Source organism: Pezoporus wallicus, unplaced genomic scaffold (assembly GCF_028554395.1).
Source record: "Pezoporus wallicus isolate ANWC-B61680 ecotype Strahan unplaced genomic scaffold, APGP_CSIRO_Pwel_v1 contig_3817, whole genome shotgun sequence".
NCBI lineage: Eukaryota > Metazoa > Chordata > Aves > Psittaciformes > Psittacidae > Pezoporus > Pezoporus wallicus.
Genome location: NW_026635157.1, coordinates 11,156,701 through 11,708,115, shown reverse-complemented (window position 1 = coordinate 11,708,115; position 551,415 = coordinate 11,156,701). Strand labels below are relative to the sequence as shown.

General features: G+C 38.7%; 3 protein-coding genes and 1 long non-coding RNA gene across 16 annotated transcripts; 2 read left to right on the top strand and 2 right to left on the bottom strand.

Moving 5' to 3' along the window:
• Positions 1-20,219: 20,219 nt before the first annotated feature.
• CUNH6orf58 (chromosome unknown C6orf58 homolog) lies at positions 20,220-31,281 on the top strand. The gene is made up of 6 exons (XM_057405455.1): positions 20,220-20,556; positions 23,511-23,597; positions 26,883-27,067; positions 28,239-28,372; positions 28,726-28,964; positions 30,912-31,281. The coding sequence occupies exons 1-6, from the start codon at positions 20,235-20,237 to the stop codon at positions 31,097-31,099; spliced, it is 1,155 nt and encodes a 384-aa protein (XP_057261438.1). The 5' UTR covers positions 20,220-20,234; the 3' UTR covers positions 31,100-31,281.
• A 6,774-nt stretch (positions 31,282-38,055) lies between these two features.
• On the bottom strand, positions 38,056-114,744 carry THEMIS (thymocyte selection associated). Of its 2 annotated transcripts, XM_057409061.1 has the most exons (7): positions 114,272-114,487; positions 99,457-99,615; positions 92,028-92,486; positions 88,021-89,063; positions 50,287-50,440; positions 42,835-42,991; positions 38,056-38,676 (listed from the first exon to the last, which is right to left on the bottom strand). In XM_057409061.1, the coding sequence occupies exons 1-7, from the start codon at positions 114,393-114,395 to the stop codon at positions 38,667-38,669; spliced, it is 2,106 nt and encodes a 701-aa protein (XP_057265044.1). In that variant the 5' UTR covers positions 114,396-114,487; the 3' UTR covers positions 38,056-38,666. The 2 variants fall into 2 exon arrangements, with proteins under 2 accessions (XP_057265044.1, XP_057265053.1); XM_057409070.1 differs by lacking the exon at positions 38,056-38,676 and having other exon boundaries at positions 42,831-42,991; positions 114,272-114,744.
• A 21,859-nt stretch (positions 114,745-136,603) lies between these two features.
• PTPRK (protein tyrosine phosphatase receptor type K) lies at positions 136,604-537,596 on the bottom strand. Of its 10 annotated transcripts, none has more exons than XM_057408964.1 (34): positions 537,433-537,596; positions 450,242-450,364; positions 405,760-406,031; positions 362,330-362,411; positions 360,371-360,486; positions 346,113-346,287; positions 305,257-305,550; positions 232,773-233,075; positions 222,310-222,419; positions 220,893-221,094; positions 217,989-218,094; positions 209,764-210,037; positions 207,384-207,420; positions 174,382-174,520; positions 173,244-173,285; positions 171,071-171,100; positions 167,388-167,548; positions 165,211-165,258; positions 160,986-161,170; positions 159,135-159,222; positions 158,236-158,312; positions 158,024-158,041; positions 155,609-155,645; positions 153,599-153,696; positions 152,793-152,909; positions 151,901-152,055; positions 150,749-150,884; positions 148,650-148,799; positions 147,913-148,086; positions 144,061-144,192; positions 143,714-143,839; positions 141,588-141,751; positions 140,267-140,402; positions 136,604-137,869 (listed from the first exon to the last, which is right to left on the bottom strand). In XM_057408964.1, exons 1-34 carry the CDS (start codon positions 537,542-537,544, stop codon positions 137,816-137,818), a joined length of 4,473 nt encoding a protein of 1,490 aa, XP_057264947.1. In that variant the 5' UTR covers positions 537,545-537,596; the 3' UTR covers positions 136,604-137,815. The 10 variants fall into 10 exon arrangements, with proteins under 10 accessions (XP_057264947.1, XP_057264957.1, XP_057265030.1 ...); XM_057408974.1 differs by having other exon boundaries at positions 174,382-174,517; XM_057409047.1 differs by lacking the exon at positions 537,433-537,596 and adding an exon at positions 536,712-536,857.
• Positions 537,597-538,051: 455 nt separating this feature from the next.
• On the top strand, positions 538,052-549,892 carry LOC130598966 (uncharacterized). Of its 3 annotated transcripts, none has more exons than XR_008972122.1 (4): positions 538,052-538,158; positions 538,481-538,554; positions 539,758-539,926; positions 548,621-549,892. It is a non-coding gene; the product is annotated as an uncharacterized LOC130598966 (long non-coding RNA). The 3 variants fall into 3 exon arrangements; XR_008972124.1 differs by lacking the exon at positions 548,621-549,892 and adding an exon at positions 541,100-542,227; XR_008972123.1 differs by lacking the exon at positions 548,621-549,892 and adding an exon at positions 540,722-541,093.
• Positions 549,893-551,415: the final 1,523 nt, after the last annotated feature.

Below are 551,415 nucleotides of genomic sequence, written 5' to 3'. Positions count from 1 at the left end.
TTCCCTTTCCCTGTCCTCTGAGGAGGGAACCTTTCCACCCCATGGCTGTGCCTGGGAGTGCCCTGGGCCAACCCGTGTCCATGTTTTGCATGAATACCCACCAAGAACAGGCTTCAGGGAAGCAGTGCTGGTGTTGGGGCTTTTTCCAACACCATTCTCCCTGCAGCAGCTGACAGGGCCTGTGGGCTCCTGGGCTCTGCCCCAGCCTCAGAAGGCACCAGGAGGACACAGCCTGCACTTTGCTCCAGCCAGGAGAAAACTGTTTTAAGGCTGGAAGTTCCTCCCTGGGGACAATTAAATGAGGATTTTGTGCCATAGGTATGCCAGCATATACATACATGCATGCACCTATCTACAAAATATATATATATATAAATGCACTGAACAGACTTATATACATAAATGTGTGAGCATACACATATGTGAGCATACATATTATATATATGCACATGGATTTATATATTGTATCTACATATATGTACGTATCTGTACATATCTGTAGGTATATGATGTGAGGTCCTCATGCATCCCTCTCATGCAGGGGGAGGGCAAGCTCAGAGAAGACAGCTGCCTTCTTTCCAGCTGCCCCTGTTCCATAGTCCTCTCTATTACTCTGTTAGGGCAAGTGGGACCCAACACATCCAAAACAACATATCCTGGGATGGGGGAAGGTGCTCCTCCCCATGCAGATGCATGTCTTCCAGTCTTGAGCCCCGGGACTACATAAGCTTGATATACATATAAATGTGATGAGTCAAGGAGAATCAGAAAATAGGAGATGGAACATTTATGCTGAAGAAGAAAAACACTGGGATGATGAGAAGCTACTTTTAAAATTAATCATATTTAATGATTTGTTAGGCCTTTGAAACTCATAAATATAAATGCTGACTGTAGTCATACCAACTAAACAGAATCATTGGTTGAAAACAGGACGAATGAAAGTACAAAATGTTTCTGGAGTTGGAGCTGAGAAATTTTCCTATGAAAGTGGTGGGTAGATTCTGCTAGAATCCCTGGGCTCCTTGTCTCGGTGAATATACAAAATAGCAGTGATGAGGTCATCGCAATAACATAATATTTCATCCACACAGTATCCTCCAGGATATCAGTCCCTACCATTAAGCACTGTACAGGGATTAGCATCCTTTCTGCTCCCTTGGTAGATGAGATCCTTGGAAGGACTTTCCATAGTAAACCAAACATGGGATGTGGTGACATTGCATACCACCCACAGGTTTTATTGTGCTTTTGGAAAAAGAGCCTTAGTTTCTCACAGTAGTGCCCAAGTGAAAACCAGGTCATCAGATTATCTTCACCCATATTGTCAGGCACTTGTCTATAGAAAAGATTAGTCTTACGGTAGAAAAACTTGCCCATCTCTCAGTGTCATTTGGGATTTTTGTCTTTGTTCTCAATACTTCTATTCTGCCTAAACCGTCAGTGCCGTCACAGTTGTAAAAACTGACACAGACAAAAAAATATGCTTCTACTCATAACATTTATTCTTCTGGGGGGAATGGATATAATCTACACAAGCAAAGCACTCTTTTGCTAATAAAAGCTCTATTTCCATTAGGAAATTTGCTGCTAGATCTCTGTAGGCATTTTACATCACCAGCAGGTCATGTGTATAATAGATGCAATAATTATCTCTACCCTAGAATAAGTCCAGTATGAAGAGACCTGATAGAAAAGTTAGCACAGTAAGAGTTCCATTTATGATCAATATGAGTCTCTAAAAAGCTGTGGATGGAAAAAATGCACAGAAAATAGAAATCTTAACTTCACATAGAAAACAAGGGGCTCTCTGACTGTTACCATTCAGAAATGAAGCATTGACATAATGCTTAACAGTTGTATAAATACATTGGCTAAAATGTCAGTTCTAGGCAAAACAATGGAATAAAATATTAGAAATTATTTTGGGATAAGTGGTGAAAAAAACAAAAAACTTTGTTATTGCTTCAGTCTTATTCCATTGCACAGATTTTCATTACTGAGAGCAGTTCCGGTCCCCATCTCAAATTAGGCATGATGGAAGTACAGGAGAGGTACACAGAAGGTCTACCAGGGTCTGAAGTGGCTCTGTTCAAGGAATGACTAGGTATAGCATGAGTCTTCAGCTGGAAATTGGGTGACTGAGAAGAAATATGATGCAAGTCCCCACAAACTTTAGTTAGGAAGGTAAACAAGAGTAAAAGGTTCACTGTTACTCACAGCCCCTTCCCATACAAGTAATGCAAAGATGCAAATGAGAAGGAAAGAAATAAGCAGAAGAACTCCAGAATACAAAATGGTCCTTGTGGTTAAGCTATTCAACTCCTTGGCACAGAGTGTTATGAATATAAGGGTCTACATGGGTTTAAAAAGAGAATGAACAGTCATGGAAGAAAAGTCAGTTGGAGATAACAAAGGATAAGCATGTTGCTAAAAAAGCTCTCCACTGACAGTTGTTTTTGTTGTTTTTTGTTGGTTTGCTTTTGTGTGGGTTTTTTTGTTTGTTTGTTTTTATCTGGGAAATGGTCTGGGAGAGATACCAGTATGTGTTTTTGTATGCTCTTCTAACATCCACTGTTGACCACAGCTAGTTAACTATCAGTAAGCTAAAAAGATCATATGAAAATTCTTATTCTATTAGTATTACTCTACAGTTTTGCCTCTGTGTCTCACATTCTTTTAATTTCTTCATTTCTTTTTCATTCTTCTTCCTTAGATTTGTTGTTAAGCAGGGCATTGGTAACCTGCTGCATCCTGATAGAACATACCTATGACTTTTTCACTACTATTTGGCCTTGAATAGCTAAAAGTATTTTGATTTGAATTAAAGCTGGAATACCTTGTTTTCTAGTCCTCATTATTGCTTGTTCACATAGAGATATAGTTTTTATTCAGACTACAACTGTGTTTAGTTGTATGCAGTTGCACAAGAGATGAAAAGACACCTGGCTGAAAGAGGAGGAGAGGAAGAGAAAGGAGAGGAAAAATTTCTCTTCCAAGCAGAGTTTCAGCTGAAGTCATTTAGGTTTCTTCTCCTAAGTTAAGAATTCCTTTATGTAACACCCTAAAATTATGACCCAGACATGACCTCCTAGCTTTCAGTAGAGAATACTTTAATAAGAGCTTTCAGAAGTGGGTTGGAGAGGACGCTTTTCCAGGAGGATGCCTGGGTGGCACGCACTTGCTGTACATCTACCACTTTGCTTACTCACCTCCTCTGCCCTCTTGGGAATATGCTGGGTTATTCTAGGGCGGAAAGAGGAGCTGCTGGAGCATGCTGTGCTAGTTCATGGTACTGGCACTGCCCCAGCTGGCACAGGATGCAACTTATCTGCTTACCTATGGAGATGTTCTGGACATGACTAATTATACACCAGACCAGAGCCCTTTTTCTCTGTCCATGAAAAATTGAAAGTTTAAGATTAACTCAACAACTTCCAATATGTTGACTAAGCAGCCTGATATCTATAGCACCAAGCAGTAATTTGAGAATAAAAAATGAATACTTTATAACTGTTCTCTTTTCTTATTGACTTGGAAATTGAAAAGCTTTCCAGATATACTGCATAGCAGAATTGCACAGCACCGAATCATGTTATTTCAAAATGTTAGAGAGGCATAAGATCTGGATGAAAAAACAAAGCTAAGAAACAATCTTTCAAGTTCATGCAGCTCATCAAATAGAAACATGCAAACAGCACAAAATAGTTTGTTAAAACAGGCATATTTTCGCATACTTGTTTGTCCAGTTCATTATACAAAATCATGGTGGTCCTTGTTGTCATATTTAATGGCTGCTCCTCAGCTGGAGACAGCTGTAGCACTGCACATTGTGTCTGCACCTTCTGTTCATCCATGTCCTCCTACACACAGGCCCCACCAAGGGGACAATGATACCATCTGCACCCTCTCTGACAATTCATCCCTATGGGAGAAGTAGGTCATGCTGCTTTTCACTGCTAAGTAAAGGAAATAGCTTCAGCCTATGTATCTGTAAGAGATCTCCTTTATCCCATGTAGGGAAGTCTGCATGTCACGCACTGTGTCATACCTGTCTTGGTTTAAGTCTTGTGTTGCAACACACCTGGCTGGTTTCTCAGCATCACAGGGGGTGAGAAAGCACAAAATATTGAAATTCTAATGGAAGTTAAAGCAATATTTAGCTCTGCCAATAAAAGCAGGTGAAATTACATCTGTTGCCTATTAGAACTTGGTTCTCATAAAATAAAGGTCTGGGTCTATTTTTCCTATTAAAAAAAAATTAATTCAGCCTTTCTGAAGGCTTCGGGAAGTTTTATATTCCTGCTTTTTATTCCTACTGCAATCAATTGTACCTATTGTTCAGAGATAATGACAGAACTGAGCATGCTCTGAAACAGGCCAGTGCTATTCAGCCATTTCTAATGAAAAAAACAATCTTTACCAGTCTCTCTGTGTGTCTCCTGGACTTGCTATACTTCATGTTACTAGAATGATTTAGAAAAAAATAATAATAATTTGGAACTTAAGACATAATTTACACTGAAAATAGTCTCTTTGTATTGCTGAGTTTGCTGCCACTTTTTCATATTCAGAGGATAGTATTACACCAAACTTGCACAAATCATGCATGTATGTATCTGCATAGTCTATATATTGCATTAGTATCTGCAGCTCATTGATTCTTTAATGAGGCTAATGGGAGAGGAAAGGTACAGAAAATTTTATAGCTAAGACTGTAAGAATGAAAGCTAAAATATGGAATTTCTGTAAATTAATCAATCTTGTACCCTGTCTCATTGCATTTTATGTAACATGCTTACTGACTGCTGAAGAAAAACAATATTCCAGTTTGAGCACTAACACAGTACCAATACGTTCAAACAGTCATTTCCAGGGAGACATTTGAAATACAAAGGACAATGATTGCAGGTAACCTCAGAGCTCTTCTCCAGCATTAAATGGATGGTCTTAAAAGAAGATAGTCACGAACAGGCTGTACTCCAGCGTCTGCCTGCCTCCTCCTGTGAGGGAGGCTGTGCCACAAACTCAGCATCGTACCAAGCAGTGGCCACAGTCAATAAGAAGGTTTTGTTGCTCATTTAAAGTCCTCATTATGACTTGCTCAATCAGGTTGCAGAATTCTTACCACATTGTGCTCCAAAACAGGATAGACTAAGTGACAGCAACGGTTCTAGCATCCTAGGGGGTTTACAGACTCCTTCCTCTGTGCCTAAGGAGAGTTTGAGAGAAGCAGGGCCATCCCAGTCTCATACACTCGTCAACTAATAAGGCAAAGTCCTTTCTAGAGGTCTCCACAGTAGGTGATTTTTCTTCATTAGTCCATTATAGCTCAGCGGCTGACCACAGCATCAGTCAATCAAGTGTAAAATGAAACTGCACAACCTTAAAAGCACTGAAGTGCCCAATTATTTTTGACTGCTGGGGGATAAGCCCTTACCTCGAAAAAGCAGGGGCTGAAGTGAGGAAGCAGGTGATGAAGCAGTCTGGGTTTTGTCAGCTGAGAGGCTTGATTGTGTTTTATTTTTTATTTATTTCTCATTTAATGTTAATTGATTATTTTATTTCCTCCTTGTTACTTTGGGATGCTTATTTTGATAAGTTATGGATGTGTATAATTGTTTAGGCTGGAACTGTATCTTGTTACTCTGGCTTCCAGGTGGTATCACATTACCATACACATAAGCTTCCAGATTCAAATTTAATGTGGATTTTCCAAGAGCTGGTGTTAGACAACTGGTTGCCTTTCCACCTGTGGTGCCTCCTGAATTGCCGTCTGCCTCACTGTCATCTTCTTACTGATAACCTGTCTTTTATTTTCGCTTCAGTCTCTCTGGTAATTATTCACTGTAACTTGTATTTCAGGTCAGTGGATTTTTGTTTGGATCTAAGTAATTTGTGAGACTAATATTATTTTCCAGGATACTCTTGGACTATGAACTTTTGAAAATGTTGACAAATTTATCTCTGTTCTTTATTCTCTAAAAAGCCTGTGAGAACTCAGCATAAGTAACTTTGAAAATAAGTTTTTTCATTCCTATGTCTTAATGAATTTTGAATATGATGAGTTGACATTTTATTTGTTATTTTACACTAGCAAAGGCTGGGGAGAAATCACTGTAATTAGGCAAGCTGAAAATTAATACATCAATAGTGAATCGGATCCTTTGTTCACCAATTTGTTGGGCTTTCTATCACGCCTGTTATGCTGTTATCTAAATCCTGGGTCATATCCAAGCTTCTTACATAATGCCCTGGTGCTTTTGGAGAAATCAGAGGACTTCTGGCATACATCACAATAGTAAAATCAGGATATCAGGTTTTTCTGGTACATATTGATGGAAAAGGCTCTGTAGGTGTATTGAGAAGTATATATAACAGCTCTGTTGTATGGCTTTTGATTCACGGATCACACATTTGAAAAGCAATTGAGAAAATTATTTGCCCCCCATATCCTTCTTTGTGTATGTTGGAATTGTTTTATATGGTTTTGAAGGACAGGCAGCGTCAGCTGGCTGTGATTATACCTACAGCAGCTTTGCGTGCTGCAGCTCGGTGTGGGAATGGGGCCAGAATCCCCGTTTCTATGGTGACTTCACCCGCACATCACCCTATCAGGCAGCCCCTTTTCAATGTCATTGCCCTGGTGGGAGGGAGGGAGAGGAGGTGGAGGCAAGGAAGGAGCATTTCCAATGGGGAGTGTCGTGGTTTAAAGCCAGTCAGGTAACTTGTTCACTCACTCCCAGTGAGTGGTGCCGAGCTGACAACAATCAAGGTCCGTGTTCGTCTCCCCCCCCTCCCTGCACCGGGGCTCTCCCCTTCCCCGCTCCCGGAGGAACGGGGAGGAGGATCGAGAGAGTGCAACTCCCACGGGTTGAGACAAGAACAGTCCAGCAACAAATCACCACCGCTACTATCAGCTAAAACAATGATAAGGGAAAATAACAAGGGAAGAGAATACGATACCACCGGCCAAGAAAACGAGTTCCACCCGGAAGCTCCTGTCCTTCCGGGTAACTCCCAGTTACCCCCCACCCCGGGCATGACGTGCTGTGGTATGGAATACCTCCCCGGCTAGCCCGGGTCAGGCGCCCCGTCTCTGCCTCCTCACAGCTTCCCCTCCTCCCTGGCAGAGCATGAGCCTCACAGAGTCCTTGGTCAAGGTAAACATCACTTAGCAACAACCGAAAACATCGGCTTCACCAACGCTGCTCTCAAACTAGAAGTCAAAACACAGCACTGCACCAGTTAACACAAAGGAAAAAACATGACTGCTACTGCTGAACCCAGGACAGGGAGCCATGGAAATCAGGGTTGGTGTGTTACCTTTGTGGCCTTTATGGTAGCCTGGGAGGATCGGGAGAATGCAAAAAGAGAACTTGCTGCTACAGGGCAAACTCTGGGGGGATGTCGGACTCCTCACCCTATCTCCTTCCTGTATGCTTTGCATCTCTCAGAAGCACGGCACAGACAAGGTGCTAATAGCCTGATATTTTTTGGAGTCCCAGTGGATTAATGGTGTTCAGCACAGCACATCTTACTTTGGTGTAATTCTATTACAAACAAAATAACTATCAGGCTTTGTGGAGAAAGGGCAGGGCAGGTGACACTGGGTCACACTGGCACAGCAAAATGTAAACCCTGGACAGATGATATTGCTGCCCATGGAGAATCAGAATGCTGCAGCACAGATCTGAGATAATCCTTTATTGATCTGAGGCACTGGAGACCGTGACTGAAGGATTCCCTTAAGCTTAAGATAATGGCTTTGGGTTGGAAAGGGTGCTGCAGAGTGAGTCTTTCTCCTTCCCTCTCCTCTGAGTGTGGGGTTAACTTGGTCTCTATCTCAACAAAGTCAGCAACAAATGCAGGTGTTTCTGTTTGTTCTAAATAATCAGTTATTAATGAAACATATATATATATAGGATGCCCCACAGGTTTCATTCATTACTGAGGGAGAAAGTCCAAGGAAGGCATATGATTACCCTGCTGCAATTCTGTACTTGCTCAGAAAAGCTGGGATCTGCTCTTTCCAAACTCACTCTCTTTTCCCATGTTCCAGGTTGTCTTGTAGGTGTGGAAGACACATGTGCAGGAAGAAACAAAACCTCATATTACAGTGATATCCTTTAAAATCTTCTGTGGCTAAATTTTGTCTCCACTGAGGTTAGTAGCAAATCTCACATTGTCATTAAAATGGCCAGACAGGAATGTTAGGATTCTTTGGCCAGTTAACTCAATGTCTCCTCTAAGGTGGCACAGGATTGTTCACAGTGATTTGAGTACTGAGAGGGTTAATCTAGAAGCTTTACTAAATAAACTGCTATAAAGCAAATACATATTTTCAAGTCACTGATTATTTCTGCCATGATTACTAAAAAAAAGAACCCAATGTTCCGTTTGTGTGAAATACTTCATATAACCTGAGAAAGCCTGTGAATCATAACAACGAATTGTACTACAAAGAGATTTTATTAAAACAGCAGTTGTCTTTGCATGCAACATTTTTTTGTATGACAGAAAAAAATATAAGCAGTGCACTCTGATCTCCTGTTTGATGCTGGCAATGTACCACATGACTTTCTGTGTGACACTCACTTAAAGTCATGATAATACTCGCTGCTGTCTCTTCCCCTCCTAACCTTCAGATCTCATCCTGGAGCAAGCTATGAAAAACAGATTAACTCAGGGTAGTTAAGTCCCTTCTCTCAGAGAGCACTGAATTCAGGTTTTTGAGGGGCGGGAGAAGAAAAGGCATTTTTACTGCTTTTCACTTGCATGCATTTTCCATTAATCCAAAATAATTTAAAAAATGCCTGAGTTGAAGCACAATTCCAGCTTTCTTTTTGTTTACCATACTTTTAATAGCTCAAAATGCAACTACAGTGCTGAAGGCTTCGCTATCATTAAAGGCCACAAAAAGACGTGTGAAAACTTCTTGAGCCCAGAATATCCCTCTTTCAGCAAAAGTAAGTAAGTGTCTTCTTCAGTGACTGCTGTGGCAATGTTCTCTCTTGTTGCAGGATGTTTTGTGAGCCACTGGGCTCTGAGTCTGGATCTGAGCACTGAATTATGAACCTGATTTGATTATGTTTACTTTTATAGCTTTTCAGCCCCATTTTCTAGGCCATATGCAAGCGTTTCATAACTATACTAAAGCAGTTAAATTGGATTGCACATTGGGTACTGCCTATATAATGCAACAGAGACTCTCAGCCCCCAAAAATGTTGTGTTTCTGCAAAGCTGAGAAATTGAGGAGCTGTGAATCTGCCTTATCTTATGACTCCCCAGGGTAAAGAATGTTCCTGCTGGCATCCTTCTCAGCATACTGGAAAAATCAAGTAGTTTCCCTGCATGCACAAAGGAGGGAGTTGATCTCTCCATAACGCAACTGGAGACATAAGAAAACTGAAAGATAGATGTTTGAGGTATACTGCTATTGGAGTAATGCTGATGAAACAGGAAGCAAAAGGTTTGCTTGCAGAGAAGCCTTATTTCCTGTCACTGGAAGCTGAAGTTGCATACAGGGAATAAGTACAAAAGTTCAGCTGTATATTAAAATATTCTTGATGAGAGAATGAGCTTAATGCACAACAGATAGAAAAGTCTAGCTGAATTAAGTCAGAAGTTCTCTAGTTTGTATGAAAGAGGTAGCAGCATCTGCTCCCCAGTTACACTCTTATCAATATACTTGTAATCACACTCAATTGACAGAGACCAGAGTTGTTCACAGGCTACAGATCCTCAGTGCTCTAGTTCTGATAATGTTAAAATTCAAGTATGCTAAAGTTTTATCACTACAGATTTCTCTTCTACAACAATAGCAACAGCCTTCACAGCTGCTCTGCTGTGTCTTATCTGAAAAGGTACATCTTTGCTACAGTGGTGGCTGTCTCAGACAGGACTTAGTGATGCTTTGCTGGGTCCATTCAGTGATCTCCCTGAAATCCACTCTTTTTGGCAGAAGACTGCTGGGTAATCTTAATGTCCTCTTTTCCTGTACTCTATTTGGTAATCTTGCCACAGTCTGCTTCGTGCCTCCTGGGACACTGAGGAGACACACATCTTCTCAGGCAGGAGCATGACACTTTTGAGGCCCTGCAGGCAAAGTCTGCGCAAATCATCCCACAATAGGAATCAGGATCAGATTCTGCCAAGAGTCCAACAGTGGAGGATTACTAAATCCAGCCTTGTGTCTTACGTTCTCCATATGCATTTTCATGTCTTCTTTTTCAGCATAGGCAATAAATGAAAAGGAGCTGCAAGAACACGGTATAAATACACTCAGAAAGTAAATCTTAGAAGAGATGTGTAAGCTGCATACAAGCGGAATTGCTATACCTTTTTCTTCCCCATATACAATTCAGGGTGTGTTCAATAACACATTTTTTTCAGGCACTACAAGTACTTGCTGCATTTTGTCTCTTGATTTCATAGCAGAATTAAATAACAACTATGATTACTTGGTCTCAAATTAGTGAAATGCCATAAGAACTTTATAATTTGAGGAAGACAAGCACAACTCTTTTCCCACATATAAAGCAACAAAAAAATTTAGATAGATATTTCAGTGTCTTAATAACCACGCAATGGAAGCACCTTCTGTCATTTCACTGTAAAATATCAGTGGTGTTAATGAATGTTTTTATTGACATTATGCTGTAATTAATAGTATTAGTACACTAGGTAGGTTGTTTGTTTTTTTTTCCTGGATACAACAACAGAAGACTCAAGACATCTGTCAGATGACATTGTTATCTAGGAGCGGAGGACACGTGGCCATTATTTAGCACCGTCTCTCTTTTCTGAGTTCAACTCAAGAACTAAGCATAGTCACCCAACACTCATGTATCTTGGTGGGTGAACATTATAAAGTGAGACCAGAGCCACATCAGTGAGCCAGAGCGTGGGGATAAAAAAGCACGCTTTGCATGGGTGGGGCAAAGCCCCGCACTATCTTCACTACTCTGCATGTGTCCTCCTCAGTTCTTGGGGGAATTTAGGATCTGAATTCTACCTGAACTTCACTCCCTTCCAGGCTGAGGTAGAAACATGGTCAGTGGGGGGATCGTAAAAAGATGTTGTCTTTCCCCTCTTTCATGTAGGAGCAACACCAAACAGGAGTGGCAGGGGCTGTCAGAAGGAGACTTCTCCCTGGCTCTCCTTTGAGGAGGGGGAGCAGGAGCAGTGGGATAGAGTAGGCCATTCCAGGAATGGCATGTGATAAGCAGGGTGTAGGGACGCTACTAATCTTGACGTGTTATCTGGTATCGCTTGAGAGCATGCAATGGATAAACTGAGCCAAGCAAAATAAACAATCCAAGAGCATTAGTACATTTTAACTTTAAACAAATGAGCAGATTGACTGAGCATATTTATGTATGAAGGAACAGGCAATTTTATCCTTGAAGGCCTGTGATACTTAATCAGTAGTCTAGTAAAAGACCAAAAAGAAGAAAAGCAATTAGATTTAACTGGACAACTCACCTTTTGGAAGTATTTTGCAGGTCTTGGTGAAGACCCTTTTAAAGCTACATCTTGCAATCATTACCAAAGCTTAGGTAAAGGATCAACCAATTCTCTGAGCAAGTTTAAAGTGTAACTCAAGCCCTTCTGCCCTCATCAATTATGCTTTCAATTAGTCTGATTCAAGCTGTTCAGATAATGGTGACCTGCACCAGTGGTGTGAAATGAGCACATCTATGACATCAGAGTTATTTCCATGACTGCCTGGTGAGCACATTAATGTATATGCAGTGTCCCTTGATCAGGGAGTTCTGGAAACTGCACAGATCAATACTCCCCTGGGGCAAGAGCAGTTGAGATTTTTCCTTTCAGTATTTCTGCAAGTGATAAAAACCTCATGAGTATGTGAGCAGGGACTTGTCTGTATCTGTAACTATATCCATCCTGAGACTCTGATTCACTGTTTGCTTAGTGTTTGAACAGTGACATAGAGATGTGAAATGTGGAAGACATCAAGGATTTTATTGATCAGAGGAGCTTTTTCTCATAGGAAAAATAGGAGAAGTCAGAATGACTCCAAAGATTTTTTCTGAGTCACAGCCTTTTTCTGTACACTACTACATTACCTGCCAGCACAAGTTTCATCTGGACCAAAACCAAGCTGACTTAGTCCAGTCAGCTTTATGCCAGTTTAAGGCATTATCCTGAGTGCAGGAAAAGAGCTGATACTTGGCATGGTATAAAAGCAGCCAGGCAAAAGTTAACTTTCCACCAGTTTCTGAAAGCAATTTGTCTGAGGAAGGTTTGCTTAAAATCATTCTGCAGCACTTTGCCACGATATTTTTGGTCTGGCACAAGAAGCCCTAAAATCACATGTACTCTCTTGTTGCATCCATCTGTCAGCAACTGCTGACCGAGAGAGGAATGTAGACTTTTTACGTCAGTGCTAAGGTTTGGCTTATGTGCATGTCTGCCACTGTATAGGAACCAAGTTCTACTCTGATTCTAAGTTTTTATTTTTCCAGTTACGTGTGAAAAGGGACAGGCATTGACAAGTTCTATAGCACCACCTAGTGGTCACAGCCAAATTCACACAGCCAAATTTACCCAAACAGATTGCCCGGCGCCTGTGCTGACTCCGAAGGAAAATGTGAGGTAAATTCTGTATTTCCAGCTGTGAACATGAGGACTCTTAAGGAAAAAAAAAATAAATGAAGTAGAGCATCGGGTTAGGAGTTGTGTTATGCCCATTCACCCTGTTACCATTCACAGTTCTGGCACAAGAATATCAAATATCTTATTGCAAGGGTTTTTTTGCAGATAAGGTTAAGCCAAAAAATTTTGGCATGCAATTTTAGTATAAGGCTGGTTAAAAGCCCAGGATCAGAACCTGATGGAATCACTCAGATTTAACAAAATAAACTATAATGCTTTTAAATTATTTGTTAAAAGGCAGAGAATCAGAACTGTAATCCAAATCTTCTGTCTCCAAGGCTGATCTTTTTAAAATTAGATTAATTAGAAGAAAATGCAACAGAAATTCCAGAAGGAAGTCACAGACTTCAGAAGCCTGCCTTCTGTAAAGCTTGGCTGTTCATACTCACTGTTCTGGAGGGGGATTTGTCTTCTGCCTCCTTCTTAGTAGTTTAAGATTTCAATATTCCAAGAACTTATGATTGATTGTGTTTAGCTGTGTATCGTATTAGTATGTGTAAATTAGCCTTCGTCTACATCTATGCTAAGGCAAAAAAATTAATCCTGGTCTTTCTGGTTTCTCATTTAAATCTAGGCTGTAGGGTAAGGCTTTCTTATACCTGTGCCAATGACACTCTTGGTCATCTCGAACAGGTCTCATCACTCTCTGAGAAGGGCAGCCTTTATTCTTAGGAAGCACAGCAGCTTCCCTTCACCATCCAGACAGCAGAAGAAAATTCAGGTTATAGCTCCCAGCCTCTTCTGCTGGATGGTTTCCCATGGTATGCCATTCCCTGAGAGTAAGCATCATGTTGTGGTTCTCTTCAGTGACCACAGAGCATGATCTGAGCAGTGGTGCAGGCAGGGAGAAGTTGAAGGTAGGTTATATTGGAAACTAAGGTGGCAATGGGGCAGAGAGCTGGATGGGAGGCTGTGGGAGACATACTTTTTTTTCAACAAAGGCTATTCTCCCTGATGTGACAAGTAAGTATGACTCACACCAAGTAAGGGCATGTGCCTCATTCATTTGAGGTTCTTTGGAGTAGCCCAGGAATGTTTGGGAAGCTGGATGTTTCTTCCAGTGAAATCAGTAAGTCCTCAGAGGTTCTCAGCTTAGAGGACTAAAAGAATGCGTTTCAAACCAGTTTAAAACAAAACGTGATTTTTTTTTTCATCCTTTTGATAATCCAAGGCCTTATTTTTTGGTAACATGGGGCAATGGCCTAGAAAGTCCTGTCCCAAAGCAGTTGCCCAGTTGTGTGCCACGTGGTTTCTGTTATGGTCTCAAGCTTGGGAGCCTTTTGTGGCACTTACTCATGTTTGTGTTTTCTGTGTAATATCAGCAGATAGCTGTCAGATACAGGAAATACTTTTCACATGAATCCTTATGCGTTGGACACTTGTATTATGGAATTGTCATTGGTGTGCGTGAAATTGTGTCCTGTGAGAGATCTCAGAAATCAAGTCTTTGGGAGCATATAGGTATTGGATTTAAAAAAGAAATGAAAGATATGATCTAAAAAGAAATAAAAGCAAAATGAAAAAAAAGCACAAAAAAAAAAGGAAAGGGGAAATATTTGTAATTTTTTTCCAGAAAAATATTCTGTCTTACAAAACATGGGTTTTGCTATCTCTCAGCTGCTGATGTGACACCTCTCCATAGAATATGATTAGGTCTCATTCTAAAATAATGCTAGCTTTGTTGCACAAGTATCTGTCAATACGCAGCCATTTCTCTCTTTGAATACCTGTTCATGTATATGTTTGCTCATTCCATACCTTTCCTAGGTGTATAGTACCATTATTATGTTTCTAAAAAGACGATATGGTGTAGGAAGTATATGTTAAACATACGTCTTAATTTAATCAAATAGGTTTGGAATCTGTTTCTAGTGAGCTATTCATACTTCTCTAAACAAGACTGAAATATCTTTTTCTTGAAAATGACCCTCTTTTCTTCTGTCATTGAAAATGAAACAGCGGAACCAAGTTACTGTGTTGTATACCAACAGAATATCAATTAGAAACAACAAAAGTGTTATTCTTTCCCATGACAGAAGCAAAATTAGGCAGTGAATGTGAGGATGATTTCTACTTCCTGTCTTTTATTTCACTACATTTCATTCCAGTTGTCTTATACCAAAATTTATCTTTCCAGCTTGCACACTAAAGACTCATTTATTTCTCTGAGAAACATTTTTGCTAGCTCTCCTTTCCTTTCCTGCAAGGAAGCTTCTCCCCTCCCCCTCCCTTTGATTTTTTTCAGTCTAAGGAAAATGGCTGCAGCTGGAAGAAGATGGATCACAGCTCTGTGCAAACTGCAGAGGTCTCTCTGCAGTCTCTGAGTTTAAAGAGGTGAAAATATCTCCAGATTTAAATTTCTGAATTAATTGTTTACTCCTTCCAAATAGCAAAAAAGCTGGTTTGGTCCAAGTTTTTAATTGATGCTGTCATTTTAGACACTTCACATCAGTTAATCTGGGCACTAGCATCCAGCTACAGATACACTCTTTTGGATGTTTGTGCGTATTTTTTCAATGAATCTTTGCCATTATGCTGATTTTTTTCTAATTAGTTATTCCCACTTATTCTCATTTTCATCTAATTAAAATGCCATGCTAAAAATATAAGTGAAGATTCAGTTAATTTGTCTTATAAATGGATGCATAATTAATGAAAGATTGAAAAAAAGCCAACTCACAATATGGTTCTGGTACTTTTTCCTGCAGTTTGCTCTTTCCCTAGTGATATACAAACAAACAGCCAAAAGATTTCCTTGAATTTAGAAGCAGGCTTAGGGCTGTGTTTGAGTAACTATCTCTGAGACAAAATAGGCATATTATATTAAAAGTGTATGATCATCTTCCTACATTAAACAATAGTTTACAATCCCGATGCTCTCAGGAATGTAACTATTTTTGTTTAATCAAATTTTAAGTATTCATTTCAGTAAGTAGGGGATTTGGGTGGTCTGCTTTAAAGGAATGAATTCCATCACATTATGAAAATAAGGCTGATGTCTTTTATGATGTGTTGTTGAAAAGGTGGTGATGAAGACCATGTATCTGTAGGTGCCAAGTACTACAGATATCCAGCTTCATGCAGTTTAACCTCTCCTTCCTTAGCAAAGATAACAAAAACACATGATGGTTATGGTACCATTTGAAGTAACCTATAAGGTAAATATACATTCATAATATCATAATGAAAATATAGGTTAATTCAAATTTTCCTGTTTCAGGTCTGATGAAGGGGGGTTGTTTGTTTATTTATATATTTATGTAACTTAACAGTGGTCCTGCAAGCAAGCCTGCACAGGAAATTTAGGTATTGCCTGTACTTCCCTGGAGCACTCTGATCAAAAAGAGTACCTCTGGGACTGCATCAGGTACCCATTACGCATTCTGTGTGTAGGCTTGCTCCTAAATCAATAGTTTTAGCCTGTTGGTAGTTCATCTTCTTTTAATAGTAATAATTGGAACTCTGGAAACATTGGATTTACACTTGTGTTTGTAGCCATTTATTCAGCCAGTCATTCACCCAGCCAGCCTCATGGAAAAATGACTGCCTCATCTGGGAAAGAAAAACTGCATATGGTAAATATCCTACCACAGTTATGAACCTGGTATTTCCTAAAATAGGAGTGAATGAATTTGATTTGGAATATTATTCATTATCATTTTATTTAAATTATTTTTTTAATTGCTTCTGTTAAACAAAGAAACAAACAGAAAAGACAAAGTGAGTATTTTATTATGGCCATCCTTCATCAGCAGGATTCATCAGCACAATTTAAAACCTGAATTGTTGGGGTCTGTAGCACAGGCTGCTCTTTCTGGTGAGGCATGATCAGCAGATAACATAGAAAGATTTTTGCAGAGGGGAAAAAAGATTAATAGATAACATGGGAATGATGTTTTCCAATGAAGGAGAAATTTTAGGTCCAAGGATGTATGAAGGAGCCAGGGTATGAGTACACAGCACTTCATGCTAGATCCACACATGCAAAGTGTAACTTCCCCCTCGGATGCCTGATGCTGTTACCACAACATGCATTGCTGCATTAGTGGGGGAGTCCACTCACATGGCCATAGGCTTTGGCTAATGACCCTTACTCAGAACCACACTTAAAGGAAGTGAAGTAGCAGTTTAAAATCCCTCCTATAACCCTGCCATGACATTTTGCTGGAGGATACTGGAGCCAGGGAGATCTTCCCTGCCAAATTTCAAGGGCCTGTGAAAAAAATATAAATAGAGTGTCCATTCAAAGTGATAGCTGCAGACAGTAGCAACAGAGATGGCTAAACAACCTAAATATATTCACTGCTACAAGTTTATCCAGTGAAATACATGGAGAATGGCATTTGCTACAGCACGGTTTTGTTTTCCCTGGAACTGCTTGCAGCCAAGCAGCATACACAATCAATGGTGGAAGTGCCAGGGCATGGAAAAATGGTGACAGGGAGGTTCATTGAGACTCATTCTTCTTCCCCTTAGGACTTTTGCCTGAAAAGAAAATGTGTTAAATTTCAGTGTTGTTTTATGTGACTGGAGGATATTTACATCCCACGTTACCTGAAGGTTTCTCACCTGCAAAGCTCCATATCAATTCTGAGCTCATTCCAGTGAGGGTACTGATGTCTCTTCCTCACTGGCTTGCCAGTTTCTGCTTCATTGTATTCCACCAGGACTAAGGAACTTCGTGTTTTGACAGTTTGGGGACTTAAACATTGCCTGTCATTTCTTATAGTCACCTTGACTAATCTAATTGATGCTTATTTGCTTTTCTGCAGTTACCTTGCAGCAAACTCTGCCGCCCGGGTGAAAACTACAGTGTTCTCTCTTGAAGCTTGACAAAATTACATATCAGACCTGAATTTACCATCTGTCACTATCTACAGTCTTTTCCAGGACTTGCTTCTGTTTCAATGTCTGTAAGAGCACAGTTGTACCGAGAAACTGGTAGAGTACTTATTAAGAAAGTGGTGAATAGATCAGTGATGCTGTCATTACCAATAATCTCCCTTAATCTTTCACTTATTTAAAATGCTGACTTCCCTGAAGGGATGCTATGACTCAAGACCTGACAGCAATACCACTCAAGTCCAGTCAATGCCACATGAATACCCCCCTCACCCCACTCAGGGCAGCAAACCAGCAGGACTGGATTCCAAGCTGGAAACTCCAGAGCAGAGATTTCTCAAAGTAAAGCTGTTGTTCTTAACGTCTTCAAAAACTTCAAAATTATTTGCCCACACAGATAAGTGTGGAAATGGTGTAAGAGCTACAAAACAAATTATAATATTTTGCAGGAGGAATATTTTTATTACATTAATTTAAAAATTATTTTTGACTCATTAAAGATTAACAGGGTTGTTGAAGTCCTTCTGCTACCATAATAAGGCTCAAACTTAAAAAAATGAAGGCATTCAGTAGTCTGTCTAGTAGGTGTATTCTTGGTTTATGATTTTTCACTCCATGTAATTTACTACATGTAATCTGCCATGAGGCTGTAAATGTATGGTATCTCTGTGAAAAATGAAAATGTTTATTCACGTATCTTTACCTTAGGCACCTAAAGCGAAATCGCTCATGTAGTATGAATGACTGGTAGGAGAATTCAGACTCTACTCCTTGACTGCAGAAAGGCAGAGAGAGTTTAGACTCACAAATTGGACACTTGTCTCAGTGGTGGTAAAAATAACCCCCACTGTTACTCACTCCTCCATGTTCCCAACTAGCATTTCTGCTTGAGTACAATTGAGACCTTTGTGCCATTTATATCATAGAATCACACTTTCTTCCACATATCTTGGAACCTAGCTAATGCTTTTCAGCATTCCTGCTTTTCAGGTGAGCTTTGCTGCCTATTACCTCAATTACAGCCTAATATATATATTAGGCTCTAATATATATATGTTATATATATTATGTGTGTATATATATACATACATATGTATGTTTTATATATATTAAAAACCCAATGCAGTTCTTGGCATTTATTCTTACGAGTATTTTATAGAATGTCTTCTTTCAAGAAAAAACAAGTATCTTTGAAGCCATTTCTGAAATTATTACGTAAAAGTAGGTTAAACCAATATTGATTTTTTTTTTTTTTACTCTGAAGTATTTCTATATGTCTAGAGCTAAACCTGTAATTTCAACTCCCTCTGCAGACAGTCAAGAGAAATGCATCTCTCAGTAGTGTATTTAAATGAGTTAACATTCTCTGCTTTGGCTGTCGAGGGAATCTACATAGATAAGTTAATGTTTAAATATCCACAGTTAGGTTAGATAAATCTAATCCATAGAAACTCAGTGAAAGAACAACTTGATTACAGCTTGATTATTTCAAACGTCTGTGAGGTAGCATGATTAGGAAAAGTGTTCTCAGATCTATGCTAATCTCTGTTGAACACTGAGTGTTTTTCAAAAACCTTTGGGTTTCTTTCTCAGTAGGGGAGCTAAAAATAAAAAGTAACCTTTGAAAAATCATGCTATTTGCTAGAAAATCTACTTTATAAATAGCAAAAATTGGAAAAGTTTGAACCGAAATGATGCATTTCTTTTAAATTTACTGTTAAAAGTTTTCATCCAGTTTTGACTTGCTCTCTCTCATTCAGGGTACTTTAGGCACACAGAGCCCGACCAGAACTCACAGAGTTACTTCAAAGAAAATGGGCATCTGCAATTTTTCTCATGCAAAAGAAAAGCTACAGAGATAACAAATGATGTGTTTGTTTGATGAGTGCTCTTTGGTAACCCTTGCTTACCTGAGAAAAAGCAGCTGAAGATTATAAAGAAGTAGGTGAGGTGAAGGTAGCTGGACAGTTTAATTTTTGTTGTATTGTAACTGAGGCAGACACCGATTTTATCAGTGGAGGATTCTATTCTCTTTTTATCTCAAGATTGTGGAGCTTCAGTAGGAGACTCTAGGTCTTTATAATGACCATTTCTACACAAAGCAAACTAACACTAAAAATAAATACAGCTAGTCAGGTGCTGAACGGCCTGCAGCGGGGCTGGTTTGGCTACTTCCAATGCCTTCATGACAAGAAGGCTGCAGGCAGTTGTCCCAAGGACAAATGACAAAGGTGCTAGTGGCAGTGCCTGCTTAGGTCACTACTGCTCCTTGGTCAGTGCCTGGAGTTTATCATCAGAGCGCCTACCTCAGCCCTAACCTAACCCTGACTGTGTCTGGCAGGGGTGAGCTCTGTGGCACTGCTGTCCCCAGAGGCACAAATGTGACAAATACAGTGTAATCAGTACTGTAGCACATTGACTTTGTGGGAGGGTGGGTATACGTGGTGGCCAGCACAGATCTGGACGTTTTCTCATCAATCTGATCCCTCTTAAATATCTGCTGCTGCTCCCCAGATCCCACTGGATCCAGCTCCCCAGGGAGGACAAAGCATTACTCAGAGCTTGTCAACCTGGCAGCTCCACGTCAGGGTCACTGGAAAGAGGGAAGGGAGATAAACACCTCTGTGCCTGAGTCACCCTTTTTTGCCCAGCCCTCACCTTTCATGATAAAAGCCCTGCAGCCACAAACGCTGGGTCACACACCTTCACAATGTGGTCCTACTTCGGCATACATGCTCTTCTTACAGTGACTATTACCCTGAGTCCAGTGACTGCTGCAGTGTGGAGTGAAAAAGATGCCACCGAAGAGGACATCTATCCCCCTCTGTGGAACCTCGCCCCTGAAAACCTCTTGAATTTCTTAGTAAAGGACAACAAAATCGTCATCAATGCCTGGAACTACCAAGAACGACTGGGACTGTACAAGAGCTTGCTAAACTCTTCAGCCAAATATTTTACTGCCTTTGGATATCAAAATTTTGGCAATATTCTCTGGGGATTACCATTGCAGCATGGGTGGCAATTTCGTACAGGTATGAGTTATGCCCTTAAGGTGCTGGAACAGCAAAGTATTTACCAGATCTACTTTGGGCCATTCTTTCCAAGGTTTCTGCCTTGCAAGTCCAATACAGCCTCAGATGGTATAAATTTTGACATACCGAGCTAAACTGCCAATTTGAAAAAGAAATCCTAAATGAAGGGAACACCCTTCTCTTGTTGAGCAATAGCTATTAAACACTATTAAATGTGTACTGCTAACATAGTACTGGTCAGAATTCAGAAGATGTGTGGTTTAGATGGACAATATTCCAGTTACCTGAAAATCCCAGTTGCCTCAATTTATACTAGGTATATTTCAGGGCCTGGACTCCGCAGTGCTGTTCTTAAACTGGTAACTAATAGGCTTTTTTGTTGTTGTTGTTAATGTTATGATGAAGTTTGTTCTGCTTGTTGGGGGGGGAGGCGTGGTGAGGTATTGGCTCATTCCCCAAAAGCTGTTTGCCATCTGAGCAGCCATTCTTGTTTGCTTGTTGGCCTTGCCAAGGAAGGAGGCACAGAAACACATGTGAAAGGTCCCTTGAGGGTAAGAATGCATTATCTTATCAAGAGCTTTATGAGAGAACATGTTCTTCCACAAGCTGCTTCACATGCAGGAGACAGTGAAGCTTCCTTTCAAAGCCAGAGTTGACTTGCCTTTTTCTAGCAACCAGGAGATGTGGAAAGAAAGGTAGAAGAGTCAATAATGTTTTCAGGAACTTGTGCCTGGTGGTAACAACGCATAAGTCTGACTGTTGTTTTCTGTAGTGGCTGTAATGTATAGCTTCACAAGGTGGTGAAGCTGTGTGTTCAGAAGAAGACAGAGGTGCTGCAGCTGGTGGTGAAGGAAGGCTGCCAGCATTTAGTCACACCTAACAGAAAATTAATTGCTAAGTCAAAATGAGGAAAAGAAGGTACAGTAAGCAAAATCTTAGCAGGCAACTAGCTGCCAAACAGCAGCAAGAATTTGGTTGGAGTTTAGGCAAGTTGTTTCCTCTTTATGTACAGGAAAAGAAAGAGAAGATCATGAGAATGGCTGGTGCAGCCGGAAAGTTGGCCCAATGTGTGGCAGAGGCAAAGATGACTGGAAGCAGAAGCTACGCTTGAGTGGTGACCTGCTGGAAAGGACCTAGTTGTGTAGTGTGGCTTCCTCCACAAAGGGAAGATGTGTCTGCAGTGAGAGTTGCCAAATAGAGTTGAGGGACATGGTAGGTGAAAGGAAGATTTACACCCGGTTGCACAGACAGGTGACGACTTACTGTCACCTGCCAAACAGCCATAGGGCTGGTCCTTAGACAAGGAGATACATTTTTGAAATTACATGATCAAAAGGTTAAAAAAATATTAGAAGGTGAAATATCACACGGCTGGAAAGAGTTTTACAGTAAAAAAATGTGATAAGTAGAAGGATGAATGGATAAGGGGGAAAGAAAGACAGAATTTTGGTACATATGGTAGTGAGGTTACTAACTGGCTAAACCTAATCCTAATCCTAGGCAGCTGGGCTATATTAGTAAGGAATGACTGAAGCATTTGTATACTGGCATAATAAGCTTGTGTAAACAAAAGCAGGGTTTAAGTTCAGGGTTCAAGACAACAGATCCTTGAAAATACTACAAAAATTGTTGAATTAACCATTCTGTCTGGTCATGAAAGTTATGTTGCTGAGAAAATATTTTTATGGGTATGATTCTATATAAACTATCAAGAGCAAGTGATGCTGCTACTTAGTAAGAGTGGCAGAAAGATATGCAATAATCTACTCGTGGACATTAAATTAAATCAGTAATTTGGCTAAATTTTCAGTAGAGACAATGATGTTGAGACAGCACACTTGGTAGGAATGAGATTTTGGAAATAGAAATTGTCACCTGGGAGACAGAGCTAACCTGAAAGTCCTGCCTACACAGAGTGAAGAAGCCAGAAAACCTCTACCCCCACTTGGAAGCAGTGATATATAGAAGTACGAATCCAGGAGCATTGGATTTAAGAACTTAAAAAAAGATTCAGGTGGCATTGGATGTCAGAAGAGTAGGAAAACAAAGTAATGCCGACATTCCTGAAATCATCATGTGCATGTTTAAAGAATGTAATGAGGTTTACTTCTAAACTGACAGAAATGAGGCTGTCATTTAGCTGACTCACCAGAGTAAGTGCTCTGCAGGGCAGAGGTGGGGAGCTTCTGAATAGTTCAAGCATTGGACCTGACCATGGTAATTTCATGTCATACACTTAAAGCACACTTCCTGACTCACTATGTGACTGCTTACCACACAATGTACATGTACATTTCAGGAATTATGTTGTTTCTCCGTGTCATGGGCTTAAAATGAAATATGCTCTATATGCTGTCATGAAGAATTGTGAAATGTCTTGCATGTTTGCTACAGCACATGCGCTTGAAAACCTTCTTAATCAGACACAATGTTTGCATGCTTAGCTTCACAGTAAGGCCATGTTTGTGTGCATCATTAAACTGGAGGGATTCCATATCACACAGCCCAATTAGGTGTGACAATTACTAGTGCATCTAGTTTGTGCTCTTCCATTCATTAAGCAGCTCTCCTACACTAGCAGCCCTGCATCTATGGAAAAAGCAACATCAGCTATGTATGTGTTTATGTCTGTATGTGCATGTATATTTATGTCTCCAAAGAAATGTCACTGTGATGTCCTACTTTCAGATAGTTCCGTAAATTCTCAGAGTACATTTACACTGAGGAATATATCGAACTATAAAAACACAACCAAATTACTATGCACTGCATGAAGTATTGACTGAGAAATACAACTACTCTAGGAACAGTAGTTTATGAAGCAAAACAACAGTAATTGTTCTCTGTCTCTGAGCAAAATTCTGCATTCTTCTGTAACTTTTTTTTCATCACAGTGGGATTTCTTTTGTGAAAAAGATTGGGAAGTATTTGGTGTATTATTTCATTTGATTTAGGCAGATTAGCAGATCCTTCCAATGTGACTTCCTGTGGCTATGAAGATGGAGACCTCCTGTGTATATCTGTAAGAAGCTGGTGGTCCTGTAAGTATAAGCTGTTTCACTGTTCTTCTTCAAAATATGTTTATTGTCTGAGAAGGCAATTTAGAATCTTTCTTCCCCTTAGGCTTCTATATTACAAAATAATTTCCGTGCTACTTAATTCTCCATTAAAAACTTGCAGCAAGCCTGAGTAAATGAAAGTCAACTGACTTCAATAACTTATTTCAGGAAGGAAAAAATTGTGAATTTGCAGCTTTAAAAAGAATTACACTGCAAAAATGCACGTAAAAATGTGTGAGAAACATCACAATGGGTATCTGCATTTGTAGACATTTGTAGAAATTAGAGTTTTAAATTTCTTTGGAACAGATTTATTCTGTTTAGATGTTAATACTTCCAATTAAAACTTAGTGTGAAAATGTCAAGCAGGAATCTTTCTGATTCTTGCATCACCTTCAGTAATACAAATCTAACAGGACTTTTCTGTCTTCAGTTACACTTTCACAACTTCACTGTGGTCAGGAGGCTACAGAGAATGAAATAAAGGGAGAATTTATGACCATGATATCCAAATAACTTCATTATGTTCGTTACACTGACATTTATCCAACAGCCTTTCAAGGATTCAGCTAAAACTTAGTTAATACTTTGATCTGGTGTACACAAGCTATAAGACAATTTCTATTTACTTTAATATTGGCTTTGGAGTTCTAAAAGGTTAAAATTCTGTTAAATGTTTTTTTATTCCAGTAAGTAGAAACAAACTGAACACAGTGACAAAGAAGTATAAAAATCTGAGTTTCCAGTGACAATGCCCTAGACATTTTTAGTGTTTTCCTCAATACCTCTGAAAACACACATCCTGATAATTCAGTCTTCCCCACAACAGAAACATCAGAAAAAAACCTGAATACTTTTGATAATTCAAGCCTTTCATATGTCTTGCATGTTTGATGCAAGTTTGATTAACTTCATCCCTGCTGAACTGGAGGGATCAAGTTAATGCATGGTTTCTTCTAACCTGACAAAAACATGAATTTCATTTGTAAAAATGTATAACACTGGTGTAATGGAAGAATGTGTCTAACCATTACACCCAAGCAAATTTGCACTGCAGGAAGCAGTGCCATCTCAGTGACGGTGGTATCAAAATTGGAACTACCTTTGCACTAGGCAGTGCAGAGAAAAGGCAAAGTGACAAACTCTACTGAAGGACCAGCTGTGAGCTAACTCAGCTATTTGCTGTTGGCATCACTCCTGGTAGATGTGGCAGAACATGTTATCCTCCTGGGACATGAGGGTAGGTCCACTGTCAGGATCATGGGAGAAACAATAGTGTGTGAGACAAGATACTATAACCAGGTTTTTACATAGAAAGAAAAAAAAACCAGCACCCAGTTATGTCCACTTCTACCTAAGAGCTTTGCCAAAGAGGAAAGGAAGGAATCTGGAATGCCACATGCAGCTCAAGGATGTCCATTTATTATTGCACAGAGCAGCCCAGTGAATAACATTTGTAGCATCAGTAAAAAAAGCACTGATACCGCAGTGTTCTCTGTCTCAAGTGCAAGAACATGTGTCGCATGTTTCCCTCTGGTACTTTTAGATCCAAGTCTATATGGAAACAGATTCCTCAAACTAATAGATAATTAGATTTCCACAGAGTTCATCTTATAAGGGATTTCTTTTCTGAGCCTATGCAAAAACATAAACAGCTGTTACATTTTCTCATATGATTAATGAAATCTAATTAATTTTCCTACAAAAATTGAAGAACATATACCAGCCAGGCCAAATAAAATCTCCCAAACAATGTTTTTGTTTCTATTTTTCAAAAGATGAACAAATACATTCTTAAAAAAACAAAAAAGAGCAAAATTCCTTTTTTTTCTGATGTGAGTCAAAGTCAATATTTTTAGGGACTCTTTTTTTCTGAAACTGGAACTTAACTCTTTTAGAAAGTTTATCTTCTATTCTAAAAGAAATTGAACTGACAGATAAGGTAGGGGGAAGAAAGACAAGACCAATGTATGGATTACAATCACTGCTTATATCCAAAGGAAATAAAACAACAGAAAACTTCTGTTTGGTATTTTTTGTTTTTAAGGAGGTAAGATGCCTTGCAAACCCTCCAGTTTAAATATCCCTTTCGTTCCTAGGGAAGGGAAAGCTACACATTTTTTTCCTGTAGTACATTTTCTCTCCATCACTCTGTCCCTCACTCCCTCAGCTCCCCTGCTGTCCTGTTGCAAGTCACCCTTTCCACCAGACCTGCTGGCAGGCTTCAGCAAACAGCTTTGTCCCTTCCCTGACACACAAGTGCTTTGTTGTAGAGGCCCTTAGAATGAAGCTTCTGCCTTTGAGCTAGAAATTTAATGTATATATCTTCAAGTAAACAAAGCTGTAAGCACAGAGTAAATTAAATATGTAAATTCTAAATAAAACCAAAGCTGACTGTGATACTCACTCCAACTTCAGTTTTCCATCTCTGTGGGTAGCTAGCAGTAGGTGCTCCATGGGAAGGCATCCCACGCAGTGACAAGTAACGAGGGTCATTACATAGCCCTGTGCAAGCAGGGGGCCTTCCTGAAATAGAAACCATTACCTTTACTTTCTTCGTGTTTGCATTTCTGCTGTTGACTTACTCCTAAACTCTGCACGTTTATTTGATACTAATTTTGCTGCCTCTAGAAAACATATAAACTCAACCTTGATTTACCCTACTGCCGTAGGAGCACACAAAAAGTCTTTCAGACTGCACAGAAACCTCTCTCACTGTTTTGACGATGTAAGTGGTTTCAGCTGGCCTTCGGGGCAGCCCTCTCTGGCTTGAGAATTCATATGAATCCAGGAATTAGCTTAAACCAGAAACTCACATTTAATATATCCCTAGGTGTATGAGACACTCCCTGATTGAGAACGTCAGTCCTTTTTGCCTGGTATAATATTCAATATAGTCCTCTCCTCATTGTTTTCTGCCTGCCCTCTCAGTTACCCAAGCAGGCACAAATGTGTGATATATGCAAGCCCACTTAAAGGAATGTAAGTACTTTCTGAGGTGAAATCAAGGTTTCAACATTTCTCATGAAAATAGTGAACAAGAAGCTCATGCAAGGCTATTAAAGGGCAATATATAAATGAACGTTACAAAAAGTATCTAAATCAATACAGACATCATCATTAGTGAATGTCAGTACATGTGTCCTACTGCTGAACACAGCTGTATCACTGGCAATTCGAAACCGCTGCATCTAATATGGGAGAATGTTCTTTTTTCTATGCAGGAATTTTTAATTTGCATGAGGTTAACACCCTGTTCTTTCTAAGGTATGAATTACTACCTGGCTGTCATACCCTTTCTGGGGGCAGTGGAAGCTGGACTTTTTGGGCAGCTGCAATATGAGATTGAAATATTGCCGCCAGAGGAGCGAAGATCTGATTTCTGCTATAGTGTCGCTGACTGCCAGTCTCGCATTCCCAATCTTATGAATGCCTGGAAGGCCTATTTTGAAGTAAGCAATTTTACTTTGGTGTTTTGGGGTGGGCTTTTTCATATTTTCTGGGAAATTATACCAGAATATTACCTTTAAAAACTATTATTACTGTTATTTGTAAGATTCAGAGAGCTTAGTTTGCTTTCAGTAACAGCTTGCTATAAAAGTAACAAAACGAAAAGATAAAGTGAGTCAGACATAAGAAGGCCAGTCTTTTTACAGGTTCTGGGTTTTTTCCTTTCTTTCTCTAAGATAATTCTGTACTTTGGACTCTGTCCCAAGAGACTGTTTTGTTAACAGCTATATTTGTATTCTGCTTATAGTGCTTATATTAGCAATGCAAAATAAGCATGCAAGATAGAACATTACCCTTGAGAAATGGTCTTGCGTTGGTTTTATAGGGTTCATTTATTCTTTTGAATATCTAAAAAAAAACATGAAAATGCTGAAACTTTATTCAGAAGGACACATTTATACAAGTAGATATTCTCTTTCCTCCTCATTCAGCTATTCTCAAATCCCAAAGATGACAATATTTCTTACTTCATTGATTCAATAACTATTTTTACAGATAGACTTCTATATTTGGCATTTTTGTTAATAGTCAAATAGTTAATAATGATCATAACATTTAAACCTTAAGTCCTTCTTGGCAACTGTGAGTGAATGTAGAATTTCTAGGAGTAAGATTTGCTTTTTCTTAAGATTAATTTTCCTAAGTAGTGTGTTACGGAAGTTGTTATAAAAGACCTACTCCTCAAATAGCCATAATGGTAATCATCAAGGAGCATTTTCTTATTTTCTGAAAACCTTCAGAAAGTTGTGGCCAAAAGAACATAAACAAGTTTTCAAGGAATCCAATACTTCAGCACGGAAACTTCCATGGCACTCAGATACAAAAGTACACTGAATTACTGGGACAAAGTACCTAAATTATCTGGATAAAACCCTCACTCTGTTGAAGTCAAAGAATAGCAACTCCCATTGACTCCATCTTCATCTATATTAATCACCTTTCTGTCCCTATGTCAGACATTGTAGTCATTTACAAACCAGCACAATCTAACTACTCAAAAGTAATTTCCCTTAGCTTGCAAACTTACTATTACATGAGGCTTGTGTGTAAGTCTAAAAAATTAATTGGGTTTAAACCTCCCCTATGTTTCTCTGCCTTTTTTCATCTCTGCAGTATCTGTTATCTACAGAACACAAAGCCAAGAGCCCTGCAACCTTCTCCTCCTTCAAACTGGATGATGCCCTCTCTCTCATGTGGAGGGCACATGTTGCCTCCATTGCTTACGCACAGCCCAAGTTCCGCGACAGGTATGGGGATGAGAGGGGTGGCCAATGGGGATCTTCCTACCTGCATACCTCTTTAGAAGGATAGTATCCCAACAAAGTCCATATGAGTTTTCTTGCTTTAGGCCTCTGCTCTTTAGGCTCTGCTCTCCCTTCTGCTCTCTTGGAGCATGAAAGAATCAGCAAGAGATGGCTGCTAAGGGTGTGATGGGTGGGCAGGCTGTGGGCTTAAAATGAGATGATGATTCTTCTCTGGGAGATAGGGCCCAAGTCAGGAGCTGTATTTAATTTGGGCAGAGGCAGCGATGCCAGGATAAATTAGGTGTTCTACAGGGCATGTCAATCATCTGTTACATTTTTATTTTGATCTTTTTCAGCTTAAAATACCTCTCTGATCCAGAAGCAAATTTTGGTGAAGACTGGGCTAATGCTGTAGATTTCATTGCAGCCACATACTTCTCTACAGATTTATTGACCACAAACAACTTCCAGGTTTTCCTGCCCCAGAGGATGCTTGTTGTAGGGGATGTTGTCCCATTCATTAGTGACTTCAGTCCACAGCAAAATAGAGTCCTGCTTTCACTGAGCGCTCTTTACAAAACAAATAAAATAACAGGTACGAACCCAACCTACAGATGTTTGTACTCCACAGATATCTAATAACTTGTTCTCTCTTTCTATACCTTTCTCCGTACAAACACAGATTTTTTTTTTAATATAAAATAGTATAAGCACTTCATAGAGACTGACAGTAAATCAGTGCAGATAAAAATAGAACCATATGTAAACAACGCACCAGAAAGCAAATGCAACACTGACAGTATGCGGTATTTCACAGGAGATAAATGCATCATTTGTTGGAAAGATGATCTTAGTTTTTTTCTCCGGTTTTTACAGGAACTTTAAACCACAAATACTAGTTTGTGTTTCACCAGCTAAATCTGAAACCGTTAAAGCTGTAAATGAACTTATTAAATCAGTTGGGGTCACTAAAAAAAAAAAAGTGGGCAAAAGATCAGGAACAACAGTTTGTGTACCCACAAATGTTCTTGTTTTGTCTTTTGGTTTTGTCTCAGTGTTTAGTTTAACAGAGAATGTAATTGTCCCATCAAAACTGCACCTTTAGACAAGGCCTGCTTCACTACAAAATAAATTGTGCACCACCATCCAGCGGTGAGACACAGAACTGCATTCTTCTCAGATTTCGGTTCATTCATTTGTATTGCTCCGTTGCATGTTTCTGTTTGTCATTTGTGGAGGAAAGTTCTTTTGAATCTTTAAATGAAAATACAGTATAAAAATACACTGAAAAATTAGTTGATTAATTTCCAGAGCTATGGTGTTGTGTTTTTTTTTTTTTTGTGATCCTCTTCTGCCCATACATTTCAGTGAAAATTCTCTCACTAATTGTAGCTGAAAAGCCACATAATGAAGGTATTCAGTGCTACAAAAAAGCATCCTCACATCACAGAGTGCTACCCTCCCACCTTTCGCAGCAGAGGCTCTCAGTACCTCTTAGGACAGGACCCTTTCCAACCCAGTGTGAGATTTGATTTCTTAATTCAGAGTTTGAGTGTCTGCTATTTTCCTTTCGCTGCCTCTGCCAGTCCAGCTAGGACCTGTACTGAGATAGGGCTGCACTGTGTTTAAAGTTTCCTGACCCATGGACAGCAAAAAGCTTTAATTTTTATGCTTTTCCTGTCACTGGTGTGTGAAAGCAGAACAGCAGGTGCCTTGCTATTCAAGGCCTTTACTGCAGTCCTCACCTTTCCTGCAGTCCTCCTACAGTCCTCCTAGGAAAGAGGACTGTTTGCTGCCTTCTCCTCTTAACTCCTCATCTCCCCAGTGCAATACTGTGCAAATTGAGATCTCCACTGCTGTCAGTTTCCTTCTAAAGCATGTTTTGCAGAAGAATAAAGCCCTCTTGGTTTTCTAATAAACATTTTTTTTTCTTTTTTTTACTGTCAGATTTCCTCTGTGGGTCTTTTATCCCCCATAAAGATCAGCACTGAGAAGACTGTGAAGCAGACAAACTGGTGCTAATGCTGGACTGGTTAGGCATATTTCCTAGGCAGCCACTGCTTATTGCCTGTATGAAAGTATAAGGATCATTTGTTTCTTTAGCTTGAGGGCTTAGCTGGCATAAAGTGCAAATTCTTGGTTGTTTTAGAGTAAAAACAAAGATGTGCTTGACTATAACTACCAGGCTACTGCTTCATAAGCTTTGAAGCTATGCACATTTGCAGACCAAGACCTTAAAGTGCATATTCAACCATTTTGACTTGGAAGACTGCTGACAAGAGAACAAGCCCAGTTGTTTGTCAGTACAAAGGATCCTGAGCTGAATAAATGGCCTTTGTCTCCCTACACATTTGTGGGCAATTATTGCCCCATTGGCACACTCCTGTCTTTGTCTATATTTCACTATCCACAGGAGAGTGATGGGTGTTTGCTGCTGGACAAATACCCACATCCACCACTCTCCTGGGCTTCATCCCTTGTGTATGTGAGCTGCGGGTGCTCCATGTTAATTTGACAATGTCTTCTCCTGTTTCTTTTCAAGGAGGATTGCTGCTGAGTCTCTGGCGAAAGGCTATGTCTACTGAAGAAGGAAGAAAAATGGGCCAAAAGCTGATTGCAGACATGGCTGCAGGCCAGAAGTTTGACCTCCTGGGAATGAACAATGATTTGAAAAGAACTGATTTGACAGCACCCAGTTTCTTGAGAAAAAGCAGTTCCAACATTGAGTGATTAAATCTTTTAGCAGATATGTGCCTGGTAATCCAGATTTGGTAATTTCTTACAGCAGGATTTCCTGAGTAGCCATGTGTGCATCTCTCATATTGAATCAATATTTTTATCCTTAATTTTCCTAATTAGCTCATTTGCTTAATGCAATTCTTCATAAATAAAAGGCCTCACAGAAAATCTTACTTTATTGCTTTTCTCAACTTTATAAATAATGTATCATTATTAGATACAAAAGTAAATAAAGGCAAATTATATTCTGTTTCAGACTGGGTTTTTCTCTGTATACAGGAATCCCACCAGTTATGTAATTACTCAAGTCTTTGATGGTCCAACAGGTGATCATCAGAAACTTTTTTTTGAAGCTCTAATCCAAAATCAGTGCCTCGACTGTTTTCCACCAAAGTTATTATTTTGCAGACCAGCAGCAATCAAATTTGAAGCTTTCAGTCTTTTCATATTAAATACTGTAGTATAGACAGATTCCCTCAGTATGCTGCTTTGCAACCAGTGCGTGCCTTGTGTGGTGCTGTGGAGCCAGTCCTGAAGTAAATGGGCTTATTCTCTGTCAGCTCTTACATGATTCTGGTATTTTATTCATTTCATTTACTTCAAGAAAACATTGATCTATCAATTTATTTGTTTATTTATTTATGTGGTTGTATAGTCTGTATAGCCACAAATTGCTTTTTCATTCCCCCATGTCTAGCCCTTCTTGTTGCAGTGTGTCATACATTAGATTTGTTTACTGATGAAGAGATGTACTGCTTGCACTCCCAGCACCTGGCACACTCAGACCCAAGTTTCTGCGCTGGGAATTAATAAGAATAACCTGGCATTCGGAGATTGTTGGGAAGTGGGACAGGTGTCCTGCAGGCAGGCAGAGGTTGAAGGTTTTTTAGGAAATCTGCTGACTTGGATCCTCTATCCTTGTGAAAGCTTCCCCTAGAGAGCAGGCATGTTTGGAGCTCTCTTTCATTGGTGCACAGCTGGGGATGGCCACTGCCTGCTACATCCTATTAGACTACAGCCTACACTGCAGCATAGTTAAAAATAACACAAGCCTTAGATTTGTAAGTCAAAACAAGGGAAAACATGATTCGGAGAAAACTCCAGGAACAAACTTGCCAACAAAGTTTTCAAGCTGACAAGCAGGTATTCTTTATTGCGGCGCCGGGAGACACGGGGGATAGCTCCTCCTAACGTGTTCTAATCCAAAATCAGTGCCTCGACTGTTTTCCACCAAAGTTATTATTTTGCAGACCAGCAGCAATCAAATTTGAAGTTTTCAGTCTTTTCATATTAAATACTGTAGTATAGACAGATTCCCTCAGTATGCTGCTTTGCAACCAGTGCGTGCCTTGTGTGGTGCTGTGGAGCCAGTCCTGAAGTAAATGGGCTTATTCTCTGTCAGCTCTTACATGATTCTGGTATTTTATTCATTTCATTTACTTCAAGAAAACATTGATCTATCAATGTCACAAGCTGTCCTTAGATAGCCACTGGGCATACATACATATTCATGAGGCTACGTATGGATTACATAATTTTTCAGAAGGTTCCCCACATGCGTACAAAAATGTGGTGGTGGTCTCTGAGGGTCGTTTACTTCTTCCAACAATCTTCATCACTTCTGGCTGCCTTTGAAACAGTAGATGCTCATACCAGTTTATAATTGGTTCATTAGCACGAGAGACATAATAATTCTCCTATCCTCCTAGTTACCAGTTAGTTTAACTGTAGCCCATCCTGGACACCTGCCGTTCCCAGATACTCCTTATCCCTGTGTCCTGTTCTTCTACACTGTTTTTCTTAAAACTATGTCAACTATAATGATTTATCTCATACAAGAATTCTCATTATGTTCTCTAGCTGTACTCTATTTTTTTTCTATGTATCATGCACCTCAGTGATTTTCCATTGCCACTGTTGCAAAGCCATCAAACTTAACATTACTTAAAACTAATTCTAAAGGTTTATATATTCCATTTTGTGATTTTGTGCTCCCCTTGTCTCAAGCAGCATTGCTTTTCCACCATTTTAGGCCTGCCCCACATTTTTGTTCGCACCTAGCATCTCAGTTGGTAACTGTCTCACGCCCCTTGCTCAGAAGGAGAAAGGCATGTGCCACTCACTCTTCTGCTTGAGCACAAAGTTCTGTTGCACTTACATACCACATTTCCTTTGTAGCCACTGTAGTAATAGCCTTTCTGACACATGTACAGCACTCAGAAGTTTTCCGCGGACTTCAGGGGTGGACTTTTCCCCCAGTGCCAGAGTGTCCGAGCGATGCTCTCACAGTTCCAGTAGCAACCAAGCAAGGGCCCTTCCAGCAGGGCCCCTCTGGAAGGCACCTTCTGAGGCTGCCCTTCAGAGCCCAGATAGCAGGAGAAACACCAGCTCGCCAGGTGTCTCCACACTTTCTGAAGTATTAGCCAGATACCAAGTAACTGAAATAAAAGAAAATCAATTGTGTCCTTGCCTGCCACTTTCACAGTTTGATTGATCCTTTCTCCCCAAACTTGCACCATACTTGCACTGGAAATTAAGAAATAATTGCCAACACATTGAGCAGTTAAACACTGCTCTGTCCTTTAAGGTCCCAAGACAAACGTTTTAATTATTCACTGCCATTTTATGGATAAACTCTTAATGTACCATCATTAGCTAACAATTTTCAAAGGAAACACATTAATGAGGTCTAAGAAAATGTGGGAGTTTTTACCTTAATTACCTGGTTCATAGATCAGAGTAATTAGATTCCAACAGACTTTAGGTATAATGTAAAAGTAATTACCACAGCTGCCAGCTGTTAAAATATTAAGTTAGTTGTGTTCCAGAAAAGTTTGGGAAAAAAATGTTAGCTTTTCTGTGACTAACTTCACCTAAGGTGCGTTTTGAGAAAACAAAAAGAGCCATCAATACAAATAGGAAAAAAACAATTTATAAGCTGCTGCGCTCAAAGGGATATTTGTAAAACGCATTCTTAAAAAGCAAATATTTCTTTACCTGAATTTATGATGACATTAGTCAATACTTCAGTCTTTTGAAAAAAGCTATCTTTCTTATTGAAACACAAAACACTTGTGTATTTGAGACACTTTGTCCTAACCTAGCATGCCAACCAGGTAAAAGGCTTTAGAAATCAGCCAGCAATTGCACTTTGGAGGCTGAGGCATGTATAGAAGTTTAGACAAAACAGAGGTGGTGGATTATTACAAGTAGAACAAACCCAGGTATATTGAAACAGAATAGATGAATCCTATGAAGGAAACGTGGGTATCAGAAAAAAAGCAGCAGAGAGAAAAATATCAACAGAAGGCCGACTGGGGCAAGAGCAGCAGCAGCAAGGCAAAGGCAGTCAAATCCCTCCAGCAGCTGGCAGTCTGCACTTACAGCAGCGCAGTTTAGTAGTTCCAGAGGCAGCTGTAAATGGCTATCCTAGAAAATACAAAAAACCAAGATGAGACAGAAACAGCTCATCAAAGACGCGTAGTACTGCAAAGCACAAGAATACTCCCAGCACACAGGTGCATCAAAATGAGGAGGAAAGAAAATAACAATAGGAAAAAAAAAAACAAAACAGAAAACAATAAACCCACCTGTCACTAATACATAATGTAGAGGCAAGAAAACGGTTTCTCTTTGGAGACTATCAGTTCCCATGTGGTGTCAAGTTGTTGAAAGTTAACATGGCACAGGCACATCAAAGTGAAAAAAGTTAGGAAAAGACCGGTACAGTCTTAGGAGAGGTGGGAATAGTGGCATATGCATTAGGTGAAGAGATGTCAAGAATAAACAGTGGCCTCTTATTGGGCGGAGTGTGATAGATAAGCATTTGTTTGACATGTATTTAAACAAAAGAGCTTTTGGCATTTAAAGAAGAATGCAGGAAGAAGATTCTTCTTATCTTCCCAGGCACAAAAGCTAGATATATAAAAATTATGCATGTTGTTCATCCAAACAGAAAATGCCACCTCACTAAGGGCTTAGGCACACATGGAGTGCTGCAGAAGCAGCTGCTCCTGAGCAGGCCTTCAGTGAGAACACAGTGGAAATACTTCTTAGCATTAAAAGAGATAAGCCTTTAAGCTAACAAGCCTGTGCAAAAGCTTATGCCAATCTTTTGCAAAGCAAATATCTCATTACTTAAATACACTTGTAGTCTCTTCAGGCATAGCATTCGTGGTCTGTGTTTAGCTGAAAATGGCTTTCCCCTCTCGAATTCAGTCTTCTTGAGCCTCAATGTCTGGGCATGATAACCAGATTCCTCAAGGATTGTGATGACATTACAGCTTTGTCAAACATGTATTAGCAAACAGTACAAAATCATTTTGGTCATCTGTATGGCATAAGAGAATCACAATACTTAGTAAGTCTTAACCATCAACCTTTTACTAGGATGTTACTTTGTGCCTCCTTCCTCCCCTCTGCTTTCTGCAGCAAGACTGGATGTTCTTTCCTCACAGCACAGCACCATGATCTCTCTTTCATGCCAAGAACCTAATGCAAATGCTACTGTTTCTCTGTGCCATGTAAACTTAACGGCCAGGCTAGTTCTCATTTCCATGACAGGATATGAAGTTGAAACACATGCCTAAGGAAAAGATATCAGAGACACCTCTGCTACTAATATATTTACAAGGTTCATAAAATCTGCCACCTTTACGCAGATGAATTATACTAATTGAACTCAAGGAGGCTGAATATACAAGACAGGATTGTTGCACATGACAACAGGATTGTTGCACATGACTTCTTATGTGACAGGATCTACTCCATCCATTCAGCTGGGATAGAGTTCATTTTCTTCCTATCAGCTGGTGCAGTCCTGTGTTTTGGCTTTAGTCTAAGAACAATGCTGGTAACGCACCAGTGTTTTGGTTGTTGCTAAGTAGCACTTCCCCTGGTCAGACTTTTCAATCTCTCAGGCTCTGCCAGTGAGGCGGGGCAGAGAGAAGAGAAGCCAGGAGGAAGCAGAAGCAGGATACCTGATCCAAACTAGCCATAGGGGTATTCCAAACAAGAGTGTTTCATGCCAAGTATATAAACAGGGGATTTACCTAAAACGGATTGGATCACTGCTCAGGTCAGGCTGGACATCGGTCAGCAGGTGGTGAGCAATTGTATTGTGCATCTCGTGAGGTTTTTTGGGGGGAAGGGTTTATTCCTTCCTCTCATTCTATTTCCTATTATTATTGTTGTTGATATTGAATTATTACATTCTACTTTTATTTCAATTATTGAATTGTTCTTAGCTCATGGACTTTTACCTTTCTTCTGATTCTCCTCTCCATCCCACTGTGTGGGGCAGAGGACTGAGCAAGTGGCTGCCTAGTTGGACTTAAACCACAACAGCAAAGAAAAGAGATTGCCTTTTTGAAGCATTTTAAAGGGAAGAAATTATAAAAACATATTATAAATCTTGGTTTTGTTCACAGGCTGGATCCCATAGACTTTGATAGAATGTCTGAAAGAAGCTTAAGATCTGTTGGGAAAGTAACTGTTGGAAAAGTAACTGTATCCCATACTATTCACACCCATCCTAACACCTAGAGTAACTAATGAGCACCTTGTTGTTTCTAGGCTCTCTCAGAATCCCCTTGCATTTCAGATGCTTTGAGTTCTCACTGTCCTTTGTTGGACTCACTCCAGTATGTCCACATTTGTCCTGGGGGTCCCAGAACTGGGTACAGTAGTGCAGACATAGCCTTTTCAGTACTGAGCAGAGGGAAGGAGTCATATCCCTCAAGCCAATGGCACTGTTCTGCCAGTGCAGCCCAGAAGGCTTTCCTCTCCTTTCTAGCTGCAGAAGTCAGGCTTCTGGCACTTTAGTGAAGGAAAATTGTGGTAGGAACCTATCATATTTTTCAGCCATCCAGCAAAGGACAACATAACATTCAGTAGACAAAAAAGTCAGTAAAATATATAACAAATGTGTTTTATTCAAATACCAGACTGCATTTGCTGGCTTAACAAACAGGGCTGTTTTCAACTGCTATAAAGAGAAATACAGATTTTAGTGAAAAAAGCTCAAAATGCATTTCAAATAGCCACAAGCGATGTGTCAGCTACAAGTTTTGTACACACCTGCAAGCCTCCATATTAACTACTGATATGCAAAACACTGTATGCTACATATGCATGGAATCAAAGCACTCCGTGTGATATTTATAATACTTAACTTGTAACTGATTTTAATGAGGGTGAACATTTATCTTGAATAAATTAATTTGAGACAATATTGAGAAATTCTAAATTAATTAGTGAAAATTATTCAGTAGAATTTTAATAGGCAAATCTGAAGATACTGTACTGTCTGCTTGAAACGACTTTAAAGTATATTAAGGCATTTTTGTGAGCATTTGCTTTTTAACTCCTCAGTAGGACTAAAAATGTGGTGTGTCTAGGCTTTCTAAATACTTTCCCTCCTCTGTCTGAGGTTTCTGGGTATGCTAGTCTGATCAAGCTGCTGTTGAGTCTGGAAACTTTTGGCACATCGGCTGTGTATTTACACATCTGTTCTCAATAGTTTCCTCCGAGTCAAAGTATTGCCAGAGGGATATGTACTTGCCCTAGATCTAACAATTCTAGAAACACAGCACTCACTATGCATGTGCTTCCCAGATCTTGTTCTTATATGCTGCAAATTATGGGTATCAGACTGGCTCTGCCAGAATATGAGGCCTAAGTCCTGTGCCATACAAAGATGTTAAGCACACTCTACCTGTGCAGCTCATGAGACTGCACATAGTGACCCCAGATAGGAATACAGCAGCTCTAATATTAGCGCAAATACTACTCTTTCAGCTCCAGATTCTGTCCTTCCTTCCTAGCTGCATTTTCAGCAAATTACTGTACATGCCAGCAAAACAAACGGATCTAGTGTGATTCTAGATAATTTAAGCTGTGCAAGGGTTTATGGAGATGGCATTTGTAGCCCTTCTGAGTAAAACACTTCCCCCTGGTAGGAGTGGCATTGCTTTACAGAGTGAATTACTTGTTGGGTAACAGTACTACCTGTGCAGTAAAGCATTGCTCATTATCTGAAAGAGTGGCAGAATTTGTCTGTTTCCAATTCTGAGCCTTAAACTGAAGCATATGAGACTTGACAAAGAAATAGACATTCACCTTAGACAACCTTCATTCCCCTTTCTACTCTTCCCTTCTCCAAAAAAACAAAGGAAACAAGCAAGTAGCTGTTTCAGTAAGGGGTGTTCATTTTGCATATGCCCTGCGGTTGCTCAGAAAATCCACTGGAATTTCAGGTACAATAAGAACGAAAGATTGGACTTGGCATCATCATCTGAATTCATGAATAAATACGTACAGAAGAACTTTGTCCCTTCAAAAGGTCACAAGACATTATCTGGTTTGACTTCTTATTTAGGACAAGTAGGCAGTTTAGTTTCTCAGGGGATTATTATAGTTAAATTACAGCCTTGTATGCTCTTCATGAGACAAGAAGGACACTTTCATGAGCAGCTTTTTCTTACAGTTGAGGACGATCTTAATGTGTGAAGGACACAGCTTCCTATTTGTTTCCAGTTAATTTCAGAATTATTTTACTTCAGATGTCTCTGAAAACAAAACAAAATGACAGGGTGAAACAGGAATTTTTTACATTTCAATTTAAAAATCACACAGAGAATGCAGGTGAATGAGCTCTTGAGTCAACTGGCAGCTAGTTAGGGCTTGTCTGTGCTGTAAAATGGTTTGTCAGTACAATTATACCAGCATCCCCAAGACTACAGCAAAAATGAAGCTAATGTACGACTTCATCACAGCTTTGCCAGAAACTTTGTCTAAGCGTGTGAAATTCATATCAGTAAATTCCTCTTTTACTAGTATAGCTTATGCAGTTTAGGGAAATATTTGACCTATACAGGGTGAAAGAGCACATTGAGTCAGTGCAAGCTGTAACTCCAGCAAAAAGTTTTTGTGGTGTTTCTCCAGTGTCACTATGCCCATGATGTTTTAATCTGACCTCTAGGGGAACGGCAAGACCTGTGCATCTAGGAGGAACATCTAGGTAATTATGGTAACCTGGTAGTCTTCCCTGCTCTTAGGGTCTCTGAACCTATAACTGCTTTGAGACAGGCTGCTTGAAGTCGTGCCTATGTCAAAGCTGAGAATTGAATTGCAGCTCCCAGAGGAGCACACTATTTATTTGCTCCCTTTTGGCTCCTCCTTTCCTCTGTAGTCACCATTGATTGCACTCTGGGAAAAAAGCTTCAGTTTGCACTTTGTAAAGTGCAGACACCAAGCAGTAGAAAAATTACCTAACAATGAAAATTAGCAAAGTAGGTGATGCTCCAAATCTGCATTGAAAACTACTTAAGAGGAGGGGGACTTTCAAAAGTGCTGAGAACATACAACTCCAGTCATGGATTTGGGTTTCCAATATCTCAAAGGCTACAAAGTTTGCCTCAGCCTTTCAGTCAGAGACAAGCAGAGCTATGAAAGAAATAGCCAGCTTAAAGGGTCAGTGGTATGAAAGCTCCAGAGAAATGTCTTGGAAAAACAGTACAAAAGGACTAATGAAGATGAGGTGGTGTTAGAAAGGTTGGTTTTCATTTGTTATCAAAGCTCTCTCTAGCTTTCAGTTATGCAGGAACCTACATCTAACACAACCAAGATTAAAATAAAAATAAAATGGTCACACCTCAATCTGTTTCATTCAATTACTTAAAAAAAAAAATGGTACACCTTGAAAATAGAGAAAACTGCTTTGTCCAAACAAAACCAGCTCAACTATTGAGTTCATGACAAGATGAAACACAGCTGCAAAGGTTTTTCATTCCCTTCTGAATTTCTCTCTCTTTTCTACTCTTTTTTCTCCTCTTTAATAAACTATCCAGGCTTAGTAAAGTGAGACTGCCCCTTTTCCAGTATTTGTGTGAAGTTCAAGTCCAGAAAGCAACGCCCTGAAACAGCCTGACACCAGTACTCGTTTTCAGCTCTCCAGGTGGCTGGACCATATTGTTTCTGCCTTTTTTTCATCCATGAGGTTACAAGGAGCTATGAGCTCTGGAGGCAGAAGCTGCCTTCTCCAGTCTTGCTGTTGCTTCTGCTGCATGCCTCCATCTCACTTTTGTTTGCGGGGACATGTGCTGAGACATTATAGCAGCACCAGAGCTATTCCAGTTCATTGCAATGAGCCTTCTCTCACCCATTTTTCGCACACCCCAAAAAAAACATTGTTGACATCTTTAATGCCTTCTAAAAGACTGCAAAACTGAGGGCATTCCTCATAAGAAAAAAAAAATCCCCCCTCCTCAACAACTCTTGGCGATAAAAGGAAATAAACTTCAGTTGTTATAAAGAAAGCCACACTATTTAAATGCGTTCAGAGGGCTGTTTTTTTTTTTTCTTACTTTCTCTTGAATCTTTAATGAAAGGCTAAAATATGTTAATGGTGGTTGTTGCTATAGCAAGCTCAGGCATCTGTAGTGAAGTCCCTGGTTTAATTGCTTGCTGTTCTGCAGTGATGAGGTCATGTTAACATCACTGACCCTTGGGCACATTTATTCTATCAAAATTAACATAGCAATGACCTGAGGCAATCTCTGTTCTTTATTTCTCCCTCCTGCTTAGGATAAGGACTAGCCATTACTAGCTTCATCCCGGCCTGCTTTGGTGCTGATTGTGTAAAGATTTTTTTGGGGCACTGGTGAAACACTACAAATAATACTGATTTTCTCAAAGTATACCTGACTGTTGAAGTTTACCGTATTTCATTAAAACTATCTTTTCCCCTAATGACTTTATTTAAAAGTAATTTGGACCAACAGTTTTAATTTTTATAGATCATATGTATCAAATAATTAAGAGTGGATATTCATATATAGCATAGATGTCTGGAGGAAGCGAGGGACCGTGGGTGGGAAATGGTTTACTGGTGAATTCTTGAGGTATAACTAACATGATCAGATGTTAGGCATTTAGCACAGGTGCAAGACACAGCACATTTTTGTTCATTGTTTGCCTGTAAGTAAGCCTAAAAGAGCTAATTTGGTTATTTTTTAATAGTCTCTTTGGCCAGCTCTGGAGCATACATGCTCAAAACCCGATTTTTTAAGTTCCATCAATCATTTTGCCTGGCTAGATAATTTATATGGGTTTTGCCCACATTAAAGGTTAATTTCATATGCCCACATCAAGTACATATTTTTACAAAATGCTCACAAGTACAATGTGGTAGCTTGATAGAAATTTAAAGCGCTAGATAAAAGCCAAAATGGAGGATTTCTGATGGTCAGGGGAAGACTAGCAGGCTGGAGGAGCTATGTGCTCCTTGGCTAATGATTTCAGAGGGTGGATACTTCTGTCATGCATCAAGGGTGATAATTTATGCGACTGCTTCACAAGCCAAACCAGATAGTGATCTGCCTCAAGGCAGCAAAGGTACTTTCTTTCATTTTTTTGATAGAGCCCTTAAAGAAGACAACCAATATAGTGAAACCTTGCCTCTATTGATAGGGAGTTTAAAGGGCAGGTGGATAAAGACTTAAAGGAGCTGATGCCACAACAGTAAGTAGTATAATTAGATGCTGATCCCTTAGGCTGGCATAGCTTCTTGAAACTGTGCTTTTCCTTGAATGCCTATAGTCAAAACGACTATTTTAATCAAAATAGGGTTTCATTCTATCTTTCTTGACTTCTTTATGCAATAGAGCAAGTCCCCATCCCAGTGACATGCGGACTGAGAAAGCAATGCATTATGTGAAATTCCCTGCTTTGTTTCATTTTTCAGTCTTTCCTGTAAGTTGGAGTTTCTGTGGCTGTGAATAGGGGAAGAGATGGCCACAGAGACATCACACACTACCCTGGATGTAGTGTTTCTGAGGGGTTTGAGCATTTCAGAAAAAAATAACAGCTTGTTTCAGATTCAGTACATTACTTAAATAGAATAGAAACTTTGCATGCCATTTTAAAATAAATACAAGGTTCATTTTGAAATAAACCACCACTTTATAATAAAACAATTTTGAAAATCTCTGAAACACAACATTAAGTTTTGCTGGGTTTTCAACAATTCAGCTGAATCAAGTGAAGTTCATAGAAGGTTCAGCTACAACTGAAAAGAGGTGGGACTACACAGTTTCACTCAAATCTCAGAAAAAAGTCTAATCTGTTTAGCTGGAAATGATTCTTGGAGCTTTTTAGAAGCAAAGACCCTGTTCACTGGCACTTTAATTCTCTGCAGACTGCCAGAGCAGTTAAAGCCTCGAGGCTTTAGTGAAAACACAGATAAATCCTGAAAGCTTTTTAAGAGAGAACCCTTAGTCATGCACAACAAGGCATCCACTTCTCAAAAGAGGGAAAGGATTGCATTTATAGTACTATAATTTGTTACAGCAAACTGGCACAAATCAGAAAAATTACACAGGCTTTCAGATATAAAGCCTTTCTCTGGGTTTGTGTGTGTTTTTTAAGGACTACATTTGGTCTAATTAAGTTTTTGTCCCTATCTGCAAACCTGATCTTGCACCTCTGTCACCAGAATGATGATAGGTACGGATTTGACAAAGGTGACATCGCTGGAAGTGACAGGGGGTCACAGGCAGCAGCTCAGAGTTGCCCTTTCTGCATTATTTACAGGATATTCCGGGTAACAGTGTCAGCTCCCAGGGAAAATCCTCCCTTGCTTTGGGGAGTCAAGGTTACTGGCCATCCTGAAAAATCATTCTGCCCACACTTGTTGGCATCCACAAGTGATCACAGGTCACACTCACCTTCTTCCTTCAGAGACTGCATGCTTATTTCTAATGGTGGAGTCTTGAAATACTTTACTTATGTTTTCAATTATGTTTTCATCAACATAATTGTAGCTGTGCTCTTCTTCCTCATCCTCTTCTGCCTCACAATTGCCAAGTGCCTGATTTGTTAGACCTGAACAGTTAGCAAAAAATAACTGTAAAGAAATGGAAGACTCTGCCCTTGCCCTATAAAAAAAATGTACAATTCATGCAGATAACCACAAAAGCAAAAGGCAAAGAAAGCAACGTTCTCCTCACTTCTCTTATTTTCATATCTTAAAAGACTTACCTAAGTTCCTGAAGAATACCTTGCAGATCAAGAATGAAACCCAGCTGAGCATTTTATGAGAGACTCTTAGCTGAAGAATTCCTGTTTTAGTTTTTGCACAATACTTGTACTTCAGTGTCTTTGGACAAACAGGATAATCTGTTGTCTACTCTCCACAAGCTGTGCACAAGTAACTATAAGGTTTATTAAAATAGTTTAAAAGTGTAATCACTGATAGTGTAAAAGCCGGCAGATAAAATTGTCTGACTGTATCAAGAGAAAAGTAGTCCACTTGCCATGTGCAGCATGTACCATCCCTATTGCAGATTTGCTCCCTTGCTGTCACGTTTCATTACCTGAAGAGATGAGCCTCTGCAGCTAGGAAACTGTTGTGATACTTTGGGATTTCCTAGAACAAACCTCCCATTTCTTCTTAATCTGAAGGTGACGTAACAAAGATTCAGGCTTGAAAGTGGCTTGAGGTTAAAATTAAAAGTTCTGAAGCATATTTATTTACATCCACCTAGACCAACCTCAGGCAATACTGAGGACAAACCCTCCCAAAAGCAGTTGCCTTTTCCCACAAAGGCAGAGACCCTCACAGGAGACCACTCTGCAGCTCCAGCACTGGGTTGAGTTCTGCACTGAATCTTGGCACATAGACAGCATCACATTACAGCTCATACTGGTGAGGTATAGCTTGCTGCCAAAAGGTCCCAGAGTCGTCTTCTCTGCCTGGGTGATCCTACTGTTTCTTTGAGGCTAGGGGTAGCTCCAAAAACCACATGGGACCACTGGTCATATGGAGCAGGACATCACAAGTATTGGCCAGTGAATGCCCCACATTCTGCCTCCAGAGCCACCATATCCCTTGGTTCATGCTATGGTGGGGAAGAACCAGGTAGCAGTAGGATAGAAGTTCCCTTACCAGGAGCAGCTCCCCCTTGGGCTTTATCAGGAAGCTTCACATTATATGGAACTGAGAGGATGCTGTATTTCTAAAGCAAAAGGTTTCCCCTGAAATGGCAAAACAGTGTGAAAGACTGCCTTTGGTAAAGCTGTTCCTAGTTGTTTAATTTGCTACAACATGCACATATACACAGGGCCTCACAGCCTGTCCTGAACCCAGGACAACCTCCCAGCAAGGCTGTGCTTGTCAAACAGATCCTTCTTTATGGGACTGAGCTTCTCAAACAAGAATCCTCCCAAGCTTACTCTTATGACCACTGTGTGCCCCTTTGTCAAGAAAATAGCTGCATATACTCCCAGTGGTGTCCAACTCCCACTTGTGCTCCTCCTGAGACTCTCCAAAGCTGAGGTGTCTCTCACTGAAAAGCTGTGTAGGAATCATTTCTTTCTGAAGTTGTGATCCTTTCCTTTATAGATTTTTTTTTAAGGCCAGAAATAACCCTTAAGTTAATCAAGTAGCTGACTAGCCACACCAGCACAGAGTTTCTCATAGACTAATTTACCTACAAGTACCCCTGCTACTTTTTAGGAATGAGTAACTTTGAAAAGTATTTACAGATCTACGCATCAAATGCAAAAAGAACCAAAACCAAACCCAAACAACAGCAACAAAACCCCCAACCAAAATCCCAAACATATAATGAGAAATTTAATTAAGATCTCATTCACATATGTGGCCACTATGTTAATAGACATTTTCAGGTTTGTAGTTCATTTGCAAGTTGGCTGTGTTTCACTTAAGTAAAAGTAAACTAATGAAAGTAATGAAAGTAAACTGAAAGAATAAACTAACCCCTTTGATTCAGCAAGGGAAATACTGTTTATGTGCTTAGACTTGCTAATATGGATACAAAGCACAGACTGCTCATGGATGGCATAGCCAGACTTCATTCTTTTCCAAACACATGGAAACAAAATGATATGCTTCTAAGCAAGACAGCTCAAGGAGAAGGGAAATTAATGTCATCAGGCCGTACTAAATCAAAGCTGTCCTTAGTACCAAACCTGTGTAGGATGCCTTCTGAAATGTATATATTTACACTTCAGTAAAGCATTAAGCAATGAATGGGACAAGCTGAACGATCCCAAGAGGATTCTGAACAGTGAAATCAATGCAATTTCCTTCCCTGATTGAAAAAATTTCTATTGCTCTCAACACTGAGCTACTGAATCAGATATGCCATCTCAGCCTGCTAAGAAAACAAGGCTTATGTCATTGTGCTGTCTATCCATCCATCAATCTCTTCAGTAGTTTTAAAAGTTTTTTTTGCCAATTTCAGTCAGATTTGAAAAAGGGGCAGAAGTCTCAATGTGGTTACAAAAGCGAGAGTTGAATTAGTTCCTCTCTTGAAAGAAAAGCATGCAGAACACAGCTGTTATACACTCCATTTGGCAGCAGCCAGCAGGATAAATCAGTATGTGCACATTTGTTGGCCACTCAGCACACACATAGCTCCAGCCCTGCTCTTTTTCATTTGATAGGAGTGCCATAAGGAGAGTTTTGGTTATTATCAGGAGAAGAGCAACAGGGGGCAACAGACCTGAATACTTATTAAACCAAATTTAATAAATCCTGCTCTTCCTGGAAGAATTTGTATAATTATGTTTGCTGTTATAGTGGAAGGGTAGTGCTCTGCAGACTAAACACTTTCATTTATCGCACTTGTATCCTTGAATGAGTAGGATTTATTCCCCCCCCACCCCGTTTTTTCACAGATTTCAAGGTCACAATTGTCATAATTCCCAATTCTGCCCTCCTTCAAAATGTAGGCAACAGAAGTAACTCAACCCATCAGGACTCCTGCTTGAATGAAACCAGTGCTAGAAACCCCAACTCATGTACATACAAGGCTGCATACCTAAACAACTCTGACTGTGACCATAACACAGTTTTATAGCTGTGGCAAATATCTCAGTTCAGGTTTTATGCTGCATGAACTAACATTCAACCACATAATAACATTTAGTGTTTATTTATCCCATATTTGAAAACAATAGTTGTGAATTACTATGTGCAATAGCAACGTGAATTAAACTTGGTAGAACCACATCCTTATTTCCGCACATTACTGAAGTGAAAATGTACAGAACTAAAGGCATATGCAGAAGCCAAAGTGTTTTTATGAACAGTTGAACAGTAACATTTTATTTGCTGTGGGTCTGGTTCTAATGTTCCTCAGTACTAATGAGAGCTAATTCCTGATGAATTGCTACTGAAAACTATTCAGTGAGAGCAGAATCAGTCTCTATAAAACTAATGGACTGTTCCTTCAGCTGGCATTCATCAACTATTACTTCAGGTGATGATGTAACATATCTTTAAAAACTGCAAAGTGCTACCTTCAAAGTATTTCATATGCACTATAGGGTTACAATTCATGTGTGGGTAATATTTATCTCTCAAGCGAATCTACCAACACATTGTTTGGAAGAATTTAATCTTAAACTTAATTTCTTAAAAAATCTTAAATTTCCTGGAAGAGACGTCTGTTGACCGCTTCCACTGTCCTTTTATATTTTAATTTTCTTCTTTGGCACTTTTTGCCTTGCTGGTTTTATTGAATTCTTAGAGACACTAATTTCCACTGTTGCACTACTGCCTCTTTTTGTAAAATAAATCCCCAGTGTATCAACAGATCTTGCAGATAAGAAACAGCTCCCGTAAGTTTTAAACAATTGCGTATTTCAAGCCCAACAATACCTTCCTGCAAGCAGGTATGCCAAGGGCTGAGGGCACTGGCATGCACCCCTTTAGATCCCAGGTGCTGCTCTGCACAGAGCTCGTGGAGCACAGCCAGGCAGCACTGCTGGACACTGGGCAAGAGCTCACATGAAGGCCTTTTCAGTTACCCTACAGGTAACTGCTTTACCGTCTCCTTTGCAACCACTTCTCCAAGCTTCTGCCTGGAACCTCAGCCTATTGCTGCAATTACAATTAGTCATATCTAAGAAACAAATGAAATATGTAAAGATTCAGACCCTATGCTTTCTTTGCCCTGCTGTAGAACAAGTTACAGTTTGGTTAAGAGCAAAGTTGATTGAAAATGTTTAAATATAATTTAGTAAAGTGTACTCTCTATCCTATGAAATTATGTGATCTCCGTCACATCATTTTCTTCCCTTTTTTAAACTTACCCCAGAACATGCATCAGCCAAGAGTAAGTTTTGTGTTCACAGCCCAAAAAACCAGAAAAAGAGTCCAATTGCATTTTTTTAAAGATAGTTACAGGACCATAGAAGCCAAAGTACCTAATAACAGTTTTGCCCTCACCAAAGACTGAGATGCAGTTGGAAGCTGGATAGAGTTGTCATACATGCATACAGTAAAGGATTCCTAATTCATATTTCTTATCACTATGTGCCTAATTCCTAATTCTGAATGTTAATAAAAAATCCCTGTGTTGTCATGAAAGAACAGATTTTTTTTTCCCTTTTTTCTTTTTTTAAGAATTCCTAATTCTATGATTTTGGGGCTATTTTGTTTAATTAATTTTAATATTTGTTTTAGACCACAGATCCATAACCAAACGTGTGGCCTTAACTGATGGGACAGCAAGCTACAGCACAGAGGCAGAAATTTCTTAAACCATCTGCACTGCCAAATTAGTAGACATTATATGTGTATCCTAAATGGCAATCAGAAGGCCCATTCTTTTTTCATTTTCTTCAATCCACTGGCCTCCTAAATTAAGTGCTTGAAGTCAGAATGTATAAATATACTCCCCAAAACGTCTTGACACTAATAAACAAAGTCAACATAAACACTTTTTTATTGCAGACTGTAACAATTCCAGAAAACTGAACCACGAGCAAGAAGATTAGGTAAGATCAGCTTTAGAAACTCCACTTAGAATAAATTTCAAGGTCATAGAAAAACTGATAGAGCAGTTTTCTAAAGAGAGTTATTCTCCTGCAGATATTGCTATTATTTCTAATGAATTCAAACTCAGTCAAATATAAGAAAATAAGATAATGTCTTTAGTGGTCAATTCAGGTTTAATTGCAACAGAAGAAAAAGGTTCAATTTCTTAGCAACAAAGATAATAAATCCTATATTTATTAACATGAACTCTGTAAGGAAAGACAATAGAGGCTTTAAAGCTGAGAGAAAAACATGTTGCTTTGCTTTTTGGAACTGTGTGGCCTTTGATAAGAAATAGCAATTGCCTCTTGTTGGGGCTTTTTTTTGAGAGCACAGATTCAACATCCTTATTAGGAATCTGAAAGAGGTTGGTGCTTTGAAGTGTGGCTTAACATTCATCAGTAGAAGTTTAAAGATTAGTCAGTGAATAGTGTATTTCCTCCTACTCAAAACCCACAGGAGTGTGTCTGTGTTATTAATTTTGACATATTTTCTAATCCATTATCTTGTGAATTAGCAGAGCAGAGTATACTCTTTGGAATGGGCAAGCTTGTTGCATGCAACAGTGGACTCATGGGAATCCTTTGGCTGGCCTGGAAGAACTGCTATGCCATCTAATCAAATCTCCTGCATAATTCTGCAGTTATCTTTGAATTAAGTCAAATAATTTTGGGCTATACTAACACACATCTCACAGAAAAAGATTTCATTTTGTCAGCATACAATCCATCACTATTCTTTCATCTAGGTTAAATCTGCCTAGCTCAAACCCACACTGCACTCAAATTTAAGACAAAGTTTGTACAGGGATATACTCCAAGGCAATTTAACAAGAAGCAATTTCCTAGCCTTGCAAAAGAAGAAACGTTACGATGTGCTGCTTCTTGATTTTGTATGTATGTACTAAACAAAGGTACTGAGTGTTTCTTTGAAACCTTCCTTAACAAAGGCTATTTTTTATCTGTGAATAAGCCAGTCCTCAGCATAAACATTAACCCTGGCCTACTTCAGTACAGATGCTTTGTTCATGTTTTCTTCTGGTGCACCCCCCCACTGCTTCCCTCACCCTGCAGAGATTAATCAATGCAAGTGATCCAACTGATCCCTGTAGCATGGACAGTGCTTGTCAAAGCCAAGTCCCAGTGATTTGCAGGTAGTTCCTTTGACACAGAAGAGTACAACATTAACCCATCTTGGTATTCATTTTTTTCCCTCAAGTTTTGAGAGAGGATAATGTCTTCTGTAGCTGCCAATATGGAAGCTACCATTTACCCCTACAAATCTAATCAAATCATTAAGCAGTGATAAAACAGCCTGCAGGTAGATTTTTCAAAGCCACTAAGTATCGAATTTGGGATTATCTTTCAAAGCAGCAAGATACCAAAATAACTTTCAAAAACCAGCCCACAAACAATTAACTTCTACAGCAGTAAGGATTAGTGAATATTCAACATGCTACGCTAATTCATTATAAACGCTGTTTATGTTGCATTTGGCATTGTCAATATGAGTAGTTTCAAATAGACAGTCCTTTTTAGGAGTCTTACACACTAAATGACAAGACAATAAGGAGAAACTTTATGGGAAATTCAGTTATGATACCAGTTATCAGTTAAAAAGTGCTGTGAGAATGAGCATTTGTGCTTTAGTCTTCCAAATATTTCAGTATTGTAATTAATGTGATGTGTTCATATTTCAGATATTTCAGTGACAGATTAATTAAATTTATTTTCTATATGTACTGCAAAGTCTTTTAAATTTGTCCTCTTATCATTTAGTTTCTCAACTTTAGCACATTTCCTTCTGAAAAACATGAAAGATAACTAGGGGAACTAACCTTCTATCAAAAATGCTTGGGAAATTCAAGCAAACAGTGACTTTAAAACCAATTATCAGTCAAATAATTTGCTCTTTTTTTTTTTTCCTTCAAAATACAAAAATGTGAAGACATCTTGACACCTTTAATGTAAATTGTTTGCTTGTCTTTCAAACCTGTTGGAATAAGAGTTTTTAATAACAGATTATGCGTAAGCGTTACCCTAAAGCAAAAAGAAAGTGCATCTTTTCCACACGTCTGTTCCTAAAAACTACTGAATATTCACGCTGCAGAGTCAAACAGAGTTTAAGACCATGCTGCTGTTGAGAGTTTGGATGAATTTGCCTTATGGCATTTATGAAGGAAGAACAGAAATGTTCACTTTTCATCTCTTTTGAATAAGACACATATTCCAAGTGAAATCACACAAGATAATTCTGCATGTAAATTACTTTTCAGGGCTGGGTAGAAGCTTTGTTATATCAATAACTCAAATAATAAAGCTTAACTGACCTTTAATCACACTGGTTTCCACTGATGTAGCATTTCCAGTCATGTCCTTCTTATTGTCATGATGCATCAAATCATTTTGACAACTAACTTGTAATCCTGAAACATCAGCAGCTTGATTTGAGCACAATTTCTTGGTGGTGTCAACACAGAAATTCTGAAATTACATAGAAGAGCACATTGACTTTACATGTAAATTGTTACTCCAAACTGAATGTTTACAGAGATGTGACACACAGAAGGAACATTCTTTGGGTTACTTCTATGAATTTTAACCGTGTATCTTCTGTTTGTCAAAGTCATGTATCACATTTAACATAATGCTTGTCTTTGAGGCATGTACCTCACAAAACAACATGACCAGAAGGCAGCATCCTAGGTGAATGAATTACCTTTAAAACTTATCCCTAGTCTTTCTTTTCTTTTTGAGGGGTATATGGAGCTATGCAAACACAAGCAGGGAGATTTATGCATCCCTTTTAGTTGATGCAGATTCCTTTCTGATTAACTATTTTTACTGTATCAATTATTAATTTAATGAGTTCTGTTACACATTACACCACAAATCCATATAAAGTCTGACATTCCAATTACATTTATCCAGTAGCATTCATAGTATAGCGAGTATAGTTATATGATGGGAACAGACAATTATGAGGTGATTAATTATAATGTTAATACATTGCAGGAAGTGAGTTATATGGCTGTAATAGTTGTACCTCTTGAAATTCAGGCTTGATACATACATTTCCATAATTCTGTGTTTGGCTTGTTGGTTGCTGGTTTGGGTTTTTTAATTCTGAGGTACTTACGTCATAAATATTTTCAATCAAATACATATTTTTCATTTGTGTAAATAAGGGTCAATTAAGTGTCAAAAATATATCTTTAGAGAAGCTGTACAGTAGCTGGAATGTAGGTACAGTCCAATTGTAATCATTATATCAGAGAGTATGCATTTTAAGAAATAATCAGGATAGATTTTCCATGCAAAATAAAATGCGTATTTTCCTCAGCAATGACAAAGCCCATCTTATTCAGAGGGAGAAGTTCGTGTTGATAAAATTGACAGTAGCTACACAGTAATAGCATCTGCTCTTTTCAGAATCAACCCACAGTTTGCAAAAAAAACCCATGAGCCCCCGTTTTATGACAAACTGCCCTTTAAAAAAAAAAAAAAAAGAAGATACCATCTAGCAACAAGAAAATCACTTGTAATTGAAATAAAAAATTTGTGAGAGTATATTAAGAATAACAGAAAAGGGTGAAATCTGTAAAATCTGTAGACAATTTTCCTCAGTGGGTGGGTCACAATGTAACATAAGTGAGAGACCTCATTTTTCAATTAGAGGAATCTATGGTAGTTTCTCCATTTTCTGAAATAAACACTGCAAGCTCGACCTGCAGGAGTCGACTGAATTACAGTATTCAATGCATGTTTGCACAACACAGGCTGTACAATGCTGGCTAGCGCTCTCATTGATTACAAAAGGTCAAGCAAAGGTTTAAGCAATGACGTAATTCACAAAATCCTCAGCAATTTTTTGCAAAAAGAAATAAGGAAGAAAAATATCAGAAGTTCTTCACAGCTGAGAATTAAAATAACCCAAAGAAAAAGGCACTGTTCAAACTAGGATAATGCTCAGCTGGTGCGTTGTGGAATGGCTTCATTGAGGTTACAAGACCCTTGACTTTCTTTCACCAGCACAGCATGGCATTCATTTCATCTCCAGCTCTTTTCTCAATCATCTGCACACAAACATGCCTGTATGCACTACGTGTTTGTTGCTAATCTGGCCTGAGAATATGAACATATGCTTTGCAGGTAGTTATCAAGAAACATCCACCTTTTGCTCAGGGAAAATACATGCTTAAATAATCATTTTTCAAAGCTGTCACTTGTCCTATTCTCACTATCAGTCACTCCTGTTTATGACAAATTAAAGGTCTTGGAAGGCCTGGAAACATTTTTCAGATTCTTTCTGTGTTCAAGTTATTGGGCATACTTATCACATAGAAAGCTTTCACATAAAAGTTAACTTTCAGGTAACAAGGGGATATTAATTTAAATAGTAGACATAAAAAAATCTGATTTTTTTTTTTAATCATTAATTCTCTTATTTTCCAGTCAGCTCCTTATTTCATAGAATCAGAGAATCATAGAATGGTTTGAGTTTGAAGGGACCTTAAAGCTCCTCCAGTTCCAACCCTCCTGCCATGGGCAGGGACACCTTCCACTAGACCAGGTTGCTCAAAGCCCCATCCAACCTGCCCTTGGACACTGCCAGGGATGGAGCATCCACAGCCTCTCTGGGCAACCTGTTCCAGGGCCTCCCTACCCTCACAGTGAGGAATTTTTTCCAAATCCTAGTAAGCAATATTATAAATTAGTATGTTGAGATTATTTGTTTTGCATTGCCTTAACTAACTAAAAACAAGCCTTGGTATCAAAACAGAAAGATTATCCTCATTGAGAAGAATGTAGCTGAAATTTGTACTAATCTACTTCATCAGTTATCAGCAAAACCACACATTGTAACACATTGGTTATCTGGGGCACCTTGAGAACAAATTAAAAGATGCAGAATTCAAACATTTAAACCTAAACAGATTACAGAAGCTGAATTGTCACTTCACTATATGCTGAAATCTGATATCACTTGAACATTCTTAATTGCATTATAGATAACAATTATGCTAGAGACCAACAGAGATAAGATTCTTTTTTAACCAAGAGTGAACTCTTACAGCAGTCTTTCAGACACCAGGAAGGTTTAACAGTATATAGGGTTTCTGTCTACATGGAGTCATTGTTCCACTAATTTAAAAGTCAGGATGTCAGTCACGGTCTTCAGTACTGTTACTGCCAGAAGAAACACTAATTAACAACTCATGATCTCAACTATAGTCATTTGTTATAACGGATCCCCCACTAGGAAACCCCAAATCTCAGCATTTGGAAATTCCAACCAACAGCAACATGTGCATGAACTAAAAATTTTACCCCAATGGCTAAGCATTGCCCATTACATCCCTACGTTCACTTATCATCTAGAAACAACTCAGAAGACAAAGCAGAAAGCCATAAAGGTCAGATAGCCTAAATTTGCCCAGTTCCTCTCAGGAAATAGCAGGTCTTATACTGAACAGGATACAAAAAAGTGTGAAACCTAAGGTGAGAACTAAAGGGCTGGAAATGCATCACATTAGTAAGAACAGAAGTTTCAGCATTCTGTTGTGTATGTATGTGAGTGCAGAGTGTATTGAAGATGCACGCAACTGAAAATGCTGCAGTAGCAAACTGAGTTTCAGAGTGAACAGTTTGAATTAATTTCCCTTGATTACCTGAAGAGCTTATGTGTGAGAGAGAGTTCTCTTCTCACACATTCATGTGTGAGGAGAGAGTTCTCTTCTGCAAACAAGTTTTCCCTCCACTTGTCTGCTTCAGAAGCAGTTAAAACCAGACAGGAGTTCTTGTTCTTACCAGTGTAACTGCAGAAATAGTAACACTTTGTCTATCTACAGCTCCAGTTACACAAAATCTGTTCAAAAAAATGGCAATTGCCCTTGCAATTTAAGCATATGTTAGTATCCTCTGTCCACAGTTCCAAGGTGTGTTCTCCTCTGACTGCAAAATTTTTGGGCTATTAGCAGTTGTCTCTCTGTGAATATTTCTTTCATTACTGGGTCTAAATGCTTTTTGAAGTCATTTACATAGAATCATAGAATAGTTAGGGTTGGAAAGGACTAAGATCATCTAGTTCCAACTCCCCTCCCACTAAACCATGCCACCCAAGGCTCTGTCCAACTTGGTGCTGAACACCGCCAGGGATGGAGCATTCACAACTTCTTTGTAATCAACATCATGTGGCAACAAGTTCCAGAGTCCAGTTCTGCCTTGTGTAAGATTTCCTTTGAGTTTTTGTTTGTTGATTGTTTTTTTAATGCTCTACCTTGTGATTTCATGCTGCTGTTGTAATCCTTCTCTATTAATTTTCACCCTGCATTCAGGTTTTTACTCTTATTCCTCAGCACTTCGTCTTCAGGCTGAAGTGTTTCTGGTCTATTTTGACTTTCCTGTTACAGGAGCCAAACTGTAATTTATGATGCATAAGCTCCAAAAATTCCTGCTTCTTTACAAGATACAACCAAAACTATTGAAGGCAGTCCATATACCACACATACTTCAGACAGTAGGATTTCATCACAACTATTCAACAAGCCAAGAATATAGCAAAAGAATTCTTATAATAAAAACCCCAAACCAAAACAGAACAAAACCTTTGGAAATGCCCAGTAAAAGTAGTGTAACCTATTCTGAGATAGAAAGCAAAGCTCTTAAAGGAAGCAAGAAAGAATAAAAAAAAGAGCTGTTATGTCTGTTTACAAAAAAGCCAATGTAATATATGTGTTCATAATATACATTAGCATTTTGGTTGCTTTTATTCTTTTCTTTTTTTCTTTTCTTTGGGAAAGAAGGCCTCAACAGCATCTAGAACATTCGGAGTAAAGAAGGAGAAGCAGCATTTGTTTAAAATATAGAAAAATGTGGGAGTAAATATGAAACCAACAGCTGTCATAGTCTCTGAAAATGCTGTGAAAGATGTAGTAGCATAAACCAATCTGACAAAACTATGCTTTTCCAGACAGAAAGTCAAGCTGTTATATGATTACCAATTACTCTAGTGAAGAGGAGCACTCATTTGTAAGAGCAATCAGTGCTGGACATGGCACTATGCCTTTGGAGTACATTTATTATGAGTCACCCGTGCTAGCAGATATAGATCATAAAACTTTTACTGCAATCTTTAAAGACAGCTTGGAGTGGCACTCTTCGCTGCTTTCAGAAACTTAAGCCAAAGCTCTAGATATATATCTCTGCTTTGGCATATACTGTACAGGTATATTTCTCTGTAAAATGTTTAATTGCTGCATGCACCCTTCCACCAGAAAAAAAGCTATATATGTAGAATGAAAGTGCAATGAATGATTTTGCAGTCCAAACACATTTCACGGTTTACAGACAAAAAAGACAAATTATCCCCACAAGCTACAAATGAAGGTTCTGTAAGAAAGCCACATAGCACTGTATTCACGAGGAAGCCCCTATCAGTCTGAGTGAATCTTTACATTTTAATATTTTGGAAAATATGAGAGGGGTAGAGAGACATATATCAGTCTAAGTGAGACAGGGTATTCATAGCTGTTGATTTATAGAGAAGGCTTCTTGAATTTCATAGCAACTTGAATTTTCAGAGCTACTGATGCAATTTTTCTCCAACTCTCATTATATCTGCATGACTTTCTTCAGGAACAGTTTGGAACTCCAGTGAATCAAAGAAGAATCACAGCTTTTGGTTCCCATATTGTATCAATACAGAACCAGGGTAGACGCTATCTCAATCAGAGCCTTAGACCATCCCAAAAGGCAGATCTGAATTATTTTCTGGTTTGCAAGCACATAAGCCAGAGTAACTACATTCTGGAGTAATTATCGGTCAGAGTCGGTCAGATTTACACAGTTGCTAGTCAAAATTTCACCCACTGTATGATTAGAAGTAAAAATGGGTACTTCCACTTAACAGATGGGAAACACAAATTCCAATAGCGGGAACACATGCATGGAAACTGCTGACACCTCTCAGGAAATTTGCATTATTACGGTGGGCAGTTAGGACTGATTTATTCCACTTGAAAGGAAACAATTACCGTTCGGTTATTACTCATTTGTATCCCAAGGTAGCTTTCTACTGGCAAACCAACTTATCTTGCACATCAAGTAATTTTTGCAAGGGCACAGTGTACCCATAGTTAAGGGTACTGACAAAGGTCTATGATTCTATAGTAAGGAATTTTAACAGTCTTCCCCATTGTGCAGTGATTCCAGTACAAGACATCAAGCCTTCATTTTCCACAGTCCATTGGAGTGTGGAAAAGGAAAAGATCTAGTTAGAAGATGCTTCAGAAAGGCCATGGGCAATAAACACACATACAGGACAGGAGCACTTTGGAGAATTATTATTTGCCTGTAGAACTCATAAGGTTCTATAAACTACAGATGAACTGTTTTTGCCAAAGAAGGGGTCAAGATTATATGGTTTCAAAGACAGGAACAAAATTACATTGGTTTGTGAGTTCTCTGCCTAATAGGGACATGAAACATCTGATGAAATTAAGTTTTTTTTGATCAAGGTTCAAGCTCTTAATAGGTTTCTCTCTCATTAGGTACTTTCTGTACATGCCTACAATATCACAATTAATTTGACTTTCATTATCAATAGTGTGGATTTTCCCAAGGATTAAAAAGGGGGTAGCTATGTAACAGCCGCCGCAGGCAGATGCCACTCTAGGCTCACTCTTGTGATTCAAACAATGTATTTAAAAAGCAGTATTCTCCTAACAGTAGGGACAGAATTAGTTAATCCTTGTTGAGAGTTTGAACAAGAATATCTGGTTGTAAAAAACAAAGCAGACCAGAAAGTCATGTTCTAGCTATATTAATTTCTACAAAAAATAAAAGCAAATAACATATCAAACTGAATGCACCTGGACAAATCAGTGGCAGGCGGACCAGTCTGAGTTTTGCCCAACACACAGTTTATCCGGGAGCTTGAACAAATATTCTGATGACATCCTGAGTGAAAAAGACTAAACGGCAAAGGCGAGGAGATTCCTGCCTGCAGAGAGAGAGCTGCTTAGCACCAGGGGTCTTGGCTGAGTCGGCGGGCCTAGTACCACTAGATGGCTGTGTCCCCCACCTTATCAGCGTAATACGGGGTTGCAAGAGCTTACAGTCCAACAGTGCAACAATAGGTACAACCTCAGCATGCCAACTCTCCTCTGACAAAAACTTCTCCTGCTGCTCCACTCCTTTCCCCCCATTTGAAAACACAAGCATGACAAATTCCACAGTTGTATCTGGGATGAGGTTGAAAGAAAATATTCTTGATAGGTTTTGATGATTTCCTGGAGCAGTGTCGTGGTGAGTTGTTAAAATCTGGTAAGTAAACAGGCTGAGGTTTAACAATTTGGAGGGAGTAGCAAACGGGGGAAAAAAGGGATCCAGCCAACAGGATGACCTTTAAAGAGTGGCTTTTGTATGTGCATGGTAAATGCTTTTCAAGGAAATTTCATGAGGGTTTTAAGGAGGTAACTAAATACTGCTACTATTCACTGCGAGTTCCCACACTTCAGGTAATTTTTCTACAGCTGATTGAGAAAAAATAAGTTGCATTATGCTATCAATAAAAGCCATGCAAGAGTGTACTGCTATTACATTCTATTAAAATCCTTTGCTTGCTTCAGAAATTCAGAGCCACAAGCTTTTTGTTCTTAATCCAGCAACTTTCATGTACTCATTCACTGCTCATAGTACTCATTTAATCATTTATTGTTGAATGAGATCTTTTTCTTTTCCACAATCTGTCCCAGAATAGTACAGAGTATGTCTCAAGAGACTTTAAAATGAGGTCCTGCTACCAAAGGGTCTTTTATATCAATGGGTAACCAGAGCTGTCAGCTTCTTTTCCCAGACATTTTTCTCCTGCTCTGTGTGTGTACAAGCAAAAAAGAAAATTATGTTGGGCACCCTTGAGTTGCTTGGGACGAAACAGTGCTGAATTAGCCAGCACAAAATCACCAGGCTTTCTGCCTTCAGCTATTAATGTTACAAATAAAAATACAAAATCTTTGTTAGCCATAGTTCAAATACAAAATATAGAACTGCATAATGCCCTCCCAGCTCCATCTCTTCCCTCTCCCCTCCCTGCTAAGCACACAGAATGCTTGATCCCCAGAATCTCAAAGCAGAAAACAGTTTCTTCATCTTTGCTGTAATGTAGATGATGTTAGCACTACATTTAGTTTTCTAGATATGTCTTTATCTTAAGGCCTGTTTTTTTTCTGAGTACTTAGTCTTAAACAGCACTTTCTTTATTCAATCTTCTGTGCAGTGAAACATAGGTATTGTTTTCTGCATTTTACCTACTGGCAAATTGAAATGTGCTCTTTTCCACATAGCTCCAAAAAGTGGGTAGGAACCAAAGAGATGTCTGCAGCTGTCACCTTTCCATGCATCCTGACTCTTCACCACCCTGCCCTCCCCGCTAGCAGCACTCCCTGCCTGCTCTGCCATCAACTGCAGCCTTGCTTGAAGGTGCTCAGCTGCAGAAATTAGGCCTGGGCTTTCTCAGATTGGGCAATGCAACACAGTTAGTAGCAACCTGCGAAAATCCTGGTTTCCATGGCACTCACAGTGTGAGAATGCAACCGTGAAAGGAAGGGAGAAGAGGACCCTGTTGTTCGATGGCGAGTCAGATGCCCTATCCCCAGGGCAGGCTTTGCTCTTCTCCTGGGATACTCACCCACTGAGCACTGAAGTTCTTGGGAGAAAAATAGCGTACATCTGAAGATGTGCATTATTAAGATCCGCTTCTGCATTACAAATACATCTTACCTTGACAAATGGAAGTGCTTGTTTGTTCAAAGGCTATGCAATGTTGCATTTTGTGAAATCACCACTTAAGCAGAAGATGTGAAGTCTTCTCATTTATCTTTAATGGGACATTAACTGGAAATATAATTACAATAGAGAGCTAATTATCTGCAGGTTTGCCGAACTGCAGATGGAATATACTCAACAGAATGGAATCTGAATGCTGAAGCTGATGCAAACAGAAGCGCAGTTTTCTGTGGGGAAGATTTGAACTTAAACCGAATGAGAAGAGCAAAATTTCCTGCAACTCCTGACTCAAAACCTCAAAAGAGACACCCCTCACTGCACTGCTCCCTCAGGAGTCTCCCCATCAGTCCTCAGATCTTCTCTGTTTCTAAAAAATTAAATAACAGCCACACTGTTCCAGGTCAAAATGCATCTCACTCAGTACTTTTTTGCCATTGCTCTAAGCAGACACAAAGAAGAGTGAGGACAGAGCAAAGCAATCTGCTATCTCCAAATACACTCTCAGCCCCTTACTAATTTCAGCTCAGGAGAATTTCCTGAGTTTGATGTGGTTTGTCTATTAGTAACCCTGAAAGGGTCTCTCTTCCAAGTATTTGTCCAGTCCCCTTGAACTCCTGTTCCACTTCCAGCCTTGTTCCGGCTGCCGTTGATCTGAATGCATCCTGCCCCATTTCCTCTAATTGTGGCCCTGCAGAGGGGAGAGGGGGAGGTGCTGGTAAGATTTTTTAAGTAAGTTGTTTTCAAGTTCTTACTGCTTTGCTGTCCTCCCTAGCACGAGTCTGCAAGTCCAGCTGCAGAGCTCACACTGTGCTTCCTCTTACTGCATAACAGAAAACGCTGTGCGTGGCAGACAGCAGCCTCAGGAAAGCAGCAGGACATCGCATTGGTAGGAATTAAATACTTCAGACCAGATTTGGATCTCAGAAACTGGGTATAAATCTGAAGTCTGTCTCTACAGCTTGGAAGCACTATTCTGGATTTACTCAGTCATGTCTGCATTTAGCATCAGGCTTCTTGTTTTTCAAAATCATCTGGTTTCCAGGTCACAGTGGGGAATGTAACAGCAGGAGTGAGAAGAAAAATGGATTATTTTATTAGTAAAATGCATTCCTATTCTAACAGGTATTTCTGCAACTTTTGGATCCCTTCAAGAATTTTGCCTTCTCACACTTGTATAGACATATAAATGTACACAGAGGTATAAGTATATAAATATTTCAGTTTGCTCACTAGAAGGTAGTCTATTTTAGCAGAAACTATTCTGCCCCATTTTTCACTTCACTTTTTGTTTTTTATTCTCTGACATAATTTCCAAGCTCTGACACTCGGAATTCTCTCACAGCTGTGTTAAATTGCACACCGGTGGTTAGAAAACCTGGCCAAATCACAGGGGGTTTTGGCTTGTTGGCAATACTGAAAAATGTCCTGGGGAGGAGCTAGATTCTTCCTCGTCAGAAAGGACATTTTCATCCTGTAACTTCTGGCAAATTGGGAATTTCAATTCACTTCAAATTACAAGTACTTATCAAAACTATTAAAAGGGGGCTTTTTGGTCTGTTTCTCTGTTGGAAGTTTAGATTTTGAATTTCCTCAGTTCAGTGCAGAGAAAAAAAGTAAGGTGAGGGGAGGCTTGCAAAGGCATTTGGTCCCCAGTATCAAAATGAAACTGTGCAGTACAATGTGCCCACTTCTGCCTCTTGCCCCACTTCCCAAACCACTCTCCCTCGTGGTGGGCTGGCAAGTTGAATTCTAGTTGAAACGAAAGGCCTGGGTGAATTCCATGGTAAATATAAGGTCTGTATTTGATGATATCATTAATGTTCTCACACAATCCTTGGGAAATCCCAATCTTCAAATGTACAGGAAGGACCAAAAGATTTCAGTCTCAGTCCCTGGGGTAATCTCTTGCTTTTGTTCTCAGTGCATGGCATTATTAGAATCCACCTCGTCTCCTGGTGAGTTCCCCTGGCACCAATGATGACGCTGACAAAACTATGTTCAAATAAAAGAGATTTCAGCAACTGGTTGCCACTGCTTGTTTTACTTGCGCAGTCATGTTCCCAGTCATCTGTCTTGAGCAGGCAGTTTCTTTGTAGTCCACCTCCCAGTGACGATGTTCTTACCACAGCTATGGTAGATTGATGTGAACAGTTCATCAAGTAAATACTGATGCCTTGCAAGAATAATTAAAAGAATCATGCTTTTACAGCACCCAACACCTGTGATTTATTTTTGTCAGACTCAGGAAAGTCTGTAATAAAATTTTTTAAAGCATTTAGATATTTAGGTAATTTTTAGACTTTAAGGCGGATTTTGTTCTCCTTCAGACAGCACGCTTGACAAGTAGTTCTTTCACTGCTTGTCTCTTTCTGATACGGGACAATTTCTTTATTATAGAATGACACGTCAGCTATAACAATGGTTGGCTTACTTGGGTTAAAAATAGGAGAATGAGGGTTTCATTAATCTCACTGAAGGTTTTTTTTTCTCACAGCTGTTCATTGAGTGTAGCAGCTCAAAAGGAAAGCATAAAATTTCAGCCATGTTAAGTATGCATTTGTCTTAAAAACTAATGACACCCTGATAAAACCTCAGTTGGTCTGCCATTATGCAGATAACACTAATCATTATGCAGCCCTGAAAGTGGATGTTACTTCTCCCCAGTTCACGTTCGTTTGTGCTCAGAATATATCTAATTTCATGAAATATTGCCTGAACCTTGCATATCGTCTCAATGTACCAAAAGAGACCTTTTGAACCACTTGTTTAATAATTTTTCTGGAAGATTCTATCTGCAGAAGACATTCTAAATGACAAATATCTGCATTTCCTAACCAAAAAAATGAAGTAAATAATTCCCATACTACATTTACAAAGCCCAAGAAGACATCGACATTAGGTTTTTAAGCACTGCTGCAGCTGACCAATGCATTAAAGATGTTGGCATGGATAGTCTTGCTGTATCCCCATGTCTAGGCACAGACACAGCTGTTAAATTCTGAGTTGTCAAGGCAATCGCATACATCTTCAGAGGGCTTTGCCACAATGATCACAGATATACACCAGATAGATAGAAGGTTCTCTGAGCAAACAAATAATTGCTTGGAGGACAGTGCTTCAAATTATTGACAAGAAAGCTCTTTTCAGTTTCCTCTGAGGATGAAAAGCTGTGTGACTCTCATGAATCTGATCACATAGAACTGCTTTGGTTTCCTCAGCCTGCTGAATTACTTTGGGAAGTTTGAAAAGACTTTTCTGCAGCCTGAAGTTTTATCTCATTCAGTCTTTGAACCAAGTTTAACTGTTTATTTGCTTTTCATTTCAGAAGCCAGCCATTGAAACTATAACGCTATCTTTTCCTGACGCTTCATGCTCAACGTTCAGATGGCCAGATGGATCTGTTTTTTTCTGGTGGTAATACTTTCTTTCAGGATATGGGAATTGAGATGACTCCAAGCAAGCTCACAGAAGGTTTTAAAAGAGATTATTATAATATGAATCTTGTGCCAGTCTTGAGAGGTAAAATTTGCAGTTCCATTAACTGCACAAGAAAAATACTTTCTGAGTCTTCCCAGCAGCAAGTATTTCAAACATGCAGACTAGACCTCTCCTCAATGGTATGTGTCACAGGTCAGATTACTAGTAGAGCTTTCATGCCCCATGCTGCAGAGGAGTTTTTAAGCAGCATCACAGGCAAGTCTCCCAGATCTACCAACTCAGCTCTCGTGCTTCAGTTCCAGGAGCAAAAAGGAGAGCATATCTGATCAAACTGGCAGCAGTGGCAGCAGCAGAACTTTTTTCTTAGCTGAAACGACTGCTGATCTCTACTCTTCCCTCAGTTCCTTTGTTTCATTTGCAAAACGGTGTCAGGCAGGAGAGGAGGAGGCTGGGCTCTTGGCTGAAGTGGCAGGAGTTAGTCCTTGCTGCCTCAGGAAATTGCCCAGTGCAGCCAGCCAGAAACAAGGGGCTTGGTGAAGAAAGACTCACTGCAGCCAGCTGTGAGAAGACATTTCTCTCTCCAGAGCTGTTCTCTTCTGTGTCTTTCACCAAACCCACAGGTTGTGGAAGTACAGTGCTACAGAGAGGCACGGCATTGAGCAGGTTCAAAAACGTTCCAGTACCAGAGAGACCGGGCTGTCTCTCCACTGTGCCTTCGGCTACATACCATGAGCAGATCAGGGCTGCTGTAGATCATGCAAAGAGGCATGCGGCACAAGTAAAATTGTCTGACCTGAAACAAGATGGCAAACCTGAAATGACCCTGGCTGAGTTGCAGAAAGAAAAGGTTGTTGGTGCTTGTTTCAAGCTGGTGGAGAAACAGCTTGCTGAGAGTTTAATGAAAGCAACACAAATTCTTAAAAGCACTTGGCTGGTTCTGGCTATTGTTGTCTTCTGACTCAGTGCGAAGCAGATTAATGCAAGATAAATATGTAATCATCTGGAGTAAATTAGTCTATTAAAATCAGTGTGCATCCTTGTATGAGTATGCTCATGCATAAGTGTTTACAGGAGCAGAGCCTTAGAGGCTTTGACCCTGCCAACACATTCATACATACTTAAGTGTACAGCAGTGAACAATCCCATTTGGTAAATGGAAAATCTCGCCATGGTATTGTACAAGCCTCCAAGTTGGCAAGATCAGGACCTTGGACTCAGTGTTTTCCACAGCAAAGCATATTTTTGGCATTAAGTAAATAATAAAATGTAGCCGAATAATCTATCAGATAAACAATTCCTTTGTCTTAAACCGAAAAGTATTCATGAAGGAACTATGTTTATCCACAGAAGAGGTCAGTGTTTAACACATTGTGGGTGCTATCAAAATTCAAATAATAAATAGAGAAAATAACTAGGCATCATTTATCTATTATTTGCTTCATGGATTTATGACAAGCCTAAAAGAATAAAAGATTGTACAGCTTGCTATCATTAGTTCTGTGGTTTAATAGTCTTTTTTTTACTTAGGTGTAGGAAACTTCAAAAATAACAAATCTATCTATGTTTTCTGGGTTCTCAGTGACATTTGAAAGCTTATATAAATCATGCAGATTTCAGGTTAGCCTCACCCTCCAACACTTCTTTCAGCTTCTTGGATAACTAGGAAAATCAACAGCAAGTGGCACTCCATGTGACAATGGCTCTTGGGAGAAAATTCTCTGATCTACCTGGAGCTGGACTAAAATCATTAATTTCACATGATTCATCAGCAAGCATCTGTGAGGTAGCAACAGTTTGTAGATGAAACAACTCTGCTTGCCAGAGAAGCTTTCCCTTCAGCACTACTCATTTCCTACAGTCCCAAATTCCTCCTTCTTGATTGAAATCATGGAAACAAAATGCTGTGAGTTAAGAGGCTGTGTCACAGACAACCTGAGGGTATCTCTGATACCTCCTTCTGAGCCAGAATTTATCAGATCAGCAACTTCTGACTCCTCCTTGCCCATTTGGCCATCTCTATAACCAGCATGTTAGCAACAGGGAAACACACCCCTCTGTCACAGTAACTGGCTCCCTTTCCAAGGCCCCATCTTACACTGGCATAACAAAAAGAAGCTTCAGTGCAGGTAAGAGCTACATCCAGGGAGGAGTAAGAAGCCACACTTGCAGTGTTGGGCTCTTTGAAGCCAGTGAATTTTCACTGGTCTCTGGTTCTAGCAAACTTCTGCAGGATGTGGTCTATGTGGTTTTGTGACACAAAAGTTTCATTTAAAATTTTAAAGTTGGGTGAAAGAAGACATTTGGGAAGAAATTGGGTGAAAAATTTACTTGTATCTTTGAAGTCTTGGTTTCTAGTCCAAAGTAGGATTTCACTGGAATTTTCCAGTAGAATTCCTAAGAACTTGAGTTTTGATCCATCATATATATGTTTGAGGTTAAAAAAGCAGAAAGAAAAGATCCTGCATTTTAAACTAGTTTATTTCAATAGATTAATTTAGTAAATGTTGCATAAACATCTTCTAATGTCTTAGAACTTAATATTAGTAATACTGCAGTTACAAAGTAACAGAAAAAAGTGGTTTTCAACATTCATATAGTGACAGGAAGAAAGTAAGCTATAAAGAGGCTATAAAATACTCTGCTGATAAAAGCAGTATTACTGATAGAAATTTCTAGGTTTAAATAGTCCTCATCACATTTCTCTTACAAACTTAAAAATATTCTTTACAGCAATTTCATAATGTAGCTGTCTAAAAATGTCTGTATTAAGCCCTGGATTCAAGCAAGTATTCATTTTTTTGTGACTTTACCGGTACAATTAGTACATTGCTCCTGGCAGACCGGCAAGACGGCGCACAAAAATTATCTCATTTAACTGTAGATCAATGCCATGACTGTGAATAAGAATTGTAGGCAAATTCTACAGCAACTGCAAGGTTATTATCAATCACTTTTAGCTCTGCAATGGCACAGGAGAGGGAACAGATATTGTAAGAGGCTCTCTGCTAAGTGCATTTCATTAATATACTGGTTTCTTCCGGAATCTTGCATATCTCTTGCTCCCAATGGCTACTTTTGTCTTGCTAGTAATAAAAGTAGGGAAATAAGCCCTGGTTCAAGTAAATACATCAGGTTCAGTGATGATTTTCTTATCATAGACAAAAGGTTTTATTTATTTATTTATTATATAATTTGTTAGAAAAGCATTACATGGACATTTCATAAAATCAACCATTGCCTTTCTGCTTTCACTTGGTAGTTGGTCACAGCCCAAAGTGGAAGACAAAGCAGAACCAAAGGTCTGTAGTGGATTTCCAGTGTAGGCAGGTTTTACTTTACTGAACATGGTAGCATTAGAGAAGCAGAGGCATAAAATCAAGAGGCTGGTCAAGCCACAATACTGTTCAACTGCTGATTAGATTTTAACTGATAACATACAGATGCAGGAATGGAGACAAACTCTTTTGTCGTTGCTGCTAATTATCAATGGCTGCAAAGTCATTTAAAGATTTAAAGCAATAGTACAGGAAAGTAGACTTAAAACTTTGCTGAAATAAATTTTCTTGGTTTTGTAAATCTCAAATATTTCTTTTTAAAATTACCCTTTAAAAAGTATTTATTTAATTCCTGACCAAAATGCTAATGTCATGTGGTCCTCTGACCATCTTTCTCATGGCCATGTTGGGATTTAATGTTACAAGCCAGGGAAACAGTTGTTAACAGACATTGTCACAAAAGGTTCTGGTGAGGATTTAACTCCACATGAGAACTGAGTACAGTTGTCACTTGCTCAAGGATTTCTTCTTACCTGCCTACATTTCACCATTCCACTATAAAGAGAACGAGAGGAAGGTCTTCGAGAAGAGTAAGGTGGCAAATTTATTCCTGCTGTCAGTATAAAAGTGGGCGTCATTCAAGAAAGAGCTGTCTGGTTATGAACTCCAGCTACTTCCGAATCATTTTGCAAAAATAATACTTAGTAGTATTTCACAAAGCTATTCTAACAAATAACTTCTTGCAAGGCTTTGATGTAGGTGTATAAGGACACGTTACACCCTTGTGACAAGTGCAGCCTTCCAAAAACAACACTAATTCAACCTGAACAACAACCTGTTGACTTAAAATACACTGTGGTAGCTGTGAATGCAGTTTGTAGGTTGATGATTTGACAAACTCTGTTTCTGGGATCTCAGTCTATTTTTCTCCCCCAAAACTGAAAAGGAAAATTCCTGTACAGAGATTTAGTTCAGGACAAAACAGGTCTGCTAGCCAAGAAACCTTGCCATTAACCTGCTGAGTGACTGCAGGCAAGTCATCTGCTGTCTGGTCCCTCTGTCATGCGTTCTGCGTCTGTTTAGAGCCTAAGGATGTCTGCTGCAACTACCACACACTGTGTGTTTCTGCAGGGCTCAGAGACCCCAAGACCCTCCCTCCACATGGGCCTGTAGGTGATACAATGACTGTAAATATCCATGCAAGGGATCTTTACTATCACACCATTTCCTAGTGGAATTTCATTTCATCCAAATACCCCATTCTTATTTTCCAGTGACTGGCCAAGCCAGGTCCCCAGGTGTGAGAAGCCCTCCAGCTGCCTAGAAACTGAAGCTACAGACAGCTGCAATAGTATTAAATACCTCCCCAGGATCCTTATAGCTAGCAGTAGTCTTTTGTTCTCATCTCTTTTCATATTACCTTTACACAGCCCTCTTGTATAGCCAATACTAATGTGAAAAATGTGAAAAAAATCAAGCTTGCCTTAGTCTTGAGAAAATAGACACACTCACACACAAATGGTTGTATATCTATAAAATATAGATATTTTGAATACAGAATGTTGGAAACCTAAATGAAGCAGAGGTCTGAGGTTAGAAAAGTTCCACTAAGTTATGGTTAAGGGTGCAAAAATGAGTTGATTTAAAAACAGTTTGTCAAGGAAGCAAACTGTTTTCATCTCTATACATACTGGGGAAAGAATCTTGTCTCCAGCAACTGACTTGTCTAACATCAAAAAATGTATTTATCAGAACCACAATATATTAAAACCTAAACATAAAACTGACTCCTCAAGACAAAGATTTGCCTTTTGTGAGGGTTCACTGTATAACCTGGTCACCATGACAATAACTACCAACCAGCTCACAGTGTTATGTGAGACACTGCTGGGACCTGACTTACACAAAATAGCAGAATGCAGTACAGTGTATTGCAGTAGGCGGTAAGGCAGTTTAGCATTGATGAATATCAAGATTAAATGACAGGCACAGAATCAAACACTAGAAAGCAATAGAATCAGTTCATAGCTTCCCCAATGCCCATAATGTCTTTACAGGCCACATAAGCCTTCCATTTCAGTTACATTGACTATAACACCAGCCTTAACCCCGACACATTTTTTTTTCTGCAGATTTTTGTTTGCTTGTTTGGTTTTGTTGTTTTTTTTTTTCAGATGGCAAGTTCTTTCAGCAAGTATCATCTCTTCTTCACTGTTTGCAAACAAGTCAGCCTTCTCTCATGTTTTAGCAGCATGTACATATATGCTTGCCGGCCCTGTTGACTCCAAATAGATTTTGACAGAAGGGAAGGCTAATGTGCAAGAATGGCAGCATCAGACATGGAACAGGACTACATGGAAGTGTGCCTGAGGTGCCACTAAGGAAAATACTCCAGCAATTAATGCCAAGGAGAAAACTGACCAGTGAAAACATAACACAGCCTTTATGAAATTACTAATGTAAGACTTGGAAAGTAGAAAAACATAAGCTGTCATTATTGCATAGTTCCTCAGAAATGAAGCACCCCACTAATAGTTACGTGTCCGGTGTGCAGGTGTGATTGATGTCAAATCCATCACTATTCAGTCAAAAGACCTAGGGTGAAATTCTGTGTTGTGCAACAAAAAAATTACAGCTGAGGAAGAGGGAGCTTTGATGATTTAAAAATCTTCCTATCATCCAACTTTTAAATGCCTCAGGAGCTATAGCTGACACCAACCACTTTTATGCCCTACTACCTCATTTTTTACGAAGGTTCTTCAGAACAGGGGGAACATTGTAATGAAGTACATAAGCTACCATCCAAGGGTGTTATTTATTTCAGTCATACGTAATGAAGAAGGCATGCTCAGCACATGAGAGACAGGACATAGGAGGTAGAACAAAATTGTTGAAGTGAAGAGGAGCTGTTCAAATTAATCCATTTCTTCTGTCTTAAGTCATACAAAAAGATAGAATTTCACCCAAGAGCAAGCCTTCCAAGTGGCAATTTATTTTCTAGAAATAATTTAATGACACATACTAGTTGAGTGCCTGGTACTTTACATACAAATAAAAATGGCAAGTCCTTGCACTTCACTGTTGTCATCCAAATTAGACTTCTGAGACCAAGTCCTCTGTTTGTATAAATTAACATAGCTCCACTAATTCTAGAGGAATTATTTATGCACCAGAAGGAGAAGTAATATGGGGAAAATACACATTTTGACCGTAAAGCACCAACTTAGCCCTGATTCGTTTTATTTAAATTATTAATCCTCTGGGCATCTCCAGTGACTCAGTGATTTTATGACATTTGTAGATCTGGAGAATCTACATTTAGATTCATAAAGCAAAAGGAAGAGGCCTTTCAACTCTCAGAGGAAACATAGGCATAAGCCATGTAGAACAGGGAATTCTACAACCAAGGCTTCTAGGCTGCTTATGTAAAACTCCAGCAATTTTGGCTTTAAAGGCCACAAATGCCAGCAGGGAAAATGGTCCTAATAATTACATATGCTCATATTTAGAGCAAAAAAAAAATAAAAAATCTTTGACTGTTAATTATTGTCAGAGCCAGTGTATTCTTCGAGCTTTCAGGAGTCCCTTGGTGGAGAGCTGAAATCTTTCTGAAGAAAAGTAACAAGCAGTAGAGTAGACAAGAGCATGCCACTGGTATGTGCTGTTAGTATCCACACATGGGATGTAATCTCCTGCTTGAATGTGTACCAGTCACAAAAGAGAGGTAAAAAAATAATTTTTCCTGTAATAGAATTTAAAGCCTTGCCAAAAAAAAAAAAAAAATCTCTAAAGTGGTACAAATTACAGCCAGAAGGAATTGTGCACCTAAATTCTTACAGAAGAGAATCCGAGATGCTGTCCTTCAAGATCATGGGACTCAGTGACATGGTTGCATCCAGCATTGCCTTGAAGCCAAAGCATTTGTACCTTATTGCAACCAGTTATGATCCCTTCAGAGGAACTACGACTGGGCTACTCATCTTTCAGTGATGGTCCTTCAAAGGTGGTACAATATTTTTTTTTCTTCTTCTCAGGAGCCATTAGGTAATGGTACTTTCACCTGCTGATGTGCATCATGATTGTTCCCTTGTGAAATGTTCCTTGGGAGTGTTGGGAAACCAACAACTATACTCCTATTTTCTCACTGCTAATTCCATTTATTTCAGAATACTGCCAATGTGTTCTCTCTTCTCAAAGAATATATCCAAGTGGGCCCACAAAAAAACAAATAAAAAACATTCAATTATTTAAAGATAAAAAAAATGGGTAGCAGGAGACTAGCTAGTGCTCTGAACAGTTCTTCATGTTCTGAACTTTTACTGTGTACATTTTGCTAGGAACATTTTATTCATCGGTCATGTTCTGCAAGTTGGATGACAGTGATGTTTTCCCAGACTGATCAATTTCTTAAATAAGGATTTTATAACACCCTATTTATTGTAAAGTGTAGAATGCTGGCTAAGTAGCTAAAATACTTTTTTTTACAGGTGAATATTGCATTTATTAAACTAAGCAAAAGCGAATCAAATTCTAATGTGAAAAAGTGTGGTTTTTCTGGGTTTAGTTTTTTCTCCAAGGAAGTGTTGATTGAAAGAGTAGAGACGGCATCTTAACTGAAGATGCTTTAAATGTACTGCAATTATAGATGCACAAAAATGCTTAGTAGTTGTAGATCAGTAGATAACCCTGTCAGATTTGAAATGTCTCATCCAAGATTATCTAATATTGTAAACTATAACCATTTCAGGTAAATTAACAGAAAAACCTAACTCACGAAGTTTTAGGCAAGGGTTCTCAATATGGTTTGGTGCTTTGTAAATCATAATTCTCTATAAATTAAATCTATTCACCTACATATTCCAGATGAAAGAGAAATGTTAGTGAAATAAAGATCAGAAAGTAACATGAAAGAGAAATAAATTCACTTTATTGCACCTATTAATGAAAACCTGGCCTCTGTGTGATTAGTAGCTGAGAACACATTTACTAAATACTGAGGAAAAAAAAAGAATTTCAGTACAAAATTATTCTATAGATTATTTCTTTTTTATCTACCATTGAAAATTATCTAGGACAGAAGTTCAATACAGTGAGATTCTTGTGTAATAAGCGTGAATGAAATGGATTGATAATATTAAAAAATGAAAGGAAAGATCAAAGATTTTGTACTTCTGACAAGTTATACTTGGCAATATCCCACGAGAAAGGAGAGGGAGAGGACCTATTCAGTTATACAACCCTATATGTGTGGGGCAGAATTTTAATAAATTGCTGTAGTTTATATACCAATGAGGAATGGAAAACCAAGAAACATGGATACTCTCTTCTACCTGAAATTTAAGCTGAACAGTCACATTGACATGTGTGGTGTTTCAATATACAGGAATCAAAACTTATGGGAGGACTACAAACATAACCATTTCTTCCAATCCAAATGGATTTTTCAAATGTAAATTAATGTAGTTAAGGTTTTCTTTGTCACAACAAAGGTATTAAAATCTTACTGTTTCTTTTAATTCAAGGTGGTACTTTATATCTTCATCAGAGTCAAGATGAAGTCTTCAGAAATCTACATTATTTGTGCTGTAAAAAAAGCATGGGGGCATGCTATAGGCTTAGACTGTCAAAATAAACACTTTTTGTCTTTCTTGACTTACTGTGTGCGCATGTTTGCAGAGGGCAAAGGATGCTGCTCAAGAATTTCAAGACTTCAAACAAAGATTCTACCACTAAGAAAACAACCTGTTTTAAATAAGAGTGAAGAATAAAAGCCACAGCTGTCACTTCTGAGTGGAAAGTGTTTCTTATGCCTTTGAAGCATGCATGGATCTTCTGTGTCCCCAGTTCCTGTTACAAGAAATGCTACGGAAGCAAAGTGGGGGATGCAAACAAGGATCTGTTAGGCATCTTACACTCCACTGTCCCCTTCAATTGCTGGCATTGTAAGAGTTGTGGAAACAGGATTGGCTAGCTCACATTTGAACCCTTAACTTTATCTCTTTATCTAGAGAGAATTGGCATGACAATAATTTTAAGAAAAACAAATCTGAGAAACACTGCTTTTTGTTCAGCTTCAGTAAATAATTTCATTAAATGTTTACTTACACATTTTCCCTGAACACCTTCTCACTTCAGTAGGAATGAAATGTGCACAGCAGGAAAGTATGGATCCTCAAACCTTATTTTGAGAATCTACTTGGAAATTAAACTATGGTTATGTCTGTTTCTGTTCAGGAATGAACTTCATCCATGATATGCATATGGCCAAACTTCCAGCTGTGTGTGTTGTAACTTTTGGGATGACACAGGGACACCCAAGCCTCATCATTCCCTGCTGAAGCATTATCTTCTGAACCAGGGTTGCACCTCGTCCCTCAGACCTTGTAGCTGCACAATATTGCAGTGTTCAAGTCAACACAGCCATGACATCAGGGCTTTGCTTGTACTGCTGATGGGCCTCGTGTGTCAGCAGCCATAATGTGGGGATCACTTCATGAGGCAAATGAACTAATTGCAACTCTATCATGAAAAAGAGATGCCTATCATGCAGTTTGGGTTAATTCTTACACAATGGGTGGAATTCAGCTCCAGACCAAGGCACAAATATGTGCATAACTACGTGTACCTATCTACATGCTTCACGGGTCCTTGCTCTGCCTACAGTCAGGAAATTTATTCAATACAGTTAAAAAGTGATTCAGTTAACTGCAAAGTATCTATCTGGCTCTCTAGGCATCACTGACAATACAGGCCATAATGGGAGTTAGAGACCTTGCATACATGTGGTCACGAAAGCAAAGTCACCTTTCTCTGGAGGGCTCTCCCAGCCCCTCAGTCACTGCACCATGCTGGCCCAGCTTTGAAGTAACACATGTGCCATATTCCTCTTCCAAAACAAATCTTACAAATTCACACTTCTTGGAAGAAGTTTCAGTTCCATTAAAATTAATGGAACTGCATTTCCTTAAACCAAGTCTGCACATGTCCCATCAGATCTGTCTATCTTGAGCATGGACAGCCTAAGACAGAACATAGGCACCAAAATGTAGTCACAACCAAGCAGCTAGACAAACAGTAGAGCAGTCGAAAAAGTGCTTATAGCAAGGATTTTTTAAAGGAAATTATTTGGCACTGCCTAATGAACAGCATCAGCTTGAAATAACAAATGCTCTGACAGGCATTTTCATAATAGAGTGGAGGTTTCCTTGTGGTTACATCTGAACGACACTACCTGTTGAGAGAAAGCCATGCACAACAATTTTATTGGGGCTTCATACAGTGTATAAGCACATAAAACATTTGTAAAGGATTTTTTAAATCAACGAATGTTGCTGGCTGCCACATTATTACAACTTTGCCGTACCTTCAGTCAGGGTAAAAAGTTGCATTTACATTTGCAGATTGCAAATACAAATTACATTTGTACTGTTGAAAATATATTTATATTGAAAAAGTTATGAAAAATATGATGGCAGTACTTGGCAATGTGTCTTTAGAAATAAACTGTAAGTTCCCATTAGTTTGAAATTGTTAGCATAACACCATTAAGTATAAAATCTCTTTTTGTAACTACATAAGAGGTCACAACCAAAAAATAAAGAAAATGTATTTAGGTGATTAGGAAAAACAAATTAGTTTAATCTATAGACCACAGAAATTTTAGAGTTGTATATTACTGTTGCTGTCGTTACTTTTGAAAACTGCTATGATTTATTATTCTAAGCATATAGCCACAAATTGAAAACATAAATTTAAATGTCTCCTACTTGACCTTTTCACAGATATTCCATGAATATAAATATTAATTTTATGCATTCAACAGTTGCTGATCAAGCTACATATTATGGAAAGCATTGTTTGAGATATTATTCCACCATATGAGTCACATAGTTTCATGGCAAATTTTATGGCTATTTTATGTTAATAGTCATTTTACAAACTGTCCCATAACCCACAGAAATTTACACAATGTGAGTGGCTGTAGAGGCATATGATGACTTCTGGTTTATGACTGGATGATCTTTGCACTTCAGTAATGCAAGAAATCCCATTTAATATCACCTCTTCACCCAAAACAAATATTGACTTTTATTTATTAATTCAGAGACAAGAAATCAGTCAGCTACTCATGCATAAAACCTTAAAAATGAATGCACAAGAACAAAAATAAAGCAAACACTTTCCACTATCTCTTGGAATTTTATTGCTTTTCATATTTGCAGCACTTTCACTCTTAGACCTTACTTCTCTTAGGCATTACAATATCAGTGAAGACTAAGCTGTCTGCTTGGTAAAAAGCAAAGTAAAAGATAGATAGTGCTGAGCTGCAATGATTTTATACAACTAAGAGTAGAATGTGTGCTCTCTCAGTACAGTTACTAAATTCTGGTATGGGTTGTAGCCTTTTTTCCCTTGTTGAGCCACTGAGGGAGAAAAGATTATTTACTCTCTTCTTCCTGGTGTGTATATCTGCCATAGGATCAAGCACGCAAACAGTAAGTCCTTACAGTCATGCAAAGAATTCCATAAATTAAGCTTACACAAGCTTCTCATGATAGAGAAAATAGAAAAATCTCTGAAAAATAGATATCTCACCTGTTGCTGCACATGAAGTTCCAAGAATGGCATACTAATTCACAAAACAGTAGACATTGCTAAATTTTGTCTATCTTTTGGGTAAAGAGTGAGAAATAAAAAATTAATTTTATGATTTCTTTTTCACATGCAAAGACATTAAGAGCATTATTGAATATTTAGCTTATAACAAAATCATTCTAATTCTGCATCACAATGCTAATACTTCTTACAGTTTGGTTTCTTAGGAAGACCTTTCTCAACAAGTATATTGATGAAGACTGGCTTTGTTGCAGTTAGGACTACTTGCCTTCTAGCCCTGCTACACTTGTAGTATATGTCATGTCATGAGCAAAATGCTCTTGGGACATAAAAAAGAAAGCATTCACTGCCATTACAAATACTTAAATGGCTCTGATATCCCAGCACACTGGTGACTCTAATGTGTGTGTTTTGAAGAAGGGCTTGGGGCTGCTTGAAGCTGACATAAATTTGCTTGCCCATCAGGTAACCAATCAGGTACATGCATGCCCATAATGAGAGCTGCAAAAGGACTTGCCATACACTTTACACCATCTGCAACAACTTGCCATCACCTCCTTTGCCTTTCATTTTCTGCCAAAGCAGACTGGCTTTTTTCTATAACTTCTGTTTCTCTCAAAACAAGTTGCATCAAAAACTACCTCTTTAGGTCCTCTTTAGGTCCCCCTATGATTTCTTGTAGAGAGTACTTACTATTGATATCTATAAACAACAAGTTTCTTCCTAGTTCATAACCATTTTTGGTTCTGTATACAGGCTTACTGTTAATAGATTATTTGTTATTTGTCCTGCAAGGCAGTGAAAATGATTTGACATCTCTATGTTTGCTGGAATTATACTATTCATTAGAAAGCTACTTTAATTTCCTGCTTATTGCAACCACGTTGGTTTAACAGTGAACAATAACATTTTCTGGGAATTACCATTTCAGCTGCCATAGAAAAGCGCTTTCTGTAAACTCTATTTTTTTGGGTTGAGTATAAATTATACTTACACTGTGGTTTCTGTGTCCTTAATGAACTGTAGTCTGCATGGAAATGCACCACATTCCTCTGTTACACCCGTGGAATTGAGGCCTCCAGTATGCAATTTATAGATTTTGCCCACAGAGCCTCTTCTAAATGACATTTATTTAAGATGCACTTCCAACTGCTTTCAGTCTCAGCCTGTCTTTGGTCTTGTTTATAAAGTTAGTGTGCAGTAAGTTAGGGTATGAATTTACAGTTCCTTGCCACTAACTCTCTTTGTAAACACTCCCAAAGCACACTAAATTGCCTTGGTTTGAAGCCTCTTAATCCTCTCCCAATGCCATGTGAATTATCTAATACCTCCTGCATACTGAGTAACCACAAAAGAGGCCATGCGGAAAACCAAATTAATTGTAAATTCACTGAAAATCACACTTCTTTATGTAGAAAAGCCATCTATTTCAGTTGATTCTTTGCAACTAGGTTGTAGTAATCATATACCAGCATCCCCGAGAAGTTTCATTTACTCTTTCTGCTTTCACTTTCGCTGTCATGACTCTAGAGCTGGTGTCTAGTCAGTAAGAGAATCTTATTATAGCAACATCCAAATGTGACACACAGCAAGGATTAAAGTGTTATCCAACTTGTACATGCATAAGTAGGCTCCCTGGAAACAGAATTCAGACTGATATTTTCATTTTCAAACCTGTATTTTCCTCCATTTGTGCAGTCAATGGAGCATCTTCCTTTCTAAGTAAGATCCAATTATAATGAGAGCTTGGATTGACAGGAAACATTATTATAACTGAATGAGCTGTCAAATCCATGATTAATAAGGGTTTTCATTTAGGTTCAACAATAGCAGCATCATACCACTAGCTTATTATTATTCAATAACTCATAACATTCATACATTCATAATAAGTTTTACTTTCCATTTTGGAGGGTAGAGGGAGATCTTTCACATTCAGCTATTAGTGTAGGGCAGAAGTGGTTTCAATATTTCAAGAGCGGATTTTGCTTCTGTGTTTTCTGAAGATGCAAACTAATGAAAAGCATTATGCAAAATCTAAGCCTCCTGTATAAGAATTTAGTTTCTTTTTTCCTTCTAGCTTACATATTTTTATATCCACATTCCTACTGCTTGAACCATAAGAACAGAGAGGGAGTATCAGTAGTGTAGGAGGTTGGTAGCTTGGGTGTCTACATCATCAGATGTTGACTGTGTGGAGGGTAAGTAAGAGGCAAATCAAGACCACTCTGGTCCACCTCTGCTCAGAGAGGTGCAAAGTAGCAGATAAACAGCAGATATTTCATGTTAAACACCATGTACATATGCATTTTAAATCATTGTGTGCAACACAAGCAGAGCTTTTTACAGTACGCTGCTTTGCATTTTTATGTGAGAGACAGGATAGCTATGAGGGCAGGATAGCTATGAATCAATATACTCTTAAGGGGAAAGAACAAATTTAGAAAGAAAAATCATCCCCCTCAAAAAATTCTTTTTATAACAAAAATGCAATTCCCTCCATCCTGTATAAATTCTGCTTTCCCATCCTGCTTCACAGTTTGATAGAATGTAACTAGATATTCCATTTTTCTGTTTCACTATTACTTAATTTCACCTTTCTAGCCTACTTCTTTAATCCTCTCTTCCATCCGAATGGTGGTGTTGCTCCATCACTGCAAGTAGCATAAATGATTCGGCTGTAAAAGCTATGTGCTAGGGCTAACTTTGAAAAATGGCCTTTCAGTCCAGCATTCATTTACAAATCATCAGTTACGTCCCACTACTTTTTATCCAAATCTATCAAAATAAAAATATATATAACCCACACTGTGTCATTCTCTTCCCTCATTTTCTACCCTTGCTGATACCTTGCATACTTGCACAAACTAACATTTGGCATGCAACTTTTAGTTTAATGTCATCATCTGTCGAAGTCCCACAAAGTGGGGAAATTTATGAAGGCATTCTGAGAAGCACCTGAGTTTCCATCCATAACCCTTCATATCTTGAAACTAACTTCTATCTTCTGCCAACAGGTGAAGACAAGGCTAAAGACAGTGGATATACCATAACAGATGGAGAATGCAAGCACAAAGGCCAATGTCTACTATAAGAATAAATGATGGAGTGGTAACAGAATACCAAACATATCAAGGCGTTAGCCTCAAGGTTAACACCCGCAATGTTAAATATTGCCATGAAAAATCATGGCAGACAGGAGAAGTTCCCGATGACTGGAAAAAGGCAAATATAACCCCCATTTTCAAGAAGGGGAAATGGATGACCTGGGCAACTACAGACCAGTCAGTCTCACCTCTGTGCCTGGCAAAATCTTAGAGCAGATTCTCCTGGAAGGCATGCTAAGGCACATGCAAATCAACAAGGTGCTTGGTGACAGCCAGCATGGCTTCACTAAGGGGAAATCCTGCCTGACCAATTTGGTGGCCTTCTATGATGGGGCTACAGAACTGATGGACAGGGGTAGAGCAGTTGATGTCATCTACCTGGACTTGTGCAAAGCATTCAACACTGTCCCACACGACATCCTTCTCTCTAAATTGGAGACATCAATATGATAGGTGGACCACTCAGTGGATAAAGAACTGGCTGGATGGCCGCACATAAAGAGTTGTGGTCAATGGCTCAATGTCCAGTTGGAGACCAGTAACGAGTGGTGTCCCTCAGGGATTGGTGCTGGGACCGGTCTTGTTCAACATCTTTGTCGGTGACATGGACAGTGGAATTGAGTGCACTCTCAGCAAGTTTGACAATGACACCAAGCTGTGTGGATCTACTGATACACTGGAGGGAAGGAATGCCATCCAGAGGGAGCTTGACACACTTGTAAGGTGGGCTGATGCCAACCTTATGAAGTTTAACCAAGCGAAGTGCAAGGTCCTACACCTGGGTCAGAGCAATCCCAGGCACAGCTACAGGTTGGGCAGAGAAGAGATTCAGAGCAGTCCTGCAGAGAAGGACTTGGGGGTGTTTCGATGAGAAAGTGAACATGAGCCAGCAGTGTGCTCTCAGAGCCCAGAAAGCCAACTGTATCCTGGGCTGCATCAAAAGGAGCATGACCAGCAGGTCAAAGGAGGTGATCCTGCCCCTCTACTCTGCTGTCATGAGATCCCACTTGGAGTACTGTGTACAGTTCTGGTGTCCTCAACATAGAAAGGACATGGAACTGTTGGAACAAGTCCAGAGGAAGGCTACGAGGATGATCAGGGGACTGGAGCACCTCCTGTATGAAGATAGGCTGAGAAAGTTGGGGCTGTTCATCCTGGAGAAGAGAAGGCTGCGTGGAGACCTCATAGCAGCCTTCCAGTATCTGGAGGAGGCCTATAATGATGCTGGGGAGGGACTCTTCATTCAGGACTGCAGTAATAGGACAAGGGGTAATGGGTTCAAACGCACACAGGGGATGTTTAGATTGGATATAAGGAAGAAGTTCCTTACTGTGAGGGTGGTGAGGCACTGGAATGGGTTGCCCAAGCAAATTGTGAATGCTCCATCCCTGGTGGTGTTCAAGGCCAGGATGGATGGAGCTTTGGCTGACATGGTTTAGTGTGAGGTGTCCCTGCCCATGGCAGGGGGGTTGGAACTTGATGATCTTAAGGTCTTTTCCAACCCTAACTATTCTATGATTCTATTCTATGATTCTAAATGTGGCAAGTTTTTTCTTCCTGTTTCTTCCCCTTTCCAATATCCACAATTCAGAATTCAGATGTCCTAGACAACAGTCACTTGCTTTTTGCACCTTTTACGTACATTCACTTTCAGCTGAAAGCTGTTAAGGAAGCCTAAAAGGTACTATCGTGTAGGAATTTCATTTTTGATATTATTTTTATGTTGTTGCTTTTGTTTGTATTGCAGTAACCAATGCACAGAATGCTGCATGCGTGTAAAAATTATGCTTGTCTCTATAAATATCTGAGATGAGAAAATGAAGCATAGTGTCCCATTTCATAGACAGAGGAGACAGCTACATGAACAAATTGTCACCAAGTAAATGAGCGTGGATTTGCAGCTTATTTACTACTCCATGGCAACTGTCTTTATGCTTATTGCTCCAGAGTAAATGTGAGGTAGCTCTGACCCTGACTGAAAGTGCAGCAATGTATCTTGCATTTACCTGAGATAAAAGCATCCATATAGAGTAACTAACGAGCTGTAAATCCACACTCTTTCTTCCCACATGGCAGTTTCTTCATGTATCTGGAAACAATGATATTTATGTGATTTGTCTCGTGTCACTGAAGCAGCATGTGACAGAAGTGGGAATGTAAACCAGACCTACTGAGCTCCTGCAAATCTCGCTTTTTGCATGGCCAGAATTTTCTTGTAGAGTTGCTGTTCAATTGCTTCACACATCTCCCTTCAAATGAGAGCAATTTGCCAGCACACTCAGCCACCCTTTTCCTCATTAATACTGCAGAGCATGCATATACCACATGCAAAACAGATGGATCAGTAAAAGTATCAGCTTCCAGATACAGTTTCTTCATAAAATATTATTTATTTTTAAAAATACTCTTAAACTTAAAATTTAAAAGAAAATATTGCTTTGGAAATAGCTTCATCTGTTTTATTCATCAGATTTCAACGCTGGCTAATCTAGAACCGAAATCAGTGCACAGTCTGATAGGTTTATAGCCTATCAGAATGATGCATAGCATGCCACAAACTGGTAAAGAGGCTTCTTTCTTTTCCTTTTTTTCTACAGTGACTCCTATCAACACTCCATCACAGTAGTTCAGGTTGACCACTGATATAAGCCACTGCCTACAGCCATTGCAAGCCTGATAATTGCTCTGATTTTTCAGTGGCACCATGGGAATCACAACCAAATTGAATACCCTGTGCCTCCTCAAACCCCTTGTTACTTTCCATTAAAAAAAAAAAAGAAGAAAAAATATAAAGAAACCCATGGAAGGACAACCTGCATTATCACAGCATCACAACATGCTGCCATTTAAAACATTTACCAGTAAAATTACTTCATGTCCTGAGGTAGAACAAGAACATAATGCTGTTAAATACCTTGAGAAAGTTCAGTATAAATTATATACCTCTATCCATAAAGATGGGAAATTAATTTTCTCAGTACAGATATTAGATAGATTATTTTTCAGCCTTTAAAATCTCATATCATATAATAATTGATAAACCTCACTATTCATTTCATTACCATCGTGCTTTTTTATAGCATGTCTATGGACTAACACATTCAAAAAGCAGAGAGGGAAAGCCCAGGACTCGGGCTGTCTTTATGTATTTTAATGGATTTGATGAGTATCTCCACAGCATTCTCTTGTTTCTGGTAATCACTCAGTTCCTCACTGCAAGGACTTTCTGGAAAATGTGAGTCATGTTTACAGGTCTTTGGAGATTTGACCCTACTGTCACACTGACAGCAACTTTCTCATTTCATTTCATGGAGCAACATATTTCAAAGCACAATCCCAACCTTCTGGGATGCTTTCCCTTCTAGGATGCCCGGGTCTGACAGTACTGCAAAACCTTGAATTTCATAAACGAAGGCATAATGTAAACGGGCAATGTCAGTTCTTTTTTTCACATTGACCTCATTGAACCCTTTATTGACTCTGAGGAGCATCCTTCTTTTCTCTTTTTTCCCCCCTCTTTTTTAGCAGAGGCCACTAGTTTACAGTGCCTGTAAACATCCCTGGGATCAGTTTCAACCTGTGCCAACTGACACTTTCCTAAACAGTTCCTGGGCATGATGTGGGGTTAGAGCACCCCAAGGCCCACTCACAGTATGCAGTTTGCAAGCAGCCCCACAAATAAGCAACCAAGAGGATTCTTAGCAGAAACATAAGCCACCTCATGCCAGTGGGCTTTCAGAGCCCAGAAAAGTCCATGAAGGTGTTTAAGCAGGGATGGAGTCAGAAAGCCTGGCAGCTGCTTGGAGTTCAGCAGCTGGCTCTGCGGGAGCCCTGGGAGCTGCCCAGCAAGTCACTGCCACTCCTGTATGTGGGTATCATAGGAGTATAGGGGGACTGTGTTTCCTGCTGGAGATTTGTTGCAGTGCAGATTATCTCTGACCAGTTTAAACTGGAAAACTCTTTGGTAACTCCCAAACAGGCCAAAATACAGGCCATAAAAGGTAGCATTTCAATAACCACATTAATTTTCCAACCTAATTTTCCAACCTTCTTGCCATGAGAAGGGCAAATGATAAGATGAAGCTTGGAGAATAACCCTGTGGGATGTCACGCTGCCTGGAACCTTAGCTGAAATAAAACATTTCAGATTCCTCTTCCCCATTATATTTTGAAGAGAAGAGTTATTCTGCTGCAGTGCTTCCTAGAATTTTGGATTATATTTTTACTTTTTTTGTCCTGCTTTATAATTATTCATAATTGTGCGATTTTGTTATGCTATGTATTTTGTTATGTACTTTCTGCAAGAGAGAAAAAGATGTGCCAACCAATTCTCCCCTTACTGACATTAATGGCTTTTGGTTCACACATTCTGTGCAAAATTTTTCATTTCTTATCAAATGTTCCATATTTTCATGTGGTCTATTTTTTTATTTCTTCTGGGCATCCTTTTGATTTTGATATTTCTTTTCTCTTTGTTCTCCAAGTAATTCATTTTTAGCTTTAAATTAAGCAATTTTCTTTTAATCAGTTGGCATTTTCATCAGTCAGCATATCCAAATGTTCATCTGTACCTTTCTTAATTTCATGTACTATATCAGCATTTCCTGTAGCAGTAATGGCTTTCTGCAATGAAACTTACACCTCAGATTGCTCAGTTTTTCAAGCAATTATCTACTGCCTGTCCTTCTGGCAGCACATCGCTATCTTCCCCCCTGTATTTTGGTTTTGAGAGTAACATCAATCCACAGTTAAGTACCTACTACAGACTTGGTGCTTCTCTATGGAAATGTTGAGCTTTTAGTATTGTTTAAAAGAGAAAGAGGTCCTAATACCAGCTCTCCATACTGAGAATATTAGGAAAACACCAGTCATTTAATAGCTGTAGGGTTTCCTGTTCCTCTAGCTCCTTCCTGTTGATTCATACAGGCTCCATAAAGTAGCCGGCAGTCCGGATACCCCATCATCCAGAGCAGAGTGCTTCTCCAGCCAGCGTATCTTGGTTTCTTCTGCAGAAAAACCCAGGACATGAGGTGGGATGACACGCATGCAGGCTTCAGCCCAGCAAAGGGTCATGAGTATCCAAATACATACATAGCTATAAGGATCTCTGTAACTAGGTCCTTCAGCTCAGACTGTCCAGCCTACAAGAGTATTAAATGGCTTGACACTTGCCAGCACCTACAGCCTGCTCCAGTTTTACTCCTAAAAACCTAGCTGAAGACTAATGCTCTGCAGAGGTTTGGAACAGGTGCCACTGGGGAAGGAGATGAAAATGTGCAACTTGGGATGTCCCCACAGCTCCTGCCTGATAATGCCTGTGGCCTTGGCTTTAGCTCACTGCATGAGATAAGAGCAAGTGGGGGAGATGTGTGGGGAAGAAATAAGGAAGAGGAAAAGACAAGCCTATCTGAAAGCAGCAGAGAGGACTGGAGAACCAAGGTCATATAAGCTGAGGGCGCATAAAAAGTGTAGTGCTGGGGCACCCAAGGGTTTGGGGGAAGTCAGGCACATGTGGTAGAAGGTGGGTATTAGGAGGAAAAGGACCCTGTGGCACAGCATGGACTTAGTACTAGGAGAAGCAAGAAGCTTCAGTGCAAAGAGGTGGGGGGATCTGGGATCCATGCAGGTGAGGCTGTGGGGAGGATGGGATTTTGAGAGACTTCAAGAATGTGGGCATGACAACATGGCATAGTCACTAATCTGTAAGGGCTGTGCTACCAGCCTTTCTGTGCTATTTAATAAAGACCTACAAAGCTACTGGAAAAGCGACAGGGAGAAACAGTAGATGGGATGTGTGGAAGGAGAGAGAGGGTGAAGGTGAGACAATGCTGCATCTGTCAGAGAGAAACCTTTCTTACACTTACATATGCACAGTTTTGCATCTGCTGATGAAACACACTTTCATCCCTCTTTTCCAGGCCAAAAGATTAATTCCTGAAGTCTGTTCTTACCTATTTCTTCCTGGCTGTCCTGTGCGTATTTTCTAATACATATTTATTTAGGAAGGTTAGTTTCTTGCCACACTGCAGAAATAACTTATGTTAAATCTACTCTATGAAGGCCCTCAAAGCATGAAAAAATGCTCTGGAAGCAGAAAAGAAAGAGGAGGAAGGAAAGGAGGCACTGCAGGAAAATTAATTTGCTGAAAAGTGCAGCTTATGTCTTATCAATTTAATTCCAGATAAGTCTTCATTTTGCTGTGAAGACAGATGCGATAAATATGTCAATGGCAGATTTTGATAGTTCAGTTTGTAGCACTGCAAAGCCAGATGGAAATGATAATTTTTTCTTTTATTTTAATTTTGAAATAAAAAGCAAGAAAGCAAGAAAGTTCCTGATACCATAACACTGTAATGACTTTTTGAAGGATAATGGACCTTAGCACAGAATGACAATTAACTACCATGCTGTGATACTTACTATTAAATTCCAGTTTCCCTGGCTGGAATTCTCTCAGCTTTCTTGCCAAAGCTGAGCAGATTACTGCTCGTGACTGACTTTTCCAGTTCCACATTCATAAAGGTATTTAGCAGCAATCCTAACTTGGAGCTGGTATTTTACTGGTTCTACTGATGCTCAGGTTAGAGCAGACCTCTCAAAATAGCATTGGATGGAGCTAACCTCTCTTACTGTTTATCAGGAGCCAAATACTGCTTGTTTTAATTCCTTAAGCAGTGTACTTAGTGCCCTCAGGGTATTAGGACTAAAGTGTGGCCTTCCATGCCTTGATTACCATTCCCCCAGAATCAGCTAATATCAGTGAATATCAGTGAATGCACTTAGCAATGTTTGGCATGGGGTATTATTTGATGGTTTCAATTTAAAACTAAGCCATTGAGGGTCATATAGTAGCCTTCTTAAATCTGTAGGATATTTACAGCTTTAACTGACAGACTGAAAAAAAGCTGGAAAGTTTCTGCCACTTAAATGACCTTGTAGGGTAGCATGTAAAAAGCCTGAGGAAATTTTACGAAACAATTCTCAAGACTCTTTTGTTCAGGGTCCCACCTGAAAGCTTATTCTGGAGTTCCTCAGTGAAAACTTGGTTTGCTATATTCACTGTGGTGAGACTAACTGTGGAAAGAACAGGTACATCTGGCTTGTCTTTTAAGTTAACTATAATTTCAAGAAGGTGAGGTCGTGACTGGTTTCTCCCACAGGAACTTCTCTCCAGGAACAACTTGGCAAGAGAGACAGATGCTCCATTCTCAGATCAGTAGCGTTAACTTCTAGGAGTTTATTAGGTCATTCTCATTTTCCAGCTAAGCTCACAAGTCAGAAATAGAATGGCTGAAACTATTTAATTCAACATGGCATTTAGAGCCCTGTGAAGACTTTATTCCAATCATTCCAGTGAGGAAAATGTGGATTTCTTGTGAATGACTGCTTGTATCCAACTTTTTACCATTAGACAAAGGGTACAATAACTGTTTTCTTATCACTATCCTCAGCTGGGGATGCTTGTGGGTAGAGGTCATATTAATATAGATATCTGCTATCTGATAATGAGATAGTATCATGGACAGATAGACACCTGATATGTGAAATATCAGATTAATTTAATCATTCAATACATGCTATTTTGTTTCATTTGTTTAGTTTGCATATATTTTCTTGGGGTTTGTCTTTGTTTAGTAAATAATACAAAACTGCAAACATATGTGGTCTTGCTGTTTCCTACCCAAACAAAATGATCAGATAAGAGAGGGAGAGAAAGTCTATACCATACTGTGGAGGGGAAAGGAGAGATCCCCAGGATCTGGAAGCAAAAGCTGTGTCAGCAGGAGCCAAGCCAACTTAATTAGCCCTGTGAAGAGACTGGGCAGAGTGCTTGGTTAATGGAGCTATAGTATGTTTGAGAATTCATCTGGTGCCTCTGGACTTTGCTGAACTGTGCAAACATCCATGTCTCTGCAGCACTGCACCTTGCACCCAAGCAGAGGCAGGTCTTGCACTCATCTGAGGTTCCAGTTCATGCTGGCGGTTAATCTCACACAATTAAGTGTCTAATATCGCAAAAAGTACACAGTGAAACATATGGCACTACTCCTGGCCCTAGTGTTGCCTTACCAATGTCAGAGAACAGCAGGCAGAGACAGCTGGAGCCTCTCTGCCCCCACAGCTTTGCTGTGAGCTAAGAGGTGATCAAAGCACTAGCTATAGCTCTTGCAGAGCATCCTCAGGTATTGGCATAAAAAAGATGGATCTTAGTCCTCTGTGGACTCATGCAGCAGCAGCATTTAATCCTGGAGCACCAAGCCAAGCAGAGTTTCCCAGCTGGTGGGCAAAGAAACCATTCACCACCCTCCAGCAAGTAGCCAGAGCTCCCTAAGCACCAGGCAGGGAACTGCCACAGGAGGAGCATGGCAATTCATGCAGCACTATGGCTTAATTCAGCCTGCCATCTTGTCAGGCTTAAATTCAGCTCATTAGGACATTCATCTGATATTTATTCAAATAATTCTATGCATAGTCACAAAATATTCAAAGAATGCCAGTTTATCAGTTTGGCACAATTTCCAACTTTCTGAACCCCCAGTCATCCCTGATACTCATAGGAGAAAATGCAGTCTCCCCTATCACTACCACTGGCAGAGAAGCCAAGGCAAAGCTTATGCACTACCAGCCATGTTCTCTCAGAGGATTCATGGTGTTCGGGATGGAAAAGATAATGCATTCTGTGTGACTTTAAACCTATTACATTACAGCTCAGGATGTTTGATCTTATGAATAAGGGATCTCTACCTGTTTCACCTTTTCAGGGAAGTAGATTCACAAATCTGCATAACTCTAAGCATTCCAACTGCAGTTTATTTATATTGAGCACATGACAAAAAAAAGTCTTCTGGACCAATTTGCTTAAATGTGTTTCATTGTACAGCTGCAGTCTGAGATTGCTTTCACTCATAAATGTGCAAAAGAACCTGAGCTCACATCTCTCTTGCCCTTATTGCTCTCTACTCACTTCAGGAAAATATTATCTTCTGCATGAGTCTAGACTAGAGTCAGCATCTACCTGTTGCTCTCCACACACCCCTATCAGTAACTGCAGGAGATCTGAGTCCTCCTGGCAATGATACAGGTCTATCAGAAACACAACTTTAGGGAATTCTTCTCCAGTTCTTTACACCAACACCAGGATGATGGCCTACCTGTTAGCTCAAGGGATTAGTTTCTTGTCTATCCTCCCTAGCCTATCAGGATGACTTATTTAAGCTGCTACAAGGTTCACTGTACAAATTAGAAGAAAAGAAGTTTCTGTAATGCAAGTAAAGACAGAAGAAAACAATGCAGGTTTTTACTGTATTACCCTATCTGAGGGACCCACATTACCCATTCATGTCTCCTACAGTCTGTTGTAACCATCTCCCAGAAGAGTGGAGATGTGCACTTGCATGTGGTCTTGGAGTTGGCATTGAGGGGAGAAACATCTCCAGTAGCCAAGGAGAGGTACTTAATAAAGGCTGTCCCTCCAGGGTCACTACAACTGGACCATAATTTGATAGCAACAAAAAACTAACCTTCCCCAAATCCCCCAAAATAGAACTCCATGAGTTACATTGCATTTAAAGTGCAACACAATCACAATGCAGAGGCCTGAAAGTATTTCCTGTGTTTTTAATTCTTCCCCTGTAGAGAATTTGTATTTGCACACAAGAACAACTGCAGAAATTAAATACCTCCTGGGCAGTCTCTTTCATTAAAGTCCATCAAGGTGCCTTCCTTTGATTCTTTCAATTTATGAAAAAAAAATGTGGTAGATTGACCCCAGCCAGCAGCTAAGCACTCACATTAGGATTATGTTCTCATCAGGAGAGAGAATAATAAGAGCAAAAACAAGAAAACTTGTGGGCTGAGATAAAGACAGTTTAATAAGTGAAGGAAAGGGAAAAAAACCCACAGTGATACAAAGGCACCCAGTGACCACCTCCTACAAGCAGACTGGTGTCCAACCAGTCTGAGCTACGGTAACCTTCCCAGACCAACCACTCCCTCAGTTTTTATTGCTGAGCATAACAACAAATGGAATATCTTTTTGGTCATCTGGGGTCAGCTGTGCCATCTGTTTGCCCTCCTAGCCTCTTGCCCACCCATAGCCTGCTTTCTGGGGATGGGCAGCCTGGAAAAAAGAGAAGGCCTCGACACTGCGGGTGCACTGATTTGCAATAGCCAAAACACTGGTGTTATCAGTGCTGTTTAGTCACAAACCCAAAACACAATATCTTACAGGCTGCTGTGAAGAAAATTAACTCCATCTCAGCCAGACCCAACATAAAAAGTAATGAACAAATGATTGCCTTGGGTTAGCCATGAGGAAAATTGTCCCAGAAAGGGCACTTATCTCTTAACTTCAAGTGCTATTCTAAAGGTCTGCTCTTTTTATTCCAAATCTATTTGCCACTTGGGTAAGCTCAAAACCGTGCAGTCAAAAATATCTGTACAACCTGACTTCCTGTGAATTTGATTCTGCTGGTTCCAGCTAAGAAAAATTATCTTTATATCATTAAAACATATGCTTTTCCTTAATAAAAAATTAAATACAACCACTTCAACTCTCTTCCTTCACTTTTGCATTGGCGCAGTAAAGGATTATCCATGTAAAATTATCCGGCCAAGTTTTCTGCTGTGAGCTGGTATGGTTCTGCTGCTTTTCACAGAACAGTTAACACATACTGACTATTTTAGTCATTGTCAACTACAATGGCCAATTTGCCTATTACAGGAATTGAGAGCCATATGTATACAAGCTATTACGATACACCAGTGAAACGGAGACTGTAAACCAACAGAACATGACCTGTGATTTTAGGAGATTCAAAGACAAGGTGTGATACCTTACCTTTGGAGCTTGTAGTACATCAGTCACACCTTGCTTAGGTACTGCAAAACCAGGTTTTGGTGAAAGCGTTGGCTTTTTAGGAGGCCTCGGTGGTGAACGAAGGGTTTGGTTTTCATATCTTCTCACCATATAGTATTGCTCTTCACTGATCTGTTCCACTTTTGTCTTAGTCACAGGAGGCACAACTGTCTGGACATCTTTGCTGAGCAAATGGACGGACATGTTTAAACGACATACAGGAATCTCCCAGCTCTCCGCTGGACTGCTGGCACTACTGATCAGCAAATAAGAGTCTGTGATTTCTTCTTCAAACTGCAGACCAGGCATGGCAGCCACGACATCTTCTTCAATGGAAAGGTCTCTCACAGACACTTTGACGTTAAAAGGCAAACGAAATTCTCTGCAAATCTCAGAAAGCTGGTACTGTTTCTTGTCATGAATCACTTCCACAAATCTACCTTCCATGTACATAGGGAGGAGAACTTTCTTATATCTATCACCTAGTATTTGTTCACAAGCTAAAACATCTATAAGTTTCTTTCTTCCCTCATACAGAACTTCACTAGTCTGGCGTTGCTGAACTAGAAACTGATCTCCAACTGAAACAGAGAAAAGCTCTTTATGAGGGGAATCAAAGGCTTTAGTTGCTACGACATGAAGTTGTTCCTTTTCGCTTCTTGCTATCTCTAAGTCATAGGCAGTAGGAAACTCCCGAGGTCTTCTTTTGAACCTTCCTTTGTAGCTCATAGGGATTAAAAAATATCTTTTGGGGGAATCACTTCTGATCTCTGAGGCTAGGACTCTTGTTGTCTGGTACTTTTTGTAGATAATGATCTCATTCCCTGTATCCAGAAATTTAAGAGGTTTTTGACTTTCTGAAGGCCCTTCCATTATCTCAGCAACCATAGGAAATTCCTTGCTTGTTCTCTCAAATACATCTTCCAAAGACAGTGGCTGAAGGAAAGAGCTAGTATCATAACAGTCTGTTATATCCTTGACCTCGACATCTAGATCTGAGAGGATATGAACTATGTCCTTTCGAACTGAAAAGAAAAAGACATTGATTTTTGTTTTCAAACTGACATTAGAATAAAATACACGTCCTATTGGCCAGATACTAGAAGTACCTACCTTGAGGTATGCACCTCCATATGTAAACATGCACAATTAACAGGGCTAGTCAAAGTCTGGTTTAATTTGAGATATATGGCTGTTAGATATTCAGGAGACCTCATGAAGGAAGACAGAAACAAGAGGAGATAAAAATAGGGCGTGCAAGTGAATAAAAGTTGAAGAAAAAGGAAAGGGGAAAAAAAATAGCTCACTATCTTTCTCACAGGACCTCCAAGTTTAATCAGCTGTGCATCTTATCAAACTGTTTTCCTTGAGTACAAGATGTATTCCTATTATCTCATAGTGACTTCTTATGGTTCCTCCAGAGAAATGTGTCAGGGGAACATTTGTAATAAATAAATAGCATTTGAACCCATTAACACATATTGTTGCTGTGGCCAGTCTAGCAAAAATATGATATTTTGATATTTATAAGAATAACAAAAATATCTACAATTACTAGAAAATAACTTTATTAAAAAATGCAAAATTTTTATATAATGAAGTCTAAGCTTAGTGTTAGTGAATGAATAAATTTCTACTATGCTCTTCTGTGGTTCTCTTGCATCTTTTACTGCAGCATCTAGTTTTATTTACTATCAGAATCAAGCCATTGTATTTAACAGTCTGACAGAGAACAACTTCTTATCATCATCGAACTTGCAAAATTTTGGATGTAAAACTTCCAAGTACAAAGCTGACTATGCAGTTAAGGTTTGTTTAAGAATTTGGATCCAGATCAGTGACAATACAGAGTGCTGACCAGGACACTAAAATTTAATAATTTAATAATAGTTAACGACTAAATTTAAAATTTAATAATAGTTAACGACTCTCTTCAGTAAGACTTATTCTGCATAGTCCTGCACAGAAGGATAGTATATCCTGGATTCACACTTCCTTGTAGCAGGACATACTGATATTTTATCCTTAAAAGTTGGTATCGGATCTATTTCATATTACAGAGTTTTATGACATTGATTCAGGATCTGTTTATTCCAGCAGTACTTTTGCCACATTGACATCTTCAGGTGACAAACATTCTAAGCACCCCAAAGGAAAGCCAATGAAGGAGGAATGACTGGTGAAAATTAAAGTTTTCTATGAGTATTTGGGGGAGTTCCACACACATAATTTGCTCATTATAAAAAATGAGAAGTGTAAAGGCTATCTGCTCACAGCCTGTGAAAGTATAATCTGCTATCCCTCCCTCTTATCAGGAATCTTTTTTATTGAACTGTGGATAGTATTCCTCATACTTTATCTTGTGCCTATTTATAGTTCTTCTAAAAATGGTGAAAATCCATTTTTCATGGTCCACAAGAAATCATGTACCATGAAGCCTACTTTTCAAGTTTGTATTAAATAACTATTTAGGACATATTTAATGCTTTTTAAATGTTGAGCACACTATGAAACATAAAATCAACAAATACAGCGCTCACGGGAATCTGTTTGAAAGACAACTGAATCTTCAGAAAGCTTTTTGGGAACACTAAATTCTCATTGATTCTACACATATGTTTAAGCTGGTATTGGAATTCACCTAAATGAATCTAGCTTCAGGAAATGGGTTAGATTCCTGAATCTAGCCAGAGTTGCAGAAAATGAAGTAGTTTATCTAATGAAGATACACTTCCCAGACTCACACATTAAATCACATAGAAAATACCCCTGAATGTCTCATGATAAGCATTTAACAACTATAGGATATTGTGCTTAAGGTCTCTGCCCACTTTTATTCCTCTTTTATTGATTTACTTACCTCATTCATCAGAGAAAGCTCAACTGTGAAAAGATTTCCTGCTTAATATCCTCATGAATGACATATTTCTGTTAGGATTTAATTTGTATGGTGCACGCTGGTTTGTTTCTAGTAAATGCAACTGGCAGTCAAACCTTTCCAAAAGCTAAGCTCTTATCCTTCAAACTTTAAAAGGGTGGGTGCATGAAGAAGTAGAATTGCAGCAGCCCAGGCAGTAGTTGGAAACCAGACATTTTATCCTAAGTTTTTCTTTTGCTTGGTTAAGTATCTCAGTTCAGAGAGGGTACACTATGCATGCACACATCGGTCATTGCTGCAGCTTGGCTATTCTAGTAATCATAGCTCAGGAGCATTTCGCGCTATGCTTATACCCTTGTGCACCTTTTAATTTTATTCCCACGACAAATTTTGCTAGCAGGTTTAAAGACATTGATAAGAACACAACCCAGCAGTTGCTGTGTTTCGGTGGAACAGGTAGAATAGTGTTAATGTGTCATAGACAAAATACTTTTTTCTTTTCCCCAAACAAAAATACCTTTCAAAGATATTGTTTTTCTATTATCTTCCTGTTCCCTCAAATCTGGAGGTTTCTGAAATGGTCTGTGAGTCTTTTCTGTTTATATTCTATTGATATTTGCTTCTGCAATACAGTAAAATAGTATGGTTTTGTGTTCTGCAGCAGCCTCATCCTGAAAAATATATAGTAATTGAGTTTGTCACAACATGTGAGTCTATATTCTTTTCCTGCTTCCTAGCCATAGCCATAAATGATCAAGTGGCTGCTCCATGGCCAAAGTTTGAGACACAAAGAAAAAGAATCTGAGAACTCAATAGAATTCCTAAGCTCCACCTTTTCATTATGCAATATATTTGATTTGCAATGATGATTTAATCATAGTGATCGATAAAATGGCAACAAAAAGAAATGCAAGGTAACTTTCTGAATTAACAGCTAATAAAGGAATAAAAGAGACAATATTATTTTTACATTTCTTCATCTTGAAACGAGCATCAGTGGCAAATATGGATCACTAATTCTTGTCTAAATTGAATCCTTCCTATTTTAAGCAAATTTTGTGTCCTTTGCTATACCGAGCTTATCAGAACATTGACTTTGATTCCTACTTACATTTCATTACTGCCTGCACTTCATAGACAGGTGTGAGAATCAAGCAGCCATCAAAATTCTCAGGAAGTGGATTAGAGAAGTCCCACATATGTATAGTACTGGAAAGTTTGACAATCCTGTTTCTGCACTTAGGGATTTTCCATTCTGCGATCTCTTTTAAGGTGTATATTTGGTCATCTTCACACTCATAGAATTTTCCTTCTTGTGAAAGGGGCAAAGTAAAGGAATGAGACTGGTTATTTCTGACTACAACACAGTTCACAGCCATTGTTCCATTGACCTCTTCCACTGAGTTGAAGGTGATGTGCTCACCATGTTTGATAGTGAGGTTTGCCAACTTTATGTCCTCAGGGCTGTAGAAACATGGATGGCCAAATCTTGTCGGCCCAATAGAGACTTTTCTTGTAATTTCTTCAATGCTGACATATGGTGTTTTATCTGCCATAACTTTATAAAGACCTAAGAACAGAAAAACTTGCATTACAAAAGGGGAAATATACAAAGCAAGCCTTGCCAAATTTTAGACTACGAATGCAATAAAAATGGGGACCAAAGCACATCAAACAATTCATAGCTGATAGTTTGGTTGTTAGAACTGTGACTCTAAAGAGATAATATCAACTATATGATATTATGTCTAGGCAGCTGGAACTAGCCCTTTTTGCTCTGCATCTGACATCCAACATATTTACATCTATGGTAAAAATTTTTCTTTGCCACAGTAAGAAGAAAAATTATCTTAAATTCTCATTTGTCTTCCTAGGAAACCAACCTGTAAGAAATAAATGCAGACATGATATGAGGAAGAGCGGCAGTAATGTGAAATGCAAGATAAGTTTTCTGCCTAAACATCAGTACTACATATTCTTCCACACACAGACTGGGGAGTCCAAGATCAAATATGTTTAAAGATATATCACAAATTAAAAAGTAGCACCCATGGATAAGAATAAGCAAAGAAAATTGGTTTTAGCATATATCATTGCCCAGACCACCAGATGGAATAATTCAAAGTTTGAGTGTTGTAATATTCTGGCCATCACAAAGCAATCAAAATGCTGAAGTTCTGCAAGACAGAAGCTGCATCTGAGCCTCCCTATCCCCTAGGGACACTATTATTTCATGTTAATCATGCCCCATGAAGCTGTCTCATTGGGAGCTCACATCACAAGAAAAATGTGTACATTTCTGTATTGCTTGAGTGTTTTCATAGAGGCAGATGAAGTGGATGTTTTACTGGACTTAACAGTAGGGTTTAGCTGAACTGTGTGATTCAGCTGTCTTCTTCCCAAGGCACAGCAGCGTGAATGCTGCCTCATGGCATTACATTGCAGCTTCCTGGGACAGGCATTGACTTAGGCTTGCTTCCAAGACATACATAGAGGTTATTCCTAAGCCAAGCTTGCTAGCCACAAATTAACCACTAGCTACAGCTACAGCGACAAAGAAGCTACAGTGCCTTTCCTCTCTCATTTCCCCAAGCCCAACCAGCAGAAACTGCACAGGTACAAAGTACAACTTTTCTTTCTCACTGGTATTTTTAATGTTGCTCACAGTCATTTTTAATGCAATTATTAACAAGCAAGTTAGCTACCCCAGTCCTAATCACCACCGGACCTGCCAGTGCAGATCAAGACAAAGTGGTTCATCAGCCTTTAGAATATATTGCAGTGACAAGGCACTAATGATAAACTGAAATTGTGGGAAAGACAGCGTCCCCCAAACAGTGTTCCAGTGTCATGCTTGGCAAACACAAGATGGGCATCATCTCCTTGCAGTGCTGGGAGAAAGCAAATAGGAATACTCTTCATTAAAAAATTTATTCAAAGTGCATACAATGTATCCCAAAGGCAATAACTATGTTTATCTATCTGTGATACAGAAGCATGCATATTGCCCCAAGAAAACCTCCAGAATTGCATTAAAAAGCCTTCATAAGCTATGTTAGAAAAATATTCCCCGTTGAAAATATTTGGCAAAGTACAGGTATGAGAAATACCATTCTTCCATCTGAGTCTGACAGTAGACTCAGGCTCTACTAATTTTGCTGGGGCTGTATGAAAGCCAGCTATTTCAGCAACAAAACCAATGAGCATCCTGGGTTATAAAGCAGGTTTCATGTAGAAACATAATTACCAGATCTCATACAAAACTGGACAACTGATTATCCCCTCGGGCCAAGGCAGACTGACTTTGCAAGGGTTAGGAGCAGGAAAATCATCACCTTCCATTTTGCTGGTTTTCTTAATTTGGGTAGCAGAATGCTTGCATAGGCAATTAAAGAGCCATGTGGCCTAGTATACTTAGCATCTGCATCGATGAGACCTTTGAAGTAGAGGCACCTAATAGCCACCTGTTTATGCTTATGAGTATGTAAAATTCCATATGTTTCTCTCTATACAGAAAAGAGGTGAATATATAAAAATTCATTTTGGTATGATGGGTGAAAGTCACTTTGTTACTATCTAGCTGCCATAATCTGTGATGGCATCTTCTAAATGCTCTCCTTGATAAATATATATATATATATAAAAACAAACAAAAAAAAAACAACCAAAAACCCCAAACCCAAACAAACACACACACAAAAAAACAAACACAAAAAAACTCTAACCAACCAACCAACCAAAAAACTACCACTCTCCCCAAAGAAAAAATATGAACAAAAAAACCCAAACCAAACCAAAACACAAAACCCACACAAACCCATAAAAACCAAACAACATTACACTATAGGGAACCATTTAGAACCTTATTAATATCATTATGAATTAAATTACAAAGCCAAATAATTTCCAAACTTAATATAGCAAAGAAATCTCCAGAGTAGGAGACATATGGTAAGTTTGAGATGCTAAAGTTCAGACATTTTGAGGTCAAACAAAAATATTTGTGCATTTTTTCATAAGTCATAAAATTACTTAAATTCACTTGGGCTTTCCTACAAGAGCTTGGTGGACTAGTGGGGAGAAAGACAGATGGAAATAGCAAACCTGCAAAAAAGTCCAGCTGGTTTATTAAGAGCTGGCAATACTGCTCCTATATATCTACTTTCTAAATGTAGTCATCTGGTCTACAGCTAAAATGAACTGATGCCCAATAGTTCTGGAAAAAATTACAGCTAGAGACAAGAATAACTACACATACATAGTAACTACATGAATGTATAACCCTTGTCACACTCTATGAACCCTCTGCACCAAGGCATTTCACAAGGTAAAGTGTGGGCCTAGACATAATCTGAAAATCAGTAAGCACCAAACCTAATCAGCCCAGCAATGATGCACACATTGGTAGAGAGAGGGTTTGGGAATTTGAAAAAATTTTCTTCACTGGTATGGGAGAGGAAACACAGACCAAGAATCACCCATTTAGTCCGGTGGGAAAGCATGTTTTGCAAGAAGGATGTTTCTAGCACCTTTTTACAGAACAGTATATGCAGGTCTCTTTTAACAGTTATTGAGTGATATAGTGCATCTCCCTGTATCTTTATAGAGATTCATTTTCAATCTTAATTATAACTGAGTCCTGAAGAAAAGGAATATGCTTTTTATTATCTTTTTTATTTCTTTTCCCTACAGAAAACTGAGAAAGCCAGTAGTTAGGCTCACCTAGTAGAGAAGCAAGTAGCCTTTAAGGAGAAAAAACATAAGACCTTCTGTTCCAGACCAGTAATGTTTGTTCCCCAAGATACTGTAGAAGACTGGGAAGAGCTCAGTTTGCCAACTTCTCTGGAGGTGATTTGATTGCTATTCCTCTTTTCACTCACTTTCACCACCCACTCTGCTACCTCCCCTGCTCCAGCATGCTCCTTTCCTTATCCTGCCCCAAAGGCCATCTCTCCTGTGTCTCCATCATCTCCTACTGAGATAAGCCTTCTAATGCCTAACCCCTTATCTTCCACATACATGCTGTACGGCCATAGACAAACCCCTGTCCCTGGCTTGCAGAGGCTGGAAGCTAAAAGGCACAGCCATGCTCAGCTATGTGTCTGTCAGACCACGTAGGAATAAGCAGCAATGCTACCAGGGACCCTCTGAGACCACAGACAGCCTAGCAATATTTTTGCAGGAGAAGGAATTTAACAAAACAGAATGAAATCATTTGTGCTGGCACACAGTTTGGGTATTGTGCAAATTACCTGTCTCTGCTAACTTGTTAGTAGTGAAAATCGTAGTTCAAAATGCTGTTAGATGTAGTCATTGAAGTGTCTATAATAACAGCAGAGTTCCTTTTTTACCCAGTGCATGTGCATAGAAAGAATAGCCTGGCCCTCTGAGGCATGAAAAAGAACAAATTAGAATAAGGATAAAATGCAGTAACACAGATAGTGAATTTGCAGTTGTAGTGGTTTCTCTAATGCAAAAGACAGATTAGGCCTCTATCAAGGATCTGATTTGCCAGAGCAGAAAAAAAGAATTCTGTAGACTGCAAATGCATTCAAAAAGACAAAGAGTAAGGATCATTTAAAGCAAATGAGCCCAGTCTTTACTCACAGAGACATTATCCCCAGTGTAACAGAAATAGAAGACTTATTTATGCTAGCATGCACATGGTGAAAGGATACATGAGCCCACCACATACAAATGATAACTCAGAGGAAATGGAAAATAACATCAAAGCAAAAGATTGGCAAGAGAGCACTGTACACACAATGTAAATACAGTGTCAGCCTCCTATACACCTCTGGATATTTTTCTTGAAGTAAGTCAATGTCAGTGTGAAAAAGACCATCTGCAGTTTGGTTCTGTGCTTTGTTCTGGAAACAGGGGCAAGCCAGAAATGCTCTAATATAATGTTTTGTTCAGAGTTTAGCATGTGTATGTAATAAAGTGAAAAGGAAAAAGATCAAGAAAAAGCAGAGACTGGGACATCTTTACTTTGTAAAGCAGAACTAGTTCTTCAGCTAAGAACTAAATTAGAGAAATGACAAATATACATCTTACCAAAAAGCTCTTGAATGCATAACAGTACACATACAGAGAGAAACAAGAGAGTGCTACTCCCTGTTGGGCTGATAAGAAGTGTCATTATGCCCCTCTTCAGTGCTGCTGTTCAGTAATACCCATCATGTGGAGGATAATAAAGATGAATTTTAGCAAAATGAACTCTGAATTTATTTTTCTACTGAAATAACCCAGTTTTCTAGAACACTGGTTGGGAGAGTTCATAAGTACTCATGCGAATTGTAGTGATCAGACAAAATTTGAAAATGTGCTCAATAGGGCAAAAACATCTAAATGCCAAGTTGAAAGTTGATCGCTTGAATGCAAATAAATCCAGATTCACCAGGTTCAAGCATTTGAAATCATAAGTCATTCTGTTCTAAAAATCAGGAGATTCAACATTAATAAATGTAGGACTACTTTTATCACTCAGTTGTGTTGGATATTTTAGAATTCAAATGTTCAACCCCATCTGCCAATCGAGATTTAGAATATGAGTATATTAGTATATGTGGATATATTTTAGAGCCAAGAAATTTTAATAATGGCAAAGCAGCTTGGATTTGAAGAAAAATACCAAGTACCTTGAGAGTTCACAGTACAGCTATACTTTAATATCTCTAGATAGCCACAGATAATTGTCTTCAATCAACTTGGGCCCTACTAATGCTTGAAAATGACATCCCAAAAAAGTCTTTTAATAAGTGGTCATACAAATGTCTCTGATTCACTAAGAAAAACATGAAAGAAAATTGAGGATCTACTGGGAAAAAGAAAATTATATATAAGACTATTTTAGGCAGAAATTTGTATGTTAGAGATTGAAAATGAAGGCATGGCAGAAGATATTTTCCCGTGGATTTCAGATAAACATTGCATTCTCAGGTGCTTTTACACTTTACTTGCTTCATGAAGTGTGTCTTGTCTTCCTCTGTAGAAAAAGCACATACCAGTTTGGACACTGGCATAGCCTAAACCATATATATGCCTGTGCACACATTCTCACATGCTCAGCAATTCATCAGAAGAACATCAGTGAAGTTACTAAGTCAATCAATCAGAATCATTAGAAGAACAATCATTAGAAGAACATCAATGAAGTTACTAGAAAACACTCAATTATGTTTCCCTATGCAGCACCAATTTAGCCTCCCATGTCCTTGCAGCACAACACAGTGTTAATTAAATGTTTACATTCTGTGATTTATTCTTTTTCTCCTACAGAACTGTAGTCTCATTCAGTGCATTAGCTAGAATTAGTGCTGGCCAAAGTGAGTTCTGGATGTGATCTTCGTCTCTTGTGGGCTGCTGTGTCTTGTGTGTGCTCTGTCCCAGTGTTTCCTATGTTCAGATGTCCCATAACTTCTCTGCCAGACCTACACAGGCTCCCTCCCACATCTCACTTGCCTTTTTGTGCTGTTTTCCAGCATTGTCCTCTCCTCTCTTTGGGGGACTCTCATTACCTCTGCTGCCTGCAAGACTCCAAACATATGAAATGCTGTACATGTATATTTCTGTGTGGGTGCAGTCCTCTTCTGATGCCGGTAAACACCTCTACTGCTGTCTCCAGTCCCTGATCTTTGCTTGTTGAGTCTTCATTATGTTCCCCTGCTCCAAGATCCAAACTTTTCCTAACCTAATTTGCTTCCTCCACTTCCCACACATGGATGCTGACAGTACAGCACTTCTCCCTCTGTACTCCAGTAACTTCCGCCTTTAACAAGACTGGGCCCTAACAACAGAGGAATTGAGATGACAGCAGAATTGAAAAATGAATAAATATGACATGTGATCAACTAGGTGCTCTTGGTACGTACAGCATTTGCCCAGCTCACCCTAACAAGGCCACATGAACAGAGAGAAATGTGTTACAAAGAACAAGTCAGTTATTTGTAATGCGCCAAATTTCAAGTCCATCCTCCAAAATACAGATATTTTGGGACTTTGCTATAGAACAGCTGAAGTGGTCTTTAAGCAGGAAAGCACATCCATTTTCCTCTACTACTGTTTCTATGCATGGAGCAGCCACTTTGGCCACTGGAATTAAAATCAATGATTGAAGTAAATCCAAAACATAACAAAATATTTGTAATACTTTATATCCAAAATAATAAAATAAAAATATAGTAATAATAAATAAATTATAGTCTGAGCACACAGCAAGGAGATTTTAGCTCAGAGAAAGCTTGGCAAAGTCATAAGTAACTGAAAAGAAGATTTCTGTAGCAATCTTAAGTAGAGAAAGTTTAACTAACAAATGTTATAACCTCAATAATATTTATCCAGGCTTGAAAAAGAACTGTAAGAGTTGAAATTCAAAAGCAAGATGATTGTGTCATGTGCCATCTAATAAAATTGTATCATTGACAGCTGAGTTGTAACCTAAACCAAATATTAATCAGGACAGCAAATTAATAAAATGAATAAAGGTGAATACTCAGGGTTATAATTTCTTAAAAAAATGCATTCATGAAATACTATACCAGGAAAATCCAGTGGTAATTCCACTTTGGCTGAAAACTGGCTGACTTCATTATTCTCACAGATACTTGCTATAAGCTTATTAATTTTGAAGCCAATAACTTTAATGACTTCTCCTGTTGACAGGCAGCATTCATGTCCAAACATTTCATAGATGGAGCCTGAAAAGAAACACAAAAGGAAAGAAAAGCATTATTCAGCTTGTTCTCACTTTTTCAAGTGACTTTACCTCTTTGAATGAAAGCAAAAATACTTAAAACAAGTTATAAGAAACAATACTTATATATAATAACTTATATATAACTAACCTAATGTTTTATTTTCTTCTTTAGTGTCTTGAGAGAATCTTGTGGCTTCAGTGATCTCTAGGTCAGATCTATGTGCCCACTGATCTTAGATGCATATGAGGAGAACAAGGTCTGAAGGACCTGCATTTCCAAGTTACTAGACAAAATGGAATGAAGTAGAGCATAGGATTACTTGGGTCATCAGGAGCTGCCTCCTGAAATCACCAGGCAGTGGAGCTTGCACAGGAAAGGTGCCTCTGCTTAGCATAGGGCATAGCATATCCCATAGGACATAGACTACAGTAGAAGACAAAAAATCATAAACGCTAAAGGTCCTCAGGAAGAGCCCAAGAGACAGCAAAGTGCAACTAGCATTTGAGCTTTCTGTAGGAACAGAAAACCAAAAGAAAGTACAAGAAAATGGAAGACTGGTCAATTGACAGTGGTAATCCCTTGTCATGCTGAAAAAATGCCTAGTGATTCTGACCTGGCAGCAAAAAAAATTCCTTTTTTGTCTGTGATACTCAGAAGTTTGAGATCAGGATCAAGGCAATTCAACCAAGCATTTCAGAGCTTCCTCACAAAACCTGGAACTGCAGTTTGCCCTGTCAAAAGCAGCCCTCCCTTCTCTGCCCTGACAAAACCAACCCTCCCCTTCTCCACTGTAGCTGTGGTCAATCTTTGCTGTTTCAGAAGTGTGTAAGAATAAAGCAAAACCAAAACAAAAGACAAGTTATGCAGAAGGAAAATTCTTCCTGGTCATTGCAGGAGATTAGAAGAAGCTTTGAAGCATGGGACTAATTAATTTTATAGAAAGACAGTACAGCAAACACATGGTGTTCCATTTGTAGATAGGACTGCATTGAACACAGAACATCAGAAATGCTGATTTTAATGCTAGCTTCTGTTTTTCTGATGCTGTGCAGTTCTTTCTAAGAACTTACCAAGCTCTGTATTTAGATGTGGAAGTACCCTTTCTAGAATCCCATCTCAGAATTTCATTTCCCTGTGGTAAGAAACCTTATTCTCATTTTCACTCCCAATGCGTTGGTAAGTGTATTCATTTGCTCTGCTACTAACATTGTTTTGCTACTTAAAATACTTTTTTTCTCATTTCCATTTCTCCAAAGGGTTTCAAGGTTATTTTTGCCCTTCTCTGGTCACATTTTTGACAAAAATATGAAGAAACAAATTCTTTTTATCTCCTCCGAGAAGATTTTCCTTCCCACAATTCCCCAATAGCCCCTTTCTTGCATCTTGTTCAATTTAAGTTTCTGGGTTTGGCTTTTTTTTTTTTTCTCCATTTTAACCTAGGTAACCAGAATGGTCTCAGGCAATGAGAGGTATTTAACACCTGATCTCTGGCTATATAGTAGCAATCAATAATTGAGATGGCCTGGACTGACATATTGCCATTGCCTGCAGAACTCACTACCCACAGAAAGCACCATTCCTTACTCCACAGCTCTCCTTGTAGTTGCTGGGGAGAAAAAAGAAAGCTTTTTTTTCTTTTTTCTTTTTTTTTTTTTACCCAGGTGTCATATCAAAAATGCAACTATTACCTGAGTGATTTTCCTAATGATCATTCAAGATCAGTTCCAGTCACAACCACAGCCTGGGCTAATCAGCATCTCTTACTGAGTCTGGGATATATTTATCAACTCTGCTGCAGCACTTCCAGGTGACAAGTGTTTGGCTACCACCTTGACCTCATGGGAGGTCACTGCAAGTGCAAGCTGAGCACAAGTTGCCCTGGTTCTAGCCTAAACCCAAAGCTTCAAAACAGCAAGTTTGTATCAGGACAGAAGGATGAACAGGAGTAACACTGGGCAGCTGGGTAAAGGCGCTCTGCTGTGAAGGCATGGCCAGGCAAACCTGTCCGTTGCTTGTGCAATGCTTTCACAGTTGAGATGGACACTTGGAAATCCCCAGCTACTACCCTGAAGAAGACACATACCAATGTAGGTATTTAACCCTGTGTAGAAGGAATATCAGCCAAAAAAAAACCAAACCAAAAAGCATTAATATATTGTGTGGCAGTTGCTTTCAGCAGGCTGCATGTGCCAACACTGCCTGATTTCTCTTGCTGAGAACCCTACATAGGATCATGAAGTCTGCTGAATTTAGGCTCTAAACTCCCCCAGCAGGCTACTGACTCGATGATTAGCACAAAGGGATTCTGGATTATAGTGCCAGACAAATATATCAGCTACAGCCAGGTGAAGAACCATGCTGTTAATGCATACTTTCAGCCCATCTGGTACCAAGCAGAAGACCAAGAGAGCTTCTGACCTTTCACTGAAAAAAAAAACCAGTCAGGTTTTCTTATTGTAAAGGTAGTGCATAGTTATTTGCTCTCCCTTGAGTCTCTGTGTAATTCAGCATTAAGTCGGATGTCTCCGCTGGATATTGCTACAGCTCCCCTCAGTAGGCTGGCTGTTGATCTAATAAACACATGAGGAATTATCATAGCTCTCATTCCTTTAGCTGAACTCCACAGGATATTTTATGACAGTCAGAAAAGCCATGTCTGCTACTGCTGAACCCAGGACAATGTGCAATACTTATTTCATATTAGAGGGAGAGAAAGATTGAGCAGCCTTGAAGAGGGTAATTTCTTTTGTGCTGAACCACCTCACTCCTCACATCAGACACAGTAGCAATCACAAGCAGCCATGATATTATTAGATACAGGGAATCCTAGGGGACGCAGCATGATGAGCTCTGCATTACAGAAACAGGGAAAGATGAGCAAATAATTCCAATATTCTCACCTCTGAATAAATATTTGTGAAAACCTACTCAAAATGGGAGCTCATGGCTTCTAGAGTTGTTGGGTTTCTTCTTAAGTGCATATTTAGATCCAACTTCTCCAGAATAACTCACTTGAAAACAGACCCTTAGAAATCATTTAACATATAAAAGTAACTGCACTGACTAATTATGGCCTCCAGGCACATTTGCCTTCAACTCTGCTAGACAGCCTTTGCAGGCATTCCGCAGGATGCAGCAGGGCCCCGCTGCACATCCATATGCAGACTCCATAGGAGCATGGGCACTGTGCTATCCAGGTTCCATGGCCTTGCTGGCCATGGTTGATTTCCAAATAACACGGTAGCTGGAGTAGACCAACCCAAGCAACGGCCCTGAGGGGAAGAATGGAGCAGTCATGAGGTTGAATTTCTCAAAAAATGATTGTGTGATTAAAGAATATTAAAGTACTACTTCAGTCTATATCTGCAGCAGAGTGGTGCCACCAAGAAATAAAGAGGGGAGTCAGAGGAGGGCCCTTTTCCTGATTATTGCTGGTTCTGAAAGACTTACTACTTTTATCACGTTTACTTTTCCTCAGGCACAATGGCTTAATTACCAATTGTACGGCAGAAGTTTGAGGAGTCCTGCCCTCCATCGCAAAATAAAAGTATAAACAGAGCTTGCGAAAAAGTCAAACTCATCAGTTAGTGATGGTCCCAGTCTGAACATCTAATCTGGCAATATTATGAGACTAGCTCTGCCAAACACTAAAAAATAGATGATTGGATGACACAAATATTAGCCTTTGACAAAGCAATCAAAATATGCAAACCATGAGAAATGCATATAACAACCTATGCAGCGTAAACAGTGGCCTAGCACTGTAGAGATGGCAGAGAATCTAAAATGCTGCAAGAAAAAGCTAAAATACACAAGAAAATAGAATTTCCACTCATAAAAGAGAGAAAGTACCTGAGGCAGACAAGCATATGTAGTGCAAACTGGAGTCTACAAAAACCATTACATGGAGCTGCAGGCTCTGTTTGCAACATCAAGGGCCAAGATAATACATTCAGAAAAAAAGATGGATTATAAATGCCACACTGCAAGTCACAGAAGAGTGCACGCAGAATAGGCAGACAGGGCTGTCAAAGCACCTTAACTCTCAGGGTCTTTCAGCAGAACAAAACGTAACATTGATGTGGAAAACAAGTGGATCATTCATCTAAAAGCATCAGTTCGAGGAAAAAGTGAGATGAAAATTAAAACTTAAAAACCCCAAACATTTTATGGCTTTAACTAAAATAAATAAAAAAATAAAGCCCCCCAAAATTAAGTGAGCTGGTTGTCTTACCATCAAAGAAATAAATTATCACATGGGTACATAATCTACTGGCAAAGAATGCTGTGTAGTAATACCAAGGAAAGGGAACCCATTCTTGAATTAAAAAGGAAGAAAGAAAAGACATATTTTTTTACATCATCGAGAAGGGAAAGGATACTAAGCATTTAGGAAGGACATTTTAGGTCTTGTAGAAGCAAGAAAAGCTTTTAGCAGAGTAGAGGTGGAGAGTGCCCAAGAATCCCAGGACTCATGGTCACAGGACTGTACCTTTCATAGCAGAAGAAAAGTTGGAGAAATTGCTTATGTAACCACTGAGTAACAGAGGTATGCCACCATATTTTCCATCCAATTAAGGAAATCAGAGACCAACCTTCCATAGCTTCTCGGTAGTAGAACATATATTTGAGCGTATAGACAGATGAATGTGTGTACATGTATATAGAAATCTACCTTGATGACCATATTCATGGGCAACTTGTGGGTCTTTAATTACCTCCTCATTTATCAGCTTCATTTAAAATAGACCAAGAGGTTGAAAGATCATGAGGGTGAGATGCTGGGAGGAAATGATTTACAGACCGAGACTGATTGCAGATGCCTCATTTTTAATGATAACAGGTTAAAAAAAATAAAATGAGACTCTGCCATCCATGCAAGAATAGATTCATTTTTGGGGGCCCAATTGCACATACAGTATTGATTGTAATTACATATTTGTCTGCAACCAGATTGCTTTATCCCTGATTTTAGCCTTTCCTTGGTGTTTTGCCTGGAATAGTACAACGAAGATTACATTCAGACAAGAAAAATATTACCTGTGTGATTTGTCATCTAGGCATTTGCAGCAAATATTTGTGCTGATAAAAGGGAGGGACGGAAACTGCATGGTTTTCAAAAGGGACAATAAAAATTCTTTTTCCTTTAAAAGCCATCATAATTAGTCTTAAAACACTGTGGAAATATCCACTGTGTGACAATGTGACCCTGAAAGATTTTACTTCAGCTGTGTGATGTGTACCCACACGAACATTATAGTGACAAAATTTAAATGAACCTTATAGTACCTTTATTTGTTGTTGCCCAACAGTAACTGTGTTTGTCTCACTCAAGCCACAAAGAAAGTGTAAGATGCTGAAAATGTAAATCAAGTAATCTTTTTGATTTGAGAAACATGTATGTAACATAATGAAAAAAACCCCACATTTTAGCAGAACCTGGAATAAAGCAGCCTATTTACAGTGATCAAACAATGCTCCTGAAGGCTGCAATTAAAGAGCTTCTTGTCTTTGAAACTACCTTTTTTTGGATTGTTACTTTGTTCAATAAAAACCACATTTATATCCTTTCATAAGCTTATCTCTAGTTTGACGATCCATATTAGCAACTGCTGTGATCACATCAAAGCAATCATAACAATTGGTTCAATATCTTTTTCCTCCAACTTTCGTAAAATGCTAAGCAGCTACAGCACCATCTTCTCTAACACGAGCCCTTTATTTCTCATTATAGGTACAAAAAGAGTTTTATAAAAACAACAATATAAAATATAAATACAGTGAATGCCTAAGATGAAGAATGACATTCTTCATGTCAGGACACATGAGACCACTGAGAGAAATATTTTATAATATAAGGTAGAACAGCAAATATCTCAGTAATAGGTTCCTTTTCCTTCCCAGCAGCTTAGAGCTGAATTTGGTGACTGCCCTCAGAGTGAATGCCTCACAGATGCTAGATAGGAAGTATGGCTCAAAATCAGGCCCATGACTAAACAGCAATAATACATCACTCCTATGTAACTCCCTTTTGCTGCATGCTCCTTGACAGTTTAGCAAGGAGAGCTAGGGACAGCAATGCAAACAAGACAAAAGGCTTGACTAAGGTGGCACAGAGGATCATTCAGCAGGATTGGAGCTCAAGCCCAGGCTGGCTGACTCCCAGTCTAACCGTCTGTCTGCTACAGGGTGCTGCTAAGCACTTCCAAATATCATCCGTTCTTTTTTCTTATTTTTTGAACCAAGACCAAGCTTTTCTCCTAACAAAACAAATGTCTTTGGAGTCCAAGCACTAGGCATTGACCCTCAGCCTACGAGTTTGAATCCTTGAAGGAAAACATTACCCCTTTCATCTCTCAGAAACACCCACTGAATTCATTGCAGCTGGCAAGCTGAGCAGTCTCTGAAAGAAGATCCAAAGAACCGGGAACCTGGCTGCTTTGCAGAGAGATGAAAGATCTCCTGGAAGAGTAGAATTTTGCCCCAATGTCCTTTTCCCAGTGCTCCTTTCTCCACTATTATGTTGTCATCAGTTGCCCATATGGGTGCCTCTTCCCAGATCAGAGGTGACTCTGTTTCAGGGGCTGGTGAAATGGTTCTCCTTTCACATAAAGACACAGATCCCTTGGTGCAGCCATTCAGCTAGAATAACAATAGCCTACTTTCCCCTACGACAGAGCTCAGCTGAAATCCCAGTTCTATTGAGGCTGCTGCAGGCTCCAAAAGTACTATAAAGGACATAATGTATCTATAATTAATGTCAATAAAAAAAAGGTATCATTCTTTATGGGCATTATTTGGGGGTTAGCCAGTTGTTCAGTTTATACTGAAGGAGAGAGATCTATTTTAAAGTTGCGGGGAGGAGAATTTTGCTTAATAACTTTAATCATATTATATTCTGATTAAGCAGTAGGGAAATGTAACCTATTTCTGATGGTGAGCAGTGTCTTTTTTTTTTTTTTCCCAGTCAAATACCTCCTGAACACCGCAGATGCTAATCAGCATGCTGGATTTCTCCCACTAAACTCAAACTAACAACTTGTGGGGAAGATATGAAGAGGCTGAAAATCATATGCTCACTGTCAGGCAAAGAAGAAAGCATGACCCAGCTTCTCTCTCCAGCCCCAGGCTGTGAGAGTGGCTGCAAATAGTATAAAGCACTTGTATGGCTCTTATCCATCCCTTCCTTCCTACACCCGGAAGGTGCACCCACTGAGAGCAAGTGAGCCCAGCTCTCCTGTGCCCACAGGGTGTTCCAGGAGCCCAGGGCTAGCAGTGGTCACAAAGGCAGCGTGAATTTCTGTAGAGATCCTTTATCAAGTGACAGAGCAACTTACTAGGCTTTGTAATGGCTCTTCTCTCTTTAATATGTCTCAATCAACAAAAATCTGCAGGTTTGGTCAGTCTGGGACACAAATCCTCCAAGCAGTTCAGCTGCTGAATTGCCATGAAGGTAAATTCGTCTCAAAAAGCTCTGTGTAAAGAAGGCATCTTATCTTGATCATACCTGATTAGACTGCAGAAGGTCTGATTTTTGCCAGAACAAACCCATCAAAAAAACAAAAGCTCTAGGATTTATCTTTTCCCATATAAAATCAAACTTTAAATGTCAAGTGCTTTAAGCCATTTCAATCATAATGGAAATTTTTTAAAAATTACTTATGCAGTTTCTGATTTATTCCTTTCCTAATAGGTTTATGGCTATTTTTTTTTTTAATACTTTCTTCTGATTCTCATCTATCCAGAGGGCTCATGCTCTGCATGTGGCAACAGAGCTTTTTGCATGCAGCAGCCACTATAATGAAAAGAGCAAGTGAAACCACAGATCCAAATGCAACATCTTTGACCTTTTGTTTGGGTTTACCCACAGGAGTCAGAATTACTGCAGCAGTGAAGAGAATGCCGAAAGCTCCTTTTGACCAGCGTTAGTCCCTGGTTTAGCTGTTTATGATTTATTTAGTTTTATTCATTTTCTTTGCAGTATTAATTACTTTCACTTAAGGTAAGTTTACTGAAGTGTATGTTTAACTGGAAATCTGTGCTTTGATCAACTAGGTCTAAGAAGGCTGCCTAAATTAAATTGCAGATCAGGACAGAGTGTTGAGCATGTCACAGGTGAAGTGCAGAACTGGAAACATGTTTAAGCACCTTTCCCTACTGAGATCACAGCATGCTGCCCCTTGTGCCATTACTGTGTGTCCAATGGAACTAACCAGAAACTGTGAAACTGTTCTAATGCCATGTCCCATTATGCACAGATCACCAGGAACTGGAGAAAAAAAAAAAAAAATTACTCCACAAAAGCCCTGTAACTCAGAAACAGCGCATGGTCATGGGCTTGTGTATGATGTTTATCCCTGGATCCTCCCTCCTTGCTTATTTGCTATGGTTTGTCCCATTACCTTCCCAGAACCTGAGTTTGTAAGAATTGTCTTGGCATTTTTATAGGATTCATGTGTAGGCAAACAGGGCTCCTCCTGTTGCAGTCCTCCTCTTCGCATCCCTGGAGGCCCAAATACAACAGCCAGGGAGCCCTCTCTACTGCAGGAAACCAGAACACTGAGGGCAGCTTCAGTAAGCCAAGGGAGGGCTTTGACCCTTGCATCAAGACAAGCCAAGCAATTTGGGTATTCTGGCCACCTCCTATGAGATCCACAGAGAGGCCCAAAGGTGAATGTCATAGAAAGAAAATCCCCACAAGAAAACTTGAAGCAGTTTTGCCCTCAGCACCAGCTACCCAGGGTCAGATTTTTCTGTTTCTGGATGACTCATCCCATTGAGGGCAGCTGCATGAATAAAATGAGCAATATTTGACCCATAAAAGTCAGGGTTTGTTCTCATATTGCATTCACTGAAGGGCACTTTCCTCCTTGTTCAGAATAAAGCATAGTTTTGAAAAAGCCTGAACAAGATCAGGAGAATTTCAGTGGTACATATTAATAAAGAAAATTTACCAACATTCTCCAACTACTGACCAAAAAAGAGAATCCAAACTATCTGTACCCTAGGCTGTACCTAGGGCTCTTGCTCCTAACTGCTCAAGCAAGAGGAAGGGAAACAACTATGTTCAAAGGAAAACCTTCAATTTTTACAGACAGGTTTGGCATCTATCTCTATAAAAAAAATGTGACAAATTATCAAGTACAAACACAGTACCACAAATTTCACCCATTCCATGTGCAATTCTCCCTTTGGCATGCACTCAACTGAGAGTCCACTCAATAAATGCACAGGTCATTTTTATTGATCTTCCACCTCTAAGAAGTACAACCCTAATTATCTTCATCAAAGCTGTTCAAAGCTGCTCATGCTTCAGCCTCTGTTTAAATTGTCTTGCTGGTTTTTATAAGGAAAAGTGCCTTTATTAATCCCGAAGAGGCAGCTTCTTTGTTATATTCGTAAGTATTACAGACTGCATATCCTAGTGTTCACTGACTCATAAGCTTTTCATACGTCTAGGTTGGCTTAAAAACAGTAGAAAATCATTCCATCCTATGTGATGATTTTCTGTTAGTGTTGAGAGTGATGTATTGTCTACATTAGGACTTGGGACAGCTGAGACTTGATATACAAGGGTTCGTCTATTTGGTTTGCCTAGCTGCAGTTACGGGGTTAACAGGATTTTTATAAGTGGCTGCAGCGCTCTGCCCAGCACTCCCCTGAAAAGTTCACAGAACCACATGCTGAAAAGATGTTGCTCAGTAACAGAAGCAGAAAGGGTGAAATTGAAACTATCAAGACAGTGAGCAGGTACAGATACACAACCAGCAAAGGACAGCCAAGAGAAGTCATGAACCTAAGCATGTTCATGTTCTTTATGGTTCACCAAAGGGAGTTCTGAAATGGAACTATTCACATTCACCAAAGGAGGAGCAAATCCCAAGGTATTTTGCTCGTCATCACCCCTCATGCAGCTATTGGAGAACACGAAGCAACTGCCCACAGCTGGGGTCTCCACTTGGCAATACTGGGCATCTTTAACTCCCTTAGCTCTGGAAGGGCATTAACCAGGGATGTATCTGAGACCCTGCTGTTGCCTTTTCCCACTATTTTCTCCCTAAATGGAAAGACCTGGCACTTTTCAGAGCCCCAGCAGAGATAGCAGAGGGCGGGGCATCATGTTTACAGAATGTTGCTTCACTGCACTCCTGGCCTGCAGAGGTGTAGGCTGCTGCCTTAGAGTTTCCTCAGGGAAAGAGACCAGAGCATAAACTTTCCCTGTGTGTTTCATTGGTCTGTCATAAAGAGGACATGTCCTGGCACTGTGATTTTTTACAACACAAATGTTGCTTTCGAACAGCTGAACTGCAGCGAGGTGCTACCTGTTCTTCTGTACTCTCACAAGACCCAATCCATGGTGTCCTAATCCTATTGCTGATGTGTGCATTTAGCTTTAGGGGAAAGAAATAAGGCAATGTGTGATTTCTAGTTAGGTGGAGCAAAAATTGGAAGGCTGTGGGTAGGAAACACGGCTAGCAGCAAGAAACATCAACAGAATAGGTGCCTTGAGAAGTTCTACATTTTTCACAATTAAAGTTTGACACTTTTTACTGTCCTGCCACTGGTTAAATTAAGCCTGCAGAATGTTAGATTCAATTACCCATAAAATAATTACATCAATATTAAAACAGACATAATTTTTGTAACACAAAGATGAAAGCCTGTACTTGCATGCTATCTGTAAAAATCAGTGGCCATACAGTACTTAGCTCACTAAGTATAAATATTTACTAAAATGTTCAAAGAAAGAGATTCAATCAATCAATTTTCCAATGGAGTTTTAGTAGTTTAATTTTAATAACATATTTTAATGAGCTGTTAAATTGTCATGTACTTCAGTCTGCACTGTAGTTTCTTTCTAATCAATGCTGATTATCAAGATACTTGTATCTGGCAAACTTGCTCTCATTTTATAATCAGCCTTTCTATTCCCTTCAGAGATTCAACAGTCCAGTTCCTGTAAAAACAATATTAAGACTTCAGAGTCCAAAACAACTTCCCTGAAAAGCATCCCTGAGGTTTGCGTAACCGCTCTTTCCTTTCACCTGTTTCTGTTTTCTGATGAATAAAAAGCACTCTAGAACAAGTTGGGGCTATTACTAAACCCCACGTTCCTGAGTCTGTGTAGTGTCAGACAGTCATAGGTGGTGAGTGCAGGCTGGGATTCTGGCTATGAAACCACACACTGCTAGAGGGAAAGGAGAGTAGAAACATGGAAATATGAATAAGCTTTCAAACCTTGGCTATCCTGCCTGAAGTAAACTGGGTAAGGCTTCAACCAACCCCAAAGTCCAGGTGTATCAGGAAAAATACTGATACAACTCCAGTGGAAACCCTTCCCTCTGCTTCAAGCCAGGAACAGAAATGTGAACAGAGCTTCCTCAGAAAGGTGTCTAGGTGGTAGTACTCGCTACTAGCAACAAAATTTCAATTGCCCATAGCTTTTCTAGCTGAAAGTATTCTAAATGGAAACAGGGTCTATAAAGTCCTGTCCATTTGTAGTTTGGGGAGCTACAATTTCATTAATAGCAGCAAGAACTTAATTTTTTATAGGCCAGTAGAGAGATTAATGGTGGAACGAGTGCACACAGTGTGTTTCAACCTATTCTCCTCCAGGGAACTGCAGCAGGCAGGCTTGGGTTTGAAAACAAAGACATAGGCTACATTTGGTGTAACATAGCATGAAGGTAGTATGGGATCTTTTAGAGCTTTTACCTTGCCCAAAGCAATCAAATTCCCACTCCTTCCCTGGAGCTTGACTTTAATAAAAATACCTCACCACACGGAAAAATATACATCCATCCTAACAAAGACTTAGAGCGCTGTGCTTTTCTTATGCTTCCAGAGGTACTGAAAATCTGTTAAGACTAGTAAGACTAATTTGCAAGTCTTATATTTGTAAAATCATTTAGGCCTAAGTGGAATGTGTGCAAAATGTTGTTTCCAAATAGAGTGGATGAAGAGTTTCATTCCCACAGCACAACATTCACCACAGAAGACCAGTGAATGAATTACAGTTTGTTGTCTTCTTACTAACTAAATTACTACAGCTGCCTTTGCTTGGCTGCTACAGCTTTGATGTGACAGCTCTAATGGATTTAGTAGATCATTATTTACTCCATTAGCCATTCGATGTTCCAGGTTAAGCTGACACTAAGAAATGTTGCACCTTTTTCTGGTGTTGCTGAGAGGGGAACATACATAGCATGTACATATACACATATAAATCCTTGCTATTTTAAATTTTTACACCAGAAGATTAATCATCTCTTGCGACTGACCAGTTTCAAACAATCCCATGTAATGCTTTAAAAATAAATCTTCTCCCTTACTATCTGCATGTTCTGTTGAGAATGGTTAAAGATTCCTATGAAATCCAACTCCATAAAAACACTAATCCAAGTAGGACTCAGCTAACCAGGCTGACTCTGTAGACATTTGGGAGCTACTACAATCAGTGCACAAAGGCTCTGATTTGGCCCCTGCAACGGTAGCAATAAACTCATATTTGTTGTTGACAGACCTGCCATTACCCACAGTGAGATTGCTGGTGTACTGCATGTGATAGGAGAAATCAAAAAGATTATTGGAGGGGTGTGGGTATCTGCCTGAGGAAGGACATCCTAATAGAAATTCGAAGTGCATAAAGTGGTTCACTCTCCTGTTTAGCAATATAACAGGATTTACTTCAGACTCTCTCTGAAGCACTACTCCCACTTTAGAAAATGCAACATAAATCAGAATGCAATCACAGAACAGCGTGTTCACCCCTGCTGTCAGGCATGGAGGGGAGCAAAATGTTCAGAAGGAAGCCAACATGGATAGAGTGCTTATCGAGGGAGGGAGTGAGGGACAAAGGGATGGAGGGAGGGAAGGAAGAAGAGGAAGGGAGAGTTTGGTCTGAGAATACCTTTTGTAGCCCTAGATCCTACAAACCTATCAGGTACATCATAGTGCCTCAACTGTCTCAAGCTTCCTCTGAAGCCTCTGAAGCAGGGAAGATGATGATAGAGGAACCAAGAAAAGCTGCTAGCTGAGATCTGTGTTTCTAGGTATTCTGGGGATGTGCCAACTGTGGGAGGAAGAAGCCAAATAGACTGACTGTATTAGCCTAGCTTATTGTATAAGCAAGAAACACCTGCATGTATGTTAGTGCTGCATCTAGCCTGCTGGTGGAAACATATATGAGTATAGCTGGGAGGAAGCCATTAGGAGCAGAGAACAGGAAGAAATGGTGCTGCTGAATACTGAAGAAGCATCAGAGCAGCACAAGGGCTCTTGGATTTAGTGCAAACATGCCTGACTCTCTCGAGCACACACCACTCCCTCCCAAGGTTGTGCACACTCTTTTATTATATGCAGTCATCAGCTAATAGCCACTTTTTCTCACATGTGGGGATACTGATGCAAAATGGCGTGTGTGATATGTCTCCACTGTTTTTTTTCTCCTCATGAGGAAGGATTTACATGATAAATGGAAGGACAAACTGAAATACCCTGGCTCCAAAGATGTACCGGCATGAGCTTTACCATCCACCAACAGCAGGATGCAGACTATAGGAACTCAGAAACCTGATGACAGCTGGGCTACCATAATTTTATCATAGGATCTTGTATGTACATATACCTCTCACAGTATTTTGTGTACATGTATACAGACACACACATATATGTATACATACACATATATATGCAACTTGTATTTATATTACTGCTATTTCCTAGGTGTGTGGGAAGTGGCTAACATTGGCTGCCTCCTCTCTCCTCTTACTATGGCACAGAATGGGGATTTTTAGATTAATGTAAAGTTAGATATTGTGAATCCTGGAGTAGGTATTCTGCTGAAGCTGAAGTCTTCAGCTCATTTCATGAAGCCCCCTCTGTTTTATTTAGTGTTACCCCAAGTTTACCCTTGCAGTGACAGGGAGGTAACTTTCTTTTCCTAGACTAATGCATGAGCTTGACATGGTGTTTTTGCTGTCATTAAACATGTATGCCCTGACTAAGTGCCTAGCATTTCCCTCTTGTGCAAGCCTCTTTACCATTCTTCTACTGTGTTTTGTGCACAAGCAGAGCCCAGCAATAAATACAAGAAAAGATTTGCATCAGGAAAACCCAGCAAAACACAGCTTCTGTGGTACTACTTTCTGGCTCATACCCATTCTTCTGCATTGTTGCACCACCTGAAGTACCCCCTAATGTAGGGCAGAAATTCAGGAAAACCATATAGTCCCTCACAGTCACTTTCCAAACTCCCTGTCTCTCTGTTCATGTGACAGAGAGCACCTCTTCATGCCAACCCCAGAACAGTAGAGCTAGGTTTACTCAATTAACCTTTGTGAGGTGATCTGCAATTGCTGGATTGATGGCTCTGTGTGAGTGCAAAGCAAATTCGTGACTCATTCCAGCATACAATGAAGACTATCTACAGCTCCTTCTCCACTGCCTGTGAGAAGACCAGATGCACACACTATCGAAGACATTTCCGAAGCTATTAATTCTTATGCTGGTTCTTCAAAGGGGAAATTGCACCTGGTGGGAAACTGCTGGGAGACAACTCTGTCAAAATCCACCCTCTGCCTCCCCTACATCCAGATCCCAAGGGGGACCGGATGTCAGACTTGCAAAGCTCTGTCAGAAATCACCCAATGCTCACCTTGGAAATAGATGCCTGACTGGATTTGGAGGACTCTGGGAAGAGTTCTGGGGTCCACAGAATGAATGAACTTCTCCAGAGTAGATGCCATGGTCCGCAGCAAGGCAGCATGTGGATTTGGCATGCAAAAACCAGTGAAGAGCTTTCAAGGCAGCAACACTTTCAGCCTGGTGCATGCTGCGCCCAGGAGAGCTGTGGGGCTCCGCAGTGGAGGGGAGGAGCAGCACAGAGAGGTACTTCTGCTTCCTCCACTTCATGGCCATTTCCTCCCATGGCTGCAGCTGGAGTGGGGTGAGGCTGGGGGATACTAAGCCAGTGCCTCACCACCAGGATGGGGTACCTGTACCCACCAAAGATCCATGTCAGGCTAGGAGAAGTCCTGTGGGTACTTGTTTTGCAGTGGGCAGAGGGTTCTGCCACAAAACTCCATCTCATCGGTGACAGTTGTGAAAACTGACCTTGTGAAAAGAAGATACTATCATCGGTCCTGCCTAAGATGGGGAAACACCACCATGTCTGGGTGGGTTTTGTTCGTTTATGTATTTGGAGCACAGCAAAATAATTTGGTGTTTGTTGTCTTCAAAACCACAAGCAGCCCTTGAACAAAGAAAGGAAACCATTTTGTTCTAATGTTTTTGCTGTCTTAAACATTGTATCTGGATTTAAGACTCACAAGGAGAATAGAAATTACTTCATCATGTAAATGGACATTAAAAAACAAGGTTGTTTTGCAAAAAGGACAAGATTTTTTTTAATGTCACCAGTGACTTGTGGAGATTTGAATTTAAGATGCTGCGACTAGAAATGAATTTTAAGAGGCTGCTGGCCAGTACCAAGTGAAAATCAGACTGCACTGAGGGCAAATCGCAAGCATCGGTCCCAGCTCTGCTCCTCTGAGCCTGATCAAGTGTTGTTATTGCAGCAGCACACTTCTGAAGGTGATATCACATAGCAAATAAGCACCAGACTCAAATCATCAGGAAAACTGAAGTCACAGTGATTTCATGTGCCCTTACACTGTCCTCATGTCTCCCTGATGTGTCAGGGAAAGTATGATGTTGTGACAAAACGGTGAGTGAGATAACCAACTGCTTATTTTCAAAAAGCGGCATTTCACCTATATGTAATCATGGAGTAGTTAGGGTTAGAAAGAACCATAAGATCATCTAGTTCCAAACGCCTGCCATGGGCAGGGATACCTCACACTAAACCATCTCACCCAAGGCTGGCCTTGAACATCCCCAGGGATGGAGCACCCACAACTTCCTTGGGCAACCCATTCCAGTTCCTCACCACCCTCACAGAAAAGAACTTCCTCCTTTTATCTAACCTAAATTTCCCCTGTTTAAGTTTTAACCCATTACCCCCTGTCCTATCACTACAGTCCCTAATGAAGAGTCCCTCCCCAGCATCCTTACAGGCCCCCTTCAGATACTCGAAGGCTGCTACGAGGTCTCCATGCAGCCTTCGCTTCTCCAGGCTGAACAGCCCCACCTTCTCAGCCTGTCTTCATATGGGAGGTGCCCCAGTCCCCTGATCATCCTCGTGGCCCTCCTCTGGACTTGTTCCAACAATTCCATGTCCTTCTTATGTGGAGGACACCAGAACTGCACACAATACTCCAGGTGAGGTCTCACGAGAGCAGAGTAGAGGGGCAGGATCACCTCCTTCGACCTGCTGGTCATGCTCCTTTTGATGCAGCCCAGGATACGGTTGGCTTTCTGGGCTGCAAGCGCACACTGAAGCCGGCTCATGTTCATTTTCTCATCAACCAGCACCCCCAAGTCCTTCTCCACAGGGCTGCTCTGAATCTCTTCTCTGCCCAACCTGTAGCTGTGCCTGGGATTGCTCCAACCCAGGTGTAGGACCTTGCACTTGGCTTGGTTAAAGTTCATAAGGCTGGCATTAGCCCACGTCACAAGCGTGCCAAGGTCCCTCTGGATGGCATTCCTTCCCTCCAGCGTATCAACCAAACCACACAGCTTGGTGTCATCGGCAAACTTGCTGAGGGCGCACTCAATCCCACTGTCCATGTCAGCAACAAAGATGTTGAACAAGACCAGTCCCAGCATCAGTCTCTGAGGGACACCACTCATTACTGGTCTCCAACTGGACATTGAGCCATTGACCACAACTCTTTATGTGCGGCCATCCAGCCAGTTCTTTATCCACTGAGTGGTCCACCTATCAAATTGATGTCTCTCCAATTTAGAGACAAGGATGTCGTGTGGGACAGTGTTGAACGCTTTGCACAAGTCCAGGTAGATGACATCAACTGCTCTACCCCTGTCCATCAGTTCTGTAGCCCCATCATAGAAGGCCACCGAATTGGTCAGGCAGGATTTCCCCTTAGTGAAGCCATGCTGGCTGTCACCAAGCACCTTGTTGATTTTCATGTGCCTTAGCATGCCTTCCAGGAGAATCTGCTCTAAGATTTTGCCAGGCACAGAGGTGAGACTGACTGCTCTGTAGTTCCCTGGGTCATCCATTTTCCCCTTCTTGAAAACGGGGGTTATATTTCCCTTTTTCCAGTCATCGGGAGCTTCACCTGATTGCCATTATTTTTAAGTATGATGGCCAGTGGCTTAGCAACTTCATTCACCAGCTCCTTCAGGACCCACGGATGGATTTCATCAGGTCCCATGGACTTTTGCACATTCAGGTTCTTAGGAAGACATCAAACCTGATTCTTCCTACAGTGGGCCTAAGATCTTCATTCTCACAGTTCCTGCGCAGTCCACACGGTTTAAACTGAATTAGGATCAAATACTGAGCTACCAGGAGCATGGAATTAGGCATCAGTCAGTGAAGGGTTGCATTCAAGTAGTAATACAAGAGGTAACCCCCCAAACTAGACACGTGAATGTTAATAAACACAAGCAAATATCTAAACACCCTGTGAAACAAACACAGAAGAGATTTCTGAAAGTCACCTTTCCAAGAAGAAAACCTCACCATAAGCAGCGCAGCGGCAGATGCCACTTGGTACATTGGTAAGGAATGGTGAGGAAATCCTGTACGCTCTCTACATTTCCGCAAAGTTCATGTAGAGGGAACCAAACCCCCTTTCTTTCACCTCTGGTTTTGCCACAGTCAAATGACTGTACGTGGTATAAAAGCCCTTACTGATACTGTATGAACATACAGATTAATTTACAAGGAGACCCCGCAGCGGTGCCCAGTCTGTGGCTGCCATGGGCAGGGAGATCCCCCTGGGCCTCCTGGGCACAAGCGCTGCCTCCCAGCCAGCATCCCAAAGGCCTTTCTCCAAGGGATGGAGGACGAAGGGGCAGCAGCAGCACGGCTGAGGTGGGCAGGGCTGTGGGACCTCCATCACCCCCGTGTCATAGTGCCAGCACCCGCCAACGCAGCATCACAATGCTCTGGGGCAGTATAAGGCAGAGTCCTCCCGTGTCCCACTGCCAGAGTGCCCGGCTTTGCCACCAGGACAGAGCTGGCAACCTGAAGGCACCCGAGAGGAATTCCTTGAGGCACCGGTGGAATTACTTGGAGGGGCAGAGAAAGGAAGACTGCCCGAAGCTGCTGGGGGTTCTCTGTTCTCTGCTGCAATTCCGGCTCCTGGAGGGGGCACACTCACAGCTTATCGGATGGATGGAAATCCTGCTTCAGTCTTCAGGGGAGATCGCCGTTCTCATCTTTTGGGGAGATAGTGGCAGTAGCCATAAGAAATAGGATCCACTTATGGCCCGGTGCCCTCCTCCCCGTGCTTTGGAGCTCCCACCGCCAGGCACAGGGAGGGTTCTTGTCCCTAGGGTTGATCAAGCCAGCGGCATTTTGCTGTTGTTGGAAGCCCCTGAGATGGCTCCAGGCGCAGGCAGAAAGGCAGTGCCAGTGTCCCCTTGTCCCCTTAGAGGCATAACCAGCCCGTGGACCAGGAGCCGGTCTTGCTCACATGCTCAGGGAGTAGCCGATCGCCAGCTCTGGGGTCAGGAAGGAATTTTCCCCCGGGGCAGATTGGCACCGGTCCCCGGGGGTTTTTTGCCTTCCTCTGAGCACTGAGCACGACCCCTTGTCAGGACCCCTCTGGTCCTGGTGCTCTGTGTTATCGCCTGGTGCTCATGCTCCACGACGGTGGCCCTCGTGTCCTGCAGCTGGGGGGGGAAAAGGCTTTTTTCTCCCCAGGGTGGACCAGCAAGTGTCCCCGGGGTTTTTTGCCTCCTCCGCAGCCGAGCACAGCCCCTTCATGGGGCTCCTTTGGGCTATTGTAGCGCAAAGGCAGCGGCTCGTGCTCCACGCAGCTGGCCCTCGTGCCCCGCATCCGGGGGGAGGAGGCAGCCTCCTGCACTCCCAGGGTGGCCCCCAGCGTGGCCCCGGGACTCGCTGCTGTCCTCTGTAGCATTCAGCACCGCCCCTTGTCAGGTCTTCCCCGGCCCGTTCTGGCTGGGTTCTTGCACTGCTCTTGCACTACCACGGCGCCACTCTGAAAGATTTAGAAAAAGAAAATATAACCGAAACTAAAATTAACTAAACTAAAATAACTTTATTTATAAATAAATAAAATACTCTTTCCACCTGTAACCTTTCTGATTTGTGTCTTTGAAAGTGGTTTTGGTGCTGAAAACCCCTTGGCATTTCAGGTAAATAACGGTCTCATTATAGAATTCACTGTGAGTGCAGGGGCTGGACTAGACTGGATCGGACTGGACTGGAGTGGAGTGGAACAGAAGAGGAATGGAATGGAATGGAATGGAATGGAATGGAATGGAATGGAATGGAACGGAACAGCTATGATATGTTATGCATATAGCTCTGCATGACAAGCTCTAGCGTAGGTCTGAGGGGCTATATGCAGTGTAGGTCCCAAGGGAGGCCAGTCCCAGGCAGGCATTGAGGCCTATCAGAACTGAGTCTCTTGGACACTGCATTTCCCTTTGGTCCAGTGTTGAAGGCTCCTCTCTGGAGCTACTCACCTCAGTGAATAATTTAGAGGAGGCAATATTACTTAATATTATTAAAACTGTCAGATATTAAACCCCAATTGTTTATAGTGGGTGCTCAGGCATTTGAGGTGTCAGGCTAACTATAGGGTTTGAAGAGTTTGTTAACTTGGTCTTAACAAACATTGCTCCAGAGAGTGTGAAATGGATTTTGTAAGTGGGGAGCCTGCAGGTGCAGAGCTCACTATTGCCAGCTGTTAACACTGCAGGTGCTGCAGCCAAGATGATTAACAGGACTTTGGGTCTAGGAATGACAGGTATTAGTAAAAGCCAAACTAGAGAACATGCACAGCCAACCTCTCATCAACTATTTTAGAATAAAAGATCCCACATTCTCCACTCCCAGTAACACACGTTTGAAATCAAGCAAATATAATTGATCTGGGAGAGAGCTGGGGAAATCACATACATTCAGTGGTAATCAAAAGACCCGTATTGTAAAAAGCTGGTTCTTACAGGGCACAGAGCACTGAAATGTGTGAGTGGTTTCAGCTATTCCAGTGGGACATCTTTATATTTTTAAAAATTATGTGTACAACTCTAGCAAATCAAAGCTAATTTTCATGATGTACCAGCTTTCCAAGGTTTCAGGTATTGTGTCAGTGCCAGCAGCTGGGCATTACCTGTCTGCTTTGGTTTGGCCTAAGTATAAAGAGCCCCTAAGGCCACTTCTGCTGTTCCTGAATTCACTTGTATTTGGCTCCTTGCTTTGATAAGATTGCCAGGAACAATACCACAAAAAATATTTAACATAAACTGCACATGTGCATAAAAATTAGAACCTGCTTTCAAAATCACTTGAATCCAGCAAAGCAGATGTACAAACAGGCATGACTTCTATACAAGAAAAATCAGAACAAAACCCATTTTATGTTGCTAAATTCAGCAGCCCAATAACATGGAGGAGGCAGCTGCAGCTCTGTGGTTCCAGGGTCAACCAGCAGCATGTGTTTCCAATAGGCACAGACATGCACACATACATATACAGCACCTATACACATAAATATACATGCCAGCCAGCCAGCTCAACCCAGACAGAAAACACAGCATGCACACAAGTACTAACAGCCTCTTTCTGTTCCCCTCTGTGGCTGTCCCAGATGAAGTGGGAAACACGCATCTGCATATGTATATGTAAAGTGAGAATCCCTCCAGTAGCTGAGCCTAGGCACAGTCCAGCAAATCACCTCTGCACTGGCACTGGCACTGTGGCATACCATCAGCCCTTGAGGCCTAGGGCCCCATGCTACTGGCTGGTACAGAGCCCCCTAATACATATAAGTACACACACAGAGAACCACAGCTCTCACTCCCGTCTCCAAACCCCACTTCCTCTGGCTCCCAAGCCACTTGCCCTGCTGACATCCACATGGCCCTATGGCCCATGGTCCCACTCTAGCTGCTGGCACTTAGACCCCCATACACGCAAACGCAGAGGAAAATAATTAGAAATGGAGATAAATGAGAAGCCAGGACTGACTGGACTGGTTCGGTGCAGGGTATGGTCAGCATGCAAATATACTGACCAGCAGCTTGCTTATATGTGACCTTTTACCCCCTTAAGCCCTGTATTTTCCCACCCTTGTTCCTCCCCAAACCACCCTGATTTCCCCCTTTCTCCATCTTTGGTTTCACTTCTAAACCTCCTATATTAAGTCTTGTACTCGGCTATTGACCTGCTTTCTGTAGTGAGTCCCATACAGCCTCCTCTCAGTCTTTAAGGTGCTCCAGGGAGCCTCTCATGTCAACTCATGTAGTGGATGTCACGCCCAGCTCAAGGGGTAGTCACCCTTTTGCAATGCCTTGGGGGACTCTAGGCAGGACCCCATTTCTCTGGTGGGTTATTGGGGTGCCCTGCTGGTGCTGTGCATCTGTGCTTTCTCAGTGGAAAACGAGCTGTAAATGGGCTGATGGCTCTCCTGTAATGTGCCTGGAAATACCCCGGGCTTTTCCCATCCGCCATAGCTCCTCCGTGCTCCAAAAAGCTCCACATATGTGCAAAGAGCAGCTTTTTATGACACAGTCTGACAAAACCAATTTTCTTAAGTGCAGTGAAAGAACTATATAGGCACTTGTTTGAAATTGCAATCCAAATCAGGAATGTTACTGACATGTTGTCACATGTTGTCATAGGAGTCCCCATCTCTGCTAGCACCTAGACTGGTAAATGATAACCACTAATCTGGTCTCCCAAATGCTCTGGAGGAGTTTTTTTCCAGTTTGCTATGCAATGCCAAGTGCAGAGAAAAATAATTTGCTATGTCAAAAACCATTCCTGATCCTAGTGTGGAAGATTATCACAATACAATCATGGACCACTGGTAATAAGGGACTATTTTGGGGGTTATCCTGTTGGAGATTTAATCCTCAGTAGGATCTGGGCTTGCAAATATTCCTTTTGCTTCATCCAACTTTCAGTATTGAAGATTAAGAAAAGCTGCTGAAAAATGCATATACTCAGAGAAGGCAGTATCTGAGCCTGTTCTTCCCGTACTGAAAGAACAGAGATCACAAACCTCTCCTTACCACACTTCCATTTCTGAGTTACTGCATTCTTCATAAAGAGCTTATTGGGACTTCCATGTTGCCGATGTCCTATGGGAGTCTTCAGCTAGCATTCAGTTTGCCCACTCCATCTCTTACCACCAACAAGGTGAAAGTCAAGCCAGGCATGGAAACCTGCAAAAGCCAAAGTAGCCATGACTCTTCATGCAGGCATGATGTCAGCACCACAAACAGAGACCCACAACTCCCACATAGAAAAACCCCTGCTTGCTCCCCCAGGGGGGTGGCCAGGAGCCCACTATAGGGGAATATGCCTGAAAAGTAGTGGTCAGCTAATTCAGAAGAATGGAAAAGGGGCAAACCACAGGATTTTGAAAACTATTTCCAGTAATATTTTTTCTACCATGCTGATGAGTACTCATTTGCTTCACTTACTGGTTTTCAGGGAGCTAATAAATTGTTTCAAGTTTCCAAATAAATCAGTTCTGGCACTGTAAAGGTTTGTGATTTTTTTTTATTTTTCAGATCATTCTCCAGATAAATGCAACCACTGGGCTGGTTGAAGGGAGTCTTTAAAATGACCCTGTAAATACAAAACCAGGCATTATTATTTCTGGAAGGCATGCTAAGGCACATGAAAAACAACAAGGTGCTTGGTGACAGCGAGCATGGCTTCACTAAGGGGAAATCCTGCCTGACCAATTTGGTGGCCTTCTATGATGGGGCTACAGAACTGATGGACAGGGGTAGAAAAGTTGATGTCATCTACCTGGACTTGTGCAAAGCGTTCGACACTGTCCCGCATGACATCCTTGTCTCTAAATTGGAATGACATCAATTTGATGGATGGACCACCCGGTGGTCTGGATGGCCACATGCAAAGAGTTGTAGTCTGGCTCAGTGTCTGGCTGGAGACCAGTAATGAGTGGTGTCCCTCAGGGATTGGTGTTGGGACCGGTCTTGTTCAACATCTTTGTCGGTGACATGGACAGTGGGATTGAGTACGCCCTCAGCAAGTTTGACAATGACACCAAGCTGTGTGGATCGAGTGATACACTGGAGGGAAGGAATGCCATCCAGAGGGACCTTGTAAGGTGGGCTGATGCCAACCTTATGAAGTTTAACCAAGCCAAGTGCAAGGTCCTACCCCTGGGTTGGAGCAATCCCAGGCACAGCTACAGGTTGGGCAGAGAAGATTCAGAGCAGCCCTGTGGAGAAGGACTTGGGGTGCTGGTTGATGAGAAACTGAACATGAGCCAGTAGTGTGCTCTCAGAGCCCAGAAAGCCAACTGTGTCCTGGACTGCATCAAAAGGAGCGTGACCAGCAGGTCGAAGGAGGTGATCCTGCCCCTCTACTCTGCTCTCGTGAGACCTCACTTGGAGTATTGTGTGCAGTTGTGGTGTCCTCAACATAGAAAGGACACGGAACTGTTGGAACAAGTCCAGAGGAGGGTCACGAGGATGATCAGGGGACTGGAGCACCTCCTGTACGAAGATAAGATGAGAAAGTTGGGGCTGTTCAGCCTGGAGAAGGTTGCGTGGAGACCTCATAGCAGCCTTCCAGTATCTGAAGGGGGCCTATAGGGATGCTGGGGAGGGACTCTTCATTCAGGACTGTAGTGACAGGACAAGGGGTAACTGGTTAAAACTTAAACAGGGGAAGTTTAAATTGAATATAAGGAAGAAATTCTTTACTGTTAGGGTGGTGAAGCACTGGAATAGGCTGCCCAGGGAGGTTGTGAATGCTCCATCCCTAGCAGTGTTCAAGGCCATGTTGGACAGAGCCTTGGGTGAGATGGTTTAGTGTGGGGTGTCCCTGCCCATGGCAGGGGGGTTGGAACTTGATGATCTTCAGGTCCTTTCCAACCCCAACTATTCTATGATTCTATTATTCTATGATTATGTCTAGAGGCAGATATGCCCCGCTTACTGAGCTTACACAAAGGAAATGTATTTGATACCTGAGCTTGGCAGAACTACAACTCCAAAGAGGAATTTGCTTAGGGAAAACTGGGAACAGGTAAGCCCTGGGAGGGAAGTGTGAGTGAGGTTTGTATTGAATAGTTATGTTATCTTTTGAATGAAACCCATGATACTGCAGGAAGTTCAATACACTTATGCTTTTTTTCCAGTGTAAGATGGAAATTCCACCTGTCATTAAAAATACAGACAGAGTTAACTGTAGGAAATCCTTCCTTATACAGGTGCATTGAGCCATGAAACAATCTCCCAAGGGAAGAAGTGGACACCTGGGGTGTTTGGCCTTGGATAAATATAGGACTGTAGGACACTATCAAGAGCAATTCTGACAAAAAAAGGAAGATAGGTCATCTATTCCTATAGGTGCTAAACTGTAGTGTCACCCTTTATATTTAGGTTTTAGGAATCTACTGGATCATTAGCTAAGTCAAGTGAATAGTATTATACTGAAAAAGCTCCAGAGGTGAACTGAGCATGAAAAGAAGCCGCAGTGACTTCAGGAGCTAGGATCTTCCCCTCCTCCCAGCCAGCACCAGTCCTGGTAGCATCACTCGGGTTTTGTACAACCCACCCAAGAAGCAACTGACACTCAACAGGCAAACATGCCTTTTCAGTGGCCCCTGAGATGGAAACTGATGGTCTCTGCAGCTTGAACAAGCTGTCCCCATCATAAGCAAAAAATACAGCCCCTGCAATAGCATCCCTGGATTTGTCCCAGAGACAGGGACTGAATTGTTAAAGACCTAATTGAAACAACATAAATTGGTGTAACATGAGTTACAACATGATGGATGAATCTTTCTGTACAAGCTTTTTCTACTTCTTCTGCATCTATACATACAGGATGGGATCAGTTGCCCAGTAAAGCCACCGAAATCATTCTTACCAAGGAAATGTAGCTTTGTTAGCTTAATTTTTATCTAACTTACCCTCCAGAACCTTCAACAATTGCTTCTAACTTCACCTGAAAACATAAAGGATTTATTGAACAACATATTTCAATGACACTCCCCCACCCCCCAAAATATGGGCTTTTTATTAACATTCCTACTTCCATGGATAGTCTCTGCTCATATTCCTTATAGGATAAGGACTTTTTAATCCTGCAGACAGAGGCGTAGCAAGATTGTGCTGAAATTTGAAATAAGGAGCTGTGTTAAAAAGCAAGGCTGATTATCCACAGAAATTTATTCTATTTCACTATCAGCTGAAGCCCCTAGATAAAGACAAAATCTACCCTTCTAAAGATATTACCTTGCTCTGCTCCAGCATTTAGGGCTTGATACAAAAATGATTGGGTTGAAAATCCTAACACCTTCACAAAACAGGCAGTCACCCCAGTGAGCTGTGATGGCTCCTGGCTTTAAAATCCTGGAGCATTTTAATTGCCCTGTGGTTATATTGTGAACTTCCCTTTGTGCTTTCAGGAACTAAGTTTTGGGCTCTTTGACATTTCTTTCAGCTTGGCAGAGAGACCTTAGATGTACTCTTCATATGAAATTTAAATGGCTTAGCAGGTGTGAACAAAAGGCTGCTAGTAAAAGCTTCTGAGCCCAGAAGGTTGTTTGCCAATGTTTGGCTCCAATGAACAGTCTATTGAAGAACCAGGATCCCCCAGTGCTTTTAAAAGAACAGGAGCATACGTACACACATTACACTTTGAAAAATAGTAAGTTTTTGGCTGACTGTTTTTATGGACTGAACAATAATAACCTGTAGGTATTTTCTACATTTTATTGAGCAATTCTGTACCTACTGGAGTCAGAAAGGTCTTTTCATTGATTTTAGTAGAGGTTGGGGTAAATTCTTAGTAAGGAAGAGTTATGGCTTTTGGTTGGCTGTGGCTTCCCATAAAAACACCTTGCTAACAATGGCATTTTAAGTTACAGTCTTGCAAAGAATATTGACATGCATTTTTGCAAAGTGTCTTCAACAAAGAAAAGTAACTTTGCATACACCAGTAATCTATAGGAAATACATCTTCAGAACTCTCTCTCCAACTGTCAGTAAGTGTGATCAGCACCATGGTCTTAATAAATACATTTAAATTTTCAGCTCTGTGTATGAATTGGACACTCAAAACGCTGAAAAGTTTAGGTGCTGCATAGACAGACAGCTCTACTAGTGTTTTGTTCAACCACAGAGAAAAGGACATGACCTGAGGTTTCTAAGCTCTGCACTAGCCTGGACTCAAAATCTCAGGCTAAAAATTTCCCCATCTATTGATTGGCATTAATTAATGCTATCTGTTTTTATAAATATATTAAGATGATTGATTCTTGAGTGTTTATAAAGCATTTTGAAGACAAAGCAGTATGCAAATGTTTAATACAGTAGGATTTCTGGGCCTTTCCTGTGCAAAGAGGAACCTGTCAAAACTGGTATTTATACAAAATAGGCCATACAGGTGGATCACCAAATAGTGTTACCACTTTTTATTTAACAGCACAGAACATGAAGTCTGTCTTCGTATGGGAATATTAGTATCACTGTACAAGGTGTCACACCATAACATCTACACAGGCGCTTGACCAACCCTTAGTGTTCCAGTAGCTAAGCAAAAATTAAGCATTTTTCGTCTTTATTTTCCATACTCAGTTTGGGGCAATGCTGAACACAAAACAGAGAATTTGAAACTTATTCATAGATTCATGGAAAATCTATGGCAGAGCCATGGCTGGTGCTGATCTCCAAAGCCCAACCTGAGCAGTCTACAAAAAAACAAACAAACAAAAAAGGTGCCAATTCCAGCCACCTCTGCAGATTTTATTAAATATCTGGTTTCTGTGGGTTGTTGTGGTATTTTTTGCCTTTTTTTGCCTTTTTGGGGGGGGGGGGGAAGGGTGGGTAGAAAGGAAAAAAAAAAGGCACCCCACAGTTTTGGAGAGTAGTACAGGCCTATTGAAAATTTACTTTTTGAGTAAAAATTGCTTGAGATATCTTCAAATTACAGAAAGTGTTTTGCAATATGCTTGGCGTATCAATGCATTTTTGACAGCTGGAGACATGTCAGATAAATTTTTTGAATCAATTTTAAATATCACCCCTTCCCTTTGTGGTTTCCTAAGCAGGGTGTACTGTAATTTATTTTTAAATAGGCGATTTAGGTTTCTAGATGCTGTTAAAGGAATCCAAAATAATTTTCTGCACCCTGCTGCTGTTCAAAGAAAAGGACACTGAATGCATTTAAATATATTTGTGAAAGATTGATTCCCCCAATGGAATTAAACATCTTTCATTAATTATTGCTGAAGTTTCACCTATCAACAGACAATTTTCTGTTGAAGGGAAGCAAAACAGTTTGACTTTCCCTGACAGCAAAAAGCTTTAACAGAACTAGAATGAAAACAGACATTTCACACTCCTTACCTCCCTAATGTCTATATTACCAGAAGAGCAAGTGCTAATAACCACTTTTAATGTGAACATTAGAACCCAGAGTTTAGTATAAACAGCTGGGAAAAGAAATCAACAATACATTTATTTTAATAATGGTTACCTTGAATTTTTTGTCATACTTAATATTTTTCTTAAGGGACAGACTTGTTGTCTGAATTTCAAATTAATAATAAAGCAGTGGCACTGAATCTGTTTGCCTGTTTTTATTGGAACTGAAATATCAGCTGTCATGTAAAATTACATACAAAACCAAGCATTTCCTTTTTTGTTAAAAAACCCAACAAACAAAAGACCAAATAGAAACTATTAATGGGAACCTCTCTAAAAGGACAGTCTATTAAGCACACAATTTAATTGGCCTGATTTTGGAAACAGCTTCAGAAAGTTGGTGAACAAACTTAATTGCAATTACTTCCACGCTGTGTATGAAGTAGAATCTAAAAGCAAATTGTTTCTTCAGGAAAATTGGGTTTCATCAAAGAATAAAGGCTCCATATAAAATGCAGTTAACACTTGCCAACATATCAGTTAAATTGATTCTAATTTCCTTCCTTTTTCAAGGCATTGCTATTACCCTGCTGCAAGGCACTTTAGTTATCATTATTATTTTACTGTATGAAAGTTTAGATGTATTTATTTGCTGCCTAAGTGATCTGCATCTATTCAGGTTCCAGGTGTCTCTTGCTCTTTCTAAAGAAGCAGTATAAAGATTTCAGTAATTGGTGGACCGCTTTTCTTGGAGGTTTTTTTTTTGTTTGTTTGTTTGTTTTTATTGGTTGGATTTTGTTGTTGTTTTGGTTGTGGGGTTTTTGTTTGTTTTTTTTTAATGCACAGGAGATGAAGGGATGTGGAAAAGGCTGACAAAGCTGTGGGAAAAGTAAGATCTGAAAGAAAGGCTAAAGGGTCATTTTATTAGAAGAGGCAGCCAGAGTTGGGCTGGCACCTGTCACAGTTTCACCCTGTGGGAGAAGAGGATACCCAGGGAGTTCTCAGTCTGCCCTTATGAGTTGTCACCTCTAAGGATGGTCAGGACACCAGGCCTGGTTGGAGGCAAGAACTCACCTGCATTTCAGCACAGGCACAGATATAATTAGTGCTCTATTCCATGTTTGTGTCATATAGGCTTTGTATTTTTTTTTACTTACTGGCCATAAAATTATTTTGTTTCACGAAAGGGTCCCAGTGGTCTTCTTCAGAGCAACCTATAAAAAGACTGGAAAACCCAATTTTTCATGAAGAACCCATAGGTTGCATTTAATCTAACTTTTATAGTGTGCATTTTATCCCTTTCCTATTAAAATACTCAATCCAGAATATACATTATGTGTTTTCTTCCCTATTTTGTCTGTTTTTTCCAAAGCTAAGTAAATCTCATTACTTCTCATGTAGAGGTAATTTACTGAGCAGCACACCCTACATCCATTTCTTCTTGTAGGCAGCCTTGCAATATGGAACATATGTTGTGATCCAGTCCTTTCACCTTGTCCTTCTCCACAGACTTTATTTAAATTATCTAAGATTTCAAACAGTCTGTAAGGAAACATCCTGGGGCTCTCGCTTTGGAGTTTAAGTCCTTCTGCCAGCCTTTCATCTTGTTTTCAGTTTGTTGCATCTATATTTATTTGACATCCAAGAGCATTTGTGACCCTTGGGCATCTCCTTCAGTGTGTTCCTAGCACATGTTCTCATGGGTGAAGCGTGGCAGTTGGACCCTTATTCTTCCTTCTCCTCATCATACTGCTAGAGACACTAAACCACAGGGTGCTGAGAGCCTGTGGGGCACTACAGCATCCTGGACCTTCTGGTGATGAGCACATTGCAATGTCTATCTAATAAGCAGCCAGCATGAATAGATATATTTTGAAAAATGGAAGTCTACAGCTCCATTCACATTCCTCTGAGAAATGTATTTATAAGTGCTCTTGTAGAATTATGTCAACAAATTAATTCAAACAGACTTGCCATGGCTAAAGGATGAAATCTGAAATCTGCAAAGCCATCAATTATGCTGAAGTCCATTTTACAAACAACATATTTTGCTGCACTCTACTCACCTATAAAATCCACCAACACAGTATGGCTGAAGACAAACTTGCCAAGGAAGATTTACTACATTATATGAGAGAAGGGGAAAAAAGGGGTGAAAAAAGCCTCATCCAGTCCACACACTCAAACTTCTCATAGAAGAGAGAATAAAACAAAATCAAAGCAAGCAGAATTACAGCAAAAAACTGCCCAGAGACTGAAGAAGAGTGCTGGAGAAAATTAGCTGATTCCTGTTTTAACACACAGCTGAGAATGCTGTCTGGTTTCCTGAAACTAGCAGATAACCAGAACCCCTTGCTCGTCCAAGTCTATCCTATGATAGGCACTCATCACAATGCTGCTCCCTGGGTTTGGCCTCTCTCCTTGCTTGGACAGTAGCAAAAAAGAGTAATCAGCTCAAGAGATGCTTGTAATTTGAGATTTTAAGTGCCTCACCTTATTTTGGGCTGTTACAGATTTCCCAAATGTCCTGGGTTCAGCAGTAGCAGTCATTTTTCTCCTTAGTAGCTGGTGCAGTGTTGTGATTTTGACTTTCAGCCTGAGAAGAGCACTGGTAACACTGATGTTTTTAGTTGTTGCCCAGTTGCTCAGTAATGTTTACTCTGATCACAGGCTTTTCTGAGTTTCATGCTCTGCCAGGGAGGAGGGGAAGCCAGGAGGAAGCAGAAACAGGGCACCTGACCCAAAATAACCAAAGGGGTATTCCGTGCCACAGTTTGTCATGCCCACTATATAAAACTGGGGGCAGTTACCTGGAAGGGCTAGATCACTGCTCGGGTGGGGCTGGGTATCGGTCAGCAGGTGGTGAGCGGTTGTATTCTCTTCCCTTGTTATTTCCCTTATCATTATTATCATTGGTGGTATCAGCAGTGATTTGTGTTATACCTTAGTTACTGGACTGTTCTTATCTCAACCCATGGGAGTTGAATTCTTTCGATTCTCCTCCCCATTCCTCTGGGAGTGGGGGGAGGAAAGGGAGGAGAGTGAGTGAGCAGCTGTGTGGTTCTGGGTTGCCAGCTGGATTTAAGCCACGACACCAAAACACTGTATTTCTGAATTCTGTCTCCAGGCCATGTGTTTTAACCCAGCACCTTGGCAAAGAGACAACACCTCTCCACTTCCATGTGGACAGCAGGCATGGGAATGTTACTAGAAGCTGGGGGTGTGAAAATTTTTTCTTCCACACTCCCTTCACTAATTAATATTTAAGCCTCATTCCAAAATCACTTCACAGTAGCACATTTTGAGGAACTGGCACGACCAAGTCAGTTACACCATGCAAACTGAAGTACATATGCCCAGATATCCCTATTTCCCTTCCCTTAACACCCAGGATCTCCTATTGAGTTAACCAACCCCTCCCATACATTGTTGGGTTGATCTTTTTCAACTCAAACACACCTAAACATATCACTAACCAAACTTCTTCCTGTACAGTTTCACATTGCTTTTAAAGCCCACAGACCCTTAAAGAATTGGAAGGGAGCAGGCTTTTTCACTTCCTCCCCATGTGAGAGAAGCACTGGAAGGAACAATAAAGTGGCTGCAGGCGTTTCACTTTGTTACTAAGTCATTGCCATCCTGCTTAACACAACTCAGCAGACTTTGGTGAACAACAAGAAGTTTTCTTTTAGAGGTGCATCTGATCCTAGCCTAGGTGAGATCAGAGGGTGGGATTGTGTTGGTTCAGCTGTTTAGTGTAAATTTGAAACTACTCCTTGAATTTTCTGCTGAAAAGTTGAAATGTGTTTTGGAAATAATACCATGTCCCATGCCTGCTTAGCTTCAGCCTGTGCTAAGATGTAGGAGGAGTTAAAAAAAAAAAATCAGCAAAACCAAGAATTAAAAAAATAAAACCAAACCAGCAAAACTGAGTAACCTAAACTACATTTTGAAAAGGGTAATATACAATGTCCATTCCCTTGGATTCCAGTACAAAGACCACTGGAAGAAAAGGAAAACCAACCAGGTAAGTTCACAGAGTCTAGTCTGAAAAGCACACTACCTTGAAAAGAGATGAATATCTTTCTTTGTTAAAAGTCTGTGTCCTGTGCCAAGTCCGGAATAGACACCTCATCACCAAACCTAAAGTAATGAGCAAGATCAGGATATTGTGATACTGTGATAAGTCTTTGCATGACTAAGTGTGTGTGTTACTTAAAGTTGTAAAAGTGAAGATGTGGAAAATGCAGGCTCACATATCTATACCATCAAAGTAATTGTCATGATATTCTCTATTTTTCCCAGGGCCATCTACCAATTCAATTTTTATTTTGTCATGCTGGACTGTAAACACAGAAAACAACTTGCAAGGCATGTGCCCCTGCCCTACCCAAGTTTTGCAATTTCTCCCAAATGCTAAATGATATATGGCTCTGAAGCTGTTTATCTAGTTGGCTTATGCTTTCAAGACACTCAGAACTCTTCTCAGTCTTGGAAATCTTCATTTACAGTGGCCTCCCTGAGGCCATAGTCAAGCAGCTGCCTCTCAGAGTGCTCTTCCAAAATGCTTCTCCTCTCACCCCCCCAGTCTCTAATGTTGCTTCTCACAGTATAAATTTCCTTCTTCTAAGAAAGCAAAACCAAACCCAAACCACAATTATGTTAAAAAACAAGCATCAGAAAGAAGCCTGCTGTGTAGCATTTGGTTCTAGTGGAGCAGGGGCTGAGATCATGCCTGTGAAATCACAAATTATAATTTACTGTCATATTTAATTTATTCTCATTTGTTGCTTGTCCTCAAAACTAGGATAAGGATGTGAACAATAATGTCCAACAGAGTTGTTGTCCTCCTTTTCTTGATCAGCAATGACAAATATGTTATCACAAAACCTTCACCTTGTGGGCTTCAAGGCAGCTAACTGCCTGAGTCCAAAAATCAGGTGGAGTTCATAGGTCGTAAAATGAGGTGTGTAAATTGATTCTCAAGTTTCTTGCCTGTGCTAAGCCTGGTTTTGGGGAATTATTATCTTTTAAATCTTTCATGATGCCTACTCAGATCTGTCCTTTATTGAAGGAGCTGCTCATATAAACTGCCCATTTCTTTCCATGATACTGTCCCTTGCTCAGTATCTTTGATCTTCAGTGGCCTAAACTACCTGTTCAATCTTGCTTGACTACTAGCATGACATACACTCAATATTTGAAATAATTTTTTCCACTGACTGGGAATTCAGGATTTTTATTTCCTTCCACATATTTCATAACCACTTTTTAGGAAGTTCCCATCTCATCTAGATCTTTATACTCTCCATCCTGCCTATTCTTACATCCAAAACTGGTGCTTTCTGTGTTGTTGCCCAAATAACTAGAGAACAAGATTCCCATCTCATTTTGGTCCTACCCAGTTCACTGATTATTTTATTGTCTTTCTCCTGCAGAAAGTTAATGAATTCCCATGTGCAAAAGAAAAAAGGCCTATTCCTGAACCTCTGCCCATTGTAGCTACCCCCTGAATGCACTATAGGCTCCTTCATACCAGTACCTGCTACCTTTAATCCACATACCAACAACTTACTTGTATTTAAGGACAGAGACTGCTGCAGGCTGTGACTGCTTAAAGGATTGTCATGTCAGAAAAGGTATATGTTAGGTAAGGGTCTTACCTGAAGTAAACAAGTTCCTGAAAAGAAGGCACACTGAAGTAGAAACAAAGCCTGCACTTCTTCCCTGCTTTTTACAGGAAACTTTTAAAAGCCTTTGCCACAGACAAAACCACTCACTGTCACACTAGCTGAACCAGTGCATCTCACTGGAGGAGAAATATTAGAAGAACCTATACTATGCTTAGTGCTTTTATGCTCCATTTTTATTCTCATTCTTGAAGTTGTTTGACCTGTGAGAACTACTGCTCAGACATTGATGTATTTCTTAATGCAAGGTAAGCTGGAAACCTTATCATTTCAGAAGATGAAACTAAGCAGCAACCTATTTATACAGTTTAAACTGCTTCAACCAATACTGTTTTGTGCAACAGAAAAGGTTGCAGCAGTGCCAGAACTTCCTAAGCCTGTGCTTTCTACCTAACTCAAAATGAAGGCATATACCCCTTCAGCAGGTAGCTTCAAGCATTTACGATAAATACAGGCAATTTTGTGTTGCTAATCTGTATTATCAGCAAGTTCCATGACAACTTTATCTTGAAAACAGGAAAAAAGGCTATAGCACCAGGTTCTGTGGAGAAGATAGTTCAGTGTGGGTCCAGATGGGCTATTTACTGTGCCCGCTCATGGATACAGCAAGTGGATCAGAAAGACTAACAAAGCATAAGCAGTGAGACTTAATGTCCTTGACTGCAAATGAACTGGGATTTCGCCTTCTGGAATTAAGAAAAACGAATGTCTTTCAAAACTTTTCTGAAACTTAACATAGTTCAGCTCTATGGCTGCCACAAAAATCAACCCACTCTGGTTGCCTCAGGAGAGACGCTCTAAAGATACTGTAGTCTCTGGTTTCATGCTTGCTACTGAAGTGCAAAAAAGACAGTAGCTTTCTTAAAAATATCAGGACTTGGCAAAACATTGTATTGGTTCAGTTACTATTCTACAAAAGATTAGACACACAGAAGAAAGACAAAATTTTCCACTCACTCACTCTGGTTTGCACCTGGCAGGAAAAGACATACAATTATCACAATCTTGAGGTACTGTGTTTTGCCAGATGCCATTTTTGTGCTCGTTACCCAAAAGCTCTAGGGTATTCCAAAGCTTGCAGAAAGATCATGTTTTGGTTCCATGTCCAGAAAAGGTTTATTGCCATTTGTTTGGGTTTTTTTCCCTTTTCTTCTTAAACGCAGGCTTCATTTTTCTCTTTAATTAGTGGAGATCTGAAGTATCTTTGAGCATATGGGGATTGCAAATTTATCTTGATATAATTTGTGAAGTCAGGACTATATTCTGATCCAGATGGAAGTTAGAACAGGTTACACAAGATTATTGAAATCAAGCTGTTGTATTTCAACAAGGCCCAAAAACATCTGTTCTTTGTTGGCCAAGACACAGTTAATAAACATTATTAAGCAAGCATCCTATTGTGCCTGCCATCATACATGTCAATTTCTGCATAAATTAGGACTCTAAACCAAACAGCAGGGAGAGAATTAATTTCTGAGAAGTGTGGGACAAAATAATGTTTATGCCTGTCAACCACAATCTCGTATTGTTGTTTTACTCAGTCTTAAAGAGAAAGCACCCATCAAGCTTAAAATAATTTAGAAACACTTCTATATTATCAGCATCTCAAATTTTGCTCAAAGCCTCTAGTTAAAAAATTAATAAAGGCAAGGTTCTGCTGCATAAAGTTGAAGGGAAATTTATGGGACTAAGCCTCTGAATATTCTGAGTCTCATCCTCAGTACACACAATCTGTTTCTAGCAGATTATTCAACCCCAGAAGGTAAAGACTTATGTAAATATTCAGAGATACCCTTGACTGTTTTGGATCTGCAGAGGTTACAAGACCTTTGATTGTTTAACAAAAGAAGAACACTAGCAATAAACCGCCACAAAGGTTCTTTTGTGAGATTAGGATCACTTAAACTCAATTCAGACCTCAACACCGCAGAGGAAAGTACAGCAGAAAATGAGTTACTTTTCAGTACAGAGCAGTGCACTACAAAAGCAGCTTTTACATTTATTTCACGATCTCAGGGTTTCTTCTGACACAGAAGCAGAATGAAGCTTAAAAGAGGCCCTTTATACAGTCATTTGTCAGCCCAGGTGGCCTGGCCATGCAATGATCCTGCAACATTTTTTCTCAGGCTGCCCCTTCCTTGTCCTTTAACATATCGATTAACGTTGGAGGCTCAATGACATAGCACTTACCTACTGCCATTGCTGCCTCACTTTGCTGCTTTAGACCTTTGATTTTGGAGTTGTTATCCCTTTTGAAAGAGCATGCTCCTGCAGTAGCTTTTGTTTTCATATTTCTCTAAGGAATATTGTGCCTCTTAATGTAGTACTTTGGGCAAGGCAAGAATGTACCATAAAATACATAATCCTCTTATCAGAGTGACTTCTTGAATGAAATAAATCCCAGTATCTGCTTGCACATACTGAGGATGTTAAGTTTCAAGCTTCAAACTCATGCCTGTGACTAGTTTCCAGGAAGGCAAAGCCTCCCTCAAAACTGTTGCTTCCTGATGGCAGCATTTACCCAGGAAAAAGGAAATGTAAATTCCAGGATCTTGTCAACCACCTGGTGTCTGATCTGGCTCTCTTCACACCTCTTTCTGCTGGAGCTGGGTCACTATGGCAGATTCAGAGTGCTAAAAGATACAAACCAAAGAGCAAAGCCTCTCTCCAATACAGGCTGCTGAGGTTTATTAGCTCTTGTCTTTGCAAACTTAAATCTACATGACACTACTTTACACACTTCCAAGGATTTTAGGTACTCATTGCCTGACATGGTCCTTCAGTGCTGGATCCTAGGATCTGGTTATTTAGAGAAAATTCATAGTTTGAGCACATCCCTAAACTACCTCTTTGACTACTGTTCTATAGAAAATGAACCAAAGCCATCAAAGTGACACTCAGAACTCCTTCTGCTAGCAAGTATGGACACTAGGACACTGGAGTCATCTCAGTTTGAGAACAACGAATACCTTCTGACACAGAGTGACTATGTTCTGGGGACCTTGTACACTTCTTTGGTTCCTTTCTTGATGTGACATTAGACCAGTTTCAACTTCACTCATTTCAAATTTGAATCATCTCACGCTCCTCCAAGAATGAAGTTTTTCGTGCCTCTTCTTTGCATTCTGACTTGATGCCCATTTGCTCTCTCTGTATTTATGGCTTGAATTGGTCCAGTCTTCGTTTTATGCTGCTAAAGAAAGCAGCTGAATGCCATGGCTTCACAGAGAAAGCTGAGAATGTTGCAGTACTGACCCAGTGAATGTCTTCAAACTTGATCTCTTTACCTTGCTATTCATATGTAGGAACTAACAACGGGCAACAAAAGACTTTTTTTTATATATCTGGAAGAGGTGGAGCTATGCAATACAGATGGAAGCACTGAAAAGAAATCCAAATTTCTCTAAACATTTTGTTGCCATTTGTAGTGTGTCTGAAATAAAGGAAGAACCTTAGGGCATAGAGATGACACAGAGTCATCTCAAATACTCTCTGAAACACTGGGGTGAAAAATAATATTTCCTTTTGAGGTTTTCCTCATCCAAATATATCGGTCTTCCAAGACAAGAATGATTCCTTAACAAAGACAGTAAGTGAGAGGGTATCAAAATAGGAAATAAAATAATCTTTAAATAAAAGTTTAATTCACTCTAACTTTACAGAATATTTCAAAGCACCATATTATTTTACTGTCAGTTCTAAAAAAGACAACAAGAGACTGGAATGATCTTAGCTGGTAAAATATAGGAAACCTTGTGAACAAATGGATACAAGCTAGGTGAAAGCACAGTCATATTTTTGTATACAACCACTATAATCAGAATCTGGCATTGGTTTATTCAAATTTTGCTTTCTTGGAAGCAAAGCTTACACATTTGTAAACATCAAATTAAACATTGCTGAATTTTACAATTTGCTGAACAAATACTTTCTTACCCTGAAGGGCATATGTAGAGCCATCTATCTGTCTTGCAGTTCTCCTGCTGACCTCTGCTTCAATATTTTTTTTAAACAATTGGTTCATTTACAGTTCTAATGGTGCTTAAAAATTTCCTCCAATATTGTGCAAGTCACAGGCGAGTCCATTTTGATGTGTGCCCTTCCTTACGTAGTTTTCTGATCAGTACTTCACTAATGCAACTGTGAAAAACTATACATTTTCAGGAAAATGTTTTGATTTTGGTCCTGTAATTAAAGACCTTCTATAACCGAGTTGTTTACATGGATTCGGATCACAAGCATGTACACAACAAAACCACTATACCAATATTTCTTTGTCTATGCATAAAAAGTATGTCTTCTACTTACACTAAAACATACAAAAAATAAACTACAAAAATTGTTTACACTTGATTTCAGCAAAAAAAGCTTTCTTCAAGAAAAATGATTCTTCTTTTTCCAGCCATCAAAAAAGGAATGCAAGTAAACAATAAATACATGTGCTTTCTCCATATAGACATATTTACACTTGAGTCTTTGGCTTATGTTTAAGTTTCTTTATAAAGATCTTTATGTGATCCAGCCATCATTGCACATTAAAACAAAATAAGCCAGTTTTTTTTTTACTATATATAATATATATGCAACACTTGAAACGTATAAAGAATGAACCTTACTATCAATTTGCACTTATTGTACTTTAACATTGTATCAAAAGAAAAAAAAAAGAAAAATTAATACTATATAGGAAATATTGATACATGCAACAGATGTTCGCTCTACTGTAATTGAGAGACGGCTGCATATACAAACACTGAAAGTCCTAATTTGGGCAAATCTCTTCTGACTCTGGTTTTCATTAAATAGTATTTATGTGGCACTAAATGTTGATACTGTATACAAGCATAGAAACAGATTGAGTTCTTTTATTAAGATACACAACTTCATAAGAAAAATACTTTGCATTTAAAATTTAAAATCCCTCCCCCCTTGCCCCCAAATCTTTCTTCACAGGATCAAGAACTGTTGTCAAAACAGCTTAATGAGATTCATGTATTTGGTGAACTTTGTCACATCCATTCTGACTATGACGATTCCAGGTACTCCAGTGCAACATCGTAGCAGAAGCGATACTGCTCCTTTAAGTGGAAAGAGAACAACAAAAAAAAGAAATTAAAATTCTAAAGTTTTAGCAGGAATGTCTACCAACAATAGTCTTTGCTAACTACTATGCAATTTTAACTTGAAGCCTGACATGCGTGCTGGTTTTTTTTTCCCCGGCTACACAAGTGAAGTATATTACCAGCTCCAACTTAAATTCTCACCCTAACCAACGAGCTGGAAAAAACCTGACCATGAAATGCAGTGATTTGCTTCTCTGATTTTTAAAGCTTCTGAACTAGTTTATCAAACATGAAAAGTTCTCCTGTCAGTCAGAGCATTCTTGCAGTAAAAGCACCTTGACTCTGACATATCAGTTATACCTAAGTTAGCTGATACTGAGCAGTTAACTAGTGCCTGCTGCTTACACAACCAGCAAATGGCTGGGGAATACTGAGCTGTGATACAGAGCTGTTTGGGGCCCACACCCTGTTCATACAGTCATGACGATGTCAGATACACGTTCAAAAGAGAAGTTAAAGCTCAGAATTTCATTGTGGTTAGTATTTCTCCTTAACAAAGCCGCTGTTCAGAGCTGACACTGGGGGAGGGGGAGGAACAAGGCAAGAAGAGAGGGCCTGAAGAATTGAAACCAAGGGAAATTAATAAAATCTCTATTGTCCTTGTGACCTAACAAAGCAAATCTGCTTTTGCGATTTATTTTTGCTTGCAAAGGAAGCTAGCACGATGCATTTGCAGGAAGTGGTGAGGATATCTTAAAGGCTTTATTGTTCTGCTCGTTTTTGTTATCTGATCATGTTGCTGAATGTAGGGCACATGATAGTGTTATATATTGGCTTTCCTGGTTTGTTTTCTAACTAACAACTCAACAGCTGCCGCTCTTCAAGAGTACTGGGTAAAAACCCACACTACAGAAACACATAACTATGGAAATTCAGTAACTGCAGACTAAAGCTACAGTGCAATTCAGGACTATTTTGAAAAGAAATACAAGTTTACAGACCATTTATAAGAAACACACACAATCTACCCTGGCCTCCGTTTACAGTGACACAAGTAATTTTCCATTGATCTGACCTGTTTTCCTCACAGCAGTGAACTCAAATTCAGGCAGCAATTCACTATGTTGTGTCTCAGACGTCTATGGTACAGCACACTGCAAGGCATTTGCGGCAAACCTGGCAATACCTAGACCAATGTCACTGCTGCTACAGGATGCTCTATCTCTTCACATTTTAACCATCTTCTTAATTTGGTGGTGGTGGCAAGGGTTGGAAGCAATGCACAATAATTAAGCAAATCATGCCACAGAAACTACTAAGCAAACAATAACACCTGGAAAAAAGGGCAATATGGGAAGACGCAGCTACCGCCATTTTCCTCAATATGCAAGTTCACAAGGTCAGAAGCAAATTTCACTATGCATAAACTGCAAAATGTTTTTAATTTCAATTGGCATCCCTGATTTTTATGCTGTAGGCAGCCATATGGCTGAAAAATGACACTGGCTGCTAGCAGTGTGAGAGGCAAATGGCAGAATCTCCCAAACACTAACCTGCTTTCACATACAACTGCAGGAAGGAAAAAAATCCATTTGGAAGAAATTTTTTAAGGAGTTTCCAAAAAGTTCAGTTTTTGTGACTGAAGGATTGATCACTTGGGTAGATATGCATTCATACTATATGCATAAAGACTGACCAGAAGAGTGAAGGTTATTTTGAGTTCTGGCAGTGCACATAAATATTTAATCTTGTGGTTTTGCTAATTCAGGCTTATACTGTTTATATTAGTTTACTGTTTATACTGTTTATTTTTTAGGTTAACTATTGGACTCAATAATCTTAACAGTCTTTTCCAACCTAAATGATTCTATGATTCTATATATTCATTTGCAACATACTAGATCCAACTCTTTGATTTTAAAGTTCTGAGGTATCATTTTAACTACTACAGATCTGACTAACAAACATTATCATTATTCAATACAGCTTCCAAAGCAGCAGTTGTTATTAAAAAGCAAAATATTAATATCTCTAACTACTAATCTAGACTTTACAGCTCATTTGTACCAAGAAGAAATGCCGCGCTGTGTGAAATTTCAAGATGCTTTGTGTGAACACAACCCACTGCAAGTTCTCTTCAAATAGATTAGGTTATTTTGGGAGATTAACGTGCATTCTGTTAACTCAGAATGTTTTCAGTGAAAAGCATGGTACCATTACAAAAGGAGTAAAATGCTTAGCCTGGCCTCTCATGATACTCTCTTGTGTACACTCAATAAATGTCGCTTTCTTGTTGTGGTACAAACAGGTTTGCTTGGGTTTTGTGGGTGCAGGACTGAGAACACAGCTCACACAACAAGAGAGCCTCTGGCTCCCAGCTGTTTGCAGTAACCCTGATGGGCTGGTGCTTACCGGAGTTTCTACCATGTTGGGCTTACTATTCCGTAAAGTCTTCACGGCATGGAAAACGTCCACCACATTCTGCCTTTTTACCATCTCAACCACAATGCCGATGGCACAGAACATCCCGCTCCGGCCACCACCGTTTCTGTATACAAGGAAAAGAGGTGGTTAAATGTCACTATGGTGCAAGAGAGCATCCAAAATGCACTTCTGTTCTTTTGCTCTGTAAGCATGAGCGACTTGTGAGTCCCACAGGGAGACTGGGCTATAGCAATCTCCTTGCAGCTCCAGTGGGTTTGGTCTGAAACTTTTGCTGCCTCTGACCTTCCTCTCAATTACTTTAGTTTAATTCTGCCCTTACAGCCCACCATGCTGCCCAGCTATGCTATAGCCAAATTTGCATCGACATTAGAAATCAAAACCCAAGTTCAATGGCAAGTACATTTTCCACTTAAATCTCATTTAAATTATCATATGGTATGAGGATTATCTAGCCAGGGTAATGCAAAGGCATCACTGATTTGATATCTTCTTGACCTTTGGGGATACTTCTGAACTATTTTAATCGGAATTTCAAGAAATTAAGGTAGGTATTTCTTCTTGTTAAGTTTAAATTAGACAAAAGGTTCTGCAGATAATTAGGAGAGGTGGGCAGAAAGGGGACACAAGTTAATTCTGAGCCTTTTCAACAAAGGAAGGAGAATTCTAAGTTTTAAGCTCTCTATTTAAGTAAGGTAGGAGAGATATTGGTCATTCTCTGCTTAGGGAGAAAAGAGATGCCACCTTTTCAAAACTCCCAAACCAGCTGCCATTTAAGTATCAGACTCAGATAAACAGCCAGCAGTCATTTCCCAGCAGTAGTTTTAGGATCATATACTGTGCTATAAAACCTTTCTCTGATTTTGTACATCCATAGTTTTCAGACTAAAACCCTCAAAATATAGTATGCCTTCCAGAAAAAAATCAATACACAATATGCAAGAGATACACACAAAATAACTATTTGGCACTTAGAATAAACGACTTCCTTACTGAAACTGTACAGAAGAAACTGATCTGTACACATTTTGTACATGGAAAACATTCCAGCATGTACAGAAGGAGACAATACACAGTATCATTGCAGCATTATGTCCAAAATACTCATTCCCATGGTAGCTTAAACCCTGAAAGTTGACCAAAAGCCAGCCTACAGTAGCACCTTTCTTTTTTTTTTTTTTAATAAAAGAAACAAGGGCATGTGCAAAAGAATGTAACCATAACAACACCACTTGAGCTAATTTAGAAGCATTTATTTGAAGAGCAATTTGACTTTGTCCCAGTTACTCACAGGCAATGAATGATGGTCCGGCCTTCCCCTTCTTCACATTCCTCTTGCCATTTTTCAACCTGGAGAATTAACTTTAAGAATGATCTCTTGGAAGCTGGCACATCTCTGTGAGAAGCCCACCCCAAATACTGGAATTGCTGCACCATCAGATAGCCCTCTTGTGGCTGAAGGGAAACCAAAGAGCTTTAGGTCAATATGGCATCTTGACATCTTGGTTTAAAAAAACAAAATATAAACCTGACATGAAACCTAAGCGTTTATACTATTGTGTGCATATATATGTGTGTGTGAGTGAGCGAGCGCTTTACTGACTTAAATCACAACAATTAAAGACAGATTCCAACATGTATGTAAATTGCACGGTAGGGTCTCTATTAATTTGTATCACTTGAGCTCAAGCAAGATGTCAAAAAAGGAAAAAAAGAAACTAGACTGAAAGCAACATCACAGTTTATCAATTGCTATTATAATCTATCCTTATTCTAAATGGAAAACATTCCCTAGATTCTAAGTGTCAAGGGGTTTTATCCTTAACATCAATAGTCAATTAAAAACATCACTGTTAAATTCCTAGACCTACAAAAATTAACAGATATACCTTTTGGTTCTTATGCATGAACTGACCCCATTCTAAATAAACAACAAGTAATATTGGTGAACAAATATGACTCTTTTCCTTGAAATCTTCCCTTTTTTTGCCAGACTATGATAGTCTGCCAGTCTCTGAGCTTCCAGTCTCTGATTGCTGCCAGTCTCTGAGCCTTCCATGTGCTAGATGCTACACAGGGGGAGCTTTGAATAGAATTACGCTGTCACAAGAAGGCCTCAATAATTGGAACAATAAATAGTCTATTCAGTTGCTTGGAGCTGAAGAAGACAAAGAGGAATAGGAATATGGATTTTAGAAAAGAAGAACAGAGCAGAGAGATATTCAGAAGGAAGACATGGAGGTGAAAAGGCATGTAAGACAAAGAGAAGTAGAGGAGTAGAAAATCAAAACATGGTAAAAAGAAGAAATGGAAAAACTGAAAATAAAAATTGGCACTACCCTCTCCCCCCCCCCCAAAAAAACCCACCCAAACCAAAAAAAAAAAAACCCAAAGAGGAAGTCTCAAAATATTACAAAAAAAAAAAAAAAGCTGTGGAGTAATATTTGCCAGTGTGCCTACACTGTAGTTTCCTGTAATTTCCAAACAAGGTATGAAGAGCCAAAACCGTTTTTCTTAGCTCTGAATATAAGCAAAATAATTTTGGCTAAAACATTGGCCACACAAAAACTGATCTCTGTACCTTGAAAAATGAAAATTTGACCAAAAGAAAAAAAAACCCTGTGCTTTTTATACACATCAGTTTTCTCCATAGCTATTCTTCAACACTAATAAAAGTTAAATGTATACTCCAGGTAGCAATTGGTGGTGGGTAACTTCAATACGGGATGATTCAAAGTAGTTTTGGTAAGTAAAATAGGGATTGCTGGTTAACTATGCATAAAAAGGTGGCACAAGCATCTGTAATTCTTTTTGTGTAGGCAACATAAGTGATTTATCATGGTGAGCTAAAGGAGATGATGCTGTGTAGCAAACAAGGTTTGAGAAGATACTGCGATAGTGTGAAACACTGACAGCAAAAAAACCAAGATGGTGCAAAGTGTGAAAGAGCTACAAGAATCTAGGACTGGCACTGTGAGTAAAGTTGAGAAAGAGATGATAGGTGTAGGTCAAGGCACAGTGGTGCAGAACCCCTGAGAGGCAGGAGCTTTCAGAGTTTTTTCACACCCCGCTTCGCAGCGTGCCACAATCCTCCTTTTATGATGTGGTTCTCACATCTGAGGCTGAGAAGGTACTGGTTGCATAACCAGCCTCAGCCCTCCCGTCCCTGATTCTGCATGGAAAACCTCTTACAGAAGCTGCGTATGCCTGTCACTACATGTTCATTACAGGGATAGTTCTATTTCTTAGATACTAATACTTTTGATATCTAAGATGTTTGACTGACTCTTTGGGGTAATGAGCTTGGGCTTCAAGAACATGAGTATTTTACTATATTCAAAATTAAAAACCACAACAGCCTAGACAGAGCTAAAAAATATATTTTTTTCCATTATATATTGGTATGATAATGCTTACTCTTGTTAGATTGCATATCCTGAAAATTCGGCTTATGACGTCACAGTCCATTGAACATGACATGCATTCCACTTGGATGGGACCGTACCGCAGTATCCCTTCCTCGGGCCAGTACTGTGGGCAGCCCTGTGCCAGGCATAATTAAAAGGTAAGTTACAACTTGAGCGCTGCCTTATTCCACTGCAGACATCTCATCTAACCTTTACTGAGCAACTAGTGTTAATTAGTTGCCTTAGAGCAAAGAATAACTGTAAAGTCACTGCACTGCTCTGCATTTTGATCATGTAGTGGATCCAGAGTGATTAAAGCATGCAATGGTACATGGAAAACTTGAGTCCCAAACTAACCTGTGCTAAGTCGACTTCATTTAACATCACGAGAGACGTACAGCCGTAGTCATACACTAATCTCCAGAAATCTTTCACAGTGTTTGGTAGAGGATGTTGTGTGACAATAAAAGCTGCTGGCTGCCTGTAGCTCTGTAAAGGCAAACAATTTTATTAGCACTGGTAGAGGAAGTACTTAATTACTTCTACTCTAACACTGGAACAAAAAAAAACATATAAATAGAACAAAGATGCAACATCAATTACACCAGCCTTCACCAAAGCTGTTAAAAATACATTACTGTATCCAGTAAGAAGAAAGAGGTTACTCTGTTTAGGTCTGCCTTCTTTTTTGTTCATATATGCACGGGCACTGAAGATGTTCTTCAGGGCTCTGCTGAGCTGGGGCTCAGGCAACTCTGCTCCAGGCACTGTGACTAGGAAACTGAGCAGGAAACCTTCTCCCTGTTACAGAGATGGGCACAGAGGTCTCAGGTCACCCCATTCACAGCAGGTTACACATGAGGTCTGTGACTAAACCGGGTACTAAGCTCAATCCCAAATTCTGTTTTGGCACCACAGCCACAAAGTCTAACCTTCATGATTACTGGGGCCCATTTGCATCAGAAAACATAAGGTAAACAGCAAAATACTATTTCCTTTCACGACAGCAGATTTTATTCTCTGTATGTTGCATTATGCACAACTGCAAATAAGGATTTCCAGCCTTGCAATAGCTGAGCAGAAGGGCTAATTCCCTGGAGCACACATATTACGAGCAGCAAGCAGAAGAGTAGAGAACAGTTTTTTGCAGGCAATTTTCAACTAGGCACGGAAGAGTTTTGCAGTAAAGGAATACATAGATGAACTGGCAAGGAAGCACCAGCAGGTTAATCAGAAACAGAATAAGATGGTGAATATTCTTGTAGGCAGATGGGACCCTAAGTCACTGGTTTGAAGATGAAGTGCTGGGACTGCTGTACGCGATGCAGAGATCCCTGTGTTTAGCACCCATGCTAGTATCAAAAGCAGTTTGGCTGTTTTTTGATTGAATTGAATAGACTAAATTAACCTAGGAGAAAGACCTGACAATGCAACTAAACCATATGTAAACTTGCTTGTTTGAAAATTGATGTGAGAGATCTTCATGTACAAAGTACTGAGACTTCCTAAAAGAGCGTAGCATGAGGCCCAGAAGAAAATAACTACAATTCTTTTCACTCTTCTATTTGCTCTAAATTGTAAGGATAACAAAGTAATTTCTTCGAATCACAGAAGAGTTGGGGTTGGAAAGGACCTTAAGATCATCTAGTTCCAACCCCCCTGCCAAGGGCAGGGACACCTAACACTAAACCAGGTTACCCAAGGCTCTGTCCAACATGGCCTTGAACACCACCAGGGACAGAGCATTCACAACTTCCTTGGGCAACCCATTCCAGTGCCTCACGACCCCCACAGAAAAGAACTTCCTCCTTTTATCCAATCTAAACTTCCCCTGTTTAAGGTTTAACCAGTTACCCCTTGTTCTATCACTACAGTCCTGAATGAAGAGTCCCTCCCCAGCATCCCTATAGGCCCCCTTCAGATACTGGAAGGCTGCTATGAGGTCTCCACGCAGCCTTCTCTTCTCCAGGATGAACAGCCCCAACTTCCTCATCCTGTCTTCATACGGGAGGTGCTCCAGTCCCCTGATCATCCTCGTGGCCCTTCTCTGGACTTGTTCCAACAGTTCCATGTCCTTTTTATGTTGAGGACACCAGAACTGCACACAATACTCCAAGTGAGGTCTCACAAGAGCAGATTAGAGGGGCAGAATCACCTCCTTCAACCTGTTGGTCACGCTCCTTTTGATGCAGCGCAGCATACAGTTGGCTTTCTGGGCTCTGAGAGCACACTGCTGGCTCATGTTCAGTTTCTCATCGACCAACACCCCCAAGTCCTTCTCCGCAGGGCTGCTCTGAATCTCTTCTCTGCTCAACCTGTAGGTGTGCCTGGGATTGCTCCAACCGAGGTGTACGACCTTGCACTTCTCACGGTTAAAGTTCATAAGGTTGGCATCCGCCCACCTCACAAGTGTGTCTTTAGCATCAATACTTTTTTGACAACAGAAAAAGGAGCCTGACAATTTTTTTCTCTCTGTTTGCTAAACTTTCCTAGTGCAGGAAGCATACTGGTATAGTAGCATCTGTGTCTTACTCCCTAGATCTGCCTGGGGAGCAAAGAGAACAACCAATATTGATTCTTCCCTTGTATTTTTAAGAAATAAAACATGTACTAGCTGATGGTTTCCTATCCCTATTCCCTATCATTTCTGGTCTTTCTCAAAATGAGAAAATGCACTGAGATGATCCGGTTTTCAAAAAGAATAGGCAGGAGATCTGCTGTCACAATGGGAAGCAGACACCTTCTTGTGGGAACACAGGGACAAGAACATTGTGGAAAGGGAAAAGCTTCTATTTCAGTTTTGCTATTGAAAGTCCCCTTTCTTTGCCTAGCAGAGGGGTCCCTCTCTCTGAATAAATCAGGTTTAAAGAAACAAACAGAAGAGGAATGGCAAGAAAAAGCATTCATTGCCCAAAGTTTTAACCCTGTACTTACAGCCTTGTATGCCTGCATTGTAATATATTACTTTTTTCCCCTGCTGCTTTTCTCCTTTTGTTACTACGATTTCTGTCTTTCCTTACTTGTCTCTGATTGCATATAGCATTGCTAGGTTCCTGTTCCTGCCTGCCACACACTGTTACATGTTCACGGTCCTCCTACCACCCAGCCATTCAGCCTGAGCTGTCTTCTCCTCAAACCACACTCCTCTCTGCACCTGCACTGGCTGGTCCATAGCACATCAATTTTATCCAGGTGCTTAATGTAATTTTAACCGCAATTGTAAACAGTTTTGGTTGATACCAAAATTCTGCCCACTGCTTTAATTCATTCATTCAGCCCCAGTGACTCCCTAATAGATTGGTCTCACACATGCTACTCCTCTATTTTTCTGGCACAGTAGCTAATTGTGAGATCAGGCACTGCATTTTTCTAGCAGTTCAAATGTTTCCTGAACTCGCTCAGGCAGAACTCCAGGATGAATACACCATTCAGTCCTGATGATTTCTGCTGCTGTTTGTCATTTTATTTCATCATCTCTTCTTGACACTGCAGTTTGTGACAGCGCTTCATTTCTGGGGAAGAGGAGATGATCCTGGAAATCAGGCCAGTGAAGTATACACTGTTAAGGTGGCTTTAGCGGCCTAACTTTGGAAAAGCTAATACCAGGCACAGGCAGGCATCCGACAGCACATGCAATGAACTGCTTTATCGATCAGTCACCTAAAAGCAGGTTCACCTCCACTTTTACTATTAATTCACCTTCCCCCCTAACACTAATTTTGTCACTCAAACTTCAGCTTTAAAGAGCTGCAACTCAAAATATGAACAACAATAATCCCAACTCTATCGCCAAACATGCCAAGGAAACATTTTCTTCCCCTCTCTATCCTGCCTCAATAAACATAGCCTTTTTGATAAAATAGCAGTAGTAACCTCCTGCTTGGGTAGGTAATATTTACTTCCCAACAAACAGCAGATTTCTAAGATCCTGTTGAGATTTGGATGGCTGGGGACTAGAACTTTATATAATGCTGTTGAAAAAGGGAGATTTCCTGTAGGTCCCACAAGGATGCAAAAGACTAACAAACCTTCTGAACAAGCGACACAAACTGGTGGTGTTTCTTACCCATTCTCCCCATCCTTCTTCATTAGGTTTTAGTGGGCACTACAGTAAGAAAGAATTACCCTTTCTTAAACCAGTAAGTGCTCTCTCTCATATTACATAGCCTTTCATGGCACACTACACAGACAAAGAAGATAGTCTCTTACGTCCATAAGAGCAGCATTGATGTAGTTACTGCTCTCCCCATCAATAGTAATTAAGAAAGGCAGACATCTGTCAGGTGGCAGCATATCCATGAAGCGATTCTTGTCGTGGTTCCTTGGCAAGCAGGCTATGCTGCAGTCCTCCGCTTGCAGGCGAGGGGTCACAGAATTCAGGGTCTAAGGAAGAGAGGATGCTCACTTTACCATGCTGAACTAACACAATGGACTCGAGGGTCCCCAAGTTTCAATTTAAAATATTGCAATATCAGAAAAAGTGAGGCATCAGCAAGAAAACATTAGCAAATAAGAGTTCCTATCTGGTTTTTGGATGTGTTGGGGCTTTTAAAGCAGGGGTTAAGCTGCAGGTGTAAAAGGCAATCTGCATACCATTGAACTGATTCTGCATGACACCATCCCCTCTGAGAGGAACAGAACAAAGAGGATTCTTTGGAGCCCTAAAGAGCGATGCCTTAGCTGTGCAAATGTAAGCCAAGACTCTCTGTGGCTCCTAATCAGTGCTCTTTATTCCAGACTGATACTTACTGCAATTTTATTCAAAGGAGAATAGTCCATATTTAAACAACTTTGAAAAGCACATAAACATCGGCACTTTATTTTGTGGACTAAAAGTAAGAGACCAAATGATATAAACATTATATAAAACCCCTCTCCCTTAAAATAAATGCATCTAGAGGCAAAAAACTGTTGTCACATGAAGAGTTAGTAGGAACTGTGAATACCTGAAACTCATCTTTGAGATGCGAAGAGTTTGTCTGAGAGTCTATTCTAATCATATCAAAATAAGCAGCTTTGAATTCACAGACAGGAATGGCAGTTTCTCCACACAGGCAAGCTTCTAGAATGGCATCATGAATAAAGATGTACTGCTCCTACCAAATTAGGCAAGGAAACAAAAATTATAGCCATTTAAAAACAACAGATATTTCCTTCTTTTAGGATAAACAGATGTCCCACACACTCGTTCAACACAGTGTCCACCAATTAATAATTAAATAATTCTTCAGTATAAACACAATCTTGTCCTAATTGGGATGCAGTTAACAAGGATGTTTGCATTACCAATTTAAATTCAGTAAAACTTAACAGAACAGGCATAGCAATATATTTAACTTGAGATTTTCAGTTTTCTTGCGATGCTTGTGGGATTCTGCATATCTGCCAGTGACATGTTGGCTTTCTTATTTTATTTATTTTTTTTTAAATAGCTTTCAGTCTTATCGTACTAGCAGAAAGTGTAAATTGCTTCAGGCATTAGCAGTGTGATTAGCAATTATTTGGCATGCTGCTTTCTCCTACTCGTGTGCAATCTAGTACACCAATTGTCTGACAGCCAGCTACAGGCCAGTAATAAATTCAAGCATGTTCCAACAGAAACAGCATTTTGCCACCTTTTTTTCCTGACTTGTCTTCAGATATCCTGAGTCCTGGACAACTGCATTACTGTTTCAATCAGATCTCCTGTCAATTTTTACACAATGCCTATTATATTTATTCACTTTGAGAGTACTAGGTGTAAATCATGTCTATATAGCACATTGCTAGAACTGCACCAGCTTCATCTAACTGTTGTGGACACCAATAGGTTATTAACAGCACAAACGTAAATATGTGCCTATAACAAGAGTACTTGTCTAGGGACCATGGCCATATTCTGGCCTTACAGCTTCAGCTGTTTTACCCACATAGCTATGGACCTATGGACCTACTGCTCTCACTGTTGTATAGATAACCATCGCAAGAACTTGCTGCAATTACAGGTTTATTTTGCTGTGTAAGTATGAACCTCTGAGAGAAAACAAGAAGTAAGAGGCAAAACAAAGAGAAAGAAATAGAAGTAGAGGTGTTAATTCACATACAAGAGCAGATTAAACTGGGATGGTTAAAGCGGTCACACTGAAACACTCCACTCCATGCACTTCCCAAAGTTTAATGACCCTAGAGCAGTAGTAGTTGATCAGGAACATTTACTTGTTCAGTTGCCACAGACTGCAGCATTGAATAAAAACTGCAGCAAATTACTTTGATATGCCTGGCTGCCAGCTGCAGAGATTTCCACGTGGTCACAGATGAAATAACTCCTCAGGTAGATGACCATATGGAGGACAGAAGTGGCAAACCTCTTGTCTTAATTAATAACCTATGTTTCTGTGGAGGGTCAGTGATATGCAGGTGGCAGAATGGGAGCTTTTATAGCTTCATCACTAAGGCAGTGGTTTTACTGCGGAGTTGCCGAAGGCATGACAGAAAGCGTAGGAAAGGAAAAAGGCTTGCAATGAGGTTTATTAGTAGAAACAGATAGCAAGTAGAACATGTAATGGTGATTATCTGAAATATCAGATAATGGTGATTGACAAAGAAAAATGTTTGGCAATGTGGTTTATTAATAAAAACAGATAGCAAATAAAAACAGAGGTGAAAAGGGAAACTGAAGTGGACATAAAGTTTCACAGGTAAGTCAAATTATGGACAAAGTGATTGAAGAGAGTCTAAAACTAGTAGCAATGTGCTGAAATTCCAACTCTGGGTTCTTGGACTTGCTGATACCAGAGCTAGAGAGAGGTAACAGACAGGCCTACTGTAGGGTCCTCCCTAAAAAAATCCTCCTTGCTTTCTTTTTGTCACAAAGTTAGGTAGGCACTTCTTGGTGTGGAGACTCAAGGAGCTGGCATCATCCTGATTCTGGGTGCTGTTTGTATTAAGCAACGCTCCCCAGCGAAGAAAACCCCTCGACAGGGCCACTACTTTCTCTTTTCAGAGTATCAGTGAAATTTGATGCATTTCAGAAAGCATCAGGTGCTTTGAAGGTAAACTACTGTACCTCTGTCTGTACCATGTTGATGCGACGAGACCGCAAGGCTTTGACACAGTTGTAGATATCCACAACACCTTCTCTTTCTGCCATGTCTAACATGATATCAATCACAATATAACAACCTGTCCGTCCAGCACCAGCACTAAAAAGAATCAGTAAATACTGTTAGGAATAGCCCCAGGAAAGCACCCACAAACTTTATAAACCCATCACTGAGAGCATTTTTATTAAGTCATTCAGTTCTTTCATCAAACCACTATCTAATTTTTATCTTCTCTCCTTCCTTTCATAACACTCTTTAAATCTTTTGATGTGCCCCAAACAACCTATTTCCATCAGATTTGATCCACTAAGAAAAGATTGTTTCCTCCTTTTATCACCCAGATCAATACTTAATGTAAAAAAGAAAAGTTATTTAAACAAAAATCTGGAGGATGATTAAATTCACACCCTTCAAAATATCACAGATCCTGTTTTCATTTAGTAAGGATAAGGATGATTTTTAAGTGATATATTAGAATAAGAAACTCAAGTCTACATTTTAATTTTACACATTTAATAGTATCCAGAAGAATCTCGATTTATTTTGGTTTTATATAAAGTTACTGACAGGTTTTGCACAGTGAATTTTTGAAATCTTTAAAGGCTGTGTAACTTTATCTAGAGATTGTAATTAAACATTTGACAGTGCTAAAGAAAATTCTATTTGTCAAAGAAAAACAGAATTTCTTGTTTGTCCCAACAACACAAACCTTGCAAAATTTGCACAGAAAAAATCCATTCTGTACCTGCTGCCATTAACCTCATTCCATCTTCCTTCACCTACTTGTTTACTTCAATTTAACTTAATAATCTGTTCAGACATTATGTGCAACACCAAGCTATCAAAGCATCTGAAATTCTTGAATGCTGCCACAAAACTGTTGTAGGGTGCCTAATATTATAACCTGAAGAATAAAGAAAATCTCTTAATCTCTAGAATCTGTTTATTTCCAAACATTGCTGTAGACAGCCAAATCCTACTGCAGGGTGAACTAGGCAACTTGAAAAGGGACCAACAAAAACAAAACACTTCAAAATGATGGATGCTTCACAAGAGACTACCATAAATAATCATATACACAGCTGTGGAAAAAAATCTACCTCTTCTGTACACACCTGCAATGGACAACAATAGGCCCTGCACTAGGAGGGTTGGATAATTTGACTCTCCGTATAAAGGAAAGCAGGCCTGTGGCATTGTAAGGAACTCCATGATCTGGCCAGCCAGTGAAATGAAACTGTTTAACTTCACGGATTTCATTATAGCCCCTCTGTAAAAGGGAAAAAAAAAAATAAATTATGAAATTCAAAATATTTCACAGACCAAATGTTGCCTGACTCAAATACTGATAACACACACTGACAGAATCTACATGCTGTTTTGTTTTGCCACTTATTTAAAGCAAAGACCATACAAAGCTTAAAAATATCATTAAGGTTTTTTTTATTTTTTAAGTTCTTAGTTTTTACTTTTGCCATTAAGTATGATAGTTTTGCCTCATTAGATTTTTTTCTTATGGACTTACTTAGATGCAATTCACATTGATTTTTGGAAGTTTTGTTAAGTAAGACCATAGCAAGTACAATGATTTACCCAAAGACCACAACTGTATCACATACACTGCATTAACAGGGTTTGTTTGTTGATTAAATTGAGATAGACTCAGCAGCATTCAGAGCAGAGTGAATGGAGATGAGTGACAGGTATGACTCATAACCCAGTACTAGAGATCAGCTCAGAAGTGTGGCTACAAAGAAAAGGTGACTGTCAGAGAGGGGAGGGTAGCAGTCAACGTTTCTGGGGAAATCTGAAACTCCACAGTGCCATGCGTGTTTGGATAGTGCTGATGCAGTGCATTACATCCACGGTAGGGCTGCCTCCACTGTAGATCTGCTAACCAGACAGAGGGATTTGATACTGTACAGGCACATGCACAAGCATACCCTCCTTCATATTCCCTGCTACTAGGAAACAGTATTTTGTCAAGCCCTTCCAGAATGCACTTACCCTTCCCAGAGTGAAAGTCCTGACGACATACTCTGCAAGGGGCTCCATCTCCACACAAGTCACTTTGAAGTCCCCATAAACTTCTGTGTCATCAGGCCAGTACTTGTAACACTTGACCTAAATACAAAATGGGAGCATATTTTACACCAAAGGAAAAATAAAAGCTTGAGGATATGTTACTGCGTGTACAGCATTACACTGCATTTATTTCCCAAATGACCATGCACTCATGTGGCTTGTCACGGCTAATGGCTTTTCTGTCAAGTTAAGCACTTGCTACAAGGAGTTTCCCCTGCTTTACACAGCAGTACTTAGATGTCAAATTAATTTCTAAATGAGCATTTATATCTTTTTTAGTGCTGAGCTATGGAATACATTTCCACTTATCTTAAACTGGGATGCATTTCATATCAGTAATCAAACTGTTGCACATAATCCCAGGTACTTTATATTAATCCCTGAGGGATGTGTTACTGCTAAACTGTAAATAATTTGCTGATTTCTAGCCACTGATACAGAAGCACATTTGCTCACTGTCCACTTACTCTGCTCATCTGAGTGACAATACACAAATCTATTTTGCTGAAATATGATTTTTGGATTTTTCACCACTCATGAAAGCACCTTCTTTAGAAACTGGCTTTGGTTTTACACAACACCATAACTGCAACAATGTCTGGGCCCCTTCCCGTCGTCTCAGGATGCAGGGTTGTCCTTCACATGACTCTTCTACATTCTGCTGACGGTGTGTCTTGTCAGCAGGCTTTTCTTTAGGCTTGTAGCATTAAAACAAAACAAAAACTTACTCTCCCAACTTCCACTAAATTTGTGACCATCACAACACAAGCTGATTGCTCCTGCCATATCATTCTCCAAAAGTCATACACAGTCTCATGAACTGGACCTGTAAGACAAAAAAATCCAGGTAATACTCTGAAAAAAAAAAAAAATTGCGATCAAAGTAAACACTAAAAATAAAATTCAGTGCTTTTCAGATGGATACACATGAACACCCTTGCTCAAAGATGAAAACTTCAGGAAACCACATCATCATACCATCACACCAGTTTCCAGACTATATTATTATTTATAACCAAAGCTGAATCTTCTGAATTACCACTTGAAAGAAATTAATAGCAGTGTTCCACATAGCAAAACACCAGAAGTTGCAAGCAGCTTAAAAACTGCAAGGATGCAGCAACATATCGCTACCTCTAAGTTGCATTTCTAGCTTTGTTTTACACTTGTTGAATATAATGTGTTGAGTGTGAGTTTCTTTAGACATTCACTGAGGAGATGCTCACAACAGAGTGAGGCACTGGTCAGGAGGATGTGTGCTACAGATTGAGTGCATTCACCATCAAGCTCTTGGCAAAGTGGCAATCATGAGTAGGTGCTGAGCCATAAACTTCCCACTGAAGGGTATTTAAACTAACTTAACTGCTTTTCTGTGAAGCAAATAAGGAGCACTTTTTTAAGCTTTGCCTCCTGCTCTGCTGCACAGACAAGACACAGCCGGTTGAGTGACAAAGGCTTTTACCCTGTTACAATCACTGGAATAGGTCGCCCAGGGAGGTTGCGAATGCTCCATCCCTGGCAGTGTTCAAGACCAGGTTGGACGAGGCCTTGGGTGAGATGGTTTAGTGTGAGGTGTCCCTGCCCATGGCAGGGGGGTTGGAACTAGATGATCTTAAGGTCCTTTCCAACCCTAACTATTCTATGATTCTATGAATCATCTCAGAAACAGCTTCCTGACCACAGTCCAGCAGTAGTATAAACATTGCTGTATATAAGACATCTGAAGACTCAATCATATTCCTTCATATGCCAGATCGAAGGGGCTGCATACATAAACAGCAATATTTTTTGTGTCCTTTAACACAGTATTATGTGCAGAGATTTACAAATATAGATTTAACTGTCACAGACCTGTTTAGGCAGCACTTACTGTCTGTGCTCTTACTTTTAGTTCCACATTAACAAAAATGTGGACAGAAATTTGAGCATCTTACTTTAAAATAAGCTTTTAGTTAGTCTTTCTTGTGTGCAGCTACAGTCAGCTGAGGGCACAAATAACAGGATATTTCCAGCCAGCTATCTGATTATACTCAAAGTTCAAATAATGACAGGTCTAAATCTAATTATTTTCACTTTAATTCATAGCCTCTGATATTTCAGTGCAATCTTAGACTTACCTATTTGTTTTTCCTCATTCTTAGGAATTTTATCAGAAATACAAAATTAATAATTTCCATAAATTCAATTTTTTTCCTTTAACTCCTCTTTTTATTAGCAGGATGTTATATGATAAAGATTTCCCTCACTTCTTCCTACAAAGAGGCTTTGTCTTTCTCTGGCCTTACTTCACCCAGATTTTCTGAGATAGTGCTTAATTTATCATGACTATCTATCTTCACTGTCTGTGTCCTGGACTAAATCCTAGACGGTAAAATAATACACTGTAATATGGAAAGAAGAATGCCTCAAGGCAGGCTGAAACTGTTCTCTTCCCTGTCTGCATGCTTCTTTTCTCTATTCATCTTCATAATTGGAAATCATAGTAGTAGTCTCTGACTTTATCAGCTGAATTTATCACTGGCGGATTTGTTCAATAGCTAATTAACATGATAAATTAGTGCAATTTTAGCATTTATTCACAATCCACCTGAATATGCTATGTTAATTTACCATACCACAAGATGACACCTCACAATATTGGATGTGCTTTATTTTCATCTTACTTCCATTTTACCAAAACACTGCTTCACACTACAGAGAACACTTGTTCGGTTTGATTAATGCTGGCAGATTCGTACCTTGGGTTGCAATGTAGTGACTTGGTCTCTGATATCCCTAAAACAGCAATATAAGTCGGTTTAAGTACCATATTACTAACAGAGAGAGGAATATAAAAGCATAAGTCTATTACAGAATTCTTATCTCTAGACAATATTTTCAGAACAAACCAATATTTAAGAGCAGCATGAAGCTTAAAACCTAAAAAAATGGTTAATAGTGAAAAGGTTCAAATGACAACAGATAAGATGGAAATAAGAATATCTGACTTGAACAGACATTATAGCATAACTAAATGAGTATTCCAGATGGGTCCCTTCAGCCTAAAAATTAAACCTCTATTGACGTTATCTCCCCAGATGAATACATCGGGGCATTTATTTAAAATTTAGTACAAATTGTCTTTGTCATAAGATTATCTCAGTAGTTGATCTGTGTTCCCAGCTTATCCAATATGAAAAAATACACACCTTTTGTCTTATTTTAAATAGAGAATTATTTTAAGACACAAAGTAGTATGTACCAGAGTCATAACTAATGGGGACAGAGCTGGATACTGTGCTGTGTGCACAAAACCAAGCTCCTACTGCAGTGGAATCTTCTGCAAAACATTTTGCACTACTGCACAAAGTGTGCATCAATTAGACTGGACATGATACACACAAGTATATACACATAGATAGATAGATAGATAACCCTACACACCTAAGCCTTTCCAGTTAGCTGGGTCTATGCCAATGCAAACAGTTCGCTACAGCATTAATTGGCTGCATACAAACTACAAGACAAAGAGCTGCTGCTTTGGAGGAAATAACCCAGAATATATTTTGACCAGCAACATCAGCTACAAAAAGGAAGGAAACTTTAGTTTAGCTGGTGAGAAGACAACACAGAATTTCACAATGTGCAAATGTTAAAGAAATAACTCCAATTATTTTCTAGGTTACAGTTTTATTAGGTCACTTGTTTTAACCATTGCATTACACAGGGGCACAAGTCCTTGGATTCCTGGTACTCACAAGATGCTACTAATGTGAAGGATTTCAATGTACCCAAAGATTTTATACCCTTTTCCACGGACTGCTTCGTTATCCTGTCTAGAGTGAGAGCACCTTCCTCTGGTGCTTATGAAAAAACTTCTGAGTATCTTACCCTTGGCTTTACAAGAGACCAAGATTACATGAAATGACTAAAAAATTTCTCCTGGAGTCCTTCATATCAAGCCCTATTTTGAAATTATGAAAATGAAACCTGTGCTATACTGTTTTACACTCAGTAACGCTTTCAAGAAGAAGGTAAAAGTGTCAATTTACAACTGTAAAGTGCAGTTTTAACTTGTTGCTTTCCTGTCTGTTTATAATAAGATTCAATTCACTTCTAAACAAGAGAAACAACATTCTCAAGGAACTATAGAATTGTTACAAATTATTACAAATCTGGGAGAATTTTCTTGTTTAAGGCCCCAAGCAAAATAACATGGGCCTAGCACTTCACAGAAATTGCCATCTTAAAATACCAAAAGAAAAAGACAGCAATATACCTGGAGCTAAATCTTTATATCCTGGAAAGTTAAGAGAGTCTATCAAGTAACACTGGACAGGTAAAATTAGTAAGGTGCAATAGTAAAGAAAAGCAGACAAAGCCATGAATTTTAAAAACACTTTTACTAGCTTTTCCAGTATCTTTTGATTTACTTTGGAATTTGAATACAACAAATTGTTTATTCCTAAGGCATTCATCAAATGAAAGTTATATTTTGTTAATCAGAACACCTGGCAGAATTTGCTCAAATTCCCGTTTGTATAATTTTTCTCATTTATAATTTAATTTGTATTTTAATCACAGTGTGAAATTTAAAACTTTAGAGGTTTTTTGCAGAAGCAAGTAAATTTCTACATTAACATAGTTTTATATCTATGTTTGTGTATATACTTTGTAATATCTAAATTGTTGCTACAAACAACCAAACAAACAAACCCCCACGAAAGGCCATCATCCCTCCCTTTTTGCCAGACATATATTACGACTACTTCACAGATACATTTTCAGACGAGTACAATACAGGTACATTTTCAGACAGCATACAATCCAGCTTCTCACATACAAATGGGAAGGGGAAAAGAAAAACTAGTGGCTAAAACCACCACTGAAAAAAAGAGTGAACAGCAAACTCTCTTTAACAGAGAGGTTCACCTGACTTATCTATCAATGTTTAATAAAATTCAGAGCTATGTTACAAGGCTAAATTATCTTTTCAAAACAGGTACAAAAAATATTCACACAAAAGGAAATCTTTCAAAGGAACAGATGAGACAAAGTAGATGACGCATGCATAGTTATTGACTGATAAAAATAGAAGAGGAAAGTAATTAATAACAATATCTATATTAAATATTTACAATAGGATGCCGTTATTCACATATAGTGGTACTTACATCCCTGTACAGCCAAATCTACAGCCCAAATCAAAGTCAGATGTGAAAGAAAGCACAACAATGTCAGTGAGTACTAGGACGTAGAACAAGGAAAGTGTACATTTTGTTCTTAATAAAAGAAAGCTTTCAATATATTTGTAGGCATTACATGCAATAATTTCACATAGAGAAGCTGGCAAGTTGAGAGGGAGAAAGCTGTGCAATCCACTCACATCTATGTAGTTGGCATTAATGTAATCTGAAGATGGATCATCTTCAACAGGTTGCAAAATCACCCTGGAGTGGTCATCTGTAAAAACCAAGTGGTTACAGTGCCTTTTTGAAGTGTGATTTTTAAGTAAGATATTACAGTAAGTCATCGAGAAAACCAAAATCAGCTGGCATAAGTGTCTCACAATTTACAATCCTTACATAGTAAGTGTTTACAGAGAAAAGAACCATTTCATCTGAGGTCTCCAATTACATCAAAAACATTCACTAATCTTCATTAAGTGTAGCTGAAAGGTATCATGCTGTTACATGTGGTTAAAAAGACACAAAGAAACAAGGTTACTTGCTCAAAGTCCCTTTCAACATCAGCTCCGCTGATGGCAATCTAGAAAACCAGAAGTCCTGATTACTGTTTCCTTACGTCCGACCCTAGATGGCTTCAGTTCATATTGAGACATTAAAGAAGATAAGGAAGTCACAACATAGGGGTTAGCAATGCACTTGGGATTCCATGAAGAAGTAACTCTACCCGTTCAGGGACTTCTCCAGTAGCTTCATTCCTGTGTGTTCAATTACATTTGTAAAATAGTAACAAATTGCCAATTAATAGAATTAACATCCAAATGAGTACTAGCTTGTCACTGTAATATGCTTACCACAGCTTTCACAAGAGAGATGCAAATGCGAAATTCAGCCTGAGTTATAAAAGGAAGCAAGTTGAACTGCGAAAGACAAACCAAACCAAACCAAACCGAAACAAAGCTGGAAAAACCATTTGTCCTCCTTCTCCACTTGGAGCATTAGGCAGCTGCCACCGGAGACTTGTAAAGAGAGAGAGAGAACATGACACAAATAACACGCGATTACAGCTATCGCTCAAACCAAGTTCACCGATACTCACATGCTATAATGTTTCCATAGCGGTTCTTTGTTCTGTTTTGATCCTTCTTAGCGACATCCCAAGAAGCTGACTGCCCCTCAAAGAAACTCTATAAATAAAAATGTTCCGAAAGAAAACATTCTGACCATTAATTTATCTCCAAAAATAGCAGTTTAAAAGACCTGCCCTACCATAATGTAAGTTCAGCTTTGCCTGTCCACTCTGGTCACCCAGGCAGTACCATGGTATAGAAATATATCTAGATGAGACAGGAGTCTCTGGAGTCTCTCTCCACCTGATTGCTACAGATCAATGGGCAATTCACTAAGGGACTCCAAAGGGATTTCAAATCCTGGCATCGCTGCAGAGCTAAACTTGCTCAGACATCCTTGCTAGCGAGGAACAACAGCAAGCTGAGAAAGCACAGGAAGACTGATCACCCTTCTTACAAGACACAATAATATATAACCTGTTTACTACAGCATTATACTACTTTCCTCATATAGCTCAGTACAATGGCTTTTCTCCCTACAGAGCCATCAGGAAACCTCCTCTGCCAATATTCATTATTTATGCTGTTTTTCTTCATATCCCTCCTTCTAGCCACTAGCAAAATTATTCTACATTTTCGAACTCTCAAGAAGAGTTTGATCTCTCAGTAGTGATAGAAGCAGCTTTATTCCTCCTTGGCTTTTTCTTCATTGCCCGTAGATATTTTACAGCTGTTGCAGGTTTATGCAATTTTTTCCTTCCAGATGTTCTTATCAGTAACTGGGTAAGTTACTTTCAGAAAGTACACAGTAGCCATGGAAACAAAACTTGAATGCATGCTCAGAAGCCCAGGCCAGAGCAAACATGTCATGTACAGTAACAGAAGAAGTAGTAAGTAGGAAAACACCTGATGTGGCATCAGGGACCACCCTCCCCCCCCAGCAGTGGCTGACACTTGGTCTTAGCCCTGAAGTTAGGCAGAGCATAACGAAGCATATTTAAGTAAAAGAGAGGAAAAGAGAATAATATTCTTTCAAAAACCAGACATTTATTTATTCCAGTTTTTATGTTACAGTAGAGACAGCTGCAGAAAGGAGAGAAGGTTGAAAACTGAGTCAGAAGAGGTTACTCAGAAAAACTCATTTTAAACCTAGCTGTATTGCGAGTGACCTCGGCAGTACCATTCCCATCTTTACTGTGTGCCCTGCCTGATATTCTAATCCCAAAGAATCACAACAGATTCAGAGATCAGAAGCAAAAGGAATCTGTACTCATCTTCTATATCTAGTGCTGGGATTTTTTTGCTTCCACTTTAACATTAAAGTTGTAAGTAGACATGCTCAAGTCTAATTAGAACTTCAAGACATTATTACCGTGGCATGTCTTTACTGCTTCTCAGCTGGAGTTTATTCCCAGTATTGCCCTCCTGAGATGCTACAATAAATCATGACAGTGCTTCCAGTCAGCGCTTTTTGCAAAACCAACCAGGTTAAATCTTTAACATAATACAGGAGATTTGCACTGAAGATGGCTCAGAAAGCTCACATAAACTAATTACAAAATTTCAACTAAAAAGCAGCAATAAAAGGGTGTCAACTTCTTACAATATGTCAAAAAGATTCAGCAGGCCACGTCTTCTTATACCCTAAGGAATACATATTTTTTTTCCCCAGCTACTTGTAAAGGACCAAACCATTGGACTCCATTCACTATTACACTTTTGGGTTACAAATACAGGAACCTTACGCTTGCTTATCCTTATCTCTTTTTCCCTTAAACCCATGACATTTAGTTGCATCCTTTTGCAATGCAATGCGAACAAAATGATCTCCCTTTCCAAGGAATTTTTTCCTAGCAAAACCCCACTACTGAAGATCTCACCTCATACTCCTCTTTAAATCCATAGCTGTCAGAGGTCTTCATTAGGTTAATATGCTGCAGAAGATCAGCCACCCTGATGGCAGGATGCAGCTGCCCGGTCTGGTATGGGGATTCTGTGCCTTCGCAGAGGTAACGAGGGACATCCAAGAGCCGGCTGGACTCTGCTGTCACACTGTGATTTTCATCTGTATTTACAAGAAACTAATGCATTAGGTACCTGCGGAGCAATAACACCTGCTGCCATACATATCATGTCTATTTTCAACCTCCTCCTTCAAAAACATATCTGATATCTGAAAGCGCAAAGCACGCACTCTCCAGCACATAAATACCTTGAAGTACATAAAGGAATTTAACTTCAAACACATACAAAAGTTTGCAATTCTTCAGCCTGCAATAAAGATGTCTGAAGGGAATTTTATTTGAAGCTACAAAACTTTATGACATTAATGTACTTGGGAACTCCAGCCTCTATCACCCAAAGTAACTTTTTTAATGGCTAATATGTATCAACAGAAATACTACACCTGGAGCAATAAATTAGAATAAGCCTGTAGTGGTATCAGCACATCATTTGTCTAAAGCTAAGAAACAGTAAATTGATATCCCAGTAAAAAAGAGAAGCAATTATTCTATCACTTCAGAACTATTTGGGAACCCTCTATTTGGGAAGACGAATCAGCACTTCAGAGTGGGCATTTTAACTGAGGTCTTTTAGCAGAGAAATGAAACTTGAATATGTTGATTTCAGCCACAGTTTTTGCTCTGTACGGACAAAGTCCTCTCTAATGTCGTATGCTACACACCAATCCTCTTATCAAAACCAAAGGTCAAACCTGCATGAAGTGAACACATTTTGTCAATCCCTCCTATTGAAATAGCTTTTTTAAACAATTAGAAACCAGCATTTCAAATGTATTTACAGGGAAAGAAAAATTGTAATTGAAACCTTTTTGGGAAAGTAGCTACTGAAATGAGAAGTGTGGAGTTGACTCCTCATTTTCCTTGCAGAGGATCAATATTAAGAAGAAAACACTTCAGGAAAAAGAACACCCCAAGGACTGGATTTTCTAAAATTCCACCAAAATGCAAACCTCATTAATGCCTTCTGAAACGACGTCTCCTAGTAAGAAACCCAGTTCTTTGAACTGTCACACAAGTTGGTAATTTCAGTACATTTATGTCCCACTAAACTGCCTAATAATGTGAGTGACATGCAGCAGTCACTTTTTATTGTAGTGCTACCCATATTAAATCATACATGTTTCAAACCACCTCAGGATTTTCAGTTTCCCCCATTCCTCACAGTATACTTACCAGTAATAGGCACTTTAACCCATTGAGGCAGCAAAAAAACAATGAGTGAAAAGACATGAGAAATTTATTTCAGGACTATATTAGAAAATGACTAAAAGAAAATGACATTAAAAGTTGTTAAAGCTTCACAATAGGTAACAATGAAAGCCGTTTTAAAAATATAAGGGCCACATTATTATACCATCAATGTAATGATAGGAACTTGAGAAAAGTAAAATTGTCATACTAACTTAGAGCTAATGTACACAGAATAGAGAGTAGCATTAATAACCTATACATGAAGAAAAAGAAACCTAGTACAGCTACAAAGTAATAAGAGCTTCATATAAAATAACATGGTCTATAATTTATAGGCTATAAGATTTTGCTAATCTCTACATAAAACAGAGAAAAACTGTTCTGTGATACTGGGCTAAGCAAGGGCTATATGAGGGTAAAGTAGGCTAAATGATCTAGTTCCAAAGTAACGTGCTTAGAGGTACACAACCCATTCTACATGGTTTGTCAAAAGCTTGTCTACTTCCTTCTGCTATTTCAGTCCATGCAATTAAAAGCCATTACCTCTTCCAACTAGTATTTCTTTCCCTATACCAGGAGGCTATCATGCTCTGAACACCATTACTAGTTTATGGAAATGCAGACAAGAACTATTAAACTGCTCTTCAGTTCATTCCTTGCCCATATTGATCACAGCTGTTCATATCTATGTCTACCATAATGTAGTGCCAACACACTGATCTTTGGAATATACTTACAGACTAAATGAGCTATTAGGAATAGCTTTACAAGTATCACAGAGAGCACCTATGTAGCTTGTAGGTGTCTGAAATAAGGCTAAAAGAGACACGAAGATCAAGAATATCTCAGAAGAATTTCAGGAAAAGACTAATTTTCTGTAAGTCCACTAATACAATTTCAGTAAGTATTCAGATTTACTGAGTTTAACCCTTTGCTCTTTCAGGCAATGGTTCTGTTTCACTCATAAACTTCTAAAACCACATGGTTAGATTTCCTTGGGCTCAAAGCGGAAGGCTCCAGCATCCAACTGCTCTGATACATTATAAACTGTCTAGGATATTACTGTAGTGAAGAGAATGGTACCTGCAATGTTATCAAAAGGAAATAGGCAGAATATGACTTCACAAATTTCCCCCATGGTGAGTATACCCAGCTTGACAAAGACCAAAGACTACTCACAAATAGGTATTTGTTCTCAGTCCCATAGGACACTTTACACAAAGATTTGGTATACTTTCTACCAACATTTTTGCCTACTATTTGCATAATGGGATAGAAAATAAGGCAGAGGCCACAAAGAAGGCATCACAAGCACATCACAAGTACAGGATCATATTTCAAAGTTATTGTGATTATTTGGGAGACAATGCAAAAATCAACACAGTGAATTAAACAGTGGCCACAATATGCTATGATATGTAGAAAATATATCAAATAAACAACTACAAAATGGAGTATTGGACTGGATAATGATTTTAACAGGTAACTGAATGCAGGTCAGCAACATAAACACAATAAAAAAGACAAAATACAGTTCAGGTAGCAGGAACATTACGAGTAGGGCATGAGAGTACCTATTCCCCTCAGCTCAGCATTGAGACTTCTGAGAACTGTACCTGATTTGGGGTACCACAATTTAAAAATCTGTCCTATGAACTGGCAAGTGTTCAGAGGAAAAGAATGGTAAAATTAGAAAACATGAGCTGCAAGACGATGAGTGAAAGATCTGGGCTTAACTATATGAGAGACAACCAAGTACAGGTGAGCTTTTCAATAGGTAAAAGACGGTTCTAAAAGGACAGGAGTGTGTCAGTTCTTTCTATGAGTCTCTCAAAAGAAAATGGCTCAATCCACAGCAATGAAGATTTAATCTAAATGAGTCTAGTTAGGAAAAACTAGGTGTGAGCAGTAATAACACTCAGTAGTAACACTCAGGCAGTAGTAACTAATACTGAAAAAATGGATCTTTGGGTCCCAAATATTACTCATATGGAATGGAATTTTATTTTTATATCAATTGCCATAAAGATTCTATATTATACCTATAATGTTGGTTCGCAAAAACAGAGGAAGAATTAAATTGCCTCTAGGTCCCTTTAAGTTTTACTTCTAGGAATCTAATTTGCAACCTTAGTTTATATTTATGTCCACTTCCTGATGTTTGCTTTTTATCCTAAAATAAACTTAGCAACTAACTGAAACTCAATGCTGCACATTTTGTTTATCAAACCAAGAACTCAGATACAAATTACACTATTATCTTTGCATTTAAAAAAACCCTAAAACGTGTTCAGTGTCAGATGCAACATAGAAATCAGCACATGGTCACACCTGCTGTTCTTTTAAAGTAAGTACAAAGTTGAAAAGCCGGCAGGTTAAAATAAATAGAAATATGTAATTAATATAGGTATACAGGAATATTTGCACAGAACCTATAAATGAAGTTGTTGTTTCTTCTTGGGTGTTAGGGAAGTTTTTCCCTTTTCAGTTTTAATTTTTATTCTTGTTAGTTAGAAAATTGAGCTTTGGGTGCCAAATAATGCTAATATGGATCTGAATTTTATTTTTATGTTATCTCTCAATAGAGTTCTAGTTTCACATGTCACTTCATCGCAACTCACTTTGAATGCTCTGGGGAGAAAAATTTTAGCATTTTCCATTTACCTATTTCCTCATTTACTCTTCCGTTAGCACTGACTAGGAATAACTTCCTAATGAGAACATAACATAATTTTTATTCTAAGAGCAGTGTCAGTTTAATTCTGAATTGCTAATCTGAATGTAGAGTTATATTCTGACAACAGCATAGTATCTTTCACATAAAACAAGCTGTTTCAGCATTCAGTCATGCAAGGACATGAAACTCATGCAGGAATGGATAATGAAGGACTAGGGTCCTCACCTAATACAGCTGTCGGCACAAGTGGATCATTGGGCACTGTAGGAAAACAAAGCTCATGAAGAAATACATTACCCTCAATTTGTGTATGTTTAAGAATAAAAACAATACACTTCAGATTATAACCAAGTGGTAACTAAACCCCATTAATTTTACTACAACAGAAAAACAGAATGAATACACGGTTCCAGAATAAAAAAAGGAATGAAAGGCAGTGATTTTGGACTTCAGAAATGTAACGATAAAGGCAAAGAGATTCTTACTGAAAGGAGAAAAGAAGACATTACATGCAATTTAGTTTCTGAAAGGGTTCCTCCTTAACTATTGTCTTTTCACTTTACAATAAAGGTTTGCTTTCATAGAAACAACTCCTTTTCTTTTAAACCCATCCTCTCATGTAATACCTGAATAGCTAATCTCAAAAAAAAAAGGTATTTCTTTAAAGCCTTCCAGGCAATTTAGAAAAATTACACACATATTTACAGTTAATAGCTTTTTTATGTGCAATGCCAAAAGATATTATTCTTAAGGAGCACAGGAAAATCACAGATACTTAGATGCAGATGTTGGAATAAAATTCATAGATTTTTATCATTTGTTATCACAACAATTGATAGAACTGTGCAGAGACAAACGTGTTGTTTTGGACAGAAATGTCTGGAATCCACAGTGTGATTTTGTTTTAATTTGGAAAAAAAATTAAAATACCAACATTTCTGTGGCAAAATTGAGACCCAGTTCTCAAGTAAATTGCCTAAAATCCTGCAAGCTTAGAGAGTTCTTTGCCTCAGCACAGATGACAGTGAGGAGAACTGAACCCTCCAACACCTAAAAAGTCACATATTTAAGAGACTGGAAAACAGTGATGCCAAAATTCTTTGCCAACCAACCAAGACGGCTGTGGTGGCTGGGACTCATAGGCTCTTGGTGTCATGTCAGTCCACCTGGAAGACTTCCCAAGTGCCTGGCAGCCCTGGTTCTCTAATAGCCATGAAGGCTCCTGATGGGTACTTTGCCTGGGATCCATCATAACTTAGTCCAAATCAAACTGTATTTGCAAACCTGCCTCCATAAATTTTGATGACAATAAGACATCAAACTTTGGAGAATTTTCAAACAGTTCCAGCCAAAACTGTATATAAAAACTCACAGGCTGATGTTGAACTCCTATTTGTAATTGATTATGAGACACTTAATAATGTTAGCACTGTTCAGTGTGGTAGGCTTCAATAAATTGAGCAATAATCCCTCTGCCAAAACCCATTTCCCTTATAACAATCAGGAAAGAACTGACGAGCCTTAAGGGATGTATTTTGCTTAAGCGTGGTAGCCAAGAGAAGGGAGATGGAGTGCCTTTCCCGAAAGACGGCAATTCAGAAGCAGCTCAGGCTGCTCAGATCTGTTCAAAGTGAAGCCACAAGTCCACATGGCTGTGAGAAGGTCATGTTCCCACCAGCTCCATGGCAGAATTGCAACTCTTTGGTAACTTATATGCCAGTTTTGAGGTATCCACTGAGTCTACCAGTGGAGTATCTTGCTTTTGCGCAAGGCACAGTGCAGAAGCTGGGAGTTATACCCATCAAGCAAGTGTGCTGGGTATAGTAGTAGCTATAACCCAGACACTCAACAGGCAGAAATTGAAACTGCCAAACTTTGTCAAAATGAGACAGTTGTCAAGTCTATAAAAAAGGAATATAAATACAGGTAAATTTGTAGATATACTAACAAGCTTGTTCCTAAACTTCACAAACAGCATCAACAACTGTCAATGTTTCCTTCTAATGTCCTTACTCCCAAAAGAAAGAAATTAATTTGGACCTCATATTATTATTCATTACAGACATGGCATTACGCAGTAATATTTAACATGTTGGTATTAAACATCCCCATGAGGGAAAACTCAATTTCAGATTATAATTGAGATATTCTAGAAGTATAATATTTTTCCTAGAGCAAGTATCAACATATACTGAAAGTACACACAAATATTTAAATAATTGGCCACAGACCAATAAAGATAACATATGAACAGCCCTACTCAACCTTTGGATTTACCAGTGTTCCTAGAAAACCTGGAGCTCACAACAATTTTCCTTAAAAGGTAGAACTGTTTTCCATGTTTCTTATATTCACCTATCCTCCCGATTATCTATCACAGTTGTACTTACATCTGGGGCTGAAGTTATGAGAGTCCATAAATGTGATTGAAAGGGGATCCTCTGCATGCAGGGTGCTCTGGTCAGCATAACTCCTATCCATCGCATTCACCATGTGTGTCATCTCCTGGCGAGTGGTCCCCATGGCATCCTTGCGCTTCTTCGCGAGTTTGCTGCCCAGCCAAAAAAAAACCAAAACCCAAACCACCTTAATATTTCATGAACACTGATGTCTACAGCAGTCATTATCTATAATCCTGAGAGGCTGAAAAGTTTGGCTGATTTTCCCGAGTACAACTTTTCCAGTATGAAGTTGATAAAACTATGCACCCTGTTATGAAAGAGTCGCGACCGTGTGTTTTCTATACACACACAAATGTGGTAATGGAAGTGCCAACTTCTGTACCCTGGTAATATTTTATTTTCCTGTGGAGTAATTACACTAATATAAACAAATTAGAGAATATAATTACATTTTAACTGAAATGATAAATAAGAAGCATCTGTGCATGCAGTTTTATCAACCATCTCCATTTAAATCGGTGGTTTGATTTTATAAATGGATAATTCATTCCCCTTGCTTGCCTTGTTGGGAAGAAATTATTTAACCTTCTAAATTACTTTGTTAGTAAAAGCCCTATGAAATAACAAAAGAGACATAATTATTCAATATGGATTCATATTACCTTTTATTTTAAAGGTTGTTCTTCCCATTCAGTACACAAGATACAGCATGATACCACACCTCGTTCCTGATACTGAACGCTGGTTCTTTAAAAACCAAATAAAATCCTCCTCATAACTCTACCCTTTCATGAAATTTGGGAGCATCTTAAATTTTTGACATTAACAGTCTTACACTCTGAATTTGTCACAGTTAAGCAGCAACCAAACCTATACAACTAAGCCCCGCAGATTAACAGCCAATGCCTTCAGAACCATGCTTCAGAAATATCTCTCAATTCTTTCCTTTGGAGGAAGAACTGGAAGTGATTTTCACTGTCTTCAGAAGCCAGAAGGAAGCAGATGATATAACTTAATTATCACTTAAAGCTTACTGCTTTTAAAGCATAAGTAAGAAGTATACAGAGCAGCATGAAATAACACCTTGGTTCTGCAGGAACCTTTGACATACATTAGACTATTCTGAAACCTCCCTATTTTCACCTGAAGCTCTGGCTGCAATATAATAGGTAGCCAACCTGCTTATTTGGATAAATCTGACACCAGGTGGGAGAGAGACAATCACTGAAAATACTGGGTTCTTGAAAATGTATGTTTAAAACAGTTTAGCTTCACAAGCTTTTCCTGCATAAAATATCACCAAATATTCTGCTAACTCTTTAGACAGTGTTTGTCTTACATTTCTCCGACTGAAAAACCTGCTTGCTCTTCCTCTGTTCTCCAACAACTTTTAATATTCTGGGCTGCACTCTAACAAAAGACAAAAAGAATATTACTGTAAACTATCCATCCATTTACTTCTCAAATCCTGGGAAACATCCACCAGAAAAGACCTATACCACTCTCCAAGACAGGAAGCACTTCATGTTTTTGTGTATTTGAGAAAATGCCTAATAGATGATTGTTTCTTAAGTTAATACCCTTGGTTCACAATAAGGAGCCATAAAGTAGGATATAGATGGAGAAAACATTCCTGAGACTAACAAAGATTCTTTCACTGATCAGACTCATTTCCTTATTTTGTTCCCGCTTTCCCCTCCCCATGTTCTTTTCCCCATTTACAGATAGACTAGCTGGAAAATTACTACTCAGTAACCACATTGCTACAAAAATCCAAAAGATGGTCTCTAAACCTATCATATTTTTCATCAAACCCTTGAGGTGTACATGAGGTGGACATGTGTGTATCAGTTTTCAGTGAAAGCTAAATAAAAAAACCCCAACAATGACATTTGGATGCCCCCTCTAAAATTCTTGATTTTATACATTTACTCCACACATTCCTATTTACTTCAGAGAAGTTGGTTTCAGTGATACTCTGGTCGAACAAATGAAGACCATTAGAACCTCCAGAAATTAAACTGCTTGAGGTATATAACTGCTTCCCAGTACTACCAAAGCTTTCACAAAATTGGCATTTCTAGTTCAGACTGTTTTTTCAAGTTTCAAAGCCTTGCAGATAGACTCTGTATACTGAAGATCGCCTTTTTCTAATGCCGTCTCAGAAATGGAACAAAACGACTATTACATCTCATCTCTCGACTATATTAAGCCCTTCTTTGAAGCATCACTTTTTAACAAAATTTGCTAGCTATGCTAAATAAATCAACAGCTATCAAGGCTTTCAAGTTATTAGCTTATTACAGTACCTACTTTCTAATACTTATGCTCTGCTTTAACCCCTAAAATGGCCTATTGTGTTGCAGCACCACAACCCAAAGCTGCTGGGAAATGAGAGGACAGCTTTATTGTTCAACAGCTCCTGGCTCCCTCGGGTTTGAATTCTTCTTCCTTTCCTTTTTTATCTTCCCTCACTCAGCTAAAGGCATGTTATGCTTCAGTTAAGCAAATCGTTAGGTTAAAGTACTTGAGGCTGACAGAAAGTGTAAATGAGTCTCATTATCTGCTAAAGGATCCAGTTGGGTGAAACTGTGCAGGTGGGTGTTTCAGTGGGGGCTGGAGGGGAAAAGTGCTCCATCATAGGATGAAACTGTGCGGTTAATTATCTTGAGCTGAAGCAATTGCTATTTAACTAGGAAATTATAATTTGTCACAATAAACTGGAGAATGGCAGCTGGCTAAACCAGCTTAGCGGTGGGTTTTTAAATTTTTTTAATTTTTATTTTTTTTTAAAGAATTCAATTAATCTGCTTAAAAATGTGTAAGAGCATCATTATGAGATACCACCAGTTCATCAAAGCACTTGAGTGCATTTTTAGATCACCTCTTAAGGGCATTTATTTAGAATTAAGAATGGGTGTAGCTGCTTTGCTCAATCACAGCCAAAACTGCCACAGCACTTAAAAAAACTCATTTGGTAAACATGTATTAGAAAAAGTCAATTTTGCTTCAGTGAAGCAAAACTTTATGCAAACCAATGTCATAAAGTGAGATCCACACTTTAAAATGTGTGTGCAAAGTACTTCACAAGCAATAAATGCAGACCACTTCACAAAAAAATATTTCTGTAAAGCAAGAAAAGAGTTTGGTACCGCTGAGTCAGACATGGCAGACATGTTGTTCTGCCATTGGTAGGGCAGAGACCTATTTAGAAAAGTTTAGCATCTGCCTATCATCTGTGTAGGAAAATTGGTGCACAGGATCACTACTCATCTGACATGTTAAGAATGAACGATTTTTGATTTACAAGTACAGTTCTCTCGCTGGGAAATGAGAAAAGAGTTTTTTTCTTTAGTGTTATGTGTCGCTGTGAATCATAATGCAAATTAAATTATGATTACAATAAACTAAAATGATAGTTACGGGAAAAACTGTAGCGAAAAGTGAAAGTCTCAATATACAGTTAGAAATACAATATCCCTTTAAAAAAAAACCCCAAACAACAGGTAAGATTAACAGGAACGATACAAGAAGTCTTTCAATCCTGAGAATAAAGAAAGGTAACTTTCAGTAAAACTTTAGGAAAATTATAGAGACTGTTTTTCTTTTTTAAAAAGGGATACTGCATCTTTAAAACATGTAAAATAGTAAGTCACCCGTGTTCTACTTACAGATAGTAGGAGTAAGAATAGTAGCTCCTCCTGGCAAGCAAATCACAGACAGTGGAAAAAGAGAAGCAATGGTGAATGAAAAGCGTGACTCTGTCACATTCAATAAAGCAGAGAAATGTGCGTTAAAAAAAAAAATTGGAAAATTCATGTTTCTTTGGTTAGCATTTCAACTTGCTCATGCACAAACTAGCCTTACTTTGCCATGCAAGTAAAAAAAAACCAACACACTAGCGTATAAAAATGATTTTTTTTAGAAAGATCACTTGAGAAAGTTACATGCTGAAATTTCGTCTATTGCCAAAAAATTTGAAAATTAAATGGATTGTGTATTTTCAACATGCAGTTCAGCATAATATAATGATTACCACCTAGATGTCATGACAAATGAACAGCTGTGTACGAATCTTGTGCAGTAAATAGACTTTTTACTTTTCAGTTACAAAAATTAAATAAATACATTTAATCAGAAAGCAAATTTCATATAATTCATTTTAACATCTTTATGAGTACACAGGTGTATACATATATGTTTGTATGCATACTATATGTAGCTATATGAGTACACACATATTAAAGAATGCACGTTCACAACAGATATGTGTGTACTGACATATACACCACACATTTCCTGAATGCAAACATATGCTTCTGTTTTAAAATCTTACAGTTGGAAATGCTGATGTAGTCATGCTAAGCATTAAAAACATGGGAGGTAAACAAATGGAAGGAAATGAAGGACATTTGGAAATAGTCCAACAATGACTGAAAATAAAAATGGCATTGCTTGTTAAAGATGCAGTATCCCTTTTCTTAGCTGGTTTGATTACTCCAGTAAAACTCTTTAAGAGCTGTTAAGAGCTTCATTCCGGAAAACTTCAAACCAATTTGTACAGAATGATCAGGCAAAGCCTAAAACATCTCAAGCTCATGAACAAAACTGCTTAGTACTCCATTTTTCAATAAAATGTAATGCTGCATTTAGAGATAGTGATGGCTGTGCATACGACTTACGAAACCAATGAAAATGCAGAAACCATTGTTTTCTTGGCTTTTCAGTGTAATAAGTTGCAGTCAATTCAGGTACCAAAAGGGATACTACATAATGGATCACTGAATGTGTACACTACAGAAGATGATTCAAATGGATTTGGTTTTCAGTCCCACCACAGCTAAGTATGTTGATGTACGTGTGAATGCATCGGGGTTTTTACAGCTGTTCCTGGCTTAATGATATGAATGGCCCTGATTCACTAGATGGACTGAATTAACTCAAATATACAAAGGTTTTCTATGCTTTTCGTAAAAGAACTTGACTAAAGCTGGTACTAAAAAAAACCTGTCCACTTTCCCTTGGGCGGGGGGGGGGGAAGGGGTGAATGGCACACCTATAACATAACACAATACATAACTAATTAAACTATCATGATGAAAAATTGCCAAATACAAAATATCCATTGAACAGGTGAATTTTGCACCTATTTTGAATACAAAATAGCACAGAAGTTTATAAATGTTGTGTGCCTTAGAATGATAATCAAGTATCATTCCTAAGAGTGTACTGCCTTTACAGGTTCAGAGGAAGGAAGGGGAGAAAAGGGGAAATATTAAACTATTGTTTCAAGTACATAGTTGACTTGCTTTCATCAAAAAACTCAACAGTGAAAGTACAAGTCTGAAAGGAATCTGAATGCAAGAGGTAAAAAGGAAAGGAAAAATACACACATTGAATTTTAGGCCTTTTTGTTGGTTTGTTTTTTTTTTTTTACTTGAAAAACTAGCCAATCCCATCTGGAAGTGACTGACATTATAAAGCGGTACACAGTCTCCCTCTCTCACACACACGCGCGCGCACACACGTTCTTCTATTAAGCATAAGGGGACCACTGCATCACGCACTGAGATGATCCTCCCAGCACATACCCTGCAATAAAGCTATAAAGTATATTTTTTTTCCTAAAAGCTGAAAAACAAATATTTTTTTTTGTTTTCAAAAAGTTGAAGCTGTGTAAATAAAGTAAATTGGCTGACTGTATGTCATTTTTGCATAGGATGAGTTGGACCTTTCACATATGTGTTAATTCTCAACCACAGGGGTAAACAACAGAGAAAAGTAAAAGCACTTTTGGGAAAAATCACATATGTAGCTAACTAACACAGAACACTATAAGCATACCTAATGTTTCTAATGCAGACGTTTCTTCTCCAAGTTATATATCTCCAGGGATAATTGTAAAGAGGCAATAAATTAAAAAAATCTAAGGCAAACCAGTAATTATAACATATAGAATGATCTTAGGTACAATTTTGATTTTTTTTTTCTTAATCTTTATAAGTAATAGCAAGCTGCATTTCAGAGGAACAGTCACAACATTTACAAATATACCTTTCATTAAGACTTCTGCAAAAGGCAAGGGAACACAATGCACACACCACCGGAAGACAAAGGTCTTGTTCCACCCAAGAGAAACCAGCTTGTGCCCTGTGAAGGGGACCCGCCAGGGAGGGGGGTACACAGAAAAAGAGGAATTGTTTTGATGCTAAAACTATGGATTTATAGAGCCATGTTATGAACTTTTATGCCAGGTTAAAAGAGTTGCAACTACTGGGAAGTTGAGACTTTAAATACTGACCGAGCAACAGGGTAGCACAATTTACTATAGGTAGGAGCATTTGGATGTAGAGTTAGCATTGCACAATGCCAGAAGATGGCGATATTGCTTACTAAGAAAGCACTGAAAAAATGAGATTTCATTCAAATTAATACATTTTAAAACAATTTCATGCACTAAGGACTCGCTAGATAATTTTACAGTGATGTGGTATGACTTTTAAGAAAAACTCCAGGTTTACAAGAGCATAAATAGAGGTATAAAATTACATTATTTTGCAAGCTGGATAACATACAAACAACTCATTAGAGCTGCATATAGAAAATAAAATTCATTAGGTGATTATAACATGAAAACCACAGTAAGTTATTCTTTTTTACTTTGATTAGGAAAAAAAAAAGGTTCTATGAATTTTAATTCCACCTATTCTGATATTTTGTACATTCCTCCAACTGCAACTTAAAACTAGTTGGAAATAATTAAGTATAAGAAAATGTATAATTATTGGATCCCAAATATAAAGATATCCTCTCTTTAAATCCATCATAAGAATCACAGCAAACCCAACAGGAAACACAAAGAACTTATCAAAAATATGATGTGAGCTACTGATCCTGAAACTCTTTTTTTTTTGAAGACCCATTTAGTTATTGTTTGAGTTGGAGGAAAAAAAGGAAGAATCAGCACAGATAATTTTCTTACCTTTTTTTGACGATCAATATGACAACAAGGAGAAGTAGGATGAATACCAGAATTCCAGCACTTATTCCTGCTATTTTCACCACTCGATCTGTTTGTTTAGCTGGATCTGGAATCACCTCAGGTTCTTCTGTTGCTGCTGCTAAATGAATTAAAAAAGAAGTTGCTTAAATGTGTAAGCACTAGGGACAAGATCATCATCATTGATGATAATTTCCAAATATGTGTGTGTTTTAATACAGTATCCAGAATATACATACATGCATCATGTGTTTATATGTCTACACATATCTATATAGGCACAGTATAAATTTCAATCGACATGCCATACATTTGCAACAACAAGAATATGACTATGTATGTGTATACAGCTGCATATATATATATATATATAACTTCATGGTTCCAGAAGTGTATATGCATCTGGATTTCCAAACAAGTTACTGTATTACAAAGCTGAAGACAATGCAGAAATAATCTATCAACTGAATCACTGTTACTTCCTTTAATGTTCTTTTTTTCAGGTATTAAATTTGGAATATTTAACATGGACTACTGAGATTACATTAACTCACAAGCAGTAAATTAAACTCTGTTTTCCAAGATGCAATCAGCACCCTTAACTCCAGTCCTCTCCTTCACCCAATTTCAGTCCACCGTTGCATATTAATTCACCTTACAGCATCTGGCCTGCAATCTGCATTCTACCAGGAATTCTGATTCTCCAAATAAGGTCACTCACAAAACCAAGCCTAAAGTCAGCAGTAGTTTTATTTCTGTTTATAGGCTCTGAGAAAAGAAAAATTGCTGTTCTACACAGAGATGAAACCACTCCATAACACAGCTGAGCTTGCTGAGGCCACAGGTTACAGCAGAGAGGAAAAGAGAATATACGTGAAAGTGCACAGCCATTCATTCTGCACTTCTTTGCATCAGAGCCTGGTGTACAAAGGATCAGGAACATAGCGTTTTCCAGCCTGGCAAAAATATCAAAAAATATAAATAGGTTTCAGCCAGGGGTAAAACCCCATGAGGTGTTTACTTGTAAAACAGGACACAGCTCTTCAGTTCTCTAGTTCTTACTTTCTAAGGCTGTGGCTCAGCACTTCGCTTCTCCCCTGCTCACAAGCACAGATGGGTACGTGTGCTTTTTCTCTCTCTGACCCTTCTTTCACTCTCCACCCAGCATGCAGCAGGTGCCACTTAACCTCTCTCCCCTCACAGCAGCTGCACATGGAGTAGTTACAAGCTGTTGGTATCATCGTGCCTATGCCATTACACAGCAAATGTCCTTCATTCTGAAACCAGGATCCGTCTCAACAGACCATCGAAACAAGCAGAATGAAAAATAAGGTAAAGCCACACCACAGGAAGACTACTGCTGCCCTGAAAATCTGCTCCACAGGCCTTTTAGAAAGCCAGCATAGTCAGTACCAGGGATTACTGGTATCTAATACTTTCTAATTTTAACCATGTTGCTCTGACCATTTCCATTCAGGTTCCATATGCAGGAACCCATATTATCTTTTGAGGGATGGATCATGCTGTTGTTTAAAATCACTCTATTATTTGTCTCTGTAACCTTTATCTCAGCAGTATCTGACCCATTTACAAACAACTTACCCTCAAAACAACCTTCTGAGTTAGGAACATGCTCTCTTTCAGACACCTCTGCGAGAGCTAGGTAGACAGTGAGAGATCTAGCAGTGCTTTAATCATAAAACTTAATCATCATCATAAGACTTCATCATCATAATCATCTCTCTCCCCTACAGCTTGAACTCTATCTGCTGAGAAATGCTAAATGCTTCCTACTTTGTGTAAATATATGCTTGTATGCATACTTGCATACATAACATGTGCGGACTTAATATTTATTTTGTTTGTATTGTGTGCATTGTTAAGGTGCCTAGGGGTAAGAGTCAGGATCAGGTAAGTGCTGTCTGCATGTGTAGCTGCATGCATTCAACACATACACACAAGCTAGAATTAATGCTGGACACACATATGATGCTGTCTAACAGGAAATGAGGGGCATGACTTTTGAGGGGAAACTGATAGAAGGTGTTTGAGATTCTCAAGGGTTAAAATGAATCAGCTCCCAGTCAACTATTAGCTGGGCTGGATATGACAAATACGAATGAACATTTGATGAGCAGTAGAGCCAAAAGGCCAATCAGTAGAGTCAAAAGACCAATCAAAGCTAAAATATAGATAGCTGTATATGCCAAGGGGAAAACCACTCATGTTTGCTGAAAACCAGCAAGGATGTGGGAAGGGCAGAGAGGGAAGCACGCTGGAGTAGGATAGTCACTGTGTCTGGAATTGCCATGAGTACAATGTGAGCACACCTGTGTAGCTTGGACCTTGCAAAGGTAAGAACTACTCAAGCAGCAAAATAACTAAAGCTTGCACAAGAGATTTGGTTCTGTGGATGGAGATTTAAGGCCAGGTCTTTCAGAGATTTCAAAATATGAATCAGAAGGATTGGATGTGACCTGAAGACACACTTCAAAGCTGAAGGCTCAAAAATACAACCAAAACCTCTGAGCTTTCATCTCACTCTTCCCTGCAGAAAGACAGAGCAAGATTCATTGACAGAGCAAAGTGCAGTGTAGGTGCCTCCTACCGTTTGGCCACTTTATAATGTTATTTCAGTCAGAACAGCTACTTTAGAAAAACAACTATATACTTCTCAGAAAATCTGAAGGAAAGGTTACTGAGGGAGTTTACCTATTCGCCTAACCTTGGCACTGGTGTTTTACTACATATATATATTCTATAAGAAATGACTGAGTTTGGATTATCAGTAACTTCAAAACTGACCAGGTTTTTCACTGTTGTTTTTCCAATAATAGTGGAAAGCCAGGATGATATCAACTGGTTGCCCATTTATTCTGGTTTCCTTACATTAAGGGGTTTGAAGTAAGAGACAGTAACTCATTCCATGAACTTTAATGCTGCCTACGAGACAAAGCTGATGCCCACTAGAAACATATCACAAAGTCCTAAATTAGTGGAGAAAAACTATATTGTATGGTGATAGACTAAGTATAACAAGTGGTTGAGCATCCTGTATCCAAAATGCTAAAACCTGTAGGCAAAATGCTATCCCTTTCCCCAGTATCAACAGGAAAATTGCTTTTGACTGAAATGAAGCCAGGATTATTGTATGTATGTTTTCCAGCACCAGATAATACATGCATTCTCTAGACTCAATGTTACATTTGAGGACTATATGAAAGCAATTATAGATCTAAATCACACTGTAATCTATTATTTATGTGTATGTGCATTGCATGCAATAAGTATATTATTTTGAGGAAGCTACTGAATGTAGAATAGAATCATCTAAGGAAATGTAGGAATTTGAAGGTATTTCATATGACTTGCGTTTTAATTTTGATAAAGTGTATTGTAATAAGCATGTGTGGCTTATGCATACACAACCAAAGGACAAAACTACAGAAACCTTGTGCTTATGTCTTAAATTTAGGGATGGAAGTCCGTGTCTCCTGATCGCTGATTGCAAAAGGACTACAGCAGGAAGAGAAATTTTGCTGACTCTGAGAATTTGCTCCCTCTATCATCTATAGGACTGTCAGGACTTTTCTTTCTCTGAGGTGCTTTTCTATAGACTGAGCTGCTCATTTTGCCAAACAAATCAAAACAACTAACCAAGGCATCACGAAGGGCAAATCATGCCTAACCAAACTAGCGGCCTTCCGTGTTGGAGTGACTACATCACTGGACAAGGAAAGTACTACTGGTATCATCTATCTTGAATTCTGTAAGCCGTTGATGTGGTTTCCCCCCAACATCCTTATCTCTAAATTAGAACGATACAGCTGCTGAAAATTGAATTATTGTGATGATTGGAGTTAACTACTGTTTATTTCTAAAGAAGGTGAAAATGGTCTGAAATTGTTTAAGTTGCTTTACTAATTCCTAACATTCTTTTTCAGTAATCTAGTCTTGCAGTCCTTTCTTGTATCTTGAATAGCAGACTATTAAAGGTAATTTACCAGTATTAAAAGGTAATTAAAAGGTAATTTATTATTTTGAGAAAGAACCTTGTGTGTTAACAGAATGATGATTGTACAAAAATGGACACTACTGGCTATTAATTCCTTTAGTCAGCCTGACTGCAATACACTTTCAATTAAGTGTCAATTTTTACAATATCCTTGCATATTACTGTTTTTCACAATTTGACCCTGTCAGTGTAAGAAGGGATAATCCTTCAGTTTTCAACCAGTGCAAACTCATCTTGCACAAAATTTGCAAAAGCACCTGATCTGAAACAGAGTTAACTATATTCCATCTCCCCTACCTCCGTATGAATAGCTGCCTACACAGAAGATTTATGAGCTAGACTGGGAGGAGAACACTAGGTTTAGCAACTTATCCACTCACCTTTCTTCTGAACTAATGAACAGTAACAGCAATCATATTCCACAGTGCCATTCACAAAGTTCATAAAATAACCCAGTGATTCTGGCTCTGCACATTGCAAATAGTCACCATGTAAGAAGTAGTTCTCCTTGTTTTCATAGATGCTAAAGGACAATATTCAATCAGTTGACTTCCATGATCAATAGCATGAAGTTCAACTGTGAACAGCACCAAATTAGACCAGGATTGCTAACACTCTCAGGGACAGTAAAATTCTAAACAGTTGGTGAGGTAGAGTACATCTTATTCTCACAATTTCCTAATGTACTCAATTCCTCTAAATTCTTTCATCAAGTCTTTAATGAAATATACCTAAAAATCCAACACCCACTTCTAAAATTGAGTATGCATAATATTTATACTTAATTCTTAAAGTCTACTGTGGCATAAGGAATCCAGTCACAGCACATATTGCTTTCCTGTCTTCTTCCCTTCTGTGGTTCAGAATTTACACACAGCTTTGCAAAATTGTCAAAGAATTTTAGACTCAGCACAAAATCTATTCACCTATACCTTCCTAAAGAAATGGTGCTGGAATCAAGATAATGATATTCTACTTGCTCATCCAAACAAAATTATTCAAAAAGAAACTTCTGGTAGGATTTTGCAGAGTTGCTTGTATGGTACCTTTTAAAAAATAGACAGCCTTCTGAAAGACAGCTTTTAAATCAGAGGTTTTGAACAAGATTTTATGCATAACATTCTTAACATTCCATTTGATTCTCTTAACATTCACAGCATTTTATGCTGAGTTTCTTTTGTGTAAGCAAGGGAAGAAACTCTGTTTTATGCATGATTAAAGCTGCTATTTTATTACACTGCATTTTCTTTGAATGTTAATTTCTGTTTATGGCAGATCTTTGAATTCTCACAAACTGGTGTTACTGCTGCATAGCTTGATATTCAAAATAGCTCTGCTTGAGATAATCTGTTCTGCACCTTTGTTATGTGGCATTCAAAAACTTTTAATTAAATCCAGGAATGACGTCTGAATGAGTTCAACAAGGTAACATCAGGATAACATCAAGTGAAACTGGAGTTCTATAGCCAGCTCTGGAGATATGACAGTCTACTACCTGAGAAAAGGGCTCTTTGAAAAACTAAGATCCTCAGATATTTTCTTTTAGACTTGTCTGCCTGTGTTTTAATCATCCAGCTAGAAAGACCGTTCCATCTCGAGTTTTGTTTTGTTACTGCTTTGCTAGAATGATAATCATTGTGCAATTAAGGAAATTTTTAGAAGCCTGAAAGTTAATTAATAAATTCAAGTTCAGAGAAACAAGATCTGTAACCCCTGTTAGCTTAATTACATAAAAAATAAAAAAGTCTCAGCTGATTCTATTTGATGAAAACACTTGAATGTGCTTTTGCAGGTATGGGGGAGATGGCATGTGCAACTTGTTCACACATTTTTTCTTTTACAAGTTGAAAGCTGGAGATACATTTACTGGGAAAGGAATCCCCACAATTCTCCCTTCTCTATGTCTTCTTAAAGAGCTTCTCTCTTGGAGTACAGCTTCTGGGAGATGAAGCCATGACAGAAATTCACTAGGACATGGGTACATCTAAGCTGTTGCTTCCAGGACTCTAAATGACAGCTTTTTAGGGTAGCATTATTAAAAAGAAAAATTGTATTTGATTATGAACCGAATCTATGATTCCCCAAGCTGTGCTTTGAAGTGTCAGGTTCATCCCTGTCACCATGGTAACCAGGGTCCATGGCTGACCCAAGGAGAAGAGTTTTAACAGGCTCTGCTGGTGAAAAGAGGGGTATCTGGCACCACCAGCCTCTTTTCTACACCCATCCTGAAGTGGGAGGGTAGTGAGGTGATGCTTAGATAAAATCTGCTGCCTCACTTTGTATTGCAACATACTGTGCCCATCTTTGTCCTCACATGTGCCTCATGCTGGCGGAAAAAGGGAGGTGTCACAGGTGCTACCAGCTATGCTTAACAAAGGGAGGTCCTCAAGGGCCCAAAGCTTTGTGATAAGTTAAGCCCTCATACAAACAGAATTAGATACCACTGTTCTCTATATAAAAGGTCATTGCTGCAGAAATGGATAGACACTGTTTCATGGGCCCCTATAGCTCCTTCTGAAAGAGCTTTTTGATCCCTCTCAGAGGATGGCTTATGTGCAGAAATGAAATAAATACAGCTTCAGGCTAGCTAACCTCTAGTCAGATTTGGGATGGTACAGGATGCTACAGACATTAAGCACAGGAAGTCCCACAGGTGATTCTGCATAAAAATACGTTACCAGGTAAACAGGTGACCACCTGCTTACACACCCTGGTTCCAAAAACTGCAGAAAAATATCCTGAGCTTATGCTACTGGATGCTTTTTAAATTACAAACATGCACTTCATAAATATTTATATGCATTTTAATTGATTAAACAAACTAGTACAGCATATCTATACAATAATGAGGATGTTACCTGGAAACTCCAGTATAGTATATACATTTATATATAAAAGACCAGTTCCTGGCCAGTATTGTTATGCTTTCACAATAGATATATATATCTATATTGTTTTGATAAGTCAAACACAACAACAACAACAACAAGAACAACGACAATAATAATAAAAATCCCCACAACAACCCCATCTTCACTGCTCTCCAGGACTTTCCATTCAGTCCATTTACTGGTACTACTTTGATAGGAAATAACAAGGAAAACAATCAGGTAAACCAAGTGTCTGCTGCTACTATGGTCTGAAATAAAATTAATGAGAACTTACTCCTGCAATATTCCACTGAAAAGCAATTTAAATTCACAATGACTACTCTGAAAACAGTAATGTTCATGAATTTATAACCAATTAGGAAAGAGCTGACCTTAAAAGATTCAGAAGTATCAAGTGAAGAAAGTGTTGAATCTGTTTGCCTCACTAGCTGTCAGCCCTTGGACAAGTGCAAATGACAAGAGCCAAGGCAGGAACAATGCTGAGGAGAAAATGTACCAGCAGCACTCTGCCCTCCTGTCCACAGGTCACATTGAAAGAGCAGATTAGTGCCTTCACTGCATTTCTACTACATCTGCCACTAAGACGTACTATTTGTGTGGGTACTTTGTAGGCACTTTCCTATCTTTGAAAGATGCAAGGGTAGGGTTCACTTACAGGGAATGAAAATGTTCAGTTCATCTTACAATCTACAGATGGTACAGCTTTTGATTTGAAAGTTACTATCCTCATGTATGAAACAGCTGTTTATGTAGACATAACTATGCTAGCTTTAAGTGAGCTGGCTCAGTAATGCAGCTGTGTCCCCAGGACACAAAAAGCTCTGGGTGAATGCAGATATCAACTGTGATGAGGTATTATACATCAGGGTGTAAGTTGAAGTTACACTACCATCTTTGTGTTCAGTTGTTTTTACTGGGCAGGACACAAGATAAAAATGTGGGTTGAGGATTCTGAAATGTCTCCTCTCAAGGGAAAAAACAAACTCCAAGGTTAGAAGAACACAGCTCTTCCCTCTTGCAGCAGCACCGCACAGGGGAGACTCCTCCTGGCTGGAGCCCATGAAAAACCCAGGTGGCACAGCTGTACCTCTGGAATTGTCAGCTCCAAAATGTACAGTACAAGTGACATCTACACTGTGGAAATCTACCCCATGGATAAATTAGAGTCTATTCATTATTCTATCTGACACCTGAAAATCCAAGACACAAGTGTTTTTCTCCCCTCCCCTTCTGGCCTGCCTTACCTTCAAATCAAATGAGAACAAATATTTGAAAAGAATCAGAATACAGTATTTCAGGGGCTTGGTACCGTGTTTTTCTAATCTTTGAAGTTCTCTCTCAGGTCATCCATTCAAAATTGTCACCAACAGTGAAAAGGGTAGAGATTTAGCCTGAAAAAAAAAATCCTAATCTGTGTGGAAACTTAGATTTTTAGAAGGCTAAAATATGAATTGTGGACAATACTAAGTGCGGTTTTCAAAATATCACGTTGCATCCCATAACAGCTGCATGTTTGAAATCCCTAATGCAATCTCCTTTCAATTCGTAATCTAGTTAATTTTCTGCATCTTGGAAAAAAAATCAGTTTTCAGAATAAGACTTTCTTGAGCCACTTGATGTGCTTCTTTCAGTAGCCAATATGGAAGCAGAGATCTAAAGACTCAAACCAAATGGTTATTACACATCATAGAAAAACGGTTGTATAAATACATAACATGCATGCTGTAAAGTTTTGGAGTGAAACAATGCAATCGATACCGCTATTTCTCCCTGATTTTCTAGAAAGGGGTATTGGTTGGGAATAGCCCCCTAACACTGACCCAACTGATCACAACCATTTAGCAACAACTTATTGAATGGATTGTTATAATTCCTTAAGGTCACTATGAGCACTTCCTAAGTACAAAGGGTCTGTTGTTATACCTGTTGTAGCATTTTTTCCTGAGAATATACAAAAGCAGTCAGCCTTCTGGTAATGAGATAATTTATGAGGCATTTTAGGGGGAAGAAAAAAAAGTGTTAGCATTTGTCCATGCTACAAATTAATCAGCTTTCAAGTTCTAGCCTGATCAAACAGTCTGCTTTCAAAACCATGTGTTTTTAAAAATAAATTCTCACTTGATGTTAGTTACAAAATTTCAACTATGCAAAACACCGCATTAAGAAATTATCTGGCTTTGAAAATGACTCCTGTATGGCTTGTTGGCTCAGAACTGAACCTGAAAAGAAAATTACTGTAAAAGCAATGTTTGGTAACAAAGACACAAAATGCCTTATCTTTATGTGCCTTTCCATCAGGTAACATTTAGGAAGGTTAGCAGAAGAAGTACATTATAACGACTGTTATCATTTATATAGGCATACAACATGGTTTATGGGGAAAAATATTACTCTCAAACGTCTGAAGTTCCATTTTGCTATATTTATTGAAAATAACATTCTATGAATAACTCCTGATAATTAAAGCAACTATAAAATCGTAAGTGAGAACTTACTGGTAGTGTAGGAGTTTCAGAGTTATTGTGGACCTGTGCAATTACACTGAAGGAAGCAAGGACAGCTTAACTCTACCACAAAACTGCAAACTCTCAACCCAAACTATACTCATACTAGCTCAAAAAAGCAATAATTGCCAAGATTAAAAATTATCTTAGGTCAAATGCAGTGCTAAATAGATGGAGAATGGAATCAAAAGACAAAGGCAATGAGGAGGAAAAGAAATTGTTTCCTTCATCCTTTCAAAAAACCCCAAATACACATGCATTAAAGTTTATACAGTGCTAAAACTAGTCTTTAATAGCCCCTTTTGGTTATTAGTATCTTGAACTCTTACTGTCATGAGTGCCAGCCTTCAGTATTTTGTTTCCTGTAAACGTTGGTGCTTTTTGAAATAAAGTGAAAAGGTAAATATAAGTAACCTGAAAGAATCAAAGATACTTTCTTTCACATTAATTCTATTCTTCCATATAGAGAATTTTTTTGTGACTTCTTCAGTTATACAATACTTTCCTGACAAGATTCATTTTCTATAGGAGTCCATTGGGATAGCTGGGAAACAACACAGGATGCACTGGTGTGCAACACCCATGGTAGATAATTTATCTTTAAAATCTTCCCATTTGAAGAGCATTAACTTCAGAGTGTTACACAGGTCAAAACTCCTGAGGTTCTCCTGAATTCCTTAGCACTATTAGGTGTTCAAGAAGCTGGGGGTCTGGGAGTATCAGGGAAAGGCAAACACCCTCTTTCAGAACAACTGGGTATCACCCAGCTGCACAATTCAGTGGGCTGAAAGTACTGTCTCATCCATTACTCTAATTATGCAGTTGTTCCCAAATCTGCTTATCCAGATACATCTGAAAGGTCTTCTGTCACAGCACTTTAAGCTAGACCACCCAATTTTGCACTGAATCATCAAAGCAGTGGTGCTTATCCATGCTAGTCTACCAGCTGCAACGTGAGGGCAACAGTGTGGCTGACTGACAGCTTTGACATCTTCCGCTACACCAATCATTTACAACATAAATACATTACCTAAGCCATAAACCCTGTGTAAGAAGTCAAAAGCCTGTTTATAGGCTTGTTTACCACATTTGACATCTAGAAATACAGCCGTAATGGCACTGCAACAACATGCAGTGTTGAAAAAAACACATTGATGTTTGTAGCTCTGGGTTGATTGACACTGACTATCGAGCCAATGATCAGGACCTGTAATGACATTAAAAGCCTTTCATATCATGTCATTGGCTGTCTTTCTACATATCCCTACGTTACTAATATTTTAAAGAAACTTTCAAGCAGAAGGAAGAGGTGGGAGTCCGGCAGACCGCAGGAAACACTCGCCTGCAAACAAGGTGACTGTTGCTGTGTACTGCCACTTTCTGAACCTTTGGCTTTACCTTTTCACATTTTTTTCCTTTCATACAGAAATCTTGCTCCCTTCAAACCTTGAATTTCTAATCAATTTCTCTTTCTGAAAAAAGTAAAAGACTTTTTGTTGTTTCCATTATTCAAGTAAATAAACAAAACTGTGATAGTAGAACCAGATGTAGGAAAGAGCCATCATGATTCAAGTTAGATAAACTTTCTGTATCTGTTACTACACTGGTTCATAAACAATAAAGATGGAACAGTTTTTAATTGCACAAAAAGCTTACTCTGTCAGAAGGCAGCCAGGCTATAGGAAAATCAGTTCTAGGTTGTATAGTATGCAAAACTAAAACAAATTAGTTTGGAAGTGGATCTGTGGCCCTCTTGGCTGCATGTTTTTGTGGGTTGTAGAGCATTTAGTTGTTTTTATCCAGAGGATGAAATTAGCTCTCTGTATTGGATATGCCTTGGGCTGTTGCTTTCCCAGCTAGCTTCTCCAGGAAAATGAAACTACCAAAGGAAAAAAAGAATACGTCTAACAAAAGCTTCACATTCACATGGAAGTCAAAATAAATAAAGCCAACTATAACATGCAAATATTGTATTACAATTTATGTAACGGGTTGCTGCCAAAGAAGATTACTGTACTGGTATTTATGATTTAAATCTGGTTTTAGGGTTTTCAGACAGTTGCGATCTGATTAAAATGTGACTCATTTGGAGAAAATCACCTTAAACTGAAGTAGTGCCAAGAACTCTCGCAGATGAGATGGCAAAAATATCTATACTGAGGCACCAAACTTTGCCTAACAATTACCAAAATGAAATTTGCATTTTAAAATAAGAACAAAAATTAAAATAAACTGACATGAAACCAATGTGCCCTAGTGATCAGAGCCACAGGCTAAGACACACCTGTATCTACCTCATGTAAATTGTCCTTTTGGCAAAATGTGACTTGTGATTTGAAACACACAGGCCACTCCACAGTGTGAGCAATGTAAGTGCATATTCCTGACCATCCACAGCAAAAATGGCCTTTCTTCTCTTCAAGGAAGTGAAAAATGGCTTTATTCGGTGGCTAACTTGATACGACTTTGACGAATGACTCACTTCAACCTCTTATTCCTTAAAACTCAGGCAGTGTTCTCTATCAGCTTTCTTAAGAGACAACTAGCCAAAATGTTCAGACTTTGGTAGATGAAGTCACCCTGACATATTCAGACAGTATCAACACAAGAAATGACTTTCAGATGGCTTGAGCACCTCTTATAAAGCAGACACATGATCACATTTTAACTAATCTTTGACAAGAAATGTACATCTGGTGAAACATATTAGCCCATCGATGCAATCACAGTATCTCCAGGTAAGACCTCCTCTTCTCTGATTCTGGTGTAATAATAAGACTACTATTACATGATAATATTACACAATCCAGTAGGATTACATCTGCTACTTACAGAATATCCCAAAAGTAAAATAAAATACAAAACTGCTGGTATACCTCAAGCATTTAAAAAATAAAGTGGAGAACAATAACATATTTCTGAATCAAATATTAAATAACTTGGTAGTACATTAAACTTTGTGAGAAAACAATAAAAGCATTTTTTGATCACTAGGACACTTTAGAAGGTAAATATTTGTCCATTTTATTTTTTTTTTTTTCAGCAGGACAAAATGCTGAAAATGAAAAGCAAGAAATAAGACTGTAACTGCATCTAAAATCACATATACAACTTACTCATTTTCTCTGTGCAAGAAATACAATTCTTTGAAAATCTCTAGCAGTTGAAGGTCAACTGTCTTTAATCCCACTGATTGTTTAAGGGTAAATACACTTACCGTTACTTCACTGAGAAAGGAGAAGGGATATAGTAAACTTTTAGTTTTATAGACCTAAGAATTTTACTCAGTGTAACCAGTAAAAATAAATGTTCAACTGTGCTCCCAATCTTGCACCAGGGTTGACATGTTTCTCCTCAGCTACACATGATATTCTCTGTGGAAAACATTTCCATCTTTTTTCACATACAAAGGCAAGTGCAACACCCTGTACTTGGGATGGTAACACCACATCATGGTACAGCATAGGGTAGAAAGCACCTTGGGAGAAAACAAGGAAGGAGAAAATTGATTTTGTTGCCATCTTCAGCTGCCTTATGGGTGAATGGATGCAGAGTAGATACAGTTAGACTCTGCTCAGAGAGATGCACAGCAAAGGGACTAGGCGCAACTGACATGACATATAACGAGGGAAATTCCAAAGCAGACAGAAATCCCCCTCCCCAAAACATGAGGGTGATCAAGCACTGGGACAGGTGCCCAAAGACAGACATTCTTGGAGACATTCAAAACACAGCTTGACAAGTGCCTGAGCAACCTAATTTAACTTCCAGTTTAGATCCAGTTAAGCTGCACATGCTCGGAGTAAGGGTTTGGCTAGACAACTTCCAGATGTCCCTTCCAACCGGAATTATTCCAAGATTCCTACTTCATACATGAAGACACCAACTAAGACTCTGTTCATCTCATTGCTCTAAATAGTCATTATTGCCTTGCTTTCATAAATAAATACATGCATGAAGCAGTATTCTCTGAAATGCAGGGAATGCAAATTTAACTTTGTATTACTTCCAGTTTCAGTATTTCACTTAGATTCACATTTCAGGCTTTTTTTTTTTTGAAGCTGCTGGAATTTCAAAAACAATCCTCTAAGATTCAGTCAGAACTGGCTCCTAGGCACTTTTTAAAGTTGACTGTAGCTGTGAGTATCTGGCCCTGAGTATTTAAGAAAAAGCTCATGCTCTGCTTTGCTAAGGGATTCTCAGTGGCCACTGATTGCCTGTAGACTGCTCTTCAGGTCCTGCCTCTCAACCCAGCAGAGAAGAGACATCAGATGAGTTATTCCTTGCTTACTGGAAAGCATCTTGATCAGATGAAGTTTCTTTAACTGAGAAATGGGATAAGAAGCAGCCTTTCAAGCTGCTATTAATATGGCTACATACTGGGCAAAAGAGCTTACTGTCTATAGCATATGATTGCTATCCTCTCTGAAACACTCTCCTCATTTGCTTGTGGACCTCTCCCTAGGGGCCCCCCACAGCTGGAGAAACCCTACTATAAGAGAGAGCGTGGAGATAAAAGAAAGCTGATTCGGGGTTTAGCAGCAGAAAAGACAGCTTGTGGTTAAAGGAGCTGCCCTAGGTCTGACAGGAGAATGAAAAGACAGAGACATGGCTATGGAAATGAGATAGGAAAAGACAGAGAGCCTGGAAGACAGATATGCAGAACAAAGAAAACACAATGAAAAAAGAACTGGACTATTAGGAAAACAGAAAAAGAAAAAAAGAACAGGAAAAAAAAACAACCCAACCAAAAATAAGGAAGCACAAAACACAAAAAAAGAACAGGTAATCGCTGACACAGAAAATGTTTACAGCTTTTTAGTGATAAAAAATTATTTTAGATTAAAGAAATGATTTTTGGTTGTAAATGTCAGTTTATATTGGACTTGAATTGTATTCCCTTGCTACATAAATTTGAGTGATACATATGAACGGAAAGCTGAGCAAACCCATCATGGATCTCTGAGAGCAAAATAGGTGGCTTCTTCCTTTCCATCTTTCCAAAGGCACAATCCCAGACCTGTTACAAACATTACTTTGCACATTCTGGAAAGATTCTCCCCTGTGCTGGTTAACAATGGAACTCCAGATGGTACTACACATGCTGCCACCACACAAAACTACAATGTATCTCTGCATAAATTGTATTCCTTTCTGTGAGATGGGCAGAACAAGAGCATAAGTAGTGTTAAAGAACATAAACAGTGTTACAGATCCTGACTGAAATGCACTGTCGGATCTGCACAAAATGATTTAGAGGTCAATGTCCTTGTGATATATATTACCTTGGGTCATTGCTACTAAGTCTTCAACTTTAGCTGTAGCAAATAAGATCCTAACTGATTCTTACCCTGCAGGTAAAAACAAATCAACTAACCAAAGTCACTGAAATGAATACAATGGAATTACCTTCTCCATAACAGAAAAATATTAATGTGGACCTTCCTCCTCCTCAAAATCAAACAACTACTGCCTCAAACTATTGCACTGTTTTTACACTCGATGCTACTTATAAGGTTTCTAAGCCTGTACACTTTTTTCTAAGCTTAAAGAAATTATTTCTCAAGTAATCTTTACTGACCAAACAAATGAATAAAAATCAGATTAAGCCTAAATATAAGCAAAGCACCATGTGACCATGTCACTCTTTTAAAAAATTGTTGCTATGAGTATTGTAAACACAGAGCCATTTTTTTAAGAGTGAAGAGGTTTTTAAACTAAAAATGTTCCAGTTTGCTTCAAATATTTTCTACATTCAGCTATTGTCTTAAGACCTGGGAATAAAACAACTCTGCCATGCATCTGAGAGCAGACCTTCAGATGAAATCAGTGGGCCTATGCCAGGATGGGCAAATGGAGGAGTGGTTCAACCATGCTTAATAAAAACCACTAAAAGAAAAGCAGTATTTCAAATCTCTTCATCTTCTGCTTCATCAAATGCAGTGAATAAAGATGACAATTTAAGGACTTTCAGTTTACATAAAGCAATACTACTGAAAATTTTTTCAACAATTTGTTAGATACATTGGCTTTAAACTCCCAGGAGAATCATAGACACACACACACAAAATCTTATTTTCATTCATTTACAGCAGAATGTATTTATGCTCACTAACAAAAAAATTAATATTAAGCTTTCATAGATATTGCAGGTATTTGTTAAATCACTTTCATCACCGGAATATTTTTCTTACATAATATCAATTTTCTACCTGTTTATTGAATGCTTGTAAAGCCTTTTTCAAAAAACAGTAAAATACATGAAATGCTTTACTGCAGAGCAATGCACTAACTAAAGCTCATTCTCACTCAGCTCATTGACTTAAGAATGTTTACTTAGTGGATGTGAGTTCAAAACAAGTTTCATTTCACTGAACCAGCTTACACTGATCTTTACTTCTGGCAAGGGTAAAAAGTACCATTAATATTTAAGAAACTTTAATTACAATTGCTGATTGAAATCCCAGTAAGAGTAACAGCCAAATTCATACTTCTGAAGCAGCCAAACATTCCTTATCCTGTAAACCCTAGAAGAATTAGTTTTTTATACTGGCAGGTACTCCCTCATCAAAGCCAAATATCCTTCTCCTACAGCATTGCCACCATACGTGACCCCAATTGACCAAAGGGATATTCCTTAATATACAATGTTGTGCTCAGAATTAAAATCTGGGAGTTTCATTTTTCAAATTAAACTTGGAGACTGTCTGAGCATTTGGCTGTCTGTGGGAGGACACGAGTGACTGCTTTTGTATCACTTTTTGAAAAATAAATAAACCTTTCCTTCACTTCTAAACCATCTTTATCTCGGCCCACAAGTTTTCTTGCTTTTGCTTTTCTGATTCTCTTCCCCATTCTGCTGGTGGGCAATGAATGAACAGCTGGGTTGGTGCTAAGTTGCTGACTGTGGCCAACTTCCTCCAAAAAGTATTCAGAAAGGAAAAAAAAAGAGCAACAGTGAAAATAATTTGAAATCTGAAAAACCAAAAGGAAACAAAACCCCTTAATACCATTGGCCATTTATATTCAGGTTGGCCATCTAAAACCAAGGAAGTTATTTCTTCTTCTCTAATTAACATATTTATGAAGGTTCATTCAGTTAATGAGTACATTGTAATTTGCATGCCACCTCTCTTTCTAGTCGAACCTTTAAGAGTCTTTTCAGGTATTAACTTGAGACAGAGCACTCCTATTTAATAGCTGAAAGAGCTGAAACAGAAAATAAACAAGCCTGGGGTTAACAAGAATCTCACACTTGAGCTATAAATGTTCGCAGATAAAGGTAATGCTTGGCATAACTCTTACTTTTGACAGCATCTTTTCCCCCCTCCTCATTCTGCTGCTTTTACACTAAGGTAAGGTAAGGTCAGGTCATACTAGGTTTAGCAACCAAAAAAACAAGCAACCTCCACTTACTGCCACTTCTTCACACATTTCTTTTTGCTATACCTATCCTTCCTCCTCCCACAGTTTTTACACAGTATTTCAGGCATTTTAAGATTAAATGATTTGAATGACAGACTTGAAAGGTAAACCACTCCAGTTTACCACAACTTTTTTTTTTCTCTACAGCAACAGAGGATGAATGAGAAAGGAATGACACAGTAGTCCTTTCATACACCCTTCTTCTTCCAAGAGCATTCTTTTTTATTCCCCTTGCTTTCAATTAATCCCATTCACAAAGGATTAGCATAACACATCTTTTTATGCTTGTAAGGGTTACAGCTGTAATCGCTTCACCTCATCACTTTACTTAGCAATCCTGTCTCCAAAGGAGTAATTAGATTGCTCATGACAATCCAACTTTTGCCTAACTAAATAGAAATTCATTATAATGCTGTGCTGGTGCATCAGTTTACTATGAGTGGATGGGGAAAAAAAAACCCGGCAACATGAATAGCTCGTGTGAAAGGAAGAAAGCAATTGTTGCCTAACAAAAGGCTACCAACAAAAGATAGGATGACTAGCAGAAATTCTTAGTCCCATGGGCAGAGCAGCCTTCAAACCTGTAATGACCTATAGCTTTTAAAAGCCTTGGGTTTCAAATGGGTGCTGAAAGTTTATAAGTTGATGAGAGCATTCAATTGCTTCCATCTGACTAGTCTTTAGCAGGTACTGGGCAGGCGTGTGTAAAAACCTGACGCAGAGCTTTTACACAGGCTGAGGAGTCGACACCATCTTCTGCTAGTGAAAATACCGCTATACGCACACGTTAGTGCTTACAATGGCTTCTTTTGCCCTCTGCTTCTGAAATTTGGAACGTACATGAAGTAATTTGACTGCATACTGCTTCAAAATAAAACCAGTACCATCCTTAGAGACTGACAGTGGATAAGGATAAAAGAAGAAAAAACAAAAATGAGGACAACTGGCATCTCCAAATGACTTCCAGTTGTCCATATGCCCACAAGCATAAATCTAAGAAAAGATCATGCTGATTGTGGCACAGAAGGACAGCACTTGGGGCAGAAGCACAGATGCCAGGATCATGCCTTCTATTTAGAAGTAGAGCATTTTCTTTTATTTTATATTATTTCTGTAGAGTGATTTAAGATGCCCAGATGTAATGAGATAAGTTCTCAAAGGCAACATTTGTTATGCCAAAGGTTTAGGAGCATTAGGATCTAGCTGACAAATCTTTAGCTGTTAGACTGGCTTAGGTCTGTTTTCAGCTTTCAGAGCCCATAACTATCCTCTTGATTTTTATTTTTACAGATTCCTAAGGATTGCAGCACAACATATGGGCGGCATTAAGGGCATTAAGGATTTATAAATTTGTATTTTTATTATAAAACCACATGAAGCCTGAAATATATTTGGGGTTAGCTGCAATACATATACTACTTGTGGTCAAATTAAATATTGATGTGTTCATGTCCGCGTTAAGTAGAAAAAGAGAAAACATCCTGTTTACAATAGCCAAAGAAAACATCCCACACTCATGAAGAAAGTCATTCACTGTGTTTACTTCAGTCTGCTTTCTTTTTAATCTGAAATTTCTTTTTACTTCAAGTTGCTGCTCTTTTATATTCTTCTAGGCACTGAACCTTTATTGTGATGTGTATGTACTTCACAGTGACTGGAAATCAATAATAATTCTGATACTGAGTCTTTTTGCCTTGAAAAACTTAAAATATCCCTAAGGCAGCATTTTTCTTCAATACTACTCATGGGAATTTACTAATAATCACATTGTTGGATGAGAGTGGAGAATTTAAGTATGTGGAATAAAAGCCAGACTTTAAAATGAAAGTCCTCAGAACACAAAACCCAGTGGGTTATTGTTATTTTGCAAGTTACCGTTCAACATAAACATAGCTACAATAACTATGCTCACACTATACAGGCAGAGTATCTGTATTGGTTACATTTATTCCATAGTTAAAAATGAGAGGAGAGCAATCCAACCAAAATTCATGCTCTGATCCTAATTAGATGTCCAGTTTGAACAGCTGCACAGAGAAATGGGGCAGGATCCAGCATCCAGTCTTGAATCTATAACGTATACCCAGAAATGCAGCAAATTGTTCAGGTACAAGAACATACATTCACTTTTGTCTCCTGACAATTGTGATTTGCCATTGTTTGATTGCTGAAAATGAAGTTACAATATTGTTTCTTTATGTGAGTGTGCTGTTAAAGAAATGAGCTATTGTTTGAAGAAAACTAGTTCTGATACACTGCGCAGAGAACACAGGCATGGCTGGGAAAGTCAATGTTGTATATTGCAATGGAAACAAGACCTTTCTCCTTAATAAAGAACTCCCACCAGAAAAGCTGAAATACCGCATATTAAACTGGACAGTAACAATAATAAAATGGAAGCAGCAGTGGAAAGGCCTCAGCACAAACATGAAAGCAGACATTCATATTTCATAGGTCCTATCCCAAATCAGAAAAAAGTCCTCAAAGTTGTTTAATGAAGCTAAATAAATGTTGTGGGACTGTAAATACCAAAAACTAGCTATCATGCTTATAGATAAAGTAAGCATTTTTTTAGTGTTCATTATGAGGATATCTTTTTTCACTTTGCTGTACTCCATCTAGTTAGACATTCAAGCAGGAGACAAAGACTATATAGTTCTCAAAATTAATGTTACACAAACACCATCAGGATAGAAAAATGGCTTAGAGTACCTGTTCTCATAAAAAATTGATTTAAAATACAGTAGCCAGTTTCAAAGCTGGCAGAAGAAACATACCTTACATCTGTGCTTAGCTTCCTGTTTAGGGATGTTTCATTTATGTTTCCGTCTCAAACATTTACACCACAGTATAAATTTGTTCAAACTATCTTAGCCATGTTCAAATAAGGACAGAAAAACCATAAAAGATTTACAATCAGCTTATCCTGCATGATTATATTTCCCCTTTAGCCTAACAAATGTTAAGACAATTTGCTGCAAAACTTGCATTTCTTATTATGCCGTGGCCAGCAACAGCAATGACAAAATTTGGCTTGATGAAATACTTCTGTACTGGGAAGAGTTCAAGAAGCCTCCATAAATGGCTGAGTATGCTGTACAGCTGACATGTTTTGCTTTGAAGAGAGGTTGAGCAAGGAGCTGAAACATGGAAGGAGTAATATTTTAACAAATGTTGTCACTTGATAAAAATCAGCTGTCAGTTGGTCTTACAGTTTTGAAAAACCAGCCTAGTGTCTTGTTCAGCTTATGGATGCGTTCTAATTTTCCGTGATCTCAGAATGAGTATAATGGGATAAAGGCCTGGTGGGAAGAGGGGCTCAAGAATGCTGGATAATATTTAAGGATCACCTCCTCTAAGCTCAGGAGTGATGCATCCCAATAAAGAGGAAGTCAGGCAAAAACTCCAGGAACCCTGTGTGTGTGAAGAAGGAGCTCTTGGACAAACTCCAGCACAATAAAGAAGCCTACACAGCATAGAAGCAAGGTCAGGGAACCTGGGAGGAATGCAGGGAAATTGTCTGAGCAGCCAGGGATTAGGTTAGGAAAGCCAAAGCTCCAACTGAATTAGATCTGGCCAGGGGTGTCAAGGGCAACAAGAAAAGCTTCTATAAGTATGTCAAAGATACAAAGAAGACTAAGGAAAATGTGAGACCTTTTTGGAAGGAAACAGGAGACTTGGTTATCCAGAACATAGAGAAGGCAGCAGCTTTTTTGCCTCAGTCTTCACCAAAAAGTGTGCTAGCCACACTGCCCAAGTGGCAGAAGACAAAGCAGGGAGTGGAGAATGAAGAACCACCTGCTGTAGTAGATCAGGTTCAAGACCATCTAAGTAACCTGAAGGAGTAGAAGTCCATGAGACCCAGTGAGATGTATCTGCAGGTCCTGAGGAAACTGGCAGATGAACTGGCTAAGCCACTATCCCACTGTATTTGAGAAGTCGTAACAGTTCAGTTCCTACTGTGTGGGAAAGGTGAAACATAACTCCCAGTTTTAAAAAGGAAAAAAAGGAAGACCTGGGGAACTACAGGCAGTCAGACTCACCTCGGTGCCTGGAGAGATCATGGAGCAGATCCTCCTGAAAACTACTAAAGCAAATCCAGAGGAGGTCCACAAAGATGATCAGAAGGCTGGAGCACCTCTTCTGTGAAGACAGGTTCAGAGAGCTGGGGCTGTTCAGACTGGAGAAAAGAAGGCTCGGGAGAAACCTTAGAGAAGCCTTCCAGTACATAGAAGGGAGCCCACAAGAAATCTTGAGAGGTGCTTTTGACAAGGGCATGCAGGGTTAGGACAAGGGCTTGAAACTGAAAAAGTGTGGATTTAGATTAGACATTAGGAAGAAATTTTTTATGGTGAGAGTGGTAAGGCACTGCAACAGGCTGTCCTGAGATGCTGTGGCTGCCCCATCCCTGGAAATAAGACCAGGCTGGATGGGTCTTTAAGCAACCTGGTCTAGTGGAGGGTGTCCCTGCCCATTGCAGGGAAGTTAAACTAGGTGATCTTTAAGGTCCCTTCCAACCCAAAGCATTCTATGATAATATGAATAATTATAGCAACCAGGGTTCTACTGTTCTGGCAGCATAACCCCACCTCAGAAGTGACAGGGGCTGCGTCCTGTGACTGGGACCCTGATGTTTTCGTTTGAGTAGGCCCAGCTATACATAATGTGCTACGTATCAGTCCAAATAGGTTATCACCTCTACAGGCTGGCTGGTGGCAGATGAGGCAGTACGCACTTGCTATAGGCTTAGGCAGCAACGGTACCTGGGTGACTGTTCCTCTTCTCCTGTAAGCTATAGGCATTCATTCATACAAAAGTGTATCAGGTCCAGCAGCTGGGTCACCAGTCAGCCATTAAATCTTGAAGTCCTGCATTCTCAAACTATACTTGAACTACAGTGCACCTATGCTGTCTCTTTAGAAGCTTGGGTTCAGCTGGTTGGGTAGAACTGGGTATTGGTCAGTGGGTGGTGAGTGGTTTTATTCTCTTCCCTTGTTATTTCCCTTATCATTATTATTATTATTATTGGTGATAGCAGTAGTGGTTTGTGTTACACCTTAGTTACTGGACTGTTCTTATCTCAACCTGGTGGATTCACATTCTTTCAATTCTCCTCCCCATCCCTCTGGAAGCGGGTGGAGCAAACCGGGCGGGGAGTGAGCAGGCAGTTGCTTGGTTCTGAGTTACCGGCTGGGCTTAAACCATGACAGCTCTGCTGATATTTTCTTATCACAAACACAAGATGAATCTGGAAGCTTGCCATGAACAACTGAACAAGTCTTTCTGCAGCTGAGCTTCTACAAGTCAACCACTGCTCTCCAAATGCTGCAGCACTGTGTGCCTACAATCTATCACACTACATTATTACCTATCCAAGCGCCTCCTCCAGCAAACCAGGTTGTTTTACCTAAGTAATTGCTTGCATTTATCCAAAAATAATATCAGATACTAAGGCCTTCAGGATTAAATCTTTATGAACTACCAGAAGCAAGAAACTCTAAAATGCTGTGAGAAAATCTGTTTACATCTGTAGAAGATGACAGCATGTTGAATTACCAGGCCTTATAAAATTTGTTACAAAATTCTAGGGAATGCAGCATTGTTACTTCAAAACACAAATGACAGTCTCAATTCAATAAACTGTGAAATCAGAAACAGACCAAGGATTAATTTGAGATTTGCTTGACTATGTATTTTCTATTGTAACGGGTCAACAAAACAAGCAGACAATTCAGATAATCTGGATAGTGTCAGTGTACACAAAAATTAATGTTCACATTAAGAAATGCCTGTACTTGTGCAAACGAACTGCCTTCCATATGTAGAGGAAATTTCAATGCCAGTTACAAAATTGTAGAATCCTACCCTCTTTCTCATATGGAAGAAAACTCATCCTTTCATTGTCACCTTTTCACTGTCACTAAAAACATGGCTGTAATAGCAAGGATCAACTCCTTCAATAGTTCCAGCAAATAGTCCACAAGCTGGTTTTCCTGTCATTATCTAATGGTCCCAAAAAGAAGATGTTTAAAAAAAATGTTTTTAAAAATGTATCTTCATATCCTAGAATCATAGAATAGTTTGAATTGGAAGGACCCCTAAAGATCAACTTGTCTAACACCCATACAATGAGCAGAGACATCTTCAACTAGATCATATTGCTCAGAGCCTTGACCAATGGGACCCTGGAATTTCCAGGGATGTGCCATTTACCACCCCTCTGGGAAACCTGTACCACTGTTTAAAAAAATATGACTTACATCTTCCATAAGTAGCCACTTGAAATGGCAAAGTCAGAAATACAGTAACACCAGTGATGGAAAGAATGTGATTATGACGTTTGTTTTCCGTAAGTACATAAGCAGCATCATGCACTGTTGCAGAAAGAGGCCCATTTTCATGACACTGTGAAGTGCACAGATATAATCTGTTTTACTACCATATTCGTCATACAGAACCATTCTGATTTTATTTGCATGCTATGATGGCATAAGTACCTACACTGCCAGTGCAGAAAATCTTCACATGTAATTTCCCACACTGATGACACATAACTGAGGATTTGCCTTAAACTTGCCCATTAACTACGTCATTATGCTACCTCTGAGCTTTTCTTTGCATTTCAACCCATAGAACCTGCCCATAGAAGCTGGCTTTGGGCAATCTGTTGTCCAATAAGAGAACTACGTCCAGCATAACTGGACATCCTGTAATCTTGCTCCAGTGTTGACAACATGACAGCAATTTAGGAGTGCAGCACTAAATCCTGCAGTTTTATGGAAGCAAAAGAATAAGAGCAGTGCATTGGAAATGGCTTGGATGCTTGATGCAGAGACTATATACAGTCCAAGTTTTGTAGCCATACAGAGTGGCAACAACTAATGCACAATAGATATTTACTTTTATTTGAAGCCAGATGTCTCTTATTTCAGACATGCTGCTTTAATGTCCTAAATACTATACTGGCTTTTGCTATTCCCTATATAACTTTGTTATTAACTGTGGTGTTCTGAAAAAAAGTATGTTGCTGAAATAGCACTGCTGATCTCACAAATTTCAGTAGTGTATTGTCAGTACAGTAGTACTGCCTCAGGATATTTTCCATCACAGGAGGGTTAGAGCAGGACCTCTTTTTCCTCTATGCTAATGGCCTGGCCAAACCACACGGCAGAGAGGCTGAAACCGTCAATAATATGTACTTTTCTTACATATATGTGAGTAACCAATACTCAGTCATCAGCAAAGAGCAAGTAACAAGTCAGCTGACATGGGACCTCTGATTTAATGTTCAGGTTAAATATTCTGGCATCTATATGTAGTTACCTTTCCTATTGACTCAATGAAGCAAATGTTAATCAGAAGTGGCAAAGGATGCAATCTGTTTTGTGACTTCCTTGACAGTAAAGGGTTCTGGAAATCCACCCTGATCAAGAACCCTAACCACTGTGAAGTGTATAGAGAATATTCACAGACTGCTTTCCAGACTGCTGAATTGTCACAAAAGCCTCCACAGATTTCCAAAGTCAACAGCATTGAAAACCACACACAAAGGTTGTAATACTGTTCCCTATGCTTAGAATTTACCTGGCTACAAAAATCTCCTAAAATTAATCTCTTTAATGCCTGCAACTGCCTCCCACTCTGACAGACAGATGTGAGATAACTACGCAATTTCTAGAAAGACTGTCCCTCTTGCAATGTCCATTTGCATAACTTTCTGGTCAGGGTCCTTCCAGAAGCAGTGTGGTTAGCACACAACTTCCCATTAGAGCAGAAAGCAGTTTGCGCTCCTGAACTTCAGAGCCATTGTCTCAAACAGCTGATAAAGCACCAATCTCTGTATTCAAGTAATTTGATAGCAGTGCCAATCAACCATACCGACTTGCTCTGTAACACTTCTGACAGTGTTTAGGAAGTTCTACTACACTTGGCAATGCTGCTCCCTGTTTCTAGATGACTAGATGTAGAACCTAGCACTCTGTCAGAGTTGACAAGCAAATAATTGAATAAATCCTTGTAATGTTCATGACAACACGGTGGAACTTCTTTTCATTTAGTTAAGTGTTTACGATTAGATATAGAGAACAGGGATGCTGACTTCGGGGCTGTAAACTTTTCATAAAATTCAATAAGTACTTTTCTGGTTTAGATGTTGCTGAAGTTCTGCATTCTTTGGGCATCACTCTTTTCTGAGACAAAGTCCTGCTTGTCCTTTCTATCCAGATGCACAGTGAGCAGCTTTATTGCTCAAAAATATTTTGCCTTCTATTCAAAATATCTCTCTGTTAGGCAGCTGCTAATGCAAGGATGCATAATTACAAGGATTATCATCTCTGTGCTAAGGTGTCACACACTGATGTAACATTTTGCTTTTTGTAGTTGGACTGAAGCAGCTTTGACCTCGAGGATCAATTTTTCTAGTAGCTTTAAACATGACCTCAAAACCTTTGGCTGCATGTGAAGATGGTGAAGCCTACTTCCCATTTACCTTTCACCAGTCCTCCAGCATGTACTGTTGTTTCTACCCTGCTTTCAGAACTGCTTGTGCAATTGTTCTAACCCAGGAAACATTTAAAATTATTCTGATTATGTAAAGTTAGCTTATTCTGGCAAATGTAAGTGAGACCAATCATTTGTAACAGGGATAGCAATGAGCTGCTGACAGGCATTTTTTCTACACGCTCTGTGACCACTAGCTGTACATACTCTCCAAGAATTTCATTTTCTATCTGTGTTGGCTTATGTGTGATCTACTGACATCACCTCCTCATTATAAACTATCAATAACCACCTCCTCATTATAAACTATCAATAACATCATCAATCTGCTGCATAAATGATTTCTACTTCATCAGTGCCGAGTTGTAGTGTAGGATGGAAGCTCCTACTATTTCAAAACTGAATGTGTCCATGATGTCTTCTGGAATGACAGCGCATCAGAACTGTGGGAGAGTGATGACCAGCCAGGGCTCAGAGTAAACCACCAAATACTGGAGTAACATTCAAGTTTTCATTAACACTTCCAAAACAAGCTGGGACTTTATTCACAAAATTCCAAATCTAATAAATGTGTGCATATTAAAATCTCCCAAACTAATGCACCATTTCATGTATGACTGTATGCGACCTCATTGTTTTGAACTGTAATTTCTGTCCTGACACTAACAACGGTAGCAAGATACCAGTATGTAGGGATATTTCTAGCATCGGCAACTGGTTGCTTTATCGGGCATGGAATTCAATCTACAAGTCAGTGATAGGTATGGCAAAACCTACCCTGGACTGTCAGTGTTGACATGCCCACTAATGTGGAGAAAGTGTCGTTCTGGCTGAAAACTACCGACTAGATATAAACATAATTAGTAATTCCTAGAGATTCCTTTCTCCTCCTTTCTTTGAAAAGGTGAAACAGCACTGTCCCTTAATAGGGCTGCTGTAAAGCTCCACTGCTGCACAGAGAAGCCAGATTCCTGTTCCTGAGCCAAACATGCACGTGAGATCGCCCGTGACAGACTGTTGGAGGCAGCAATCTCTGCCTGTTCTATCTCACACACTCTTCTACACCAGGCATTGTAAGGGGCCATTTTATCCAGGAGTACAGTGAATAAGAAATGAAAGTAGATATAGGCAGTCTGTGTGAAAAGCGGATAATGAGCCCAGCCCTATCAGGTGATGATAGGATTTACTTTCTTTAAACACTTGTAATTTTACAATAAAAAAAAAAAAAGAAGGTAAAGACATAAGAAAAAGCAAGTAAGAAATGATGAAACAGAAAAAAAGAGGAGTTAACATAAAAACCCCAACCCAAGACACTGCAGTATTAGCAAGTGAACTGCTTAATTCTTAATCTATTATAAAGGGAATCAAGGATTTTTCTATCGATTTAGATGTATAATGGGTTTTGTAAAACCAGTAGATTTCTACATTTATGTTTCCATATTCTCTAACAATGAATGGAAAGCATTTGATGCACGTAATTCCTGACATAATATTCGTAATAGCTGAAGAGACCTAAGAAACCAGGCACCTACTAAAACAGCATATATGCTATGTTGATCAGGGAATGTAACAACATTCATTCTCTAATATTTAAATATAAACTAGAATCCTCCACCTGAATTCTTACTTTTAAGATTCTTATTCTTTAGGAAACCTTTAAGGTTCCCAAGATTTCAATCTGCTTACAGCAGCTGCACAAGGTAATTTATTAAGTATCTAGACCAAAAGAAACACCAAAACATTTCAAAATCAAGGAAAGATAATATTTATTATATCTTTGGATGCAAAGTTCCTTCATTCAATGGCTGATTAAAAAGAAACCCAAACAACAACACTGAAGTGTTTCATTAGGGTTTCCTCTTGCAAACTTACCAATTTTAAAAAAGTTAACTTTCAAAACTAAAATAAATTTAACAAAAGAATAAAATAAAAAAATAAAAGAATGTTTGCATGTAATAAATTTATTCACTAAGAAATGTATTTAAAAACAAAGTCTTCTAGTAAAGCAATTAGATTTATTAGTTGTACTTACTAGATTTACTCTTCCATGAAAAAGCAGTCTTTTTCAAAACATAGTACTAACCCTATATTCCCGGTGGCTTAGGAAAGGGGTTGGAAACGTAAAAATACTTCTGATCATAACTATTTTCAAATATAGTTAAAATAAATAGCTCAGCTCAGGCAATGTCATAAGCATACCCTTTGTTTCTTAGAGATATCAAGTAACAAGGAGAAAGGGTACTTCTCTTTGATGCCTTACAATAAGGAATGGGAAACACATTCTCTGAAGACTGCTGTCCCATGCAAATCAATCATATAGCTTACCAAATAAATGCTGTTGTTACATTATATTCTATTTTACTCAAATAAAATTTTGGTCATTGAATTCCGTGATTTTGTTATTATCTGCACATACATGAAAATACCCACATTATAGCTTTTGTGTCTGGAAATCTGGAGGTGTCCCTCAGTTTACTACCTTTTTTATAACTACCATCAAATACTCCATCAAAGGATCATTCAATTTTTTATTTACAACTAAAGGCATCACTTATCAGAACTACCATATGTGGTTGCTCAGTAAGCCACTGCAATTTCACATACAAAGGAGGAAAATACACCGTGCTAATATTATTCTTCCATCTTTGGAAAGCTCAGTTAAAACCTCCTCTTTTTGAGACGGAAGATGTTATGCAAAAGACCACTGAAGTTTAAACTTATTAAATAAATAGCTTTTTCCTATAAATGACTGGAAAGAAAGATGTGATTTAGGCAACATCTGCATCCATCTCTAAATTCATTTTGCCAGTTAGGTCTCCAGTGGCTATTATGATGGTACAGCTAAAGTCATTGTAGGAACATTGATCCAACCATAACAACAGTGACAGAAGTTTTGTTTCATATGCATTTAGCATCTGACATCTTCCCTTTGTTTGGGCATTAATCAGTAACAGACATATTTGAGCATCCTGCCAGGAGGTGATTGGACTTTCACAAATTTCCCTAAGAGAAGAAACATCATCAGGAACAATTTCAAGGAAATAATTATGGTCTAGACAGATTTATGACTTCTAAAGACCTAATCCAAAACACATTAATGTCAGTGGAAGGACTCCCAGTGACATCAAAGGCCTTTGGATCAATCCCCAACTGCTGTGGGAATGAATTCAGAGCAATAATGATGGTGGACTAAATGCACACTTGCAGTTGAAATGTTACCACCCAGACCTTTTTATTCCTCAAATCAGATTAAAAAGTCATTTTCTGCTATTTCACAATTACTTCCAGATGCTCATCATCTCAAACGGCATTTTCATCCATCTGTATGAACCAAACGTGCACAGAGACAGAGAGGTTCTTCTACACTGCCTGAACTAATAATACAAATAAAAACCACAAGGGAAAATAATTTTGGAGGTGATGAAGTTCATGTTATAAATGCAAATGAGAAATCTTGGGCTTCTTTTATTCCTTCTGACTGGATCTGCCAGGCCCACCACCTCTTTGTTTACTGTCAAAGTACATTCTTTCTGATTCAATTTTCAATTTTTTTCTCTAGTCTCCTAAACAAAACAAAAGAATACATGTAAATCAGTGTAACTCTCAAACCTGGCAGCCTACAAACTGTCAGAAATGTCAGCTTCATATACTCACTGATTAGTAACAGCTCTGTTGTCCCTTCTGTCCTCTTAAATGTCTATTTAAATGCCGAATAATTTGAAGCGTCCTTCTTTTCTATGTTAATCTAGTTTCATTCTCTGAGCAGTTGATAACATTTTAGACTGTAAAATGAAATGCTGTCATGTGCAAGTGAAAACCTATTCAAAGTTTCACACAGTCCAAGATGTGACTGATCAGCCATAAATATTGTGTTTTACTCAGCAGTGCATGCTCCGAGAATCACGCATCTCTTATTCACGCCTCTATCAATGCTTTGGTTGAGTTACTATTGTGCTATGAGCATGTTATGGACTAGCTGAACTCTGCCTTACCAAATTAGTTTTAGAACTTTCGTTAGAAAATTATATGCAACACCTTTTTTTCGTCAAATAATACACATTTCTTAGCATAATTCCATCATCTTTCCATTCCTAATGAATATCTGACCTATTACCTATTACCTATCAGTGTCTCTACCCTTTTCTGTAATTAGAAAACAAGAGTTTTAAAATTTTTTTCTCCTTCTTCAGTTACTATATATGTGAGATTATTAGTGACTGGGTAATGCTCATAGCTAGATTAAAAAAATAATGAGGCAGAGAACAATTGGTTTGTTTATGGGTTTGTTTTGTTATGGCTTTGGTTTTGTTCCTTTTTTTTTTTTTTTAATTGATGATGATCACTTGTTACTAAGAGGATCTGAATGGGAATGGAATTCAGGTTAACAGAGGAAGACAATATTGGCTAAAAGCATCCAAGGAATTAAAAAGGTTCACAGCTCATACATTTTCTGGGCTATACATGTAATGGAAATGGTGCTTTAGGTATGTTCTACCCACCACCTGCGTAACAAGGAGATATTTCTAACCTAGTTTTCTCAAGCATCAAAGCTTATGTGAACAGACTGTGTGCAACTTTCATACCCTCTCACCACATCTAATAACTTGGGACCTCCTTGGCCAATTCAGTCCAATCTGCAGAAGGGCAAAAGTCATAAAGTCATTAAGGTCTTACAAACTTTGTGGAAATAGATGTCCAGAAAAACAGGGAATTCTATTATTGTCTTAAATCATGGCCATCAAAGAATCATTCTGGCATTCATATTTCAGCTGCAAGTACACAGGAACTGCTCAGGAGACTACTTTTTAATCTGGTGCTGTTCCAATATCTTCTTCCATGAAAAATTAACTCAATGTATTTTAATACACCAGACACTAGTAAGTCTCTCAGCTTACTCTAAAAACATTTTTTTCAAGATACACCAAAAGCAGCAACATACTTCAATCATGGTTTGGCACCATCTTTTAGGTGAGTTCACGCTTCAGTGCATTTTGTTATCAGAAGAGCATGAGAACACTGCACCTGGAATATATGGACTAAAAAAGTCTGAGCACTTCAGTTTAAATTTGCTGACTTTCATTAGTTTGACACCAACAAGAAACTATTTCATCAGTTCTCAAAGGTAGGGAATGGGAACCCGTGGGAAGGGTATATGCAAAACCCTACGTATTAAAATCTATGTAAATTCTATTAACAGGAACTGCCTAAGCAAACAGAAAATTACTCAGGGGAAAAACACTCTAAGAAAGTTAAATTATCAAGATTATAATTTCAGGGCTATAAACTGCTCCAGCACCAAACCATGACATTACTACTGTATTTTTCCCCATCTTTACATCTCATCAGTGTGAATATACACAGTAAATTACACCCGATGTTTGAATGAGATAAAACGAAAAGGTACCTTTACAGATAATACTGAACTTCACCACCAGGGAAATTTTGTCTTGCTTCTACATGCACCTTTAATGTTATGTCCCCCTTCCCCAGCTCTTTATGATTTTTAATGCCTTTTCAAAATGTTCAAAGCAAAATTCATTGTGTCCAGCTGTAGGCTGCTTCAAGTCATGGGAAATGACACAGAACTACAGAATGACACACTGCTTATATAACTGAATACAAAGTTTAGACGATTTTATGGATTTTAAAAGGGAATGTTAGCTTTAATGGGGTGCATTAGGTAAGGTGAGGCAGTCCTCTTTTCCCTATAAATATATTACAAATGTAAGCTGACGTCTCCCAGGTCAGTGACTCAAAGAAAACCTACACTGAAAAAAATCACCACAACCAGGTGAACATATACATACACAAATATGTTAAGTATACTTTTCTTTAAGTACAACAAATCTTTATATTATTTTTTCAATGAAAACATGGGGAAAAATTCAGTGTCAACTTTTAAAACACGGCTTAGAATACCAGTGTAACTCATTCGAGAGGTATGAATGTATGTGACTTTGAAGCTATGATGCCCTATTAAATGTCTTCCTTCAGAGCAAAAAAAAAGCCTTTGCTCCTAAAGTTGCCTCCTCCCACATTTCACATCGACTAAAATAAATTCAGAGAAAACATTCTGGGTTTTAGTTCCACATTCAAGGAATATAGTACTGGTATATAAGACATTTACTTCAGGAAAACCTGTCCTTAGCCAGAGTGGCAAAGGCAAGATTTATGTCCTGATGGTAAGAAACTTGCTGCTCATTTCCCCCTTCCTTCAGACTACAGTCATTGGGGTGAATGTGACTGTTACGGCAGAGGGAGCATAAAAGCAACCACCAACAGGACTATTGCTCTTGTGAACATTACTTTGAGATTGGTGGACAGAGTACAGTTAAGTAAAAAATAATTTCCTCATAAGACAGATGAATTCTTTCCCTGTTTTGTTCTTACTATCCAGAAAATTCATGATGAGAGTTTACCGCTTTCCCCTTCCCCAGTCCTGCAAGAATTTAGTTTTTTCTGAGCATTTCAAGACTATCCCTTGACTCACATCCTAGCAATACATGCTCGTGGTACATAAATATTTCTTTATACAAATGTATCAAACATTTAATATCAAACATTTAATCTTGCCAGGTAAACATAAGAAAGATAATGCTGATGTACTTTTCACAGAAGACTTAGCTCTCAGTTTTAATTTCCTATTTTTATTAGCTTACCTCACTAGATGAAAATTTAACATGTGTTGAGAAGTACATTTTACTTGCTGGTTTCTCAAGAAAATGCTTGGTTGCTACACCTCATTAGAGGCATCAGCTTTTAATTGGAACAAGTTTTATATTGAAAGAAGTGATTAATAAAATGGTGCTGATGTGCTGGTATAGTACTTCAAATGCCCGCTTGCTTATTTCTAAAGTTGTTTTTATGCTGAGTATCAATATGCAATTAGAAAAGACAATATAAGTAATGCTGGGCCTCTGCAGAGTAGTCTTTCAGCACTTGTAAAGTCCTTTCTTGTTTATGCTGCTGAGGTCTATCAAAAAACTCATGTTGACACAATCAATCAACCAGAATGAATGGCTATAAATACAGTCAAAGCAAGAGATAACAATAAGCAGAACAACTAAGTCCTCATTTGAAGATGAAACAGCAATTTTGAGCGAGCAGTATGTGATTAACCCACTGCATGTGGGGTCAATATGATTTATTCTCACAGCTATGCATTCAGTCTTAGCCCTGGGCCTCACTTGCCATCAAAGACACAGGCCTTCCTCAAATCAGCCCTCCCCTATGTCTAACTAACATTCAGAGCTCTCTCTTAGGATCATTATCATGTCCTTCCACCCACCCCTGCTTGGAAATAATTGTTAGCATAACAGATAGTTCAATCAAGTGACCCTGCTAGTCTCCAGTCCCTCTATCTGCCGCTTGCAATGTTCCAGCAGCCTAAAAGCAGACCTCAAAAACCACAGAGGAAAAAAAAACAAACCCCCAAACGAAAGGGATGCTTATTTTTTCTAAATCATGAGTATTGCTAGAACATTATTCTTTTGGCCCAAGACCAAAGAATAAGAATCAGTAGATCATTACATTTTAAAACAATCAAGTGGCTCAAAATAGAGGAACAGTTATGGCCTTGGTTCAAACATTTAATACAAATGTCACAATTCATTAGAAAAGCTACTTTGAGTGGAGGGACAAGCCTCTTACCTTTGGTAGCTATTCGAACACATTGAGTTTTGGTTTCCTGTTGAGGAGGGAAAAGTAAAGAAAACAGTTAGATCAAGTTACTTTTCCTTGCCCTCCCTGCTCCTTACATTCATCTTAAGATCTGCTGATCAGCTGGGGCAACCCAACAAGGCGGGTGAGGGCTCTGGTCTTAGCAGGAGAGGAAGCTGGGAGGTTTTGCCTTTGAAAACTAGATGAAACTGAGACTGTATTATTCAGGATAATGATGGGAAGAAAAGGTGCAAGACAGCCCAAATGTAGCAAAATTTCAGAGTATTAAAATCTAATGGAAATCATGCCATAAGAATACAGAGAGAGGGTACAGTGAAATAAAAGAAGGTTTGGTGCTACTATTTATGTCATGGCATAGAAAACCTGAGCCAGTGTTGACCTCCGAGAGTAACATGCAGCAAAGAAGGTACATTTGTTCAACTCTGTCTCCAAACTTGTCTTACTGCATCCTGACAGTCTTGAACAGAGTCACCTGATGCACATTGAAACCTATTCCCTTATGCTTCTGAGTGTGGAATGAGCACAGAAACAGCCCAGGTACTTCTTAACATGACACAGTTAATCTACAAACTATATAACCTGCCCAGGAAAGACAGTGATTTGACAGTGATATGCTTCAGAAGTTGCACATGCAAAGACCATTTATATGTATCCTACTTTCCCCCTCCTCCTTCAGAAGTTTGGTCAGCAATTGAAATGAAGAAACAGAGAAATGACTTGTTTATGCACAGTTTGGACAACTTGAACAGATGAGGGTCAGTCACAAATGGGCTTTCTGAACTTTTTTATACAATATACAGTCGTTTTAAAGGCAAACATGCTGAAACAGCATTAGGTTGAGAGAGAATGCAGCTGCTGTTGTATTAAATAACTCTAAACAATATTATCATGTAATTAGAAAATATAATAATGACAGTTTCATTCTATAAAACATGCTCCCTCAGTCCTGCAGCCCCCAGCACTCCACCCCTGAGTGCATCCCCTGGGATTCTCTCTCTTGAAGATTCTCGCACAACAGGCAAAATACGTTGGTGCTATTTTGCAAACACAGCTCATAAAGAACAAGCAAAGCTGTGAATTGAGGCTTCCCATAAGCGTTCCATAAAGACAATTTTTCAATCTAAATGAAAGCCCAACAAATTTTATCAAACTAATCTTACCTAAGCACTCTTCCCAATTACTGGATTTACTTGTCCACTTTTGGTCAAAATGTCTGTGAAGATCACAGCATAACCCTCATCACAATCCTACAGCATATTTCAGAGCATAATTTACTTTCCCTTCATGATTTTGGTGCTCCCAATAGTTTATAGTAAAGGAACCGTTTAAACATTCTGCGGCTTAGAGGTTACCTTACAATAACTAGATCTCTGTCCTGGAAGAATGCAGAGCAAAGCTCCTCAATCCTCCTCCCAAATCCCTGTAGGAACAGAAATCTGATCCAAAGTTGTAAATCATACCAGAGAAAAACATTTTAGAATTAAGCTCGATCACAACTTGAAATCAAGTTAAAGTAAAAAACTGTATGTTCTTCCCTTATCTTCTACTTATCTGTCAAAATGTAAAAGCCAAAATAAAGATTTATTTTTGTATTTAATATTTTTATTTTACTCTTCCCTCTCATTTATTTCTTGAGGAATGAAAAAAATTCCCTTACAATTTAGTCTGCTGGAAGCCAACAAAAGCAAAGGGAATTATTTGTAGGAGGTAAGGGAAATATAGATGAGTATCTAGCAGTTACCTTTTAGTTTGCTTTCTTTGCTTCATACAGGTCTATAGGTAAGAACTAAATAGAAGGTATGGTCTCTTCTGTCAGAAAAAAAGCATCCAGTTCTCAAGCAGCTCCAATACAGTTTAATTACCTCCTCCTTTGTCCCCATTCAACTTGATGCATATGCAGTTTTCATAACCATAGGTGGAAGGTGAGATTTGCTTTGAAAGGGTCCAAGGCAAGGCTGCCTGTCAGCCAGGATTTGTTCGATCACTGCTGAGACCCAAATGTATGGATGGGTAAACACAGCAGCTTCTCCTTTCTGATGGGTCTGATGTGAATAGCAGCTATCAGTCTGGCTGTCCTTTCTAGCTACTTTCTGGCCTGCCTGGGCACTTCATATAGGGATTCCTATGGACAAATGACTGCAATTTTCTATAGTTTTCTAAACTATAAATAAAAGATTCACACAAGGAGGGTGTGAAATGTGAATGGCACGCTGGCATGCTGTCACAGTATGGAAGGAACTACAGCCATGTCACTGCCAACACCTACTGCATCCAGCTCCAACAGTCCTCTAATTGTCACCATGGCCATGTCTTTGACTCCTTGCAGGAGAAAGGTGTGATTGGCACTTACCTTCTCGACGCTGCTCATGGCCTGGAAATAGATGTTGTAGCCTTTCCGAGGAGCCAGTGGCGGGTTCCAGAAACCCTGGTAAGTCCTGTTGTCACCCACGGTAAAAGGGACTGGCTCTGGCAGGTTTCCAGGGGGCAGCTCAGCAGCAAAGTAATACGGTGACCCTCCGCTAAGAGCAGTTTGATAGGTGACGGGGATTTGGTAGCACTCCATGGCACCCGTTTCTCGCTTTGTTCGGTGTGGGTGCAGTTCCTCAACAACAATCTGGTAGGCACTGGTGAGACAGGAAAACCAGCATAACCTTAAGGTCACCTGCTATGGTCAAATCTGTAGTCTCCGAAAAGACTTATTATTAATAATTAATAAATAATAATTAACTCAATTGCTTTCTGTAAACTTAAATAGAAAATGAAGAAAAAAGAAATAGCAGATGTGTAGATGAAGAGAAGAAACAAAGGCTTGAAATATAACAGAGCTATTTAATTCAGCCATTGGAAAGAAGCAACATTCTCTTCTTCTTTTTTTTTTTTCAGAAGAAACAACAATGCAAATCCATACAACAACAACAACAATAATCCTTCTAACAACAATATCTATTTTTCTTTTTTTCTAATGAAGAAACCCAGTAATGAATCTGATTTTAATCTACACTAGATTAAACTCTTGGCTAATCAGAAGCATCTGAAGTTAGCATCTTCTTTTGAAACAATATCAGATAAAAATGAGCTTCAAGGCCCAACGTAATGACTACCTTCAGGTTATGCCTGAAGCACCAATTTGCAGTTGTCATATCATTAGAGACAGAATATGCTGACAGGCTTCTCCACCTCTTGACCTTGCTGTGGCTTCTATCTTGGCTCAGAGCTATGCAGATCTAAAGTACATGTGACATGCTGCGATACAAGCACAGATGGACAGAAATCTGTCCATTTCACCAAAATAGACTGCCTCATTCCTCTACAGTTGTCAATGATAAAACATTACAAATTGCTGAAGCAGATGGCATTTCTCCTATTAAAATGCCATCCCAAACTCCCAATATCTCTCTTGAAATGGTCCATGGCTTGGTTACTTTTCAAAATCACCTGCTCAAAACGGAACAGGTAATTATAATTATTCTTTTTCTTTAGGGAAACTACCTAACTGCAGGTTGCTACCAACTCGTTATCAGCTTCCTCTGCTGTGCAGAAGTACAGAACTTACATATTGAGAGCATGAGTCAATTCTTCAGTTCATATATAAAAAAAAAGGAGACAAAAGAGAGGGGCTTGGGGTTTAACTATACATACACGTACGCACATATGCACAGATGTGTATACATGCAACAATTCCTCATTTATATGCAGATACATTTGAAGACCTTAGGAAAGATTACTGTGAAAATATGCCTCAGCATGTATACAAGACCTGCCAATTTAGACAAGACATGTATTCAATTCAGCTAGCAGAACTGCCTGTCTTGTTTTATTTAAAGCTGCCTAAACAAAAATAGTAAAATGGAATAGAGTTCTCGTAGTGCCAGTGCATTGCTGCAGGGACTCTGAAAGGCACAGGAAAAGACAATCCTCCTTCTTTCAGAACTTATGGGGCAGCATTATATTATTTTGTCAGTTTTCTTTGCTCCTACTGCCCAGAAAACCCAATAACTGTAGTGGCAGTGATGAAGTATGATACTGGGGAATGGAAGAGAGGAGAGAAGAAAAAAAATAAGAAATTAGTTTCATGTCTTTCTTGAGCTAAAAGAAGAAGTTAGCATTCCCTTTTCCTAGCACCTAAAACATTAAGGAGGGAAGCCTCTTTCTTCCCTTTCAAAGTGTTTAAAAGGAATATACAAGGTCACCTCATTTTTGAAACTCCAGGTAAAAAAAAGATAAAAAAAAAAATTATGAGTTGGTTCCATGGATCTGTGTTTCTCATAAACTGTCTGTGAACTGAGCCTGGTTGAAAATCACCTACTGTGGTAAACTCTATGTATTAACCATGTCCAGTTAATATGGCCTGCACCGCAATTCAAATGAAAAAAGAGGCTTATAAAATGTGGAAGCAAGGACAGCTGGCCTGGGAAGAGTACAGGGATGTTGTCTGGGAAGCTAGGGACCAAGTTAGGAAAGCCAAGGCCCTGTAAGAATTAAACTTGGCTAGGGATGTTATAGATCATATAATCATAGAATTGTTATGGTTGGAAAGGACCTTAAGATCATCTAGTTCCAACCCCCCTGCTGTGGGCAGGGACACCTTACGCTAAATCATATCACCCAAGGCCTCGTCCAACCTGGCCTTGAACACTGCCAGGGATGGAGCATTCACAACCTCCCTGGGCAACCCATTCCAGTGCCTCACCACCCTAACAGGAAAGAATTTCCTTCTTATATCCAACCTAAACTTCCCTTGTTTAAGTTTTAACCCATTACCCCTGTAATATCCTGTTAAATGAACATGAGCCGGCTTCAGTGTGCGCTTGCAGCCCAGAAAGCCAACCGTATCCTGGGCTGCATCAAAAGGAGCATGACCAGCAGGTCGAAGCAGGTGATCCTGACTCTCTACTCTGCTCTCGTGAGACCTCACTTGGAGTATTGTGTGCAGTTCTGGTGTCCTCAACATAAAAAGGACACGGAACTGCTGGAGCAAGTCCAGAGGAGGGCCAAGAGGATGATCAGGGGACTGGAGCACCTCCCATATGAAGACATGCTGAGGAAGTTGGGGCTGTTCAGCCTGGAGAAGAGAAGGCTGCGTGGAGACCTCATAGCAGCCTTCCAGTATCTGAAGGGGGCCTATAGGGATGCTGGGGAGGGACTCTTCATTAGGGACTGTAGTGATAGGACAAGGGGTTAAAACTTAAACAAGGGAAGTTTAGATTGGATATAAGGAAGAAATTCTTTCCTGTTAGGGTCATGAGGCACTGGAATGGGTTGCCACGGGAAGTTGTGAATGCTCCATCCCTGGCAGTGTTCAAGACCAGGCTGGACGAAGCCTTGGGTGAGATGGTTTAGTGTGAGGTGTCCCTGCCCGTGACAGGGGGTTGGAACTAGATGATCTAAAGGTCCTTTCCAACCCTAACCATTCTATGATTCTAATTTACTTCCGCAAGACCCCTAAATGCCCAGAATATTTCTATGCTTCAAAATTAATGTACTAGCAAAATCCCCTAAAAGCATCGATATTTCACAAACTTGTCAGGATATAAAGTATTTAAAATAATTTTTATTTATACCACCCAAAGGGAAGAAATGACTACTGGCACTGCCATTCCCTCCCTGGCCTGGTTGTGGATCCAGGCAGGGTTAAAACGACTGCTTCCAGACTGGGTAGCCAATCAACTGGTGAGTCCTGGGAACACACACACAGTATCTCTGCTCTCTCCATTCTGCAGTTTTCTCTCATGAGCTGCCAAAGGACTGGGACAGACACAAATTCTGCTCTCTGAAGTGCCAGGAGAGCAGGAAACTTGTCATCTGTGACACCTGCCAACTTCATAGGAGAAAGCCAGAGCAGGGAGAGCAGAAAGGCAGACAATGCCTGTGCATGACAGAGGCAACTGTCCCCTGGAACAGCCCTGTTTGTCACACCTCTGAGCAGCAAAGCTCCACCACAGATACCAAATTAAACACCCGTTCGCCCTCCCCCCCCATTTTATAGAGTAAGGTGTAAATGAGTTGTCTTTTTTTTTAAGGGTCAAGTCTCTTTGGAGACAAAACCAAAACAAATATCAAAGATGAAGGGCATGAGTGTTATATATCAGGAAAGTCTCTTTCAATAGCATTCTTTAAAAACATGCAGCAGTTTTCAGTGTTATAGAAAAGGTATTGCAAAATTTTAAGCATGAAATGATAAAATGTGAAGGTTCTGAAAAAAATTCAAATTAAAGCAATTTACATAAAATATTTCAAAAAATAATGCTTTTTGGTTCCCTACATCAGAAAAGCTACAAAATGTCGAAAATAAGAAGTAGATATACACATTGTAGCCTTCTGCATTTATACAGTTACTTTAAGTTAACACAGTCTTCAGAGTCTTTATTGTCTCCATAAAGTCTCCAAGGCTTTAAGCTTTTGTTTGGGGAGGTTTTGTTTTTTGTTTTATCTATTTATTTTTGTTTTGCTTAGTGTTTTTTTTTTAAATTATTTTGACAAAGCTTTTTTTTTTAAATAAAAGATGTGCCTATCTGTGTGGGAAAGGGGATCTGGCTGCATTTTTCATGCAACATTACAGACTAACAAGACATGGAGGAATACAGTCATTTACCTCTGGGGCCTTTGTGATACCATCTGTTTAAACCCATTTACTAAATGCTATAGGGCCCCAAAGCAGCACTGTTACTCTATGTACTCATAATAGTGTTCAGAAAGGACACCCTGCTGTAAGATGTGAAGAAAGAAGCTAAAGTTAATATTTGCAACTTCAAAAGCAGGGTATTCAGTGACTGCAAATGTGGTCTGATATCAGCCTATAAGTGAAAGGTTAACAACTATGTACTCTCCTTTTTTACATATTAATAATTCTAGCTTCAATGATCCTACATTTGCTACACACTTTTTGTGTAATGGTGTGAATTCAATTATTGGGAAAGTTTTCTTATGACTGGTGCTGGGGGAATTCCTACAATAGCAATTTTTTTCTGGTCTTCCCATACATCAAGGAAAGAATAAGAGAGAAATAAAGAGGGAGAAGGGAAAAACCTAGATGACAATATTCCTTCAACCTGGTGAATAAAATAAATTCTAAGCTATTCTGAATAGTAATGCAAATTTCAAAACCTGCTACATAAGTTATTGGGATCATAAAGGCCAAACAGTCACCTAAGGCAGCCATGTATGCAGAGAAAGACATAGCAGATAAAGAGCTCCTCAGCTGAGATTTTGCATGAAGAAATTATTTTTCATGTCAAAAACAACCCCTTTTTTTACTTTTTTTTTACTCAAGAAAACCTGCACAGTACCTCCCTATTGACCAAGATCATTACAGACAGCTGAAGGAAGCCCCTTCCAACAGCTCTTCCTTTTCACCTCTCATTAGAAATTCAGGCTTCCAAAGGGATATGGCAGTGAAAATGTTGTTCGTACTTCAGGCCTAGTGGTGACAAAGCATCTTCTCCTTTGACAGGTACCAGACTGACTGAAAGCCCGAGTTACAACCCCAGCTCTTGGAATCGTGACTGATAACTAAGTTTTAGCTGCTTCCTGACATGGTCCACTTAATTAGTCTTGTTGCAAAATGAAAATAACCTGATTTTGCATACTGAGGTGTAAGAAAAAAAACCTTTAACAATCAAATAAAATTAATTTCATAATTAAAAAGTTGTCTATCCTGATTCTGATATACACTGTTTGTAATCTGCATCTGCAGTAGCATTTGAAAACAAGATTGCTGTTCTGGTGCTCAATTAGAATCCTTCAGAAGAACTACAGTGACAAATCACATCTTCAGATGAATCAGTGAAGCACCATTGATTCTACTGACTGGTATCTCATCCACAAGATTGATGGTGAAATGGTACTTGCTTCAGAGTGAGCCCGAGCCATACAGCCCCATCTCCCCTTGCATTTCTAGTTTGTAACTTGGTTTAAAACTTCAGGAGGCCATAAAGAATGCTAGAGATTACATGGTAACACTTGACAGGGAAGATATGATTAGAATAATGTTTAAACTGTGACGACTATGGCATCTAGTGTCTTAAATAAATGACTGACAGCTGCATATAGATTACACTTGAGTTAAGGAAAATCCATTTCCTGGGAGGCTGTACTGATGGAAAGGGTGAAGTACAACAAAATCTGATCATAGTATTTTGTTTGTCAAAGCGAAAGAGTATGAGACTAAGAGTATGAGACTAAGCTTTATTATTATTATTATTATTTATTTTTTCTTAAAACATGGACATACTGCTATCACATAAAATGATCTTTTGACCATCTACAGCTCCAGGGAATAGAGCACTGGGTGCAAACAAATGTTTTCAAAAAGTCAACCGTATTCTTCAGTGTCAGGCTGAAAAAGAGCATTTGACTCCCTTCTACTCAATCACAGCTGCAGGCATGGTGATGCATTTTTTCCCACCTACCTACTAGCACTCATTATGGCAGCAAGCCAGCTTGTACTGGAAACACAACTGCAGTGTGGATGGAGTAAAGCTTCACTAAAATGCATCATAAAGTTTAACAAAATGCATTTAATCAATTCAGAATTACAGGGTGCTACATTTATCTTCCCTATTAACAAGCTGCTGAAAAATACCTGACTGCAACATGTGTTAACTTCAGAAAAGGGAATGGGACCATGTCTTCTACATTCCCCTGGAGAATGCTTCTTATTCCAAGTGAAAAATACAACACCTGTTTGCTTTAACAAAAAAAACCAACCCAGCTCTTTGGTTATGGTAAATGACATATTTCCTTTGCCTTTTGATGTTAGAAATTACATGTAATCTCTTAGGATTTAGAAATTAATAAAAGTGGAGAGAAAAGATGGAAGACAGGAAGAGGAACATATGCTTTTTTGAGAACATAAACAACAGTTATTAATACTCTGTCAAACTATCTCTTAACATTTAGTACATAGATCCTTTTTGCCACCTTCCTAAGTGCTTTAGCTCATGTCATAGTACTGAGGATGCTGCAAGGAGAATTGAGAGAATATACATGAGGTGGTGTGCTGTAGGTTTACTCTGCAGTGAGTTACCTGCCTGCCAGCACAGTGTACGGAAAGAACTCCCCAAGCTAGGTAGGAGTAGCCCTCTAGCCACATACCATCATGCTACCAGTTCACAAAAGAAAACCCCCAGGAGAGAAAAGTGGGTTGCGAGACAGATACCACATTTCTCAAATAGGGACAGCTTTGGTTACGGCCAGCAGCACGACACCTGGAAGCCTTTAAAAGCACCTACAAAGGTGTGTAGTGAGTTTAAGCACTTGTATAACTTGGGAGCATTTTCAGATCACAGGATTGGTTTCTGCTGTATCAGTTCAACAAAACCCCCTTTTTAGGAATCCAAGTTCTGTACTGGATGTAGTCCTGTCCATTTTATCATTCCTCACACCCCGAAAAATCCTAGGTTTGGTCCAGGTCAATCTTTCGGAAACTACGTATTTCAGAAACGTAGGGGGTTACTATTTATGAATATAAACCCCACCACTATCTCCTATAAAAGGAATGACTTCAGATTATCTTCTATAACAGAATATAAATAAATAACTTGAGCATATCAATCATAAGGGTGACTATATGAGAAGCATATAAAAATGCTTATAGGTACGTGACTCATCCCTACAACATCCATGTAAAACATGCATTTCTTTTAATGGAAACAGACTTAAGATATAGTTTATTTTCCTATTAGAGAATATTAGGGCTCAGGCACATTACTTGATGTCAGCTGAGCCACAGTAACTGACTTAATGTAACACAGAATGAAATGCATTAGCTCACATTTCTCTAAAATGTCACAAGGGTAAGAGCATGAAAAGGTTCTGATGTTCAGTAGCTAATTAACCTCCAATTAGTCAACCCTGTCCCTGAATATTGCTGATGCAGCCACATCAATAAAACACAAATGCAACCAAATAATGTCACAAAATTTCTGCACTAACAAGTAGAAGCAAAGAGCAGGATGCGGACTAATCTTTGCAAACAGAATTAAATTATCTCTCAATAGAGTGCAGAAAGGGAAAGAAAGTTAACATAAATGAAACACTTTAATATGATTATAGGACACGGCAAAGAAAATTTAATAGCTTGCTACATGATTTCTAGTAAGAAGCATTCTGAGAGGAAAAAGGTCAAATAGTTTGTATTCATCACTATTATTCTCTCATTTCGTCTGAGCTTCCAATTTTGCAGTCATACATATATTCTATTGAATAGCTGATGTGAAGCACTGGAGAGGATGTGTTATTTTCAAATCCACTTTCTGACAAACACCTTTCAACCTCATATTTCAGAGACACTGTGAGAAACTAAAATGAAATGATAATGGATAGGAGATTGGTCCTGGGGACCCTAAATCAAACAGGACAGCTATCAGGATGATTCAGGTCATGACTATTAAAAAAAGAAAAAAAAATCCTTTTCATTACAGATCTATTGGCAAGCTCAGCCTAGCTAAGAAAAACAACAGTAAAGTCAAATGAATGTCACTTGGAAATGAACAGCTCTATCAGCTTCCATACAGCAAATAACTAACCCCCCAAAATTATCTTGATTATTCAGGGTTTTTAATTTATTTTTTTTACCTGATGGGTGCACCTTTGGCCTGTGCTGGTCTCAAGAGTACAGTTATTGTAGTAGCAGTTTCATTGAGAGATGCATCGACTCCTTCGTAGTCTGGTAAAGTGGGAGCTGATTAATATTGAATGGGAAGAAAAGAATAAGAAAAACATCAGTGAAAGCATTTTGAATTTTCACGAGATTATGGCTGTTTGCAATATAGTACAAAGCCACAATCTTCACCAGCCACATGAGTCTTTTTTAATGATTTTCTAGTCAAGCTCAATCTTTTACTACAGCATGAATGGGGACTTCATCAGTAACTGACAACCTTACTGCTCCCCCTCAAATCATGGTACCTATCAAGTCAAACAGGTTTATTCAAGGATAGAAATAGAGGGAGGCAGTGACTGCCAAGAAACCCTGAGACTACAAAATCTCATTTTGGCTTCACTATTTCTACCTTACAAAGCACTATAACCACCATCTTGAAGACCCAATCTCTGACATGTCTTTTTCCTCCTCCAACAATTTAAGAACCTTTTACATATCCTTTTACAGGTCAAAGGAGACCATGCCAATACCAACTCAAGTGCAGGAAAACTGGGCTTGGATAGACATGCATCTGCGGACTAGAACTGTACAGGGGAGTCTATTCGCATGCCGATTTCCTCATCCATTTCTAGCAATGCATAGTCAAGCTGCTTATTAATCAGCTTCTGAACCACTGCATTCTTCAGCCCAGTGTATTAAGAAAAAACAAGATCAAAGTCAAAACTAGAAGCAGTTCAGAAACTGATTCACTAATGAACTGGCTGTCAGGTCTCCATGGCAGCAACCCCCATGTTGTAGGTTGGATGGCTGGTGTTGGTGATTACTTCAACCATCCAACTTTATTCTGCTGCCATAAACCTGTTACAGTCCTTACTGGTAATATTCTTGCTGACTCCAGATCTAGCACAAGATAAAAAAAAAAAAAAGAGGTTTTTCTGTGATTCAGAAAATGATAGATTTATATTAATTACTAACCTTTAACAAGCTTGAAAACTACCTGCAAGGGTGTTGTTTTGTTTTTTTTTAAATATATCTTTATATTGTTAATGATGCCTGTGTATTTCAAAATTATTTTTCACAAAAAAGATGTTTCCTAGCAGGATATCAATCATTTCAGTCATAATAATTTACAATAATATATCAATAGATAGAAGAGCACTGAGAGATTGAAAGCTTTGCTTCATTAGTCCCAGATCTGAGATGAACATAAATATTACTCTTCAGGAAATATTATTTTCTAGAAAAAGTGTTAATTTAATGTTCATTTATAAATTACCGTTTACACCATGTTCACTAGGATCACAGCAACTACTTGTAAGTTTGTTTAAAATGAGTAATTTCACTCGTCATTAAAAGAAAGCTAGCACTTCCTGAAACACATTGCTTCCTAAAAAGTGCCAGCTATGCAGAGTGAAACAAGACAACAGTTCAGCATAAAGCTAGATGAAAAAAACAGGCTGAAATTCAGATATAAAGGGTGTCACAGTCTGCCTTTAAGATTTCCTCATATTAATCATGTTTTGCTGACTAGGAGACGCATACGGTGTCTACGAAGTGTGGTTGATGGGATTCTGGTCAAAATTCCTGAAATTTCTGGGTGGAAAACAATCCAAACATGTTAAGGTGCTTATTTCTCAAATGTCTGAAATGTCTGGGGGACAGACATGCAAGCAAGCTATTACATAGTTACATCTTTCTTTTTTTTTTTCTTTTCCCTCCTACAGAATGGTTAGAAGACAAGTATGCAAGTACTACACCACCATTATCCATGAAAATTTATGAACTGGGATTTACTGCGAAGAAACGCAAGGACCATAAAGTAACCTGGGTAAAATATTAGACTTCAAAACAACCTAGTAGCTAGATAAACAGAAAAGAACATTTTGCTTGATTATCTTTTTTGGTGATTTGATGGTTGGAGGTTTTTCTTTTGGGTTTGGGGTATGCAGAGTGCTAGTGCTTATGTGTTGGGATGGAATTCAACAAATCATTCCATTTGACTACAACAACTACAGCATTTCACTTGCTACATAATTCAAGAAGCCTGATTTTTCTCACATTTTGATTTATGCACATGTTTTTGGGAACTGGGTGAGGAGACTATGTGAGTACTTTCCCATAGAAGTGGTAGGTGCACTCCAATACATTATTAACTTCACTTTATAGGACAATAGAAGTTTCATTATGGCAGATAGTAAGGAAAATAGCCCGCTTTGTGCTGCTTAAATTTTTGAATGACTGAATTTGTTGATCTCTTCCAAGCTCCGAAGTTGCGATGCCATAAAATCAACTCTTTAGATACAACGATTGACTTATCTTCTGCTATCAACTTCATAAGAGACTATCTTGGTGCGCTGCAGTAAGTGAATAAAGCCACAAGGAAGCAGACCTATATGAATCTGGCAAAAGAAAATTCACACTTCTTCCTAACAGCCCCAATTCTGTTATAGTTGCATGCTACTAAGTGGTGTCACCTTGAGTAAGTCTGCATCTGACTTTACCAATCTGCAAAACAAATACAGTACTTAATGACCTATGGAGTGCTGTAAGGCTTAATTAGTTAAGGTTTGTACAGCACTTCATAATCTTCAGATGAAAGTAGAAGATTACACAAAATCAAACAGTTAACCACTACAGGTGTGCAATTTTCATGTCATGCAAGAATTTATCCCTGAACTTACGCTACTCTGGCAAATATGCTCAAAAACATTTTCAGTATTATAGTTTCACAACATGACAGGCTTTTTTTAGGGGTTTTCTTTTCCATTCCACACCAGGGCATGATTTTTCCAGTCTTAAAAAAAAAAAAAAAAATTAAAAAAAATCCAAAAGCGTTACCCTTTATTTTTTTTCCTGCTTTTGTTTTTTGTTTTTACCTGAGATGTTGGTTGTCACATTGATTGTGGTCGCTGGTCCGAACCCTTTGACAGTACTTGCACGTATGAAGAACTGGTAAGTAGTACCAGGATGCAAGTGTGAGAAGACGTGGTGTGTGCTGTTCCACAGCTTTGAAACAGTTTGTGGAGGTCCTGCAACTGGAACTGCAGGATCGAATGACCTTATACTGCTATAGCTGACCTGTGAAAAGAATTAGTTTTGTGACAATTGCTGCAGTTTTTGGCACAAGCAGATTAGGTTAGTTTAGCTGGAAAGGAAACAATGACACATCTACCCAGTCATCTTGGGGATAGCATGGGGACTTGGAGAGATTGCTTCACTTGAAAAGGCTGTGCAGGTGCCCTTCATCTCTCTTTGTGATTTTAGTTCATGATTGTGAAATTTCACTGTTACATTGCAATCATGACACCCCCGCCATCCTCCCCACCTCCACTAAACCCCTTTATTTTTCCTTAATACATTTCCCTCTCCTTTTCTAATAATCACATTGAAATGCTGTCCAAACCAAACTAATACATTTAAAATCAGCAATGATATCTTAATGTACTGGTTTTGACTGGAATGGATTTAATTTTCTTCCTAGCACCTTGTAAGGTACTGATTTTGGATGTGACTAAAACACAAAAGCTTGTACTTTTGCCCTTCTGATTCTCACCCCATCCCAGTGTGGAGGAGTGAATGAGCAGCTGAGGGGGCTGAGCTGCCCACCAGGGTTAACCCACACTATTTAAGGAACTGTGCTAGCATTAAATAGATAAGTAGATCTAAGGGGGGTTGTTTGGTTAGTTAGTTTCTCTTCCTCCTGTAATTCATTACTACACAATATTTTGTCCTCTGGTCCTTTAAAAAAGTGGTGTTGAAGAGGATGGTGTTTGTTCCTCAAATCAGCTGTGTTTCCTGCCAACCTCCTGTGGAGGTCCCCAGAAGGCTCATATACTAAATACACTTTAAATAGAGTATATATGGAGGTTTCCTTGCAGGGTGATACTTAAACGTTTGACAAAGCTTAAAAAACATGGCTCCAAATCTAATAACCATCTTGCTTTTCACGTAACTTTCTTTTCCAACAAAGAAGATTTCACAGATCACAGCTGTCATGGTTTTGGAAGACTATATAGTAAAGATACAAGATTTTAAAAACTAGCACCTCCCACGTGGATTGTAATATTGTTATAGTCATATGTCAAAGCCACTTGATAGGGACAGCCAGGCAACAACAAATGCACAATCATTATGATTTTTGAGTACCTGATCACTACACAAAATCCCATAATCTGTAAATGAAAGCATCATGTAATTGAATAGGCGCCTACAGAGCAAACACCCGCCATCAGCCACCTCTCTTGCTGCTCTTTCCTAGCCCTATCCAATGCTTGTTAGCTGTTTAATGATTACCTCGTACTGAGTAATGATGCCATTTGGATCCACAGGTTCCTTCCAGTTGAGGAAGATCTTATCTTCAAAAGGAGTTCCTTTCACCGACTTCGTAGGTATAGGGCCTGGCACTACAAATAAAACAATTTTTTTAAAAACAGGAAATTCAAGAGACAGAAAAATTAAAGAGGTGACAGAACATCCTATTAAAACCAAAAGTGAGCGCAGGTCTATTTTTATTAATATTCATTCACATGCAAAAGCCAGTGGTAGGGAGTATGAAAAAGCACTTCAAAGTGGATTTTGTCATTCGCGGTGCAGAGAGAGCATGAAGTTGAAACGTTATCCCAGCATATGGTTTTCAAAACTTCATGCAAAGTCAAATTGTCTCGTTGTATAGCCGGGGGAAACAGTTCAGGCTAGATTGTGACTTCAGGGAACATCACTGAATTCTGTAATGAGCATATCTTAGGACAAGGACTACATGGTTTTAAAATCCTTTTAAAAAGAAAAATCAAAGGCAAGGAAGAGCCTCTGTTATACAGCATCTTCCAAAAAAGAGAACTGCTTACAAAATAGTTTTCAGTCACCCCTTCTTATGATTTGTTGTTTTAAAAGAAATCCTGGTTTAAAGAGGGGGCTGGGCACAGGGCAGGCACACCAGCTCAAGCTGCCACTTCTTTCAGCCACTGACATGCTTCTGCTGCAGAAGGACTAAAACTGCTTACTTCAAATCTTTCCAACAAGAGGCATTTTCAATGCTTTGAACTGAACCACACTAAGATGACCCTACTTTCTTACTTTAAATGGAACCAATATCCCTGGTGTAATAACAAGTCTGAAGTGTCACCTCAGGCCTCTCTGCCTGAGTGATTCACAGGACCTGGTAATCCCATCAGCACAGGCAGGAGCACCTAGTTATCTCTCACTCCAGCTTACAAGATATTTTTGCCTGCTAGTATGGCTCCTTTTTAACCACAGCAGCTCACCTAGATTTGAACACAGACACTCTGGAAGAAGGCAATGAGGATAAAAGAAGGCCTGAAGAAACCCTAAACCCAAAGAAACCCCCCCGCCATGCCAACATTGCCCAAATCTGCAGTCCTTCAAGCTAAAATGTTACTTCTATTAATTTATTGACATATTTCTCTCCCCATCTTAATCGGCGTATTTTCCTCGTATTTTCCTCGGCGACAGTCAGTGAGCCTCACACATGACATTCTTGGGTATTAACCATCAAAGTAGTCTGAAGTTTTACAAAGAGCAAAAATAAATTAAAACCCGCTGGATCAAAGGAAGCACCAGGCACTGTGCTAGCAGCACAAGGGAGTGAGTGGTCTGTCCCAATAGTGGGATTTATTTCAGTCTACACAGAAGCTATAAATGATGATTGACCCTTGGTACAAACAACGTAATTTGGCACATTAATAATAAATTCATGGAGTCAAAAAAGCCCACGAGTAAACAGATGAGAGCTTTACAGAAACTGCTCATCCATCTGTCAGAGGAAAACTTAGAAAAAGTTAACTAAAGTCACAGGCTGCTGCTTTGCTTCAGTCCCAGTACAGACTGGGCAGTGGATGAAGGCTGACACGCCATGACAGCCCCTGTGTGCTGTTCGTGGCATTGAGAGACTTGCTGTAGGCAACATTTTGTTTTTCATGGGAATGCTCTACTGTTTTTCTTGTCTGTATGTCAGATGAGGTATGAACATACTCTCATGCACAAATTTTCCCTGAATGATGTGTGCACGTATGTGTATGTGTGCACACGTACGTGTGCATGTACATCTGTGGTTGGGAGAAAACACAGAAACACACCAGGGCATGTGCAAAGAATACAAAATCCGATATTAAAGCACATTAAAGCATGTGAGGTAAAATGAAACCAACAAATTGCTCAAAACCCTGAAAAAATACTTTTTGTGTGGTGCTTTTAAAGGACGTGTTTCATATTCAATTGAAATCCTGTGCATTTGAAACTGGCTCTACATTAGGGGGTTGCATAAAGCCTTCTACATTTTCTGTTTAAACACCCAAGTGGGAGAAGCCTCTAGGCTCATCACATCACATGAGTGCGTTTTCTTCTCCTACAATATAAAATTTGATGCTTTGTGGCAGTGGCAGCAATGTTAAACTGACTGGAACTACTGAACAATCCCAGTTAGTTTCATGCTATGCTTCCCACTGACATGGGGAGGGCACAAGAACAGAAGTTAGCACAGCGATGAGCAGCTTGCTGCAATCACGGTAAAAATAAAGTCAGAAAGTAAAAGAGAGCAAGTGTCTACAAAAAAGTGGAGCGATTCCCCACAAACCTCACCCACAGCTGCAAATTCACAAAAAATGAAGCTTGGGATCAGCTTAAATTATTTCAGAGCTCAACTAGAATTAAAGAAACAAATAAAAGTTCAAATGCCTAAAAAAAACCCTAAAAAAATTAATCTGAGCTTGAAGGACATGTTTTCATAGGTCTGAAGTTATTTTTTCCCTTTCAATTTTCAGTTCAGCCACAGCAAGAACATCTTTTAACTGCAAAGGGGCAAAAGAAAGTGAGGAAAGCAGCAGCAAAGGAATTTGAATAAGGAAGAGAGTATCTGTGAGCAAGCCCATAGATTCACCAGCCAGGTTAGTCAAAATAATGCCTGAATGTCCACATTTGCGGTTTTATGTCTTTGTTCTCAGGTCAGTATTAATTACAAACAGTTGTTTAAAAAAAGCTCAAAATAGTAAAAAGACCCCAAAACACAGAAAAGAACAACAGCAAATTAACCTGTTGGTAATACTATCGTGAAGACTTAAACCATATGTCTCCATGTAGGCAGCCATTGCTGTCTATTCCCTATGACTTCCAGCAGGCCTCCAAGCACTTAAGAAATAACCTTAAATTCCACCTTTCCAAAGTGGTGTTAAGATCCTTCCCTTTTACAAAATATTTAGCAAGGACTCGGGTGAAAAAACAGCCAGGTAAACATCGTCCTTGAGCTGATAATAGCTTTTGGAAACCTCCTCACAAACAGCCCAAAAGGCTTTCTTCAGACTTGCATTTCCAGAAGCCCCATCACTCACCACAGTGCCTCTCTGCTGCCTTTTCAACTCCCATTCTTCTTCCTGCCCAAGCTCTTGCTCTTCTCCTTGTACTTATGGACAGTGTATGCTAAATCAAAACATTCAAAACTATTTCAAGTGTATCTTAATGTGAAGTATGTGACTTAAGATTCCCTATCAAGCTAGGTATCTGAATGATTCGAAAAGTATAAGTAGCTGCTAGAGGAGACAGACTCAGACCTTTTGGCCCCTGCACTTCCCTTTGAAAAGATTCTGGTCCCACTGATTTTCTTTCAATCTCCTGACCTTGTGAAGTGTGACCCCACCACCTGTCAGGGACAACAACAGTAAACACTCCTTCTTTCATATGTATTATTCTATGATCCACTTCTAACAAGTCAAGATTTACACTTATCTGAAGAAGTGAAATCATTTAGGTAGGTTTAACTATATAGATTTCAGAAGAGCAGGGGAGTTTTTGAACTTAAGCAAAGAAATAAAATATTTTCCCATAAAAAGTATACAAACATAAAATTCACATGTATACAAAAGGAACATAAAAAAATTCAAAAGGAATTTCAGCATGATTTTATAGTGGAAATATCACAAGCTTTTCTTTCATGATTTACATGTATCTCCAGAGCCCTTTTAATGAAGCTATATATCAGTACAGTAAATAGCTGATAATCTTTTCTTTACATACATGTAAGATGGACTTTTATAAATACTATGCATAATAAAAGTACAAACCATCAATCTGATGTTAGTCCAATTCATTTTAGAGCAATATATTTGCATTAAATTAGTCATAGTCACAGATAAATTGTTATTCACAAGTAGTGTCACCTAAACCTTGTTTTACACTAACTTAATAGGAAGTTTATATTACAATATGTTACCTCTGGTAAAACAATGTATTAACTGACACCAACCACTATAAAAATGAATTTATATTCAGTTTTTCTGCTGCAAAATAAAAGTGCATGTAAACAGAGTATTTTATTAATATTATACACCGTGAAAGCCATGCAGAGTTATTATTATGCTATATGGTAAAGGCTATGTGCAGATATATGCATGGTTACACTGGGAAAAATGCCTCTGTGGTAGTCAAAAAGCAAAGGTGTATCAGCAGGAAACTTAGAGCCTTTCTCTGAAGGTAGATGATCATTTTCAGGAGATGGTGGCAGTCAATCTCTTTTATTGTTTAAATGTTACAAGCAATTAAAATGGCCCACCTTTCCATTGGCTTTTTCTGAGGGATTTACCATTTGAACTTTATGCTTTGCTACATCTCAAGATTAAGGCTTAAATGGGAGCAAATTTTATATAATAAAATAGGGGAAATACCAGAATTACTATTTCTAGTCTTTACTGTAACAGCATTTTCACCAAAGGTAGCGACAAAAATTACTTTGGAAATTGCTCAAGCTGCTCCATTTACAGCAAAGAACAAAGTGCTTTCGAGAAGAAAACTGATTGCCTATTAATAGTCTCCTTTGGTGCACATGCCCTTTGATTAATGATCTCTCCTCCTGGAGAAGCTGGGCTGGGCACCGCAGGGGACAATGGAGCAATGGGGCTGTGCCCACAGCCCAGCACGGGTGTGCATCAGCTAGATGGGGCCACTGCCGGACTGCACAAGCACTGACCTGTTCGCACCTGTGATGGTTCCCAACTCCTTCCAGCCTATATAAAATTACTAATGTAACAATCATAAATGCTCACAACCAAGCTACTAAATAAGCTGACAGAGACTAATCAGTCTCAGTGAAGGCAGCAATCACTATAGATATTGGTGCAAATATCAACTGGGGTTAAGTCCGCAAGTTTTGCGTTTGCTGAATTCAGGCACCTAACAGTATTTGAAGTCTTTTTACACCACACGCTGACTTCAGCACTCCTCATTTCTGGGATTTGGATGTGTTTCTCCATGTCAGAGTGAAATAACCTCACATACTTTACAGCTTTCTAAAAATATGCAAATCAGTATTTGGAAAGTGTTTTCAGCTAGTGCATGGCTTTGGAATAATGGGAACTTGTGGGCCCAGGTGTAAGCCCTCATTCCATTGCAAACTGCTGAATAGCTGCTAATTCTGGCCTATTTGCAGGCATTTGCATTATGTCAAACACACAGTTTCAACAAAGAATCTCATATGCAATCACTTTTTTAGCTATAAAGCTTCTAATATAGGTACCTAAAGGAAATGAAAGTAGGAAGTTGTTCTAGCCAGAGTACATAATTCTGCGCTTCAGGGCCAATTTTTCCTTGGCTATTAATGTAAAATTTAGCTTGTATTTCTAGTCCTTGCAATACTTTAAAAAAGCTTACTTTGTTTTGTTGTTTGTTCAGTGTAAGCTTAAAATAAATCTCTGCTAATATTTTCTGTATTTTTCTTACTTTCTCACTTTTCTGATGTCTTTAAGAGAAACTGCTCATGTGTCTCTCTGCAACTGCTTTTCCTCGCTCTCAATGATATGCCAATAACAAATCTTACCTATCATCTTAAAAAAGAATTGGGGTTATTTTCACAAGCTGAAGGACAAATAGGGTATCCCAGGCTATCCAGGCTCCTTTTATCAATGGCAGTAGGCTGGGTATAATCAGTTTTGGTTCACTCCTGCTGAACACATAAAAATTCCTCCCTTATTTGACTACATTAATACTAAATTTTGCCACTGCTAATGACACATATGTCACTAGTCTTCCTTTTAGATCAAGGACTGAGGTCAATAACTTTAGCAGTGGCATTTATAGACAACTTCAGATTGGAACTGTCATCTCTTAGTCATGGGTTTCTCTTTACTAACTGCAATCATTTGCTGATTTTTTTCCCCCAACAGCATCAGTATACTGGGTTCACCTCATGTCCTCACATCCTTGTTTAGTCACAAGGCTACATATGTTACACATTTTTTGAGACAGTTTGCCATTTCAAGCAATCTCTGTCTGCTCAGCTCACTACATTAACTTTTCTCCCAGGTGGGCTGTTTTTGTTACTTTTAAAATGCTACCAGTAGAGTTTTAAGTCTGCTTTTTCAGAACTTCTTGAAGCATTGTTCATTTGTTCATTTCCTTTGATCAAAGCATATTTTCTACATTTTCCTCCTCTCCCCTATACTCTCTTCTCCTGTCTTTTCCTTGGGTGACAGAGGATTTGAAAAAGCACAAAGAAAAAAGTGCTATTTGTAGTAAATAATAAAGGGGGAAAGGAGGTGCAGAGAATGAGTTGTGGGGTTTTTTTGATGTTTTGTTAGTTTGTTTTGGTTTTAATTCTTTTGGGTGTGTGTTTTTTTTTTTTAAGGTAACTTACAAAACTTACAATGCTCAATCATGAAAAAATATTAAATGTCAACTACTTTCATAAAATTCTCCTTCTCAAAGCTGGTGGAAGATATTTCCTCTTTATACATCTAGTCAGTATATAAAGTGTTACATCTTTTAGTTTAAAAAATAAAACCTAAACATTTTCCCCTTGTTCTGCTGTTGCTCACAATAGTAAGCCTGCTGGAGCTTTCTTAGGACACATGAGCAATGGTTGGACAGTTGGTGTCTTAACTCTGCACTGTAGCTCCAGATATCTCTGCATGGAGCTGAATGAGCCATACCCAGAAAAAACACGGGACCTCATTTGTGTCCAATGAGTATGCCCTGTGGTTCAGACCAAAGCACTGGTATACTTTAAGCCCCAAAATGGGTACTTACCCTCCACTAAGAGACCTTTTAAAATTAGTTGTTTGCCTGCTGTTAGCTGACACACTTTCTTACTAGTTATAAAATCACCATTGAACACGTTAACTCTCACAATTTGCTTTCTCCATAGCTGCTCTCTCAGAGCAAATGTCACTATTCCTGTTAATCCACTGCCTTTTGCATCTGTTTGCAATTAAAAATTAAGGAAATATTTATTTGCTTTAATCCCATTCCCTGTCTGTTGCTCTTACAAAGGGTCCCTTTGAGTTTGCCGTGTCCTTGTCAGTAGGCAGCTCCAAGAATGTGTGCCTGCTGTTGATTTATGCCAAGTGATAAATTTACTGCTGGTTCTTGTACTTTGCTTCAAAATGCCAAACATCACCTTTGCCCAGCATGCATTCACCCCCAGATTGTGCAAACCTTTCTCTTCTCCCTTTATCAAATCTTCAAACATTGTACATCTGCTCTATAAGGCAGGTGAAGCAGCAGGCACAGATAATACTGAGTGCCTGGTTACTCAGAAGAGCTTTCTTCCAAACCTCAGAAACAGTGTGATCTCTCTCCAGAGTGAGGGACAGGTGTTTCACCTCTAAAACTCTCACAAAATTCCTTGTTTTCACCTTTGTTTTGCACAACTTGTTTAACAGTGTATCGCTCAAGGGCTTTTTATTTTAGTGTGATACAGCTTTCTGCAAATTACTATGATATGCTTTAAAGATTAATTCCATCTACCCAAGTTAAACAGAAATATTTAAACAACCAAGTATTCAGATCTAGCTCTGGTCAAAACGGAAGCTATTTTCAAATGGACTTTGCTTTCCTGCAGATACTGAATTATAAGCTATTAAAACCCTCTTCATTTCTCAATCATTGTTACAAAGGTCTAAAGCACAGCTTTTGAATCTTACCCTGTTCTTCTACTAATTGTTTCTTGAATTAGTTCTTCTTGTAGCATCATACATGGCTCACTTATCAAACAGCACTCTCACAGGTCTGAACATTTCTGGAAGACCTCAACTCAGCTGTGCAGCCTTAATTAAATGTGAACCTGTGTGAAAAACAACCGGGGATCCTCACTGTCTCACACCAGAGCCTCGCAAAAGTCCAAATTCCTCTGCACTTGATGAATCCCAGAAGTTCAAAAATGTGAAAAACTCCTGGCAGAAGGCAAGATGATAGAAGTAGAGAAATGAAAGGAAAAATGTAAACAAAACAACAACAGCAAAAAGACAAGAAAAAGACAGACTGGTGGAAGCATGGGGAAAACGGATAAAGCAACAGAAGTTTAGGGGAAAACGGTAGAAAGGAAGAGACAAGAAAACCTCTTACTCCAATAGTCTACAAAGTTTTTACTTGAACAGCAGATTTTTGTAAGAATGGCATTGTTAAGAATACTACACTACAGAAAAGCTAACAAAAATTTAAGTACCTGTTGCCATCAGGGGTTTTAAAAGTTTCTATTTATGACAGGTGCATGATGTAAGTGCACAGCTTCATAAATCATGTAATACATGGCTATTTCTAATTAATGCTGTTTGCAAAAATGTCGGAAAATAGTGTGATACTTCTATTTCTTTCTCCTAAATGAATCACTGATAATGCTCTCAAATTGCAACTAACAGCATGTTTATTCTGTGAAACTGGCAAAAATAATGAAGACAGTGAGGCTACATCTGACTACATGTGCAAAGTGCAGGGCACATAATCACGTATCAGATAGACACTTGATTGCTTGGACATGGGACTAAACTAGCATCATACCCATAAGCAGCCAACCACAGCACTTAAGTTCAACACTGCTATGCGCTGTCAAGGAAAGATTAAGGTATGAATACACCTTTGATCCTCCAACATAGTTGAAAGCCTTGCACATCGCCTGCATGCCCTGTATTTTGAAATGCATGACAAAATGGACATAAACTTCCAAGTCAATCAGTAGGATGCAATTAAAAATCTGCATTTTTATGCCTGAGAGTATCACTGAGTAGAGCTCACAAGAGGCTATTTTCAGACCACAAGCATTATTACCACCAATGCCTCTAAATATAGGTACCTTTTAGAATGTATTAATCCTTTCATGAAAGCAACATCTGCTTGAAATAGTTTACCTTAGCAACTTATGCTCAGTAGGTGAGGCTTCTACACTATTATACCTCTGACACCAATGCTAAGTCTAAACAAGCTCACTGACAGCACACTGGTGTGTTAGCCTGAGATCAAAACTTGCCTTGTGTGCATCATTTCCTAATACAGTCCACAACAAAACCAAAAGATATATTACGTGCACTTGACTCTGCTCTGGGCGAGCACCCCTATAGTGATCAGCCACCATCTCCACACATCTAACTAGATCAAAGCTATCAGAAACAGTAACCTTTCTTGAAAACTTGGTTAAAAAGAAACTCCATATTCTGTGGACATACCAATATTTTTTCTATTTGCTTTTTTTTTTTTTAAACCTCAAGGAAAATAGCAACCATAAAAATCTGTAATGTAAACACAGGTACAGAAACAATTCCTCATGGGTTATATTTACCATTCACCTCAAAAAAAGAGTAATGCTAAAATTTGAATTGCATGAAATAATCTAATTCTGTACTTTTTAGTGATCTTCACATGATGCATCTACGTCTCTATAGTTTTCTACAGCTTCTCATATTCTACATATTTAAAAAAAAACTGCTTCCCTCCTTTATTGCAACAGTAAACATATTCCTCTCCTATTTCTTATAAAACTGAAAATATACGGCAAAAAGTGCCATCAGATTCTAACCTTGACTGCTCTCCATATATAAAGCTATACTCCCCAATCCTTTATTTTACAGTAAGCAAACACACTATCTTTTTTAATTTTACCTTTTTATGTATCTTTAGTCTTACATTAATCCAAGTTGGTTTTTTTTGGTCACTTACAGCAGCATGTATTTTAATATTGTTGTTATAGTTAGATTTCAGGAAAATATTGACAACAAAAACAAACTTAAATTGCTCTTTGCAACCATATTTTAAATGTTATTAGGGAAAAATTTCTATTTTAATTTCTTTCATACCAAGATTCATAGCTTAACCACTGAATGCCACCATTAACACATCTACGTCTGTGATTTATTTCTTCCCAACTATGGTAAGTTCAACTGTCTTGTCACTGAAATTTCATTGAAAGCATTTTAAAGAGAATAATGGAGTATGTTGAGTTGGAAGGGGCCCAAAAGGATCACTGAGTCCAAATCCCAGGTTGTGAAAATAATAATTTAATATGATAGGTGGCTTTCAAATAGTTAACAGATACTATATGCTGTAACCTGCAATATAAAGTATTTGCTGAAGAGGTTTTAAATCCTAAATAGAGTCTTTAAGCACTGAATTAAATATTTATATATAATTTACAGAATTAAATTAATTTTCAAATGCTACACCTAATACTGTGAAGACGACCTCCCCTAACACCACCATGTGTTTCTCATCACCTGCATTAAGGCATTTTTGGAATTACTGGGAAGCCATCCTCCTTTTTCTTGCAAGAGAGAGATTCAGTTTGACTTGTGCTACATGGACAGTTTCAGTTATATATGCAGGGTGACAGCTATAATAATTATATACCGCTATCATTTTGGGGCTAATTAATACCTTAATAGAAGAGAACTTCCATCCTTCAGGACACACATTGTAACACACACAGTCATTTCCTTTCACCTGTCTAGACTGGACTTGGATTTAATTTCTATAACAGTATGTAGACATACCATCTTCATCTGTCTGGATAATGGTCTCTTCACTTTCCTTCCTCCCTTCTGGGTTGGTTAAGATCATTTTGAGGCTGACATTTGTGTAGGGAGGCAGGTGATCCACAACATGCTGGGGTGCTTTAGGGTCCATGTCCAAGCAGTCTGCCTTGCTCTCATTGTGTCTGCAGAAGTAGTGGTAGCATATAGTGACATTGAAAGTGTGGCAGCGAGTGATGTTGTAACCCAGAGATTCCCAATCCACAGCAATGTGTCTGGCCTGTATCTCAGCAATCTTCAAAGTTTTCGGTGTTCTCATAGGTTCTAGAAAACAGAGTATAGTAAAGAAAAACATCATTAACATTCTTCATCCTTGCACTGAACTGTAGCTGGTAGATGACACCTCTGGAACATGAAAGTAAAGGAGGTACCCAACAAATACGGACTCATTACTAGAAGTTATCATCCTTTGTACAGGTACCCTGAAGTGAAAAGTAACTGACAGTCTTTTTTTACTTCATTCTTCTCTGGCCTCTCTTTGCAGGCTTCAATCAGTGATTAAGACTTAGCAACAGTGAGAAAAAGAACTGTTAATTAGCAGATGCAAGAAAAGCGACCAAAAGGCTACCCAGCTGTCACTGCTGGCTTCCCTTCTTGAATGCCCCCTTACCAGTTTTTTCTTCACCTCTGTAAATTACGTAACACATCACAGTGGTAAAGAGTCAACAACTGTACTCTGATTTATCATGCCATCAAGCAATGCTGTATACTAATTATACTAATTACCTTACTGAGCTAGCAGTTACAAAAGTCATGCAGATATTAATTATTGTTTATTATGTAGTAATTAAGTTATTCATTCAAGCAAACCCCCTTAGAAATAGTACAAAAAGTGCTTCTGGATATGTACTTGCATCCTGCTTCTTTTTGATCCCCAAAACTTTGCCTCTACATTGCTCTGAACGGATATCTCTGACCTGCTACCCAAGCTCAGCTGCTCTCCACACATGCAGTTCCACCAGCAGAGTACGAGATGCTCCCCAAGCTGTCACCAATGTTTCATTATCTCCCTAGTGCATTCATTCCTCATGCAAGGCTAACTTTTATCATTAAACTTAATTAAAATTATTACACAATGAAAATCATGACCATGACTATATATACTAGAGTTTCACTGGAAATATAGCAAGGGTTCTTTATACCCTGATAATACATCTTTCTTCATCAGAGAAAATAAAGCCTGCTGTAGGTACAGCTTCAGCCTTGTATTCTTGCTGGTGTAAGGTAGAGAGTCAAGATTGTTCAAGGAAATGAAATACAGGATTTCTTTTTCTGGGCATAACAGTTCTTTGTAACTTGCATTTATGCAACTACTGTCCCAAACAGGCTAACAACCTGCCAAAAGCACAGATGGTATATTGAAATAAGGAAATGTGAATCAGTGTAATCTATTCAGCATGCAGTTTGTCAGACAAACTGCAAACATTTAGTTTCAAACATCAAAACAATCAAATTCTAAATATAACATAAAGGTATCCCTAGTAACATGATGAGTGTTGAGGATTAAAAAAAGTGCTATTTGTTTCCATGATCTGTTCCCTTTCTGGATTTTGAAAAAGCATGTTCTCTTTGCCCTTAAATGTTGATTTATCATATACATGGTGAAAAATACAAATGAGTAAGTAGAAATCCTGAGCAGTAGCTTTCTCAACATAATGTACACTGTAACAACAGAGATGTGAATCTGAAAGATGGCATTGAAAAGGTCCTTGAGAGATAAGACACTTGAAGAGAAGGTAAAAAAAAAGGGGGCTTATAGAGTAAACAATGGCTGGTGCTTTAGCAAGTACAGACAAGTCTGAGGCAGTCAAAAAAAGACAAAAAAAGGGGGCAGCAACACAGCACAGCTACTGAAATTGCTGGCAGGAGTCTCCAAGGAATCAGTATTTTCATTTTAATAATTTCCTTTTTTTTTTACTAACCTAGGTTTTGTCTCAATCACCTCACAGCAGAGACGGAATTCAAACCTGAACTTAAAATTTATTGGAGCCTCTAATATAAACACAACATAATACATGTTGTCTAGTCATGAAGGTTGAACCTGTTAATGTCTGAAGCTGAGTAATCAGTAAAAGAAAATTCAGTCAATTTTCATCTTGCTTCTTTCATGACAAGACTTAAACTGCATTCACACTATGCACTTTCAAAAGAGAAGAAAAAATAAAAGCTTTGTTAATCTTAAAGAAACATTATTTTAGAATTCTATGCAAATTTTACAAGTGTGTTACAGTATCAGAAGAGATACTGAAAAGCATCCTTTATTCACCTGTCAAAAAGGAAAGAATGAAAGACAGAGTGTGATCTCACTTTCTCACAACTATTCCGTTCTTTGGCAGAAATTAAACTTCTGCAACATTGAGATGGTAATTAAAGTCTGCAGAGTCTCTCAACAGCTTTGGTAAACTCTGCCAACTGTCCCACTGCTCCTAAAATGATGCTTTAAAAACACAATTTTACTCTTGCTTCTGGGCAACATTCATCTCGGGCTCTCCAGAGGTAAAGACCAATTGTTTTAAACTACCACACCACAAAACCTCCATCTGTAACACCTTAGTAGAAAGCAATTTTCAAATAATTATTTTTCTCAGATAAAGCACCATTGAAATTTTGAGTAGGCTTCCCAAAAATCTCTGCATTTCATTAAGAGCAACTGTCTTGATGAGGGCAAAAAGAAGTGTTCGTCTTCCATTTCTCCCTTTTCCCATTACACATTAAGATCTGTGTTTCACAAAAACACTTCCTTAATGCTACTGGGATTTAATTTCAATTTATGCGTTCACTTCTGACCTCCGGATACTTTTTCAGCGCTACTAATCCTGGGAAATCAATTCACATCTTGTCTTTCCAGTTGCAGTTTTCCCACCTTTTTCTTTCAGTCACATCTAGAACTTTTATTCAAAACGCATGGACATTCAAACAAATGACTCTCACTTCTTGCTGAATAACTCACGTCAAATTTGTACTCTATGTCAAAGAGGGAAGAAATAAGGGTCTCAAAATATCTGTTCGTTCCTTATCCTATCAGCTGAAATTTCAATAATAATGGCAGAAAGCACTTAATATTTTCCAAACATTAATCTACTAATTACCCCTATGAGACAGGTAAATGGTGTTAATCCTTTTCTGCAAGGAGACACAAAAAGGTTAATAGCTTGTTCAAAGCTACAAAGTGATTTACTGCCAGGGCTATAAGAAAACCGAATGCTACCCAGCTCCCAGGTCACCGGTGTTCTGGCCACCACATTGCATCAGCCAGCATCAGCAGCAGCAGTTTATTTGCCGATGTTTCCACTAAAACGCTAACTCCACTGCTCACTTCTAAGGGGGCTTTTTTTTTTGGGGGGGGGGGGGGGTATTTTTTTTTTTTTTTTGGGGTTTGTTTTTTTTTTTGGTTGCTGGTGGTGGTTTTTTGTTTTTTTTTTCTTAGAGTAACTCTGACAAAGCGGAACATGGCCAGACACTAAGTGAATAGCTGAGCATAAGGACAAGTTATTTAAAAAACATAAGGACAAGTTATTTAAAAAACAACAGTTTGGCTTATTCATTTCGAAAGATTTCTTGATTGAGAGCTTCAAATTTGAGTTAAACTGCATATTATTTTGCACCAGATCTTGTATTTAAAATGAAAATTTTAGGGAGGAGGTATTCATAATTTATTTCTTCAAGCCTTTTTCTCCAGCAGAAAATATGTCTGAGATGGGAGAAAATTCCTTTTGGTGATAGCAGAAAGTACTCAGGGCTTCTGCTGTTACAGGAAATTCAATATCCTGTGACTGTATCAAGCTCTTAAGACAGCTTCTGCCAGTCCGGATATTCACATCTTCAAACAGATATATGGCAGTAAGGCATAGGGAGGATTTGGTGGTGGTGATGGCAGGGTGGCTTTAGATCTTCCCAGGCCTCACTGTTGGTGGCAGGCTCCCTTCTGTCAGACCCTTCCTGCATATAGGCTGCTACTACAACCTGTGCTCCATTCCCCTCTCTGCTTATGGCCAGCTTCTCTCTCTACCCTTTGCTTTCAATGCCTAGCAATACCCAGCTCTGTTATCTTCTTCCTCCTCCTCACCCTCCCTTTATCTCTGGCAAACAAATACTACCAAGTGCCTATTGCCTCATCATCCAATCTGACTGTTTTTATGCTAACTGAACCAATTAAAACCAGAGGCATTGGGAGACTATAAAAAAAATAAAACCCCCAGAATAATGAAAAAGATCTCTATACTAGCACAGATTACTAAGTCTTCATTCCTTACCCAGGAATCATGCTAAATAAAAGAATTATAAGCACATGGAACTCACTCGCAACAATTTATGGATCAAGAAGAAGATTTAACCCAACTTTACGGTTGTTCTTTAAAACAAAGAACAGCTTTAGTAATTCTCCAAAGATTAATAATCCACAGGTAGATGGCAAAAGAGACAGAACCTGTTGACCCCATACCACCTCTCAACTGCAGGAAGATTTAATAAGACACTCCAGATAACAGATAAAATTAAATTCAATTTCTTTAGTGCTTGATAAGCAACACGTGATCTGACAGGTCAGTATCAGAGCCTCTTTGTAGAATTTATACAGATATGGCAGTGAAAACAAAAGCCTTCACAGTTTCAGAACCAGCAACTTTGGGATCCCTATCCTGCTCCCACCTAACTCCTTCGGGTACAGCATTACACTGACTTTAAATTTCTGCTTTAACCACACTGACTGAAATTCATAACCAGTTTAAGAGTGACCCAGGTTCCCTTCATTGGTGACACAGGAGGCAAAAAGTAACTGGACATGGTGTGAGATAATGCAGAAATCTGGATAAGGTTTGAGGATACTGCAGAGAGATGTGGGGCTTATATAAAATAAAAACTCTGACATTCAAAAGCAAATGTGTGATAATTATTAAAGTAGTAGAGTAACTTTGGCTTAAGATAGTATCCTCATAATTTAAAACATGGTGTATCTTGCAGGGGCTCACTTAATTATCTTGCCTTGCAGTTTTGCAAAGCAAAAACCAAACCAAACAAAAATGACATAGAATCCTCAATCTGAACAGTCATTGAACAGCCCCAGACTTTTCATCTATGAGAACATGAGTCTCTCTGTCCTGTGGCTTCTGACCTTTCCAAGATGGGTCTCTTCTTGGCATGCGGGAAATAAAAAGAGGATTATTCTAAGATGTCACTGTGGCTCCTGCTGCTTCCTTCGTTCATACAAGGTGCTACAACTAAAATGTTTCCAAAACAAAACAAACAAACAAACAAATGAAGACTTAATGTTATAGTCCTGCTGCTGTAAAGAATTCTTCAATTCTAAATACAATTTAAAAAGACTCCTGATAAGAGCATGGAAGAATGACATAAGTGAAAAACACTGGAGGAAGTGCAACCCAAACCAGACCAGAGCTATCAAATGTGCAGAAAGAAACTTATAGACAACGGTTTCTGGCTTTCTCATTTCAGTTGCATTACTCTCAATAATTACATTTTTCATTAGCAGACAATGAATCACATAGAAAGGTTTCATATATAGAATCATAGAATAGTTAGGGTTGGAAAGGACCTTAAGATCATCTAGTTCCAACCCCCTGACATGGGCAGGGACACCTCACACTAAACCATCTCACCCAAGGCTCTATCCAACCTGGCCTTGAACACCACCAGGGATGGAGCATTCACAGCTTCCCTGGGCAACCTATTCCTGTGCCTCACCAACCTAACAGGAAAGAACTTCTTCCTTTTATCCAATCTAAACTTCCCCTGTTTAAGTTTGAACCCGTTACCCCTAGTCCTGTCACTACAGTCCCTAATGAAGAGTCCCTCCTCAGCATCCCTACAGCCCCCCTTCAAATACTGGAAGGCTGCTACGAGGTCTCCACGCAGCCTTCTCTTCTCCAGGCTGAATAGCCCCAACTTTCTCAGCCTATCTTCATATGGGAGGTGCTCCAGTCCCCTGATCATCCTCGTGGCCATCCTCTGGACTTGTTCCAACAGTTCCATGTCATTTTTATGTTGAGGACACCAGGGCTGCACACAATACTCCAAGTGAGGTCTCACAAGAGCAGAGTAAAGGGTCAGGATCACCTCCTTCGACCTGCTGGTCACGCTCCTTTTGATGCAGCCCAGGATACAGTTGGCTTTCTGGGCTGCGAGCGCACACTGAAGCCAGCTCATGTTCGTTTTCTCATTGACCAACACCCCCAAGTCCTTGTCTGCAGGGCTCCTCTGAATCTCTTCTTTGCCCAATGTGTAGCTGTGCCTGGGATTGCTCTGACCCAGGTGTAGGACCTTGCAGTTGGCATGGTTAAACTTCATGAGGTTGGCATCAGCCCACCTCACAAGTGTGTCAAGGTCCCTCTGGATGGCATTCCTTCCCTCCAGCGTATCAACCGAACCACACAGCTTGGTGTCATCGGCAAACTTGCTGAGGGCGCACTCAATCCCACTGTCCATGTCAGCAACAAAGATGTTGAACAAGACCGGCCCCAACACCGATCCCTGAGGGACACCACTCATTACTGGTCTCCAGCCGGACATTGAGCCATTGACCACAACTCTTTGTGTGCGGCCATCCAGCCAGTTCTTTATCCACCGAGTGGTCCATCCATCAAATTGATGTCTCTCCAATTTAGAGACAAGGATGTAATGTGGGAGAGTGTCGAATGCTTTGCACAAGTCCAGGTAGATGACATCAACTGCTCTACCCCATCCATCAGTTCTGTAGCCCCATCACAGAAGGCCACCAAGTTGGTCAGGCAGGATTTCCCCTTAGTGAAGCCATGCTGGCTGTCACCAAGCACCTTGTTGTTTTTCATGTGCCTTAGCATGCCTTCCAGGAGAATCTGCTCCAAGACTTTGCCAGGCATAGAGGTGAGACTGACTGCTCTGTAATACCCTGGGTCACCCGCTTTCCCTGTCTTGAAAATGGGGGTTATATTTCCCTTTTTCCAGTCATCAGGAACTTCACCTGATTGCCATATTTTTTCAAATGTCATGGACGGTGGCTTAGCAACTTCATTCACCAGCTCCTTCAGGACCCGCGGATGGATTTCATCAGGTCCCATGGACTTGTGCATGTTCAGATTTTTAAGATGGTCTTGAACCAGTTCCTCTCCTACAGTGGGCCCAAGGTCTCTTCATTCTCACAGTCCCTGCGTCTGCCTTCCAAGACTCAGGTGGTGTGTTCAGAGCATTTGCCAGTGAAGACTGAGGCAAAGAAGTCATTAAGAACCTCAGCTTTCTCCAACTGTAGGGTACCCAGTTCTCACGATAGCTTATGGAGAGGGCCTACGTTGTCCCTAGTCTGTCTTTTATTTGCAATGTAACTATAGAATCCTTTTCTGTTATCTTTCACATCCCTGTTGGTATATAGATACTAGGTTCCCTCACATTGTAAAATTGGTTAAGATTGTTATATATACAAGTGTATTACTCATTGAAAAGGATTGAAGTTATACATTTCAACAGACAGCCAAATCCTGAACAAGAACTACGTGCATTGACTATGATCACATCTGCACTTCAGTGAGTGATACGCTACATGTCCAAGGAGCCTCCTATAATTATGTTATGAACAAAGCTAACAAAAATCCTTAGATACCATGAACTGTTCTAGAATATTCATGATGAAATCCCTGTGTTTTGAGGATTATTAATCTACAATTCCCCAAAAATTTAGTTCAGACTAACTCCCAATAACTCCATTATTTAACAATATGTTGGTACTTCAGGAAGACCTGATTTATTCAGACATCCCAAGAATGCCATGAATTCCATTCTCATTTCCTTGCATCATACTGTCTTTATGACAGAATAATTCTTGTAACTTCTAATCAAGTTTCTTGTTTTTCACATTCATGTAGTTCATGAACTGCTTAACTTTAGCCAGGGACTCTTTCCTACCTATTTATGTTTATTTCAAGTCAAACACACACAGCATCACACTACCAACTGGATTGATACAGACTTTTCACATATTATTGGAATAAGTTATTATTCTGGGTATTCCAAACGTTGTAGTATCTGCATTCCATCATACTCAGAATATATAAAAGCCAGGCTGTCTTGTACGTAAATACAGGTTTTGTTTGTTTTGGCTTTTTTTTTTTTTTGTTCATATCTTGTTCCATGTCATCAGTTTAGAGGCCTGACTTCAGGCAGCCAAATCTGAAAACTTGGGCACTCAATCTTTTTAAACTTAGAAGCATGAATACAGTGCGATCATGAAAGAGAAATCAAAGTTGGCAGAATTTGTACAATTTGAAGTAATTTCAGCAGTCTGACATAAAATGAAAAATTAACAGGTACATATTTCCGCAATAAAAATCTAAGGCATTACCCTGCATCTCCTTTCTCAGATGTGTAACACATAGAGAATACAAAACAAATATAAATGCAAACACAAAAAGAGTCCACTTTATGTGTACTAGTATGTCCATCTTCTCACTGCATGAAATATGAACCCAGAATAAATGAAACAATGGCATTTATACTGTACCAGCACTACAGATTTATTATGTTTCAAATGAAGGTTAAAATGCAATTGCATGAAAATCTATGAGCTTTTTCTCTTCTCACTTCATGTAGCAACTGACTTATTAAGCCAGCTTACAAATTTCTTATTGACCACATACCTCAGGGAGCTGAAGAAAACATCTGAATTATTACATAGATAATCAGCTGTATTACACTGGTTTCAGTAGCAATGAGGGGATATTCTATATATTTTACGATGTGCCTTTTTGGATGCAAAGCATAGCTGTCCTTGCTTCAGAGTAGAGATGAATAAAACTCCACTACTGACAATTATTTGTCCATTCCCTCTTGGTAGTATGTTTATCCTATTGCCTCCATGCATGATCAACAGTTTGTGCATCCTTAGCATGTAATCAATAGCTGTGAAGTCTCGTATTAGCTTTAGAGATTAGACATCCCTTGATAATAAATTCCGTTGAATTGATTTCTTCAGTTTCGCTTAGCTGCAGAAATCCACTTTTTTCCTGCTCTCCTCCCGCCCCCCTCCCCCCGCTCCCCAGTCTAAATTAAAAGGAGATATATAGTGTAGGAGAAGAGAGCAAAAGCTGGCATGACCTTTTTAAGCTCATTCCTCCAGATGAACAAAACGTGGTGATGTAAAACATGAATCAGCAGGTCAACAAGAATCAGACTGCAAGAGTAAACACAGGCAAATCCTAGCATTACAAAATTCCTACGAATTCCAGGACTGCAGGGGTGAAGTTTGCACGAAGTATATTACAAAATTAACAGTGATGGGGAAAGAAAATGAACTTATGACTTACGTATTAGTGGCATGAATATATTAAATCAGAATGGAAGACTCATAATCTAAAAATCATATTATGAATATATTAAAAAAGAATATATAAATATATTTTAAGAACAGACATATATACTTTTTACCTACCTTAACACTGAACCTAACCACTCAACATCACGAAGAAAGCATTTACTAACATTTATTTGAATATAAATCACTAGTTTGCTTAGATGACACATTTTTCGTTTTTCTCCAATGCACATTCATAAATATCTTTTTATGGTTTTGTTTACAAACAATATATGTAGGAACTTAGGTTGTTATGAGTATTATGCAAAATGCCTGTGTTGGAGTAGACTGAATAAGCAAAATAAGAGTTTTCTGTGGATATCATTAAAGATTCAGTTCCTTTGTCCTGTATATAAAAATTGTGGTCCAAGTCAGCAAGCATAGATATCAGCATATGAAAGAAAATGACCCAATGTAGAGCACATTATATAAAAAATACATAGTAAGAACAAAAGAACAAACTTTGAATAAACTTAGGGCCACATTCACCTCTGATGACTAAGAACTGAAAATTGCAAGTAGTAATTATGATGCCCACTTAAAACTATATGTGTTATATATATACACAGATATATATATGCACATACACAGATACTTGTTCACATACAGATAAAACATCCACCAAAATACATTCTCTCTCTCTGCACACCTACTGAAACATCCTTAACCTGGTTTGCCCCTGTTCCCATTTCATCCCATGTGGTTCCTGTAGGCCCTGGGTTCCAAACTTGTAGCTCCTGTTGTACAGAAAAGTTTTCCTTAAGCGTCTGTAAATTTATGTAGTAAATTGGCTTATTTTTTTTCATTGGTTCATACATTCATTCATTGACTCAAAATATAAGCAAACTTGTTTTCGTCATAAAAGCTGACCAAAAAAACCACAGGTGAGCAAAGAAGAATTCATCTGACATTAAAATCTTGAAGAAAATCAGAAACTATTCACAAAGATACTCAGAACTCTAAAAATGCTGGTAAGGTGCCAAGAGACAAATTATTTTTTTTTAAATTAGATACCTGATTACTGTAATCTTTTATTACCTTTGGATTTTGATGAAATTTTATTACTTAAGTCACTCAGCCACCTGTGAAAACTCTTCTCAATCTATTGGTCAATGACCCATGCCAAGTAACTACCGAATTGTCATACTTGTCCCAGGTTAAAGAATCCTTTTTCCTTATGCCTCCAGCACACCTTTAAAGCTGGTATTTCTTTACAGATATTTTATACAATGAAAAGCTTCCTGTACATTTTACGCAACCCAATTTCATCCCTTGATGTAACTGAGAAAACAGAATGTATTCTTGAGTGAATAGGCAAAGCACTGTTTATAATTTGCTAATGGAACAGTAGTGAAATTTTCAATAGAAAATACAGCCCAAAGTTGTTAAATTCCAAAGAAGTTCTGCTCCCTCTCTTCCCTCAGAATTTCTTTAAAATGTCTGTTTTCAGAAAGGGAAAGGATGATAAGGAATATTTGCTTTTTATGTCAACTTGCTGTGCAGAACTCACATGGTATCAATTCTCTTTCCTACCATCATCTGGCTATGAAGATTTGTAAGGCCATTTTGGGAACTGGGACCTAATGCTGCAGACCTTTTGTTCTTGGACTACCTTCACTCAAAAGTAGCAGGGGTCTGCAGAAATGAGCTCATGAGCACCTCTCCTCTACCATGAAACAGGGCCCTTACCACAAAGAATGCAAAAGCAACAAAAAGGCCTCTGCTGCAAACAGGCACTAGAAAGTTGGGGAAATGCCTTCTAAAAGAGACCATGAAACCTAAATAATACATTTCCATTTAACATTTAGCTGAATTAAACACTCTAAAGAAGCTGCCCTGCTGCTTTACTTTCAGCCAGATAGTGTTTTGCAAAGCTACTGCTTCCTGTCTAAGCAGAAACCTGGAAAATATAAAATAACTCACCCTACAGTAAAAGAAGGTAATTTATTTTAGAAACAATCTTCTCTTTGAAAACTTACTCTGAAGTATTGTGGTTTATCCCATGATCCCAAGACACAAAAAATGCTCCTGAAAAACTATCCCAGAGTATTTTCACTTGACAGTAAAGCTGGATGAACGATAACAGAAAAAGATGCAAATGCAGCAACTTACTGGAAGCAGCAAACAATTTTAGATGCTGTTGATAATAACTTAGCCTCCTTTCAAAAGGTGTTTTCATAAAAATTAAGCAATGAACAATTGATCCTACTTTATACAGAACAGATGGTGTTGTTAAATACAAACCTACCTTTCATTCACATGCAAATGTAATGAATTAGTTCTTCACTTGCAGGAGTCACCTCTTTTTACTATCTGTTCTGTTATGCTAGATACCCACCTAGAGATCTATCTAGGTCAGTATCTATAAACACTAATTTTACCATGTTCTGACTTTCAGAAAGATATTATACTAGCACAGTTGTCTTGGCTTCACTGTCACTGCAAAGCAACTGCCAATGTTCTACTCCAACCAGCAGTACTGTAAGTCACCCAAGAGAGTGTCAATCATACCTGCTATGGAGCTATTAAATTATTTTTTTATGCCTATGCTGTACATGCTGAATCACTGTCATCATACAGTCACAACAGAATGCAACAAGGAAAGGCAGCCAATTAGTCAAGTCAAGGCCATATAGGCAAACACAGTATTAGTTTGGAAGTGCAGACTAATTGTTGGACACCAGCATTATGTCTGTCACTTAAATGAGATTTACTGCAGAGTGCACCAAATGCTTAAGAATAAAAAGAACAACAATCTCTTCCTCCTAACTTATAATGAAAGGCTTTAAAATCATCCTGAATGTCTGTTAGGCAATTTCAGGGCTAGCTTTTCTCTTTTGTGTTTTTTTTTTTTTTTTATTCCCCCCCCCATCTGTTAAACCACAGTCAACCCATCAGCTCATAGTATCTGAAGGGGAACTATAGGGATGCTGGGGAGGGACTCTTCATTAGGGACTGTAGTGATAGGACAAGGGGTAATGGGTTAAAACTTAAACAGGGGAAGTTTAGATTGGATATAAAGAAGAAGTTCTTTACTGTAAGGGTGGTGAGGCACTGAAACTCCTCAGAGTTTAAGACTTTTATGACTGGTAATGATAATTTTTTACTTACATTCCAAATATACCTGAGTCTTGACATCTTTTGCATTCCCTTTTATGGCGATTCCATTTACATTCATACCCATTCATACCAGCTAGCCATGCCATTCTTAATCTCACACTGGCTATACTCTTCATAACCATCTTCTTTTTCTCTTTCTCCTTGATTTGCACCTTGCAATGATAGCTGCTCTTGCCCTCCCATGTGTACTGGCTACTTCAATATTTAGGCAAAACTATAATATAATTATTAATTTGAGCCATAACAATTACATGTGCTAACAGGCAAAACACAGCAACTAAAAACCTCTAAGCACGCGTTTGCCTTTACCAGTAGCCCTTCACTTGTTACTTTTGACTCGGATATCTGAAAGGCAGATTGAATCATGACATCACAGAACGCTTGAGAAGAATCCAAACCAAAGTCTCTTTTATACCTGCTATAGCACCAAGCTAATACACTGCTCTTTTCAGCACTGCAACAAAATGAGTGATCTGTATTAACTGGTTTTGAGCAAAGGCTTTATACAGCAATTGAAGAGGCTGATAGAATATATTATTTTCACAGCTAAGCATTTAAATCAAACCAATTATTAAGAGGGTGAACTAGTTTATTTAATAATGAGGTCTATCATCAGATATGTGTGCCAGGGCCGTAGGACTGGCTTAAATAAGTGATATATAGTCTGTAGCAAAGGGGGCATATACTCTGTGAAGTGAGAGCACAGGTTGCACTTCAAATATAATTCGTGAAGGGCTTCAGCAAAAAAGTCACCACAGCTACAGAAGTATCTAAGCAAAGAATGTAATCCATGCTCTACTTGCAGTTTGGCTCCAGAGGAACGTGTCCCTCAAGAAACACATCTAGTAGGCATTCATTCCAAAGGGTCAACTACCTAATTAAGCAGGGCATATGAAATGAAGCTGCTGAGGAGCCTGCTGATTGTTTTTTTGGTTTTGTTTTTTTTTGTTTGTTTTTTTTTTTTTTGTGTGTGTGTGTTTGGTTGGTTTTTATTTTGTTTTGTTTTAATCTACTCTCCATTTAAATTCAGATTTTCTTTCCTAGACACAAAAATCTTCAAGGATATTTATCTGAAATGTCTGGTTGGTTTCTTTGTTGTTGCTGGCTCTGAAGTCTCATTCTTGCTTGTCTGTTTTGATCAGGCTATGACTGAGTAGCATGCTAGGAAAACTATATATCTTAGAAAGGAACTGAAATACTCTGAGTTAGCTTTAATTATTTTATCATGATTAACAGATCCAACATAAATTTGAAGTTACCAAAATATAAAATATCAGAAGAGGAAGTTATCCATAGACTCACAAGAAGTTAATTAAATTCAAAAGCCCACAAATGAAACAGCTTTGTCTTTAACAGAACTGGCTGGAGACAGTTTTACACAGCCTGCTGTTGACACAGTGGTTTAAAAGCCTGATTATAACAATCAGCATTTGGCATTTGAGAAGGACATGTAATAAAGTCAAAAGATACCAGATTTTATTTACAACAAAATGATACTGACTCATTGCAAAGGTAAGTGAGGTTGTAAAATTTGTGTTACCTTCATCTCCATTTGAGTATGAAAATTTAACAACTTTCACCTCTTTAACATTCCTTGGAAAAGGTCAAGAGGATAAGATTTTTTTTTTAATTATACTGGTATGAAGTAAAAGCAAATGACGGAGCTGTAGCTACAATTACAACTATGCTTTGGTAGCCCACAGCTGATAATATCCTAGTGTTATGTGGCTCGTGCTACTGCTTGAGCTCAATTGCCTTCAGATAATGTACCTGGATTCCACAATATGCCTCTTTGGTGAAACCAATAACTGAAAACAGTGGTAATTCCTCAGAGAGATATAATTTATGGCAATTGTCTGTTCCCACCACTTTTCTCAGTAATTTGTTCCAGTGATTAATAGCCTCACTGTTAAAGATAAATAATTGTGCCTTAATTCTAATTTAAATGAGCCTGACCTCAGCATGAAGTCATTTGAGGTTCTTACATTTTTCCTTCTCCAGAGGAAAAGGCCTTTTGTACCTGGTATTGTTTCCCTCATACATACATACTGTATATTCACCTCTCACCTTCTCTTTGATAGACTTAAACGATTGAGACCTTTAAGTCAATTTCTGTAAGACTACATCTTAAACTACGACTCTTTTTGTTGCTCTTTTCTCCATTCCTCCCAGATCTTCATCAGTGTGGTGAAAGCATGCACACCAGATGTGTGTGCAGTAAACCAGTACTGGTCATATTCATAAAATCACATCTTTCCTCGTAGCTATGATCCTGTTTTTATCATAGCACTATGCAAAGAAACACTGCTGACTTCTGACCTATGTCCCTCACAATTCTTTTTGGGTTTCTGTACTACTTCTAAATACATGCATTTATTTACATTTGTGTGTACACGGTAGGGAGTATTAGCTATGCTATCATTATTTTATAAACTATGAGAGGAGGGGAAAAAAGTAAAAATTAAGCCCCAAATTTAAATCTCAAAGCAAGTGCAAAATATCAACAAGTGTAATGTCATAAATTTATATCGTGAGCTATCTTGCCTTTGCAGAGTCTCACTTAGCAGCTCAAAATGTAAATTTGATTGCAATTCACAATCAAAAGATGTAAAAGATTAAAAGTAGACACAACAAGCTAAAGTGAAAGGCAGTAAACCTTATCTACAAGCATTTTATTAGTTTACTTCAGCCGTTGCCCAAAATGAAGACTACTTTTACACACATTTGTTTAAATTAAAATATGACAATTAAGGCATATTATCAACTGCAGAGAAAAATAAAACAAAAGCAGAAAAGAATGTCAAAGCACTGGAAAAGGGGTTACACCATCTCCCTATATAAACAACACAAAAAGAGAAGTCATGCTTCACTGCAAAGAACATTCATACAATTTTTTTCTTAAAGACTAGTGTCTCACTGAAAGTCTCTGAAGCTTCCCCAAGGACAATGTGAATTAGAGTCAGAGGCCAAACGTAAACATACTTCTCTGAAACCTAATCCTTCCCACTTAAAATGCTCCTGCAACTTCTGACCAGGAAAACCACTGTGAGTGCACTTGTAGTTTTGCCTGGTTTTCTTTAGGGTTTTCAAAACCAAATAACTCAAATCTGAACAAGCATCAACACAATTAAAATAAAAACATATAATCTCATTTTGCTACTCTATATAAGATTTTTTTCCGTTTTAAAATACTGTCTTCTGGCATTATCAACATTAGAGTGTTCTTCACTTTCTCCATGAACACTCCTCTTTTCCCCCTGCCTCACCTGGCTCCCTTAATGCTTATACTCCAAAAATGCTCCATCTTGAAGGCTCAGTTGGATTCTCCTACCACAGTTAGAAAAATATTTCCCTGCTCTTGATTTGATCTAACAATGTGTCATGGTTTAACCCAGGACACAATAACATCAGCAACTCCAAACACAGACACAGCAATGCAAGATAACTCTCGTTCCACACCAAGGCATAAATCTACGGTATTCTGCATTTTATTACTTGCAAACAAGAAATGCAGTACTGAGATACTGATACATTCACTGTGAACTTGTCACAAATGTGTTTATAATCTTCGCAACAATCTGAAAAGCATTTTAAAAATCAGTATTAATATACCCCAGATTCTCTACCTTCTCTCTACCAGTGCCAGGACCTCTCTTGCTTTCTCAGGGCTTTGACCTGAATGGGGCATCTCTGAAGAGCTCATGTCTTCTACAGAAAAATCAGAAGGGACACAACAACACCCAAAATTATGTTTGGAATGCCAGTCTCTCATTCCCTTCAGCCCACCTCCCCTCCACATAGAAACGAGAGAAAACATCTCAGGTCCAGACAGCCTTAGGCTTCTGTTGTGTGAAGGAGTGGACTGCCTTCTCATCCATTTTCCTTTAGTCTTGCAAGTGTATACTATAAATCAATAAACAAGCTGTTACATTGATTTTTATCAGGACATTAGATGCTGAATTAACTAAGCCTTAAATAAAACAGAATTCCAGCAGAGGAAATTTCACAGTCTGAATTGAATTAACACAGTCAAAAATACAAGTTTTCACCCTCTTCTGCTTAACACTAGGAGCTGAAGTCTGGGTAAATTAAGACAAAATCTCTAATAACAACACACTACAAACTTTCCAAACACCTGAAGGAAAATCTCATGAGTTACATTACAGCTAATTCATAATACAGTATACAATTACTTTAAATTATTCTATGTACTTTATCCCCTTACTCAGATTTTATTGTTGATACATGGATAGACAAGTAACCTTTAAAGAACAGCTTTTACAATTCCTCTGTAGATTATCAGTATACTGGACACTTATTATGACGTTTATTAATTATCATATTTCAGAATCAACTTCTTTTCATATGAAGGTGAGGTATGTATTTCCATCTGTATCTTTCAGCTTAACAGTCACAGTTATCAAACATCCTGGGAAGCCTCCTTCAACACACTTTTATATTTGTCACTGGTAATATCAACTCCCCATTTTGTGTACAAATACTGCAGTTACCCTGTGTATAGCACACCTGAGAAAGAAGCTAACGCAGTAAATAAGGAAAGCCTCAGAATTACTTCTCTCCCCACCCTGAACAAAATAATATTTCACAAAAAGAATGTTTTGATGAGAAAAATCTAGAGGTTTCTTGGCAAATGCAAGCAGGTTAGAAGTTATGTAATAGCAACAATACACAGCATAGACATAGCAATCCACATATTATTACAGAAAATTAACTGATTTTCTGTAATAGTGCCAGAATTAACAAATCACTGTTAAAGACGTAATACTGTATTTCTAAAAGTGGTATCTTTTGCCGCCAATTCTGTCTCTAAATACCAAACTAGTAAAGGAATATTCTCTATTGCAAGGAATCTCTACCTAAACTTCTTCATTTTTTAAAATAATTACTGGATTTATAAAAGAAATAAAACTACAACCCATATAAGACAAATACTCCAGTTGAGAATACACAGTATTCTGTGTATAGTAAAGTGCTTCCTAACCCTGAAAGAGGGTTAAGCAGACCGACCCAATGCTAAACAAGTAGGAAACAATTGTCACTTAGCACTGAATTACACAGCAATCCAAATTCTTAAGTCAAGCTTTAATAGGCTAGCTCTATTATGTACCCACTGCATAATGAACCAGCTGCCCTCAACAGTTTATTATCACTTAGGATAATAAATGAATAAATTAAAAAAACACAAATATTTAATTTCATACTCTCTTAGCAGAAAACAACAACAACAAAATAAAAACCTTATTTATTTGTTTGTTTTACTTTGGAACGCACCTAGCAAATTTTGTTTTAAATGAATTCATTCAGTATTTTCCTTTTATTTCATATCGCCCTATACTTTCAGGCTTTATAGTACATAACACACAATTCTTTCCCTTTCCTCAACCATATGGGATCAAATCCGCAGCATTACTTCGTTTTCACATATATGACACATACGTAAGAAAATAGCAAACTATCAACATTCTGTTTTGCCTCTAATACACAACTGGAAAGTCAAGCAGCATTTGTTAAAACTGTTCCAAGAAAATCTAATTCTGTATGTTTAGGACAGCCTTTCAGTTTGGAGCTTTTTTTGTTGAAATGGTAAATTTCCATGCTCCTTAGTCAAAATAAAAATTGAAAAATAAAATAAATTTTAAAGTTATAAAAGAAATAAATTATGATATAATCAGCTCACATGTTCAGAGGTTTCAAAACTGTCAAAAATACATAATCAGAGATGAAACATCTGCTGTGACGACAGAGGGACTCAAAATGACTAGTGAGCAAGAGCAAAATACCCACAAAGTGAAAAAAAATAAACCTCTTGCATTCCTTTCGCACAGCATTTGTTTTGCTTTTGATATTTACTTCCCAGCTACTCCATGTAAACTCTTATTAAAGAAAAGCCTTCACATTTGACGTGCCATGAAGCTGCTACAATTACTCTCTGATAATCTTGACAGCTACTGTTGACCTTTTGCCATTGGCTGTGATTTTGCATAACAAGAATAATGCATATGACATTTTTACTACAGGAAAACTTCGGAAAGAGATAAACATTTTAATGATTAGGAAGGTTTCTTTACGCTCCAGGACTTGAGATTTGAATGCCCATTGAGACAGACATGACTATGCCAGTGCAACCCTTGCCCAGCACACGCAGCAGAGCCATAGCTTGAGTGCTCCACAACACCCAGCCCCCCCCCCCCCCCAGTTCTTAATAAGCACTGTATCAGGCTTTTATACTGCACAAATGTATGTAACCTGTGCTACAGCATTTACCTAGTACTGCTTACAAACATCAAGGTTTCCTACTCTATTTCAGCTTATATCAGAGAGACTTATTTCCTTCCTCCCTTCAACACAATTTCTGATCCCTTTCCCCTAAAATGGATCTCCTGGATCCTTGAAGACAACCATTGCTATGTCCCCTGAAAAACACGGCTGAAAACCATGACCACCGTCAACAGAAGCAGAAACACTGTGTATAAATATTTGACTTTTAATGTGGATATACTAAGTGTGATCTTGTAAGCTAGTGTTTAAGTTGCCTAAATTGTTTAATAAATAGCAATCTTTGATGTCAAACAGAAACAAATTCGGCTACAAATCTAATTGCCTTAATCAAAATGATGCAATGCTTAAATTATAATATTGAAATAACTCTTATGTTTTAGAATCATAGAATCATAGAACAGTTAGGGTTGGAAAGGACCTTAAGATCATCCAGTTCCAACCCCCCTGCCAAGGGCAGGGACACCTCACACTAAACCATCTCACCCAAGGCTCTGTCCAACCTGGCCTTGAACACCACCAGGGATGGAGCGTTCACAACTTCCCTGGGCAACCCATTCTAGTGCCTCACCACCCTGACAGTAAAGAACTTCTTCCTTATATCCAATCTAAACTTCCCCTGCTTAAGTTTTAACCTGTTACCCCTTATCCTATCACTACAGTCACTAATGAAGAGTCCCTCCCCAGCATCCCTATACCCCCCCTTTAGATACTGGAAGGCTGCTATGAGGTCTCCACACAGACTTCTCTTCTCCAGGGCTTCTCTTCTCCAGGTTTTGATAGTTTTAGGTACCAAATATCAAGATAGGTGAAAATTAAGGATTAGCCTTTGCTCTTGATTGTTTACCTTACCCCTTCTATCTGTGGAAACGGTCAGATTTTAATAGCTTCTTATTTACCTGCCAATGAAATACATTTCATTTTCCATGGATTCTTTTAGTTCTTTTTGTTTAATGAAAATGATAAAGGCATAAACCAAAGAACCTTCAAAAAATACAGTGTATTGCTTTTGTGTTCTGTGTATGCAACGTATCATCTTTGACAAACTTTATTATGTAAAGCTTGCAGTGAATTAACACTTTCTGGTTCTCTTAAAAAATCCAGTTACAAAACGAGCATAAACTTACAACCTCTTACTCATTTTTGCTCTTCTGGCCACAAGTCATCACAATCTGTACTGGAACCCAAACCAAATTATACACAATCTACTCTTCTACAAATTAACAACAACAAAAAGAACGTGATTAAAAAAAAAAAAAAAAATCAAAGGAGCTCTTCCTACCAGCTGTCTCTTCCTCCCTGAACACCTGCCTATTTGGAGTTTGCATCTCCTCTGAAACGTCAAAGTGAATTTTAAACCCATTGTAACGTTTGGTGGCTTTTTCTAGAAATCAGATTATAAAACACCTGCTCATCTCTTTCCCTCCACTTTCTTGAGTTGGTATCAGGCCGAGGAGCTGAATTTAGCTTTCCAACATCACATGCAAAAGGAAAGTCGTTAACCTCCTTGCAAGTTCATAACTACCTGTCACTTTGCAGACTACCTGTAGTATTTAGAGATACCTAATTTCACAATAAAGGGCACTTAACACCTGTAAAGTAATTATATCTACCAAATGTTGTTGGCCTGAAATATGAATATATAATTGTTTCTGCCATCTGTTAATTATACTAGTTGAATCACTTATTTAATCATATACATTTACTTGACATCTACAAACTTTTTAATAGCTTTCACAAATGCTATTCTGGCACTCAGGCAGAACTAGAGTCATTGTTTATGCGTCCCACAAGGAAAAAGCACAGATATGTGAGGTCAGATACTCCGGCAGCTCCACAAGATGAGAAGGCATCTAGTGCTAGACATCTCCTCAGCCTATCTGAGCCAGCTAACAGCCAGCGGAACCAACAGGGCTTCCAGTAGAGGCAGGGCCATTGTTAGCCAGCAATAAGAATGTCTGAAGACCCAAGCGAGAAGGGATGAAGCTGGCAGAACAGGATGTAGAGGGAGTGACAGTACAACCTGGTTTACTAAGAAAGCCGTCCAAGCATTCCTCAGGTTAATGATTGCTGCTGCTGAACATCTACAGGTAAGGAATCCATGCAAAACATTGAGCATTATGTCTACAGTAACAAACCATATCACAGCTTTGGCATTGAGCTTGCATTGTCCTCTCTAGCCTTTTTAAAGCACCTACCAGTGTCCAGCTGAGGCTACTTTGAAACACTGAAGAACTGCTGTACATGCATATTTTGGAGATCAGCAGCTTGAATTACTCTAAAACTTCCGATGCAAATTTCAGTGTCACTGAGACTACTTTTCTGAGCCATAACAATGCAAATCCAGTATTGCTGCTAACAGAGCACTGCAAGAAAAGGTGTCCCTAGTTTAAAAAGAAAAAAAAAAGCATCAAAGTTACAGGTAGGTTCTTATCATTTGCACATTGAAATAATTATTTTAACAAGTAATATTTTCACACATACAGACATATCCTCACTTCTTTCTATCTTGGAGAAAAAAATTAACTTCAACCTTTTTTCAAAAACGTCCTTTCTATCAGTATATCATTAAAACTAACAGCAGGTAAGAAACATGCATAAAAATTCTTGCAAGAGTCAGGATAGCTGTCATCCCACAGAAATCAATTTATAACTTGGTACAGTACAGTTAGCCCCATCTTATCTCTTAGTCTTCACAGCTGGTTATATTCTACACTGCTCAAAACTGCTGACCTTTCCTACAGCTACCTAAAAATTTCCTGGGGTGCTTGAACATTAATCCAGAACTCACAGTTGAACTCTGCTGGTTGTCAAGTTCAAATAGCTGAGACAACGTTTCCAGCCCGGTGTGGTGGTGGTGGGACAGGAGCACAAGGAATATAACCTGATGGTGCCAGAAACCTGGGAAACACTGGGACAGGTACAACTCATGGTCATCTCTACCCTACAAGGCAGCAGATCTGCCTGATAGAGAAATAATGGTATTTTTGATGTGACAAACGCAAATGCAGCTTGCAGAAAAACAACAGCACCCTTATGCTTGTACACAAGTCGAGACATTCTTGTAACAGAAAAGTATTTTTTTTAAACAATTCTATTAAAAACCCAAAGAAATGAATTCAGATGAATCTACTTATTCTACTTTGCAGCTACTTTGCATATCCTGATTGATAAATAATATCTATTGAATCCTCTAGACAGAAAGAGCAGCGAGTTACTTTATTGTCCATAACACCCAGAAACCGGCTACAAAAACCAGAACTTTGCCTGGAGCAGGATTACAAATGTGTATTTTGCTTGGAAAGGCAAAAGGCATGCAGTCTGTCCTTCATTTCTAGTGGACATCCTGGATTTCTCAAACTTCCCCACTTTTCCTGGGAAGCAGCTGCAACACGCCATCACACTCACCACGCAGAAAAGCAATGCATGGGGCTGGAGCCAAGCATCAGCTGAAACACACATCCACCCTCCTTCTGAAAGAAGGAGGAAAGGGATTAGAAAAGGCAAGATGAAGGATGCTGTCTTTGAAAAAGTCAACAAGAAGGTACCAGTGGTGCCATCGAGGTATTAGCGGGCCTGAGAGCAGTGGGGAAACACCAGGGAGGGCTGGGCAAGGACTCAGCTTGGGCCCCAAAGTACACAGATGCTATCTTTCTGTGCACACCACAGAGACCTCAGACACCTCCAAAACCTTCTCTGAACATGCAAATGATGTCTTTAGAGAAATTAGGAGAAAGTTAAGTACACTTTATTGGAATCAATTATGACTATTAGCACAAATATTGCAATTAATAAACAGGTTAGCAAGTAACTTAAAAAAATGTTGAAGGGATATCTGAGTATAAAGCAAAGCCTTAGGCCATAATTGTCTCTCCCTATTGCTCAGAAGTTCCCCATGTAAAGATGACTTGCTAAACCATCAAACTTCCTCTAGAGAAATGAGGAATAAATTGAAGTCACATGCTGTGACTTTTTCAGCAAGGATTTAAAAAATTAAGAGGATTTCATCAGGTATCACAAATATATCACCAAGAGCTACGGGCTCAAGATCTAACATTCTAACTATGCCTGTACTGATTTTACCATTTATTTTGATACTAGTCTTCCCTTTTTCTCAAGCAAATGTCACTTTAAAAGCATGTGAATGGTATTTGGTGAGGACAAGCACAGCTAGGTGCTCTGCCAAGGACTATGAATGCTCAGAGGCAGCTGAGAAAGAGAAAAAGACAACAATCTGAACACTAGTTCAAAAGGATTAAAAAGAAAACTAGCCCAAGATTGGAAATTCAGGGAAGACATAGGCAAAAATCAGTGCATCACACTAGATAAAGGCAAAGTACCCATTTAAATACACTTACAGTACACACAAGAAGCTCAAGTGAAAGCAGAGAAGTTTTTATTACCAATCACCATAGGAATCTTTCATATTGTTAAAGACAATGAAACTGCAAATGAATTCGGGAAAAGTTATCAAGCTCAGAATTGAACTATATTCTTTGCTTAGACATCTTGGTAATTAATAACTGAATTTAATGCTAAACTGCTTATTGCCTGTCATTTCTTTCCATATGCCAAAGCAGATAACTATGCATTATTTTCACATTTGCAAGTCACGCAGGAACATAACTAACCATATCGATAGTGTATTATACACACTAGAGCAAAATTATTTATTTTCTACATCAAGAACTCCTTTTTCCCCAGTATATGCCTCCCTCACCCCTCGGCAGGGGCTAAGCCATGCCTCTTGTCTGGCCTGGCATGCTGCACACAGGTCCAGATGCTGTTCTGCAGACAGAGCCATTCATTCCTAGCATGGGCCTGGATGCCCTGAAGTTTACTTGTTTGACTTTTTTTTTTCTCAGGTGTACCACTGGGTCTAATAAATTCTGTAATTTCCCACCATAAAGCTACCTCCCTATAGCACTGGCCATCAAAAATAGAACAGTGCTACTATTCCTAAATATTTTGCATAGTGAGGCTCCCACTGACTCCAGTTGTAGATAAGAAAAATGAGCAGTTCTGTAGCTTGCTCCTCAGGACCCCAGTGCAGGGGCCCAGATGAAATGCTATCAATGGTCACTTGTGAAATATCTGGTTTAATAAGACCTGCCTAGAATCACTCTGCAATTTCCAGGCAATCCAGGGTTTTGAGAGCAGAGCTCATTTTCTTTCATCAAAAAGGGATTCTCTCTGTTCCCCAAGTCTTTTGCCTTCTTTGCCAATGAGTCTCAACTTTCTGCAAATCCAGTAAGGGTCTTGCTGCCAAGACACCCCTTTATTATGTAACTGATTCTTTACGAGACACCCCAGAGCACAATCATCCTCTTCACTGAATGAGCTAAAGATTACCGCTAACGAGACAATTGCACATTATCTCAGCATGTACCCTGAAGAGGAACAAGTAAAAGATTGCACGGGCAATCAAAATCTGGCATTTCCTAACTAACAAAGGCTTGACTTTGACACCTGTGTACAAAGTCTTTTCCTTTACAGAACAAGCTGTGCCATCATGCAGATATCCACAGAATCATCAATAGCTTTTGAGCTTTCAAGTCCCCAGCAGAGACACCTGCAGCTTTGGCAACAGGGAGGGACTAATAACCTAATGCAGATATATGGAACATTACTTTGGAGGGATATCATACTTTATGATCAGTTTTGCAGTTTTATGCTGGCATTTAAAAAACAGTGACACACAGCAATCCTGGAATATGTTTCAGGCTCACTTCTCAGCTTTCTCTAAATCTGATCCTTTCTTATCTCTCCTCTAGGCTGTCTATGACCCACATCTACTTTTTCCCTTATTTCACTCCTCTTGCCATTATTACTTCTCCAACAAGACTCTTTTGTTTTGACTCCAGGCTTCTCATCACAGCACTCTCTTTCCAGTCTGCCCTACTTGCAGAATCACACGATGTCTGAGGTTGGAGGGCACCTTGGAGACTGCCTAGACAGACCTCTCTGGCTAAAGTGGGGTCAACTGGAGCAGGCTGCTCAGGGCCCTGTCCAGTCAGGTGTTGAGTATCTCCATGGATGGTGACTCCAGAACCCCTCAACCTTTACCTACTGAGCACAAACTGCAATAAAGGAAATGCATAAGAAGAAACTTTACTGTTGCGTGAGTATGTGCCCACTGCCTCTTCCATTTTCAGTGCATACCACTGAAAAAAGCCTGGCTCCATCTTCTTTATTCCCCTAATCAAGTATTTCTACACATGCATAAGAATCCTCTCAACCTTTTTTCTCCAGGCTAAATAGTGTCAGCTTTCACAGCCTCTCTTCTCATGACAGACCAGTCTTTGTGGCCGTAGTCATCCCATAACCCTCCGCTTTCTACTAACATCTTTGCTGTCTGTCCTAGCTCTATGACTTTTTCTCCTCTAAGACTCTGCTTCCCTTGGCTCTTGTCCAGCTATTTCCAGCCCTACCCCTGCCTCCTCTGCATTGCTGCTTTCCAGATTCTATTCAACCTACGGTCTGTTGAACTGACCTTCAGCCTCCATTCACCCTCTCATAGAGAGTTTCTGCCAAGTTTTATCCCTTTTTGCAGGTTCATCTCTTTTTCATTTTTTCCACTCCCTTCCCATGATGTCCAGAAACTACCAGACTATGAAGATCACAGGAGGACACACATGTGTCCTAATCTGTTCCAGTGTCTAGATGGAATCTGCTTTCGACAATCCACAATGACAGTAGGAAAGATCTGCTCAGCCTCTTACAGTACTGGTCAGCAACACGCCAATGTAGATGGTATCTACAGGGAATTAGACTTCGCGTTCTTAACAAGACTGCTAAGATGTGATATTTCAAAAGCTTGCAAATTCAACAGGATTCTCACAGGAATAGGGAAAGCCACTCCCTTGAGACAAATTCCTTCTGATGTGTCAAGTCCTTGCTTGAAAGCTTAGGGACATCACGCTGTTTATGCATTTTCATAAAGAGAAAACATATATCCCTCATTCACCGCTTTCAGAAATCTCTAAAACCCTTTTAGCTGATTTTCTTTTTTTTGTCATGCAAAAGACAATTAAAATTCTAAACACCTGCTATGAAAAACGTCAACCCAATGTTATATGCAACTGAAAACAGGGCAAACAATAAACATTTATGTAAGTAATTGGAAGTAGCAGCCAGCTTGATAAACACAGCCAATCCCACAGAATAGTTCCTGAACACTTTTAGTCTTAAAAAAATGGTTTCCATTTATAAAATTGAGTTTTATCAAGTTTAATCAAGACCTACAGACTTCTCAAGTAGAGATATATCAATCACAATCCTAAATTGAAGTCATGCTCTTTAGCAAAATCCAGGAATGCTAGGAAAGGTCTGCATATTTTTTTAGGATGCCTTGTTTTTCTTTTGTCCACACCTCTGTTCTTTTTAGTCTTTATGCTTTCTGATGTAGGACAAGTTAGTTGAGTACATTAATCATGTTTACACTCTGAAAGAAAAAAAAAACCCTCTACCACACAAAGGAACCAATGAAGCCTTTCTTCACATCTTCGTCACATCTTTTTATGTGTAAGAGTTTACTGAGTATCATCAGATAATGACACATCCAGACAATTGTCTTGCAATCCTGAGAATATAGTTCAACACCAGCTGCACTTTAAGAGGCTATAATAGTTCAGTACTTCTTTTTAAACACAGTGCAGTTTTTAACTTTACATGACAAGTTTCTGGAGTATATTTGGGAGCATAGGAACTTATCCGTCTGTTTTTCATCACCAGCGAGAATCCATTTCTAACTTACATCACAGCCCACAATATTGCTCTTTATGAGTATAATTTGATCAGCGGAAAGATAATTTCCAATATTACCATTAAAAAGGCGTAGAATGGATTATTCCACACATTACCTTCCTAATTTACTGTCACAATAAACTGCAAGAAAAAAGGAAAAAGAAGAAATTTATAAGCATGAGAATATGCACCTAAGAAATAACGAGGTAACTATTGCTGTTTTCTCTCTTACATAATCTTACAAGATTCATAAATCAGTGCTATTCATGGGACTTCAGGTGTTGCACTAACTTTCAGTTATGAGCTTTCTTCAAACTTGTATAAATAAACCCATTTATACTTTTGCCTAAAATAGACCCCACTAGAATCTTACTGTCATGGTTTAAACTCAGTCAGGCAACTTGTTCACTCACTCCCAGTGAGTGGTGCCGGGCTGACAACAATTGAGGGCTGCCCCCCCCACCGGGGCTCTCCCCTTCCCCGCTCCTGGAGGAACGGGGAGGAGGATCGAAAAAGTGCAACTCCCACGGGTTGAGACAAGAACAGTCCAGCAACCAATGTACAACACAAATCACCACCGCTACCACCAACGACAACAATGATAAGAGAAAGTAACAAGGGAAGAGAATGCAATACCACCGGCCAAGAAACGAGTCCCACCCGGAAGCCCGTGTCCTTCCGGGTAACTCCCAGTTACCCCCCACCCCGGGCATGACGTGCTGTGGTATGGAATACCTCTTTGGCTAGCCTGGGTCAGGCGCCCCGTCTCTGCTTCCTCACGGCTTCCCGTCTCCCTGGCAGAGCATGAGCCTCACAAAGTCCTTGGTCAGGGTAAACATCACTTAGCAACAACCAAAAACATCGGCTTCACCAACACTGTTCCCAGGCTGGAAGTCAAAACACAGCACTGCACCAGCTACCACGAAGGAGAAACATGACTGCTACTGCTGAACCCAGGACACTTACTCAAGCTACATTTTGGAGAATTCAGTTCTACAATTAATGAAAGAGCAGGGGTAATGCACCAGGAAATATACTGTTCTCACTGGACAAATATAGCATAGCTTTAAATTCCTAAGAAAGTATGTAGCATGTTTTGGAAGAGCCAGGAAGTATTACAATAATGGGACCTTCCATGTCAGTCATGCACTGTTAAATCTTTGCTCAGTGGTAAGGACAGAGTGTTGCTCTGCACAGATAAATTAGGAAATACAGTGATGAATAAGACCTACTCCTCTTTGAAGAAAGTGCATGCTACTTTAAAGTAGAAATCTACAATGGATATGCTACGCAAAAGATCAACTAACCACAGCAGCCTTTGTATAATTAAAAGCAGTTCTATTTCTGGCATTCTTTCAAGCACTGGAAGACAAGCAAGTGTATGTAATTATGGCCGTTTTCCAAATCTGAGATGTGCCTGACTGGAATAACTCCTTACCTTGGTAACTAAACATAAACTACTAATGGTCGGGGTTTGAAAGGAAACATGACCTAATGGAGATCAACAGGAAACTTTGGCAGACTAGGTATGCATTGTGCTCTGTGTACAGGATGGAGAGTCATTTAGAAGCACCTAATCAATTAATTAAGCATTGCTGTTGAAATCCACTGATTTTCTCCTGAAAGCTGCTCTCACCACTGACCTCTGTACTAGATAACAGCATTCCTATCTCATTGAAGTTGTATCTGAAGAGCTTTCAGTTACTGAGGGATAAAAAAAAAGAAAAAAAGTAGTTTTGCACAAAGCACAATGTCATCCCTCAGGTACCGCAGCACAATTTTGTGATGAATAAAACCCCTTATATAGTGTGTACATAAGCACACAAGTAGCTGAATTTTGTTGAAAGGTGACAATTTCCTTCCTCTTCTCTTACAAAAAAAAAATATAGATAACCATTTAAATATAAAGAATGTATCTCTATCAGTTCTTCATCATGTCAAATTAGTGGCAACTAATGCTGTGATATTTCACAATAGGATTCAGAAGCTGCAAGTGGTGTTATGAGCAGCTCTGTTTTACTCCGATCTTTTCCCCAAAGTAGACAATTACCTTGTGTAGTTCGTACACAAAATATTTAAATAAATTATTTATGCATATGCATCCTTTCTTTATAGATTAAAAATAGGGCTTTGCTCCATTCAAAAATGATGAAGCATTTCCGTTGTTACAATTTACTATGGTAATTTAAAGCAATGAAGAAAAAAAATGAAACAGCAAACCCTTACAACAGAAATTGTGTGTAATTAAAGGAGAATTTTACAGACGTTTAAAATCCTACAGTCTTAAAGTGTATTTTTCAAAGGTGTATTTCCCATGGAACCTGAAAAACTAAGGAAAAATAAATCATGACTGCATAACTTGGATGGGATAAGGAAGGACAGAGAGGAATGTGCTGGCTAGTATTTCAGTTCACCCACTGGTTAAACTCTATGTGGTTTTCCTGAAAGTTAATGTTTGACACCAGACTGCTCTGAGTTTTAACATAGATTTATTTTCAGTGTCACTGCATGGCTAATGAAGAAGAAACAGGTACATAACCAGATGCAGTCAACACAAAAGTGCACAGAGAAGTAACTGAGAAATTCTTAGTTGATATTTACAGTGCAAGTCAAATAAACCTAGGGTCGATAGATCTGTACAAATATTTGTAATTATCCTGACCACACCAGACTTTCTACTTCTTTACCTCAATGTTTTTGAGGAAAAGGCTAATATTTTTAAAAGGGCCATTTAATTTTTCACCTTAGAGTCCCACCAATCAGGCAAAGTGTTTTACTGCTAAAAAAACCCGAAGAGCTAGGAAACAGTGATATTAAACAAAGGTCTGTAAAAAAGATGATAAGATTTTACTCCCTCCCTCGGCCTGCTGTTTAAAAGGCAAGTATAGCATGTGACATTTGAAGGGCCTGTGGAGCTTTCCCTGTTGACAGAAAACATCAGCAAACTATATAGTTTTACATTTTGAACAAACAAAATGCTGCCTTCAAAGGTCTTGTTACAAAATGATACAAAGACAGTTGGTTTTAATAAAGATGTGACCTACGGAAAAAGAGAAACAGTGTTTATCAATTTTCTTCTCCCTTTCTACTCATCAGGCAGGAAGAACTCTTCCAATATAAAACTGACTCATCACAAGACCAACCACAAAATCTAGATAACTGTTAGGCTTCTGCAAAAATCTAATGCCATATAGTCCAAGAACTAACACATCATCTTCATATTAATGTATGGCATGAAAAGTAACTGGTAGCCAGCAGCTGAAAGGGAAGTAGGAGAGAAAAGAAAGCGTCAGTGAAGGCATATCATGACTGTGAAGAGCTGGGAAGGTCACAATGCTGCCCACTTGATTTATGTAAACTTTGGAGAGTGTTTCCTTTGAAAAACTTGTGTCAATGCAGACTGCATAGTTATGCGCACACTCTATAACCTCTCTGCTTTTATTTTAGGCATGCTATGGTTCTGTCTAATCAGGATAAACAATTCACTGTAATGAAACTTAAGTACATTAGTGACAGTTGAACATGTTTTGCATTACATAACTAGGAAAATTACATATCTCCCCCAGATAGAAATTAACTTCAGTAACCCATGAACAATAATTACAATCAACTAACACTAAAACACAACATGACAAAATGCACCCTGCAGTTTAGCTCCTCAACAAAATTACACTGCACCAAAGGGAAGGTAGGTATTCCATCACTTAACTCAGTACCAAAGCACCTACAGGCTAACAAAGTTCCTTTACTTAGTGTAGATTCCTTCAAAACATTAGCCATTTAAAATGGAACAGATGCCATACACATACCCTCCTTTAGGAATTAACATTAATGTAATCCAACTGACGTCTTTATTATTCTGCATCCTTTTATTTTCTGAAATGTAAAGACGAAACCCAGTATAAGAGAGCCATTTATAGAATCATGGAATAGTTAGGGTTGGAAAGGACCTTAAGATCATCCAGTTCCAACCCCCCTGCCATGGGCAGGGACACCTCACACTAAACCATCGCACCCAAGGCTCTGTCCAACCTGGCCTTAAACACCACCAAGGATGGATCATTCACAGATTCCCTGGGCAACCCATTCCAGTGCCTCACCACCCTTACAGTAAAGAACTTCTTCCTTATATCCAATCTAAACTTCCCCTGTTTAAGTTTTAACCCATTGTCCTATCACATGCAGTTCACAGAAAAGGATGACCCAAATAGACAGCACTATTTGACTGACACTCACTCAGTGAGCATCAGTGTTATAGCAAACCGTGCACTGAAGAAAATGCTTACAGCTCAGTTATTATATTGTAGATGTTGAAGAATAGCAAACATTTTTGTAGCAGATTTATCTCTCCCTTGCTTAGTACACATTGACTAGAGTGAGAAACCCCTTCATGAGCACTAGAGCACCGAGCAGAGCAGAAAAGCAAATACCAGTATTCTAGTTCCTCAAGGACAAACCCAAGTTTCTGGACAACTAGCTAGCGAGTTAGACTCCTTTGGAAAACAAACAGACAAACCACCCCAAAACCACCCCCAAGACCTCAAGAACAAGCACCTGCCTTCTATTACTGTTTTTGTAGCATTAAACATATGGAAGATAAATTAGCAGCATTTTCTTAGAATACACATACTGAAAAAACAATGTAGGTCCTTAATAAGGACAGTGTAACATATATATTATTTTCAGGGTAAAGAACAAAGGTCTTAGAAGTCCAATTAAGTTATATACTTTACATACAATTAGACTAGGCAGAGAAAATCGTCATACTAAAAAATCGTACATACCGGTTTGATTAATTATCCCTTTCCTGAAACAGCTGGTTTACAAGGGAAATCTCTGCTATATCTATATATATAACAAGGGTTATCTATATATATAACAAGGGTTATCTCTGCTATATGCAGTAGAATGCTAGAATAGATACAATCCCTAAAATACTTTAATGATGCTTAGCTTGAGTGGATTATGGTACACTGGTAAGTTAAAAAAATTACATTCATAAATTGAGTTTGTCTTGATTTTAAAATCTGATATTATCATAATACTAGGTGCGCCTTCAAAGGTGCAGAAACTTAGGCTACCAATAAGAAATTCCAGTGATGTTTAGTAACTTCTTAAATACCTACCTGACTTGGAAGCCAAGCGTGAATTAACATGTGTCTTACATGTTAATGATAGGATAATTAAGTGAATGATTTACATGAACATTAATTGTACACTTGGGCCTGGACTTTGAGTCTGTCTAAAATTAAAAGTACCAATTGCTCGTGTTCTTCCTGATGTCTTTATCGTAGCCAACAAATCTCAGACTTTCTCATAATGGGAAAGAGGTGGGGGAGTGCACAAAAAAGCATAGTAGAAGTAGCTGCTGATCAGAATGAAATCATAAACCCTTCAGCCAAAATCAACAACAACCTGCAAGCTTGATATCCTCCAGTTATCACAGCAATAGGAGGGTGCAAGAGTAGCTCTCTGCAGAAGCTCGAGAAGCGGCACAAATTCATTCATTTTCAGTTTTAAAATTCAAATTGAGCTGCCTGCAGAGAAGCTGATAAGCTCTCTAGTAGAGTATAAAGTGTACACAGACCTTAAGATCTAGCCCAGGTGGATTATGTGTAATGAAGTAAAAGGAATAAATATCATCTAGGGTGAACAAATCCATCACAACTCTTACCCATGCAGGCAAAACAAAGCACAAAATGCAGCCAGTTATGAATATAAATATCTGAAAGATTATATACATATTACATTTACAAGAATGCGCCTTAGAGTTCTGTGTGAAATGGAGTTCTACGGTACACATTATGTTTTTAAGAGAACACAAAGCAGAAGGTAAGGAGTTTCCTTCTTCAATTGTTGGGTTAACAAAGAGTGACCAGACGCAGGAAGGAAACTTTTAGAAGGAGGTTAGCCAATCAGCCATAACACTATGCACTCATGTAACTTCTGCACAGCATTTATCTTCAGACCTGTCACCAAGATCAGTCAATCTTCTTTATTTCACAAGAGTGGACTTCTTCAGAATTAGTGTTTACATTCCCATTTTATACATGACTTCAATGAAAAATGATATAAAAATGTAGAGGCTTTGGGGATTTTTTTTTCTTTTTGTGGGCTTTGTTTGTTTTCTTTTGTTTTATAGGCAAGCCCACAGCAGTCAAGAAAGAAGAAACATCAATATTCACTCTAGACAATTACCAGGTTGTATACATGATAACGTGACAATGTCCTAAACTTCCCTAAACTTCTTTGCACCATGAAAATATAATTTTCGTACCAGCATCTGAGACACATGTACCCTATGGCATGTATCTAAGGAAATTTTTTAAGCTGGACAAAGACCTGCTTCTGCATTTGTATTTCCATATATTTATTTTCAGCAATAGACTGCATTTACACAATAGGGAAATATGTAATGTAAAAACTGCAAAAATTCTGTGGGAATTCTGATTTATTAAGTAATGCCACGAACATACTACGTTGTAAAGTGGCAACACTGTTAAAGCCAAAACCAAGAGCACCTGACATGACATTTTTCAAGATGAAAATGATAGTTTTTTTCAAACCAGAAAGGCTGCTGGGCTGAGAGAGGGCTGCCCTGATGGCCTCACTTTGGTTGGAGAAGTCCCATCTCAGTGCCTGTTGGTCTGCACCTCTTCTAGGATATCCAAACTAACAAAAGATGCCATTCCACTCTGGTCTGCTTGAATAAATGCTTATTTTCTGCAACTCATACACACGTTCAAGGTTGTCATGCACTCTCTTTCACATAACACTTCTATCCCTGACAGGGCCACAGCTGTGAAGCAGGTAATAGAGTTAGCCAAGTTCCTGGGTGCTTTCTCCTCTTGGCTTTGCTCCAGTCACTCCTGAAGAAATATAAAGCTCCTTTTCCTTATCTAAAACCTTTCCTGACCAAAATGCTCCCCAAAAATCATCAACCATTAAACTAAGGTGGCTAAGTCAACAGTGCCCCATGTTTCCTCGTATTTTGACCTCTCTTTCTCAGTCCCTTGTTTTAATCTTAGCTTCTAAATTATTTACAGCAAGTAATGTTTTTTTCCCCCCCTCCTCATACTTGTACTGGGTACTGCAGAGAGGAGCCCTATGCTGCTTCAGAGGAAAACTGATGAATATCTGCAACATGGAGGAGACAATTTCTAAATCTCCTAACAGTGGAAGCAAGTTAAAAAGGAAGAAAAAACATGTACAATTAGTTAGAATAAACATTAGCAAATGTTTTTCACTGTGATAATTCACAGCATATTAGCAAATATTCTGAAGTATTTTCATACTCTCAAACCATTTTAAAAATAGGAATACATTTCAGGAAAAAATTATATGGTAGGTGAGCCAGAGTGTAAATTAGCATTGGCTGTAATACTGTTCCATTAAGTCTGTTATTTTGGGGAACATACAGGAAAGTTCTCAGAAAACTAGTGCTTCTTTACTGTTATATTTGCAAATGTGTACTGGGGCAATGACAAGTTAATGACAAGAATTAATACTTTAATATTGTTTCTTGAGCAGTGAAACCAGTTTCATATCGTGTTTACAAGATCTACACACAATGCGCAATTACTTCAAACATGAACATTTTTCAGTACAAATGAACAGCTTAAAAAACATCCACCGGAAGGGCAAAATGGAAACATTCTTCCTGTTTTGTTAAAATTAGCAAATCATTTACTTTAGCTCAGTACCACTGCTATCTTTTGAGATATAGCTCCTGTATGCCTTCAATCTAAGCTGAATTTTAACTCTTGCATACAAATGAGCAAACACACCAGAAGTTCACTGAAAAAAGCAGATTTGGCTTTCAGATTCTCAGCTCTGAAGCAGCTCTGTTTTAGCATATATTAACAATTTTCATTTCCCACATCGATTGCCATTTTCCCCCCTTCAAATTAGACAGTTTAGTGGAAAGATATTGGCAATACTTAAAAATACCTGTTCTAACATCAAAGTTAGTAAATTAAGAACATCTGATTTGAAATTCTAGAACACCCAAGAAGTAAAAAAAAAGCCACAAGCAAACATAAAAACCCCAAAGTGTTTCAGGATTTGGAGTTGTGGATGGGAGAACTAAGATCGTGAAATTTCTTTTAGGGACTCAAGTTATCATAGTAGTTTTCATGTAAAGCATTAATAACAACTTATTTTTATTTGAAAGCTCAGAAGATCTCCATGTCACAATAAAACATACTGCTGCATGGCCACATCCTATTTTTATGCTAGGATCAGAAGTGAGGCAGCACTGAGCTCACTGCCGCCATGGATCCTCTGAACTTGTCCAGGTACCTCGCAAGGTTTTCAGCTTTTGCTCCTTTAGCAATACTCCTACCACTATGGAGAGTGGCTAGTTTAAAACCTGGCTTGGATTTACACAAGTTTTAATAAGATTACGTATGTCTGCCAGGCAGATATAACCTGAATAGGAAGTTGGAGAGAATTCCCTGAAGGCATGATAATCATACTTAAGTAGGTATATTACTTAATCATACTTAAGTGAAACATTCATTTTAGCATGTTACAGTTTCCTTTAATATGAAGGTTAAGAACTTCTCTCTTCTTAACAGTCAAGCATTCACAGGCTTTCTCAAGTTACCCTGATATATGGTATGGTCAACAGGGGCATATACTATGTTTATGTTTTGTATCCAGCCTTACCCTTTCTCTTCTCTGCCAGTGAGGCTGCTGTTCTAATATACTTTTTCACAGGATTTTGGATTAACTAACAGCTCTGCAGCTCAATCAGCAAGTGCATTTGGCAAAGCAAATTATTTGCAGGTGCCTGTATTCTGCAGAGGGGCACAGGGGTTGTGCTGGCAACCTGGCAGCATTTCTCCCTGATTTCTGAGAGCTGAAGTCCATCATGTCCCTTCCTTGCAGGACAGCTCTGGAATCCTACCTCCACATCTTACACGGGGGTAGAATATCCCAAATGCTACTTAAAGACATAAGCTCTGCTTGGCACCAGTTTCCTACCATACAGGAAAGCTCATTCTCCATAATGTGATCTCAGCCTTTGATTCTGCTTTCCCTTAAAAGCCCAGGTCAGATGATATTGATAGAATAATTTAAATTGTAAATCCATGAACTAGGTGACCCAAAACTAGGGGACTCATTAGCCCTGGTTGAGATAGCAAGGCAAGACAATTATTTCAGAGACTGATGAGATCAGAAATCTGTGTCGGCCAACAGCAACAGACTGTGGAATACTTGGCCAAAGCTGGGATATGTGGTGGTCTGATCTACCATGCATAACTAGTTTAATTATGCACTGCCATATAGAAAACTGTTACTTAAAATATATGAAGGAAAAAGAAAGAATGCTAGACACCATGAAGCAATTTGGTGGCTCCCCAAATGTTATAAACCTAACAAAATAGAAGGACAAAGGCTGAGGTGGAAACGGTGTATTTTGCAAGGGATAATGAAGGAAAAAAGGAGAGCCTACCCTGTCTCAGACACTTTCATAGTAATCATCATGAAAACCATCAACACTTCTGAACAAAAACTATGCCTGATTTGTCCCTGCGGACCTATTTGCAACTACAGAATCCAAAGAATGACCATAAATTGTACTCCAAAATAACAAAAAGTACAGAAGATGGGCTCAAATTACAGATCTCTGATTAAGACAGAGAAAATTCTCAGCAGTCAACCAACACAATAGGTTAAATAGCCTATATATTCATTAAGTTCCACACTTCTTCCCCTAAATTTCACTGGTTTTGCTCTTTAAGCAGACAAATTGGGACACTCAATGTAAACCATAATGTGAAAATCCTTTGTATAATGCCTTTTCCCATGCCCAGTGGTATATGCATTTATGCAAATGCCATACTCAGTAAGAAATGTATATATTAAAAAGGTCGCTTAGGTTTTATGCCCAGAAAACTATAATTCTATCCTTTATGGATCATCCAACCTCCATAACACACTATTTTATTCTGTTTTCAAACTCTACTGGACCAGAAACTATGAAGCCTGCTGAACCTTAAGCCTGATCTGCAGGACTGTTAAACTAGAACGTGTAATCCAAGTCAGGCATGATTCCAGCACAGGAAGCTTAGCCTTCCCTTGGGTCTCATTTCCTCCTCTCTTGCCACAACAGAAGCAGCTTGCTCATTCTCCTGACTCTCACTTCACAGACTCATTAGCCTATTAACCAGCTGGATCTGATAAGCGGGCTCCAAAACCATGAAAAAGCCAAGGGCATTCTGAAGCGGGGAGGCATGTTTCCCCATGTCCCTGGCAGTAGCCCTGAAGCACAGCTTTTCCCAGTATCCAGTGGAAAGGACAAGAGGTGCTGCATAACGGATGCAGGGCAGGCAGGGCAGACCGGAGGGGAGTTTTTCTCCCAGCACTACACTCTATACAATCCCCCCAAAGTCTGACATTGATGCTTCAAGTTTATGGGCTACTTCAAACAATTTAGGAATAACAGTTCAAAAGACATTTTAAAGCAGCAGTGAGCTGTGCAATTTGGGGCAGAGAGAAAAGAAGTAAGCAGCGCTAGATATTCATGTCTGGCAAACTAGGTACAATTAAATTTTATTTCTCATCTTTTGTACTTTCAGAATTATATCTTATTGTTTTGAAGGTTGAAAGAAAATATTGAAATATCATGAAAATAAAATGAAATGAATACCATGACAATATTGACAAGTCCAAGGAAGATCACCCATCTCTTCCTTTTCCCATGAAAACATCAGTACAGGTGTTCTGTTCTCTGGTAGTAGCAATGCATGAAGAAAAGCAAGGGAAAAATCCTGTGGGCATCACCTGAACCCCTGGGTCAGGCTGTGTGTCTCTCAAATACCACCCGCTGTCTTCAGGAAGTAATGACTGTTAGGATATTTTAAGAAATTAATGTGACAAAATATAGATCTCATGGAACACACTCCTAGTGAGTCACCATTTTAGGTTACTTCAGTCATCATTTCATATCCAAAGTAGAACTGTGATAAACCTTGTCAGTTTGGCATATAAGGATGGCCAAGGACTAGGACAATGTCAGTTCTACCGCGTGAAAACAGATTAGGAGCAAATAGATGCTATTAGCATGTACCTCCTTTTCTTTTGTTAAGTGTGTCTGTGTATTCTTCTTTATCCAGGTTGTCATCCAGACAACCCTGACTGGATCCTAAACGAAGGTTTATCCTTTCAGAATCCATTTCTCAGTCTATAAAATACTCCCTTCGACATGGCTAGCACCATCTTAAATCGCTTTGGTCTTAACCTTGCATGTAAACACAGTTCAGCTGAATTGCTGTAATTCTGCTGGGACTACTCAAATGAATAGGTACAGACATTTTTAATTGCAAAGCCAGGATATAACAATAATGCCACCTGAATTTTTAGAATTATCAGAGCCAATGCTAGAGAAATTCTGACAAATGTGTGAAAAAACATTTCAAAAGCAGTTAAGACACATGGGGCTTTGGAGTCGCTCAGGTGCTTTTTCAGCTGTCCTACAGCTTTTGTATCAAATTCTATACTTTTGTTTTATATGACAAAGACCACATCAAAGTTGCCTGCACCATGAAAAACAGGATCAGTTAGCGAAGCCTGAGACGTTCAATAGCAAATAACACAAAGATGTCATATCACTGTAGTCTGTACCACATTCAAACGGGGGCTTTGAAATGACTTTTCTGCAATATTCTTCTGAAGGTTGTCAAAAACACAGCCCACACAAACTAACTACTCATAATTGAGAAACATGAAGGAAAATAGCCTGTGGAATATATCAGCTAGTGTAGTTTCTCTATTATTAGCAAATACTCAAGCCACACTGTTGGGTAGCCTTAGCCTGTAAGTGCCAAATAAATGACTAAACTACTAAACCATATTCAAAAACCAGCTAAAGGCATTTTGACTCTCTGTCGTGGTCAACACTCAAGTAAAAGGTTTTTAGGTTTATTTGGTTTCGGGTTTTCTTGATTGGGTTTTCATTATGTGTTTTGTTTTTAACAGAAACTATTTATGTATTTCGCCTTCATGTCACGGTTTTTCAAAATCTCCTCAAATGTTTTGACAGAGAAGGTATTACACATTTTTGCACCTCAGAGTCTGCTCAGCCAGAGGGGAAACAAGAAGAAAGAAAGTATATGGCAATTGCCCTTAATAAAGTTAGAGATGGAAAGATAACAGAAGCATGTTGGAAACAAACAGTCACAGAAAGATTTGTAATTGAATTTGTTTGAGGATTTTAAGGGTTTGAAATAGCTGACAAAAAACTCAACCATTTTATAATTTTTACAAGGGCAAAATGAAGAGAGTGAAAGAGCAGCCCATACTCACATGCCAACAAAATCTGAAGATTTAATAAAGATGAAGAACACATTACAATTTTGAAAGACCATTTCCTTCCAGGATCAGGCTGCATGTATTGTAAATCACCCAACAGGATATAATTAAACAATAACACATGTCAGGCATTAGTTTCTGAGCAGTCGGAAAACACTATAGATGTCCGTAAAAAAACCAAACCAAAACACAAAACCCCCATGATTTACTTGTTACTTATCACAGTTTGTACAGCTTTCCTATGACTATGCTCAGCATGCACAATATGTATTCACTTTGCTGTACAGTTGCATGAAACTCTGTGCAACCATATCCTATAAATCCTTATTTACTTTTTTGTGCATAAATCAAGGCCAGTTCTGAAGACAATCCAAAAGACAGAATCTTCTCTGTTGAGATTCTTGTAATCCTTTTATTAAGTTAAGCACTATGGGTGATAAAGTAAACCTTAGCATTCACTAAACATGTAATGACACATTTTTACAGTTGAGAAGCTCCCTGTCCCATCCTGTAATCATTTTGCGATTCTCCTAACAGCAGACGGCCAGCCAACAACACCGCACACAGGAAAACAAAGACAACAGCATTTTCTCCATGGGTCCAACCAAGAATGAAAACAATGGTACGGTATTTTCTCCTTAAAATATGCTCAGTGCTATGCCTTGGATTTCCATTTGTTAGAAGTGAGCACCCATTGTTCATTGTAACTCAATGGATTTATATTCTATTGCAAAGTTATTACTTCGTATGTTGCAATTTATATTTAAGCTTCCGTAGCTCTGGCATGTTCCTGAAGAAAAGTAACTTTTAAGCAGATTAAGACCCTGCAGCGCAATTATTGCAACAACAGTTGAACATGTGCTCTTAAATAAGATCACAGTCCTCTCAGAAAAAGGGACCTCTGAATAAAACAAAACAAATATAGTTTTATATACTGTGAAATACAGTTTCACTGTGCATTTTGGTGAATGATCACTCTGCAGGGTCATACTAATGGTTCATTGTTCAGCTCAGCTCTGAAATCTTCACTAACCTGAGGAAGGCATCATGAGATTTCCTTCTATGTAATAAGCAACACTTCTGGAATACTAAGCAGGGTTTTAAAAAAAATGAGTTGTGCTACACAGTACAACTTCCAAAAGCTAGTGGTGAAAACTGCAAGTAAATGCTTATAACAATTTTCCCAGTCTCCTCCTTTCATCTCCTCCCTGCCCAATAATTCCCCCTGCTCGTCTGCAACACTGTTTTACTTCCAGGAAGGGTTTTGTAATATTAACTGAGATTCTGTAACTCAGGTTGTTCCTAAAACAAAAAACGTCTCCCACTCCTCTTTCCCCATGGGAATTTGTAGAGGTCTGCTCTTGTTACATCCCTCCACATTTGGGTGAAATGCTGCATTGGCCTCCAACCTGATACGAGTCTATCTATGAGGCCACCTACCACAGCTCCTGCATTTCAGAAATTACCCTCACAGAGGTGCTGATGTAACTGTGCTTATGTTATGCTGCAAACCCAGTCAAAGGAACTCATTTGGCTTTCAAGAACCAGTAAGACCTCCACTCCTATACCTTAAATATTACTGATGCCAAACTTGGCTAAGAAACTCCACCACCGGGCTGCCTTCTGCATATTGTCCTTCAATTAACTTTTGCTAAGATGTGTGCGATTACTGAACACAAAGATAACTTCTATGCCTTCCAATTTATGAGCTTCCAAGACATGATTTTTGAAGCCAGCATATGCATGGGACATTCAAATCCCTGCACAAATCCAGAACTTGCGTGATCTTCACTTTTACCTCTCTCTCCAAAAGCAGCAACATGCAGAAGCTGGATTTCATCACAGTTCATACAACAGCATCAAAGTATTCTTTGCTTTATTGCCCCTGGAGTAGGAGACAGTTTCCTTAAAATACACCAGCCAACACAATCAGAACAACCTGTAGCTGAAGAACTGATTATTTGCTCACTAGAAAGACCTATCTATTGACTTATAGCTCCCCACTGACTGCCTATTCTACAACAGAAATACAGAACTTCATTTTGGTCTTGGGACAGAGCATACAGTAGTGATAATGGAGAAAAGGCTTTAGTTCCTCTGGGCAGAAATTCGCACATATATCACAAGGGTCTGAAGGCAATACTAGTTTTACCTCCTGTCTGCCTGTCTTATTCCTATTACTTCAGCCTTCAGCCCCTCAGCACCTCTACAACAGAATTTACCTACATTTGTAGACTGGCTTACAGGCTTAAAAATTGCTCCACAACAATGCTTCACTGTCTAATGGGAATAAAGGCTTGCAATTATAAAAGATTTCTCAAAAAAAAAATAAAATCACACTGGCATGCTTCATGGACTAGGTATACAAGAACTGCTGCAGCACTCAATTATGCTACAGCCAGCACAACTGATACTGCACAATACGGGCTGAAAAGTCTGCAGAAATAATAGTTTTATGATGTTGCCAGCCAAAATGGTATTTAAATCATTGGCTGGCCCCTAAATACTGATCTTGAGAAACGTTTCCTCCTGAAAAACACAATGCCATCAAAATTTTTCAGACTTGTCAATTAACACTTGGATCAGTGTATCAGAGAATAATAATTTCAGATGCAACTGTAATGTACAGTCAAGGAAGTAATTTTCTTCTACTGATTTCTTCAGCAGTTTACCAATATACTGTGTGTATCAACTGAAGCCCCTTTGGCAGGGGCAAAATTCCAACACAATATATATAGTGACAATACAATACATGTAGTGACAAACACCAAATAGACTGTGTTGACAACTTTAAAATATTAGTTCTTTAGCTATGCTATAACTGGTCCCAGTACGTGCTACTAACACAATGTAGTTTCACAAAACTTCATTTGTATACCAAGAAACTCACTGTAAAGGTGAACCCCCGTTTCCCTTCAGAGGAGGGATGAGCCCTGGCAGACCTCAAGGCAGCTCAACTTGGATGAGCATACGTAGCCCTAAGCAACTGACCTGCCTTTGATCCCAGCTTATGCATAGGCCAAGTTATTTTTTCCTCCTCCCTGCTGAAGGTCAGGAGATTTGTGGAGCAAATACCTGGGGAGGGGACATCTAATGGACCATTCAAGGAACATCTTCATCTAAGGAATCTGTTGGAAGGATAAACTAAAAACTTCAGAACGATCAGCTAAAAGAACAGCATATTTAGAAATTACAAAGCCACTTTAAAAAAAAACATGGCTGAAAGCCAGGAACTAAGCACAAGTTTTTCTTTGCTTGGCTCAACATCAACGGCCTTCCAAATAATATGATACATGCTCAGCATACTGGGGTACTTAATAAACCTCTCAGTTTCACAAGGGAACCTCAGTACCAAAACCATAAAGCTACATAAAAGCCCCCTCCTAAAATGTGGGTTACAGTAACTGCTGTTTGGAAAACAATATAGGGTGATGCTAGCTATAAAATAGTTTTAATAGTGGCATTTTGGTTGTAACTGATGTAAAAAAATAGCAGCTTGCTGCTGCTACATCAAATACATTGTTTGCGTGTACATAAAACATACAGTGTGCCTAATGTTCAGGGCAGGACTAGGAAAAGAAAGTGGATTCTTTGTCTGCCTGATACACGTTTCCCTTGAGTGCCCTTTTTTCCCCTCAAGAAAAAAGTTGAAAGTTTTCACAAGTTTCCTTTGGTCAAAAGCAATCACTCCAATGAGGAATTTTATTTTTTTTATTTATTTTTTTTAAAGGAGGAAAGGCAGAGGAGAACTCCGAATCCCCCTGTCCGGCCAGGCACAGCTGCAATCCCCACAGTACACACTGTAGATTGTGACTTCTGGACAAAAGATAACATCCACTTGCCAAGTTCTATTACAAATCTGTGGTTTTGTGTTTGAAACTTGCTTCTGCTAGATTTAGCCTTTATGTATAATCTTCACTGAACAGGGAAAAAGAGGCAGGAAACATATACTTGAGATTATGAAAGAAAAGCAGCAGATTTCTACGCTGTACTGTTGCTGACCTTGCAAGTTCCCCATGTTTTTCTTATTCCTCAGGCGGACATATATGATAGGGCTTTGAAACACGATAGATTCAATTCTGGAAAGAAAGAGCACCAGCATAATCAAAACAGCACTTTTCCAGTGCTTAATAACAACAGATCACAAAAGCATTATGTTCCAGTCCTTCTCACTTTTGGAACAAAAAAATCTGAGGGAGCCTCAGTATGCCGTATGGCACCCCTGCCTTCCTACAGAAGGAAAAGAAGATTAGTCACTGTCACAAAATTCTCTTTCAAATACCGGTTGTGCCTCCACCCATGAGTCATTCACATTAACTTTTCAGGACAGAAGGTAGTTTTCCATTATCTCTCTTTATTTACACAGAGCATCTCTTGTGGCCAGAGCAAATTAGGTTTTCTTCTCTTATGACCCTTTATTCACAGCAATTCCCTGGCTGGACAGCAAAAGAGACACAATGACAAAAAGAACAGGGAGGGAAAGAGATCTCTCAAACACCACAAGACAGGCATCCTTTAGGAATGAAGCTGCTTGCCAAATGGTCTGCTCGGGAACAGGTGCTGAAAAGACCTAGGTTTCTTCCTCACATGACTAATATCTCAGTATTTATCTGTCCCTTTAGAAAGTAGTTCCAATATGCACCTCATGAGGCCATCACCCCGAAAGCAGCTTCCCACAATGTAAAGATTACCCCAGAAGTTCTTGACTGTGGACATGGCATGAGGAAATAGCAACGCTGAGAAAAATCACGGCCTTTCCAAATTTATTCAAATAGTTCTATATCTTTGTGTCATTTAGCACCAGATTTCACTTTCGTGCATTTTTATCAAATGCTTGAGACTAGGAGAGAAGGTTTTCTGATTAGATTATCCAAAAAATCCCCCAGATTCTTGCAAGGAGGGGACAGGGAAAAATCTACAGACTGCTTTGCACAGTGATGCTGAAAGGACTTCTGTTCATTCCGAAATATAAAGCCAGCTAATCTTTGGATATTGCTGCTATTTTCTACTTTTGGGTTTTGTCTGTTAGCCTGTGTATGAGGCAGCACCTATGTTTATATGGTCTTGTTTCCCTCTTCTGTTTTCCTGTTAATGTCTGGAGTACTTTCTTCTGTATCCCAAAGTCCACCAGTGCCCCGAAGATGGGTGGGAGAAATGTTTGAGAGTGCCTTCACAACCACAGCTCTGGTCTACAGCCATATTTACAGGGAACACCTTTGTCCTTGCTATTTCTTGGGACTGGACATAAGAGCTTGCTTACCTTTCTTTCTCAAGAGTATAACTACTTTAGTTTTTCTCTACCACTTATCATCAGAGCTTTATTATCCACAAGTTTTGGCCTGCCCACAGCATCGTATTTTGACATATTTGCTGCTTTAGCTAGCGTGAATTGCAAGTCTCCTAATAACTTACCTGTGCAAACTGGCCATGGTCTGTGGTTTCTACCTAATAAAAGCCCTTTTTCATCCTGTGACATCCCGTTCCACAACGAAAAATGAAAAGTAGACAGGCAAGTATAGCCAAATTCTCCATGCTTCTACCTTCCTCCTGAGCTCTCTTTTGGAGATGCAGCACTTCCTATGTAAGTTTTCTCCATAATTCAGTAGCATCTTTATGACTGTTTTCTATGACAAATCTTTGCTGCAGTTGAAGAACAAAGTGCTTGAAGTGCTAGTTGTTTCCATTCCCATTAGCTTTCACCTGGGCTGGACTTCTAAGTTCTCAATTCTTCTAAATTCTAATATTGGTTAGTTAATTTATGATTTCTCATTCTATTCAGGGACTGCTCGGAATCAAGGATTTTTGGAGAAAGAGGCATCATTTAATGATGAAGTTTAACTGAAATCCTGCCTAACATATGACTAGTTCTAGCTAGTTACCTTAAAAGCCAAATATTATTACAAATCAGTAATATTTCTGCTGACTCAGATGCTGACTAGTACGCAAATGCACTAGCAAAGTAGTTAATAATGTATTAGAAGTCACAAATGAATGCACAATTAATGGTGAAATTCCACCCTCAGCTCCTGTTAAAAAAAAATAAAAATAAAAAGTAGCTGGAATTGAAATTTATACATGGCACTAAAAATCACATGTGGAATTTAAATGCAATTAAGTTTTTCAGAATACAAAAGAGTCACCCTAACATAATATTTCCAACAATCTCTTTTTCCCCCTTCATCAAAGATATTCTGAGTTTGTTTGATTCTGGGTTTTGGTTTTTTTTTCTTTCTATATTTTCTCCCTTCTGAATCAGTCAAAAAATGCAGAAAGCAACAACTTCTGTAATACTCTTCATTTCCATACGAATAGACTGAGAGATTGAACACAAGATTTTCAATTACCAGCTAAATTTATACAGTATGAGAGACCAGGGTACTAAAAAAACCCAACTCAAAACCTGATAATAATAAAAACAATAATAATACACAAGCTCCCTTACCCACATAACCAGATCCAGCATTTGGGAATAACAGGATAAAAACCAAATACTATCTTATCAATGTCTGATTTTCCTTTTCTATGTGTGTGAGCAGTATGTCTTATGATAAAAGCCTTATTTTGAAGGCTGACAATGGTATGATAGATTCTAGAAATCCCCAGTTCATAGACAAATAAAAGTGAAAAAGATTTTTCCTGATTTTCTCCCACCCTGCTTCTCCAGATATGCCTACTAGATAATTATGTGTTTTATAATCATAACAGGAAGCAATTTAAAATACTACTACATTTTGCATTGTATTTAAAATGATATAGTGTCCTCATTGCTTGCTGGGGTATAATTATTTAGCTTAGTAACAGCCATTTAAAAAGTGGATCCATTATTTATACAGTGACATAAAACACATTGTTTGTTTGTTAAACATTGTTTCTTTTTCTTACTCCTTTTTTTTTTTGGTTTGCTTTGGTTTTGTGTTCACTGTCATATTGTTCTTAAAAACTAACGTATTTGTCTAAGTGTGAAACAATACAGGCTCATGAGACTGGCATTACAATTTGCATTAATCCTGTATAGTAACCAGATTTCCCCACACTTTCATAACTTCATGTAACAAATAATTTTAAAATTACCATAACACAAAGAACTTTTTAAAAGGCCTTTACAATCTCTCAAGAACTGATCAATAAAATGATATGCACTGTTTAAAAATTCTGATCTCTTTTCAACATATACCGTGACAAGTTTTGAAGAAATCAAAGACTAGGTGAAAGCAGATTTGAGATTCATGACATATATTTCCTTTCTTATGACTACCACTTTGAAAATGGGCTTTCACTGTCCTTGGTTCACAGGACTTTTCTTTTAGCAGCTGTTAAAATACTTGCACATAAAGCTATGGCTTCTTCCTAGTAAGCAGCAGTCCTTCATAACAATTTAAAGTTCTAAGACTTCAAATAACATGATTCAACCAAAAGGGCTATAACATAATCATTGCCCAGATGGTCTTAAGATCTCTACAGAGAAAAGCTGCAAGTGTTAAGACCAAATTTCCTTTTGGTCAGAGTCCCTTATCTTACTTGCCAGGCTATCCATACTGGAGTAATAAAATATCCTCAGAGGCATGTCAGATTAATGTACCAATTAATTATCAGCCAGAGAGTGATAGTAGATCTACATGGAAGCACCAACTTTACACTATTGGTTGACCACTGTTTTGGTGGTCAAAGACCACTGATGGATCATCTCCACTGAGTTAAACCAGCATGCAATCTCTGCAACTGCAATAAGGTTTACAAACAGAGCTATGAGGAAAATGATCGAGTTGGCTAACATTTCAAATGCCGAGGCTGAATGCTTCTTTTCCCCAGGTACATGACCTCTGCTGCTGAAAAAACCCTTAAGCTTTACAATATCCTAAATTCCCCCTCCTGCTGTCCCCCAGTCTCCTTTTTCCCACAGCCAGCCTCAAAATCCAGGTTCACACAGGTACAAGCAGTCCCCTAAAGCACATGGCAACAGCACAAACAAACAGTGCAATTCTGCAGGCAAGCTCAAGAGTTCAACACCAAATCACAACTTCCCAGCCACAACACTTGTCGGAGAGGGACTGACCAAGTGCGAGAGCTGCTCAGCACTGGCATGGCTCCCTGGGGAGAATAAACCTGGCAGGGCTCATGGCAAAATTACCCAGGCCCAAGTGAAATGCTGAATTTGGCAGGGAAGACAGCAGAAACATAAGTACTCTTTTTTTGATATATATATATATAAGGTTTTTCATAGCATGCGGCAGGTTAAATCTTCAATCAAAAACATGGAGAGGCATGGTCCTGAACCAGAAGAGAAGGCTTCCCCCTGGAGAAAAGCTCATTCTCCTCCTCCTCTGTGTTTCCAGGTCCTCTGAAAATTAGCAGTGGCAGCGAATTATTCCCTGGCTGTGAAACAGGGGATGGAAACAAGGAGAAGTAAAATGAAACAATTCTCTGTACAACCCCAAGGAATGCTCACATACAGAGCTGTGAGGTATTTTCAGTTCAAAAGGTGGAAGAAAAAAAAAAATGGGGGGGGGGGGGGGGAACAAAAGAGGGAAAAATTAGTTTCAGTAAAATCGAAGTAAAACTTTTTCTCTGGATGTCTCAATTGTTGCCAGGTAGGTTTTTTTTTTATCCTTTAAAAAATTTAGCTTAGCTCAATTTCAAAACAAAACATTGTGTCAAAATCAAAGAAGTGGAGCCATTTTATTTTCAAATCCCTGAAATAAAATATTTAGTCTCCCAATATTTCTCCTCAGCTAAAACTACTGGATGCATTGCATCAAACCGAGAAGAGAGCTTTGATCAATACAGTGCTGTGTCTTTCAGTTAATACAGTATTTGCATAAACAATTTCATCAAGCCTTACTATGAGTGCAATTGAGACCACAGAAATAAGTCAGTCTGCCTTCTGGGTAATTTGCTGTAGGATACAAACTACACCATTGCTTAAATTCGAGGACAAGAAATTGAGTAGCCAAAGAAAAAATGACATTCCCGCTGGTCCCCCCTGCCCTCCCATGACTTGTCAATGTGGCACTGCTACTGGTGTCTGCTTTAACTAGCTGAAACAAAAGGATGGAGAGTTTTTATGCAGAAAATATTCGAGATGTATCTGCTTTTCCTTCTGAGAGAAGGACAGAGTCAGAGCCATCACATATGCTATTGAAGACTGAAGTCCTGCTATTGAAGACTGCCCAGATGAGCCATGAGGAACAAGGCTAGGAAAGCATCCTCTCCTAGGAAGGGTTGAAAAGACACAAAAAGTCACAAAGGATGCAATTCCCTGGAAGCATAGCACAACCTAAAACTGCATTGACACACTCACGCCTATGGCCAGTTTCACATTCTTTCCCTTGGGTCATGTATTAATCCCAAGAGACCAGGTAAATCCAGCTGAAGCCTGGTGAGACAGCAAGGCTAGCCTTTAAGCCGAATGGCCCGAGATGAATTTCTGCAGCCAGCCAGCCAACCTCAATGGACACAAATGTCAGGATGGATCAGTGTGATCATCTGTGAGGAGGACCAGTTGCCTGTTTTGGATAGAAGGCAACTTTGCTCAGAAGCAATAAAATGCGCTTATGCTCCCTGCAGACAAATAAGTGGAACCTGCACACCCACCTCACACAGGTAAGCGGGCAGCACAGTTTCTCAGGTGCCCAAATCCTGGAAACAAAGCGAAGGCATTTTGAAGTAATTGGTTTCTGGCATGAAACTTCTGCAGAATAACAAATGGCATTTGGCTTCATAATTAACAGTTTCAGGGGCCTTCTAGAATATGAATCAGAAGGAAACAAAATTTGAATAATGCATTAGTGAGAGTTCATGTTCTAGTAGCCCTATGTGGATTGTCAGTATGTGTTCCAGTAGCTCGTTATGATTTATCTTCATCAGCCATGGGCTGAAATTACCAGACTCCAATTATTTTGCTTCCCATGTTCAAGAGAGAAAAAAAAAAATATTGTCAGGCCTACCACAGGAGATGGTTTAAAACGCCCGAGGTAAAGAAAGTAATCTACTGTTCTCTGACATTCACTGCCTGAAAGTCATTCACATTAACAACCATTCAAACTTGTTTAGTGCAAACCAATTGCTTCTATTTTCCTCTTGTCAGTAACATTAGTTTCAATTCAAATTTAACTCTTTGAAGATTTAAAAATGTAAAATGAAATCTAGTGAGGCTTGACAGGGACATGCAAGGGTCTTGACAGAACACACTGTCACTAGCTCTATCTTCCTTAATCTGTTAATTTTGAAATTTCTATTTTCAAGAGAAAAAAAACCCTGATGATCCGCACTTCTCTCACTATCTCAGGAAAGCCAAGAGATTTATGCTGATATTTAGCAGACTCGCATTTTAATAGTACTCCTAACACAACAAGGACTATGGAGGCAGAAAAATAGATACACTCAATTTAAACTAACTAATTAAGCAATTATTTACGAGCACAACTTGAGGTTTAGTTACGCAGCAAAATACATTTAATAACTTAATATCCCATTGCCATGAATGCTTAGACTTGTATAACAGGCCATTAACTTCTACGTACTTTGGGCTTATAAGGTTAATGTCTACAGTGAGAAGGGGAAGTAGGTTAGATGGTTGAACAACAGTAGCTGTCACAGGCTGCTCAGAAAGACACCAAGGAGCCTGGTTTTCACCAACACTCTTTCTTCATGTGACTCCCACCAGAAAAATGCTTGTATAGTTGCTCTTATAGTTAAATAAGATAAACAACCTCCCTCCCCCCACAAGACACCTACCCAGCCTCACTGTTTAAGTATAATGTATCTAAAACTGAAACACACAGTAGTAGCATTACTAATGTCAATTCAGAACATGCCCCAAAAGACAGCTTTTTATATGAGTTAAGGAGAGGAGAACTGCAAGAACAGAAGGGGAAAATTAATTTTTATTTTCTTTTGTATTGGTGAAATCAGAAAGGAAAGAAAACATATACAAGCTTGTGTTGGCTGTGATAAAGTCAACCACATTTCAAGCAAATTAGTACTGTTATAGTTCTTTGTGGCACAAATAATTCAACCCAAGAAAAAGCCAAATTATCTCCCACATGCTGCAGAAATGAAAGTTGTAAATTTTGGTATTACACAATTAATTGTTTCTAAGCATGGTACATTCATTATTTTTAAACTAGCAGTAGAAAAAATTACAGACAATAATTAACTTTGAACAGTTTGGGGGGCAGTAGATGGTTTACAGGCTAAATCAGATGGGTTGATATGAGCCTGATGTCTACAGCTTACATATCAGATCCTGTTACACAAACATGACATTTCTTTACCCAGCCAAACAACCTTCTAGTTTTGGCAGCTCATGTCAAGACAACAGCTCCCTTGGGAAGACTCACACTTACCTTAATGCAGAAGGCATCACCATAACATGTCAAAAATGCAACATGGTAGTTAAAAGCTACAAAAGAATCTGACCCACTGCCTTATATTAATATTAATATTACTATTTTACCGGTGGATTCAGCATAAAGCTGGAAATTAGAACCTGGACTTATAAATTCAGTTTTAGTGTTTGTTCCAGTTGGCCTGTACAGCTCTCTCCAGGCAATTTCATCACAGGTAGTTTTATCACGAAATTTCACATTTCATGATCTAGCAAGAATATACTTTTGCAGATATATGTTCAAGGCAAGGAAAGACAGATAATCAAAACCTTGGTACTGCCCTGAATGTACTAGCACTCCAGCAGTTAGTTAATTAATGCCTGTTAGCCAGCAATTCTCTCTCCCAAAATCTCCACCAGTAGAATGAGCAGATCTCATTTAGTGAAAAAGTCAAGCAGCTCGGATTAAATTGCCAACAAGGGGGATTTCAGCTAATATGCAAGGCTGGCTTTGCACAGAAGTAGGCAAAGAGGCCTTGTGTGATCTTTTTCGCTCACCTGTCTGAAAGGAAGGCTGGGGAAGACAAGGTGGTATTAGTCATGATAGATGCAATGGTAAGAACTTGAAGGACAGTAATACCTTAGATATTACCTATATGTAAAGCAAAATTTGCAGTCAGCAAACAGCAACAAAATAAGGTAAAATTATTGGAAGAACGTTATGTAATGTAAAACCTTGTTTGGTTTTAAGGAAAGAACCCACAGGTATTTGGTAAAATATTATGAAATAAAAACACATGCAGGAATGCAATGGCATTTTCAGAAGTCTTAAGACACGTAATTCTAATTATGTCTATACAACTGATGTACCTCCACACTTCTGAAAAAGAATCATGGTTCGGAGGCTCCTGGACTGAGGGCTGTTCTAAGTTAGGCTGTCTCAGGTACTTATACAAGAAATCCCACATTACTTCTTGCATTACAGAACTCTGGGACCATTTTTTGTTGATCATAGATCACGTTGCTACCATAAAACTTTGCAAGCATTCTAGCTCTTTGGGATTGGAAATGGAGAAAATGGACAGAAAATATTTTTGTTTAAAAAGCACAAAATATAAGAGTATTTAAAATCTCAGCCATCAGATACTTTGGTATAATAACATTGTACAGTACTTCATTGCTGATTTGCTACTCTTTCTAGGCATCGAATATTATTACTTGTTATTGGCACTGGTAAATTGATTATTCCAAGTATTTTTATGATACTTGGGAATACGACTCAAAGGCATTATTTAATTTTTACTATTTTTTTCTTTTAGTTTGCTATTTTTCAAAGCAAGCTTGTCTTTCAACAGTAGGGTTCTAACACAGGAAATGACAGCACTCATTTATTACCTCTCACCTTTGCAGTAATTCAATCTGTTCTCTTTCAATCAATCTGCATTGTTAGCTTCTTCAGATAACTGAACTTCAATGTTATTCTATACCTTTGTTTCAGCCCTTATTTTCTGGGGAAATTGCACTGTGGCAATAGAAACTTCGGAAAAACAAACCAGTTATCTTTATGATTTTCTTCCAACTGCCTGAACTAAGTTATTTAGAAAGACAGCAAATGAGGTTTTGGAACCTATCAACCTGACACGGAAATTTTACAATTATAAGTAGTAGAGCCAATGGTTTTTCACAAGCATACTGAAGCAAACTTCTTCACTGCATATATATGAAAACAACACAGAAATAAAATTCATACCATTATAGAGTATCTTCCTAGCAGGAAACATAGGATAATACCCCTCAAGAATAATCCTAGTGGTGCAGTTTCTATGTTTTGAGAATGAATGCAATTTCCTGACCCAAGGTTTGCATGCCAAAAGCTGAAATGCTGCACATTTTTTAATATTAATAATAAATCTAAACATTCTACTCAAGGAATGCAATATTCTCTAAATACTAAGTTTTCTGGCTAGTCCAAATACAATGGTATTTCCAAAAAAAATTTCAAACTTACAGGTCATACCTGATGGCACCATTCTGCACTGAGGTTATCCCCATTAGCTTTGGTTATACCCAAGAATTCTGTTGCCATTGCAGACCATAAACTGGCTGATAGGCTTATGCCAGATTTTAAGCTAATCATGTGGTTTCATTCTATTGATGCTTAAAGCAAAAGACAAAAATAAGAAAAATCATGTTACCGAAAACTCAGGAAGTTGCGCCTTGAGAAGCCTCTTCTCATTATTTTAAAGAAGTGATGGACACATAATTCAGAAATCAGGCACAACTTAAGATACTGACTGAATAATGAACCAAAACAGTCAATTATTGTTCATTATTTTAATTTGAATATGGTCATTTCCTTGTTTCTTTTGCAACAGAAGTTTATTAAACAAGAAACAAAATGGTTGGCCTCCTACATTCTTGTAGTAATTTGTTTTTTTCTGCCTTATCACTAGAGGACAAAAAACCATATAGAAACAAGAAAAACACAACCATAATATTATAGATATTGCTAAGACACTTTGTGGCAGACGATACAGAGAAGAATACAAGGGGAATAAAAGTAGACACTGTTACTGGTAGGACAGAACTACAGCCTTCATTTGCTTCACAGTAGTCCATATCCACACCTGTATTTCAATTTCCAGGTTCAGTATCAGATACTTAACTGGAAATTGAAATCCTGATATCACAGAAAGGTGGAAAGTGAATACCTGAGGGCCAGACAGTTGATGTGAAGTGGCAAAGCACATCCAAATTCATTCCCATCGGCACTAGGGAAAAATGGCTGAAAGGTAGAAAATAAAGTACAACAGCCTTGCATTTTGCTTTGTGTTTTTCTTCTGAAAATACAAAACCCAAAAATACAGTGTCCCAGAAAAAAACACCAACCCATTCATCACAAAACTTAATCTTTACCTTAACTTTTCCAGAAAAAGGGGACCAAGGATTGGGAGTTTGGAATAAGACCTTCCCAAAGACATACTTCCTTCTAAAAGCTGGAAATTAAATATATAAAGTGAATAAAACTACTCTTAAAAAAATATAAGAAGGCAAGGAATATTGAGTAAAAGGAAAAGACTGTGTGCTAACATAAATGCTTGAGAGGAATACAGGATAAAACAAAGTGCAGATGGTTTTATCTAGCATCCCACTTAGGACCAAATACAGTTGAGTAATACTCAAAATGTGGGATATTCCCAATATTGTAATTAAAATTACAGCAACAAGGAAACAAATCTATACAGAATTCCTCCTACTTAATAATAAAATATAGAAAGCCAAATGATTTGAGCGCCAATTACATTAACATACTTGAGAGCAAACGTTTTTAAATGTGTTTTTCAACTTAAACAGTAACTGAAACAGTGTGAAAAAACACAGCCTTATAGGCTGTCATAAGAAATAGCCTGAAGTTAGCACTTTCACTTAATTACACAAAAGTATAATATGAAATCGATTCCTTGTGTCCTGTATTAGTGCCTTGCTTATTAAAAAATACTTTTGTATTTCCTTTGTCTGCATAAATTAGACTTGCACATTTTTTCTAACAACACCGTTAAATTAAATTTAAAGTAATGCAAAATTGGTATTATGCTCATATGCTTTGCAAGTGTAATACTAAACTGATGAAGCTTCTAAATGCCATTAAAGCGCTGTATTTCCTTTTTATTTTATAATGAAACTTTAAAAATAAAAAAGCTCTTAAAAGATGTTTTCAATAATCTGCACTAAGAGCAACTGAGATATCAATTTGAAATAAAAAAGAACAAATCTGCATCCTGTCTATAAAAAACCTGAAAACCTGCAGCTACCCTTTATTCATTAAAAATCAAGTAGCAGAGAGAATGCTACCAGCAATTAATTTTGAGCATGGCTTGCATTATCATTTCAAGGTCAGGTTTCACTGCCCATGCCTCAGTGGGAGCTTGGTTTTGAGGAGATCACTAAACACCACTCGCAGGGGAAACATCATTAAACGTGTGGTTGGAAAACTGAAATTACTTGCAAAAGCAACAACCGAAAAACTCTGCTAGCCTGACTCGACCTATTTACCCTTCAGACAGAAGCAGGTAGGTGCCTTTCAGTAAGCTTTCACAAGCCACTAGACACCACCAATGGAATGCCTGACTCTACCCTTAATAACAGTTTGACCACCTGACCACAGACCCAAAGACTGGTTCACTCCTGACAATGTCAGATGGGAACACAAAAGAACTGACCAATACTTCTGGGAAAGATTAAAAGCAGAACACTTAGAAGGCAAATTATTGCACTAATGGGGATGAGGGGGAAGAGAAAGCACAAGCAGTTTTGGTCCCAGCAGAGGTCAGCAGTGATCTTGACACAAGGAAATCCCATCTCTTTGATAGCAATGACTGGGATATCCAAACACTCACTCATGCCACAAGCATAATTTTCTACAGCAGTTCTTTTAGGTCTTCTCCAAAATCCTCTCCACAGACTTAAAAATGATGAAATAAAAAAAAAAAAAAAATAAAAAGGTAAGTTCTTTCCCTCCCCATCTTTAACTTTCAAACTGCATTTATTTATAAACTAGAAATCTAGATGATAATTTTTTTTTATTTTTGTTCATAATGTAATCCTCTGACACACCTGTTAAGAATAAGTAGTTCATTCTCTCACCTTATCCTCTCCTTACGATGCAGGGTTTTCTAAAGAGTAAGGTGAATTCAGGTTGCCGATGTAATTTTTGTACTCCTCTCGCATAACCGATTGAGACCAAGATGTGACTATGATGCCGCGATGACAATATGGAAAAATGCACTGAAAATAAGCGGCCATTTCTTTGCAAATGATACCTGGCAGGAACATTGATCTTTGTCTATTTTTCCAAATTCCTAAAATACTGCAGGTATGGATTTTTTTTTCCCCTTCAAATCTATCATAATACACTGGGGAGAAAAAATAGTTCTAACTATCTGACTAGTTATTAAATATATTATAATGTACAGAATAATGTTTCAGTAAGCTGAAACATTTTCTTTACAAAGCTATCAGAATATTTTTCTTGAAATTGGTATATATATCTCCACACATTTCTGTGTTTGTGTGCATATACATGGTTTTAAATCTCAAAACAAAGATTTCTCTATTTCATTCACATTTTTTTTGAAGAAAACATTGCCACCAACACCTATGAATGGTGATAGACATTTGCAAGCAATTGCTGGAAGCAAATTTTCAGTTCAACACCAATGAAGTCGAAACAAAGCTAGATCTTTTTCATGTCCTTCAATGCAGCAGAGAATATTGGTCTGCTTTTGTTTTTCTTTTTTTTTTTTCTTTTTTTTTTTCTTTATTTAATTTATAAACAGCTAAGCAAGAAACACGTATTTCACCATGACTCCGTCAGGAACTGTTCATGTTGGTTCTTCCCTTTACGCCTCAGACAACTTCCATACAAAAGGCAGATGAGAAAACATACTACTCCTCACTGCCACATGGTGTTTCCTGACCTCAGCTTTCAAAGATGAGCTGCTCCTTGTCTCCTCCTGCCATTCAGTTACAGCAGTGAACTTCAGACTCTCAACAGCACAAGAGCAGCAAGGATTTGCAAGGACAGGCTAGTTCTCATGTCATGCACTGCTTTGATCTCTTCCCCAGCTTTCCCACACAGATGATCTTAGCTGCTAAATATTGGTCTCACCACTTTCCTATCTTCTGGTCCCTTCAGCCCATGTGAGTCTGTACCCTACGTATCCTTCCCTGAAGGACCTTGGAAGCCAGGAGCTGCCTCCTCTGGTTAGTGACCTCATGGAGGAGGAAAACACTGCCTGAAAACATGAGCTGAACTATGTGGCAGAGAAGCGGCTGGGGGATGAAAGCTTCAGTTGCTATGTGATGACAAAGTCTATCAATTAGTTTATTCCTAAAAAAATCCAACATAGCAGTGAGCATTTCAAGACCTCTCTTGCTCTCCCCTCCATTTTGTTTTTAAATATAGGATACATTTAATAGAAAATGCTGTCCTCTTCTATAAGGACTTCAGTTGATGCTGGCATAGAAGAGGATGGGGAAGAACTGTTCTGGTAAGCAAATGCTGGCCTCACCACTGCTGAGAGTTGCTCTGTCAGTGTGTAACTGTCAAGGCAGCAGAAGGATCCTTCAGACAAAGTGAAAGGCCTGAGGGCCAGCAGCTACAGAAGATGCAGTCTGTTAATTCTCAGCATACACACAGCAGTACCACCAATACAAATCCAGACGTTACTGACTGCTACAAAAAAAAAATTGATTTACAGATGCTCCAGGAACACTACAAAAAAAAGCAAAAAAAAAAACAACCCCAAAAAAACCAAAGTAGGGAACAACCAGGTGGGGAGTGACTTCTCAAGTCCAAAAGATAAAAAGTCACAGGGAAACGGTCGTGTCTGGTCTGACATCCAAGACGACAATAGGATTGGGAAAGATATGCTGATGATAACAAAAATAATTCTGTAGCTTTCTTAGAGTTGGAAGGCTAGTTCTCCTAATACAATTTACCTTACGAAACAAAGGTGAAGCTTGCTACATAGAAAACTGCTACACATGCTTTAACTTAGCTAATAAACGTCAGTCAGAGTAATGCTCCAAAATGTGTAGACTCAAGCAATTTAAGCGTTTGCATGTTTTATGCATTTTAAGGCAGGTAATTCTCTTTTAAATGTCAAAACACATTTTTTATTAATTTTATTTTTATCTGCCAGATGAAACCTTCAAGTTAAAGAATTTCAAGGATATTCTTGTCTGTTATTTTTTATAGGAAATTATATGCACAAAAGCTATCTTACAGAAAGAGAGCAAAATGAAGTATTCCAAAGTTAAGCAACACTATCTTTGAGATATCAGTAACAAATTTAATACAATTTCCTTACCCATATGCATTATCATATTACGTTTAACCACATGATTTTCCTTAAGGCAACATGGAAAGATCTATACAGAAAAGTATGTCAACTAAGGTAGGTGGCACAGGCTGAAAAAAGCAATAAATACAACTCTGTAATTTTCTGGTATTCCTTGTATACAGTTTTAAAATAATCAAATTATATTGCAAAAAAGTGTATCAGAGAACACACATTAGTAACAGCTGTAGAAAAAAACAAGTGCAGCCATGTTGGTGTCTCAATGCATGAGCCTTCACACACATGTTGTACTTTGAAGTGCATAGTCAACTAGACGCTCATCAGAGAACATCCTGGGAGGTTTGCCTGGCCTGTTAAGCTTCTAATGCTTATCACAGTATTGGCTTCACAATCTATCATTTGATTCAGCACATGCTAGGGTAGTTTATTTATCAGTTTTCTAAACTCATGAAGTCCCACTACAGAAAAAGTGTCTTCAATTTTCTCAGCAATTCTGAAAAACAGCCCAGTTATCCTAACTCTAACAAACTGATTTTGTGGTTGCAGCTAGAAAATCCACACTACAGATTTAAAATGAAAAGAACAGAAACACAGGCATACTAAACACATATTATGTTATTAGAAAATTACTGTGATTATGCATAAGATATTAATTTTAAAACCATTTACCTGTATCTGATTCAGGTCAAGTATTTTAAATTTTCAAATCCTTCAAACATGATAGTAGTGAGTTGTTCCACCACACCACAGGTTAAGAAAAAGCAGCAAGTTCCAGGATGGCACAGCCTGTTACTGGAGGATGTCTTTTGTTTCCCTTATTTTTATAGATGATAACTTAGTTTCTCCTTACATATACAGAAATCTAACAGTTGCAACAGTAGTATGTAATAGTTCAGAATTAAAGCAAGTTTGCTACAAAATGTATTTCACCAATATGCAGAATATCATAATGACAGTGAATATTGTGGTTCAAAGACAGGACTTGACTGACACAAACTGTGTAGAACTTCTTTACCAGCTATTGCAAAAATAAGTTCCCACCGACAAGGGAAAAATAAAAAAAAAAACAACACACAAATTTCTATTCTGCCATAAACCCCAGCATACACACACACTGCTGGAAAGGCAGCAGAAAAAGAACGATCGACTCTCTCCAAGCTTTTATGGCAACAGTACAAGGCTAACAGGGTACTTGGTTCAGCCTGGAGAATGGACTCACAAGAGGAGGCAGCCTGAGGTACAGCTTGAGGTTTCACAGGCTTCCTAACCAACAACTTACAGGCTACCAGAAACAAAGCCTCACTCTTCTAGCATATTCCAGGCACCTCTGCAGCCAGCTTCAAAGGAAACTGGATAACTATTTCCCCATTTCAGTCAGTATACAAAGCCCATTCACTATATATTAGCTGAGCTCCAGCAGAGAAACAACTTGACAAGTCAGAAGCTGAAGCAATATGTGTCAAGAGATTGAATTCCACTTTTATATTAGTACAGAAAAAGACAGTGCATGATTATTGCTTGGAGCATGTGGTTGTTTAGGGGATAATGCTAGCACCTTAACACTGAGAAGTAATGGAAATTGTCTGTCTTGTTCTCATTCATTCTGAGACAGTCACTTGTGATATGTCTTGTTACACTGCCAGGTCATTTCTCTCTTCAGGCTCCTTAAATATCACCTGTCCAAGTTGACAATACATCTCTCCAATGATGACATTATGCTTTGTCCCTTGCTAAATAGCTAGACACTCACTTTACCAAGGATGAAAAGTTATACTTTACTTGCAGAAATTAAAACATTACAGGCTGGCCACTATGTTAGAGCTTTGCTTCCCAACGCTGCCCATCTGCAAGGACGCTCAGCCCCCAACCATCAAGGCATCTTACTCTGCAGCAGCCCAGGCTCCTGTCACCCTTTATGTTCTTGTTTCTCATAGATACAAATTACTCCTAACATGCTAAATTCAGAAAGATGGATTCTATTAATAAAATTTCAAACAAACAAAAAAAGCATGAGCAATGACTTCGATGCTCTTTTAAATGCCACAACATCCACTGAAACTCTATTACAGAAGTTGCACTGCTTTGAATTCCCATTTTCTCTCACCAGCAATTATTCCATGCAGAAAACAACTCAGTAAACCCCACCCTAAAAAGACCTGAGAAAATAGTTTCTTCATGAGCTGTCGATGCTATGTGATACTTAACCCCCACTGCAAGTCCACACCAGCTGGAGTAAAGCATATGATGAAACACAAAAGGATGGTGAGAGTAATGGTAGGATATTTGAAACTAGATTTTTGCAACCCAAGGTTGAAAAAACTGTATTGTAAAGGCTACAAGTTTTTTGTTGTTGATGTTCCTTACTATAATTGCTACAGTATCTGAAGGGGGCCTATAGGGATGCTGGGGAAGGACTCTTCATTAGGGATTGTAGTGACAGGACAAGGGGTAAAGGGTTAAAACTTAAACAGGGGAAGTTTAGATTGGATATAAGGAGGAAATTCTTTCCTGTTAGGGTGGTGAGGCACTGGAATGGGTTGCCCAGGGAGGTTGTGAATGCTCCATCGCTGGCAGTGTTCAAGACCAGGTTGGACGAGGCCTTGGGTGATATGGTCTAGCGTGAGGTGTCCCTGCCCATGGCAGGGGAGGTGGAACTTGATGATCTTAAGGTCCTTTCCAACCCTAACTATTCTATGATTCTATATTTGTTTTCAGGCCTGAGTTACTGTCTAGACTGGCAGAAGGAAGCATGCCCATCATCCTGAGAGCTTTCCACGGAACTACTAAGGCAGGATGCCTGCTCTCCATAGGCTAGATAAAGCCACACATGGGCACATGTGTGTTCACTGAGAAAACATGTAAATTATCTAGGAGATCAATTTTAGGAAAACAGCATCTGTAATGGAAGCTATCTGATATTTTCTAATTTAAGTCTGTCCACAAGGCAGACTTTCAGAGTGAGGTGAAAGAGCACAGCTTCCACAGAATCTGCTCATCGTGAGGCACAGCAGCCCAGCTGAAGTCTCACCCCTTGGAACTCTGTAGCATACCTATTTCCAAGAGATCTTTAAATCACACAGAGTCATCACAGAAATCGCTGCACAGATTCAGAATTCCCACTTTAGACTTGCAAATCCTTTCTTAAACATGGAGACAGAAAGCTGGTTTGTGAAGGCAATATTGACGAGTGGTAGCACTTTTTTTTCCACTGTTGAAATCAGATCAGATTAACATGGGGGAAAAGAGGCAAGTTTGTGAACTGACTTTATTTAAAGCACACAGCAACTAGTAAATTCAGGACTAAATAATTCACAGTAAGAAATAAAGATCATGGTTATACATGTTTGTTGAATTCTATACAACATTACTGTTGTATGTATTTTTTTCCTCATTGTATATTTATATGTATAAAGCATAGGTATATGCTCTGAATATGTCCAACACTAAAGTGACAATGAAAAATGCCTACCATGTTAATTTTCTTTCAAATATGTGTTCACCACCTTTCCAATTACCAGTAGGCAAGATAAATCATATCTATGAAACTCTTTACTTGTTTCTCTTCTGTATAGGCTGTCGTGGTTTAATCCCAGCTGACAACTAAATACCATGCAGCCACTCGCTCACTACCACCCCAATCCAGTGGGATGAGGAGAACTGGAAAATATAAACCCCACTAGCTGAGATAAGAACAGTTTAATAATTGAAATAAAGTAAAATATATTATCATCATTGTAATGAAAAGGGAGATAATAAAAAGAGAGAGAGGAATAAAACCCAAGAAACCCAAGTGATGCACAATACATTTGCTCACCACCTGCTGATTGATACCCAGCCTGACGCACACAGCTATCGGACCCTTCTGGGCGACTTCCCACATAGTATATACTGGGTGTGACATGCTCCTAAGTTTTAAATTGTGTTTCATGGCTGAAGGGAAGGAATAGATGGGGTTAGAGGGTGGGTACTGTTGTGTTTAAAAAAAAAAAAAACACAAAAAGCTGAGCAACAGTAAAAGAAAACTTGGTAATGGCGACCTAAGAAGTCTTAGAGGTGAAGTGGCACACACACGCAAAAAAAGAATGTGTTCAAGTAGCATGATCTTTAATCATGGCTATTCAGAGAATAAGAGGCAAGTGCTAAGACAGCCATAAAAAAAAATTAAGTTCAGGAATAAATTGGTCTCCACTGATTTCTATGCAGTACGATTGCTGCACTCCCCTAACATTCCCCAGCCCAGTAAGCATCAAGTGAACAGCAAGAATAGACTCTGCAAGGACAGACACAAAGAAATGTTGGTCACGCTAACAGCTGAAAGCAGAGCAGTTGCTCTTTATTTTCAAGTGGGTGTGTGTGTCTGCCCACAGGACCACAAAAAATTACATCAGTAAGAAAATTTGTCAGTCAATAGAAATTACTTCTCTAACATGATCTTCATAGTACTAAATTCTAATTACAAAGTACTTAGCTGTGGAAAGCATTCAGTCAGATAAAGCAAAGATCTCATTGCAGACAGCACAATAAGTGTTAGCTCTGAAAATAAAATAAATTTTAAAAGTCACGAGGTAAATGAACATGAGAGAAAACACGCACATTAACCCTGTTTTCCAAATGGCATCGAGATGCGAAGTGAACTGATCTGTCAAGGTGATAAAACAGCCACAAACAAAGCATTTTCTTGAACTGCAGTTCAGCGCTGTCTTTGAATGTCACTACTTTAAGGAAGTGTGGTGCAACTGAACTAGTTTGCTTATTTGTAATCATCTAAGCAGCTACAAGTTGTAAACTGTAAATGCAGCACATTCTATTCCCAGTAGGTGTCCACGCTCTGACATTTCAGCCTAATTGGTAGAGTTCATTTTGCAGACAAAAGAAGGTATACTGTCAAATATATTTTCACCAGTCCCTCGCATCGAGCATAATTCTCTAAAATAAAGCTAATAAACTGCAAAATGTGTGCTTATGGTACTCTTAGTATTTGAAATGTTTAATTATCTGGATGATAATTAAACATGTTGCCATTTCCAAGAGTAATGAAATAGCATTCAGCAATTAATGACCTGGGGGGAGGAAAAAAGGCATAAAATGAAATAGTTTTAAAAGGTAAAACACCATACAAATGAAATGATAGGCTGATTATGCAGTGTCGTTGGAGATGTGAAACCAGGAAAGTAAGTTTCAACCACATGAGAAATCATTGTCTAAATCACATCTGCATCTCTACAAACAGTATTAACTCTGAACATCTTAACAACAAGATTTTGCTTTCAGATTTTAAGTTTCTGCCATGACTCTTTTAGTTTTGTTTCCTAAATCCAACAACAATATATCCCACAACACCATCCTTTTAATTCTATAGAACAGAATGCTACACAGATTTGGGGAGACAGGGATAAAGGGCTTAGGTCAGAATGAAAATAATTTGATAAGCAATTTCAAATATGCACCTTCAAAAGCTTTAAAACATTCTCTAATACTAAGGAAAGAGTAAGAAATTTTGCTCTGATTTATACAGCCATGAACTACAGAAGCACTTTTCATTCCAGTGCCCAAGTGACAGCCCTAATGGTCGGTGTTCCCCGCATAGTGTCAGCCCCACATAGTGTGAGCCCATGCCTAGGGCTGGAGCCCCTCCTTTTCCCACTCTGTATGGGCTATTATATAATATAATATAATATGGACTATTTTGTTTTTATTATACTGCAGCTGGCCTACCTGAAACACAGATTAGCATCGCACAATTCAAACCACTGTAAATTAGTAACCCAGTTCTTTCTGGAAGTGTTTTTTCCTATCACTTTCACAATATTTTGCAATTTGCCAGCTTTATCATAGTTACATTTTCTTTATAAATTACGTGGAACTGTTCCTGATAGGACTCAAACAGAAATGTTTATTTAATTAATTAATAAGAACGGGTTTAGATATATCAGCCAGTTCTTTTCCATTTGAGTTGATTTTATTCTTGTTTCTTAATCAAAATGTTTTATATCAAATTAAATGCATTAGAGAAGAACAATATTGCCTTTATTAACAAAATACATAATCTGATTTTTAAAAATAAAGTTACTCTGACAAGATCAGTATTCCATAAACCTGTTGACTGTCTTTAATTGCATTACTTTCTTAATTTTTCATTAATCAGCCCTTGTATTGGCTGTTCCATTATTCTGTTTAGAATTACAGTCAAGATGATGAGCTTTTAATTAATTGGTTGATCCTGATACTCCATGTCAGTATTTTTAATGTTTGTTTTTTAAGTCATGTGGAACAGATTTTTTTTTCTATTTTTTAAACAGCAAACAAAACCACATAACAGTAAGAGTCTTGACAAGACATTTTAGGATTTTTGACCTACTGATTACCTGAGGTGCAACTTGACATCAGCTGCCACTTAATATGCTCCTCAATTTATTGTTATAATGGAAGCTATTTCATTAGCCTACCATACAAAAGCATCACCTGACACATTCCCCATCTCAGCACCAGCAGGAGGATTTACTGAGAAATAAAATGAAGAAAGTGAAATTCACACAGTTCTGCCTCACACAGTCTAGGTTCAAATTAGGGGGAGAGAATTAAGCTGCAGATTTTTAAAATGAAACAATACTGAGAAAACAAAAATCAAACAAGAATTAAACAGAAAACAAAGATTCATGTAGCAGAATAAAGCCCAAAGAACCAATGCCAGTGAGAACAGGAAAACCTGTCCTAAGACTGGGGGGGGGGATGTTAATCTCAACTTTATCCCAATCTCACAGCAGCATGAATAACATGACATTTCCCTGTAATGGCTTTGGAGGAGAAAGACATGCGGAGGAAAAAGAATAATGAATGCATTTGGGAAATCTCATCAGTATCCGTCCCCTCAGCACAGGCTGCTGGTACTGCTTTCCTCTTCCACATCACCAGTCATGCTTCTCACACAGCCCTCCCTCCCTACTCCATGCTACTCCAACAATAGTGCCAAAACAATAGCGCCAAAACAATAGCAAAAAATTAGTGTGCTTCCAAAACAGCACATCCACGTCCTGCAATGACCCAAGTAACTTTCAAAACCTGACTAAAATTTTCCCTGCCTAATTTTTAATAGTGATAAATGAAAGTACAATAAATAAAAGCCAGTCTTATAAAAGTATGTTTTATTTCTGTACTTACCATTTCCCATACGCTATGAAAGTGATATTACGCTACTGAACAGTTGAGAGACCTTAATTATGAAAGCAAACTAAAGTATCAAGCACACTAATGAATTATACAAAAAAATATTTATTGCAGCTAAAATTAAAAATAGAAGTTGCAGTTGAAAAATTATCTCCAGTTTTCTGAAAGGGTGAGATTTTCTCAACTTACAGCCATGTTCTTTGGAAGTGAACACAGGCCAAAAATATGTGTATATCAGTCCCCAGACTCTGGAGAAGGCATAATCAGGCTCTGAGTTATCTGGCCCAGGTGCACCCACAGCATTTTCAAGTGCTGCAATATGAATTATTGCCCATGTCCATTCTTTTACAGCTGGAATAGACTCCATGGATTAATGTACTACAATAAAGTTTCCTGCCGCAGACAGTGCTCCTCTTGGAAGTGTGATCTATTGACTAGTTACATGCATTTTGCTTATATCACAGCAGTCTCAGCGCTTTGGTGTGCTCTGCCCTGGGAAAAGCTGCTCAACAAGCTTAGGTGAGACAGGAGATGGAGGGGTCACTTGAAAGACAGAGGGGCTCTGAGTGGTGTTGGCAGCTGCTTCTTTTCCTCCCCCAATCTCTGGCACACAGATGAAGTGATATCCTGACCTAATGTCTTTTACCAGAAAGACAGCTACCATCTTTGATTCAAGGACTTCCCTCAGTGTCATGGACTTTGCACTGAAGGCCTGACTGACCAGCATTTAGGTGCCAGTGACCATAACCACATCTTGCTGTAGGAAACTTGTCCCTCCCTGCCCACAGGTAAAGACTTCAGAAAGAAAGCAAAGGAAGACGTGCACACAACAGAGGCTTTACGAAGTGGGCAGCCATGCTAGAGAAATGATCTAGGTCTGCTACCTTAACTCTCAGTGATTTAGAGCAGTGTGATTTACTGCTGAGTTCATCACTGTACAATAAAGAACTAGCCTTGAACAAAGCTTATCCCAAAAAAGAAGCACAAGAGAATTCAGGAAATCCACGTCTCATTGTATAACACAGCACTTGTATAAAACAGCACTTGCAATGTCACAGGACGAAAGTTTCCAGTTAGTGCAGAGGCAGCTTGCAGCTGCAAATACAAAAAAAAAAAAAAATTATACTAAGCAAGGCTGAATATAGTGAACAAAAAAAAAAGTTGAAAACTAATTTAGTGGAGGTCAGTGTCTGAACTTGCAGTTTACTGCCAATTCAACTGACTCATCTGCATTGTGCTGCTTTGAAAAAGAGGATACCAGGCTTAATTTACACAATCTGACAAGAACTTGGCTTAGAAAGTCTTCCTGGTCTCCTGCTAGGTGAGTCAGCTGCGCTACGGTCCTTTCTTATGGATATAAGCATCATTAGGATTCTATATGTGGTATGGGTATCTGAACAGTGGCAAGCAGCGCAATAAGCAGAATACGGTTGTGTGTGCCAGCCTTTAGCCCAAATCGGATAGCTCTTCTACGGGATGCTTTCTCAATAACAACTCTGGTATTCAGCCCTAAAGGGAATAGGATGAAGTTCATTAGTCCAGACTTTCTCCATTGTTTAAATACCTTTTCTATTTTTCTTTTTTCATATCGTAGCCAACTAGTAAACCTATACGGAACAAGAGACCGGTGCATTTGGTATCTGATAGTGAGATCTTAAATGTTTCCAATTACTACTTGGCAAAAAGCCCAGAAACAGTCATGAATGCCAAATACATTTGTAAAAACAACAGCAACTTATAAATACTGGCATAATGTGGGCTTTTCTGCAATGGCAAATGTAAAATAATTTTTAAAAGTACCACATTCATTTAGTTTTAAGTCGTTCATTTTTAGTTTATTCTAAGAAAGTGTTTAACTTGTAAACAAGAAGACCATGAGTAGTAAAAACATGTAATTTAAGCACTCAAAATGTATTTAAGCTCTTCGTCTCTAATGATACCTACTTGGAGGAGTAGCCTTCTATGAGCAAGTAACTAGGTGGCTGGATGATGGTAGAGCGGTAGATGTGGTTTTTCTTGATTTCAGTAAGGCATTTGATACTGTCTCCCACAGCATCCTCATAGATAAGCTAAGGAAGTGTGGGCTTGAGGATCAGGTGGTGAGGTGGATCAAGAACTGGTTGGAAGGAAGAAGGCAGAGAGTTGTGGTTAATGGGGCAGAATCTAGCTGGAGGTCTGTGATTAGTGGAGTCCCTCAGGGGTCGGTGCTGGGACCAGTGCTGTTTAATATTTTCATCAACGACCTGGATGAGGGAACTGAGTGTACCCTCAGCAAGTTTGCTGATGACACTAAACTGGGAGGAGTGTCTGACACACCAGAGGGCTGTGTTGCCATTCAGTGAGACCTGGACAGGCTGGAGAGCTGGGTGGGCAGAAACTCAATGAAATTCAACAAGGGGAGGTGTAGAGTCTTGCATCTGGGGAAGAACAACCCCATGTACCAGTACAGGCTGGGGGCTGACCTGCTGGACAGTAGTGAAGGGGAAAGGGACCTGGGGGTCCTGGGGGATAGGAGGATGACCATGAGCCAGCAATGTGCCCTTGGGGCCAAGAAGGCCAATGGCATCCTAGGGTGCATTAGAAAGGTGTGGTTAGTAGGTCAAGAGAGGTTCTCCTCCCCCTCTACTCAGCCTTGGTGAGGCCACATCTGGAATACTGTGTCCAGTTCTGGGCCCCTCAGTTCAAGAAGGACAGGGAATTGCTTGAAAGAGTCCAGCACAGAGCTACAAAGATGATTAAGGGAGTGGAACATCTCCCTTATGAGGAGAGGCTGAGGGAGCTGGGACTCTTTAGCTTGGAGAAGAGGAGACTGAGGGGTGACCTCATCAATGTTTACAAATACGTAAAGGGTGAGTGTCAGGATGATGGAGCTAGGTTTTTTCAGTGATGTCCAGTGATAGGACAAGGGGCAATGGGTGTAAACTGGAGCACAGGGGGTTCCATGTGAACATCAGGAAAAATTTCTTTACTGTGAGAGTGACAGAGCACTGGAACATGTTGCCCAGGGGGGTTGTGGAGTCTCCTACATTGGAGATATTCAAGGCCTGCCTGGACAAGTTCCTGTGATGTACTCTAGGCTACCCTGCTCTTGCAGGAGGGTTGGACTAGATGATGTTTTGAGGTCTCTTCCAACCCTTAGGATTCTGTGATTCTGTGAGGAGAAAAAAAGGGTAAAGATTCTATTTGTAACATTATGATAACTATTTTGCCATAAAGGTAAATATTTTCTCTCTGTCCACTTCAAAAAAAAATATTGAAAATTACACATATATCTCTATTCTTATTACTATTTATTAACTATTTAAATAATGATTTCAGATTCACTACTGCAAGAGACACAAAGAGCACAGCTTATCCATTCAGTGTCATATTTTCCAGAACCTTCCTGTGACGTTGACTGTACCCAATTTCACAAGCCCCTTGCCTCACATACTAACATCCTAAATTCTCACGTACAGCGCACAGCAAAGCCTATAAATCTACTTCTCCACCTTGAACTCCCCACCTTCACTCTTCAAGTGTAAAAGGCAAACACTAATGAAAGAAGCACTGTATGCCTCCCTCACTGGCATGCCCAGATTCTATACTGCACCATACGTTTCACTCCAGTCATTTTAAAAATCACTTCAATTTTTATGTAACCAGAACAACATTTTAGTTCTCCAGATGAGCATGCAAAGTCACTTTCTCAATGGCAACATTGCCAGGGTCCCTTTGTTAAAAATCTCAAGAAAATGAAAACCCAAAACCCAACCTTAAGCTTGCTTTTCTTTTTCAATGTTTCTCTATGTTTTGTCTTCCTTTTTTTTTGTCCTTTGTTTTGCTAGAGATGAATTCAGCAGTATCCTGTATTCTGTGTATATTGTTTTAAAAATTAATAAACTTGCAATTTGTAAACAAATATTCTGTAGTTGAAAAAGGCAGGCAGAAAGCTGCTGAGCTCCCAGGCCTTCAACCGCAGGCAATCACATGCCAACACTGGACCACACCGCTGAAACAGCATCTTTGCTATAATGCCTTGAGGCTGGCTGTTACTGTTAGGTCTCTGCAACAGATAATGATTTTGAACAAATTAATATTATTGTTATTAACAATAATAACAATAATAATAACAGTAATCTTAAAACCAATAAATATTGTTCTGTTCTCAGCTTTGGTAAAGCTATAAATCTTCCCCTCCTCCTTACTCATTATCAAAACCAAATAATACAGGCAGAAGTTTCCTAAAATCAAGTCATTTTGAATAAAATTAAAACTACATAGGACTCTTTCTTCAACTGCTCCATAATTCTCCAGGTTTTACTGAAGAAAAAAAAAAAAAAAAAAAATCACACCCTTGCACTCAACTTCTGTAAAGCAGGAGCAAGTAATTCCACTGTGTACATATATTAAGCTCTGGACAGGCTGAACTATTGACCTCCTTTGGCACTAAAATATCAGTTAATCATAAAACTGAGCTGTAAGCTGTTACTCAGAAGCAGAAGCCAATATAAGAAAATAACTTCTAACTTACAGTTGATAAAGCAGGCTAAGTGGACAATTTTATATTACCACATATTTTCTATACTCCCCACACAATCTTCAGTCTCAGAAGATATGCTCAGAAGAACAACACACTCCAAAGCTACAGAAGCAGCCATAAGGAGTACTTCTGATTAAACTCCTACCTTCTGCCTTTCATTTTGGTTTTAAAGTCCTTGAGAAGTCAATAATTTTGAGCAATGACACCAGGCAAGAGTGTAGTCATACTGAAATAAAGCCCAGGTGTCCCATGAGGACTGATGGGGAGGAAGGAGCTTTCAGCATCAGCAGCTTGAAATTATTTATATTTAACCACACACAGGCAGACAGACCATGCCACACTCAGCACCAACTGCAGTTGTGCTTAGGAATGGAAATACAAAGCATACATCTGGCTATTAAGGAGAATTATATCAGGATATAATGTTTTGCTTCACATGCATTAGTCTTTTAGTCTTAAAATTACTTAAAAGCTGCTTAAAAACACTCAGTGGTTTCATATAGTTGACTGCTGAGCACTACCTTTAATTGCAGACTGGTAAAACAACACACAAGTTTTCTAGCAAATGCTGTAACTCAGCTTCAGCGCAGGACACCTTACCTGGGAAATGCCAGGTACACAATTAGACTGCCAGAGGACTTTTGACTAGTGAAAGAATTATCTCTTCATTAGAAAGCAACTTCGTTTTGTGTTAGTGGAAACATTTACTAAAGGAGTCACCAGACACTGGTTTTGCTATGAGGAAGACAGAAAATGATCTAAACACTTAATAATAAAAGCGCATGTCTGATACCAAGATAAGAACAATCATTGCTCAAATCATTCAGAAGTAGGATATATCTCCAGCAAAGCACAGGCCAACTGATCAATAATATGTTATTAAGAAATGTCATGAAATTATAAATACTGAATGAGTTATGGAAAAAAATAATTTTGAATCTTCATTTGAAAACAATGCTAATATTTGTTTAGATATTAAACAAAGAGCAGAATGCCAAGCTATTCTTATTGATGTATCAGTGAGTTTGCTATTGCTGCTACTTGGAATGTAAACATTAAAAAACTCATCAGATCAATGTTCATTAATGTGTGGGTTTTAATCTGTTTGAAGTGCAGTCAAACTTCAAGCTGAAAATTCATTTATTTCCCACCATTCCTTTTGACACTGAGCAGATAATCAATTATAACTTGTTTCAGAATTTGAACTAATACGCACAAAACTCATGGAAAGACAAAATTGACGAAGAGCATTGACACAAAAGAGTGTCTGTCTGAAAAATAAGTGATCTTGTCAGAAACAAGAATTAGGAATAATTGAAGAATCTCCAGGAAGAAGATATTGCTGCAGAGATGTCATCTAATATAGCACAGTAAATCACCTGCCAGTCACTCGTACAATACCAGCCACAGCAGAGACTGCAGGGTGAGCTATTCTATTATTATCTTCATCTTTTCTTAAAAATCTTCTCTTCAGAAGAAACTAACTTTTATGTACATAGTTTGCCTTTTATGAGCAAAATATAAATAAAAAAATATATAAAAAAATATATACATTCATACTGACTTCGGCTTGCAGTTACCTTACAGAAACCCTGGGATAACACTGTGGAAAAGAATCTGCCTTCATTTTCCAGACAGGTGAGGAGGCAGCAGGACAACTTGGTGCTCAACCTAGTGCCTTCCCTGACTCATCACTGGTGCTGAGCACAATCCTTTGGTCTCCACAAAGTCTTGCTGACTCACCTTTTTCTAATTGAAATTGGTTAATAGTAACATTTATTTGCCTTCGCTTTCATGGAATAAGAAGAACCAGTCTTGCTGCAAGATAAGCATCTCAAGATTTCATTATTGTTAAAATAATGCTGCTCTGGAAGTTCAGATTTGTCAAATGTTTTTTTGATCTGGTTCACTTCATAGTGGATTAAATTAAGTTGAAAATTTGTCTCAAGCCAGACTAGATTTTGGCACCTTATATGTGAGGATCAGGTTAAAAACAAACATAAAATCATACCCACCATAACTTTGTTTCCCCTAAGTGGCTTCTAAAACTACATCACATAAATCACAACTTCCTTTCTTTTCTTTTCCCAGTCAAAAAGCTTTCGTTTGTAACAGCCTGGGTAAATTAAATTATATTTTTCCAAGGACTGGGAAAAAGAACCTGAACATTTGGGTTTTGTTAGTCTTAGCTCAGCCTTTTTAAAACAGAAGCTGTTTTCAAGTTTCTGCTTTCTCAGTACAATGCCTAAACCAATTCAGTAGAATAAAGCAATATTTTAACTTTGATCAGAACAACTGCCATCTTAACTGAGATGGACACATGGACTTTTTTACTTCACAGGAAGGACAGACTAAATTATAAATAAGATCAAAAATTCCAAAAATCACCTTCAGTTTAGTCTTGATCCAGCTGTGTCTCAGCTTCTGACAGTATTACACCTGATTTCAAAAAAGACTGCCTAGTACTGAGATTCACACCTACTGACCCAGTTCGCATGAAGTCCTGGCTTCTGACGCAAACCCTGACCCTATTCCTTGAGTAAACAAAATGAGTGGTCATCCATGCTTAGATGAGAACTTGAACAGTCGTCCTACTGAGGTCCGTCACGAAGTTGGGAGAAAATATTTGATTTATATTTGTTTTATATATGCGCACATACACGTGATACATGGAAATCTGCAACTGCAGCTCTTCTTATTACTTTAATGCAGCTTTGACTAGATTGTTATTAGCACTCTTTCCTAAATCCAGTTACAGTGCAAATTTTAAGATACTGTCAGGCCCTGAAAATTGTGAGATTAGGAGGGGGAAAAAAAAAAAAAAAAAAAAATCAAAAAAAACCCAACACCCACAATTTAATTTCTGCTTATTTGCCTCCCAGTCTGATGTTCAAATCTATATTTATTTTTCCCCCTGCAAATAGAAGATGTAGGTATTACCTTTCTTCTTATGAAAGCTGATATTAAAATAACTTCCTATAGTTTTAGAAGGAACAGCATACAACACAAATTGGAAGAGCTTAACCTTCTATAGGCCACGCAGGGGCACTCCAAAAAACGTAGGAGGCAGCAGGATTTAGCAGGACATGATTGCAATGATGATAGTCAAAATGGAGAAAAACGTCTACTCACATTTACAATTGTATTTTAGGAGTTAGAGCATTTTTTAGTTGTATTTTAGTTCTTTGAGATTCTGTCAGGCCATGCATATCCTCTTGGAAAATGAAAAATTACTCAGAAGTACACTACATTTATTTTTTTTGTTAATAAAATTCTATTTCTTAAACAGATGTCTTTTCTCCCATGCAAGTTCCTTTATGTGCAAGTTTACTTAAAATATAAGTGGAAATATCCATACATATTCATATTTTCACTGAAAAAAAACCTATATTTTCATTGGGTGAAAAAAAACAGATTCATTGTGAAAAAAAAACAGATTGTTTGTCCATTCCTAGCAGGATGAGGTCTCCTTCCTTGCATGAGAAGAATAAAAATATTTTCTTAGCTTTCTAACATCCCACTTCTTAACCTATCCTCCCAGGCTTAGCTAGCAGCAACCTAGACAGTGACCAGGCAAAGAAGGGGACAGAGCAAATCCTTACTGATGCAGAAACTTGTGGATCCCGGGGGTGCCAAAAGAACCCATCTGCTACAGATTGATTAAGTTCTGCTACAGGTTGATTAAAGCCAACAAACCTGTCAACTAGTTAAATCATCAGAGTTTTGTTTGTTTGTTTTTCCAAAGCAGCACTCACCAGCACATTTGGTCCTGGTGATGAGTGGTGGTCCCGGCTGCCCAGTCCCACCTTCTCCTGGTCTGGTGAGCAGGACCCGAATCTCATACTCGGTGTCGGGGTCCAGGTGCCACAGCTTGTAAGTTGGTGCATTGACAGCATGGGTTTCAGTCCAGGTCCCAGATGTCATTCGGTACTCCACTTCTTTCAGGATAATGGGTCCATCCCCAATGATTGAATTGGCATTCAGCTGAATGAGCAAGTATGTGGGCCCAACGCCCAGCAGCTGTGGGGGTGCAATCGGACGAGGCGGCTCTGTAGGGAGATAAAAAAGCCAGTGATAAAACAAAAGCCGTAAAACCCATTAAGAAAAGGGCTCTTTCCACAGAAAGTTGTCATGTTTTGGTCAGCATCAATTTCAAAACTCAAAATCAAAATCAAACTGACATCAGTGAAGAACAGCTGAGGAGAATTTCCACAGCTGGAAGTGAATGGTGCACCACTGGCATCTGCCCAATGCTATTTTTTCCATTTAAAAATCTCAGCTAGGGACCACAAAATCCTATCTGACGGATATATTGCTAGTTCTTAACATTTTTTCTGAAAAACAAAATAGAAAAATCTGGGTTCACGCTCATTTATCTAATTTACTATGGCAATAACTTGAGATTTTCAGATATATAACTGATTTTCTTTTATTCACAGAAGCAACATATGTATTTTCCTTAAAGAAACAGTTGCAATAGTGGATACACTAGCCCCGCACAGGATAGTCTTAAAAATGAGTATCACTGCAGTTCATTTGAAACCCACCAGATGCAGGTAGGGTAAAAGATACTGATGTCTATTACAGGCACTCGGAATAATAAGAACTGAGCAAAACCGGCAGGAGAATGACAAAATACAGACATGTAGTAATGACATATAATATTTTGTTCTTTGGTAATTTACTACTGATTTAGAAACTTAAATAATAGAATGTACTGTGGCTTTTGTCTTCCTCTGTTCTTATCATCTGACTGCCTAAATATTTCAACACAGCTGCAAATTAAAAAGGTAACAGCAGACCAAACAGGAAGGTGAGGTCTCCCTTACCCTGAAAAACGTTTGCGCGGAGAATCAGCACATTGCCTTAGTGTGATTTATTTTAAGAAACAAATCACAGGCAACATCTACTTTTCTAATAAAATGAATCCACTGATAAACACGGAAGGTTCATTTTCATTCCAGATGGCTCATATTTCAACTAATTTGTTTCAGTTAATTAGGCAACAATGCTAAATTCAATGCACACAGGGGTTTCACGCAGCAGCGATGCAGAACTAACAACACAGCAACTCTAAGCAGGTAGAAGGGATCTGATGGCCAGTACACTAAAAATACTTTAAGCCCAGACCACAAGATTTCCCTAGAGCAGAGTCCTTTCTGATCACCACTTCCACCACCTCTCTATGAAAAAGAAATTAAGATGCTGAGGCATTGAACATATTCTGCCTCTTGGGAATGACCTCTCCAGTGCCACGGACAGAGCCCATGGGGGGTGGGAGAAGTGATGATGGAGGGGCTTGCAGCAGGCCTCCACACCTCCTGTGACATCACACCCTCTCTGCATAGTGAAGTCTGGCTAACAACTCCCTGGTTCCACATGTCCAACAGTAAAGTTTCCCCTCCAGATGCCAGAGCTGGCCCCCAACAATGTATTTACCAGCTCTGTAAGCACTGAGTTTTCACATATTTTGGTAAAAAAAGTTTCTTGCAGATCTTTTCCTAGATTACCTATCTCTCATGCAATTGAGTTTGGAGACCAGGGAAGCCATAAATGCAAAAAGTGGCTGCAAGCAGAGCTGATTTTCTCCTCCCAGAGTGAAAAGGTAAACACTCTCAGGTGTATGTACCCCAAAGCAGAAATAGGAGCAAAATTCTACAAAGTATCTCAATTAATTATTAACATGTTTTACCCATTTTTGCCAAGAAATATGCATATGAACTAATTTAGATCCCTACCTGCATCAAAGCTCAGAAATGCATCCAGCCTTAATAAGGGCCATTTATTTGCTGTGGAACTAACACATTAAATGTCAAACTAATGAATTTTAAGGTCAGTGTATATTACGGCAGAAAACATAAATGTTGATGAGCATGATGCACTACTAAGTCTGAGTTATAAACCTCTAAAACATAAGGCTATGTTTAGAAGTATTCACTTTGATTAAAAGCACGATTATCTCAAATAAAACCTCACATTAACGAGACTAATATACCATTGCATATTCAATTTTTATATTAAGAAGTAAAGCACATTCTTATATTAGCATATGCATTCTGGTTTTAAGCTCTTGAGGACAAGGAGACTTATTTATAAAGTCTCTCCCAGTTCCAATAAATTATGCATGAATTTTAATCAGTTAGCAAATGAACAAGTAATTGTTCTGCAGCATTATTAATATTCTTCATAATACAATACACTATCAGAACCAGAGGTGAGGTGCAACCAGAAATCCCAAAAGTACACTAAGTATCAACTGAAGCATGTAATCCCAATATACCAGGATAAACTTTTCTGATGTTACCCAATTAACTTACTATTATTCTCATTTGTTATTTTATAACCACATCCATCAAATATTCCCCATTATAATTTGAAATCATATGACTTGTTTTTATATATACAGCAACCTGAATCTTTTAAGAGTTTAAAAATCACCATTGAGATCTAAAAGACAACACAAAGACTTTATTGATGTGTTGGTTGCCATTCTCATATCAAATATCACACATATGAACAATACTTCTTTTCCAGGGTGTTTTTAAACACAATTTATATCCCTCAAAGAAGTAATGTTGCTGGCTTTCCACTCTAGGAATCTGGATCCAACTAGTAGTATATAATAGTATCAGTGTTCTGAGAAGACAGTCTGCCAAAAATGAAAAACCTCTTACATGTGGTCTGAGGGGAAAAAAAAAAAAAAAAGATGTGTGAAAGGGAGCCCCAAACAAAATCACCCCTATCAGAAGTTTGGTCTGGTTTATAAACAATATAAACACTTAATTTCAGCCAAGTAAAGCGACAGCTTTGGAGTTCAGAGCCTAGATCAGAGGTTGCATTGCAGGTAGCTGAGGCTCACCAGCAACCCATCTCAGCAGCTTCCCTCCTGCCTGGCCCTATTGATATGGAGAAAACTCCAGGAACAAACTTGCCAACAAAGTTTTCAAATCTAAAGATTTCTATATTCCATTTTGTGATTTTGTGTCCCCCCCTTTGTCTCACTACCAAGGCAATCTGTCTGCTGATGACCACTTACTCAAACATGTTTTGTGGCTTTTTGTCACTCAACCCTGCATGGTGAGTTTCGTTTCTTCCTTTGCTAAGCACAAATCTTACAATTCTTTTTCCAGTGTAACTGATTTAATTATCGACTCATTTTTCTCTACGTTTTTTCGCCACTGCTTAAAGGCGTTAAATCTGATGAAATTTCTTCCAGTATGCATAACCACTAACATCTCTGAAAGACTATATAAAAGGACCACTTATACATCTGCAAGACATTACATTAAAGAAATTGAAGTATTTTCATGCACAGCGCTTCGCAGTATTTGGCCAGTTCTGGTTTTGACATAAAATGCCCACAGCTAAGTTAATCAAAAAATTAAGACTGACATTTCATCAGCACAAAGTTCCCATTCTGCTGAGCTACTAGCAGTACATTGCACTCACATCAGTATGTATATGACACTATATATTAAATGTACTGTGATATTTAGGCACCAATGACTAGAATAAGCATGCAGCATCAACCCCAGCTATAAGTCTATCTACGGTTAAGCAGTTGTGTCATATTCTTAATATTAAATATTGGATGCAAATAATTATGTGTTCATAGACAGAAAAACCAACCAGGAAAGGTCACTACTGTTACTAGTACAGTAACTCGCATGCGTAAAATTTCCTATATTCCCGAGAAACATGCACTATGTTTTTTAGCACTATTTACCCAGCCTGGATGACAATAGTCATAGGACAATTAGTCTTCAAAGCTAAATACTTCCTGAATTTAAAATGAAGGAAGGGTGTTTGTTAGTATCTTAGTGGTAATCGTACACAGTTAATGATCAGCTCAAAGCAAATTAAAAAAGACCTAAATACAAACACAAACCAAACCACAATCCTATAAGTTGTTCCACTTGAGAGGAAAACCTGATACTAGATACATGAAATCATGTTTTGCTGAGCATAAAATGTACCAGTCACAGCAGACTGTTGCCTTACTTACAGCAGAAGGATTTGGGAATGTGGGAGGAGAGGGCTTGGTCACCACAAAGCCTGAACATGGGAGAGAGGTGCATACCTTCATTCTCGTCAATCTCCATCCCACCTCATTTCCTCTTCTAGGGAAATTTATTGCAAAGCTGTTTAAGTATGCCTGCACATCACTTGCAAGCACTCTGGGTTCCTAGTTGAGGTTCAGTGCCTGACCTATGCTGGCTGTGCATGGTTACAGTACAACTTTTCTCATATGAAGCCCCCTGGGACCAGGGGCCCTACGGAGTGCAGTCTGAGGCACACAGGCCAAGAGGAAAACTCTTATTTGCCAGGAACTAGACTTGTGCAGAAACATACTGGTACTTCTGTGTTGGGCACTGGATTGCATTGCTGTGGCAAAGGTGCATCAGAAAACCTACGACATGGAGCCAGAAGAGTGTGGGGAAGCCATGCAACAGGTCCTAGCTATACTGCTTTGGTACTCTTCCTATACTGGAAGATTACATATGGCTCTAGGGACTCACGTGTTTTAAGAAAAACATTGAAAAACTGAAGAAGCAGGAACATTTGTTTAAAAGTTGGAGGAAATGTATGAGATTTAGCAGAAAGAACAAATACTAGCAGGGAAACAAAATTCTCAGTCTTAAAAAAGCTTAAATTCAAATATGGTATTAAGCCACAAATTTAACAGTGAGAATAGTAACTGAAGAACAATAACTGGTATTACAGTAAAAAATTCTGCATTCTCTATCTGAGCTTTGCCACTCAAGGCTGAATGCCTTCCTACAAATCTTAAGAGGAAAAAAATTGAAGATGGCAACAATATATATGGCTCCAAAGAAGTACAACTGAAACAAATTACGCAGCTCTGAAGGTGGTCACAAAATGAGCTATGAAAAGTTTGAGGATAAAAACACCATAGAGACTTTCAGCACAAGCACTGGGTTCCTTTATTTTTAGAAAAAAGTCATTCCACATGTGGCATATCTTAATATAAACCAGAAACATTTTCATCAGTTCTCCAAAGTGGTTAGGAAGTACTGCTCTGGTAGGAAAAAAAAAAAAACAAACAAAAAAACCCATCAGAATTTAAGACAAAAAGGTTTATTTTGGACTTGTGCCTGCCTGAAAGGACACCTGGCTGTCTTCTATGCTGACAGAAGCCTGACAAGACCTGTCACCCTCAGTGCCAGCAAAAGCTGTATTAACACAGACAGGGGGCTTTGCCAAGGAAGGGAGCAGCATTGCAGAAAGCAGTACTAGACTGATGAGAAATTCCTCTATTCTGTTAAAGAAGCAGGTTAATGCAGAGGATTAAGAGATCCCAAGCTGAAAGCACAGATCTGAGGTATCACAAACTTTAAGAGACACAGAAAGATTCTGCAGTTTATTTTTAAACTTCCAACAAGAACTCAAGTTTTCACTTTCCCCTGCTTAACAGACTACACTCACAGCTCAGTCTGTCACCCTATACATGCCATCTCTAGTGAGTAGTTTGGTCCTTAATGGTTTTGTTGTATAACACGCAGAAGACAAATAAAAACCCAACAGCCTATGTATCAAAGAGATTGCCCAAAACACTGAGGATAGTTTATTAGTATAATTTGAGTACTCTGCAAGGCTTCTGAAAGAAAAAAACCCCAACAACAAAACAACGCACTTCTTACATTTTACTTTTCTGCATTCTTAAAAGCATACCTATAGATGTACGTTGCTCTGAGACCTAACCATTAGCTAAGACTTCACATGAGAAGTCTAATAAGAGTTACACTGGGACAATTTTAACTAACCAATTCAAAGATGCAAACACACACACATCCTTAAGTTGAACAATGCTGTTGTTATGGGTTCAGCTCATGGGATTCTTGCTTGCACACCATATACTGGTATTTCATTTTCTCACCTGGGCAGCCTGCATTATTCTTGTGGCAAAGGAGGAGAGTAAGAGTAATCTTATCCTCATCCAGACGTACTATGCATCAGCTATAGAGATTATTCCTGCCCAAGACGCGATGCATCTGAAAAATGACAGAATAAAGGAGCAGGTGCACAAGCAAGTCTTCAATTGTTGTAGGGTTGCTTGTGGAAAAAGAAGGGGTTGGAGCGAGAGGCAGCTGTCACAACAGCCTCTTTTGCTCCCAAAGGTTACGCTTTTTAATACCACCTTCCTGCTCCCTCAGTTGGGTAGAGTGCACTGGCTCGGCATGTACCAGCTAGGCACGAGCCACCACCACCCAACCCATGCTTGCTCCTGTATCTCAGCTCCAGGTGAAAGATACCCAGGCATGGTGGCAGTCAAAACCAGTATTGCACAGTAGGAGCAAAACTGCAGGCAGTGCATGTTGCACAGGCTGCAGGAGGGCACAATTGCTTAAACCAGCTGTAACACACAAAATAACACACAAAGACTTCAGAGGAGCTTGAGAGTCACCTCTTCTACTCCAAAACCAAATATTGGTTGCAGAGTCATACAATAAAACCCCCACCAGCTGCAAGACCTTTGGAGTTCTCAAGGCTTGGCCATTCTTCAAGTTTATTTCCCTAAGCCATTGCTTGGCCTCTCTCTTTGTTCATAAACCTATTTACCATTTTTTCAATAAATTTTGTTTGTTTGTTTGTTTTCCCCAATGGTCGAACACTTGTCTCTGCTCATCAAGTTTAACCCTTTTCAAAGGCTGCTTTATTTGTCTACATTGTTATCTTCTTCCTGATAGAAAAGTTTCTATTGCTCCCAACTTTGCCTTCTTCAGGTAACTTGGAGAAACATTTGTGGGTTACTGCCAACCATGCAAGTTAACATCTGGCCCTGAAAGTATACTGAAGATAGACAGCAAAATCCTTGTCAGCAAATAACTGACTTTAACATATTACGCCATGTAATGATTTCACACATAGAAAATCGTGTAGGAAATTGGTAGGTTTTAGTTAAGGGTTCCAAATAGCCACGAGCCTCCCTTTACAGTTTTTTTCAAAAACAATGAAAAGCTAGTTCAGATTTATCTCAGCCACCATCCTGTGATCGTAAGTGATAGTGGTTGCTTGGAGAAACTCGTAAAGCTTGTGATCTAGTATTCTGCCACAAAACTTTTTCTCCAGCTTTTTTATTTTCTTTTTCTTTTTAATGATACTTGTGCAGACTTAATTCCTGTGACTGCGGAAACATTCTCCCTGTGACTTCAAAAAACTGCTCAGTATCTGGCACTAGTTGCTAGTCCCAAATTTGAGACACAATACCTAGAAAAATGCTACATTTTAATTAAGAGAGTTAGTTGTCTGGAACAAAAGAGCTCATTCTAAGCAATAGCTTAGTGACCAGGTCATATCAAGTGAATTATTCAATTCACTTCAGAGAGACTGCAAGACCATTTTCATTGCCTTTTGTTACTTGCAATAAAAAACCTGAAAGAATGTATTTTAAACAAACATTCAAAAAATATCTGTAACATAGGGAGATTCGGGTTATTGCCTAAAGAATCAGTTACTGGAGAAAACCCAGCAACAAACAGAAATGCCAATTTGAACAGTGAGCTCACAATGTTGGCTTAGGTAGCATACTGACATATTTCACCATAATATCACCTCTAATTCTGAGTCTGCAAACAGAGATACTATGGCACAAGCTCACCTCAAACTACAGATTTGTCTTTGAGCACCTGCCTAATATATTAAGTTTGTGTGGTAAGTACAAAGTCTGCAAGCTCATGCAGCTAAAACATACTTAAATTAAGTGACATTGCAGTCACTGACCACTTGAAGTGCTGAAATAAGAATTATTTCAACAGTGAAAACTGCTAACTTCTGCACAGTGATTTTATATCCTATGCATCACTGTGGCATTTTATTCACCTTGAATTGAAACTCCACTGAATTCATTTTATTATGTTCCTTTAAATAAAAGGAACAGTGTGCCGCTTCAGCATTGTCAGAGGAAACTGTAAACAAGGTTAAGCTCATACCCAAATTACATGTAAAAAAAGTATTTCTAAAAACTGGAGCATGTCATCCCTCTACACAATTTATGAGCAGAACACATGTCTATTTATTGAATGATGGTAGGGCATGCTACTCTGGGAATCAATTAGAAGAGTATGACATATTTTGTCAAAAAGATTGCATTGTGTTAAAGACATGTATGCAGCACACTCCTACAGGAAAAATGAATAAACGTAAGAAAAAGAGGTGCCTGCAATGAGAAGACATTCAAATACTAAAAAAAAAAAAAAAAAAAAAAAAAAGCAAAGCCAGTATAAATGACTCAGCTATAGAAACATCTCAGGCAAAGACTTGATCACAATGACTTCATTATTCAAAGTATCAGTAATTCCCTTGAGATCTCAACATTAAGATTATTGTTGGAAAGAAATATTTCCCCTGCTTCATTGTCAGGAACCAGGAGGTTAAGAACAAAATTGGGTGCTTTCTTCAAAAACTGGTATTTCCTATGAAAGACTTACTCTTAAGTCTAAAGGCTTTGCAATGGGATATTTGACAATAATGCATTCTGCATGTACATCCACATGCTGTAAATGGTGAAAAGGAATAAAACTAGAGATTAGGGAAAAAGTGTCCAAAGGACAAAATATTATTTTAAGGACTCCAGGATTTTCTTTACATAGTTATGTAATGGGAATTTAATTTTCTTTTCCTTCCTGCTTCAAGTATATGGATTTATTTATTTTCCCTTTCAAGTTTGAACTGGCCCAATAAACTAAAATTGCAAAGAGTTTTGCATTGATGTTATAGCTGTTGATGCCGTAGTCACAATCACACTCAGTTTACTGCCTAAACAAACTAAGCACAAAAGCTTTCTCTTGGACAAATGGTACAGTGGCAAGTTTCTAATCAAACTCAAGTATTTCAAATATCCTACAACAAAACTAGAACATTTCTGTAGAAGCCAGGGATTAAAACTAAAAGAAAAAGGAAAACAATCACAGATTTATGCATTACTACCTGTACATTTCTATAAAACTTGAAAGGTAAAACAACGCATACCCACCCAGCACTCCTGAAGTTTGGTGAAAACCATCCATCTTTCCTGCATGAGGCTGTCCATAACAACTAGGAATGACCTGCATGCAGCCCAGCTGTGTTTCTTCAGTAATGTGGAGCTCTCTTCAACTGACAACATGACTGTGACGCCTGGGAGATACACACTTTCCTGCGCACAAACTGACTCTCCTGCTGGGGTGTCTTCTTGTTCTGGAAAACTCCTGTGTGTCTTACTTTGGAAGTCATGCTATACCTGGCCAGGACTAACCCAAATTTTTATCATCAGCTTTCCTGCATGCCTTTTAAATTACACAGAAAAATGTTTCACAGGCTGTTGGGACAGTATCATGGCTAGGCTGAATTCAAAACTCTATCATGCTCTTTAAGTCCAATGGTACACATTGCAGCATCAGAAGGGTACTGAAACACCTGTAGCTGAGAGAAATGGTTGGCATGGCTTCAGCTTCCAAGCATTTACAGTTTTATTTAATAATAGTTACAGAAACTTGAAACATTTAACTAGTGAGTCATGCACATCTCACCTTCCCAGCGCTCCCCATCCTCTGTAATGTACCAGCTCACCTGGCACCTGAGACACTATTAATATTCCAGAACTGCTCACTGTCATGCAGCACCTGTGCAGGTTTTTAAATATAACAGCCAAGCACCTGCAAGCTGCTTGCACACCTACAGGGCAACATGCCCAGTCACTTGCTGCTCCTATCCCGCCACCTTGCACAGCTCTCCCTCAGCTTTACCTGCCCAGCAGCACCCTGGAATTTACCTAGGCAGCCCCAATTCCTCCTCCTGTGTCTATTTCCTTCACTTATTATTGAGGCAAGGCCCTTTCAAATGCACAGGAGACAGAGAAGAACTTGAAACCTTCCCCTTAAGACTGGCAGGACATCCAGGAATGCCTGTAGAACAGGATAAATGTCTCCTTCTCCAAAGTTCTTCCCCAGGTATCCCACTTCATTGAAGCTAAAAGCTTTCTGACAGTATTTCTATACTACCATCTGTCCTGGGTTCAGCAGTAGCAGTCATTTTTCTCCTTCTTAGTAGCTGGTGCAGTTCTGTGGTTTTGACTTTCAGCCTGAGAACAGCACTGATAACACCGATGTTTTTAGTTGTTGCTCAGTAATGTTTACTTTGACCAAGGACTTTCTGGGTCTCATGCTCTGCCAGGAGGAAGCAGAGACAGGACACCTGACTCAAACTAGCCACAGAAGTATTCCATACCACAGCACATCATGCCCAGGATGTAAACTGGGGGCAGTTACCCGGAAGGGTTATATCACTGCTCAGGTCAGGCTGGGTATTGGTCAGTAGGTGGTGAGCGGTTGTATTCTTTTCCCTTGTTATTTTCCTTATTGTTATTATTATTGGTGATAGCAGCAGTGGTTTTGTGTTATACCTTAGTTACTGGACTGTTCTTATCTCAACCCATGGGAGTCACAATCTTTAGATTCTCATCCCCAGCCTCCGGAAGCGCGGTGAGGAAGAAAGCAGGGGAGTGAGTGAGTGGCTGCGTGGTTCTGGGTTGCCGGCTGGGCTTAAACCATGACACCATCAAAGGGAAAATGGATACAATTTAGTATATGGGTTACACATTCACGATTATCTAGAGATTTGGTGTGTGCTCAGACTATTTAAGTCTATGGGGAAAATGACAGAATCCAGCACTTCTGAGCAAACTTCTTTTTTGAGGGACTGTCTCCTTCCTCAAATCCCTCTATTTCTATTCATAACCTTTTCCAAGACACATTTAATGTTCCCACCAGCAATACCTTCACATTTTTATTTCAGCATGCCCAAATATTTCTTGCCAAAAGTGCCAGAAGGCAGCCCATTGGAATGACAGATAAGAGGCTAATTTTGGGAGGCACGGAGACACTTCTCTCAATCTATGCAATGAACCAACAGAAACCAAAATGGAAACCCACTTAGTTATTTTTTACACCACAGTCTTACATGACAGATGTGAATTACGCATCACCTAACGCCTACCGGAAAGGAGAACCCTGCTCCTCCACTTCCCACCACCAGTGTCGCTTGCAGTGGCATATGTCTACTCTACATCCAAGGCAGTGTTCATTTAGAACTGATCTTGGTGGGGGTGTACATGGAGGTTTCCTACCTTCATGGGTTCCTGAAGTGGCTCTCAGTGGCTTCATACAGGAGCCACTGTCTGCACAGAAGCAGAAGCATAAGTCCAGGTTCTTGACAGAGAGGAAAAGGGAGGGCAAGGATTGAGACTGCCTTTCAGCAGGCACTGGGCACTGCATCTGTTTTGCTTTACCATGAAACCACCTTCAGAAAAGGGCAGGGGTGATAGGGGTAGCCAAAAGGAACCAACATTTTTGCCACAGCATCTTGACTGATGGCAAGAAATACCTATGAAATTAAGGGAATAGGTAACAAAGCAGCTGCCTACTTTCTTGTTGCTGAACGGATTTTAACTGTGATGAATAACCTGGAAGAACTTTAAGAAAACAAACAACAAAACCATGAACAAAAATCCTCACACTTCTTCTCTATGCTAATAAGAATCATGATATTGTTATTATGTTTTATTATGTTATACATTTTTTCAAAGAAATGAACAGAACATAATGATTTCTTAAGAGTTTTGACAATGCAGTGTTGTGAAGTGGAAATGGAAGAGTGAATGGGGATGAAATTCTTATGTAGTCAGTGGAGAGGGGTGACCGTTTCATTTATATTAAAATATCATATTCATATCACCAATTCTGAGAGTTCACATTGATTTAAGGGCCTTTTTTTTAGCTGGTGCAACAAAATGGGAAATGAGAATATTTGCCTTTGTGAGAAAGCAGCACACTAGACAAATGGAAAATACGGTAACTTTTGGCCCTGAAAAGCATTTAGACTAGTTTTATGAGGGTATTTTCATAATCTGCTTTTCAGGTAGGGCTGTTCTGCTGAAGAGTTTGAAAATGTGTATTTTCTCAAGTATGGCAGTGTTGCTATGAAGAGGGTGTTCTTGTAATTAAATTGATGCTCAGTGCATTGAATTCTAAATTCAGTACAGGGCATAAAAGCATAGACAGCTTAAAAAAAAAGGAAAGGAAAGAGTATGTGCATTAGATGATTTGGATTATAAAATATGTTCTGAGGAATAGTTTGTAAAAGCTTTTTTGGAGTTGATAATACCCTACTATCTTCATTGTGTTGCAACAAAGATTTAAAATATCAATATGACAAAAACCTACCAAACATTTACTCTGGAATTGCAACTCCCTAAGTACAGTGACAGAGTCTAAATTTTGCATCTTATTTCTACTGGCAAATGTTTGCTTTTCTGTAGCAATATTTATGTGATTAGTGTGACTGCTTACACTGAGAAAAATCTGACTAGGAAGCCTTTCTTGTCTCAAGAGAAACAGACCCATTCAAGTGCAACCTAACTGGACAATCAATAAAAGCCAGCTCAATTGTCTGTAGATCTACAGCACAACTAATCCACAGTGCTTGATGTTCAGTCATTAAAAATTAAGATCGAACCATACCGTAAGATACAGTTGCATACCATATCTATACCACTCATCTGAGAGTCAGAAGCTCTTCCACTCAAGTTCGTAGAAATGCTCCCTCACAACAGACGGACAACAGCATGGCAGACCACTGAGGAAGCTTGCCTTTGAAATCCAGTCAGCACTGGGTGGGAGGATAGGGCAACACTGTTGTTAAATACTGCGCTTGTCACCTAAAGAGTACCACCCCTAACAACTCTCCAGATCTGCCTGTTTATGTCAAGACATCTGCCTATTTACAACTAGGTTTCAGCAAAGGGCAACACTGGTGACCGAAATCAGGGAATATCCTGATATGAGAAACAGCCTGAGTAGGGAAGGGATCTTCATGTTGGAAAAGAGATGATCTACGGGTAATATTGTGACAGAGCTGTTTAAAAATCACACACCAGAAAGATGTTAGGATTCATTAATCTTCGCCTTTTCCAAAATAGCAACTATAGGTCATCAAGTGAAGCTAGCAGAAGGCAGGGTAAGACAGACAGACTGACAGAAAGAAAGGGGTCTTCATGACAAAAAAAGGTAGAAGTGTCATTGCCAAATGATGTGGGCAAATGAAGGTTACCCTGCATTAATCAGACAACCACCAGGATCAGCACCACTGTTGAAAGGAATCAGATGCTGAGAGGGTATGAGGGGAAATGTCACATATGCTTGTTAAGCAATTTCCCCTCCCAAAAAGTCCTCCACTGGCCGCTGCTTAAGAATCCTGCTTTAGCTGGTTCCTTTGTTGGAACACGTGTGACTGTCCCTTGTTGCGCTCTTGTATTTTGTTAATTTCTCTCTACCTAAATTCAGGAACTTTGACATTGAATGGCTAAACTGAAGACAGGGCTATCAATTATGGGGTAAGATAAATGATAATTTTTATAGGTTGCCCTAACTCAGGCAACTGAGCTGATTCCCACCTTATCACAGCTTTATACCTAAAATGAAATTTGTTTCTACAATAGTCAAATTAAAAGGCAAAAAATAAATTTTTCTTTCTCCTACCTTATTTTAATCACTGTAAGTTATCTTACTAATTTTTTGATGAACAAACCTGAAAATGTTCAGCTTCTTATTCCACTACTGTATGTTTTAATTCTTGAAAATGATGCTAATCAACATCTTTCAGGCTGAACTAGCACACTGAAAGTTTAGTAACTAGTGTTGTGTATTTCTGTAAGAAAGGCAAACAAAATCAACAATGCTACAGAAATAATGAGGTCAGAAGAAATTACTAAGGCAGAAATTGGATGGTACAGCTTTCCTTTCCAAATAAAAGATTCACTGCTAATAATATAGTTTATAATATAGTTTATAGTAATATACACCATTATGGAGATTACTACCTTCAAAGATTACACAAATAAACCATGTTATTTATTAAATTCAGATTGGCTGTACACATGGCCATTTTCTCAAAGGCTGTGTTTGCTCGTTCTGCATGTTGAAGCAAGCTGTTAAGAGCACATTACAATAGTACTGGTTGACAAAAATAAATCAAATAGCCACCATATTACCAGTTAAACAAATAGGAATAGTGCCTTAAGAAACCCTTAGATTTTACATAAGCATTGGTAACAAAAGCATGTAGCCATGGGGAGACAACGTTGCGCAATTTTATCAGCAAGCTCTGTTGGCATCATTACATAAAGCTAGTAGCACTTTTTCAGGAGTTTTAAATACCACTTTTCATAAAGAGAAGTGAAATCATGACGCTTCCTGACAGATCCCAAAGTTCTGCCTCAAACTTCTGATGAGTGAGCATTCTTTGAAGGACTTGTTTGTTTGTTTGCTTTTAAATTATTGCAAGCACCAGGAAACCACTCTTGTGGGACTTGCTACTCTTTTGATAAATGTGATCTCACAAAAAAAACACGAACAGTTCTGTCAGCTCAATCAGAGGACTGGTAAATCTGCCCCACTGAACTCTTTAGGCTTCTACCTCTGAATCCAGATAATTATCTTGCCTGCTTTCAAGAAAGCCATTGCCTATTATTCACCTTCCTTACCCACCCTATAATGGGAAAGACAAATTGCGCTTACAGAAACATTCAAAATAGGTACACATACCTTCTTCCCTAGCATAACAAGACACAACACAGCATTTTTACATTTAAAAAAATTCACTAAACCTTTCCCATTTTATTTAAAATAGTTTTTCTTTCCAAAATTCACTGGAGTTTTACTTCAAGAAGTTAAATGGTTTGGCCACTGAACTGAGAAGTCAGAGATCATCTAGATGAGCATCTCTAAGCTGTCCCCACTGACAGGCTGGCACAGCCTCTTTTCCTAGCTTCTGAGCACATTCCTGGATGCAAATCCTTCTGCTTAGTGCCTACATCCAGCAGGTGAAAATTCAGGGGCTTGGCGACCCCCAAGCACAAAGCTAATTCTGGCTTTTTCTCCAGTCCTCAAACGATCCTTCTCTCAGGGCCACACGAGTGCAGGAAACCCATTTTATTGTTAACTTTGGTTAAAGCCAAGAATAAAGAGGTACCACAAACCAATCTCTCACACAGATGTTTTATACCTTCCTCAGTGAAGAGGCTCAGAAATTGAAAACAGAGCAACTCCACATAAAGGAAAGTCTTCATTCTTCTAGAGAGTGAAATGGGCTAGATAGGCTTAGGTTGGGATTGGGGTTTTTGTGGAGGAGGAGAAGGCGGGGGCGTGCATGGAGCAAAATACTCAATATAAGTTAAAGGGGTTAAGATAAAAAATTTGAACAATTAATCCAAATTCAGTGAATAGCTGCAATAAAAAAAAAACATTTATAGTAGCATTTTCAAAATTATATGTTTTGGCTTTTCAGCCTCCTTGCATGTGAAGCATTAGATAGAAACATGGGGCACTGAGAGCATATTTCACAGGACTGTGTCTACAGAGAAGTGGCTTATTCTGATTTAGTCAATCTCTGAGCATAAGGACATTCCACAACCATTCTTGTCTGACTGAACTGGGACAATGATTTGATCAGACACTTCCCATTTCCCAGTACATCTCCTTACCCTACAGGTTCAGGGATTCTTAGAAGAGTTGCTTATCATGTTCTCCAGAAGAAAAAAAAAAACTAGCAGCTGTAAAATTATTGATTGAATGTTGGATGAAGAGACAAACACAGGCTTCAATCCACCTTGGTGAGTGCCCTCTACATAAAAACACAAATACTCTCAACTCACCTCCTCTTTTAGGGTGTGAAAGGCTGCATGGCCACATTTCCTTTTCATTTTACTATGAATGATCAAGTTTCTTTTTTTCTGATGCTTGAACAAAAAGCACTTGGTTTTAAAACAAAAAACTACTCTGCAGTGGGCTAAATTAGTATAAGCTGACCGAAAAAAAACCCACATTTTCTGTTACTTACATCCCTAAATGGTTAACATAATACAGATGTAGTAAGAGCAGCATAATTATGTTGCACGTGCACTAAGTCATCCCACGTACATAATATCTTATGAAAACCTTTCTCCCATCTCATCGCCCCTTTAACGTATGAGGGAAAATAAACAATGAAGATAAACAAAGTCAGCAAGTGAAATAGCTTGTTGGAACTCTTTTAAATCCTCCTCTTACTGCATGCCAATCCATTAGCATTGCTGGGGTTTACAACTGTTAAATACCTTAAAAGAAGATAAAATTACCACTTGTCTATGCAGCCTTTCCTGTCAAACCAAAATGTTGTGCCCTGCTGCCTGCCTTTGTTTCACAGTCAGTATAAACAGCTCCCCTACTGGTAAGTATTCTAACCCTGTGGTGTTTATACTTTCTTTAGCCTGAATTATTTATCGTTTCTTTCTCTACAATATATAAAAGAAAAAATAGGTAATATGGAAGGGGGCCAGTAACATTGCTGAAGCTCAAAATACCCTTTGAAAACACTAAAGCAACCTAGATGTTTTCCCTTTGATATGTTGTCTACTTTCTCAAGTTACTATGTAAGTGCTTCTGTTCATGCCCTATGTCATTTACACCATATATTAACTGTTTATAAAAAATATCAAAACAAAACAACCCACCTGAAATTCCACCTAAGTATCTTTAGTAGCACTTTCCTCATCTAGGTTCATAATGCGTTGTTCTTCAGTATACTACTTTTGCCTTTGTATTGTATTCTTTCTTCTCTGAATTAATAACACCTTAACAGTGCTCTCTGGTTGCCTTTCTCCTTTTAAATGTCTTTGAGCAACATGAATCACTTCTAATATTGGAATCAGCCGCTTTTTCTTCAGCAGAAGTATATTTTTAATTTAAACTCAACAAATCATTTGACAAGAGTGTATTTTTTCCCTAGTTTTGTGGGGTTTTTTCCTTTTTTTTTTTTTTTCTTTTTAAGACTTTATTGTAGGTAAAAAAATTCAAATACACTTTATAGTAGTGCACTGACGGGTGTACAGCTGTTTATCTTATTACTCATTTAACTACTACTGGTACAACAACTACACAGATGTTCATTTTTCCACACTGTAATTATATACAAATAGTACTAGCGTACTTCATTAGGATACCATAGAAAAGCCACTCCAAGTGTTATTGTATTTAAGTTTTTAAATGTCATGATTAGTATTCATAACCTGAATTGGACATTGAGACATTTTGCTTACTTTCCATAACCTTCCTTTTCCTTTTTTACTTCCTCTTCTTTTTGGTAGATTTTCTCCTTTTCCATGCCAAGTCCAATTGTTCTTTTTCTTAACAATCCAAAGATGCGGTTTACTGCAGGTTTTTCTATTCAGTGCTATTACATTAAGGCACATCATTCTGGTATCTAGTTATCTCCTCTACTATGACAAGATAATGTGGGCTTGAGGGAATACACTAGTATCTCCTGTCAGCCCCCTCCTGTTACATCAACTCCTCTAAGGGCATGTTCATACAAGGAAGCTGCTATAGAAAAAAATCCCAAGACAACGGGTGTTTATCTCAGGAACCATTCCACACCACATTTCCCTGTAGGCACAAAGATTTTTGCAGTACAGCGTAATGCACTTTCAAAACAGACTGAAGATGCTGTTTCACATTATAGCTAAGCCAACCTAAAATAACCAAATCGCGGAGCGTGAGCTATCACCTATACCCTGGTCTTTCCATCTTTTCCAGACCACTGGTTCTTCTATGAGAAAGTTACCATGACATAAAAATACCCACTTCTTTCTATAGTGTCTATTTTTTGCCATTTTAGCTACCAGTCAGCTGAGTGGTAGCTCAGAGTGGGACAAGTACAGTTCTGGTAGAAAAGTAGCAGGAATAGCACATTGTTGGGAGCGCGAGAGGGAAAAGAGAAATGGAGCCACACCTTTTGGTGCACCTGCTGTATCATCGGACACTGTTCCACATACACAGCCCTTGAAAAAGCCCTACATATATATTTCAGAAGGGGTTGAACAAACAAACAATTCATGTATGAACCTGATCATGAGGCACAGAATCAGTCAAAAACAGATGATGCAAAAAATTCCTTCACAGATTAGGAAGCTTCATTAATTATGGCAGCATAGACATGCATCTTTCAGAAATCCGGTTGAAACCAGACCAAACAATGACTTTTGGCTTCAGCTCCTTACTAAGTGCAAGACCCTCTGGAAGATCTCCTCTGTACCCAAATGCGGAGAGTCAAAACAGGATTCTTGTCATCTACAGATCTCTTCAATGACTCCCTCTCAATCGCTTAAAATTCCAGAATCCTGTGAATTTTTTAACCCCCCACAGGAATCCTGTGAGTTCTGCTGAGCAGGCGATAAATCCTAGCAAATTTCAATATGGAAACCTCAGGTGGCAAAACCCTGGAAGTCAGTGGCAGAACTGGAAATGCAAAAAGTGCAAGGACACTGAACTGACACTCACAGGAAACAGACTGTAGGTACCTGGTCCATTAATATCTGTTAATTGCCTGAGAGCTCAAGTTAGTTTCATTTGCTTCCACTTGGCATCTGCTTAGTCAGTTGGCCAGAAGGCTGTCTTCTTGCTGAAACACAGTTTATCTTAATTATCAGAGGTCCTAATGGTGCAAATGTCTTAGGGGACAGTCTCCTTAATAAGGTGACAGTTTGTGCATACCATCTCCTTGGCAGACACTTCCCCCTGTCCTCCCCACCTCCTTTCTTTTCTTTTCCATATGTAAGCAATAACAGCTCTACAAAACATTCAGCTTCAAAGCAAGAACATCTCCTCCTTTCATTACATATTTTTAACAAATTATTTGTCCCAGCCTGGAAGTACTGACGTATGATTAAATCCCTATTTTCGGGTTTGTTTATACATAAAGGACAACAAAATTTGGTCAAAACAAAACATGAATTAAACTGCTCTTATCTGTCCGCAACTAAAGAAAGTTGCTTGGTGAACTTCCTGAATCAGCCACTTGGCGTGGCCTGAATAAAAAGCCAATCTGTGTGCGCTCTCAATCAATTCTTTAACCTTTCACATTACTCAAAGAATAGGCTAAAGCTGCTCCTGAAACAACTCAAACAGGAGGATCACTTGGTTTCTAATTGTGAAAATGTCACTGATAACAAGAGTAATTTGGAGGGAAAAGAGATGTCACTCCAGCACAATTCCTTCTGTTCCAAAATCCACATACTTAGAGGTCAAGTACTGGAGGTGTTCCTAGGAAAAATAAAACTCATTAAATATTTCTTTAAGCAGCCATGTTGAATGAAAAATGCAAGAGGAAAGTCAAACAGATTCCTGAAACAGCATTAATAAATGGCAGAAGTTAAAGAACTTAAGCAGTAAAAAGAGAAAAATGAAAAGGTGGAGGCAGGTTCTCACATAAAACAAAGGCAAATCTCAGGAAAGAAGTCTGTAAGCCTAAAGTCAAAATGTATGTTCAACATGCCTGCAGCCAGCCAGAAAGTTGACATGGTCCAATCTTTTTCTTGAAGTATTCAACTCTATTGCTTTTACAAAGCCTTTTAGAAAGAGTTACTCTTTCTAGTAAAAGAGACTTTTTAACCACCTTTCAATAACCTCTTTGCCATTTACTGGTGCATTCAACCTGAGAGCATTTTTTAGCAATCAGCAGGTAGGGCACAAAAAGATGGAGGAGTTGAACCACATTGCAGAAAGTCCAACAGAAGGTATATTGGTGCAAAACTGAAAAAAATATAAAAAGAGGCAGTGGCAGAAGTGAGGACTAAAGCATGCCATACTTGTGAGAACTAGCAGAGAAGGGTATTAATGGCAACCCATGAACATGCATTACATCACTTTGTTAACTTGCTGGAGAAGAGCCAACACAAGGAGTGAAGAGGCATGAGAAAACTCGTGAGGCAAGTCCCTCCCCTGCAGAACTAGGAATGAGATGCTGAATTAATATGATGCCAACCAAAAATTAGCAGCAAATCTGATTCAGTTGCACTTTCTTGGGTGGAAGCTTGGTTTGAGAGAATGACAAGCGGGACTCTGCTGGTAGCAATGAGTTGGCAGAGTCATCACAGGAGTAAGATTTGAGTCCCTTGCTTCAAGTACCAGACTAAAGCTGTTCCTGGAACAGCAGGAAGAGAAGCATCTTTAAAGAAATACTGATACGAAGTTTGAAGCATGGCTTTTTTCCCCCACAGTTGTCTACTTCACCAACTTCTTTGAACATATGCCATGTTTCACATAACTAAAAGCAAAATGGAGGATAAACATCACAGAAAAGGACTCTGGCTTATCCAGTATGAAAATGCTAAGCTCCATTGATTTCACCTAAGCTGCTTTAACTTACTCAAGAGTTTCCGTCATTATTATACTTGGAAAAATTGTGCTGGATTCCTTCACTCTTTTGTCTTCAGACACCGCAGAGATCAGAATTTGGTCCGAGGGCAAATTCTGGTCTGCAGATCACCCTTAAACTAATTGAGGGCATCGGGGGGGTGATCTGCGGAGACGCTATTTCCCTTCTGCCTATATTCTGTACTCATGTTTTCCCCTTGCCGTGCGGCAGGAGCAGACTAGACTAGACAGAGGCAAAAAGACACAGAAACACTAGAGGACGTTTCTGGCTGACTTTCAACGGGAAAACTCTTATACTGTAAGATGACACAAGCTTTCAGCTACAGGAACATGAGAGACCTCTTCTCCTCTTCAGTTCCCTAAGGTGACCAAGAGCTATGCTGCCTATGTCCAAAGGAAGAAACTGTGCCACAACCCCACAAATTAACAAAAAACAACCAAGACCCACCCTACAACTGTACCCTGGAAGTATCTGGTACAAAGCACTACACAAAGCAGTGCTTCACAGACTGCTGCACAGCTGCTCCTTTATATCCACATGAAAGAGAAGGGGAAAATATTCACATGGATGGTAATGCAACCCATAGATCACAAGCTTGATCACACTGACTGTATCTTGTTTTCTCTAGAACATGCAAGTCACCCAGTCCAAGACAAGTGAAAAGTCAAAGAATAAATCATTAGTCAAGACATTTCCAACTGCTGTCAACACATTTCAAAGTCAGAGTGAAGATCAAAGCATTAAAAATCACGAGACTAGAATCTCAGTTTTTAAGCCAAAGGAAAACATTTGGTTTACACATATCTCCCTTCCGAAGCAGTAGCCTTCCCATCTCCAGTTGTTAAAAAACACAACTTTTGTTACCACGAGGATGTCAACGTAAGAATAAGAATAAAACCAAGAGTTTCACATAAACTGTGAACTGCAACTTCAGGTTTTAAAAAAAAAAACAAAAAACCCAAACAAACAAACAAACAAAAAACCAACAAAAAAACCAAAACAAACAAATCCCCCACAAAGCATTAATCACACTTATCTTGATTTTCTCAGGAAATGAGTAAGCTGGTCTACAGACAGCTTTACAAAAAACATGTATGGCATTATGTCGTGGTTTAAACCCAGTCAGGTAACTTCTTCACTCACTCCCAGTGAGTGGTGCCAAGCTGACAACAATCGAGGTCCGTGTCCGTCTCCCCCCCCCCCCGCCGCACCGGGGCTCTCCCCTTCCCCGCTCCCGGAGGAACGGGGAGGAGGATCGAGAGAGTGCAACTCCTACGGGTTGAGACAAGAACAGTCCAGCAACAAATCACCACCGCTACTATCAGCTAAAACAATGATAAGGGAAAATAACAAGGGAAGAGAATACGATACCACCGGCCAAGAAAGCGAGTTCCACCCGGAAGCCCCTGTCCTTCCGGGTAACTCCCAGTTACCCCCCACCCCGGGCATGACGTGCTGTGGTATGGAATACCTCCCCGGCTAGCCCGGGTCAGGCGCCCCGTCTCTGCTTCCTCACAGCTTCCCCTCCTCCCTGGCAGAGCATGAGCCTCACAGAGTCCTTGGTCAGGGTAAACATCACTTAGCAACAACCGAAAACATCGGCTTCACCAACACTGTTCTCAAGCTAGAAGTCAAAACACAGCACTGCACCAGTTAACACAAAGGAAAAACATGACTGCTACTGCTGAACCCAGGACATTATCCACCCCTTATTCCATACCATTCACGTCGTGCTCAGATCCCACATTTTCAATACACCATCGCTCTCCCACATATATACATCCATATACATACAGACCAAGAGGAAAAAATCATTTTCTTAGTGCATGGACCAATCCCTATAATGCTGCCGAGTCCATTTGGTCCATGATGTTCAAAGTTCATTCTCTGTTGGGATGATGGCTGGAGGGAAGTCAGGGCCAGTCGCTGGTGACCTGGAGACATCTAGTTGATGGGCTATAAAAGCATTACACAGCAGGCAACAGCATACAATTGAGTTCACTGGCTGTTTTCCCCTAAAATCAAATCCCCTTGAGGTATACATCGGACTTCCCCATCTTCCCGCATTACCCACCAAGTATATCCAGGTCCCTGAGCAAAAGCAATCCCACGAGTGGGTTTGCCTTTACCTGAAGCAGGAATAACCCAGACTGTCTTCCCCAGCAAATTCTTCATATGCACCACGGGAACTCTGTCCCCCTCTACAATATGTAAAAGTTCTGACTGGGCTGGGCCAGCCCTGTTGGCAGATCCTCTGGTGTTGACCAACCAGGTGGCCTTTGGTAAATGTGTATCCCAATGCTTGAAAGTTCCCCCACCCATCGCTCTCAGTGTAGTTTTTAACAGCCCATTGTACCGTTCGATTTTCCCAGAGGCTGGTGCATGGTAGGGGATGTGATATACCCACTCAATGCCATGCTCTTTGGCCCAAATATCTATAAGGTTATTCCGGAAATGAGTCCCATTGTCTGACTCAATTCTCTCTAGGGTGCCGTGTCGCCACAAAATCTGTTTCTCAAGGCCCAGGATAGTGTTCCGGGCAGTGGCATGGGGCACAGCGTATGTTTCCAGCCACCCGGTGGTTGCTTCCACCATGGTAAGCACATGGCGCTTGCCTTGGCGGGTTGGTGGCAGTGTGATATAGTCAATCTGCCAGGCCTCCCCATATTTATACTTCAACCATTGTCCTCCATACCAAAGAGGCTTTAACCGCTTGGCTTGTTTAATTGCAGCACATGTTTCACACTCATGAACAACCTGGGCAATAGTGTCCATTGTTAAGCCCACCCCTTGGTCACGGGCCCATCTATATGTTGCATCTCTGCCCTGATGGCCTGAAGTGTCATGGGCCCACCGGGCCAAAAATAATTCACCTTTATGTTGCCAATCTAAGTCCATCTGAGCCACTTCAATCTTAGCCGCTTTATCCACTTGTTGGTTGTTCTGGTGTTCCTCAGTGGCCCGACTCTTGGGTACATGGGCATCTACATGACGTACCTTCACCACCAGGTTCTGCACCCTGGCAGCAGTATCTTTCCACAGTGCAGCAGCCCAGATGGGTTTACCTCTGCGTTGCCAGTTGCTCTGCTTCCATTGCTTCAACCACCCCCACAGGGCATTTGCCACCATCCATGAGTCAGTATAGAGATAAAGTACTGGCCACTTTTCTCGTTCAGCAATGTCCAGGGCCAGCTGGATGGCTTTCACCTCGGCAAATTGACTCGATTCACCCTCTCCTTCAGCAGTTTCTGCAACTTGTCGTCCAGGACTCCATACAGCTGCCTTCCATCTCCGATGCTTTCCCACAATACGGCAAGAGCCATCAGTAAACAAGGAATACTGCTTTTCACTTTCTGACAGTTTATTATATGGTGGGGCCTCTTCAGCACGCACCACCTCCTCCTCTGATGACATTCCCAAATCTTTGCCCTCTGGCCAGTCCATGATGACTTCTAGAATGCCTGGACGACTGGGATTTCCTATTCGAGTTCGTTGTGTAATTAGTGCAGCCCATTTACTCCATGTAGCATCAGTTGCATGATGTGTAGAGGAGACCCTGCCTTTGAACATCCAGCCCAGCACGGGCAGCCGGGGTGCCAGGAGGAGCTGTGCTTCAGTGCCAACCACTTCCGAAGCAGCTCGAACCCCTTCATAGGCTGCCAGTATCTCTTTCTCACTTGGGGTATAGCTGGCCTCAGATCCTTTATAGCCGAGGGGTCGACCTTGAGTCTCCCCTGGAGCTTTCTGCCAGAGGCTCCAGGTAGGACCGTTCTCCCCAGCTGCAGTGTACAGCACATTTTTTACATCTGGTCCGGTCCGGACTGGTCCAAGGGCTACTGCATGAACTATCTCGCGTTTAATTTGCTCAAAGGCTTGTTGCTGCTCAGGGCCCCATTTAAAATCATTCTTCTTCTGGGTCACATGATAGAGAGGGCTTACAATCGAACTGTAATTTGGGATGTGCATTCTCCAGAACCCCACTGCACCCAGGAAAGCTTGCGTTTCTTTCTTATTAGTTGGTGGAGACATTGCTGTTATCTTGTTGATCACATCTGTGGGGATCTGTCTACGTCCATCTTGCCATTTTATTCCCAAAAACTGAATCTCCTGTGCAGGTCCCTTGACCTTACTCCGTTTTATGGCAAAACCGGCTTTCAGCAGGATTTGGATTATTTTCCTCCCTTTCTCAAAGACTTCTTCCGCTGTATCGCCCCACACAATAATGTCATCAATGTATTGCAGGTGTTCTGGAGCTTGCCCCTGTTCCAGTGCAGTCTGGATCAGTCCGTGGCAAATGGTAGGGCTGTGTTTCCACCCCTGGGGCAGTCGGTTCCAAGTGAACTGGACACCTCTCCAAGTAAAAGCAAACTGTGGCCTGCACTCTGCTGCCAAAGGAATTGAGAAAAATGCATTGGCAATATCAATCGTGGCATACCACTTGGCTGCCTTTGACTCTAGTTCATACTGAAGTTCTAGCATGTCCGGTACGGCAGCACTCAATGGTGGTGTGACTTCATTCAGGCCACGATAGTCTACTGTTAGTCTCCATTCTCCATTAGACTTTCGCACTGGCCATATGGGGCTATTGAAGGGTGAGCGGGTCCTGCTGATCACCCCCTGACTCTCCAGTCTACGGATCAACTGATGGATGGGAATCAGGGAGTCTCGGTTGGTGCGATATTGCCGCCGGTGCACTGTTGTGGTCGCAATTGGCACTTGTTGTTCTTCAACTTTCAGCAACCCCACAGCAGAGGGATCTTCTGAGAGACCAGGCAAGGTGGACAGCTGCTCAATTTCCTCAGTCTCCAAAGCAGCAATACCAAAAGCCCACCGGTACCCTTTTGGGTCTTTGAAGTACCCTCTCTTGAGGTAGTCTATGCCGAGAATGCATGGAGCCTCTGGACCAGCCACAATAGCGTGCTTTTTGCCATTCCCTCCCAGTCAGGCTGATTTCAGCCTCCAGCACAGTCAACTCTTGGGATCCTCCTGTTACTCCAGAAATATAGATGGGTTCCACCCCTTGACAGCTTGATGGCATCAGGGTACACTGTGCACCGGTATCTACTAGAGCCTTATACTTCTGTGGGACTGATGTGCCAGGCCATCTGATCCACACAGTCCAGTAAATCCGATTGTCCCCTACCTCCACCTGGCTGGAGGCAGGGCCCCTCTAATGGTCGTCACAGCATTGGACACTTAAGTCGTGTTGAAAGGGATTATTCTTCATTATCACAGGAGCTGGAGTAAAATCAGCTCTTCCACTCCATCTGGGAAACTGCTCACCAGAGACTGAAGCCGTAGCTCTCATGGGACGATCAGTCTTGGCCCTTGCTCCCCTCTTCAGTTCACTCACCCGTTCCTCCAAAGCTGAAGTAGGTTTTCCATCCCACTTTGTCATGTCTTCTCCGTGATCCAGCAGGTAAAACCATAGGGTACCCCGTGGCGTATACCTTCTGTATCTCCTCTCTTGAACAATAGGACGTCTTTTGTTAATAGCTGAGACGTGTGTTGGTACACGTGAGGAGCTGGATAAATCAGATACATCGTCCCTCAATTTGTCGAGGTCCTGGGACAGTTTTTTCACAGCTGAGATGATGGAAGGAGTGAGATTGTCTTCGAACTCTCGGAGTTTATGAACCATTTCATCCACTGTTAGTGGTACTATGTCATTCCAGGTCACTGTTGCCAATGAATGGGCATATGATGACGGTGCATTCCGTGTAAGTTTTCGCCACATGGGTCGTGTACATTCAACTTCATCTGGATCTATAGGTGTATCCCCGTTATTCGGCTTGATGTGATAGATCATCTCTACGATGGCCGATTCCCTCAGAGACTGGATGCCTTTGTCTATAGTAGTCCACTTGGCCGAACGACTCGTAACATCGTCCTTGTACGGAAACCTTTCTTTCACAGCTGCCAAGAGCCTCTTCCAAAGGCTGAGGGACTTTTTCTCTCTTGCAATTGCTTTGTCAATTCCCCCTTCTCTAGCAAGTGATCCCAGCTGCTTGGCTTCTGTACCTTCTAGTTCGTGACCATCGGCCCCATTGTCCCAGCATCGGAGTAACCAGGTGATGATGTGCTCCCCTGGTTGACGGGTAAAATCTTTTCGCATATTCCGCAGCTCGGTTGAGGTCCGAGGTCGAGAAGTTACCTCTTCTTCTTCTTCTTCGTCATGTGAGGATGACTCCTGATCAGATTCTGGACCGGGTGGTGAATTCATTGGTTCTTCATCTCGCTTCACCCTTTTTGCCTCCTTTTTGCTTGTTCTCTTGCGTACAGGGGCAACCGATATTGGTACGAATTGGTCCTCTGGTTTGGCTGCAGTGATTATCACTGTGGTTTGAGTGGCGACTGTACTTGTTGCTGGGGGTGGTGTAGCTACCGTGCTTGGAGCTGGGGTAACCGCGCTGTCTGTTGCAGTTGAAGTTTGAGCAGCTGCTGTACTTGCCACTGGGGTAGCTGCGCAGTTCATTGCAGCCAAAGTTTGAGTAGCGACTGTCACTTTGCCCTCAAATCCGCCGACATTCTTTTCCTTTTGAAGGTGCTGGATAGTGTTGAACAAGGCCCTGTAAGCATAGGCCAAGCCCCAGCACGTTGCCGTGATTTGTCCATCTCTGGTATGGCCAGAATGACCACACACCTCATTTAAGTGTTTTACTAATTCTTCTGGATTTTGCAGTTGTTCGGTAGTGAAATTCCAAAATACTGGAGGGGCCCACTGACCTAGATACTTGCCCATACTATCCCACACACCCTGCCACTCATGGCTGTCCAGCCTCTGGGAAAATCTCTCGGTCCTCCTACATCGTCGTTTGACCCCAGACAAGACCCAAACCTGAATCTGCTTAACTCTTGAAATCAGTAGTGGGCAAAACACACTCTGTATGCGTGTTAGCATGGTGATTCCCATCACCATCAGCAAACAAGTCTCAAGAGCATTAAAAGGCCATTTAAAAAATTCGAAACTCTCAAATGTAAATGGTCTGGGGGGACGACTAGGAGGGTAAAAGGATGTCTCCTTCACAGGTTGAGCACCTGAGAAGGAGAAAAAAGATGTGTAATTGCTAAGCACCTCCATCATATACCTCCCAAAGTATAAAGGTGGTGACCACACTGGGAACATAAACCAGATCAGTTTCATGATCAATGATTCTATTGTATTACAAGTTATTACCATAAAGTACAATGGGATAAAAACCTTAGCCCAAGCCCCACACTTGAAAAACACTAATACAGCCAATACCGGATGGACGTAAGATATGGTATACTGAAACTGTGAGATCAAGAGGAAAAACCTTGAGAGCCAATAAATCAGCATTGTGACGAGTGACTATCAATCTAGTCAGATCTGTTCTTATCTCAACCCCTTGTGCCCCACGTTGGGCACGTTGGGAAAAACATGACTGCTACTGCTACTGCTGAACCCAGGACACATTAACACTTCTTCCTCGTGTCCACAAACAGGTAGTTTCATATGGCTTATGGGATCTACCACAAAACAGACACAAGGAGTAAAAAGATAATACAGATAGTTGAAAATTTGACTGAAACTTTGCACCAGGTTACAGAAATTATCCTAAGATGCTTGGCAATTTCAAATGGAGCTTGAATTCAATTAAGCTTTAATCTATTTATTTGGGGGGAAAACTAAACAAAACCTCTAATTTGATCAAAGCATTTTTACTGCTATTTATTCAAATTAAGTAATTTACACAAAGTCAAGACTATCATTCTTAGTAATGCCAGAACTCCTCATCAGATGCTGACCTTACTTTATGAGCCTTGAACCAACACCATGCAATATCTAAGCCTTTCAGATCATATTGGTTAAGAACATAGTTTGTGCTCAAATCGTCCTTTCTTGGAGGGTAAACGTAATGCATGTAAGTTGACTGTTGAGAAATTTTCCCCACCATCCTTACTAATCCTCTTTATTAGACTGTAAGGTTTCTAATAAGTCAATTCTAGGTAATTTTTGGTTCCTAAGAAGGTATTCTCGCTTTTTCCTAACCGTTCACTGAGTTTTGTCTCTGTTTAGTCCACAAGCTCATGGGTGGAAAATTTCTTTCATTTACTAGTAAAGAATCCAGAAAGTGAAAAATCACACTTATTACCATGTATAGATATCAACTGGAATGGTAAACTCAAAACATTTGACAGTACAAGATCTGCTACAAGATTTAAGAGTTAAATGACTAAGAAAATAACTACATCCAGTAACTACATCCAGTGCTACAGATGAGGGCCTTGACACAAAGCATTCAAAAATAAATAAGTAAAATAAATTTAAAAAAATCACACAAGTTTAGGGAAGAGTTGAAAATTCAAACTTCAGTCCAACACCACAGCATCATCCTTCCTCTCAGGAGAGGTAGGGTACAGACTCTGCCATTAGCAACATGCACATACCTGGGGAGCAGGGGAGAGAAACACTGATTTTCCTTGTAATTTCCTTAAATCTTCTCTAAAACATGCCAGTTTGCAGTTCCATATCAGTTTCAATGACAAACTCTCTAGCAGACCAGCACATCCAAATTCAACACCACAACTCAGCAGGAAGAAATCTTCCCTTCTGCACATAGCTAAGCTCCCCTCTTCTTCAGGAGAAGATGATATGTTTCTCACTATTTTTTATATAATTCTGAAAATATACTTTCTTCAGCAGTTAAAATTGCAGGGTAATCCTTCAATATGAATTATTAAACAAACAAATATTTCAAACTATTTAAGAAAGAAAAAAAAATTCTATCCAAACTATTCTAAGTAAACTTTAAGTAATCTCTTTCAAATTATCCTAAAATAACTCCCCAACCAAGATGATTAAAGGTCACTAGTACATTACAAAGCATACTTTTATGAGATAAATTCCATTATAATTGCAACAACTATTCCAGCCACAATTTAGACATAGAATCCAATTATCCATTTCATTTTCATTTACACCTTATGGGCTAGATCATTTATCACGTTTCATGATAATGATCAGAAGGCACATGGAAAGTGATTTCTGGAGGTAACAAATTACCTACCATATTAGCATAGCTTACGAGATATCCTGTCAACAAGTACTATGCATAAATATGAGGTAATTAAATTTACAATGTGCAGGAGCATTTGATATGCCACTTGCTCTTCTAGCAGCTGCCAAAAAATCTGGGTTACTAAATTCAACATACCAGTTTAGTTACTTAAGTACAGTAATTTAGCTCTTCATAACAGATCAGGAATCATTATGCCACTAGAACACCAACAGGTAGAGAGCATGCTGTGGGCTTAAGATCTGGAGATGAATCTCTCATCATCTGGTATTATTGCTTCTTGCCACTGAACCATCCATCATGTCTCCAAGACAGCTTGGAATGATAGTGCCAGATCCTCACATTACTGCTCCTTGAACTCTGTCGCATCCATCTTTTGCATCATTCCCCATTTGCAGGTAAGTATCATCTCCCTGCTGCAAAACTGAGCGTGAACCTGCAATGCCTTTAACCTGTGGTGCCACTCTAACAGTAATTGATTTCTTTTTACTGCAGAGATGGTGCTCAGTAAAACTATGTACGGTTGCTGAAACTGGGAGATGGTCAGGACAGTACTACAATGCAAGTGTCTTATGCCTTTAGGAATATGACCCATTTCCAAGGAAATACTGCTACATTTTCATTGCTAGCTATTTTGTAACGCATATATATTTATCAATATATAAAATTGGTACAGGAATATATATGCAGTTTGTGTTCCTGCAGTTCATCTACAATTTAATAGGAAGATTCACTCAAATGCAGCTGAAAATTAATGTCAGGGGTGGCTTCACTTTGTATTTTTGTTAAGTGATTCAGTATTAGAACACTATTAGGTCTTTAAATACATACTAAAGCACACAGGAGCACCTGCATTCAAAAAATAACTTAGATTAACTCTACATTGATCATGGCATGACTTCACCAGCATGATGAGTTGTGTACCATAAATGAGCCAAGACTAAGCGTTTTAATTCAGCTTCATCTGAATGCTGTTATAAAAGTTTAATAAATCAAAATGATCAAAATGCCCCCAGTGGCAGGTTGGGATTCAGTTTCCAATTCAAATTCCCTTTAATATATGGCTTCTCTGACATGCTGCATTTTCTGCCGTCTATGTTGAATTCCAAATGCACTTCTTCTCATCATTACCATGCATCTACTCATTGGCACACTTTTTAACAACCCTGCACAATTCACAGAAACATCAAACCTAGAGAGGTTTTCCTCTCCCCCAAACTGGAAAATGATGGCAGGTAAGGGAACTTTGTATACCCTTAAGTAAATATTTTCTTAACCTCCACACTAATGTCAATGGCATTTAAACTGAGACAGACCATCCTGAGCTGCAGTATTCAAATATAACATTTGACTTAAATAAATGTAGACACAGACCAGATACTTATCCAAGTGAAATACAGCACTGATGTGGTGGGGCAGGTTGGGCAAATCTCTTAAATGAGAAAAATCGTATCTCTGCAAATGATCTTCACGTCATTGTACTTGGATAAAATGCACATATAAGAAACAATGAAACCTCCTTATTTTCTCCCTGAAGTGAAACCTGCCAAGAGCTTTTTCTTTGCCTCTTTCTTATCTTTGCACTGCCTCCCATCAAATCTAAAGGCAAACAGGGATCCCACTATTCAGTTATTACATTTTAATTTCTGAAATGCTATATTTGCTGTTTGGATTCACCTACCTACTTTCCTAATATAAAGCCACATGAGAAAATGAGAGAGGTATATAACAACACCTAAAAGGCAAGACCATGCTCAGTTATTATTATGCAGTCAGTTATTAATGCCACATCTGTGGTATCACTGGCAGCACAATTTTGAAATGGGCTGAATGAAGCGGCATCATATCTTGGCTTTGGCAGACCAGGTGATACCCAGCTTATGCTGCCTGTAAGGAAGCCAATAATACCTGGTTTGCCACAGAGGCAGAAGACCTCAGAGGACCATTACCTAAAGCCAGGACTATGCTGTCTGGCACAGAGGTAACTCCTCTGCAACTGTGAGCAGCCTGGTCAAGTTCACTACAGGTCACTAATTCCCATTATGGTCTTCCACTGATTTTTACTGACCCTACTTTACTGCCAAATCATGATGAGGTCTCCACAAGACCTGACAAGAACAAGTAGCAGCCCGTTGCCATTCATGCAGGGGAGGGCCCTTTTCCTGCCCTCCACTGAGCTTCAGGCTCCCAGCCTTTCAGCCAGCTCTGATGAGCTGATTGCAGTCCCCAGTAAGGCAAAAGTTTCCCAGCCAGGCTGAGATGGAGCAGCTCGATGCCCATTTTGTTTGTTGAACCAGCTCATAGAAGTGACAGAGCCCTACAGACAGAGAAGAAAAATAGCGTGAAACTAGGAGGAAGGGAGAGGAGCAAAGACTCCCTTCCTGCCAACAGCTGCCCCATCACCATCACTTTACCTGAACACTAAACACAGCGATTCCTTAGAGAAGAGGACTTCCACAGAGTTTGCTGTCCCATGTGCTCTTATACAGGTGGGATGAAGCCTTTCAGAAAACACAACAGGAACTGTTGGCTGCTTGGACTCACTAACCGAAAGTACCACAGAGCATCAGCATCCACCACAGATGTCAGGAAAAAGTATACAGCAGGCATAGAAAATGGCAAATAGATGATGTACCTGGCACTGAATTAATTAGTTAATTGTGAATCTTTTTTTTTTCCCTGCATGGTTACTTTTTAATAGGTTATTTTTAAGCTATGATCCTTATAAAGATATTTAGCAGTTACGCAAAACTCTATTGAGGTTATAAATATATGCTTTGATACAAGAAATGACCCGTTATCCACTCTTACCAGTGAATGATAACAGAATTGAGTTTGGTTAAGAGAAGATCTCATAAGAATAAAGATTAAAAAAATGCCTTATACCAGCTCAATCAGCTCGCATGGTGACTTCTTTGACATAGCCATTAATTTTGTATATCGTTGGTACCTGATAAACTCTTTTGACAGGCTCTGTGGTTTCCTGTGTAGAACAAATAGCATACTTTTGATAAGAAACAAGTTAAGATGACCAGTATCCTCTCCCTGACTCTGTACTTTGCCCCTCTACATTCATACGTTTTCTTCCTGAGAGCAAAACTAAGGAGTAACACTAATATCCAAGCGGAGACTGTATTGCCCCCTACTTAACAGACACCTGAACTACAGATTCCATGGAAGTTAAAATCCTATACCAACACAGGACACCTCTACATCTGCTCTTCTCTGATACTCTGCCCCAAATGTCAGCTTCTGAGCCTAGTCATAGGCAGGACATGGGGCTACAAGAGTTTGGCTTTTGCTCTGATCCAGAACAGCCACTTTAAAGTTCAGTGAATGCAGTAAGAAGATGCACACCAGCACTGAAAAGGCTAGCTTCTGCTAATAAGAATAAGGTAAAACGTGTGCTTTACCTTAGATGTTACAGATCTTCCTGAAGACCAAATCACAGAACTACAACAAAATAACAGTTCAAGTTAAAAAGACTTCAAGAGGATTATAAGCAGAAATGCTCTCCATTCAAACTAAGCCAACACTGCAATGTAAGCAGTCCATCACAACAAACAGGAGACTGATCTGTCAATAATTGAAGGTTTTACTTTTAGTGAAAACCCAAACATATACACATGAAAGGACTTTGAAATGAAAGCACCTTGCCCCTCCCTTGGAAAAAAATAAACAATCAGACTGACTGCTACAAAGCATTGTAGCATTTCATGTTTTACATGTTCATTTAAAGATCTGGATGATGGTACAAAGAGGACACTCAGCAACTTTGCTGATGGCGTCAAACTGGGAGGAGTGGCTGATAATGCCAGATGGCGTGCTGCCATCCAGATGGATCTCAGCAGGCTAGACAAATGGACTGACAAGAGCCTCAAAGTTCAGCAAGTGCAAAGTCCTGCACCTCTTATGTTGCCTCAGGCATCAGTATATTTCAGGAGCCACCCAGCTGGAATGAAGCTACCAGAAAAGGACTTAGGTGTCCTAGTAGACACCAAGTTGAACACGAGCCAGCAACATGCCCCTGTGGCAAAAAAAAACAACAACAAAACAATGACAACAACAACAACAAAAAAAACCAAATCCAAACCAAAAAACCCAACCAAAAACCCCAAAACCAAAACAAACAAATAAAACCCACTAATGGTATCCTGGGCTGCACTAGAGAAAGTATTGCCAGCTGGTTGAAAGAGATGATTCTTCTACCCACCACTGCTGGGTCCAGGGCCGAGTTCCTTGGTACACGAGAGACATGGATATACTGGACAGGGTCCAACAGAGGGGCATCCAAAGATGAAGAAGGCACTCGAGAATTTCTTTCTTGAGCAAAGAAAGGCTGAGAGAGCTGGGACTGGTCAGCCTAGGGAAGGCTTAGGGGGATCTTACCAGTGTATGTAAATACTGGAGGGAGGGTGCAAAGAGGATGGAGCCAGGCTCTTTTCAGTGCTGCCCACTGACAGGATCAGAGGCAATGGACAAAACCTGAAACTTGGAGGGCTGTCTGAACATCAGTACATGGCTATTTGCTGTGAGGGTGATTGAGCACTGGCACAGGCTATCCATGGAGGTTTTAGAGTCTCCATGCATGGAGACATTCACAAGCCACCTGGACATAGTCCTGGGCAACCAGCCATAGGTTGTTCTGTTTGAGCAGGAGGGGTTCGACCCTCCAGAGGTCCATTCTAATCTCAACCATTCTGTGATCCTGTCTCTTCAAATGTAACCCTGGACAGTACAATTGCTCAATACAGAAAAATGTGATTGAGTCTATTCCAAAAACTGTTACCTCCTGCAAACCTAAGTCACTTGGCTTCTTTTAAAAATTCAGTCAAAACTATTTTCTCTTGCATCTCTAGGAAAAGAAACTTTCCTCCATTTTCAAAAGAAAATAAGCAATGCACCTATTAATTACGCAATGTTGGCTTAGTTAGCAAAGGAGACGAGCAGAGCTTGTTTGAACAGAAAGACAGAAGAATTGTCTGAGCAGGAAGCAAGGCTGCTGGTAGATGTACGAAGTATTCAGGACTCGTATCCAGTTTGAATAATTACTTATGAACATATAGACCTACTGAGGTATTTTCCTATATTGTTTCCTTCTTCTTATGGAAACAGATTTTGACTTCAGGGTGACATCCCCTCTTTACCTACTCTAACAGGATTGAAAACAGAAAGATTCCTATGTTAAACCTGCTTAAAGAGGATAAGATCTTAGTATGGCAGACAAATTAAAAGCAGAGGATGCTACAAAAAGATCAAGCTAGCTGGATCCTGGACTCTCTGAAGGATGCTTACACCCAAACGTACACCAAAATATAACTTAGTGAGGTTTAGAAAAACCTCACAAAATCATGCCATCTTTCCAATTGGTGCAAAGTCAGTAAGACATTGTCACTGCTTCTCCTACAGGGATCCAACCATTAGAGAATTAGGCTTCAACTAATGGGAAAATCTGGGATACAGAGTAGTTTTGAAGGTGGGCTGAGTGTCCAAAAGACTAACAGTATTAATACCTGTACTCCAGGAATGCACCTTATGAACCAAGCATAGCAGCCACATGGGTGTTCTGACTCACAGCTAAAATGTTTGCATACTCCTACAGAAATCTGGCAATGGTCCAAAGGGGCACTTAGCGAAGACAAAAATGTAAAGCCCACATATTTCAACAATGTGGACTGCGGAATCTCTCTCCCTGGTTTCTCCTCTGCTCTGAAATTCAGATAATTCAGAGAAACACACAAAGACCCAGCTCAAGATTCTTCAAATATACAATCCAAAGCCCTATTACAGATCACCACTGTTTCATGGAGACTGAATTTCTGAACACATTACAAAGTATTACTATTAACCAGACTCGTCTAGCATTTCTGATGTGGGCAATATGAGCAGAGGTGAAAAAAAGCAAAATCTGTTATTCATCAGACAAAGAACTTAGTAAAGGAAAATATACGGTAATTTTGCAAAATTGGCACAAAAAGAATTAGCTTATTTGCAAGTAGGGAGTATATATTCAGACTACCTGATGTGTCTACTTCTATCTGCCACCTATTGCTCTCCTTGGCTTATTTCTAAGTCTGCTATTATACTGAACAAAAAAAAAAAAACAGGTAGCAAAGTTGAGGACAAGCATCTGGAGCAAGTCCAGAGATTTCATTCTTTTCCTAGACAAAACAAGTATTAGTGAAATTCAAAAAGTGAACTTCAGTCCACAACTTTCTCAAATGAAATACTTCAGAGTTTTCTTGTAAGAGCAAAAAGAATGGTATTACTACAAGAAGTACTTGCCAGGGGCAAACTCCCTCTTCACAGTATTCTGGCATCACCAGAGACCAGATGAATTGCTGGGTTTTCCTATATAAAATCCCTAAAATTAGTTCAGACAAGAAAGGCAGAAATATCAGTGCCAGACTTTATAAGAACTGCTCCTGATTGCAAACAAAATCCAGTAAGGGAAACAAAGAAGAATATGATCAAAACCCCTCCAAAATCCGAATCTAATGACTTTGAGAAGAGACTGCTTGCTATGTCAAAGTAAATTCTAGAAACAAAATAGCCTCTTTCATATTCACAAACTCATATACATAGGTCAGTTGTGATTTCTGGAATAACAACAGTCAGAAGACAGTAGTGAAAAACATGCAAAGGAAAACTGCCTTTCTATTCTTTTCTGTTGTTATCTTGGATTTACGACGGTCATGAAGACAATTCCATATTGGAACTATAAATCAAGGTGTAGGTCTCCCCCAGCTTTGACCCCACCACAGAAGAACTGTTAGGGTTGGATGTAGAAATGTTAAAGAAAAACTACATTCACCTAGTAAAAACATTAAAATAATGTCATACTTTATGACTCAAAATGCAGAAACTTATCAGTAGAACCAGATATAAGGCAGAGATATTTGCAGATTATTAAACACTACAATTGATTCATACATTTTGAGGGGTTTTTTTTCCCCTTAGTTTTCTCTGTCTTTAACATTAACCTACATAACCAACTAATCTATGTAATATCCACTACATAACATAGCACACACCGCCTTCCTGCTGATTTTGCAGTCTTAATAGCATATTATTATGTTTTGTTACTCTGCTAACAACGTGTAGCTACTTTAAAGGAAAACAAACTTGGGAAAGCATATAAACACTTTACATAAAGGATTTTTCTTTATTCTACCATTTGATAGAGTGGGGTTTTTTGACAATCAGAGCAATAAACTGCTGTTTCACAAAAACAAAAAGACAGACTTATCACTCACATGGGTCTTCCAGGTACACTGCAACCAAAGAAAGTGGTAATTTTATTCCTGCAGGAAAACCTGAGTATAAGACATTTCAAACAGGTATAAACTGAATTTGGATTAATTTAAGAAGTTTTGCTAACAGACCACCTAAGAATGCAACTTCAGCTTCATCTTCTCCTGACAGCTACTTTTAACATGTCAGGTCAACCAAGCTGATCACAACTGGTGATAACTACCTTGTTTCTTGATGCACAAGATCACTTCTCTGATAAATATTGCCAATTTCAGACAAATATTCCAGTAGACTTTTTTAAGAGCTCTGAGCAATGACACAGTACAAGAACTGATTACAGAGTGAAGTCCTTACTGATTGAAGAGCAGTTTGGTTCTGTAACTTGCAAAATCTACACAAGTGTACATATCAAGTATACACAACTCAGGGCACAGGTGATTTCTTTGGGCAGTTAATTTCTACAATTCCATGTTAAGTAACAAAAGGAGCAGAAAAGGTTTGAGAGCATGATACACGTGTTGTCAAAAGCAATAAAGAAACAAGTAAAAAGAAATTGTCAGTGTCTTCTTGTTCACCCTTACAGATCACAAATACTGTTCATCCCAGCATCTCCCTCAAGTTCCAGAGCAGACAGCTCTGAAGACTTCAAGACATTACCTTCCCAGAAATTGCCTATTTACTGGTCACCAAGCGAAAACATAAATAGAAAATTAAACTGATGGACCTATTCAGGATAAGTCAACTAACAGTAATGACAGTACCAGGCTTCCTGTAAAAGGAAGAGGAAAGGGAGAGCTCCTTCTACACATATCCAAGAATGACAGTAATGTCATAGAAACCATGTAAAAAAATCAATACAATGAAGCAACTGAGCTGGAAGTTGAAGATCAGCTCTAAGCAAAGGTGAGACATTAAATCATTGGCTGAAGCTACTTTTGGTAAAATATCATAACTGAATTACAAATTCTATTCTAGTCTGATTTTTCTTAAAGAAATTAATCAGAGTAACTGAGTTATCCCTTTCAGGGTCTTTAAATGTATACCATCCCTTTGTAATAAATATTTGCAACAATGTTTAGAACTGCACTAATAGTAATTCTTCTGTTAAAGCTCAAAATGAAATAATAATGTACATTATAGCACCATAAATTTCCACTACCAAGACTACCTTAACTGCCAACCAGAAAAGTATCAGATGCCTTTATACCCATACTATGCTACCACATGTCTGTACAGATGTAGAATATGTAATGATCTCATCCACGTACCTGAACACCCAAGTTTTGAGTTACAGGGCAACAACTCCTGCTCTTCATCTCCCTCTCTAATAACTATTGCCAATAAAGTTTGGCTTCTACAAACTGAAGACCTTATCATTACTCAAAATGATCTGGAAGCAATATTAAAGCCATGACAAAGTAAATTGTGTTTCATCCTTTTTTTCCCCCTCCTCTGGCTGTGAGAACACACAGATCGATACTCTTCAGCATGAGAATTCTGCTGAGAAATTTTCATTTGTTACAAACAGCAACAAAAGGGCCCCAAGCATGCCCTGTCACTTTCAGTTTAGAGGGAAATGCACTAATAAACTCATCCCCCAGGGTCCTCTTTGACAATGGGCAATACTATGCCAGCTCTTATTAAAGGCAATTCGTATCAGTGGCCCAAAAATTTCCTTTAAAATTATCATCTTTTGTATCCATGTAGCAGGATGTCAGCTTTAAAGTGCCACTGAGATATAGGACCTGTCATTATGGTTAATTTTCAATACAGTTTTAACACCAGGGTAGCTGATCCCTAAGGGTATGGGTATGCTTTTTTGGCTAACAAGATTTATTTAGTGATAATCCAGACAAACAAGAAAATGTATTACTATATATTGCTTTTCAAATATAACAGCAAGCAATAAATCCTTCTATAAAAACATAAATCTTTAATCTTTATCATGATGTCAAATAGATGAATATATTTTTAGATTTTTCCTTTAATTTGGCATTTTAAAAGATATTTTTTATATATATAGATATACATATATAACGTATAAATATAAAAAGGGAAGGGAAGGGAAGGGAAGGGAAGGGAAGGGAAGGGAAGGGAAGGGAAGGGAAGGGAAGGGAAGGGAAGGGAAGGGAAGGGAAGGGAAGGGAAGGGAAGGGAAGGGAAGGGAAGGGAAGGGAAGGGAAGGGAAGGGAAGGGAAGGGAAGGGAAGGGAAGGGAAGGGAAGGGAAGGGAAGGGAAGGGAAGGGAAGGGAAGGGAAGGGAAGGGAAGGGAGGAAAAAAAGAAAAAAAGAAAAGAAGGAAAAAAGATAGTAAGGAAAGGAAAGAAAAGAAAAAAAGGAAGGAAGGAAAGGAGAGAAAAAAAAGAAAGGAAAGGAAGGAAAGAAAGGAAGGAAAAACTTGGGGCTTCCAATTCTAAAAGCACATAAAAAGTAAAATTAACCTTAAAATATGAAATCTATATAGGTCTTTATATATATATATAGCTATAGACCAAGTTTATGTTTTAAGCCATAAAGATGGTATTCTCTATCAAATGGCCTAAGCTTCATAGCAGGACAATATGCTGCATTTAAAAAGAGAGAATTATGAAGTTCGAAATTGTTACCTCATCTTTTTCAGAGAAACAGTGTTTTAAACACCATTTTATTGCTCTATTATACTAGGAAAAAATTAGAAAACTTCATTTATTGGATAAATACATCAATTTTCCCTGCTTTTCTAACAACAGAAAGTCTGCTTTCATGCTATAACAGAACTAATTTCATTTGTTAGGATAAAGACCGTCTTGTACATTTCTAGACAAAAGGTACATCTAACAAAATAAAAGAAGAAACTGTTAACATTGTCTAAATCCTCATGCAGTCAGCAAAGCCCATTTTTATTGATTTTATATAGAAGGAATAAAATCTAGTTGACCTCAATCAACTTGTCTCTCAGGGAAAAGACCTCTGCCAGCAAATGCCAGACACCAAATGCCTTAAAGCATTTCCTATGCTACTTTAATTTCTACAAGTGGACACTTGCTTTCCCTGTCCCAGATGCAGATGCAGTGGCTGACTCCAGATGCTGCGGTTGATTCCAGATGCCAGCTGATCAAACAGCCCATCACTGGACCAACAAGTCAAGTGAGAGCCCATTCTACACCTTAATTCTTTGCCTTCCTTGGCCAAAACATCCTCCACACTGGGCACAGCAGCACCAGAGACAGATTTTGTACTTTTTTTATTTTTTCCCCAGCTAAAATAACATAAAGCCTCATGACAACTAAGAGGGAAATGGGCAGTTTTGCAGGTGACACAGTTAGGCAAGGAGAGGCTTAATAACTTATTCCAGGCCAAACACAGCAAGCGACTTTTGGAAGTGAAAACTGAACTCTGACTTACAACCATATCCTTTGCCAGTGAAGATTACATGCTTCCAGAACACAAAATGCATAAATAAAATAAAACACCAACCCATCATCACAATGCACAAGATATGGCTGCATCATGCAGCAAGCTTCTGAATGAATACAGAAACCGCCCCCACCCAGTATTTCAAGTATAAAAGACACCTTTCTCTTTTTCTTTTTTCTACTTCAGAGGTTAGAAATCATCACAGAACATCTCTATAATGCTCAGTCCTTTGGAAGGTAAAAGTTTACAACTATTTTTATATATGTGTCTCCCAGGTAACAGAACAATGTATTATTTGCTGTACTACCAGTCTGCTCAAGGTGACAGATTTTAAAAGGGATTCTTAACTAAGTACAGTGGAATCTCTCTTACCTGCAGAAGTACTTATGAAAAGCAGTTTTCGCCTTAAATTCAACAAATGGCATCCACAGAAAAGCATACCAGCATGTTACATTTGCATTGCAGGATCAGGATTTTTACACACATGCATTCTACGGAAAGCAATTGTAAGAAGTTTTGCAAACCAGTCTTTCATTTTGCAATAATTTCAGAAGCTTCACAAGGGTATCTTTGTATGACCATTTCAGATCAAGGCATCTGTAGGCTACACAAATGTTCTTAATAGTGGTATTAAAAACACTTAACTGGATAAAAAGAAAGCAATAAAAACTTTACCTCGAACAATAAGTTGAGCAAAATTTGACACTCCAGAACCTCTCTCTGACTGAGTTACACAGCGGTACAAATCCTGGTCAGTTTTTGTCACCTCTTGCAACTTAAAGGTAGCAGCAAATCTTCTGTGATTGATATTTTTAGTTTGAGCAACTGGAATGTCTTCTCCATTTCTTCTCTGAAAATAAGAGTAACCAAGGCAGAGTTATCTCACAAGAATTAAAAAAAAAATTTAGCATAATCATCATAAAAAGAATGCATAAAGAAATTAACAAACAGCAATGTATTCATCCCACGCTGCATTTCCATGGTAGAATAGCTCAATGTCGAGGTCCCATCAAGAAACAGGCAGTACTCAAAAGTATATCAGAATCACATTTCAGAATCAAGTTTGAAGATGAAAAGCACCATCAAGATTTCTCACTTCCACAAAACATGACTACAACATACTCAAGTGCCACTGCTTCATAGCTGAAACCTTCCTAGGAGAGCCCAGCAGTAGCCATTGTACTCCTAAGAAAATTCATTCAACTTCAAATAAGATTATAACAGACATAAGGTATATTGTAAGAAATACTTAAGCCTGGCATTGAGGGATTTCACAGCTTTTCAACAGCTCTTTATCAGCAACCAGCCAATGTTTTCTTTTTAATGTTACCTTTTATCTGTCCAAATTCAATACCTTCTAAATCTGTACCTTTGTTATACACCAAGCACCACCTATCTACCTACAACTAGTGGAAATAGAAAGGGGAGAGAAGGAAGCTTCTAAAAGAGTTGTAATATATATCTCATGTAAAGAAAGCAGCTTAAAGAGTTCTGAAAATATCACAGCTACCACAAATTACTGAAAATATTAATCTGTCTGGAGCTCTGGGGGCAGGGTGAGAGGTCAGTAAGGCAGAAACAGTTTGAGCTTCTTTCTGACCTTATTATCATTCACATTAAATGATCAGTTTTGATTTTAATTGAAAACCAGACCCTCCATCAAAAGTTAGCATTAAGAAAAAAATAAAAGTAAATCCAGAAACCTGCACCAAGTAAACAAGCAATTTTACTGTTCTCTCCCATGGATCAACCACATTATTCCCTGACCAGAATACAGTTTCTGAGCTTTGCTCAGTCACCAGAAAGAGATCATAATTTCCTTCAACTGTGTTGCCTGCTCTGCTTGATACGTAGCCAAATGTGACCTCCAAGGACATTTTTAGCTTTAATCAACCCCTGGAATAAGAAACTTCATTGAGGTATTAAACTCTGAGCTTTCCGTCTAATACAACAAGTGCTACTGCTGAGCCACAGAATTTAATAACCTGAAAGCCTGTGGCAAAATACATAGGGGAGAAAAAGGAGATGAGTTAATGCTGCATGTGTATATTAGCTGGCCTCCTGTCACAGGCAGGAGTACTTCATAATACTCAAACACTTCATTTTATGTCTGCCTTCTGTGATCTTAGCATGAGTTAGTCACTCTCTAAACAGTTTTGCAGTAGATTAACCAGGGGTTCAGCACTACTTCAAACTCACAGAAACAAGTATTCCTTTTAATAGTTAAAAAGTTTAAACAGATGAATTTCAGATTCTACTGTCTTTTCTTGCAAGAGTCAAAGCACCCATGATGCATCACTGCAAGCCTCGGGAGAAAAAGTTCATTTATAAGAAACTGTCAGATTTCAGTCATTTTTACCCCACTACAAAAAACACACATCACCGTTACCAACAGCAAGTTGCGAATGTATGAGTTCCTCATTTCATGAAGACTCCACCCAGTTTTTTCTTCCACAGCCACCCTTTTTGCCATTACACCAGAAACAGCAGGAGGCCATGATCCAAGGGTAAGCTCAGCCCTTAGGGCTGTATTGGTGAGATGCAAAGAATGAAAATGGATCGCCGAAAGAAGATGGTGCATACGATCCTTCCAAAAGGTACTTTCACTGCTTCTCCCTCAGTCACCGCTCTGTAACCGCAGAAGCTGGAAGCTATTTGACAGGGTGTTCACAGGGCAAAAGCAGTGGAAGTTGGGCACTTGGAAACCTGGATCCACTGTAGCACAGCCAAGTCGTCCTGCGACAGGCACCGGCTCTCTACTCAGCTCTATGAATATTTGCCTCCTATTTGGAATTAAGGAAGTTTGCTAATGCCCGCAAAGACTCCTATGAATGAAAGCCCTTACTGAACTTCAGGGATCAATGAAATTATTAAAATACCACACAAACGAGGTGTGATGTTAAAGGCTTTATTTCAGTGCTGCTTAAGCTGCAGCAAAATTATTTTGGGGGTAATGCACCTCTCCCTTCCGTTAACTGGCAGCTTCTCATAGGAAAAGCTAAATCTGAAAACAGGATTTTTCCCTCTTCCCTCTCAGGTTTGATCAAAGGCTTGAACTCTCTGGAATGGTAACTTAATATAAAACTTGGATTTAGTGCCCTGAACTAAGCAAAATAAATAAACTTTATTGTACTTCCTTCCCCTTGTCCATGCCCTCTCACAGCCTGTGCTCTCATGTGCACCTCAACCAGCCAGCAAATGGGTGTCAAGCTCCCCCACTAAACACAAACTTGACATATAATTGTTAAAATTACCAAGCAGCATATAATAAACAGAGAGCATATTTGTGAAAATGATACGACAGCAGACTTGACAACTAACCCATGTAATGCAGTCATTCTTGATCATCTATGGAAAGAAAAACAAATACTAGAGAGTTTTCTGAAATGAAAGACCGCCTTCACTAAGTCGTGTTTTAAATTTCAATGCCAAGCGCTTACTCTGCAGCGGAGAATCACATCCAAGCTTGCTGTGCAAAATAATTTACCCTCCGAAGCTCAGAACTTGCTTACTTAAGCTCATCTGCACTCTTCATGTTGAGAAACAAAGTGAATTGGGCTCCTACTTAAAATGAAATATTAATACACTTTCAGAGCACTTGATCAAAATGAAATTTAACAAGCTTTACAGTTCTACTCCAACAACAAAACCTAGGATTTTCTTTTCTATTTACATTAGTAATTTCCTAACACTTTATCTTAGAAGGCTTAAAGTAATTGCTCAAATTTCTCTGCATTAGGATTTGTTTCTTGGACTCTAAATGCATAATTACATTTTCAAAGTCTACCTTCATGTACAGCTTATCAATTAAAAATACTTTTTTTGGCACTAAAATGCTGAAAAGCTCAAACAGAAGAGACTTCTCACTTTAAAATTAATGTTAAAGAAAATAACTTGCATTCATTTCAGTTCATATTCCTTACACTGGTAAGCCATTAGCCAGTCAGAGTTCAGATGCACTGCCACGATCTCTTAATTAAATTCTTCTTTTTAATGTCAGGGCATTACCACTGATTTTAAAGGAGAGAGAAGAAAGGCAGCAGTGCTCTTTGCTTATTAGAGGTTTCTGGTACCTACTATTTCAATTTATGTCCTGCTCACGCTGAACAGAGCTTCGAAATGCTGCTCAATTAGGTTTTAAAAATTCAATTTAAAATTAATGTGGAGTTATACTAATAGGTAATGGCTGTACCCTGTGTGATCCTTGGTTCCTCCAGTCCCTTGCTGTCTGATTTGATAACCCTGAGCTGCTCATTTAGGAGAGGTCACCACCAGGCAATTCTCCTTCTGTGGAAATAACTCTGGGCTTCACAAAGAATTACTCTCTATAAACACTTCATTAAAAGAAATATAAGCATGTGGAAAAAACTCTTTAAATTCTGGCATTTCAGGCATTTAAAATTATGACCTTAAATAAATCTCTATAACTTCAAGGTTATTTTTAATTTGATAGGAACATGATTTTTTTTTTTCTTCCATGCAGTGAAATGAGATCATCTATATTTTAAACAAAGTCAACAGTAAAGTCTATGCCACTTAAAAAACAATCACAGGCAAATTAACCATTAGCCTTAAATTTCTCTCTTCTGTCTCAGGAAAGAAGTGAGGCATTTCATAAACATGAAATGAAATTTTAATGGATTTTCCAGGACCTGAATGGAACCAGCAGCATCTAAAGCCAAATGTCGTATTTTATTGGTAAGATTTAGTTGCATTTCTAATTTCTTAATACAAATTTAAAACTTATCTGCATTTCTCTCTCAATTCTTCAGGTTGAAAAGTGGTGGGTCTTGCTTTTTCGTTTTAACAGAAATAAGATACCATACCTTTCTGGGGTGATGGTCCCTCTAAATTTTCCTGAACTCCTGAACTACTTTTTCATACTAGTGATTTTTATCAGCCTGGACAGCTCAACCTTACACATCCTCATCCCTTTCTTAGTGTAAACACCTTAAAATAAGTCCTCTCCAGTGCTAATAATTACAGTCAACTCTGGTTGCCTTCTCAGGGTCTCGGCTAGATTCCAGGATGCCTCCAGAGACAAGAAGATGTCAACACTTCGGCTGCAGTGACACACACGTTACTTTGGCAGCAGTGCCCGTTTCAGCTGTCTCCCACTGTCTTCCCTCCTCACCGTCACTCCAGTGCTCATGCAAAAAAATGACCCGGAATAAAAAAATACCTTCCTGGAAAACATCCTTCCCCATCTGTTATCATCAGCAAACAGGTTAGCTCGTGATCAGATTCACTGCACTGCCACAGAGTGGAGAGGGCAGGATCCATGTTGAGAGCAAGGCAAAAGCTGAAAGTCTGTCTAAGCAACTTGATCCCTCAAGGTGCAATCAAAACTTCATTAGACAGCAGAAGGGCTGGAAGGATGCCCCCAGCAGCCCACGGAATTATGCCTCTGCTGCTCCCAAGGAAAAGGGAATTTGTAAATAACATGCTCAAAAACATTCCTGGTTTTACTCATTGTTTTAAGGGAGAAATATCATTTTTTGCAAGAGGGAAGAGGGTTGAATGTGGACAGTCTGAATGCCAGCAAAAATACATGATATCTGCCAAAAGATGCTTTCAAAAAATAAAACAATGTGAGGGGCATAAACAACACAAATAACTATATTTTTAAAATTTTACTTATATGTAGCTGCCTGACACTTCTCAGCACACACAATGCATGCTTTTACAGCACTTACAGCATAACTTCCAAATGGAGGAAAATCTATATTTTATAAAAAAAAAATCTTTATTATTTTTATTTTATTCACACACTTTATTATTTTTATTTTATTCACACAAATGTATCAATAAATCTTGGGGCTTTAATTAAACATACCAAAACCATGATAAAGCATGGCATCTATTTATCATAAGAAATTATAAATAATTTTTTTTTTCCTCACCTACAAAAGAGCAAAAGACTGAACAAGTGGGATAATTTTCTCCAGTCAATCTTATTTACAAATGGTTTAAGCCTAAGGAACATTTTTTTTCAAGCAGAACATGAATTGGAACTATAGCTTAAATAATACACCTAGAGAGTCTTTTCTTCTTAGTACACAAAAAAGTGAAATAGCAATTTCTTTTGTTTGATCAATTTCTCAAGAGAAAGTATGCAGCTGGAGTTTAAGGGTTTTTTTGGTAGGAAATTAATATATCTTGCTTTAACTTGCTGGTCTCCCTACATGCACAGCAGACCAGACTAAGACTCCACTTTCCAATGAAATACACATTAATTTATCAGCAAGACGCACGACACAGATTTTCCCACACAAACATATACTGAAGATCTTGAATAAATGTGACAGGCCGAATTTTACCCTGCATTGCACTGCAATACAGAAAAATCCATGATTACTTCAAATGTCCTGGTTACACGCTGTTACTCAAACTTGTCCACTTTGAAGCAGCTCGATTTCCCTTGCCCTGCACTGAACCTCCTACTGAAGAAAACAAGGTTGCTCATGAAATAATCTAATTGAGAGCCATCTGGCCCTTCATAGGTGGCATTCCTAATTTATTTTATTATAATAGAATCTACCGGAGGCAAAATAGCAAAAGTCATGCTACAGTTATCCTCACCATTCCACTACACAAACAAAAATGACACTTGATTTTTCTGAATATTTTAAAGCCTCTTATTTTGAACCTAATCTAACGTATGCCACAAAAAAACTTTATTAAAAATTATAATAATAAAGAAGTTTTTCAGAAAGCTATAGTTCTTGAATGCAGTGTTGTTGATTTAAAAAAGAAACCGAACAAACAAACAAAAAAAAAACAAAAAACAACCAAAACAAAAAAAAAACAACAAACAATAATGTATCGATTTCTGGACAAAGTGATTAAAGTTCTATACCACCTTAAGCAGTGTATGCAGAACTACAATATTCATGCTGCAGCTCAAAACCAAAAAGACAACAACAATGAAGGAAAAAGTTGCAAAAAAAACCCCGTTACTGAAGACTAACACCATGTGAAACAGTTCCTCAAACAATTCACAGCAGATGATTTCACCCTTTTCTAAAAGCAGCCAAGTATACCAGCCACTCGTATTCTGTAATTCAAGTCCTGCAGCTATTTGAGGAAATCGGGCCTGGGATACCAACCACCCATCACACTGCTGCCAAGGAGACACCTTGAATGCAGGTGTTAAAAGACAATTTTCACAGAACTCAGTGGTCAAGGAATTTATACCACCACATGATTTTATAATCATCTTTATTTCAGATGTCTTGTTTACATGGGTTTAAGCCACTGGCTGGCTGAGGAAATATTACCAGGACTACACAGAGTGTAGTCCAACACAGCTGGTCTACCTGTAAGCTACAAAACAGCAGCCTGAAAAGATAGTGCCCGGTATTAGAGGCAGCGAGCTCCCTCCTGTCACCACCACAGACACAGGGAGTGGCACCAGCACAGCACCCAGAACCAGATGCTCCAGACACCATGGGAGCAGCAGTGTCCTGAGGGAAGACCCACAGGGGTGACAACCCCAAAAGCTGCTGTGTAAACTAAATGACTGGTATCAACGTAGGCCAGAGGACTTAGTTAACTGGGACAGAATTAAATTAAAACCAGGAGGATTACAGTATTTCATGTTGCTGAAACCTAAGATGACCGGTCACCTAGGGAGAACTGCCATATTTATCCAAGAAGCTGATAAACTGAGGAGGCAGAGAAAGTTCATTCAGGGTTAAATAACATAGATAGCATCAAAGGTGAATATAGAGTGAAAAAAACAGAGGGGAAAAAACACCTTTGTGAAACAAACAAGAAAGAGAATCTCAAATATGAAGTTATGACTACTGTATTTTTCATTGGTGAATAATCTTTATAACCATGTCAAAGTCAGCAGTGGGTGATACAGAATAAACTACAAGTCAAGTTATTTATAAGGAGTTTGATATATCACTTTTAGGCAGCTTTTCATAAATCTTTTTTTAAAAAAGTGTTTGGAAAACCAGAACGTCTATCACAGAACATAAATATGATAAGGTGCAAATGTAGGTAAAATAGACAAGTCATAGCAAAAGAGGAGCCCTGTCCTCTATGCTTCCCTACTTTGTTGCTCACCTTGAAAAAACATCTTTTCTATAAGTAAAAAAAGCAACCAAACAAAACAATGATGAGACAAATGAGGGAAGTGACATTTCTGTTCAAGCCTCAAGTGCAACAGAAAACGAACTTACATGCTGCTTGGCCACTGTCAGTAATCAAGCTAAACGTAGGACAATGTAGACTTCATCAGCATTTTACCAGCTGAGGAAAGAAGGTTTGGTATAAACAGCCCAATTAGCTATACTTGTTTTGGGCAGATGATGCTGATAACCAGTCTGCCATCTGCCCCTCAGAAGGCACCTCAGAGGTTCACACACCACTCCCGCAATCTGGGGATAAGAGCAAAACCAAAGCTATTGGCCATCTCTGCTCCTACTGCCTCCACAGAACACCATAGCTTTGACTCTTCCTTAGGACAAACAGATCTGACTTATTTCAGTTCAGCACCAAGAAGCACCAAACTTCAAAGCTGACTAAAAACAAAAAAAGGACCAAAAATCCTCATCACAGTTCCACAGCTGAAGCTCCATGGGTGCTAACAAGGCACCTTCTCTGAAATTTCTCTAGGCCCCACAAAAGAAAAAGCAAAATAATAAATTCTAACATTCAGGGTGTATTCAGCTTCCTTTAACTTTCAGGGGCCATAAAATTTGTGTAAATGAACAAAAAAATTCTTCAATGTAATGAAAGTTGCAAATAGGCAGGTGCACTCTAACAGCAAGTGTTTTATTATCAAACTAAAGAAATAGTATCTTAACAGTTAATAGACTGTATCAACATGCAATGGGATCCCAAAAGGCAAAGTTACATTAGAAAACTATGAACACTTCAAAGTAGAAAAAAAACCTTGCAAACTAAGTAAAACAAAGTTAAATTAGACGTGACTCCTATTATACATTTTTTTCTGAGACCATGAGCTAGCCTCCCAACACTTCACTGCAGCAAAATGGTTTAGCCCAAAGGCCCACAGCCCATACTTAAACCCTCCTGCTGAATACTGATCCATGCCTTCACCTTCTGGGTACAGTGGGAAGAAAGGAATCATATGGCACAACTTCCTTCCTCTGAGGGGAAATAGTGTCCTTCCAAAAAGCAAGCCAAACCAGTTGATGTGTCCCTCAACCCACTGCCACAGGCACATATTCTCCTATAGACTCTCCAGTCTAAATTCCTGAAATACTACATTGGTCGTGCAAAATGATCTGGCCAAATGCATCATCACAGGATACCATCTGCTTGTGGCCAGTCCAAAGAGCACACATACAGAGCATCTAGCAAGAAAAAATGAATGCTAAATATCAAATCACGTTCTGGGGCAACCAGCACCAAACCCAAGATGATGGTAAATAGGACATGAAAGGTTATAGCAGTTCCCTCAACAAAGCGTGCAGGACACAGCCAGTTGTTTGAGCCCGAAGAGACAACCACACAGATGCTTGTTCATCCTCTGGTAACAGTTGGTACCGCTGGGAGGTCAGCCCAGGTTTTTACAGCAATTTGCATTTTATTTTCCATAATGCTGTTTAATTTCACTTTTTCAATTATTACTCTCAGGCAATTGCTTTAATCGTCTGTTATTCCACAAGGAACGACATTTTCCTCTGGCGGAGAGATGGGCTGCATCAGACCGCATTAGCGCTGACAAGCCTCTCCACAGGCGAGAGCAGGGCTGCCTTGCCAGGCTTGGCAGCCCAAGTGGAGCGGCCCTTAGCCAGCACCCACACCTACTGCTGACAGATTGGCCCACTCACCACCACGCTGATGGCAATCTGCACAGGATTACCAGGCGCGTATTAAACTTTTAAATGCATGTGGTACCCCTCTGAATTTCAGATTCGCCAAAGCAAACGGTATCACTGCAAAACCATGGCAAAACACATCCAACTGCAAAGCCAGAACAAGCCGCTTTTCCTAATCCAATGCTATGTTAATGCAAAGCTCAGCAATGATGGATGGACTCATTAGTGCTGCAGTTATCGCCATCTGAACCAGGTGCCAAGACATATGGTTTAACAGATGTTCCAGCAAAAAGCTCTGTTCTCCGCACTGTGCAAGAGTCCAGTTAAACCGGACATCGATAAGACACTGAAAATCGCATTGGGCTTCTGGAAGCCACAATTATTCCCAGCTCAGGAAGCTGTTAAACACAGCCTGATTATACACAAAACCCTATTGCTCTGATATCCCAATTAGATTCACAGAACAAATGCTAGACAATACGTACACTGCTTTCTGGATTCTTTGTGTACCCTAAAGTTATTATATTCAGTCAATCCTATTTCTCCACTGTTATTCTCTCCACTTATTCTTACAGTTATAGGAAGAAACCAATATAGTAAGAAGCAAAAATATAGTAAGAAACACTGTGGAAGGTTTCTGCACACAGAAATTTCCAAATCAAGTGAGGAAACAGACCCTCTTACAGCCCACTCCTGCATTTTCATGTTTAGCATGCCCTGTGAATGCTATTCTTTCAAATATTTAATACTAAACATATCCATCCTGAGCAGAGGATTAACGTGCAGAACTTGTTTGCCAGGTTATTTATTGATGGAGCTCCATCAGAATGAATGGCATTTCACAGGGGAGAAAACAAACAAACAAACCAACACAGAATAAAAAGGAGGTCCAAGTTATATTAATTCAGCAAATCAATGTGCACAATCCAGCAAGATGCACCAAATCCTAATAAACAAAAGAACATTTATTCTTCAAGTGTCTTTTAAAAGAAAGACAATTCATAGGCTTTAATAAAAAGACCAGCAGATGTGGGCAACAACTGGTGAGTTATGATGTCTATAGATGCTATATTCAATCTTTTAAGATTGCATACACACTTCTGTTTACCTCTGACAGAGTTTTTTCAGCAAGAACTCCTGCTAACTCCTGATGCTCGTAAGAGAGTACACTAAAACATGACTGGTGAAAAAAGGTTAGGTTACCACCTAGGTTTTGGGGACTCCTACCATACAATCTAACTGCTTCAGTGTGTAGTGGCAGAAAACTGCAGCTGTTGGTGTGTGACATATTACAGTGAAAATTTTAAAAGGAAGTGAAAAATATGGAGAAAAAGACCTCTACACCATTACATTCAGAAGTGGATGGCAGGGAAAAAAATAATACGCACCAAGACCGAATTTATTTCAGAAACATCAATGCTCACTTTAAACCAAAACTAAGGACTTTGAAATTTTTACAGAATTTGCTAATACTTGCAATTCATAAGGAGAATCCTTCAGCTCATAATTGTAAGAGATTCAATATTAGATTAGAATGAAAAGGTGAGCAACAAAAAAAAAATGCAAGTGCTGTATCTCCTGCTCCCACACTCACTATTAGCATCGTCACAAAAGGTGTGTTTCAGATCATCTTGTTCAACCAGATAAATCTCCTTATCTGTGCAAATATTTGCTTCATATTAATGCAGCTGCAACTTTTAAAGACTTCTGTTATCTTTACTGCTTATCTTTCAATGCCAGAGCTCTGACTGTCCCAGACCTTGGTCCAGCAGGGTTGCAAAATGAAGTGGGGGGGTGGGGAGGGGTTATGAAAGAAGACAAGAGACCAGATGCAGTCTGAAAACAAACAAGAGCAGAAACTGCAGGCATGAAAGTCTGGAGAAGTTCAATCCAATGTTAATTCCAATTTGTCTGAAAGGTTCACAGGCATACATTTGTAGAAAATGGAGTTGATGAAAATACTGTCAGCGCAGTAGTAAACAGACTGGAAACAGAGTGTTGAAATGCTGTGCCTATTTTTATACATTTTTATTTTCAGACAAACAAAGGTATGTGCATTTATATATATACATTGAGAAAAAGATAAGCACGGAAATAAGCATGCACATAGATCATTTTGTATATAATCAGGGCTTTTTCCCAGTAACTAAAAAAAAAAAAAAAAAAAAAAAAAGAAACCCAAAATAATTAAAGCTTATATTTGACATTAGAATGAGGACAGGCTACCAAGATCAACTTTTACTTCAGTACAGGCTGTTAACATTTTTCCCTTTTCCCTGTTTCTAATCAAACACCCACATCTTTTTCCACCTGCTAGTACTATTTATACAGCTAATTCAGACACAAATCAAGCTAAAAAAAAACCAACAAAAATCAACAAATCAAAACACTATCAAACAATCCTCCCCACCCCAACACCAACAAAAATCCAATTTGGGCCAAAATCTTTCAGCCAGATCACTCTCCTAAACTGACTTACTGGCAATCTGCAAAAGCTCCAGCATCAGTGCAGAGAACCTGGCTGAAGCAGCTGTGGGACTGCATGACTGAACACAGGACAGGGTTGCTGCTGTATTTTTTTCCTTCTACTGCTGCTGAATTCACTTAGCCCTTCTCTGAAACAAAGGGCTCGAGAGCCAGAGAGTGCTGGTAGAGTCTGTGATGAAATCTGTGCCTGCACATCTCTATTACTTCAATGCAAGAAATGAAATCATAGATTATTTCAGATACAAAAAGCTCTAGTGTCCCAGATTGCACCTTGGATCTTTCCTTATCAAAGAAAGTGTTTTAATAGCAAATTGTTCACCGCTTTTTCTTTTTATCTTTCTTTTTTTTTCTCCAAAGAAATATATTCTCTCTTTCAATAAGGACATAACCAAAAGCTATTTTCTCTAACACAGTCTACTTGGAAAACATAATCTTCCCCACCCTACTCCCCTTCATTTTTCATTTTTGCACTTTTTTCTTCTTTTTTTCTTATATTCCAGTAGCTTTTTATGTTATGAGAAAAATACATTCCTGGAATGTTTCAGCTCAGAACTCTCAAAAACAATTACTCAGGCATTTGATTTGATCTGCCAGTTCTTCCTTCCTGGGTATTCAGGCTTTATGAGTCTCTGGTTTGGTCAAAGGTTAAAGTGAACCTTTCCCAAATCACACTCCTGAGTCTCATGAGGCCCATACATAGCCACCCCTGGTTTTAAGGAAAAGGAGTAAATTCACTATTACTATACAACAGCAGTAACTTGCTGTGTTATCTAAGGAAGAGAATTCAGAGGGAAGATAGTCGATTCACCCTTATGTTGGGCAAATAGAATGGAGTGCAATAAGGACATGGGAAGGAAAAAAAAGGCTCATCTTTAAATTGGTGACTACTTGGCACTGTTTAAGGGAAAACAAAAAGGAGAACAGAAGTTCAAGTACATACTTTTATTAGCAAGGCACTTAATAAGCACAAGCAAGCAAGAGCTACAATTTCAAAGGTACCATACCATCCGCACCAAGAAATCAACCGCATTTGTGATATACACACAAAAAAAAAACAACAAACCACCTATGAAGTATAGGGAGGGACAAAATACATATTTTCTGAGTTGTTCTGGCTGCTAACTGGCCTTCTCAGGGGAGCAAAAGTTATCTGTCAGAGTTATCTGACTCTGAGGAGTGAGCGATAGGGAAGAGTTCCAGCTGACTGTCTCCACTGGGCTTTTCTGACACATGATCAACTGACGGTGCTTTACGAGTTTGCTTGGTATGCTCCTATTGCTATTGTCCTACCTCTGATATAGTAAAACCCAGTTCAGCTTCATTTTATGTTCATTTTGCACTGTTTGGCAAGTCTCTGAAATCAAGCTCCTCTTCCTCAGTAAATGCATTATATGGATTTATATTATATTTAAACAAGTTACTACTCAAAGATGTGGAGTACAAAATCATTCCCACTGCTATGATACCTTCTCAGTAAACACAACGCAGTTACTGCTAGATTTATGCTCCTTTTTTTAATTTTGCAGAGTATTTGTCCAGTAATACTGCATACTGGATTTTTCTAATCTCATTCTATGAAAAAGATCTCTTCAGAATGTTGTTTCTCACATGACTATATGCAACTGTTACTCAAGGTTTGTGAGCTCCACTATTAAAAGAAAACTAAAACAGACTGAATAACTGATTATAATTCATTTCGAAGTACAATGCTTCCCCCTAAAGTATATACTTTACAGTCCTGAAAATACACAGATATACACATTTTTAAAAAAGAAATTTTGAAGGGCATATTTAGAAATCATTTGAAAGGACTGTTGGTGCTTAAGGTTTATACATAAAACTAAAGCATACACATAAAGGTAACATACGACTAAAGTGAGTTTTTAATCTTTGAGTGGCAAAATTAGATTTTTTAAGGATCAACTATGAAACTTGGCTGTTCTTCTACATAACTGATGGTCTTAACTGTAAGCAACACCACTCTCGCACAAAGGAAAAGTAGCTTGTTGGGGAGGTGGTGGTGGTTTCTTCTTTAGTTTTCAGTGAGAATGGCTATTTTCTGGTTTTAGCCATCTCTTAGATTCTAGCATATATACATACTACTCACAACTACACACAGATAAAAGTTGAAGTCCCTCCTACTATGGAGACAAAAGACATGCAACTGTCCTTTTATGTTGTCCCATTAAATATGCTGCTGAGTAGAACTGATATGCACATAGAAGTACAAGCCACATCCCTCCAGCCACCTGCTTGGACAAAGCATTAGTTGTAATTTATATGATAAAATAATCCTCAAAATTTATGACGGCTGTGTTACATCTGCGTTTTACTAGATTCCAAATGCCAATTATCTACATTTAATGATAATAAATTTTGATACAGAGAAGATGATTTCCAAGGAGAGAAGGCCCACAATGCCTTAAACACCAACCCCTCCCCCACCTTACACACCACTTGTTCTAATTTGCAATCCAAGCTTTTTAACATTATTAAATTGATTACAAGTTTCTCCATTTAACAGAGATAAATTTTAATTTAAACTACTTTACATGCAGAAGAAAAAAAGGCTTAGAAATTTAAATATTTCACCTCCAGAAAGCAGCTTGTCCTCTAACTAAACAGACTTGCATGAGTTAGCCTTACCTGGAGCCATAACTTGTTATTCACTGCATCTCTCCCCGTAGCAATGCATTGAAATGTAGCATTCTGCCCTGCATTGACCTCTACATCCCCCAGCCTCAAGAAATGTGGAGATTTATCTGCAGAGGGGTAAAACAAAAATTATAAATAATGCCTATTGCTAAAAAAAGGTGCCTGCAACATTATTGTCTCCCTGAAGATGCACATTATAACAACCTTTAGCTAAAAAACAGAAACAGAAGAGAGAAAATTATTCGTTTTATCTCTGCTAGAGAAGATTGTTTTCAGTCCTTTCCCTTCTCCCCTGGTGATTCTACTAACTTTATGTTATACATGAGTTATAATAAAATCTTTAAACAATAAAAGCCAGGAGAAGGAGAACAAATGCCAAAATGTCAGCAGCACTTTATAAAAATTATCCGAAGACTTTGAATTCTAAGAAACCCTTCATACTGAGAGAAGACAAATTAACAGGACACTACTCAGGCAAAATATGACTACACTATCTGAATATGCTATTCAGATTGTTTGCAATGTAATTCAGAGGTCTGTTGGTTTACTAAATTAAATCATCTGTGACACTAAATACAGTATTTCAAGAGCTGGAAAAATCTATTTCCCACATTGACAAAGCCCCTAGAAAAGCCCAGTGGCACTACCACCTGAAGGATTTATTAGACTTAAGAAAGCTGACAGACGTATTTGAGGAGTGAGCATGTTAAGCAGGTCTCACCTATCCCTTTCTCAAGAACTACTTATGAAAACAGTAGCTGAACTGTTATTCCTTTCTGCTTACTAAAAGCCAAACAAAATAAAAAAACACACACACAAACCAAACATATAGGAAAAAAAAGGCCCAGCACACTGGAGCAAACAGGATTTAAAAATCAGTAACAAAAAAAGAGCTTATCTGAATATTGTGTCATGTTGATAGTCTGCCGTCATGGCTGTATCAAGTGCCTTTCATTTTGGTACTTAAAAAAAATACACAAAGGAAAAAAAAAAAAAAAGAAAAGAAAGCCAGATCAGATACTGAGGTTTGCGGAGTACAGACATCAGATAGCTGGGCTGGCTGAAATATAAAGAGGTAGCTCATTCAGATACCACTGGGGTGCTTGGTAGTGTCTGAGAGCTATGGTCTTAAAAGGTTTGGGGTAGAAAAATATAAAATTTGAACTTGTCAATGCAATTTTATTATTTGGCATCATTTTGCAAATTTGGGTTGGGGTTGTTAGATCTTCATAATTTCAGAGAGCACTTAAATAACCAGCCATGAGGTACATCATAATGAAATCCCATTTTAGAAAGGGGATGGATGTCTAAGGGAAAATCAGAAGAGTGGAACAGAACCAAATTACCAAAAAAAAAAGTGATAAGTGATAAGAGATGCACAGTAGCAATTTCTTCCTCACAACTTCTTATTTATAGAATATTCTCACTATTGCAACTTGTGTTTCTGTGTGCAGATTTTCCCCAGGATAAAGCAGGAAAAGGCAAACAAATGCCTGAAGTCTGTCCACAAAAAGAAAGCAACAAACCCCAAGTAGTTCAATAGCCAGAAGCCTTTTTTTAATAAACATCTGTTGTGTCCATTTGGAAGGAAAAGGAAAAAAGAACAAGAGCATGAAATCTTGATAAACCTGCTACCTCCTACATGCACCTGCCAATTCAGTTTTCTTTAACCAGTGAGTATACACATTAACATTAAAACCCATCTTGATTATGAACACCAACTCTGGTATGACTAAAAAGACACTCAAGAACTTCTGCTTTTGTATTCCCATATACTTCTGGCAGACAAAGATCACTGTTGCAACACTACATTTTCTCCTGGAAGCTGCTACAAAAATACTATTGAAAAAACAACATCAGAGATCGAGTGGTGAAAACTCACCAGTCTACAGCAATATCAAATATGTCCTGAAAAGACAGAGAAAAATGCAGCTCTTAATCATTACTTACCACAAGGGTAACTCAGAACCTGGATGTCATCAATGGCAATGTAGCCATTTCTCCCATCTGAGACTTCGGCTTCAAATATTACCTGTCACAATGAAAGAAAAAATGTTTACAATGCTCATTTCTACACAATTCCCACAGTGGCAAGTGTGCAGATATAAGACACATTGCCTTTTTCATTTAGTTGAAGTTCCTGCAAGGTTTGACGACTGAACGGAATATTTATTACTCAATGTATTGCAGTTCCATATCATTCATATACATGACTTGCTTTGGATTTGCTGCTTACAGCACACCAGAAGAGCATGTTTATTACCTCTATTAACAGCATACTGCTTTCACTCCACTAAACATATAAACATGATTCAATCCTGAAAAAAATGCCATCACTTTCAGATAGGTTCGACACTGCAGCACACAACTGATCAACCAATTTTAACAAAATTTATATTCTTGTCAGGGGTCACCATATAGTCCACAGTCTCCCGTAACCTTCTGCAGCATAATTGCACACGAAAACACAGTAGCACAGAAAAAGTGCAGCACTCCCCAGTGGCAATGAAAAGAACAGCTGTAGCATGAGATTTATGTAGTAGCTGTTAACTTCATTCTTCATTGTTGCAAGGCAGTGGGGAAAATCACTGTGTGTGAAGGAAAAGAAGAGGTTGTCTTCACATCCAACTTTTTGTCCTACCCCATATGGACAGTAACAACAAAGAATTGCTCTTGAACTTTTCCAGAGTACGTCTTTTACTACATATGCGGCAAAACACCACCAACTGACAAGAACAAATTTATTGTCAAGATTCATGCCTGTATGGATGAAAAAAAAGTAGAATGTAAAAGGAAAATAATTAAAAGGGGAAAAAAAAAAGATGAAGCACAGATGTCTAAAAGGAAGATGTGAAAGAGGTAAGGACACCAGTAGAGACTGAGCTAAGAGCTATTATATAAACTTGCAGCCATGATTACCCACAAATAAGCATTTGTTGGGGTCTTCTGTACAAGACTTTGAGCAAGGCAGCTGCTCTATATAAAAACTTTTCACCTACTTTACATATCTCATTCTAAGGGACAATGCAAACAATCAGCCTGCAGGTGAGCAGGAGAATGGAGGCTGTCCACATCAGGTTATCTTATTGCGAAATCCGTACAGCACCTTGCTAGGAAGTAACGTTGACTCTACTCTTCAGTCTCCCATGCACCTCCAGAGCTCCTTTTGGAGCTCTGATTCACAAAAACTACCCTCTTCAGCAAGATACCTGGCATTTACACACTTTGGCTCAGAGTGCTGCGGCAGGAACACTTCTGTACATTTATGATCCACTGACTACATTTCCTCATCCTTACCTCCCACACAGATGTGAAGTGCAACTTATCTCCCACCAAAAGGGGCAGGGACCCCAGGTAGCCTGTTTATACTCAGAACTAATTTCACAATCTCAAAGGGAAAACATGAAAACTTCAACAGAAAGGTGGATATTGGCACATTCATATGGTTCACAAGGTCCCCCAACTTGTGCTTTGACTGCAGAAAGACAAAACCTGTGAGGGACATATACTTTGATAGTGCCAGGCTACAAACCCTCTTCCAGCTTCTCTAGAAGTTCTTGCTGAGTTTCTGGCTGGACTGCTCTTCACTTTTTCTTTTTTTTTTTTTCCCCTCTTTTATTTGCACTCCAATGCTCTTGAATTACAGAAGCAGCTTCATTCTCTGCCTCCTCCTGCCCCCTGGCCAAAAACAGCTTAGTGGAAAGCAACTTAGTGTCTGGGATTCCTACTTTTATTCCCTTGTCCAATGACCTTTCTGACCAGAATACTATTTCACCATGCCCACCAGCTCCTCAGGCACCTTCAGAGAGGGGGCATTTTTTTCCAGTAAGGAATAAGGAATATCAACATGAATATCTTCAACTACGTAATCATTTGGATTAACCCTCTTTTTATTATTATTATTATTATTATTATTATTATTATTGCTTGTGTGGTGTGGAAGACAACCCAGAAAAAAATGCTGTAGTTAAAGTCCTTCTGACAGACCAATTTCTTTAAAACAAAGTACAGTTCTATTACATATACAAGCTCTGAAAGCACTTTGTTTCTCAATGACCAGTTAAGAAATCTGAGCATCACTGTTAAGAACTGGCCTAAATTTATACCTTGATTTAAACTGGATTGTTATTAATTCATTTAGGAGCAACTTAGGTCCAGTCCAGTGCCCAGGGAAACTTGGCCTCATGTGTGTCCTTCCCCTCTGTGTTGACAGCTTCATATACTGGGGGGAGAGGGGAGAAAGTTACCTTTCATGCGACAGATGTCGATGAATTTTTTCTACCTTTTCCAGAATAATTTAATTAACATGCACGCTCCAAAAGTAGGAAGTTACCGAAAAAAGAGAAGTTTACATGAAAGAGTAAGATTAAGACACAAAGATCCATGAGAAAATAAAAAAAAATAAAAAAATCACAGAATAAAAATCATGAAGAAATATGGAAATGCAAGAAGCCTACACAATGTTATAGGGAGTAATGCTTCTGAGGTAAGTAAAAAGAAAATAAAGTTATTGAAAAGACATAGATTAATAATTGGTATAAATACAGCTATGAAGCATTAATAAATATAGACACTGTACAGCAAAAGGTGCAGATCAGTTAAAAAATTCTTATTATTCATTAACTCGATAACATCTGCTCACAATTAAAATGGGAAACTGACAAAGGGAGTTGTATAGACGGGAAAACAGCACTTTAAAATGTTGACAAGTCAGACCAGAACCCAAGGTAGTTCTTTTCCTCACATACGCACATACTACTTGAGAAAAACAAGACCTGAGCTTTTCCTTTCACTAGAGGAGGTTTATCCTAATAAGACCCCAGTGCTTTGGGATTGAATCTTCTGCTTAGCCTGCACTGCTGTTCAGTTTACAGTCCTAGAAAGGATGGCCTACACTTTAATTTTAGCCAGAAATTATTAGTTGCCTGTGCAGCTATAAATGTCCTTCTACTTATCACAATTTAATTGCATGCTTATCTAGTGCACTTCTGAGAGATGCTCACTTCCTTTAATTCAGAGGAGAGACTGTTTTTGGAGGATGAATTGGACTTACACAGAGCAGGGCTGTGGAGACAGCTATCCTGTCTCATTTGTACCAGAATCATCACAATGAATGAGAATGGGAAGTGTTGAATGGCTCAAGTAAATCAAATGTACTCAAGGGAATTATATTTGATCCCTGATATTTATTTTTTTTTACACAGTTCCAAGGTAATACCCAGATAGTTCATTACTTCTCCAGATAAAATGGCATATCCTTGTTTATGAAATGCCTGCACTCAGATGCAACTGAAGATACAGTGTCAGAACCTCCTCAACTGGACATGCTACTACATATTTAGCCACCCCTAATGCAACTCTTGCCCATATACTGGTCCATTTTCCTTCTAAAACAACACAAGTTTTTAGTGAACACCCATTCCCATTTGGGAAATACATGGGTTTACTACTGACATCATTAGAGATATTTCTCTTTGTCTGTTTTCTACCTGGCTTCTTTTAATGACCCAAATCAGTGACAAATTGATACGAACCACCCTGCTATATTATTCAAAGTTTTGTAGACCTCTATGTCCCAAGTAATGTTGTCTCAAATTTAAAGCTTCACAGATTATTTAGTCAATCTTACATAGAAACCATTCCGTTTTCTCTGATTATCCTTCTCATCCTTCTCTAAGCAACAACTACACTATATTCTTTGAAGATAATGAGAGCAGAGCCAGCACACAGTAATCAAGATGTGGATGAGTCATAAATTATACAACAGCATAATATCATTATCTAATTTGTCCTGAACTTCCTTAACCATTCTTAAAACTTCATTTGCTTTTTTTGACCATCATCGGGCTTTAAGATGACATTTTTATGAACCCCATGATTTTGCTGCAATGTGCCAATGACAAGCTTCGAGTCCATCATTCTGTGTGTGAAATTAGAGTTTTATGCAGTATTCATTATTTTATATCTTGTTACCTACACTAAAACACACCTGCCATTTTACTGCCTTATCATTCAAGGTTGGCAATACTGTGATGGTCCTTCTACGGGTCCTCGCAATCACATACTGTCCTTGCTATTACAAAGTAGCTTTCACCTACAGCCTTTTGACTTCACGCTGTTCTCTGGCCCTCACTGTGGTCCTTTATGAAAGCCTGTGGAAAGGCACAAATTTTTACAGCATGCCTTGGTGACTATTTGTGGGCATACTGACAATTTATTCATACCTTCTCTTTTTCCTCTTAAACAATTATCTATCTATGGAAGTATTTGTCTTCTCATACAACAGCAGCTTAGTTTTACTACAAGCTTTTGTAGAGGGGCATAGTCAAGAGCTTTTTGAAAACCTAAGTAGCCTGTATCTATTAGATCACACTCATCTATATACTTGCTGACCCCTCTAAAGGAGCCCAAGGTTCAAAATGAAGTGTATGACATGCAAAATACACCAAAAAAGAGAAAAAAAAAATAGGAAATTCTAGTAGTTTTGTGCCAAGCACTGCAAAATAGCACATACTTTGTTTTCACATCCCAGTCATAAAATGAAGATGATGACAATCACTCCTCACCTAATAATATTCCAGAAATAAACGTTTGTGGACTTAAAACTTAAGTACTCGACAGTGCTTGAATACAATGATAAAAGTAGTAACTATTAGAGCAGAGACCCCTAAAAGGATTTAGTTGCCTAAGTTTGATGCTTAAGAAATACTCAAACTTCCACATTCATACACTGCTCTAACAATGTAATCACCACAAAGACTAAGCCTGCAGTTGCAGCAATATACAAAACAGACATCTTAGGGATTGGCCTCACTGAATTTTTAACTTTTGTCAGGATCCAAAATTTCAGTATTCTGATCATTAACTCATTTGAGGCAATAATCAAAACAAGCATTCCCAAAGCATGCATAGCCAATTCAGTAAAAAATGCAGGCAAGAAACAGGGAGAACAACTCTGTAGCCCAAAGCCTCCCCTTAGAACATAATTATCCTTTTTTCCTAAAGTTATTCTAAAAGTTGTTTTCTTTTAAACTATACACCACTGTCACCAAACAGGGTATTTTAAGTACAGTTTGAGACCTTCCTTGTCCTTCCTCCACTTGGACTAGTTCTGACTACTTGCGATACTGAAGAAACCAAGAATCTCCCACAGTTTTGACATCAGTTCTGTCAGATCATCATATATATGAAGCAATCAATCCATACATCAGTCAGATAAACTGAATATTAAAAGGCTTAGTTACAACAGAAATGTAGTGTTTTATTGACTATTTTTTCCCACTAAGCTCTAATACGTATCACATATACAAGTCTAATACAGAGACAGCACTGACAAGGAATTCGAGATGGGGGAAAGAAAACCCAAACCAACGAAATAGTCAGATATTGTAATTGCACAGAGCATTCTGTTTGCAACATTTGGTCAGCTATAGGAGGGCTTCCACTAGCTTAATTATCTGAAATCAAGCTTGTAAACAGATCAGTTCCAATGCTTGGTGCAAAGGTGTATTAAAGAGCTGTAAGTAAACAGGAAGTATCATGTTTGTGATAAATCACAGTACAACAAACCAAAACTCAAGCAAACAAAGCAAAAAACCAACCAACAAAGAAGCTCATAACCCAAACTTCACCAGAGTACAGAATTGCTAGAAACCTTGTACTCTTTTCTCACTGGTCCTGATGATGTGCATATGTGCATTTGATTTTTTTTTTTTTTTGCATTTGTCACATCATTTCTATTCATCTTGTGAAAAAAAAAAAACAAATGAGGAATAAGTTACTTAAATCCAAAAGAAGCAGTGGAGTAATATTGATATATACTATATATTTATATACTTCATACACACCTACTTCATTGATTAATTTTAATTTTTGCCAAAGCACAGTAGGGTTGACGTCAGATATACCTGAACCTAGTACTTACATTAGAAGTGGTTAAGATTGAATGACACATAGGAGCAAGTTTGTTTTGTAGTAAAGACTTTCTGCAGACGAGAAACCAGGAACAGCAAGACCAGCTATAGACAAGATAAAATACTAACAAATCCTGTTCATTGACAAGTTTCTAGTTCTATCCAATAAATATGAAAATAGTATCATGTTACAAAAGAAATACCTACTGTAAGCTAACTGAGGGAAAGGGACAGGTAACCAAATTTTTACGCAACATGTAAAAATTTTGTTGATATTATAAAAAGCATTTGCCTTCTGAAAGTCATATATAATTTTGCTGAACTAATGCAGAAACCATGAAAACATAATTACTTCCATTTGCATACTTAAGTAATGCTGTGAAGCAATCTTTGCTGCTGACAGGGCCCAGGAGAATTTCCAGCACAGCAAAATCAAATATTTGGGTGAAAACTTTGTGAACTCAATTCTGCCAAGTTAGCTAACACCCTATTACTTCTTTTTTCCTCAATAATGTACCTCCTGAGATTGCAAACCAAAGGGGTTAAGGGTATCTTCTCAGTAGTATCTTTACCAGCAGAGCTGATCAACTCAGATTCTTTGACCACCACAGAACCACCCAAAAGGAACCTTGAAATACACCCCACCCCTCCCCAAATTCAGATTTAGGTTCTATATTGCCAAGATTCATCTCAGTTCACGCTCTCTGGTGAGGCACTACCCAGAAAACACTCCTACCAAGGGTCCCAAAGGGTAAAAAAACCAAACTAAACCACACATACACCCCTCCCCCCTAAAAAAACCCAAACCAATCCAAACAAACAAAAAATCCCCGAACCTAAAATTTTCTCTTTACATGTAAGCAAGAACTCTAGGCGAGCTTTAGGAGAGCTACACACTGTAACATACGTGTTACAGGAAAACACATAATTAAGGCAAAGCATAATAAACCTTTGAAAAGGACTGTGCGAGAGTTACCTGATGCAGGGAAAGCTAGAGAGCTCAGCAACCCTGGACACCACTATGTTAGCTAGGAACACCAGGAAAAACCTCATATCCTTCCATTTATCCACACTTACTTAAGTTGCTTATGCCAAATGTTTCAAGGCTCATGCCTAGAAAATGTCTGGATGAAGTACCACACACAGGTGAGTTACAGCTGCTCTGGTTTTGGAGCAGTAGTAATTTATCATCTGGGAATACTTACAGACTTACAAAAACCCACTGTGCTCTTGACTGACTGAAGAAGTTGAAGAAAAAACATCCTCACGTAGTCTGTAAACACAAGATCTTCAAGAAACCAAAATATTTGTTTAAGAGTGGAAGTTCTTAAATTATTTCAGATTTAAAAATAGTACCAACACTGTGTGCGAAGTCATGACTTTTAGCCATGGGAAACAAACACCTTGAAAGCATTGTAAATCATGACATTTAAAGGCTAAAACTTTAATAGTAGCAGCAAGAGACAAGTTAAGAATCAATATAAAACACTTGATACTTCTCTTATTTTTCTGATAGCCAAAAACTTTAAGAAAATACTTTCCAGTATGACAACAGCAGTCTCTTTAAACATGGAAATCTGCTAGGAAAAGGAGACGTAGAAGTCTGGCATGATGCCACTGTACTTTTCTAAACCTAGAGCAAAGGTCAGTCCTTTTTGACTTTCAGTGACCTTTTGGAATTCCCTACTATGTGCGGAATTGTGGTTTGTTGTTGTTGTTGGGTTTGGGGGGGGTTTGTTTGTTTGTTGGTGGGTTTTGTTTTACGTTTTTGTTTGGTTTGGGGTTTTTTTTTGTTTGTTTATTTTTTAATAGATGCTCCATCTCAAACCATATATATTCCTAGTGAAATTACTGCTACATCTGAAGACACTCAGTAATCATAACCATTAACCCTTAAAGTAATGTTTGCATGAATACTATACAGGTAAATAAAATTCTCTGTTTAGCAACCAGGGGATCTTTTCCATACTCAAAACGAAAAACCCAAAGCAAAACAAAACCAAAAAAAAACCCACACACACACAAAAAAAAACAAAACAAAACAAACCCAAACACCAAAAAAAAAAAAAAAAAACACAAAACTAAAAAAACCTAACTAACCAAAAAGGCACTTCATAGAATCAAGTCTATGAAGAACTGCAAAAACGAGCTACGCAGACAGACTAAAATCAGCAGACAAAATTCATAGGTTCATGTTGCATCCTACATATTGCTTGCTGGAACAACTTTTTCCAGTCCATCTCAGAGAAAAATATCTAACCCTGGTTATTTTCAGAACAGCAGCCAAAACAGTTTGAAGCACCTATGCAGAGTCAAATCCATATCCATGCATTTGCTTGATCCAGAAAAAATGCTGTTAAAATCACTTTTTTAATTCCAGCAATCGCCAACCAAAGTGTCAACAATTGACTTGCTTTCTTTTCCCTCCCTTTTCTGCTCCTCCATAATAAAACTCACATCAGCTATAACTGAAGCTATTACTCTCTGTGACTTTCTCCAAAAGGGTTAATACTCAATCTGCTTGAAGAGCAACTCCGTCCAGAAAAGAATTAAAGTGTAAAAATATACAGTGAAAAGGCACAATTTTAAATGGACACTCATCCTTGTAAGGGATCCATTCACTGTACAGTGCAGAAAGATTATGAGCTTTTTCAAAGAATAATAATAGTACCTGGCATATTTCAGAGACACATCCTGAAAAAAGATACTTTAAATAAATATTTCTTTTTAAAGCCCCGAGCATGGGTTCTTGTTCCTAAGACAACAGAGAACAGTTGCAACTCAGGGGCCAAAGCTATTCAGCTATTCTAGATTATGACAGCTAAATTAGTATGTCAGGAAGGAAGTAAACACCAAAAAAAGGAAGTAAACACAAAAAAAAAAACTAAGCAAAACTGCACAGTAACCCCTAATCCTGTGTCACTATGGAACAACATCAACATGTCTTAACTCATAAAGTTTGGATATAATATGTTCCAATATAAACAGAAAGCAGTTTAATATGCTGTCCTGGATTATGGAACTGATACAGTAACTCCCAAATTATGCTGTATGCTCTTTTTGATAGTTTCGTGCTTGTTTACTGCACCTCAAAGCTCTTCTGTGTTTTGATTTAATGAACCAGAAGTTTAAGAGAGCAGTCATTACTACCTTTTCTGTGATAAATGTTTGTTTATCAGTAATGACTACAGACCCAAGAAAGCCACATATATATATGAAAGATAATCACAAAACCACAATTTACAGGTGGAGCAACTGCATGAAGGCAGCACGTGCAAGTCCTCTAGAAGCACATTACAGGAAAGAAATTAATTATAAAATGGCTTTTCTCACAATAAAGCAACAGAATGCAAGCATGTCCACATTAATTTATTGTTCCATAGGAGTTTTGCACTGATCGGTTTGACAAAAAACACTTTTACTTCAGTGTAAATAGCGTAATTCCCACATCGGCTAAGACTGTAGAATAACGCCAAGCCATGCCTAATAACTGGTCTGACTCCTTTTTTCTGCTCCTACCACAGCTGAAAGAAATAAATAGCTCATGGCTAGCAAAGTGACAGCAAAGCCTATCAAATTCACATTTGTGAATGAAAAAGCAAAGCATATGGTTCTCAAGATCATTATGCACTGAAAATATGAGAACCTGAAGAAGAAAGACCTTAAACCAATTTGTCCTTCAGTATACATAAGCTAATATCTCTCAAAATATTAGAATACATCTCCATGGATACAGGATTGTACCAATTACTTTTTTCTTTACAAAACCATCTTAATTAAAGAGAAAAAACACAAAAAATAAAATGCACCCAAAACCAAACCAGTCAAACAAACAAAAAATCCCAACCCAAACCCCACAGAAAAACAGAATCACCAACTGAATTTTTCAGATTATGTTAACTGATATCCTCATACATGTCATGTCTAGGGTGCGCACTTGGGACCAAGTTTTGGCAATTTTGCTTTGAGAGGAAGTATGAAGAGAAAAATACCTTAAGAATGCCTCTACATATACCAGATATGCCAGGCCACCAGATACTCAGATTCAATTTCAAGAACTCTCTAAAAATTCTGAAAACATTAGACCAGTAACTCTGAAACCATTTAAACTTTCATTATTGCTTTGTTAGATGCTTTGTTAGATGTAATACCACATGCCTTACTTAATGAAACCAGACAACTCAGATTAATTTCCTAATTTCCTAGTTAAAGCAGAAACTTGCATTTGAGATCGTGAGTAAAATATTTCTTTTCCAAAGTATTTCTACATCAGAAATTAGTAGTAAAGATGATGAAGCACCAAAAGTAATGGCTGTGGAATCTGTCTGCAATATCTAGAAGATAAATATCAGTCAGGAATGATACAGATCTAGTTTACTCCACCACTAGACAAGGCCAATACATTATACTAACTCATAAGGGATTTTCCAGGTACGTTTTTCTGGGATATTTTCAGAGCTTTTGGGCATTGTATCATTAATAATAATTAAATACAGAATCTTCATAGTTTCTTCTACTTATTTGGAGCAGAAAGCTATAGCTCTTTATCAGTTTGAAGTGAGAAGTACAAAAGAGCTAGATGCTATTAAGTAGCTGAACAAATAAAATTGGATCAGAGTGGAGAAGACAAGTTACTGACAAGTCAAGTCAGGCACATCACATAAAGATACAAGACAGAGACTTGGGGGCAAAGAACCTCCTCTGTCCCCCTAAAAGCCTTACCTTGAACATACCTACTAAAATCTTATTAGTCTTTCCCTTCTACCTTCCCTCTACTGATCAATCTGCAAAGAAATCTGCTACATCAACTGGCCTTTGAGCAAACAAACCAAAATGAAAAGTCAAAGAAAGGAATGCTAAATCCTAAATTCAAGAGAAAAGGTTCTTTTCATTCTGAAACAAATTATTTTTAAGTATTGAAGATTAATAATTCTTTGTTTCTTCCATAGGTGTCTACCACATAAACTATTTCAGCAATTTCGGCTACCAACATGAGTGAAGCTTATGGTTTCTGGTACTGCACATAAATTTATCTTTCTTCACAGAAAGAAGTAAGCAAAAATAGTCACTGCCAGAATGAGTATTGTCTCTTGAAAGACAGAAATAACCAAGGATCATTCATGCTCACATGTTCTGTACTTTTTCAGAGTAAAGCACAAACCTCTTTGGAAATTGTTCAGAAAAATAGCTATGAAGCACCAAGCAATTACTATTCTTGAAATAGCTTAAGTTTTATAACTAGCATAACAAATGTCCTACCGTAGCTTCTTTTAATTTGAGACATATTTTTAACATTCCTATAAAAAAATTTCTAAATGATGGATTATTAAACGGCAGAAAAAGATTGCATAGATGAATACAAAACTTTCACTTACAAAATTACAATTTTAGTCTGTAATAAGCAGATGAGAGAAAAACATCCTTAATAGTAACCTTCTGAAGATAAACTTAAATCCCCAAACATATTTTACAATCTCTGCTCTCAAGGTTTATTGTTCATTAATGAAAGCCATGCTAAGTTTTTAAACAATGTGCTACTGGCCATTACAGGGAAGTACCTGTATTTAAGCTGCCCTTCTTGCCAACAGGGGCTGGGGGCACTGCTCCACCAGTGGATCCAATTACATTTGTATCATAGCACACTGCATTACATTCAACACGGCACCGATCGCTTACATGATTATTTTATAAGAGATGGTAATGGCAATTCTTAAGTGGGAGGAAATTAAGGGTTGCAATTGAAATGGCAATTCCCTCATCATCAGATAAAGGTTTCTGCTGTGATCAGATCTTCAGTCTCAAAGGTGGTGTAATATTTCAGACAGGCTCATTCAGTCATGTGTCAGCCAAAGCAGCAAACCTTTATTACTTCTGTCAGGCAATCTGGGACCATAGAATCACAGAATCATAAAATAGTTAGGGTTGGAAAGGACCTTAAGATCACCTAGCTCCACCCCCCCTGCCATGGGCAGGGACACCTCACATTAAACCATGTCACCCAAGACTCCATCTGATCTGGCCTTGCACACTGCCAGGAGATGGAGCACTCACAGCTTCCCTGGCCAACCCGTTCCAGTGCCTCAACACCCTCACAATAAAGAACTTCTTGCTTATATCTAATCTAAACTTCCCCTGTTTAAGTCTGAATCCATTACCCCTTGTCCTATCACTACAGTCCCTAATGAAGAGTCCCTCTCCAGCATCCTTGTAAACCTGTACAGCAGATTTAGCTCATTGACCAGACCCACTTTAGACCTCAAATCCTGACATTTGAGCACAGAAGCTCTACCTAGATTTAATTCTTTTAAAACAAACACCACACCCAATTTATGTCTTTTAATTTATTCCATGACATTTGCTAGAACTATTTTTGCGCCTTTTGCTTAGAGACCGATAAACATGATTCAGTAACTTCTACAGCCTGCTCCTTTACAGATGGTAAAGAGAAAATGTTTCATTAACTAAGACTAGTGTCCCAAAATACTACAAAATATTCAAAGATTACCTTTATTAGCACTTGTTGTGGGAAATTAGAGGTGTACCTTGGCAAAGCTTTCATTTCGATCATGGCAAACAGTGATAGGACAGGGCTATTCAAAGCATGTCTATTCCCCTCCCTCCCAGTGACTACTGTTTGATAATGGCAAACATGACAAATTGAGTAATACTCATTTTGCCCTTTGGCATATCCAGTTATCCTTGGCTTAAGTTTAGTCAATCCAGTGCACAAAACCAAAGTCAAACATCACAGTTCTGACAAAAGCAAGTGATGAATAAGGACAATACAAACTAAAACAATGGAAAACTGTGATCCATCTCTGTGCTGTAAATAGGTCTTTGGATGAGAAAAAATTCAAGGTATTTGTAGAACAATAAATTCAGTGGATGTCAGAATACCTAGGCAACTCAGGTGCTATTTATCTTGTGCCTGAAAGATATGCAGAACAATCCCTTACTAACAGTCATGACTTCTTTTCCTCCTTCCTCTTTATCTTTTACTACCTTACTGTAAGTCATTGAATGCCTCAATTCTTAAATTCAGAATACACTTCTGAGTTTGTTACAATGCTTTCACTGTAAGATCAGCAATTTATTATGGACATGTCCAGGCAAAAACACACATGTGTGTGCATGAGCACACAGAGGATTTTTACCCTTACTGTCCTATTGCCACTCTCTCTGACAACACAGAGGGTTTAAAGACACAGTAAGACAGCTTTTCAAGAAAGATTTCCGAGTTTGTTCTAAAAACTTTATCCACACACTATATGAAGATCCAGTGGAGAAGTATACTGTTCTTATCACAGTTCATGTTATCTTATATTCAGAAAGCTAACATGTAGCATATAACATTCGGGAACAATTAATTTATAGTGGGACATTTCAGAAATGTCTGATTTCAACCCACAAAACTCTTTACATCTTACACCCAAAGAAAACTCCTCATGAGCACCAGAAAATAAGACTGAGGTAAACAGTTAATGCCAACAAGTCATCAAGAAGTTCGAGGGCTTTAAAGCACGCTTTGACAAACTTTAAAGCCCAGAGATCCACCAGCATCTCTTATATTGCCTCAAATACTATCTAGCCACTATTATAAGTTAAATACAAAAATAGATAAGTGGGACATATTTTACAATGCTATTTTTGATCCTTGTGAAAGAAACTGTACTTATCACGTACCAAAAACAGGCGACTGGTATTGTAGAATAGTACTTAAGTGTAATGGAAACCCTTAAGAAATATAAAATAGCTGCTTTGTAATTACTAGACATTTTAATTTAAAAGGCAGAAAACCTAGAAGCACCATGAAAGTGAACGCTCCTGACACAGACACAGCATGCTTATTTCTATGCAGCTTTTCTTCAGCACACCTTGTGCCTCTGTATGATTCAGTTACTACAGCATCTCATGCTTTTACTAATTTACAGAGCTGCAATTTAAACCATTTCACTAACTAGCATGCAAAACACCAGTTCATTCATCCCGAAGATACTGTTTGAGGTGCTTCCTCCACTGAATCCTCAAACATACTTTTAAAAATCCATACAAAACATATAAATATTTACTATGTAGTCTCAGTTGCTTAATTTTTATTTAGTTTCAAACCTTTCTTCAGTGAACAGAGGAACAGCCAATCAAAAGATAAACCATTAAAGAAAGAAAGAAAAAAGGGGTGGGGGGTGAGGTTTGTTGATTTTTGAAGGGTTTGAGTTGGGTTGTGGTTGTTGGGTTGTTGGGGGAAGGGGGGGGCAGATTTTTGGTGGGTTTGTTGTTTTGGTTTTGTTTTCCTGTTCCACCTCCCCCCGTTTCCAGCAGTGCTTTTACTGAAAAAGAAAAATAATTGTATAAAAATGAAGGGATTGTATAAAAACATAACAATTGTCATTGCAGCAACAGTTCTTAAAATTCATGCAATGTGAAATCAAGCTCATTCAGCAGTTAGCTTAAATTAAGTTTCTCCATGCACATGGCCTTAGGAAAGGCATTAATGAATAGTTGTGGCAATAAAATAAGGCCAGTTCACTTGATAATTTATTACAGACAAACCAAAGGGTCATACCCCTTTTCACAGGTTGGTTAGTGGCCAAATCTGTTATACTAAGTCACTCCATGAGACAGACATTCCATAAGAAAAGAAAAACAACCATTATATTCAAGATGATGCCTTTATATGCAAGTCTGCTCAGCTCAGCAAGTCAAAGTATGCATAAAGATGTACAAAGTTATTTATTAGCAACATGCCTCGAAACATCTCCCCCACCAAGCTTTCCTGATTATCTCCCCTTTTTCTTCCCCTTTCAGCGAAGGATAAAGTACCTTTTGCTATCCTCCGAAAAGTTCTTCAAAGATAATAATTTTGATGCCTTCCATTTAAAAGTGTTCCACTTAATTAATGAAAAGCTATGAAACTTCTAAGGCTACTGGTGTATTTTTCAAACAGATACAGGAAATCTTATTACATAGAAAATATCTTCATTTGTAAGACAGTACAGTAAAAATAAAGCCAGAAGCTGAAAGTGTCCCAGAGCTGGCAGCAGAAGTCAGAAATAGAAACTTTTCAATTATGTCAAGAGAAGAAAAAAAAAAGAAAAAACCCACCAAAAAAAACCACACAAAAAAACAAAACAAACAAAAACAACCCCCCACACCAAAACAATATTCTTAAGTCACATGAAAAAAGCACACCCTGTTTTACTGTCCCTTTAATTCACTGAGCCTGCAGCCTGTGTATAAACAGTAAGCACCTTTATATTTTCTTTTTTATAAAAAAAGCATGAAAACCTGCTTCCTAACTACTTCACAATATTTTCTCCTTGGAAGGCAGCAAAGTCTTGTAATTCATCATGTGTGGTTGTCCCTGCCAGCAAAGTGGATTCTTTGTCTGGTCTAGCCAATAAAACCGATTTCCTTAGAAACACTTTTCAAAGATACATGTTGTTAAATACTTCAGTGAAATAAAGTCTTCAGTGTTCACTGGGTAACTTTCTAACTGCCTGAGCTACCAATTCACTAAGTGACTTCAGCAAATCCAGTAATTACACACATCTCAAAGAACAAAACACTCCACCTCTAAAAGACAAACATATACAAAACAAAACGCCATGCACACACTGTATATCTGAACAGCAGGCAAGGGTTTCTTGGCCATTCCCCTGTGCTGTTAATAAAACCATCTTGCTAAGCACAACAAACTTGGACAACTACAGCGAAGCTTCAAAGCATTTGAAGCCGTTTTTCCCTTCTCCTACATTGCCTTTTGTGCATCACCTGTTGACACAACACAAGGATGACAACATTTTCCACTTCTTTCTCAGTGCTGCACAGTTGCTTATTCAACATCTCCATTTACAAACAAATCGTAGGACCCTTTGCCCTTGTCTTAGATACATTTGCAACAATTGCTGGTTTGTTTTCTAGTCCTACCTGCCTGAACTACACAATTTCATACAGAGGACCTCACTTGGAATCATGAGATTCATTGTATTCTGGACCAGGAAGCCTTCCTTGCTCTTTTACCAATCCTCATTCACTCCAGATTTGAATTATAAATTACACAAAGACTCTTTTGTCTCCTCAAATATTCCATCTGCAAATCAGAAAAAAATTGAGAATATTTAACATACGTTTTAAAGAAACCTATGATATCACATATATATATAATTGTTAGGAATGCACTTAAGTCTTGTTATGACAATTTAGCAGCTCTTAGAAAGGATTTCTGTCTGTGTTTCAAAAATAAGCACTATACTACAGGCAAAGCAATACTCTTAGCCTAGATCTAGCACATTTTGGCAATTTGAGATAAATGCACTGAACTTAGCTGTGGCACTAACTTCATACTGATTTTTTTAAAAAACTTTGCTATATACAGGTAAAAAAAAACAACAAGCAAACAAAACCACACCAACAAATAAACAAACAAACAAAAAACCACACAAAACCATAACAGGAATACAGAGGAAGTGATCAGATGGTGCTACTGTAGCAGCAAAGAATCCAAAAAGTGCTAAATTTCTCTCTTTTAAAATGAAAGCCAACCTGCCAGAGTTATTGGGTTCGACACTACTATGAGTAAAATTGTACACACTGAAAAGATTTATAGAACCTCTACAGAAAAACAGCTAGAGAAGACAAAAAAAAAAGGAAAGCAATCACATTGATGTGAAGCCTTTTGAAAGTAAGGCTCAAGTAAAAATCTTTAAATAAATTCATGCTTGATGTACCAGATCACTTATGTTACCAGAAGTACATAATTATTCTTGAAAATAAAGAGTATTTTTATCATAAAAGAATTCACAGGCCTGTATCTAAGAGAGCAATTATTTTATCTGGTAACATTTACCTGTAAGTGATACACTTTTTACACTGCTATATATATATACATATGCATATTAATGACCACATTATCAGTTAAGTGACTAAAGTCTGTTCAGTTGTTGAGATTTAAAAGTAAGAGCAAAACCAGAATCTTATTCTTAAAGAATGGCTCATCATCTGTCTGGAGTACCACCTACCCAGAATTATTCCTCCTTACCTAAGGAGCTCCAGTGTGTACACTTCAGAATATACTGCAGCAAACAACTTTATTTTACTACCATTCTTTTGTTTGCTTCAGTCTTTACTTGACAGTATCAGGCTGCTCACATTTCTGTACACTTCTTTTAATTCACTGTCATTTACATTACATATTTTCCCTTTGTAAATAAGCTGCTTGCTGCTATAACAACATGCCTGCTATGAATCAATAAAATATAAATCTATTTTATACAAATCAAAGAGCCATCACAAGTCAATTACTGTGAAGAGCACTGGCTAGCATTTCCATTTTCAGCCCACCCATGAAGATCACACACAGCTTGCACTCTGCAACCTCATATGATGCTCAATTCAAACACGTTTGTTACAAACTACTGCTTTTTAGGAGTCAGCTAGTGCTTTGCACCTTTTTCAAGTTTTATGTTCCACACATAAAGAGTTTTTTTGGCTTCATTATTTTCTCTTGCCTGCCTATTTTTCACTCTTTCATGCAAGTGAATAATTAGTTAATTCCTTCTTCCCTGAAAGCTCAGTCCTTCTCCCACAGGTAAGAGAAACTGGCTTTGTCCAGGTATTGAGAGCTGGCTCTTGCTTTTTACAGGACAAGCAGCACTTACAAAATATGTCCCAGAGTGATATACTGCATCCATATGGTCAGGATGCTGTGCAAAGTGGAGAATGGGGAATTAACTAAGTTTAATGCACAAATGTTGGCATAAATGTAACACAATCTAGAACTGAATATCCTTCTGATACTAACACAGTCCCATAAAGAAACTAATGGAATTATTTCTGTAAATAATCATTTCAGAAAGATTTCCTCCACTGCTTTGCCCCATACAACCTTATATAGGCATCCAGTTCACCCAAAATTTTCTGCAGCAAATAGCTGCCCTTGGGTGAGTCCAGTAGCAGTGCATGAGACCCCACACACAGAATGCTGGGACAGTATAGGCTTTTGCCATTCCACCTACAAACTCTGCCCATGAAAGGGTGGAAGAGTGACAACATTACCTTCCTAAAGCTTTCAAATCCACATAGTTGCTTTTGAATATCCATGACCTTAGTCCAACCACCCACTTAAAGCAAGCCAACTTCAAAGTTAAGGCCACAAGCAACCTGATTATGCACTCAAATTTGGGAGATATTCCACTACTGCTCCAGGCCACCCACTTCGCTGCTTAGCTACTCTTTTTTCACCGCTACATCCAGTCAGAAACTTTTAACTGCTGTTTCTTATCCTTTTACTGTGCACTTCTCAGAAGTATACAGCTTCATCTTCTTGTTAACATCCTTCAGGAAGTAGCTCCAAGGTCAACACTAGGAACTTTTAGATACTTGTATCAATTTGGCTTGCAGATTGCTTTTCCACAAACTTTTGGAAAGTATGCTACATATCTGTATGCTTATCCACATGCACACATACTTCATGAAAGCCAGTCACAGAAAAAGGAGGAGAACACAAAAACAAAGGAAGCATGTCATCCAGAGATTTCTGATTATTAGGAGGAGAGATCCTAAGCTCTCTTAATTTTTTAATAACACGTGCCCTATTAAGCAGCAGTTCAGTGGTTTCCATCTTACAGCTAATGAGATCTATGTTTCCTTAGACGGAAAATGCTGACAAGAAGATGACAGTGAGAAAAGCTAACAATACTGATACTTTTTTTTTTCCTTCTTGGTACGATTATTTATGGGACACTAAATGATGAGAATCCCCATTCTATTGCATGCCCTTTCACAGTCAAAGATTGTTAAAATAGAAAAACAAAAACTATAATCCTTAAAAAGACATCTTCTTTAATGTGCTAGAGGAAAACTTTAGGAACATAGGATGACACTTACCAACATGGATAGCATTTGACACCTGAAAAAACATTTGGATTAGAACTTACCCTGAAGTATTTGAAAGTTTAATAAGTTGGGAGCAGACAACTTTGCCTTTCCTCTACATTTGCCTAACTTAAAACCAAAAAAAGTATGCTAAGATACTCTCACTTCAATACCTACGGCATTGGTCTCTTACCTCTCAAAAAATGTCATAAATTTATAAAAGATGGTATTCTATTACGTACTTTCCAAAGCAAAAGCTCAAAAATTCTTGTATTTTGGCCCATAATATAATTTTCAGTGTCTAAATATAAGTTACTAGATTAAAGATAATTTTAACATTGCTCTGCACAATTTGACCATTTGATACATTTATTCATAAACCCATGAGTCAATCAACTGTTGTTAAAGTTACCAAATATAAAACAGTCATCAATAACTATAATGAAATAGTTCCATATTGCATATTAAAAATCTTGATATGAAAGTTTACATTATGTACTATAAATGGTTAGGAAATCCTCTTTTCTCCAACAATTGTGAAATAAGTGTTTAATGAAACCACATAGTCACCATTTTTCCTGCTCTTTAAGAAACTTTTGCTATCCTGAAAGCTTTGGAAGTTGTTTTCCTTTGTTAAGTTATCTCTTGTTTTTTTGTTGTTTTTTTTTTTTTCAAACCAGTTTGCATAGCTGTATGGCAGGCACCATTTCAGAACAGTCAAAAACCTCATGCTATTAGAACTATTCCCATAATGCTTTCTTCTTCATTATTTATGTATTATTCCTCTTGTAGCAATACTTAATTGGTCTATTTTTCTTTATGATTACCTTTTTGAGTAATGAGATTTCACAGAACTATCCAATGACACCAATATCTCTTTCCTCCTGGCAACAGTTTCTTTGCCATCATCTGTGATCATCATGAGATACAAATTAGTTGGAATTCCCCCTCAAAGCCATCATTCATTCTGTAATATATTTATTATTAAGTTTATCTGGCTTACTCTTGTCCTGGAAGAGACACATCTCTTCAAAGATAATTTTAGTTTTGAGTATCTGAAATAATTTGGAATGAGCTGAAAAAGATTACCATTTGCTTAACCATCCATTTTATAATTTATTTGTGAAGATGCTGAACTGCTTGGCTTCCAGAAGAGACCTTTTCGTAAGTCCAGTATCAGCTTTTCTCTCACTTTCCAAATCTATGACCACAAATTTCACTCCTACAAATAATTTCCTATTTTACAGGCCACTGACCTGTATGTTGTCTTTTTGGCATATTTCATAAGCAAATTTAAGACTTGGCAAAAAAACTTTGGTTAAAACTTTTCATTTTAAATCCCTGAAAATATCAACTGAATCATCCTTACACATTTCCTCACACAGTTCATTCCTAGGAACTCATGGATCTATGAGGAATAACTTATTTCCAGAAAGTGGATGAAGACTTCTGTATACTCTGGTTTTGTAATCTTAACTCTTGTCTTAGCTACTTCTACTGGCTCATAAGGTGCTGCATTTTGGATTTGTAAACAAAACAGCGTTGATAACACATGAATCTTATAGCTATTGCTGAGCAGTACTTGAACAGCATCAAGGCTTTCTGTTTCTCATGCTGTCCCTCCAGTGAGTAGGCTGGGAATGGGCAAGAGGTGTGGAGGGAGCACCACCAGATCAGCTGACTCCAGCTGACATCATGCTCAGCAACAAAAGCTGGGGGAAAGACAGAGGACCGGGGGGGGGGGGGGAAGTTAAAATGGAAAGAGGAAGAGAGGAGGGGGAAGAGGTGGTTTTATTTTAGTCATTACTGTTTTGGCTCTGGTGTGTTACTGGTTTACATTCTCACTCCCTTTTATATTACTGTCACTAGGACATGACTTGCATAGTGTAAAAATTGCCCTCTTCCTTATAACAGTCACTTTAAGACTCTGGTCTTAAATCACAACAGGTTTTGGCTTTAATGGTGCTGGGATATTCTCAGTTCTCTTAGATTTATTCTTCCTGACTCCTCTTACACAGGAGTGTCGTTCCATGTTACCTGCAACTGCTTTAACCTTTCAGCTGCTCCTCTCAATGTATTTTCTCTTGTTTTGCTGTAGAAAGGTCTCACACATGTGAGACAGCTTGCATGGAATGCAACAGGATTACCCCTAAGAAATAGCTATAAAGAGAATCATAATTGGAATTTTCCTCTGCTAGACAGAGATTTCTCTTTGGTAGATTTCCTAACTAATTGCCTAAAGAAATAACTATTTATAGAAGTGAAACACTGCTCTCCACACTGCACCTTAATATTTACCCCACTAATTAGTATTACTGGCTTAGTATATCCCATTAACAGTAACCATCCTGGCCAGGACAGTCCTAGCTAATATTTTTCCTGATCAGGTTCACAGTGTCTTCCACTTTGAGGGGGCTCTCTGAAAAAAAAATATATCTCAATTTTCATGCTTTTATGAAGCTGACTCATCTTTAAGAGCCTGATGTTGCCCTGAGAATGAAGTGGTATAGAACCTCTGTACTCCTTTGATGAGTTATTTGCTTAGGAGCAAAGATTCTTCCAATATGTCCATAAGGACAGACAGAATATAACTGAAATCTTTCTTAAAGAGATTTACCTTTTTCCTTTTCTGCATATCTTACCTTTTATTAATTTTTTTCTAAAGGAAATTAAAAGCAGAAATGAATCTACAGATTCAGCAGAATAGAAGATTCTGAATGTAACTTGTCAGATGACTTAGGAAAAAAAAAAGCCACTCATTTAAAGTCACATTAATTATAAAATAAAAAAAAAAATCCCCAATTAAGTGCACTTTGTCTTCATTTAAAAAAAAAAACAAACAAAAGAAAACCACCAAAAAACCAAACTATCCCCAATTAAGTATGCTTTTTCTTGGTTTTAACAAAACACTTATCAACCAAACATTACAAGTCTTGGTTGCTATGACAAAAAATATAATAATTAATGTGGTTGGAAGCAAAATAAAAACTGCTGTATACTGGAGAAGGTATTATAACAGGCCACAATGATAAAAGGTCAGAAAATACTGTAGCGAATAATAATTAACCTCTCTTGGAGGTCCCAAGAGAATCTCCTGTTCAGTTTCTGTATTCTTTAATGTTCCTTGAATCACAACTGTAGCTTAAACTACGGACTTGACATCTCATCTACCACAAGCAAGACAAAAGCTGTCTAGTGCAAAACTCTGGTTTTCAATCCTTCAAGTATTCTTCCAAGAACGCAATTTGCCCATACTTAGCAAATTGGCTTCATCAATAGGAGTTGTCCCTTTACATCCTGACATGAAAAACTTACTTAAAGCTTTTGAAATCTTACAGAAGCAGCTTTTAATTACAGCTTATTCCGTATCAGCTTTCCCATCTTTCATATATAGTAAGTGCTACTTCCAAATACCTTTAAAGGTTTTAAGGTTTTCACAAATAATTTAAGTAACTAAATGTTTGGGGTTTTTTTAAATAGCCATATTTGTATAGTAGTGGTTACTATTAGGGTAGTTACTAGAGGCTAATGATAATTTGAGCATCAAAGTAGAAAGTGAAGACTACATTTAGAAACAAACAGCAAATTATTTTTCCAGACCAAAATAAACAATTTAGTATTAATTTGACCCAACATTTTTTAGAGTAACCAAACTGCACTGAGAAGCTTATTGAAACAGTGAGCAAGGTTTTGAAAATGAGCACTCTTAAGATAAGCAGTGACTGACACTGATTAAAGGGATTTCTGTGACACAGCACACGTAAGAGGTGGGTTGGTTTTAAGTCAACACAGAATGATCAGTTTTTCATAAGTAAATCCATGAAATCGTGTTTCATTTTCTGTCAGAGCCTCAAGAACAGATACCTACTTGTTCCAAAAACACTGTGAAGAAATATCAAAAAATACAGATGCTATTCTTAGGTTTATTTTCAGATCCCTCATACATATGGCTTTTAACAAGTGTCTCTATTTTCAACAATCTGTAGTTTTCAAGCTTTTGATCATGTTAACAAACACTGGGGATTCACAGATATGTAAACGTGTTTTAATTGGGCTAATTAATTGTAACACACAAACTTCAAAGGCAAATAAAAAAAAAAAAAACAACTTTCCTGAAATTTGGGTATCTGCCAACAGCTGACACTATTACCACCTTCCCATCAGCAAGGGCAGTTTTCCCCCTTATTCTCACTGATCCTGCCTGCAGATTCCATGTCCTGCCTTCTGCCAACATCATCGCTTATCAGATCTTCCCAGAAGCCAAAGCAACTCTGCTCCACTGATTTTTATTGCAGTGCTATGTTGTTCTGCCAGGCTAATGGTTTAAACCAGCTGGTTGATTCAGCAAGTCCCAAAGTGTGCAGAATGCAAGCAGTGGCCTTAGACAGCCACAAACAGGGAGGGACAGATCCTCACCAGGCTCCAGGGCTGACAAAAGTGCCCTTACCTCTTCTCCTGCTTTTTTTCATGTAACCTGTGTTCATGTAACACAGGTCTACACGTGAAGATAACAACTGTGTTAAATAAGTTAGAATTGTAACAAGCTTACCTTTTCAGGGCCACAATAAAACTGAAATCACACATGAAGTGGCTTCACGCTTCCTTATGACTAGGTAGCATTTCCCCTACTACTAAACACCAGGAAGCTGTCAGGGACCAAGGAGACTCTGGCTGACCCACACTGGGTGTGGTGATCAGGGGAATATGTTCATACACTCACGTGAAACCACAGGTAGACTTGACTGCCTCATTTTACAACCATGCCCAAAGGGTGTTCCTGCTCCTTCAGCAGTGAAGTTATTTTCTCCAGTTCAAACTGCAGTTCCTGAAACTTCCAAATGTCAGTCTTCTGACAGTTTAAATCTGTTTGTACTGCTCTCCTCTAGATGCTTCCCACAAGGCTTCCTGCTCTTCAGATGAGAAAAGCGGGCGAATGACATCCCCCAATGGAAAAAATGAAGAGTTACTTCTCTGAGGATGTGCTGTAATTCAGGCAAGAAGCTGAGCAGAAAAATCACTGAATGTTTCCCACCATTTTCATCCACTGTCATACACCAAGCCCACTGTTAACCCTAACTTCAAATGAAAGAAAGAGTTCTTATCGGGAGAGAATAATAAGGTAATATAAAACTGAAACACTTCAGAAAAAGCAAACAAATCCCCGGTGAAATAGAAAAATAGTGGAAAAAAAAAAACAAAACAAAACCAAACATGGAAGCCATAGGGCTCCCAAACCTCACCTCTGAGAGCTAACCCTACTCAACTTGCTTAAGAGTAACTCCAGCTCACACTAACCTAACAATATGGCAATAAACATCAGAATTATTTGTCCTTTTGAGTTACTGTTACCCTCAATACCTCCCAAATGTTTCTTACTAAAAAAGAAGCACTTATACTTCCAAATGACCAATGGTCTTAGATATACTTTAAAAACAACAGCAACAACAACAACAACAAAAATAAATAAAATAATCCCTAGTTCTTTGCTGGGATAGATGTAAAAAAAAAAAAACAAAACAGGCACACACACAAAAAAAAAACAAACAAAAAAAAAACCAAAAAACAAAACAAAAAAAACAAAACAAAACAAGAAACCACAACCAACAACCAAAACCAAAACACAAAAACTTCCAAGAATCTTCCAAAATTGCATAGAATTTCATCCTGCAAGGTACAGAGGTACAGAAAAATGACTCTTTGGGTACAGTAACTGAGGAAGAGATGTCTTGCTCAATACGCTTTAAGGAAGGCTTTCCTTCATATTATTACAAAAATATTTAAGGGTTCAAGGTTCTGTAACTCCCTCAAAATTGTTTTAAAAAAATATTGTTCTGCGCAGTTAGTTAAGTATTTTAAGGTCTTCACAACATCAAACTATGAGCTTCTCTACTCAAACAGAAAAAAAAAATCAAATCCTGATTGACATTCTGTCTTGCAAATATCTACATTCTGCTCTAAATAGATGGCAAGAAGTTGCTATGATGTTTTTCTCAGAACTCTTATTTAACATTTTCCAACTCTGCAAAGGCATGAGAAAATTAAAACTCTTTTGTTGGAAGCAGAGTGCTTGAAAGCTCATTGGCAGAGCAGTTACATCCACTTTTCAAGAACACATGTAATCCTCTCTCTGGTTTCCCCAAATAGAGAAGGGAAGAATGCAGAAAGAAGGAGCAGCTCACACAATATGTTTTTACTTCCATGTGCCATCTGTTAACAGTTTCAGCTACTTGGATAAACATGTATTTATAATCATCAGGAAAGATTACATTCTTGTCTACATGCAGTTAACAGCTGTTCATGAACAAGTCCAAGGTGAATGTATTCTTACAGAGCCTTTAGTTAAAGGGTGCACAGCCATATGATATTTTGAAATGATAATATACAAAAAAAGAACTATTCAGTAGTGGGTGCTTATGAAATAAGCTAAATATAAAACAATCCACATGATTCATCACAATAGGGTCTACCTATATGCTCACCACTACCTACACAATGCAGAACCTACCAGCACAGCCTTGTTCTTTGGCAACTGGAGGGAGAAGAAGAAATTACATGTCTAACACGAGTATCTATGTAGACAGATATAGAAACCTTTTGCTGTTATGTTTCATGTTAATTTATGAAGTTGGATTAAAACACTTCTCTACAAAACGTTCTTTTATCTTGAGAAAAGTAATTGCTTTTTTACTGTAGTTCACCTGCCTCTTTGGCAGACAAACTGTAAAACCATTGCAGCTTCAATGAGCTCAGTTTAGCACCCCTGTCATCTTGGATCCTTCCTGCCTTGGCCTCTTGAATAAGTGAAAATAATCTGACCTAAAATGACATGATAGTACACTACCCGTAACTACACACTGGGAGCAACAATCTTTCATTTCTGGTGGAAGTGATTTTAAGATGAAAAATGGCAATTGCAGCCTCGTGAGAATTTTTTAGTCTTCTCCTGAAATTGCTGTTCAGCAGGAATAGCAACAAGCCTCACAATACACAGGGCACTGCTGGGGTAGGCCCATCCTTCGTAGAAGCAAGTCAATATGGCTCTGACTTGCAAAGTCAGCTTCACCTGAAAGCGGCTCAGAAATGCCCTATCTGGACCGGGATACTATTTTTAACATGTACATGTTCAAAAGGAATGCAGAAATACCTGACATACCTGGCTACATAGTAGTTTAAAGCATATACCTGCTAAGTGTAAATTAAGTTTGCTTCAAATGTTCATAATTGGGGGAATTACAGTATTAGGTTAATACAAGCATAATTGATTTTTCTGTTTTTTATTTTTGTATGACAAATAATCACTGAAGACACCAAAAAAGTTAAACCTCAGCACTGCTAACTGACATTACATATGGCAGTATTAGACTTGTTCCACAGACTTCAGTTCCATGTACCAGCTGAACATTCAAATCATACTTGTGTTATTATCAAGTAAAACATCTCATTAATTCTCATTGTTTACTGTATGAAAACACATGCTAAATTAACAAAAATCTTCAGCATACAGGTTGCCATAGTATTACAAGTAACCTTTTTATTCTGCACTCACTACATTTGTATGTACTATGCGAGTTCTCAGATGGATTAAGATGTGCATAGCACAGACTGTGTCTCCACAGTGATGCTAAGCAAGCCAGAACTGCTGACCATGTTATGAATGTGAACACAAGAGGCTGAACACCGTGAGCACAGAGGACTTTGGGAACTTCCTGAACTTGCAGTTCCACATTATGACAATAGTTGTCTGTCAGCGGTCACCTGTTCTGCATTCTGTCTGTGTCTTACTGCTGACTGCCAGATTTGATTTCACTGAGAAGGTGCCAGTAGACCACTTTTAACACATCGTACACAAATAATCTTTAACTTTAGAGTATGCTGATAACTTAATCCTCTTTTCTATGTAACACTGACAATCTAGAGCTGCTACGGTGACACATGCAGATACTGAATCTGTGTTACCAAACACTCTAAACAGGCTGATTTCAATGACAGATACAAAGCTGCAAGACATAACAAAGATTAATGGTGCTCAAAACATCTAAATCAGCTATCAAGCGTTAGTTTGTAAAAACTGTTTACATTTTACTTCAGGAAATGCATGTCCTGGGATCCTGCAGCTAACCAGAAGAGACAGACCAATTCATGTTCAAACTGAGTTTCTGTTACTTGTTTTCAGAACCACTGTTTTCCTTGGTCCGCACCAGCCATACCATGTTAGCTCAATATCAATCATCCTTAGAAAAGACATTAACGACCAGCACAATACCAACAGCTTGTTTACAGGAAAGGAAACAAGTCCAAAAGAACAAGTTACTCCTTAGAGAAAAATAGCAAAGACTCATTTGTAAAATTAAAATACTGAATGCTGTAACATGGGTAATGAATTTGCACATTAGGTAGATGATGTCCAGGAAGACAAGGTAGAAGAAAGTTGCCTGAAGTTTGAATCTTTCATAATTCCATGAGGTGACTCATGCTGCCGACAAAGCTTCCACTAAGCTTGGTGGAAGAGGCAACATAGCAACTCACAATCCAGGGATGGAGGTTATTTTTCATTTTAATTGGCTTGGGAAAGAAAACATGAAAGAAAAACTAAAATATCATCTTTAAAGTTGCCTATAATTACTGCTACCTGCCATGGCAATAAGAGTAAGCAAATAGGAAATACTATTACCATTGCTATGTGGGAGCTTGCATTGTAGAAATCACTTGATATGTCTTCCTAATGCTAAGAAAATCAAAGCTTAAGTACATTTGCTATCACAAAAGGCAACAACAAGTGAAAACATAAAGCCCACTAATAATTATATCTGTATTTTCTCGTAAAGCCTGGAAATCCTAGCTTCATTTTAAATAAGGTATGTGACAAATCTCCCTGAAGAATGTCAGAAGAATATCAATCTCTTCCTGAAAAACACCAGAACACGCTCTAGATGACAGACTCATTTGGGACCCTTTTGTCACAATTTATTTGAAAATAAAAATCTACATAACTTTATTTCCTGAATAATGAGTATATTTCTGCAGGCAATCTCTATCAGTTTTGTAAGCAAATTTTACACCTATGCTCTACACAGCCAACTTCATTTTGTAACTATATTAGAGCAGAGATAAAATAGCTCTACTGCTCTAAACTGCAAACTTTAATTATATCTTAAATATCATCACTATGGAACTAAAGGAGGTAACACCTGGAAAACCTCAATATTAAATAACATAGGTAAAAATTACTTACCAACTTGAATCGCAATATTTATATGCGACTAAAGGCTCCTTTGTACATGATGAAAATTTACTACACTGAAAATTACAGTAATTGAACTAATAAAGGTGAAGCAGTCAAAGCCACATTTTAACAACACAAACTGTGTCAGCTTTAATAAACTAATCTGACTTTAAACTGTATGAGTGATACCAATGGAAAATCAGAAGTCCTTCTGTGCTTGCTAAGTTTTCTTGGATCATTTTTCAGATGTTGAACTCCAGCTTCACCTAGCACTTTCAGAAAAGTGCTAGGGAAAAAAATAAAATCATTTTTACACAGTCAAGTTCCATTTGCAGGTGCACACCTTCCCTATGTGATCTTTGGAGGCATAAAGTATCTGGCCCTATTCTTGGTCTGGAATAAATTTACCCTACCAGATAATACTCAAATTATTAAGCTTCCCAATTCATATAGTTTGACTTTGATCTGATTTTCCATTTTTATGAAAACAGTACTTGATTTTTTTATTACATTTTAAACAAACATTAATTACAAAATTCTTTTTCTGGTTTTGTTCTGCTTATTTCAAACAAACACAATAAACCTGTTAAATACACTTGAGGCAGATTCTGGTCTCATTTTGACATATATATTTTGAAGGCAAATATCTAATTATTAATTTTTTTTTTGCCAAACATGGATTCTCCCTAGAAATACTTGTGCCTTCACTTCCTGTCACTATCAGTGCTCCAGAGTTAATTTAACTAGCTATTAAACAGTGCCGCAAGAAATATCTGTTGCCTATTACTTCACGTCCCAGCTACAGCAAGTTGCCACTGAAGTGACAACTTTCAATTATCATCCCTGCCTTTGCCTTCTGGTGCCAGCTGATCCAGCAGTTCCTCTTCTGCTGATTCTCGCATTTGGAGCCTTCCCTGCAACTTATCCCTTATCCCTTCCGTGCCCACCTGAGAAAAATCCCCTACAGCATTTTGCATTTGTTACAGGTTCAGAAAATTCCTGAACACAAATGCCAGAGACCTGCCTGAAGTGAAGTCAAGTCTCCAAACAGCACTGGCACAAGGTTTTCTCCCAAACTCCTCTGTGAAAACAGCCTCCCAGATCTTAAATGAAAGTACAGCTTTTTTTTTCCCCACAAACCAACAAGGCTGGTCTGCTGAGTGCAGCATCAAGGCAGAAGTCCCAGGCAGTTCTGCTGCAGCCCTAGCTGAGCAGGTGCAGGTTACAGCATCAAAAGCAGTGTGATGCTGATCTACAGACTAAAAAAGTGCTGACTTATCTATTAGCTAAAAAGCACTGGAGCCTCCTGGTTCCCCAAACCACTCCCTTGCCTCCCCTTTATTTTTGCTGTATGGTTTGGCTAGACTTTCTTCTGGGTGTTTGCAATTTTTTAGTTTTTAATCATTTCCCTCCTCATTGTTAAAGCAAGAACCTGTTCAGGGAGGAAGCCAAAGAGCACTAAGGGGAAGAAGTAGCATTTGCAAAATGACACCATTATCTTTCATGCGCTGTGCTTTACAACCGTCGCAGCCCAAAGTATTTTTGACTCAAACTTATCAGAAAAGACTGCTGTGAAAGTACATGGATTTGGAATACATTAAACAAATATTGCCTGTTTTATATGAAGCTACCAACGTTTTTACTCAGAGTTTGTGTCACAGATGTTCTGTAGCGGGGGCACTGCTCTGCAATCTGAGACATACACAGCACTCGCAGAACCAGTTTTAACACAACAGTAAATTTACTGTAGCAAAATTACTATGGATTCAAAAATGGACAGGCTAGTTTTCCCAATTTAATTAACAGTCTAATTAAACTGGAGAAGAAAATTACTTACCTTCATTATGACTTTGAGCAATATTATAACCCTCTCTGTTTATCAAGAGTATCTGTACCTGGATTGCACTGACATTTTCAGATGCACAGAAAAAGAAAGTATGCCTATTGCCTGTACTACTGATCCTGCCACTTTTTTTTGAAAATGAGCAAGACATATATGTGCTCAAAATAAAACACTAACTTTAGAACCAGAAACATGAAGACATATGTATTTCAGCACACATCCCCATTACAGATCTGACCACAGCCAACAAGATCCTGAAAGCATGCACATTTTTCAGTACTTTCTTACCACACATAATACCCTTAACAAGAGGGAGAAGAAATAAAATTAAAAAAAATAAAAAATCTGCAAAATGAAAGCTCTGCTGTTTGACTTTCAAAAAAAAAGAAAAGTAAAAATCCCGAACAACCCCTTTCTAATCTGGGGGACAGTTCTTCAATCAAACATATTCAGCCTAACTGATGTTTCTGTAAAGCTGCAGCCAAAGAAAGCGTATGTGTCTGGTTTAACTGTTTTGTTGTGACAAAATACCCATTTAACACATTTTTCTGTTTCAACAGGCTATGCAGTATTTATCTAACATACGTAAACAAATAATATATTAAAATGCATGCCATGTTCTATTTCACTAGGGTTTCTGAATCAAGACAAACATAAAACTGAAACTATTCACATAACTTCTTGAAAAATATTGTTTATACTACATCTTATACCTTGGGAAATTAATTATAAATCAACAGTTGAGTAACATAATTCAGACCAAATTCAATGCTACCGAGATAAGCACATCTGATATTACAGCCCCTTACAGAAAACCAGACAGCTGCGGCTAAATTTCATTCCCTTTCATTGTTCAAATATATATGTTGTTAAGATCTCATAACTAAGTCCAGGACCAAAGACGACACTTTAAGGTTAATTTTTAACCTTACAAAAACAAAAGCAAAAAATCTAGGCACATAACAAACACATTCATATACATACACGAACTCAATCCCACCAATACCCACTATCAGATCTGTTCACCATTGTTGGTTAAAATTGAAATGTGCCAACCATTGCAGCTTCATTCTGTGTGAAACTGTTGAAAAAACAAACTTATATCCTGTCAAGACCTATGCTAGAAAGTAGTCTTTAGTAACCTGCAAATGCACTGCATGCTGCTCGATATTTTAACCTGTATCAAAAAAAAAAATAAATAAAACCAAACAACCTAACACATTTTGATAACTTACCACAGTTTTTAGCACATCACAAAACAGTTTAGTAATTTAGTTTATATAGGAGAGAGCAAGAGGTGGTGGGGGTGGGAGTAGTGGTATTATTACTCATTATTATTAATCATTGTTTTATTTATGTTGAACAAACACAAGTTTCTTTGGGTTTGTGTGTTCTTCACAAGTACAAGTACAGAGTAAAAGGCAGCACATACGCACTCTGCCAAAGGACCAAAGGAGAAGACCAAATACCATACCCCGTCCTGCTGCCCCATTCCGCCTACTGAGGAATGCACAACCTGTGAGATACATTCACTGCCTGGCAAGCATAGCAAAGACTACGGCTTGCCGTAATTTTCAATTTTCTTATCCAAGCCAAAAAGTTGACTCAAGACTGAAAATTGAACTTACGAATTTTCTACAGGTCACTCACACCCAGGCACCAAACAGATACACACAACCACCACAGTAAATACAATGTTCACACTGAAGGACAGTAAAGTTACACCACCATAACCATAAATTAGCAGGGATGCCCCCTCCATCAACATAGAAAACGCATCTTCACTCTGCCGTGCAGTTGTCAAGTGCTATTTCACTGTCCCAGCTCAACACAGTGGAAGAGCCATGGCATGGGCTTCCATTTGCTGTTGCTTGTTTGAGAGACAGGCACAGAAGTAGTAATCCTGGTGTGTGCATCAAAGAAACCTCTGCAAGCAACTGTAAACCCTAAAACCAAAAAGGTTTTTAGCTACAGAACCTATTACAGTAAATGAATGGTATGTGAAAAGGCTTCATGGACCACATGCAAAAGACTCTAGAAGACCCTGAGGCCACACAACAAAGCAAACAAAACCAACAAAACCAACACACACCCCCACAAGAAAAAAAAAAAGGCACACAAACAACAACAACCACCAATAAAAAAAAAAACACATCACACACCAGAATAAAATCCAGCTTGGCTCACAGGATTGCACAGGGTTTCTTCTAGGTAGCCAAGGTACATTGCTGATGGCATCTGCTCCAACAAGTTCTGTATTCTTATACAAATTCTGTATTCTTTTAAACCTCTGGGAGCTGCACATCAAGACATTTATAGAAAGTAGCAAAGGAGCTCCACAACTAAGAGAGAGAGCTCTTAAAGAAGAAAATAACTTTTGCAGAAAATATCTGCAAAAAACGCAACATAACAGTTTCTAGCTTTGAGCCCAGAGCACTATCTGCCTGACTGCTCCATCACCCTGCATCCCACAGAGCAATTACTAGTTTGCAAACTTTCCATTACTTCCTTAGACACAGAAAATTATTCTAGTTCAGATGGCATTCCAGAATATCCATAACAGGGGTACAACTTACTTCAGGCAGGAAGAGGGACAAGGAGGGTGGGGGCGTCTATAAAATGCTTTACGATATCTTTAAGCAAAGGGGAAAATTCCACAATACAATATTGGTTTGTTTGTTCACTTATTTGTTTAAATACACAGAAATGCATAGTTAATCAGATTGTGATCCTAGTGCAAAGTAAATGATACATATCTTCCCCCATCTTTGAATTTTGAATGTTTTTTCATTCACAGCAACCATCTCAGGTGCTTTTTCAGTGTCACCTTAAACTAAGTCTAAACTAAAGAAAAGTACCATCTAGAGGGTAGAGAGAACTATAAAGATACAAGGGATTTATTTCCCTATGAGGAGTTCATATCACCAGTCAACATGGAATTCCTACTACATACTGCTCTGGATGAAGAAAACCTTTTGACTTTACTCCAAGCCTCAGGCTTGTTCACCATTTAGCATTAGAAAAAGACATAATACAAGAAAAGAGAAAAACTGCAAAAAAAAAAAAAACAAACAACAAAATCAAAACAACCAACACGCATTATAGTGTGCACAGACTCAAAAAACCCCAAATTTTTCTACAGCGTTTCATCTTGCCCTAAATAATGAAAGGCAGGGAAGGACAGGGGAAAAAAAAAAATTAAAAAAAAAGGGAAAAAAGAAATTCAAGTGCCTGCATAGTTCTCATTACTGGGGGGGAAGGGAACGCAGACATCTGACAGCATACAATGCTTCACATAAAAAATTACAAAACAATACATCCTATCAATGATGAACTGATGAGTTCAGACTTGTAAGTCAAGGTTGCTGACTCTTCAAAGCCTATAAATTTGGAAGCTGATTGGTTTCCAGTTCTTGAATTGCAGAGGTTTTAGTGAGCTTCTTGATAAGTGATTCAACACTGCACTATTATACTTTTTCTTTTATTTACTTTCACTTGGGGTAGTCTGGAAAACCCTAGAAGAGCACAATTCATTACTCAATCTTTTCAGAGCCTGTATAAAAATATATGAAATAAAGTATTATCAATTTCTGCTTTCCTTTAACCATCTACTTCAAGTATCTATCACTGATTACTGCCATAATACTCTTTCATTCATTTCACTTTTCATGTAAATAAAAATGTATTTTAAGAAGAGTCAAGAGGAAGAGTATATCATTCCTAGGTCCTCAACAGTTTGATGTTCACAATTTTTCCTCAAAAAGGATAGGATCTTGCAGAAGGCAATAAAAATACAACAAAATCTAAGCTTCTTACATAGAAGTAATTATGTTTTCCAACTAACAAAACCCCAAAAATCCTAAAAAAGAAAAATCTTGACAAAAGGAACCATTCAGAACTTCTTTATTTACACACCATGACTTAAGTCAATCTTGTATTTCTGAAGAATTGAATGAGCCACTCCGAGGTGGCTGATTAGCAATAGTGTGTTTTCCACTTCACAAACTCACAGTGCCTGCACTATGATGGGGAGGAGAATGCTACAGGCTTTTCATAATCTTGGTAATCAAGGTTAATATAAAATTTGCATACCACCTCGATGATGAGGGAATGTGGAATGCTTCCTGGAAGAGCCGTCACATATATTTCATCAGAAATTAAGCACTGGCTAAAAATATTACATATTTATCTCAAAGTAAGTCTGCATGAGTTTACAGCCAGTCAGTTTTCCACCCGAGACTTGTAGGTTATTAAAGATCATTTATAACATGGACTCATACATTACATTAATCTCCAAATCTTTCATTGCCTTTGGAAATGCCAAACTTCTTCTAAAACTTTGTCAGCTTACCCTGAAGATAACCACTGCCTAGTGAGGAATAGTGAAAAAAGTCAAAATGATCATCAGCTTCATTGATACTACATTATTCAATGGGAAGAAATCTGTATGTCTTGTATGTATAGCCACACAATTCCTTATACTACTCCAGTATTTCAAGTATGACATTTCTGATCTATTTTTAAGTTCAAATCATACATTTACCAAAGGAAATACAGAACATAGTAGAAAAAAAAACAAAAGCTACTAGCAGACTGTAATATAACAGAAAGCAAAAGAGTAGAAAAGACAGCACTGAAAAATTTAAACAAAGGAAAAGGGAAACTTAGAAATGCATGTTATTTTCTGAAGATCTGCGATGTTGCTAAAATTCCCTTTCTAGATATACAAACACTTCAGCTTCAAAATTGTGCAAATTCATTTTTTGTCTTCAGCACAGGACTAAGGATAGAGTAATGTAAGCAATTCCTCAGACTCCAGAGTTCCTTAGCCTGTAAAAACTAGAAGTGTCCAAAGTAATTGCTTCTATGCCACTGCTGGAATGGAGTTCTTGGTGTTTTGGGATGTCCCTGCTTGCAATGGAGAAGTATAGCATGCGTCACCAACTTAGGCAAGGTTGGCAGTTTTAACCTGATTAACAATAATCTCTGATATTTTTAATTGTAAAAATTCTTTGATATTAATTTGTCATACTTGCCCTTCTTTTATTGTATCAGACCCCAAAACAAATTAGCTATCTCCAAAATATGCTAACAAAAATTAAATCCACCAAGCTAGGAAAGCTACTATACACATCTCCATATGATAATTTAAAAGATACTAAGAAAAAAGAAAGAAGGAAAAAAAAAAAAAAGGGGGGGGGGGGGGGGGGGGTAGGTGGAGACCCAACATAACATAACACCATATATCACCAACATTTACTTGCTTTCCCACCATCATGATTCACTTATCCCTCAGGAAATTCCTGTGCTCATAATGAACTAATTCTGGATGGAAAAAAAGCACATTGTGGCTAGCCTGAAGAACATTGCTGAAACAATGCCACAGACCTGAACTAACAGTCAAAACAAGCATTATCATTTATAAGAAAAAAAGAAAGAGCTTCCATGAAATCGCCAGTACTTATGGTGGTACTGAAAACCTGGAGGCTGGGAGCTCCCCTTCTACTCTGCACACTATGATTTTCCAGTTTGAAGACTGGAATGAAACCATATTTGTAGAAGTCCTTTGAGAGCTGTAAGTGCTTTGTGATCTACAGAACTAAATTATTAAAACACTGCTGGTAATCACTCTGCTGGAATTCAATCTTTCTTTGTCCTCACCAAATTGATAAACCTCTCAGAAGAAATGAGACAGAAATGTGACAGATATGCTTGCACACTTTCATGTTTACCCTAACAGTTAAAAAAGATGGTATTTTGTTTGTACTAACGAGTCTTGGAGAAGCAGAAAGAAGTTTGTTATAAAAAAGCATTTCTCTGTAACTCTTTAATAAACTGTATAAAGAAACTCAGTCTTTTGATTAAGTGCTGTCTAGCAAGTAACAGTCAGGAAAATACTTCGGGGTTTACAAAGGACTTCTGACAAGAAAGCAACATCGTTCCTATTTGGAGATATTTCCAAAAGGGTCCAAGTTTTTGATCATTAGTGACAGCAGTAAGCGGTGAGACAGTTTTAACTAATGGAAAATACAGAGAACAGAAGGAAAAGGAAAGAAACAGATTTATAAACCATTTCATTGTGTTTTAATGAACTAGGAACAAAATTGTTTACAGAGTGTCACCTTAAATTCTTTAAAGTCATGAAGTATTCTCAAAAGAGTTGTTTCACAAATGGGATGCTAAAGAATGATGAACTTGTATGTGGAGTATTTTGGTGACTTATACTACTTACCAAAAACAAGCTGTTGCAAGTTTAAGGGGTGAGGGAGGTATCTGTCTCAGTTTAATATTAAGTTAGTTTCTTTAACTAAAAAGCTAGCCAACCTTTTACTAAATAATCTTTGTATCTCTGCTAGAGCAAACTTCCAGCCACACACCAAAACAAAGTTCTAATTCACACTTTATTTCTGAGAATGCTTATAAACTCAAAGAATTTAAAGGGCTTAATTTGTAAATCTCACTTAAAAAAAAAAAAAAACCTAAAAAAAAAAAAAAAAAATCTATTACCCCAAGTTAGATTGAAAGGAGATGAGAAGGGGAGAAGAGTCAAAAGGAATGGGTTTAGAGCTGGTACTGGCAGATGAAATTATTTTTTCATTTCTACAGCCAGAACAAAAACTTTCACAAAATACAACTAGACTGGTTAGGTAAGCACAGAATATAAAAATTGCACTTAGGCAGTTTAGGAATACAGAAACAAATTAAGTATACATCTACTGAGGGAAGCAGGAAAGAGGCCTTTGCCCTTTGGATAAAACTTAATAAGTTAGCTGTTCAGGCGAAAGGTCTACTTACCAAAATATCTTTTCCTGGTCATAAGGAAAGGTAAGAACAGGGCAAGCATGCACATCACTTCTGTGTGCCCCCAAAAACAATTCTCTGCTCCTCCAGCTGCTTTCAGCTCATGAGACTTACTAGACTTGTTAGTCTAATTACAGATTTCTACTAGTTCTCTTTCAAGAACTTGCCCAGCATCTCCTCAAGCCTACATTCTCCTCTGGCATCCACAACAGTTAATTCTGAGAGACTTTCATGGGTCTAGAGCCTGCTGTGTGACCTATCTCCATTTGCTTCTTTTCAGTCTGCTTCCCCCACCAGAGCAAAAAGGCCCCTAATTCCTGAACTGGAAGAGGACTCCCCCTCGTGACAGTGACAATTTTGCAGAACTCTATTATAATATTCTCCTGAACTGTGTCTTTTTTCCAGGTCAGAGAAACTTGACCTACTGAGCACTGCCTCTCACGTACACCTACAGACCACTCCTCTGGCTCTGAACTCTTGCTCGTGCTGAGATTTGCACAAGATGACTTTGCCATCTCATAACTCAACACCCAAGACTTACACAGAAAGTTTTAACATTAACTCATTTGACTGCTTGGTCAAATTAAAGTTCTTAAAGTTTTTGAATGTAACACTTTCTACAACTTACACTGGTCCCAAATTTTATTCATCAAGTAAGTCTTTGGTATTGTTTTCTGTATTCCAATATATTTTCAATAAAATCCTGTGAATGTATCAGTCCTTTGAAATGCTTTGTTGTTGGTTTTTTTTTTTAAGAGCTTCTTTGGATTTGCTTGATGCTACATACTGTTCCAAGGTTACAGAACGTCTAGAATCAAGGACATCTGTCTTATAAATTGTAAGTGGGAGTTTGGGAGACTGAGTTTCTTCTTAAGTTGGCCTGTAACTCAGTTCTACACAGCTCACACAGGCTGTATGTACTTCTGTTCCTTCCACTACCATTTCTGCACACAGCAGAAAATGTCTACAGGTCAACAAATTTATAATAGTGATCTGATATTCTAAAAGGCAATAAATTATTGTATTTCACAAAAATTCTACTCCCTACTTTATCTGGCACATGGCCCAACTGAACACAGCATTAGAGAATCTTCAATCAGAGGAACCTTCTCCTTTTACACATCTACTACAGTTTCAAGACCATTTTAGATTATTAAAAAAAAATATTTCCAAGATCTTTGAGCAACTTAAACATTCATAAATCCTATAAATCGTCAGTAGTAAAATAAAGATTCATTATCCAAATCAGGAGTCACAATTCAGCAAGAAAATTATTTTGCCTTCTAGAGTTTTTCTGCACTTTTTAAATTGGTCAGTCATCATTAGTCTTTGTGAACTGATAGAAGAACTTCTTGGTATGGTTCAGTATTTTTATTTTGCTATCTATACACCCAAGTTTAACCATCACTTTATCAAGCTGGCATCCTAGCCAGCCTCTTTGTAAAACTACAGAGCACTATTACTGTATAATGAAGTTTTAAAGAACCATAAAGAAACAATTCATTTTTTACAAGTTTGAGATTTATGGTTCCAAGTCTATTAATTTCTGATCAAAGGTTACAAAAAACAGAGAGCTGTAATATAAAACCAAAACCAGAAAGTCCATGGTTCACTTTGTCAAGCAGACCTCACTATGTAATCAAGGAAGGATGTGACCCTGTGTGAGCAGAACAAATTTACTGGGTGGGTGGAATGACAGAGAAAGTAAGAAACAACAAAATAGGAAAGACTTCTGGGAGACCATGTTTGAAAACCAAACAAAAAACCCCACAAACAAAACAGAAAATAAGAACCCAGATTCAAAAAGCATGACACAGGTAGCAAGGGAAGTGGAAAATGACTGTGACAAAAGCAAAAAGGAAGACACAGCCCTTAGCTGCTGGATAATTCCTACTGTCCAAAACAGGAGAGAACGTGGGGAAATGAACAGAAGCATTAGTCAAAACAACACATCCAGACAGGAATAAAGAGCTCAACTAAAATGTGTTACAGTAGTAACCAACACAGATGACAGAGAGACAAAACTCCCAGACAAAGTTTAAACAGCCAAAATCCCCAAATATTTTTTCTTTGAAGGAAACTTGAGGCAGGTAAAAGGTGGCATATTTCCAACTGAGTGATAAAAAAAGGACTCCAGAACCAAGATGGACAGATATTAAACCATACCCTCAATCCCAAGGAATTCCCTAATCAAACCTTTTTCCTCAACTGTTTATCCACGTGTTAGAAAAGCAGAACAGAAAACCCAGATGCCTTGCTAGCAGGCATGAGAAGACAGACCGTATCATTACAGGACTGCCAAAACTCCCCTAAGTACAAAACGTGATAACTGAAGCATTGCAGGCCCCATGCTTGGAGAAACCCACATGAACAGTTCTAACATGGAATTAACATTAGAGTTTCATGTCATATAAACCATAGCCACTAAAAGTTAAACCATAGCAAAACCATGGACTATATGGCCTAACCAGAATATTGAAAGGCACTACTTTGGTTTTTCAGCTCAAAGTCCTTGAACAACAAATAGGCTCAAGACTGGAAGTGTATTCTGGGGGAGATATGACCATGACTTTGTCCTGTTTGTGAACTCTTCTACAACCTTCCACTTTTACCTACCATCACTGGCAAAGGCTCTGACAACACCATCCAAGTCTTGGAAGGCAGAAGCAGGGACTGTGAGAATGAAGACCTTGGGGCCACTGTAGGAGAGGATCTGGTTCGAGACCATCTTAAAAATCTGAACGTGCACACGTCCATAGGTCATGATGAAATCCATCCTTGGGTCCTGAAGGAGCTGGCAAATGAAGTTGCGAAGCCGCTGGCCATCATATTTGAGAAATCATGGCAGTCAGCTGAAGTTCCCGATGACTGGGAAAAGGGAAATATAACCCCCATTTTCAAGAAGGGGAAAATGGATGACCCGGGGAATTACAGACCAGTCAGTCTCACCTCTGTGCCTGGCAAAATCCTGGAGCAGATTCTCCTGGAAGGCATGCTAAGGCACATGAAAAACAAGGTGCTTGATGACAGCCAGCATGGCTTCACTAAGGGGAAATCCTGCCTGACCAGTTTGGTGGCCTTCTATGATGGGGCTACAGAACTGATGGACAGGGGTAGAACAGTTGATGTCATCTACCTGGACTTGTGTAAAGCGTTCGACACTGTCCCACACGACATCCTTGTCTTTAAATTGGAGAGACATCAATTTGATGGATGGACCACTCGGTGGATAAAGAACTGTCTGGATGGCCGCACACAAAGAGTTGTGGTCAATGGCTCAATGTCCATCTGGAGACCAGTAATGAGTGGTGTCCCTCAGGGATCGGTGTTGGGACCGGTCTTGTTTAACATCTTTGTCGGTGACATGGACAGTGGGATTGAGTGCGCCCTCAGCAAGTTTGCCCATAACACCAAGCTGTGTGGTTCGGTTGATACCCTGGAGGGAAGGAATGCCATCCAGAGGGACCTTGACACACTTGTGAAGTGGGCTGATGCCAACCTCATGAAGTTTGACCATGCCAAGTGCAAGGTTCTACACCTGGGTTGGAGCAATCCCAGGCACAGCTACAGGTTGGGCAGAGAAGAGATTCAGAGCAGCCCTGCAGAGAAGGACTTGGGGGTGTTGGTTGATGAGAAAATGAACATGAGCTGGCTTCAGTGTGCACTCGCGGCCCAGAAAGCCAACTGTATCCTGGGCTGCATCAAAAGGAGCGTGACCAGCAGGTCGAAGGAGGTGATCCTGCCCCTCTACTCTGCTCTCGTGAGATCTCACCTGGAGTATTGTGTGCAGTTCTGGTGTCCTCAACATAAAAAGGACATGGAATTGTTGGAACAAGTCCAGAGAAGGGCCAGGAGGATGATCAGGGGCTGGAGCACCTCCCGTATGAAGACAGGCTGAGGAAGTTGGGGCTGTTCAGCCTGAAGAAGAGAAGGCTGCGTGGAGACCTCATAGCAGCCTTCCAGTATCTGAAGGGGGCCTATAGGGATGCTGAGGAGGGACTCTTCATTAGGGACTGTAGTGACAGGACAAGGGGTAACGGGTTAAACCTTAAACAGGGGAAGTTTAGATTGGATATAAGGAGGAAGTTCTTTCCTGTTAGGGTGGTGAGGCACTGGAATGGCTGCCCAGGGAGGTTGTGAATGCTCCATCCCTAGGCAGTGTTCAAGACCAGGCTGGACAAGGCCTTGGGTGATACGGTTTAGTGTGAGGTGTCCCTACCCATGTCAGGGGGGTTGGAACTTGATGATCTTGAGGTCTTTTCCAACCCTAACTATTCTATGATTCTATGATCATAGACAGAATACAAAGCTAAGCAAAAATTCAGTTTGATCCTATAAGGCTGTTATAATCATCACAGAATCATAGAATCATAAACTGCACTATGTTTTCCCAGAAAATAAAACAACAGAATACAGTTAAGGAAAGGCAAGTAAATGGATTATTAAAATAATAATAATCCCCTAAGTGAAAAGAAATGTTAAATTCATCCAAAAATACATAAGCTGTATCTATGCTGTGTACTAGCATGGCATGCAAAAAAAACACTTAAGTTTTGAACAGGAAGCAATAAAGGCATAGCTGAGCACAGAAATGTTGTTTAAGAGCTCATGAGCCTAGGTGCAGCACTTCATTAGTACTATTAACATGGTCATCCAGTAACTTCCAAGTCCCTGCATGAGACTTCCTTATAATGTTACCTGTGCTATTTAGCCCTGCTAATCTCTAATCTCTTTCCTCACTTAAGTGAAGGAAATGGTGATGAACTTGACCTGATTAACAAAGTACATGCAAACAGTTATGCTCCGGAGTCATCTTTAGCAGTGACCTTGCTTGTACAGGCAGGGATCCAATTCCCAGTTTAGTAAAGAACCATTTATATCTCGTTATAAAAAAATGCATATCTCCCTAAGTGCTAGCTAAACTGATCAACCAGCAGGAAGATCAACGTGCCAAAATCACGAGCTAGATCTCTACCAAAAAAAAAAAACAAAACTATGAAAAAGACTTCCATGCTGAAGAATAACTGAAAACTTACACCAAAGACAAAAACAATGAAGAGTGATGTTGACTTTGAGACCTCAACGAACCACTGAAAACCACAAAAATACTGACCCTGTTTATACAAACAAGCAGATGTGCAAAGACAGCATGCAGATTTCCCCTCTGATTCATAAAAGCAATTGGGCAAGTCATACACAAATCATGACAGGTTGTACTAACAGTTCTCCAGTCCTTCCCCAGATTAATTTTTAATTTAAAAATAAAACTGTGTTACACGATATCAACATTCTTCTGGATGACCAAGCAAGGAAGAGAATGAATTTAAGCACAGCCTATAGAGAGATAATGTGAAGGCTGTAACATAAGTGAAAAATGGCCATGTTGCTAAGATAAGGCCCCAACCACCAATCCTGCTGTCAAGCCTGGCCATCTGTCAGCAGAAACCTGATTTACTGCATATAATACTGCTATACTTGATTTCTACTACATTCTTATAAAAGGCTCCTGTTTTTTTTAAGCACACTAAAAGCTACTTTCTAGCAACAGTAAAGGGTTAATAAAACACCCTCTCAGAAGCCAAGCTCTATGGAACCAGGTTTCAGAACTTTAAATCAAATTTCACCCAGTTTCAATGTCACTGATAGATTAAATTCCTTTATAAATAAAAATATTAAAACTAGGGAAACAAAAACCAAATAAAAACATAAAATGACAGTGAATTACATTGGTTTTACCACCTAAGTAGGGCTGCTTGCACTAATACTTGTTTTTTATGGAGATTATTTTGATGGCAGACAATTGCAAAGAACTCTAGAAAAGGCACTTTAAGAAACTATTCCTACAATACCACTATTCAAGAAAACCATTAAAAAAAAAAACAAAAACAAAACCCCAAGCCATTTGCTTCATTTGGTAACTAGTTTGGACATCCAAACTGTTTGCAAGAGCACTAATGACCTGAACCATGCTTAGACAGGGGCCTGTAAGACCTATGTATAATGATAACACCTCATGGTGTAACAACTCAGATGAGTGCATCTAATCCAACTCTTCCCCCTCCTACATGCCAGGACAAAAATGCCTGTGTATGAGACTCATCCTTCACATAAAATACCCACTGAGCAAAACAGCTGTAGGTACTTTCTCAGGTTAATCAAACAAATCAAATAACAACATCTAGTAATAACAAGACAATTTTTCTCTCTAAACAACAGCCCTACACTGCGGGTGGTTTTGTCCCATAGCGAGCAAACAGGAGAAAAGCATGTCCTGAGCAGCTGCTCATTAGGTGAGAACCATTCTGCTTGTACAGCAAATGAAGTAAATGTCTCATGGAAAAAAAAACAAAACCACCACAGTTTACGGTCATGTAATTAGACATGGTAACACAGGCATATCCAAAAGAGGAGGGAAGACAGATACAAATTGCAGTTCCACAGGCAAATTATTTCTGGCAGTTTATAATTTTTGATGTTCCTGGACTTTAACCTTACCATTTCTTTTAATGAGGCTTGTTTCCAGCTTATTTTTGAACTATTATACAATAACAGACAACTTTGAATGATTGCATCCTATAAAAAGGACCCATACCCATGTAATTATTTATTCTAAACAGAAGACTATTTAAGGACACTGGAAAATATCAGAACAGACCAAAATGAACACAAACTGCAGAGGGCCTCACCAAAAATGTTATAAGCTGGTGAGAATTTATTACAAGCTTACCTGATACTCATTGGGCCAGAAAGTGCTGACAGCCAACTCTGCTCGAAGCCAGTCTTTGCCAGTGGAACCAGTAACATTCCAGATAGGATTAGCCAGAGGCCCTTTGTTCACCCTAACCAGGATGTTCAAAGCACCCGGGTTTACACCGTTCTTGCTGTACAAAAGGTAGCTGAAATCAATGCAGTGAGTGTCGTTTTCTTTCATTGTTGGAAGCTGAAGTCGAGTCTTTTCTCCAGGGTCATGGTCTGAGGAAATCACTATCATATACGATCCTAAAGAACAGGGGAGTGGGAAAGGAAAAAAAGAAAAAACAATAGAACAGTAGTAAGGCAAAAGATAACTGCTAGGAAACTGTTCACTGTGAGAAAAAGATGGAATGCATATGTTTTCATGTCCCAAAATCTAAAAATTCAAGTAGCAAGAAATCCAGGAAGTTATAAAATGTCTAGAAGAATCACTGAAGCAGTACCTACAGAAGGCAACATATATTTCTGAGGATATATCCAGATACTTTCACCTACAAAACTTTACTCCTTCCTGTTTTAGGATCAGATAATTGGAAATACAATCACAGACAAACTGAATAAAAGTAAGAAGAGGAGCAAAGGATCATCATTATTCTGAGGTCACTGAGGCAAAAATTCTCTCAACTTGCTCCACAGGTTCCCCAAAACTGAAAAATATTGAATAATAAGGTCCACATTCCCCAATGCAGCTTTATCACACCTTTTCCTTCCCAGAAAAAGAGGCAGACTTGAATTTCAGATACACGAGCATAACTCACTTAGGACACCAAAACCACATCTGTCCTGAAAAGCTGGGTTTGCTGCTCTGTTTGCCAACGGATTTGAGGGGATAACAGAACCTTCTATAGCTGGAAGACAGCCCATCTTGCAAATTTATTTTACAAATATACAGAAGGCAGAACAAGCTGAGCCTGTCTGGCTACAAAAGCAGAAAGCGGAAATCAGATGTTTAAACAGGTTATACAGGACATAATGGAACAGTTTGTCTTGCTGCTGTGCAGCATGAACTTTAAAAACAGAGTTACCATCTATTCTGGACCCAGAGCAGCCCCATTTCTCCAAGAGTGAGAACTCCATACCAGGTACTACCTCTTGAATGAGCCCCACAGAACAAAGCTTCTGAGACACAGCATGCCAGGCAAAACTTTACAACTGGGAAAATTCAACTCAGTATACAATCTGAATCCTTCCAGCAGGAAAGTTTCCTAACCTGAACTTAACTACCCTCCTCCTTAATGATTCCAGAAGCTCCATGTTGACAGATTTTTCCTTCTACTTTCAGTCCTAAAGAGCACCACAATAAGGAGCCCTCCCTCCTGAAGAAGGTTCAGGTGAAATCCATCAAAACCACAGTTAAATTAGCCTAAATTTAAAAGATCAGATTTGTGCGTGTTTGCCCAAGTGAGTAGTCTCACACTTGTGCAGAGTATGTACATGAGTGAGCATTTAATGGTGAAAAAGCTTCTCTGAAGTATATATTTTTATAAATTATTATTATGTATGTCAACTTTTGTGCCTTTTTTAGGCAACAAGGAACTCTTGTGTTCTAGCATGTCCTCAATAGCTGTATTAACCATTCTGAAAACTGTTGACAAGCTGTTGCTCAGGAAAAGATGAAAATTTATGTGTATGGATTAAGTCATCTGTGCAACGTGGTAATTGACTAGCCTCTAAGCAATTCTGTACTAAAAAAATATAACGAAAGAAAGAGCAATACTATAGAATGAAAGCAGCTCTTACCGTACAATGCCAAGATCTTTATTTGCAGTAATAATTTTACTATTACTAGTACTATTTTTAGTACTAATCTTTTAAGAAAAGAAGTTTAAAGCAAATATTGTAACATAACTAGTTCATATTTAGAATTACATGCAGAATCTGTTATCGGATTTATTTTTAGTAGATAATTTGGCAAAGTATTTGTTTCTGACCATCTCTTCATTACTACCTATCATCATTAATACCCATTTATAAAGACACAAAGTAATCATATTATTATGATTCCTTTTTGCTTATGGTTATTTGAGGTTTGTGATTATTAGAAGTCTTTAATGATTATGGTCTAGTCTACAATCAATTGACAACTGCAAGAGAGCTGCTCAAAAAAAGTGTAAACCACTTTCATTTATGCCCTTGATGCTAGAAAAAAATCTTAGAATATGCACGTTTGCAATGTCTATCATAACAACACATATGCTCTTGTAAGCACCGGATTATTTGTGGTTGGCACACCAAAGTAATATTTTCAAAGCTTTGTTTATAAACACCATGCACATGGCAGGGGAAGGCTGTATATCAACAATTTGTGGGTTTTTTTCCCTAGAGTTAGAACAATGAAAAGGATCAGGGGAAAATGACAAAGACTGCTTTCCACATTGTTAGCACTGATTGTCCATAGCCATCTACATTGCCTCTTCACCTCTGCTATACTTACCTTGCAAATAGGAACTGATTTTTTCCTACGCAAAACAAACATTTATTTTTAACATTTCTTAAGCTGAGATCAGGAAGCAGATAAACTCTCCAACTTTTTCTGAAGGGAATCTGAGAGGGGAAGGAAGGAACAGAATATAAGAACTGACCTTAGCAGAATTTTTGAACTTATCTCAACTTATCTCAAGATAAAACCATTGGGGAGGAAAGAGAAATTGTGACCAAAGTATAACAAATGAAGTATTTCAAGATCTTATTCCTATAAATGGTACAGTCTTTGGAAGCTCCAACATATATTTTTCTGCATATCAACACATTTTACAGTACTCCACTTTTTCAACCTCATTTTTCATAATTTAAAATTACTTAGCAGCAAATTTGCATATATCTATCTACATGTGTTAGTACCACAGCATTTCATGAAATTCTCAAAGCATTCATAAGCCATTTATCACAAAGCAGAAGTATCACAAACTACTTCCCCTCCAATTTTTAAACTTCAGAGGTTATATGTTATCAAGGTACACAACCTTGCTCCTTCCTCAGTTGTCTACATACTTCAGGAAAACCAGAAACCAATGCCAAAAACCAAATACATATAAAAAATTTATACTTTGAAAACATGGAATTATTTTCTTACATCTGTTATTCAAAAGTCATTCTTTATTTGTAAATAAATGCTGTAGGAGTGAGAGTATTTTTCGCCCCCATTTATACATGCTTGCAATATCTTAAGTCAAACTTAAAAACTTTAAGCAAATCTTAAGCCCTAGATAAACTCCCTCTACAGTTTCTACAGGGTCTTTTAGAATATGTCCTTTAATATTGAAAGCTCTATTCTATGGTACTACGCATGTAGCAGAAGTTTCTCTGCAATCCAGTAGAATGAAGCCACATAAGCATGATTAATAGAAATTATAGAAAGGATAGTGTTTGAAACAAAAGATTTATAATTAAACATCCAGCAGAGTTTGAGGTAGCATAGTGTTGATGATTTTCAAGCTATAAAGTTTCCAGGTTTGAAAGGTACCGGCTAATGTTAGACTACTTTTATAAAGCAGCACCCACTGAAAGAGGGATCCATTATGAGAATAAGTACTCGAGTATTAGCACCAAATGCCCCTTCACCTACCAAAACAACTGTATATAATGTACATAACTGCATAAATGTTAGCAAACATGAAGTAAAAGGTTTAAATAAAACCAAAGCCAGAATATTTTCCTTTATTTTTTTTTAATAATTACCGACAGAGAGCAGGAACTGTTAACTTGTTATATAAAGTAATTTATATCACTATCCAAGCGAATGTCAAAATATATGGGTATTAAAAACAAGAATTTTACAGATAATGTACACTCCAGGATACACAGAAATGCTGGGGCACAGAGGTCCCAGGTGGTCAGGCAAACATCTGACCCGATCTCATGTACAGCTAACGCAGTGCCCAGCTGACCACGTAAATGGGCAGACAACATTTATGCGTGCATACGTACAAATGATGGAACACAGGCATAACTGCATATGGAAAAATAAAAATAACACACAGAGAAAATAAATCTGTAATACTGTATTATTACCAAACCAAATGTTTTCAATTAACTGATGTATTTAATAAAGAGATGACAAAACAGCAAAGAGGCCACTTCGAAGAGGTAACAATGTGGGTTACTATTACTAGTAATACTGGCAAGGTACACCATCAAGTTGGTATGCAAACCTCAGCAAACTTCTTCAAGCAACAGGGAACAATTACCCAGCTATTTAATGTTAACACAGTGAGAAATAACAAGAGGACAGGCAATTACGTGCTAGATGGTACGTTATTACTGGACTTGGCAGAAATGCTAAGTACAAATGAGGGAAATGCTCAACAATCTTATTAATCCTTAAGATTAACTAACTACTTGAGAATTTCAATGAGACTTTAGAGCAAATGTTAAAGCTAACTGTTCAAAATGGTGCTTCCGGCTGCAGTAGGGAACAGATGAGAGGGAAGGAGTAGCAGAGACCAAGTGCAATGGACTGACCACAGCCCTCAGTCTCCATCCCTTTGTGCTGGAGGGTGAGGTGGAAATGAAGTCATTTTTTCCCGAAGTTCAGTCTGTGTTGCCTGTGACAGTAACTGGTGATTTATTAAAGAAGCGATCTCCCCATCTTTGTCTCAGCCCATGATCTTTTCCACTTTATTTATTCCCCTTGTGCTGTTGCAGGGAGTGAATAAGGAGTGGGATGGGGCTCTGGCCAAGGTCAACCCACTACATTTGCTGAAAAACTAAAGAGTAGCAGTTTAGACAGTGTTAGCTAACTGCAGCTACACAATGCATATACCATTTTATTAAATCCCTGTGGAGACAGACTCTGTGATTTCTTCCATCATTACTAGCTTAACAGATCAAGCACAAGATTTAAAACACTACATACACATACTCTTCAGACAAGAAAGAAAAAGAAAAAAACAACTGACCTGTGCTCTATTTCCCGCTAAGACTTTACAAGAAGAAAGTCAGTGCAAGTGAGTTGCCTCATTAAAACCCAAAATAAATAAATAAATAGCATCCATATTTTGTGGACTGAACAAAAAGAAACTTAACGTGAAAGAGCAAAAGTTCTTTTTTTTTTTTCTTTTTCAAGACAGAAAGGATTAATTCCATCCGTAGATGATGCTGTAAGAAATTAGAGGTGCAAAGTATCCAAAAGTCATGATTTACACCTTGACAAAGAGCCACTGCTATTAACTATCCCTTTTACTGTCTATTTTTCACCATGCCCAAGCACAAAGTTTTTATTTACTTTGGCAGTAGGACAGTTACAAAATGCACCACAGCTCATCAGTAACCTTTTTCTTGAAACATGTAGTTTGACATTGATTCTGCTTCACCCTCCTCTCCATAATTCCCGAAAGACTCTTCTCCATCCTTACAAGTTTACAAAGTTTAAAATTCATAAAGCACATTCTCTTTCCCCCAACACACTTGAGTGTTGATTTTTTTCTACTTACACATAGCTTACATTTCTCTAAATCAAACTCCACCCTTTCTTTTTTGCTTTTCTTAAGTGTCTTCTATTTACTTGCCAGTTCATAGCTCCTAATATTATTCCTGATGTAACAGGTCAACCCAATTCTCTCCTGTACAGAATAGAAACATCAGAGTATGAAAACAGCTAAATTGCACAGCCTCCTAGGTCTTTACCCAGCTCACACCAAGAGTAACACATTAGGATCTGACTTTCAGGAAGATTTTGATGCGTATTCAGCACTTATTCATGAACTCTCGTAAAAGGCATCTACACAGATATGTAATAAGAGACATCAGACTTTTCCACAGCTGTATTATTAAATATATCTGTATATTCCTTGTAGCTTTCAGTGTTTTATTTTGATAAGCATTGAACTTTATGTCCTAACTCAGTGACAAGGACAGATCACTTCAGAACAAGTGAATTCCTTAACTAATTAGTTGTGAAAAGCCTTAGTTTTTATCCCCTAATGAAAACCAAGCTTTCTTATCATCTAGCAGTTAATTGCAGGTAAGGAATCACACTAAGATTAAAAAAAAAAAAAAAGAAAAGAAGTAATAATCCTTAAATAAAATATGCCTGCTGTAACATATCAATGTGGCAAGATCAGTTTCCTGAGCAAATTATTTTCTCTCACTTCCTTGCTCCCTGAAAAACTGGCTTCTGTCTGAAGTGTTAAACTTGTAATTTTCAGCAGGCTTGTCTCTGACTCCTGAAAATCCTCTTTCCTCAAAACAAGTATTAACCATCAAACATCTCCATTTTGAGGGCACACTGTAGTAACTTCCCTGCCTGGAAGTGTGCTTCTTCAGTTACTAGGACACAACTATGTGATCTTTGGGTGAAAAATAATAGTTCAGAAAGTTCTGAATTTCATATGCAATAAGATTTATGTGTACAGAAGTGGATTCAGCTTTGTTGTTTGCTGACGAGGAAGGGGAGGACTGATACATATCCCACCATAGTAGGGAGCAAGAGAAGATGTTTACATAGATTCACAGAAGAGCAGGTGAAAAGAAGTCTTCCCCATAAAGTTAAAGGAAGGGGTTACCTTTACTTCACGGCAATGTCAGTGGATAGTCAAGGTAATTGCGTGCACTAGCCTTAAGCTCATGACTAGGTGATCTTTTTATTTATTTTTAATAATGACTCTATAACATTACAGTCCCCAGTTAGGTTTCAGGCAACCTTTACGAGACGGTGGACAATGAAAATGCAGAAATAGGCTTGCAGCTGGAAGTAGACTCCAAAGAGAAGTTCTGAATCACCTACATAAATTCACAGAAAAACCTACATTCTCCACACTGTAGTATTTTTGCTTATTTTGTTCTTCATATTCCTGTAATCATTTACAGATGGCCCTTTACATGTATTTAACTTGCAAGAACGAAAAAAGAGGAAGCTAATGATAAAACCTCAAAAGCTATTAATTTTCCCTTCTTGCAAGAAGAAATCTTTTTAAAAGAAAAATATCAACCAACGAATAAATTAAATATCCAGGTAAACCTCCATCTGCTTGGGTTAAAAAAAAATAAATCCTCAAACCATTATAGCCTACTCTTCCTCTTTCTCCTTACATTACCCAAAACAGTTAATATCTGCCACCCTAGGACAGAGAAAAAGCAGTATTCAAGAAATTATGAAGAAGAACTGGAGACAATATTAAGTTTTGTAATTTTAATGCTCACACCATCAGTTCAGTTTCACGCCTTAAGTAGTGTATCTAGACTTAAATGTAAAGACACTATAATCCCATTTTAGATGCATGGCTTGATACACACACAAAATATGCAATATCATTATATCCTGATTTGCCTATCAGTCTGCTGCTTTCATGCACAAGAATTAAAAAACAATGTTACACAAGAGTTCTCAAAAATTTCTTTAAAAGGCTACACTTCAGAGTATCGTTACACACACTGTTACACAATACAGCTGCTGTATTATTCCCCTTCAAATTTTTGAAGGCTTGTTTCAATTTCTTTATAGAATGTCAAAATGAAAGGAGAAAAAAATATGATGACTAATTTCAACTTTGCTGCATATCTCACTGTCAATGCACCTCAACTCAAATGCAAGTCAAGACAAGACTCTGAATTTACCACAAATATTAGAAACAACAGCAAAAAAAAAATACAACATGAAGACACGAGAATTTTTTCTGGAGAATGCAACCTTTTTTCTTCCCCTGCCCTTCCAATAAAGACCAAGACTTATTAAAATAACCATGTAAATTACACCATGTAAATAAAGGCAGAGTACACACTCATTTGAACAGAAACTCAGTTTAACAGGCTGCAATAGCTCTTCAGACACTGGAAATTCATATGACGAGAAAAGGTGTCCTGCCCTCCAGCCTGTACTTGACAATGCCAAAAGCACTGTTCAATAGCCGGGTCATGTAGCTGGGATTCTCCCATTTTCCACACCCATGAAGGCCAAGTAACAGGGAGACAGCTTGACAAGGCAGTACAGAATAAGGGCAATTCAGGCAAGGTAAAAAAAAACAGTACCAGGTCAGAGATAGAATTAGCATCACGGGTAACACACACATTACCAATATTCACACCTAGAATCCTACTTGCATGATACTAGGGTTACTCACGACTCATTCCATGACAACAAGAAAATGCTTGTCAATTAATATAAAAACAAAACAAAAGAAAGTAAGAAAAAAGTTTCAAAGGTATACTGGTATTTAGAGCAAAGTTTATGAAGAAGTTTTGACTGAAAATCATTCATCAGGCTACAAGCAGCTACAAAAATTCTGTTCCCCATACTAACATTTTACATAGGAATAAACATGAAAAATACACACTTCAGAAGTGTTTGAATTCTTAGTTTTCTAGTACATAAGACCAGCTCTCCGTGGATTTGTGTTTGTACTGATGGAGAGAAAGTAAACATGATGATACACTGTTTCTGAGGTATGATAATTTAAGTCTTTTCTCCGTTTTTTCTTGTGATGGATCTTTAACAAATACATAGGCTTTAAGCACTCCAAAATCTAAGACAGGAAAATGTCAGCAACTGAAATTTGTAATGCACGCTTGTAGCATCTGTACAAAGAGTGTTTATCTTATGACATGCTCCTTTGAACAGTCTCTTCGAAAAAAACATTCAGAAAATGACATTTGATATGGTGCATTAGGCAAGCTTATGAAAGGACAATGTCACTGAGTGGTAAGCTGCATTTAAGTAACCAGAAGGCACACGGAATAGTTTCATATTTTCTTGAGAATTAAACAAGGCACTTGGTCATGAATTTGTAGCATCAGTGTCCATGAATGGATGTCTAAGACAGAAGTAACAACAGTTCTAAGTTGCCTGAAATTCTGTTGTAAACCCATAAATATCCCATGAGTGGTGGCATGGTGACTGTAAGGATACTTCTCAGTCACCCAGAGGCTGATCTGGCTGCTCAAGGAGCAGCATACACTGGTCAGCTATCTGTCTGGAAGAAAATGCAAAATTTCCATGAAACTTCCAACTCTAGAATAATATCAATTCAGTATGAAGCTATCCGATTGGGATAGCAGATAACTGGGTACTATTCATGTCTGCACAGCCTAAAGGCAGTAAGATGTTCTAACATGCAGCTGCTTCCAGAGGGGCAGCTGACACTGCCAAAGCTCCTGGGAAAAATCAGTTCCATGGAGACACTGACATCCACAAACACCTACAACAACTTCACTATATGAAATACAGGTGTAAAAAAGAACTGAAATTCATTTTGCTTCACCATTGCTATAAACTGCTCTGATATTACTTGGTTGGATAAGACCATTAACACACAGACTTGTCTCTGTGCATTAATTTTGTTTCTCTCACTCTTGTGGAAGACCTTCAGGATGCTGGCCAATGCTGGCCATCTGTGTCCAGCTATTTGACTACGATGACACCATATCAACACCACTAGTGAACATAAACTGAACACCCAAACAGACCCTCAAGCCAAGGGACACTTAGATTTTTCAAATACTGATTAAAGCAGAACACTTTACTGAGGCTACAAGCAGACACAGATGAAACCCATGTCCTCTGTGGGGTATTATTTATTCGGAAAGAAATCAAAGCCAAATTTGAAAATATTATATTATTCTAAGACAGTCTTCTAGACAATGTGAGCGCTGATTATTTATGTAAGTCTTCAGTGTACTGGGCATTTGCTGTGGTGAACAAAATCAAGTCCACAGAACGGTCACAAATGTCAGCCACGGCAACCTGAAAGCTCACTGCTGTTGAAACACACAATGCTTTTCCTCCCAGCACATGGATACAGCTCTAGTCCTCCTCCATCTGTGCCCATCAGTCTTGCATGAGCCAAATCTACACCCAAACGCAGCAAAAAAATGACCCAGGTCTCCTATCCCACTCTTAAGAGAGGCAAGGGGACAGAAAAGTTTGATTTCTTCCCAGGTAAGGGAAATGAACTGACTCCTGGAATTGCCGAACAAGCACCAAAACCAGGTTAAAATATGAAAGAAAAGGAAACTGAAGCTATAGAACATACATAGACAAGGTTTATTTCCCCAAGGTGGGAAAGGCAGTTAAAAGTAACTTCTTTCAAGTATATGGAAAGCCTTTAGAGAAAGACAGCTCAAAAAAATAGCTGTAGGATTATTTTCTCTTCATTGACAACTAAAAAAACAAACAAACAAACAAACAAACAAAAAAACCCACACACAACAAACCCACCAAACCAAAAATACAAACAAAAAACACCACATAAAAAGAAAAAACCCGGGGGGGGGGGGGGGAGGAGGGGGGACACAAAAGCAAAACAAGCCAAAAACCCAAAACCTGCAAACTCTCAAACTCTTCAGGGCTTTTTTTTTTTTTTTAGATTTAGATTTTAACTGAGAGGGAAAACATAATTTCTGAAGCAGAATTAACATACAGAGATTCAGAGTGTCTTTAACTCAGTAATCATTCTTCCAAAAGCAACAGTATTTAAAGCACATTGAGAAGATACTTATTCCTATCAGCTTAAGACACTGAAATTGAAAACAGAAATTAAAACGGTCATTCCCTGAATGAGCACGTGACAGCAGAAAATAAGAATTAACAATCTGCTGAGAATACCACTCCCAAGGATAACCAACAGTTAAATAAAGCCTCAAAAGCCATAATCATTACTGTATGTGACAGCAGATTACAATTCTTATTACAGACCTTTCAGAAGAGGAAATTATATGCCCTGTATTTCTTGAAAGTAATCTTGGAATTTATTTAAAGCATGGGAGGCTTATAAAATAGTTTCATTAGACTTTTTTTTTTTTTGGTAACTGAAAGAATAATCTTTCCGGTATTTTAGACTACTTCTTCTTGGCATCAAATAATTTTTCTGGCTCTGAAAATAATTTTCCTCAGAACACTACTTTATACAAGAGCAACCCGAAGAATCGTCATCTTTTTTTCAGATTTTATTCCTTTTATAGATGTAGGACCTACACGTAAGAAGCTGTAGATCCCTTGATTAAATGCTCAACATGAATTAAGAATCAACTACTGATAACAGTTGCCACTGATGAGAGTTCTGAAAAACAATATAGAATGATATCTAAATAGTGGAAATAATACCTACTATATGCTCAGAAGATAGATCTACTAGCAAATTGTTACCTATTCTTCAAAATATCACCCAGTCTCCCCTCTGAAGTACATACCTTACTTTGTAGTGATTCACACTCCAGCTGAAAAACAGGAGTCATGTCTTTATCAATACAACTGCAGTACTATTTAGTGGATTTAAGTACTTGTTTAAGAGAAAAAAAAAGAAAAACAACCAAAAAACACCAAAAAAAACCCAACCTTGAAGTTTATTATTTCCAAGGAAGTCTTCAATCTGTCTTCAGACCACCAACTACACATGGTTATATTTGTAAAATAACATCTTAAGCAATGTAACAAGTGCGGTACATTAACACTGAATGCCCCATAAAGCTCTGAATTTTATATGGAAAGAAAAAGACTGAAAAAAAGGAACATCTACAGACAGCTATTTCTGGAATTCTTTGAATTTTCCAGTTACTGTGATGTCGATCTTATAAGCGCAAGCAGCTCTATAATGCATCTCTATGATAACAATAATAAATAACGCAACACCACCTAAAGAGAACAGTCAAAATCCATGGATCCTACATATATGTAAATAAAAAAATAAAAAAAAAAAAAACACTGAATAATCCTATTCAAGAACAGGATGATTCACAATCCATCATATTAACAAACATGGAAACAAGATTAAAACCCCTAAATATCAGCTGTGCACCAGAAAGAATTCATACAGGCAATAAAAACAACAAAAATCTATTAAAAATCCACCTAAAACACAGAGTCTTCATACTCTAGGGCGGCTTAAATAACACACTAGAAACCTGAGTTCAAATATTAGAATTCTTTCTCTCCTAGATGCTAGAGTTCACAGTTAAAACAGACAAATGGCTTTTATGGTGCGTGACAACTCCGGTCATGCCTTGCCTCTTGCTAACAGCCCTCCATTCCACAGGCATCAACTACTCTTCTCCCCAAATACTTAGACTGATTAGCATTAATACATTACATCCAGAGTAATGGTTATAACCTGTATTTAGTTTGATGTTTGATGCATCTCCATCAAGCATGATGGAGGCTAGGATGCCTAAGAGTTCACCATATTTTCTATGTGAATTAGTTGTTTTAAAATAAATGAATAGATAAATAAGCAAGCTCTCCCTATAAACTCTTTTTTCTCAAATTATATTAGAACCTCAATTGGTTTTACACTCTAATACACACCATCTTTCTTCCACAGGGAAATACTTTTGAAATGGATGGAAACAACCCTACCTATTATAAAAATCACTCATGCTAACTTACGAGCATTTTTTATAGAGTTTTGAAAGAAATAATTGGTCTCAGTATTCAGCAATGAGAAGAACAGCAAGAAAAAAGAGTGCATATAAATAAGGACTGCTGTTCTAGAGAAAATCTTAGAGTTCACAGCTATTAATGGGATTTGGTGTTTTTTCTTGGTTTTGGGGGGATTTTTATTTTTTTCGCAGAAAACATCTCAGTTTATGAGGATCAGCATCTTTCCTCTTGACACCACAATTTCCAAGTAATAAAAACTTGAAACAGCTTTTTGCTTCCAAATAGCTAGTTTATACATGCTAATGCTATTTAAATCCTCTATTTTGAATACTGAAGTTCAAGATGCCAACAAAATACACTAGGCAAATTCATCCCACCCCATAAAACATTCCCTATCTGCCTGAGGTTACCAGGTAATGCTTGACACCAACTAACGTGATTAACCTAAAATTCTAAAAAACTCAAAACTTCGAAACTATCAGAAGATGTACCATATGACAGATGAGAACCTAGTCTCCACTTCAGGCAACTTGTAAACTTCTAACACTAATATTCATTAGTCAAACACTGCACTTAATTAGGACTAGGAATTGAACCCATGTTCCAAATGCAATTTCATGCAAATTTCTTGTGTGATTATTTCACACTTTGGTTCCTCCAATGCCACCACACAGACACCAGAGTACCAAGTCGTGCAAGGAGCTATTTAATTTTCTGGGTTTTTTTTAACTGCAGTTAAGCTTTTACATAAAGTTTTTGTGCTTGTACTTCCTAAATGAGTACATAATTTATCCTGAGCTAAGGATACAATTTCAGTCTCTAAAACTTCTCTTTCAGAATTAGAATTTTCTGAAACCATAAAGGAAAATTGAAGTTGTTAACAGCTGTGAATTGTAGTACTGCCTTCAAATGTTCTGAATGTCCAAATAAGGTACACAAAGTAACAAGAAGTAGCTCAGAAAATGAAGGTTAACCATATAGTATTGTCTTCCAACACTAATTTTTTTTAAAAAACATCTCTTTCTATGAAGGAAATATTTAAAAAATGAGAAAATGAGCACAATTGTTCAGCATTACAAAGTAGTTTCTAAAAAAAGATAAAATATTTATTTCCACTTATGTTTTACCTGCCAATCTTCCTGGAATTGATGAAGGGCTAACCAGAATCCATTCCCTGTACAGAATGGAAATCCACAGCAAACAGAGGAAGAAAAAGAAATTTAAACTCTTTCCAAAAAAAATGATAAAAATAGACCATAAAGTCTGTGCATTGTTAGCTGACAGGTTCCTTTCTCACATACAAAAGACACACAACTTCGCCTGGCATTTATGTACATAGAGGTATTTCAGAGGGGAAGACCATGATAGTAGATCCCAGAATACTTACAGCCCTGGTAAGAGACAGTTATTAAGCACTTGGTTCCAGAATTCAATTAATGTTTTAGCTATCTCCAACCTCAATCTCTCTTACTGCAATTTAAGATTAGCACTGCTTAACCTACCACCAGCCAACATGAGGATTAGGTTACCGACTTCTTTGCACCAACCTTTTAATTTCTGAAAATTTCAGTTTCCTTTTTCTCTCCTGTAGGAAAGACGATCCTAATTTCTTCAGTATTTCCAGAGAGGATATGCTGCTATCTAGCCTTCTGTCACTTCTGTTGCTTTCCTCTGAGCTTTCCCAGAACAGGTATTTTCCCTCCATGCTCAAAAGTGACTACAAGTTCCTAGTTCCTATTCTTCTAATCACGCTAAGAAAAACATACGAACAGCTGCCTTTTTCACAACACTGGAACAAGGTGGATTCGCTTTTAATTAGCAAGTCGCAGGAACCACAAAAAAACATCTGTGCATTATTACTGCTTCATCTAGCCCTCATGCTGCTAAACTTTCCACCCAAGTGCAGTTGAAGCCTGCACAGAACAATTTCTTTTCCATTGTTTTTCAGTTCTTCCTGATTAGTTGTACCCCAATCCATCATAATCTCTTTCAACCCCAAACTATCCTCAAATAGGCTGGGAGGCTCAGTAACCTGGATTTCCTCAGCAAGTTAAAACGACACTTCTGTTCCATCATCCACAGCACTGATGAAAATGTAAAGAATGGCTGGACACTACCAGTATTTTCCAAGCAGCTTTTTGCCTACTGTAAGCAGTTTCAGTTTCATCAGGATATTTCTTCCCTAACCTTAACAGAGTAAGCTTAGGTTAAGATCTATGATATTTAGTGCTTCACTCCCTTTTCCTTATACAGAGAAATTAATTTGCACTTTAGTAACTGTTACAGACCTTCCTTCACCATGCTCCTCAGAATGAGTACCTTTGCTCACTACCACAAAAAACATACTGTAATTTTGAAAAGTAAGGAGCTGAAGGTCATCAGCTATGCTCCTTTCAATGCCTAGCCCTTGCACTGTCCAGGTCAGCATCAGGAGTAGCTACTCCCTGGACTCCAGGGGTCAGCAAGGACACCTGCCCCCAGGGCGCGCACAAGTAACTCCATCCAGGCCACCCAGACTGGCTGGATTGCTCACCTCTGAGCCTTGTATCACCTCCACAGCTCCAAGACACAACCCTCCTGGCACCTTTGCAGTTTGAAATGCTGGTGGCGGGAAAGGGAGCTGCACTTCAGCATCATTTGCAACAGGATGCTGAGGTTATGGCTGCATGCCTCAAGCCTACACACTTATCCTTCCTTTTTGGAAGGAGAAATCTTGCTGATAAGAGGGCAGATAACATAAGGCATGACCTGAAAAAGAGTGCAGCACCCACGCTGCCAGCTGAGTAGTACTGAGAACTGCACCTCAAGGAGTTTGGGGAATGAGATCAGCTGACAGCACAAACACAACAGGTTTTCTTTACGAGCATCTTATTTAACTGCAGACTATGGTATGTAAGTTAAGAAACCCGCAGCTCTGGAAAATGTTTGCCTCTATTAAATTAAAGTTTACTGTTACACAGCTGTTTCCATTATGAGTGGAACTGATTGGTCCATCAAGAAAAAAAACCCTAACAATAGAAATTAGTTACATATAGTCTACTGTACATAAGAATCAATCATTTGGGTTTGGGGGGTTTTGGTTGGCTTTTTTGGGCAAGCTGCTAACAACCAAGTGTGTGACTCCACGTGGAGAGAGGCAAGGTGGAAAAGGATTTCAGAGACTATAAATGCAAAAGCCATTCTGACTCTCTACAGCTGCAATCTCAATTTGCCTCATTCCCTTCTCCAGTGTTTTCGTTTCTGTATGTATGTTTCATATAATTATAAATAAACGCCCAGAGATTTAGGGACCCACATCAACAATTAGGTTGTAGGGCTTGGGTTGGTGTAACTGCTTTGTCTGAACAAAAAGCAAAATAACAACAATAACAAACAAGCAAAAAACACAGAAAAAAAACCAAACAAAACAAAAAAAAACCCAACCAAACTTAGATACCTTCTAAAGCTAAAAATATTTTTTTTTAATTCTATACAGCTCATAAAAACCATTAATTTCTTCCAGTCAGGTACTAAATACCATTTTAGTTGTAAATCTACTATAAAACTGATAGGAAAAAAATAATACATTGAGAAGTGCAAGATATATTTTGAAAGAAGCACTTTTTTTCTTTAATATAATCAAGCATTTTTGAAATATGCAACATGGCTAGGGTGAGACAAAGCTTGAAGCAACCATATGGCTCAGTCGTTTAACAAAACAGGAATTAAGACAGTGCAGGTGGCTATGGAAGTATTCAGTGATGTTTAATTTTAATGAACTGATTTGAACAATGTGTGATAAAATCAGCATTTAAATGATGCATATTGCTAGAATTATCAAGAGATATGTCTCTCTCCCGCAACGCTAAACAGTTCCACACAAAAGGCACCTTTGAAGATTTTGGGTGTACAGGGATATAGGAGGGTGAAGAAAACAGAAGGAAATGAAAGTATACATTGATTGCACCTAATATCTATACCTATGTAATGCCAGACAGCTGTACTGTACCTAAAGCAATTACTCCAAACTCTGTCCTTAATGTTGCGCTTCTCTTTTGCCAGGACTTATTCAGTTCTGTGTGTCTCATAGCAACTAATCATCCTAGTGTATTTTTGTAATTTATATTCAGAGAATATATTAATTTTTAGTAAATTAGCATTTGCTTTAAAATGCTAACACTTTCATATTATGTGATATCCAATGAATCGATACTTTCCATGAGAAAAGGAATGATAATGTCATTTAAACCATGCTACTCTGGTTCAAAATCACAGCTAGGCATAACTTTCAGGAAGGAAAACTACCAACAGACCATAATTTTTAATATCTGCCAAAATTTCTCCTTTAATTCAAAGGTCGGCAAGTGCATTTCCTACTCTGAGTGATCAGTGCCTTATTGTCTTTATAAAGTACAATTACTTGGACAGCTATTTATCATCTCTAACAATTAAAAAAAATTGCTCTCGCCTTCAAAGCAGCAAAGGTTATAAAGTTTCACCTCCAGTCAAAGCCTTAAAAATTTGATTACTTACTCCAGACTGACAGGGGAATCACATTGGTATGATAAAAGGATTCTACACTGATAAATCATAACACTATTGAAAATGCCTTGCTGCCAGAGAAACTCACTTTAAGCAGCATACCGGAAAATTTCCATTCGATGTAATAGTAAGTCATACAAAAAGGCTCTTATTGTTACCCTTTCATTTCAAACCAAACACACACCAACATGCAGTACCCAAAGTAATGAAAAGGGCTGGAGCAATCCTACATCACCTCCAAACACATAATAGTCCCATCAGATTCAACAGAAACAATCTTCATCTTTCATGAATCATTTTGGATGCTGTGTAATTAAGCTGAAGAAGGAACAAGACCATAACATACATACCTACAACACAATTACATAGGCAGACACTTCAATATGGCTCTGAATTGTTTCTGAGAGTTAGCCAATTTAATAGGCAAATTTAATACTACACATTTCTCTGCCAGATTTACTCATTTCTATTCAGGACAACTCATCACTGCGATGATGAGTAGGCAAAAAATTCTTCTTCCCATTTAAACGCTTTCCTCCTAACTAGTTCACACTCCTATGGCAAGAACCTTATTGCCCAGAACAAAATAAATGCAAAGGGGGAGGAAATAAAATAAGATAATAAAATAAAATAATTATAAACAAAAGGCAAATTCAGTAGAAGCTACCATATAAATATGGCTTTCATCACCCTGAAACTCTCTATTAAAAAAAAAAAATAACAACAAAACCAAACAAAAAAAACCCACACACAAAAAAAAACACAAACGAAAAAAACCACCCCACATCAAACATGCTGCTGGAAAAAAAGTATCACAAAACCAGATGGGAAAGCAGAGATGAAAATTTTATACATATGTGAAAGAAAAACATGGCTATAGACACACACACACAAAAATAAAAATCCAGCCACACTTTGTTAAAAGGGCAACCATCAAGCAGCAGAAGGTTAACAACCGAGTTCTACAGGACCAGCCCTAGAATGCATTATAGTAAGAAAAAGCAGTAGTACTCTGCAAGACTGCTTGTGGTAGAATGCTGGGAGACTTCTCAAAGTAATGGAGAACAAGTGCATTACAAAGAAAGGAAAGGGGAAAGGGGAAATACAGTTGTAAACCAGGAAATGTGAGGAATTAACAACTTTAGATGCAAGACTCCAACAGCTGAAAAGACAGAGGAAGAGGAGTGAGGTTCAAGAGAGAGAGCAAGCTACACTTCAAATAGTGCTAAGCAGCATACTATTTCACAAAGCGCAGCTACACATTACGGTGAGCTGAAAGATTATGCTACATGATCATAAAGTCCTCTTAAAATAGATCTTTAACTAAATTATTTTGCGCATTAAGCCTAGGAGAATCTTTTTCCCCAAACAACATGCACTTGGAACATTATTTCAAGCGTTCCAGGATATGCATTCTTATACATAAATCTTGCCCATGTTTAAAAAGCAAAACCTTCCACTTTTAGGCTATCAATTCAATAACAGAATTGCTGTTGTTGCAAATATCTGGCAATATAAACCTTCGGAAGACAGCATCAATTTAGTGACTTCAATACACTTAAGACCAATATCTGCCTCACAAAAACCACTCTCTATTACTTTCATTTCAGTAGAGATGTCATTAAGTGACTAAGCAATAAAAACAAAATACTTAAGGGGGTTTGTTCCACATAAGTAGGCACACAAGCAACACACAGAAGACTAGACTGGGAACAACTCTTCCAGTCCTTGTCGGTGGATAGGTAGCTAATTAGGCCTCCAGACTATGAAAAGCTTTATATATTTCATAAACAGTGAAAATAGCCTTAAAAACCCCAAATGAGCTGCACTTTAGGGCTCTCCTTGACCTTCCCTGCAGAAGTACTGAATGGAAGAGAATACATCCATTAAGAATGATGCAGAGTTTCTGAAGCTCCCTGTCCCTCTCCAGTACTTGTGGAAAAGCTGTGGAAGTAACTACTGAAGAGCCACCAATTGCTTTGCATTGTATTATTTGAAGATTAACATGATGTTTGGAGATTTTCTTTATTATTTCCCTCTCACTAAACTTGTTTTTAGCTCTCCTACGAATCTCTAATCTGCTTGTTCAGATTCAGATAAGCAAAGCCTGTAACATTCTTGTAGATGTATTTCAAAGGTACATACGCAATTGAAAAGTTTTATTTCTTATTCCATTTCTAACCCCATTTAGAAAAAAACAAAAACACACATGTATATCTGTAATGGGCTTAGCTGTAGAGAATATATAAATGTAGGGTATGGATATCTTACAGAGGAGATGGGGGGTATATAAAGTGATTAAAGCTCTTGAAATAAAATCACAAGGACTCTTCAGTTTGCCTTACCAGTGTCTTACATCTCTTATTTTCTTATCTATGATTTGACAATCATACCAAATAAAATTGTAAATCAAAAATGTAGAGGGGCAGAGAAAAGAGAACAGCGTCTAGTAAGTAAAAAAGGCCAGAACAGAGGCCAGAAAACAGGAGTTAACTGGATAGTTGAGAGAAACTGGCACTTCACTCAGAAACAATTCTGAGTATTAGGGGTTTTAATAATACTTCTGAGGTTTTAGAAAGACTATTCACTCTCTAAAGTGCCAAGGAAAATAACAACACAAAGACGACCCTTTTCTTACACATTTGATGCAATCATAGCTAGGAATGCTAGGAAGCAAACTAGTATGCTACTGCATGATGACTGTTTTCCTTAAAAATGTGCAATATTAAAATTGTTATTTAAGCCAGATTTTGAGGAACTGTCGTTGTTGTCTGGGATTGAGGAAGGGGAAGGTGCACAGTGAGGGGGGTTGTTCATTGTAGGTTTTTCAAATAAAATATGCTTTATACCCAACCCACATTCTGAAGAAATTCCCATATCAAGCTTCAGATGGTGGGTGGGGGTGACAAAAACTAATTTTTCATTCCTCCAACATCAACCAATGATACTAAAACACTACCAATCCTTTAAAAAAGGCTATCACCCACCTTCTACCAAGAAAAAAAAGAAAAATCTCAGCAGCAGTGAGATCAACACTAATAATGAAATACCTGAGAACTGCAGTTGGAAAGATGGACAGCACAGCCCAGCAAACACAGGCCTGGCACCCTTAATACTGTTTGTTACGAGACCTTTGACTATTAAAGTGACCTTTCCCACTTACTCCTAGACTCCCTTTTTGTGAAGCAGAGATAAACATCTCTTCTACCACTGACAAAACATCAGTTTTATCTTCTGTTTTCTTCCTGCTCTCCAGCATGTACATCCTGCTGCCATTTTTGCCAAGCGATGTTTTGCCATGCTGCTGAAGTGATTCAATCTGCCACAGATCCTTCCTGGTTTATACAAATCACACCAGGTCTCTCACAAAAAGATTTTGTTCATGCATACTGCTTCTCTAATTCAGTCTGACCAAACAGGTTTTTTCTTGTGAATGAAAACGTAACATGGCACTGAACTGGGCCCCATGTATTAACCTTGATCAAATTAACATCTCTGGTAAATTCCATTTAATAGGAAACTAGACAAATAATAGCCCATATCCATCCAGCCATACAGTGCATAAAAGACTGCTGACATGAAATTTTAAGCTATTTTGCCAAACCTGAACTCCATGCTGAATTTAAACTCCTGAAAAATATCCAAGAATTTGCCCTTTCAAGAATATCTAAGAAACTGCACCCCCTGGGAAGCAGGGGCAGAACAACACCAAGGAGTAGCAACAATCCACTGAAAGCAACTTCAACATGCATTTCATGACACTCCCCATTGATCAAGTCTATAAAAACCTTGAATCCAAAAGAAGATTACAACTGATTACAACTTTATCACTGGTTAATGTCTTTTTGCAAAACCAGCAAAACTAAGAACCTGTGAAATGATCACTTGTAAAAAAAAACAATTCCTATCTAGCATGAACACCCTCCAGTCTACTACAAATGACAAGTAAGGATAAAGCTCAAATTTTTCAAGTACTCACTGAATGCAAAAAGCTCTGTATTTTTTAAATTACTTTTTCATACAATTTAGTATATCCAATTGACCAATCAATATGTTTTAATAAGTTAAGAAATGAGACAAATCCTTCAAATCACACACACACATATATCTATGTTTAAGATGGTTGCTAACAATTTCCCACATTTTAACCAGGCACCCTCTCCAGTCCATGAAACTCATCCCAAAAATATTTATTTAGAAAATGAATTATAGGAGAATCTGAGGGGATATGCAATTTCCGTACATATAAAGCTGCTCCTTAATCTAAAGAAACTACAGTCTCAACTTAGGGAGAAACACAGCATGGGAAAAAATACGTAAGGAAACAAAGAGATAAAAAACATTCTTTAGGAAGACCATAAAACTTACAAGGGAAAGACACTACTTTTTGTTTGTTTGCTTATTTGTTATCTCAGTGCAAAAGAAGAGGCGGTATATACACAAAACTTCACCGGTTTTGAAAGCCTGTAGAGGGAGATGCCTAGGATATATCAATGAGCCAACCGTAATATGCACAGCTCCAGCTACCAGACTTCACTCTACAGTTAACAATGCTGAGACTGAAGATGCACCTCTCTGGCATTCCTAATTTCAAGATGTGTCTGGTGGTGCTAAATTTTCAACAAGATTGAGAATATACTCATAGACAGAAAAACAGTATCCAGAGAATTTTTCCCCATAAAGTCTTTATGCGACTATCAAACCAAATCTTCTGTGTAGTAAAAGGGAGATGTAGATGTGTAGAAAAGGATGCAAAACCACGGTTGTCCGCTTACAGCTAGATAGCTTGTCAATACTTTTTTGGCAATTTCTTTATAAAATGTTTTTGTCTGAATCAAAATTTACACCTTAAAAGAATGAAAAACAAAGCTGAATGTTGCTTTCCAGTGCAGAAAGAGGAAAGGTAAAAAGAGAATGTTTTTAAAAGCAGTTTAAAAAATAATGATGTTTTGTTTCAATTACATCCTGTTACCATAAAAATATATTTTTTAATCAATTCTAGACAGAAAACAGTACTCTTGACTATATAAAGATGCTAATCAGTGATTCATACTCTTTTGATTACTCAACAAGGTTTCTTTTAATTTGAAGACACCACAGAACTATGTAATGCACCATTCAGAAAATAAATGACAGATTCTTTCATAAAATGAACACAGCCTCACAGTTTCCTTCTGAACTTCTACTTCAAGAATCCCTAACCCAAGATCCTGAAGGTCTTAATGCAAATCAATGATCACTAAGCCAAAAAAGGCTCTATACCTTTTAGAAGGCATATCTGAACAGTCCTACAATAACCCACGTTTCCTCTAAAGAGCAGAATCTGAATCAGTTCTCATTGTTTAACTGTAACAGCCAGCCTTTTCAGCTATATCTGCTAGTTCCTAGCCTACCAGCTGCCACTAAGGCATGCAGCATGAAACTGAGAATATTCAGGTCCTGTTATCACCCACCACAGAAACTATCACAGTTTTATAGTAATTTACATCCCTATTATTTGGAAAAGGGCAAAACTTGGAGGAAGCTACTTAGGCAGCTTCACAAACCACTTTAAAACTATTTTTAATATTAATAACCTTTGATCCATTTATGGGCCACTCCACACCCGATCCACCTCCTGGTAAAATCGAAAGTTGAATATTAATTTATCATGCCAGCACCTCTGCTTCCCAGAGGTAGTTTAGAACCAGCTACTTTCTTTCCAAGTCATTATAGGATAGAGCTGGAGAAAGCAACAGGCAGCAGCTTCTGAAATAATCTTACTTTCATGAAACATTAAAAGAACAAAGTAACTGTGACACTGGCCATTTGGATGTTTAAGGAACAGCATAAGAAAAGGACTAATCTTTTCCCATGTTCATTTTTCCAGCTAGCAGATCAGGAATTCATGAGCCACACTTTATAACCAAACTCTTGTGCTAAGAGTCCTATCATTCATTAATTCATCCAGAACTCCCATCTGTCAAAAAAACCCTTATTACCTGCCAACGTACATACCATCCTTCATTATGATGTGTTTTCACTGTCCCACCCCACTACTGGTATTTTAAGAAAAACTATTCTGTATTCATATATACTGTTTTTTCATGGTTGTATGTATGTCTAACATATATGCTCTCTCACTTCTCTTGTCCAAGGGGCTGTACATTACTTGGTGTTTTTCAAAATTCATTAACTTCAAATAAAGGTAGGAACAGAGCTATCACTCTTTATACCTTTTTACTTTTTTTTTCTGCTTCTTTATCTTTTTAGATGTGTTATATCCTTTTAGATAATACTCAATCCAGTCCTGATCATTTGAAAAGATGAAAGTACCACTGATTTATACCACCACTTTGGTAAAGAAAATTCAATCAACACAAGCTTACCACGTGACCACACTCTCCCTTAAACACGTAATACATCTCCAGCATACTCACAATAACAGGGCAAATTAGTGAAAGCAAATGCTACGCAAGAAGGTTTACAAATTGCTTCAAAGGCTCTTTCAAGAAGCAATATTTCCATGTCATAGAAGCATGTCTGCAAAGGAAATTCTACTAAAATTGAGTTGGACTGGAAGACCATGCCACCTATGCAAACACTGACCATGGATATACTGACATGATTGGAAAAGCAACTAAAAATTGCCTAACACAAAGAGCAGTAGCCTTTGTTGGAGTATTTCCCCCATTCAGCAAAAGAAGTTCTAATAAAATCAGTCTCTCTATATACCCTGAACTGCATAAGGTCCACAGGCAGCACAAGACTGCAGTTTTTTTGAAGTCTACAAATGCTTTCCATTTTCTCATCCAGCAACTTTCACAGTATTTGACTATTTGACAGGCACTCTTTACAGTGAACAAAGACTTATTCCATAGTTCGGATAACTAAATCAGTGCATTGTCTTTCACACACTTTAAATACTTTCTTTGTATTTTCCAACCACTCAATGAGATTCTTCTGCAATACTCTGGAACAAGCTAGAAATTTAAACATCCTAAATAATTGCATTCAAGATGGCAATTATTTAGTTCCAGAGTCCACCCTATTTAACAAAACATTTCTGATGTAGAACAGCAAAGGTCACAGGACATACTTTGGAAATCCTACTCATAACTTTCCCCACTGTGAGGCTGACTGTTTTTCCTTCTTCCTGCTCCAGTCCTTTTCAAAGGCTAGCACCAGACTTGATATCTTCCAGTGTCAGCAATGGTCAAGACATGAGCTGATGCTTGCACAGTTTCACACCACAGTTTCTTTTGGATGTCTGGAACGTTATTTACCGCTGCCAGCGTTTCCTTGCAATGGACATTACCTGCTATGAGGACTTTGTACCTATAAACACAGCCATAGATGTTCTTATACAAAAAACTTCCTCTACTGTGCATGGACGACTCAAATAACATGTTCAGCTCCCCTATGATAAGGTGGCCTGCTAATCCTTCAATATCTGTTTTCTCCAACAGCCCCCTCTCCAAGCTCTTAGCTCCTAACATCTCACAAAAAGTTGAGGGTTTAATTAAATTCTAAGCTTTTAGCAAGTTCCTACTAAAAATCTGTCTTGTACAGCTGTATTAAAACATTGCATTTAATGTTCCAGAATTTGTACTCTTTCCTGTTTTCCTCACCGATACATAATTTACACTCCTAATAAATTTGGCAAAAAAAAAATAAGACCTTGAGCATTACCTATAACTTCATTCTTTAGTTATGGCTAACAAAGCTTGGAGTCACAACTCAAGCCCTCTCTTAGGCTGTCAGCTTTCTTTCCAGCTTTATTCCCTACTTTTCAAATTACCAGAAAACCCAAAGACACCATTTTATGCATGCGTACCTATGATATATCAAACATCACACCGATAGCAATTTTCTTCATCTTACTGTAAATACACTGTTATTAGAAAGACAGGAGAGCAAATAGTTTTCACTACATTATACAAAATAACAGTTATGAATCTGGACTCTGGAGCATTAAGCAATTGCTTGCCCTTGCCATGTCAGGAACAAATGTAAATTCAACAGTTCAGTGACATTAGTAATAGCTTGCACAAATCACAAAAGAACGTAATTCAGTCTTCGCCAATACTACAAGAATTTAATGCAAGACTTGAACAATTTGAAGTTCACTGATTTTCCAAGAAACTTACACAACTCAGTCCTTGCACACATGGAAAAATGAAGGGTTAAAGAACTGAAGACACACCACTATGGAGTAATCTGAGCTGCAAAAAGAATTAACTACACCTGTGTTTAATGTTTCTTAGTCAAGAAAAACTTGCCAGCCAGTGAGCAAGGGAGTGCTTCAAGTGGCACAAAATCATTAATTCAGCAGGGATAACAATGTCTCAATTTCTGAGGTGGGCAGAATGACACTTCTCCTATAATATCCAGGGCTTTGACACAGCTCCTCCTGAAGAGATTTAGAGGGCTTAACCTAAGCATATCTTTGGAGCAGTTTACTTCTGTGGTCTTCAGTACCTTCACAGTCTTTCCAAATAACTGAAGTATCACCTTGCATATGCCCATTTAATGAAAAAAATGGCAAGTTCTGGATTACAGCAACTACCTTCCATTACTTGTCTCATCCCTCTTGCGTAAATGATGCAGGAAGTTCACAGTATTACATCAGGTACGGAAAGGTAGAACTCTGCTTGAGCAAATGAAAAATAAAACCTAAAAGGAGAATAGTCTCAAGGCAGACTATGCATATGTCACATTATGACCACTCCAATGTGGTTTCTAAATAATAAATGTGTACGACACTATTATTATTATTTAATCAAACTTAGTAATATTTATACCAAATCTTAAAACAATGCTTTGACACAGTAACTTCTTAAGACACAAGGAACAGTGAAATCCTGCTATTCTGAAATGTTTTCTTCACTCTTGGAAGAGCTGCACCTTCATTATATTTAATTTCTCATAGCACCTGTTACATAGACTTTCTGAAAAACCTGGTTTCAAGAGGTGGTGGGAACAAAATAGATTTATTCTCCCTTTTGGGACAATTAGGGCAGATAACTAAACGATGAACTCTGGTTATTATTTCTGAGCATTTCCAAAGGCTTTCCTAAAAATTGTCCCAAGAGAGTTAACAGCATTATTAGCTTGAGTTCAAAAAGTTAGAAAACCCCATTATTTAAGTCTAAGATAACAAATAGGAGTAAGATTTATATCTTTATACCTGTTCTAGGTTTTAGCAAAAAAAAAAAAAAAAAAATTGCTTTGGTACTGAAATCACACAGAGTCTGCCTGTATTTTATGTTTTAGATTTTTTCCATTCAGTTTTATTTTGTTGTTCAGCATAGTTTTACAGAAATGAAAATATACAGACTTTACATTGACAGAGAATTTCTAATACTAAATATTTTAGGAAATATTTCAAGATTTTAAAAAATATTGAAGAAAAACACATAACAAAAATGCAATCTATTTAGGATTGGCAGCATTGTTATTATGTAATTATGGGTCTAAAATGTTAGTTGCCATAACAACTTGGAACAGTTGTGCATCCATTATAAATCTTTTGCTCTCTTTTCATATGTATGCTTATTTTTAACCCTGATTTCCTCCTGATGCACTTTTTGCTAGGCAACCCCATTAGCTCTACTCCTACTGTGTCAGATTGGCAGATACAATTGCAGACATTCCCACAGCAAAACAAACATATTATCTTCACACAAGCTGCCAGATGTGCCATATATCTTATAAATGTGGGTTTGCGCCTCCTTTAATTATGGTCCCGTCTCTTGGATAGCAAAAATATTCTCCAATCTCTCCATCGCTTAATAAAGCACTTAAAGACTTGAAATTACTATATCATGCCAGTTAAAGGCACAATGCACTGCAACTTATGCATATACCTAATACAATATGGCACATCATAAACCCGAAACTTCAAAAACACTAAAATACCTACCTTCTGTATTTTTACAGACTTGTACTATTTCAGAGTAGATTAAATCTTTGAAAACTATTTTACAGCTATAGTAAAAAAAAAAAGTCAGGCAAAGATTGAAGAAAATGTGAACAAATCTACTCTTCCCTCCTCTCTCTCATAAATCTCAAACATTGGCATGCATGCTACCTATTTGTAGAATGCTCGTTATAATGAAATGCTGTAGCAGTAATAAAACTGCCTGTGCTGCCCCCAGAAACTACATAAATTAACATTGCCAACATAAGAAATCAGTCAGAACAATCATGCTAAAGTTGTGATTATTAGGGAAAAAAAAAAAAAGAAAAAAGTAGTGGTGTAAGATTAATGTGTTTTGCTTGAGTTATACTTACTGTGAGCAATACTGCCTATATGAATTGGGAAAAGTAATACGAGAATCCTAATACCTGTGCAACACTTAAAAAGGAAAAAATTTTCCAATGATCTTCTAGTTTTATTCCCAATAAAAGTCTAGAAAAAAAAAGGCTGCTTCCATATATACAGACCACAACAAGAAAAGAGCTGGACAATACTTCCAGAGCTGGAATATTCGTTTTTCTTGCGTTCTGAAGCAGTAAATCTTATTTTAAAAGTATTTCTCAGTTACAGAAAAACAAAGATTTCACAGAATAAGAGACTGGAAGGCACCTCTAGAGTTCATCTGCTCCAAACCTTTTTTATCACAGTAAAAAGATGTTTCTTGATATTCACACAGAACCTCCTGTGTCCCACACTGTGCCTGCTGCCTCCTGTCTTGCATTAGGCATCTCTGAAAAGAGCCTGGTTCAGTCTTCCTTACACATTCCCTGCACATATTTGTATATATTGGTAACATTCCCCAGTTTCCTAACTCACTGATGCACAAGACTATACATTTGGCCAGATTTAAAAAAAAAGTAACATAGTACTAGTGCTAGGCATTCCCAACAAAAATCTCAACAAAACCATATCTGCTTCCAGATTTGGTTCAAGACTAAACTACCAGATGAAAGAAGGCCCATAACCAAAAACAAAGCATCATATAGTAATTGTATATTTAAGCAGGCTGTCAAGAGAAAACCCTTGGGTAGAGGAACTTTTAAAAGCAGTATTTGCTTTTCATAAAAGCATCTGATTATTTTCATTGGTGATCTAGCCTTTTTTTTTTCATTCAGATGTAGAAGACCAGCTGCGATCTTACGAAGCTCAAAGCATCAGGAGACTTCGCCTTCATTGCACCTGTTTTACCAGAACAAAACCTGAGCCAGAAAGCCATGCAGGGTCTCTGTTCTCCCTCATTACAATAGGGTCCTGAATTTCAAATCAAACATATTTGACCTAAATTTTGCCATGTACCATGGCAACATTAACTCTCTTTACGCTCTGGCTTGAAAGCAACAGGAGCAATTCTTCATCATTATACATTAAGTCAGTCTTCTGTAAATAAAAAGCAAACAAATAATCCTACAAACCTACATACTCCTTATTTACATTCTGTTCCAACATGCCCACATACTCATGGGAAGTTTCATCTTCAGGACTTCCTTTCAGAGGAATTAATTTGGTGAATAAATTCTAAGTTTATATTTCAAAGGTCAATTAAGAATTTTGTAAATGGCTGGCATTTCATCAAGTTGAGAAAAGGTTAAAACTTGAGTCATTACTTTTTTGTTTTGTTTTTATAAGTGGTGCAAATATATACGAAAAATGCTTGCTTGTTCTTGCCTCGGGCTTCCTTAGTGTATCACTTAGTCTCATTTAGCACAAAGGAAGGTACCTGGAGGTGGGAAAGACATGAAAGGAATAGTAGAATCCTTCAGATCTCGTATATATGCAATAATGTAAAGCAAACAAACTGATTGTAAAGCAATGCAGTCACATTGCTGCAGCTTTGGGTGCCCTTGTATTGTATGACCTTGTGCATTCAATGTAGTGGTTGTAAGGTAAGTTAAAGCATTTCATGAGAGGATGAGAGGGAGGGGGAAGAGACTGAGTAAAAAGGGGAGGGGATGGCTAGCAAATGACAAAGTACAAAATCATCATTTTTCATCATTTAGGTAATGAAAGAGAACTAGAGATAGTTACCATTTTAATTAACATAGAAGGTCAAAGATAAACATCATTATATGTAATTTTTCTTCCTATTATAAATTTCAATCAAGTACAGAGGCATTACAGAAGCATGCAAATTACCATAGGTTTTTAAAAATATTAAAATTAACTTGCTTATTTAATGCCAAAAATATTCAGTATCCTATCAGCTCCAAACATGGGAAGCATTAATGTGTGTATTTCAAGTTCAGATGTTCGATCAAATTGTCAGATCTTACAGAAAACTAGTATGCTGATGGTATTGCAGAACAAAGACTGTTGCAGGGAATGATGAATTAAAAGCAACTTTTGGTTAATGTTTAGCATAAAGCACTCCCGAATATTCTTGGAAGTTATCTGAAAGCAGACTGGTATAGCAGCTGAATTTAGTAATGGAACAAAAGTGTAGTGGTCCACAATGAAAAGCACTTTTAGATTAGATTTGTTTTATTTCTCAAACTTTATTTCAAAATATAAACTTTTAAACAAAACAGTTTTTATGAAACCTGCCAAATAATTTAAGCATTCAGTCCATCAGCTTTAGATCTTATAAGCTTATCAATAAAATTCTTTCACTACTACTTCCGGTTTTATATTAACTCGGGATTTTCTTTTTCTACATAACTGTCCAATCTCAATTAAAATTTTAAAGAGAAGTAGATCAACAGATAAGGTGTTTTTAGTCTCACGTTTACAATATATGTTTAGATGAAGGGATAGAAGTACACAATGGAACTTATTTTTAGTTGATACTTAGACTTCAGTTCCTTTAAGTCAATTTTCTTTATTGTAACTCCCACATACCCTCAAAAGATTTCAGTACATTTCTAACTAGTCCTCCTAAGTTTTGAAGTGAAGGAAGACAAACAGATTGTAGAGATGTAACATCTTCACATCCTTAACAATGCTTTTATACCGCTAACTTAGGGACATTTGTTTTCATTATTTGTTCATCTTTAACAGTACTAACACACTGACCAAAGAGAATCACATTCTAAAGTCTACATGATCTCTTCTGCAAATATGCTGCAGTATCCTGATCAGTTATCTATACAATTGTGAACTGGTAAGTTATAAAAATCCTTACATAAATCTTCAAAGAAATCAATCATTTTCTAGACTATTCTTAAAGTTCAGGTTTAAGTTCCACAAGATTCTGGCTTCCCGAATTTTATGTGCTTTCCCTCCAAGAAACAAAGGATTTCCTTCATTATTTTTTTCTGTTTTACTTAACCTTCAAAGTAAAAACAAACAAACAAAAAAAAAAAAAAAACAACAATGCAGCACACCTGAATAAAGTATAAAACAATGTAACCTACTCCACACTTGAAGAGCATAAGGATTTATAATAAACAAATTTCATTCAACTGTTAAACTCAGTACCTATTCATTATGGCAATTATGCACCACATTGCATTTCTCTCCTGTTCAGTAAACCGCTGCTGAATAAAAGATGAATATTGAATAAATACTTTCTTATTCCCCACTCTCACCAAAATACTCAATTGCCACAACTATCATGATGGCAAAGAAAACACTTGGTTTGCTACTCTATCTTAAAAAGATTGAAATTGCAAGTTATTACTAGCTCTAAAACAGACTCTATATTATACATGAAGCTCCAGAACCAAGAAGCTAACAGTACTGCTTGAGCAGCTTTGTATAGTTTAATAAGCAGTTTCAGATTATGTTTATTAAAATCTTATCAAAACATACCTTAACTATTTAGAAGTTATAAAATAATATATATTGACACAAATATTGCAGGTCCTTCAAGGAGGTATGCATGATGCATGACTCTCCAGCACTGCTGTGACCTCCCACATCTGGGGAATCACACCTATAATGGCCAACTACACTGATCAAGGAGAGCGGCTGAAGCTGTATACATTTTCAAGATGTGTATGGCTCCAAGAGTGACCTCTGCTAGAGCACTAGGTCCTGATGTCACTCCTAGCACCTGCTTGCGGGTGCACATGATTGAGCAGACAGAGTCATTCCCTGAGATCTCAAACAAGAAGGAGATTTGGAGTACACAGAACCTGTCTCAGTGTAGCTGGGAAGGAATATGGAGGGAGCAGTTTGTTTTAGGAGACAGGAGGGATAAGTTGGCCGAGTAAAGGAACACTGGGCTGCTAAGGGGTGATCCTGGCCTAAGGAGCTGGTGCTGAACTCTTGGTCATGCCATAGTTATCTAACTTACTAATGTGAAAGTTTTGGACATCCTTTACAGACTTTAAAATGCTGCCACGCTATGAATATATATAAAAAATAAATGAATAAATAAATAAATCTTTCCACCAAGCAACTTCCTGGAAACTGAATTCTCCCCAGACAGACAATGAAAGGCCTAGGTGCCTTCAGGCTTTTGCATTTCAGCTCATTACCCAGCTTGCACCTTCACAGCACATATCCATGCAATCGCTTCTCCAGCCCGAACATATAGTTGTTTTCAGATTGCACACGTGGAAACTGATAAATATGTAAACAAGGTCTGAAGTAGGACAATTACAGTCAGTGAAAGCTAAAAAGTGACAAAACTAGAAAAAAAAATAAAAATAAAATCTAAACCTAACCAAAATTGTTTGAATGTTAGCTTCCCTCACTGAGGAAATAAGTGTTTAAAATCGGGCTGAGGAGCATTCATGTAACTTCTACTTACAATCATTAGATACTACAATGTCTTTGTTGGCCAAGTTTAATAGCTATCACCAATTAAACCTTTTCCTCACGCAGCCACTTTCTAGCCATTCTCACAAAAGCTGAAATGTTTTTTCAGATTGACTGAAGAGACCACTACTCCCCAGTCTCATCAAGAGGCACTTTCTGAATCCTTAACCTTGCTCACTGCTCTGTTCTCTGTTCTTTTCTGTATATCAGAATCTGGTTTTGAAATAAGGCAATCGCAAGGGCAAACACTCACTGCAAACATAACTGCTTCTGCCCACCAACAATGCACACTGCAACAGTACTTACATCCATGCGTGGCTGTAAGACTGCCTGTGATCCCCAGAATCTTCTGAGTCATTGCTTTTCAAGCTGCAGTCCCACAAATACATTTAGTCATAAACGGCTGACTGAACACAGGTAGCAAAACAAGGAATATCCTGTGAATAAAACACTGGCTTCACAGTTACCTTCATAAAACAAACACAACAAAACAAACAAAAAAATCTACTTATGTTACCACCTTTAAGCTTCATTTGCCTCGTGATACTTCTCTGCTGACATCATATCAACTGCCTCCTAAGCAGCTTATTTTAAATGGCACCAGAAGTTTTGCCTTGTTTCTAGTCTTCAAAAAAATGACAATGTCTCATACAATGGCATCATCACACCAACAAACTCATAATCAGATTTAAAAAATTAAAGCATAAAAACTTGGAATAATCTATAATCTTAAAAAAAAAAATCTACCTCATCTTAAAAAGATAGTACAAATAATTTGGAAAAGTCTTGAATCAAGGGTTTGATACAAAAGGTCCTGCATGCAAATTATACTGTTCCACAGATTTAACATGTATTTATTTTTCAGCAGTTGCCATATGATATCCCAGTTACTAGTGGGATAAGAAAGTATGTTACTACCTGAGTAAGGAGTACTGTATCCTGCCTATTTCTGAGCAGAACTCTCAACTCACTCAGATCTGTACTATCATTACCCAATACTGATTTGTGACAGGCAGAAACCCACATAATTTTCCCTGTATGTTGTTCAACTTGCTAGTCTATTTTTTCCTGTTTAATTTTATTCATCTTAATTTTCTAATCATTGATTTATACTCATTCTTAATCAGCATCCTGATATACCTGTTTTCATGGAGTCACAGAGTAGTTCAGGTCTGAAAGGACCTTTGAAGGTCATTCTAGTCCAACCCACTGCTCAAATCAGTCTAAACTTCATGGCAGACCTATCAGGTCATTGACACCTCCAAGGATGAAGATCCCACACTATCTGTAGGCACCTGCTCCATTTGACCACTCAGATGGTAAAAAATATTTCCTAGTATCTAACCAGAATTTCCCACATAACAACTTGCACACATCACCCTTCATCCCGTCACCATTAGAAAAGGGTACAGCTTTACCTTCTTCTTATCTTCCAATCAGCCAGTTCTAAACAAACAAGGTCTCCCTTCTCTTTTCCATGCTGAATAGGCCCACCTCTCTCAGACTCTCCTTGGATGCCCTGTATTCCACTCCCTGATGAGCTTGGTAGCCCTTTGCTAGAATTATTCCATTATGTCCATGTCCCTCTCGTACTGGGGAGCCCAGAACCAGACACAGCACTCCAACTGTATTTTTCCAGTGCTGAGCAGGGATGAAGGATCACCTCCTGGCTACTGCAGCCCAAGAGGCTGTTAGCCACCTTTGCAGCAAAAATGAATTGCTGGCTGATGGTCCACCAAGACTCCCAGGTTCTCCAAAGCTGCTTTCTGGGTAAGTGGCCTCAGGATGTGCTAGTGCATGAGGTTACTGCTCCTCCCCAGGGCCAGAACTTTCCATCTCCCTGTGTTAAATTTCACAAAGTCCCTGTCAGCCCATTTCTTCAAGCAGTTGTTTCTGCAACCTGTCCATGACCCTCCAAGCACAGCCCTCCCCTCCAGCATACTGATGTTAAACTGACAACGAGCAGGGCTTTGCAACCTTGATCATAACTTTTAAGCCTGGGATTCCAGAGATTTTTTCGTTCGTTATCAGCTTTCACAGACCATATCTCACCAGGTCAGTGATAAGTAAACTATGAGACACTGGGTCAAAGGCCTAGATAAAGCCAAAGCATACAACACATACTACTTTTTTCTTGTCTAGCTCATAGCACAGAAAGTAGTGAGGTTGATCAAGTATGAGTGGCCCTTTTAGAACCTATGTTGGCTGCTCCCACCAATCCTTTTCTTGTCTTTAGCATTTTTGGAAACTGTTTCTACAATGAGCTGTTCCATCATTTTCCCAGGAGAAGTCTGCAGACAGACCAGCCTGCAGTTCCCTGTACCCTTTCTCTCATCCACCTTGAGGATGGGTGTGATACTATCATTTTCCAGTCCTGAGAAGCCTCCCACAAGTGCCATGACTTTTGAAAATAGCAAAGAGCAACCTCACAATGACATCAGCTACCTCTTGGATGCATCCTAGCTGGTCCCACAGTCTTGTACATGTCCAAGTGGTTAAGTCATCCTCATCTCCTGCAGGTGCATTCTCCCTCCCACAGACTCTGCCAGGCTATAAAACCTTTGAAAACCTCTAACTTTGAAAGCTGGGGCAAAGAAGGCATCAAGTACACCCACTTTTCCCTTCACACTGGGTCCAAAATCCCACTGGGGAATGCGCTCAATCTTTCCTTACCCTTCCTCTTGCTGTCAGTGTACTTACAGAGGAAGCCTTTCTTGCTGTCCTCCACCCTCCTCCCTAGCTTCAATTTCAGATGAGCTTTGGCTCTCCTAACTCCACCCCTACATAAGTAGGCAATGTATCCCAAGTAGCCTGTCTCTGCTTCTGCCTCTGTGCGCTCTCTTTTTTTGCTCAGTGAGGATCACCATGTTCATCCATAATAGCTTTCTGCCATGCCTGCTCAACTGTCTGCATGAGGTCAACAGTCCATCCCTCTGCTCCAAGAGGCTGCCCTTGATTAACCAGCTGTCATTGGTCCCTTTGCCCTTCAGGGCACCTCCTAATGGGATCCTGCCAAGCAAATCCCTAAACTCTTCAGAAGTCTAAGGCTGTAATTCTCCCGTTCGTCTTGGTGACTCCTCTCAGGATCTTAAACTGAAGTTTCATGGTCATTTCAGCTGCCTCAACCATACTCCAACAGTTCTTCCTTGTTTGTAAAGGCAGCACTTCTCAGAGTCTATGACTGTGAGGCTTTCACTAGCTGCATAATGAGGGCTTCAGCTACCTCCTGGCTCCTGATAGGCTGTAGCAGACACTCACTGCAATATCACCTGTGCTGACTTATCCACTGATCCTTACCCATACAATATCTACTGTTTCGTAGCTTTGCTTCTTTCACCCTTCTTAATCAAAATCTTTATATAATTTCTACATATTACATGGATATAATTTTATATAAATATAAATTGTATATGTTAATTAGGTTGTATAGATTATGAGTAATATTTTTTTTTACAAATGTAAGTAAATTTGCATGGTAAATTTAAAAAGTTTTTTTTCCTTTACATACTAGGTCAACTGATCAAATTGCCAAATCTATTTATTCTAGAGGAAATAATCTGATTTTTTTTTTTTTAATCTAAAATGTTTCTTTTACACTTCTGCCTATGATTGCTTTAAGCTATGGTAACCCAACCTTATTATTGACTAGGCTACATTTTCTTCATGCAGCAGTTCTCTTTGTGCAGTCACCTGCTCCTAGGTAACCCATCACTTTTTAATTGGTGATAACCTCATCTTCCTTATACGCTTAATGAAGTACAGCAGAGAACGTTTGCAACTATGCAAAACAAAACACTCAAGAGGGTCTGGACTATATACCTGATTGAAGCCTCCAAAGAAGTTATTTACATGGTTCTCCACATTTGGTTAGGGCACTTACATGCAACTGCATATTTGTCTGACTCACAAGATGAACAGACTCATCTCTGAGGGTACTGACAGGACCGTGCAATGAAAAACTTGGGGCTGACAGGGTGGAAATTAGATTATATTTATCACAAAAGTCAAAGCACAAACTGCCATTTACAGCTTACAGGCGTCATGACCTAACAGCTCCCTGCCTGCCTCTCTCCTCAAGTTTATGCCTCTCCTCCTTCCAGCTCCTTCATTTCCTGATGCTGCTTGCTCTGATGCTTGTCAGACCTTTCCACAAGTCAACACAATTCACTAAACCAGCTGAATTTAGAAAGACAACAGCTATATTTTCCCTGGGATAACGAGTTATATTGGCTCTCAGTAAGCTCAGATGAGTAAAGCTAGCTAGGGAGGCTAGCTGAAGCATGAAGGCAAGAGAGGAGAGGGAGTAAAAAGGAACAGAATAATCCCTTTACTCAGCATTAAGGAATCAGGTTGGTTCACTGTGACTTGGGATGCTGCAGCCTAATTGGAAACTTATATTGGCTTAATTTGTACCTGCAACTGCAGTCTAATTAGAAAGTAGAGCTGTTGCTGCCAGTCTGGAGTAAAGTGATAAGGACCCACCTAGAAAATCTGGAGCCAGAGCAACCTGCTCCCAAGTGACTGTAACCAAAAGTCACAAAGAGCATGGGAAGCCATCTCTATTGACTGTACAAGGGACACTCGCTATTAGCACTGCAGATGTCACTTAAGTGCCTGTTTTCTTTATTTCCTTTAAAAAGTCCGCTAATTCAGAGATCTCAAAGCAATCCATAAGCTTGGCAGAAACACACACACAGTGGGAGAAGCCAATAGAATGTAAAAGCTGGGTTAGCAGATGTCAGCTATGCCAAAGAGGAAACATCAACAACAATAGTTTCTTGTGTTTGAATGCCACATGCTTTCTAATCATTCATGGGAATTAGTTAAGAGAAACCAAATGCACAAGAGAAATGCTTAGATCATACTGTTTGTTGACTTTCTCTAAAATAGTATGGCATGTCTGATTTGTGTTTATACATGGCTAGGCTTTCTTCCTCAAGGGAGTTAAATATGGTTTGATCCAAAATAGAACAAATAGCTGTTACACCCTAACAACTGCTTTTCAGAAAGACAAAGGAGGAAGTTGATTTTTTGGTGTTGTTTTTTTTTTTTTGTTTAGGTGTGGTTTTTTGGTGGGTTTTTTTTTTTCTTTATGTGTGTGTGTTTTGTCATGTTTTAGGGGGGAGTTGCTTATTGTATCAAACAGAGACATCGCCTTCACCAGAGGACCATATAACTTTTGATATCTAGGCCATCTGAGCCTGTGACAGCTCTGGTGAATCGCTTCTTGAATGAGATGAGAGCCCTTTAAGAAAGGGGCAGGGGAAGGGAGGGTGTTACTTTTTTTTCTTCTCCAAAATAGACACTGTGTAAAACAGATATCAAAATTTAAAATATATGATCTAATTCAAGTTTTCTTTTTTCCTAATTTTAACTATGGTTTAAATCTAACTAGAATCCACCCATCTTTGGACAGAAGCAATATATTTTGGAATGAAAAAATGCACTACATTGTAAGAGTAATAATTTTTTCCTAGTTGGTCATGTTCTTCACGGATTTAGTTTATGAATAACATTCTAACATCTACACTAAAACATATTTAAAGGAGTTTACACTTTTAAGTCCAGGAGAAGATAGGAAGAAAGAAGACAGCTTTGGATGTCACTATATCTGTGGCAGCAACATTACCCATGGTAATGATTAAGGAAGATTCAGAAACAAATGCAAACATCATATACAAGGGAAAGCAACATGACTTCCTGGTCATAATCGCTTTGATAACAGCGATTCGTATAAGTAATGACAGAAATGCCCAATATTAAAAATAGCTTTTGTCACTATTAACAAACATCAGTGACTGCTGCATCAGCATGGACCTGCAGCAAAAGACCAACAAGGGAACATAAATTACTGAGCAGCAAAAGGGTTAGACCTCAAAAATCAATATTTAAGTAGAAAGGAAAATCTCAGGCACTGTACATGAAAAAAATGTGCAGGAAAGCATCATCTCCCTTTGTTTCCCTGCTGTTATGTGGCTTATTGAATTTCACTTGTTCACACTTTTAAGTTTTTTGTTGTTTTTACACAGATTGCTACTTGCATCGTTGGGGTTGTCATTGCTCAGGTTATAGATACATAGGTAATTCAAATACTAGTTGCCAGTTGCTTAAGTAGTCCTGTATTAAAAGTGGGATTGCGAATGCCCTTACTCTGCAGTGAGGGGGAGGGGGTAAGGGCCACCTACACTTACAAGGAATTGAAGTGGCCATGCAAACATAAAATTAGTTCACATATGCTAATTGTCTACCTTTTATCTTCCCTGTTAAAGGGTGCAGCCAAAGGCTACAATGTCACCAGATGTGCTGACCCCACACCATGGTCTGTGGGCAGGAACGCAGGAGCTGTGCCCCGAGCTCTGAGACAAACAAAGCCAAGTGAGAAGTAACAGTGTAACAGCTTGGGTCTGGCCACCCACTACACTCAACAGATAACTACCTTGCTTCCCAGTCTTTTATCTTCAGGAGGGGAAACAAATAAGCAAACAAACACACAAGCAGGCTGAGAGTGAAAAAGAGGGTAGGACAATGGCACAACAGGCAGATATACTCAAAGCAGGTCTGGCTTGCTCTTCTCCATCCAGGGAAGCAGCAAGACAACAAACAAGCACTACTCCACTGCATTTAAGGCTTCCAGCTTTCCACACTCTGAACACCTCAACCTGGAACACCTTCCAGGCTACCAGGGTGCTGTTCAAACTCTTACTCTGAAAGACTAGCACAGTACCATTCTGCTTTTTGCTCACCCTTTATAATGCTATTAAAATAGCAGCTTCAGGAATGCCTCTTACTGACATTCACAGTTCCCTGAGCCGCAGCTGACTTCATGTAAGCAAGGAAATACTTCCACTTGGAGTCTGGACTCCTAACAGCAGTAAGAGGTGAAAAAAACTGAAGAACTGGACATTTCTTGCCCCCACTGACAGTGTCGCAGTGATCGCCAATACCATTCGAACACCTTGTGATATACATATTGTAAGCTAGAAGGCTGCACCATGCGATAGAAGGCTGCATCCACAGCAAGAATACTATTATGAATGCTCTGATGGTACCCAGCATGGCAAAGGTGGATTTGCCTAAGACTAATGTACTACTTTGGAACTCCTATCTATAGCAAACAGATTTCTCCCCTTGCTTTAAATTATTACTCCAGATTCAGGGTAATAAACTAATGCTTGAAATACTGAACTAGGGGAAAAAAAAGATAAAAAACTAAGAAAGAGATGGAACAGTTTCTCAGAAGGCAGTATTTTATACAGTTTCCACTAGAGTTTGGTTACTCTACATTCAAAACAACAATCTGACAGATTTCCTAAAATGGAATTGAGATAAGCAAAACGTACTCATTCGACACATACAAGCCAGTAAAAAGAGAAGCTATTCAAGAACAAATGAGGTTTTTTGGTGTCTGTACTGCATGGGAGAGGTATGGCTGAACAAGAGGACTATGACTTTAAAGAATAAAAGCAATTAAAAAAAAAAAAAAAAATCAACCCCAAAATATCACTGCAGACACAGGCATAGCAGCAGCTGACCTGGAAGATGAAGTTTATTTTATGCAAATACAGCCCAAATATTTCTTAAATATTCTTTCACCATGCAAATGAAAAAGAATAAATCCATCTGTGTCAACAAATTAAAAAAACAACACCTAGATGTTACAAGTGTGAAAATCATTTCCATTGCTACAAAAAGCTTACTTTTATTAACCCAATGCCTAAATTTCCTGATTATAAAAAATGACTTTTTTAAATGCACAGAAGCACTGCTATGGTGTACACTATCTATAAAGTCTTTCCTGTGCCCCTCCTTTCTCCACTTCATACCAAGTGGAGTGTGCTTGAAAACAACAGGGAATCCTTGGAATTAGTCAATAGATTGATTACTGCACTGTACTGAGCAAGCCAAATAGGATTAGGATGTTTACAGGTGTTCCTTAGGTAGACATTAATTGCACTGCACTAATAAGTTAGGCTCCTTTCTGTTAAAGATACCAACAAATAATACAGACAAGAAACCAACCATAAGGCTTACTGAATAAGAAAAGCAGTAAATTATGTTTTTCTGACCAAGGAAGTATAAAACAAATTCAGGATAAATTCAGCTCTGTAGTACATTGACAAGTTAAATGTGAAACAAGTATCACAATTTTGGGGGCCAAGGAGTGTTCAAAGACTGAAATATTTAAGGAATAAATAAAATAAAAGAAAATTCTCTCAGTCACCTTAAATAAATCATATCTACTCCATCACGTAAAGAAATATAAAAGAAACAGACAATCAGAATTTCTTAGCAGCCCCAAGCACAGATCCAAGCTTTTCCGATTTATTTCATAATGTAATAATCCAAATAAGCTTTCAATGATCAAACTTTAAACCTTCCTGAACCTCATTTGCCAATTCATGGACTAGTCAATAAATCCCCTTGTGCACAGTTTCTCTGATCTATTACCTTTATACTGGCAATGCGAACCATACAGCAGCACAACCATGAAAAGTCACCTCTCAACTGCTCAGTAGACTGGTGAACATTGTTAGTCTGCCTGAGACCCACAAAGCATTCTGTTTGAACTTCACTCTTCTGTAGTGCAAAACAGCAAGCCGGCGCAGCCTGTGTAGAGCAGCATCTCCATGGAAGAGCTCAGAAACCTGGGACATGGTGTCAGTTCATTGAGATCTCATCTTCTCAATGCCTCAAGAAACACACAGCTTTCAGCAGACACTGCTTCCCAGTTAACTTTTGTCCGACTGTACCCATACACATAATTTAAATTTATTCATGGGTTGGTGGCTTCACTTTTGAAGGAGAAAAATGCAAGTTAAAGTGAAGTAAAAGGCCAAAAGTCTCATCTATATGACATCTACATTATAGCTTTTCTTCCTGAGCCACATTCACATGAGATCTATATTAAAACACAAATTTCACGACCTTCAGGCTCCCCTTTCTCACCTACACACATCATAAAAACTTAGGTTGGTCCCGTGCTGAAATTCATTTTGGGTCACACAAATGACACAAAAGCTATTTCCTTTCTGTACAAGGCAGAACTTAAATAGTGCACAACTGACCTTCTGGATCACAACAAATACTCAACGCTATTTGTACAGGAAAATTCAAGTTGCACACAAAACTAAGGGTGTAATTTTTGTATTTCTTTCAGGCATCTCAGCTCCCATGATCCTCATCCGTCGCACCAGTGCAACAGCTCTTTTTACAGCTGCACAATGAACTGGGTTAACTGACCCATGCTGTACACTACCCTGTCCACCCCCACCCCCCAGGTTATTATTTTCTACCCACACCACTTCACAAACACATGCACATGAGAGCAAATGGAATGAGGCAGCAATGTAAGAATGCCTCCAGGAACTACAAGACATGGGAACGAGCAGCCAAAGACATTCAGCCTAAAACATATATAAAAGAAATTACTATGAGACTGTGGCTTAAGATTACTTGTCAACATACTTCCTCTCATCTCCATTGCCTTTCACCATGTATGTAATGTTTGATTTTTCAGGACTGTTTTGTTTGGGGCTTTTTCTTTATTTTTTCTTTTTTTTTTTTAAATTGGAGTAATGAGTTTAGTTTTATTCTTTAAAATGAGGCAAAATGTAAGGTCATATATAATTTCTACAAAGTTAAAATTAACTTCTGCACTACTTTTCACTGTAGAAGGTAACTGGGAAAAATCTATAGCCAAAATTGGATTTCATCTTATTAGCATTCTCTAATTTCTATCTTGTACAATATAATGCAGAAAAATCATATACCTGAAAAAAAAAAAAATGCACACACTAAAGCGTTTACTTCAACATACAGATGTCTTTCTTCAGAAAGAGACCATCAGGTAAATTACTTTGAGTTTATTTTTTGTCACCATGTCTACAAAAACATAATATTTGGTTACCATGCTTGCTTCACACAAAATGCAAATCCACAGTTGTGAAACTATTTCTACATAAGGAACAACTCAATAGTCTTGGACTTTTGTGTGTGTGTGTATGTGTGTTTAAAAGACATTTAAAAAACCTGAATAGTTGGAGAAGGTGATTAGGAACCACTTTTCCTCACTACCTGTTCAAGAGACCAACATGTATCAAACAGAAGTCACATTCACATTCAAAATAAGGAAGAGGAGCTATATCTTCCCATGATTTGTAACAAAAGCTGGCACTCTGTTATAGGACATAGCAGAACACTAGAAGTCTTCAAGGAGCCCACACACAGTAAGACAAAGCCAACAGGGCAAAAACATTAATTCATTGAGAACATTGCCAATAAGGACCATTTCTAGTTGAAGAAATACGTAAACGTCAAACAGCTGGAAACTGGGAAAGCATTCAGGGCATGATCACCACTCATTTGTTCTATCTATGCATTCTTTGCTGGGCAATTGTTAATGGCTACTCTCAAAACCACCAGATCTTTAGCTTGATCTAGCACAGTCACTTTTATATGCTCCTAGAGACCTAATGCTGGATGTCAGGTGCTTTCCAAGGTTTTAGTAAGTAATCCCAAGGTTTTACCATATAAGCTGCAGTTCAAACAATTTACAAGTTGGTATTTAAAGCTGTACACAAGCACCTGCTCTAAGCATTCACTTTATTTCAAAATTATTCATAAACATAAGGGTATTATCTTTCTAACATGCAGGTAAAACAGCTCTCCTTCCAAGTCAATATGTACATATGGAATATGTATTTCATTCACTAAGGCCAGGATATTGATTGGATTCCAGAGAGATGTAAGAGACAAAGGAAGGCTCCAAACAGAACAAGGGTGTCCATGAAGAAGACTTCAATGCATGCATTAAAGAGCTTTGTGCCTAGCTGAAGGATTACAGAGCCTGAGAAGATATAAAAGAGAAAACAGTCCCTACCATACCACTTCAGTTACTGTGACACTCAGTTTTTCTGGGTACTCCTTCCCTCCTCTCATTCTCTGATTGAGCAGGAAGTAGGCTGACTCTGATTCCTAGGAGATCCCTGGCTTCTACAGATTAGAAACCCCAGGATTTTTCAAAGGGAAAATAGCAGTAATTTAATTTTACCTATTCCTTTGTTACCACATCTTGTCCTACTTGGATAGCTTCCTCATGAGCAGTGAACTGCTTTCTAATCTACGGTCTCAATAGTAATCAGGCATAGCCAGCAATGTTAAAAAACTGCACAGCAGATGATTGCACACTGTTACTTCCCATTCTGCTTTTGCCTGAACCTCTTGCTGGTCCACTTCCTGCAGACCTGCCAGAGAAATGTAGCACTCACTTTAGAACTGTTATATTCTTAGACTTAATTTATAAGTGTGCCAATTTCAAACAGCAAAAGAGCTTAAGTATTTAGATACAGGATAGATCTCCAGGATTTGAAGATCCTGCACTTTTTAAGTGCAGCTCATCAGGTGGAGACTGCTCACCTTTAGTCTGGACCTCAATTACCAAGCATCCAACTTTTAAACAGTGGTCCAAGAAGCTTAGAATTCTAACCAGAGGAAAGAAAAACAATAAAAAGAGATTTTTCTGTATCTGTTTTGGACTATCTTGAAAACATTACTTTATTCTGGTAGTTTATATTGAGCAGCCACAATTTGACATACATATGTGAGCTTCCTCCAAAATACATACAGCTTCCTCCAAAAGAGTCCACGTGCTACCCACACCAATGGAAATAAGTCTCTAGCAGAACTGAATGGAAATCAGGTGCCAACGGAGAGTGCCATAACTCGTTTAATTCTGAAAACTTGCCTGACAGATATGTTATTTGGGAGAAGCAAGAAGCAGCTATCTTTTCATATTGATTAATTTGAAACAATTCCTCAAACTGCTGTTCTTCCTATACGAGGTACGCCTGAGGTCTGAGAACACCAAATTTTCTCATAAAATGGTAAATCATCAAGATCATCACAATTAAGATATCTCCAACCATTTTAACAAGTCACATAGACTCTTAAAAACACAATCTGAAAAGTAACTGATTTCAGCCTTCCTAAGGGAGATGCTAGTTTAAATTTGTTAATGCAAGGCCATTGTGAATGCCGAGGCTTCAGGGCTTAAATATACTCTTCCATATGCAAAACTGAAGTGCCAAGCAGTCCATTAAATAAAGAGTCGATCTTGCATAATTAACCTATTTTGTAAAATATGGGGCATTATGACAGCTGCTCATATCAGTGACTCCAAAGCAGGAAGAACCCAGATAGTTAGCAGTTAAGAAGTAAAATTACATACGCTGACCACCATTAATAATGCACAACAAAATATAAAAAGCAGAAGGAATGGTGCAGAGGTTAGGTTACTTCTGTGTGGCAACATTTCCCACTCCTTCTCCATATGTACCTCACTTCTCAAAACCTTTTAGATACAAATAAAATAGCCATGACCTTTTTTCCTCCTCTGCATGATTAATTACTTAATGTATTATTAATTGGAAAATGTAGCTGAATTTCAAATGCTTTCATTTTCACAGCATATCATGCTGTCTGGGAAGCGCCGATTAAGCTGTTCATCAAAGGTGAGCAAGCAAGGTCATGTAGGCTGTACCTCTTTAGTTATTCATTACCTGTCCTAAATAGTAATTAACAACTGCAATATTTCCATAAATCAAAGCTTTTCTGATTACTTTCAGATGATGAGCAATTGCAGGGAGGGGAAGGAAAGAATCAGCGTATGGCAGTTTTGCATGTATCCTTTTTTTTCACCATTTCTTTTAATGCATACCTGAATAATGGAATTGAAGAGGTTATGGCTTCCTTTCTCCCTTCCCTATGCCCCCAAACTTTAAAGGGGGATTTGATCTGAGAAAGTTATTCTGTTACCAGGATTGTTATTTTTATAATCGTTGTTTCTTTTTATAACCTCCATTATCAAGGTTAAAGTGGAGATCACAGAGTGCGACCTTGAGGCCATATTCAGTGGGGCTCTGAGTTTCCTAATAAACTCATCCCTTCAGTACCTATAGAGTTTCTCACCTTGAGGCATCTCAGGTGGTAAATAGTGAAGCTCTTGAGCACTGACATGCACCCAGTCGAAGTCATCATACAAGTCTTGGTGGTAGTCACAGGGTCCAGGACCATCATCAAAGGTACATCCTCCTAGGGAAGAAACTTGTTATTAGTTTATTTAAAAGCAGACCCCTTCTAAGAATCAAGCAGAGGTATTCCTTTTGGGCACATAACACAACTACGGAGCCCATGCAGTCTGTGGTACAGTTCACAAGCAGCTCACCCATCAGCATTCCCCTCTCTTTGAAATGTCTCTGCTTCACACAACCAGTTTCCCTAAAAACCACCTTCTGTCAGAGCATGAGATTACAGGCCGAGTCACACAGTACAAGTGAAACCTGGGCCACTGTCTGTGTGACAAAAAGCAACATGCTACTTAAATCAAGAGGGAAACGGAAAATAATGGACTGAGCTCAAAAAATGAAGTGGAAAATCAACAACTCTGATGCACTGCACGCCTAAGTAGTCCAAAATACCAACAACAAGGATAAATACTGTGCCCAAAATAAAAACAGTGAGACGAAATAATTAAAATTACTTAGAAATGAAATAATTGCTGCAGAATGAAATGGATAATCTTGTTCTATTAAATCAATCTAGCATAACAAGAAAAATTAAAAACACTTTTTCAGGGTCACACAAACAACAAATAAGAAAATCTTGCAACTAAAGTTGTGAGGAGAAGTAACAGGGAGAAAGAAGGATGGAAGAAATGTAAAGAATGAGGGAAGGAGGAAAATAAAACACCCACATTCCCATGTAACACAGTAATGCCTGCCCTGTCTCATTCAGTACTTTTTTTAATTGGATTCTTAACTAAAGACAATTAACTAGGCTGCAGAAAAAAGAGCACAAAACATGATGATCACAGAAAGAGATCAAGGTTTGAGAGAGAAGAAACAAAGGAATCAAAAGAGCCCAGACAAAGAAGAAGTAGAGCATAAACACAAGAAAATAGAGATGTCATGCATACAACTCTGTAGCATGTGTTATCAAAATCACAGCACACAGTTGTCCTGATCAAAAATAAAGGCAAGACCAGGACAGAGTGAAAGAGAAAATACAGTGCATTCATCTTTATTTAGGCAGTATCTTTCTAATTGAGAGAAGTTATGTAAAAGCTCAAGAATTAGCTTATAAACAACTATTAGAAATCAGGTGAGATACTTCTTGTACCCTTTTCTTGTTCTCAGTACTTATAGCATAACAATCCAATTAACAGCTTTTGTTACAACAAAAATTCTTCTTGTTAAGAAGACACTTCTAGAGTAACAGGAGCATTTGCGTTCACTCTATTATCTTTCTAATACAAAATATGGGACGAGTGCTGCAAGTCCCAAGAACAAACAAAAACCCTCATTATGATAAATTCTAGAGTGTCACCATAAGATGAGTCACTGCCACTGCATCAACTGAAAACACCCTCCTCTACCTGCCAGGCTCTCACCAGCCCACAGGATACCCCAGAGGAGAACGGGCTGGAGGTGGGAAAAGGATTGGAGACTGAAGAACTACAGCCTGTGCTCATTTCTGCTCTCTGTACAAAACATACACAACCTAAAACTAGGACAGGCCAAAGAATAAGGAAAGGAGGAATAGGAATGTATGTCACCAAACTGAGGATAAAAATACTTTTTACCTGCCCAAAATGTAATATTCAAATGTCACATAACAGGAAGAGAGTTTGTAAAAACAGTGTTCATATTTGGGGAAGTGGATGTCCCTTTCACTAAATTTCATCAGCAAATCTAGACTGTGTCCCAAACTGAGATTATGTTCCATCATCAATTAGAAACAACTCAATTCCTAGAGTTCTACATCAGAATTTCTACATCAGAATCTGTTATTTTGAATAAATGACAAAACCCAAGTTTTAGCTAATTCTACTTCAGCAAAAAAAAATTGCCAAATACTCATTCTCTGTCACTCCAGTGTACACTCTGTACACTCTCTGTAAACCACTGTTTTGGCTGGCAAGGACACCGCCAGGAGAGAACAAAAAATGTGCACTGTACACTATACGCTGCATAGTGTAGCAACACTTCTGCTAAACACTTGTGCCATAAAACCTGAAGACTTCATATGCAGTTCGATCTTAGCAAAACTTTCTCAAATGCTGCCTTATGACAACACAAGCACAGTGTCAACAACAAAAAAGCCCCAACATGTCAGTGTGTACTAAGCCAGTTACTACACTAGTATCACTGTCAAAGACTGCATGACACAAGAAGAGAAATACTTGTGCATCAAAGAAACACATATGCATTTAAGAAGTCCCAACTCCAATGCCTTGTTACCACTGAGGCTTTTCTAATTAACATCTATTATAATCAAGCCGGAAAGGCTTAGAACATAAATCTTGAGGTTTGACATAACTTAGAATACACTGCTATGATCACTCTACAGCAAAAATGAACATTTCCCTCAACACTTAATTGATAAATGAATAGCAGTTTCCCTTAAAGGGAAGTTATCACTGTCTGCTGTCCCAGCACCAAAATGACATATGGCTTTGAAGCACATGCCTGTGGGGCACCCATTACCCTTTTTAATGGTTTAAGTGTCCTCAGTATATAAATTTAAACTACCAATGAATCTTCCAGACTCATTTGGAAGATGAATGTGCTTAATTGCTCATCTTTGTGCCCACTATTAATTTTAGTTATCAGGCTTCTGATTAGCAATAATAACGTGCCTATTAATACACAGCAAGCAACCAGAATCTCCTTGTGTATAGCAGCACATCATGTCTGCATCTAGAGAACAAGCAAGTGTCCATCTATTGCATGCACTTGAGCAAAGTTTATCAGACAGATTATTGACCCACTACAAAATCCACCATGTAACTGCTTAAACCAATGGCTTCCTCTCATGAAGCACACCACCTCCTCTCAGCAACCTGTCATGACATTTTAAGGCAAGGCAAGGCAAGTAAGCACCAATGCTGTAGTGATTTATCCAGCATAACACAATGAGACAGACTAAGCATTTTAAATCTGCAGACTACTTATGACTTAGAACATGAGCAAATTTGGATCCCCCCTTCTCTGTTTAACAGCTGACCTCCTGCGCACTATTTTGGTAACTCTGGGTACTAAGAGACAAACCTAAGTGTAACATGCAGTGTGGAAAACACAAGGAGAGGAGATGGTGGGTGGGTGGAACCTGCAGTGATATATTTTGTTCCCAGTCATTTGTTCAAAACTATACACATTTTAAATTAACCTCTAACCACTCAAACATAAAAATCACATCTGACAGAAGTACACTGTAAGTCAAGAGTTAGTAGCACCCACAGTCAGCTACTGGGTCACTCTCCACAGTAATGTAATAATGTTCAGGGAAGAAACTGAATTGGGCTTCATGAACTTTTAGTACCTTCAAATCAGGATCAGCAGCTGAACAGAAATACAGATTCCTATCTTGTCACCCAACATTTTGACAACAGCCTGGTAATTTCTTACAAATGACAAGCTAGAAGTCTCCAACTCAGGCATTTCTAACTTCCTCCAAAACTCAGTCAAAAGTACTTCACCTAACTTACGTGGCTGGTAGTATCGGCAGCGTGTTCCTTTAGCTAGCTACAGCTACTGGATGCAATCTATCTTCAACACTATCTTGCTGCTGGAATTTGTGCATACCTACCAACACACATACCACGCTGCAATTTGTGCACCTCTGCTCAACCTGTCAGCTGGAAACATAGAGCGCTGACATTCAAATGCTCTTGGCCATTGCACTACCTAAATCCATGTTACCTTAAATTTCTAGTATCATGTTTCAGAAAAAAAGGTGGCAGCAGCAGCAAAGCAACGAATCAGACTGGTCCAACCTCAACAGCCTGGCGTGACCTTGGAGACCAGCACGCAAGGCCGCCATTACCTCCTCCCTTCAAATTATGCTGCCATCAGGACATGGCACAGAAGTGCTGGATGGAGACAAGCAGCATACTATGCTGAGGGGCAGCACCAACCAGAGCCATGACCTGCCACACCCCTGGTGGCGGCAGCATACACAATTAATTTAAAAAGAAATATCAGGTAGTCCATCAGAAATAAACACCCTATCAACAGCTGGAATTGTAAGGTAGGAGGACAGAAGGGATTTCTTAAGCCTGTATGATCATTTTGTCAAACTTCTAACTTTATTTTGGGCCAATCAAGTTTGTTCAGTTGCTGGGGAACTATTTGGGAAATGTTTACATTCAACAGAAAACAAGCAAATTAGCAATTCACTGTTTCCATTTCCTTTCCCCATAAGCTTCACTAACTTCAGCTTAAACACACATAGAACTCTCACACGTTCCACTTGATATTCTTCTAAAAGATAAGTGATAAATCATGCTAGCTTCAAAAATTGCCTACATGTCCATTTTCATTTATGAAAGATAAATGTTCATTATAAAAAGACAGATATTAACATCCAAGGCTGAACTCTCAGAAATTAAAACTCCACTAAATAAGGTCATTAAGTTTAAACTAAATTTATTCTTCAAATTAATCTTAAATCCCAAAGATTAATAAAGATCTTGTAGTCAAGGTTTACACATCACCTATCGTGGTGGCCTGACCCTGGCTGAACGCCAGGTGCCCGCCAAAGCTGCTCTACCACTCCCCTCCTCAGCTGGACAGGGAAAGAGAATATATGAAAGGTCCACGGATTGAGATAAGGATAGGAAGATAATCCGCCAATTACTGTCACTGGCAGCACAGAATCGACTTGGGGAAATTAACCTATTACAAATCAAATCAGAGTAGGATAATGAGAAATAAAAAGTAATTTTCAAGCACCTTCTCCCCACCCCTCCCCTTCTTTCCAGGCTCAGTTTCACTCCCAGATTCTCTACCTCCTCCTCCCAAGCAGTACAGGAGGTCAGGAAATTAAGGTTTCAGTCAGTTATCACACATAGTCTCTGCTGCTCCTTCCCCCTCACGGGGAAGGCTCTTCACACTCTTCCTCTGCTCCAGCATGGGGTCCCTCCCACAGGAGGCAGTCCACCACTAACTTCTTCAACTTAAGTCCTTCCCACAGGCTGCAGTTCTTCATGAACTGTGGGCCACAGGTCCTGCCAGCAAAACTGCTCCAGTGTGGGTTTCCCATGGGGTCACACCCTCCTTTGGGCATCCCCCTGCTCTAGCACTGGGGATGCCCAAAGGTGATATCTGCCCCACTGTGGAACCTCTATGGGCTGCAGGGGCTCAGCTGCCTCACTATGGGCTGCACCATGGGCTGCAGGGGAATCTCTGCTCTGCTGCCTGGAGCACCTACTGCCCTCCTTCTGCACTGACCTTGGATTCTGCAGAGCTGTTTCTCTCACATACTCTACTCCTGTGTCTGGTTGAAGTTGTGCAGTTCTGGGTTTTTTCACCTTCTTAAATATGTTATCCCAGAGGTGCTACCACCATGGCTGATGGCTCAGCCTTGGCCAGCAGCAGGTCTGCCTTGGAGCCATCTGACATTTGCTCCATTGGACAGAGGGGAAGCTTGTAGCAGCATCTCACAGAAGCCACTCTTGTACCTCCACTCCCCCACCACCACCACAACTATCAAAACCTTCCCATGCAAACCCAATAATACCTCTGAAAAGCTATTCGAAGATGCTTGAATTTAAAGACAAATTACATTTTTTTAAATGTTACCATGATATGTCCTCAGCAGCAAGATTCAGAACTGACACTGCTCTGTGATTCCAATTTACCCTACATCCTTTCATACCAACCCAGAAACAAAGAGCTGAACAGATTTTCCCCCACCAGGTTAAATTATAAATAAGCGTAAGACTAAGGGAAGCATGTGTCAGCAACTCCCACTGATAACTGAATGCATACAACAACTTTATGCTGGCCTCTCAATTTATCAGCTCAGGACAGGCAGGAACACTGATACAGATTTTTAGCAAATTAACAATTAATGTGTTCTCACTTACACTTACTAGAAATCATGTCACGCTTACTATTTAGAATATAAACAGTTGCACACCAGTATTACATGAAATTTAAGGTATCCATAACATATCTATGTCACCTTTTGTATTTAATTAGACCTTAACAACTCCAGCGCTCTTTCAAATACACTCAAAAAAGTGATAGCATAAAAAAAAAAAAATTCAAGGCATTCAGAAAACTACTAAATTGTGGTAACTTAAACACCTATTGATAAAAGTAGCTGATGAAGAACAGCACACATTTACTGGCCATGCTTTATACCATCTTTAAAAAAAAAAAGTTACTTTTAGCATCAGAGTAGGAGAAGGGAATGGCTAGCATTCTCTTTTGTAAATCCAAAGAATATATTTCTTTGGCTTATGGCACACTTTCTACAAAATTAAAAATAAAGAAAAAATAGTATCAAGAAAAAAATAGTATAACAAATTATATGCAGCAACAGGAACTTGGCACTTATTTTTAAGTCTCCTATAATAACAATATCCACTAGAACTCCCACATTCTCAAAACCTGGCACAAAGTTTCATAAACTAATAAGGGAAAGCAATGAAAGAAAACTGCACCTTCTGGATTTGGGGTAGGGGTAGAGAGAGAGAAGGAAAATTCTAGTACCTCATTAGGTTTCTGAAAAAAATTGATTTTAGAAGTTTTCTTCATTTTTATAACATGCAACATTGCAAAGAATTTTTTTCATCCATAGAATGGCATGTATAGCAGGACAGTTGAAAGAACACAACCTTTCAATTTATTGCCAAGATCTGTTCTGGCATCTGATTATTTCCAGTGTTATGTAAAATACACTAGTAACATCTTAAATTTCACACTCCTTAATTTTAAGGAGCTGGTTATAAGCCCAAAAATTTGTCTGCTAAGAGCAAGCAGATCACCAATACAGGAGAAAAAACATTCAGCATGAGAGAAGAACTACCAGCACACAACAAAACTTTCTACATCACAACTTTATCCTTACACAAGGCTCAGTTACCAATGGTTACTTTAGACCACATATGTATGAAGGTGTCATACCAGGAACAAAACACTTTTTCTCACTCAGCTGAAATGACTAGTTGGAACAATCTGCTCCTTTTATTCAACAGCATGCTTTTATTTTCCTCCACCACCTGCTGTAAAAGCATAATGACTAGCTCTAAATCTATCGAAGTAGATAGGTCCATAGTAAGAACACAGTACAAAATCACATTTACCTGGGATGTCAGGTAAAAGTCCTGTGAAAATTTAATTTTTCTCCTCACACTGACTGGTGAATTCAAAGCTTGGAGAGCATAAAGGTGCTATAGCAGGTCTCTTGTCAGTCATATATACAGAACAGGTCCTGCTTTTAAAATCGCCCACCTACCACATTAATTTACCTGTTTCTATCACAGCATGCCTCAAAGCACAAGATGTGTTCATCTTCTAAAGGTACTACATTATTTTTGTTAAGAGCATTTTAATGCTCTGTTATCAAGATGTTTTAAGACACCTATAAAGAATATACTATGAGTTGCTGTTAATGCATTTGGAGAATAAATTTTAATGACCTACGTTAAAATGCTTATGTTCAGTGTTACCGGTTGAAATGTAACTCTGAAATAACCTTACTTAACCTACAGCATCCAAAAAAGCCGAAGGTCAGAGACAGTTTGTGGTGGGTTTTTGTTTGGGTTTTTTGTTGTTCATTTTTTAAATAACCATGAAAAAAGCTGCACTTAAGGAAAATGACAGATTCTCCTTCACTATGGGGAGAAGTTATACTAAAACTAAAAATACACTATCTTCTTCACAGTGGCATCTTATTTTGTAGCACTAGAATTCAAAACTCAACTGATTATAGTTAAGAGCAATAAAAGCCAAATAAACTCAATTACCTAGAAATACCTTTTAAATATTTTTCTAGCCCTGTTCCCACTATTAGAATGTTTTAGCAATTGCTTTTGCATATTAACCTGAACATGGAACTTCAAATCTCATCCAAAACACCAATGGTCTGTAACACCAACAGCTTAATAGAAAATATGGCTGATTATTCCTAAATTAGCCTTATTTTGTTTTCATTGTAGGGCTTTTGTTGGTGCTGTTAGAACACCTGAATACTCTAAATATCCCTATAAACGTAAACTTTTCAGAAAAAGAAGTAGATGAAACCACTCCTTTTTTAAGAAAGCATGAAGATTCACTATTAGATGTGGTCTACCTGGCCATACAAATTATTAGATTTCTTTATTAAATTAGGTTCCTTCCTTCTATGCCAGGCTTGAAAAAGGCTTCTTCATCTCTGATTTCACAAATCTTCATACTGACAGGCAACAGGAAACATTTCAATATTTCATGTTAGTGAAGCTACCAAGGCAGTTTCCATTTCAGCTCACAAGATGTTTCTTAAAGCACAAAGAGATTCAACAGTTTCACAAAATTATTAATAGATCTTCATTACTATACAGGTGTCAACATCCACAAAACACCAAAGCTATTTCATATTTCAGCTCATGGGCTGCAAGCTTTATTATTCCTTCAGTGCACTGAGCAGACTTCTGACCAGTTGCACTGGTGACAAGAAGTTATACCATTTGAATACAAATAACTGGGGGGATGAGAAGAGGAACCATGTACTCAAGATTAATAAATAATTTCGTGACTATCCCAATAGTAACTAAAACAGTGGCAAGCAAATTCTCTGACTTCAAGGACATGATTGAGAGCTCCAAAATGAAATTAATCATCACTTTGATTATTTATGGATATATGGTCTTACAATGCTGCTTCTGAAAACAACAATGTCTTTTTCCAAGACACTGTTAGTGCTTATTTATAGAAAATGTTATGTAGGTATCACAGTCTCTGGCATTTCTCCTAAACAGTCTCACAACATGCTGTTAAAAGTTAATGGATAAAAATGTGATTAAACTCAGCAGGAGTGCTGAAGACAGTCCTACCACCACTACATTAAATCTCAGTTTTCTACAGATTGAGAGTGCTATCTTATTTTGTAACCTAAAAAAAAAAACAAACAAACAAAAAAACACACAAAAAACCCACACACAAAACAATTAGAATAAGAAAATTTATACCTAAACTTTTATCTCTGCTAATCATATCACCAATTCAAAGACAAAGCCAGGCCTAACAACTACACTAGCTACCCTATTACAATTTTGACAGTTTAAACATATAACAAGGGAAAAAACACGTTATTTAAAGTTTGTTCTAAGGCCCGTCAAAAGCATGAATTGCCAGCTGGACAGTAGGAGCAACCATTCTGAAAAGGGAGTCTCATTTAAGGGCAGCAAATAATCCAATTTACCACAGCATAACTACAGAAGCCACACAAACGAGGAAATGAGGGAACTGTGTTTAAATTATGTAGACTCAACTGTAAAAGAAACTTAAGGAACAGTGGAACAAAGAGCTCAAAAGGAATACAGTGAACATGAAAGCTGAGGACTTCCTAGGGGGAGGTGAGCATAAGACTGTGTGTAAAATTTTAAATGGTCATGCAAAAGGAGGATCAAATTAAATGCAAAGAAATGGAAAATGCTCTGATGTCAAAAATGACAAGCTGTTACAAAAGGTCACTTCTGAAGCCACAGAAGGAGGTAAGTCCTAGAAGATGGAGAGATGATTGAAGAGTTCAGTCATGGTGTATAAATCCAGAGTCATAGATGACAAAAACCTCTCAGAAGAGATCTTTCAAGAAACAACATCAAGGTACAAGAAGAATTAAGCTAGCAGTGAATTGCAGAATTCAGTCACATGAATGAGAAGGGTAAGGTGCAATATTGAGAGCAAAAATACGTCTTCACACACACAGGCACTGCTGGACTAAAAGCCTAATCCTTTTCTATCAGAACTGCAGCTACTGCTCTAGTTTCCCATTTCATAGTAAGAAAATAGTCATAAGCATTTTAATATCTGGCATATCTTTTCATGCAATCCAGCAATATTCTGACGAAAGGAAGGCTAGACCCACAGGAAACAGGCAAGCTACCCAATTTAAAAGAAGACCTTCTGAGATACAGACCAACAAATAACAGACTGCAGATGTACTGGCCCACATCTACAGATCAGAGTACAGTTGAGTTTGGAGGGGACCTGCTCAGGACATCTGGCCCAACCCATCTGCTCAGGCAGGGCCACCTACAGACAGCTGTCCAAGACCATGTCCAGACAGTTTTTTAGTTACCTCCAAGGATGGAGATTCCACAACTAACTTCGACAAGCCATGCCAGTGCTCAGTCACCCACACTGATGTTGAAACCATTAAATGTTTTTACATGCACAAATCGTAAGCAAATAATGTGTCTTCTCTCCCATTTAGTCCTTAACAAGACCTCTGATGAATAAACAGGTCATCACATCATTTTGGACAAAGCCTACTGATATGTCATCAAATTTAGTTTTATTTGAGCAATAAAGAAACCAAACAAAACGAAAAACCAACCAAAACCAAACAAAAAGAAAACAAAACAAACCTCTCCAGAAAAACTTCAATAGGCGTGTAAAATTCTAGCAAGACATCACTGGTTTAGGATAGGCATATTTACAATCAGAACTGTATTTCTACAATTTAACAAAGAAAACGTTATTTTGTGTCTCCCCAGGGAACTGAACTTGAGGACTTGAAACTTGTATTTTTATTTATCTGCACCTGAGTTTCAATAGAGGTAACTACTACAAGAATACTTACCTGTATTACAGTATTTTTCTAACAGATTCAAGTTGTATTTAATCTCTCCACTTCTTACATGGAGAAACATTCTCATTGGGGTGACTTTGTGAAATGGTGTAATAGATAAGCTTGAAAGTTAGATCAATCCTGCATTACGCTGTGAGGTTTTAGTATTTTGAGGCCAACCACCTGCCCATGTCCTGTAGGCACACTGTGCCCAAAGTAAGTGGGTAAGAAAACTAGAGAAGCATGATTCCTACAATCTTACCATTTCAGCACACAAGTGAACTTTTATCCCTTTATGTTATACATTGCACAGAAATCAAGTACAAAAAAAAAAACTACAGCTGAAAACTGTCCTGGTAGACACTGACAGCATACCACTAATAGTCTCTGAGCAGATGTTTGCCAGTCAGTCTTAAGATTTTAAGAATTGGTATTTTCATTAAAACATCCCCTTATGCTAAATAGTAGTTATAAAATAATTCAAAAGTCAGATATCAGGAAAGAAATTTAGACAAGAATACTGAACATTTCTTTGCAACATTATAAGCTACATCCAGACATTATGTTTGGTTCTGGTTTTCCATTTCCTAAGGATATAGAAGAAATTAAAAAGGCTTAGAGAACATCCAATAAAGATGATCATAGGATGATGAAAGTATTAGAGATAACTTAAAAGATAGAATTTTTCAGCCAGAGATGACACAAGAAGTAAGGCGGGTGCATATTTAGCAGCACGAGAAGAACAGAGATCAACTACTTTTTGTGTGTGTTTGTGAAAACATTACAGGGCCTTGTATGTCACGGTCAAATTAAACAGCACAGTGTTAAGCTATGGAACTCCTTGCCACAGGATGCTACGGCTACTACAGATATTTGGTGGATAAGGAGAGGGCACAGAGGATGGACAGGATCACTGGTACCAGCTGAAAAACACTAATGAGCAGCTTTGGCTCAGTTATGTCACATGCCACTAGGACAGTATTTTGGGAAAGCAGACCTACAGATTTGCCAGTGAATAGAAAAGAGTATAAAATCAGGGTCTTGGACCAACACATTGTACTGAATAAGATGGAAATGTATAAGATATACAGCAAAATAAAAACGTAACTATTTGTTGTAATTATGAGGCTAATTTATCTCAGAGGGCAAAAAATGGGACGCTGCAAATAATATAATGAATGGAAGAGAACAAGAGAGAATGAGTAACAGGAGGACTAGAAGGCAAATCAGTAGTGAAGAAGTCTAAAGAAATCATGTCCTGAATATGCATTGTTGTAAGCAGCCTATCTGAAGGCTTGCACCGGTAACTCCCCATCACCCTACCACATGCAATCACTGACTGACAAGTGCAGGGAAGCGTATATTGGTCTCTCTGAGGAAACAGCTATACATAGCTCTGAGAATGTGTTAACGATGCAGATATACTCCTGATGTGATAAAATAAAAAGATATAAATGCCCTAGTTTACTTGGTCATTGTCAACCACAAATGCATATACCCCCTAGCAACTATGTTTTTTTTTCCTTAAGCAGGACTTCAGAGCTTAGTAACCGAAGCTGCAATCAAACTAGACTCTAGGAAAGATGCTGCATTTGATAATTCACTCTTCAGAGGAATGAAGTATGTTCTGTACTCCTCATATCTAGGGGAAAAAGAAAGGAAGAAGGAAAAAAAAAAAAAATCTTACACTTGCACTAACTTCCTTTTCAAACTAGACAAGGCATTTACACATTCAACTAGAACTTGTGCAAACATTACATGCCCATATTTTCACTACGTCCTCTCAGTCATCCTTTGCTCGTGTATTCACAGAAATGTGCATATGACAAAGTATTCATTTTTTTTGGCATACTACTACCCTACAAAGGAGCGGTTTGCAAGTGAAAGGAGAGAGACAGATATTTTATTTCTATAAAATATCAGTCAAGTTAAAATTCATACTATATCTCATCTGAAAACAAAAACCTCATGGATGGAGGAAACATCTGAAGAGTTCATGCTTTTTTAAAGCCAGGAGAATCAATCTGAATTGTTTCAGTGGGCAGTGTGTGTCCTGATGCTTACATTAATTATTACTATATATACACAAAAAAGAAAAAACAACACACCCAACCATTCTACAAAAAGAAGCAGCCTTCTCTGAGCATTTCTTATTTTTTTGTATTATTGAAGAAAGCTACAAACTGGCTCCGCACTACCAACTTATCATCTTGAAGTTCAACTACAGAACACAGAGCGATAGTCAGAAGAAAATACTTCAAAGACCAAAAGACAAGAAAGGCATAAAAATGTTTAATACTGTATAAAAATCAATACTTAATAACCAACACATAATCTGGATGAATTGAATAAAGCAACAAGCATAATAAAAAAATTGCTGATTTTAAAGTGAAACACTTTAGTACCACAGGATATTCGGAACTTATAATAACAGCCTTGAGATGTGACCAAAAGTTCCCCACCATCCCCCAAGTTTTTGCTGTATCACAATCCACCCCACAAAAGTATGAGACGGTGGAAAAAGAGAAATAATTTGTTCAAACCACATATCAGTAGGTCAACCACAATTTCATAAGGAACACGAAGTGACAGGTACAGACTGTTGAGAATTGCTGGTTTAAGATCATATACAAATTTATGTCCCCTACTGGCATGGCTAAGTTCTGTCCTCCTTTGATCCCTGTAATTGTGAATATTTGCATACACTTCAAAGGGACAAGGTTGGACTACAGGTCTTCTCGTCTGCACCTCATCTCTGGGCATCCTCATCTACAAATGCATTTGCAAACATTTTCTCCACAGGACTGACTGATCTAAAGTGGTCTCCTTCTGCCTAAACGGAACCTGCCTGCCCTTCTGACAACATTTGGCTTTCATAAGCAGCACAACACAGTCAGAACCCTTTTACTCTTTCACTCCAACCTTAATCTCAATTCAGCACCTCTTTTCTCAAGCATTACAGACACCATCATCCATCGTTCACATCTGCATTCAAGCCTCTTCTTGTGTCTTTCACTCCACCTATGCCTGATTTTTGAAGAGTAACTAAAAAGCTTCTCTGAGACAGACTTTCTGTATAACTCTCTTCCAGCTTTCATCTCCCCTTAACCCAATCACTTCAGCATCTCCTCTCTGCCCTTGACGAATGTGTCTTCTCCCCACTCTTATCTATTCACAGTACTGCTGAAAAGACTTTACAGCCCATTGCTTTGGCTGCCATTCACTTTCACTTCCTTTCTCTCTGTTTTCACAGAACAAAACTTATTTTTGTAACCATTCACTCCTTATGCCCACTTACAGAAAGCTAGCCAATTCAACTCAACAGAACTCATGGCAGTGACTGTCAGAACCCTATTCCTTTGTGGTTGGATTTGTTTTCCTGTGGTTTAGCTGGTTAAAACAACCCAGAGGGTTAACAGTCAGGAAGACTGAGCGGTCAAACAAGCACCAAAAAAAAGAAAAGGTTATAAAAGTCCGCTGCTAGAATAAGGAATAAGGCAGATGTGTGTAAAGGGAGACAATAAAGCTCTGAGTGTCAAGCATGGCCAAGCTGGCTGGCTAGTTTCCTGCTTTTGTCTGCCCATAGGTCATTAAAAATATTAATAATACTAATGCTAAACAAATTAAATAAACAAATAAAGCAACCCACTTATCTAAGTTGCCAGCAACTACTTAAGAGTCAGAATGGCTGACCTGGCAAAAGCACAAGTGTTTTAGGTAGCTAACAAGCTGCAACTGCTCTTTAGAGAGAGATTTTAAGTATAGCTACCCTGATACTGAGTTTGAGCACAAACAGCCTACTAAAAACCCCTAGCCAAATTGAAAGGCCAACAAGCTTTACTCTGCAGTCTTACACTGCCTGCATCTCCTACCAGCTACAGGTCAAAAGGAACTGAAAAAGACCAACTTCAGCACATGTTTTTGATTAGCTGAAGAAAAGAGAAACACATTGTCATCACCTTCTCATACAAGACAACTCATTGTAATGTTTACACATGTTTAATGCCCACATATCAGATTTCACGGAAGTCACACAACTCAACAGTGACCAGTCTGTCCTTTGGTAGCAAATCTTGGCGCAGATTCTCCTGGAAGGCATGCTAAGGCACATGAAAAACAACAAGGTGCTTGGTGACAGCCAGCATGGCTTCACTAAGGGGAAATCCTGCCTGACCAATTTGGTGGCCTTCTATGATGGGGCTACGCAACTGATGGACAGGGGTGGAGCAGTTGATGTCATCTACCTGGACTTGTGTAAAGCGTTCGACACTGTCCCACACAACATCCTTGTCTCTAAATTGGAGAGACATCAATTTGATAGGGGGACCACTCGGTGGATAAAGAACTGTCTGGATGGCCGCACACAAAGAGTTGTGGTCAATGGCTCAATGTCCAGCTGGAGACCAGTAACAAGTGGTGTCCCTCAGGGATTGGTGGTGTGACCGGTCTTGCTCAACATCTTTGTCACTGACATGGACAGTGGGATTGAGTGCGCCCTCAGCAAGTTTGACAATGACACCAAGCTGTATGGTTCGGTTGATACACTGGAGGGAAGGAATGCCATCCAGAGGGACCTCGACACGCTTGTGAAGTGGGCTGATGCCAACCTCATGAAGTTTAACCATGTCAAGTGCAAGGTCCTACACCTGGGTTGGAGCAATCCCAGGCACAGCTACAGGTTGGGCAGAGAAGAGATTCAGAGCAGGCCTGAGGAGAAGGACTTCGGGATGCAGGTCGATGAGAAACTTAACATGAGCCGGCTTCAGTGTGCACTCGCAGCCCAGAAAGCCAACCGTATCCTGGGCTGCATCAAAAGGAGCGTGACCAGCAAGTCGAAGGAGGTGATCCTGCCCCTCTGCTCTGCTCACCTGGAGTATTGTGTGCAGTTCTGGTGGCCTTAACATAAGAAGGACATGGAACTGTTGGAACAAGTCCAGAGGAGGGCCATGAGGATGATCAGGGGACTGGAGCACCTCCTGTATGAAGATAGGCTGAGGAAGTTGGGGCTGTTCAGCCTGGAGAAGAGAAGGCTGCGTAGAGACCTCATAGCAGCCTTCAAGTATCTGAAGGGGGCCTATAGGGATGCTGGGGAGGGTCTCTTCATTAGGGACTGTAGTGATAGGACAAGGGGTAATGGGTTCAAACTTAAACAGGGGAAGTTTCGATTGGATGTAAGGAAGAAGTTCTTTACTGTAAGGGTGGTGAGGCACTTGAATGGGTTGCCCAGTGAAGTTGTGAATGCTGGCAGTGTTCAAGGCCAGGTTGGACAGAGCCTTGGATGACATGGTTTAGTGTGAGGTGTCCCTGCCATGGCAGGGGGGTTGGAACTTAATGATCTTAAGGTCCTTTCCAGCCCTAACTATTCTATGATTCTAAGAGAGCTTTTCTGTCTAGGAGTGACTGTGGTGCCCATGCACCATCACACCTTGGTCTTGTTCTTTATATAGTTCAGTTATATGCAAAACACTCATCTTCCAGTGCAAATCAGTTTCACACAGTTAACTTGGCAGACACAGTATTACATATGCAAGCTCCAAGAGACAGCCTTTGTTTTTGATCAATAATATTTTGTAAAACTAGATCTGTTTCTACAGCACACTGCCCTTGTAACCAGCCACTGTGTTCAGTGTCTACAGGAACAGCTCAACCAAATTTAACAGTCAGTATGAGTACTAGCCCTCCGCATTTTTAAAGCTCTTATCAGTGCCACCCTTCAGTCCATACAGTAATTATCTATGCTGATAGTATCTGCCTGGGTACCTAATCTCAATCCTTTTCTAATCCTGATGGAATCAGGAATTGCAAACTGGCAGTTACAGCAGATTCTTACTGCAACTGGCATATTTTCTGTCTCTAGTAACGCTTTTGTGACTCAGTAGCAGAGCATTTCAAAAAAAAAAGCTGTACCAAAAGAATTCACATCTGCTCTCAGCATCACTCTCAATAGGTCTATCTGACTTTCCATGGCCATCTGATAAAATTGGATGCAACACCTCCCTCCAAGCCCGAAAGCCACTATAATAGTCTACAGAGCAGCAATATTGGATCTGTCCTAGAATCACTTGTGCTCTCTGGACATCTGCTCTTGAGTGCTGATACTCCACAACCTGGATATCACATACCACTCTGGGCCCACCTACCTTACATGTAGTTAGCTGTCATGCAACTCCGCACTACTATGAATGCCGTTTCAGACTACAGATGGCATCTCTATCCCAGCTGCCACTGCTGAGTCATACTGCTTTGCCATTTGCTCACTTTGAATACACATTTGCTAAAATAGTCATAAAGATTGAAAGCTCATTGACTTATTGTACCCAGATCTGTTTTGGTATCAAGCCTCAATTTTTTTCTTACTGCCAGCTTTGTCACATTGCTGTTTGTGATAGGCAACTCACTAGAAGAGAGTAAGATATCACTCAGTAACCAGGTTTTCTCTGCCTCACTACTTCAGGATGCTCCCAAATAGCCTTTTTGCCAGACAGAAAGGCCCTTAGTGCAACAAGGTACCATGGGACCCAGCTGGGTTCAGCTGAGTGGAGAGGCTGGCACATCTGCATGCAGATATAGGGAGCAGCAGGCTCACAGAGGACAGGCTTCACCCAAGAGCAGTCATGGGCTAATGCAAGAAATCAGATTTCCAAAACTGCTGTGGCTTGTTTTTCGTACAAACATCACCAGTACTAATAAAATTTGAAATGTGATTACCAGAAATATTTTGCTACCTCCTTCAATCCACTCAATACTACTAAATTCAATCCATCAACTGGAGAACTAGAAATTCCCAAAGAGGAAAAGTGCTAGAAATAAGAAGTATTAATTTGTTAGTTAACAGGAAACACAAAAAGACGACTGACTGACAGACAATATTTTAATACCTTCAGCATTCTGTTAGAAAAGACCCACATGCCCAAATGCATCATCGTACTTTGTAAAGAAAACATTAGGCAAGGTAAGTGCTCTCAAATATTATTCAAGACAAGTGGCTAACTATCACATTATAGTTATGCAATTAATAGTACTAAAAACAGCAAGAGAGAGTCTTCACTGACTCTGAATCGAACAGCAAATAACAACCACTAAAATTAGGATCCCACCTAAACCTCCAAACTCCTCTGCCACAGAAGTGAAAGTGCTACTATGATACAGTGGGTTTTAGGAAAAGCAACTTTCACCAGGTTGATAAGGCAAGTCAATTCCCCTCACCTCACCCCATCATCTTTATACTTGTACACTGTACAGAGGAAATGTAAAAGTATATACTAACTCTACACTAACAAAACCAATCATACTTTTTGGAAATACTGAAAGACAATTAGAAACAGGAAACAAGCAGCAGCTAAGGGCATTTTTCCTTAGGCCAAATAATTTTCAATATCAATGTGACTCTAAAGAGGGTTCCAAATTTTGTGTTTTCTTACCCTCAAGAACAAGCAGATATCTTCATCCTTTGCTGCTTTTAGGTCTAGCAAACAGAAATTGACAGCTCCAGTGCAGAAAGTACACACAGGAGGATCTAATTTGAACTGGTTATATATTATAGACACGTTAATGAATTATGTTTATTCAATCAACATTTTTGGCTCACCTTTAAACCTCCTGCTACGGATTCATATGCTATACTCATTGCTTCAGTTTCATCTTTCTTTCCTCTGAAGAGGAAATTCCTATTTGTAGCTGTAGATCTTGAAGAGCAGAAGGCATATGAACTTGCTTTTTTGGTTCTGTTCAAGTCTCAACATTCATTTTGCACTACTATAAAACCCAACAAGCCCAACAACCAAAAAACAAAACCTCAGACCTTAAGTTTCCAATTTTTCCATTTAATCTGCAATTTGCAATTTAGAAACGGTAAATTTATACTTTTAAGCACTTTTAAATACCATATCAGAGAAGTTGAGTACCAGAAGTCTAATGGGAAGACAAAAAGCTATTAAAAAGCCTGTAATTTAGAAATTGTAAACAACACCATCATCTTCAAAGCTCACACAGTAAGCAGCAACAATAAATTATTCCATCTGGCCAGTGACTTATGACCCAAAACTTCCACCTCACTGACATCCAAAACTCATCAACGAATTATCATGCAGCAGTCACAGTCTGAGGTGACCACAGGAATACCTCTGGTTTAGACCTTTTCACTGACATTTCAAAATGTTATTTCATCATGAAAATTAAATGCTCTTACATTTCCATAAAATGCAAGCAGCAGTGTTCTACTCAGTAAGCAGCTAGCTGACAGCAAGGAAGTAGTCCAAATTTTGGACAAATATACTACTTGGCCTATGGGAGGGAGCACTGAGCATGGCCGCTGATGCAAAGAATTCAAGAAAGAGGAAGTGTCAGCTCAAGAAGAGTAAAAAACCAAGGAGCAACACTGGAGTGACACAGTTCTGCCCCAGGACAGAACACTGTCTGAGAGTCCTCTCATCAGCTGTGCCTGAAATATGCAGAAGCAACATGAAGTAAGCTTTAGCTGTTACTCAGGATTAAATACAGTAGGAATACATAAATGCAGATTGACGCTAAATTTACAAGAACTTTTTAACGCAGTTTTTCTTTTTGGTTTTTTGGTTTTTTTGTTTTTTTCAGGGGGGTAGGGGGTGAGTCAAGATGTTATGCACACAGGGGCTATTTACACACACATTAATGCTTCTAATGCAGCAGCCTTTTTCAACTCCAGCTGTTAAAAATAGACATGAATGGGTAGGAGGGGAGGTGCTCCTCTATCTTACTTTAAATGGATAGGATTAAAGGAAAATTAAGAACAAGTATTGAAATGTGAAAGAGAAGGATAGCAGTGAATGAGTATTAGATGTTAAACTACCTTTTTTTTCCCCAAGAAAAACTTGATACTGAATTCTTTTTATATAAGCCACCAACACAAATGAAGCAGAACGAATACTCAGAAAAAAAATCATTAAGAAATATTTCTAGTTAGAATCACTGCTAATACTTCATGACAAATTATCATTATAAAATGTTAAACTTCCAATTTAGGCAGCAAGTCTTAAGTTATTCAGTGCCTAAGACACAAGTCACAAAAGTAATAAATAGATTTAGTAGAGTTTAGGCCAACTCATTTATACGAAGAATCCTTCCAAGTACTGCTCGGCAGAAAACACACTTTATAAATCCTCCTAATATACATAGAGTATCAAATAGTTGTAAAAATCCTGTATTTCCTTTGTTAATCAAATATATAATATTTGAATTAACACAAATATTCAGAAATACCCTTACAATTACCCTTCAATAAAATATAATACACCTGGGACACTTTTTGCAGCACTGACAAATGCCGCTGCTCAACATTTCACTCCCCTTACTCTGTTGTACTGAGGGCTAGGAACAGCTACCGCTTTCTTAACTGATTTTTGGTTCAGAATGGCATTACTCTTTTCTTCGGGCTTTAATGTAAAAGGCGTGGAAATATTCACCTACCTTATTTGAAATACTCTGTTCCAATTCTTTCTACTCCATTTTATTTTCATGAGAACCAAGTACAGTAAAAACTAGAACAGTTACAGTTTTATTAAACACTAAGTGTACACAGTTGTCTGTCTTCAGTAATACAGCATTGTTTTAAAAAAAAAAAATTCTTCTTACAGATGCACTTGTTTTCAAAATCTCTCAAGATTGGTAGACAGGATCTGCTTTCTGAGGAAGCTATAAAATAGGGTGGATTCCTAAACAATTAAGAGTTCTGTCTCACAGTTCACCTCTGAGCCCTTGATACACATCATGAGGTTTGCTAGCTTCAACTAATGCAACAGCTCTTCAACACACTCTTCTGGCTGGTAAATCAAAGCAACTGACTTGTAATTAAAGGACTCAAATCCAACTTACTCTACACTTAGCACTTCCTTCTTCCCTACTAAGCAGAGAGAAAACAGCACAAATTTGGAAAGCAAATAAGCAGCAAGGAGTAACCATTACCTTCTATCAAAGTTCCAGAATCTCTCTTTCATGACAAGGGATTTACAAGCTTCAATAGCACACATGCCCCTCTTACAGATCTCCCCAATTTGACTTTATCTTCCAAATGCAGTACTTGCAATTCCCTTTCATCTTATGTGTCTGTATGCTAAGAATTGTAATTTTCTTCCTATACTTTAAATAGCAGCAAATGAAATGCAAAAATACAATAGAGACTACCTAGGGTTTATTCTGTCCTACAAGCCAAACATGGACATCCAGAACAGCAATTTCTTATCCTAGAGCATATTAGCAGCTAACATTGGCTTTTGATTAAAAAGATTAGTACAGATTCAGCCCAGAAGTGAAAATACATTGACCTACTGCTCACAAATAGCAATGAGCAAGAAAGAGTTTTCATGTATGACAAGAGATCTTATCTACATGTTTTGAAGCCATTTTGTGAACTATAAAAATATTTGATATTTATTCTCTCCTCTCCAAAAGATATTTTTTTTATTTTGAACTGTGATGAAAAGCAAACTCAAGTCTGTCAGCAACTCCACATTAGTACTTTTCTAATTGTAAAAGTAAAGTTTCAAAACTTCAGAGTTTTAAGTAAAATGAGGGTGGGTTGTTGCTTGGAAGAGATGGAGACGTCTAAAAATTAGCCAGGGGGAAAAAAAAAAAAAAAAACATATCTAAATCTAAAATCTAGAAGCAACAAGAATAAAAGTGTCCAATACAAAAACTATAGCTATGACTTACTACATTTGTTTCTCTGTGACAATGTTTAAGGAATGAGACCATACGAGCAGCTTCATTGGTTTCTGAGGCTAGAACTTGGCTAATGGAGTAAAGAACATTGAGCCTTTTTTAATTAAAATGCATATGGCTGAAAAAGGTTTGTCACCATTACCTGAAAACTGTCTACTCTTCCATCAATGTGCAAATCCCACCAATTACTGATATCTACAGTCTTTTTTTATTTTTTAAACAAAGTTAAGTCCAGGAAGACCAGTGAAATCTTTCTCTAACAAGCACAAACATAAAAGACTCCCTTTTTGAATATGAAAAAACATCTTCCCATCATCAAGTAAGTGTTCCAGTTACTGCATCCTAAGTAACACACACAAAATTAATCCCTGCTTCTCCAAAAGCAGGTGGGCTCCTCATTAGCTACTTATTAGAGGGATGAAACTGCCTCTGTCACTTCAGCCACTTGCCCACAGCCTTCATGCCTCCCTGCAAGCTCTCCTCCAGCTTCTGCTCTTTGGTGCAACCGCAGAACATCAAGGTTATGGAAAGCAGTGATTTGTCAGGCTCACTAAACACAGTCAGCCCATCCACACTGGGCAGACAGGGATTCGCTCTACCCCAGCTCCACAGCAGATGTGAGTTTTCCCTGCCAGCACCCTAAGCTTCTGGAAAGCTTTGTAGCTGTGTTAATATGGTGGCCAGCCTGAACTAAAAAGCCCTGTTTGGAAAGAAATTGTATTAGCCTAACCCGAGTACTGCACTGGGTCAGCACAGATCCTTAGCAAAAGCTAACATGAAGCTCTGCCGGCATAAAGCATGCTCCACCATCTTGCTGCAAAGTTCTCTGTGCTCATACCCAGTATTAGTTATCTGCATAGAAAAAACTGCAGCAGAGAGTTGTTGTCACTTCTCAAAAAATGTAACATCTTACATCAGAAATTAAAGCAGGAAAAAAAAAAAAAAGAAAACCAACCACATTCAGTTGGGATGCAATATGTTAAACACTCTGTCAAAATAAGACATCATTTTAAGTGCTTAAGATGAAACTATAAGGCCAGTAAACAATAGTTTTATAGCAAAGCCTAGCCAAAAACATTTCACAGTGACTTTTTGGGTTTGTTTTTCGTAGAGAAGTAATTGAGAAAAAGCCTCAAAAGGCTCATAAGGACTTGCCGTAAGTATCCTTTCCTGTCTCACCGGAGCAAAAGGCCAACGTAACACAGAAAACTGGCCAGATTTACATGAGCAATGACAGTGGAGAGAAGTGAACCCTGACCTGCCAATACAGAGTACTGTGCTACCAATTAAATACCAGATTACTGAACAAAGCTTTCATCAGAACAGTTCTGTAGGTCTGACCTATATTTATATGCAATTCAAGGCAACTGAAACTATATTTAGTACCAGATCAAATAGACATCTTCTACATTGGTTTACCAAATTACAACTCTCAAATTTGTGCTCACACCTACAAATCATTTTGACCTTTAAGAAGGCAAGCTTGACAACAACATATTATACTGAAACAAGAAGATATAAATGCAAACTGATATTAAATCTAGAGTTGCATATGAACAGCTTTAAGTAGAACAAGAAATTCCTAATACATTTGAAGAGCAATAAGCAGTGTATTAATACTGCAGTCTGGGGACATTTTACTAAGCTATTTCAACAGAAAGCAGGTCAGACAAACCAGCGCTATTTGCAGAAAAGGGAGCATGATCTACACTACTGCTCCAACCAGTTTTAAAACTCGTTAGAAAATTCTCAATGTATACAGCCCCAAAGGCAAAATAATCCATCTTAAATGCCCCGAGAAGAAATTGAATTGTGATATTCAAGCTGCTGCTTCTACTAGCACCAGCCAGAGATTCCCAAATCCAGCCCTGCTGATACATGTCATGAAAAAAAGAGACAAAAGATTCTAATGACTAACAACAAAATAATGATGAAACCATCGGAAAAGCCACTATATAACAGACTAAGCATAGCGAAATAAAACTGCACAGGAATATCTTATTTCAATTTTATAAATAAATGTAATTTCTATGCCTCAAAATAAGCTTTCATTCTTGGGAGGGAGGAGGAGAAGGCAAGGCAGGAGATGATTGACAGCTTTCCACATGGAAGAATTCAATTAAAAAATTAATAATGCCCTATTGAGAACAGTAAAATTTAAAGTGTACAATTTTTGGACTTCAGCACGATTTTTAAAAATAGCCTTTCTTGTAATATTTCTTAAATAACATGCCTAGAACTGCAGCACATAAGAAACAGTTATTAAAGTGGCATCTGCAGAGCTGACAGTCTCTTGTCCAATGTACTGTCACTACACATATCGCAGCAGATTGTTTCAAAGAAAAGACCACTTTTACAGCAAATAATCAAATTTCAGGGAGCTGAAGTATTTTGATAGCCATGACATCGCTTGAAGGATACAGGAAAAAAAAAAAAAAAAAAGAACCCCTCACAGAAAATATCTTTAGTTCATTTAAACTTTTGTTCTATGTCAAAACACACATTCAATCGGTACAGTAGCCTTTAATCAAAGTCCACTACATCTTTGTCTTCATAGTTATGTAACTAAACCTTTCCAAATATAATTACGTTTCCTTCCATGACATGGTTCTGATCCTGTTGGATGAAGAAGCCTTTCCTTAACGTTTCCATCTTTGAGTAAACCAGACTTACTTCATGAAAGTGAATCTGATGGGAAGGATTCATATTAATCCATAAAAAGACTATAAAAGGTAGCCTACAGAGGTTAAATAATATACTGAAATTATAATCACCTTAGCATGGCAAATCTCAACATTATAGCTGTGCTATTGCTTTGTGGTTTTAACATCTGGTATATTGCTGTTGGTATACAAGACTACCTTATCTCACACAAAGTACTTCCAAAAGCAGCTGGAAAACACAGAGTTAAGTGATCACAAAACAGCATTGCCTGTAACACAAGTGTAAAATTTGAGGAGCATTCATTGCAGCAGAAGTCATGAGATATGCAAAGAGGCTCACAAATTGAAATGCCCACCTGGAATCACAACAGATTTGTACTACAGCCCTGCCAAACACTGCTTCATCTTGGCATCATTTTCTGTATTCCCATCAAAAGTTTACCTCCTCCTACAAAATTCTTCGTGAATAAACCTGCTTACTTTACATATACATAAATGTTTTTCAACTTTATACCCATGTTTCACATTACATGAATGTTATTTTTTATTTATATGAAGTCCAAAAGTTTGATTTACTACATATTTTCTCCAACAGATTTTAAAATTACTAAGTAGCTTTTACAACAGTTTCAACTTCTCAGTGCCGATCATCTTGTTTCATATACACAAGCTCTTGATTTTGGAACAACACGAAAAGCTGGTGAACCAATAACTGATTATTCAATGCGACACTGATATTTTTTCCACGTTCATTCGGCATATACCTCATCTTCTTAGTCTGTAACTTTAATTTTTTTTTTTTAAACTATCCTATCAAAAGCACTGAAAGTGGTTCCCACATTCATTTACGGATACCGCAATGTAACTTCTGAGTAATATTAAGAGATATCAATTAGTGTCAACAGTGCTATTGGTAGATACTCCCGTTTTAAAAGGAAAACCTTCAATACAGAAAACCACTGAAAACATCTACATTAATGTCTTCCTTAAAATAAAGCTGAGGGCTGTTGATAGATGCATCTACTCTACCTATGGCCATGGTATGTATGACTATGAAATGACTATTTCCGAGAACAAACTCAACAAAGAGTACATAAGATCCAAGCACTGCAAACACTTCATTTCTGAAACCAACAGTCTTTGAAGCCTGCTTGTGAAACGCTAGCATGCTTACTTCTTCTAAATTCAAAGGCTTGCCTAAAAAGTAAAATGTAAAAACATGACTTTAGTGACAAAAATTTATTAAATTGCGAAGGTCATTTTCTCCTTCCTAGTGGCAGGGAACAGCAGGGATTCAAGGAGACAGGTTGCCTGGAGGGGTAAAAATGCACTCCTATCTACCATTAGCATTGTTGCAAAGCCTGCACTCTTTATCAGTATCTCTAGATACTGGCTGTCTAGGAGGCCTCAAAATAATTGACTGCAAGCTATGTTGTAAGAGTCATGTTGTGTCAGCTCTGTGATAAACTGGCTAAAGGGAGAAAGAGCGCTACTCACAGGCTACACAGCTTGGGCTGCAACCTATGACTCATTAAGAAGCTATTCAGCACTTCTAGAGCAATTCACATGAGAGGCGAAGAAAATGGTTGCCTTTTGAAAGCTAGGATTATACTACCTTACCACACTATTGTCGATCCAGCCTTGCACTATAGCAAGCAATCTTCTTTCAAGTCTATTTGACCTGGAATTGTTGGGTTTTTTTAGTAACTCTTAGCAACTATTCATAACATTCTTAGCAGTGACAAAAAAAAAAAAAAAAAAAATGTCAGAAAGCGAGAGTTCAGCAACTTAAAGCACAGCCCCCTACACAAACCCCATGCCTCTTCAGCTACCTGTGTGGCTGCTGGCTCAGCAGTGAGGCCCCGAGGTGAAAACAAGGTTTACCAGCTCCCAGTTTTTCACCAGCAAGTTCATTATATTCCTGGTGTTCTCTCACCAAATGATTTGATCTTAAAACAGATTTTACTTCCTTTGATCCAGTTCAGCACACTGGGATTTTCCAGCCAGACACCTGACCTAGAAGACTAACGAGCGGAATGGGTTCACTGCAGGCAGTGTACACACAACCACCTCCCACTGCCCAAACCTTGGGATGGGCCAAGAGCATTCAGAAACCACAACAGCTTTAGTACACAAAGTCCAAAGTGGCACAGGCTGCTGAAGCAGCACACCTTATTTTATCGCTATTGCTGTTTACAAGCCACACTACTGAGCCTCATATTCAACTTCAGGTTCTTCATTCACTTTCCTGGTTCCAGTTCCAATAAGATGAAAATTTTCAGCCTAGTCTCCAGAACATATCCTAAGAATTTAAGAGGAGACCAGCACTCAGAACAATAGCCCTGATCATGTATTTTTGCTACTGTTTCTAGCATACAACTATTCTGCAGCTCAAACCTTCACATAAATGTAACACATTATTGCTAAGTTGCATACCTTATTTGAGTTTAGAGTAAGGGATTTACATTAATGCAGGATAAGAACAATTACGCCCAGAGCATTACACATGTATAAGTATACATACGCATGCATTTATATGTATCTAATTGTCAGATAGATATCTATACACACAGATTCGCACATTTCCAACTCCTTCTTTACCTTCAATAACAAACTATTAAGAGCTATGGGGCAGGACAAAACAAGACTCTAATCATTAAAAAAAAAATCACCATCAAAAAGAACAGTTAATAGCAATGACATTGAGTTGACTGGCAGAATGTTTACAATTGGTATCTTTATAGACCATCGAGGTGTGCCTGAAATTCAGAAGACCAATTCCCTGGATATCTCTGTTCTAAACAACCAAGCTAGTTCTGTGAAAAAGAAGAGAGTTCAAGATCTAATACACACATTCAATCATTGATTGACTAGTGCATTTGCAAGGCACTCATTTTAGTAATTAGGGTGGGAAGTCCATTAATATACTATCCATTAAATAATGATCTGTAAGCCTAATGGCTAATTGGGAGTGGGGGGGGAAAGGGAGGAAGATTTATTGCGGAGGGCATTCACGTACAAGTAAGCATCAATAGGAAAAATACTGAACATGTTACATAGCCAAGGTCTATTTTATCATACAGAGTTTAATATATAATCATTTTGCCTTTTTTTTTTCTCTCAGTGGGCATGTGTTTGAGAGGGAAAAGAAAAAAGTAACAAACACCACACAACACCCCATACAAAACAATCCAGCAAAAACATGCATTTCAAACCCAAGAGTTCAACTAACACCAGACAAAGCTATCGTCAAAGCCCAAAATTGTCTTCAAATATTTAGGAGAAGTTTTATAAAGCATTGTAAGATCAGAAGATTCCTTTGTGGGTATTTTAAATAGCCAGCTTTTAAAACACTCTTACCAAAAACGTGCTCAAAAGCACTCTGTACAGATGTTCAGTATTCATTACACATTTTTATGTCTTTATGCATGCTCTATTATAGATGAGAATTGGCACAAACCAACAAAGACAAAGCCGACAAACATTAACACTGTTTCCCATGCTATAGGCAATTATACATCAATAACCCTCTACCAGTATGATTTGGGACATAAAGGATAGTGAGGATTTGCAGCGCTGCACAGCTGTATGCAGCACTGCTCCCTCAAACTCCTGCCTCTCTGGCCCCAGGGCATGACCATGCCCTTTCTCTTTTGAGCCCAAAGGAGGACACAGTCTTGTGGTAAGCGATGTTCGGTGTCCACCTCTCTGGAAAAAGCAAAGCACAGCCACCACACCTATGGTCACAACAGCAACATCGGCCATGTGAGGGGCCTAAAGATTACACTATGATGGAAAATAAAGGGAAGGAGGGGGATGGCACAGAGTCCCCAGATTACCCATGGCACTCGTCCTTAACACAATTCCTGTTGCCTACTCACCCAGCAGGGATGGCAGCACCTCAGCAGCATATTTGGTATTGGTCTCATGGAATACTCCAACTCAAAACTCTGATGGTGCACCACCACTTCACACACTTGTATAAGCCTGACAATGGCAACTCGACCTGGAAGCCAACAGGTGATCTGTTTCTGTGGTTGAATAATCAACCTTCTATATTAAAATTTTACTCTGAAGAGTAATGCAGGAAAACAAAGGTGCACTTAAACCAGCCTATAATCTCTGAGCAAACTGGCTCTCAGCAGCTAAAAATTCACCCAAAGCCTACCTCACATCCCCTTAAAGGCATGGAAACCTTTCCAACAATTTCTGTCCATAAATAAGTTCTTGCAGACTAGGCTGTCTCTTTGCAATAGACTAGCAAAAAGAGCAGTGACAAAGGAATCAATTCAGTACAAATCTAAAATAGAAAATGTTTAAGCTTTAAATGTTTAAGCTTTAAAAAAACAAAACCCCAACCCATAGGAAAAGAGAACCTGTTATTGGAAAAAAAAAAAAAAAGAAAAAAAAAAGACTTGATAACAATTGCTGCTTTGCTTACTGAAGAAGGCTCCGTGATTCTCAACTAAATACAATAAATTTTAACTAAGAAGGAAAAGAAAAACAAGTCCCATGACAGTCCCCTGCTGCTAAGAGCAAAGAGGAACTAGTATATCTAGAAAAATATCATTATTTCAATAATAAAAGGTACAAAACCAATTTAGCTTTGACATGACAGACTACTTTTTCTAGTTAAACACCTGAGTCCATGTGACTGTGAAATACAGTCCCATATTTTGGATGAAATTATGATAGATAGTATTAACTACAAATCAAGATTTGACCAGCTCTATGTATCTGCCTTCCATATCGCAATTAGTAGATCACAGAACAGCAAACAAAACAAGCTAGTTAAAATCTGCTCTACTCACATTAAGTGTAACAGCGAATAACAAATTTCTCAAGGGCCTACACGAGCCTTTCCCAAGCTGAAATATGAATTAAGGGTTTATAGCATCATATATATTTCTTCATCTTTCATTTGTATAGGATTACCATTCATTAAAGACCTACATATTCAAACCTGAGAAGAAAGTCTTTTAAGTCAGAAGGGTCAAGTCATAAGCTGCATATGAGGACACACAGCTCTGGCATGTGTCCCTCCCACATCCAAACAAGAGTAAGAATCCTTGGAGTGCTTTTTCTTTTTACATGTATACTTGCATATATACTAACACCTCATATTAAATGACAAGCATAACTGTTTAATACAGAACACAAAGTGTTTTGTTTTATAAATGACATGGAGAGAAGTATTACAAGTTTCTGCTCTGACAAAGAGTGTAGAACAGACAAGAAAAGAGGAAATTTGAGACAGTAGTACAGGACAGGATAAAAAGGAAAAAGATACCATTCTGGAGGCAATAGAAGGAAACTCAGGGGAAAAGTACAAAGTACTAAAAAGACTACCTTTGTCACAAGGGACAGACTAAAGCAATGAAATGCCAGTGTGGACAAAGGGAGAGAGAAAGGGGGAAACAAACAGAAAGGCTTTCAGTCTGTATAAAATCAGGACTGTTGTTTAGTCCAAGTCTGCTTTTAAAATACTAAAAAAAAAAAAAAAGCATATTGTAACTCCTAAACTAAGGCCAGGTAAGGCATCCTTGGTTGGGGGGGGGGGGGGGGGGTACAAACAACACAGTATTTTTAACAGGGTACACATGAACTTTGGCATTTTTAGAGAAGATTGCTAGCCACTCAAAATTGTTATAAAAGCTCAGCATAGCTTCAAAGTATATTAGAAAATACTGCAAGCATATAGTATATATCACAGAGGCAGCACAGATATTTTCCACCATTGTAGCAAACTCTAATATTAAGCTAGCAGGCATCAGAATTATTTTCCATACTGATTTTTAATATATTTCTTATTAAAAACATATTTTTTTAGTCCAAAAATCAGCTGGAAGGAACCAGAAACTGGCAAAGTGCAATACAGAAAATTGTTCTTGAGAGAACATTAAGTACAAGAAAAGAAAATTATTTTTTTTCTATACTAAGAAATTCAAATAGCATATTTCTTCATTTAGAGAATCAGCTTTGTTTTCAAAGTGCCCTCTATTTATCTTTATACAGTAAGTGATTAAACTGAAGAAGACATGGAACTGTTGGAACAAGTCCAGAGGAGGCCACGAGGATGATCAGGGGACTGGAGCACCTCCTGTATGAAGATAGGCTGAGGAAGTTGGGCCTGTTCAGCCTGGAGAAGAGAAGGCTGCGTGGAGACCTCATAGCAGCCTTCCAGTATCTGAAGGGAGCCTATAGGGATGCTGGAGAGGGACTCTTCATTAGGGACTGTAGTGATAGGACAAGGGGTAATGGGTTCAAACTTAAACAGGGGAAGTTTAGATTGGATATAAGGAGGAAATTCTTTCCTGTAAGGGTGGTGAGGCACTGGAATGGGTTGCCCAGGGAGGTTGTGAATGCTCCATCCCGGGGGGTGTTCAAGGCCAGGTTGGAAGAAGCCTTGGGTGGCATGGTTTAGTGTGAGGTGTCCCTGCCTGTGGCAGGGGGGTTGGAACTAGATGATCTTAAGGTCCTTTCCAACCCTAACTATTCTATGATTCTATTCTGTGATTCTATGATGTAGCTCTGAAACAAGGATAAACAGTACTTAGAATCTAAGCTTCTTGGCTTTTAAGAAAACCTTTTCTATGTGATGAGCTACTCCTTTCCCCTGTAGCAGGTACTCAACTCTACCACTTTCGTGTACACAAACATCATCCAGGGTAGCATTTGTTTCACATTCCCTACTTAATATGCTTGAAGCTCTAATGAGGGCAGGCACCAATACAGATTGGCCACTTGCAGTTTTTAAGACAGCATCATGGGTGAAACACCCTGGTCTACACTAAGGTTGCAAGCACTGGAACTCTGCCAACGGAAACTTGTGCAGAAATCCTGTTACAGCTGCAGAGCCTCCATCATCTTGTCAGGTGACCAGACAAGACTTGATCCAAGAAGAGGAATCCACATGCAATTCCTGACCACCCGACAAAGCACAAGGCTTCAACAGCCTTTTCTGCTACTGCAATTTATAATCTGGACTTCCCAAAAGGCCCTCTAGATCCCTCTGTGCCAGGAGGGTGGATGTGGGTGCGCAATGTCCCCCTGTCCCTGGCTCTCCTCAGCCAACCCCTCCAGTATCTATAGCCTGTACCCTCCCCTTCACATAGAATTGCCACTGCACAAAGTAACAGAAAAAGCAAAACACGTACAGGCCTGAATTTTATCTATGATTAATCCTACAGAAGCCAAATACCAAGTTACTGAACATGCGTAGAATACTTTACATAGCTGCATCAGGAAGAAAGGCTTGTAACCAAGCAATTTTGCACTATGCCAATCACATGCAAGCTGTCAAACTCAAGTACTGAGAAAGCTTTAATACAGACAATAAATAGCAGAAGGCTGGAAAGTCTTGGGATAGAAAATAAATTGGCAACCCATCTACCTAAATGCAGATAAATTTCAATTTAAACTAAATTAAAAGGTTTGAAATTAGCCACGTTTCACAACCCTGAAATTACTCCTTCCCTTCTCCACATCAACTTTAATACCTGGCCTAACTTATAAAGAAGCAAACGCAAACCAAGCGTAAAAAGTCCAGTAAGATCTTTCAGAGAAGCCTTGTTTTACTTATAAAATAGGAATCTAATCTACACATGGATGGTGACAGAATCACACAAAACTGGCAAAGATTTTCCACATGACTCAACTAGGTTTGCAAATTCTATCACCCACAGTCACTATTACATAAAGTTTTACTTCAGGTATACTTATTCCATAAGGGGAAGTCTGTGCAATGTAACTGCTTTCTGAACAGAGTTCCGTAAAATCTGTCTTAGGCCAGACAGAATGGACTAAACTACATGAAAAGCATCAACAGGACGGGCAGAGAGAGAGAGACAGAGCAGGGGTTTCATCTTTACTGAATGCTCATCTCCACTCAGATTGTTCAGCCTGTTAAAAAAATGCTCTATGCAGAAAATGCCAAACTATACTGGAAATTAAGGGATTGACCACACACTCACTTATATTGTCCTCGCCCAAAGTTTGTGAGAACAGATTCATAGGCATAGACCCACTCTACTTCCACAATCTGTGTACTGTACTGCAAACTGTGACCTGACCTGAACAGGTCCTTCTCCATATCCTAGATATTGTTACTTCATGAGCATCCACCCTGCTAGTCTCTTATTTAGTTTTGTATTTCAGAAATATGCGAGAAAGAAAAAGCATGAAACAAAACTTCAGGGGGAGAGGGATATGAAAACATTTAACTACATCTTCATAATTTGACAGTTATCTTTCCAGTGCAACAAGACATACTGTTTCAGCAGCTTCTGGCCAGTAATCAAGGACTGAACTGAACAGGTAGTAATTCAGAAGACACATGAAGACATCCAAAGTGAATTACATAAAGGTCAACAACAAAACCAGCTGTGCCTGATTCTGTATTAGGGCAGAGGTTATCCCCTGATGCCAGAATGGATACCAGTTGGAGCAGGAACATCTTGGTGGGCTCAGCCCCTTAAACCAGACACTGACACAGACAGAACATGGAAGAAGCCCTCGCCTAACAAGCAACTTTCCTCACTCACAGAAGCTGCTCTCCATCACCACAGGAACTGTCCCAAAAAAGAGACAAAAGTCTTCTATTATTGCTATTAATGTGAAGGATTCTGCAAAGCACTTTCCAGGAAAGAATTCTCGTAAATTTCTGACACACAACCCTCTCACTCTACCTCTGAGTAGCCTCTCCCCACTCTACCTCCGAGGTGCACTATTCAAACCTAGGGACAGGCAGGAAAGATAATTAAAATTCACCCTCTGATAGCAGCACATGTAAAGGTTTCATCACCAGTTTGGAGATGGACATGCAATTTTTAACTCACGGTATCTCAGAAGTATTTTGACTAAAAGCAAGTCATTGGAAAAAAACAAAACATGCCCAACTACACACTCTACAACACTTGACACCTTTACATCAACATTCCCAGGCATCAGATAAAAGCAGTAAGACACTACAATTTTTAAGGATCTCCAAGAATAAAATGTGATTTCCCAAATCCTACCATTTACCTATATTTATTACATATTGTATTGCCTTAATGTAAGGATTTCAGTTCCTACATCCTGCTTGAGTAGCAACATATATGCTATGCTTTCAGTAACTAGCTTTCAGTAACCAAAGATAAAAGGTCTGGCTTGACTACAGGCTGTTTAACTCAAAGCAGTCCCCCACCTCCACACACACAGTCCTACTAAACCATCACACTGCTTCTAAATAATATCCCTTCCTTACAGTTTCACTAATCCAAAAGCAGACTATTCAATTTCTGCCAAGGAACCCAGCAGAATAGGTGGGGAGAAAGGCTAACCCACAGCCACCCACCACAGGAAAAATAAAGCTCTTGCTGCAAACCATTTTCCCTCACTTTATGTCAAGAAATTAGCTTCCTGGACCACCCCCTGTTTCTTTCAACTTCGCTAAAAATAAGCAAACATATTGACTCACAAATATTCCAGAAAATGGTGGTGACCAGGTAGCCTGGATGAGTATTTCTTCCTCCAGGGAAGCAAAATCAGTGCACAAGGGTAAACAATAAGAGGCATTGCGATGGAGCACTGAGAAAACTACCATACATCAGCAAGCATGAAATCCTTTTTCCCCATTAATTCAAATTTAAAGCAGGGCTGAAGTAGCTGAATGTCAGACAACTCAATGAAATAACAGTCACTTAATGAAGTCCATCATTACACAGAATTAGTAAAAACACAAATACTGCTTCCTCCTTGTATGCATATGCTTATTGGCCTAAGATGCTGAGAAATCAATATTAGCAAATTTTAGCTGGAAAGGTTTAGCAACTTCTCCTAGTTCTAAACAGTGTTCTGAAATTCTGCCAGAAAATACCTAGAGGTGAACTTTCAGCATGTTTGCTATTAATTCAATATAAATTGTTATGAAATGTTGTCTAAAAGGATTATTTTTTTATTTTTTTTTACTTTTTAAGAAAAATCCTGAAAAAGTAGGAACATTCTTGTTTCCGTGTTCACTACAGAGAAAGAGAGGGGAGGAAGAATCAGCAGTAGGATAGTCTCACCTCTTATGTTAGTGGTTGTTAAAATAAGTCAAGACTGGACTGATGTACTTAAGGCAATTTTAGGCTCTTCAAAACAGAGGGAAGCTTTTGTTTAAGTGAATTTTATATGAAGTAACTATGTACAGATAAAAGTTTTCTTATTTGTTAGGCTGAATTAAATACCAGCTTGCACTGCAGTATCTCTTTCCACCTCCTTCACTGTCTCCTCTGTTAATAAGAGAAACCAACAGATGGAAAAGAAGTTTTAAAAATAGTTTTTCTACGTACTCTGAAAAAGAGTGAAAGCATTTGGTTTTGCAAGATAGAGGGTGATATAAAAAGAATATGAAAAATGCAAACAGCATTCAAAATGTGAACATGTGCAATGTTGTGCTTTTAAGCCACTCTAACAGAAATCTGCCTCCAGCCAAAAATAGCAAGAGCATCACTGTAAACTACAGCCATTCAAACCAAGATTACTATGCTCTACCCACCCATCAAGTTGCTCTGACCCAAGATATTTGGAAAATGAAATGCAAATTCCCAATACAAATCTCACATAAATTAAATCTTTACAGATTCTTCTACAGGTTTAAAGTGGCCTTAATTCAACTATTAAACATTTGTCTAAATTAAGTTTAAGAAAGCCTTTTAGTAGCAAATGAGTACATGCAAGGTTAAAGTACTCTATTGTTTGCTCAGCCTGAAGCTAACACACAGAAATTAAATTACAAACTTCCTTTTGTTATGCCCTGGGAATACTTTTAAAATTTCCATAAATAGGTATATCTACTTTCAAGACACTACGAAACCGCTACTAAAGCCCCTAAGGAAATTCTGACATCCTGCCAGTGACTAAGAATGACTGTAAGACCAGTGCACTATCTGCAAAGACAACAGATGCATACATGGGAACAGAAGGCGGAGGTAGGGGAGAAGTGCTTGTTTTTCTGTTAGAAAGGTATGCAGTACTTTACCAAAATGCTTGTAAGGCCATTCTTTTATTCTGTTGGTAAAGCTCATGGTATATACCCAGCTCTCGTATTACCTCTTCTCCCTCCCAACCCAAACTTCCACGTAATACCTTTCACATTCACTCTAAAACTGTGATCTGTGTAAATCTCATTGCTTTTCTTTTTCTTGTTGGTTCATCCGTTTCATTCTCTATTCCAGACACCCTCCCCTATGAATCATCCTCTTTTTATTTCTGTCTCAAAAATATCTTGTTGCCCCAGTTGTCTGCATTTCTGAAGTCCGCCCAAAATATAACATCCTTATTGCCTTCCCTCAAGAAACAAAAAAGTACACATACTCTCACACTCTCTCCATCACCATCAGTTGTTTTTAATTTACAAAATTCAGTGTAAGGACACTTTAAAATCTAATTAGAATGAGGGCTTGGGATATAAAGGTATCTTGTGGCACAATCAATCACTCCAACCCACTCCCTCAGCAGCGTTGCTCAACATGTCATTCATAAAGCAATGGGGGAAGAAGGAAGAGGTCAACAGTCTCATGAAGAGCCCCTTCCAACTGTTTTCAGTGCATGCAGAGATGAAAACCACATTGTCCCCATAATTTTAATTGAAATTGTTATAAACTATGAATAAGAAGGAAGTTCTTTACCTCACAGCTGGTCCATCACATTTTTTAAACCAGCAGACACTGTACTGACAGGCTATGTTACATTTGTGCCAATGTCAAGAATGGAAGATTGGCATCAACACTCCTGCCTTGGTCTTCCATTTTTTGAAGGCTTAAACTGGCTACAGGGTAAAGGGTGTTTGATGGGAGGAATGTTTTATTCAGAAAACATTAATTGCTTCTGAAACAGAAAAATATTTAAATGTATTGCATGTTTTAAAACCAAAAAAATTCAAATGAGTCAGACCATGTGTAATTTGAAGAAGTCTGACTTCTACCCAAGATCACAGCCAGCTGGCATTTTCCATATTTTGGAAGAACTCTTTCACCCTTTCCCAGTCTCTCGGGAAAGGGTGACAGTGCACTGCTGCAGGTCCCCAGACATGAAAACAGTGACAGCACAGTCAAAATGAGAGCTACTGCATTGCTTTACCTAAAAGTAAAATGGAGTAGTCCTAGACTAACACAATCCCACCCCTGTTATCCTCTTGATATATGATAAACAGAGTTTACAAGCACAATATATTGAATGAATCAAAAGCCGACTACTCAAAATCTCCATACCATTTTGTCAGGGGAAGGACAGAAAGCAGAGTGCTCTACCTATTTGATGCACAATCATGGAAAAGCTTCATTGTTTTTTCTTTGAGATACACCTTTAAGAGAAAATGAGAACAAAAAGTATAGAGCACAGAAGATCAGCACCCACTTCAATTCTGAACTAAACTTTAAAGATACTAGGGATTTATCACCAACTGATCTGAAATCCCTTAAAAAGGCCTTAAATAATCTGTCCTACAGTTATGTCCCAGCCTGGTGGGGAACTCCTGGCAAAATGGAAAATCCCGGTCCATTTCTAAAGGGAGGAACATTTGCAAATTTAAACCTCCTAAACATTTTCTGCTGTCCATATGCTGATGTAAGGATGCTGTATAATGCTGATAAAAGCAGATCCACACCTGCTAGCTGCAGTAGATGACCGTTAACTTTCTGGGGCCACCCTGGCTTCCAAGCACAGCTTTGCTAACTTGAGCAAAGCTGCACAGGGACAGAGTAATTTTTGTGAACCAAGCTAAGCATTTTATGATGGACATTTATCGCACCATTTAAATCACTTCCTCTGCAGGCAAATATATTTAACTATGAAGTTGCTACTGTGACTGTAATTTTGTCCTCATGTTAAGGGAGTAGGAGTAAGTAAGCAGATAAACTAAGCAAGGTAAATATATCTAAACAGTAACTAAATGGAAACATTTGTTCCAACTATCTAGTACGCATAAAGAGCAAGCAATAGCTACTAAAAAGGAAATACATTGTCTTCAACTATGCCCTAATGCAGGCCTTCAATGAGTGCTCCCATTGCAGCCACACTTTTCTCCTCAACCGCCCAAATAATATCTTTAAGATAAAAAGACATCAAATAAAAGTGACTTTGGAATTGCCCTTCAGTATCTCCAAACTCATGTTACATTGTATTATTTGCAAACCAGCATGCTTGTCTTTTGAAAGAGACAGCCAGGGTACTTGATCCCCAAAAGGTGACAGTTGGTTTCACACTTGTGCCATGGCAAAGGGCATGGCACAGCAAAAGACAAATCAAGTGCAGGACGGTTCTTCAACCTTGAAAGTTTGCCTGATTTTTTTTTCAGTCTGTCAAAACAGACATCTGGTTCTTTCACTGAATTAATAATAGAGTGTTTAAATCAAGAGATTAAACCAAGTTCAAATTTGTTTGCAAGATGCATTTAATTGATAAAAGATTAGCTAAGGATTAATCCTGATCACTCCAGCCCTATTCATTTTACTCCTAAATGAGTTCATCAATAAGAGCAACAACTTCCATAACCCTGTTCAAAAAAGGTGTGGTGGAGAAAGCACCAGAATCCTAAGAAAATAAGTAGGAGTGCTGTTCGGTTATTGCAGAGGACTTACTCTGATCCACAAAGTATCTGTTGTCTGCAATCAGACAATTGTATTCTTTGCAGAGAATACAGCTAATCAAACAGGTTTCCTTTCTTACTATAAGCCTTTAGTCCATACACCTTCAAGCAAGAAAAGTAAGGTCACTGACTATTTTCCTGTAGGTTTGAATAGTGGAGAATTCTAAGTCAGGGTTTTTTTTTTTTACATTTTTTGTTGTTGTTGTTGTTTTTTTTTAATCTAGATGAGATTCAAAGCCAGTCTTTTCAATTAAAGATATTTTTATTCATAAAAGTCTTCATCTGAAACAACTACATATATAAAGCAGTAGAAAAATTAATAGCTAAAGCAGGCCAAAATTCTTTAACCTAACACATATCCTGTCAAACAGGCACTTTGGATTTGTACTGTAGTTTGAGATCTGCAGGTTCAGGAATAAGAGCAGAGTATTTGCAATACTGAGATCAAACAGGGGAAATGGATTCCTTCCCTGAAACTCTCTGTAACATGTGTTATGGTAATACCTGCTGGGAAAACCCCTCCTAGAACATCAGGACTAGCAGGAAGACATTCAAACACCTCTGGCTTTTCACCCTTCTCAATGCCAGAAAAGGATGCAAAATATACCTCTTTAAATCTTCCAATAGACTCATACAAATAAAAGTGAATATAATCACTATTTCTCACGTTTCTACCCTTGCAAAAGAGGAAAAGTAAAAAGAAGAATTGCATATCCTCCCACACCTGAGTTGCATTTATACATAACTGGTTTTCTACATAATTGAGTTTATTTATATGTACACTGAGTGCATGCGTATATTAAAAAAAAATGCGCATACATATATGCGTTTATACACACACACACTTTTGTTAAACCAAAAGAGGAGCTAACTTGGAATGATGTTTAACCTAAATCCAACTACCCTGACTAAAACTAGGTACTTAAACATCAGCTAGTGTTAAAACCTTTTCAAAAAGTAGGAATTATGTGAACTTTCAAAAATCTCAATACTGTATTTTAAAATTATATCATTCCTTGAAAATTAACAGTATTTCATGGAAGGAAAACTACCTTCTTACCCTTTCTCCCCTTGTCCTATTTAACCCTTAATCCTTCCTGAAGGACTAATGAAGTCAATAAAGCAGAGTGGTAGACTTTAAAATGTTCCTCCATTACCCTCAAGTGCTCTAACCTGTCATGCCCACCCAGGAGCGAAGTATTCAAAGAACATAGCCAAGCCAAAGAAAGCAGGCAGCTGGTGGCAGCTGCAGCAAGTGATGGCAGTTGGACCTTAAGGTTGCTGCTTGGATCCTTGGACTCCTTTGCCTGTTTGGGAGCACTCAAAAGTGGATGAAATTTTCTCAGTAAGTGGTGCCAACAGACTGCATCCACTCACGCCTGCCCATTTCCCATGGATGCAAGAGGAAAATGGATTATTAAACTAAGAGGTTGTGTAACACTGGTAATCTCCCAAAAGAAGCTATGACACACACACACATGTTCATGATGAAGGGACAAAATCCTACCACATTTCCTCAGCCAGTTTTAACGGAAAGGCTACCAAAAAGGCTACTGTAGAAAAAGCTACCCCATAAAAAAAAGTATAAACTGTTGTCCTAATGGTGTTCATTTACAACTAAATCTTCATTAGGTTAAGTCTTTTACATTTCTTAATTATTTTAATTCCCTCTCCTTTGGTTCCTTTCATGCAAAGAAACATGCAGGTACATTCTTTGGAAGAGGGAGTTTATAAATCACATTGTGAACTATCATCTGGTGTCATTTAGACTACAAGCTGAGGGAAAACAGAAAAAAAAATAAATCCAGTGAACATTCCTGAAGCAGTATTCTAAGCTTTAATACAGAGCACCACCAAAACACAGCCTTCCTCACCCACTTCCTCTCCCAGGAAAGAGGGGGCAAAAAGGAGACTTGTGAAATAAGGCTGAAATTTAGATCAGAGGGTTATTTTGGTTTGGGGTTCATTTTGCTGAAAAGAAAAACCCAACATACTGAGCGACTTTATACACTCTCAAGCGGATAAAGCAGGGCACAGGCTCTGCAAGTAACCAGGAGAAACTAAATCCTCTGAAGACAGGCAGGAGCTGCCACTGCACAACAGAAAGCAGCTTCTATCAGCAAAGGCAAATAAAACCATTGTACCCAACCTATCTGGGAAAAAGGACAGAAAAATATTAGTGAAAAAAAACCCTGCAAAGCAATTACTTTTGCCACATTTTCTACTCACCAATACTGTCTTTTATAAAACATATCTGAGAAGCCATTTTAAACCAAACCAACCAAAAACCTGAATTACTAACTCACTGATAGACCACATACTACTGATTTAGAACAAAAACATGAACAGCTGGGCTTAAAAAGCAAGCATACCTGTTATCTTTTCACAAGGAAGTAAAAGTGATTCAAAGGACCTGGAAACAAATGAACAAAAATTGAACCTTGATGCAATTATAGATGTGCTTTCTTCCAATATAACCCTTTTTTTCTCCCTTCCTGTTGCCATTCCTTTGCTTTTCCACTGTTTTAATTTTTCAACCAGGTCAAGCCAAATATAATCTAATTTATTGCTTGTAACTTTTCTGTATAATTGCTCCTATCCTTTTTAAAATATCCCAATCAAAACAAGTTAAAGGGGAACCACAAACAAAGATGAAAAGTGAACAAGTTCAAAACCCAGAACACATGGGGTCAGTCAAGAACAGACCTTCTACAGACCCTCACCATCCTCCAACAGCCTCCCAATGTGTGCGATAGGAAGAAACAAAAGGAAGGGAGATTTCTTTCCCCATCACTCCCAAGTGATAGGATTGCTGATGGCCAAGAAAACAGAATGCCTGGTTTTGATTCCTTCACTCTTCCAGATGAGCTTAGTAAAAGTGTTGAGAAATAATTCAATAAAATATTTTTCCGTTACAAGCTACTTAATAAACAAAAATATAAAGAAAAAAGTACTGCAATTGGAAAGAAACTATAATACCCATACACCATGCTTTTGCATAAATACATTATGAGCTCTGCCAATTTAAAAGCCTATTCTTCCACCACCCACAACTACTTCCTTTTATCTTATCAGAAAAATAGCTCTTCACTGCTGTAGGCTAATTACACCATCTGTTTAGCCCCAGTACAGTAACACTAAGACATGGCACATTAATTCCTTAACCTTCCCACATGGAACCGCCTTGTGTTGCCCTCATACTCGCAACAACAAGGGGCTGGGCAGAAGGAAGGGGGAGGGAAGAGGCTTACAGGGGAAAACTGTCCCCATGTTATTTCTATTCCCTCTTCCTCCACCACAGCTCTGCTGCCAGGCTTCACAGGGATTTAAGCAATCTGACAATTTTTCTCTACCTCACCTCAGTACAATAGTGCCAGTTGTCAGGATCAGCAATGAAAAACATCAATCACAGTAGCACACAAAGGAGGAGGCAGTGTCTCTGCAAGTTTGCACTGCTTGTCCTATCAAGCGAGCTGCCTCTATCCACAGTGGTCAATGATGGCTGAATCCAAAGTTAGAGCCTTCCTCAGAAAACAGAAGAAACAGAGCCTTGCATTAAAAAGCAGGATTTCTTCAGCTTTTTGAAATTAGGACCCACACACACATAGCTCTTCCACCTCTCCAAAGCAAACACAGCTTGGACCATCCATCATGAATAGGCACAGGGCTCAAACTGCTGACTGTCACTCAGGTAGGAGACACTACCCACTATGCACCACACATTCTGCTGTGCTGAGAGAGGTCTTCACAAGGTCCCTAAACCATTTTTTTTTCATCCATTTTCCCCAAACTCTCCTCCTTCTTACCCCAACTCCTTTAAGTAAGCCAGAACATTAAGGATATTACCACTTTTAATTCCTTATTTAAGTTATCCCCAACTGAAAATAAAACAGCAACTTTAGGGTGTGAACCACTGCAAGCTCAGACAGACAGTGCAGGAGTTTGTCCAAGCCCTGTACTATCTTGGTCAATGTCAACAGCCTTTTTTCAAGAGTTTATCCCTTTCCTCTGGAGACCATTGCTCTCCCCCCACCCCAGATCATAGAATCATAGATTCATACAATTGCAAAGCACCTTAAGACCATCTAGTTCCAAGCCCCTGACATGGGCAGGGATGCCTCACCCTAGACCATGTTGCCCAAGGCTCTGTCCAACGTGGCCTTGAACACTGCCAGGGATGGAGCATTTACCACTTCTTTGGCCAGCCTGTTCCAGGGCCTCACCACCCTCACAGTCCATCAAGCGATAAGGTTATTTAACCTCTATCTTCCAGATAAAATGGCATAGGAAACCATTTACCCAGCTAACTTGGACAAACGGACTGAAGACTGAACACATAAAAAGCAAGGGGAGACAAAAGACATGAGAGGGCTGTCACCTGTGCACAACAGCAATTACAAGCAGCTACATACAGCAGCCTCTTGGCCCAGCAAAGCTTCAGCAAGGAAGGAACACTTGTCTGCATCCCTGCAACTTGTAAGAGTTTTCTTCTACAGCTCTAAATGTTAGAAAACTTTTTTCCCTTTCTTCTTGCCCCTTAGAAGCATGCCTGCACTTATAGTGTGGTGATACAAAGCCCTTCTTACAAAAACATGTTCCAGTTCAGAAATTGTTTTCATTAGAAAAAATACTTGCTACTGATAACCATTAAGATTACACCAAATGTGAAAGGAAAAATCCTTAGACATTCAACACCACTTTGCATTGCTCAGCCAGAGAGTTTTATTAACAGTTATTTATAGATTCCTGTTTCTGCTGTATGTTACAGGCTTGGGTTTTGGTTTGGATTGGGGGGGGGGGTTTGTTTGGGCTTTTTTAATTTTGTGGGTTGTGTTTTTTTTCTAAACAAGGCATGGTGGAGGCTGGAAATGAGAGACAGAAATAAGAGAATACTTCACCTTAGAGAGCTTGCTCAGGAATATATTTACATTCATCTATAGAACAGCAAGGGCACAGGTCACAGGGAACAAACTGGGACACAGAGGAGAGAAAAAAAGCAAAGGTGAACTGAGCCCAATTACGGTCAATATCTCTGCCCTCAGGTCCCATCAACAGTGAATATCAGGAAGCGTGGATAGGACAGGGACAAAAATAAAACTATTCTTTCTTTGCAGAAGTATTACACTTATATTTTTACTTATTTCATATTTAGAAACAAAGTACACAGCTATTCTTAGCATTGCATACAGAAATTACAAACATTTTCATCACTGTATTTCTCCTGAGCTTTTTAGTGACAAAGCTACTCAAAAGTAAAGCAAGGAAAAGAATAAAAAAGCAGTAAGTTATTTCATTAGTTAATTGCAAGTTGAGAAATGATAAACACTTGCCCCAAACCATCCAGAATTCATCCCACTATTTAGTAGTACCCTGCCTATACAAAACAAACCTTAACACAGTGACAACTCGGTGAAACTACCCAAAGAGCAGACTGGCTTAGATTCAGGGACTCCTAGACAGAAGGTCAGGGATACACTGTGCAAGACACACTTCATGTAGCACTGTACTTGCTTCTATTCTCTGAGGCACTTTCCTATCATGGAAATAAAAATGTAGAGCCAAGCATTCAGTGCTATGACAGCCGTATCTGCCCTTCCAGCTAATGGAAAAGTACCAAACATCAACACTAGGCCACAGAAAGGAGGATCTCACAAAACTGCTGTCATTTAAAGTGTTCCCTTCCCACTCATGGTCAACAGCAAGGCCAGGGTAAGTCACTGTGTAACTTTATTAAGCAGGTAATCCATTAACTTAAATTGTGGGCAGAAAGTATGTAATTTGTATTTATCAATTCTGAAAAGGTGTTCAGTAGACTCTCTTCATTTTCAAAGTTGTTTTGATACCATAAGCCCGAAAATTCTGCCAGATGATCCTCAACTGAAAGACAGTAAGTGTTGCAAAAATAAGTGCACTCCATAATGTAAAAGAAATTCTACTAACCAGCCTATCATCTTTTCTTACCTCAATTTACACCACAGATCTTTATGCTTAACATGCAAATGTAAACAACAATATTTATATTTTACTGGAAAATAACAGTTGTGTTTGTTGCAGGGACATGCCTCTTAAGCAATGTACCTTTCCTATATGTAACACCTATTTGCTTACAGAAATAGTCCACACACAACTCCTGTACCCCAATATAGTAAAAAACAAAAAACAAAAAAAACCTAAAATAAACAAACAAAACAAAACCAACAAAAACAACACCAAAAAAACAAGCTCCCCTCTGAGAACACTGTCATCCAGATACAAGTGAACTGAGGCAGTTTCGTTGTCGCATAAACTGTAGCTCATTAAAACAAAACTAGCTTTAGTTTTATACGAAGAAAGGGATTTATGGCTTGATGAGAAACAAATTGCCAAAAAACCCTCTGCAAACTTGCAACCTAATTAAACGCCTTCTGTTACACGTAGCATGAAAACTACCACCACTGCTTTTTATGCCTATAAAACCACTCTTCCTTCTAACTGTTATTTACCTCCCATTGGCTAAGTGTAGAAAAATGCTGGCATGCACCCTCCAGGATTTCCATAAGCTCCTACAGACGGTATAACTCTGTATTGCTGGTTTTGTGCTAGCTTGCAAGGAAACATATCTATATCCCCAAAGAGAGGGGGGCTGTTTCTGAGTGGCACACATCTCTGACATTAAAAAGGCATTGTCAATAACTTAATTGCCTTGTTATGTCAAGTGTAATACATACCAAAAGTTAACGACATAAACCATTTCCCTCACCCCAAAAGCTCACTACAGAAGTCAAACTTTGGAAAGATAACTCCCTTGAAACATTTGGCAGTCATACAGATGGATTAAGTATACATGGAAAGCTAAGCACCTCTGCCGTATTTCATTTTCTCCCCACTACACAGAACCATTTTATCAGATGCAAAACTTAATTTTGAAAGCAAGCATCCAGTAACATTTGAAATTCTGTAAAGCAGAACTCCAAACTCTTAAAAAAGAGAAAGATATTTTAACTGTACCTGAACACTGTAAAGTATCAAAGTCTGTCAGTGAACCAGAAAATAGAAAATAAGAGGAACATGCTCAAAGTACAAGTTTTGATGCTTATAGAATCATAGAATAGTTTGGGCTGGAAAGGACCTTAAGATCATCAAGTTCCAACCCCCCCTGCCATGGGCAGGGACACCTCACACTAAACCATCTCACCCAAGGCTTCATCCAACCTGGCCTTGAACACTGCCAGGGATGGAGCGTTCACAACTTCCTTGGGCAACCCATTCCAGTGCCTCACCACCCTCACAGGAAAGAATTTCCTCCTTATATCCAATCTACACTTCCCCTGTTTAAGTTTGAACCCATTACCCCTTGTCCTGTCACTACAGTCCCTAACGAAGAGTCCCTCTCCAGCATCCCTATAGGCCCCCTTCAGATTCTGGAAGGCTGCTACGAGGTCTCCACGCAGCCTTCTCTTCTTCAGGCTGAACAGCCCCAACTTCCTCAGCCTGTCTTCATACAGGAGGTGCTCCAGTCCCCTGATCATCCTCATGGCCCTCCTCTGGACTTGTTCCAACAGTTCCATGTCCCCATGTCCTTTTTATGTTGAGGACACCAGAACTGCACACAATACTCCAGGTGAGATCTCACGAGAGCAGAGTAGAGGGGCAGGATCACCTCCTTCGACCTGCTGGTCACGCTCCTTTTGATGCAGCCCAGGATACGGTTGGCTTTCTGGGCTCTGAGAGCACACTGCCAGCTCATGTTCATTTTCTCATCGACCAACACCCCCAAGTCCTTCTCCACAGGGCTGCTCTGAATCTCTTCTTTGCCCAACCTGTAGCTGTGCCTGGGATTGCTCCGACCCAGGTATAGGACCTTGCACTTCTCATGGTTAAACTTCATGAGGTTGGCATCAGCTCAAGATCCTGCACATGAAGTAAAATTCTGGCTGCTTCAACCACAAAATTTCACTCAATATCTGTCTGCTAGCATGTCAGTAAGTCTTTGAAAAAGACTCCTTTCACAAGAGGTACAATAATTAACCACACGGTTCAAGGCAAAACACAGAAAGGCACTTCCCAAATTTCAGAAGTCCTCAGCAGAATTCAAGCACCTTGACTAAAACAAGGCAGGAGACACTGACTTAGTGTAGGCATCATAAAATTGATCAGGGACTAGTAAAGTAGGGGAGGACAACAGTTAAGGTTAGATTAAGTTTCTGTACAGAAGAGTTCTCTAAGCTTCTACTGTTAGCAGTACCATAACTCCCAAGTATTAAAAGACCTGAAGAAGAAAACAAACCTGACTTTTTTTTAGACAGCCAAATGTATGCACCAAGAAAAAAGAGATTTGGTAACCTGATGAGAGTCAATCTAATCTAGTAACACTACCCGGGGGCTCAGAAAGGCCCCCAGAAAAGACTGCCTTTAACTACTCCAAAAGTTTAAACTGCCAGTAGTGAGGGAAAAAGAAAAAATAACAAAAAAATCATGACAGCTAAGCACAGCACAGACTCTTCCAAGAAGCAAACAGACAAAATCATCTTCCAGTAACCTGGTGGAAAAATAACATGAAAAGTGTGACAAAAACATGTGAATTTACACTCTGAAAGCAAATCCTCACATGAAATACTGTCCAGATACAAGGCTGCTTTAAATTACCTTCTGAGAAGTCTGAATTTACATCACAGACATAGCTGCATCAAGACTTTCTAACACCCAATTTTTCCATACACATTACAGGTTGTTCTTGAAGCCACACATCATCCCCCTCTACTATCACCACTACACTTCTTTGTTCACACTTCACATTTTCTTACACATGAAGAAATAGAGCTCTCATAGAGTTAGTTTATCCAAGCACACCGATCAGATAAAGGAGAGATTACAGGCATCTAAAAACAACACGTGTTTAATGATCACTTGAATGTTTTCACTGTATTTTACAAATCAACCTTGTACTCTAAACAACACCCCATGTGAATATTTTAAGTACAAGAGGACAACCATAACTCCTTCTACAGACAGCTATAACTATCATACTATATTTATCCACCTGTTTTCAATACATCATAAATAACTTTAAAGATACTTCATCCGAGTTATTTTCTGTCTTACAGATATCCTTCCCAAACCATTCCCTTGGTAGACCACACAGGCAAAGCCATTCCACATTTGACTGTGGAAGTGTCCCACTGTGTTTTAAACCCATGTTTCCAAATAAACTCCATTTCACAGAAGAAATAATCAGGGGCACTGCTACTATCCCCTCCACAGAATCAGGCACAAGTACAGTCCCAGGCCTTCCCCTCATCTCTTGCTGCTGCTGCTCAGCAGCTTCTCCACTTCCTCTAATTCAAGCCTACCTATTGAGAAAAACACTGCTGACTTGCACTTCCCTGATGCCTAAATACTGAAAGCAAACCCAATCAGGGCAATAAGAACCCTCTGAAACAGAAATCACCATGTATCTTTAAACAGATTAAGAGCAACCTAACCCAGCTGTATTCAGTGACTGGTAGAACATCAAAGGCAGCATCAATGCACTATCACCTTATTCGACATTAACCTTGCTTTTTTTAAATAGGCATGTAAACATTCAGAATTTCTACCTGACTTGCCCTTTTACTCTCCCAGTAAAGAACACTGTACCTAGTACTACCTTCACAGGCCTCATCACCTGTAAGAACTTTTTTTGGCCAAAGTACCACTTCAGCTGTGACAGCCACAATATTTTAAAATTTGAAAAACTGTGATTCTAAGAGCCTCTATTCATCCACAGTCTCAGACTGACATTTCAGCCCAATAGTACTTCTGTATACTAAATCATCAAGAAAAAGAAAAAAAAGAATAAAATCAATGCTATTAGAAATTGGTTTTAAACATTTAGAACTAGACTCTGATCTCAGTGATTTTGGTTCATTGGTGGTATCCCATGATACCAGCGAAGCTCCTAAACATAAGATATTACTGTTTAATAGCTCCGTTAAGCATGTTTCTAGATACAAAACAATTTTGTGAGGCCTGGAGGAATGCAAAAAGAACGGGAAATTACACTATGTGTGAGTCAATTATGCTATCTGTGAGTCAACACCAGCTCTTCTTCACTCTCTAAATATCTCCACAGAAGACTGTTTCATAACTGCATTCTGCCTTGGACTTTTTGACAGTCCATGATCATTAATTGTTTCCTCCTCTTAGACTTGAAGGGAAAAAACTAGAAGAAAACTCAGTTTTTAATAGTTCATTGTAGGTGGTATATGAAAAACATAATATGCATTCAAGCAATACTGATTTAATCTATGACAAAATCTTATTATAAGGTTGGACATCCCATTATCCACTAGCATCCAAATACTTTTGTTTATGCAAGCAGCATTTTTAATTTTAATTTAATATTCCCATTCATGAGAGTGACAGTGACATTCATTTATTTATTCTTTAAAAACTAAAACAATATGGGAACAAAAGCTCCATGTGGGATCATGCTAATGCAGCTTCTGGGAAGAGACTACTTACAAAACCAAGAGGATGACTCAGCCTCTCTTTGTGTATTTGTTCTTTCATTCTTCTGCAACTGAACATAAATTTGGATTAACCATTCCAGCATTTTGCATTATCTCATTTCCACTTCATGTGTTAATGACTTTTGGACTACTGAACCAGGACAACATAAGCAGCTGATCTCAAAGTGAAAAGCCCAATATCCCATTACCTGCGTCATAGAACTAAAGTTTCATGAAGTAAGTTTCATGAAAACTTACTGTAAGCAAATCACACAGAAATCCACAATAGTTTTGTGTAGTTGCTTTTGCCTATTGAAAATAAGTCTCGGATTTTTACGAAGTACCATCATCATGTATGGTAACATCATCCATGTTTACCAAAAAAGCTAATTTCTGAAGAGCCTGACAAAATCCAAGCAAGACAGCAAGTATCTTCCTATTTATTTATATGTTATGAGAATTAAAAATCCCAAACTTCCTGCAGTAGTTATCTCAGAGAAACCGTAAAGTACAGGCAAGAATCAGTAGCCTCATTAACAAGTCTCAATTTTACTTCCTCACAAGAGCAAATAATTGGCTGTCAAACTAACATCACATACCAATTATCCTTTGAAACTATGTGACAAAAGTGAAATAACTGCAGTCTACACAAACAGGAGGTTCTGCTTCCTAAGGTGTCTTCCCAGACTATTTGTCTTATTTCTCAAACATTTCCCCAACTTCTCTGAAGTCACCACACTGAAATGCAATCAGATAAATTAGGTGATACTTTCTGTGTTTGCAGACAATGGATAAAGCCATTAAAATCCCTACATCTACCACTTCTGATTTCAGGTTTGCAATACTCCCTCACCCTGAGCACAAAATGCCCTAATGGAAATAATACATGCTAAACTTAACAATGACTACAGATCTGAATAATTAAATGGCCCATTTTATCAGGAAAGTGACAATATCCTTTTTAGTTTCTGACTGAGGTCACATCTGAAATACTTCTTAATCTGAGATGTGATGAAAATATATGAGTATTTACACTATCCTATACACCCTCACAACTTGGCATTTAGAACACTGATAATGCCATCTCTCCCTCTAGGAGGTCTGCAACCAATCTGTCTAGCATACCCTATTTCAGCCAGTCTTTCTAATCAAGTAAATACAAAATTCTCAATTAGGTGATCTGCCAGAATATCTTCTAATGCATTAGTTGCCAAATTTGAATAGCAATAAAACAACACTGACAAGCATTCAAGCCTGCAGAGATCATATACCAAAGCTGCATTTCCCCATACAAGACCTATACTTTAGTGCTGGTGAAGCCAACAAGCATAAACAGATACCATCCCCAAAAAGGTTGCCCTGTTCTCTGACACTCATCCTTCCACTGGCATCAGAGAAACTATAAAAATGAGCAGGACAGAAGTTAAAACCCTCCCCTTTTGGCAGCAATACACAGTACATGCAAACAACAAGGTTTTATTACACAGTCAGAACAGAAAGCATCCTTCAGGTTCCTTCCACCAGTAAATTTCCTACTCCCACAAAGCTTCCTGTGTTGGGTTTGTTGTTGTTATAAAGAGGAAAGATCTGCTTACAAACAAGATAAATATTTCCTTTTGTAGCCCTACAAATTCTTTCATGCTCTCCATTAAGAGAAAAACATAAGTCCTGTACAGGCAAGTATAGAACAGTAAAATCATCCAGAAGATAATCACTAGGAGTAGACATCTCCAACAAGAGATAGTGAGGAAGGTGGCCGGACTTCAACATCTTTGTTTCTACATATTCTACACTTGGATTATGGACTACCCATCCTACCTTCATGACTGGCCCTTGTCTGACTGTTAATAAATCACTTATATCTTGTTTCCTAATCTATACCTCAAGGACAACAACAAAATGTGTGAGTGCTCCCTATGCCAGATTTTCTTTTTAAAAAATCGTAATATCTGTATTTCACAGGTTTAGAGCAGCCAGGTCAAACCAAAGGATTTGGGAGTTGGAAGGTGGAACTAACAGCTGGAGATTGTATTCAACCAGCTATGATGAGCAGCAGCCAGACTAGTCTCCTTGACTCTTAATCCACCACAAGAATGAACAGACTTCAGCCTAGCTGAGGATTCCACCAGAGACACATATTAATTCCTTCTAGCAAATATTACATTTGTGTAGAAGGGCACATCACTTCCTAACACAAAAGAACTTTTAACCTTTCCCCAAAAGACTACCTTTAGTCATGGCTATTTTACAAATGGAATCAGACAGCCTCCTTGCTCAGATAAACCAAGTATTAAAAGGCTTAACTGCACCGGGAACAGATTGTGTGAAGTTTCCTGACTCTTGCAAAATGATCAGCTCAACAGCATTGATGCTGTATTAAAGATTCCATGAATTTTAAAAATGCATTTTTAAAGCATCAGTAGGAAGGACAAGCCCATTAATGGCATACTAAAAGATTTATTTTTCAAGCTCCTAAGCTTTCATCTTGAGCAGAGAAAGGGAATCTGATTCACTAACCAACAAATTAACAAAAGACTAAGAAATACAAAGAGAAAGCTCTATTCCAGAGGAGAAATCAACATTTCTTGGTTTATGGTTTCTCCATTTTATAACAGGCACATAACCCATGGACACTGTATATTCAAGTGTGGTTTTGACCTCCATCTAATCTTTTTCTAGTTAGAAATAAACACATCTACACACTCAGGTAATTATGACAGATATTTCAATTCTACTGGAAAATATTCTGCTAATTTTAAAGAGTTGAGTTATACAATGCTGGAGGAAGAATTCTGGTTCCAGGATTATTTAAAACGTTCTAAGCACTATTTCTAGAAATAGAGAAAAGTTAAACATAGCTAGAAGCACACTGCATAAAACAAATATATCACTGCACTGGTGCTATGAATAACTGGTAGGAAATGCTTTTCTCTCTCTTAGCATCTTCAGTCAGTGCGACTAGCTGTATAGAGCACAAAAGCAGCAAGGAAAAAGAGGCAGTTTGGCAAGAGGGAAAGTAAAAAAAAAAAGAAATCAGTGAACTAACTGCTATGTTAGCCCTTAGCTGTTAATAAAATAGCCATTAGGACAGCTTAATAGTTAGCTATTCTTCAGCTATTGCTCGATAAACATAATTAAATAAAATTCAGAGTGAGTGATTAAAAATCTCAACCCAGTTTGAAGCTGACTTGAATACAAAACTTGAACTTGAATCTCAAAGTGTATTTTTTTTCCAGGTGTCTTCCCTCTTCCACTTTCATTTTTTTCCAGGTAAAAAAAATGTTCACTGATTCTTCAGAGGCAGAATGCTCTCTGCAAATCCACACACAATGGTTGATTTTACATATTAATGTGATGGACAGGACACTACTCTGGGGTGGCAGTAACCGGGGTTGGGGGGGGGGGGGGGGAAGATCTACAGTGATAAACAACTGCTATTTTCAGGCATTTCAATTCAGATAGGGCTTGGTATTTTTTTGTTTTAAAGATTTTTTTATATATATATCTCAGATGCAATTGAAATCAAGAATTTAAAGCTAAGCCTTAATCCATAGGTAACAAATTGCCACAGTTTGCTCTAATGTATTTACATGAATATGTTTGACTGCTGCATTCAGGGTAGAAAAGGACATGTGAAAAAAAACTAGTATTTGAATACAGAACACAAAGCTATTTCTCAAGACAGTATTTTTGAAGGTTGCATGAACTTTCCAGTGAGTCTTCCAGTATCACTCTAAAAATCCTTATCTAGAGGTATATCAGACTTCAGCTCTTCAGCAATGCATCCAATAAAAAAATGTTCAGAAGTTACTGAATTAGTTCACAGTTGTAGGTTTGTTGGTTGGTTGGGTTTTTGACTTGAATCAAGATGTGACACCAGTTATATAAAACCCAGCATTTTTTTATTTTCCTGATCAGTCTTCTCACCCTCTAGTTTTACCTAGAAAATTCAGCATGACAGAACAGTTACATTTGTGATTTAATCATCTGTTTCACCTATCAAGTAACACAACAATCAATCTTTTTATATCACGTTGCAGTACACAAATAATAAACTAATAATGTAAGACTCCATAACATTAGTGCACCATAATAATATATAAAAAATAAATTTATATACTTTATATAATATATAAAAGTATATTAATAATAACAAAAAGTAGAATTCAGTCAATTAATTTTTCTACCCATTATTCCCATTTCACTTGTGTTTTTAAAAGATAGTTAAAAGCCATAATTGGAAGAGTCTCCTATAAAGTACAAATGTAACTTATCTGGACTATCTAATAAGAGCCTTTCAGTTGTAGGGTACAGAGAGCTTATTGAAGCATACGTCTGCATTTCCATATCCTCAAGACTGACAAAAGCAATCATCTGTAAATCACAATTAAGTGTTTGCTACTCTATAGCATGTTTTGCTGTACTGTACAGCCTAACACTTATTGAAAACAGTCACTCCTGTTTTCCATTAATTTGTAGACAGGAATGTATCACCTATATGTTACACTGTGAATTATACATGAGTCTTGGTCCAAGTTCAAAATCTCTTAGCCTCACCATGTTTTAAAAATTAGGTAAATCACTTGCCCTTTTCAAAAAAAGTAGTAACAGCAATACAAGTCTTTTGTTACTTGTACGGCTGAGGCATTGCTGATCACAGAACAGATACACCATTTTCAGCTGTTTCGTTAACACTGCTTCCTCTATCAGGTGACAAAACCAAACACTGCTGACAATCCTTAGAGATTGCCTTTGGAACATGTTTAGTTTCTCTGGGATTAAGTCTCAACAAAAAAAAACACCAACCAAAAAACTTCATTTCATATTACAATCAACTGCTTTACACAAGAGATAAAAGTACAAATAACAGTATGTTAACTTTATGTTGCTTGGCTACTAGAGCATCAATTTTTTTTTCATTTTTTCCACAGTGACTAGCAGAGAAAGTTCAAGAATTCATTCTTACGGTGAGGCATGCTGTCAGCCACTGTCAAAACAGGCCTGGTACTCCAGTCTATTTAATGTTCTGCTACGTTCAACAACCATTTGAAAGAAATTCTTCTAAATAGACATGGTAAACTTTATCTGAAGGTAGCTACAATTTCTCTCCTAATTCCACTGATTTCTTCTCCTTTTAAAAGGACCAACTAAATGGGACACTCCATAGATGCAGATGCTGTCCCAGCCACAGGAGAATGCAACACAACCACAGAATAATCACCTGACTGCACTGTAAACTGAACTGCAGAGTGTTTTGCATATAATGGGCAAATATAAAGGTATGTAACCCAAAAATGAAAGCCAACTTTTGGTAGCTAAGGCTTAAAACCTACAGAATCACCCTTTGTAATATGTTGAAAATATTTTCTCAAATATAGTGAACTACTTTTTTCCATTGAAAGTGCAGTTGAAGTGACAGATACTTGGACACCCCGCCAGCAAACATACTAAGAATAATTCTTGTAGGACTGCACTGCACCATCCCACTCTGGGCCTTTCCCCTTGGAAGTACCAAGTTACTCCTCCTCTGATCGATACCAGACACCATCACATACTGCTGCTTCTCATTGTTTTCACACAGCTGAATTCCTACAGTTAAAAAGACCTGTAACCATACTTCACCTATAAACATAACTATGACTCCTTTGAGGCTGACAAGGTCTTCTCCCTACTGAAGGCACCATAGGAAAACAATGCTTTACAATTACTGTAGACTTCATTTTCTAGGAGATAGGACACAGGTTTCCAGGGCTTCCACAACTAATTCCAGTTATAAGTTTGCCCTATTTAATTTATGATCTCATTAAAATCTATTCAACAGGTTTTCAGCAGCTCTGAAGACAACACTGACGATTATGAGTAGACTAGCACAGGCATGGCAAACACGGCTGTGAAGTCTTCCCCCAGGGGTTAAAAGTCTTGCAGTATGCCCCTCCTCAAAGTTACTCATTTTGCTGCTACACTTTGAAACACAGAGATTTGTGAGTCCACTAACTACATGCTTTCTCCAGGTTCACAGGAAGCAAACCTTTCTCATATTCAGTTGTAAGACCAAGATTCATTTCACTAATAATGAGAAGAGACTGCAGCAACTCAGTTTACAGGAAGCAGAAGGCATGTCCTACCATAAAACCTTGGGTGGGGGGAATACAACTCTATTTTATTCATCTCATGCCAAAAAAAAGGAATTCACAGCATACACAGCGATATTTATTCCTCCCTCCCCCCCCCATACTATTCCTATTGGAGGATGTTCCAAATCAGAATGAACAAAAACCTGCTAAATAGTTTGCTCCTTGCACCTTATGGAGTATGTCACAGGACAAAGCTACCTAGACAACAGATCACAGCCTATATACACCAGTTTCCCAACTCCATGGCGTGCGAATATGGTGAATATTGCTAAACTATATAATCTTTAGTTTAACACTTTTATTCTACTATCTGACCCAGAAAGGCTGCTAATAACATGTCAAAGAACCACCACCGCCCCCCCCCCCCCCAGCTTAAAGGGTAGTGCAGCATTACCCTTCATCACAGTTTGACCTCTTCATTTGTCTGTGAAAGCATTCTGTAAGCAGCTGCTCTTCATGGTAACTACCTCCTCTGAATGCCTCTATGAATATAACATCATTTTATCTCATATCTTCCGACAAACTTAAAAATCCTTTTACAGTGGACTCTACCCTCAAGGTCTGAGTTTAAGCTGCACCCTCCTCGTTAACTATAATTGCTCTCAGCCAAAACCTGTTTTTCCCCTAGCACCAGAGCTCCACTAGACAATGCTGATGATCAGTTTGCAGACTGAAACATGCTGGCAGGCTCACTCCAACAGCCTAATGCTTTAGAGGTATTATTGCGCAGACCTGATTAGTTCAAAACTCTGCCTGAGCATGTGTCGTGTCTCCCTAGGGGCACATCAGAGGTCACAGAAATGGGACTTCAAAGTTCAAGCTTGCCCTTATTAGCATGCAGCACTGTGTCTCAATACCACACGTTTGTCCTATTCATATCCCAAGACCTCTTGCATGCACTGGATGAAATCCACTCCCTATATAACCCCTGAAAACATCAGTCGCTACAAGCATCAAGAAAAAAAACGTTTCACAAATTGCTCATTTTGATTACGGCAGCCAGACACAAAATCAGCTCATGCCTACGGTACATTTCTGGCTCCTCTTCCACACCATGAATTTTCAGAAATTTTCTAGTCATGTCTCAAGTACATACTCTTCCTTAATGTCAGCAGCCACTGATAACAGTCCTCAGCTAAAAACTGATTTTACTAGTAAAACTTCTCTACAGGCAGTTTTACCTTCATGGTCTTTGCTTCTACTCCCTAAATTTCACCTGGCCTAGGAGAACCCAGGATACCATCTCTGAGCCACAGAAATCTTTCCAGTGGCTTAAATGCATGTCTCCCATTTTTAACAATTTCCCAACATTTCTTAAAGAAATTCCAATCAGTCGGAGTTAGTATTCAGCTTTTTCCTACTTTTTATTTTTTTAACCAATTTAATTTCCCCACTTGCAGTTTTGCACACCTGCCTGTAAATTAAGCTTGTTTTCTTCTTTATCAACATGTTGTGAATGTACCTTATCAATTGCCAAATTAAATTCCAACTTAAATTAAACTAACGTCTCTCTCAATATTCTTCAAAGCCTTGCCACTAGGCATTTGTCCCTCCAATTACATACTCAGCTAATCCCAAGAAGCATGCCAAAACCTAGAAGGTTTCCTTCTCCTCTTGTCTCCTAACTTATCATTACTCCCTGTATGGTTTTCAAAAGGACAGTAACTACTTCAAAGGAGGCGATGGTCTTTGTGAAATCATCAGCAAGATTCATATTTAGAAGCTGTTGAGAAAAAAAAATTGGAAACTACAGTTAAAAACCCAACCTGCTTAATGATTTTCCTACTTCTTAAAATAACCTGGGGGGGGGTAGAATCTCAAAAAAACCCTTAGGTTTGTTTTTTTTTTTTTCTCCAAATAATGACTGCAACTCCCGATAACCATGCAATATTCCTAATACTGCCCTAAGCCTCCTTTACTCCTTTTGACAAGCAGATTCTACATGAACAAGCCTCCTCAAAACATACATTAGAGGTAAACAAGTTCACAAAGAGGCCTGTGGGCTTTAGCATACCATATGAAGTATTCACTAGCAAGTTTTCAGGATGATAACTCACTCTTCCTTATAGTGTGGAAAAACAACAACAGAAAGAATTACCAAAAAAATAAACCATATCACTTAACTTTTACAATACATAGTATATTTCCCCTTCTATTCCTTCCTACCTAGGACTTCCCCTGTAACACAGGAGGCAGGTAGCAACACAAATGCAGCAGCACTTCTGCTTTAAAATTGTCAAAATGGTGTCAAGTTTACTGAGTGGAATATAAACTTAGTTTTCAAAGTGGATCATAAGAAAAGTTGTACAAGACAACATAAAGCATTTGTGCACAGAGCTACAGACATGATACTCTTGAAATATCATTCTTTCAAAATATGTAAATACCAGAACCAAATCTAAATCTGTCCCTCTTGCAAGGAAGTTTCTTTGCTGTATTTAGCATGTCAGAAAATACACAAATTCAACTGCAGCACAGCATTCCACAGCTGCCAGTACAAAGGACACACAGCGAGTGTTAAGCATTAAACCAACACAAACAGCAAATCGATTTTCCAGAAGAGCCTTTTAGAGCATTTCAGAACTTCAAAATGGAGAGAAAGGCACAAAAATTGAACTGCTTTGCTCTTCTGTAGATATGTGTTTCAGCATCAGATATAGATGACAGAGAAAACATAAGACATTACAATTACTAAATAATTATCAGTTATGCTAATTATGGCTTTGAATAGGAAATTATTTCAAAAATCCCAGGAGTCAAGTAGACATCCTGCTTAAAATACACAAGTAACACTTCTATGCAAGTTAGGACTGAAGTTAGCTTGTACATACTGTTTCTTGAAGTGGGCAGTGCAATGCAATGCTGCACCAGGTGCATTTCAAGAGGGAGCCTCTGCCACCAGCCAGACACACCTTTGTTTTATTGACAGGGGGATGTCAACTTTAGATGGTAAAATTGTATGCAAGATCACCCTTGCCAAGCGTGCTGTGGGCTTGGGAAAGACACAGTGCAAGAACCACTATTCATACAGCACAAATTAGCTACTTCACAGGCTTATAAATTGGTCAAATAAAATTTAGATTTTTGTGACCACATGAAGATAGGAGTGGGAGGGGAAGAGGTGTTTCACTGCTGTTCCCCCATTCAAATTCCCAAAATTCATCAACTCTTCAATACTGCTAATAGGCTTTTCCTAATTTTTAACATCTCTCCAGCTTCACACCTCTAACTCATGAATTTCTATAAATCTTTGGGAGAAAAGGATGGCCAGGAAAATGAAATCCAAAAGGTTCCAATTTTGCAAGTGATAGATAACGAGTTTAGGAGACAAACATTCACACAACCTTAAATAAATCATTCACTATCTGTCTACACCATATTCCAGCTTTAAAAGAATACACTTACTAAAAATTCAGCTGCACATATTGTTAATTCCCACCTCCTTCTCCCTAGTTTGGGCTGGTAAAACCTCAGGACAAGCAAAACAAACAGAATAGTTTAATGTAAACAGCGTTTAAAGCAGCGTTTCTCGGTACCATACGTGAGCGAATGAACATCCATCCCCTGCAAGAAGAGCCGTGACAAGGGGGTTTCGGGCACGCAGCTCAGAGCGCCGCCAGCCTTCGCACGTGTTCTCTATCGCCACCTGCCGGCAGCGGCCAGGCCTACGGAACGCGAAGCGCTCCTCTCTGGAGCGGCGGCGAAAGGAAGGGCAAAGGGAGTGGGACATTGGAGGTGGCCTTCAGAAAACTCCATCGGAGGGAAAACTAAGCCAAACCAAACGAGAAAGCAAACAAAATAAATAAACAAACAAACAAAACCCCACCACAAATATTGAGTATTTGAGGAAGTGTCAACGTGGGTTTTTGTTTTTTTTTTTAAAAAAGCTTTTGCTTTCCCCACAAAAAAAGGAAGAGAGGCTTAATCAAGGCAGCAGGATAATCTACCATGCTGAAGATACACAGAGACTAAGAGTCTGACAAGCTCAGGCCAACCAATTACCCAACAATATGGTGAAAAAAAAAGTGTAAGACAGCAACAGTGTCCCCTGGACTGTACTAGTTCTTAATAAAATGGGAATCAATAAAGCAGCTTAATCTGTGTCAAAATATGAAACCACCAAGTACCTACAGAACTCCTGTTCCACAGAAAGCCTAAACTGTACAAGCTGGTGAAAGCTCACCTGGACACTTACCCATCTCCTGACTCTTTTTAACACCTGCCTTCCTCAAAATTCCAAAAGGGCCCCCTAACAGTCTTCATGGGTTGCCCAGCCAGGAAGGGGTATCACACACTGACAACCTCTACAGATTTACAACTACATGGCTACGTGAGCTCATCTGGCAGAAAGTTTAAGCTTCATTGTAGCAGGCAGCATATCCCCCATCCACCACTCAGATAATTCCCAGCTAGCTGCAAAAAGACAACCTGGAAACACCAGAAATCCCTTCAGGTTCACACTCAAAAGGCTAGAGAAGAAAAAGGTATTTCTGTGCAAAGTCGGGTGAACCAAAGCATTCACCTCAAGTCTTCTCTTAAGGCTTCTTCTCCAATGCTTTTTATCATTTTACTTCTTTGCACTTTGCCACTGATTACTAGCAAAAGGGATGTCCTTGTGCAAATAATCCAGGCATAGCTTCAAAGAAAATTGCTGCATATATGAAGCTTGAAATTTCACACAAGACATGGAAGTTCAGCATCAGAAAAATAACGCATGACATTGTATGTACTATGTACAAAACCCCAGAACACAATTATTCTGATACATTTCTTGTGGTTGTACCTCACTGGACTTAAGACTACCACTCAAGATTTTATACCAACAGAAAGAAGATAGAACTCACTTGTGCAACACCTGTGAAATCACAGTATTTAAGCATCTGGCAAAACGTATTTATTTTGTGGTTACGTTTAAAGTTAATGTTGCATTTATAATTAGTGCACATACAATTACACAGAAGAGCTTTTTTTCCTAAATAAAATAAAATAAAATAAAAGGCTACTATCAGGGATTAAAAAAAAAAAAAGCCACAAAAACAACACAAACGAAACACAAAACCCACACACAACCAAACTAACCAAGGAACAAACTAACAAACTTTTGGAATTTATAAACATGGCTTACAAGCATCTGAAATTGTCTGACATTTTCTACCATCGCCAACATAGACTGCTTATAGAGACAGATCTTATAACAACATCACATGTAAAATAAAATGTGACCAACTAACTTTGTTCGAATAATTTACATGCACTTGCATGACACCATGCTATGAGCAACTCAATTCTACATCCCTGTCAAAACAAATCTAATCTCTTCCTTACAACAAGCATTTCAGAGCCTTCAAGTTGATTTTACCCAAGAGTATTTCTGGGCTATCTTTGGAATGCTTGCAAGGCGGGGTGAGGGACCAGGAGGGAGTGGAAGAAACACCAGCAAGTAATAAGCAAATAAGGATGGAAGTTAAACCTTATTTTGGATGTTGACCAAAAATAATTATGCCGTTTCTTATAAATTAGGGTTACACTTGGCTAACACTGACCTTCACTAAAACATTTACAAAGCTAATGCTGTCCTGTAGATCCAACCTCTATGAAAAATGGCCATTCAAATTTACAGTCTCTACTGAAACAACAAACAGCATGCATACAAATTCCCTCACAAATTGCTTTGTTAGGAATATTCAAAAGGCTAAACAAGTTACAAGTTTAAATCTGTGCCAGGTTCGCTCTTTGCCTCTGCTGTCACCACTGCTCCCACAAGTCCTCAGATTTCATACTACTGCTCAGAAGTTATGAAACACAGTAACTTGAAATCCTTATCCCACTGTCTGCAACAGAAGTTAAACTGATGAGTCAAAAAATACAAAACCAAGAAGAACATAAAGAGCATGTTCTCAAAGAGTTTCTTCCCCAGATTAAGTGCAGCAGTCAGTGAAGAGGAAGACTACTTTTTCACTGTTCTCAGTTTGAGGGTTTCCCTCTGTTGACCCAAAAGAGAGAATAACTCTGCTTGTGATGAAGCACAGTACCAGGCTATTAATCAGAATTAGGTATTTTAAAGTGATTACTTTTCAAAAAAGATAAATTGCCATTTCTCTAAATTCCAAAGTTTGTCTGTAACCACAGCTTGGAAGCACCTACAATTTCATGTTTTCTATTACCTCAAACACAGTCACTTCACACTTGCAGCGTGCGAGATTACAAAATGCTTTTGTGTAATGTAAAGTGTGATCAGCTTCTTTTTTTCTGCCATGCGTTCTGCTACTCATTAGCAGACATTCTCTGGGAGAAGGTATTAAACCCCACAAACCTTACTTAAAAACAGGGAAATTATAACATCAAATTTCACAGCTTTCATAAAGCATTCAGCCATTACATTCATGGCTATGGGAACATTACAAATAATTTAAGCAAATCCTACTGGTCTCGCCCCACTTACATGACTCGAATAAAGGGATCTAAACAGATTTAATGACCAGCAAAAATTAATTAAACAGGAAGGGTGAGAAAATGCAGGCATCTCTTCTGACATCTCCCAGAAGCATTAGAGTAATACCTTACTTAGTAGTAGCAGACAATATTGTAGAACAGGGTTCTTACAAGGTCTAGAACCAACTTTGACCTTCTAACAAGATCCAAGATGAGGACAGCCTAAAATTTTGCCTGTAAAAGTAATGTTGTAACCAAGTATTAGCTAAGAATGTCATATTTAAAATGCTTGCTGGTCCGTGTATGCAGACACTGACCTCACCTTCTTCACAGCCCTTTTGCAAACATTGCCCAAGATCACAGATCCCATATTCTTAGGAGTCTGACTGGTAGAAAAATTAATGCTCCACATTAACACTGAGTTTACTAACTTGGAGTTAGCCTTCAGTGCATGTTATAAGGACTAAACAGCAACCAAGTATTGTGTCTTTATACAATTATGGGCAAAACTGTATTTAACATCAAATTAATATACTACTGCCAACTGTCACAAACTCAACCAATGCCTCTCACATACACAGTGCTCCCTACCCCTCCTACAAAGACAGCTAAAGACCATACTAACAAGCACAGCAACCTCTCTAAGCTATGTTTATCTCTTCCCAGAGAATCCCTTTATGCTCCAAACCTGCAAATTGGAGATGAATGACTCAACCATGAGAATAAGTCAACACTACAGATTCTAGCTTGCTTGACAACGCAGAACAATAATATGAAGTCTTTCTACTGCTTGATATAGATTTAGCCAACACTACTTAAACAAAAGAAAAAGTGGAAAGAGCTTCAAACCTGTACCTTCAACTCCACTTTCCCTGTTTCAATAAGATCATAGGGAAGTTTCTATACAAGGATTCTTTTCTAAATGATTTTGAAGTGCAAAATCTGATACTGAGGTTATGTATAAGGACATGAAATGCTAAAATTCAGGTGATTAACTCAGAAAAAAGTGGTTTAAAAAAACCTAAGTTTTCTAGGAGCAGGCTGTCAAAATCAAGATACTTATGTTTCATATACCCAAGGTCAGTGACACAAGTTATTTCCTGACTCATTTTTATGAAGTAAACTTTAAAGACCAGAGTGGCCACTGCAAATGGCTTTTTTATTTAAAATATAAATAAATAAAATACACAACAAAAAGCCCCACAGCTCTAGTAAATGCAAATGTGGTAACATGTTAACAAGTAATACCGCTGCTGATAATACAAAGTCTGCATAGAGCATTCCCTAACGACACATTCTGGTTAATAGGTCTATCAAGATTACTTGAATTCGTATCACTTGTCTGCTTCAAACCCCTTCAAAAAAACAATGTCACAGACAAGAATCCTACCATTAGAGATGGTCACACTATCTATACTGGGCAGTTAAAAAGCTCTGGGGTATTAATCACATAGCACTATCCCTCCTTGATCACTCCAAGAAAAATATAGATCTGTTCAAAGCGTTACAGTTCCAACCCAGTTTGCATCTATATCAAATGGTACATGGAACCCATAAAATAAAACTGTGATTAGAAGCAGCAGACTATACCTCCACACAACACTGTCAGGACGAACAATTCAGAAAACAGAGCCTTGAAATCACAATAAAAAGAATAAATCTGCAGACAATAGATGTTGATCATTTACATATTTAATGCCACCTAATAATACTACACATGTAATTACAGTGGAAGGATATAATTAGGATGATTTATCTAGAATAGGTAGCATTTTCAGTCTTATAAAAAAAAGGAGGTACTGACCTACAATGGCAAACTACAGATCCACTTTTATGAAAATACTCCCTGGTTTCAAATTTCTGAACAGAAATCACTATAGAAACCTTCAGATGGGATTTGTGCCATCCAGAAAGATCTCAAAGTTACCCTGAGTCAAAAAAAGAAATTTTAGCCTGGCCTTTTCAAGTCTTTCAGCATTAAATTAGTAGCACCAGTAACAGACTGCCTCCCTCTTCACCTAACACTAAAGGAGGACTGCTTAGGAAAAAAAAAAAAAAAAATTGCAATAGGAAAAATGCATCCAACATGCTGGCATACTAACTATAGCATGCTCATGTTTATAAAAAGGTTTCCATTGCTATGCAAGGAAAGTTACAAACAGCCTGTAAACTGCTAAATAACTGCTAATAGGGGAAGCATACATTTTAAGTTGAGTCCAGAAAGGGAATTTCCAAATACGACCTTTAACCACTTTAAATCACAGGTTTATATCACAACTACAAGCATGCAAAACTCTTTAATGTAACTTCATAACCTTTTTAAGTAGTTGAAAACAGATATTAATAAAATGCCAAAGTGGCCAAAGGAGACATAACAGAGAAGCTAGAGGATGTTTTCACAGAGGAGGCTTACAGAGGGTACTGGCAATTTCAAATGGTCAAACCAGCATACAGCTGAATATGGGAACTCACCATTTATTGGTGTGTGTCTAGTCAATGAGCATCATGCAGTGTTTCAGGATGAAATAAATGGAATAATTTCCCCAGAAGTGAATGGTGAATTCTGGATTATTTCCAACCTTTTACCTGGCACTGGAACTGTGGGGAGCCCAAGGACAAGGAGCAGGCACTTCACCTTTCTAACCAACAGCAGGCAGTCAATCCAAGCTAAAGCAACATACCTAGTCTTAACTCTGAAGCCCTAAAAGCTACCCAGCCATGTTTGATGGGGAAGAAATTGAAAGGGTTATTAGTAAACAGAAGGATAGATGAAAGGAAACCCTAAAGGCATATTTTAACATTCATCGCCCTTACCTAGTGGCCACACTGAGTGACTTGGCCTCCACCTTTCCCTGAGCTACAAAGGCAAGAATCCAGAGCTAGCCAGAGCTCGACCCCGCACTCCCAGGAGTACCGCTGACCCCACTGCCTCCCTGCAGCACAACACTGTTCCTGGCCCTCCTTTCCACCTGCTTGGCACCTTGGGGAATAGTTTCCTGCTGGATTATCAGGCTGGACTGGCAAACCAGGAACAGGCAGGTTCATGCCAAGTAAAGAAGAGGCACACCGGGGAAGCGTTAATTCAGGTCAGCTGGCAAAGAACTGACTTCTAACCTTACCTCACTGAAAACCAGGAAAAGAACTGCTTGCCATCTTAACCCAAATGTGTCATTATCATTTTTAAGATACTTAAACAACAGTCAAAATCTACTCGAACACCAGGAAAAGAAAAAAATACCTTTACTTCCACATTCCTTTCATAGAAATTAAGTAGGCTTGGAGACGCAATTACCATAACCACCTACTTTCCAGAGCACTAAACCTGTATGTAAAGTTCAGCCCAAACTCTACCCTATGACAGCCTAAAGCTACCATGAGTAATCATCTTCCACAGCTCACAAGCCAGAAGCTTCAGCCAATCTCTTCCCACTTTTTTCCAGAGTCTTTTGCTGGGAACGTGGTTACAATCCTCAGAGCAGGTTGAGCAGGAAGGTCACAGAAATACCAAAGGGGACTGGCAAAGGCACGAAATCTCTGGTCTCCAAGCAGTGCCATACCTACTGGACTTTCAGAAGAACTCCAAGACTCTCAAGCACCTGCCTCCAGATGACAGAAAATTTTAGCTGTGCTGGAACCAACCCTCCAACCAGTCTCCAAAAAGCACTATAAAACCAGCTGCAAATTATACATTAGGCCAGACAAATCAATAATCTTACAATGGATTCTTAACTTGCATTGATTATCACAAAAAACAAACAAACAAAAAACCCTCAAAAAAACACATAGCCCCTGAATAGAATTATTTCAACCTGCCAGCATGAAAAGTAACCCTTTCACTTTATTTGTAGTTTCTCTTATGATTTCCCTACTGTTTACATTAGCGAAAGCAATTGGAATGAGTGCTCAAGAATTAGAAAACTAAATGGGGGGAGCGTAAGGATAATAGCCACCAAACATACAGAAAATTAAGAGAAAAAAATATATAGGGATCTATACATGCACTTTTTGACCACTTTTAAAACAGTCCTTGTATCATATAAAAAAAGGAGTGAGCAAATTCAAAAATTTGCTACAGAAAGAGGCAGATATAGCTTCAGTGAAAACAGATATAGCAATCTTGCAGCACTGCTTTAGCAATACTGGAAAGATTTCTTGTTTAATTAAGGTGTTTCTAGAAACACAAAGAGGGAAATAAAGCACCAGTCTTCCTGAATGTAAGCATATATTTTTTAAGTTTTTTATCTAGCAGTGCCAAATGCTGTATAAAATTGCCTCTCTCTTTACTAAAAGCTTGCATCAATCTAGCCTGAAAACAAAAATATTCACACTTCTCATCTTCTCCTCCTCATTCAAGATAGAAGTATGCAATATCCATAACACATATGGCTCTGCAGCGAACTGTGACTTCAATGTACTTGCTTGACAATGAAGAAAGCCCCAAGGCCCGTATTTGTAAGAATAAAGCAGATCATACTAATCTGGCTCTAGGAATTTAAAGACTGGTATCATATTGCAAGTGGCTACCCACTTGAACATAATTTCTCCTCAGGTTTTTCTTTCTACTTGAAGTGCCAGCAGTGCTAATCAACTCAGTCAAGCAGCACATATTACCACCACAGAATCCAAGGAAAGCTCTAGATCCTACACAGAACATTCTCCAATACACAAAATCACATAGAATTTAAATTTAATTGGTTTTGAGATCACTCTAAATAAACCAGTTTCCACTAGCGAGTTGGAAACCTCCTCACTATTTCTGAAATTATTTTACAAATGCAGTCTTGAAGGCTTGAGAATTTTTGTTTTGGTGAAAATAGGAAGCCAAAAATTGAACAGATTTTCTTGGTAACAAGAAGAAAGTTTCAACTGGAAACCACAAAGTGTATGTTAATTGCTTTGAGTAGTCCTGAAGTACTCTCCGAACAGGGTTGCTTAACTTTTTTAAGCACAGTCATTTTAAACAGATCAAGCAAAAAACATCCTTTAAAATTGAAGTATTTTCCCAGAAATTCCAGGGAACTATAAAAGTTTCAAGTATGTTCAACAAGACGTAACACTGCTGGTATTTTAAAATGGGACTCAAAGGTCTAAGCCAACAAATACTGGCTTAACTTTTTGGGGGGTGTTTTTTTCTCCTTTAAATCACTCTCAGAGTACTATGCCATGTATCTGATCAGAATCTGATACCTGCCTAGCTTCATACTTCTTTAAAATTAGAGTGGGAAAAAAAAAAAACAAACAGGAAAAAAGAAAAGAAGAATTAAAACCCAACACAAACCAGAATAAAATTCAGCCACCTTACTAAACAGTCTCCTTGCTTTGGTGCTTCCACTGTTCATTGACTTCTCATTCTTTCTTCATTTTCATTGATATTGTGGATTTCCTATTTAAAAAACATTTCAATCATCATTCCCATTTTTTTTTTCTGAATGGCACGGAGTCATAAAAAGTGACGTACTGCACAAAAAAATAAAGAAAAGAAGCTAAAACATCTGGGTCAACTATGTTTCAATGGGAAATGTTGCCAGGAACCAGTGGGAGAGAGGTTTTTTTCCACATCTTAAAGTTCCCAATCTTTCTCAAGGCAGAACTTTAAAAGCAAGAATTTGGTGGTTATCTGCATATTTGTCTTCTCAGTGTATTTTTTACAACACCAGTTTTCCAGAGCATGCATCAAATTCCTCACTAGACTGAAAATGCTGCATGCAAATGAGGAACAGAGTGACAAAGCAGGTCATACAAGACATACAGAGGATACAAAAGCAGGACCAAAACTCTACAATCTAACAAACTGTATGGTGGTTTTAGCATTATGTGGATTAGCATTATGTAACCCTCGACTGAATGCATTCTAAATGAGGGACTATTCCTTCAAATAAGGTAAACATGATATTAATTGCAGTTTTAACAACATTAAGTGTGATCTTTACACGTAGTAAGAGTCCCATGACAGACTGAATCTTGCCCATAGATATTTCTGAAGATTTCCGTGCCAGCTAAGCAAAAGGAAATTCTTAATCTGCACTTTCAATCTTCCAGTTAAGCAACAAGCAATGAAACAAGAAAATTATTGATTTAGATATTAAAACTTTACACTGAACCCACACTAAATTGTCTATATGCTACAAAATTTTGTACCAATCTTATACAAAACAAAGACTGAAGCTCTGGTTGCTGTAGGAACAGCTTACAGTTTTGGTACAAGGACAGAATTTTATTATCATAGAACAGTTAAAAGTTGAATGCTTTTGGTAAAAAAAAAAAAAAAGAAAAAAGAAAAAGCAGCATTCAATAATTAGCAAGCCTTAGCTGTGATACCACCTAAAATGAGCTTCTATCTGAACTAGTGAATTAAGTCACTAGGCAGGTGGACCAAGATGTCAAAGCATGGTTAAAGTTTACATAATGAAATGGTCTTCCTTTAAAAAAAAATAATTAAAATAGACACCCTACACTTCAGCAACAGAAACTGCTTGTTTCAAATTCTAAATTAAAAATAAAAGTCACTCAATTTATCATAAATTAATATAAACAAACTACTCCTCAAAAATACCAAATATTCTGAATATATTAGCTCAAAAAGTTTTGGCAATATGAATAAAGCTTGTTTCCCAAATATTAGTTTACATCACATCAAATGCACACACACAAAGGGGCTATTCTGTGGGTTGTTCAGTTTTGAAGGTTTCGGAGAGAGGGCATATTCTCCTTGGTAAGCAGCAGCTTGTTTCTTGGGTTTTAACCATGAGAAGGTTGCCTATAATAACTTCAGAGCACACAGCTTCAAGGCGACTTAAACTAATCCCTTTCAGAATCTGCTGACACAGCACACCCGTGGGCTCCAAGTACTGCTGGATTTGGTTAAAGCAGATGAAGGAGTTAATTCCCTTCTTTGCTGAGCAAATGCCCACAGAAACTGGGAATGGGAGCCAGGAGGTCATTGCCCAGCAGATCATCTGTAACCATCACCCTTTTTGGCAGGAGCCATGCTGACAACTGTGGCACACAAAAAGCGCAGCCACACTTTTCCCTGTGAACTGCATTTTGGCTTCAAGCTCTGAAGAGGGTTACTGGAGCTGACAGTCCAGGATAACTTCTTAAACTGCCCCAAAATTGATCACCAGATGCCTCAGGGACTTTAACTATCTCTATGATTTCTGAGGCTAAAGCCAATCAAGTCTCAATGAAAGGACTGCACAAACACCTAAGGCACTCTTGCTAATAAACCTTAATGCCGTACCTTTAGTTAAGTGACTGTGTTCTGTTGCAGATACAGCTTCAAGCGTATTTCTTCACATTTCCTTATAGGTAACCCGAAAAGTGCCCTTGTCCTGAAAGCTACTTTGGTCTACATCACTCAACGTGAATAAGCAAAATACACCAACCGATTTCATTCTTCTTCTGAAGTAATCTAGTTGACGAACATTAAAAACGTGCCTCCCTGATACACCAAGAAAGAAGTCTCCACAGGGCCCTCAGAGGCTTCCCAACAGAGACGGATAAAACAGGGGCTCAACGTTAAAAAAAAGTGATTTGAGGTTTTTGTCCAGCAGAACAAGGAAGGGCTGGATCACACGTACTCTTTTGCCAAGATTAAAATCAGTTATATGTACCCTAGCATGACATATTGGAACAATGAAAATTAGTCCGAATTAACTCTAAAGTCATTTATTTAACTTTAAAATGCTTGGGTAGCTTTTTTTCCAGAATTAGTCTACTTTAATCCAATTTACCGTAATCCACTCCTAAGGTGAATTACACTAAACTGAATTTTAATATGTCATTTTGATACTGAATGAAAGCTACCCACACAAGTTTAACATGATTTAACTAAACTGCTTTAAATTCATTTTTAATTTGAATGCAACATATGGATAAGTCACCTTCACCCATGCTTTGAAAAAAGGCCTGACAAGATGAGCCATTGTATCTAGAGATACACTGCTGTGCCAGGCAGAAAACATCACATAAGGTGCCCCCCCTGTTGGAAAGGCAGCTGCTCACTTGGCCACCTCCTTAAAAACCAGTGTTAAACAGGCATGAGGGTTCCACCTCAACAAGTGTTGCTGAACACAACTGTAAAACACCTTTTTTGTGGAACAATGGAAATCATATCCAAGAATCTGCAGGCACCCTCTTCCTAGTAGAGCTATGTTTACTGAAGAACAGAAACAAGAAGTTCAACTCCAAACCCTGTGCTTTGTGCTTGACTTTAAAGGTAACTTAAGTCTGTGAATGAGTCCACATTAAGAACCATATATCTTGCCTAATTACCCGGGGGGGGGGGGGGGGGGATAAAGGGAAGGTGTGTGAAAGGAAGTATTTCTGCAAACACATTCCTCATCTGCAACAAAAACTTCTGGAAGTTCTTTGATACCAGGTCAGATGTTGATGCATCACTTTGCCAAAAAATATTTTAAAAAATCCAGTCTGACCTATGAGAGGAGGAGCAAAGGTTGTGAAGGTTACGAAAAAGTTTCTCTGGAGCAGAGACCAAACAGCCATTCTGCCAGGCTGGAGTGTTTTCAACCTGCATTGACCTGTTCCACACCCTATAAAACTGCAGGCTAGAGTTCTAATAGAACCAAAGAAGTGTTGTTTGTAAGGCATCTCCGGAGGCCATCTAGGCCAAATAGCCCCCTCAAAGCAGAACTGTCACCAACGCTATAACACGAGGCATGGCTTTGTCTAGCTAAGACTTGGAAATCCCCTTGGACAGGGACTACCCAGGGCACCCTGTTCTGCTAAACCACCCTTGTCCTCATGAGCAATGTTTCACAGAAGCCAATCAGAACCTCTCTAGGTGCAATTTGTGACTACTCCCCCTTGTTGTATCATTTGGTACTATCAAAGAGCTCTGTCATCTTCATAACTGCCCTTTAAGTTCTTGCAAGTTTACCCTCCTACCCTTCATCCCGAGACGAAACACATCCAGCTCCCTTCAAGTGCCTCCTGCAGGTCACACCATCCAGGCCCCAACTGTCTCAGCTTCGCAACACACTCCAGTTTTCCCTCATCCTGCTTGAGTCAGGAGAGGGCAAGAGCCCCAATGCCTACCAAAATACTCCAGACATACCTCACCAGCGCTGAGTACAGGGAGGCAACAGCTTCCTCCAGCCTGCTGGTCACACTCTTCCTTCTCAGTATGCCATTCACTTTGTTCACACACACACACACACACAAACCACCGCGCTACCTAACATCAACATCAAGCACCACCAGAACTGGCTCATACTCAACCAGGTATCAATCCCAAATCCCTTTTTGGCAGGGCTGTCACCTCACCACTATCCAGCCTGCACACAGGCACAGGTGTACCCCTCCTACTGAGATTGCTCCAGTGCTCCATGCCTTCATGCACTGATCTTCTGGGTCCAGATGCCCTTCATGCCGCCATTCAGAAATAAATGATCAACCCCAAACTATTCTGATTTGCAGTAATATACCACGTGTCATAACTACTGTAGTAGAATAAAGAGATACCACAATTCATTTTGTAAGTCATGCTGTTTCAACAACAGTTCCTGTCAGAAACAGGAGCATTGGTCACCCTCCATTTAAAAAAATTGGAATTGAAAATTAAAAGATAGCAATAAGTGGTAGAGCAAGTATTGTTACTATGACACAAATTACAATTATGCCTCTCTTCTGAGCGCCCAGTAAAACTCACACCAGTGAGAACTGACATTCACATGACTTGTAGCAAAAGTAAAGCTATACACCTAAAAATTGTGCAGCTAAAAATTGGAGGGGGAAGGAGAGGGCAGGGGAGTATTTGAGAGTTTTTCTCCCACCTTCAGATTTTCCCAGTGTACAACCAGGTATCTCTCATCTGGAATTGCTCTTAGAGATCACTAGTTTGATATGCCAATACTTCCCTCAATTCTTCAGTGAAAACATGCACTAGAAGAACATGACAAAACAGAGGCAACTAATCTTTAGAGTCCGGAATATTAAAAAAAAAAGTGTCTTCCAACTGATCTGTATTTCTAACCTGATTAATCCATAATTTGAACCGTAATACTAATATTTTGAGAAAGAGCTGGCTCAAAGTCAATTTCTGCAGGCATTTCAGGAAAAGCATCAAAGGAACACATTCGTTATAATAAATCAAAAATAAAGTTTAAGGAAAACTAAGCATAAGCCTACACCTACCTTTTTTCTAAAAAAAGATTGTGTTTTAACAGTGAAGTGTTAAATACAAAAATATATTGCAGTTTTCTAACAGATAAACACAGACTATGGAAAGTTTGCACTTCCCTCCTCCCCAAGGGAAATCTAACCTCTGAAACTCTGTGCTTTCAGGAGCTGTTGAAATGACAGAATTAGAAAGAACTGTTTGATATGTCAATAATGACATTGATCCAACCGATTGCCTCAGCAGAAACCTGATCTGCTTATTACTTACTATGTAAGAAAGAGGATTAAATATGAGAAGAGTGAATTTACCATGATTTGCTTTGTAACATTAATAAAATGTTCAATAGTAGTTTTGTTGCTAAGTCTGCTAAAGTAAAATGTTCAAATGGCCTTGGAAGAATCTATTTGACAACAGGCTCTGAAATAAAGTCAAGGCTATTTACTATGCAAGTGCTATAAGATCATCCTCTTGGTATGGTGAATGCATTCTTATCTTCTTTCAAAATCAGATTTTTGTTATTCTGTGTGATATTAATCTCCACGGGGGTGGACACCTCTGTGAAGGTGCAACGGTTTATCTCCCAGTCCTGGTCAATTCTTGTTTAATCTTATTTCCAGATCAGATTTTTCATACATACGGAGATATTAATCTCTATAGGGGCAAATATCTCAGCTGGTCTTAGCACACAACTTCCCTCCCTCCCCCCCCCCTTTTCTGGTAGATTCTATTTTAGTTCTAATTTCCTGTGATGTATATTCCTCTTTCAAGTTTAATAATCTACTTTGCTCTTCTCAACAAGTCTCCTCTCTCCCTCCCCTGCCTCTTTTCAGAGATTTTCACAGGAAAACTACTGTCTTGACCCCTTTCACCAACCATTTCCCTTAAAAATCACTGTAGGCGTTACTGGCGGTGTTGCCAGATGGAGATGTTACCGGTGTAATTATTAATAGGCATTATTACCATCAACACTACTTGCAAACATATTGATAATGCTTGCCTTATTAAGGATTAGTTTTCTGAGCCACATTTAATTTTGAGCAGCCTTGCTTCATATAAAATTTCACTTGTTGATTTCAGGATGAGATAATCCCATGCCTAGACAATGAACTAGGATATATGTTTAAGTCAGAATGTAAGTAGTTAAAGTGTACTGACTTACCAGATTTTCTGACAGTCACATATCTGAGCATGCAGCCCTCCTGCAAAACGAGGGGTGTAGTACAAACAGATCCCACAGGAACATCATGAAGCTGAAGTATTTCAGATTTCTCACATATAAATCTCATAAGGGGGCAACAGAATCTCAGAGGATGAAAACAGAACTAGAGATCCTCAGCCTGCATGACACCTGGCCTCAAACATTTTGAGACCATTATCTTTGCTCTTAATATTGAATATAGAGCATTGCACAAATACAGTATTTTATTTCACTATCTAAACAAGCTTTCCATTTTCACTGCAAGGTTTGCTTCTGAGCACCGAAAACGTTATCGCTTTTTCATCACCAAATTAACGTGTAATGATCATCTTCATCTCCTATTTGCCCACTTGAAAAACCCACCTGCCAAATGGTTAAATCAAAAAATACACAGATACGCATGTTCATAAAAAGGGCAAGAGACATTAATTCAAAAATACCTCTTTCAGAGCATGTTTCTCTCCAATTTTTTTGTCACACTAATTTGATATATTCTATTGCAGGGAGCCTTTCTAATGTCCTACCCAATTTTTTTTTTAATAGACTTTACCTGTGTTAGGAATTTGGTTCCAAACAGCAGGAAAAAAAATGAATGCCCTGATTGCCTGCATTTATCAAGCACTAGCTTGTGTATGAGAACTGTGCCAAGAAACATGAACTACACCACCACATTCAGAGAAGAGCAGACCAAAAGCTCCACTTCTGAAGCACTCCAACACTTCACAGGGAAGCTTGGCTTGGAGTTAGTACACCATGTACACCAAAATCCTTAAGAACACAACAGAGCAGAGACATTTGGCCTACAAGAAAAGACCATCTAATCTGAAGTAATGCTGCCTGGCTACACCACATGAAATGGTTCCGAGAGCCTCGCTATTTGCAACTCTTCAATTCAATGACCAGCATCTATTCCACATAGTTGCTTGCCAATGGAGATACAGCCATAGTCTTCAAAACAGAATTGCCCTTCCAGGTGAAACCGCCAAGGTCCTTTTAACTTCTTGCCATAGCAGCTCACAGGAGCTCAAGAGCAAAAAGGCAGTGCAGCTAAGTATGCAGACAACCCTATCCAAACTTAGCCTTATTTTGCCTTTGGAAATTATTTTTTTTAAATGTTTCTATTCACAGCCAGTCAAATTAAAGAGCCTAAATAAAAAAAGGAAGCCTTCCTACTTAAGAGAGTGGATTTTCCAAGTCTTCCATTCAATACACTTTGGAAAGCAAACTGAATTACACTTCAGAACATCTTTCCAACCTTTGACTTCATTTCATTTTACCATGCATTTGTGTTTTCATACGTGGTCCTTATGTCTGTCTGCTAAGCTACTACCTTCTGCAGTCCATTAGCCAGTTTTCAAACACTGATTACAGTCCTCCAGTATCTTCTTTGCCCATGCACTTCATCTCCTGCTATTACAACATTTCATCATTCCAGAAACTGTAAACTGTGTCTGAGAACAAAATATTCTGTGTTTTAGGTAAATTGATCAATCATATATGAAAGAAACCAAAAATACTCCAAGGAACTTAGAAGTATTTATGTATTTTACCATGTATAAACACATTCCTCAAACAGCCACTGGGTCCATTTATGAGCCATACATTAATTACTGAATAGAAGATACAATCATTGGTAGTTTATCTTATATACTGCTACAGGCAAATCCTCATAATTATAACTTATTTAGACAGAAATTTGACTTGTGCAACTCTAAAGTTCTTAATGTTGTTACTCTTTCTTAACTTTTTCCCTTTCCTCCAAGATAAAAGAAATTCTGAGGTCTGCTCCAACTTTTTTTTTTTTATTTGGGTTCTGAACCTCAAAAGTGTAAGGAAATAGCAGCTTCTCTGCACCTAAACACAGCCAAAGTACTCTTCAACATAAAAAGACCCCATTTTGCTTAAATACTGAGGCCAGTACTGCCTTCTCTTTCTTAATTCTTACACAAAGTAATGTAAATTTAATCAGATGCTTAGTTACTATAGTTGGGATACAGTAAACAAGCAGGTGAGAGAAAATGTAAAAGAAAGGCAGGAAGGATACTGTGACAAAAAAAGACGCAGTCATCTCGGATGCAAAATTTCTCAAAAAAGGATTAGAAAGTCAACAGAAACCAGTTTTACCTGCATTCCTCCTTGATGAGGCCTTTTTATACCATGACCTGAGAGTTTAAAAAAACTCCACACCAATAAAACAAAGGCTGAGCACAGGCAAGGAAGAAACTGGAACATTATCAGGAAAATTACCCAAACCCCCAGTTTACGGCTGGGAACCTGCAAAGTGAGGTGCTAAGCAAGAAGGTATTCAACCCACAGGCTAGTAAGCTAATTTTGTTTTATGTCCTGTTTAATCTGGCAATATAGTAAACATACAGCGTAAGTGGACTGATTTGGAATTTTAGTTATTATTGCCCACACACCTACAATTGCCAGGGTCACACGATAAGGATAAAACAAAAGTTATTCTTAAAGTACCAAAAGCTGACGAGCAGCAACAAGCATGGCTTAACTTCTTTTGATTCTTAGTCTACATTGTGCATCCTAGAGAATAAAGCCATCCTCCTCACTGATGGCACTACTGAAGAAATTCATCAACTTCAAGACTTTTGCAACGTATTTACAGTCCTTTCTGCCACTTTTTGTATTACACCCTCTTCTTCAGCTTTTTGTTTCACTTGCTTAGATGCAAGACTGCCATCATCTCACGTCTCAATGCTCAACCACAAGACAGTAACTAATGCAATGTGGAAGGCCATCGCAAAGGATTTGGGATTTTTATGGCTTAAGGGGTTTTTTATTATAAAAGTGTGATCCCAGGGCCTATTTCTTTCCTCCAACAAAACAAAAGCTTGTTTTTCCTTTGAGAGAACTCCTCTAAAAAATAATTATACAGATTTTGACACCATAACAAGAAAAAAGTAGTGCATTTATGCCTCTTCTATATTTCATAAACCAAAGTAAGATCATATTATGTTCTCCTCAGTTTCAAAGTAGTATTCACAGAAAAAATAACTCAGAAACTACTTGCCACTACAGTTTTGCTGCAAGTACTGGGCACATAGTGACCAGGGAACAGTATTTAGCAAGAACTTAACAAGGTATCCAATAGGCAATGAACTTCAGTACTGCAATGTACCTCAAAGGTGAATCAAATTGTTACTTTATTTGGGAGGTAAATGTTTACCAACTTCACCCACTTGTTCCTGTGTCCTCTAGGGACTACCTAATATACAAACTTACTAAAATAGAGCATTTCCTTTGGCATTTGCTTCAGTTCCTGGTTGCCTAGTGGTTTGAGGTTCTTTTTTAGGTTTAGGCTCACGATGTAAATGCTTCATATCCAAGTGCAGGGGTTTTTTTTTGTTTTTTTTTTTTAATCATGCTCTTGCTTCCATTAAACAGATTTTTTTCCTAATTCTCTTAACTTTAACATCATAGAATAAGACTGACCTATAAATTACTTAAGGTTGCTTTCAGGTGACAAGTGAAGAATAGTTTTTTTTAAAAGAGTGATGGCCAAAATGATTTCCCTGAAACACAAGCTATCCAATGCTTGTTTTCTTTCCCATTTCCACGCTTCAGCAAACAGAGAGAGATGTTTATAGTTAGCATCTGGATACTGTCACTATGCAAGCAAAACCATCCAACAGATTATTTCAGTATTCCTAGGGTCTGTAAATGCCATTATTAATCACAAATGCTACTCTTTCAGGTTCACAGCCTCATCACATAGACCATAAAGCTCAGACCAAAGATTTTCATATACATGGTTTCTGTCAAATTGAAAGTAATGTACGGTCTCCCTTCTTCTGAATGCTCATAAAGAACATCTGTGCAGTCTCTCTAAACGAGCACATAATCTTGCTCTTCCTAAAGGCTGGTCACTTAACACAACTCCTTGCTCACAGTTCACAGAAACACCAATAAATCACCAGAAGGATTGAACATTTGGAGTATAAACTCAAAGAAATTCAGATAAGTGCACTAAAGGGAACAACCACCACCACCAGAAAAAGCTGTTTAGTGTATCTACTTCAACATGCTTAAAACAACCTATAAACTGAACCTGGTATTTAACTGCTGCTGTGCAGACACAGGATACACACAGGCAAGGAACTTGCTCATCCCTGGAAAGGACTGCAGACCTGGAAGCACTTCATGCCTTCATCATGACTCAGAGGAGCTTTCACCCTACCCTGCAGTGTTTAACCAAGTTGGTATACAGGAATTTCAAAGGAAAGAAAAAGGAGGGGGGAGAGGGGGAGAGGGAAGGAAAAAAAAAAAAAATGCTGTGGGAATACCACACCACCTAAGAAAGCAACATCCTCCCACTTCTGCAAGATGAATTAAAGCATTAAACTAACTTTATCAAAGAAAAAAGCTAAACAGCTAGGCTATTAACAGCACCAAATTCAGTAACTGCTAACAGAATTGTTTTAAAAGTATTAAAAAGTTAACATCAGAAGCGTGAAGTAATTTGACTGACTTCCCACTGCCAAGTTTCAGCCACCCCAGCCAGGAAAAAATATAATTCTTACATTCTATGACATTACACTCAGACATAGACTCTACTTAGTCTATGTTTAGCAGGGAAATTATAGTCCTTTTTATTACCAAGCTTTGTTTCAGCTGCTTCAGAAATCCAAATCATCCTATACTAAAGGTTTTGTCATCACCTGGAAATAGTCTGTCCTTATTTTACACTTATATATGCATGCATGTACATTACAGCTTTATGTATGTAGCAAGGGGATGAAAGATTTTCTTGGGGGTGGGGTTGTTAGTAGTTCGTCATACTATATGAAAGAAAAAGTAGCAAGAAAAAGGAAAGCCAACCCCACAGAGATTTACAAATGCAAGAAACTTAATATAAATAGACTTTTTGCACTGAACAAGACCACACACACACACAAAGTATTCATGTGCTGAAGAGATGGCAAGCATGTGGAATTACCTTGCAATTTCTCTTATTCTCACAAATTGAGTCAGGATGGACTACCAGCAAAAACTAACTGTGAAGACAATATTTGTTTGGCTTTCTGAATCGACTAAGGAAAAGACCAAATAGACCATTTTATTACACTTCTGTTGTGAAAAAGAAGAAAGCCCCTTTCATTGGAAATTTTCTAGCCTGAAAAATCTGAAGACTGAATGTACCAAACAATGCTGTCGAATGAACAGAAACCAATATAACTAAGTAGTTAAATTGAAAGCACATAAAAAAATTCCTGAAAAGTGTAATAATTTCTGCTCATTTGCCACTTCAGAGTAAGGAATTTCATATACCTTGCTGCTCTTCAATTATGGGACAAAAGCCAGAAGAGTGCCATAAAACTCTTCCAACAAAAACCAAGGAGAGACAAGAAGATTACAAAAGGGGGGGTGGGGATGGAGGTAAAAAGTAGAGTGGAAAAATTACAATCCACTTCTTTTATCGGGGCTAGGGAAAGGGATTATGGGATGGTTTGATGGTTCTGAGTTTGGTTACAGCTTTTTTGTTTATTTAATACTATTTTTAAGCCAACACCATTATGTCTTCTGTTAAACATGACAAAAAAAAAAAAAAAAAAGGAAAAGTTAGTACAGCAGTGTTTTGGCATACCATCTTCTACAAATATAAAAGAACATTTTTTTTCAAAGGAATCAGAAGTTGAACAAAACATAAAACTGCCTTCAGTATCTCAGATGAGTAAATTTTAACAAATTGTCCTTTTAAAGCATTTTAAGTATGGTGACAGGAGTCAGCACTGAGAACTTATCTCTGCTGTATGAAGTCATGAATTCCACCACATTTCTTCAGTGCTCTCACAGCTGATAAGTACTTTCACATTTACAAATAACAGGCAAACAGGATAACACTAGGAGAACCAAGACAACCAATACTCCCTATTTTAACTTACTCCAGCTTAATGCCATGCAGAGTTGTTAAAAGTCTAGTGAACTGACAAAATATCAAATCAGAGCATTTTTATGCTCTGCTCAAAGGGTATGTTGACAGTTCTCTGCCAGGTCTTAAAATTTTATTTTTTCACTGCGGCAGAGAAGACAAAAGCAGCCTAAGATTTTAGTGCTTCAATGCATTTTTTCTTTATTACTTAAACCCTTAAATCATTTAAAAAGCAACAGGTATCCTAAATCACACTATACAATTCACAGATAAACATGGCATGCATTTGGGAATAAAAAAACAACCTAAACAGTAATTCAAGAAGTCAGCCATCCACTCAAAATTTTCATTCTGATCCGGTTTGAATTAATTTGAACTACAGCCACAATTGTTCTTCCTAATATTTTTCTCTTCTAGTTAATATTCATCAGTCATTTTTACTGTTACAGAACAAGTGTTTACACACAAAAGCAAGCATACAACTCCACCTCAGAATAAATTGAGTAACCAATGTGTAATAATTAGAATGAACATACCATAATTTAATTGCAGCAAAACTTGGTTTTGAAGAATACAACAGTGTCTCATAAGTCACTAGAATTAAGTTCATTACATGGTAGTTGAGAAATTACTTCTTTTGCTATTCAATTAATAAATATAATCACATGTTTTTTTGCAAGTAGTAGCAGAAGCAAATGACTTTCTGGCAAACTGAAAGGTCCAATCTTTCATACACTGGCTAACAACAATAACCTTATATTACAAGCAGTATAGAGAAAAGGATTTAATCTTTCCACAGCACCAATCCTCAAGAAATTAAGTCTCTCAATCTTTTACTGAGGTATATACTTGGTTCATTACCATAAATACCAACCGATTACATATATGTACAACCTTCTTAAAAAGAACAAATGCCTGACAAGCCCATGCACAGCACCTTCGATCTTAAAAAAAGTTTTTACATGTTGAAGTTAAATCATACTTATGGACAATACTGATTTCTACCCCTGCCCCAGACTATTAGACCAGAGAATCTCTTTTATACCTTGTTATACCTTACACACTTTCAAAGTTTGGTATGTTTGGGAGTTTTTGTGTGTGTATTTTGGGGGTTTCTGTCGTTTGGGTTTGGTTTTTTTCTCTTGCCTACCATTGCGTAACCTGGGAGAAACAAATCCACACAAATCTATTAGTAAATACAACTATGCTGGCAAAAAATCCTAATGTAGTCCCAAGATTTAAACCTACAGGAATATAAGTTTACAATTGTGACTCATTCTGCTTGAGAAAGCAAATCAAAGTTATCAGTACAAGGTTGCCCCATTACTGTAACATTGCTATGACTTCTGGGAGGCACTTACTGGCAGTGGCCAGCACTGCCCCCCTGCTCTATAAGGAGACTCAGATGTTTTAAACCAGAGATCAGCGTATCATTTATATGTCATGCTATTATTCTATAGCAAGTCTAGCTACTCTATAGCAAGTCTTGCTACGATATGCTTATGTTCTTACCCCCAAATACAGTTATGTATTACAGATGTTTCAACAAATACACTGACTCGAATTCCTGATCGTCTACCCAGTGCCTTAAGGAGACATTGTCCCTGCTAAGGCCCAGCTCAGCAGCCTCAACTCTACAATCGCTTTATCTATCAACAGCAGAAATTCTCAATTAACTATTTTACAGAACTTTTCGTACACATTCCTTCAAATAAATCAAGTTACAGCAATATGCCATTAGATCATTGTTTCCATAGTAGGTATAATATTAGATCCCATCTGATATTTTTAGGCTGTTTAAAACAAAACAGTGCAAAGGCTGTCAAGGCAAAGATTTAGCCATGACAGGAACCGCAGAATAGATTTCGTTAGATCAACAAATAAATGGTTACTAACTGAAATTCATATTTTGTTAATAAAAACTCCAACTTTTATGGAAATTAAATTTCAGTAACACAAAGAAAACCTAAAGGCCTGTATTGTTTCAAATTCACTGATCAATACTTAGCTTTTACATTTCAATGGACAAATGCAGCTTATTTACAGAGAACAGTGTCAGATATTAAGTCATGTAAAAGGAGTTCCTTAAGCACGTAAATATTCTTCATAATGGATAATTTTAAACTTAGTCCCACAATTTTAATGGTTATTGAGCCCCACAGCATTCAGAAGGAAAAAAAAAAGGATTTAAAATAGTTTCATGTCACCATCAGCTTTTTGAGTCTGAGGGTACATTGCTTATGTGCTGAGGGTTTGTGCACTTACAAAAAACCCTACAAAACAGCTATTCTTTTGTCATATTCAGTGTCTTAGGGGCATGTAACTTCTTTGCTTGTTTCTTTGTTTAAACACAGCATTGAGTTGACACAAATACTAATAGTCTCCTTTCAGAAAATATTTCTGCATGTTTCTGTTAGTTTCTAATATCTATAAACTTCTAGAAAACACAAATATGACTTTCAGCTATCCAGCTTCCTGGTAAGAGTAGAGTCCAAGTGACTTTAAACTACATTGTAAGTATGTTCTATAGGTGACTTCAAATTGGGTAGTTGGCATAGTTTTAAACAATGTATAAAGTCACCTGTAGTCGAGGCTTACCAGGAAGTAGCTGGTCAGGAAGGCTGCTATTACCATGAGGTAATAGCCTGCCTGACCTACAAAATGAGGTGCAGCAAGACCTTATGCTCAGTCAGATACTATAAAATTCTCACCAATGCCATTTACCACTCAACTGGCTCACCCTGGCCTTTAGAATTCATTTTCCCTCTTCTACCCTCATCCACATGTCTCATGGACAATCCTATTTAAAAACCCCACAGGATGGGGAAGGACAGATGACGCAGAGAAAAAGGTGAAACTGCAGAACCCAGCTTTAAACCAGTTCCTGCTGCACCCCAAACTGAATGTCACAACATCCTTTAATTCTAGCCCGGTATCTGGGTGTCACCTCCTCCAAGCCCTCTACTCCTTGTCATCACACCTGCTCTCTACTAAGTGCCATTAATAGGCCACTTATGGCTTATACCTTTATATAATGAATGCCTTAGCTATCTATTATAATGAAAGAATATATTTAAACCCAGTTTACTCAAAGATGCATGTCAGGGAAAGAGACACTAGCACTGTGTCATCAGTTCCCATGCAGTCAGCCAGAATGCAGCCACAACCACCTTCACTCAGTCTAACCCCTCCAGCTCCAGAAGGAACACCAGGCCTCTCCTCCCACCCCTCTCTGTGCCCTCCTCTGTGCCTCATCTTTGCACTTCTTAGACTGAACAAAGCGCTGCACAGCAGAGTATAGCAACAGCAAGATGCAAAACAACACAGGTTCACCTTGTGGTGTTATTACAGCTTGTTGTCAAACTGAGTCATCCCACCATCAGCCCCCATCCTCCCATACATCAAATTTACGTGGCCACAAACTCAGGGATCAAAGGAAATTAACCATCTTTCTTCCCAGAAGATTCACATAAAGCTAAACCAACTCACCCACAAGCCACATGATGACCAGATCTAGCACAGACAAAGACCTGAGAGGTATGAAGTGATGGATATGCTCCCCTCTGTGGCAGCTGTAACTTAAAATTGGCTTAATGACATCAGCACCTTCTGCCTGGCACTCCAAATCAGACTGCACACCTCTCAGGAGCAGCACTACAAAGGCATCTGTCCATGACAATAATAAACTGTGACAGATAAGATCACATCAGCACATGAAAACATGAGGTATGTCCTGACTTACTCAGTATCAGGACTAAAGTAATAGTTTTGGAAGCTTCCTATTACACATTCAACACGATCTGTGTTGCAGAAGGAAGAGTAGGGATTTCACCAAAACAGATGCTAATGAAAAGAAAAGCTGATACTCGGTGACGTATCCAACTCGTGAGAGGTTAGATAAACAGTCTTCCAGCTGAAGAGGTCATACAAAGACATCATAGATTCCAGAGCAAGAAGCAACTAACTAGGCAGCAGAACTGCAGTTCTCTGCATGTTAATTCAGATATTGTCAATCTTTATGTGCAAGAGAATAAACTCTTTTTAACTCGCTTATATTAACAGCATTTCAGAAAGAGGAGACAAGACTACAGTGCTAAGTATTAAACAGGCTAACTCTCCCAGAGATCCAACACAAGGTCATGGGTCCTTTAAGAGCCTTGCTTAAAAGTTTTTACCTCACCTCACCTCACACCCCCCTAAAAAGGGCTGGCTAAAGACTCTCCCCTTTCCCAGAGTCCTGCTGCCCACTGGCACAGCCACCCCACAGACCATCATTTAACCACAAGATCTCAGCTTTCCAATAATAAAATATAGTTCCATAAAAGTGTCACCTCACAACTAGGAGTGGAGCAAATGGTCAAAAAAGCAAAGCAAATGCCAGGCACTATTTCACTAAAGACAGGGAACAGAACAGAAATCATTATTAAGCACTGTATAAATCCTCTCAGATACCCTGAGCATTGTAGAACTGGAACAGAAAGAGAAGGCTGGTAAAGCACAAAAAGAAGATATGGAATTGTACCTTCACAGCAAGTGGCTACAAATGGACTTTTCTGACTAGAAAAGGAATGGGAGGTTATGGGAGGGTTGAAAAATGCTGTGTGGCAGGAAGAAGGTAAATTGAGAAAAATCACTAATCATCTTTTAGTAAAAGACCTAAGAGATATTAAATAAAACTAGTAATTTCAAAAAACAAAGGACCATAGCTTTTTCCCCTAACATATAGATTCCTTGTCACAAAGTGAAGAAGACAATAAATGCAATACAAGCTGAAGATGTTACCAGGAACGATCATGGTTACAAGAACTGTTACTGTGGACAGACAGTACTCAGAGGAAGTCACTCACCCTGCCAAAATCCCTCTCCCCTGAGTGTCCACCATCAGAGGCTGCATACTGGCCTAGGCACAGCTTTGCCCCAATCCTGTGCAGATTTCTTAAACCCCTCCCTTTTTTTTAATTTTAATTATCTCAAATGGATCTTAAGTAAGGGCAGGACATCTGCCTGTTTACACACCACTTATGTCGCTATGAAACTGATCAAGCAGTACCACGATTTCTCAGACAAAGGGATCTAAACAAACCTCCTGGGGTCGCGTTCGTTCTGGGTGCTTTCAGTTCCATCTGAAACAGCTAAGCGCCACTTTGAAAATGTATATATATTTTTATAATTGTAATACTACAAAATACAGAAAACATAGAAAGATAAGTGATGGCTGAACCTCCAGTGCCATAGAAGAAGCTGAATATATAAAGGAAAGGAAAACATTTGGGAAGGAGGGGGTAAACGTGACAAAATAACTTCACTTTTAATTTTACCAATCTTCTATATCACTTGTCAATACATTTTAACAGCTTGGTGGAAAAAGATACTACTGAGAAGTCTCATACCTACACGCCTACCCGCGCAAGTGTTTCTTGTATATCACACGCAAATTGTAGCACATTCAAGGATAAAATCTCACTGAAACAACTTTTGCTCTTCTGACAGCAAAGGGCTAATTTGAGTTTAATTACTAAAAAGGTATTTTAAAGCATTTTCAAAAAGCCCTTAATTTCTTCTACTGTATGATTACAAGTAAATAAAAAAAGGCTTATTAAAATTTTTGTCTATTTCAATGTAAGTATATTTAATTACAAAAAATCCTTATAAAACAAATAACATCATCTACTTTGTAATACCAAATTTCTGTGTTAGATTCTCTCCCAAAGACAGACTGTAACAATTTTGGGGAGGGGGGAGGGGGGAAGGACACAGGGAGGGACAGGACGGAGGGCGTGATGTGTAGATTAATACAGAAATATTTACTCTTGCCTTTTCATCTGTGACACCATAACTACTTTGCATGAGAAAGTCTGAGGAATAACTACTCTAATAAAGGACTTGAAACTGTAAAACATACAGGCCTTCTTTTTACGCTTAACTGTCCCTGTGGTCTTAAATCCCACACTTTTAACATCAGGTAAGCTGATAAGCTTCTAGAATTTTTTTCCTCATATCTTTCATTTTGTATTTAAAAAAAAAAAAGAAAATAAATAAATCACACAGTTGCACGGATACCATGGGAGGCAGGGTAAGGCACATTTCCATCAGCTAACTGGCAAGCTGGCAATGTTCTTAAAAAATTTGAAGTATTTTCTTTTTTCTCTCAAAATTTGAAGATGTGTAAACTGCTAATTTTTTTTTTTTTTAACATAGGTTTAAACTGATCTGGTTGTGAAAACAAGCTGAACTTGTTCTTTATCAAACTGTAGGAGTTGCAGATGAAAGGAGGTGCTATATAAGGAATAGCTAGACTTCAACAGAGAGTGTGCTGCCAAAACATTTTGGCCTAGATTCTGACAGGCACTCACCCAAGTTGAAGGGTCATGGAAAGCAGCGGTGTAAAGAAACAATCTACAGAGACCAGAAAACATTACACTGTGGATTATGGTTGGGTTGGGGCAGGGGGTGGCAGAGAGAACCTGCTTAGGGGTTGGGGTTGGTTTTTTTTTACTGTTTGGGATATGTGGGGAAACACAAAACATACAGTGTTTCAACTATGTGCAAAGAGGGTGGAGATGGTACACAGGAACAACCTTTAAGAGGGCAACAAATTACAAGATGTATCTTGTTCTTTTTCCTAACTTGCCGCTGTTCCTTCTCTTGCCTTCACATTTGCTTTCATAGAATGTTATGAGGAAGAAGAGATAACAACCATCGCACACACACACTCCTGAAAATGGCCAGCTTTCATGCTCTGTAATTTTATTAGACCCTTAATAAACATATCAAAATTTTTACAAAGAAACTCAGGACCTGGCCAACGTTCACACTCTGGAGTAGTACAAAGGATCATCAAAAGGAAATATAAATCGAATTACAGTGAAAGAGAGATTTGTGAAAGGTCCAGACTGAATTAATAGCTTCATTAATGGCAAAGAAAAAGTAACTATTTAAAATTCTTACAATAAGATTACTAATAAAAGTGAAGCTAGAAATGGGCTAGATTCAGTTTAACATGGAAAAGTGCAGGCCATTAGATTAAGGTGAGGAGGGGTGAAAAGGCAGTCAAAGGAAAATGCTTGAAAAACAGTACTGTTAGAGGAGATGACTGAAGAAAACAGATGCTCCTGTGTGCACCAAACACAGAAATATCTCACTGTAGGCTAAAGAGAGGTCTTTGATGGAACAGACACGTGAGCCCCAACACACACATCAGGGACTGGTTTAGAATAAGGAACAAAAACAAAGTTTGTGGCACTTGTCAAACCAAGAGCCTTCAAACCAAGATTAACCATAAGGAAACATTCAGCAGGGGCATAGCTCTACATGTGAAAACTGAACATACTTCCGAGCACCATATCTTAAACTGAGTACACTGAAAGCACCAACTACTAACAAATATATCTCTCCAAACATTCAAGAAAGTCTGAGCAAGTCTCTAATTAATAAACCTCTGACCACAGAGGTTTATTAAAAATGTGCAACACATTTTTGATGCTTGGCAATAGAAACTAGTCTCTAGCTGCTGACATGCTAGACACACATACACAAAAAAATAATCTCATGTTTCCTAGATACAATTGTTCAACTCCTTGACAAGCTTCACCTACTCCAGTCAGAAGGACGCTGAACATTCTTTTCCACTTACCTAACACATACCTCACAGTACCAACCTGGCTTCTTGTACTTGCAACTCCAGCAAGGGCTGCGTGACACATTTTCAGCACAAAATACCATGAAACACATAAGTTATCAAAACTTCCTACTCTTCTTATGCCAGTGAACAAGCTCGTAAGCAATATTTACGTAAGAGTCGCCTTTGGTGTTAACATCAGCCTGACAAGTTACAGCAACACAAAAATCATTGGTCTGATTTTAGTATGACTTTGAATGAAGGTTGTTATGCTTGGGCATATTTTATTTTGGCTATTCCTACAACATACCAGCGGCATGTATGGTGCACTTCCCTTCCCTTGGTAAAAAAGCTTGCAGGCACTTACGTAATTTTACAGTTCTGATACACAGACATCAAATGATACACGCCATAGTCAGCCATATAGGAGGGATGTAATCTGTTCAAACCAACATAATTTCTCTTACTGCTTCAGCGCATTTTTTAATCGACGACACATTTCAAATGTCTCAATTAAAAACTAATTTACAGGAGAACTGCAGGACAGAAAAGGAGAGAAAAGCCTCCTGACTACACACCGTTCCTTATGAAAACCATGCTTCCAAGTCTCCCAAGTGTACTTTTATTAACAGCAGTTTTCAACTCAGTTATCCTACAATAAAGGCTTTGAACGCACCCAGTGCAACTGCAATGCTATTTTTTCAAATAACAGACCCTGAAGTCTACTTCAGCTAGCCCTTCGCGTAATACTCCACACCACAAACAACATGTTCACGATACAGCTTCACCACAAACAAACGAAGGACGCTTCATAAACTACAGCGGAGGGGTGGGGAGGGTGCCAGGGCCCGTAACACGAGCCCCCCCTACTCTCACCGCCCTCCACCTGCCGGAGCTACCGACCGACCGACCGCTCGCCCCAGCCCCGCCGGGAGCTTTGCCCCAAGGCTCCCCCGGGGCCAACAACTCACCGCTGCACCGGCCGCAGCTCCCACCGCCCGGCCCCGTGGGCTTTTATTCTGCAAAGCCCCATGGCGCGGGGCGGGAGTGAAAGGAAGGGGTAAGAAATTCGCGGGTTTCAAACAAAACAGACGCCAGTCCATATGCTGCCTTCCCTCCCCTTTCTCGCCCACCACTCTTTTTGTAGGGGGGGAAATCCCGGCAGCTGCCGGAGGCCAGGGCCGCGCCTCCCCACCCCACGCCGCGGGGCTCGGCGCCGCGCCCCGCTCGGTACGGGAAGCGGACGAGGCACCCCGATGGCTGCGCCCCCCGCGCCGGACAGGAAAGCGCCGGGAAAGTTTGAGCGGAGGAAGGGGCGGTAGCAGCTCCTGCCCCGCCGGCAGCACCGACGCCACCTGGGAGGCTGGCCTGCGGGGAGAACTAGGAGGAAGAGAGGAAAGGGAGTTTGTGAGGCTCCCGAAGCCCGCGCCCTGCTCGCCCCTGCGAGACCCGCGCCGGCAGCCTGTGGACACGCGTGGGTCGCCCTCCCCGCCGAAACGTGCCCCACAGAGCGGCGGCTGGGGGGTGCTTAGGAGCGGAGGGCAGCCCCACCACCGCTCCTCGGGGACGAAAGCCGGGTCCCAGTGCGGTGCCACCCGCTCTCTCCCCTTCGCTCCCATTCCTTGGCGAACACCCCGGGCGCGGCGAGACCCTCCCCGCCCTCACCTGAGGGCCGAGCGACAACTCACTCACCTGCAGAGAGCTGGGCCCTGGCCGTCCCGAGCAGGGCGGGCGAGCAGCCGGCCAGCAGGGCGAGCACCGCCAGCAGCGGCAGCGAGGCAGTGGCGCCAGCCCCCCTGCCCATGCCGACTTGCCGAGAAGTTTCCGAAAGAGGCCGGGGCTGCCCCAGCCTCGGCGGTGGCAGCGGGCTGAGCTCACGTCGCCCGCCCCGGCGCCTCGCCAGGAGACCCCCGCGCCGAGGGGCGCCCGCTGGCCCCGGGGCCGCCCGCTGGGGCAGCCGTCTGCAGCGCGGCGGCAACGGCACCGGTTCTCCTCGTACTCCGGAGTTACTTTGCTGCTGGGCGAGCGGGGAAGGGAGGGAGGAGCTGAGCATGCACGTCCAACCCCCACTCCCCGGCACTTGGCAGCGAGAGTGTGGGACTCCGGCCCGCGGCCCCGCACGGGCGCAGCGACGCACGGCAGCGCCTCCTGCTGCAGACGCGGGTGCCAGCACCGCCTCGGAGCGGCACAGCTCGGCTCTCCTCTCGTCGGCACGGCAGGGCTCAGCTATCCTCCCCGCTCCGGCATGGCACGGCATGGCACAGCGTGGCTCAACGCTGCTCGGTCCGACGCGGCTCGGCACAGCACGTCGCGGCTTGCCGTCCCCTGTGGAGGGGAATCTGTCCCCCCTGGAGGAGAAGGAAGCGGCGAAGAGAGGCGAAAGGGAGAAAGCGCTGGCCGAGGCGGGCGGGCGGACGGGTGGGTGGGGAAGCCGGGGCCGGTAGCGGCGGGTCCCGGGAACTGCTTGTCCGGCCGCCTCGGGTGGGCTTTGCCGGCTGGTCCGCGTTATGGACCGGGTGGAGAGCGTTGCGCCGTCATCGTGCATCAAGCAGACGGGCTGTATGTTCGAGGCAGGGTTTGTGGGGCTTTTTTCCTTTGCTCCCCTTGCTTTCTTTTGGCAACTCTTGTCTGGCTTGTGGTGCCAGCAGAGTCTCACTGCTCGCAATTGAACTGGTAATAAACAGCATTGCCCTTAATGCTATCGTTTCCACATGTAATAAAAGACCAACCCTTCAGACAGGTCTGTATGCAGCTATACGACACCGACACCCGTGAGCTGTGAAGCAGGATCTTCTCTACATATCCAGGCTCCAGGTATGCCATATAATACAGGCCTTTTTCTGTGTCTCCAAAAGCACTGCAGGTCCCTATGCTTTCAGGGCTTAGAACCCTAAAAAGCATTTGGAATGACAGATAAAGGCACGAGTGCTGGAATTTCTGTTTAAACAAGAATAATTTCTTCCAAATTTTTTAACCCGTGTTTTGTTAGTTTTTCTTTTTTGCATGTCAACTTGTAATTAGAGATGTTGTATAATGTTTACAACAGAACCTGAAACCACTGGAAACTCACAGGTTTTATTGCAAACTCGAAATTCAATCTGGGGTCATCAGAGGTTTGCTGTGATTCAAAATCCTTTCCAGCCAGTGTCTGGCAATTGATAGGTTTGCCTCTAAACCCCTCAAAGCCTCGTGTTTTCACAGCAAAAATGTGAAGCAGGACATTTTGCTTTGTTATACAAACTAACATGTACTTCACCACCCCGCACCCCTAAAAATTAATCAAAACAACCACACAAAAAAAAAAACACGAGAAACAACACCAACAAACAAAAAAAAACCCCACCAAACAAAAAAAACCAAAACCCAAACACTAAAAAAGCTCTACACCCGGACACCTCTGTACTTCATTTGGATAGAGTGGCTGAAAAGCAACTTGTATGCTTACTGTGAACTATGAATTGATGTGCTTCAGTGAACCCTGGCTCTTTGAACTTCTAGAAGGATGGGAGCTCTGTGAGGTGGATCTCACAACACCTGGTGTTTCAGGAAAGATGGGTCACGTTCTGGGTCCAAGTAAACATGAGAAATTCTTCTGAGCCAGGTGAAGGAAGGAAGTGTGCCGGCCTGGCTACATTGCCATTTCTGTTTCTATTTGGAAACTTTTACTGAAAAAGACGAACCAAGTCATCTTGGTGTAGGGGTAGAGAGTACACAGGTATCTGATGCTGTCCCTTGTGCTGGGAGCTATAGAAGTAGTGAATGAATGGTTTGGAAGGGCAAGGGAGAGGAGGACTAATGCTCTCTTTCCCTTAAAGGAAAATCTTCCATGAGGAAGGACTACCTCCACGGCAGTCTTGCAGGTACCTCCCGTGGTCAGCACTGCAGTTTGCCATGTCCAAAGTGTGAAAGAAACTATTAGGTGATGGTGGATGTGCAGCACCAGGCTGCTGCTCCATTTCACTGCTGTGAGGTGATGGGTCCCACTGACCTACAGTCACCTGTGCTCTATCCAGACAGTTTCTGCATCTTCCAGTGGGTGTCTCTTGGGATTTCATCCCTTCCTGTTACTCACATTCCTGTTAAAAAGCAACAGAGATATTTTTTTATTGCTATTATTTCCTTGACTGGAGAGTTCAAGCTTGAGAGGCATGGACAAGATGCACACATGATCCCACTTTTCTTTCAGGTATGTACGTGGCAAACTATTTTGTGTAATTCACTCTGTGTCCTACTGTGCTTGGCATCCTGAGAAATACTTAAACTTGCCTATCAGGCTTGACATCATTTTTATGTTACATGACATGAATGGATTTATTTTTGTTCCAGCTTTTACATTTTTAGAGCTCTAAATGTTTTACAGTCTTTTGCATTTTCAGTTAAGTGCAAAAGATATTTATATTACCTTTTTCACATCTTTTTAAAAACTGAGCAAGCAACTTGTATACTAACAGTGAACCAAACATAACAGCAGAAAGATGGAGACACCCCCCAGTAAGGTCTTTCCCTTCACCCTCAGGGGTATCTGGAACTTGAGGAAGGTACAGTCTTTATCCTGATAATTATAACCTCTAAATAAAGTGTCAAATAAATCTCTGTCAAATTCAAGAAAGTTTGGTTCTGAAACTCTACGATGTGCTTCAGCCCTTTTTGCATTCACTGTTAAAACTTTCCTATTATACTTCTAGTTGTTGCTAAGCCCATCATAACACATTTTTTAACACAGGCTATCATTTAATTTTGTTTGTAATGACTGACAGCTGTCTAGAATCATATATAATCTCATAGTAAAATATCTTAAACTAGCAATATTCCAATGCTATATGATAGAATTCATATCTAACATGGTATTTTCCCATGGTATTTGAACAGTATGTAAAATGTAGCCAAATATGTATTCCTAACCAGTAAAAATATTTCCCTCTTCTTTTTTTTTGTTTTGTTTTGTTTTGTCTTGTTTTGTCTTGTTTTGTTTTTCCCCCAGGATCTTTTAACCATTCTCCTCAAGCACAAAGGGATTTTGAGAAATTTAAATAAAAATTTTCTAGCCAAGAGATCAGATAGTCAAGAATTCTCATTATTCTGACACTCCCACCCAACTTTTCACCCCTCTGCACTTTTGCTTCCTATGTGAAAATCTACTCACTTTATAAGCCTTAGTAAGATTCAAGCCCTTGAAAATCTGGTTGTTCAAGGTGGTAGATCCTAAAGAAAATTGAGAATTCCATTGACTCAGATTTTCTTGGTGTTCCCCAGTAATGCTCAGGCAGTGTCTTCATTGTATTTTGACTTATGTGAAAAAAAAAAAATCTCCTTAAAATGTACTGCAAATTTTGATTAAATGTGTTATTTTATTGTCTAGTGCTCACAGAAGCTTTTAGAGAACTTACTAATTCCACAGGGAAACAGCAGCCAATGCTTTTGTCATAACAAACCATGGACATGTAGACTGGAGAGGAGACAATGCTGAGACTCTTACTGATGCTTTTGAACAGTCTTCTTTCATACAGCTGCTTTTCAGATGCAAGTGTAAGGCATCCTAAAAAGGATGGAGTTTCACTGCTGCATATCATCTGTGCACAGGTGGACTATGATAATAGCTTCCGAATATGAGCATCTTACATTCACCCAGCTACTTGTGGCACATGATAAGAATAGGGCATACAACCTGGGAACTGCCCTCTGCCTGTTGGTCTGCAGGGGCAACTCTGCAGCTCACGTTCTCCAGCCCTCCTGTCATAAGAGCTAATGAGAGGTTTGGGTGATAACAGAGAGCCATGTGGGATTTCCCATACTGAGTCTCCTGTTCTTACTTGACTACCATTCTCAGCAATGTTCACTTTTCAGCCTAGAACTTCCTGTTCTTTACCCAGAGATGGGGTAGTACTTTGGTCTGCTTGTCATTTTTGCAGTTTTGATAAAATAGCCTGTGATTTTTAAAGAGGAGCACATTCCTATTATTGACTAAATCCTGTTTTATTTTTCTTTAATCAGACAAAATAGTTGACAACTGAAATATAGCACGGGAATAGCCTTCAAGGAGTCAAGCATAGCCTTGTCCTGAAATAAATTGTTTTACTGAATTTCATCCTTCAAAATTATGTTTTACTGTGCATTCCTTGTGTCAGGGTCCAGTCCAGAAAGAAACTGGCTCTGAGTTTGTCTAAGCGTCAAAGAAACTTTTCTGTAAAAATCTCCATGTTAAGAGTCTCGTTCTGTAAGACGCTATTTGGTTAAGTGGTGTCTTGCCAGGGGTGTTGGTTGATGAAAAGGCTCAACCAGTAGTGTGCACTTGCAGCCCAGAAAGCCAACAGTATGCTGGGCTGCATCAAAAAGATCATGGTCAGCAGGTCAAGGAAGATGATTTTCCTCCTCTACTCTGCTCTCCAGAGATCCCACCTGGAGTACTGTGTTCAGCTCTTGGGACCCCAACATAAGCAGGATGTGGATCTGTTGAAGTGAGTCCAGAGGAGGGCCACTGAGATGATCAGAGGGCCACCTCTTCTGTGAACACAGGCTGAGAGAGCTGGGGCTGTTCAGCCTGGGGAAGAGGGGGCTCTGGTGAGACCTTAGAGAAGTCTTCCAGTATCTAAAGACAAGAAAAATTACCTAAAACCATGAAATCTAGAAAGAGACTTTTGACAAGGGCATGTAGTGATAGGACAAGGGGAATGGTTTTAAACTGAGAGAGGGTAGATTTAGATATTAGGAAGAAATTCCTTATTGTAAAGGTGGTGAGACACTGGCATAGGTTGCCCAGAGAAGCTGTAGATGCCCAACCCTGGAAGTGTTCAAGGCCAGGTTGAATGGGACTTTGAGCAACTTGGTCTAGCGGAAGGTGCCCCTGCCCATGGCAGGTGCTTGGAACTGGATGATCTTTAAGGTTCTTTACAACCCAAACTATTCTGTGGTTCTGTGATAAAGCAAGGAATGTCTTTTGGCAGCAGCTAGTATGTGAAGCACAGTATATCTGTGGGTGATTATGAACGCATTAAACTCCTCAGAACTATTTAGTTTCAAGCAAGCTCTTGCAACACATTTTCTGTATGTATGGGTTTAAGCAAGTAAATCTTTCCACATTGCCTAGAAGCCTTTTACTAGTTATCTTCTACCCCCATGGCGTTTGTCACAGTTTTGTGCTTGTATTCCTCATTAGAAATGTAGGAAGAAACATCACTTTTTTGAAACTGGGAAAGATACCAACAAGATGTAAGAAGTTTCTAAGGACTTGCAGAGGTGCATTGCTTTTCTGTACCGATTAGCCAAATCCTTTTAGATTATTATACTTGTACCTGCTGCTTGCAACAGTTTGAAAGCATGTGGAGTTTTAAATTCCACAACACTAAAGCTGAGCTTGAACTCAGTTGAAGGTTTTTGTTCAGGGTTTGGAACTGCTCCAAAAGGGCAGTCAATATGCCCTTCAAAGATTCATAAGAAACTGGGAGAAAAATGGACAAATGGCCTTAGGGGGTATGTTGCCACTGAAGTACAGCAGAGAAATTGATTCAAAATGGAGAATGGTTCAGTCAGATGAGGTCTTGCAGGTGTTAATCTGATGCAACAAAAACTAGAAGCTGATAAAGGATTGTAAAAGGATAATATATAGATGGGCCATCTAGAGAAATCATTTTAGCTGTGGCTTTCTGGGCTAAATAGTTCACTGTGATCAGTAGGATAAATCAAATAATATTGCTTCTGTTCCCTTACTAGATAAATCTGCATATATTGTGGCTTAAATGGGTAAACATGCACATTTAAAATTCAGTGAGTAGGATGTTTGTAAAAAATTAATAGATGAAAAACAAATTGAAAGTAAAATCAATGTTGTCCAAAATCACACTTCACTTTTCATCCAGCTTTTACCTGGTCTTAGTGCGCTGTGATTGGCACAAGCAACATTTTGTACATAAAAAGAAATGTAGGGTTGAGTAGTTTCCTCCTAAAAACCTTTAAAGAGCACACAGTTTGTGAACATTGTCAAATGATAGCCCTGAAACACTTAAATATCTCTTTCCTAGGCTTTTTTTTACAAGGTTTAAGTAATTTGGAGGTCGCAGAGGAGACATCTCATAAAAAACAGACATCAGAAAGGCACTTGTAAATGTCAAACCCTGGCCCCATTACCGACAAAAAATCTGATGACTTTATTTGAATGGTGTAATTCATCTAGAGAGAGTAATGACATGCAAGTTGTCCATAGCCTCAAGACCTTTCACAGTGCTGTTACCTCCAGTTGTACTACATTCAATGATCAGTTTATTAAGGGGCCTTGGAGGCAAATTAATTATTTAGATGTACAGTAAATTGAGAATTCAGTCTTTCCTCACTTAATGGAAGTTGCATTCTTGAGATTACCATTATATCCTCAATACCAGCCATTGTTGAACTCTTATCTGAAAGAAGACTTATTTGAAAAAATCTTAAAGTGAAATAAATAAAGTTTCTATATCAAAAATTACTTTTAAGTAACACAGAGCTCTGTAGTGTTTAGCACGTCTGCTGGGATCAGAAGTGATTTTGTTTTGCTTAATGTAGGCATAAATGTCCAATATAGGTTACTGCAAAGCCTGTTACTGAAATTAAAAAAAGCTAGGGTTGGCTTGGGGGAAAACAATTACTCTTCCTGTAATAATTGTTGGTGTTACAGTGGTGCACTCAAAACTTTTATGAGATCTGAATTCTTACATGTTTCCGTCTCTTCTTGTTAATTGGAAATTGATACATATGAGGGTAACTGATGAGACTGCCTGAATATAAAATGATCTAAGGAAAACAACCCTGAGCATAAACAAGCACAAGAAAGTGACAATATAAAACACATTACCCATTCCTCCGGCACATTTATCCGTTAGAAAGGAATATATTCATGTTCTTGCTGTTAACCAAGAGATGGCTATGATTTGAATAAGAAAAAGGCTCAAGAAGCCCAGTGTATGATTCAACCTTACCTTCACAGATTTTAATGATAGCCAGGAATGAAAATTGAAATCTGCAATCTATCAGGCCAAACTCAAGAGAACAAGAATACGATTAAAGACATTTCGAGTTCAGCATTATACCCACATTTATTTTTGCAATCTCACTCGCTAACAACTGAAAGGAAAACTGGAATCCAGCTATGTGTACTTCATACCTATGACTACACTGCTGATCACTGATAGCCCACCTGAAAAGGAAAGGTCACATCTGGCAGGGGTTTTCTGGCATTACTTGCAACAGGGCAGGGAAAGATGCTAAGCAAAATATAGCCCTCTCTTCTTCATCCTACCATGTAAATTTGTCAGCTGGGTCAGGGATGTATGACCATCCAAAGAAGGAGGAATGTATATTGAATTATTTCTTCCTCTTATATAAAACTGAGGAAATGCTAATGCTCTGAAGGTAATTCTGCAGAAACAATTGCTGAAAATTCATGGGTGCCATCCTCTCTGTAGTTTTAGGCAGATTTCATCCCTGAGGGAAATTAATGGAGTGACATTAATACATACTCAGCAGACTCACAAGTCACAACTGACAACTGGTATAGTGATTGCTCATGTCATTCCACAAAGGCCTTCTGTATTAGAACAGTCTTTCGTAAGCCGCTACTAAACTTTTCTTCCAAAGTGGAAAATCTCATCAGATAGATCTTACAAACTCATAAAGACTTTGTCTCTGGGGTCTAACAGCTATTTTCTGGTTGCGCTTAGAATATTACTGCCTCACTTCTGTGTACTTTAAGATTTCAGTGTGACTTTCAGATATCTACCATAAAGCCCCAAATTTCCTCTTTTATGTTCCTTCATTTCAGAGCTGAAGTATTCTCTTCAATTCCCAATTTTTAAAATAAGCTACTAAAATGGAAAAGGCTACCCTCTCCCAGAATAGATGTGTATATATCTTATCCAAAGTAGGTTTACTTCTGCCCCAAGAGTTTGTCGGCAGTTGAATTATCGTTCTCTCTCTTTGCTGAATGGCAAGTGACTCACTCTGAATTACTGTATGTCAGGATGCTGGCACCATGTGTAAAGTTAGTTTTCACATCTAAATTTAAAACTTTCATATATCCATTTCTTATTTCCAGTTTAAGTTGTGCAATACCTGGAGTATGTCTTCTTTCTCTAGAATAAGTTTATATGAACAAATTAGAAAAGTTGGAGAAAACAGTATCCTGTCTGAGACAGGATACTGTAATACATTTAGTAGTAATTTTATTAGAGTCTGGAAAGTGTTGAAAAGCAAAATCTCTGTAGAGCAGAATTAGTGGGGTTTACATGAAAACTTGTTATAGAATTTGTGGTTTCCTGAAAAAAGGTTCACAGTCATTTATGTGAGAAAGAGGTTTTACCTGGCTTGATTGTTCATTTTAGTTCTAAAAATAGATCTTCACTTGCAGGACCAATAGATCTTTGCTTGCAGGGCCAAGCAAAATTTCTTTACAATTTATGTAGAATAACCTGACAGCTTTTATAATGAACTCGGTTGCTTTTTTAACTCTCTCTGTACTGGGTTGATTCTATATTGTCATGGCTATGCTCACTCAGTCGAGCTGTACTGCTGTCCATTTTATGTCAATGATGACCAACTAGGGAACAGAAGAACAGTTCAAGAATAATATGGTAAATGCAATGCCAATCTTCTTCAGCTGTGAAAAATATATGGTAAATCACCATCCTTTTATGTGCTGTAAATAAGTCCATATACTTTGTTTTGCCTAACTCCTTCCAAATGCCACTTCCTCCAAACAAATCACAGTCTTCAGGTTCCCATCAATATTTGCTTGCAGACTGAAATTGTTTGTGGATCTTCCTTTAGCCTACAAGAAAGTAGTTTCTCCAGGTTCAGCAACTGAATCGGTACATTTTACTGTTGCACTCTGCATTATCCCATCCTGTTCTTGAAATGCCATCTCTTCTGCACAGGGGCATTTCAGATACAAACAGGAACCCTACATCCTTATTGTGCTGATAGCAGTAGTAGCACTGATGAAGTTTGCAAGGTGATGTTCCTGTCTAAAGGACTGGTCTTTTTTTCACCTCAAGATTGGGTTTGGTAGCTTATTATCTTCCTAAGTCAAAACTGCCCCAGGAGACCTGAGAAAATCTGTAGGAACTCAGCCTTTTTTTCTCCATGTTCCAGTCTATTCCTCTCCCTTATTGGCTGCTCATCCTCTGGAGAAGAAGGGCAGGGTTCTCTTCTAGGCTCAGACATCTCAAGGAGGTGTTTAAGAATGAATCTGTCCCCAGAAAAGTGTATCATAGTAACTTCCAGTGGACCCGAATTTGGGGCTTTCTAAGTCAGCAAGATTTTGGTCTCCATGGAATTCCAAAATACTTTTAGGTTCTGTTCACAATAATTTGGCACATTTGTCTAATTTTTGGTGTCCAAAAGAGAGGCAGTAGCTACTTGTTTGCTCCCCTTACAGTGCTCACTTGAGTGCCAGTGCTTAATGACTGTTGACTATGTGACACCAGTATAATGATAGCACTAGTGACAACACCACTAAACCAACAATATCATTAAATCATATTCCCAGAGCATATGATAGACAATGATGAAGCAAAAGAAGAAAACTATGAATACAAGTGATGTTTGTCTTGGAGAAAATCACTAATTTATTCAGCAGGAAGAAAAAGACAATTATCAAAACCCCTGCAGTTTCTACAGATGAAGGGTTAAGATTCCAATGAACTCCATCTAACTACAGGTTTTATTTGGACTTCAGGTCTAGTTATTTGGTTATTTTTATATAATCAACTAGCACCTGGTCCAGCAACACTGGCTCTCCATGTGGTACTGTGAGTAGTCTCACTGAAATCAGGGCCTCATTCATTTAACGGCTTGCTAGATTGGGCCAGATCTCACAACTTCCTCTCCACCCTTCTTTCTGAGGGTGTTTTCAAACAATTTGGATGAGAAAAATGTATATTAAAACACCCTAACTGGTAAAAATACAAAGTACCCCTCAAAATTGCTGAGATTTCAAGGTTTAGCTTTTAAAGACACTGGAAGGGATGATTTGTTTGCTTTCTGTGTAACATGGTCAGTAATAGTGTCATCCAACAATACCCACATTGCTGCGCAACTAACCCAAAGGTCTAAAAAGATATTCAGTTTTATTTTAGTAGAGTCTAAGTCTTTAACTAATGCTCTGCTCATAATAGTTTTCAGTGACTAATCAACTTGATTTTGAAAATGTGTCAAGCTTTAAGTTCCAAAAAGTGTTCTTGACAATATCTCTCTAAATTAGTCTTTGCTTTTGCCTACATTAATTATTGTTTTATCTATATACTATAGCTCTCAGATGGGGTTGTCAGTAATAAAATTATGAAAAATATATTGTTAGCAAGCACTTAAGTTAAAATTAATTTTACTGTAATTTTTTAATCATCAACTGTCAGGGATTTGAGTCATGCCTGATTTACAATGAAATCTGCATTTCTGACACCTGAAGAAGGCAGGTTATTCTATAATTCTGTGATTGACTTATACTAACAAAGAGTACTCCAACAAGTCCTTGGGATCACAGAGTGGAAGCCTACCTATCCAGTCATAAATTATAAGCAATCTCATTAATTTTTTTTCAGGTTAGCACATGAAGGGGTTTTTATAACCACGGTTGCTATAAGGCAGGTAGAGTGCCTAGCAGCATGCACAGATTCCAGAGAGGTTTGTGATCTTCTCATCCTGCTGTGTTCAAAGTTTCAAGGATTGTCTTGAAGCGAATGTTTGATGGATAGCATACAGTGCTCTTCCAACCGGCGCTGTGAGTCATAGCATTGTATATTGTACCAGTTTATTCAACTTCCTCAGACTAGCATATCCCACACAGAGACCTAGGTGTTTCTTTTTCCTTTCTCTAAGGACAAACTTTCTGATTCTACTTCACATTCTTTATCCACAGCTTATGAAGTGGAATGGAGTTCCAAATGGGGAGATTGTGACTTGACTCTGCTTCTCTTTTTTCTTTTTTTCACATGGAGAAATAAGTCCTGATTAATGAGTTTCTGTTCACAGTGTTCTTTCTTTTAAAAGGCAAAACCTGTTCTCTGTATGTGTGGAAGATGACAGATTGACAGCCCTGGGAGACTGGAAGCCCTCTGTTTATCCCAAGTACACGTACAGCACAAAGAGTAAAAATGCAACTTTCTGTGAGCTACCCAGCCAATGTATTTCGGCCCTGATATACATGGCCAGGGAAACATTCAGGACACTAGAGGTTATTTTAGTTATCTAGGCTATGTGGTTCTTTGTCTTTGCCAAAGCTAGTCACCACTGTGATGGCAGTTTCTGTGATCTGGATGTCTGAAAACATCAGCTTTCATTGAGCAGTCATTACATGGTAGTGACTTTCATTTAAGACTGATCTGGTCTGAGTCTGAACTGTGTTTCATAGAGAAATGCCTTAATATCTTGTTTCTGATCACCTGAGCCTTCCAGCTGCTCTGAGTGTCCTTTTTTCAAAGGAAGAGAGGTTATATTTTGTATTTGTTTGACTGGGGAAAGGGTTCTTAGCTGATGATACACGAGGCTGATCATATTCATTTCACTGCTTTGGCACTTCTTTGAAACTGATAGGGATATGCCATGAGTGGTATATCATATTTTTGTGACTCTTCTTGCATGGCTATACATTTCTGTGAGTTCAGAAGAAATAGCTAGGGGAGCAGCCTGAGCATGTGACAGTGAATAACATACTGAATGAGTGGTTATTTGCACACTGATTATTGCAAGAGATTTTCACAGATGTAGATTAGGAGGATTATAGATGGTAAAAAGCTTCAGTACCATTTTAGAAAGTGAGACACTGGAGATGTAAATGAGGAGATATTCTTAATGATCAGTTTTTTGGCATATTCCTGTTTCAAGGAAGCCAACACAGCATTCTGTGGTGGGGATAGGAAAAGGAGAGCGTTGGTTGGGCATATGGCTGTCTCAGGACAGCAGGCATCAGTGAGGGAGAAGATGAGATTGAGGTAGGAATACTCTTGTGATCAAAGAGAAATAGAAGGAAGTAAGGGAGGAAAAAAAAATGCAGAACAAAGGTGACCAGAGAAACTCCCCAGGACCTTTTTTTATACCCATGCCTGGCATTTAGTACTCAGAGAGTGAGTTTAAAATTATGTGACTGTGGTGAATTTTGGTCAAGAATTTGCTCAAGCAGCCCAAATGAAATACACTCTTTCCCCCCCCCCCCCCCCCCTTCTGAAAAAGAGGTTCTGTAGAGGCTTGGTGCAAGGAACTCAGCAGTTGCAGAAATTACTGAGGGGACATTTGGTCTTTGTGAACATGTGGTGAAGTGCTACCTTGCACTACTACGGTGGCAGTATATGATTAATATTGCAATTAATAGCTCATGTTCCTCCCCTCTGCACCCAGATACTGAGCTCTTTGAAATCTGATTCAGGAGATCTTGCTGCAGTTGCAGTGTTCTAGGTACAATCCCCCTGTGCTTTTATAACACTGTAACTAATAATTCAACGCTATTCTATTCTCAAAGTCCCAAATGTTTGGTTTTTTTTTTTTCTCATTCTCTACAAATAAAATTTGTTTCAAAGATGTGAATATTCTCTCCATGTCAATGAAGGTCTATCTAACACTGAGCTCTGTTATTTCTGTATTTCCACATTGAACTCTAGAGTATGACAGCAATTCCCTCGATCTTTGAAGACAAGAAGGGAACTCATACCCTGAAAAATTGAAAGACTCTTGGCCATTGAAGGTCATTTAGAAAATCTTTCCATTCAGCTCTAGAATCTGCACAAGCCCAAACATTTCACATATATGCCTGATAATAATATTGACAATTTTTCCTCCCAGAATGGCCAGTACAAATATCTTCATGCCTCATCTATGAGCAGCATGTCCTATCAGGAAAATCTCTTTTCCCAGCAACCAAGAAAAATATTTGCTGTTTGCAATTTCATGTGCTATCATGTGATAACAAGACTGTTATTTGGAAAAACTCTATTGGTTTTCATTCTTATAATTACAGTGATTACTTAGCTGTCTGTTGAAATGTTCTTTGGTTCCCAAGGCCATTTTTATATAAAGCTAAACTCAGTAACAAGTATTTTTATGTCTTACTTGAATAGCTATTAACATATGAAGTTCTTTTGCTATTTGTAATCTATCAGCTCAGTTAAAATTTGAAACATAAATTTAGTTCAACTAGCATCATCTGAAGTGTATGTACTTCATTTTTACATTCATTTTGTCAGCTATACATCCCCCATACCATATGGTATAATACTCTCAAAGAGAAGCTAAATCTTTTCTGCACAGTAATTGTTTTTATTTCTATTAAAAGAGAAAGGCACAAATAATAGGTACAGTGAAGTCATGCAATCTTTGGCATGTCACTAAATCCTTGATGTCTATTAAATCCCCTCCTAAACTTGCAATTCCCTTGACAGAGCACGTAGGAAGGCCTTTCTCCATCTGCTGTTTTTGCTGATGAGATGCCAAATGGCTTTACAGATACTCTCATAGCAAAGGAAGGAAATGCAATTACAAGAATCATGCTCTTAAAAGCACCATTTGGGAAAGAAAAAAAAAAAAAGGATGTGATTTTATATATACTAGATCAAGTCAGAGAATGATTACAAATGATGTTCATTTACAATAAAAAAGAGTAATAACTGATTTTTGTATATTGGTGTACATAAAAGATGGTGTTAGAAATGTCCATCATTCTCT

Coding starts and splice junctions, on each gene's coding strand:
- CUNH6orf58 (XM_057405455.1), top strand. CDS start 20,235: ATGTGGTCCTACTTCGGCATACATGCTCTTCTTACAGTGACTATTACC. Junction 23,598..26,882: donor TGTAAGAAGCTGGTGGTCCT/GTAAGTATAAGC, acceptor GTTCTTTCTAAG/GTATGAATTACTACCTGGCT. Junction 27,068..28,238: donor CCTGGAAGGCCTATTTTGAA/GTAAGCAATTTT, acceptor TCATCTCTGCAG/TATCTGTTATCTACAGAACA.
- PTPRK (XM_057408964.1), bottom strand. CDS start 537,544: ATGGGCAGGGGGGCTGGCGCCACTGCCTCGCTGCCGCTGCTGGCGGTG. Junction 218,095..220,892: donor TGTGACAACCAACATCTCAG/GTAAAAACAAAA, acceptor AATATTAATCAG/CTCCCACTTTACCAGACTAC. Junction 165,259..167,387: donor TCATAACTTCAGCCCCAGAT/GTAAGTACAACT, acceptor GTTTTCCTACAG/TGCCCAATGATCCACTTGTG.
- THEMIS (XM_057409061.1), bottom strand. CDS start 114,395: ATGCCAAATCCACATGCTGCCTTGCTGCGGACCATGGCATCTACTCTG. Junction 92,487..99,456: donor ATTACCACTGGATTTTCCTG/GTATAGTATTTC, acceptor TTCTGTTCTTAG/GTCTTTATAAAGTTATGGCA. Junction 89,064..92,027: donor AGTGCAGGCAGTAATGAAAT/GTAAGTAGGAAT, acceptor TTTTCTTTTCAG/TTCGAAAGGACATAGTTCAT.